Source organism: Pogona vitticeps, chromosome 4 (assembly GCF_051106095.1).
Source record: "Pogona vitticeps strain Pit_001003342236 chromosome 4, PviZW2.1, whole genome shotgun sequence".
Classification (NCBI taxonomy): domain Eukaryota; kingdom Metazoa; phylum Chordata; class Lepidosauria; order Squamata; family Agamidae; genus Pogona; species Pogona vitticeps.
The window spans coordinates 163246650-163790455 of NC_135786.1; the positions used below are offsets into that span (position 1 = coordinate 163246650).

Here is a 543806-nt window from a genome sequence, read left to right on the forward strand (position 1 = left end):
AAATATAGGCTGAATCAAGATTGCATAATAAGCCATATACAGTATGTAAGGTGGTATGTGAAGAGTTGTTTCTAGTCTGTGGACTTCCTCAAATGTGCCAGGTTCCCCCAGGTGGCCATATGGTCCTCTGTTGAGAATTGCTGCTGTAAATGGCCAGACTCCACGATTTCAGCACAACTCTCATTATGCTAGGACAACTGCTGTCCTGGCAAGATCAGCTAGCAGAGTAGCTCTCCAAAATGTGGAGAAGGGGCAGAGAGATGGACAAGACATGTTGTGCAAGATTCAAATCTCCTCTGAGCCAGTGACAAAAGGGTAAGGGTAATCCTCAGTAATTTCCATCATCATTATGCTGGGAGAAGTTTGGATTCAGCACAGCTTCAGCTGGTCTGTTCAATTAGCCATCATTCTTGGCTGGTTAGGATCGCACTCTTAGTTTGGAGCACTGTTGCAACAAAAGCAACAAAGAGTCTTGTGATTTAAGAGGCTGAGTAGCAGCCAGGTGTTACTAAGCAGATGCCCTTGGGTAATTGTTTACAAGCAAGTGTGACCACCCCTATAAAAGTGAAAGTTTTAGCAGTCTGCTGATCTGGAGCATTCAGGTGTGTGTTAACACAATGCCAATGAGGAAACACATGAGCAATGACTGTAGAGAAGCAATTGTTGCTCCCATCAATCTGGGAAGAGTTATAAGGTTATTTCCAAACAATTTAAAGTCCATCATTGTGCACTGAGGAAGATTATTCAGAAGTGGAAAACATTCAAGACATGTGGCCAATCTTCCCAGGAGTGGACATCCAAGCAAACTCACATCAAGGTCAGACTGTGCAATGCTCAGATAAATTGCAAAACAAACCAACAAAAAACAAAAACCCAAGAGTTGCATCCCAGACTCTACAGGCCTACTTAGCATGTGAAATGTTAAAGTTCATGACAGTACAATTAGAAAAAGACTGAACAAATATGGTTGGTTTGGAAGAGTTGCCAGGAGAAAACCCATTCTCTCTAAAAAGAGCATGGCAGCATGGCTTAGGTTTGTGAAGTTGCATTTGGATGAACCACTAGATTGTTGGAACAATGTTTGAACAAACGAGACCAATGTGGAGATTTCTGGCCATAATGCACAGTGCCACGTTTGGTGAAAACCAAACACAGCACAAACACCCCATACCAACTGTCAAACACAATGATAGAGGTGATGATTTGGGCTTGTTTTGCAGCCACAGGACCTGAGCACTGTGCAGTCATTGAATTGACCATGAACTCCTCGGTATACCAAAGTATTCTGGAGTCAAATGTGAGGCCATCTGTCCGACAGCTAAAGCTTGGCCAAAATTGGATCATGCAACAGGACAGTGATCCCAAGCACATCAGCAAACTCACATCAGAATGGCTGAAAATGAAAAGAATCAATTAGTTGCAGTGGCCTAGTCAAAGTCCAGACCTCAACCCAATTGGAATGCTGTGGCGAGATCTTCAGAAAGCTGTACATAAACAAGTGCCTACAAACTTCAATGAACTGAAGCAACACCGTAAAGAGTGGCCCCAAATTCCTCCAGAACAATGTGAGAGACTGATAAAGTCACACTGCTAAAGTTAAACCGCTAAGTGTGGTTCTACAAGTGATTGAATCATAAGATGTACTTAGTTTTTCACACATGGCTTCTCTGTTTTGGCTTTCTTTTATTTAAATAAATCACGATGTAATATATCATGTGGTGTTGTTCATTTGAGGTTGCATTTATCTAATTTTCAGACCTGTTAAGGACCAGATGGTTTTTATTATGCCTTGATACGTAAAGCCATAGAAAGTGTATACTTTCTTTTTCACATTGCATGGTGACCCTTTTCAGGATTTTCCAGGAAGAGAATACTCAGAAGTGGTTTACTATTCCCTTCTTCTGGGGGCACCCTGGAATTGTGCAGCTTGCCCAAGGCCACACAGGCTGGCTCTTCTCCCAGGAGGAACAGTGAGGAACTGAACTCCCAACCTATAGTTCCATAGCCAGGTACATAAGCCACTGAGCTATCCAGCCAGCAAATCCTATGTATAAAAAGGGATAAAACAGACATAAATTATACCAATGCAACATGTCTTAATGTATTCAAAGATACTGTACACTGAATTTAGGAAACCTTTGCTGTCTATTGTAAGAGGAAGGAATGGGGCTTTATGAGATTTGCTTCTCAGCCATTAGCTTAAATTAATCAATGACTGAACTGCAGAAATACTCAGATTTTTTGAAGTTCATTGGAATGGGAATGCTGTTTGGATATAATTTCTTCAGAGAATACAGACAAATATAATAGCATGTTTTGTACTCCTGTATTAATTACTTGACATATGCTGCTCAGTAGCTTGTGTGTATTAGGTAGTATAAAGATAGTTTTAGGGAAAACTATTGTTTCACCTTTATGAACCAAAAATATTTATTTGAGTCTCCTTTTAGAAGTAATGAGATGTCTTTTTTTCTAAGCCAGTGGTCTAAATGAGCTTTAAAACCACAGTATTATTTGATTATCGCTTGTTGACAGGAATGAAGGCCATTTCAACATTCTTCTTATGTCTATTCTAAGACAAGCTGGAAGTCTATATTTTGTAATTAGTGCAGAATAGAAATGCTTGGATTGTAAGAGCTATGTCTTATTTGCCAAATAAGTAGCATAAAATGGAAGCTATGTGTTGCATATTTTCAGGTATGAAACTTTGGCTGGCTGTGTACTCTAAGACTGCAGAAAAAAAAATCAGAAGGAATCCTGCTGTCTTGATAATGCAGATATTCAGAGCCAGGCCAGCCATTAGCTTGTGGTATGTGGCTCAAGAAGCCTTGAATCGTTGCTGAGAGTTTTCTGATAACTTCCACTAATAGTAGAGTATGGTTATTACCAACCAATGGGGCCCATCAGGCTCTTCGGGGAAGTGTGTGTAGTTTAATTAAATATTCTGGCTGGAGTTTTATTTGGAGTGGAAGAGTAATTGCATAAGCATTCCCCTGCTCTAGCTGGCCACCCATCATGTGACAGATCATACAACTAGTTGCACAATTGATCTTGCAAAGAATACCAGACCATGCACACAAAGGAGAGTCTTTCAAAGCTGGAGGAGCACTTGTGCAATTGTCTTTCTGCAGTCACAGAATAGTAGCCTAAGTATTTAATATTATCCTTCTGAATTTGGAAAGCAGGAAAAATAATTATATTACCTGCTTTCTTGGTATGCAGTATATTGCAGATTCATATGATATGCTGTAAAGCTGGTTGGATAGCTCAGTGGTCCATGAGCCAGAGGTTGAGAGTTCAATTCCCCACTGTGCCTCCAGGGAGAAGAGCCAGCCTGTGTGTTCTTGTGGGAACGTCCCCAGAAGAAGGGAATGTTTCACTACATCTGTGTATTCCCTACCTTGGAAACCTTGGAAAAGGTCACCATGAGCTGGAATCAACTTGACAGGACACAATAAATACATATGATATGCTGCAGTAGATCTGTTATCTTTCTTTAATCTCTGAATTACACTGTAGTGCAGAACTGATAGAGTGGATGGTGCCAAGGTGCAGCCCCTTAATGTTTGCTCCACTAAATCTGCCTTTCCTGTGACTCCGACAAAGAAATGCTTTTTGACTTTGCTAGATTAAGAGCAAGGAGTGAAAAACCCACCCAAGTCTTCTCCTGTCTCTCCCAATCACAGTTTTGATACTTCAGATTTTAGATATAATTCTTGTTGGAGGCAGTTTTGGAGGGGGGAGCATTTCAAATTGTTACAGTATATTATCAAAAGCTAAATGTAGCTTAGATAAGGTTGAGAAACATGGTCTTACTACCATTTTCATAATGCAGTGTAATAATTAAATATTTACCTCTGTTCATTAGTTCCAATATAATCTGTGCAATTAGTTTATAACATGGATGTGCCAGGTAAGATGGTAAACGTGTCTAAGAAGGTTGGTTTGTTGTAATACATTTATGTGAAGCTGTTTCCTTGAAAGTAGATTTCAAAGCTTCAACAGGTACAGAACATGGCTTCTAAAATTTTCTTAGGTGGGGCCATCTTACCCGAGATCTATAAGAAAGACATAGATTCTCCGTATGATGCTGAATCCAGTTCTAAGTGTTGGTGCTGATATTTAAAGCTTTAAATTACTTGGACGCAAGTAACGGACACAGCACTTCCTCAGTGGCAGTTGTGGCTATGCATGAAAATTGTTGGAACTGGATCTTTTCTGAGTCCCCTCACTGAGTGAGGTCCATTATACAGTGATAAAAGTGTGGATCTTCTGTTAAGTTGGCAGCAACTTTTCAGATGCTCTCCTCAGTCAGATACAACTGACTTCAATATGGCATTCCTTTTGTCACCTGGTGAAAACATCTCTCTCTGTTCAGGCTTCCACAAATTGATCATGAGTGAGGGTTGTTGTTGTAGTACAAGTTTATACACTGCAGTGTTACTGCACTGATGATGCTTTATTACTCTGTTTTATTTTTAAATCCATGCACTGGGATCGTCTGTGAAGGAAGGTGCAGTTTATAAAGGTTTAAAATAAGAGTATTATGTCACAGTTGTAATTGCTAACTCATATACAAAAGAAAGCCAGGTGTGCTAATGACAATCCACAACCATCTGGAAAAATGAGTTGTTAAGTGCCATGGTATAAAGATGAGCTCTGAAAAGAAACAAGCCTCTCCTTAAATCATACCAGGTCTGGGGTGTCAAAAGCCATCACCAAGCTCGTTATGAAAGCATACTTTTTTAAACACACATATCAGTATGTGTGTTTCTTAAAAAGTCACAAAGTGAGGTACTGTATCTTATCACTAAAGATTATTGCCCAGGGAATGTTTATTACCTAGCATATGCAATAAAATATTGTTTTATACTCTTTTTGCCGCCTATCAGGAGTATTCCTTTCAGATTTTGACATCACCTATGTCTTCTGCCAGTATACTGTTACAAGTTCCAGACGAGCAACCTTTTTCTTATTTTCGTTTCTTTCATATGGGGTAATCAGAAACGTCTATGGAGTTCTATAATATTCACTTTATTTATCAATCCTGTCTTCAACTGCATTTTCTATTAGTTCCTTGCCCACCCACCACACCCAGTTGGCAGTGGGAGGTATGGCCACATTTGATTCTGAAAACAGTACTCCCAAAAAGTAAAATTTCTCGTCTCTGGATGTCTGTGTTGCTCCTATTTGGACAGATTTTAACTTTTGCAGTCCAGCTGTTCACCAGTGCTCCCTCTACTGTTTGCAGAAATAAATTGCATGCACATTCCCACCACCACCTGAAACACTTTTGCTTTCTTCTCCCCTCCTCTTGATAACAGAAGGTAAATGCAAGATGTGAAATATTGTGGCTGTCTTTTATTAACATCTCATCACCTATTTATTTATTTATTTCGATTCACATCTGAAGAGCTATTATTATTATTATTATTATTATTATTATTATTATTATTATTATTATTATTATTATTATTATTATTATTATTATTATTATTATATGAATGGCATGTTAGCTTTTACACATACACTATATGAAATAAGGATGGGCACACTTTCATTTCAGCTGATAGCCACAGTGTCAAGGGAATAGGCCAGACCCATACAAAACCATCAGTGAAAAATATGGCTGGAAAATGTAGCGCTTCCAAGTCCTGTCTGTTCCACACCCATCAACCAACTCTGTCTCCTTTGCACTTCCTCCAATTTTGGTGCCAATTGATCAGAAAGAAAAAGTCGTGAATGTTTTCATTCAGCTGAACTTCCTAAAGTGTAATATAACTACTCTTTTGAAATGACGCAGGTTTCTTGCCTACTGACATCTTTATGGTATATGCCATTTTCATTTCAATTCCCTAACCAAAATGGATAAAAGGAAGCAAATTCTTCCCACTAGAGATGAGTGCAAACCAAACCACAAAACAGAAAAGAAAAAAGTCAGGCTGGTTTGTGATTTGGTTCATTACCTAGTTGGGAGATTGTGTTTTGCCAAAGGAAAATGAAGCATTGAAACCCCCCCCCCATGGTGCTTAGTTTTGCTTTAGCGCAATGGATACCCACCCACCCTCATCCCACTGACCCTCTCATCGCCCTACTTGATCCTGTTGTCTCCCCCACTGCCCCCACTGCTGCTGCCACCATCAAAGATGGCAGGCCAGCTTTTCTTCCAGGAGCCAGACCTGCAGCCTCTGTGCATGCACCTGCCTGCCACCCAGATGGTCAGGGTGATCAGCTGGGGGCCAGACACATGCGGAGAGGCAGCCCCAGGGCTCCTGGAAGGAAAGCTGTGCTGCCACTGCCATCATTGCAATACAACAGGAACAGGTAGCCCTCCCCCCAACCGGACACAAACAGAAAAAACAAACTGTGAACCAGCTCAGTTTTCCAGTTGAAAAATGGTGGTTTGTGGTTCATGGTTTATGGCTAACCATGAACCATCACAAAACACACTTTTTCAGATTTGTGCCCATCTATATTGCCCACTCTTTTAAAGACCTCCCCTTCCACAAAACCTATTAAACCTATCCTTACTAAATGTGGCAGGTTTATAAAGCAGGATCACCTTTATACTGCATGTCATGCTCAGAACTATTTATTACAAAAACAAAGAGGGATGAACAATAGCAGCCGAAGCTATGCAACTGCCTAAGATGGAAAGAGAACCACTCCATCGTCATTACTACTGCCTTGTTTCCTTCCTCCTGTGTCTTGCTTTATGACAAAGGCAGTGCCAACCGCAAACAGGGAGCAGACAGGTGGGCAATGGTGCTGCCATCATGAAGCAACACCTGGCATGAAAGGGGAAAGGAGTGAAGGAAGGGAGCAGAAACAGCGACAGTAAATTATGCAGCAACACTGGGGTCCTTCCAGGTGAATGGAATTTACTACACCTGTTGCTCTGCTGTGTAAGGTACCTACCTTTCTTACTGAAATGAAAATGGATGGGCAGGCTCTGCCAATAAGAACCCTTTTTTAAAAAAACCTCCATCAGGGACTCAATGCATAAGATTCTCTCATAGTCATTCTTTCAGTCTCTGTAATGCCATTTTATTTCCCCACTCTGCTGTGCCTGTTACTAACCTTTTGCTCCTCCTCTTTTGTGAATATTGATGGAGCTAGTACAGCAGTAGTTGATCTGCTGGTAGAGAAGAACTGGACAGAGAAAGATACATTGGCTGGAGCACAGCTCCTGTGAGTGCACTCGGCATTTCATCTCATATTGCCTAGATGCTCTTATTTATTTATTTTAAATTTTATATAGAATATGCCTTGATCTTAATGAGAATTTCAAGGCAATATAAATAAAAATGTTATATATTTAATGCAAAGAAATCAGTATGAAACCTGAATATTAATAACAATAGATTTGTGAGACTTAAAATTAGTTAAAATGCAATTTTTAATGTGAGATATTTTATCCTGCATTTCATTATTATTGCAGCAACTATAATGCAATGTTTGTGTGTTTGTTTATGTACCATCCCTTTAGTGCCAAAGCACTATTCTGGGCAGTTTAGAATCAGTTAAAACAAACTACACAGAAGTAAATATAACATAAATAACAAAAGCATGGTCTAAAAACTTAAACAATGGCACAACCAATTTTTGAAAAGAGGCAAGACATTCAACCGGGGTTGACATGAAAGGCCTCCTTCTTATGCAGGCAGAAAAATCTATAACAGCAAGCTTTCTACAAAATCTACCCATTTGTTTTTCTTTTCCCTGAACTCTCAATAATATACACAGCACTGCTAACGTATTCACCCATATACTGTATTTTTCTCTCTACAAGAAACATAAATTACTTTACCAAGCTAAAATCTGATGATGTAAATACAACCTAGACATCATGACAATTAAATTTAATTATCCTAATGCTGCAATCCTGTCTACCCTCGGGAGAAACTCCCATTGAACTCAGAGGGCTAACTTCTAAATAAACAAGTATAGGATTCTACTATACAACTGCTATAGTTTTGTTGATCAGAATACTTCATTGATTGTGTTGTAAGTTACATCTGACTCAACCACAAAGTCCTCAACATTGTTTAAATATTCATCAATTTCTTCCTTCTCCATCCAGCTCCCTACTGCTAGATTTAAGGTTAGCAACTGAATAGTACTAGAACTATTTTTAACTATAGAAGTTGAACAGTCTGTTTCATTCCCTGAAGTCTTGCCTTCATAGGGATTTATTAGTGAAGGTCTGTCAGCCAGCAATTCTTTTTTCAGTAGTCTTTCTTTTGACTGAAAAGAGACAAGGTATAGCAAATATGAAACATATTTTGATCCATGTACTTACATAAAATAGCCCCAAGAAGAAATTAGTGATATGAACATAATCATAGTCTGGATGGTAGAGTTTAGGATTGCAATGGTAGAGCATGTCCTGACCTCCATATAGGGGAGCAGTCTTCACCAATCCTTTACCATCCAGAAGTAATCAAATGTTTCTGGAGGCTTTCTAGTTTGGGAAAGGTTAGCCTAGAATAGTGGTTCCTAACCTTGGGTAGCCCAAGTGTTCTTGGACTGCAATTCCCAGAAGGCTCCACCCCAGGGTTTCTGGGAGTTGCAATCCAAGAACACCTGGGTTACCCAAGGTTGGGAACCACTAGCCCAGAGTGTGTGTCCAAGCAAGCTGTAGGCGCACAGGCACTATATATATGTATAATTTGGTATTTTCTCTTTTGAGGGTATATGTTGCCTGCAAAGGTACTACAGTATTTGTATCCACTGTGTGCACCTATGCTCACAGGAAAAAGGACAGTCAGTAGCCCGAAACGTGTTCCTTTGCATAGCAAATTGTGCTAGCATAGGCCCACTGAATCAATAGGGATTAGGTGAGTCACCTCCTCCATAGGTTTCATTGATTCAATAAATCATTGACTCTAACTGTGACATACTACAGTATGTTAAAATAAATTGCAGTTAGAATAAGCCCATTTGAATCAATAAAACTTACAGATGAGTTGACTCATTCATTAAGTTCATTTAAAAAATGAGAGAAAGAAAGAATACTGTATAAGCATCCCTTGTGCATTGATATGTTGATACATACATTCTAGATTATCAAGTATTTGGATATTACAGTGCAGGAGTTCAGATTAGATATTGTAATTTCTTCTATTTTCAAGAAAATCTGTCTTGTTTTCAGGCTCCTCTATTGTTAATTTATGTCCTTTCTTCTTTTTGATTTCAAGCTTTTCTAGTTTGATTGGTGGCTTCTGTAGCGGCCTTTCAGCATCGACCAACTGGAGAAATAGATATATAATTTTCATATGTAAAGGAAGTATATACTTTTAAGAGGAATATCTTATTTTACCCTGTACACAATGTGAAGAAAATAAATTGTGGTCTTTGAGCTAAATTTGAGAACAAAGTATTTAGAAAAAGAGAGTGATATTTAGGCCACAGTCCTATATGAGAGTGATATTTAGGCCTATATGAGAGTGATATTTAGGCCACAGTCCTATATAAACTGAACAGAGAGTGTCACCATTACACATATTAGAACTTGCATAAACATGAATCATGAAATTCACTACATTCTGATCAGGCTTGGATGCCAGCTTCCAGAAACCCCAGCCAGCCTGGCCAGTGGTATAGGACAGTGAGATTTTCTGTCAAAAATATCTAGAACCATAAAAATTTCCCAACTCCATCCCATATGATAAAGCAGAACAGATATATTTCTACTTTAATGTTTATAAGACATTTAGTCCTTCCTGTTTGTTAGAGGATTTTAAAAAAATTGAGTATATTATATACTATGAGAAGTACAAGCTGGATTTCAAAGGGGCAGAGGAAATTAAAAGACACCTGCTTCTTGGGAGGAAAGCAATGACAAACCTAGACAGCATCTGAGAAAGCAGAGGCATTGCCTTGCCGACAAAGGTCTGCATAGTCAAAACTATGGTTTTTCCAGCAGTGATGTATGGAAGTGAGAGCTGGACCATGAAGAAGATTGACAGCCGAAGAATTGATGTTTTGAACTGTGGTGCTGGAGGAGCCTCTTGGGAGTCTCCTGGACTGCAAAGAGAACAAACCTATCCATTTTGAAGGAAATCAACCCTGAGTGCTCACTAGAAGGAGAGATCCTGAAGCTGAGGCTCCAATACTTTGGCCATCTCAGGAGAAGACTCCCTGGAAAAGACCCCGATGCTGGGAAAGTGCGAAGGTAAGAGAAGGGGACGACAGAGGACGAGATGGTTGGACAGTGTCTTCGAAGCTACCAACATGAATTTGATCAAACTCCAGGAGGCAGTGGAAGACAGGAGGGCCTGGCGTGCTCTGGTCCATGAGGTCATAAAAAGTTGGACATGGTTGAACGACTAAACAATTGTATCAGAGGTGGGATTCAGCAGGTTTGCACCTATTCTATAGAACCGATTCCTAAATGTACTATTGATTCTTAGAACCGTTTGCTGGCCTGAGATGAATGAAGGAGGAGGGGCCAGGTGACCAGTGATGAGTGGGGGGGAGGGGGCACAATTATCTGCCTCCCTTCCTGCGCCACACTGAGCCATCTGAGGTGGGGTGTGGGTGAGAGAGATAAAGCCCTGGAAAGAGCAGAGGCGTCAATGGGGGAAAGGGGGGGAGGATGAGCCCTTGACATCACTGGAGGAAAGCCCCTGGCCTCGAGGCAGAGAGAGGGGGTGATTGACAAGGCATGAGCGCAGGACACAGAGGGAAAAAGTTTTGGGGTGAGACCGCTTCAGTCAAACACCCAACCGTCCTCATTTTACTATGATTTTTTTCAAGTTAAAGGTACCACATAAGACTGTAGCTTATGTGGCACCTTTTTAAAAAAAATCTCAGAGAATATCCAATGCATGAAGTGGTGATGGTCTCACTGATCCACGCAAGCAAGGTATGCAATAGAAAAGTCACTCACACCACAAAGAGATCAAACCTCCAAGCCTCATTTAAGAACTCTTCCTCCTGCCCCAAAACTGACAATTTCAGGAGACAAATGGCACACAAATAGCCCACTCTGTTAGAAGGAGGAAGACAGCTATCAGTATTTTAACACTACTAAGATTTACTATTCTTGAAGGCCATATATCCAGGATCAAGAAAGGAAAACACATAAACATATCAATAGATAAGGGGAATCGAAACTCTTCTCTCCAGACATTCAGGCGCATCTTGACCACAGGTCAACAGGGGGGGGCGCGCGCGCGGAGGGACTCCGAGGGGAAGGGACCATCATGAGAAGGCAGCATTCTCCAGAAAAGACATACATGAGAGCGTACTAATCAAGCATTTGTTGATATTGGTTGTTGTGGGTTTTTTGGGCTCTTTGGCCGTGTTCTGAAGGTTGTTCTTCCTGACGTTTCGCCACTCTGTGGCCAGCATCTTCAGAAGACTGGAGTGTTGAGATCGGCTTTCAAGCTTTCATTTCTGAGATTACTTTCAAGTAAGTATGCTTCTTTTCGTTCATAGGATTTTTTTAAAATATAAGAGACATGTAATTTTGCATATGATGAAATACAGATATGTAGAATGGTACTATGGTACAAGGTGCTATATTGACCAAAATGAGTACAGGACATGGCATTTCTGTGGGGAAAAAATCCTGGGTGTAAAAGGAGAAAGGAAGGCCATCCCCCAAATATCATCAGGATTGATTCCATTCTTTGCAGGAGGGGAAAAGGGACGATCCACGCGTAACCGGGAGGACAGGCAAGAGTCAAGGGAACACCCCCTTCTCTGCCCATCCAAGTTTCGGTTATGCATGCCAGGTCTGCATCCTCCTCCAGAATAAAGTCTTGGATAATCTGGGATTTGTTGGGCACAGACCTGGCATTCAACAGCACCAGATTTAGAGTGGAGGGACCACTGATCTGACTACCTCGAGACTGGCGGTTGGTCACAGTGCCAGAACAGTGAACAGCCTTCAGACATCTGTTCACTGTTCTTCTGAAATGAGTAGGAACTGTGCCATCACCATATCTCCCTCTACCCGTAATCACTCGGATGTTCAAAGGACCCCTGCTTGGGGGGGGGCAAGTCTTCCACTCCATGTCAAAGAAAAGAAAAAGAAACGACCAAAAAATATACCAAATTAATAAGAGTAAACAATACAGTGGTAACAAGGTTAACAAAATTAATCCAAACCATAACATAAAAATACACTTTTAAATTAAATAATAGTCAAATTAAACAACTTAAAAATTAAAACTTTAAAAAAGAAAGGGAATACAAACAGGTAACCACTCCCTCCAGACCACCCCCACCCCCACTTAGAAAAATAAAAAGTAAACAAGAAAAAAATAAAGCAATGGAGAAAGAAAAACAAAACAAACAACAACAAGAACACACACACACAATTTCTACCCCTCCCCAAACCACACCTAGGTGTTAGATACTGCAAGGTCCAGACCCAGTTGTCATTGTTATAGTTATAGGAAACCTTGAAATAGGCCAGTGGCTGCTCAGAATTGTTGTGGCCAAAAGCCAGGCTCATGTTGAGTTTGCTCGACTTCCAGATCTTAAAGGCTATCCTGTCGTCACAGCTAACTGAGCGTCTGCGCACAAGCACATAGGTGTCCGGTGGGAGCGCTTGGCAGACTGGATAATCACGGGAAATAATTACATTTTTTTCTAATTATATGTTCCAGCATGGTATTTATTTATTTATTTATTGAATAAATATTATGTACAGCATATGCTGCATTTCTCCCCATAGGGGACGCAAGGTGGATCACAACCACTAAAATTACAGAAAAGTTTTTAAACTACTATATAAAGATCATATTGAAAACATTCAAACATTTACTATCTTGAATAAATACAGTGTCCTGAAAGATCAATTCTGTTAGGAATCAGCTGATATACCTAGACCCCCAGCAGCAAGAGTCACATCTGCAGGGGGGAAACAGGGCCAATAAAAACAGTTGAAGATTAGTGGCATAATATATTTCAGCAATTGTTAAAGATAGTGTGTTCAATTAAAAATGGTTTGAGCTGTATCTGGCATGCTTAAATTTTAACTGCATGTCAGGATATCATCGGGGAGGGGTTTGTCTTTGTATCTTTTTGGAGAAGGAAATTTGATTTTTAAAATATCGTTTAAAGTAAAATGAACACATTTGGAGTTCCTTCAAAGGAAACATGAATAGATATGGTCATTTATCCTCTGAGATAGTCCTTGCAGGGAATGTGAGGAGAAGGGGGTGGGCAAGAGAATGGGGGTGGCTAGGAAACCCCATCTTCTGCCAGTCCCATTACAGGTATGTTTCTCTAATACAGAACTATATGTCCTAATGTTACTCCTCCTCATGTTTAGCTTCAGTATGAAGAATGAGGTATTATACTAATGGGTTCAAAAAGGGAGTGAGTTCTGGGGAACTTGAGAGAAGTGAGGTGAAGGCAATGTCACAAAGGCATTCTGGGATAGAGTTTCAGACAAAAATAAGCAACAAAGGAGGAAAGAGTGCAGTGAATTGAGGTAACAAAAGATCTTCAGAAACATATTGATTTAAATAAAGAAAGGAGTGCTCAGTTCCACAAGGAGAATCCACTGCTGGATTTTAAAATCAGCTCAATGAAGTACAATCCAGTACGTTTTCAAGAATATTTACCATGGAATCATCTGCTGTTCTATTTTTAGAAGTTGTACTTTGGTTCTTGATTAGGCCTTGCATCCGAAGCTCCTCCAGGATATCTGATGATGTTTGCCTTTTCTTTTCTAGTAAGCTTACATGTTTCTTGGGAAGACCACCTCTGATGTCTTCTGGAAAAAAAAAACATTCAAATTATCATTTTTCTTAAATAAGGAAAAAGAGTTTGCTTTATTTTACTGCTATTTTTCAGTCCCTTGTTTCACATTTTCTTTAATGCAAGTTACCAAATTCTTAAAGGGTAGGGGGAGTGGAGTAGAATCGTATGCTCTTGTTTAAATCTCTAAGGGAAAACACAGAAATGATTTTGTCCATGAGAAACTGACATGTCCACAGGTCTTTCTTTTATGCTGTGCTGGTTGATGATATACTGCACCATCAACTACGAAATCCAGCAAAATTTATATGAAATGAAGACGACCTAGAATAAGATCTCTTTTCTTGGCTAAGAACAGTCCTATTTAGCTATTATGAAACCAATTATTACTTACTACTGATGGGGGAAGCCTACTAGCCCTTGTCCCCCTCTGCTTCTGGTCTCCTTTCTCTCCTGTATCTGGAGAGCAATGAGTTGGAACAGAAGAGTCCTTGCAGTCTATGTGGACTCTTAATGTGCATAGGCATGGCTGATTTTCCATGTCCTTCATTTATGTACAGAGTCCCCACAGACAAGCATGCTCTCCTCTTCAGACTGTTTGGCCTCCATGGGTTGGAGAGCATGACACAACTTGAAGCTGAGGAGTGGGGCTAGTGAACTGTGGTAAGTGCATCTACTTTAAAACAAATCAGCAGAACTCCTGTCTAATATCTGTTTGTTTCTTCCCGGCTACGGTTTCATACATTTCTGCCCCAAACTGACTGTGCTGGCATTTTCTTTACATTTCGGTATCTATCATAATGATTTTAGATTCTTAATTATTTTAAAACATATTTACATTAGCTTGACTTTCTAAATTTATAAACTGTACTTTCATATTAGCATGCTCAGATACCCAGAACCATCAGGATAATGCCATCATCTAACAAAAAATTTAGCATCAATCATACTGCCTTCAAGACACACATTTGTCCATTCCTTTCTGTTTATTTGAAATTGTAGACCCTCTATAGATCGTAACAAGTTAGGATTCTTTTATATTTAAATATAAAGAAAAAATTTTCACCATACTTTGAAATTGTCTCCAGTTTCCTGATGTTAGGGCATACCCTAAGCTATTTCTGGGACCCATTCCGTTGAGTTCACTTTGTACCACAAAAGAACCTCTCAAATTTCATGGCATACATTTTGGTTTAAGAAGAAAAGCATACAACATGCTGCATATTTCATGCCAGCAGTATGCACGTATAGTACAATTCATAAGGTACCTCACAGGATCTTTGGCACTAGTACAGAAGACACATGGTTTAAAAGAATCCTTATCAAAAAGCTGTACTCCACAGACTTCTATCGGGATGCTCCCAGGTCAAGAGTTTAAAGACTACTGTCTGTTGCAAAATACTGTAACCCTCGTACACCAGGACAGGAAAACTTCAGTTCCTCTAAGCTTCATTTTGTTATAGAAGCTGCATAGAACTAGACTGACAAGTAATTTATTCGACATCTGCCCAGCTGTAACTGTTCCAGCCACTAACCTTGTACTGTACTTAAAAAAAACACAGGTAAAACCTAGCTGGAACAAAAAGAAAAAGAAAAAAGAAAGCATTTCAACGAATCTACTACATTTTCCCTTGGGCCACATTTTTGTTTCAGACGTAGTATTGGGACCAAAAAGAGAGAGGACTCATTCTTTTCTTGTTATCAACACAAATGTAAGACATTAACAATCCACACCTGTAATCTGTTCATTATTTTCTTCTTTAGCTGATGAGAACTTTTCTGTACTAACTTCTGGCAAACTTCTTTGACATGAACCATCTTTGTTTCTTGACTGACCTTGCGATATAAGGCTAATTGTTCCAAGAGATGCAGTCTCTTCAGCCTAAAAACAACACTTACATTTAATTGTTTTGCTAATAGATGCAAACTGATACTTTAAATATTGCTACAGTACATTTCACTGTAGTTAGGATGACTGTGGACAGATAATCTGTGTACCTGCTCACATTTGCTACCCATGTACCATTGGCTGATGGACATCAAAGCCCATGCTCTCTCTCCTTGAGGTTTTTGAACTTTAATTTGGGCATGGACTGGATAGACTTTCAGACTGCCCTCCATAAAGTGGAACGTATTTTCCAAGATCATAGCTATTTTGCCCTGTCTTGCTTTTTATCTAATCATTCTTTGTTTGATTTGTATTACGAACCCCCAAATTTGCTGTCTCCATAACCCTGTGGCATATATTTGCAATACCTTTGTGATGCTTTGCATTACAGACACAAAGTATACTTCCAGTAACGAAGTATATTGGGATGTATCTTGTTTTAGGAGATAAATTGCAATCTTTTGAGGTGCTTTGGGGAGCTATGTGGGGACACAAAAATAGATGTTGAGACCACAGAAAGCCCACAAGTTGCACGATTCCTACTTTGATCTAGAGAGGATCAAAGGTTACGTATCCATGATCTAAGTAACAATCTACATCCTATCATGTGCAGAAACAATTTGTTGCATATATTGTTAACTACCACCCTTGTTGTACATGTATTCTGCTGTGTTTTTCCTGGATTATAGTTTGCAGTTTTAACCTATTCTGTGCTATCGTCTAGGAGTTTTTCCAGAAGGGCAGCTCATAATACTACACATTTGTTGTTGTTCAACTGTAAGCTATATGCAGACTTGTAACTGGAGTTGCTTCCAGACAGACATTGTCCAGCTGTTGTTCCATCTTTCCTTCCTACTTGGATTTCTGTGGTCATGGATGGCCTCTTCCAGAAGAAAAGGGGGAATAGCTGTGCTGCGTCTTTTGATATGTAATGCTAGGAGCCATCTATTCAGAAGCAATTTCAAACTCCTCAGACAAATGTTTGAAGCAATATATGTTCTATACAGTGCCCAGCATTCTGTTGGTGCTGAAGAAATGTTAACCAACAGCTGCAATCGTTCTTACACTTGTTCACAGCATGACTTCCATGGAAGTGAAATTATATCTCTTTATCCAGAAGCCATCCAAGACATTTCACACTGTGTTGCAAGATAATGTCTCTCCCCATTCTTTTCACAGAATCTGATCAGACTGGAGGTCAAACTATATATTACAGATACCCATCATTAGAAGCAGGAAATCTGTTAGGGTTTGGCAAAGTGATTCAGGCAGACATTCAAGACTGAGCAACTATATTTGGAAATGAAGTCCATCTTTATGTCCAAAGACTAATCACAAAACAAAGCAAGTGAATTTGGGAGGTATGAGAATATCCTGAAGTGACCATCAGTCACCCTTACCACTTAAGGAATCCCTTCTTCTAATCTCACCTGTCTCTGGTTTATAGTTTTGCCCTGTTGGTTGAATTGCACTTTAGCAGCAGAGTGAGACGGTGCCCTCCATCACCTCTAAGGGTGGCAGTCTTGCATAGGAGGCACATTGAAGGCTGCATGGCACAGATAAGAATTGTGACTAATTCCTTGCCACCATTCCTTGTGTCTTACCATCTGCCACCTGGAAAAAACCATCTTGGCCTACTTAATAGTATATTATTATATTGACTACTGCTAATTTTCAGAAAAGGAATGGTGAGGGTTCTTCACTGGAACAAGTAGACCGTCAAGTTCACATTTTTTCCCTTGGAGTATGCCACATGGGTGATGATGACACAGTGTAGCATTTCTGAGACCTACTGTATTTTTCTGTGTGTAAGACGAGACTTTTTACTTAAATAATTGGACCAAAAATTGAGGGTCGTTTTATACAGGGCAGGCAGCCGCTTTCCCTGCCTTTTGCAAAGCTACAGAGTAAAGCAGCCGTGAAAGGGCAGCACACTCACACCCCTTTGATCCTGAAAGCAGCCATGAAAGGACATCAGGATCAAAGGGGGCGTGCACGTGCTGCCCTTTCATGGCTGCATTAACCATTTCCTAAGTTCCACAGGGCTTAGAAAGTGGGAAAGGCAGCCGGGAAAGGGCGCGAGGATCAAAGGGGCGCAAGCACACTGCCCTTTCATGGCTGCATTAGCCATTTCCTAAGCTCCACAGGGCTTAGAAAGCGGGAAAGGCAGCCGGGAAAGGGCGTGAGGATCAAAGGGGCGCATCAGCATGCACACTGCCCTCAAATTTCCTAATTTTGGTGTTAGAAAAGGGGGGGTCGTCTTATACTTTTGATCCTCTTGTAAACGGAAAAATACAGTATATTTTCTGACTCCATTCTCACATACTTTTCAGGCTTCTACTTGGCAATATAACAAGTATTAGAGAACTGGGATATGCCCAGTATAAGGATGTTCAGAATTGGGGGATATGGATTTAAGATTATGGTTTACACACACATATGCGTTACCTATTGTTATATACTCCAGGCGGCAGTTTAACATGACTTCAAGCAGATGCAACAAAAGGACCCATCTGTGAAGTGATTCAGGATCTGTCCTCTAGTCTTTAAAGTATTCTTCAAAAAAATAAGAACCTGTGAGAAAAACCCTTTAGTGATCCTTCATGGCCTGAAATTTCCTCCACTTTTGTTAGATACTCATTGGCTGTGGAGAAAGGACAGAATGATGTCCAAAGCTATTCTAGATTGACTTGAACACCAATTGAAGACCAAACATCATAGAGTATTTAGCTGGAGATAGGTTGGAAACAATCTGGAGGACCGAAAGGGTTTGTGAGAATGAGACACAAGATTACAAAGGCACCACCATTCTCCAATAATCTCTTATCTGAAGGAAACTAAACCTTGTGGCACTGACCTTAGAAAATTTCAGCTTATAGAGCTAGAGAACACCTAACAGTAGATTACCTGATTTTGAGCTTCTCTGTCATGATGTGGATTCTTGAGTGGTGATCCCTCAACAGTTACCCTGCTGGAAGTGTTGCAGCCCATGGTGTAGTAAGTGCTTGCTTTTTGAAAGCAGAACAGCCAGCTCTGACTCCTGTTCTTCATAGAAACCATGCAGGCATTGCAGCATCACTATGGACTTAAGCTGTTGCCAAGGCCTGTTGCTACAATACATTGCACGCAGAAAAGAGCTTTTGTCTAAGGTCTAGCACAGTGTAGCACTCAGCATCCTAGCCTAAGTGACGGTGTCCAAGCATGAACCATTGTCTTGGGCCTGATGTGGACAACAGAATGACACTTTCAAACAAAGTGGTGAATTATGCATGGCTCCTAGCTAGCCCAGTTAAGGACAGAAAACACATTCCGGTCCTGGTTTTTCTCACATTTTATCCAGATGCATTGTCTTGGTTACAGCAAACAAACAAAGCATTTTAAAATACGATATCATTGGATACTCCAAAGGAAATGGCTGTTTTGGTTTATCTATACTAGCGGAGAAGGTGTGTCTGTGTCAGAGCAATAGCTCCAAGACCAAGAAACCTAAATGCCTGAAATTTGGCATGAATGTTAAGGAGACCCCGGCGGGAGTGGAGCTTCTGTGATCTGAAAACACCTTAGTTTTTCCTAATTTTTAAAGTGCCATGTGTTTGAAACTTGGAGCAACATCTTCAGTTATTAGGTGGCCAAGCTCCTTAAATAATGTGTAGTTTTGCAATGAATTCAAACTCACAAAGGCATAGAGGCAGGCACAGAGTTCAAGGCCTGTCACCGATCCAAGCTGCAGTGAAACATTGTTCATAGGTAGGGTGTGGGATGACTCTACCCTCAAGCAGCTGTAAGGATAAACCACAACAAAGATTCCAACAGCTAGGGCTTCAGGTAGATGTCCCAGCTCTGACAGGTGCATAACTTTGCCTGAATATATTAATTTGAAGACTGATCTATGACAGTAACATAAGATGTGCCTCTGTCTGTGAGAGCCATAATTCCAAAATCATGCAACCCATGCCTAAAAGTTGAAATGTGCTAAAGCGACCCTAGGAAAATGTATCTGAGGGTTATTTTAAAATTAATGAATTATTAACTAAATAAACTACATCCATATACTGTATTTGTTTCTATAGAATCTGAGCATCAGCTCTTCTCTCTCTTCTGTCCTTTAGCTCCAATCCTAAAGATTCAGACAAACCAAAAGCAGATATCCCTCTCATCTCCATTACTCAGGTTGATCTAGAAAAAGCAGTGCAATGAATGAATAAAACAATGAGAGCTAATCCCACACTCTTATCCAGCCCTCAATACAAGTATTTTCAGAAAGAAAGGACTTGCTACACATCTTAAGGCATGAGTGGGCAGATATTAGATTAGAATGTACTGCTACATCAATGGGAGTCTTGGAGTAGATTACTGAGAATTTTTGACTCCCACTTCTTTAATGATGTCAACAGCAAAATACTTCCCTCTTACCAGACAATTATTCAGCTGAATATTCAGCAGTTATACTGCTGGAACTAAGTAACAGAGGGTAACCAAGAATGGTTTTTTTATATGAATGGTGTATGATGTTGATTCAGTTCTGGAACTGAAAATGTCTGGTCTCAAAACACTCACCCTCCCTCCCTCTCCACAAGGATCTACAAGTAGATCTTGGGATTCTGCTAAAAATGAACTATAACTATCATACATTAACACACACACTCATTGTAGGAAGCATTAGCAGTACTTCAGGAGGGACTGCTATTTCTGCATATAAATAAGCATTAACACCCATTCTATAGCTTCATCTCTCTCTTTTTTTTCATAAGGAAAGAGGACCAACTTGGGTCACTTGAGATGCATATCCCATGTGGATGCAAGGCCCACACCAAATGGCACACTGGGCCTCTACTTGACCTTAATTGACCCTATTTAACCCACTCCAGCCTGCTCCAAATGAAGCCGTGTAGACAAGCCCGCTTCAATGTGTATGACATTGAGGTAGCAATTTCTTATTACAATACTGTACTGTACTTCATATTGTGCATATATACTAAAAACCAGTAGAGGGCAACAATATCTCAATATAGAAAAGCAGCCAAAGCAGCCTTACTGTATTGCTCATTTCATCTTGTTTGTTTTACTGTAATACATAACAAAGCATAATGTTTAAAAGCATGTAACGTAATTCGTTCTATACTCATTGGGTTTTTTTAATACGTATACAAAAGCGCACCTGCCTGAATGCTTAAAAGCATATTTCAACCCTCTCCACTGATTGAAATCAATGTACAGTCTCATCGTCAAAAGTATAAGACTCATCAGGAGATATTTGCTACATCAGGGTTTGGAGAGCAGATTCCTGATTTCTAAGTCAGATTGTCAAATCCAGTTGTGATCAAATGTGGCAAGTGTTTTGCTGCCTGATGCTTATGAGTTAACTGATTTACACATTCAGGGCATTATATGGAGTTTGAATACAAGCATCTTGTGCAGCCAGGGATTCTCTGCTGGTCATTTCTTTTCTTGCCTTGGATAGAATCCGCTCTCCTATGAGGTGAGGTGCCAGTACATTTCCTGCCTCAGTTGTCAGAATGGGAAGGACAACACATACCACAGAAACTCCCCTGCTGGCCAGTTTCTGTAACTGCCTCCTTGCTATATCACTATGGTATGTGCTCCAGAGTGCCTTGTCGACTTCGCTGTACAACTGCTGGAAATATGGGCACAGGCAGTCTCCACAGATGCCTCCCTGAAAGCATCTGGCTGTAAGGAACAAGCCCTCTCTTTGTGGTCAGCTTTCTGCTGCCAGGGTGGTTCACAAGAGAACCCATCTGCCTTGTTTCTTGCTTGGGAATGGGGTTGTCCTCGGAGAAAAATATTGAAGTGGTGGAAACAATGGCGGGACTGGCAGCAGATTTGAAGTGGTGTTGAAGTTTGTGCCCAGTGGTCCTTAGTAAAACTTTAAGGCTGCTAGCAATGTGGCCACTAGGCTGCCACCTAGAGAAAATGGTGCTCTGCATAAGGCATGCCTTGAATACCCTTCTCTGCATCTTCCATGTTTAAGACTTGCTTTAAAAACTGCACCTGGAGCCCATGTCTCAGCTTTAATATGTGCACATGGTTTATCCCTATCATTAATCATCATCATCACTATCACCATCATTATCATCTCAGAACTGTAAAGGTTAGAACTGCAGAGTATTATCATCATCTTAGAACTGCAGATCCATAGATCTGTATGGATCATTGAGTCCAGTCCCTATCAAGGAGACACAGTAGAGAATTGAACTCCCAACTTCTGACTCTGCAGACAGATGCCCAAGCCACTGAGCTACCCACATTTGCATGCAGACTCAGGAGGCAATGTAGGATGAGACATTTTCTCTTGTCATTTCTCCCCAAGGAGGTCTTGCTCCAGAACACATAATGAGACTCCAGCACAGTGGATATAATAAAGCCCTGCTCTATTCACATTTAGCACATACCAGGGAATATTCGCTGAAAGAGCTGCACTGGTAGGAACTGGTCCAGCTCTGACTTGAGTTATATAGGCTGAAATCCTTTTTGTAGCATAAGCTCAGTCATAGCTTTCTGCCAGTTCCTCTCTGATAAACAGAGCACCCCTGCTGCCATTCTTAGGGTTACACATGCCCATGACCCAAGTCAGCCATTTGTGGATCAATGTTAGATCATGGGGGCTGGGACCCTGCAACCAATTACATACTTACACCTGCATGTGATAAAATTCTCCAGCACTCTACTATTCTTGAATGGAGGTCTTCCATAAGCTGGAGCAAATCTCAGGTCTCTACCCAAGGACTATCAACTCAATAGAAGATTAAGATCTAGAATATTGCTCTCAGGGGAAATGTCCATTTATGTACTGGGCACTCAAATTACTTTTACAAAATGTGGTCCCTATTTGTTATTCATTAACTATACAAATACAAATGAGAAGCTTACATTCTCCTTCCATGTATCCTTGATCTCTGAAAATAATTAATGTATGAATTTGAGGCTCTGCTAATTGATAGCCTTCTGTATCTTGGTGCATTTGCCCTCTATATGTTAATGAATTGTTGATTATTTGTTATTGGTTCACTTTTTAAAGCAGAGCAAAGCTTTGGGCTACATCGAAGTCTAGTGCTACCCAGAATAGATCTGCTGATATGAATGTGCCATTTAGTCACATTTAGTTCACAGAGAGTGAATATGTCCTGTTGATTTCAATAGATCTACTCTAGACAAGACTATAGTTTTGGTCCAGACTCCTGAGCAGAGATTGGCTAAATTCATTTTGGAACATAACTCCCAAGTCAGACCCTTCAACTCAAAATAATGTCTATACTTTGCTGGATAATTCTTTAAGTTCTCCAAATAACTCATTTTCCAAGCTCTGCTACTGAGTCAGTTTTGTACATCTTCATTTGCTGCTTCCTTCATTGAAAAGTTGTTCATCTTTGTGGGAAGATTTTTTGTTTGGTTTGGTTTGTTTGTTTGTTTTTTGCATGACTTCAGTTTTCCACTCAGCACTAAAGCTTCTAATCAGAGGAAGGACTTGAACTTGTCTTTCTCTTAGCTTAGACTACTTGGCATTGTGGATATGGAGACAGAAATGAGTATTTCTCCATGTGCACCAGTTTCTCAGAACTCCCTGGAACTGACATAGGTCCTGATTTCTGAATAATATCTGAAATCAGAATATGTTCTGAGTTTGGAAAAGTGGAAGAGAGATAGTATGTGCACACACGTATGCCTACTTTAATGGGAGAGACACACACGTGTGTGTGTGTGTGTGTGTGAGAGAGAGAGAGAAAGAGTGAGAGAGTGAGTGAAAAAATGAGATAGCATGCACTGTGACATGAAAACACCAAAACAAAAACAAACTAAGAAAAGGATTAAAAGTAGCAAAATAAGAGATTATCATTGTATGCATATATTAATTTGAGTGAAAGTAAGTAGGCAGGTGTGGCGGCGCTGTGGGCTAAACCGCAGAAGCCTGTGCTGCAGGGTCAGAAGACCAAGCAGTCGTAAGATCGAATCCACGCAACGGAGTGAGCTCCCGTTGCTCTGTCCCAGCTCCCGCCAACCTAGCGGTTCGAAAGCATGCAAATGTGAGTAGATTAATAGGGACCACCTTGGTGGGAAGGTAACAGCGTTCCGTGTCTAAGTCGCACTGGCCATGTGACCGCGGAAGATTGTCTTCGGACAAAACGCTGGCTCTATGGCTTGGAAACGGGGATGAGCACCGCCCCCTAGAGTTGAACATGACTGGACAAAAATTGTCAAGGGGAACCTTTACCTTTACCTAAGTAGGCAGGTACAATTGAAATAGTGTCCAATATTCAAGAAGAGAAATCGGTTTGCTTTTCTCTGAAAAGCATCCGCCTCTACACTGGAAGGTGGTGGCTTTTAAATCCCATTGCAACATTTCACAACAACTATATCTAAATCTAGCTTTCAAATGACTGGTTAGAGTATTTGAGGGATCAGATGAAAACATTAATAGGGATCGGAAGCATTGCGAAACATGAGACAAAGGAGTCTTTGCTGAGTAACAGTCTCTCTGCTTCTCTCTCTCTCTCTCTCTCTCTCACACACACACACACACACACACACACAAAGATGCAACAGAAAGTCAACACTACAAGCTTATGCATAAAAGAAGGTAAGGGAAGCTTCCAGATGGCTTTGGTTTAGGGGATCACATGTGGTATTCTAGTATATCTATTCTTTGTAGTCCACATGGACAGGTCACTTCAGGACACCTGGCGCCCTAACATTATATGTAGGGCTTCAGTTCCAGTCATTTCTGGTGGGGAAGTGCTATATAAATTCCAAGTGAGTTTGGAAGTTACCATCAGGAGTAATCCATGACAACACCAGCTTGTCATTGATTCTGAAATGTCCTCAATGCCTTGCAGTTTTCCATTCCTTGTTGGTTGCCCATATTCCTCAGAGCATACACTGTGCTACTTGCTGCCTTTCAGAGATATTCCTAGAAACTCTAGACTGTGGTGTAGAGGAAGGTTGTTTGGACATGCCACATAACACACACATGTATAAGAGATTATAGTGATCCAGGTACCAGTTTAAACCACAGAGCTTTGTCACTAATGTTAGATCCAGGAATCTGTTACAGATGTGTCCATTGCAAATTATTTTGGCCCCAAGAAACACAGCAAGGAGCCCACAGGGGAAAGAGATGACAGCTCCTCACAGAGAATCTGATGGGGCGTCTGCAGAGGGAGGAGAAAGAGGTGGCGGCGGCTGGTATAAAGAGGGAACAGGAGGGCTCAGGGGTTTCCTCAAGAGGATTGAAAGGATACATGGTGACCTTGCAGGAAGAAGAAACCTAGGGGAAGGCCACCTAGACATGGGACCTCAGTTCTACTTCTTAGGAGTGGTGGGAAGCAGAACCCTGAAAAGAAGTTCCTGAATCCCACCACTTGGGCAGAGGAAGAGGCTGTGGACAAGGGGACCCAGTGCCAGAACTGCCAGAGCCTTCAATGCCACCTTTACGACCTTGGTGCCCACAACATCCAATGGAAGTAATGGCACCTACTCCAGCACATTTGCAATGCTGGCCAAAAAGAGCCAGCACAAGAGACAGCAGAGGTTCTAGGAGAAGCAAACGAGTGGATTTCATTGCCTTCTGCCTGCCTTTACCAGCTGTTGTTAAAAGGACTCTGACTGGGGCTTCTGCAGTTGCCATTTTGAAAGGCAGCATGGTCAGCTCCTGCAGGCCAGGCTGACTCTTTGTATGAGCCCACCTCACAGCTCAGCCTAGGGCTGCCTCTAAAAATAAAATTAAAAAAAATTTTTTGAGGGGCAGTCTGGGACTGCCGCTGCACATGTTCCCACCGTTCAGCTGAGAGTCTGTGTGTGTTTGAGAAAGCTGACAAACTGATTTGTGGTTCATTTGGTAAAAGTTTGTGGCTTGTGTTTCATGGACTTCGATGAACCATGAACCAACATGAACTGCTATTTTGCAGGTTCGTGCCCATCTCTAATTAGGACTGTATGGGAGTAGGGAAGATGCCTCTGCAATAATTCTGATTATAGTCAGAAACCTCCAGGGTTATAGTTTGCTTTGGGAGGGGATGACCTTTTGTCTCCATTGGTCCAAAGAACAACCACTGGGAATCTGTTTCTTATCAGGACCATAATGGGGGCAAGAAACCTTCGCATGCTATCAATCAGGGACTGCTACAGCTATTACATACAGCCTTAAAAAACCACAACAACCCAAAACTACCAATTGGCTGAAACCTAGTAATAACTCACAACTGGAGTAGGCCTATTGAATTGATGGAACTTACAGAGGAATTGATTCACTAAATCCCCACGGAATTCAATGGGCTTATTCTAGTTGTAACTTATTATGGGGGTTCAGACTTTGTATGAATAACAGTATGCTTTTCCTGGAACAATCACACTCCTTATTTTTCTAATACAGTTCATATCATTGCAATCTTGAAATAGAAAGACTATTTCTAACATTATAAAAAAAGATTATCTAAGACTAAGTGTTTTCAATTTTCAATATGAATTCTGTACTCGTATAACAGTAATATGACCACCACATTTTGTCTTCACTACAGATTTTGCCAATAGACTTTTTGGTAAAAAGCAGTGTGAAGGGAAAGAACAGCCTGTTAACTGTACAAATGAAAATAATCAGATGGCAAATACATTGTTCAAATATAAATATCTACTTCTTGAATTCCAGCTCCTCTTTTAAAACATAAATATCACATTTGATGCTGTCTGTTAACACGCTAGTTCTTTTGCATGGAGAAGGAATTATACTCCAGAGAATTTTGTGGTAATAGCTTTGCCGCTTCCTTTTCTGACAGAAATTTTCTACCTTTAACCACTGTAGACCAAGCAGAAATTCAACAGATAAGTTTCCCAACACATTCTCTGTGGGATCACCTATGGGTGTTAGATGTAGGAGCTGTTATTAGGAAAATGGGGCAGCCCTAATACAAAATCCAGTCCAGCTTGTGATAAAATCTGTGACCTTATTTTGATGTCAGTCCTGTTTCTTTCATGATGTTGACGTTCCTGTTGTAGCTCATTGAAATACTGTGAAATACCTGTACTCTCCCCTAGTCGGTCTGACTGGCCTTCTTTGGATACAAAATGGAAATCTGGCTGTTGATCAGGGTCAAGTGAGACTGTGGTTTGCGTTCCAATCTTCAGTTTGTTAGCTCTGTTTTGTTTGCATAGTGTGAAGGCAAGGTGGACGAGGAGAGTGCTCCGTCTTCTCCAGGCAGCAAGGATGTGATGGTCAAGGAAAGGGAGAGGGATGTGTTAAAGCTGAGGGATGGCAAAGAAAGGGTTAAAATAGAGGTTTGTCTTACAGAAGAAGGGAAGGGAAAGGAGGAGGAGCAAATAATTGACATTTGGGGAAAGGATATACAAGTAGGGATTTTTGTATATCGACAAGGAAGCAGGAGAGAGAGAGAAGAAACGTGATCATGTGGATACTTGGAAAAAGAGACCAACCTGACCCATCAATGCACCAAACAGTGGGACAAATGCCTGTGTGGATTTCCTCAGTGTTAGCTATAATCTTTACTAACTAGCAAAATTTACCCTGTTTCCAAAGGGTGGATAGGAGGTGTTAATTTTTAATTACAGCTATCTTTGTTTTTTAATAATGCTGTCTTCTTCATGCTCCTCTTACAGAACTTGGAAATGGTACATATTTTAAGACAGTAGGACTGCAGTATCTGCAAAGGATAAGTTCCAAGCCCCCCTGTGGATGCTGGAAAAGGCAGAAGTATCAAACACTGTACATTGCATGGTCTCTGGTTCTGGTAAATAAACCCTGGAAACATATAAATAAGTATTTCTGGGTTTATTTAGTATTTTCAGCCAGCAGATAAGTGCATCAGTGGATACTGACTCTGCAGATGCCAGGGGTCCTACTGTATTGTCTATGCTTGCTTAGGAGATTCTGGCAGTCTGTCATTGACCTAAAAAGTAAGTTTGCCAAGCTCTATGTTTGAACGAATTTCATTATAAAGCAAGGCCCTATGTGAAAAATAAATATACTTCTGGACTTCTGTCAGAATGGCTCCCAAGAGTCATTAGCAGGACTACCACCACCAACCACAGCACTGCTGTGGCTGGATTGATACAGTGTAGAAAACCTGCACCCTATATAACATTATTAGATTGGGGTAGTATTAAATGTGTTCATAAATATTAATAGCTAGCTCCTACAAATATGAATAAAGTAATTGACTTCTCTAACATTACTGCAGTTCTTTTATATAATTTTGGCACATCATGTACCATACCCTACTCATGCTTGTAAAAATGTTTGAATATATTGTGCTCTGAATCAGGGTTCAGTTTTTATTCTACTGAAGGGCATCTCTAGACAGCACAATTCTTTAAGGACAGCACAAGAATAACGTTTCTACCTGGCAGGATTAACTAATTTGATAAGAAGCCTGGAAAATTATAGGGTCAAAATCACTTCTAGTTTAAGAGAAGAATTAAGCCTCTTACAAATTCATGCACGCTCCAAAAGGCATAGAAATTGTCAAGTGACACTGCAAATGTAAATTAATTGTAACTTTCATGTCATGTAAGAAGTAGCAATTGCATTTTGCAGTGCATGTATTTTGTTCATTAACACTGGCTGAAATCCAGTTGTGTAAAGTTACACCATGTAAGGCTGATGACTCAGCAACTGCTGAAGTTCTTCAGAAATTAAAAATTTCCAATTACACCCTGAAGGTCTCAAGGCTTCCTTGGAATCCCTTTCATCCTGGGGAAGCCATTGGGGGAGGCCCGTCTTTAGTTTCTGCCAGTAAAATCATCTTGCTGGTGGCAATTTTGAGCAAATCCCACAGACCTCCCAATAGCACCCTCAGGATGAAAGGGATCCCAAAGAAGCATCAGAACCGACACAGATGTGGGGAGAATGAGAAAGATTTAATTCCCAAGAAATGGGAAAGGCTGTGACTGATGACATTGTCAGCCTTACGTGGCATGATTTTACACTACTGAATTTCAGCCAGTTTTTAGTACCTGCTGTCACACTTTCCCTTGGCCTTCAAGACAGGGGAATTTGGAGTGGTCTGTTCTAAAAAGGTTCTTATCTTCAGTGCGATCTATTTTATCTTTCACTTGAGCAATTCTTCCGTTCATACTAGAGATGTTTAATTTCCTGTGAGAAGGGTCCACGCAAGCCTCTGGATCACTGGTTTACTCATGTTTAAATTTACCTGGTTTACTTCCAGTTTACTTATGTGTATGTTTACCTAATTTACTCGTGAGTAAGGAAGCAGCAACAGAGGACAGCAGCAGTAGAGCAAGCTTGTGTCAGCAGTACTGGCACAAGAAAAAAACATTGGGGGGAAGGTTGGTGAGGCAGAAGGGAAGTAACCCCCTCCTTACCCCCTCATCTGGGGCTCTGCCTTGTGCAGGCAGAGCCCAGAGAGTTGACATAGCCTCATGCCCTGCCTTTTCTCTCTGTTGTCATTTAGTGGGCTGCAGTGACTTTCCTTTTTATCACTGTTGTTAAATAAAGTAAGTAGCATATTGAAAGAGCAATACATCAACCTAGCATGGTATTAGAATTGTGCTGTTATCAGTTAGGGAAATATTTTTTAAAAACAAGAAAAGGAAAATAGAGGAGTGTCCTCTCTTTCAGCATCACAACCCACTTATTATATAACAGGGTTGTCACTTCTTCTATTTGAGTGTGAAATAACCATCCACACAGACTGTACAACAGGTTAATTAGGAGCATGCTGAATTGTACCAAAAAAACAACAACCCAGAAGCTTTTTACTATAAAGGGGGTCACAGGGGATGGTTTCCTCTTATTTTAAACATACCTGAAACAATTGGAAGTTTTTTATTTAAAAAAATCATTTTTAACATTGAAACAAGGGTAGAGCAGTGTGGGGACCTGTTGCTTGTTTCCTCGTTAGTCAAGACTGACACACCTGGGGAAGTATTACTAGCTGCCATCATTTCCTAGGAGTAGCCAGATGCTGCATGATTCAGTCACTGAAGGAAGTGCTGGCACTTCTGGGGCACATTACACTCAGCTAATGAGGAAACAAGACTCCTACACTGCTCTGAGCAAGGTGTGAAAACAATACTCAGTTAACTAAAAAGTCCAACATTGTTACTTTTTGGGAGGGCAAGTTGGGTAACCAAAGATCAGGAAATCAAACCCTAAGAGGAAAAGATAGAGAGCTGTCACATGTTTAGCATGGAGAAGATTGGGTTATTGTAGCTGGACACAATTCTTGTTTTTCCCCAGGAGATCATGTACTTTGGGGAAAATAGTACTGTAGTTGGCTGTCTGCCTGTGTAACTCCTGTGGATCATGTAGTTCAACCCAGTGGGTGGGGAAATCTTAGGAAGGGTCTAAGAATCAAAATTTCACTTTAGAAGGAGAGAGAGAGAGCTGGAGCTTCTATTTCCTTGTAGGATTATATAGGCCCTTGTCACATTGGTTTATGTAAAAGAAGCACAACACTTTGTGGAGAGGGGGCACTGGAAAAGTTCATCCATGTAAGGATATTACACATTTGTGCCTGAACTTGTATTTTATTTTAGGGCTTTAGATACTGTACCTCTTTATGCTGTGGATTTCCTGCCTTGGGTGATAATGATATCTGGGACTTTGTTTGTCACCCATTTTGCTTCAAAGAGTTTTTGCCTTCCTCATTTCTCCTATGAGCCATTCCTGTTGTGACATGGGTGTGTGTGTGTGGATGCATGGAACTCAAAGTCGTGTATTTTGAGGCATCCAGTCTGGGCTATGCTTTGATTACTATTGTTGCTGTTTTGTTATTTGAAGAAATACATCATTCACAATTTTGTAAAGTTCATTGTGTTTGCTATACATACTTGAATGAAGACTATAGCCCCATAGATCCCAGAAAGTGGTACTCCTTCAAAATTATCAACAAAGCAGACGTGAGTTTTGTCTCTTTCATTCCAGTCGGGGTGGGGGTGGGGCAAAAGCTGTATTTTGAAAACCTGTCTTTCCGTTTCCATTAAGCTGTTGTCTGATTTCAATTCAATTGCTTTTCTGTTTCACTATATCACTGCTATGTTGTCAGAGTTAAACCCTCTGAGTCTATTTGCATCTTTAGATTACTAGTAATCCCATCAATTAAGGGCTACAGGGGAAGGGATCTGGAGCCCCACTCAGCAAAACAGCCTCCAAACTCAACAGGGATGACTTGTAGTATTTTGAAGTAAAATAGTACACTTATCATGTTACTAGGGCACTTCTGTAAATCCATTATAGCTGGAGTCTCAGATTACCTAACTGAATGACTATAAAGTCCTCTGTCATGTTCACTGCCTTGGGTTATTATGCGAGTTTTCAGGCAACCTCAGATTTCCACATAGTTATGGAAAAAAAACCTTTTTAAGTGGTAGCAAGTAAAAATTACTGCTTTTGTGAGTTTTAGAATTTTTATTAGCCTTAGATTTTCCACCCCATTGTATTGCTTACGTATCACCAGTTTGACAGGGTTTATTAATGTCATTTCTTAAAGGACGGCTCTGGAGATGTCCCTGAAGTAATGTTGGCTATGCTAAAGGTGACAAATTGTTGATTTAAAGACAAATAATGCTCTTCACATACAGTTCCTGAGCTAATGAGCATCAGCAGCACAGAGCTTGGAAAAGTTACTTTTGAACTACAACTCCCACAATCCACATGGTGCCTAAGGATTCAGTGAGTTGCAATCCAAATAGGGGCTGTTTCAAGCTCTGCTATAATGTTCCACTGCACTGTGCCCATCCTCTGAAATACAGGCTCTCTTTAAGATAAAGTACTTCTGGCAACAACATGAAATCAAAGTGACAGTAATTGCATTGATTCTACCAGATGAGGAAAACAAACGGAGAGGATATATTTTATTGAAGAATGAGTGTCACGAATAAAGCAGGTTTTTAAGTGAGACATTTTTCATCAGGATTTAGTGCTCGGAGTGCATGAATGAGAAATAGACTAGGTTAAATGCCAAGACTGCATTGAGACCTGGCTGAGTTTCATGTTCAAGCCCAAGAGGTATATTAATTAGATTACAGATACCGGCCCTGTTGAGAGTAGTTCAAGTTGCATAAGTTCCCAGAGGAGAAGAACTAAAATAATTTAGTTCAATAATTAACTTGTGGAGAGACATTTTTCTCCCACCCTGCCGAGGCTTCATACAAGCCTTGGGAGCGAGACAGTAGATAAGGTAAAATATAGAAATACCACTAGCAAAATTAGAAATAAAATATAAAAAGCATGCTAGGTACAATGCCAGCATTATTATTTATCCCAAATCCAAACCTAATGTTTAAACAAGCATTAAATTTCTTTTCCTGAACATCTGCACATTAGCAATAAAATATTGCTCAAAGAGTAAGACATATTTACTATCCATATCTCTCTGTGCTTAAATATGCCTTTGTTCTCATTGACTTTTGTAGCCTGACAAATTTCTTTGTGTTTCTTTTTGCATAAATTGGGGGGAAACTGAACATATTTAGTGTAAGATGCTACTGGTAATAAATGTTAATTTGTAGCTTCATTTATTAAATCCCCTTGGGAAATCATTAAACAAACATAACTAGAAACAGAATTGCAAGGCAATAAGGCAGTGTGCCAGTGAATAATCAAAGAGCCAAAGAGATAAATAAAATTGAAAATCCACAATCATTTCTCTCCCTAGAGCATAAGCGATCAGAAAACCTAAATTCTCATTGAGTTAACCAATAGAACAAAGAAAGAACAACCCAGACATTATGAAGGAGGACACCAAGAGAAAAGAATTTACAAAATGGATAGCAGATGTTAAATCTGAACATCATTTTTCATTGTTGGGGACTTCTGTTAGATCTGTGTGATTATTAAAGTGCCAGCGTGTGATTATTAAAGTGCCAGTCATAAGACTCTGGATGAACTATAAAAGACAGTAATACATGACTCACACTTAACTCTAATGCTTTTGATTCCAGCAACCAACCTGATCCTTGGCCTCACCTGCTGAGCTTGGACTTGCTAAACATGAGAGGAGTCTCTTTTGTTTTCCATTTCTACAAAATGGAACCTTTGTTTTTCCTCATTTCCTTTCTGCTTTATGGTGGATCAAGGGAGATTTGGAGAGATGCGTGTGCCTACAATATTTCAACTAGTGAAGAGCAGCTTTTTACAACCAGAAAGCTATGATCTCATTGACTAGGCAGAAGGGAGATGTTTCAACCTGATTAGAGACTAAGATGTCTTCTGACAAAGGAGATTGGAGAAGCAGGGCAACATGGGAGACTGAGGAAGAAGCCCCTTGTGCCTCTTGTCCTGCAGCAGTCTCCCATGTTGTCCTGATGCTCTGATCTGTTCTCTTTGTGCTTCTCAACTGAAGTACCAGGTATTACATAAATCACGAGTTACTGGGATTAGCATTTAATGCTACTAACAAATTGCTTGTCCATAATTAGTTGTAATTAAAATGAATGTTCCACACAGCACTTAATAGAATGCTAATTATTCTGCAGTGCACTTGCTTATCTACAGTGGTTACTCACTAATTATTCAAATAATTAATCTTTCTTTCCCATTGTTACCAATCTATCATCTATTATAAAGAGCCAGTACTTAACATTGGCCCAATAAAGATGACCAGCTTCATTTATCAAGTGATAAACATGTTGCATCACAGAGGTATTTTGTCTGTGTTGAGAAAAGGATGGTGATTTTCCCTTGCCATGGCTTCTAGTGTCTGCTATGAGGTAGCAGGTCTTGTCAAGCGTAAGCCTTTTCCACATCAACCGTGTGATTTAGTTGTCTACAGTACCTATCCATGACAGGTGTAACTCAGCAGAAAAAGTGGCACCCGCTGTTTGCCAGCAAAGCAACAAAGGACTTGGTAGACTCAAAAACACACAAACGTGGCCAAAATCCTTCTTACAGAAGGAAAATGGGATAATTCACAGTGGCAAATTGCAGCCAATTAACAAGCAAGTTGCCATTGCAGTGGTACCTCGGTTTATGAACGCCTCAGTTAATTTAATTTTTGGTATACAAATGAAAATCCATTGAAAATAATGCCTCAGTTTATGAATTTTTTTGGCTATATGCCATGTTTTAAAAGTTGATGTGTGATGTTTTAAAAGTTGAAGTTTGATGTTTGATATGTTGTTGCTTGATTAATTATGTCCCTGTACAGTATTTATGCCTTTAAAGTGCACTGTATAAAGAGTTTTGAACAGATAAAAGACTTTTTTAAAAACTTTTTTTCTGACCTCCGGAATAGATTAAGTGGTTTTCAATGCATTCCTATGGGAAACTGTGTTTTGGTTTACGATTTTTTTGCAATAGGAAACGTCCCGGAGAATGCATTAAATTCGTAAACCGAGGTGCCGCTGTAGCAACAAGCCCATGTTCGGATTCCTCACTGCATGGCAGTTAGGTGGTTGAGTGTGCAATTAGCAATCCAAGTGAGGACTCGTTAATTCATAGCAATTTAGCACAGTGAGTTGCACCATTGCCCTTCCTCCTATGTAACTATGCGACAGGATTGTGGCCATTTTTTTAAAAAAAGGCTGGCAAATTTTCATAAATTAAAGCTAGTGATTCCAAACACAACATCTTTATTCAGATGAACAAACATTTAAGAATGCTTTAAACATGTACTCTCCTAAAGGATGAACAAGGGAATAACAAGAAAATATTACTACAATAATGCATAGAGGGATATATTTCTGAGCCCCAGGACTTGTCAGCAACAGGAGGAAGAGTGACTGTAACTGCAGAGTGAGATAGAGCCAATAATGCTTGACTATTTTGCTATATTTTGCCAGATGTCATCACAATATTAAGAAGTGGAGAAGAAGCTAGATCATAATGGTATGGGAGAGCAGACATCAGCTTAAACAGAAGAATGCATGTGTTATTGTATATGGAGGAGCAGGTAGAAACAAAAGGATATACAGTACTTTGCTTTCCCAGACTGCCCTTACCTGCTGTGACCTATGCTGCGTTTCCGTGACCCGACACTTGTATTTTTGAGGTTGCTCTTCTCTTTCTTCTCAGATTTGGCCCTAGAGCCTGATGATAGAGGAGAGATCTTGCCTTAGTTCTTGTGAGGTGACCAAGCAGGCTCCCTCCATTTACACCTGGATTAATTAGACATATGATTCCTGTTATCTTAATTCCAAGTCCTGCTTCAAAGGACATGGATTTCTCCAGTAAACATTAACTTTATTGTCTTAGAATAGGAAGTAGGGATGTGATCTCTTTCTAATGTGCATTCTGCTAACTTCTGGTTTTCAGGGACTAAATCTGCAAGTTAACTTAGTTGCTGCTTACTAGGCTAGTTGTCAAAATCTGTGGACTTTTGTGTAGCATTGTCTCATCCGTGATCGTCTCCTTTGCTGAAAAATGAGTTTGCTTAATTTTATTAGAGAAAGATTGACCTCTTAAAAGAGAAACATTCTTACCAAGAGATTGCAAATTCTTTTATCTATGCATGCACACAGTTGCTTTTTGGGAGAAATCACAAAATTTGTTTTAGCTTCTACAGGCCAAAGTTCATGATGTGATTCAATGAGTCAGGAAGTGGGGATAATGGCCTTGCAGTGTGTTGTAATCAACTTGGCTTCTCATATTCTTTTCCTTTCTAACATGTTCAAAACTTGGCCACCTTTATATAGAAGGAAAAAATGGTGCCATTCAAAGTCTAAATTGCTTTTCTTTGGAATTAGATACAATAACTGTCTACCAGGCAGTATTCAGTGTTATGTTAAATTTCTTTCATATACAATGGCAAGTGCACAAATTTGATTTTTATATGACAAAGGTGGAGAGAGAAATTCACAGAAGGAGTTTTTGGAAAGGAGGGAGCTGTGATCTTAGACAGCACTTTCATGACCAGAAAAAAGAATCAACTGAGACTTCTGTTGCTCCAAAATAAGAATTCCCATCTTTAACTGCTAGCAAGAAACAGCCTGTAATTAGAGCTGGAAGCACCTTGTAGTGCAGGCCAGTGGCTGAAGCAGTCTTGTCAGGTTTGTAAAACTAGACTACAGAGGAATCCCATGCTTAAGTCCTGAAGGCCAGTCATGAAACTCATTTGCACACTCCCAGAGGTGACAGAAATGTCTGCTATGACACGCTGAAGTTTTAATTACTTAAGCATTTTCCTCCTCTAGTTAAAGGCTTTCTTCAAAATCTGTTTCTGGCCTCAGTGTCTGGTAATAAAGGTGGCGCTGTACTAATATGACTTAAACTGAAGTAATGTTTAATAATGATGAAAAACAAATAAAATAAAATTAAAAATGTGAAGGAATTGGATGGCATTTCAGTTAAGCAACTGGTTTGTTAGGTTTATATGGATCCTTGGATAAGTAAAGAAAGAGCTTAACATATAACTGGCTCTCCATGATTTCCCCCCCTTCTGCTACTCGAAGCATAACAACAAATACAGGTACCCACCCAAGACAAGGGGTATCATACCCAAAGCCAGCCAAATTATTTTGGTGCATGGGGCAAAGAATCCCACAAGCTCCTCTCCCCATCTATGGCAGTAAAGAACTACAGTAATGGTAAAGATAAGTGACGATCTGCGTTTTTTTCATGACATTCAGAATATGCTGCCTGACCCTAATTATAGGGTTAACCCTGTTCATCAATGTATGTCTCATTGCTATCTGTCCTAATTCATCATTCATTCTTTACAGATATCTCACTGTTCTGCAAGGACCTGGAACATATGCAGTCTCCCCTGCCCATCCACTCTGAATGGACTTTGTGTTAGTGATATATCGGTTAAAACCCAGTAGTAAGTTACAACTAAACTAGACTTGTTCAATCAGAGGGGATTTGGTGAGCCAACATTTATGTAAGTATCATTGATTCAATGGGCCTACTCTAGTTGTAACTTATTACTGGACTTCAGCCATAGTTACATGCTAGTTTTTCTAGCAGCTGCCAGTCCTTGTGGTTTATTATGATATCTGTGTTAGCACTTCAGATGACATGGGTTTCTGCCAAAAAATTTTTAAAAACATGATGTCTGGCCACAGATATGCCTGTTAGGGTTTTTATAAACTGTTATGTGAAGAGCGAAATACTCAAGGTAACAGTTGTAATTTCTTTTTTAAAAAACGCACAACTTTGTCATCTGTTTTATCCTCTAATGTAAATCGTTCAAAACGCTTGCTTTAGAAGTGTGATCTATATAGTTATGTCCAGGAACAGACACATTAGATAGGTTGGTATGATTTAAGAAATAAGCTAATTTCAATGTATTCGTGAAGGCTTTCACGGCCGGGATCTAATGGTTGTTGTGGGTTTTTCGGGCTCTTTGGCCGTGTTCTGAAGGTTGTTCTTCCTAACATTTCACCAGTCTCTGTGGAGCACTCTGTGCTCTGGTGCTGTCCTCTGAAGATGCCGGCCACAGAGACTGGCGAAACATTAGGAAGAACAACCTTTAGAACATGGCCAAAGAGCCCAAAAAACCCACAACAACCACAAGCTAATTTCACTTTGTTTATGTTAGGTATCCTACCTGACCTTCATCTCACACACCAGACTAGAAGCATAGTTAGACTGATTTCTTTGACCTGACATGGAATGCTACCTTTCAAATGGAATACCCATTGCAAGCCTTGGAAATCAACATTAATGCAACTCAGAGACTCTGGTAGGTCACAGATCACACATTATGGCAAACATGTATTTCCTCCTTTTATTTTATACCTTCAGGCTTGGAAATGTTTCATAGCTGTGTGCCTGAAACATTAGCTGATCTGCCAACTGCATTTTGAGGCAAGATCTGTTTGCATTAGAATAAGCAGACTGTCACTTCTTTTTAGAACAGTGCATTGTTTCCGGATGTGGAGTTGGTGACTCATTTAGTGAGGTTCTTAGTTCATCAGTAAAAAATTCACATGGTGGCTCTAATTGTGAACATAACTTTACAGATTGTTGGGAAACCAATTGAGAAGAGGTAACCTGCACCACCACCACTACCCGGTCGCAAAATTTTGCTTCTACTTGTGACCAGAGCTTCTACTTATGAACAGAAAAAGGCAGGGAAAAAAGGTGGCTAACTGTAGGTGGCGAAAGAGGCTGCTTCTTTGTAGCTCTTTAACCCCGACAGTTAGAGAGTGTGCAATCTGAGCATGTGTGTGTTTGCAGGGAGGCTTGGATTTGTCCATTAAGGTAAGGTGCTCTTTTATGGTTTTTAAAAACTGTTCTGGGTGTTTTTGCAGCATGGTTTTGAGCTGGGAAGGGTTACGTTTCTGTGCTCTGACAGGTCTTGGGGGTTTCCTTGCTTTTTAGTTTTTTCCCCCATTTCCGATCTTGCATGATCTGCTTGACTGCTTTTTGCTTTGTCTTGTTTCCATTTGCAATGAGTCTTGCACGGATTGGTTTTTGATTTGTTTTCTTTGAATTACGTCTTGCACCCTTGATTGCTTTTGGTTTGTTTTCATTCCATTTGCAATGAGTCATGCATGATTGATTGGTTTTCTCCCCCACTCCCCTTTGGCTGGAAGGGATTAATCCCTTGGAGTGGTTTGCGGGGTTTTTTTGTGGTGATTTTTCTTCTTCGGCCGGAATGGATTAATTGAATTTCAATGCATTCCTATGAGAAATGGTGCTTCGACTTACAACCAGTTCGAGTTATGACCATCTTCCTGAACCAATTAAGTTCATAAGTCGAGGCACCACTCTATTCCTCAATCTGTTCACATTGGGGATGATATTTCTTTCACTTTCTCTTCACATTCTTACCATCTAATTTGCCTTATGTGAAATAAAATGTTAAGCAGAAAGAGATACTGTTTTTAGTAAATCTAATGTGAGCCCACTGACCAATAACTCTCTCCTGCTTTACTGCAATTAATTTAACCTCCACCAGGTTAAATTATCTTATGTGATCTTATGTGTTATTTCCCATAAACGTCCTTACATTGAATCCCTAGACTATACTTCATTTTGTTAGTGAAGTTTCATTTTTTAAAGATGGCCATTATTTGTGCCCTGATGCAAGATTGTACAGTACAGTCTTTTGACTTAATGTTACCTAGTTTTTAGTGATAAGCAGCTTGCCATAAGATAAACAGCTCTGGCAATTGAAATAATACTTTTATAGTGAGAAGGCGACAATTCTAGCAGGAAAATACGAGCCTATTTGAAATGCAAATTCTATTGCGTCAATATACTGCAAGCTCGCTGACTTCTTAAATCATTTTATGTCGTCCTCCAATCAAGCTGCCTCGGGGTAAGCAGTGCTTAGCTGAGATAAAATCACATACATGCACACAAGTGTCTGTCCCTATAGGGACTCTTTAACCATCCCACCTGAACTAATAAAGGGGGAGAGAAGATGTAACTGAAGGAGCTGTCTGCCCTCTGTCAGCAGATGGAGCTCTTTTGCTATAGTAAGACTGAAGTAGAAAGACAAAATGTCAACAATATTCTCTCTTTTGAAGGTTAATGTTCCAAGTACACATTCTACAAATTGTTTTGCCAATACTTTTCATGAATGTTTTCTTTTGATGGACTTCTTTTTAAATGTGGCTCAGTAATATTTTATCAGAGAATTGCAGTTTTTAACTCAGGCCAGTAGGAGCTCCACTGTGCATCTCATAACTGCATTTTAAAGTTTGGTGAGAAGAGAGGAAAAGGAATCTTTCCAAATCAAGCTCTGTCATACATGCGGGGGGGGGGGGGGGGAGGGAGCCAGAACCACCTGCTATGTGTGTTTAGGAGAAAATAACCAGGTTGACTTTGTTGGAGAGTACACATGCAGTGGCACTACAGGAATGTTAACTTGCAGTTTCAGCACTTTGAAACTTGCAATGATGACCTGAGCACATTTCCCCTAAGTCACTGGAGAATGACATACCTAATGCCTTTTAAAAATGGTCAAATTCTTCCTTCTTGGGATATAGTAGGGCTGGTGTATACTTTGCAGGATAAATGGAGAGTGAGGAACCATCTCCTCAAAGCTGACTTTTCCTAGCAGCTGTAATTAGAGTTAGTTGCAAAAATGGTTCACATTAGCATTTTACTGTTATGAGATAAATGCTGTGAATGCAGCTGAGCAGAAGACTTTTTAAGGTGCCATAAATCACTTAGAACAAGGATGTGGGTGAGCAAGGCATATGCAACTAGCCCCAAAAGCTATGTGTTGGGGGAACATTCTAGACAGCTCTTGTTTCTTGCACATATTATATAGTCCTGCAATTTTGGTTTTAAAAAGTCAGAGCTGACCTCATGTATTTTTCTGCCTTGTGTGTAATGGCAAATGATGCTGCTCACTCTCCTAAGCGAAAGTGGACTTTAGTAAAGGCAGGTGACATCACTAATACAGTAAAGTTTTAATCAAGGAAATGGTGGATATTACTGATCTTTATGTGACACTTAAAATCTGCTACCAGAAAGAACCACTGGACTTTGCCTAATTATGGGGCAAATCCTATGTAAAAGAAAAAAAGGGTTGGCCCATGATGAGGCTGAAATGCAATTCATGTTGAATAAGGCTTCAATTATTTGAATACTGTGAGGCTGGGAGTACCTCCAAAGGCAGAGTGTACTGTCCATCTCTCCCAAAGGAAAGACTGAGAAAGAATTGACAAACATCGTGGGAGAGTTACAGGAGTTGGGTTTAGGATCACAAACACCAGAGGGCACCATTTTGGCGGGAAAGGGCTAGGATATAAAAGAAGGAGAGAAGGTAGAGGAAGAGGAAGTTTGTTGGGTGCAGTAGGAGAGAGTAGAAAAGAAGGAGGATTTGCTCAAAATAATACAAGAAGACTCCTGGACAGGAGAATGGGTAGAATTCAAAGTTCCAAGGGAATATGCAGAAAGGTAATGGAAAAGACAAGTATATAGAAAGCCACCTTATTGGGAAGAGATGGAGGAAAGAAAGAAGCGCAAAGAGTATAAAGCATGGCAGCAAAGAGAAGCTCAGAAACGCGAACAACAGAGATGTATGAAGAACCCTGGGAGATCCCGTGGGGCCAGTCCCTTCTGACCAAGATTGAGGCAGAACCCGAGCAAAACGGTTTGGGAGCCAGAGGTGGGCTGGATTTTCCATCCTCATTAATGATATTAACTGACCATGCACCTGAAGGATCAGGCAATACTCCCAAGTAGAGTCCAGGAGTTTTGAGTTCTTCACCCCCTTTAATTAAAAGGGGAATAGATGCGTTTTGAGAAGGTTAAAAGTTATGACTTGTTGAAACCAGAGATGGAAAGTGTGGACATAAATGAATCTGAAGAATTGTTAACAAATAAACCTATTTTATTAGAAGACTTTGATGTGCAACATCGTTCTCTAAGGCGACTGGTGTCAGAGGAGATAAGGGAAGCGGGATGAGATAACAAATACCCACTTAAATGATGAATAAGCTGTGTTTTTTTTCTCCCAAAGTGCAGGTCATCACTTCTCCTTTTCTTCTGGATCACAGTTGCTGCTTCAGTCTTTCATTTTCCAGAGAGCAGCCAGCAAGGTGCAAGGTAAGCACACTTCCAGTAACCATGGAGCTTTAGAAACTGAAAAACATTTTGGCTGCAGATACATGTCTGCTAATTCATAATGTCTGGAAAGGTATGCTATCTATTCAGCATTTTTCAATAGACACAAAACCTGATGTATAATGTGGAAGAAGGGCAAGTCCCCTTATCTAGCAATGAAACTGAGTTCAAGATCTGTTTTTCTGCATTTTACGTCAACTGGTAGATCTACATATCATTCGTGATCTAGGCTGCACTGCAGTCCTATACACATTTACTTAGGAGGAACCCCCACTCTTTCAGTGGAGCTTTTTTTGTTTTGAGATATTATAAGCTTGCACAGTTGTTTTCCTTTTCAACACAAGGGGTGGTAGCAAAAAGTATTTATAGGAGTTTTTTTCATTCCTTACATGAAATGTGTTTGTGTGAAACCAAACATATGTCATCTCAGATGTTAAGTGTGTCACATTACATTTTTGGTGGCTGCAAACAGAAGAGTGAATCACTGGAGGAGCACTTGTACATTTGGACGCTTGCATGTGATTTTGATTGAACAAGAAATGGGGACAACAACTTTCCAAAGTTTGTGCCAAACCCACTGTGGATGGGAAAGAGGTCATCTCAGTAACTTAATTAAGAACATATAAGTCTGTTAAAATAAGTTTTAACTGTCCAGAATTCCAATGCTGTGGTTACTTCTTTCTATGAATTGGAAGCAGCACATTTCCACATGCTGCAAATGGCCCCACTCTTCTGGGGACAATGGTAATAATTACAACACTTTAAGTATACTAATTCATTTTTTTGATAACATTAGTTTTAAAAATAGGCTCCATTTCTAAGGAACTAACAACTGAGGTAACAACAGCGGGTAAGACTCCTGTCTGTGGATAAATGAGATATCCACAGACCATAACTCAATGGCAAAGCACTTAACACTGCATGCAGAAAAACCAAAATCCAGTCCTTGGAGTAGAGATATAAAATGTGGCTTAGTTTGTCCTTAAGTGCTCAACTAGAAGGCACAAAACATTTTTCCTTGCAATGACAGAACAAAGGTTTTTTTAATGGTCTGAGAGAGAATGTACACATTTGTGAGACTAACTGATTATGCCAAACCGAACACATTGATAACTACTGCCTTGTTGCTGCATCAACTGTTTAAAAAGCAGAAGATTAGATGGGGTTGTTTACATCTTGGTGAGCAATCAACCTGTCCTTTCATCCTTACTTCGAGTACTGTCAGAAAAGGGAAAGTCACTGAAGGTGGGTATTTTTTTCCAAATTGCACAAAGCAAGGTAGAAAAGCACTTACTGTCTTGCTCTCATGCTTGAGCGGGAAAGTTTTGTGGTACTTGGAGAATTCTCAACAAGGTGTTTTGATGTGTGAAGACAACTTGTCTTGAGCTCCAAGAAGGCAAATTTCTTCACATTCATGCATGGAACCTCCAGGTGACATTGGAGAAAAGTCCCACCTGACTCCTACAGAGCCACTGTTAATCTGTGTAGGCAGTAACGAGCCCAATGGACAAGCGTTGTGACTTAATATAGTGGACTGGGCAACATTCAGCTCATGGGCTACATATAGCCTCCTACGGACATCTGTGCTGCCCCCCCACACGCCTGGGATCCCCAGCCCCTCCAACTCCCAATTTTGCTTTGAGAGTCCCTTCTCCGGGGGGGGGGGGATGCTCTGATGATAACTTTACCATATTTTAGGAGCTCAAAACCCCATACCTCCAAACTTTACTCTTAAAAAAAAAAAGCAAACTAGTGGTCATAAAAGGGCTTTTAACTCCATTGCTAAAGTTGATCTAAACCAGTGGTTCTTAACCTTTTTGAAAGAAATACCCTTTGAGCCGTTGAGGAAGTTATCATCGCCCCCCCCTCCCCGTGGTGATGATATCTCATTTATTTACTTATTTACTTCTTATTTACTTATTTACTTATTTACTTATTTACTTATTTACTTATTTACTTATTTATTTATTTATTTATTTATTTATTTATTTAAGACACTTAAATCCAATGACCTCTGAAAACAAAATGCAATTGCAAGAAAATGAAATGCCTGAAAAAACGTTTAATGATTTAGTTACAAGTGACGCAAAAAGAAATATAAAAAGGGCATAAAAACAAACTGCAATGCAGGAACTAAACATTTCAAGATGAAAACTCTGAAACTAAATTAAGATTCAAGGAAAATATATATGCACACTGTAAAAAGGGTTAAAAAGACACAAAGAAAAAGAAAACAGGGTGCTGAGGAGAGGGAAGCTTCACTTTATCTTCCACAAACTACCTCTGACACTTAAGGGTGCCTAAAGGGTGGCAATCAAAAGCAGCATGTCTCCATGGCTTCTGGCCACATCCTGATGAAAACATAGCCAGGACTATGTATTAGTGACCCATTCTAGTTTCACCAAAAGACTTAGTCTTCAAACTGACCAATAATATGTCAGAGGCGTGCCAGCAATTGGTTTTGTCACTTCCCCTACAAGTCCTAACAGAATCTTAAGAATTGGAGAATCTTAGAATAATAGAGTATTTGTTTGAAAGGAAAGGAATATGGATTTTGCTGCTGTCTGAACTCTAAATTTAAGATAGCAACCCACTTGGGTCTCAAAATAATTTTTTTTAAAAGGCAGAGCAAAGTTAGAAATTCTGTAGAGAGTAGACTTTGTATTAAGGAAAGAGAGAAGCAAATTAGGGTTGTATATTGCCTTGTAGCAGTTTAAAATTGTTCTCTTTTTTTAATTCAAAGAGCATTGTTAGAATAATGCAAAAGTATGTTGACCCTAGCCCTAACCTTCTACACATGGAATTTGTTTAATGTAACTGTAGCATTCTCTATTTATTTGATCTATAGTCTATGTTATGTAATATAATGGTTTATGAATATTAATGTTGCAGAGAGGTGAAGCCGAAACAGATGCTATAAGAGGCGGAGCCTGAGTCAATATTTCAATCAGAGTGTGAGATTAAGGGAGATTAAGTCAATTCAAGTCAGAGTGTGAGATTAAGTGAGAGTAGAGTCAGGGTGTGTAATAGAATGTGTAGTTTGGGAAATTTGAGGTGATTAGCTACTGAAGATATTTATGAATCTCTGTAATCAATAAACCAAAGTTTTATTTAAAAGAACTTGAAGTGTGGACCTGAATCTTTCTGAAGTAATGGTGATTTAGAGATCATCTGGTGGCAGCAAGTGAAAAGAGTGAGGTTTGTTTACCTTCGTGTGCTCTGAGGCTTGAAGGTCAAGCAAGGGGCATGAGGGTGGACGCCACAGTGACATTTCCACATTATCTTTTCAGAAGATTTTGGATGAATTTTCAAGTTTTATGCCAATCACTTCACAGTCCTAAGGGTTTTACAGTAGTCAGAAAGTAATGAGTAACTAACACTCTTTGCAACATTTACTTACACAAATTACTTTGGGGGAGGAGGGTTACAACAACATCCATAACGAATTACCTTTAAAAACAACTTTCCAAGTACAGTACCCAATAGAACAATAAACAACTCAATTGCTGAACAGCTCAACAAGAGATGGCGCACCACCCCAAACCGACCGGTTTCTCTCCACGCTTCTCTTGCAGTGGGTGGGAATACCTTCAGTATTAAAGGATTGGGAAGTCTTAAAACTGCAGAAGGAAAACATTGGCTCTTCAGATGTTTTGGCCTCCAAATCCCAGAAACTCCAGCCAGCAAGGCCAAGGGCAGGGGATTGTGGGAGCTGTAGTCCAAACCATGTGGAGTGCTGCCGCCACCCCCTTCTTGAAGCAAACTGGCATATTCAAGCCACTCACATACTGCCCTTTTCACCTTCACTGAACGGATACTCAGGGTTCAGGGAGAAAGAGGAGCGGCTGACTTTCCACTGTGCATTTGCGATCCTGCCCAAAGAGATGCCACACCGCTCCAAACTGACCCATTTTCTCTGCACTTCCCTTGCAATGGGTGGGAAAGAAGGACGGACAAATGGGGCTCGTCTCTCCCTCCCCACCTGGGTGCGAGGCAGCGTTTCACTGGGCGAGGGTCAGGACCCGAGAGACCCTTTCCTTCCACCCAATCCACACTTGGTGCTTCCCTAAGGGAGAAAGGAGAGACGTGGCAGGCAGAAAGGGCGGGATTGTCTGGTGGCGGCCGCACCACATCCACTCCCAGCACTGCGGCTGTAGCTGCCTTCACAGATGCCTTTGGCTCGGTCCAGTGCCCCCTACCACCCCTTCTGTTCCTTTGCCCCCACATTGCCCCTTTTCGTTCTACTACCCCCTGAAAAATGAAATCGACCCCTGGGGGCAGTATTGCCCATGTTGAGAACCACTGAACAACCTCTCACTGTAGGGACCTGCTGGGCCCTCTTGTCACACTGCACCCCCCTGAAAAGCCCCCATTGGCACAAGAAAACTTATAGTAACTAGGAATCTTGACAAGGGGAGGGACCAACAGACACTGTATGTAGGCATCAAGTGGCCTAGAAATCAGGAAGCCCCCCCCAGGTAGTGGTTAGCTTGGGGCTGGAGTGAGGGCTACATACTGTGTTTCCCTGAAAATAAGACAGGGTCTTATATTCATTTTTGCTCCAAGAAACACATTAGGGCTTATTTCAGGGGAAGTTTTATTTTTTCATGTATTCTCTTCTGGTTGCTGCACAATGGTGGAGGGAGGAGTTTCACTTAACTAGGGCTTATTTTTGGGGTAGGGCTTATATTGCGAGCATCCTGAAAAACCATACTAGGGCTTATTTTCAGGTTAGGTCTTGTTTTCGGGGAAACAGTGTAGGCACAGGAAATAGTGATGCAGCAGAGGATTGTGGGAAGCAAACACTGTCAACGGACACAATAAAAGAAAAGAAGGAAGGGGAGCCCCTGATAGGCCATGCAGGTATCAGAAAGATGCAATGTCTCCATCTATTTTAGGCCCCAAAGACAGCCAGGCCTAGAAAAGACAGGACTAGCTACCTCTTTATTTCATTAGGAGGAGGCCATACCCCATTATACAGCATGCATTCCTAAGAACCCAAAACAGCTCTAGCTTACTTCTGCATAGGTTTTTAGATCAACACATGCATTCCTCCATCTGGGCCCAGTAAAGCCACAATTTGATTCCTGATAGGATTTATAGGGAGCCTGCATTTCAATGCAATAGGCTACGCTGAAAACCCTGCTCTAATAATGGCAGGACTGGGCAAATGTGATGATCACATTTCATTCTGCGTTTGATAAAGTTTGTAGGAAATGGTATCATATAAACACTCTGCGGAACAGTAAGTCTACATGCAATATACAATTTGGCATGGTTTACACCATGGCAGTCTTCCAACGCTACAATTTTTCAGCTTGGGGCATTCCCTTTCATGTTTCAGTGACCTATTTTTTATGAGTTCTGCATCTGTTTTAGAAACTCACAGACAAGCAGAGGAGGAAAAAAAATGTTTACCAGCCAAAATCACAGCTGTTGCTAGCGCTGGAGGCCTAGCCAGAAATGACTGTTTTCTTGGTAAGCTCATCCTGTTGAATACAACTCTCCAGAGTTTCTTGAAAGTTTGCCTCAATTCTAGTAAGTGTTGAAATTTACCACATCGTTCTTATCCTCATACTTTTTAGAATCTCATACACTTGCTTGGTTTTTTTCCAGAGCCTTAGTAGATTTACAATGATCTCTCTATATTAACTGGCAGTAAAGAAGCTGTATTCTTCAAACAAATATCTTAAAGTGGTGACTGTTTTGGAACTTCTAGCAAGAACGAACATAATTCGTTTTGATTTCAGAAGGTCTCATTCTACTGAAATCTCAGCAGAAAAGCAGTTTGGCTCCAAGGACATTGCTTTACTTTGGAAACTTGTTTCACTCCTCCAGTGTTTAAAATATTGTGTGGCTATTAGTAGGGCTTGGCTTTTTACTTTTTTTCCTGCAAAGTCCGACTTTTGAAAAATGGTGAGTTGAAAGGGCAAAGATACTAAATGTGCCAAGCTGTTGGAGGGGTCGAGCAAGAAAGTATTTGTTCACTGACATACGCTTTAGAACAGGAATGGGCAATCCTTTTCCAAGATGTGCTTCATTTTCATCTTTGGACTAATATTTTTGCAGAACCTAAAGGGCAGCATCTCTCCTCATCAGCCTTCCTTGACATCAAAGATATTCAGAGAAGGCCTTTCTCTGAGCTGGCTTGCCCTCACCAGCAGAAGTTGTAAATATCTAAGATACTAGGATGTCCTTAGTAGCAGGCTGTGAAATCACTTCCACTGAAGACCAGCCTGCCCCCCCCACACTTCTGCCAGCTGGCAAAGACCTTTCTGTTCAGGTGGATTTTAATAACTAACTGGCTGTCAAGGAAGGGTTTTTAAAATGAGGGATATTATACCTTTTTTAAAAATGTGCTTTTAAATTGTTCTAAACTCTTTTTATGCAATAGTTTTAATATGATTCCCCCCCAATATTTATATTTATTACATTTTAAACTGTCTTAATGTTTACATTTTAAATATTTTATAAACTGACTTCTATCATTGAGTTCTTGGGTGTTTTGTACCCAGAGGTGTTCTTTTACAACTGTGATGTAACTGGCCCAGTTGCATAACAAAATATTCTGAGGCATCAAAACCCCTCTAAGATTTTATTTTTTTAAAGTGACCTACCTACTCCCCTTCATGAAACTTTGTTATGCCCAAGCTCTCCGCTTAGTTCTTAAGTGGCCTCATAAGGAATTTAAGCATAAGAACAACCACAATATGTACAGATTTTCTCTACAGACCGCCCGTCTCAGAGCTCCCCAGAGAGAACAGAAGAAATTCAAAGCAACTATTATAGGCTGTCAATCTGATTGTGACTAGGGAGGAAGCCAGAAAAATACATTGCATATTCTTGAGTCAAAAATAAGAAAACAAAACAATAAGTAATCTGATTCACTGCCACCAATTTTGTCCTAATCTAGGAAAGTGTTTGGCCAAATCAGAACAATAAGTAGGTTTTTAATTCACTTGGTCTCCTACTGTCATTCAGTCGGGATGTGCCCAAAGAGGGTAGATGGCTGAGGAAGATCAGCAACTGTGGTTGTGTGTTTAGGAGTTGGAATAAAAAGTAGTGGTTGAGAAAGAGATAGGAGATGGGTGGGAGAGTGGTTGCTTCAGAATCAGATAGGATTGTCTGTTTGTTCCTAAATGAAGTCTGAATAGCCATCTGTTGCAAATGGTGTTGCTCTGGTTTTCTACATCTGACAGGACTTTAGAATATGAGTTCATAACCTGTGGCCCAGGAAGTCTGTGAAGGCTTGAAGAAATGTAATGTTTTGCGGGGGGAGGGGGGCTGCAAGGAATCAGGGCTGGAGGGGATGGGAGAGCATCAGACCACCCAAATGGCCCCCACATGGCTCTGCTGGCCAGCCTCCAAGCCAGCCTCCCTCTGACTCACAAAAAGATGGGCCTGGGCCTGCGGGGGGGGGGGGGAGAACAGCTACTCAGGCAAGGCAAGATGCTGGTTGGTCCCTTACAAATCTCCTTTGCTCGGCTTCTGCATAGACTTTTTAATTTTTTAATTTTTTATTTTTATTTTGCTTTCAGCTCAGCTTCCTGGCTGAGCAACCCCTCCAGGACTCTCTCGCTCTCTCTTCCTTCTAGTGAGGCTGCTGCAGTCCCTTCTCATCCATTTCCCTCATTGCTTTAGAGGATTGGGGGGGGGGAGAGAATATTAGAAAGGAGCAGGGGAGGTGAGGGAGGGTATGTGGCCACATTTTTTCTGCAGTGCCCCTCCTCAATTTGTTTTCTTCTTCCCTTCCTTTCCAGAAACAGACAGAAGCACAGAGACACACGGATGTGCCAATCCAGAGCTGGGAATTTAGCTGCTCAGTGGCTTCTTTTGTCCCGGTTTTCCCCTGAACTTCCTGCCACAGCCCAAGCAATACCAAAGATAAAGCGGGAGAAAAGAATTCAGGGGGGCCAATACAAAGAGAGACAATCATCATTTCCCATTGGGGATAGGGAGGAGAAAAGAATATGCAAAAATAGAGAGAGCATTAAGACCTGTTTTGCTTTCTTGAAAAAAAGGATTGGAGTAAAATATAAAATTATCCCCATACACATGAAATATTTGGAACGACGGCCCGATTATCCCCTGGTCTTGGGGGTGGACTGTGTTCGGGAAGGCTAGAAGGCAAAGCCAGCTTGGGGGGGGGGGAGAGGGGGAAATGGGAGATTCTTGGCCTCCCTGCCTCTCTGCTGTGATGTAACTATGACCACTCACAGAGTCAAAATACCAAGCACTGTTATAAAGTTTTATAGTCCTTTTAGGACTTTGTTTGAGTGTCCTATTTTTGACCATGACAGATGGATGTAAAATCTGGAGAGTAATGAGAGAGAACACCAACCCCCTTCCCCCCAAAATCATCTGATATATTGTTCTGGAGGATAACTTTTCAGATGGCACCATTTAGCACCATGAATGGATGCTAAATCCAATCAGGGAGCCAGTGGGACTCAGCAGACCTGGGTTCAAATTCCCACTGAGACATGGAGCCTTATTGGAGGGTGGTAACAATAAAACCACTCATTAACTATCTCAGGTACATTTGGAAGATTTGCAGCATAGTTTCTATTTTTCTGTTCCTGATGCAAGCAAAAACTTTTCAGTTAATGTGTATGAACTAGAGGGGCTGACAGCAGCAGAGGAAGACAAGTTCATAGAAATATCCACAGAAGGTGCTCTGAAATTGTAGTTCAAGGAAAAGTCCCTTCCAAATTCTGAGTTCACCTACAAGCAGAATTTCTGGAACTATCGAAGAGGGCTATGAAACTATTGATGCCTTTCATAACGACATATGAAAAAAATAATTCTCTGAGTCAGAACTCAGAATATGAATTTCAGCTATAAGCCTGATATAACAAGGCTTGTACAGTGGTGCCTCGCTTGACGAGGATAATCCGTTCCAGCAAAATCGCTGTAGAATGAAATTGTCATCAAGCGAAAGTAAAAAACCCATTGAATTGCATTGAAAACCGGTTCAATGCGTTCCAATGGGTGAAATACTTCAGCGTCCAGCAAAGATCCTCCATAGGGCAGCCATTTTCCGGTGCCTGTATAGTGAGGAATCAATCATAAAACACAGCAGGGAGCCATTTTGCACAGTGGGGAGCCATTTTGAAAACCCAATGATCAGCTGTTTTGATTGTCGTTAAGCGAAAAATCGGTTCCTGAAGCAGGGAATCGATCATCGTTTTAAATGAAAAAAAACCCATATAAACATTGTTTTGTGATCACAAAATACTCATTGTTAAGCGATTTCTTCGTCTACCGAGGTAATTGTCAAGCGGGGCACCACTGTAAGTGAAATGCAACACCAGCCTTCTCATTAATTATAATTATATGAATATAATATGCTCCCTTTTCCCCTCCCAACTTTATGCTCCCTTTTCCCCACCCAACTTATAATTAACAAGGTGTAATTTTGTACAAATTATATTCTTGTTATTTTCTATCTTTCATTTTCATGTGACATTTTGTATAGGTGTATCATATTAATGATTTCATGTGCTTGTAATTTCAGTTTCTCCAGCAAGAATTAAAGACTATTATTGTTATTTAAATGTGTATAGAATCATTCCAATAAAAATATTATAATAGGAGTGTGTGCATTAACAGATTAACTTATTTCTCCCTTATTTCTCTTTCCAAATTTGAAGACTATTCATGAGAAACTTTAAATAAATATTTGATGCACTTTGAGGTTTTAAATCTTGAGTTAAGTCTTGGTGGTCCATGGCAACAAAATACAGTGGTGCCCCGCATAGCGAAGTTAATCTGTTCCGGATTAACCTTCGCTATGGGGAAACATTGCTATACGGATTTAAAAAAACCATTGGAACGCATTAAACATCGTTTAATGTGTTTCAAATGGGCCCAAAACTCAACGTTCTGCGATGTTTCCCCATGTTCCAGCAGTCATTTTGGGTGTTCCGGTGGCCATTTTGGGTGTCCCGGTGGCCATTTTGAGTGTTCCGGTGGCCATTTTGGGTGGTTCCAGTGGCCATTTTGGGTGTTCCGGCCACCGCCGAACAGCTGTTCCCCCTCGCAATGCGAAGAAACATCGGTATGCGTTCGCATTAGCGATCGCAAAATCCGCATTAGTATGCGGATTCATCGTTAAACGGTGTGCTCGTTATGCGAGGCACCAAAGTAAATTTAAAGGAGGTTCATGGTAAAGAAAGAGTTAAAGAACACATGACCTACACTCATAGGGAGGGTTTTTTTAAAGTGTCTGGACACTTAAAAAATATTTCTAGAAATGTCTTCTTTGTATGAAGCTGATTCTGTTTTGCCCTACACCCCCATAGTGGAGAGAGGTTTTGGTTTTGTCACCCACATAACTTCCTAATAGTGGTAGAAAATATACTTTTATAAGCCCTTTTAGGCAAAATTTGTTATGTACAGCTGTTAGAGGAAACAGCACAGCAAATGCTCAGTGTCTAACTCAGGATGGAGCAATGCTTACGTGGATGGCTTTAAAAGTTGGAAATTTGTGTTAGGGTTTGATAAGCTGAGAGGGCAGAAAATACCTCCCTTACCCTACATCAGGGTTGAGAATCCTACCACAAATAATCTGGGCTTTGTAAATTGATGTGTTTGGGGTTTTTAACACATGTGAACTTGTGTTGCTCGTCCGGCCTCCAGATCCTCTGGTGTGTTTGGGGTTTTTAACACATGTGAACTTGTGTTGCTCGTCCAGCCTCCAGAGGATCCTGAGGCTGGAAACATGGCCTCTAGCCCACATAGCTTGCTTACCCCAACTTGATGCACAACCTTGAAGAAGATGATTTATTATTGAAAGCTTGCTGTTTATTTTTTGTTTTATATTCTTAATAGTTGATTAATGGTATGACCTGTTCCTGCATTTGTATTGTTCTATGATCATGCGGCCTTTCCCTGATTTCACTCCATGAAGATTATCATAAGCCCCCATAAGTTAATGCTGATGAGAGTTTCGTTTCAGCTGTAGAGAAATTCTATCTTAAAGCACAAGAGTTGTCTTCACAAGTATAGAAATTATCATAGGGAACCCTCTGTTAGAAATTATTATCTGTGGTCAACAGCTAGCTACTGCCAAATTGAATAATGTTTAGATGAAGCTTTAAAGGTCTGGATATGCACTGTGTACGGTCACATGTTTTAAAACATTATGGAGAAATGTAGGCTGTGCGTGCTTTAAGCAGTCACAGATTTCCTATTTGACTAACAGAATACAACTGCAAAGTTTTGAGAGCAATGAAACGTATTTCCCTTGTGATGTAGCACAGTCCACAGAGGACTGACGCTTTAGAGCTGTCACCAAAATATAAGAGAAAAATGCCATTTAGAGGGGGTACAAAAAGCTGGTTTTTCATATTATTCATGTATATAACATTTGAGAGTTGTATGAACTGCTGCCTATTTGAAATCTGTCAGTCAGACTGGCAATAAAACCCTTGCAGCACATTGGGCCTGCCAATCTAATTTCTTCCAAGGATAAGATATCTGGGTATTTACTCTTCCTATGTTTATGTAATGAGGGAAAAAGTTTAATCAAGAAAGCACACACTAAAGCACACATTCAGGTTGATTTTAAATGGATGTGTTGAGCCTTGAACAGTTGTAAGAATTTTCTGCAGAAAAAACAAAAATCAAAAAGGAAGGGGAGTCCTCTCACTGGATACCAGTGCTGTGTGGTTTTGTTGCTATGGGCCGTGTACAGCAGAAAAGACATTTCCGGTTTTCATGAGAGGAAAATCCTTTCAAAAACTAACAATACGAAATAATAGTGTGCCGAAGATTTCATGGAGAATTTAAAACCATTGTTCTGCCACTCGTAGCCTATGCATGAAAAGCCAAAGTTAATTTTGCATGGAAATTTTAGCCACCTTTTTAGTCTTGTCTCTGAAAGAGCAAGATTTTCAATTATAAAGTGTCCAGCTCTAAATAAGGGTGTGATCATAAACAGAAATAACTCGCACTTTGGACTGCTTATGAAGCAGGCAGGTGCGTTCTATTTCCCGTTGATCACACAATGAGCGAGAACGAAAGAATTCTGAAAATATACTGCAATTAAAATTTACAAAAGAGGATCAGAAACAGTAAGCTAAAATAGCTATTGGATTCATGGGAGTATTGAGATTAAAAATTTAGGAATCAGATTATAGAGACAAAGCAACAGGTGGAAAAAAACAAGAGAAAAGTCACAAAGATTGCAAACTGTAAAAAAAACAGGATAAATTAGATGAACTAGCTAAAGAATTACAAGAGGAACAGACACAGAGAAAACAGGATGAGAACATACTATTGAATATGGAAATGGATAAAGCAACATACTTACTTAGATTCCAGAATATACACAACAAAAAGAAGAAAACATAATTGTGTGGCAGACACGCTTGCACCAATTCTAGAAGTACAACAGGGGGAAGTGAGAGTTACACTTTGTGTAAGCTGAGGAAACATCGAGAGTTTCCTCAGCTTACACAAAGTGCCATAACTTACCCAGAGAGATACATGTTAAATTTTTAGCAATCACCTTTAGAAATACAATTCTGAAATCTACCCAAGGAAAGAAATTGGAAATAAAAGAATAAGAATTTAAGATTTTGAAGCACATTCGATGGAAAATATTTATTTATTTATTTATTTATTTATTTATTTATTTATTTATTTATTCATTCATTCATTCATTCATTCATTCATTCATTCATTCATTCATTCATTCATTCATTTTTGGATTTTTATCCCGCCCTTCTAGACAGGAGTCTACTCAGGGCGGCTCGCAACATAAACAGAATAAATAACAATTAAAATCTACAATAAAAATATGATAGGATAAACAACAAAAACCAAGAAAAGTAAAATCAAGTATTGGCAGGAGGGAAGGCATGCCTAAAGAGACAAGATTTTAGTTGGTTCTTAAAAACACCCAGCGAGGGTGCCAGGCAGATCTCTGGTGGCAAGCTGTTCCAAAGTCGAGGGGCCAGTGCCAAGAAGGCCTGATTTCTTGTTCTTTTCGGGCCTCTCTCAGCGTCAAGCCCCTCAGCCGTCTTTCCTGGCTATGGTGAGTGACTCGAATAGATCTAGGTGGGAGAAGGCATTCTGCCAGATATCAAAGTCCTAAACCGTTTAGGGCTTTGTATATCATAATTAACATTTTGAAGTCAATGAGGAAACGAATGGGCAGCCCCAATGCAAAGCAGCCAGAATGGGAGAGATATACAGTGGTGCCTCGCTTAGCGATTGCTTCGTTTAACGATGTATTCGCTTTGCGATGGGTTTCTTTGAGGAATTTTCCGCATCGTTTAACGATGTTCTCTATGGGGGAATTTCACTTAACGATGTCCGTTTTTGCTCATTTAAAAGTGTCTTAAAATGTTTGAAACCTGTTTTAAATGGTTGGAATAGTTAGTCCACCTTGTGAAACCTATGCACACTTAGTTTGGCTTTGTTCTGAGTCTTCGTTAATTTTTGGTGAATTTTTATTTCCCTCATTGAAAAGCATTGGACGGACAGTGCTTTTCAATGAGGGAAAAAACAAAAAATCACCAAAAATTAACGAAGACTCAGAACAAAGCCAAACTAAATGTGCATAGGTTTCACAAGGTGGACTAACTATTCCAACCATTTAAAACATGTTCCAAACATTGTAAGACACTTAAAAATGAACGAAAACGGACATCGGAAAGCCATTCAAAAGCACTGAAGCCGGCTTCAGTGCTTTTGAATGGCTTTCCGATGTCCGTTTTCGTTCATTTTTAAGTGTCTTAAAATGTTTGAAACCTGTTTTAAATGCTTGGATTCGGTAGTGCACCTTGTGAAACATGTGCAAACTTAATTTGGCTTTGTTCTGAGAGAACGGACAGTTCTCTGATTCATAGGGAAAGGATAGTTGCTTAGCTGTGGTTTTTTTTTGGTCTGTTTGTTTGTTTTGTTAATTATCTGTTAGATTGTTAATGTTTTTAAGTTTGTATGTGTAGATGATGATGATGATGACGATGACGATGATGATGATGGAAATGCAAATCAAAAGAAGGTAGCTTTTATCATATGTGATGGACTTGTAGAGAAGCTAAAAGCTTTTGGAAACTAGTCCATTAGTTTTTACAAAAAATGTTATCCTCTATAATTCCATATGAACCTGAACTGTTTTTGTTAAATATAATACCAGACTCGATAGAAAAAAGAAAAAAGATAGTTGATCATACCTGTAATTACAACAGCAAGAATTTTATATGCAAAATCCTGGGAAAAAAGAGGAGACTCCAACAACCCAGGAGCTGACAGATTTTTTTTTTTTGAAGCAGCAGAGAGGGATATTTTCACTGAAGTATTAAAAGACAAGGAAATTGCTGAGGCTAGAAAAAAGTGGGAATATTTCAATAATTGGATGAAAGATGAGAATATAAAAGGGTTAAAATTATGAGAAAGAAAATATAAGATATAATTTTAGATTTACGTTGGCATGAGAATTATTAAAGGAAAAAAGAAGTACAAAAGAGAGGATATTATATGCTAGATAATTAGTCATATGTTCCTTATTGTAATACAGAAGCACTAAATTATATTTGTTATTAGGCTCCTATCTATATACCTTCTCCTAATTTCCCTCCATCCTGTTCCATTAATGAACATTTTGGCTTGAATCCCGTAGCAGTTAGATCCATTGAATTGGTGGGGATTTAGTGAATCAATTCCTCTGTAAGGGCGTAGCTACATTAAGAAATAATGCAGGAAATGCTCTTGGATTGGAATGGTCTGATTTGTATAATTTTTTGTTGATTAGTTGCTGCAGAAGTCAATGCAAATAAGCCTGAAGGTTTCTGCTGCCAATGCATTTTCCTTTGCTGCTGGGGCTTTTACATTTTACAGAACAGGAGGAATGCATATTGGTTCAGACAGTGTGATCACTTGAACTGATGCAATGGGTGATGATAACCTGGATCTCCCAACTTCCTTATTCAAGGTTGGGAGAGAGCAACGGGCATTCATGGGGATATCAACGAAGCACCCATTTTTCTCCATCCTGTTTACTCCCCGCCACCCAAGCTTTGCTGCCAGTGCTGGTGCAGTAGACCAGCTGGAGACCAGTGGAGAGGAACAAGTGATGAGGAATTCAGTAGAGAGAGGGAAATTGACAGCCAATACTTGTTTGCCAAGGTAATTTTATAGTTGCCATGCCTCTTGCAAATCTGGATGGCTGCCACCTTTAAAAAAAAGCTCATAAGAAGTTCAGATGGGAACTTTCCCCTGCTCTCTCTGCTGACTCCTGTGTGATCTCCTAAAGTGAATTCATCTAGGGAAACATGACTTCCTGGATACAACTTTATACCAGATCACTTTGATTTTTCCTGCAGTGTAATCACACCTTATGCTTTATTCATCTAATGAGCCACTCTAGTTGTGACTTACTTTCCCTTTATTGGGAAAGCCAAAAATGGATGTTATAGCCATGAGTTGGGTGGTGAATGATGGGAGTTGTAGACAGGGTTGACTTTAGGATGAACACCACCTTGGATGAAGAGGGCCTTCGGTGATTTGAACAGCCACCCAGAGAGTTTATGAGGCCTGGGCAGGTGTGTTGGTAGAGGCTCTGTTGCTTCTTTCTACAAGGATGTATGCATGGACACACAAAGCTGGGGCCACATGCCAGAATTTATTTAATGTACAAAGTACATAAGAGGGTTCTTCCTTGTAGTTCCTCCTTGCCTTCTGTCTGCAAAGCAAAATATATATGCTTAATTTTTCCATTAAATGAGGACAAGAAAATAGACATCAGTTTGTGCTTCAGAGTACCTCCACACTCCAACCTCCTTCTGGAATAGGTTTTTTCCCTCTGCTTCAGACTCACAAGTCATCTGTAGCGGCCTGGAGCTGGCCTCCTCTCATATTCACTTAGGAAGGACTCCTCCTTTAAAGCCTTACTCTTCAGTTGCATCTAGACTGGAAATGTTACGTGCTATTTGCTCATTCACTGAATTCTTTCCCTAGTGGCTGTGCAGGTCTTTCTGTGACAAGAACAGTCTGTTATGATCTGTAATCCCTCCTTAAAGCCTTCCCCGTCTTCTCAACAAACTCTGTAACTAGCACTGCTTGCCAGAGCCAATCCAAGCCTACCTGACCAGTTGTATCACGATTGCTGCCAAGACATAAAGAAATGTTTGACCACACTGTGATTGATTTAGATTGTCCTTCATTTAGGCCACAGGTCTAGCTAATGAACAAGCTTCTTCCTACTTTCCAGTCTTGCATGGACACATTTTATATGCAGCTTTTATCTGACCAACCAAGCGAAAATAATTCATTTGACCTGTTTTTTTATCAGACAGAAGATGCATCAATGCTTTTTAAACAACCACTTATGCCTGTAATTAGTATCTCTTCTGTTTCACACACAAAGTTGTAAAATATTTACTTCATCATGGCTGTGTAGAGCCCCCATTATGTCACGATTATTTATTGAGGCTTAATATCAGCTTACATTCTCACACACCATTTCCTGTTATTATGAAAATGTTAAACAAAATAAGAGGAGCTCAAGGGAATGATGTGGTAAAGGCGGACCAGGGGCCAAGGGTACACACAGGAACTGAGATGAGGGCTCCTTTGCTTTATGGAGACCAGGAACACATTGCCCCAGTTGCCTTCCCCACCCTCAACTATAGGTGTAGGCATCCTTCAGTCTCGAGAGACTATGATAATGTGCTTTGTATGGAGGACGTGGAACAGCGTCTAGTGTGGCTGAAAAGGCCAATTTGAGAGTGACAATCCCTTCTACACTGAAGACAAATACAATCTGTCCCCTGTCCAGCTCCCTGATTTTGCTTCGACGCTTATGCGAACCTGGAGTTCCTCTCCAGAGCTCTAAGCCTGGGTAAAATAATATGGAGGATAGGCTGTTACCCAAGCAGCAAATCCCCCTCTCCACGTGGCTGAAATAGTCCAATGGAAAGGCAAGAGCCAATACAACTGGTTCCACCAATGTCGCAAGAGTTGCCAGAATGACATGAATTGCCTCTGGGACTCCGGCTCCAGATTTTGCCTCGAGGTTAATTCCTGAAGCCTTTTCCATCAGTGGATATAGCCACAAGGCAGTGGAAGTTTGCAATCGGAGTTTTCCTTCTCCTAGATGGGCTGCCTTTCAAGGCTGACGGGCCCCACCTACCTGACCATATAGCTTTGCAGAATTGCCACATTTTATGGCTTGGTGAGGACTGCATAGCTGTGTAATAGACCATGCTCCTTTTGTCTATGTGATGTTCCGAAGCAATTGCCTCTGATTTGTTGCCCTGCTATCAATGCATTTCTCCTCAAGTTTTAAGATCCTAAATTCCTCAGGTGCTGTAGTGACTCTCAACAGATGACTGTCTATCAAGAACAGTATTTCTTTCTTTGATTTCTCCGCCATGAAGCTATAGTTTGCACAAGCCAAAAAATGTAAAAAAAAAAAAAGCACCACATTCTGGGCACTGGCATTGAACCATGTAGCACAGTTGAACTATCACAGGTTTTACTTTGGATTTTTGTTTCATAGCAGTTACTGTCTTTTGGTAGCTCACAGGAGACAGTACATCAAAAAAGCAACCGCAGCTACTGACCTCGACTTGCCCATTTTCCCCCCACCCCTGAATTTTACACCCTGAGCGACTGCCGAGTTCACCCACCACTCCAGAGGGCTCTGGTTTGTAGGCTACAATGTCCAAAGAGGGAGAGTCTCCTTAACCCTGCTGTGTGGGTTTCAAAGCTTTAGGACTCAAGAGCAAGCATATTATAAGTGAACCCAACGCTTGTCACGTCTGAAGCACAAATCAATTACTGTACTAAAAACGCCAGACGTATTTAAAAAAGAGGGATCTTAATTCTCTAATGGTGTGTAAATCAACAGGTTTAAAAAGTTAACAGGATAAGATTATACTATGAAATAGGAGAAAGTCAAATATTTGACATCAGAATAGAGAAGCCATTGAGCAAGAAAGGTGCAAAGTAAATTTGCACAAGACTTTTCACAACCTTCAAATGATTACAGCAGTGTCCTGCAAGCAAGGTCAGAAAATGATTTCTGGACTGTTTTTCAAAAATAAAACGGTTCTTTATAATGTTGAGATGGGGTTATGCTAATGTTTAATTTTTTTTAATGAGAAGGACCAGAGATCAGGCGTGCTTAGGAGTCCTTCCACACTCACCGAGCACTGAATCCCAGAACTATGAGGGCAGACTGGCTCACTCAGGGGAAAGGGAAAGCCATTCTAAAAAGATGCTGACACACAAAATGAAGACCAAGATAAATACCCAAGGGTCAGATCTCATGTGAAGAGGACTGCAGATGTCCTCCTCTTACAGTATTGTCCCTCAAGGCAACCAAAGTTTTCTAAGCTACTGCCTCAGAAATCAGGCCTGAAAACAAAGCTATGGTTAATTCCCAAAAAAACAATTACAAAACAAAAGCAGTCTAATGTGACAAGGAGATGATGGAGAGCTGATATGAGAATAGACAGTCTTGTGCTCTAAAGCAGCAGTAGGCAAAACGTAGTGTGTGGGCCACAAATATGCTTCCCCAGGGATCTAAAGGTATCCTCTCCAGCCTCCTAGTCTGTAAGACCCTGCATCCGTAAGACCCTGCATCCTGAGGTCTTAAGTTTTAAAAATGTTTTGCTTTAAAACTCTCCTTGTACCTTATTGGGGGTGTGAAAACACTTTTGCCAGATTTTGGGCCTCTCCAGCAGTCAAGAGACACCTTTTTACTTTAAAAAGTACCCTCAAGGGTAGCCTCACGTAGTGCTCTCTATGTGGGGCTACCCTTGAGGCTGATGCGGAGACTTCAACTGGTCCAGAATTTGGCAAACAGTTTAATAACTGGGCTGAAGAAATTCCAGCACATCTCCCCCATTCTGGCCGCCCTTCATAGGTTACCGGTTCGTTTCTGCATCATCTTCAAGGTTATAATGATAACATTCAAAGCCCTAGACAGTTTAGGACCTAGGTACCTATCAGAACACCTGCTCCCAGCCAGATCTGTCCATAATACCTGTTCTTCACAGGTAGGGCGGTTGAGGACCTTGACCCCGAATGAGGCCCGGAGGGAAATAACAAGAAACTAGGCTTTCTCGGTGGTTGCCCCCCACCTATGGAACAACCTGCCTATTGAGATCTGCCTGGCAGCCTCGCTGATGGGTTCAAATTGAAGACCTTGCTCTTCTGCCAGGCTTTTCTGGAGCACTAGGAACTTGCCAGCTGTCCTCTGGAGATGCCGGCCACAGAGACTGGCGAAACATTAGGAAGATCAACCTTCAGAACACGGCCAAAGACACCCGGAAAACCCACAACAACCATTCAGACGTTCCTCAAGAAAAACACGGAAAAATGGAAAACTGTCTTCCTGGCCCGTGGTGAAGAAACTGGAGATGTTAGCATCAAAAGAGGAATAATTCAAGGGGATTCTTTGTCACTGCTGCTATTTAACACCTCACTAATCCCCATGTCAATCATGTCAATAATTTTAAATAAAACTGGATTGGGCTACCTTATTTCAGAACAAGCAGGAAAAATAAATCATCTGTTGTATATGGATGACCTAAAACTATATGCAAAAACTTCCACAGAGATATAATCACTGTTAAACACAGTGCAAATATTTAGTAAAGATATCCAAATGAAATTCAGAATTGACAAATGTGCAGCTCTGTCTATACACCGTGGCAGGATCCAAAAACTAGATGGACTAGAGCTAAAAAATGGCAAAATTATAAAATCATTCTCAATGATGACAGTGGAACTACGATCAAAGCCATAAACACATGGGCAGTTCCAGTGATCAGATACCCAACTGGAATAATAGATTGGACTCAAAACAAATTAGAAGAATTGGATCAAAAAACATAGAATCAAATGAACATGCATCACACGCTACATCCAAAAAGTGATGTGGACAGATTATATTTGCAATGAAAAATCGGAGGCCGTGGATTACTGCAAATACAGCAGGTAGTAGAGGAAGAAAATGACTATATTAGTAAAAGCAGAGAAAAATTACTTAAGGCAGTGAAAATGGAGAATATTTTGAAAATGACAGAAACAAAGGCTCAATATAAGAAACAACAATTTGAAAATAAATTAAACAGCTGGAAAAATAAACCACTACATGGACAACACCTGAGAAATATTGATGAAATAATAAAAATAGAAGACAAATACATTTTGGCACCTTAAAGACTAACTGCTGGATTTTAATATGAGCTTTCATGGACAAGTCTGAGGAAGGGGAATTGTTCATGAAAGCTTACAGCTTAAAATATATCAGTTAGTCTTTAAAACTCCAAACTTGGTTGCACTACTGATCATTGATGATCTTGGATTAGAATGCTAAGACTTACAATCCAAAATGTGACCTGTTTTGAAATTGTATTTTAAAGAAGGATCAGAATGGATTGTTTGGCATCACAAAATATACAAAAGAGTCAGATTTCTCCCTCCTCCTTCCTCCGCTTCCTGGGAGTGAATCTTCAATTGTTGAATGAATTGCTTGCATGGTTCAATGTGCATCCCAATCAAATGCCAATTCCATGTTTGATTAACCCACTTTGTGACATCTTCTGATTGTGAGTTGTTCTTTGCTTTGGATTTGCAAGCAAGCTGAATCAACAAGATGCAAATTTGACCTGAGTTGACTGAAAAAAGACAAATACAGCTTGGAGGGGAAAAGGAAGAAATGAAACATTCATTAGAAGCAGCTTGCATGACTCCTAATGCTTTTTTTTCTGGATATCTTTGTCCTTATTTAGGAAATACTACTTTTAATCAGAAGTAGACAATTCTGCTATAAATGATACCAGGAGTGTGATTAACTGTTCGTGTATAGTGAAAACAGCAAAGAGTCCCATGACACCTGCAAAACTAACACATTTTTTTATGATGTAAGCGTTGATGGACATTGTCCACTCCATCAAATGTATTTAAAGCTAATAGAAAGCTGACAGGTTTATATACCCATGCTGGGGGCATGGGTGAGGGAACAGTAAACAGTGTGGTCAGAAATGCAGAAAATACAAAGAGTGATAATTACAGTCCCAGTAGCCATTTACAAAATATTGTGGCATAATAGCACAAAGACCTTTGTATTGCTGAGCTAAGGAAAACACATTGTTTGATTAAAAACAAAACAATACAGAACAAAACACCTTTGTGTTCAAACCACAGGAAATTGAGCTGAATCTCTTGACAAATTATAGCTCCACAATTTTGCCTGGATCTCTGTTTTTGAAGTTACATCCTTCAAGAATAGTAAGGTCATCGCCCACGAGTGTCTTGTGTGGTTGTAGCAATCCCTCAGTTTTTAATGGTCTAATTAATGTGGCAAGGGTTAAGCTTCGTACGTACTTGATATGTACTACCGTGTTTCTCCCAAAATAAGACAGGGTCTTATATTAATTTTTGCTCCAAAACACATTAGGGCTTATTTTCAGGGGATGTTTTATTTTACACTCATGTCATCTTCTTCTGGTTGCTGCAGAATGATGGAGAGCGGGGTTTAACTTAACTGGGGCTTATTTTTGGAGAAGGGCTTATATTACGAGCATCCTGAAAAATCATACGAGGGCTTATTTTCAGGTTAGGGTCTTATTTTCGGGGAAACAGCAACTGATTGAGGTATAACGGCCAGCAAGGGAGCGAAATTCTTAGTGGAAAGGTCTTTATGCCTCTGAGTACCTGTGGCATTTGAAGTCATTCAGAGCTGTCCTTCTAAGGGTGCCAGCTGTTGAAGCTGTCTGATGCAGATATATAAGGGGGAAAAAAAAATCTTTTCATGGTTTTGCCTCTATGCTTTGGAATTCTCTTTCTGAGGCCTTCCAAGTATGACATCCTTGCAAGGATTCAGGATTGGATGTAGGGTGGAATTATGTTAGCAGGCCTTTAGATGGTAGTAAATTGTTATTCTACCACTTATGTGGTAAGCATTCATTATGTGATCATGTATGTATGGTAAAATGATCTGATGGGCTTTAGATTCCTCTTAATTTATATTTGCATTTTTACTGTTTATATGAAGGATTTTATTATTTGATTGTTACACTTTTTATACGTGTAATGGTACTGTTGTATGTGCTGTTCTGGATGTCTTCAGACAGAAGAATGCCATATAAATGAAAATAAATAATTAGAAATATATAATGAGAAGCAAATATTACTAGTTACTGATTTAGTGAAATATAATTAGTCACATATTTAGTTGATAATTGAGTGATATAGAGTGTGAACATATTGTTACCATATCTATTGTATCACACATAGAGCTCAAAAATTTTAATTTTTTGAGTTCAACTCCCAGAATCCTGTGGGCGTAGTTCAAAAAAGTAATTTTTCCAAACCTTGGTTGCATGTACCGCAGACATGCACATGTACCAACTGACATCAGGGGAAATAAGTTCACGAGAGCTCTTTTTTTGTAGGAAATAGTCCTGAGGCCATAGTAATAGAATTTGGCATACTGCCAATGAAGGACATGGTGGTGACAATGGGTAGGACTAAGGGAAATGCATCTTGCCTGTGATTCATTTATTTTTCCTTTCTCAACACAATTTCATCACAAATGCAAGACTTGCAAATTAGACCAGTCTTTACCTTCCAGTAAGCAATCATAAAACACTGTATTCCGAGACATGGAGGCGAGCCAAAGCATGAGCTATGGCAAACAGATGTCTTTCACTGCTTAAGGGAACTCCTAAACATGAGCTGAGCATGTTGTATACCTTGATCCTAAGTCATGGTGTATTAATACTTGTCTCTGTTTCAGCCTGAGATCAACTTGGCAAGAAAATCATAGAAGTCTTTCAGAGCAAACAGTTGCTACACTGCTCGCAACTATATTACATTTGTTTTATGTCCATATATACTTGTAGCTAATAAATAATCTTTGCTTAAACCCTCTAATATGTAAAAAAAACACAGCTTTACCACATTGACCCAATCTCCATCTGGCAAAAAAAGTTGGGAAAGTTGAAATGCGAGCAATTCCTCCCTACACAGATGGCATTCTATTAATAAACATGAATGATCCCAAAGAGCTATCTTATTTTAAAAAGTAAAATACAGCATCTTGTAGTTAGATCAGAAGTCTCTCACCATTCGATCTTTTGGAATAACCAAGCTGTTAATTAGGAATTCCAGCTGCAATTATATCTCATGGCATATTGATGCCCTCCTGAATTCTAGACTGTTTACACATATACTAGGCCAATAAAGTTTGGAATAGTTTTAATATACCAGGATTGGAAATTTGCTTTTTAACATATACATCTATGCTTAGATTTAGCAAATAGAAATGTGTTATTTAATTAAGTCTGATAGCAAACAGAAGAATGATAGAAGTTTAGGTTTTGGCTGTGACTTTTCTCTGGGTTGTGACATTCATCAGTGTGGGGGGGAATGTGTGACATGAGTAACTTTTTTGAGACACACACCACATGTCTCCAAAGGCTGTAGCTGAATCTCACATTTTTATAAATTCAATTTCCATTCTGTTGTATGTGCGGTTTCACATATTGTGTTTCTGAATAACTTAACAGGAAAGTGCATTCTATATTTGTCTTGCTTTGTTTTTGCCTTACATCTTGTTACATACAGCACAAGACAAAGACTCCTTGAATAGATTCACAATGTGCCTCTCCCTGTTGTTTTTCTTGGTCAACTCACATAGCAAAACTGCAGTTCATCCAAAGCGGACACTTGAGCAGAACGAGTAAAATATTTTATTTCTTTGCACAGCTAAAAAACATCCCCAGGTGGGGAATTCTGGGTCTTGTCAAAAAGTAACTTTTCCAAATGTTGTACTTACTATTATAGTCGCCTTCACTAATTTTGCTAAAGTTAGTGTAGCAAATATATTTTAAGAGGTTTGTTCCTATATTTTTCCTACTGAAACATGTGACCTCCCAAAAATATTACTTCAAGAGATGTATTCCTGCTGCAAGCAGGGGGTAGACTTGATGGCCCTATAGGCCCCTTCCAACTTCACTATTCTATGATTTCTTGCCAATGGATGGAGCTTGGGCATCAAAGCAAAGCAAAGCAAAGCGTGCTGCTTATATACTGTCCCATAGTGCTTCAAGCACTTTCTGGGCAGTTTACAAGTTAATTATGCAGGCTACACATTGCCCCCACCCCCCAGCGAGCTGGGTACTCATTTTACCGACCTCGGAAGGACAGAAGCCTGAGTCAACCTTGAGCCGGCTACCTGGGATTGAACCCCAGGTCGTGAGCACAGTTTTGGCTGCAGTACAGCAGTTTAACCACTGCGCCATAAGGCTCTTAGTATCTCTGCCTAGTTCCACTTGATTGAGTATGCCAGCTGTCCATTGACAATTGCTGGATAAGTGAATTCTGGTTGGGATATGACCTTCTGGAGCCTGATTTCTACCTTTGTTAGTGCCGAGCCTCACACACTAAGAGACAAAATTCAGCAAAGGCTGGTATTAATAGGCAACATTCCCAGATTGCCTTTGGAACTATCCCCTCCCGCCCTCACCAGAAAATGCAAACCCAGAGGCTAAGACATACCACAACCCAAATAATGCACTGACGTGCAAGGTCTTTGTATCAGGAACAGATGAGTCTTGAACTGGGAACCTGTGCAGCTGTCAGTTATGCTGAGCCATTAAGCAGTGTTGTGTATTCAGGTCCTCTACTTGCACTGACCTTGCCCATCAAGGTGGCTAGTCCCTCCTGAAGAGGAATGAGTTGAAGAAGGTTTTCTGCTCTATTTAAATAATTGTTTCCCAACCTGGGGGGTTGTGACTTCCAAGGGCATTTCAAAATGTCTTCTGGGGGGGCGATGTCAAGGGTTGCCTTATATGTGTCGTAGCCCTTGTTAAATAATTTCTTCTGTAACCTTTCAGTGTGGGATATTAAATTTAGTGTATGTCTGTGTATATATGAGAAACAGGCCATTTGAGGGGAAAAGAAGCTTCTGCTTTACCCAGTTAAAATGCTTTTTATGCAAACATGGTGGGGCATCACAGGTTACTATTACAAAAAGGGGTTACAACTCAAAGAAGGTTGGGAACCATTGCTTTAAATCTTGCTCATGCAGCAAGGTCTTCATGAGCTCTGTTGTATTGTTGCTGTGCTTTGTGGTTGCTCTCAGATCCCATTTTTTGTTTGTCTTCCTTATCAGTTCTGTATCTGAGTTTCTTGTTTGGTCTCATTTATTCCTCCTTCCACAATTCCTCAATCCTCAAACACCTCAAGTTCCTGTTCACACAGGCATAATCCAATGATATAAAATAGTGCAGATTTAAGAGCATGCAGATCTGAGAGATCCTGAGTTTTCTTTGCCCTCTCTCTCCTTGTCAGATTAGCTCATATGTTAAATGCATAGCATTTAGCTGTAGGATCATTTATTTCTTGTGTATTGTCTGCCATCAAGTCAATTCCAATTTATCGTGAAATCTGTTACAGTTTCCAAGAGTCATGAGGTTCTCCTCCTCCTCCTCCTTTTCTTTATGGCTCAGTAAATATATGGTGAGTTGGTAACCAATCAATATTGTCTCCACCGGAGTCCTTTTTGAAAACCTCTGAAATATAAAAAACTAACACTACATCTCTTAGAATAACATATTTTTGGCAATGCTGTGTAATCCCTTTAACATCACAGTGCCTATGGTCCCTGCGTAGCATGTTTGGGCCCCATACATCTGAAAGAACACATCCTCATACATCAACCTGTTTGTATTATAGTTCCAAAGTCCTTCATACAATCCTCAGTATCTCCCTAGTAGTTCCCCTTATGACATGTACTATGTTCCCAGGCCATGATTTAAAACTGTTGACGTATGTACAGGTATAAGTCAAGACACCCATGATGTTTTGTCAGTCGCAGGTCCCATGCCTTTAATTGCATTAGCCCCCTTGCCTGATATGACATAGGAAAGACAAACCCTCTTTTCCCTACGGGGCTATTAAAACATACGCTTCAGCTACAGCTCTCCACTTAGAGAAAAACTGGCCTCCACTGTTCCCACCTGAAAAATGTAGGCCATTCCAGGTTGGGGGACACTTCAGCCTGGCATTGGCTTTGACTTTGGAGCTGTCGTTGTTCAGAAACTCTCCATGTGGAGTGCCGTTGAGAAGAACCCTTCAACACTTTAATATGGCATGCAATCATCTTTGGACATTACTATTATTAACATGTAGTATGTGATTGTCTTTCTCTCAAGATTGTTTTGAATGCTATACAGAAGCATGTTATCCATTCCTGTCTCATAGCATCTGAATGCACTGGTCTTTTAAAGGTAATTGGTGATACTTTTTGTTGTTTCATTATTAATCGTTCTTTTAATGTAAATTTTGATAAGTGCTCTGAGAGTCCTTTTCAGGGCTGAAGATGGAAGACATAAGTCAGCTTATGAATGTATCTCTGTATATGTCTGAGGAAGAGGACTTGTCCATGAAAGCACACATTAAAACATAGCTGTTAGTCTTTAAGGTGTTGCAACATTTTTGACTTCTTTTTTCTTTTCTTTTTCTCTGTATATCGTGGCTTACTTGCCTTCATCTCTCCATCTACTCTTAAAGTTGTGGTATCAATGAAGTACATGCTGACTTTCAAAAAGTTGCATCAAATGATGATAACCCAGACTAGATTACTCCTTGTCGCTAATTTTGACATAACTTCAGACACAGCTTAGCTTTAAATAGTTGAGTATCTAACAATCTAATCCTTGCAATATTATCCTATCAGTTTCACTAAGATGACTTTTGAATAAATGTACTTTAAGACTGCATACTTACAATAATTTATTATTTCTTTAATTATTTCCATTTTTATAAGAAAGTCACAGTTAATACAGTGTCTTTTAGTTTAATCAAGAACCACTTGTTTTAATTAATCAGACATTCTATTCCAAATTAGGATGGCAGTGGGAATGGGGAGTAGCTATATATATCTACTAAAATTTGATAGTTTGTGTTATCTCTAATGTTTATCCATTTGTCTTTGGCGTGGAAATTTCAGACATACCAGTCGTCCCAGTGGGATTCCAGTATTTCCTGACTTATTCAGGCTTAGAAATAATTGTATGTCCTTTCTCAGCATTTTTCATATTTGCTGTCCCACTTTCAGTCATTCCCAAATGCAGAGTGAAGGATGAATTAAAATTAACCAACTAAACCCAAGGGAATAAAGCAGAATTTCACACAGTGCATGCAATAAAACAGGTGTGCAATAAAAGATACCATCTGATACATTTATAAACTAAAAAGTATATATCATTTAGATTCCATTTAAACAATAATTAAAAATAGATCTTGTGTTAGAAATGGAAGTGCAAGCTGTTGTGCCCTAAACTTATGTTGTTGTCTGTTTCTCATATTGAAAAACAACAACTTTCAAATGGAAATGATCAGCTTCATCATAAGTAACAAAGATTACAATATTGAAAAATAGCGTATTGACCTTAGTACTATCAAAATGAGAGGCAGAATAATTTAATTCACATAATTTCATTCTGAGCGATATAACTTTACTGCACAACTTTATTCTTGTTTCCTGAAAAGCAATACCCATTAAATATAATGGGACTTAACTGCCATTTTAGTGTACAGTATATAGGATTGCTGCTTTCAGCTGTCCTCCTATTGTATTATGTTAGGAGTTAGAGAACTAATGGTCCCCTCAATTGTTCCATAATTTGTTAATTGGTTTTCACATCTGTTTAACAGCCAATTCAATTAAAATTTGCAGTAATAGTAGAAGGCATTCAGAGAGGTTAGAATAAACAAGAGTTTTACTGTATGGTTTCAGGCCTAATACATACAAACACTTTATGTGGATGTAACAAAATTTTATAGTCCAATTAGTGTTATAACACTATAGTCTCTCACCCTCATGTTGTATGCATTGTAGGCAACAGGTATGTAGGAAACCCTGCATTTATAATCCTCCTGAGACTGCTAGTCAGATATCTAGAAGCTGCAGAACATAACTAGTATATAACACAGAGCTTGAGCATTTGATAAACATGCCATAGTTGAAATAATTCTTCAACATCACCCTATCACAAACCTAGACACCAGTTATGCCCCATATCTACATTGGCAGCACCTTAACGGTCCCAGCAATGTGACCCACAACATCAGGACTCATTTATTTGCCCATCCTCTAATATGATTTATGCTGTCTTCTGCCGGCAGTGCCCCACTGCTTTCTACATACGTAGCACAATCAGGACAATCCCTGTGCAAAAGAATGAATGGACACAAATCTGTCATTAGGAATAGCAACACAGAGAAGGCAGTATCAGACCAGTTTACTTCTCAGGACAGTGTTATGGCTCTCAAATTAGCTAATGGAGTAAAAAACTGAGGAGGCTTGAGAAAAAGACGACAGGAACTAGCTATGTTACACAAATGAGTTCTACTACATTTTTAAGGACCTAAATAGAGATCAAAGATTCTTAGCTCAGTACATATATTAATAACCTAGCTCTCTGTAAAATAGTTGTCTCCCTTGATAGACTCTGACCTCTATTCTATAAAGAACTCTTAGCATTCCTATGACCGCCAGGTCTGTCTTAGCTTATTACTCTGATGAAGATCTGCTAATTAAAAGCTTGATAGTTCTGGTCATGTGTTAACAAACCATTGTCAATTTGTGTATTACCTGCATCATCACCTGGACAGTAATCTCACAGTTGTGGAATAAATATAGGAGACATGTATTTGTATTCTCTGTGTCTGAAGAAGTGGATTTTGATCCATGAAAGTTCACACTGAAATAAATATGTTAATCTTTAGAGCGACACAGTATTTTACCTTTCCCCCCTTATCTTAACCCCCTTTTACTTTTAACATCATCAGAATATCTTCTAGCAAGATGTGCGCATAATCACACACACTAAAAAATTCTTGCGATAAAGTGTTTGCTCCATTTAGAAGTACAGCTGGTTTGGCTAAGTAATGGCCTTCGACAAGCATGTTACAGTACTTCAGAACTATTACCGAAATTCTAGCAACTTCTTTGATAAAATTCACAACCTCCCTTGTTAGTGCTTGCTAACTGTTTGGGAAATTAGTTTTTCATCTAGCCTGAAAAATATTGAAAAGTAAAGGACATTCGTGCAAGAGACTTGACTGGAATACTGAGAGCTCATCTGCCAGGAGCAGAACTATATTTAGTTTTCCAAAGAAGAAAGCATTGACATTTTTAAAAAGCAAGCAAATGTGTTATGTGGAGAGTCTGTGGTCATGACCACCTATTCCTGGTGTTGATGAGGCACTAGAGAAATGGAATTGGCAAGATTTTGCAGCCTAGAGTAGCATGTACAGACCAGTCATTCTAGAGGCTGATAATGAATTTAGTGAAGAAATGATTTCAAGCTTTTAGCAGCAACTTCTGCTATAATCAGTTGGGGGGGGGGGAAGACACCCTCAAAGGAAACAGATTGTTTTCCCTAACAAAGTTCAGAAATGTATTCTCAAAGGCTTTCACGGCTGGGATCTGATGGTTGTTGTGGGTTTTTCAGGCTCTTTGGCCGTGTTCTGAAGGTTGTTCTTCCTGGCAAAACATCAGGAAAAACAACCTTCAAAACATGGCCAAAGAGCCTGAAAAACTAACTTCACCCTCTGTGAAAGCAAGTCTGCTTTTCTATACATACAGATTGAATGGACAACTATCTGCGTTATATATTACTACATCCCACTGCTAGGTTGAACTTGATTTTCAGTGCACAATTGTGGAATTATTTAATTGAAAATCACTTTCCCTGGTTCAGTCATTGGCAACTCATGGAGCACCTCAAAATTTCAGGGAAATGCTCCCATGTCCAAGTCATGAAGTGCCTGTAGGGCCCTAACTTTCCCTTTGGGAATTTGCAACAACTACTCTTCCTGCAAACAATGCAAATCTTGGAAGAATGTTAAAGTGGTGCCAGTGCCAGCTTTTTACAACTGCACCAGGGTTTCATCATGATCCAACCAGTGCTGAGAGGCTTCTCAGGTACTGACACGGGATAAAAACAGAACTTCTAGAGCTTCCCCCTAGGGGCAAGAACAATACCACCATCTTGCCCGGGGGGGGGGGCGTAGCTTCAACAACTCTGTTTTCGCCACATGTCAAGTAGGTGACTGCTGTTCCAACCCCAGCACTGTCAGTAGTGGCGGGAAGCTTTCTAGTACGAGCTGGTGGGCAGGTGGCAGCTGTTCCACATCCTGCTCTAATGCAAGGAATTGCATTAAAACAAGTAGCAAAATAGGTGGTTTCTTAGTTGTGTGCAGATATTTAGTTACGTGCAATCAACCTGGAATTGACTTACAGTGACCCTAATAAGACTTTCGAGGTAAATGAAGTGTTAAGGAGTGGTCTTACCAGTTCCACTCCCCCAGTGAGTTTCTGTGGCCAAGCAAGGATTTGAACCCTGGTCTTCAGAGTCTTAGGCTTAGATCATCATTCTCTCCACTATGCCACACTGCCACGTTTGCAGATAACCCACAGTAAGATCCTTACTGTGACTTATATGTAAATATATAAATTCTGCCCAGGTCTGATAATTATCTTCCCATGTTTTGTGGGAAATAAATACAGTGTTGTTTCAGGGATGCCACATTGTTCTAATATTTGTAGTGCATTATTTTATTGCTGGGAAAGTGTTATTCTTCCTTTGTCAATGTATCCACTCTGTTTGACAAGTATTGTGCATTGCTGTTGTGGGTACAATGCTCGTCATCCTGAGACAGCAACTACAATAACCATTAGTTGAAGAGTGATGTAATTTCAGTGCTGTGATGAATGGGATCATGCTGGGGCAACTTTACCTCTTGCGGGAGACAGTGTGCTGCCTTCCAATGGCCATACTGCAAAACTAGAGAGAGGGGTCTAGCTTGCCCATGTACTGAGGACAAAGAAAAGCAAATGTAACTCCAGAGCAACCATCCCTGGGTCAATGTCTTTGTTATAGATATCAAGTTATTAAAAGCTGATATCATATGAGGGCTCTAATGATGTCATTTTGTTTGCTGTCCATCTTGTAGAATTGTCTAATTGTGTAAAAAATTCCTTTTCTTATATCTGTTCATGTATTTTGTGTTGTAAGCCACCTAGAGTGGTCGCAGTGACCAGATAGGCGGGGTATAAATAAATAAACAGACAGACAGACAGACAGACAGACAGACAGACAGACAGACAGACAGACAGACAGACAGACAGACAGACAGACAGACAGACAGACAGACAGATAGATAGATAGATAGATAGATAGATAGATAGATAGATAGATAGATAGATAGATAGATAGATAGATAGATAGATAGATAGATAGATAGATAGATAGATTCCAGCAAATATGTCTGCAAACAGAGCCTGAGTTTACCTCTCAATGACCAACCATAAAACAATGCAAGCTGAAACTATAAGGAGGTTGAAAAACTCACAACTCTTAAGGAATTCTCTGTTCTAATAAGCTGTGGTCTGCAAATGTACAGTTTGACCCTCAGAAGCACAGAGAAAAAGAAAAGCTGCAGGATCCCTGGGACTAGATCCCTGGGGGCATCTCTAAATTCAGAAACAGCAGACAGTTCTAATATCAGTACATCAGCACGCAAACCCCAGGCGCCCCAGGTATTCTGTTGAAGCTAGGAGGGTGGTTCAAACCCAAGGAGTGGTTTCTAGCACGTGTTCCAGTTCAGATCATGAACCTAGACGGCTCTAAACAAAGCTCATTCTGGAGATGCAGGCACAATGCCTCTGTGGCCAGCAAATACTCTTGACTGAACTTGCTGCTCAGTCTTGCCACCTTGGGTTCTTTAAATGAGAACGGTGGGGTAAACATATTTTAAATGAATGAATCTGGGTGGCTCTCTCAGCTGCCGCTGGGAAAGCCTCCTGTGGTTGAACAAGCCCAGCCTATTTAGCAACAGTTAGTTTCAGAACATATGGAGAGGATTGTCATTATGTTCTGATTTTTGAGCTAGAGTGTGCTCAGACTTTGAGGATGCTGGCAATGTGACCTCAAAGGCTGGAGAAGTGGTGGCAAAATAGGTGTCACAGATAGTGGGGATTTCTGGGAAAGAAAGCCACCTGGGGTAGTACTGAGGGTTATTCTCTGCATTGCTCCAGAACCTACTTAGAGTCTGTGTCATCGGCTGCCAAACATGAGAAGCTGGGATTGATCATGGCACCATTAAACCGCCTAGGAGAAGAAAAGCAGAGCAAAAGACAGTCAATGAGAAAAATAGAGAAGCTTGTCAACATCCTGTTTTCTTCTGTACCCACTTACTGCAAATCTCCCTATCTTTTATGTTTCTCTGCCTGATTGATTAAATAAATGGTAGAGACTCCTTTACCTTCACCTAGAGACTCCCTATCCACACAATCACACACAGAGACCACAGGTGATAGTGATAAATAGGACCCCACAGTGAAAGAAAATCCAAAGTAGAGACTTGGAAACTATACGTCTTTGGACTATAGCTCTTGGTAGCACACTGGATGAAGGATTCTGCTTATAGTTCAAAAAAGTAACTTTTCCAAGCTCAGCCTCTGGCTTTCCCTCTAGTCTCTCTGTTTCCTGAGCTTCCTAGCAAATGAGCATAGTAAAAACATGCCAGTGTGAAAGTAACCTTTGTAAATAACCTAGAACCTGAGGACTCCTTTGCTCATTTAGTAGCTCACCTGGTATTTCTTCTGAAGTGTTTGATAGCATCAAAGCTCTCTACCTTGTTAATCTTTTGTGTTTTTTTAAAATGCATTTTAAAAAATAAGAATTGTGCACTCCCACAGTGCCGGAATGCTTGTGACCTGATATTAATGTTTGTTTTCAAGAGGCAAATGGCTGTTCTTTCAAAGCAAAGTTTCCCTGCCCCTCCATTAAATGATCAATCATGTAATGTGCTTGGTTTTTTTCCATCCTAAAAATGGATGCTATTTATGTTCTCATCAGGTCAATATAAAATAATAAGATTTGATCTTCCTGTCACAAACACCAAAACAACATACATCTGTTTCTTTCCATGAAAGGTTGTTTCTCTCTCTCTTTTTAAGGCTAAAGTCGATATTTTAGGCTGTGTTTTGTACATTATTCAATATGTCTTTGGTTTTAAGAAGCATTCTAATTACAGCGAATGCTTTCTTTGAAAGGGGACATTTATTGTTTCTCCTTACACCTGACTCTCAGGAGGTTTTGTTAGATATTTCTGAAGTCTTAAAATGAAACAAATTTACCTGCTAACTCAGTCAAAAGGAAAATCACAACTGCTACAAATACTATAAATCTGTTATTAAAATATTTCTTTTAAAAACGTTTTTGAAGAAAGGGCCATCATGGAGAAAGATGGTACCTCAAGGCTAGCATTATTTGAGCTGCTAGCCTGGGGTCCTCAAAAGAGTAATAATCAACAAATTCAGCCTGAATAAAGAACAATACTCTCTCCCTTCCTAGTATTACTAGTAGAATGTGTACGGAGGGAGGGAGAGAAAAGTAAGCACTATTTGTGATGTGGACATAAGAAGCATTCAGATCTGGTATGGATGGTTGGTCAATAGGGCAGATAAATTCCTTGGATGCTTCCTCGCAGACAGTGTCTAACATTTCCAACCAAAAGCTATTGTGCAGCTATTCAGCCTCTCCCTCCTTAAGAAAAAGGGGGAACAGGAGAAAAAGTGGTGGAATAACGTGGGAGGGACACAAATAGAAGCTGCCCTTGTCTGGATCTTCCATAAAATTCTATGAATGAGTAAGGATTCTTGCCCTGTAAAATGCTTGCCTTGAAAGCACTTCAAGGAGAGGAACCTGTGAGAACTGGCATAGTTTGGAGGCTAGCAAGTTAACTGGAAGAACACAGGAAGAGCTCTGTGTAGGACCATATCAAAGATCCAAAGAATCCAGCATCATGTTTCCAAAAGCACGGCCAAGATCATTTGGCCAAACCCAATGCAAACTTGCAACGTGGACACTTGCCACTTCTTCCCACTCTTTCCAAGCAAAATCTTTGACTGCGGTGAGGTGGGGGGCAGAGGGATATCAGTTGCTTTAGCTTCTTTACCTTCTTTAGATCCCTTAGCTTCTTTAGATCTCTTACGTTAAGCTCCTTATGTTTCTGACTGCCTGATTTGCCTTTATAGCCAGATATGGCAGTGGACCATTCTAAAAAAGTCACAAATGGCCTTTAGGCAGTATTCCCTGTCTCTGGGATCTTGTGTTAGTCCTTCTGTAAGCAATAGCAGAGATAGGGAAGATTTTGCACTTCATGAGCCAAATACCAAATCAGGAAAATTGCTGCTTCCACTCCAACTGAGCAGCGTATTAGTATTACATGCCAATTGTCTTTATCATCCATAATGAATAATGAAATCTGCGTTAATTTATCTAGGCATGCCTCTACATGAAAACCATGACCCATAATGAAAGGATAGAAGTATGACTCAAACTACAGTATGCTTCATGCTTCTGAATAAATGATGATGTACAAGTGTGGATAATAATATGCATACAAATATGGAAGGTAGACTCTCACCTTTTTTAAAAAAATTGCATATCCAAGTGTCCTAATATGTGGTGCAAGTGTGAAGAATGGCATTAATGTCCACAAAACTAAAATGTTTTAGATATCTATAGCAGACATTAGTACAGTGATGGTTATTTAAAAAATAATATTACATATGTCTGGTTAAGATAAAATATTCAAGTCTGTTCACACAGCTAAATTAAATTATATCACTTTTCTTCTATTAGATCACCAAGTGGCTGTATATGGTGGGGAAACTGCATGGGAAATAACTTCTAGCACATTAAAAAGCACTCAGAACAAGCATTAAGATTGAGCAAAACTTAATCATATTTTATATTTTGTTTTTGCTTACATTAACAGAGATTTTTCTTGCTCTCATTTTAGCAAAGCTTTTGAAAATGTTTCTTCATTTTCATCCATGTTTTCAATTGCTTCATCTTCCACCAAATGTGTAGCAAGCAACTTCACCACATCAAGATATAAGTGTGATTAGTTTTGTTGACTCCCATGATTTTTGAAGTTCAATGAAGTCATCATACCATGCATCAACTACAACTTTGGAGTCTAATGTAGTTTAGTCTTTGGGATGCATTTGATGAAATCTTCTCTAAACACATTTTTGTACCTCTAAGTTACTGGCAGAAAGGGGCAATGACTTGAAACTTTTAGATTAGGCATCGTTCAGGCTCGAGAGACTATGGTAACGTGCTTTGTATGGAGGACTTGGAACAGCATCTAGTGTGGCTGAGAAGGCCAATTTGAGAGTGACAATCCCTTCCATACTGTCTGTCCCCTGTCCAGCTCCCTGATTTTGCTGCTTTCAGGACTGCCTCTTTGCCTTGGTCTGCTGGACAAGGGTCTCTTCAAATTGGGAGAGGCCGTGATGCAACGACTGCCTCCAGGCTGAATGCTCAGATGTCAGGCTTTCCCATTGGTTGAGGTCCATTCCTAAGGCCTTCAGATCCCACTTGCAGATATTCTTGTATCGCAGCTGTGGTCTCCCTCTGGGGCAATTTCCCTGCACTTGAAACTACATCTAGCAAAAGTGAAAGAAAAATGTGCCAAAGCAGGAGTGTAGTTAAACATAAAGACAAAAATCATGACTATAGTAGAACTACACAACTTTAGCATTGACAATGAAGATATTCAAATAGTTAAGAGATTTTGTATACTTTAATTGAATCATCAATCCAAATAGAGACTGCAGCCAAGAAATCAGAAGGCGGCTCAGACTAGGAAGGGCAGCAAGGAAGGAATTAGAAAAGATAATCTAATGTAAGGATGTGTCACTGGAGATCAAGACCAAGATCATCCACACTCTTGTATTTCCAATCACCATGTACAGTCGTGCCTCGCTTTACGATTGCCCCGCATTATGACGAAACCACATTATGACAATCTTTTTGCGATCGCAATTGCGATTGACAAACGATGGTCTGAATAGGGGTTTTTTGCTTTGTAAGGATTGGTTCCCTGCTTCTGGAACCGATTCTTCGCAAAACGATGATTTTCGGACAGCTGATCGACAGTTTCAAAATGGCCACCGGGTAAATAAAATGGCTCCCCGCTGTTTTCTGGGACGGATTCCTTGCTGCACAGGCACTGAAAATGGCCGCCCTATGGAGGATCTTTGCTGGATGGTGAGTTTCCAGCCCATTGGAACGCATTGAAGGGGTTTCAATGTGTTTCAATGGGCTTTTTATTTTCGCATTATGACGTTTTCGTTCTACAGCGATTTCGCTGGAACGAATTAACGTTGTAATGCGAGGCACCACTGTATGGGTGTGAAAGCTGGATAGTTAAGAAAGCTGAGAAGAAGAAAAATGATTCATTTGAAATATGGTGCTGGAAAAGTGCTTTATGGATACTGGACTGCTAGAAAGGCAAACAAGTGGGTCCTAGATCAAATCAAGGCTGAACTATCTAAAGGCAAACAATTTTAAATTTAGGTTGTTCTACTTTTGGCACAACATGAAAAGTCAGGATTCTTTGGAAAATACAATAATGCTGGGAAAGGATGAAGGCAGCAGGAAAATAGGAAGATCAAATACTAGGTTGTTGTAGGTTTTTCAGGCTTTTTAGCCATGTTCTGGAGGTTTTTCTTCCTAACATTTTGCCAGTCTCTGTGGCAAAAAAATGTGTTTTTTCCCAGAAACGGACCACATGGGGAAACTTTTGATAAAAGACAACCTACAAACAGTATACAGGCCCACCACAAAAATACAACAAATGTTACGGTCAGCAAAGGTGAAAAGGGACTCCCTCACCACTGCAAGAGTATGCCGGATACCTTGCAGTTGTGGCCAGGTATATATTGGGACCACAAAACGCAGCATCCACACCAGAATCAAATAACATGAAAGACACTACAGACTAAAACAACTGGAAAAATCGGCAGTAGTTGAACATGCCCTGAAACAAGCTGGACATGAAATCCTATTTCAAAACTCATAAGTACTGCACAACACCAGCAATCATTATGTTAGATTACACAGGGAAGCCATTGAAATCCACAAATACCAGCATAGCTTCAACAAAAAAGAAGAAAGTCTAAAACTCAACAAAGTCTGTCTCCCAGCACTGAAAAATACAGCCTGCAAAAAGGCCAACAAACTCTACCCAGCCACAAGGGTAGTGATCTAGTGATCACTGGACACAAAAGACTATCTAACAACACCCATCACTCATAGTAACAGATCATCTGCCCCTCTTATCACAACAATAAACCCATAACAAAAAACACTCTGATCACCATAATCGCCCAACCTCCTGAAAAGGACAAAAAGTTGATCCTACTCAACTATCCGACAAAGTACATCAGAACACAGACAGAGTTCTAACTCCTGTCCTCTGAAGATGTCAGCCACAGAGATTTGCAAAACATTAGGAAGAAAAACCTCCAGAACATGGCCAAGCAGCCCAAAACACCTACGACAACCGTTGGATCCCAGCCATGAAAGCCTTTGAGAATACATCAAATACTAGATTGACTGACTCCTTGAGTGAAGTCAGAGACCTGAGTTTACAAAAGCTGAGCAAGGCAGATGAGGACAGGAAATTCTGGAGATTGCTCATTCAGGTTTGCCATCCTGTGTGATTTTATTTGTAGTCATTGTTGTGATGGATGATTACAATTATTCTCCAGCTCATCCTTGCTTAATCATTTGCTAACTTATTAACTTAATCTCTTTACGTACTTCACTCATTCACTTCTATAATATAAATACCAATAATTTACACTTGTATAGTAATATATATTGCTTGCTTACTGCTTTCTAGTCCTCTGGTAACTTACTTTCTTCTTTGCTTTCTCATTAACTCAACGACTTCGCTGGTTTGCTTCTGATCACAATTTTAGAATATAAGAGGATAGAAACCTCACTGAAACAGAGCAGGCTCTCTCCTGTCTGAGAACATTATCCTGGATCCAAATAATAAAAAGGGATGAACACAAGGCTTTTTAACGTAGTCTGTGGAGAACATTTCTGTTAAGAATTTGTAAGGAGGCATGTTGCAGGTTTAGGAAGGTGTTTATTCAATACTGGCCAGTAGACACTGCCCAAAAGACAATCTAGAGAAAATGAAAGATTGTACCTAGCTATGTAGGAAACACACAAAGGGCCATAAAATGAGCAGTTTGAATTGGTAGATGCCCTTGAACTGTCATTCTTAGGAAGTCCCTTTGATCTTCCTTCAGGAAAGAGTGTAAGTATTTTATTGTTTTTTTTAAGCATACTATTGCTCAAAGATAGGGAAGGAACATGCTCTTATGCCTTTCAGTAAATGGTGGTCTTTCAAGAATTCTTTGGGGACATTACACTGGCTATCTTTATATTACCAAATCCTAATATATATTATATTTCAAACTTGCAATGAGGGAAATCACCACACCACCACCTTGGAAAATCCATTCTCTTATTGATAACTTTAGTATGGCCACTGATGGGGGGTGGTGGTTACTGGAACTACCCCAAGGATCAAATTCAGTTATTGGCCACAATAAGAATACGCCTATTAAATCAATGGAACTAACATATTTTGCCTCCAAAGTCCCATTCATTTAATGTGTATGCTCTATTTGACACTAACATTGCATTTTGTTCCCCAAAAACAGTTTTCCCAGCTGTGTTTAAATCCCCTTCCCCCCCATGTAGGTTAATAATCTCACAATTACTTGACTTCAGTCATCAATGTCTAACCCGATCTTCTACTGCACAGTTGCTGCCAGAATCGTAGAATCATTGAAAAGTGAAGTTGGAAGGGACTTACAAGGCTATCAACCAGGACCAACCCCCTGCTCACTGCAGGAATAAAAGTATATCTGCCAGGTGATTCTCTAAGTTTTTCTTGAATGCCTCCAGTGCTGCAGCACTCACCAACTCCCGAGGGTAACTGGTTCCACTGTTGTACTGTTCTAACAGTTAGGAAGTTTTTCTTGACATTCAACCAAAATCTGGCTTCCTTTAACTTGAGCCCATTGTTGCGTGTCCTGTACTCTGGGATGATTGAGAACAGATCCTGCCCCTCCTCTGTATGACAGCCTTTCAAATAATTAAAAAATGCTATCATATAACTGACAACAGGGTGCCAACATTATCTTTGGCCTGTAACCCTTGTCTGTTTCTTATTGTGTCTTTCATCTTTTTTCTTTCCTCACACACAAAAATGAAAGAAATAAAAAAGGAATTGTTCAATATAGTCTGTGGACAGGTTAGAATTGGGACCTGTCCTTTTGTAAGCCTCTTTAGATCTGCCTTGCAAAATATGGTGAACACTGTTGCCTTCCTAGCTAAGGTTGTCAATAAATCTTACATTTGGGGCTCTATCACTCTGTAATCCCTGCAAAACCTTACAAACCCATTCGCTTTAATCACTGGTGCCACTGGATTGACGCAGAAATAAAACTAGACTCCTTACAGTATACCTTCTTTCTCCAGATGGTTTATCTCTGTTTTCACTTTATTACACAGATCGTGTGGCACTGAATGGGATTCGGGGGTGGGGGAGGAAGCTTTGGATCAAGACCCTTGTGGATGTTGGCTGCCACCTGTCCAATGTTCCCAACACTGGAAAGAAGCAATCTTGTCAGCTCCAAAGCTTCCTCCAGTGACCCAAAGCAGAGTAAACAAATGTCTTGCCAGTCTAGTCTCAGTTCCCATAGCCAGTTCCAGCACATCAAGTTCCAGACTTTTCTTTGCATCACCTCTACAAAAGTAAATTCTTGCATGAGTGCCAGTAGCAGGAGCACTCCACTGTAGGGAATTCTCTTTTGTGCATAAGTGTGTTTGGAGCCATACCATTGCAGGTTGTAAGAGCGATAATGTTGGGAAAGTGTCCTCTGTTTTGGAAAGAGCGGTCCCAGAATTAAGGCCTTTGGTACCAAACAGTGATCATTCTATAAATGGCACAAACTCTTTACTATCCTTGCTGCACCCCCTCCACAAAACTGGATTTCCATGGCTGATCCTGCGGATTCACTGATTCAGTGTAGAATGGATGACCAAAGAGTAAACATATTGTCTTCCCTGTGGGATGAAAGTGCCAACAAATTGAACCAGGCATGATGTACCACTAAACACATCTGTTTCAAGAATTGAGGGGTGTGTGTGGACATTGGTTCAGGAATGTCTGTTTTTTGTCAGTATTTCTGTGCATGATGAGGAAGAGTTGGTCCTTTTCTCTCTTGTTATGGTCTGAACACAATATTCCCCATGCTGCAGCTAGCCCTGGTGGGAAAGGAAACTCCGTTGGTTATTGGCAATCCTTGTTAAAATCACAGCAGAGGGAGAAAAGGGACAACTCGCCCATCCAAATGCTTGATGAAAATCAGTTTTATCCCCACGACACAATTGCAATTAGCCCTTTCAAAAACTAACTCAACATTTAAATGTGTCTCTTTTAGTATCCAGTGGTCCATGAAGGGCAACCAAATGAAAAGAGCATGCTGCCATGTTTTGTGTAGAAGCATCCTACTAGCTGCCCCAACCTGCACCATACAGGACTATTTTTCAATTACTCTGCTTATTCTTTCTCCCTTCATACTTGAAATCCTGGAGCTGATTGGTGGACAGAAGTGTTTTGGCCCCACAGCTGACAGACGCAAGGATCCTTCTTTCTTGATCTCCCTTCTCAATCCTTTCAGTTTAAAACAATATCCTAGTTTATCTGCATGTACTCTGACTGACTCTGTTCTGTCAAACCAGGCTATTACATCATGCTCAGTATAGTTAGTCACTGCATCATGTTCCTTGCACAATGCAATTGCCACAACCGGTACAATTTTAGTAGCATAATAATTGCAGAGATATTTATTATAAGTGGTTGAAAACATCTTTAGAAAAAGAGTATAAGTAAAATTATGAGAAACAACCATAAAAAGTGAAACTACAGAAAAGTAATTCACAGTTTACCCCAAACAGTTCTCCTGGAATTCCTTCATGCTTAGTGCAGCAAAGGGACAATGCTAGATTTCCAGTTGCTATAAACAGCCACCCCTCTTACATAACATTTATTCACATGCTTAGTCTTATAGTCAAAGACTACAGTATATTGACCTTTATTATGAGGAAGTGGACTTGTCCATGAAAGCTCATATTAAAATATAACAGTTAGTCTTTAAGATGCTGCCACATTTTTGTCTGTTTTATTTGTCCTTTTATTTATTTTGGTCTGGATTTACCTATATATTGGTCTAGTTCTCACAAATTGTTTATGACCAGATGTAGCAAAACTCTGGCTGGACTGAATCACTTCAAAGTACAGATTGAGGATTACCAAATTAAATATTTCTCCATACCAAACAATCCAGTTAACGGTCAAACCAATGAATCAAACCTTGGAAAAGTTACTTTCTTGGTGTCACTCGAGTTCTGCAAAAAGCTCCCTGCACAGAGAAACCTAGAGAGTTCTAGCCCAACTTCCTGCGTAACGCATTTACGTGTTTTCTATGTGTGGCATTTCCATCAAGTGAGCACTGCATCATGTGATCCCCAACTGTAGCTTGAACTAGTTCTGTCTGAACACAGAGATATCTACTTAACTGCTGTTTGTGATAACTGGGTCTTAGAACTCCATTATTTTTGTATAAAGAAAAAACACAGTATTAATAATGGTAGAAATGCATCAAGAACATTAACAAAGGTGTTAATTGTTGCCTGCTCCACAACAAACATTAATAGCATGCCGCATTTACATGTAATAAAGCATGATCACATGGTAGCCAAAGCCATCACGTCACCATTTGACAACATATCAGCATTATAGTCAAAAGCAATACCAAAATCATTATATCACTGCCAGAATATACAGTATTTTGGTCTCTGTTTTGTTCCCCTCTGTCAGTCATCACGTCGCTGGTGATGATTTATATTACATCAGATCAGAAATGCTGTAAAAAAATGTGTGGATTTCTGTGTTCCAGATTTCAAAACATGATCAAGCAAGGTTTGTTAAAAACTAAAACCAAATTTGTTTCTTGGAAATCTTACGTGTCAGCATTAGCTGTGATCCTGTCCCTGAGTAAAGGTCAGATTTCTCTTTATTCTGTATTTTCATTGAGGTTAATATTTAAGCCCCGCTGCTGCTAGTGGCGGTGTGTTCCCGAGAACAGTTGGTCCTTGTACAGCTATAAATGGCAGAGAGCAAGCCTGGGTCTGTTAGAGCATGTCTGTCAGCTGTTTGAACAAGGCAAGTGCCCTGACGCTGCTGGCCTGGGAGTGTGTGCTGTTCCACAGCTCTCATGCTATTTATTCCTACCAACTCTGTGATAGGTGGAGGCTGCTGTCCTCCCTGCATCCTCTAGTGACTACTGCTGACAGAGTATCTCTCCTCAGCTGAGATTACTGCATATGACCTACTTTGAAAGTGGTGTGAACCAAGGTTCACAAATTACTTTGGAAGGGTGCCATGGAGGCTGGTGTGCAAAGAGAAGTCATCCAGGAGGCAGTTGCCAGAACCAAATAAAGCAAACACACACACACAAACACACACACAAACACACACACACACACACACACACACACACACACACATTGTGTCGGTGTCCTTGCAGATGCAATGTGTGCATTCTTTCCAGAAAGCCTTGCTCGAGTTTATGTTATTCATGAGCTCCGTACATTGATTTACTGTGCAGACCTGAAAAACTAGATGCCTCCAGGCAATTTTAAAAAGCAAAACAAACAGAAGTCCTATTGCTTTTCTGCTCTCAGAAAATCCAACGTACCAATGAAAACGAATTCAGGAACTCGGGGTGAACGGCCTATCCATGGTAGTAGTTGTAAGGTATCTATCTATATGGCGCTTGTTCAAGTCAGCATTCTTACACACACAGTTCACTATTCTTACACAGACTAGAAGTGCAACTAAACAGGGAAGCTGCCCCTGATTGATTTGGATAAATTCAAAGTTTATTGTGGCAGTTAAATCACTGCTGTGATTCCCATGGAATATCTAATTATCCTTAGAAATTTTCAGAGCAAGAGTCCACACTGCTTCTCAAACTGCAAGAGTTCCCATCAAGATCATAGGTTGCCCTCACTCCTCTGATGCTGCCCTCTTCCCCTCCTCTTTCTGTTAAATTGACAAGTGACAAAGCTCTGAATTGATTTAATAACTGGACATGGGACTTCCATTTATCTTGGACTGCAACATGGAATCTGTCAGGAATGCCCCCAGGCAGAATTCTGAGAGATGCACCCACAATTTAGAAGTCCATAGAATAAGTTTTCAGTACCTGCAAGTGAGTTTCTATTCTTGTAATTTCAAAAAAGAAACTGCCCTTGTGTTTCCTGGGAGACACAAGGCTTCAGGGAAGTCGCTAGGGTTCATGAGAAAGATAGTCCATTAGGCTCTAGAGAAAGCCCCTTCCAAATAACTACCCCTTCCCACAATGTGAGTTGAATCACTTGAGGGGAAAAAACCTCTAACTCCTGCTGGCTGAACAAAAAGCAACAAATGCTCATAAAAAAGAGACCAGGCTTACGTGTTATTAGCTGTATGGCATGTAGTCGATGGAAAATGCATCAGATGTAACCATGCCAACTCAGTCACAAACTGCAGGATAAATTGTAGTGTAGCCATAACCTAAATCGTATGCCTTGTTCTGCACTGCTGAGGTTTTCCTTCCTATCAGAAGACATAACTTGTATATCCTTGTTATTCCAAAATACCAAGTGCAGTGACAAATGCAAAGTGACTGCCTGGAGAATTCCTAGTCAAGATGGCATTTTTCTCTTTCCTCCTTTGTGAATTTGTTGTGCTCTTGCCAAAAGTTTGCACTGATTCCAAGGATGGATGGAGTTTCCTTGGAATTGAAAATCAGTTATAAAGGCGGGAGCTCCTTCCAAGCTATTTTGTGAGCCTAGCTTGTTAGGTTGGGAACAAAGCAATGTTTGTGTTTGCTATCTGATCAGATAACTACTGGTTATAAGGTAAAGTAAAGTCGTTGTATTTGTAAAGGGCAATGCTGCTGTACATCAGTAGAATGAAATGGCATTCTTATCAAGCTCTTGCTCACAGCGAGAGATTTTTCTTCTTTGTTTCTAGGTCACTTCAATGAAAAAGAAAATGTATTAAATTAACAAAGCAGATGTATGATCCTTAAAACACTGAAAATGTTGCATGAAATTTTAAGCCCTTCCATAGATGTTGTTCTAGAAATAAAGCAAAGACAAGGTTTGTGTACATATGCAATATATTCTCAGATATGACGATACTTTGCATTTATATAGCAGTAGAAATCAAACGTGCAATAGCAACTAGAGTGAATGGGGATAGGGTAGAGAGAATAAGTTTCCCTCTCTTTAACAAACATAGACTCAAGATAAATACATTTTACTACTCAAATAAGCAATTTAAAACAGCAAAGGGAAGATTAGGCAAAAGGCTAACATAGTTACATTAACAAGTCAAAAGTTAGGGAAGTTACTCAGACAACTCATTGTGTTGAGACTACAATCAACACAACTATGTTCGCCCTGATTTAGAGTTCAAAATATTAAAATTGAAAATTAATTAATTAAGGTGAAACATTAGAAACTGGAAACTGAAAACACTGCTTTTAATGTTTAAAATAAAAGACATATAACCCTTTAAAGTAGCAGCATGAAGCTGCTACTTAAGTACAGTAGTTCTAAAGCAAACAACGGGATCTACAGGTTCTTTCTGTTCTTGCCTTAATCACATATTTGCATTGGCTCTTTCAAAATTTCTTTTTTGTTGCTAAAAATCACCCTCTTCAAGTTGCCACAACTCAACTTCCAGACACCCTCTCCAATTTACCACACTTTTCTAAACAGCCCACAAATTCATCATACAAGGGTTGAGCTGAGGATAATAGGCAGTAGGATAAAACATGTTTATGAGGATAAGAAAGACTATTTATCCTAGAACATAGGATCTTGTCTAATCATTCTTGGGGAGGGGGACCTACACTAGCAACAGTACTGGCTGTATAAAAAGCTAAAAGCCAATAGCTCTTTATCTACTTTTACATAACATTCGATAGCACACTCCACAGAAACCATTACAGACAGCCAAAAAACTCAGCCCACTCTCCGCACAGCTAGTTCAGGTTAGAACAGGCAGTTTCCGAACTCACGCACCACCTTCCCCTGTCACCACAACAGAAGACTGTTACTTCCAATATCCTATGGATAAATGACTTTCAGAATGAAAGTTTGACAAATTCTTCAAAAATGCTTGAAGTTTGAAAAATTCTTATCGCATTTGAAGTAACATGAAGCAAATGTAATCTCTGACGCAAGTGTGGAGGGAAGCAGCTGGGATGATTTATATGATAGAACAGCTTTTAATATAAATGGCTAAATAACTGTTAAAAGAGTGGCTAATGGCACTATCTTTGCCTTCATTGTCTTTTATACAAGTTGCTTCAATATTACCAGTAATAAGCTGCAAATCAGCACCTCCTATTTCTTACTGCAGTTTTCTTTCTGACTGAGATACCATAAAGTGCTGCTTCTTGGTATATTCATAAGAGCTTGCTTGCAGGTAAAAATGTATAGATTCCAACCTTACCCACAAAGCTTATTTGATGTCCTTGGGGAAAACAGCAATTCTTGTAGAATCCCAGAATCATTAAGTTGGAAGGGGCCTATAAGGCCATTGGGTCCAACCCCATGCTCAATGCAGGAATTCAAGCCAAAGCAGATCTGGCAGATGCTTGTCCAAATTTCTCTTGAATGCCTCCAGCGTTGGAGTGCTCACCACTTCCTCAAGTCATGGGTTCCATTGTCGAACTGCTCTAACAGTTAAGACGTTTTTCCTGATATTCAGCCTAAATCTGGCTTCCTGTAGTTTGAGCCCATTATTATGTGCCCTGCACTCTGGGATGATTAAGAGCAGATCCTGCCCCCCCCCCGCATGACTACCTTTCAAGTATTTGAAAAGTATTATATATCCCTTCAGTCGTCTTTTTCCAAGGCTAAGCATGCTCAGTTCTTTCAGTCTTGGTTTCCAGTCTCCTGATCATCCTCACTGGGGTCTCAAGAGACCCTAACCCATGGAATATAATGGGGAGACAGGAACTGTGAAAAGTATTTGTATAAATAGCTAGTCCATTCCAATAAAGAAATAGTGGCATTTTCTATGCATGGTGATATTCTCATAAAATTCATGTCCCTCCCTCTCTCCTTCCTTCCTTCCTTCCTTCCTTCCTTCCTTCCTTAGCAATTAGCTTTTACTGACAGTGCAAAGAACCTACAGATCCACAAGAATACCACAACCATTCCCCACAAATGACGAACTGTCATCTGATTTACAAGGAGAAATGCAGGAGAAAATGAGGCCAAACTGCAGAAGCTGGGAAAAACAAGGTGTCGTTTTTCTGAAGTACAGACTGAATTATTTTATTATACCTAGAAAATATCCTAGATTAACTTTCTTCAGCAAATTTGACTTTTCATCTGTATTCATGGTCATTTACAAAGAAATATTACATTGATACATATCAAATCAAAAGCCAGTCCAGTGCAGCACATCCCATGTTTTGTTTCTACTTTTCAGATTTGTTTCTTGCAAAACAAGTAACCAAAATAGCAACTCCATGTTTTGAGTTACAGATCCAGTTTTATAAGGGCTAAAAGCACATGATTTTTTTTTAAATGAAAGCTCAGGATCTGGGCCAGCTTATGGGCAAAATATATATTGGTTGGCATGCCTAAAATCTAGGAAAACCCCAACTAACTGGATAATATGACAACTCTGCAGAGTACAGCTCTTAGTCTAAAGGCCTCTCTGAAGGTTGTTCTCCATTTGAATGCATCCTGTACCTAAAAGACTTTCTCATCCACATCCTCATTAAAGAGAAGGAACCAGAGGGAGAGCAACTGGGGCCTTAAGGATGCCTTCCACGGTTAGAATCCAGACTGCAGACTTAGTATGCACACCTGCTAGCTAATAGGTTCCCAAATCTTTTTGCCCCGTAGACCACTTGCCGACTTACTTGTTTTCCATAGACCCCCTGCCTACATAATATCACATTTTCCTAAACCTATTAACTTCAAACGTGTTTTAAGGGTTTTTGAAAGAGTGCACAAATGTAGGGAAAAAAAGGTCTGCAAAAGGTCAACGAACTCTACCCAGCCACAAGGACAAGGGATCATTGCACAAAAAAGACCAGCTAAAGACACCCATCAATCACAGTGACAGATAATCTCTCCCCCTTATCACAACAATACATCCACAACAAAAACACGCTGATCACCATCATCACCTTATCTCCTGAAAAGGAAAAAAGCTGTTCCCACAGCTATAAATACTCAACTATCCAACAAACAGCAACAGAGCATGGACAGAGTTCCAACTCCATTCCTCCGAAGATGCAGGCCACAGAGACTGTTGAAACGTCAGGAAGAACAACCTTCAGAACATGGCCAAAGAGCCCAAAAAACCCACAGCAAGCACCATACTATGTATTAGTCACTGACAAGCATTCATTGCATGGTCTTGTAATACACAGTTCTGGCAATACATGTGAAAAAATGTTTCTGGATTTTTTTCTATTAATATTATTAATATTTTCAGACAGCAGATGAACCAGCGGATACTGATCTGTGGATAAGGAGATCGTACTGTATATTTCCTCTTCATGGATTGTTGCCTTTTCATGGCGAAGGGGCTTGAGTAACTCAGAGAAGCTATGGGCTATGCCGTGCAGGGACACCCAAGACGGACAGATCATAGTGGAGAATTCTGACTAAACGCAACCCACCTGTAGTAGGAATTGGCAAGCCACTCCAGTATCTTTGCCAAGAAAACTCCATCGACAGAAACAAAATGCTAAAAGATATGACGCTTGAACATGGGTCCCTCAGGTTGGAAGGCATCCAACATGTTACTGAGAAAGAGCAGAGGACAAATGTAAGTAGCTCCAGAGCTTGCTTGCTTGCTTGCTTGCTTGCTTGCTTGCTTGCTTGCTTGCTTGCTTGCTTATTTATTTATTTATTTATTTATTTATTTATTTATTTATTTATTTATTTATTTATTTATTTATTTATTTATTTATTTATTTATTTATATGCCGCCCACTCTACCCGCCCACTAATGAAGTGGTTGGGCCAAAGCCGAAAGGACACTCAGCTGTGGACGTGCCTTGAAGTGAAAGGAAAGTCCGATGCTGCAAAGAAAAATTCTGCACAGGAACCTGGAATGTAAGATCTATGAACCTTGGGAAGCTGGATGTGGTCAAACACGAGATGGCAAGAATAAACATTGACATCCTGGGCGTTAGTGAACTAAAATGGACAGGAATGGGCGAATTCAATTCAGACTATTGTCATATCTACTATTGTGGGCAAGAATCCCATAGAAGGAATGGAGTAGCCCTCATAGTCAACAAAAAAGTGGGAAAAGCTGTACTTGGACATGATCTCAAAAATGATAGAATGATTTCAATATGAAGCCAAGGCAGACCTTTCAACACCACAATAATCCAAGTTTATGCACCAACCACCAATGTTGAGAGACTGAAATTGAACAGTTCTATGAAGACTTACGTAAGGGACGTGGTGGCGCTGTGGGCTAAACCACAGAAGCCTGTGCTGCAGGGTCAGAAGACCAAGCAGTCGTAAGATCGAATCCACGCGACGGAGTAAGTGCCCGTTTCTTGTCCCAGCTCCCGCCAACCTAGCGGTTCGAAAGCATGCAAATGCGAGTAGATAAATAGGTACCATCTCGGTGGGAAGGTAAACAGCGTTCCGTGTCTAAATCACACTGGCCATGTGACCACGGAAAGATTGTCTTCGGACAAACGCTGGCTCTATGGCTTGGAAACGGGGATGAGCACCGCCCCCTAGAGTCAAACACGACTGGACTAAATGTCAAGGGGAACCTTTACCTTTACCTTTATGAAGACTTACAACACCTTCTAGAACTGACACCAAAGAAAGATGTTCTTCTCATTACAGGGCACTGGAATGCTAAAGCAGGGAATCCAGAGATAAAAGGAACAACAGGAAAGTTTGGTCTTGGAGTTCAAAATGAAGCAGGGCAAAGGCTAATGGAGTTTTGTCAAGACAACAAGCTGGTCATCGCAAACACTTTTTTTCCACCAACACAAGAGGTGACTCTACACATGGATATCACCAGATGAGCAATACCGAAATCAGATTGATTATATTCTCTGCAGCCAAAGATGGAGAAGCTCTACACAGTCAGCAAAAACAAGACCTGGAGCTGATTGTGGTTCTGATCATCAGCTTTTTATAGCAAAACTCAAGCTTAAACTGAAGAAAAAAGGAAAAAACCACTGGGCTACTCAGGTATAATCTAAACCAAATCCCTCATGAATACACAGTAGAAGTGAAGAACAGATTTAAGGAACTTGATTTGGTGGACAGAGTGCCTGAAGAACTTTGGATAGAGGCTCGTAACATTGTCCAGGAGGCAGCAACAAAAACCATCCCAAAGAAAAGGAAATGCAAGAAAGCAAAGTGGCTGCCCAACGAGGCCTTTAAAATAGCAGAGAAGAGAAGGGAAACAAATAGGGAAAGTTACAGAAATTTGAATGCAGACTTCCAAAGAATAGCAAGGAGAGACAAGAGGGCCTTCTTAAATGAACAATGCAAAGAAATAGAGGAAAATAATAGAAAAGGAAAAACCAGAGATCTGTTCAGGAAAACTGGAGATATTAAAGGAACATTTTGGGCAAAGATGGACATGATAAAGGACAAAAATGGTAGGGACCTAACAGAAGCAGAAGACATCAAGAAGAGGTGGCAAGAATACACAGAGGAATTATACCAGAAAGATCTGGATATCCTGGAAACCCAGATAGTGTGGTTGCTGACCTTCAACCAGACATCCTGGAGAGTGAAGTCAAGTGGGCCTTAGAAAGCATGGCTAACAACAAGGCCAGTGGAGGTGATGACATTCCAGTGGAACTGTTTAAAGTTTTAAAAGATGACGCTGTTAAGGTGCTATATTCAATATGACAGCAAGTTTGGAAAACTCAACAGTGACCAGAGGACTGGAAAAGATCAGTCTACATCCCAGTGCCAAAGAATGCTCCAACTACAGTACAATTGTACTCATTTCACACACTAGCAAGGTTATGTTCAAAATCCTGCAAGGTAGGCTTCAGCAGTATGTGGACTGAGAACTCCCAGAAGTACAAGCTGGATTTCAAAGGGGAAGAGGAACTAGATACCAAATTGCTAACATGTGCTGGATTATGAAGATAGCCAGAGAGTTTCAGAAAAAACATCTACTTCTGCTTCATTGATTATGCAAAAGCCTTTGACTGTGTGGACCACAGCAAACTATGGCAAGTCCTTAAAGAAATGGGAGTGCCTGACCACCTTATCCATCTCCTCAGAAACCTATATGTGGGACAGGAAGCAACAGTTAGAACTGGATATGGAACAACGGATTGGTTGAAAATTGGGAAAGGAGTATGACAAGACTGTATATTGTTCCCCAGCCCATTTAACTTATATGCAGAATACATCATGCGAAAGGCTGGACTGGAGGAATCCCAAACTGGAATTAAGATTGCCTGAAGAAATATCAACAGCCCCTGATATGCAGATGATAGGACTCTGGTGGCGGAAAGTGAGGAGGAATTAAAGAAGCTCATAAAGATGGTGAAAGAGGAGAGTGCAAAAAACAAAACAAAACGGTCTGAAGCTCAACATAAAAAAAAACTAAGATCACGGCCACTGGTCCCATCACCTCCTGGCAAATAGAAGGGGAAGATATGGAGGCAGTGACAGATTTTACTTTCTTGAGGGAAATCAACCCTGAGTGCTCACTGGAAGGACAGATCCTGAAGCTAAGGCTCCAGTACTTTGGCCATCTCATAAGAAGAGAAGACTCCCTGGAAAAGACCCTGATGCTGGGAAAGTGTGGAGGTAAGAGGAGAAGGGGACTACAGAGGATGAGATGGTTGGAAAGTGTCACCGAAACTACCAACATGAATTTGACCGAACTCTGGGAGGCAGTTGAAGACAGGAGGGCCTGGCGTGCTCTGGTCCATGAGGTTACGAAGAGTCGGACATGACTAAGCAACTAAACAACAATTGTATTATTATTCTTTTTTAAACTATAGTAATATTTTGCTTATTTGCAATTATGCATACAATGTAGAATAATATGTAACTTACTTTTTTCTAGGTTTGACCGGTCAGCAACATCTTGCCTCTTAAGATCTGAGGGCCAAAAACTAAGCCAGGGAGCAAACACTTAGGATCTCCTGGGGTGACCTTGTCATGTCAAGAAGCAGGGGAGAAAAGAGTTGAGAGAAGGTGGGACTCCTTCTCTCATATTTGTGCCACAGCTTCTAGAGACTGAGCAGCAAGAAGAATCATGCACTGCAATGCTGAAACACTATTCCTGGCCTTGGTCCAAACGGCATAATGGAGCCAATGCCAGCTTGCCAGAAGAAGAAGAAGAAGAAGAAGAAGAAGAAGAAGAAGAAGAAGAAGAAGAAGAAGAAGAAGAAAAGGAAGAGAGAGAGTTGGTGGCTGTATGCCCATGGGCCTATTCTGGCCTTTTGATCAAAACACACACAAATACCTTTATGCTATATCAATGAGACTTGGAGTCAGCCTGGAATGGATGGGGACAGGTCCCCAGACTTTCAAGCCATCTCTCCCCCCCCCGTCCCCCAAAATTAAAATATCTCCTCCTTGTCTGCAAATCCAGGGAAGCACTGCAATACCCTGAGACTTCGGCCAGCACAAGACCTTCAAACATTAATTGGTTCTCTTTTTTAAGGCTCTCTTTTGGTGATGCAAGAGTGGACATCCTACTGATGTATCAGATATCTATGGTCTATGTTTCAGCTGCCTATGGATTCACATCTCTTTAGGGGAGTTTTGATTGCAGGGAACCCTGGCAATCATTCCAGGATAATTCACATTCTTCCTGCACTGTGCCATGGTGGCCTGCATTGTGGACTGTCTACGGATCATATGACAGGTATGTGTGCCTATGTATACACACCCATATGTTGAGCTGAGTGGCATCATACAAATGGATGAGTGTTGCTGGCATTCAGTGGTATCTTCCCTGTTGGCAACTCACTTTGTGCTTGCTGGGTATTGGTAATTATGGAAGCTGAACATGAGATAATCAGGACTATGATTATTGCCTCTGGTGATACTGCTACATTAGCATTCTTACCTATGGTTGCTGTTCCTGCTTGACCTTACGACTGTAGCTACAAATGAAGGCTCTGGAATAGCAGCCATCTTACATAGTGGGAATATAGGATCTAGAAATATACTTTTACAAAAGCTGAAATTATTAAGATTCTAACAGCATCCTACAGAGTCCCATTAAAACAGCTGGGCAGCAATTTGTAGCCTGTGGACTATTTATTACCAACCCATTCAATCAATCTCTCTTCCTGGAAAACATTAAGACTTATTATGTCAATAGGTAATACTGTTGCTGGCTACAAGTACAATAAGAGTTACCTATAAAGCAAAAGGATTGTTAAATGGGGGGGGGGGGAGTTTCCCCACAGATATTGGGTCATGACTGTAGCTGCGAAGGATGGTTTTCTTGTTAGCAAGTTGAAAGTTCCCTTTGTTATATAGAAACAAGTTCTTTATATGGCAAAAGACCACCAACAGCTTTAGTAGACCCAATCTCTCTTCCTCTCTCTGTCTTTTAAACAGTGCCATTTCCAAAACACTGCTTTATTTCCATTGTAGAAAAATGTGAGAATGATGTACCATAAATCCTTGAATCAGGGTGTGATTTTTTTAAAAAAATTGAACCAAATCCAAATAAGTAAAAGACCTTTGTAATCCCTTGCACTCCATATGCATTCTTCTGAGATTGTAGCTGGGTGATAGACAAACTGGGATATTTAAGGGAGTCCTGGCACGTTAGTTAAACAGTAAATTAACTGCAGGAGAAAACAAAGAACCATAAAAATCACTTCATGTGCACGACTTTTAACATTTTGCTTGGGGGAGGGGGAGGTGATACATGTGCTATCTGGATTGTATCCAAATATTAGAAGCAAAAGATAAGCACAGATAATGGAGCAGCTGAAGAATGGGCAAGAGAATACAGGATATTTCTGATATTCAGCCTAAATCTGGCCTCCTGTAGCTTGAGCCCATTATTACATGTTCTTCATTCTGGGATGATTGATAACAGATCTTGCTCCTCCTCTGTATGATTACCTTTGAAAAGTCTTCTTTCCTCAAGGCTAAACATGCTCAGTTCTTTCAGTCTTTCCTCACAGGGCTTGGTTTCCAGTTGCCTGATCATCCTTGTTGCCCTCCTCTGAATTTGCTCCGGTTTGTTGGCATTCTTCTTAAAGCATGGTGTCCATAACTGGATACAGTACTCTCGATGAGGCCTAACCAGTGCTGAATAGAGTCTAGTACAGTGGGGTCTTGACTTGAGAACTTAATCCGTATTGGAAGGCGGTTCTCAAGTCAAAAAGTTTGCAGGTCAAATCTGCATTTCCCATAGGAATGCATTGAAAACCATTTGATCCGTATCTGCTCTTTTCCGTCCATAGAAACTAATGGGAAGCTGCTATTCCGCCTTCGACCACTAGATGGGGATATTTTGTTTCTTTTTTTCTTAGGTCAAGAAAGGTTCAGGGAAGGCAGGGAAAATACAGTCCAGGCAGTACAGTACCAGGCAGTCCGAAGACTGTCTCCCAATTCACTCTCTAAACGCTGGGAGGAGTGAGGAAGCAGACAGGCACCCTTTCACTGGCCAACAGTTAACTGAAAGTTCAAATTTTGCACTTTCCCTGCCTCCCATGTGGTTTTTTTCAGTTTTTTCCCAGTTCATAACTCAAATCTAAGTACGTAAGTCAAGTCAATATTTTCCTATGACAGCAGTTCGTAAGTCAAAATGTTCGTAACTCAGGCCGTTCGTAAGTCAAGACCCCACTGTACCTCATTCAATTGGTTACAGTTCTGTGTACTTACAGAAATGTGTCTTTGCTGAAACCCAGCAAATATGCAATTTAAAATACTACTTGAGTTTTAAACCCCCAGTCCCTGACTCCATCAATCATGTCAGAATCACAATAGAATTCATGCCATATCTCCCTGAAACATGGAATTGCGGAAGATCAGCCTAAAATGTAGCATGTATTTTGAAGAGGGGTGCTGCCAAGCTGCATTTGACCACCTAACATAGAGTTATGTTAGTATAATTATGGCAAGAAAAGAGTTCTGCTCAAAATCAGTGCAACATTCAGAACAAAAAAGAGATTTTGAGAAACTAATTATTGTGAAACTTAGTATTAAGCCTCACAAAACAATAACCATTGAGGTTCAATGTTCGATGAAGGTGAAGTGATGTCTATAATATGGGACAAGTTTGTTTCTCTCTGGAGAAGGTAACCATGTTAGCCTTCTCCTTTCTTTCATGCAAAACCCTTTGAAAGCTTGAATTAAGAGTCTACATTTATCTTTTCTAGCACAGCATTTATTTCATTTTGGGGGTTTCTTTGCAATTAGAGAGAAGGGCAGCTACTAAGGAATTTGCTGAATATAATTCTGACAAAAACTGGCCAATTGATCTTGAAATGTTATAATTTCCTTGTCTGTCTGAAACAATGTGAGCCCAGAAATTCACTATGAGTATGAAATTATTTTTAAATGATAATACACCATGTTAAGCTTCCAAAGAAATAGCCTGTTTAGGTTTGTGAAGTGTCTTGTGGAAATACAAAAGAATATAGTTATTATATTCTCAAGGAGCAGCTAGGCAGGTTCTTGTCCCTCTGTTTATGCCATGTTTCCCACTGTTCCTTTAAATATTTATTCCATCAACTACATGATTTTAGTGCTTATTACAAGTCATCTTTTGGCACAAGCAGGTAGTATATTTTGTTTAGCTGGAAGGACTTGCAGGGTTTTTTGCTAGCATTTCAACTCACATTATCTTGTCTTGCTTTTGGTATGTCTAATTCGAGTATATTGTTCCTATAGTGTTAAAGTGATAGAGCACTAATTCAAGTGTGTAACACGTCCTACGTTCAGCTCTATTTTACTTGCTACACATTTAAAAAAAGAAAAGAAGGAATTTTAACACCATGAAATGGGTGGGTCAGAAGGTGGAAATAATGGCAGAGAAAAGTGATGGAGAATGGTGCGGACACTTGAAACACATCTTCCAGGGATAATTAAAAATTTCCATGTGAGGGGTAACAGCAGTTTAAATGTCAGGGTACAGAATAAGAAGTCTGCATCAGAGACAAACTTACATGTAACATCTTTCATTCGAAAGTATGCACCATCATCTTTAAAGCTGTGGCAATTCCAGAGGTCGACATATACTGCTTGAAACTATTACTGAAAGATATTCTAACTTTAACTGGCAAGCCAATTTCTATTATTCTGCTGGGTGGGTGGATGAAGGAAACCAGTCTTATTAGACATATGCATCAAAAGAAATCCGTTTTTCTGATTTGAAACTTTAAAATGAGGTATTAAACTTTGCCATGCCTTAATAGATTTATTTTTTCTCAGTGGTTTGTGTGGATTTTTAATACTTGAGAGGGCTATTCTCCTCTTGGGGCACAGACATTTCCTGGTGCAGACAATTCCATTTATTTTCCTAATTGCCACTGCTCACAAAGAAGCAACCTGGGGAATTGTAAGTACCACATTTCTCTCACAGTTATTGCAGCTGATTTAGGTTTTAAAAACAACAACACCACAAATATGTGATCTGAATGAGCCAGAAGGAATTTATCAGGGAACATAATGCCAGCTATTGATGTAAGCAGCAAAGAGGCATGGCTAAAATCATGGCAGGATTCATCTAGTAATACAATAAGGCTAAGCTGCTTCATAAGGTCATACAGGACTTGAACAAGTTGGGCATCTTTGCTGGTCCCAGGCACTCCATCTTCTTTATCTCACATTGGGAATGAAAGACCAAAGAACATTATGAGTGCATGAAAGATGAGTTGTAAGCATGCAAAAATTGTGAGACATGAGGAACATCATTCTTTGTGTTCTCGAAGGCTTCGATGGTTGTTGTGGGTTTTTCAGGTTTTTTGCCACCTTCCAGAAGACAGCCAAACAACCGAAAAAACTCACGACAACCAATGTCATTCTTGTTCACAGGGCACATCTATTTAGTGTCGTAGTGTGGGTTGCCAGCACCTGGGGCAAGGCAAGTATTGTGGTACGTGGGTGATGTGCTGGCTCCGTGGCACAATGCATGGGCTGGGTGGGGCATGGGGCAGAGCAGGAGAAGCCCCCGAGGTGGTGCCATGAAGCTGTTTGAGGCCTGTGCTGGTAGCAGTGGGAGGGGCACCCCTGGAGGCTCAGACTCGGACTGCCAGGAGGGGGAAAGAGGAGCACAAAGAGTGACTATGGGAGCATGCTGGGCAGGTGCCCCCCCCCAAGAATTTTGCATCCATGGAAACTGCCCCTGTAGGCCTCCACACACACCACACCAATGCATCTATTATAACATCAGCTTTAGCTTGCAGTTTTCTGATTTTATGAAGCTTGAACCAACATGAAATACCTCAGAGCTTGGAAACATGCTCAATGGCCAGCAGGTTTTTAATAAGACCCTACATTTTAAATAGATTTTTAAACAATTTATATAAATGGAGATCTAGGTCAAGATGTAGGTGATTTTGGGCCAGGCCCTCACAGTCTGCGCACTTTCCACCAGTGCCTTTTCCACGGATCTTATGGCAATCATTTTAGTTTGGGGTAGTTTGAGTGACTAGAGGGACTTTTCTGGACTGAGGGTATTGACCTTTCCAGCACTGACCAATGGTTCCTTTTGTGTAACAAAAATAGAATTTTATCAGAAATTCAAAACTTTTGCAACTGTTGCATCTCAAGCCACCTTTACTTTTAACATTAAAACACTATGTGTTATCCTTAAAATATATATAGATGATTCATTACACACCAGAGAATAAGGACAGTTTCTCCAGTGGAAATCAACTGCCTTACTTATTTCGGTCTTTGCGTAGCAGCAATCCAAGATGGTTCTGTGCATGGTTTGATTATCCAAAATCAGGTTCTTCTGCGATTCCAAGCTTGATGCTAGGTGGCACTGATTATCAGAGAGTCTGCTGATGGCTTCGCTATTCTTGACTTTAAAGCCAAGGCTACACTTGTACAGGTTTTTCAGCCACAGTTGATTTCTTTGCCTGGATCCCTTTCAATAGGCTAAAATACTGTCTGCAAATTCTAATCCATAGTGAGTCTACAGAGCCTTGTGGCACAAATTTACCCTTGAAAATATTAGTGTTGCTATTTTTCCACAAGATTATCTTGCCATTGCCTGGCAGTTGTAGAATGTCTGGTTGGTGTAGTGATTTATTTCTTTTTATTTTTTGATTGTAAAGGTTCCCCTTGACATTTTCAGTCCAGTCGTGTCCAAATCTAGGGGGCAGTGCTCATCCCGTTTTTCAAGTTGTAGAGCCAGCGCTTGTCCGAAGACAGTTTCCATTGTCACGTGGCCAGCGTGATTATGGAGCGCCATTTTACCTTCCCACCGAGGTGGCACCTATTTATCTACTCGCATTTACATGCTTTCGAACTGCTAGGTTGGCGAGGAGCTGGCAGAAAGCGACGGGAGCTCACTCCATTGCGTGGATTCGATCTTACGACTGCTGGTCTTCTGACCCTGCAGCACAGGCTTCTGTGGTTTAGCCCACAGCGCCACCACGTCCCTTTAGCATACCTGTAATGAAATATGCAGATTTCGCCCAACAAGATTCCCCTTTATCTTTTACAGCTTCTTCCCACCTGCCAAATATCTAGAGAGTAAGTGGGTTACCTTTTATAATAAACTGTATTATGCTGCAATATAGAATCAGTGGGGACAACTCAATGTTGATATTTTTTAAAAAAATGCATTTGCACAGTACAACAAGCATTGTACAGTTTGTGACAAAATTCTTTATTTGGCTGTTGTGGAATTAGGAAGTGGCAAAGCCAAAATGAAAATCTGTAACTCAAGTTTAACCTAGGAAGTTTACCACTAATTTTGGGATAGGAAAAAAGAAGTGCCACCGCATTGACATTTCAGGATTGAGATTCAAAAAATTTGAAATTCGTATGGTGGAGGAATGTTACATTTGAATGTTTCAAATAACGTAAGCCATATGTTTGCAATTTCATATTAAATATTTTAAAATATTCAGAATAAAACATTACTTTTCACTAGTTATATCTACTTAGTTTTAGGAAATTGCCTTTAAATTATTCTGGAATATACTGTATCCTGTTAGCTAGAAATAGGGCAACAGGCTTTCAGCCTATTTGTGCAAAAATTTCACTACAAGGATAGATGCTCTTTGTGTAGTAATTCTGCTAGCCAATCAGGTCATTATCTCTAATCCAAGATCCTTTCATTCGATTTAATAATAAATGCTGAAACCTGGATTTAAATCAGCACACAAAGATACCTTTAATGCAATATGGATTATATTCAGAACACTATATCTAGCCTACAATGACGGTATTGTTTCCCTCTCTCCATTTCTTCCTTCTCTGTTATTTTTAATTTCCCCAAAAAGTATAAAAGAGCATCATGCTAGAGGCACCAGTTTGAAGTGGAACTGCAGAGGATTTCAATGGAAAGTTGATTTCTTTCAGGGGATTATGAGAGCCCAGGGATAAAGCTGGCACCTGGCCATAGGGAGAGCCCTTGACCTAGAAGCAAGGAACAGTTACAAAGCTGTCCGTGTACATAACTGAACAGAACACTTTAATTTTCTGCAGAGCATAACCTGAATTCATTCTCTGAAGGAAGATGAAAGGAACCAGCTCCTCTGCTTAGTAGGACATTGGACATTGTGTCTAAGGTTTCTTGCCTTCTTTACATCTTGCTCGACAGATTGCAAAAAGCAATTGTTTGTGACAAAGGGGTATTTTGTTTACATATTTTTTTAAAAAAGGTGGAAAATTAATTAAGATGCCACTCATGATCTGGATACAGAATTCATTCAGTGTTCTAATGGGCAGAAGAAAACTTAACAGTCATAAAGCCATCCCAGGTAGCTTTGCATTAATGCATGAAACCTAATTTCTCTCTTCAGCCTTGAGCTGTAATTATAAAGACTTCACATCTCCCTGGTGATATCAGACAGTTAACAAAATGTGAACTGGAGAAAGAAAGCATCCCACAGCCTCCTTGCTATAGCAGTATTCACTGACTTTTTGTGAGAAATCGTTCCACCACTGCAGCTTATCAATTTCCGTGGCTACTTTTCAGTAAGCCTCTCATCAGGATTCAAATAATCAGTCTTGAGCTGCAGACAAAGAGTGCACAGCATAACAGAGTGGCAAGCTGTTTTTCTGTAAAATCATGTTATGAAACCCTTACCAAGGCCTTGTGCTAAATCAAACATGCCACCGCAGCTACATTTACCTTCTTCAAGGTGCTTTAACCATCTCTAAGGTTAAGAAGAGTAATTTTTTTTCTTCCTGAAAAAGAGTGTTCAACAAGTTCCTATCTTTGCTGGTGCAAAGTTTGCCCATTGAGAACTATTTCACCACAACACTTTGGGAGATCCCATTCTCTGTCAAATAGTCTAAACCCATGATTTGCCTATGCAATAGTATCTCCTCCAACAGAGTAGGGAGGCAGGATCTGGTCTACAGTGTTGTGTTGGTATGTACTCATGCTTTTGCAAAGGAGGGCATCTACTAGTCCGATGAGATACAGCATGTGGCTCTACCACACTCTTTCTGAACTGCCACTCATCTTATGCTTCTTGGCTAGCTTCTCAAAAGCTGCATGCCTGTCGTGAAAGAAAAATTTGTGGACCAGCTCCGTCTATTGCCCTCTCTTTTGCAGAGTTTGTAACACTGCATTCTAGAAAGCTAAATGGATAGCAGTAGCATGGTCCACTCTAATGTGTGCACATGTGGGCATTTTTCTTTCTTTCTGGAAGTGTATGTGTTTTTATTATTATTATTATTATTATTATTATTATTATTATTATTATTATTATTATTATTATTATTATTATTATTATTATTATTATTATTATTATTATTATTATTATTATTATTATTATTATTATTATTATTATTTATTTGATTTATATCCCGCCTATTTGGACGAATAATATTTTATTTTACAAGTAATCATTGGATATTACTTTTTAATTATTTTCATTATTCCTTAAAAATAAAATAAAAATCCAATAAAAATTAATAATTATTTTTAATTATTTTATTATTTTATTTATTTGATTTATATCCCGCCCATCTGGTAAATTTATACCACTCTGAGCGGTATTATTATGGATTATTATGATATAATTGCCAAGCCAACTTATGCTGGAACTTAAGTTTTTTTTGTCTACAGACTACTGACAAATTGTTTACTATTAATTTCTTCTGACTGTGGAAATTGCCCAAGTTCTTGCAGGCTGGGTCTTCTCCCAGGAGGCATATTGAGGTTGGGGAATTGAGTTCCCAACCTCTGGCTCCTTAGCAAGGCACCCAACCGAGTTATCCAAAAGGCTGGCCATTCACAGGAAGAGGGGCACTCTCATGTCTTAGGTCAGGCTTGTCCAACCTGCGGCCCGAGGGCCACATGCGGCCCAGGTCAGCTCGTAATGCGGCCCAGTGCAATTATTTATTTTTAAAGAAATTCCAAAGTTTCAAGTTACACTGCCAGTGCTTGCAGCCGGAATGTGGCCGGGGCATGTCACAACAGTAGAGGGAGAGAGAGGGAAGGAAGGAAGGAGTGGGAGGGGAGGGGAGAGGGGGGCTGCGTGAATGCATTATGCCGTCCCTGTCAATAGGTGGGCCCCCTCCCGGCCCCATAAAGCCGCCGGAGTCGAAGCTGGCAGCCTCTGCTGTCTGAGATCGCAGCTGCCAGTAAGCGCGCTTGGAGCGGGGCTGCGGAGGATGGCTAGGGCTGCCCCTCCCATGCGGTCCAAACCAAATTTTCATCTTCTAATGTGGCCCAGGGAAGGTGAAAGGTTGGACACCCCTGTCTTAGGTGATAACCAACCAGGCCACTACTCATTATTAATCACGCCTGGTTTGGGGCTACTCCAAGGAAGCTACCTTAAAGTCAACCTGCTGGATAGCTACGCAGCATTGTGGCACAGTAGTTGAACTGCTGTACTGCAGCCAAAACTCTGCTCATGACCTGGGTTCAATTACAGATAGCCAGCTCAAGGATCACTCAGTTGTCCATCCTCTTGAGGTCAGTAAATTGAGTACCTAGCTTGCTGGGGAGAGGGCAATGTGTAGCCTGCATAATGAAATTGTAAGCTACTCAGAGAGTGCTGTACGTGCTATAATGTGATATATAAGCAGTACACTTTGCTTAAGGTATCTAGCTGTAAAGCCAGAGGTTGGGAGTTCAATTCCCCACTGTGCCTCCATGACAGGGGCTGGACTCAGTGATCCATAGGTTCCCTTCCAGCTCTACAGTTCTAAGATTATACAATATTTCTTCTTCATTGCATGTAAACATAATTGCTCTTCTGTGCCTGAAGATGGCTCTCAGACCCATGCAGCCTCAGTGAACAGCTCTGAAGTGTATATATGAATATCCTTTTTTGTTCTGGCTCTTCCTGTCATCCCTGGCTCTACTTATCAATGCCTTCTGATAGGGCTGGATTTAGATCTTGGGGGACCTGGGGCACTTCAGGTTTGGGGGGGGCTACTCATACACAAGAATTAAAATACAAGGAAAATCACCAAATGTACACATCAAAGTCCATTTACTGCATGTCATTGGAAATTATATGTGGATAGAAAGATTAAATGAATTATATATCTGAAGTATATACATGTGTACATTTAAATACGGTACATGGCAGCAAAACTCCAAGTAAAATTTTAGGTAAGACCAGTTACAAAAAACATTACCTCTGCTGCTATGTACTCTTTTGTTTCCATGGATAACAATGGCTTACTCAACAATTTACACAACCAAATTAAACTATGAACTTGTCAATGCAAAAGTTTTATCTAAGTTTTACTAACTTACAGCTATATGCATCACACTAGAATATCTTCAAAACGTATTTCTTTCTACACTTGGCATTAAAAAATCTTTAATCAACTCCTCAAACTGTATCTTCTTTAGAACATTGCTCACTACATCCAGTAGGCACAGAGCACTTCGTCTTTCATGGGTCATCGTGGCTCTCAGATAATTCTTTATTAGTGCCAATTTGCTGAATGATCTCTCTCCTGAATAACTAGTGACCATCATGCTCAGATATATTCTAAGAGCTACCTTAACAATTGGAAAAGTATTGGCGAGTACTTCATCATGGAGTAAAACTTTCTGTTGAGATGGAGTGAGCCATGACCTGAAGCTGCAAAAGCTGCAAACTGGATAATTTCAACTATGAATGCCTTACTGAAATAATGGGGGAAAGCAGTTATAAGTTTATCAGCTTCAGTTCTTATCTCTGCATCAGAGAGACAACATTAGCTGACTATGACTTTGAACCTGTCATACACTGACTGGTATGCTACCCTGTGTTTGGGGAACAGGGTTAAATTAACCAAATGGGGTAAAAGTGAAAATCCTGGGGGTAATGAGCAGAGCGCTACACCCTCCCTCCCACCCCCATCCCCACCCCTGCAGCCAAACCTCAAATTGTAAGACACCTCTCCCTGTTACTTCCTGGTTGCAGCAGGCACTTGTAAATCCTCCGTTCATTCAGGTGAACGTGATTTTCTCCTACATGCAGGATATGATGTCTAGACATGTCAAGCATGACATAGTCCAGGAGCTCATGTATAATAGTTGCCAGGCCAGCAGTGCCCCATTTCCTGAGATTTCAAGGGCAGAACTTGAACCAGAAGGCTGGGAGGAGGAGAACTGTGATATCTCGAAGGGCAAGGGGGCAGCTGCAAATATATGTCTAGGCTTTAAAGCTACATTGCACATACAAATCCAGCTTCCTCTTCCTCCAGTGCAGCTCACCCTGAGATCTGTCTTCCAGTGTAAAAACCTAGAGAATCACAGCAAGTCCATAGGAGTTCAGCCAGTTCTATGAGGCCTAGCAACCTTCTTGGTCAACACCTGCCAACTGCCCCAGCAGGTAGGAGGAACAGAGGTATTTCACAAACATTTTGTTTTTGTTTCCTGGCAGGGTACTCCACATGGAGGCAAACACTTGTTGGGATGTTTTGTACAACAGAAGAAAACTCATGGAGTGGAGCTGATATCTTATAAAAAGAGTCTTAAAGAAACAGTTTCTGGTCTACTTGTTTCTATTGGTGGCCACATATTTGAAATCATTACATTACTTTTGCTGGCACAGTTTACTGATTAAAGGGTAGAGCTGTAAGAGAGGAAATCCCAGGGTTGTCAGTTAGTGCTGCTAGATGTTCAGGGAAAAAACAGATAGCTTGTAATGAAAAGGAGTAAAGCCTGAACTCATGAAATTGTCTGAATGTCACAAGCAGGAGTTTCTCTCACCTTTGGAAGAATGCAAATTAATTTGCTTTATTTGGTGGTTGGTCTTACACCCAGGTTTCCTTTGAAATCTGATATTGCAAAACCAAAAGACTGCCCTAGTCACCTCTCTTTAACATGCTTTCAATCCTAATTATGGACTACCTATAACATCTATTTCTGGCCTGAACAGGCAGTCTCTCTCTGTGTCTTCTTTTTCTGACTCAAAAAACTAATCTGTCATATATAATGTGAAGATAATTGCATGAGCCAGCTTTATAGGGTTGCCTATAAGGTTTATGTGGAGTTCTTCAGGTCATCTAAACTGCTACATACGTGCTAAATATTTTTATTATTATACTAACACCAGATTCCTCCGGACTAGATCAGATGGAAAGCTCTTTAATCTCTCTAGAGTGAGAGCGAAGACCAAAGTCCAGCTGAAATGCATGTGGGACTTCCTCTTCGCCGATGATCAGCTGTTGTTGCCCAATCAGCCTGAAGAAAACACAAGTCATGGGCCAGGGCATGGACTCACCTCCCTCTATTACCATCTCCACGCAAGAATTGGAGGTTGTTCATGACTTTGTGTACCTTGGCTCAACAATCTCTGACACTCTCTCCCTAGATGTCAAGCTGGATAAATGCACTGCCAAACCAGCTACCATGTTCTCTAGACTCATAAAGAGAGTATGGCTCAATAAGAAGCTGACGGCATAGATCAAGATCCAGGTCTAAAGAGCCTGTGTCCTGAGTACACTCCTATATTGCAGTGAGTCCTGGACCCTTTGTGCACAGCAGGAGAGGAAGCTGAACACATTCCATGTCTGTTATCTCCAACGCATTTTTGGTGTCACCTGGCAGGACAAAGTTCCAAATAGAGTAGTCCTAAAACACGCTGGAATTTTTAGCGTGTATACATTGCTGAAACAGCAACATCTACGTTGGCTTGGGCATGTGGTGAGAATGGCTGATGGTCGGACTCCAAAAGATCTCCTGTATGGAGAATCAGTGCAGGGAAATCACCTCAGAGGGAGACTAGAGCTGCGATACAAGGATATCTGCAAGTGGGATCTGAAGGCCTTAGGAATGGACCTCAACAGATGGGAAAATTTGACATCTGAGCATTCAGTCTGGAGGCAGGCGTTGCATCACAGCCTCTCCCATTTTGAAGAGACACTCGTCCAGCAGGCTGAGGCAAAGAGGCAGTCCTGAAAGCAGCAAAGTCAGGGAGCTGGACAGGGGACAGATTCTATTTGTCTTCAGTGTAGAAGGGATTGTCACTCTCAAATTGGCCTTCTCAGCCACACTAGATGCTGTTCCAAGACCTCCTTACAGAGCACGTTGCCATAGTCTCTTGAGACTGAAGGATGCCTAATCTAACTAACACCATGAGAACTCCTGTCCTGAATCTTGTGATTTATGGGGGCTATTAAGCTTTATATATACAGAATATGTACAATCAATCAGTTATGGTCAGCAACAAGCCCTTTCCCATCATTTCCTAATCCAGAGTCATCAACAAAGGTAAATAGGAATGGCTAGCCTTGTTCCCTTCCTCATTGCTTTCTCCCCAGAAGCAGGAACACATTTGAAGAGGGTGTGTGTGCTCCAAGCTGCATGTAGACTCTACATGTGGGCAAGAGCCCTGGAAAAGCAGCATCCCTGCTTGCATTTAAAGCCTACAAATGAATGAGGTATCTACCTCTGCAGACACATCACTCTCCAGAAAGTGATGGTGGAGAAAGAAAAAGCTATGTGTGTTGCTGAGAACTGAGTCAGTAATGCTGGAATAAGGCTAAAGCTAACATCCATTCAAGATACTGTATCTCTCTATAGGCAAAGGGCTAGTTCTGATTATAAACATATGTAGATGCTCTAAAGCAGTGGTCCCCAACGTTGGGCCTCCAGATGTTCTTGGACTACAACTCCCAGAAGCCTTCAGCACCACCTCTGCTGGCCAGGATTTCTGGGAGTTGAAGTCCAAGAACATCTGGAGGCCCGAGGTTGAGGACCACTGCTCTAAAGCAATAAATGCTTAGGGAGAGTGTGAAATAACTGCTAGCCTCAGTGCCTTCTGACTTCATTTAAGGGTGGAAAATACACTAGCAATAAGTTAGCATTTCTTACCATGAATCCTTCCCTATGAATCGCCTAATTTTACAGGCATGGTCAGAGCATGTGACACCACACATACCAGAAGTCTCATTACAAACCTTGGAATCTAGGGTATTTTGAAAAGCCCAGAATTTATCCTTCTGTAAAGCCTTCAATGAATTAAAAAGCAACTGAAGGATTTCCTGAGGGAGAAGGAGAAGAAAAAATATCATTAAAAGATCAGTATAAGCTTATAAAATCAATACACTGTATGGTTTCTGGATGCTCAGTTGCTTTAAACAGTTTCCTTTCATTTTGATTCTGCCCATCTTCGCATTGAACCTCCCAAGATTCCTATTGAAATAAAGGTGTCTATACCAAGAGAACAGCTACATCATTTTAAAATTATGCCTTGTCTCTCTTACCTCTGGTGTGTATGTGTACGTGTGTGTGTGTGCATGCATGCACATGTGTATACTACATAGAATCACTGGGGAAAATGCAATTGTTAGTTGTTGTCGGAATGGTGAATCTTTATTTAGCTGATTAAATTAAATTAAAAGTTGCTTGCAGTTAACAAAATATTTCTATTTGCTTTATCCCTAGACTCTAAAATGTGGTGCTTAATTGAACAAAACCAAACTTCCTTGCCCTTAAATCATGCACCCATGCAACCTTCTTCTCTGTTTTAGAAGCCAATGCCACATGTTATAATTTTATTAGGAATCTGGAATATTTCCCTCCTCCTTTCCACAATACAGGGAATACTCTCTTTCATCACTTAGCAATAACTTATGCTTTAGGCTATCCCCTCAGATATGTTTTTGAGTGTGTTCAATAAGCCTTAGGAGCAGTTATGTGTGCTTATTTAACTTTGTACTTGTGGATGTGTTTGTATTTATATTAATGGTTACAATATATCCCAGTATATTGGCCTTCAGTAAGGCCCCAAAGATGATTAACAAAAGAAGAAACAGTCCTTAAATAAAACAATCAAAATGAAAAATAGATGTCAGCTCTTAGAATCATAAAAGTGAGGAGGAAAGGAAACCAAACCAAGGTGTGATGGAGACAGAAGATATGACCAGAATTGACAGGTTAGCAGCATTTCATCCCCTGAGATTCCGAGGCCAAGCCTTTGAGACTGAATGTGGCCTCTTGAGACTTCATGGGAGCAGATCCATCAACAGCGATTATCAGTTTGTATGTATGGCAGTCTGATAATGTAGCAATTTTACTATGAATTGAAAGATCACTGTGTAAATTCAAGCATCATCATCATCATCATCATCATCATCATCATCATCATCATCATCATCATCATCAACAACAACAACAACAACAACAACAACAACAACAACAACAACAACATGTAGAATGAGAAATGCTTCCCAATAGTCTTTTTCATCCTGGGTGACCAAATTTCATGGTAGTCACATTCTCAGAACATTCTACTGCTGCGTGAATATCTTTATACGTATTTTCATTCGGAATTTTTACTGCTGGTAACTTAGAAGAGCCATTTTTTAAATGTTAGAATGAGGAGAAACCACCAGATGAAATGAAGTTGATTCATCTGGGATTGCCCAGAGAGTACAACTGGATTCCAAGGCCAAAAGTGTTGCTTTCTTCTGAGCATTCTACTCTATTTGTCAGTTGTCAAAAATATGCTTACCTAGAATGGACATATACCCCTTGTTCCAACACAAATTTTCTTGTTGGGATTAATCTCAGATCTGCTGGCACAAATGAATCTACCAGTCCAACCACTGTCCTGGCTGAGATTCTTGTAAATTTTGTTCCAGACTTTTACATCTGTGGGAAGCCCTGTTAGGAGGTCTCTTAGTTAGCAAAGCAAACAAGAATGGTGTTCTTGTGAGTTTTTAAACTCAGCTAATTGTTCTGTTCTCTGGAACAATCAACCTGTCTTCTGAAGATGCCAGCCACAAAGACTGGCGAAACATTAGGAAGAGAAACCTCCAGAACACAGCCAAACAGCCCAAAAAACTTACAACAACCATCAGATCCCGGCCATGAAAGCCTTCAAGAATACAAAATTTACTGCATTTATTTAGATGAAAAAATGCTAGAAAAGCTTGTTTTAACTAGACAGAAAAGCATGTCTTAAATGCCTGAATGCATGGCCAGAAAGGGGTGGTTTAGCACCCTCTCAAGAAAAATATATATTAAAAACTTGAGTGTTAGAAGAGGAGACAAGAAGTAATGAATATTTAACTCTATAGGAGGGGCTGTCAGATCAGAAAATGGATGCTTGGCCCTCCCTGGGAGTCCTACAGAACATTATAGATCTTCTCAGGAAAAAAATTCAAAAGCCTATGTTTGTCTCAGCTGACATTTATCCCAATAAAGGGTTAATATTCCAGCATGAAACCACACAATCATTAACAGTCATCTCAAAATTCTCCTGAGTATCAAAGTATAAGTCTTTCTTGCAATAATTCCAAGCAATATCCTTTGTCTAATTCTACAAGCTTTATTTATCTACACTGCTTCTATGTTCCATATGCCCAAAATGCTTCAGAGTTAACTCTTAAAGCTATGAAGAAAACTGTAGGCACAAGTCCTTAAAATCAGTAAAAATATGCAGGTCTTAAAACTTAAGTTATAGGCAGAACTTGACATGTTTCAATCCCAAGTACAGGAGCAAAAGTGCAAGAAAATATCAAATATAATGTTTTAGGTTACATTATAAAAATGAAAGAGCTTATAAGACAGAAAATGCATCTGTAGAACACATCAATGAAATGTAAAAGCATTGTAACGTTAAGTAATATTTAGCTGTACTTTAAAAGCATATTAAAATACCAAAGATGTTAAAAGTAAAAGTATGTTAAAGAAAATAACTTTCTTAACCTCTAAGCATATTATTAGACACACACAGAAAAAAATGCTAAATGTTCATCCCAGCCAAGCCAGTTAGATTCTATGGAGGAAAATCCGTGTTGACAGGGTGATAAGACAGTGACAGATAAACAATGAAAGGAATAGCTGCAGTCTATTAGGCATCCAAGAGTAGAGGAGCAAAAGAAATGACATTCTGGAAGATTCTTCCAACAGAGATCATTTGGCAGAAGAGCCAAAAAAAAAAAAAAAGAAAAGAAAAAAGAAAAAAGGGTGAAGACAGAGAGGAACTGAGTTACAGCATATTCAAAACCATTCAGTCCATATTCACAGCCACAATATTGGCACAAGGTTAGGCCAGGGTTAGGGCACCCCTAAATGTCTTTCCACATCCCTAGGCTGAAAAGCATTTGGCTTCAGGACAGTCTCAGCTCAGCCAAGCATCAGCCATCCTAGCCAGTTAGGATTGTGCCCTCTGTCATATTGTTTTAAGATAGGTTTCTTGGGTTTTTGCTCCATCCTGAACTCTATCTGCTGCTCTTCCTCTTCTGTTGACAATGCCTGAGAATGCTTGATTGCAGCCTGGTATTTGGCTTTTGGACTATAGTACAGTATTTGGCCTCCCTATGGTTGTTCTGTGCTTGGTTTGTGTCTGCTCTGACAAATGTAAATAACAATGCCCTTCTGCTTGCTAGTCTTTTCTGCCAGTGCTGTCTTTGTATCCATCATTTATTCCTCCACTTAGGCCATCATTTGTTTTTAAGCATTTGATTTTTAAAACATTCCTGGCTGATGACTGTTCCCATTCTATGGATTAGTTTTTTATGTGGAGAAAGATTGTTTGTAATTTACAGTGTAAATTGGCATGTGGTTATTATATGCTGTCAAAAAGCATCTGTTGCAATTGCTGTCTTGTTGGATGTACAGACTTAAAATAAATCAAACCAGCCAAATCAGCAGCCAGTGTTACCAACACCAAAGGCTGCTCAAAAATTAACTTAAATATATTTGGGAAACTATCCTACAAAGATCTGTAAGTTTCCAGCCTGGTTCCCAAATTTTTGAACCAGGTTGTCAAAATCAAAATATAAAGAGGGTGTGGAAAAGGAAAACATATATGATAGAGAACAGAGCTATTTCATGGTCAGATGTTGTAATTTAATGTATATGATTTCAGTTGATATTCATATTTATTGTACGAGATATTGCAGGTTGCCCATTTTACAAGAGTACAACTTTCAGCATGAAAGCAACTTGCCTGCACAGAAAGTTACAATGAGTTATTGTGTGTATCAACTGAGAAACTGACCCCAAGTAATTCAGTGGGGCTTTTATTTCCTGGTAAGTGTTACAAGATAGCATTAGATATCTTTTATCACAATGAATGTGTAGGAACAATTAATGCAGTTCCTGATCCATAGTGCTAGAATTGATGGGCTGTTCTTATAAGAGGCTCCCCCTAGATTACTAGTTATTTGAAGAGCCTATATAAAAGTAGTTGCAGAATTCAATAATGACTCCCAGTGTGGACTATGGAAACAAAATACAGTGGTGCCCCGTATAGCGAGGTTAATCCGTTCTGGATTAACCTTCGCTATACGAAAACATCGCTGTGCGGGTAAGTAAAACCTATTGGAACGCATTAAACTTAATTTAATGTGTTCCAATAAGTGTGTAAACTTACCCCTCCAGCGATGTTTTCGCTCCGGCGGCCATTTTGGAGCCGCCGATCAGCTGATCCCCTTGCTTACGGAGGTCGCGAAAATGCTGCGGGGGGAGCATTTCGGGCCATCCGCGGCCATCCGCCGTAAGCAAGGGGAGGGCGCGAAAACGCTGATAGGGGCCATTTCGGGTCATGCGGCGGCCATTTTGGAGCCGCCGAACAGCTGATCGGCGGCTCCAAAATGGCCGCCGGAGCCCCAATCGTCGCAAAGCGAGTGCGGCGATTGGGGCTGATCTGTATAGCGATCCCCAAAAAGGGATCGCTATACGGATTTTTCGTTAAACGGTGCACTCGTTAAGCGAGGCACCACTGTATGTGTAAAATGTTTCTGGACCGCAGCTCTAGCACTACTAAATCCAACATGCACAGACCAGAAAACATTTTTGTCAAATAAAAGGCTGACTTCTTACAGCTAAGCATTTATTCTGACTTGGCTGTCCTACAGAACACCATAAGGAAAGGAGAACATGTTATCCTGAATGTTATCTAAAGACTTTTATTTGTGCTCTCTAGCTTCTGCAATAATTAAAGAATACTTGCAATAAGTAATTTTGCCATATCTTGGCTTTGGGTGAGGAAGAGAAAACGTGTACTGTTGCTATTTATATATTTCAGATTATGGAGTCCACGGGCATGGAGCACACACATATAGAAACCAAGGATTTATATGGAAGTATGAAGGCAACCATTTCAATTTACCTTTGCCCGCCTTGGGTTACAAAATTGCTGCAAACTATTGTCTGGAGAACAATCAGCACTTCTTGTTGTATCTCTCTGTTTGTGATAAGTTATTTTTTCTTAAACAGGATCTAGTGTTAAAAGTTGTGACTCCGTTGGACTTCGTGTGCAATTTGCTACTTAAGCACAGCTTAAATTTGGTAGTACTATGATCAGTGTTTCTAATCAGTTCAGCAAGGCACACAATTCATGCTAGGTCAAGGTAACCCTTAGTACAGTACTAAGTTCACAGGCACCTTCCTTCTGAGATGTTGTACGATTGTCTGTTGCAGCATGCTGTCGTTTAGCATATTTAACCTGAGTAAGTATTCTACCATTTACCACAATTAAAATTGTAAACATTCTATATCTATTTATTATAGAAACTTGATTTAATTAAAATGATTCAAAGACAAGTTTTTCTAACATTTCTGCGTCCACGCCTAAACATTTTGGGACCTCGATCCCTGACAATGCCTCCTTCCAATGAGTTCTGCCTATCCTACAGGATCTTCTCAGGCTGGGTGGTTGAGAATATTGACCCTGAAAGAGGACAAGAAAGAGAAAACCAAAAACTGGACCTTCTCAGCGGTCCTTCCCCATCTTTGGAATAATCTCCCACCCAAATTTTACCTGGCCCCATCACTGGGAATCTTTAAACAATCACTGAAAACATGGCTTTTCAGACAGGCCTTCCTGGACCTTATCACATTGTAGCACAGGTGGTTGTTTCAGCGTTTATATTATCAGTTCCATCACCTTGCCTTTAAACTGCTTTAAATTGTTTTTAGTTTATTTTATGTTGTTTTGTGTATTTAATTTTGATTTTTTTTTTAGCAGATACTGTTTTTAAATTGCAGTTTATTATATTATAATGTTGTAAACCTCCTAGAATGGCCTCGACAACTAGATGGGTGGTATAAAAGTCAAATAAATAAATAAAATGAAATAAATGCCTGAACATTTAGTAGAACTGTCTTAATTTGGAGATTTGATCTGGAGTTATAGTATTTTCATTATTTATTAATTAATTTATTCATTTATTCGATTTTTACCCCGCCCCTCTAGACTACGTCTACTCGGGGCGGCTTACATAGGTTAAAACAGATTAAAATACACATATGTAATACAATTATTACAGTTAATTTTCTACTTTGCATTCCATCTTATTTCTGCCTAGTTTAGAAAGGACTGGCATTTTGTTTTCCATGCAGATTCTGGCATGTTGCAGTTGTGTAACAACATATAGTATATAGAAGAAAACTCCCTGCTTATTATAGCATCACTGAAAGACCTGCCAATGTTTCCATCTGAAGTTCCTATTTTCAGGGACTTGTTACCGGGCTGTAACAAATTGGAGGCAGAAAATCTGCCAGCCCCTCTCTTTGAGGAAAATTATTTTACCAACTCACAATAAATATAATTAATTAGTACTGATGCATGTCCTTACAGAAACCAAAGCAAAAGAGGGTAAATTTATATATATTTTCTAAAACAAACAGTGAAAGAGCAAGAAAAGTAAATGCCTGGGAAGTAGGCCAACAGAAATGTTTCTGAATGAGGAATTATCCTTCATATATTATTGCAAGAAGATAAACTTTTTTTCTTAAGAGGGACATTGGTATCGGTGAGTATTGATCAATAGGTAGGAGACATAAAATAGAAGCAGGAAATGGAAAGCCGGCTTATAAAAAGTATTCCTAATGCCAGCAAGCAGTTTTCAACAATGGAAACCAATTAAGGTGAAATTCTTTCTGCAAAGTTAAAAACAAATGGGGAGGAATGACAAAACATCTGCTGTAGCTCTCTATAGATGAAGAAGTTTGATAACTCAGCAATCCCTGTCATGGGATAAACATGTGCATATGTAGAACTAATGAAAGATGCATAGTTGTAGAGCTTCAAACTATCACTAAAATGTGTATTTGGGATGTCGAAAGCAGTAAAGAGTGGATTGACACAGGGGCAGTGAAGCTGTTTTCTTGTATTTATCCTGTAACAGAATTAGGGTGGTAGTGGTCTGTCTAATAGGTGATAGATACTGGTTACTTCCTATTTTTGTGTCACTGCTTCCCACAACTAGACGGCTCAGTCTTTGGTCTCTAATCTGAAGGGAATAATACATTTACCAAATAATCTTCTGCTGCACAGAGGCAACATACTGGAGTTATTGGTTACCAATCATTGGCTGAGGTCTTGTTGCTGTCATTTATACCATGTAAAGTTGGTGACATCAACAGCAGTTGCAATTTTTTTTTTGGGGGGGGGGAGAAAAATGACTTCTGAAAGTCCTGAAGCTACTGTGGATTCCCTGCCACCATCGGAAAGCTCTGGGATAGTTGAGGGAAAATCAACAACTCTAGTAAAACCATCCCAGTGGTGCCAATTTTTAGTAATGAAAGGCTTCAGCCTTATATTCCAAAGCCCCTATGATTTGCTGACAATGAAAGGGATTCTGTGGGATTCTTGGGACCTACATGGAAAAGATCAAAAATATTTAATTTCCAAAAAAATATCACTGCTGCCGCAGATGCCATAAGCTTTATGTGACATATGATATGGCACAAAATTTCAGTCATTGTTCAGAGATGTAACTAAGCAATGTCACTGAAGATAGAGAGAGGACTCGGGATTTTTCAGATCAAGGGACTAGAGAACAGATGAAAACAGCAGTCCAGCAAGAGTGGCATTGCTTAAAAGCAATACCGTACTCATTCATCATCTAATAGTTATCATGTCACCTAGTTTTCATCACATTCAGGAAATAAACACAGCCTGCAAGTTGCTCTCAATGTACAGCCAATCTTTGGCTGAATTTAGCTGCATAAAAGTACTTGATAGGAATCCTCCATCTCAAAAACTATGCAATGAACTCTTATTTCAAATAACATTGCCAACCGACCAGAAAGGAACCAGTCTGTCCAGTATCCTCTAAAAAAAAAGTGAAGGCCTAGGGAAAGAAACAGTTAAGGAAGTACAGGCCTAGGGGAGGGAGAACCCAGGGAGTAAAAACATTTATTGCAATCCTTTAGTTTCAAACCATCTCTCTTTTTCTTTCTCCAAAAGATGACAGACAAAGCCATATAGACCCAGAGAAATAGACATTTACTAATTACTTGTTTTTTGGAAAAGCAGGAAGGGATTTGAGTTCCCAACCCCACCCAATCTTCATGTAAGCAATTGTTGTTGTTGTTGTTTACATGCATCTATTATATAGGCCAGTTGTATGTGTAGCTGCACCTGGTTTTTGTATTTGGGCTTGGGCCTCTCCACTGTAAAGGAGCAGGACGGAGTGTGCTGAGTTAATTGGAGCATCTCAGCCAGTACTGGAGTACAGAAGAGGAGAAGAGCAGGCTGTTGCAGTCAAAATACAGTACAGTATTGGAAAAGTTCTCACTGCATCTATTTTGAGTTATATGTTGATGGTTCACTGACTGTTCTTGGGGAACAAGTCCTAGCCTCAGTGCTTCCATCTGTAAAAAAGGCCTGGTTCTATTAATGTCTAATACTTGCTTAATTCCTTGAGAATATGTTACATGTGTATGTTTTAGATATTCAAATTGGGATATAGTGTGTGTGGCTGATTCAACCTGCACATGTAATTCTTGGATGTGTTTATAGCATGATTAGGGGCTAGTACCAATAGACTTGTAAAAATATGTTATAGACATATAATTTGCCATTCCTCCTCTGAGAGTAGGGATTGCTAATATTTAAAGTGAACAACTCTTTTACCCCCTCATGGCTTGGGGACAGAGCCCAGGGAGATAAAGAGAGTAAATCTGGTAAATCAGAAAGAGAAAACCAAGGACTGGGGGTGAGGACAATTTCCTGTCTTTTGTCCCAGGACTTGATGAGGTAACAAAATTGTTTGGGTCAACATTGGGCAACCTCTGCTTTCAAAGCATGTTGAAAGAAGTGGGAAGTTGTTTCTGCTAACTAGAAAAGGACAAATGAGTCTCAAACTGAGAATAACAGAAAAATAAGAGAAGTTGTAGTCGCAGTGCTAAGGGGTTGAGTTTTTTTTAAATGCAGCATGCAAAAGTTGCAATTGTTCAGTGTAACAGTAAAGCAAATTATGAGGAAGTACAATACATAAACACTGTCAACAGTAAAGGCTAAATATTGGCTGTGTTTGTATATAATATGGTAGGATTCAGTTCTGCAAGCATTTCTCCAAACTAGTTTCCAGGACTCTTAACTAGCAATGATAGTCTGCTTGTAGGTGTGTACAGGACAAAAAATCTGGACCACTTCCTTTCCCCTGTGACTTTATATTCTGTCTTCCTGTTTTCAAATCACTTCAGAAAGAACGGCATTAAAATGTAGAATTACAAGATCTATACAGGGTTAAGTGTTAATCTTAACAGATAATCTTCATTCGTTAAATATGTTTATTAATACACATATGCATAATATAAAAACTGAGAGGTGTTTCAGAGGTTGGAATATATTTAAATTTAAAAGATGCAGTAATACTTAAAAATATAAAGTACTGTAGTTAGTGAGGATTGTTGTGGGTTTTTCGGGCTCTTTGGCCGTGTTCTGAAGGTTGTTCTTTCTAATGTTTTGCCAGTCTCTGTGGCCGGCATCTTCAGAGGACAGCACTCTGAACTCTGAAGATGCCGGCCACAGAGACTGGCGAAACGTTAGGAAGAACAACCTTCAGAACACAGCCAAAGAGCCCGAAAAACCCACAACAACCATTAGATCCCGGCCATGAAAGCCTTCGCGAATACAGTTAGTGAGGAGTTTATTTCATGGTGATAGGAAACCTGTAGTGAGGCACATTGTTATAAGGAGGTTGACAGAGATAAAGAGATTGTTGTAATGGTAAACCGCAACATAACCTTGAGGAGGGAGATGCATCAAGATAAAGACTTTGATCTGAGAATGATCTTGGTTGAACAATAGAATGAGATGTTGAGATTGTTCTAGGTCATGGAGATTTGAATGTGATGTAAATTCATTATTCTGGACTGTGAACCTTTGCCTACACTTGAACATTTTTTGACAAAATAATATACACAGTCCTTTCAAATCCTTGTGATTTGAATACTATGGGACTTACTTCTAACTTGACCTGTATAAGGATTTTGCTGTATGTTGGAAAGGTGTCCTATGTACTGCATAATTTTGCAGCATTATGACAAAAGACAGAAACTTAGGAAATAATTTTCTTTTTATCTGTGGTGAAAATAGTTTACAGTGGACCCTCGTCTTACGGAATTAATCTGTATTGGAACGGTGGCCGCAAGTTGAAAATTCTGTAGATTGAGGGTCCATTTCCCATAGGAATCCACTGAAAACCATTTAATCCGTTTGAGCCAAAGGGGGGAAAATCCTGGGCTTCCAAAGCTGCACTCGTTGCCCTCTACCTTCTGTCCCCGCTGTCCCCTGCATCCCGTCTCTGCGGGGATGGGAGGCAGAGGGCACTGGGGACAGGAGACAGAGGGGAGCGGGTGCAGCTTCGGAAGCCCGGGAAGCCGAAAGCCACTCTGCGCCCGCTGCCAGCTTTCGGGGCTTAGAAAGCTGCACCCGCTTCCCTCTTGTCTCCTGTCCCCAGCACCCTATGCCTCAGGCGGAGGGCACCAGGGACAGGAGACAAGAGGGCAGTGGGTGCAGCTTTTTAAGCCCCAAAAGTTGGCAGTGGGCACGGAGTGGCTTTCGTCTTGCCAAGCCTGCAGCGGGCACAGAAAGGGGGAAAGGGCGGGAAATTCAAAGCAGCCCCCCACTGCCCTCTTGTCTCCTGTCCCCAGTGCCCTCTGCCTCCTGTGGACAGGAGGCAGAGGGCACCGGGGACAGGAGACAAGAGGGATGCAGGGGCTGCTTTGAATTTCCCGCCCTTTCCCCCTGCCTTTTGTAGGTCGAAGCCCCGGCCGCAAGTCGAATTAAAATTTTGCGGCCGGAGCTCTTCGTACCTTGAAATTTCCGTAAGTAGGGACCTTTGTAAGTCAAGGGTTCACTGTACTAAGTTTACTAAGTTCATTAGTATGACTAATTACTGAATGATCAGTTCCTCATTTACAAGTATACTGTTACCTGCTGTAAACATTGCTTCACACTTTCCTGTGTTGAGGCCAATGTTTTTAGACAAAGATGGCAGCCCAGTGTCTTGCTCAGCCTGGCCTCCCATCCTGCTGTCCTCAATGCCTGAGCATTCCGCAGATGAAAGTAATAAGTTGCCCTGAAACATATGATGGTGATAGAACTATCGAAGTTAACACTTCAGATCACAGATGAAATATGTTTTTTATGACTAAGTAAATTCAGCCAACCAGTCCTTACTTGCCTCCTACCCTAGGGATAGGATTTTCAGATCTTGGACAACAAACCCCATAATTCCCTATTCTGGGAATTCTACACAATTTACAGGCATCTGAATGTGGCTTGCCTGGAAAAAAAAGAACTAAACTGAAAGGCTTTGAGGCCTTGCTAGGCCTTACTTTGCGTTCAGAAAAAAAAACCTCTCAGCTAGCAGTGGAACACAAACAGGAAGCTTGGGTGGATCTAGACCTAGTTAGGCCATAAAGTCTTCTAGTCTTCAAGCCTTTCTCCTTGGTGAAGCACTGTTAGAAGTCCATAAATCAGGTTGTCACACACACACACACCCCTTCTTTTCCTTTCCTCCTTTTTCTTAATGTGGGGTCAATCCTGTGAAAAGCAAATACAGTGGTGCCCTGCACCACGATAATCCATTCCCCTGAAATCGCTGTTAAGCAAAAACATTGTCCAGCGAAAACAGTTTCCCTGTTGAAATGCATTGAAACCCATTTAATACGTTCCAATGGGGAAATTACCTCATCGTCCAGAGAAGATTGTCCATAGGGGAAGCCATTTTCCGAGCGCCAATCAACTGTTAAAATGGCTGCCCTGTGAAGCATGGGTCCAGAAAACACAGGGCAGCCATTTTGCGGAGCTGGAAAACATCGTCGTCTTGCGAACAAATGGTTCGTGAAGCACGGACCTAATCGACGTCAAGCGAAAATTCCCCATAGGAAACATAGTTTTGCGATTGCTATAGTGATCGCAAAAAGTCACCATCCTGCAGATTCGTCCTACAGCGGGGTCATCGTCTAGTGAGGTACCACTGTAAAGTAAAATTGTGAGGAACTGTATAGAATAGTATCCAGTTAGGGGTTGTTTATAATTATATTAGCATGGTGCAGCATGCTAGTAAGGTAGGCTTATGATGGTTAATTAGAAATAACCACACCGGATCTTCATCATGAGGTAAAAAGAATGGCTTGTGTTTATTGTTACAAGAAAGTATGAAACCTAGACTTGAGTACTGACTTCTGTATGTGCAAGAACACTGAAAGCCAACAGGGAGATTACCTGACAGACAATGTTCTAGAAGAAGGACAGTATGATAAATGAATTATTGCCATAGAAAAGGGGGAAAGCCATTTGGGAGGAGTAGCCTACAAGTAAAAAATCTGCACATGATCAATTACAGAAAACCAAGAGAGGCCAAAGTGCCCAATCCTGTCTGGCTGTCTTGATTTAAGCTTACAGTCTTGCATTATAACACATCTCAAAATTATAGTATTATAAAAACCCTCTTCCATTGTTCACAAATGAATGTCGTGTTGTGGGGATTGCACTAGCTCCGCCCCTTCTGTCATCACTTTCAGTGTGTGAAACCAACAGTCTGAAGAGCCAGTGGCAGTATCTGTGTAGCTTCTCCTTGTGTGTAACTCACCCCCTTCAGATTATCACCTTCATCTGTTTCAAGGATGGTGGAGGGGCCAAGGCTGATCTTCCCTTCAGTTCAAATGGTCTCTGCATGCTTACTGAACAACTGAATAGAGCTAATCTGTATAGCTTTCTAAACATTAAAAGAATATTGGGATTTTGTGCATGTCGTAGATCTAAGCCACTGGTTCTTAACCTTGGGTTACTCAGGAGTTTTGGACTGCAACTCCCAGAAGCCTTCACCACCAGCTGTCCTGACTGGGGTTTCTGGGAGTTGCAGTTCAAAAACATCCGAGTAACAAAGGTTAAGAACCACTGATCTACAGTAAGCTACCTCTTTGCTAAGATATGAGTATTAGGTAGATAAATTTAGCCTTTGTTGTTTTCTGTTGTGATCTTCTTAAACTTCCTGAGACTATATTTTGCTGCAAGTTTTTTTCTTTTGTGTGTGTGTGTGGGGGGGGGGTTGTAACATCTTGGCACTTTTGTCCTTTTAACTTTTTTTTCCTTTTTAATAGAATAAAAAAATATTTTCAGGCAGCCGGCTGGATTTTTGGCTGAGAGTGTTTGTGGCATTAAAACTCATGGGATTTTGGGATTTGTGAGTGGGTATGGTGGTAGGTCTCTATCTTGCAAGGTTGGCACATGTTCTAAATGCATAACCTTGTGCATATTTTCAAATTTCCTGGAGACACTTGCAAAATGGAGTTTTGGGGAATAAGCCAATCTCCATCAGACTCCGTAGCCATCACCATCACTGACTCTTATTTGGGCTCACCCACTCCAGGAGAAACAAGAGTAGTGTGGCAGAGTGGCTATAGAAAGGCATGACAGAAAGGAGTGAGAAGAGGAAGACAGAGAATGTATTGCAATGTGAACACTGAAATAGGAAAAATCCATTTTATATTAAGGAAAAATCAAAACAAATCTGGAAATGAGTGGTTCTGGATTTATGTTGAAAATGGACCACTCTTCTAACTTGCCTCAATTCAAACCATGCACCTTGTGCAGATTGGCCCAGTGTCTCGCATTTTTTAAAATCAGTGTTCAAAATACAGTAATCTCTTGCTGAAGACCAGTCAACAAACAAAGCTAGCTAATTTGCAACCACCAGGAGTTGAGAAAGCAGTTTCATATATTTGGGAATTATGGACTATCCAAAATATCTGCCCCAGGAGACCCTTATAACTGCACCTACTGGCTGCGTAAAAGCTTTCCAGGGATATGATCCTTAGTTTTCTCCTTTTTGTTTAGGTGTCATCGTCTACCAACCTCATTTCAGCCTTCATTGTTGACGAACATTTTAAAAATAATTTCATCACCACTACTTTGGAACCTCTAGAGATAGTGCTCCTAAAACCATCCCACCCTTCTTGTTGGTGCTCTTACAGGTTCTAATGATACCTGACCTGTCTTTGTGGTTCAAGTGTTAGCAGGAATAATTATCCTCACCGGTTGCTTAGCATAATGTTTTTGTTATTATGGTTTCTACCCAAGCATGAAGCATTGTTTCCTTCCTCTGCCCTCACTCTGAGGTCTTCATCCTGAAAATAAATCAGAGCGAAGGCAAGAACAGGAAGCAACTGGGCAGTCTTCCCTCTGGCATCTACTGGGCAGGAACTATAGGTTGACAATACAGAAGCAGATCTATATTGGAGGAAATGGTGCATGGAATAGAGCTGGAGAAATTAAATTTCTTGAATTGCAAGTTCCAGAAATCAGTGGTCATTTTTAAATGAGTCCAAAAAGCTGATCATTTCAAACTCTACCTTGAAAGCAAAGGTAGATCATTTGATGCAATATATTTCCTCTGTTCCTCATGTAAATAATCAGCGAATTGTTGATCTGACATAAACCATTTCCCTCTAGTACTATTGTCCTGTTTTATCACTATTACTATTCAAAATGTTAACATATTGTTCCAGTCACAGTGATCTATTTATTAAAATGATAGGAAAAGGCCAAGAATGAACTGAAGTGCAGTATGATCCTTGGATCCCCCCAACAGTATGAAAAGCAACTCCCCACCAAACAGCAGTTAACCTTTTTTTAAAACATCAAGCATTCATAGATCCCCCATTCTTACATCTAGCTTGGCTCTGGATCTAAGGGAAACAGGGCCCAGTGTTGAACCAGGTTGGTATAATAACTGCGACATGACTTACTGTGACATTTATTTGTTTTTTTGTTTATTTACCACTCACTTAGTGCGAAGCACTACTGTAAGCAGTTTACAGCAACAAACTATAACAGTGACCCAACTGCCCAAAATAAAATGTCTGAAATAAAACAAATAATAGCTACAAACCCAAAATGCTTCTGACCCTGGGAACATATATAAAATAACTCAAGAGAAGATGCTTTTGAATGCCTCTTGAAACAGGACAGCCTTTAGCATCCTCTTAAATGATGAGAGGGAGGAGGCCCATCTTACTTCTCCTGGGACCCCTTCCATAAGGCTGGGGCCATGACCAAAAAGGCACGATTTCTGGTGACAGCCTTTTTTGCTTCTCTCAGCATGGCATCCTGGAGAAGTAGAGCCTAAGAAGAACAGGTGGTGTGGGCTGATGTTCTAAGGGAGAGACACTCCGACACATAACTGGCCCCCCAACCATTAAGAGCTTTATATACTATGACCTGGAACCTTGCCAGGGGAAAAAAAGGAAGCCAATACAAGCAAACCAGAACTGATGAGATGTGATCTAATGTATTCACATCCGACACCAGTTTGGCCACCTCATTCTGCACCTGCTGCTATCTCTAGGCCAAACTCAAGAATAACCCCCATGTAGAGAGAGAATGTTATAGTAAGAGATCACATCTCTCCCATTGAGCTCGCTTGTCAGATGGCTGGAAAAGTTTTATGAAAGCAGATGCTTAATACTTTTCTCTGCCATTTTGTTGGCATTTGCCATCAGTTATATTTTGGGAGAAAACAGTGATTGAGAAAGTACTATGAGATATATAAGTAGTACTCTTTGATGGTTTCTGCTTTCTGATTCTCCCATTATCCATAAGGCTTCAGATAATTCCTGAGAGGCTTCTTCTTGTCAATGAACCATGGTATCTTATTTTGTGTGATATTACAGGTAAGTTCCAGGGAGAGCTTTGGAATGCAGTTACATTATATTAACTTGTTTAAACACTTCAGGTCAAATATTTGTCTTTCCCCTTGGGGACATTTTAAAAATACTATTAGGCCTCACAATATTATAGTTTTTTTAAAGCAAAGCAAAGCGTGCTGCTTATATACCGCCCCATAGTGCTTCAAGCGCTCTCTGGACGGTTTACAAGTTAATTATGCAGGCTACACATTGCCCCCCCAGCAAGCTGGGTACTCATTTTACCGACCTCGGAAGGATAGAAGGCTGAGACAACTTTGAGCCGGCTACCTAGGATTGAACCCCAGGTTGTGAGCACAGTTTTGGCTGCAGTACAGCGGTTTAACCACTGCGCCATGAGGTGCTAGTGTTAGGATTAGGTTTTTATTTTGCCTTATTTTAACTTCTCCATGATCTCAATATCTATTTTCTGAACAGTTAATAATTTCATATTTCTGTGTGTTTAATCAAGAAGCTAACAATTTTACTTATTAATGCAAAAGTATATACATTCACACCCAAGGGGAGGGTATGATATACAGTGGTGTCTCGTATAACGAGTGCCCCGTTTAACGATGAATCTGCATAGCGATGGCTTTTTTGGGTCATGCAGAGCCGGGAAGAGGGGGAAGGCTCCGCCGCTGGCACTCAGACGCACTGGCCGGCATTTTTGCGGCCAGAGCTTCCGAGAGGCCTCAGGGGAAGGCCTGAGGGGTGGAGGAGGAGCCTTCCCCTGAGGCCTCTCAGACGCGCTGGCCGACATTTTCAGACGCGCTGGCCGGGTGCGGGGCGGCTCCAAGCGGTGGGGGCGGGGGGGTCCGGATGGCTTCCAGTGCTTCGCCTGGAAGCCATCAGGACCCCCCTACCCTGCCCCCGCCACTGGGAGCCGCGCCGCACCCGCTTATCACAGCTATGCTTGGACTCCCAGGAGTCCCAACATGGCTGGGATAGGAGGGCGTGGTGCGGCTGCCGGCAGCGGGGGGAGGGTAGGGGGTCCCGATGGCTTCCAGTGCTTCGCCTGGAAGTCATCCGGACACCCCCTACCCTGCTCCCGCCACTGCTGAGAGCCTTCCGAGCTCTCAAAGGGCTTTCTCCAATGTCGGGGGGGGGAAGCCCTTTGAGAGCTTGGAAGGCAAATGTCGGCAGTCAGCGGTGGCTTCAGGGTCCTTCCAAAGCGACTGCCGACATTTTCTCCCAGCTGAGCGGCGGGCCTTTGAAGCTCCCACCGCTCAGCTGGGGGAAAATGTCAAAGGCCCATTTTCGGTCAGCTGGTCGGTGGTTCCAAAATGGCCACCCTGCTGTGCTGCCTCGCTTTAGAGGCACCGAAAATGGCCGCCCCTATGGAGAAACATCGCTGAACGGTGAGTTTATCCCCCATAGGAATGCATTAAATGAAGTTTAATGCATTCCTATGGGTTTTTCCGTTTCGTCTAGCAATGTTTCCACATAACGACAATTAATCCAGAACGGATTAACGTCGCTATGCGGGGCACCACTGTATTCAGTTTAGGAAACCATTTTTACCAGGATTGTCATGAAGCTGGAATTGCAAATTATCAATTGTGATCTGAAAATTTGGTATCTGTTCTACCAGTTTGTATGAGATCATGAAATGTTGGGCTAGTGAAGGGAGGGGTGTAATTTAAGGGTGTGGGGAGAGAAAACAATTTGATGACAACTGTGGAAGATGAGGGAAGAAACTTAAAGAGCAGGAAATAAAGCTGACAGGAGATATTAGAAAGGAGAGAAACTGTAAATGTAAACAAAAAGATTGACAGAAGGGTATATTGAAAATTAACAAGTCAACAAAAGTTAACAAGCACAATGGACATAATAATGTTTTGGTCTGGTAAATCTATGTTCTTTTTTGTTTGTTTGTTTCTTCACTTGCTATTTATTGTTAATTGCCTTTTGTTATCCATTGTTTTATTTTAAATTTATGGGGTGAATATTCCCCAGATTCTCTGAATACCAGAGCTTATTCAAGTAAAGCCTCCTGTAAACTAAAGTGACTGAATATGGAGAGATTTATTTCCCACTACTACCACTGTCTGTCTGTCTGTCTGTCTGTCTGTCTGTCTGTCTGTCTGTCTGTCTGTCTGTCTATCTATCTATCTATCTATCTATCTATCTATCTATCTATCTATCTATCTATCTATCTATCTATCTATCTATCTGTAAATAAAATCATAAATAGGAGCAAGTGGGAAAAAGGTTCCAGAAGCTTCAGGACTAAGGGGGTGGTAACGCCCCCATTGGCCTCAGCCCTTGGGTGAGGCAGTTGGGGACAGGGCAACCCCCCAAACACATACTAAAGGCAGTTGGGGGACAGAGTTATGCCCCCCATACACATGGCTAATTATGTAGTTGTGTGTTTGTTGGGGTTTCTTTAAATTTAATTGGAAGTGGCATACTTACAGACATGTGTGCATGCACATTAAATAAATAAATAAATAAATAAATAAATAAATAAATAAATAAATAAATAAATAAATAAATAATATATAAGTTCAAATTAAATTTAAATAAGATTATAATAACAACAGGAATAGTTGCATTGGAGCAACTACCAGTTGTTGGTTAGCTAGTCTTGAGGGTTTGTGTTAAAAAAAGCAAAGAATTATTATTATAAATGAATAGCTAAATAAACAGGCAAACAATAAGGGTACAATGCAGGGTTTTCCCCCTCTTTTTTTACAATTAGAGCACATTAGTAACGGTTGGCTGCCTGGCTAGTGGGTAGATTATTTAGTACAGTAAGAGATTTTGTTAGTAGCCATGGCCCCAAAAAAGGGTCCGGGCAATATCAAAGGCAAACAGTCTGCAAAGTGCAGGGCTCCCAGGACATCCCCTCCAGCTGTATCATCATCATCAGATGAGGAGGGGTGGCCTGTGTGGGAGGAAATATGGGCTAAAATAGCAACATTGGAGCAGCAGAAGCCTAGCCAAGCACATAAGGGGGCGAAGGACAATCAGCCTAGGCACTCAGCAAGGGAGTCCAAGTCACACAAGCGTGTTAAACTGAAAGCCCTTGCTGATAATCTTTTGTCCTATTCTGCTGCTTTAGAGGCTGGTGTGCAAGGTGTGTTGGGAGTTGCAGATTCGTCAAGACAGCACCAGCCAGCAGAATTGATTGGCCAGGTTGAGAGCAGAGCTGAACATGTGCGTGCATGCCCAGGCAGTAACGGTGTCCAGAGGCAGGAAGGGGTCGAGAACAGCAGGTTGGATGGTGAAAGGCCTTCAACCAGCTGGGATGCAGCTACTACTCAAACATCAGGTGAGTTCGCTGCTGCACTGGACATTAGTGGAGCCCTGTCGATGTGGCCATGGGGGTTGGGAACACAAGTGCAGGAACAGTTGACTATGGGCATGCAGGGCTGGCCAGCAAGTCAGGTGCCTTTGGGTTAATCCGCTGGTGTTGGTGGGTCTATTATCCCCCAACACCTTTCTCCACCCCTACAGGGGCATCGGTGGGAGTTGGGGTTTGGCCATACCCTTCTGTATCTGACACTGGGTATAATTCTGTTCCCCTTAAGGCTTTGCCTTTCAGAGACTATGCTCTCCCTATAGGTGATCACTTGACACCAGTTATGAAGGACGGATTGGACGCAAATGGAGGGTCAATACATGGATCTATTTGAATTACTAAATAGAAACATGGATGCTAAGGAGTGGGAGAAGCAGGATGAGGCAGAGAAAGAGAGGAGGTGGCCCAAAAAGCCAGAGCATACTTGGTCCAATTGGTTACTGGGATTTTTGATTTATGCAGGTATAATTGTGAAGGCACAACCTTGACATGCACTGTCTTTATTTCAGTATTTGGACCTGATATACAGGGCCTATGTGGACTTCCTGGGTCATTCATGATCAAAGCTGACCTATGAGAGCGTCAATAGAGCGAATATGCTTTGGGAGGAACCTCACCTGGGTTTATGGCTTCAAACTATGATGCCTGCCCGGCCACTGCAGGGTGAGAGGTTTGACAGTGGCCACCTTATGAGGAAGACAGGACAGGTTAACAGTTCCCATGCTGGAGTAGGTTCAACTCCGCCTACTCTGCTGGGACTTCAATTCACAGGGTTCCTGTTCCAGGAAACTATGCCAATACGGGCATGAGTGTACCACCTGTTGTGCCACCCACTCCAGTTCAAAATGTTTTAAAGGGAGGTCATCAAAAGCAGTTGGCAAGGAACAAGGCAGTAACAGGAAGCCTGATGGAGTGGCTGGCGCGACAAAAGGGGCCCAGTCCTTTTAAATTGGAGGTGCTTACAGTTTTGTTGTCTAACTACCCTTTAAAGGAAGTGGCAACATATTTACCTGATGGCTTTCGGTTAGGTTTTTGTATCCCAGTTTTGGGGAGATGCAAGGCAACGTTTGCCAAAAATTTGAAGTCTGTTGAAGGTATGGAGGAAATAGTTAGACAAAAATATTAGGAGGAGGTCCGAGAGGGCCAAGTGTTAGGTCCCTTCATTCAGCCACCGGTCCTGCATCTCCAGGTGTCTCCTTTGGGGATTGTACCTAAAAAGGCTCCAGGTGAGTTCAGGCTCATACACCACCTCTCTTATCCAGAAGGTGACTCTGTCAATGATGGCATACCACAGGAGCTTTGTACTGTGTGTTATACGTTGTTTGACGAGGCAGTGCACATGATTAGGGCATGTGGCATAGGGGCAGAGATGACCAAGGCTGATGTAAAATCAGCATTTTGTCTGCTGCCAGTTCACCCAGAGGATTTTGAATTGTTGGATTTTTCCTTTGAGGGTGCTTTTTACATGGATAGAGCATTACCCATGGGTTGCTCAGTATCCTGTGCAGCGTTTGAGTGCTTTAGCTCCCTTTTGGAATGGGAACTTAGACGTAGGGTGGGGCTGCATAGCATGGCCCATTATTTAGATGATTTTCTTTTTTTGTGGTGCAAAGGATTCTGGGAATTGTAGGCATTTGATGGACACTTTTGAGAAATTGGCTCAGGAGATTGGGATTCTTTTGGCTGAGGAGAAAACGGAAGGGCCAACACCTAACATCACATTCTTGAGTATAGAGTTGGGTAACTGCCACCAATACTGTAAGCTTCCTGACAAAAAGATGGTTGACTTGTGGGCCAGACTGGGACATCTATTGAGGCAGAAGAAGGCCACCCTAAGAGAGTTACAGGAGACAGGGGCCATTTGAATTTTGCTTGTAGGGTAGTTGCCCCAGGGAGGGCCTTTTTGCACAGACTCTGTGCAACCATGAATGGTCTCCACAAACTGTTCCATGGAACTAGGATTACAGCAGACATGAGACAAGATCTGAAAATGTGGCAACAATTTTTGGACAATTTTAACAAGAATTATGCCTCCAGAATGAATTCCAAGATCAAACAGACACTGCAGGGTCATTAGGTTTTGGCATCTATTTCCAGGGTCACTGGTGTGCAGTGACCTGGCCTGAGGAGTGGCAAAGGTCAGGCGCCTGTCTTATGCACCTTACAATTCAATATAGTATTTCATGCAAGGCACATCCCCAGCATAGACAACAATATAGCTGATGCCCTGTCCTGTCAACAGATGGCGTGGTTCAGAGCTTTGGCTCCAGGAGCTTGCAGGTGGCCAGAAGTCCTCCCACAAGAGGTATGGCAGATTGGAGGCAGGAGGCGCTACAAGCAATAGGGCTGGCTCTTGCCCAGAGTACTCAGCGGGGTTACTTTGCAGTTTACGAAGAGTTCAGACAATTTAGAGTTCACAAGCAGTTGGAACAGCTGTGGCCCATACTAGTTGATCACCTACAACAATTCAGTGCTTTTCTTTTTCGAAAGGGCATGGCACCTGGCTCTATACCTCTTGTGGGAGGACTTCTGGCCACCTGAATTTAATGCAAGATGCCAACTTCACTCTAGTTTTCTAAAGAGAAAAGACTCCCTATTTATCTAGGATGATTAAGCCCATTAAACACAAATGAGATTTAATTCCTTCAAATACAGATCAGTTGGATTAGACTAGTAGAGGCTATAGAAAGGTAGACAGCATATGCTACAGTGTTTGTTTAGATGTTGACACCATGAAAAAATTGTGTTTTGTTTCAGTTCTTCACCACCACTAATAATGGGGTAAACAGGGAATGGGTGGCTAATTAGATGATGCTGTAGTGCTTATTTGGGGCTGAAGTCAAGGTACAAGAAGGATACATCAGTATGTTTTCAGCAAAGAGGGAAGTGATCTGTGTTCATTTCTTACTTTGGGAGGGTATGGGTTCCACAAAATGTACTCCCCTTAAATTGAACAGTTCCCCTCCACACACACACTTTAGGAATTTCCCTAATTTTTAAAAAGTAGCAGTGGATAGACAGCAAGTTGGAAAAAGAAAACCTCTCTTCCAAACAAAGTCACCAAATAAATTGTGGCTTTATAGAAATAAGGAAAATAAACACCAACTAAGCACCTTAAATAAATCAACTTCTCCCAAATAGTTTGATCTCCAAAGAAAGAAGAAAGAGCTGCTACTTAAGCCTTTCTCTTAAAGAGACAGGACCTGTAGGCCCAAGATATTAAAGTTAGCGTGTTGCTCAATTTCCTCTCAGGAAATACATTCTAGGAACATTAGAAATGTAAATCTTAAATGTTGAAAAGGATGTAAGGATATAGACTTCTTCTTACATATGTGCTGGAATTGTCCTAAGGCTCATAAATTTTGGATATTAGTCATCTGTCATGAGTTCTGCAGAAGAAGATCTGTAATCTGGGGGGTTAATTACAGCTGAGGAGAATGCTGGGCAATCAGAATCGCAGACAGATGAATCACCACCAGATTCTCCTCCCCCAGTAGCCAGGGTGAGGGAGAGGTTTCGGCAAGGACTCATGACACAAAGATCCAAAGCCTGCATGAATGCTTCCCATAGGAACATCAGATCGACCAGCCCTGAGTATTAGCAGGATGAGGTGTTTAGTTGGCTGCTGTTGCTATAAAATCTGTACCCAAATGCTTGCAAGCTTGTGGAAGCAACAAGTCAAATACTTTGGCTTGCATCCGTGCTCCTGCTTATTCCAGACCCTGTTCTCTGGACCCCTGGCTTTGGACTCTGACTGCTGATTACGGTTTGTGTTTTGGCTTTGGCGTTTTAGTATCTGCTTTGCATCTTCTGGACTTCTGATATTGGACTGGTTTATTGGACTGTTGCCTGTTGAAACCCCCTGGGAATGCGACATCATCCAAAATATGAATGCATAATTAATGTTTGTCACCCCCTACTGTACTAGGCATCCTATCATTGCTTCTAGGTGATAGTACAGCTTTCTGTCATAAAGAGTTAATCAGTTTCTTATGCCTAACTGCTAGAATGAAAAATTGGAAGAGGAGAGGGAATTTAATGTATCAGTATGGGAAAATAATGGTTCATAGTATTGATGGAACAATTAACATTGCAGCTGCAAGACACAAACAACAATAACAACTCAAGTTGTTTTTGTTGTTTAGTTGATAAGTCATATCCAACTCTTTATGACCCCATGGACCAGAGCACACCAGGCTCTCCTGTCTTCAACTGCCTCCCAGAGTTTGGTGAAATTCATGTTAGTAGTTTCGATGACACTGTCCAACCATCTCGTCCTCTGTCGTCACCCTTCTCCTCTCACCTTCACACTTTCACAGCATCAGGGTCTTTTCCAGGGAGTCTTCTCTTCTCATGAGATGGCCAAAGTATTGGAGCCTTAGCTTCAGGATCTGTCCTTCCAGTGAGCACTCAGGGTTGATTTCCTTCAAAATGGATAGGTTTGTTCTCTTTGCAGTCCAGGGGACTGTCAAGCATCTCCTCCAGCACCACAATTCAAAAGCATCAATTCTTTGGCGGTCAGCCTTCTTTATGGTCCAGCTCTCACTTCCATACATTGCTACTGGCAAAGCCGTAGCTGTGACTATGCAGACTTTTGTCGGCAAGGTGATGTCTCTGCTTTTTAAGATGTTGTCTAGGTTTGTCATCGCTTTCCTCCCAAGAAGCAGGCGTCTTTTGATTTTGTAGCTACTGTCACCATCTGCAGTGATTGTGGAGCCCAAGAAAGTAAAACCTCTCACTGCCTCCATATCGTCCCCTTCTATTTGCCAGGAGGTGATTGGACCAGTGGCCATGATCTTAGTTTTTTTGATGTTGAGCTTCAGACCATTTTTACACTCGCCTCTTTCACCCTCATTAAGAGGTTCTTTAATTCCTCCTCACTTTCTGTCACTAGAGTGGTATCATCAGCATATCGGAGGCTGTTGATATTTCTTCCAGCAATCTTAATTCCGGTTTGGGATTCCTCCAGACCAGCCTTTCGCATGATGTATTCTGCATATAAGTTAAATAAGCAGGAAGACCATATACAGCCTTGTCATACTCCTTTCCCAGTTTTGAACCAACCAGTTGTTCCATATCCAGTCCTAACTGTTGCTTCCTATCCCATGTATACGTTTCTCAGGAGAAAGATAAGGTGGTCAGGCACTCCCATTTCTTTAAGAACTTGCCATAGTTTGCTATGGTCCACACAGTCAAAGGTTTCTACATAGTCAATGAAGCAGAAGCAGATTTTTTTCCTGAATTCTCTGGCTTTCTCCATAATACAGCACATGTTAGCAATTTGGTCCCTAGTTCCTCTGCCCATTCGAAATCCAACTTGTACTTCTGGGAGTGTTTGAGCCACATACTGCTGAAGCCTACCTTGTAGGATTTTCAATATAACCTTGCTAGCGTGTAAAATGAGTGCAATTGTACGGTAGTTGGAGCATTCTTTGGCACTGCCCTTCTTTGGGATTGGGATGTGGACTGATCTTTTCCAATGCTCTGGCCACTGTTGAGTTTTTCAAACTCACTGGCATATTGAGTGTAGCACCTTAACAGTGTCATTTTTAAAGTTTTTAAATAGTTCAACTGGAATGGCATCACCTCTACTGGCCTTGTTGTTAGCCATGCTTTCTAAGGCCCACTTGACTTCACTCTCCAGGATATCTGGTTCAAGGTCAGCAACCACACTATCTGGATTTCCAGGACATCCAGATCTTTCTGGTATAATTCCTCTGCGTATTCTTGCCACTTCTTCTTGATGTCTTCTGTTTCTGTTAGGTCCCTACCATTTTTGTCCCTTATCATATCCATCTTTGCAGAAAAGGGTCCTTTAATATCTCCAATTTTCTTGAAGAGATCTGTTTTTTTCCCTTTCTATTATTTTCCTCTACTTCTATGCACTGTTCCTTTAAGAAGGCCCTCTTGTCTCTCCTTGCTATTCTTTGGAATTCTACCTTTAATTTTCTGTAACTTTCCCTGTCTCCCTTGCATTTTGTTTTCCTTCTATTCAATGCTATTTTTAAGCCCTCCTTGGACAGCCACTTTTCTTTGTTGCATTTCCTTTTCTTTGGGATGGTTTTTGTTGCTGCCTCCTGTACAATGTTATGAGCCTCCATACATAGTTCTTCAGGTTCTCTGTCCCCCAAATCTAGTTACTTAAATCTGTTCTTCGCTTCCACTGTGTATTCATAAGGGATTTGGTTTAGATTATACCTGCTTAGCCCAGTGGTTTTTCCTACTCTCTTCAGTTTAAGCTTGAGTTTTGCTATATGATTATCATGGCCACAATCAGCTCCAAGTCTAGTTTTTGCTGACTGTTTTTGGCTGCAGAGAATATACTCAATCTGATTTTGGTATTGCCCATCTGGTGATGTCCATGTGTAAAGTCGCCTCTTGTGTTGTTGGAAAAGAATGTTTGTGATAACCAGCTTGTTCTCTTGACAAAATTCTATTAGCCTTTGCCATGCTTCGTTTTGAACTCCAAGACCAAACTTACCTATTGTTCCTTTTATCTCTTGATTCCCTACTTTAGCATTCCAGTCCCATATAATGAGAAGAACATCTTTTGTTGACTATGAGGGCTACTCCATTTCTTCTACAGGATTCTTGCCCACAATAGTAGATATGGTAATCGTCTGAATTTAATTCACCCATTCCCATCCTTTTTTAGTTCACTGACATCCAGGATGTCGATGTTTATTCTTTCCATCTCCTGTTTGACCACATCCAGCTTACCAAGGTTCAGAGATCTTACATTCTAGGTTCCTATGCAGTATTTTTCTTTGCAGCATCGGACTTTCCTTTCACTTTCAGGTGCATCTGCAGCTGATGTCCTTTCGGCTCTGACCCAACCACTTCATTAGCTCTGGAGCTACTTGTACTTGTCCTCTGCTCTTCCTCAGTAGCATGTTGGATGCCTTCTGACCTGAGGGGATCATCTTCCAGTGTCATATCTTTTAGCCTTTTGTTTCTGTCCATGGAGTTTTCTGGGCAAAGATACTGGAGTGGCTTGCCAGTTCCTGCTCCAGCTGGATTGCATTTAGTCAGAACTCTCCACTATGACCTGTCCATCTTGGGTGTCCCTGCACAGCCTAGCCCATAGCTTCTCTGAATTACTCAAGCCCCTTCGCCATGACAAAGCAGCAATCCATGAAGGGGAACAACTCAAGTACCTTTTAAAAATCTGCTACCCACTTACTGGCTATTGTAACAGATACAGCTCATTCCATGCTACACCCTCTTCACTTGTCAATTTATGAAAGGACCTCTTGCCTTCATGCAATAAACATTTGCTTAGACTGTTGTATCACAGCATGTCTTGTTCTTCAGTCTTCATTTCAGCCCTTGAACTGACAGCATAATTTTAAATGTTTTGTAACAATGCTCTGGAGATTGTTTTTAAAAAATCTGGAAAAAAACCTAACATTATTATATAGTGGCTAGATTGCATAATATGTATATTTATAAATACCCAACAATCTAGGTGTTGAAGAAGTCTCTTTGCAAGATCCTTGCTGTTTATCTGAAATAATATAGGCCCATGAATACATTTCAAGCCTGGAGTTGGCTCAAGTTCAGACACAGAGCATTTCTTTCGACTCTGCTTTATTCTGAGGTTCTCTTTTTAATGAGGATTGGCAAGGCTGTCCTTGTGAAAAAGAAAACAGAATCAAATTAGGAAGTATCACTGTCAATGGAAATATTCTTCAAAGATACAGTACCTGGAATTGGGAAGTAGCCCCTGAAACAAAGAAAGGAGAAAAGGCTATATATTGTTGGCCCCTTACAAAGGCAAGTATATTCAGGATATATCACAAGATAACTGTAAGAATCCAGGGGCTATGCAGGAAATATGGATAAAAAAGACCACAGGATGGCATGTGTCAAAAGAGTACAGGTGAGCAGATACCCTTTTTCATAGGGAATTGGTGAGAAGTAGGAAGAATTTGGTCTGATGAGCTGGTCAACATGGAGCCTACAACAATTTTCAATATAATTGTTTGTTCCCTTGGTATTCCAAAAGATCCCATTAAGCTATCTTTTCACAGTTTTGCATTCCTTGTGAAACTGCAGAATACTGATTATTCCAGATGAAGGAGGATGTATCTGAGTAACAGAAATCAACTAGAAACAATATCAAGGTCCATTTAAGTTGATAATACTGTATATTCCTTTAGCTAGCAACCTGTTTTTTGCAGATTCCTTTTGAGTCTTTTCTGGATACCACCTACTCAGGTTGCATGGACTCACCTGAAAGTGGCTTTGGAAACTCTGTCTCTCCCTTATTCAAAGTTTTATGGCAGAATTAATTACAAACAATATCAGAAAATGAATAAGAATATGGCACAGAGCCAGTTGATAGTATATCATATGTAGGCTACACAACTAAGGTAAAATATTAGATGGTTTTATTTTTCTCTCATGTATCTCTCAGTCTGGCATCCATTTTATGAATTACACACACACAAATAAAGCAAAGCAAGAACATGCTCATTTTCAGCTTTTCTAAAGAGCTTTTAACGCTATGAGGCAACAACACAAACATATTTTTACAAGTACAGTGGGGTCTTGACTTGAGAACTTAATCCGTATTGGAAGGCGGTTCTCAAGTCAAAATGTTCTCAGGTCAAATCTGCATTTCCCATAGGAATGCATTGAAAACCATTTGATCCGTATCTGCTCTTTTCCGTCCATAGAAACTAATGGGAAGCTGCTGTTCTGCCTTCGACCACTAGAGGGGGATATTTTGTTTCTTTTTTTCTTAGGTCAAGAAAGGTTCAGGGAAGGCAGGGAAAATACAGTCCAGGCAGTCCAGTACCAGGCAGTCCGAAGACTGTCTCCCAATCCACTCTCTAAACGCTGGGAGGAGTGAGGAAGCAGACAGGCACCCTTTTCACTGGCCAACAGTTAACTGAAAGTTCACTTTTTGCACTTTCCCTGCCTCCCACGTGGGTTTTTTTCAGTTCTTAACTCAAATCTAAGTATGTAAGTCAAGTCAATATTTTCCTATGAGAGTGGTTCTTAAGTCAAAATGTTCTTAACTCGAGCCGTTCTTAAGTCAAGACCCCACTGTAGAATACCCTGGCACTGGATCATTTTGAGTTTGAGATTGATTGGGACTGGATATTCATCCCCTCGTTCCAGGCAGTGAGGAAACCAGACAGTCCATGTGCAACCTACAATTTTTCTTGCATGTTGCCTGATCATCATTTACAACCTAAATATTGTCAGAAGTAGGATACATATCTACAGAAATGGGGGAGAACTATGTATTACAGACGAATAGCAGTAAAGCATGGATTCACAAAAAAGCAATAACCAAAATCTTGTTGTACAGTAAAGCAAAAGGTGTAATTTTTAACTGCAAACTGTTGTTAAGAAATCTCTGTAGACCTCATCTGTTAACATACTGAGTTGCATGGCTTAGCATGCAATGGATAAGGCCTGTGGAGATTTCTTAATTTATAGCAATTCATTTTTTTTGTAACTGATTTCAGTCAATGAAAACTATGCAAAAAAAAGGGTGAAAGGCGAAATGTTGATGACAAAATCTTGTTCTGTTGATCCTCAATATGGACATTTCAATATGCTTAATATGTAGATAACTTGCAACAATTAGATATGAGACACACACAGATGGGCTCTTGACTCCCTTATGAGACTTTAGACCTTTGCCTCATAATATGAGAAATATGGCCTAGAAGTCTACAGATCCATTCTAATTGAGAAATTGCAGTAGTCATGGATTCATCCCTGGTCTATTATCTTGAGGACCTGTACCCGAAAGCATCCTTCCAGCATGGAGTATTGCAAATTCTCTTTTTGGTTGGTCAGTATATTGATAGTCATGACACTGGATGAACATGGGTGTGTAATATAAAATATCCTTGTATCGTGTCAGCTAAATTAAGCCAGTGCTTGATCCTAAGCCGATTTCTCATTTCTTGTTTTTGATGTTATTACTAGAGTGAGGGTCAAAAATGAAGAATAAGATGCAAGATTGTGTTGGGTTTGTATGCAATTTGATTCTTTGTCTTTATTTCTCAAGGTACATCCTCCCTTCAATAAGAAGTGGGCACTCAGTTTCCATCCTATTCTTCTTCTCATGTTGTCAGGTTGAGCAGTGTGCAGCTTATCTGTGTGGCATGTATGTGTGTGTGTGAGAAACCCCATTGAGAACCCTACTAGTTGTTTCCATTAATGTTTCATAGATCACAATCAGAATCACTGGAAGTTGCTGGGGTGCTGAGAAAGACCACAACCATAGTACAGAATGGCACATCTTAGCTGTCAGCATTGAAGAGAAGATGGTCACTATGGTATGTTTAGGTAAAGGTTCCCCTTGACATTTTTAGTCCAGTCATGTCCGACTCTAGGGGGAGGTACTCATCCCGTTTTTCAAGCCGTAGAGCCAGCGCTTGTCCGAAGACAGTTTCCATGGTCACGTGGCCAGCATGACTAGGGAACACCATTTTACCTTCCCACCAAGGTGGTACCTATTTATCTACTTGCATTTGCATGCTTTCGAACTGCTAGGTTGGCAGGAGCTGAGACAAGCGATGGGAGCTCACTTGGTCGCGTGGATTCGATCTTACGACTGCTGGTCTTCTGACCCTGCAGCACAGGCTTCTGTGGTTTAGCCCGCAGCGCCACCACGTCCAATAATGGTATGTTTAGTTGAATGCAAAAACCTGAAAGGAAACCTTCCACCTGAACCATGTCTGGTGCCTCTCCTGCTTTTCACATTGTCATGTAATCTACCACAACATGGAATGAAAGACAGGCTATAAATTGAGGGTAGGGAGACATCTAATATTAAATAGCAGACAAAAGCAGTATTGCACAGGGTGGGGGACTTGGTTGTTTTGGCAGCAGTCATACTGTGTAGAGCTGCCCTCTCTAAAGAGCAGAGAAAGTTTGGCAGGATGTTAAAATAAACAGATTGTTCAACATTTTTATTCTACAGAATTTACTGCTCTGTTGAAATCATGAACAACATTAAATGCTGTATAATTTTAATATATATGGTTTGGTGATTCTTGCCAGTTCATCCTTTGGACAAAGAGGTGTTTCCCAGCCCCATCTCCTTCAGCGGGCGCCCACCCAAGAGGCATCGCCCCAGCTTCCCTGCCTCAGCTTGTCCCAGCACTGCCTCTGAGTGGGCACAGAGAAAAGAATCTGACAGTGAGAGAGATAGAGATGGAGAATTCAACGAAGACAAGAAGAGGAGTTCAAGTACTGGCTGCTACCCTTGGTATTCACAGCTACTCTGCTGGACAATCTCTAATTGGAGAACCTTCCACAGCTGAATCTTCTATGTCCATTTATGTATGGACAGGCTGCATGCCCTCATAGATGGTATCACGTAGACTCTGTGCCGAAGATTAAACTAAATACATAATCATTAAACTGAGGCTCCAGTTCAAGGGCATTTTGGCTCCTATTTATAAAACTTCGGGAAAAAAAGATTATATCCATATATTGTCTCATAATAGGGCATTCATTAGAAGGTATACTCCCAGTTCTATAATGAAATATTTGAGCTGTAATACATTTGAAATTATAACTACAGTGACATAAGAATTTTAAAAAGACCCCCAAAGCAGTTCAACGATAAAAATAAAAAAAGCGGATGTAAAATTTAAAAAGTAACTTACATTTTAAAGTCAATTAAATGTTTTTTAAAAAATATTTTTCCCCATCCTGAACACGGTTGGCCCAGCGCAGCTTCTTTAAGATTAAGAATAACTTTGATGATGTCCATCTTCCAGTTAGGAAGGAACAAGAAGATCTGAATTTGTCTCTTTCTTACATCAAACTAGTACCAAGCAAAGCTTGGAACATTAAGTTTGACAACCAGTTCATATAATGTTAAAGCTTGAAATTGAGAATTGTATATTTTTGATGTTACTGTTAGGTGAATAACTGAATTTGTTGAATTAGCAATAGTTAATTTATTAAGTCATCAGCTTCCAGTTAAATGCTGGGATTTATAGAGAGTGGCATATGAAATGTCACCATTAATCCCTAGGGGCACATTTGTTACTGGCCCCCTTTAAATCTGATCGCCCCCATAAAGTTTATTTTTCAATAAAAGCAACTTTTACACTCAAGAGCTAACTTGAACTAATCATAACTTAAGACAAAGACTCATATAGCTTTTTACTCTAATAAAATAAAAAAAATCACCTGCTGTCAAAATCAACAGTTAATCATGTTATAAAATGGGTTTGATGGGTCTGATGATATGTGGTGGCGCTGTGGGTTGAACCGCAAAACCTCTTGTCTGCAAAGTCGAAAGATCAGCAGTTTGAATCCACATGGCGGAGTGAGCTCCTCTCGCTTGTCCCAGCTCCTGCCAACCTAGCAGTTGAAAAGCATGTAAAAATGCAAGTAGATAAATAGGTACCGCCACGGTGGGAAGGTAATGGCTTTCCATATCTAGTCACGCTGGCCACGCGACCACAGAAACTGTCTTCGGACAAACGCTGGCTCTACGGCTTGGAAATGGGGATGAGCGCTGCCCCCTAGAGTTGGACACGACTAGGCTAAATGTAAAAGGGAACCTTTACCTTTACTAAAATGGGTCTGTACTCTGCGTATGCACCTTGTTATCAGACATTTGATGTCTTTTTTTGTAAAATGTGTTAATCCCTTAGTTGTTCAAAGAATACGTTGAACATATTTTAAAAGGTTATCTTAAAAAACAGACTAACAGGAAATGAAGGTTGCAATCCACTTAGTTCACTTGCTTAGAACTAAGCCCAATTAAACTCTATAGCATTAACTTTAGAGAGATACCTATATTATCGTGCTGCACTTTCATTAAAAATATGAATGATACAAACGTTAAGGCGAAAACATGTATTGTGTCCTTTTCCTCCAAAATCATGTCTAAAAGAATTAAGCATTTTATTTTTTTAGTAAGGTAATGGACTTTTATTCACAAAATTTATTTTTTAATCCCAACTAGATTTGAATGAATCAATCCTCACTCCCCTCCCCTCCCAAACATACTTTTGATTAGAAACCAGACAAATTTTCATGTCAAATAACCTTTATCAATGGAAAAAGCACCCAGCTTGTGGCCTCTGAGGTGAAGGGCACAGTGAGGATAAATGTGAGAAACTCTTATGAGGTTTACACTGAAAGCATTAAACTAGGTTAAAACATTGAATTACTGCCATGATGCTTTAAGCAAAGGTTAAAAGCATTAATTTTAACATATTAAAATTATTTTCAAGCTCTGGTTCCAGAGTCACCATTCCTATGATCTTTTGAACTATGTGGAGAAGTGCATTGCTTCTCCTCCTACATTTTGGCCGCAAGCCTTCTCTCTACATTTGTTTCTTTGCTATTAGACCCAAATGGGTATAATGAATAAGATATATATAGTCTAACTTCAGAAGTGAAAAAAATAGATATTAATCTATATGCATTATAAAACTGAGTCTAATAGTCCCTTCCTCCAAATATTTTATGATAATTTGTCCTTTTGAAACCTTCTTTATTCTTACCTGTCCAATTTGTTCTCTCTGCATTTGTACCTCCTCCCATATATGGAGCAACAAAAAGACAGATGTTCAAGCTAGAGAATATATTCCAGATATATGTGGCTATAGGAATGTACCGAAGAAATTTAGAAGATTAATCTATCCTGATGGACTACAGCAAAGTCTTTGTGTGGATCATGAGAAGCTATAGATTGCTCTCAAAGGAATGGGTGTGCCTCAGCATTTGATTGTCCTGATATTCAATCTATATTGTGGACAAGAAGCTACTGTCTGGACAGCATATGGAGAAACAGCATGGTTTTCCACAGGCAAAGGTGTCAGACAAGGATGCATATTATCCCATTATGTATTCAATCTAAGATTCCCAGTCTGGTGTGTAGCGGATAGAGTGACAGACTAGGACTCTGGAAACAGGGTTTGAATCCCCACTTTGCCATGGAAACTGACTCGGGAAAAGAACTGGTAAAATCATTCCTTAAATATCTTACTTACCTTGAAAGTCCTATTAGGGTCACCATCAAACAGTTATGACTTGATGATACAGAACACACACATACACACATGTTCTATCTGTATGCAGAAAATATGGATTAGATACAGGTGAAGCAGGAGTGAAAAATGATGGAAGAAACAATTTAAATAATAATTTAAAATATGCAGATGATACCCGCAGAAAGCAGCAATAAATTGAAACGACTCTTGATGAAAGTGAAAGACAAAAGTGCAAAGCAGGACTGCAGCTGAACATTAAGAAGACAAAAATCATGAGTATAGAAGAACCACATCACTTTAATGTGGATAATGAAGAAATGAAAGTGTTCAATGGAGGCTCAGAAGTAACAGCAATGAAGGAAATAGAAAAGATCATAAATAAATAAATAAATAAATAAATAAATAAATAAATAAATAAATAAATAAATAAATAAATAAGTGTAAGGGCATGTCACTGGAGACCAAGGCTAAGCTCATCCACACTATTGTATTCTTGATTACTGTGCATGAATATGAAAATTAAACAGTAAAAATTCCCCAACAAAAATAAAATTGATTTATTCTAGAGGAGAGCTTTGTTGATGCCATGGATTACCAGAAAGGCAAATAATTTTGTCCTACATCAAATAAAGCCTGAGCTCTCTAGAAGCAAAAATGATGAACCTGAGGCTGTTATATTTTAGGCTCATCATGAGAAGCCAAGACTTGCTGAAAAAAGACAATAAGCCTAGGAAGAGTTGAAGGCAACAGGAAGACCAAAAGACACAGCCTTGAGTTTGCAGGAGCAGAGCAAGGCTGTTAAAGCAAAAAGTGCTGCTTATATACCACCTCGTAGTGCTTCAAGCACTCTCTGGGTGGTTTACAAGTTAATTATGCAGGCTACACATTGCCTCCCCCAGCTCACTGGGGGGGTCAATGTGTAGGAAAGTTAGAAGGTTACTTCCACTGGCCTTCCATGTCAATCTTTGGTGCAATATTGTAACCTGATGCTGATAACAATGATGTCAAATTATACATTTCTAGTGAAATACCTTTCACTATGATGATGATGATGATGTTTCCATGTTCTTTCAGTAAAGTTTTTTTAAAAAAAACATTTAGGAGTTCACTCATTCATAGGGTTGCCATGGGTCTGATTCGACTTGACAGCATATAACAACATCTGTATAAAGTCATTAAAGAGATTCTTGATATATTTTGAATAAATAGATATGATTCTATCTATAGTTGCTCAAAATGTCATGGAATTCAACAGGGACTTGCTCCCTCATAAGTAAATGTATGATTACAGCCTTGGACTTGCATGGATTAAAGTACAGAGAGATGTAGGCCAAAATTATTTTGCTTAGCATAGTAAATTGCACTAGAGTAGGCTAATTGAACCAATGGGGATTTGGTGAGTCAACTCCTCAATAAATTTCATTTATTCCAACTCTAACTGTAACTTAGTGTAGCACAATAAATCACAGTTAGAGTAGGTCAGTTTGAATCAATGGAATTTATGGAACAGTTGGCTCACTAAATCCCTATTGACTCAATGAGTCTAATCTAGTAACATTTACTGGCCTAAGCAACAGGATGTTGACCATAGAGCTAAATAACTATTTCCTTTCTTCCAGCAGAATATTTTTCTCTCTGTTTTTGTTTCTTTACCCATATTGGTATCCTCTTTGAGGCAGTTGACATATTTGTTTGCTCAACTAATGACTCCTTCTGCCCATACTAACACATCGCTTTTGAAATTCCCATGGAATTTACTGGCTGGAGAAAAGGAGAATCAATTTTACGTGGGTATGTGCAGTATCAATGCAACTTTATGGTTTATTGTGGCTTGGTGATTCAAAATATAATGGAAAATACTGCAATAAAAAATTTGTGTTCAGTTGTGTGTATTTTTGTTTTTGTGGGACAACTCTCTGATCTATGCATTTGTGCATTCTGACAATACACATTATAATTGTTTTGTAAGCTGTAGGAGAACGGGGACTGGATTTAGTCTTCTCTCCTTAAACAGGATAGACAATGCCAGCGTCCTTGATCAAGACCATACCCATTATTCCTGAACCAGTGATGATAACAGGGTATGCAGTCTAGAAGGCTGCTACATGTTGGAATCACTTGTAAGAGCCATTCTTAACTCACAAAGGAAAAATGTGCATTGCTTTACAGTATTTGGATAGGGATGTATCTTTCAAGTTTTAACTGTGGCAGGCTACAATTACAACAGGGACTGCTTCAGAACAATGGAATATATTTAGGATAGAACTCTCAGACTCAGAACCCTTTAAAATATGTTTAATTTTAACTTTTCATTCTAAACCAGTGGCTGGAATTCGTTTGTTTTCACATAAAGTTTGCATAACTTGCCATGGCTTGTGGACAAGGTATTGGGGTGCCTTTTGGTTGTGCAATCGAGTGCATGAAAAGTCATGTGGCTCATATGTTCATCAGCACTTCATCAATTAGTGGCAATTAGTCACAGCAAATTACACAAACCTCACATATTGGCTCTGGCCAATAAGTGTCATGAAAGTGGAAGTACTAGCAAAGATGATATATAGGGTCATCTTCAAATTTACAGTAAATCTAGTTCTTGTGTTCTTTAAAAATCTCTAAATTTGAATTTGAATAATATTATGTGCAATTTATTTTTTTTATTTTTTTCCCCACAATGTAAGTGGTATATTAGTATTAAAAAACAAACCAAAACCTCCATAGATCCAGAATGACTAAATGTGCCCTTTTCTAACACAATAAAAAGAAAACCTGAAATAGTCTTGCTTTGATTCTAGTTAACTCTCTAGCTGGAATATCCTGTCCCTGTCAACTGTATTAAAAACACACAAATTGTGAAATAACCAATGAAATTTGGGAAGGTCTGATTTGGCTGAAATAGGAAACTGCCCCCCGCCACCTGCTCATATGCTGGCAGCATAGACTAGGACACCTAGCACAGCTGAGATCCGGGGTGGTGGCCTGAAATAAAGTTATGGGTATGTGAACTGCCCCAACTAGTACTATTCCAAAGGTAACTAACTGGCTGGTCCCCAAAGGATTGCTTTAAGCTTTCTCTACAGAGACAGAACTTAAGTGGTTGATTAATGTTGACCACTAGAGGCTGTAGTGAGACCAATGATGTTCTTGCTATGCAGACCTCTAAGCTAGAATACAGTACAGTACTGTACAATATTTGAAGGCCTTGGAAAGTAAATCACCAAATATTTCCTATAAGTTAAAAGAGCACATGTGAATTTAGAAATGTTTATATCTTTCCCTAGCCACAAACAGATCTGTAATACAAAGTGAGTGACATATGACAACTCCATGTGTCACCATAGAGTATATTCTGGACACTGTGTATTTAGAATGTCAGGCTGAGTCATATATTCCATGAATTCATGGAAAAAAGAATCATATGTACTACATCACCAACAGTAAATCAGTTATTTGAGGCAGATGCATGTTTTAAAGAAACAATTCCTTACCTCTCCTGCAGCTTAATTTTTTTCACTCTTGTCAAGTCCTGCATTAGTTAGCAAGACTTGTGCAACAATAAAACCTGAAAGAATTATCTGTGCTGTATTAAAGAATATACCGGTCTTGTATTAACATCCCACATGCCTGAGATACAAAATAATAATTACATGCTGTCAGGTCAATTCCAACTTATGGCAACCGTTTCCAGGGCTTTTCTACATATAGAATACGGAAATGGTATACCATTCCTTTCTGGAGGTGCTCTGGAACTCTTTAATTTGCCTAAGGTCATTAAAGCTGGTTCTTCTCCTACAACACAATGAGGAATCAAAATTTCAATCTCTGGTTCAACAGCCGGGTACCCAGCTCACTGAGTTATGCAACTCAGATGTGTGGGCAATAGATTTTTCTTTATAGATAGCCTCACAAACATATGGCAGTATGAAGTAAAGCATAAAAACAGCTGTCTACACATCTGTAAGTTGTTCCTTTAAAAGGCAGGGAGAGAGACATAGATCCACATAGCTGTCGTTGCCTCCCACTGATTCAGGGAAATTATTATAAATATTGATGCTTAACGTTCAACATATCAGTGAGCCGGGCTGCTGGCTCCTTAGCTAAAGAGACACAGACTGTGATGAACACCTTCTCAACCTGTTTACCATTAACTTTCCGTGGGTGAGGACAGTAGTAAAGATAAGACAAGATGGGGAAGACTGCATTCTTGTCACTCCCTGATAGTCAAGGCACTCCTGTGTTATTGCCACTATCTGCTGAGGCTTCACGCCATCTCTTGTGCAATTAAAAGCAGATTGCCCAACCCCAAATTCTCAGACTTAGGTTGATGACATAGTGGATCCAGTTTCAGGACACATAAGAGAGGGAACTGGCAGTAATGTGCAATCCATTCACATGGGCATTTTACTTAGTCAATTGGTCTCATTAATGTGTGTGGTAACACATACTTGAGGCAATATCTTGCTTCCTTTCAGTTGTCCCTCTTTTTGCTTTAGAAAGATTGATTTGTGTTTACCTTGCTTGACGTTTGTTATTTACTTAGTTAAATGCTTGTATTCTGCTTGATATCATAAATTGAATACAGTGGTGCCCCACATAGCGTTCCGGATTAATTGTTGCTATGAGGAAACATCGCTAAACGGAACGGAAAAAGCCATAGGAACTTCGTTGAATGCGTTCCTATGGGGTCCAAACTCACCGTTCAGCGAAGTTCCTCCATAGCGCCGCCATTTTCGGTAAGCGAGGGCAGGGCGCGAAAATGGTTGCGGCAGCCATTTTGGCCACTCGGTGGCCATTTTGGATCCGCCGATCAGCTGTTCAAAAAACATCGCAATGCGAAGATCAGTAAGCGAAACGCTTACCGATCATCACAATGCGATGTTTTACCCATTAAAACATCGCAATGCTATCGCATTAGCAATCTAAAAAAAAGATCACTATGCAGATTCATCGTTAAATGATGCGCTCATTATGCGAGGCACCACTGTAATTTTTTTGTGCTGTTCATTGGATCTAATCTTGAAATAAACTATGCTTTGAACAGGCACGGATTCATATACCTTTGGCAATCCAAGCACAGTCAAGGAGGAACACTGTTTGATACACATCATTCCAAAAGATATATTTTCTCAAATCTTGACATGCTGCTCTCTAGTTACTGTTCTCTGCATTTGTCTGGGCCCGTCCACACTATGTAATCTGGTGCAATCTGGACAGTGTTTAAAAGGTCCTTATCTGCAGTGCAATCTATTTTAACTCTTGGTACCTGTTCATGGGTGGGTGAGGGACGTGATGGCGCTGCGGGCTAAACCGCAGAAGCTCTTATGTGCTGCAGGGTCAGAACACCAGCAGTCGTAAGATCGAATCCACACGACGGAGTGAGCTCCTGTTGCTTTGTCCCAGCTCCTCACCAACCTAGCAGTTCGAAAGCATATAAATGCGAGTAGATAAATAGGTACCACCTTGGTGGGAAGGTAACGGCATTCCGTGTCTAGCCGTGCTGGCCATGTGACAATGGAAATATTGTCTTCGGACAAATGCTGGCTCTATGGCTTGGAAACGGGGATGAGCACTGCCCCCTAGAGTCAAACACGACTGACTAAAATGTCAAGGGAAACCTTTACCTTTACCTTTTCATGAAGGCAAAACATTATGCATCTCAATTAATCATCCTGAAAAGACTGCATGCCCTACCCTTGTTTTAGAAAGGTACGGGCCAGCTTTTAAAGGGGAATAGTGGATCATTTTAAGTAGAAACACAATATTTTTTCTATGCCAAACAGTGCCATCAGGGAACCATATATCATAACTATGCGAGTGTGGACAGGCTCTCAGATAGTATTTGGGATTTTAGGCATTGGACATACTACTTTTTGGTGGTATGTGAGCTCAGTGCTTACCTGATGCAAACCTGCCCTGCCTCTGTATTAATTATCTTGATGTCCTCCCTTACATGGAACCACAGTTTGCTTACTTGTAACTGTGGCCATAAGTTATATAATTCTCCCATGTTCATTACTGTTGCTAGCTTGAGAAATGACATCTTGCTTGCATGCTTCTGTATTTAGGCCCTGCAGTGGTGATCAATTAAGGACTGGATCTTCCAGACGGACTTGGGTGGAGGGAGCAAAAGGGCAAAAAAGAGATTTGCAACTTTCTTTCCATGTCCCTCCCCATTCTCCTTCCTGTTTCCCTTGACTTGGTCCATAGACCTCTTTGCCCTTCTCATGTTTTCCTCTTTCTCCTGCTGCCTCTTGGGAGCATATTAGATCCTAGCAAGAAGGTTTATTCCCCCTTTTTATTTTAAAAGCATTATTTTTAATATAGTTGGGTGCATTAGAAAGTGCAACCAGCCAAATTAAATAATTTTCCTGCTTAAGATGCCACGTGGTCCTAGAGACACTCTGGGGAAATGGAAATGACAGGTAGTTGGGAGTCCTGCAACAATTTCACTTTTTAAAAGGGGGAAGTGGTTGGTGTCCCTTATGAGCACTACAAAAGGACTTTGGGATGTCACACACTAGAAGCCTGAACTAAAGCTATTTGTCCTGATCGCATTGCTCTTGCAATCTTCTTCTGAATCTCTGATCCACTTTCTTGCTTTTATTTTCTGCTGGGATGTCATATTTCTCCTGCAATGCCCTTGAATATACACTAACTTCCTTGGCAGCTTCTTGAACACAAGTATATTTATTCCTCATACATTAAAACATATTTTATGTTTTAATGTATCACATGATATAGGCTTTATTATGCCAAAAGAACAGAAGGGGCTGTACACTCAGAGCCAAAAATTGGCAGCTGGAAAATGGGAAAAGGTTCAGATTCTGAAGTCTAGAAGCACTTTCGACATATAACACATTGCAGGAGGACTGTACTATACACTTTTCCTAAAATCCTTTTCTGATACCTATTGATTGTGTCCTGTTGTGCACATACTGTCTATATTTAAATGAATGTTTCAGAGGCAGGACTAAAAGCGAGAGGTTAGTTAGAGGCAAGAGGACCTCAGGTCTGTAAAAGAGTAATTTTTTTAGACTAATATTAATCAACTCAAATACTCTCTTGGCTTATCACAGGGAGTAGCTTCCTATTTTAGTTCTTTCTTGGCTAAGGATTAATTTCAGTGAGTTTTAACAGTGCAGGGCTAATGAGTGCTCTTGCTCTAGTAAGGCAAGGAAGTTGCACTTGACCTTTGGGGTCGGTCTCTTTCCCCTCTACCACTCAAATGATTCTAAATACCTAAACAGAATTACTCCACACAGATTCAAATAAGCCATATAATTTCTTGCCATTCATTGTCAGTGCTATACTCTCTTCCTTTCAGTAATGGGGAATGCATACTTGAACACAACCACAAATTTAAAGGACAACATGATTCTGCAGCTGCTCCTTTGCCATCAGAGCCCACTCTGAGCACAAGTACATTTATTCCCTATACAATAAATCTACTCTTGTTGGTTTTTCATCACATGGAATCTCACGTTTCCTCTAAGAAACATTTCTATTGTGGAAAAAATATCCAGTTTCCCCAGGGGTCAAACAAATATTTTGCTGGGAATTTGTATTGTTCCCTATGTAATATGGGTATGCTAATCACTGCAGAAAAGTGCTATGTGGGAAATTGTTCAGGAGACTGGTGCAGGCATCCATTTGGTGCCTTGATATACAGTAATTGGTAATGTGTAAACTGCTTGATAGCTTACTGGTTTAGCTATCAAGATTCCCTACTGTGCTTCCTTGGCAGGGGCTGGGCTTGATCATCCATAGGGTCCCTTCCAGCTATGCAATTCTAAGCTGATGATGATTACCGTATATAATACAACCCCCCATGTTTGTTAAGCACTTTAAATGTGTTGCTCTGCTATTTTTAAAGTAACTTGCTATCACCTTTTCAGTGTGAGCACTCTTTCATTGAGTCATTCTGGCCTAGAATTGAGTGTGCAGTGAGTTTAAGCATACTTTCTTAGGAGCAAAGCTCATTGTCAATATGAGTTCTGAGTAAATATGCTTAGAAAAAGGCTGTTGTTTTTTTTTAAACACTTTTGAAGAACGTCGGCCTTTCCGTCTCCTCTCTTAAAGCTGTCACAGGGCTTTCAAACCCCCAAGTCCGGAAAATGATAAGAGCAAAAGAATTATTTGTGGGCGTGTTTAATTCAGCGCGATGCCGAAAGCGAGGGAAGCGGGGGAGATCGTCTCAAAGCTAAATTGTAAATTAAAAACGAGTGGGAAAGCAGTCCGAGTTCCTTCCTGGAAACTGAGAAAGCCCTGGAAAGGGTTAAGGTTAGATCGGCTAGGCTCTCTCTTGTGCGTATGCAATAATCTGTGTGGCTCTCTTGGCCGCCTGACAACGTGTTGCCTCCTTCTCCTCGCCCGCCCCTGCTCGTTGCATGAAGTAGGATCCTTGAGCTGATGCAGAGGCAGCCAACTGCTCCATATTTGGCTTCTATTACACATTTACATACTGGGGAAGAGAGAAGCGAGCTTCTACACTGCAGACATCATTTCTACTACAGTGGCTGAGGAGACATCCGTGTCACAGCGAGGGGCAAGAAAAATAAAATATTTCCCCTCCCCCTCCCCCTCCCCACAATTCAAGCCCTCGCGATCAGCTGGCAAGACATTGTGAGTCTTTTCTTTTTCCTGTCCGCACCCCCCCTCCACTAACACTTGATACAGTTATCTGGCTTTTCCGACATTCCCCCCCCTTGCTTTCGCTTTTGTTGCTATCTCCTGTCCCTCCAACCCCCCCCCCCGAAAAACCTTCAGCGATTTCCAGCTGGAAAAACACATGTAGGGCCGACGGGGGGGGGTAGATCCACGGAACTGTCATCTCCACGGTTTGATATCTCCCAGATGTGGGTCTGGGTCGTTGCATCTCCTCTCCGCCCGCCCCCGATCTCGTCCTGAGGGGACTGAAGGTGCAAGAGGGCGGGAAAACCAAAAACCAGGAAATGTTTGGATATCCCCCCCTTTCCCCCCCTCTCGAAATGGGGTGGTGGTGCTGGCAGGAAATCTTGGCGGCCAGTCCAGGAGAGACCTGCCTTGCCCGTGCAAGCAAATAAACCGAAAGTAAGTACAGTACTGTAAAGGGAAGGGTGCAAACCGCCGCCCCCCCCGCCGCAATTCCTCCTCCCCTCCCATCCCCCGGCGGCGCCTTTGACTCGTTCGCTCTCCCTCCATCCCGAGCAGAGAAAGAACCCCCCCCCGCGGCCGTGCCCGGGCTTTCCTTTCGCTTCGCCGCTGCGCCTCGGGAGGCATTGCACCCCCCCCCATTACTCGGATTGACGACGGCGAGCTCCAGCAAGCGGGTGCGTTGGGGTGGAAAGTTCGGGCAGGCCGCGGGTTTCCGTATGTTCTCCTCTCTCCCCCCCCCCCGCCCCGCCAGCAACGCCCTCCGCCGGTGGCGCCGCCGTCTGGCTCGGGCTGCGCCCCTCTTGCTCCGGCTCTTGTCGCCGGCGTCGCCGCCGCCGCTGAAGGCCGGCTCAGTTGCTGTGGGCGAGCGGCGCGGCGCGGCGCGCTCCGTCCCTCTCTCCCTCCCTCCCTCTGCTGGCTTCCTCGTAGGGAGGGCTAGTCCCCGCCGCACTGTGTAGTACCGGGCTGGGTGGTTGCCGGAGGGGTGAATGAAGCGAGGAGGTGGCGGCGGCGGCAGAGGAGGAGGAGGAGGCGGTGGTGGTGGCGGCGGCGACGGCGAAGAAGGAGGAGGCGGAGGCGGCGCTGGGACTGGGATGTGCCCGGCAGCCGCAGCGGCAGTAGCGGCGGCGGCGGCAGCGGCGGCAGCTCCACCAGTATGCTCCTACGTTCAGGGCCCAGGACGGCTGGGGACTCCTCCGGGCACTTCAGCAAGGAGGCAGTGAGTGAGTGAAGGCCCCTGCTGGGCGTCCAGGACAAGGAGGTAGGGAGCTTTCCGAAGGGGAGGCCTCCCGTGGCTGCCCTTTCACCTTGACACCCTCCGCCAAGCTGGCTTCTGCTTTTTCACTTCTCTTCCCCCCCTCCCCCCCCCCAACCCAGTCTTCCCAGCAAGAAAATATGCACGGGCCAGTTTCGCCAAGAGGTTGGCAGGGTTGTCATTGCTATTCATTTTTCTTGGCTCTCAAAAGCTGGTGAGCTTGCCTGTAGGTAGGTGTAGGGATCCCTCTCTTAAAAAGATAAAAATTAAAAGAATAAAAATAAAGGGGGAAGGGATGAGCTGTAAGACTGGCACTGTTTTTAAATTTATGTTATATGCCTCTGGGGCTCTTCTGCCTCTCCTGCTTCTAAAAGTTACCTTTATATATACAGTGTGTGTGTGTGTGTGTGTGTGTGTGTATGTATATATGTATGTATGTATGTATGTGTGTATATATATATATATATATATATATATATATATATATATATATATATATATATATATATATGTGTGTGTGTGTGTGTGTGTGTGTGTGTGTGTGTGTGTGTATATATATATATATATATATATATATATATATATATATATATATATATATATATATATATATATATATATATATATATATATATATATATATATATATATATATATATACACAGTATATAAGCCTTAATCAGTTGTGTGCATAAGATAATTGCAAATTTGCTAAGAGTGTCTGAGGCAATTTTCTTAGATATGTAGACTTCCACTGAGATAATTCTACTAATCAGAATTAAAATAATGTAATGTAATGTTAAAAAGACAGTATTGGAGGTGATTGGGATGCTGTAAAAAAGAGCAGGCAAAGTGATCAGAAAGCAATGATAGAAAAGAGAGCAAATTGAAAGCTTGTTATATAATGCCACACTATGTGGATAACAAGAACAAGCTATTTTTATTTTGTTTACCGTATGGTATGCAATAGGGACTCCTCCAAAATAATATTTCTCCCCAGCCATACTGGACCCCAGATACAATTAGAAGAGGGAAGATACCCACAAGGTGGCACATTATGCATAATATTGCTGTAGATAATTAATTGTTTATGCACGCACACACATATGCAGATACGTGCTTTGAGTTTGTGGATCCTCTTTTCTTCCATGCAGACAGATTATTACTGTACAGTATTATGTAGGTTGTTAAATATTTAGCAATCACTGTTATGTATTTTATGTAGATCATAGTGATACTGTATATGTTTCAATGTAACCAGTTACTTTGCTGACATGTTAGGCAGTTCATTTTGGCTTCTGATGAAACCCTTGACACCAAATGCAGATTTCATCTTATGAATGTGGATTTGTTTGTCTGACTGGTGAGGACAGCCTAGTTTTATTGCTCTTAGGAGTAGAGGTTATGAATGAGGAAGGGATAATTGAAAGAGGGAGAGAGACTAGCTTGATAGAGATTATTATTTTCCTCTGTTCCTTTTTTTTAAACAATATTTTAGAGGTCATGGTAGTTTTAGTGAATAAATGCCATTAATCTTGTCACATGTGTCATGTAAGACAAAATACCAACAGGCTTTCCAGGGCTTACTCTGTGTGTGTTTGTGAGTCTCTGTGTGTGTGTGTGTGTGTGTGTGTGTGAGAGAGAGAGAGAGAGAGAGAGAGAGAGATCATGTAGAGACATGTCAATGGTGTAGGTTTTCAGTGCACTCACTTCAGCCCTGATCAGTCATGTAATTAGATCGGGCTGCCATGGTAACAGACAGTATTCATTGTCCATTCAGGTGCATTTTTCTTGTGACTGGGATACCTCAAATGGTGCCTGTACTGCAGGGATGGGCAACTTACTAAGCTACTCTGGTGGTTTGTTATGTCCTCTAGTGTGTTTGCATATAATTTACATATTTTATGTAATTTGAAATGGAAGCTGTCAGAGGCTGCTCCACGTAACAGCCCTCATATAACAAATAGTAGTTTCTACTGCTGGTTTAGAATTTACAGTTCTTAGCATTTTCCGTAGATGACTCGTAATTGTTTGAGATTTTTGTTTACAGCACTTAGGCAATAGGAAAGCAATTATTTTTAACTTTGAATCAAATGGTGAATGAATTGTGTATCATTGTAGTCTTCCTCTCCTCAGTGGATCATACAGTTCTTAGGATTTTAACCAGCTTCTTGAGATAATATAAAAGTTGTCTTGGAGGTGCTTAGAAATACCCAGGATGGTGTACTGGACAGAGTGACATCTTAGGATTTAGCAGACCTGGGTTTGAATCCCTGCTCAGCTCTGGAAACTCTCTATGAGTGGAGCAGGTAAAACCACTCCTCAAATATTTACTTGCCCTGAAAACCCTATTAGGGTCACGACACGTTGGTTCTGACGTGACAACACATAACACACATACAGGAGGTGTTTATGGGCTATATATTACTCACTTGGAGAATTTGTGTCTGTGTGAAGTGCTGTGGTATAATTTATAAACTTAAGTTATTCATTGATGCATTGCAGCTGTGATTAAAACATTCACAGCATCCTGCCATCATAAGAATTTAAAGACTCAGGTCCGCTGAATCAGTAAGTCAGTCTCGCAGAAGTATGCTGCTAAGCATGGTTATGCTGTTTGATGAATAACCTTTAAAACCCTGTTTGTAAAATTTGACAACAGTGTACAGTCTTGTAAGTAATTCATGCCTTTAATGACATGCTTCTTTGGTTCCTGATCATTGAAAACTTAGACAACTTAGTTCTGAATCATACTATGTCAGTCGATTTTCAACACAAACAGATTTTGTCTAGAGTGATAGTAAAATTTGCATACAAATACACGGAATATATGTTGCTGGTGGGCGAGACAAATGGCTGTTGCTTTTTAAAGCTTCTTGAAAGTTTTCATAGAAGAAGTTCTGTTGCAATCTGGTACTCTTGGCTGGATGTTTTAACTATTTTAAGGCAAAAATTGTGGAGCTAACGTGAAGTGTTTTTGAATTTAAAGAAGCAGATATTTCAGTGCATAAATTGGCAGAGATTATGCACATATTTTTCCTCTTGGCTAATGCAAGTCAACCGAACTGAATTTAATAATCTTTTCTGGTTAAATACATTGTGGCATTTTGAGATTTTGTTTTATTTTGGTTGTTTCTGTTTTCATCTGAGAAGAAGCTTTAAAAACTAGCTGGAGCTCCAAGTTATATTTCAATTAATGGTTTCGGTAGCTAGTCAATAGTTTACTTTTGATTTGGTTTCACTATTTTAAATTAAATATTAATGCAATAGAATAGAAAATCCTGTTACCATTAAGTTAATACATTTGAGGGGTATTACAAATGGCTCATATTTGCACAGTGCCACATCCACTGTTGAACAGACAAGATTTATTATGTGTATAATGTGAGTTGCCATACTCGTAAACAAATTGTTGGGAAGTAATAATTAACCCCCACCCCAAAGTGTTCATAGTATCAGGGATGGGAATATTAGTAATGTCTGTTATATCTTCCCTCCCTTTCCCTCCTTTAAAAAATTTTTTTTTTTTAGTATTTTAGATTATGCACTGTAAAGTATGTAAGGGTCAGAGATAATACAGTATCATGTATTACCTCTCTGGTAAGCCTGAGCTTCCCATCTCTACTGGGTTTTAGGAGCAGTTTTTGTTTTTTTTTTACACTGAGAAGGCACGGCTCTTTCATGGAGTGAGCCGGTAGTTTTGTGGAAGACTGGTTAGGTTTCAACTTGTACCATGTTCTCCAACTTTGGTTTTGGGCCAGTGTGTTCAAGCCACTAGTATGAAAGCAGAAGACAGATAGGAATCTGGTGGGGGAAGAGAAAGAGCTGTATAGAATTTTATCATATAGATCTAGACGGTGAGTCCTTGTCATGTATCATGGTCTTTGTATGTGTTATTGTATGTTGATATGTTTATGTTGTGAGACTACATGTGTTTAGAGGAATACAGTACTTTAAATGTGTGTTTGAGGTGTCAGAAGGATCAGTTGTGTATGTGTGTGTGTGTATCTCCCCAAACCATGTAGGTTATTATTTTGGCATTTTACAGTAGAATAAAGCATCCAGTGCAATAAACCATATTATCTGCTTCTTTGCTCCCTGACAGTCAGAGGCATTGCTCATTTGCGTTGGTGTCTTTGAGAGGAAGAACAGGCCTTACTTTTCTGTCCCTTTGCTGCCATAATAATGAATCTTGTCTAAAATGTTTACTGGTTTCAGGCATGATTTGGTAAGAGTCTGAAATAAGTTCTGTGCTTGGAGAAAATACTTGAGCTGTTTACTGATCCTATAAAATGTTGAAGAATTAATTATTTTGGTGCAAAGCATGCATTTATTTCAAATAAGACATTTAATTCTGTCTGTAATTCCATAGCCAATTGCTTGGGGGTAAGTCTTACCACCCTCAGTGGTATTTACTTCTAATTAGACAGATTCTGCTATAGGTTTCTTTTATTCGAGACATGTTAAAGAGAGAAAAAGTGTAAGCAAACTTGATTATCAAACTATGATAGTCATATCGTAGCTGCAAAGTAATTCATATTTCCCTGAAGCAGATATTCTGAAACCAAACCTCCCCCCCCCCAAAAAAAAAATTCCAAAACCTTTTCATTTACTTAAGGCAAAGTTTGAGGCTACCATTATCTTAATGTTAAGGCATGCTTTAAAAAAATGTGAGGATTGCTTGCACAAGCACATTTGTGGCATTTTTAAAAAATTTAAAAAGGGATAAGATATGGAACATTTTCATTCAGATTTCACATTTTGTCTACAATAAGAACTGAGCTGGTTGAAAACAGATTTAACCTACAGCATTCTATAGACAGAATTGTCCATTGGAATGTATAGGAAAGCTCTGTGATTTTTATAATGGGAATATCTAAAACCCAAATGAATAAAAGAAATTATATTTTCCCATGATTTTTTTTTTAAAAAATTCCCCAGTGATATAGAAATCCACTGGGCCTTTTCCAATAGGATTTTATGGAGAAAGTGAACAATTTTGAGCACAGTTGACTAGTTGTCTAGTTACTTTAAAGTTATGCTAAGGTGTAAAAATTGGAGATGTATGTGTTTATATGTATTTATATTTTACACTCAATAAATGCATTATTTCCAAGGTGGGAACTTTTCTTTCTTTTAAAGTTGTATTATTAGGAGATACATCACTGTATGTTTTTAAAAAGTGTGACAAAAAAGGGATAGTGTAATATGCTTGTTTATCTTTTTTAGTTTACTATGTTGTGAATAACATGGTAGACTGTAGGTACCTGAAAAGATAAGTTAAAGCTCTTCAGCTGATCCTTGGGCTATCTTGGCAAAACACATTTTTCTTTGTATTGTTGTTCAAGCTAAAAGATTTCAGTTAAAAGTCTGGCAAATGGTGCATCCCAGCAGAGAAATAAATCCATTTTTTGTTTATGAAGCTTTGTTTTTTTTTAAATTGCTGTATTGTTGGTTATTTACGTTACATTTTCAGATAAGGTAAATCATGATTTAAAATGCTGACATATATGCAATTGTTTCAGAGTAGGATATGTGAAGGGTATGCTACTTTTGGAAATTTATTTTCTAACATTTGTAGCAAGAAGGCTCCTCCTGTGTTCCTTTTTTTAATGACACACAATACTGCTATCCTAGTCCCTCCCACTATTCTGAAAATCAGAGTTTTGTGCAAGTCCTTTCTGATTGCCATTCTCAGTCCCATCATAAGTGGTAGATAATAGTAATGAAACAAACAGATGCATATCAATGTAGTTGATTTGGGGGAGGGGCAAAATGCTTTTGAGAGAATATGGAAGTGAATCGGTCCTGCTGTTCCATCTGCTGCGCCTGTTTCCCCAATTATGAATAGTCTTAACAGGTTTGTGCGGTAATTCCATGTGACCAGTGGCAGTTTTGGCTGCTGTTGTGCCATGCCAGCATAACTCATGACATCATTTTGGTTTATGTGATTGTGTTTCCCAATGAAAATGTTTATTCTCAGTTATAGCACAGTTTGTTAAGTGGGATGTTTTGGAGAGGTACAATCCATCCTTTCCTCCAATAGATCACTAGTGTGAAAACATTTAAATACTCTTATATAGCTCCCTGAGTACTTGTACTAAGAGAGATAATGTATTTTACAGTGGAGAATATGTGGATACAGCTGCCATCATGTTGATTTCTGACTTGCAGATCATATTGATTTTATACCATGCTGTATCTTCTAGATTTCATGGTCTCTGAGAGAGCAGGCAATTTATATTGTAATTTCAATAAAGTGAAGTGATGAAATGTGTGAAAAATTGACTTCTCCATTTTCTGTAGGTTTGGGAAACACATGTCTCTCCATATATTTTCGTTCTGGAATTCCCATAGTCCCTCACTTGTTGGCTATACTGTCTATGGCTGATCAGATTTGTAAGCCACTTATTCCCTTCCATTATCCTGAAAACAAGAGTTTCATGTCAAACTGAGGAAATCGTGAATATATTGTTCTGCTTATCATACTTTTAAAAACTTTTGTTTAGCTTCAGAGTTTCCAGTGCTATCTGGCTTCCCAGCTGTTTTTAAAACAATCTGTAAAAACTATATGTATTTGTTAACTGATTTTGGATGTGAATTTACTTTTAGAATTAATTTACTTACCTCTCATGGGGGAAATGTATTCTAAAAATACTTTCTGGATTACTTTTGAAATGAAATATGTCCAGACACTTACAATAATAAAATAAAATGTCAGTTTGGTTTGCCAAATGTTATCTTGTTAGTCAGTTGTTGGAGGCATAGCACAGATCTCTGTGGGATCTAAAAGACTAACAGTGCAGCCTTGTGTATGTCTACTGAGAAGTAAGTCTTATTCCCAATCAGTGCATACAGCATTGCAGATTAATAGATTTATAATGACATTTCATGAGCTACAGATGTGCTCTCTTCATGTTTTTGTGCGGTTCTAGCACTTTCTGAATAGTACATTCACAGATTCGTGTTTGCTTTTCCTTTCTCTTCAGTTTTTGGATCAACAGTCAGAAAACCTAAACAGGCAGTCTTAAGGACTGAGTTTCTTCTTGACGTCTTTAAGACAACCACTACTGCAATTTTTATCTTCCCCATTTAAAGGTGCTGTGTGAATAAGGTGAGATTTAAACCCTTCTTTTTCATTTATTTTATTTTATAAGGAAACTTATTTTGAAGTGGACCTGTGTCCCACTAAAGACAGAAATTGTATTTTTATATATAAAATGAGTTTCATTCTCAGTCCTTGAAGTCTGGTGTACCTCAAATTTCCACCCCCACCCAAAGCTCCTAATTATTTCTTTTCAAAACCTAAGATTTTATTGTTGCTGCTGCTATCTGCCCTATAGGTAATCTCAGTGTTCTGGGAAGGGGGAAATAAGATTCCCTCCCCCCCGGCCTTAATTTTAATCCAGTAAGATTTTTTTCTGATGTAAATAGGTTCTCAGTTTAAATAGTTCATTAGTTTATGTCTTGGAGAGTTAGTTGAAGAAACACACTCTCTGTGATGGTGACAGCTTACAGAACTGGACTGGAAACCTGATCAGTCTCAAATATGAAATCATGAATGGGCAGTGAGTGGAACAAATGGCAGTGTTTGACCTATGTAACAATAAAGCATAAATAGCAGAAACCCTGTCTATATCTTTTTTACGGAGGGGATGGGTCTGAATAGTTGTGTAAGTATAGTACTTTCAGCCAAAAAACAAAACAAAACAAAAAAGTTTTGTGGTACTTTTAAAACCAGTACATTCAGTGTGCATATCACAGTCAGTTTCTTAGAGCCCACAAGGCATGATAGGAAGGCCACAAGTTTATATAAATAGCATTTGTGATTGTGGGGGTGGGAGTCAAAATAAATGGGATATAGCAAATGACAATTGCTTTATTAACACTGGCAATGAACGTTCAAAGTATCAGTTACATGAGGATCCTGGCTTTAAGGTAGAGTAATTATGTAATGCAAAACATCTATCAGCTAATCCACCATGGTTAGTCAGGTTTTAGCATTTGATTTGAAATTTGGTTGTGCTGATGTCAGAGTTTTACCAAAGAAAACAACATCTTGACAATACACAAGTAGTGAATATCAACCATTTCTGTATATAGACTGGATTCCTGTTGTGCTGCATAGACTGCAATTTTTCAGGCATTAAAAGTTTCAGTTTCATGCCAAAGGTCCCAAGGATTCCTTGGAATTCCTTTTGTTGGGGGGTAGCTGTTAGGCACTGCAGTCTTTAATTTTTGAAAATCACCACCGGTGGGATGATTTTAATGGTGGTGAAAATTTTCAGAAATTAGAGACTTCCCTCCCCATCCCCTGTGAGGAGTGGAGTGCGTGGGGGGGGGTCTGTCTCTGCAGCCTGGTCCGGCTCAGGCCACGAACTGGCTGCGGACCAGGGGTTGACGAACTCTGTCCTATAGGATACTGACCATTATGTCTTATACACACAGTGTACAATTTATGTTTGATAGAGGTAGTGAGGGATATGTCACACTTTAAAGAAAAATACTTTCAAGAACGAGTTGTCTGTTAAGGCATGCAACTTGCATTGCAGTTTCTAGCTTAAATGGGAGGAGGCATGTTTAAATAAAGTTACTTAGAAATAATACTTTTTCTGAATGATTAATGGCCAGCCCAAACATTTCTATTTTTGTTACTTTTGGTAGGAAAGTTACATAATGACTGACAGAGCAAATGGAATAAGCTGTGCTGTTATAAAGTTTATTTGGAACCACCAGCATATTATATATATGTGATGTGCTTTATAATGAGTAGACATGTTGTACTCAGGGGGTGTATGAAGGCGCTGGTTTTTACACACAGGCCTTGTTATGCTGTACAGTGGGGTCTCTACTTAAGAACTTAATCCATATTGGAAGGTGGTTCTCAAGTTGAAAAGTTCTTATGTTGAATCTGCATTTCCCATAGGAATGCATTGAAAACCATTTAATCTGTATCTGCTCTTTTCCGTCCATAGAAACTACAGTGGAACCTCTACTTAAGAACTTAATCCATTTTGGAATAGTGTTCTTAAGTTGAAACGTTCTTAAGTTGAAGCAAAATTTCCCATAGGAATGGACTGAAAACCAATTAATCCGTTCTGGCTGTTTTTTTTTGTTATGTAGAGGTGTGTTCGTACATTGAAGCATTAGTTCCCATAGGAACTAATGCAAAGCTGGTTAATACGTACTCTACCACTAGGGGGAGAATTTTTTTTTAACCTAAGATGACCTAAGGTTAAAAAAAGAACAGGAAAGGTTTTTTTTCCTGTTCTTATCTTGGATTTCTGTTCTCAAGTAGAAGCAAAATTTAGCAAATGCAGCTGTTCTTAAGTTGGATTGTTCTTAAGTAGAGACGTTCTTAAGTAGAGACCCCACTGTATCTGTGCAGAGGCTTATGGTGTCCTCATTGAAGTTACAGTGCCATCAGTTCACATGGCAACAGACCACCATAGGATTTTATACAAGTTCAACCTCCCCATCACCACACTAGTCTCAACTAGGATCTTATAGTGTTCATCACTCCATAGTTTGTGTCTGCAAAATATATTTGTAGAATTATCAAATTGTTCTTATTAAAAACTCAGTGATTCACAATCTTCTACATTTGGAAATGTACAGTTAAAATATAAATACTGTAGCTTAGAACGTGGTTGACTGGACAGTGGGATCATAGTCCTGAAATAAAAGCCAGAATAAAGGTGGCCCAGAGCAACTTTCTTAAGAAGCAGAGGCTAAGATCCTGTTATGTAAAGTTACAAAATGTAAGTCTGATGACATATTTAGCTGTGGCCAAATATTGGTAATAATTTTTTTTTTCTATCCTCCCCTCTTCAAGACTCCTAGTCACCCTTTGGATCCCTTTGATTTTGGGGAATCTGTTGGGGCTCATAGGACTGGTGGGGGAATCTTAAATGTCAAAAAATTGCTGCCAGTTATTTCACTGTGGCTGCTGGACCAGTGGTGGTTATTTTGGGACCTTGAAGACTCCCTCTCTCAGTTGTGCAACTTCAAAAGTCTTCTCCTGTGGGCTGTCTATTCTTTCTTGCAAATGGACTTGACAAGAATATTGTAGTTCTTGGTAGTCTTTATCAATTCTGCCCTTTGTATCATTGGCTCCCTTACTTGACAAGGTGAAAAGCATGGTGCATGGTTGAAAATACAGTCTCCAAGCATGTTCACCAGCTTTGATTGCATATAAAATTGGGAGTTTATATACATATGCTCAGTAAAGATAATTGTCAAAGACAACTTTTTCAGTGCTGATCAAGACAAACTTGAAATTTTGTAAGAATATTTTGCCTTCTTTGATGAAGTTTTGTTTTGATATGTATATTATGATATATGTTTGGACTTATTTTTGTGAAAATGTTATGTGTGTTGATGGTTGTAGGGTAATCTATAAATATATGTTCCAGACATGTCTGTAACTGGGGAGATTAGTGCCCCCTGCTGTCTATTTGTGATCTGTGTTTGTTTGTTTGGGCAGCTGTATTTTCTAATGCTTTTGCATATATGACGACTTAAAGATAAGAGTGTCAACAAAGTTGAGAAAATTTTAGTAAATTGAAAGTGCCAATTCCATTATTATTCCGCTGTAATTATGAAGGTAAATAGAAATATTTTTGTGTTCATTTTTGTTTTCCAAAATATAAACATATTATGTTTGCCAGAATAAGTGCAGTGACTGTGAAGATAATAGTTCCATAGTATGCATTGTAATATACAATGTGAACAAGTTCCTGTTTGTATAAGTAAGAGATAATAAATAATAGGCACAAAGATTTTCAATACACTTTCATAGGTAGTAGTGTTAGACAAGATATATATGCACACAGACACACACAAACAAATAAACCAAGGCCAGATGTGTTGTGACTCCTTGGAGACAAAAAAGTTTTCTTTGGCATAAACTTTCATGGACTATAGTTGCTTCTTAGATGTAAATATAGATATGGATATATAACATCTTTAGTACTGAAGTATGAGAGTACATTTAATCTACTTGACAGCAAAGAACTGACAACATTAGCTGGTGTTATAATATTGTACTTCCTGGGATTCAGTAGCTTCTGACATTTTTGAAATCTATTTTTATTTTATGAGTCAAAAATTCTTAACTCATGTTTTGGTTTGTGTATTGACCTCTTGTAGAGTGAAATTAATTTACTTAGAAATGAGTTGAAATTCTATCTCGTTCACATATGTATAATCTATATTGGGGTTTTTTTCAAAAACATTTTCAGCCTCTTATGATCGATGCTATCTGTGACTACTAGCTCTGAATACCCTGCTTTTTCCTCTGTACAGTTGTTCCTCCAGTGCTAAGAGGTAGAACTTTATGTTGGGTAGGTGTGCTTTTCATTGTGGAATTTACCAGTTGTGAGGAATCTAATTTTCCCCCATAAGCCTGGCATAGGTAAAGCGACTCTCTTCGCAGTGTCCTACAGATGATTGCCACTTAATTGGCAGAAGAGACAGAGGTTGTGTCTGTTGACCTGAGCTGATAGTTTGTTTGGGCTGTTTGGAAGTTGTGTCTGTACACTTGTGGATATTTCATTGCATGTGTGTGCTGTGCTCCAAGCATAGGCTGCTAGGGGAATGGCTACATAGCTGAGAGGAAATGAGTCACTGATTTGATTGGGGGAGGAGCTAGCAGCTGTCAGATGTGTAACTGTGTGCAGAGTCCTTCTGAGCTTGGGAGCATGGGCTTGTGAACAAAGTGAGTAAACAAGACACATTGTCTGGGAGTTTGAAGGGAAAGCTAAGAATGTTGTTTCAGCACTTGCATAAGATAATAGATGGACACTGAATGAGCTTTAGCAGTGACATGCAACACCTGTGGTATCCTGTCTTCCTGCTGAAGATATAGAAACCTACAGCTGCAGCAAGTGCAAGCTGCTTACGCTGCTAGATGAGAAAGTACAGTAGCATGAGGGTTGCCTATCCACAGTGTGGCTCATTGGGATAATGAAGTGTTTCTGGGTGTAGTTGAGCAGACTTTCCTGAAGGAGCAATAGTGGGTTGTGTCTTGCCCCTTAGAAAAACAGTAGGAGTGTTGGAAATGAACAACAGGTTCTGCAGATGGTGTAGTTAAGTAGAGGTTTAGCTTCTTGGGCCATGACCTGTGTTTGTTTAAGTAGGACTCCTTGTAAATAATGGGTTGAAAGACATAAAAAGAAATTTGGGTGGGTGTGTAAGTTGTTTTCAGATGAGATGAGATTTTAAAAAGGCATGGCAGTAGGACATGGCAGGAGGGGCATATCACCGAGAAGAATATGGATGATTAGCCAGAATTGGTTGGAAGAAAGTCAGGAGAACTAAGCTCAGAATATGTAATATCATGCTCTTTAGAAAGGTTAATAATGGAAAATGACACCCCCTCCCCAGTTGTGCATGTAGCAGCTAGAAGACCTGGGAGTGGTAGGTCTGCTGTGCGAAGAGTAGAACTGTTCTCCACATTGAGTAATGTGTCGAGGTTTGGACACCACACTTTAAAAGGGATGCTGATAAACTGGAACAAATTCATAGAAGGACAACAAGGAGGATCAGAGGACTGGAAGCTAAGCCCTAAGAGGAAAGACTGAAAGAACTGGACATGTTTAGCCTTAAAAAGAAAAAGAAAAAGAGGAATGATATGATAGCGCTCTTTAGATACTTGAAAGATGGTCATATAGAAGAGGAGCAGGATCTGTTCTTGATCATCCCAGAGTACAAGACATGTGCTTAAGTTACATGAAGGCAGATTTCAGCTGAATAACAGGAAAGACATCCTGTTAGAGTTAGAGCAATAAGGCAGTGGAATCAATTACCTTGGGAGGTGGTGAGTGCTCCAACACTGGAGGAATTCAAGAGAAAATTAGTCAACTTTATGTCGGATATACTTTGACTTGGATTCCTGCATTGACCAGGGGGTTGGCCTTATAGTTACCTTCAAACATTAGTTTATGATTAGGAAGACCTTTCTGGTAATAAAATATTTTTAGCAATGGAATGGACTAACTCTAAAATGGTGGACTCTTCATCGTTGGAGATTTCTAAATAGAAGTTGGATGGACATGTTTCAGGGTTGCTTTAAGTGTGATTTACTGCTTCATTTGTGACTAGACTAAATGAGTCTTGGAAACTTGTTCAACTGTATGATTTGATAGTTCTGTGATATTTGGCCATCCATGGGCAAGATTATGTAACATAATGTCATTGGTAACCAGGGCTTTTCTAGAGATGAGCCTTCCCTTTTCAAGAAAAACTTGCCTGGAATTATGATGGCTCCCCAGCTCAGGGCCAACTACAGATACAACTGAATCAAGGTGCCATCTCCCCTCCCATTTCTCCATTTTAAGCAAGATGTGGGGACAGTGAGACATATTCTGCTATCATCTCCAGTCACTTATTTTCTCTATACTTTAGCTCTGTGTTGTACTTAAGAGTTGTGCAGGGCTACTTCAGAAACAATATTGGGTAGTGTGCTTTGGGCGGGGTAACCCTAAGAAAAGCTTTGTGTTATGACAATATACCAAAGTACTTTAATTATTATTAACATGGTATGAATGGTTAAAATCCAGTGTACCCTCTAATTTTCAGCTCCAGTGGGTGGGGGTCTCTCTCGCAACTTCTCCCCTGCAAGTGTGCACATGCACGACTCTGCTCCTGTGTGCATGGGTTTCCATCACAACTAGAATCAAAGGGGCTGCATGGGGGAGGGAGGCACAGTTGCGTGTCTTAGATGGAACCTTTCTAAAATCTTATAGTTTCATTTACCATATTTTGCTGAAAATAAGACAGGGTCTTGTATAAATTTTTGCTCCAAAAAACGCATTAGGGCTTATTTTCAGGGGATGTTTTTTTTTTGGGGGGGGGTTCATGTACAGCAATCTACATTTATTCAAATACAGTCATGTCATCTTCTGGTTGCTGCTCAATGGTGGAAGGCAGGGTTTCACTTAACTGGGCTTATTTTGAGGGTAGGGCTTATATTACGAGCATCCTGAAAAAACCATACTAGGGCTTATTTTCAGGTTAGGTCTTATTTTGGGGGAAATGGTATATGTTCTGTTTTATTTACAGATAAGAAGGTTTTTGACACATGACTATAGTGACCCCTTCTTTCAGCAGTTGAATGTCATTCTACCTCAGAAAAATAATTACTTGACAATTCCCATTTGATAATTCCCTCTTTATATTCTGATTAGTTACTTAATAGTGATGAGATTGTTGAGCTGACTCTATTTAATCTGATTTTGGAAGCTTCTCTGCAGATCTACAGATATCATACTACAATGGTGCCTCGACTTACAAACATCCCGACATACAACCATTTTGAGTTACAACCAGCTCCGGCCACAAAAGTTTGCTTCTACTTGCGACCGGAGCTTCAAGTTACAACCAGAAAAAGGCATGGAAAAAGGCAGGGAATTCAAGTTGCGGACCATTGGTGGTGGTGAGGCTGATTCTTTGTAGATCTTTCACCCCAGTAGTTAGAGAGTGTGCGATTGGATGAGGCTTCGGACTGCCTGGTAAAGTGCTGCTTTCTACTTTTAAAAAACTGTTCTGGGTGTTTTTGCAGCGTGGTTTTGGGCTGGGTGGTGGGATTATGTTTCTATGCTGTGATGGGTCTTACAGGGTTTGTTTTTTGGTGGTTTTTTTCCCCATTTCCGATGGGTCTTGCAGGGTTTTTTTTTTGGTGTTTTTTTCCACTTTTCTGATGGGTCTTGCAGGGCTTGTTTGCTTTCTGCTTTGCTTTTTTTTGCATTTCCGAAGGGTCTTGCGTGGTTTGTTTGCTTTTCTCTTTTTTCCCCCCTTCAGCTGGAACGGATTAATCGTGTTTCTGATGGGTCTTGCAGTGTTTTTGGTGGGATTTTCAGTGTTTTCTTTTCAGCCGGAATGGATTAATTGCATTTCAATACATTCCTATGGGAAATGGTACTTCGACTTAACGACCATTTCAAGTTACAACCAGAGTTCCGGAACCAATTAAGTTTGTAAGTTGAAGCACCACTGTATAAGGGGTTGTATTGTTTTAGTCTCGCGATGAGACTGCTGAACCTACTGAAAGACAGCAGTTGATGACAGTGAATAATGACTTTTAACCAGTAATCTATCTCTTAAACCTAGTTCTGTAATTAAATCTAGCTAACTGGGGATTTTGGGAACTGTAGTCTTAAAAATAATCTTTCTCAGCTCTGTTCAACAATAATTATGTTTCCAAAACATAATAAAAGTAAAATGTAAACACAGCACTTCTATTTTAAGAAACACAATACTAATTACTGTATAATGGCAGATTTGAATCAGTACTGTATTGATATTCTGGTCCTATTTGAAGCCCTGTTGAGACACTGTTGCAAAAGGCAGTGTATACTAGCCCCACACAGTCTGCTTTTTAAAGAATTTGTATTAAAGCAGTTTTTCTAAAGGAGAAAGCCTCTTCTATCCATGGAAGCTGTTCGTGTGGCCAGGAACCCATGTTTCACTGTGGACAGATGACTCTACACTCTAAACAAATTCCTTTTGTGTGAGTGAAGCAACAGCAGAAAGGGGTGGAGCTGATAATGCTTCCATTTTCACATATTTTAATAACATGTTTCAGGAATACCTGATAGTGCTCTGCTTGGCAGGGTAACTTGGTTATACAGCATATTGTATTATATTTATAAAAGATGAGTTGCTCCATTAGCACCGTTTTCTTGAGTATCGCTGCTTCTTTCCTCCCCCAGTGCCATTGTGCCCAGTCAAGCTCATTTCTACGTGAGAAATGAACAGTGGTTCTCAGGGTCTCTGCAAGCTTGAATAGTGTCCAAGTTTAGCATTTTTAGAATAATTTTGCCAAGTAGTTTCTGAAATGCTGACATCTGTTTGCAGGGAATTCCTGTCACAGAAAATATGGATGTCTTTATCTGCTGCTTTTACTTGATAGGACTTTGCCTTTTTCTTAATCAGAAGTGGTTAAGAAGGAAAAAGAACAAAGCCTATTCTGTGTATCCTGTGCTCATCTCACATTGTATTATTTGTCAGATCCAAAGTTTACCCTGAATATTTTCACCGGTTCTGTTGTGCTCAGTGACCATAAACGCCTTTAACATTTGATTTGCTTGTTCTTGTTACATGCCATCAAGTTGTCTCCAACTTATGGCAACTCTATGAATGAGCTATCCCCAAAATGTTGTGTCCTCAATAGACCTGTTCAGCTCTTCTAATCTCAAGGCTGTGGCTTCCCTTACTGAGTGAGTCCCTCTCATATTTGGTCTTCTCCTGCTGCTTTCAGCTTTTTTCCAGCACTGTTATCTTTTTTTTAGTGGACCTTGCCTTCTAATGAGGTGCCTGAAGTATGACAACCTCAATTTTGTCATTTTTGCTTCTGGATGTATTTCAGGCTTGATCTGCTCTGGGACCCCCTTGTTTGCATTGCTGGCGATCCAGGGTATCCACAAAACACTCTTCCAGCACCATATTTCAGACAAACCATTTCCCCCCTGTTAGCTTTATTCACTATCCAGGTTTCTTTCATTCCGGTGCATAATAATCGGGAATACAATAGTGTGAATGTTCTTGGTATTTAGTGACACATCCGTACACTTTATGATTTTTTTCTGATTCCTTCACTGCTGCCCATCCAAGTTTTAGTCTTTTGATTTCTTGGCTGCAATCTCCAATGGGATTGATGGTTGAACCAAGGTATAAAAAAAGGGCAGCATTATAAATCCATCCCTAGAAATATTATGACCACAAACACTAGAAACACCACTGTTAACAAGTGTTAACGACCCATGACAATGAATGGAGAAGGACTGCAGAAGTGGGATTATCCCTCACACCCCAGTCCTTTGTCCTTCGAATGAGCCTACAGTATTCAGACTAGGTGGAAGTGAAACCAAAGGCACAACTGGAAGTGGAGGATATGTCTGGGATCTCCTACCAACTCTCCTCAGTCTGAAGAAGCTACTTGGTGTAGTAGCAAAACATTTCAACCTAACAGGAAAGAAGTCCAATTGCCATGACTAAACTTCCAGATAACCACATCTGGATGACTGAAAATCTTCACAGATATATTGTCTCTCCATATTCTTTCCTAATGGTACCTTCTTGTCCACAATACAGGTTATGCATCAGGACAATCAAGTGCTGAGGCACACCCATTTCTTTCAGAACAACCAATCTCATGACCCACACACTGAAAGGCTTTTCTGTAGTCTATAAAGCACAGACTAATCTTTTTCTGAAATTGATTGATGCACTCCAGTGGTCTGCAGATATTTGCCTCTTCCTTTTCAGAATCCAATTTGAACATCAGGCATTTCTTGTTCCATATAAGGTAAAAGCCTTTATTGCAACACCTTGAACATCACTTTGCTTGCATGTGAAGTTAAAGCAATGGTCTTATAGTTACTGCACTCCTTGGCATCTCCTTTCTTAGAAACTGGAATGTATATCAAATGTTTGCAATCTGTGGGTTGTTATTTCATTTTCTTTATTTGTTTGCCAGTTCTTGTTAGAATTTTGACAGATTCAGTTTCCGTTGCTTGAAATAGTCTTATTGGTATCTCATCTGCTTCTTGTGATTTATTTCCTCCTAGTGCTTTTAGAGCAGCTTTGACTTCACTTTCTAGAACTGCAGGTTCTTCATCATAGGATTCCTCTTCAAAGGAATCTGTCATCCTTTTATATGTTCTGTGCAGGTCTTCAGTATACTGCTTGCAGTTTCTCTTTAATTTCTCTGTTGATCTCCCAGCATTCCTAATCTAGGTTTAAATTTCCCTTTGATTTTTTGGATCTTGCAGAAGAGAACTCTTGGTTCTTCTATTTTGTTGTGTTCTATTTATTTATTTTATTTTATTTTATTTTATTTATACCCCGCCCATCTGGTCTTACGACCACTCTAGGCGGCTTCCAAATACATAGATAAAAACATACAAATATACACAAAAATTATAACATGAGCTAACAAATTAATAAATTATTCGTTATGGCAAGAGAGAAAGAAAAAAAAGAAAGAAAAAGTAATCAGGGGTTAACTGGAGGGAAGGCCTGCATGAACATCCATGTTTTTAGTTGGTTTTTGAAGATACCCAGCGAAGGGCTGCACGAATCACCGGAGGGAGATTGTTCCAGAGGCGAGGAGCCACGCCGAGAAGGCCCGGTTTCTAGTTCTTTCCTTACGGGCCTCTCTCAGTGTCAGGCTCCTCAGCCTCACCTCCTGAGTTGCGCGGGTGATACGGGTAGACCTTGGTGGGAGTAGGCGTTCCACCAAATATCGAGGTCCTAAACCGTTTAGGGCTTTATAAGTCAGCATTAATACTTTGAAGTCAATGCGGAACTGTATTGGCAGCCAGTGCAGCGTGGCCAGAATAGGAGAAATATGTTGGTATTTTCTCACTCCACTAAGGAGTCTGGCCACCGCATTCTGCACCACTTGGAGTTTCCGCGTTAGCCTCAAAGGCAGCCCCACGTAGAGTGCGTTACAGTGATCTAATCTTGAGATTACGAGGGCATGCACCAAGGTAGTGAGCGCTCCCACATCGAGATAAGGTCACAGCCGGGCTATCTGCCAAAGGTGGAAGAAGGCGGTGTGGACCACTGACGCCACTTGCGTTTCCGTCGTGAGCGCCGGCTCCAGATGTATCCCCAGACTGCGAACCCCATTATTTGCGGCCAGGGTCACTCCCCTGAACGGGAAAGAGTCACCCAGACTGCCAACAGTGGGGGCTCCCGCCCTTAGAACCTCCGTCTTGTCCGGGTTCAGCCTCAGCCCGTTTTCCTGCATCCATTGCAGTACAGCCCCCAGGCAGCGCTGAAGGGACAGGACGGCATCACCTGCAGTTGGTGAAAAGGAGATGTAGAGCTCGGTGTAATCAGCATATTGATGACACGATGCCCCACACCCCCTGATGACCCCACCCAGCGGCCTCATATAGATGTTAAACAGCATTGGGGAGATAATTGAACCCTGCAGAACCCCACAATTGAGACTCCATGGGGTCGAAACACTCTCCCCAAGCTGTACTCTCTGGGGATGGTCCTCCAAGAAAGAACGGAGCCAGGCAAGCGCCAAGCCACCAATTCCCAACTCAGAGAGCCTCCCCAGGAGGATACCGTGGTGAACGGTATCGAAGGCTGCCGAGATGTCGAGGAGGACCAACAGAGTTATTGCATGGTTGTTGTAAAACTTCTCTTTATCTCCATGTGACAGTCGCCAAAAAGCTGCATTTGGGATTCTGACCTTACTTCTGTCACTTTGTACTTTTCCACCTCATCTGTCCTTAACAATTTTAAGTTTCTTCCATCATCTAAGTTCTTCTTTTTTTTATTTTACTACAGAAATAGTCTGTTCGTATTCTTTCCTAATAATATCTCTGGGTTCAATACACAGTTCTTCTTGGTCAGTTGAGTTTAGCAATGCAAACCTGTTTTTTTATGTGTATGTTAAATTCATCAGGAATGTTTCTTAAATTATATTATGGCACTAGATTTTTTTTAGTGTTCTTCAGCTTTACTCCAATGTTTGATATTAACAGTTCTCGATCAGTACTACCATCTGCTCCTGGTCTGGTTTGGCAGAGACAATACAACTGCTCCATCTCCTGCTTCCAATTATGTAGTCCATTAGATTTTTTATATTGCCTGTCTGTTGTCCATGTGTGCAGTTGTCTGGTGGGTTGCTTGAAGCATGTATTGGCTATAAGCAGATTGTTGACTTCACGTAACTGCTTTGTTTTTGACCCTTAGACCCAATTTACCACTAGCATTTTATTCTGCTTTGTTTTCTACTTCTGTGTTCCAGTCATCTATGATTATAAGCATGGGGTGTTTTATTTATTTGTTTGTTTATTGTGAATTATCAATTTCCTCCTGGATTCTTGCATAAAAAACTTTCAGTTTCATCTTCTTTAGCATTAGTCCTTGGAGCAAAGACTTGAATGATGGTTATGTTGATTCATTTCCCCAGAAGCCTGATTGATAGCATTTGGTCAGACCTCGCAATTACCTGTGCTACATCTCGTCTCAATATTAGAGCCACTCCATTTCTTCTGAGTTTGTCATTTCTAGAGTAGAATACCCCATTCCAAGCCACTTTAGTTCATTTTATGTTCTTGTTTTGCTTTACGGTTTCCAGTTGTTCGACCCGTCCTTGCTGGTGGAGCCTGGGTTTTCTGTTAATAACTCCATGGGCTCAGCTTCTTGACTCATATCCGTTTTTGTTAGAGTTGCAACAGCAGTTCCCTCTGCATTTTCTCCCACTTTCCCATAGGGTCAGTTACCATTTTTAAACTACTTGTCAGCTTGGGGGCCCAATTAGTTTCACTGGTTCTGGAAGGCAGGAAGGGAGAGAAGTCTTGTTCTAGGATGCACCCTTTTAGAGAAGACTTCTGTGGATGAGCACTAGAGCTCAGTCTCTGCAACTTGTCTGTTCTGGTCCTTTCTGTCATTTGCCTTTCCAGAGGCGCGTTGTTGTCAAGGCTAACATAGCATGGCTAGAGTTTCCAGTGTCTGGCTCCTGTTGCAAGCCCAGAAACTTTGGGAGGGTAGATAGCTTCTGGTATCCTCCCATATGTCCTCTTTTTCCAAAATAGGCAGTGTGGCCCCTTGCCTTTCCAGTACTGCTTTTTGAGTCCCCTTGACCTTGCCTCCTCCAGCTCTCTCATCAAGATTCTGTCTCTCCTGCAGCTACAAGGTCTCCCTCCAGCTGGCCTGATCCTGCAGCAACTCACCCTCTTCCTGGCTGTTTGCTACCTGTGACCTGGGGCTAGATACGTAGTTCACTAGGGATACACACCTGTCCCCCTCATATGCACACCAGTTTACCTTGATTTATACTTCTCACATTCCATTTTTCAATTGTATTTGTTGTGCTGCATTGGATTTTCCTTTCACTTCTGTGCATGTCAGCAATTAGACATCCTTTTGGCTTTAATTTAGTTGTGTCATTAGTGACAGTGCTATTTGTACTTGTCCTTTGCTGTTCTAAGTAGCTGAGTACCTCTGATCTGTTAGTCTCATATTCCAGAGTGTTACTTGATTGCTGTTGCGTCCCCCACACCATTCTCAACATTGGCATTAGAGGAGTGAGTAACAAATGTTATTTGATCTAGATGTATTTATTTATTAGTTAAATGTTACCCTCTAGAGTTGTGATTAAAGTTGTTGAATTTGTATTAGTGAAAGGAAAGGGGAAAGCCTCTAAACAACAATCAATACAATTTTGGAAGGGACGTTGGTATTAAAAGTATTGTTCCAAGGGGTCCTGTGGGTATGGGGTGCACGGTAGTTTAGATTGTACAGTAAGTCTTTTATATTTTTGTATTTGTTCTTGTTCTGGAAAAATAAAATTTTTTTAAAATAAATATAGAGTTGTAATTAAAGTTGACATGCAGTTTTGAAAGATTTTGAGATGTAATTTTATCTCTCTTCCGGGATAATAAAGTAGTTAAGATTGTATTTTTAAAATAAACTTCTTTTTAAAGGTTGAGATTTTCTTGGAAATCTAAAGATTTAGCATGGTTTTTGCTCCACCTGGCTGGCCTGGGTTGCCTTTTGACCGTGGATCCTGCTGAGTTTGTTGAGTATCTTTGTCCCTTGGCCAGTATCACAAGTAGACAACCTACTCAGCAATTAGGCACATGTCACAAATAGATTATGAGTGGTGTGCCCTGCAATTAAGTTATACAGTTGAGCCGATATAGTTAAATATAAATGAGTGAGTAATCATAGTTGTAGCAGATGTTAAAATAAATATATTCTACACTTGTTCTAAAAAGTACTCCTATTTATAAACCATTCACTTAATTCTTGCACAACTCTTGCACTTTAAGTTTGGGGAAAAGTTGCAAAGAAAAATATCATTTACACTGTCTAAAATAAAAATCAGTATTTAGTTACCCATTCAGGGGACAAATGTCTCTATAATTATGTCTTATCCATGATTGTGAAGAACTCTTGAGAATAACACTTGATTTGCATTTGTGTTGTGTTTTTCTGGAGTGAACCACACAGTCTTTTACTGATCTTTTCTGAACTATATGGAAGATGCTTCTTTAATGGCCACCTAGGACATCAACTGGAGAACAATGTGGACTTTTAACACTAGTCTGCCAGTACTGCATACAGAAGAAATAATTCACAAGGTAATCTGATTGTGACTGAACAACCACCTTCCCTGGTGGTCGAACCTAAATAAATAAATAAATAAATAAATAAATAAATAAATAAATAAATAAATAAATAAATAAATAAAATTCAAACCCAGCTCTCTAGGAACTCTGGGTTTCCAAACAGAATCAGTTGTGGGGTGAGAAACGGTGATGCAAATTGCTTGGTGGGTCTTTGAAGACATGTGAGATAAATTCCAGGATGCTGTTTGGGGAGGAGTTTCTATCCACCTACCCAGCCCCTAAGAAGCTGTTTGCATACTGTTCTGCTCACCTTAAAACATTGTTTGCCTGGCATTAACAACAACTATGCCGTGAAATTTTGAGAAGAGGAAGATGGATTGCCATAGAAAACTTGCTATCTACTTAAGTTTTTCAGTGGTCTAATAAAGGTATTGCCTACTTCTGCATTTGTATTACACTTTACTTTGTGATTTTTGGTTAGCCAAATAAAAGGCAAGAACCTATTTGGGGTAGTGGACTAGGGGTCAGGAGGCCAGATCTCTGCTCAGCTGTGAAAATTCACTGGGGAGTAGCAATGGGAAGCTTTTCATTGGACATCTCCCTTGCCTTGAAAGCCCTATTAAGTCATCATAGATCGGAAGCAACTAATATATATTTGTTTTTCATTTGTTCTTCATTTGTTCTTGCTGCATCAAACACATGGGGTTGTGTTTATATGGAAGCTTATTTGGAAACAGCCTATGTCTGAGTGAGTTATGGAGGGAACCCACCCCTTATTCCAGGGTACATGTAATTTTCCTGTTTAGTTCTTCTAAATTATGTTTCATGTAAAAGATATTAATGATTATTATAACAGCCAGATTAATTTTATTTTGTTATTGTACCTCATTGAAGAAATAAAGCTTTAAAAAGTAGGTTTCTTTCTTTCCATTTATTTTTCTCACACAGCATGTGGACTCCAACTCATCAATTTTAAAATGTCAAAAGCCAGAGTGATGGAATGCATGTTTTGCTAATTGGGATGTAATTGCATTATTGCACAAATTGACAAGGTAGCTCTTTATAGAGTATATCGTTCTAAATTTAAAACAGAGAAATGAAATGTGTGGTTTAGAAAAGATTACTGGACATCTGAGAGTTGGGTTCAAAGTCATGGTTAACAGTGCATGCTTGAGATATGTCTGGACTGCTTGGTTCTGTGCAAGTTCTGTGTTTATTTGAATAATTATGCTATTTAATAGTTAAGTGTTTGTTGAGGTTAATAGCAATGATCATGTTTGGTTGTCCAGTGTTTTAAGTGATATTGTGTGTCTTTTTGCACTCCAACTTCCTTCCTGACTTCCTTCAGTCTAGCACAGGGCTGACCCTGACTTGCCCAGAATTCTCTTTCCAGTTTAACAAAAGTGAACTATTACAGGTTTGATTGGTGGAACAGAATGAATATTAAGCATTATAAAGCATGTTGTATATTGAATTTATTAGTAAATCCATTGTAGCCTTTTCAGCTTTATAATTATAATTTTTTATGTAAATAATTATAATAATCTATATAAATGGTTATGTTTTCTGTGTCCTAAACCCAGTTGTTGGCCTCACATAGAGCAGATATATTGAACCATTGGGATTTATGAAAATGTTGACTTGCCACTCAATACAGTAATGTATTTAGTTGGTCTACTCTAAATTGGGACTAGCTGTTCAGTCTAAGCTGCTTTCTTAGCAAATTAAAGCTGGAACCCCATTCTCACAGCCTTTGTTTAATTGGTTTTTTGAGCACTTACCATATTTGATGCTTAAGAATGAAAACAAACAAACCATACTACCTGTGGTTTAATTATACTTGTTGAAAAATCAGTGACATATATGGTGGGTGATATATTTTATTTTTTCTTCTATATTATCCATATGCATGACTTTAATTGAGAAAATTAGTGGTGCTCTAACTCTACCAACATGTACACTATTTCTGGTGACATAACTCTTGAGTGTTTGGCAGTAGTGATATATGGGTAACTTGGTACTACAAGTCTCCAGTGTGGAAGGGATGGTCACTCTCGAATTGGCCTTCTCAGCCACACAAGACACTGTTTCAAGACCTCCATACAGAGCATGATACCATAGTCTCTCGAGACTGAAGGATGCCTACAAGAGGTACTACAGTATCTTGCTTACTTGTATATACATTTTTGGCAAATGTTTATAAAATGGTGAACAGTGCTGGTAGAAGTACTGTCATGAAAAAGGACGAGAGGGTTGTGTGGGTTGAAAGCTCATGAAAAAGCTTAATCACGTGTGATATTTTTGAAACAGAGTGGCAGCAAGCAGTAAATTGTGTTTTTTGACTTGCATAAAAATTAAATAGGGTGGCCTATGATAACCCGGACCTCTGTGTTCGCCTGGGTGTTTGGGAGTGCTAAAATAAGGAAAGCATCCATTTTTGTTGCGCAATTTTGTTATGGGAGAAATTATACATCTTCATTATGTTCCAGAATTACCATACTGAAAAGTGTGGATTATGTTACGTTTCCACTAGACATCACTTTGTATGTTGTTGAACTCAATCATGTGTTTTAATGAAAGAAATAAACACACAAAAGGCCTTTTTTTTCTTGTTTTAAATACTAACAGACAGCATACTCCCTTGTCAGGAATTCAGCTTGGGTGGAATGTTATTTAGGAGAAAAGGAACTGGAAGAGAGTAGGAATGGGAGAAATGCAAACCAAGTGACACTTCACCAACATTTATAACAGGCAGGCATACTGGAAAGTGCTTAGTGCTTTTTAAAATAGCTTTTGCTTGCAAGAGTATCCTAACAAATAGTTCCGTATTGCCTATGTTGCACCTACCAAAGTCTTAATGCTCCCTGTTTTCCCTAATGTCTTCTGTCTGTCTTCTAAGAGAACAAACTCATAGGTATCATTTAAATGTCAGAAGCTGGATTAATTGCTGCAGGTTTTAACTGATAGGTTGGGGACCTGGGCAATGAAGGAAACCAGGCTTGCAGAAACTGTGAACCTCTACTAGAACCAAGCTTTCTTTTGTGAGTCAGAGCTGCTCTCATGTTTAGGGATGATAAATGAATTGCAGTTCTGTTTGGCAATTTAAGAAAAATTGTTACCTAGTCATGGCTATCCTTACTTTCTTTTTTTCCTTTGTGTTACTGATACAAGATCTTTTTTTAAAATTTAGTAAAACTGTTCGAAGTGGGGGATACACTTGGTGATATCTTAGTCTCTTCCCTGCTCTTTCTTAGTATCTCATTGCTAACAACTTATTTTTTTTTCTGAGAACTCCCTTTGGAAAGTGCTATTGCTGTGTATCTTGACTGGCATTTTCTTTCCAGGGTCATTACTTTTGTAGTGTATTTCTGGCCTTGCCTATGACCCCTTTTTTAGCTGAAGGACGTGTAAATCTTGTCAGCATTTCTGCAGAATTGTGTGCAACCGTATTTTTTTCTCTCTTGCAGCTGCTTGTTTTCTTTATTAGTCATAAATGAGTTCCAAGTCTCTGCAGTTCATATGATTTGTCTGAAGTAGACATTCATTCCAGGAACTCTGCACCCACCCTTCACTCATGGGAAAATCTTTATATATACACATTCCTCAGAAACATACTGGGATTTTAAAAAAACCAACCTTGCATATTCCTGCCAGACTTTTTTTTTGTTTCAATCGCTGTCTGCTTTTTTTAAAATGAAAGTGGATAAAATGTCACCCATCTTTTATGCTACAGTTAAAACTCTTGCACCTGCTTTTTCTATATTAGTACTGCATCAGTACGAAACATTTATTTTATTATGTTAAGTAAGAGACACGTTGTGAGGCTCCAGACTTAATGAAGGTTCCCATGGAGGGTTGAAAGCAGTTGATAATGGTTTCACATGTCCAGTATGTGTTTCCTACTCCAGAAGCAACAATAGATTTATTTAATAGTATGAGCATGTAAGTTTCTCAAATAGTAAAAACCCTTAGGTAGCAAATCTACAGTGCTGGTGCCACAGATAAGAGAGCAGGGAGAAATAGCACTCCTGTAAAAAGAGCAGACAGGTTTGGGGCCATGGTATGGTACTATCAGGCCTCTACTGTGTCCCCTTTCTTAAACTATACTGCTTAGTTTGTTTTAGTGGACTAGAGGCAAAGGCACAGAAGGTTTTTTTTTAGTTTGTTTAGCATTGTATAATGCTCTGTGATTTACCTGTGTCTATGCTTGGGGGAAAATATGGGTCAGCACATTTAACTTTTTGTTTTATGCTGTCAAAATATTTGTTTTTGATGAAGTAATTTGATTATATTTTGCACCTTTTTTTCAGGACACTTCTGAATACTGTACTTGTTGAGTTAGATCTCAGCGGCTAGATATGTTGGAGGTGGCTGAAGTAGCAGAAGCACATAGGATATGCAAGAGTTCATAGTTCAATTGCCACTGTTTTCATAGTGAAGGTACATGCAGTGAACAGTGACATTGGACAGTGCAAGAACTGAGTAGAATAAGACAGGAAAGCAATATCAGAAACAGGTGGTCTACTGTGTCTGATGTAATCCTGAGTTAAGTTGCACCATAAGACTTAGATCAGCTCCTTTGCCTTTTGGGCACATTTCAAAATGATAACCTGTCACACCAGCACCATGAAATGGTTGCCTCAAAGCAACTAGTAATCAGAGCTTTCCTTTTGAGCACACAACCATCCCTGGGTATTTTTAAAAAGGAGGCAGAGTTTGTTGTCCATTGCATGAGCTGTTTGAGGGTGTGCTGCTGTGAGCTCTCTCGAATTTTGGTACAGTATTTCAGATTGAAGTCTGGAATTGGTTCTCCTGAGTCATATGACTCCTAAACTCAGGGAGTTTTGGTGAATAGTATATTATGTGATCTGTAACATCTGAATTTGCTGTGGTAGTTTTGAAAATAGAGGGTTAGTATTTTGCCCATTGAGCTGTTGGCTTTACTGCAGATGGTGGCCAGATCATAGCTTCTCTCTTTAATATCACCTCTCCTTGCATACACAAGAAGAGAGAATGAGAGAGATGTGTTTGTATAGAAAGGAAAGGAGGATCCGAACATGCTGTAGTAGTTTATGCTACAGACTTCTGGAAGAGTTGTTTAAGAAAAAGAAAGTTCTTACTAGACTCTTGAACTTGCTTTAAGAATCAAGTGGGTCATCTCATAAAATTGGAAATGGGAACACATTTTGTGTTGTACTTTAATTTCCAGTTTAGGCAAAAAGGAGAACACTTAACACACAGAGAAAAAGTTTGTTTAATTACAGTTGGCAAGCATTTTAGACCAAGCTTATATTTATAGTTTTTAGAAACAGTACATTAGTACTAAACCAAGTACTGTGAAATGCCTCCAAAGGCATATTTTGTTAATTAAGGAATTGTGATGAAGGAGGAATTGTTAGCAGATTTCTTTTACTAAGACCTCTATAATAATAAAGTGCACTGGTTTTATAAAGCTAAGGGCAATGTGATTTAGAAGCTGGAGTCTCATATGGACCTGAATAATTTGTGTGCTGAGTCAACCGTATGTTCTTCTTCATGGTCTCTGTGAATGCACACTAATGGGTTTAATCTGCGCCTGCACAGAGGTCTCTGGAATATTGAGCTTTATGATATGTTTGTCAAGGACCGCCCCCCTAGCCCACATGGTCCGCCTGTCCTGATACAGTGGGGTCTTGACTTAAGAACGCCTTGAGTTAAGAACATTTTGACTTAAGAACCACTCTCATAGGAAAATATTGACTTGACTTACATACTTAGATTTGAGTTAAGAACTAAAAAAAACCCACGTGGGAGGCAGGGAAAGTGCAAAATTTGAACTTTCAGTTAACTGTTGGCCAGTGAAAAGGGTGCCTGTCTGCTTCCTCACTCCTCCCAGCGTTTAGAGAGTGGATTGGGAGTCTTCAAACTGCCTGGTACTGCCTGGACTGTATTTTCTCTGCCTTCCCTGAACCTTTCTTGACCTAAGAAAAAAAGAAACAAAATATCCCCCTCCAGTGGTCGTAGGCAGAATAGCAGCTTCCCATTAGTTTCTATGGATGGAAAAGAGCACATACGGATCAAATGGTTTTCAATGCATTCCTATGGGAAATGCAGATTTGACCTGAGAACATTTTGACTTGAGAACCGCCTTCCAATACGGATTAAGTTCTCAAGTCAAGACCCCACTGTAATTACAGTATCTCACTTGCTTTTTGCCATCGCTGAGGTCTCTCCTCTCATTGAGCTCCGTTTGTCTTCATCTTGATATCTGAAAAAAATTATAAAGACTTTTGATTGATTCTACCAACTTCTATATATCAAGGGAAATTGTAAGAGACTTCTTGAACAATTTTTCCTTCCGTCCCCGCTTTCCCCTTCCCCGCCATTTATGGCCCCTCTTCCCCTGTTCAAAAGGTGTACCTTGTGCTCCAACAAGACCCCCCTTACAGACGGCCATGATCTCTTTTTTGTCTGGGAGAATCTCACCAGCCTTCTATTTGTCAATTCTGCAAGAACTTCACTAAACAAGCCCTTAAACTCCGGCAACAGCATTTTCAGACATTCCTCTGGGAATGTTCCTTGCAACCAGCTCAGACTATGGAACCGTCCCAAATATCCCAGCCCCTGAAAGAATCTCTGGGTGCAACTACCACTTCTCCGACAGCTAAGTCAATTTTCAAGACTAAACTGAAATCCAAGCCCAAGCCTCCCAGTTCAACAAAGTCCATCCTGGTACCAAAATCTCCCTCTGTATCAGAACACTCCAAATTGAAGAAACAGAAGAAGTCTTCCACTGACTCTCATCCTTTCAGATAGAGGCCGATACCGGACCTAGCACCATTACACAACCAGCCTACAATCCGCCTTGACTCGCCAGAAGAGACCCTTCTTCCTCCTTCTGATCAACCACCATCTCCACTACTTCCACATTCTCCATCTTCTGTGCTCAGTTCTGCTGAGGTTACCATCCTTCCTCGATTGGCACAATCGAGCCCCATGTCTACAGATTGCTCCATCTCTATGGGCGATTCCAAGTCACTGTATCCAGTACCCAACATATCACCTTGGCGCAAGAGGTTAAGGAAGACCCATCACACAACACAGACGTGTCATTCCGATCCCGTACGACCCATGACTCCAACTGGGTCTCTGACATCTCGAGAGCCTTCTACTTGGTATCGCCACTCCAAATGGGTCATGCTCTGACCCTCTGCAGTATTACGATCCTATATTCAAATGCTCTCGACATCAAGCATATTGGTATTACCAACCCAAGCTCATCTTCTATACCGGCTGTTGGCACCCTTGATGCCGATACTATTACCAATCCAATTTCTCTGAATTTTCACCTTCCCCTTGATACCGACCACAGTATCATGGCTTCTACCATTCCTTGCCGGATGATGACTCCGTACCGTGCCCTCCGGTACCGAAGTCCAACAGATCTCACAAGAGACCCCATCCTGAGCTTCTCCAGGATCAACCTACGGTACCGAAATTATCCCGGACCTCCCTCCCGACAGTGCCACGCATTGCACAACCCTCCCTCCTCAACTACAACCTCCCTTACGGAGGCAACCATGGTTCACTGTGCTCCACTCCATCGCCATGGATTACCTCCGGCTGCCTCTCATTCCTCACCTCCTCTCAAAGCATCAAGGCAAGACTCACCACCCTGATCTTCACACTCTCCATCTCATGGTGTGGAGGATTCACCCTCGATAGACGCCATCTTAGCTAATGCCTGAAAGCCTGCCAATGTTAAGCTCTATTCCTATAAATGGACTGTCTTCACAAGGTTTGCTCTCCAGTATCAGCTTCCAACCAATCCTACGACCCTGCAAGCTATCCTTCAGTTTCTCTCCCATCTCTTTCATAAACAACTCTCTCTCTACTCTCAGAGTTTACCTATCTGCTGTAATAGCTCATCAACCTCAAGATTCCGATGCTGCTCTGCTTCTTCGTCATCCCACATTAAAACTCTTCCTTCGGGGTGTCTCCAGTATGCATCCTTCTGCTCCTGCACCTTCCCCACAGTGGTCTCTACCTGTTGTTCTTCACTGGCTTACCCGTGTTCCATTTGAGCCACTTCCTACCGCCTCAGAGCACCTCCTTTCCCTTAAGACACTCTTCCTGGTCACCGTTACTTCTGCTCATAGAGTCTCAGAACTTGTTGCCCTCAGGGTTGATCCTCCATTTCTTCAATTTCACCCGGAAAAGGTTACTCTCTTCCCTGATGTCTCCTTTCTTCCAAAGGTTGTGTCACACTTTCACCTCTCACAACCTATTGTTTTACCTACCTTTTCCCATCACCTATGACTGATCTAGAATGGTCTCTACAGACGTTGGACATTAGATATGCACTTGCTTTCTATATCTCACGGACTTCCTCCTTCCACAAATCAAAATGACTTTTTGTAACATCACACCTCCCTCACTGAGGTTCCCATATTTCTTCTCAAACGATATCCCGTTGGCTTGTTTCAACTATAAAGCTCAAGTACCAACTTGCCAAACAGCCTCTACCTGCTGGTAATAAGGCTCATTCTACCAGAGCTCTGGCTACCTCTACGGCCTTTCTTCGTGGAGTACCACTCCTGGACATTTGTAAAGCTGCCACATCGGCAACACCACCTACGTTTGCCACCCATTATCGCCTCGATCTGAGAGTCAAAAAGGATGCAACATTTGGCAGGGCTGTACTTTCTTCTGTTCTTCTGTGACATCACTCCTCCGGTAAGTTAGCTTGTTAATCACCCATCAGTGTGCATTCACAGAGACCACGAAGAAGAAAGAGATGTTACCTACCTGTAACTCTGGTTCTTCGAGTGGTCATCTGTGAATTCACACTTCCTGCCTGTCCTCCCCTCTGTCCGTCATTCCTGTATCACTTGATGCAGCGGCGGCTATTCCTCGGAACTGAGATAATTACCAGGATGGGCGGACCATGTGGGCTAGGGAGGTGGTCCTTGACAAACGTATCATAAAGCTCTAGAATATTCCAGAGACCTCTGCACAGGCACAGATTAAACCTATTAGTGTGAATTCACAGGTGATCACTCGAAGAACCAGAGATACAGGTAGGTGACCTCTCTTTTTCCTTCATGTCAGTCTTGTGTAGTCTCAGTTCCAGTGAGTAAAATGAAAAACAATGAAGTGGCTCGTGATAAGTGGCCACTATGATAAGGACTGTTTAAGAGTAAAAATGACAGAGAACTTTGCCTGTTGAAATTGCACATTAGTAAGCATGAATATATCGGAGTTGGAAAAAGTCATTCTGAAATATTGGTTACCACAATAAACTGCCCACAATTACTACAAATGACAGAAAGAAATGGAGAAAAGATTCCTCCCCACTTCTTTGTGTGTTGTATTTGACAGCACTTTTGTTTATAGTCAGTTTCATTTATCTTCTTTACAATCTGCTTCCTCAGGGGAAGAAGAATCAAGGAAAACATTTTCAACTAGAAAATGTTGGCTTTCAGGAACTTACAAGACAATATAATGCTGGAAAATGCTTTTACGTTTCTGTGAAATTTTCATTAGCTACCATTTTGATGGAGTCTGTCTTAAAGCTGATGCCTTTAAAAATTAGCAGACAGGTAGGTCCTCAGTGCCTCTTCAAAATAGCAAAGATAGGGCAGAATTTTCAAAGAAGGCTTCTTGCAAAAGCTTACACACGGCCCAACTGGAGAGGGCATCATGTTCGACTTCCTGCCAGAAACTGGAAGTGAGGAGATTTACTTTAATAGCAGAAGAAAAACAACAATGACAACAAAAAGCAGAATATCTTTCTGAACAATATATGCTAGCCAAAGTTTATCTTCAAGTCAATTGAATATGATTTGTATCCTATCATTAATTAATTAATCTAAAGAAGTCATGGATGAAATTTTTTTCAGCCTATTCTTTCCCTGTAGCCCATCCCCACTCTGGTGTACTTGCCACTTTCCGAAAAGCCCTCATACCTTCATGATGGGGGATGGAAATTGCTGTGGGAGAGAAGACAGGATACAAAGTTTGTTTTTGTAAGCTTCCCTGAGCTAACTTAGCATAGGATCTGGGCGTGTATAGTTTTATTGCTGGAGAAAGGCAGTTTAAAAATTATCTCAACAGGTCTCATAAACAAGTAATCTCATTTATTCTTTTTCTAGTTCAGTGAATGAATAAATCCAAATTAGGTCTAGATACCGTGTGACTTCCTGGATCAAACACAGTCCTCGAGTTACTTTGGTGGATGAGGAGTTTGAAAAATCTAAATTGGGGTTTGATGCCTATGATCAGACGATAAAAGGAGAAGTGAGAGAAGATGCCAGAGACTCCAGTATTGTTCCAAGTTGAATCAAAGACTGTTATAAATGGAAGACATACCATTTCTGTAGATAATATCTTCTAGTACAGTACAATTTCTGTACTAAGGACGAAATAGCAGAGCTTCAAGCTGCACTTACTGCTCATGGCCCAGCTGTATGTTGCATGCATTTTTCCCCACCCACAATACTCTGGCCTCATGTCTACCTTGTAAACATGTCTGGATCATGTGGGAAGTCAGAGACAAAACAACACACATCCCATCGCTTTTTCTGCCCCCCATTATTTGTGGACTCTTGAGATTTCAGTATGTGTGAGTGCTTCCTATGTAGGCAGCTGCTATTATTTGCAGCAGTGCGACAATCAGGTTTCACATATGATTTTAAACCCTTATTTTTTCTGCCCACCAGGTATAATCTGGACCCTGGGTGCTACTTTTGAAGAGGATGTCTTAAAGAAGTAATACAGTTTTCCTGTTTTTTCACTTCCTCTTGTTTTACATAAACTTTTTTTTTGTTTTACGTAAACCTTTTTTTACTCTCTTTTCCCCGTGGGTGTGTTTCCTTTTGCATTCATAGGCCTTCATGTTCATTGGTTTTCTTTGAGGAAAACAATTACTCAAAAAGAAACATGGCTTTTACAAATGATATGTTTTGTGACAGGTGAAGCACGTAGTTTACCAGATCAAAGAGAAAAGTGAGAAAAGGATCTTGAGCTTTTTTGTAGAAATCTTTTGTGGGGTAACTGTCTTGCCATCAATATTATTTGCAATTTTAAAGCATATTGTGGGATGGTATCTTGGATATAAAATTTCATACTGCTTACAAGTTTATTGCCTTTGGAGATGGAGGAATACCTCTGTACTTAAATGATGAGTATTTTGTAAACCTGCTTCTTCAAGACTGTCTCTGAAAGGCCAGTGGAATATGAGAAGCAGCCTTCAACTACTGTACATTGTTTTCATTCTGATCTTTCAGCAAATAGATTTGGGAAATTTTAGAGACTTAAACTTTTGCTTAAAGCGGAGAAATGACAATATCTTTAAAAGGAAATTTAATCCATTTATGTCTGTTTGATCCGTCACAGACAATTTATGCAATTATATCAAAAGCTTGCACAAATGTTGCTCAAAATTGTAGGAGGAAGCATGTTCTCAGCTATAAGATGCTGGTACATGTTACTATTAAGACTCCCACATGTAATAAAAATAACACGAGCACTTAACTTGAAGGACTACACAGATAATCATACCTGCTGAGCACTGTAGTAAAGCAAAATATCAGAACTGAGTAATTTTGAAGGAAGCAATGATGAAAGATGTAAAATGTCAACATGGAATTGCTTTTTCATAAAATATATAAGTATATGATGACTCACAGTATATTGAAGTGGCTATTGTATATGATATGGATATATGAAACAAATATGTAAGATTAACACTATATATTCAGATGCTATACTGTTATAAATAGTGTTTTGTAAAAAGAATAAATATATATTGTAGCTTGAAACCAGAATAATTGTTTCAGTGCAATACAAGAGATTACAACAGAAGAGCTCACCCAGAAGAGACTGAAAAGATGTTTGAAGTGTTTTCTCCAGTCAGGGTTGTTATTGCAGGGTAGTAGCAATATTAATGCTTCACTGAAAATTGCTCCAAATACCTTAGATAGCACAGGAAATGTGTTTTCACATACTTGACATTCAAATATTGATACCAGGCCTTTCTACCACAAAACAGTGCTGGAGCAAGATTTACAAAGGGGAGTCTTTAGACTTGGTGAAATATAAAATAACTTTAGCAAAACTGTCAAAATAAGCTGTATTTTAAATATTCTGTCCAGTTGGAGAAACTGTTAAGTGTAAGAAAGTGAAACTCAAGATTTATATTTTTCTTCAGAGATGCTTCTCCTGAGAAGTGAGTAGTGTAATGAATGATGCAGTGTTCCCCCCACCCTCACCATTTGCTGTTGATCTTTAACTTGCCATAGAAAGTTCATAGAATTTGAATCCATTTTTTAGATAAGCCTTGCTAAAAGATATATTCGAAATCTGGAAATGCAAGTGATGCTTTTCTGTGCAGTTTTTTTTAAATTTGGGAATATCTTGTGATAGAAAAGGGGAAAGAGTGACAGGTTACTTTCTCTGCTTCTTCTTCCTTGCACAGAATTACAACAAATGATTTTTTAAAAGGCTACTTTCTTGGCTTATGGTATAAAAATAACCCCATGGAAAGGATTGTAAAAGGAAAGTAGGCTTCACCTTGACAGTATTATTTTTCGTCTTTTTCCACACATTAAAATGCAATTTTTTTTAAAGACAAGCAGATTCACGTGAACCTCTGCTGCTTGTCAATCAACTGAATTTTTTATTTTGTGCTGCAGCTATTTCAGAGCTGTTGCCGTAACCTTCACTCATAATGATACTGTGACTGTTGTACATTCTTACAGCCAGTCAGAAATACATAAGAGTAGTATGACGAGACATTAAGAGATGGCTTTGTCTTCAAAAGGCTTGAAATATCAGTTTTAAACCCTCACCATGTGGCTCATACTAGTTTCAAATAATCCTGTGGATGACTGTAGTAAGAAGAGTGGCGTACACCACTCAAAAAATTGGGAAGCCTTATCTTCTGGTTCTCAAGAATGTTTGATTACGTCACAATATATGTTATCCTTATTAAAAGATAAAACATGTTACATTTCTTAATGTGGACTAAGTGGTGAACTTCATTTTACATAGTGATGAAGATCCCTGCCATGACAAAAGGATTCTGGTGTCACCATATAGTATGGAATGATGATTTAAATAATTATGAAATAAACTTCCCTTATGATCAGTGTAGTGAATGGCTAGGAAGCAGAAGATCTAGTTTCGGATCCCTGTTCAGCCATAGAAATTCAGTGGAGTGGCAATGATAAACCACACACGGAACATTTCATATAACCTTGAAAACATTATGCTTGCTATAAGTTGGAAGTGGCTTGAGGGCATAGAACAGACTTCCTTGTCACATTCATTCCCTCTGTCAAGCAGCTGTATTTTGGTAGCAAAGCCAATGTAGACATCTGATGTGCAGTAATAATTTGGACATTGATGGGATATAAATGGAAGTTGTTTATTTCCCTCCTAATCAGGGATACCATACATATATTGTAGATTTGATACATCTTTTCCCCTGATGTTGAATGAACAAAACTGTGACTGAAGCACACTCTATTCCACGTTCCTGAGGGAAGTCAGAACTGAACAGACTGGCCACATCATAGAAAAAGTCTGCGTAGTAAATAGTTTTGCCTGTAAATGTAAGTTATGGCTCATTAATCACAGGTGGGCTCTTTTTGGTGGCATCTCTGGAGCAAATACTCCACCCTTCCTCCTTTACTTTTTACCTTTTTTTTGTTCCTTGCATAATGTTGATAATAATAACCTTAGAACTGCAGAGCTGGAGGGGACCCTATGGACCATCGAGTCCAGCCCTTGTCAAGGAGACACAGTGGGGAATCAAACTCACAACCTCTGGTTCTGCAGCCAGATATCTAAACCACTGAGCTGTCCTAGCACATTTTTCAGTAATTGAAAATTTACCTAGGATATCAATAGTAAATAATGCATAATGCTTGCAGGCAAAGCTCAGGAAACTTATATTTGATGAATAAGGGGTGCGTTGAATGCAAACAGTTGGATTTTGTAAAAGGAATCCTTTGCCTACTGGTACTACAGTGGTGCCTCGCTTAATGATGTTAATTGGTTCCCAGAAAACCATCGCTATGGGAAAACATCGCTAAGTGAAACACCATTTCCCATAGGAATGCATTGAAAACCGGTTAATCCGTTCCAATGGGAACGGATTACCGTCCTTAAGCGAAAATTGCCATAGGAAACATCGCTAAGCAATACAATGTTTCCCCCATTGGAATGCATTGAAGCCTATTCAATGCATTCCAATGGTTTTGCGATGTCACTTTTCGCTATTTTTAAAGTGTCTTACAATGTTCAAAAACGGTTTTAAATGCTTGGGATCGTTAGTGCACCTTGTCAAACCTACAGTTCAATGCATTCCAATGGGGGAGAAAAAGATTCACCAAAAATTAACGAAGACTCAGAACAAAGCCAAATTAAGTTTGCACAGGTTTTGCAAGGTGCACTAACGATCCCAAGCTTTTAAAACCATTTTTGAACATTTTAAGACACACTTAACATTGCAAAAACGGACATTGTTAAGCGAAACAGGGGGACCTAAACTGTCATCGCTAAGTGAGGCAAGGTCCCGAACATCGCTATGCGAAATTTCCCCATAGGGAACATCACTAAACGGAGCGCAAAATCGCTCAAAAAAACCCATCGCTAAGCGAATACATTGTTAAACGAGGCAATCGCTAAGCAAGGCACCACTGTATATGGTTTGGATTGCCCTAACTAGAACCGCCTAGAGTGGTCGTTTGGGCCAGATAGGCGGGGTATAAATAGAATGAATGAATGAATGAATAAATAAATAAATATCAGATTGTACTTGTTCTTAATGGAGTGCTTTGTTTTTAAGTGAGAGGGAAAAGAGTAGTTGTTTCAGAGGTGAGAGTGAATCTGAGGGCCATTCTTCAGGTATGCCAGAAGCTCAAGCACCTTTTGACTAAGAGGGTAGAGTTTAAAAGGGTAGTGTGTGGTTGAAGAGGCTAATTCGCATATTTTTCTTTTTATTTAAAAGTTTTTAATGCAGTGGTTGTTTACTGTAAGGGCTGTTGCAATGAATTTTTGTTAACAGAAAAATGTGTTCCATCTAAAAAAACTTTTAACTGAAAAATCCTCCTTGTGCCTTTTAGTAGTGAAATAAATCTTTAAAATTATACAAAGTACAGTAAATGTAGCAAAAATGTCCCATTTAAAAAAAAGATTAGTGAGGAATAGTTGGGTGTGTGTGCAAAAGTAGCCCTGAGGTCCTATCCTTGAGTTAGTGGAGGATACTTTTTGCTTCTTTGATTTCTGAAATCTCTTTATTGCTTAACCCAGTTTCATACACAGTGATTAAGAATCTTCAGAATGCAAGAACTTAAATCTCTATCTCAGCTTATATAGATACACAGTACGTTATTTGTCTTTGTAGAAACTGTTTACTCTGCAGTGGAACTTTGCAGTACGTATACTTTTAATTAGCATTCATTTCCTAAGAAGCCTGTGTATGTAGATAATGGCTCAAAAATCCAGTAGTAAGTCACAAGTAGAGTTAGGCCTATTGAACCTGTGGTATTTACGGGGGAGTTAATTCACCAGATCCCTGTGGCTTCAGTGGGCCTGCTCTAGTTGTGACTTGCTACTGGATTTCAGCCACTGCAATGCATCGTTTTTGTTGTGTTTAAAAGCAATATTGTGAAAAGTTACAAGCGTATATTAAATATTAGAACCTTTGAATATAAGAAGTATCAGTTTTCAGCAGTGAAAGATGAAAAGAAGGTATTTTCTTTGCAGTCTTCATATTCTACCTTGATAGTCTTTGCATTCTTTCATATTCTACTTTGATTATATTGTTATCCACTGATGCAACTGCTACCTTACCTGGTTTCTAGGTATGTTTTAATTATGTTTTTAATTATATATTTTTTAGTAATATGCTCTCAAAATTCCTTTTCTGTAGAATCATATGTTGCTTGTTCACATTTGCTGGCATTCCTTGCTTTCTTCATTTGGGCAAGACTTTGCCATTTTTGAAGGAATCCTCTTCTCTAAATTAACTTCCTTAGCCCTGTTAATTCTGTTGCTGATGTCTTTGGCTCCTTGGAGCCTTTGGTTTGTGTGGCCTCATAGGGCTTGGCTCTGTCTCCACTGCTGTCTAACGGTTATATGATGCTGCTGAAGTCATCCAGAGTTAACAGCATTATCTGTGTGCTCTGCTTCTCTTTTCTACTAAATCCCTGGAATCTCCAGATGCAGAAATAGGAAAGATGAAAGAGAATAAATGGAACCTTGGTTAGGGAGGGAGGGTGGTTCTTTGGGTAAATTAATTTGGATAGTGATACAACACTGTTTCTGCTGAAGGACCATGTGTGTTTCTTGATGCTTCTGGATTAATCACTGTGTAGTTAGTTGTGAGCAGTGACTTTATTTTGTGTTCTTTACAGTGTCTAAATCAGTTAAACTTGGCCTGTTATAAGCACATAACCAAATGTGATGTACCTGGCAGGGCCCCAACATTTTCCATTCTGTTGATACAGCCTCTAGCCTCTTCTAAGCAAAGAGTAAAGACTTTTCTGTTTAAATTGGCTATAGGTAATTGTCTGGGATGGAAGTCAAAGCAGCTTTTGAAACTCGTATGTGTACTTACTGCTCTGTTTGTTATCTCTTGTATCAGACGGTGTTCTTTGCACCCTGCTTGGTGATGGCGTAGCCTTAAGAAGTAGTTAAAATACTTTCATTAAATAAAACATATAGTGAATTTGCTGGGCACCATAAGAAAAGTAAAAAAAAAAGATATATAAATTCTACAGTGGTACCTCGACTTATGAACGTCTCCATTTGCGAAAGTTTTGAGTTACGAACGGCTCCGTTCACAAAATGTTGCTTCAACTTGTAATTGGAGCCTCGACTTAACGAACTGCAGCCCCACCCAGGTATGATGGAGAGATGTCAGCCTCCTCTTCCTTTGACAGCTGTGATGTAATCTGCTTGCCAATAAACAGCGTTTTCAAATGAACTTTAGGAAATTTAGCTCCTTAAGAAAATTCCATTTCAACCATTGAAAGACTTGTCATTGTAATTTCTGCTACACAAGCCTTGATTCCTTTAAGATATAAATTGCTGTTATGTACAGAATGGTGTAGAAGTAAGAGCCTAGTAAGTTTGCATAACTGTACATCCTTATTCTAGTTTATGTTTCTATAGGATGTAATGTTCTAGTAGCCCATTGGCCCTGACATGACTGTCTGCTGGCTCCTATTAAGTAATTCATAGACTCATACGTTTTAAAATACACGAATGGACCAATTTGATTATTGAGCCTGTCATTATAAATATACTCTTGGTAGTGATTCTTCTATTATGCTTGTAGTTTCTGGGTAAATTAGTGCTCCAACATTGGATTTCAAGATCTTAGTTGATGAATGACCCACTGCCTTCCTAGACTAGATTAATTATTGATGGTGTGGAGTAGCAGTTCAAAATACTGCTTTTCAGGTATTCCACAATGACCCTGCTTGATGTCAGCCTCTTGCCCTGCTCTTACAGAGATAATGTACTTTTGGTGCCATTGGTTTTAATTTTTAAACTGTTGTAACTCTTTTCACTGTTTAGTTATATGCTTATTGTTAAAGTTTGTTTATTTTATTATGTTGTGAATCACCCAGAATACTGTAGTACATTGCATTAATGGGGCAATATATTAAACAAACAGTTCTGCCTTCACAGAGAAATCTAAAAATGTCAGAATTTGGCACATTAAGCTGAATTCAGCCCTGTTCAGGTGTCAGTAAAGTTTGTGTATACAGTGGGGTCTCTACTTAAGAACGTCTCTACTTAAGAACAATCCAACTTAAGAACAGCTCCATTTGCTAAATTTTGCTTCTACTTGAGAACAGAAATCCAAGATAAGAACATGAAAAAAAATACCTTTCCTGCTCTTTTTTTAACCTTAGGTCATTTTAGGTTAAAAAAAAAATCTCCCCCTAGTGGTAGAGTACGTATTAACCAGCTTTGCATTAGTTCCTATGGGAACTAATGCTTCAATGTACGAACGCACCTCTACATAACAAAAAAACAGCCAGAATGGATTAATTGGTTTTCAGTCCATTCCTATGGGAAATTTTGCTTCAACTTAAGAACGTTTCAACTTAAGAACACCATTCCAAAATGGATTAAGTTCTTAAGTAGAGGTTCCACTGTAGTTTCTATGGACGGAAAAGAGCAGATATGGATTAAATGGTTTTCAATGCATTCCTATGGGAAATGCAGATTCAACATAAGAACTTTTCAACTTGATAACCACCTTCCAATACGGATTAAGTTCTTAAGTAGAGACCCCACTGTACCATACATGAACATGGCATGTTAGCCCCCCCTCCGTCCCCCGTTGCCTTTTTCACATTAAAGTGTCTGTCTGAAGAGGAATCTTTGGAAGCCGATGACATAATTTTCCCATATACAGATGTGAGCAAGAGACCCAGCAACAAAGGACACCCTTGATGTTTTCCACAATCCCTTCAAGTAACATCCTGCCAGATGGATAAATCTGGCACTGCTGATACAGGCACAACCTGAGAAAGGATTAGCTCTTTATGAGGAATGTTTTGGTGGCTGGACAGACTTGTGGAATCCCAGGAGGTGGGAAATCAAGAGAACCTTTGGGAAGCAAAGTAAGATGATATGTAAAAGATAAAGAGACCATTAGTGAGAGGGAGGAGAGTGAAGAGGACGACAAATTTGTGTGGACTGATGTTGAGGGGTGACTGGTGTGGGAGGACTGTTTTTTTTTTACTATGGATACACCAGAGTTACCCAAGAATCTCCTGCTGATGAGGCCAAGTGCCCAACCTATCAACAGTGTACAGGCCAGGGGACATAAACCAGTTTTATGTTGAGCCTTCCTTGTGAATTCTGGTAGGTATTATGAAAAAAAGTGTACATCCCATGCCTGTGGCCAAATTCTTGCTTGGTGTAGTAACTCACATTAGAGTAAGATCACTGAGTCAGTGGGGATTTACTGAGTCGACTTTTCTGTGTTCCTTTGAGTCAAATGGGCCTATTCTAATTGTGACTTACTTTAGCATAGTCAGTCACAAGTACAGTAGGCCCATTTAATTCAGTGGAACTTACAGAAGTGTCGATTCAACAAGACCACTGATTCAGTGGGTTTTCCCCAGTGCAATTTACTACGCTAAGCAACTAGATTTCAGCCTATGCTAATTTAGTAGGAACATGCAGGATACTGTGTACTATATGTGTGAAAGCTAAAAGTCAACTGTATGCGAAAAGAAAGGAATGAGAATAGGACAAATGGTAATGAATAAAATGACTCATCTCATTGTAGGTCACCCACAAAAGTTGATATTGTGATGGTTCCAGAACCTGCAACCGAAAAAAGAAAAGCTTTTAAGTTTTGGTTTCCTGCATGAGCTACAGTGTAGCGTGTTGATAGGGTAATATAGGTGTGTATAGCCTTAAAAGTAATACTTAACTGCTTTCTTTGTCCATATTAATGAACAGGTTGAATGTTAATGTGTGCACTTGCAAATATGCACACACATAAACGCACACACACTTGTATGTAATCCTTTATTTTCAAATCTGTGGTACTTTACCAGCGTTTTCTTTCCCCATCTGTGTCTATTTTTAAAACCTAATTCAAGCTTGCAGTATAGCAGGTTTTCATCTTCTCAGCCTGTCTCTTTCTCTTTCTCAAAAGGTTGCTATGCTGAAGCATTTTTTCCTGAATACTCAAGTGCCTTGGCTTACACAATAAGATAAAGTGTAAAGAACAGAGGCCTAATAGATTTCGGCCTTGGAAATATTTGGAAAAAAAAGTTTACTGCTCCAGGTGGAAAATTACCACCACTCATAACGCTGCCTGGTTGGTAGTGCAGGTTTGTGTTTTTGTAGAATACATATTTAGAGCTTTTTATTGTCTGTGTGTATTATGACACATGGGAGAAGGATGTTCAATATAATAAGATTCCTCTTTAAAAATGATTTTGTAATCATAGATTAACGACTGAATAATCTAGCTATAGATTTTCTGCATCCCACAGTATATAGCATTAGAAGAGAAGGACTTTCTAGTTTGTTACAGTTTTCTTGTATCTGCAGAATGCTCTACACTCTGGTCTCATTCATTATAAAGTAGTATCATTTTTCTTAACACCAAGTGTGTATTGAGGCCAAATTGGTGAAAAATAGGAGTGGTTAAGTTAAATGCTAACTGAGCGGCATGAATTTAATGGTAGTGAAGTAATACTGAAACTATTGTGGGTGTAGAAGGGGAGATGAGAAATCTTGAGAGAAGAAAATGTTTTATTCAGCTGTGAACATAAAACAAAGCATTGAGTGAAAAGAACATCTGATTTGAATTACCAGTGTGCCATAAAATTTATAGGTGCACTTTGAATTTTCAGTGTGTAACTTACATGTGTCTCTTACATGTGATAGTTCTTTGTCTCTGAATATGAACAGTCTTCCCATACGTGTTCTGGAGGTATTGTGGATGTTAGCTTTCATCAGTACCAGCCACTGTAATTAATGGTGGGAGAGTATGGAGGTTGTAACCCAAAATATAAGGGCCTCAGATTGAAGAAGGGTGATGTGGTTATATAACTCAAATACGTTATTTAATTTTGAAAATGCTAACTGGATTTTGCATATTATTATGCAGTTTGACATATTTTGGAGAGCCTTTAACGTTTGCACTACTTTTTTTCGTCCTAGAATGCATTGAACTTTCAGTAGTTTTCCAGGTCTTATGACACAATTCTTTCCTATCTAAACAGAATCAGATAATTTCTGTAAAAATGTTAATTTGTACCCCATATGTGAGTTCTTCTACTTTAAATATACAAGGATGAATCCTCAAAGTGCTAACAATTTTTGAAGAAATCCACATTAACATTTGCATATTTGCATGATTTGTAGAAGCCCTTCTGTGACATTCTGAAGGCACTTTCAGCGAGAATCCATCTTACAATAATACACAAGGCTATCTGTCCACATATCTGCCCTGCTGTGTGCAAGCACTTTTGACAAAAAAGAGAAACAAAAAAAACAAAATAAAAGACAAATACATTTTGGAAACTTAAAGACTAGCTGTCATATTTTAATATGAGTTTTCATAGATCAAGTCCTCAGATAATTAAAGTGAGGCTGTATGACCTGTGTGTATCCCTCTGACCAGTTGAAGATACAGATAGTGGTTCAGTAGTACAGGAATGGAACTATCAAGCTGTAAATAATTCAGTTAGCAGGTATGAGTCTACAAGATGACAATAGCTTTATTGACACCAGTGCTAAACTGTGGAAACCAATGTAGGATCTCACACTTGGTAAAGAACTGAGAATCTTTGGTTGATATTTAAACTACAGGTGGGGATGAAGCGCCAAAATGGCACTTCATCTTGGTTCATGGGTCGTCAACCTTGACAACCCACGGCCCATGAATTGCCCCCCAGTGGCCTGACAAACCACAAATCAGTTTGTCTGCCCGTTTTTTTAAAGACAGCCCATGGGTCCCTTCTCTTTTTATGCCTAGGCAGGCATGGAAAGAGAAGGGAAGTGGGACCCAGGTGATCCCCCACCCCCGCTGTCTTTGAAAAGTCAGTGGGGGCGGGAGAGCTCTTCAGTTAGGCTTCCCCTGTCTTTATATGCCTGGCCCAAGGAATCATAGTGGATCATAGCTTTATACTAAATGCCGATAATCTTCCCTTTGCAAAAACAGCAGGGTAGGGGATCGCTTGGGTCCCACTTCCCTTGTCTTTCTATGCCCACCCGGGCATAGAAAGAAAGGGGAAGCCCGATTAAAGTGATCCCCCACCCCCACTGTTTGCAAAGACAGCGGGGAGAATTACTTTGGTCAAGCTTCCCCTGTCTATGCTGCAAGTGAATAGAAAGACAAGGGAAGCTTGAGCAAAGCAACCCCCCTGTCTTTGTAAAGGGGGGTGGTGGAATTCCCTTCTAGCAGACTTTAACAAACCTCCCAAAGGGAAATCCCCTCTGCTTATGCCCCCGAGGAACAGCTGATATGTGGGGGCATAAGCAGACAGGGATGGACGAAGGGTAGAATATAAAAGGGTTATATTCATTGCTTTGTATTCATCGGGGTCTCTGGACCTAAAGAATATGAAGCAACGAATATCTGATGAATCAGCAATATTCACTGTATATCGGTATTCATTTTTATATTTGTCATAATGTCTAGTTTTAACCTTTTGACATGGTCTCTAACTTATGTATGCACCTTAGCTGTCTCTTTTTCAAATTAGGTTCTATAGTTGTTTTCTTCTGTGACAGTCACTAAGGTTGTTCAAAGAGTGTTATTTATGGCAGATCAAAATGTTCTGAGACAGTTTTTATATGTTAGAGGGGTAAGCATTGTTAGTCATTTATCATAAAAACAACAGAATCCTGTGGCACTTGAAAGACTAACGTTTTATTATAGTGTAAGATTTCAGAGACTGTCTTCATCAAATTCTTCAATTGTTAAGATCACTTTAACACTTATACATTCAGGTTTAAGGTGCAGGGAGGATGTAAATTATAAGGTTGGAGGGAATTTAAATGCGGAAAGTTCAAATAGAAATAATTATCTTAAACATACTGGGTGTAAAATGTTTCCAGATGTCCTCAATGATGATACAGGCACAGTTACATTGGCGAGTTGAATATCATGCAGTGGAACCTAAACAACAGCAAAACAACAACAACAAAAAGCCCTTGTCCTCGTCAATCTATATTTGAATCTATTGAGGAACTGTAGTTCAGCAATTTTAAAGTAGTGTTTGCCTTTGACTTTTTAGTTGTTGTTAAAAACCATGACTTAAAGGCCATAATGTCTTAGCGGGCTGTTACTCTACTGGTTTTTGAATATTGTAATTTCTGACATCAGATTTGTGTTCATTTGTTCTCTTGCATGGAGACTGGCTTGTTCATCTTATGTAGAAAGCCTCAGGGCATGTCTAGCAAATAATTGCATATACAATATGGCAAATAAGCAAGTTATCAGATCCCTGATGTTCTGGATGATATTATTAGATTATGCAACTGTGTTGCTAGAGTAGGCATACTTGTTTCTTCAAGGTATTACTGACCAGAGATAAATAATGGTGCTTTAAATACTTGTACTTCCATTATCTTTATAGACTTAGTTTTACAAGGGCCAGAATCCCACTGTTTGTGTGCACTGGTATAACTTTAACAGTGTAAATCACAGTGGTGAATTACCATTAGTTAAAGAGTTGCCATCTATTTTCCTTGTCACACATAAGTCATGTGACTGCAAAGTGTGGTGACTCCTTTACTTGTGGCAATTCACCACTTGTTTTATACTGTTGCACTGACACTAGCAAATATTAGCAACTGGATTCTAGTCAGTGTTTCCAAATTTTCTTCCTGTTTTGTTTTTAAAAGATGATCTGATAGGTTGTAAGCCTTAAAAGAAGGTAAGTAGCGTTTACTGTTGCCGTTCATGTTTTAAAAAAATACTTCTGAGTTCATGCATTTTTACTGTGACAGTTCTGTGCAGACAATATGAACAGAACATATGCGTGGGTTTTTTAATTATTCTCCTCCCTGATGCAGATGGAAACATAAGAGAATGCATGTACAGTATATAAATACAGTGCATGGAAGAGCTACAAAGCAGTTCTTTTGTAATAGATTGCAATGTGTTTGCTAGTATATGAAAATGTGTGCATGTCAAATAAGTCTGCAGTATTTGGGCCAGAGTGTACCAGCATTATGCAAAGGGAAGATTAACAGCATTTGGTATAAAGCCATGATCCACTTTACTCTTCATTCCCAGACACTGTCAAACAAATCAACAAACAAAACTAGTGAAGAGGTCATCTTTTGTAGTTCATTTGTAATATTATAAGGAGAAACTGTCAGAATAATAAATTTCACTGCATCCAATACATTATCTCATAATCACTCTAGTACATGTAGAAATATGATTGGAGAAAAGAGGCAGGTGTGTCTCAGCTCAAGTGAAATGCTACTTCAGACACTGTATGACAGCTGACATAACTACCTGTTTGTCGGCTTTTCATCTGTGTTCTCACCTCCTTTATTACTTCCTGCCCCCAAGGCACCGGTAGTTCTTAAAGCAAATGGCTCAGGCATGTGCAAAAGGTACGGCATGATAGCACCAGGGAAGTAATCTCCATTTCTTCCTTGGGGTCTAAGAAGAAAGGCAGTGAATATTTCTTTTTATATCTTCCCAACAATGAGAGAAGGACAGAAATAGAGATTAATTGCTACTAAAACTCAACCTGGATTCTCTGGTTCAAAGGTATGGAAAATGCGGCCAGAATTGGCACTAATGGTGGATGCCTTGCCTTGTTGTTGTCTTGTGTATAGCAGGAAAAGGGAATGGCCAGAGTATAGGCAGGTTAGAACCCAGGCATATGAGCTGGTGAATGGTTGCATGGATGCCAAGAGAAAGCATGGCAAAGGCAAACTCTCAAAATGGCACTAGAAGAATTTATGTTGTGATGTAATGTGGTCCAGCATATCACTATCTTTAGTACTGAGGCACAGCAGTAACTGAAAGTACCGAATATCAGAATAATACCTTAACAAAAGTTGAATGGTTTCTATCAACCCTTATCTTATATCAGAGAGATGATTTGATGATGGAAAATTCTGAATCAGATATGTGAATTTTTTAATCGACTGGTTAAATTGTGTATGTACATGAACATCATACACAGATAAGCATGTAAAAGAGACAGAAATGACATCTTCCTAATTTCTTAAAAATGTCCTTTTCTTTCTCAGCAGAAAACTGTAGCACAGTGGCTGGATATTTCAAGACCCAGTGGATTTTTACATCAAAGAAAAGTAGCAACAGGCCTTTGCAGTCAGTTATTCAGTAAGTAAAATTTTTTAGTTTAAACTTTTCATGATTTATGTACAATTAATGTCAAATGAATTTGACATGGCAGTAAAAAGGAGCAAAATGATTCTCTCTGAACTTACAGTTTGAGGACCCCCCTTGGGGGTGAGGTTCAAAAGCTTTGTTCCTGGGATCAGTGGAAGCAAACAGGCTTGGTAAATGAGGAGGTTGTTGACGGGCTTGGCATTTTTCATCTGTGGTACTGCAGTTCTGGAACATTTTCACCAAAGATACACGCTTAGTCTGTATTCAAGCTGAGGCAGACTGCCTTGTCATTGAATGTTGAGGCTCCTTCTGAGCATCAGGGTAACTGAGCCATTTCTACAACAGGCTGAATATACAGTGGTGCCTCGCATAACGAGCGCACCGTTTAACGACGAATCCGCATAGCGACACATTTTTTGCGATGTTTAGATAGGCTAAACATCACATTGCGATGATTGGTAAGCGTTTCACTTACCGATCTTCGTATCGCAATGTTTAGAAAACAGCTGGTCGGTGGTTCCAAAATGGCTGCTGGATCAGCAAAATGGCCGCCCACAGCGTTTTCGCGCCCTGCCCTTGCTTACTGGGCAGCGAAAATGGTGGCCGGATGGGGGAATCTTCGCTTACCGGTGAGTTTCCCCCCATAGGAACGCATTAAACGGAGTTTCATGCGTTCCTGTGGGGTTCCCCCCCCCCGCATAGTGATGAATCCGGATAGCGGCGTTAATCCTGGAATGGATTAACGTCGCTACGGGGGGCACCACTGTACCTAGAAGGTCACACTCTGGACTTGCTGTTTTTGGCAGGTTAGGTTGATGTTGATCTGCCTATAGGGGATTTCTTGTTGACTTTTTTTGTCTTCAGATCACTCTTGGTAAGGTTTGGCTTGTTGCTTTTACTTTTTCTGCATAATTTGGGATGCATTTGGAATTATTTGCTTTCAGAGTTGGTTGAAATATTAAACTTATTGGGAAATTTTCCAGTTGATAGGGCTAGTGGTGCATTTGTTGATGGACTGGTTGTTCTTTTAGATGTAAAGCTGACTCAGGAGGTTGATGTGATCAATTCTGATTGCCCTGTTCCAAAGGTTAGCACACATTTGATTCATTGGTTCACTAATTAAGAGCCTGGAGTAATTAAACAGATCATTTGACATGCAGGTGAAAAACATGAAACATATTCAGTGGAATGTCTAGATTTTAGAACCTAGTCTGAGCAGGACAAAGAATGGAATTGCTCAGCTACTACGCAGGAACTATCTATGTTTCTTTAACTTTGACGTCTAATGAGCAGCAAGACTACAATTTCCAGGGTCTGTTATTCCCAAGTCAAGTGACAAATAAGTAGAGGCCAGGCCCTCCTGGGTGCAGAGGAGGCTGGGATCATAGTACACTCTATAGAGAGTGCCTCCCAAAGCACAGTAGTAGCTTTTTTCCCCCTAACCAGATTAACAACAAGAAGCAAAAGCAGGAGAAGCTTATGCAGCCTGGGAGGTAAGCACTTCTCTAGGTGAGTGAGATCTAGGGCTCTGCACGTTTCTGTTTGTGTGCTAAAACAAACAGAATACTGTACTGTCATCCTAGAATAATGTCTGGGAAATTCTTTAAGAATTCTGGTGGTTGCAGTCCAAAAAATTGAAAGAACACAATCCCTAGATCTGACTGCCTGAAGAGTGTAATTTTGAGACTATTCCCATAAAGCAGGTTTTGAGAAAACCTCTGATTTTTTTGAACTATTAGTTGGTCGCAAACATAGGACTATTGAGTGAGATTCTGAAATAGATTATTGCTATGCAACCTTAAGCCTTTTTGGATGATAATGCTTATCTGGAACCATTTTTATTTGGATTTTCGCCTTGGCTTTGCTTCTGAAACAGCTTTGGTTACACTAACCAAAGGCTTGTCCTGGAGTGGGGTACTGGACTATAGGCTGGTGTATTTGCTGATTATAATAGACCTTTTGGTGGCTTCCACTATGGTGCAACGAAATATTCTTTTGGGTTGGGTGATGAAGATGGAGATTGGTGACACTGTGTTCTCATGGTTCTGCTTCTTTAGGGATGGCTATTTTCAGAAGGTGATGCTGGCAAACTATTGCTGTGCGGCTATGGTATGGTGTGCTGCAGGGCAGTTTTTGTTTTCCCTTAAATCCCCATTTGAAAATCCTGCGTTATGTCATCTGGCACAAAGATGTTACCTGGGGTTAGTTATAGACTGCATGAGCATCCCTTCCCCACAAGCGTTTCTCAGTCTAGACAAAGCATAGACACCAGGAGTGAGTGATTCATCTTTTCTGGAGAAATGGTTCTCCTCTAATGATAATAATTGTGCACCATTGAATCAATTCTGACTTATAAAAACCGATTTCATGGCTTTCTAGGTAAAGAATACTCAGAAGTGGTCTACTGTTCTCTTCTTCTGGGAGCATCCTGAGATTGTCTTCTGTGATGCATAGTGAGAAATTAAACTCCCAACCTCTGGCTTCACCTAGCTCTCTGAGCTATCCAGCTTTTGTGGTCTTGGGCAAGTCACATTCTAGATGGGCATAATTCAGATAAAGGATTATGTTCAAGCCGGCCACAGAGACTGGCGAAACGTTAGGAAGAACAACCTTCAGAACACGGCCAAAGAGCCCGAAAAACCCACATCAACGATTATGGTCACAGTCTACTCTAGAGGTTTCCACCCTTGGATGCCTAAATTATATCTGTTGAACAAAGCACCATTTAATCCATAGGAGCTAGAGATGATAATAGCTGTTTTTGGTTTGCTGCGGTATGTTGAATATTGAATATTGAACTGTCTTTGAATCATAAATTTTAGAGAGACAGTGTAGTGTAGTGGATAGATCTTCAGGTTAGGACTCAGAAGGTAAAAGTAAAGGTTCCTCTTGACATTTAGTCCATTTGTGTCTGACTCTAGGGTGCTATGAGGAAACATCGCTAAACGGGACGCAAAATGCCATTGGAACGCATTGAACTTAGTTTACTCTAGTTGTGATTTACTGTTAGACTTAAGCCTGTGTGTTTTGTGACTGCAGAAAGGTATACATAGAAGGCTTAATTCTTGTTATTTAGGAACTCATATGTAACTGTGTGTTTTGCTGCCTCTAAATAGATTGGAAAGCATTCAGGCTGAACATATTTGTGAAATTTATTAATGAGAAGAGCTCTTTTAGTTCTTGAATAGTTATACTTGTAAAATAATGTCCTTAAATATAAACCTTGCTTGCATAATTTGTATCATACTTAAGGGAATGAAGAAATAGCAATTTGGTACTATTGTGTATGATATGCAGTGGTGCCCCGCATAGCGACGATAATCCGTTCCGGAAAAATTGTCACTATACGGATTTGTCGCTATGCGGAACAAAAAAGCCCATAGAAACGCATTAAAACGTGATTAATGTGTTCCTATGGGCTTCAAACTCACCGTTCAGCGAAGATCCTCCATAGCGCGGCCATTTTTGCTGCCTGTTAAGTGAGGAATCCGTCCCAGAAAACAGCAGGCGGCCATTTTGAAACCGCCGATCAGCTGTTAAAAAGGCATGGCTTGGCGGGGCTGTCCCGGGGTGCAGACAGGCGGGCCGCAAGGTCTTTCTTTGGCGAGCAAGGGCTCGGAGGCAGCCGCCCCGGGCGGGAAGGGGTGCGCCATCCGCCCGCCCGCTCGCCAGCCATCCAGCCAGACCGGGAGGCACCCGGCCTCCTTGGGCGGCAAGCGGCGGGCTCGGAGGCAGGCAGCCACCTGGGGCGGGAAGGGGTGCGCCATCCACTGCCAGCCAGCCAACCCTGGATGCCTGGTCTCCTTGGCGGGGTGCAGACGGGGGTCTCTGGTGTGCCGCCCCCCCATCCAGCCGCTGCCGCCCTGATCCCGGTCCCAGGCGGGCGCCTACTCCTTTGCAGCGCCTCCCGCTGTGACTGCTCTCTGGCTCGGCGCCCCAGGGGTGCGCGCGGGGATCGGGGGCAGGCCTTTCGCCCCTCCTTCCCTCCCTCCTCCCGAGGCGCCAATCCGGAGCGCCCCTGCTCCCCCCTCCCGCTGTCCCCTATTTATGCAGGAGCTCTGGGGGGCGGTAGTGCAGTGCCGATCAGCTGTTTAAAAAGCCTTGCTTGTGGCATCGATCAGCTGTTTAAAAAGCATTGCTTTGCCATGATCAGTTCCCCAAGCAGGGAACCGATCATCGCAAAGCGAAATTCCCCCATAGGTAACATTGGAAAGCGATCGCAAAATCTTCATCGCAAAGCGATTTCATCGTTATACGAAGCAATCTCTATGCGAGGCACCATTGTACATAATTCATTACATGATGGCAAATTGTGGTTGAACGTTAGTGTGTTGATTGACTCCTGTGACTTGTATGTTGCTTTTCTTAAACTTAGTGTCATCTTTCTCCTCAGTGCTTACTAAATTATTCTAATGGCTTATATTTAATTTAATTTTAATGCACCAATCAGTACTTTTTTCACAATTGACAGAAAAAACAATCTGACATGCTATTGTTTATCATGGATAATAAATATGTGAATTTATTGATGCAGTAAAAATTAGGACTTAAATCACCATCCTTTTACTGTTCTTCCATATGCAGACACTGTATACTAGCCCATTAGGAAGGCTCAGTGAGGCTAAATGTATAGCAGAAATGTGATAAATCCAGTGGAGCCTTAAAGTAGAATAGTGCTCTGTGTTTTTTTTTTTTTAAATGAAAATGATATTTTCTCCTTTTTGTAGTTTTTTTGTACTTATTATGCTATCCTTTAGCATAGCAAGACACAACTAGAGTAGGCTCATTTGAATCAATGGAAGTACAGAGGAGTTAACCCACCAAATTGACATGGATCCAGTGGGGCTACTCTTGTGTGACTTAATGTTTTCAAATAGGGTTTCAGTCATCTAGTATCTCCCTAAAACTACATAGACAGAAACATCAGTAAAATGCAACAACTCTTCAAGAATGTTTTTTTTCCTAAATTAATTTGAGAGGATGGGGCAATGGAAATAATGTCATTCTCACAAACTAGTGTGGACTAATAAAGTTTTTTGATGGGTAGATTCCTCCTGATTCTTAGAAGGTAGTTCCTGCTCCAAGATTCCCTGCCCTCCATATAACTTTATTTTCTGCATTTTTGAGACTCCAGGGCCTACCCATTCATTCTTTCTTGGTTATTTGGCATCTCTGTTTCCACCTGAGGTGGTTTTGGGCCAGAAAAGTGACTGTTGGCAGTTTTTTCACTCAGTGTCACATGATAGTTTCAGAAATAAATGGTGAGTCAAAATGAAAGTACATGGAGGTGATATTTTAAAGTCTAACATTATCTGCTGACTGGAAAAAAAATCTGCCCAAGTATACAAACCAAAGAGTAATATGCAAGCCAGAGGGGTGTGTGTGTGTGAGGGTGAGGGTGAGAGTGAAGTGGGAGGAAGCAAATGATGTCCCTGCTCAAGCTGACCTTTCTTGGTAATATAGTTGGGCCACCTCTACTTTTCCTCTTTTCAAAACAAACAGCGTAAATCATCGATGCATTGTACAGTGGAACAGTTTCCATAATAAAGCAACTCCTGTGTTAAAATGTTGAGTCTCTGGGTTTTTCAAGGAAGAGTTCAAAATCAAGAGTGCAAAATGTGTGTGTGGAAAAGTGTCTCCCTTAATTTTACCATAACTCACTCGTTCCTGGGATGAATATCTGCAACGATTTACTCAACCTTTCATCTCCTAACTTCATATATATGCATTATAAATGGGGGTATTCATATATGAATGTGAATATCCCCCCCACAGATGCAGATAACTAGGGTTTGGCCCCCTGGGGCTAGAACAACCACTCACAATTCTGCCACTACCACGGACTCTGGACTCCCTTTCTACCGCTCCAGAACTTGTGATGGATTAGCCACTCTTCAACCTGGCAGAGAGGCCCATTAACTTGCCTTCTGCCAGGAGTGGCTAATCCACCACAAGCTCCAGAGTGATAAGAAGGGAGCTCGGAGCCCACAGTGGCGGCAGAATGATGAGACCCTCATCTGCACCTGTGGGGGGATATTCATATGCAAATACGAATACCCCCATCTCTAATAAGTATAGATGTCTTTCATCTACTTCTAACTTCATATATATGTGAAGTTGGAAGTTATATTGTTAGCACCCAATTTTAGGTTTCAGTTGGTTTCAGTTCTCCGGCAGGGAATAACAGACTATATGTGAGTCAATTGTTATTTTTATTAAACATATAGCTGGACTCCCGTCTTAAAAGGCAGGACAATAAAGCACAGCATCCCCTCATTGGTCTCTTGAATCCTATGTGTGCCTGTTGGGTCATCTTATTGGCCGTGGTAGATGTGGGAAAAATATCCAAAATGCATCCCAGGGTTAGTGGCTGCCAAGTTTGTGAATGTGTGAACCATTGTGTATTTTGAAACATGTTACAGCCGCCTGAAGCGCTGTGAATGTTATTCTGAGTTGGCCTTGAGAATGTTTCTGTGAGCGCCAAGCGGGAAGAGACAGTTACTTTGAGACGAAATGAAGATACAAAAATGCATTGACTATACAAAATAAGGTACAGATACAAAAATGCATATAGAATATCATTATAGTAAGGAAATAGTGAAATCATATTTCAATTACAGGTACAATGTCTGATTACTTGTGTAAATACATGTGAATCAAATAGCATGTGTTACCTTAAATTGTAAATCCAGTACTTTGTATATGTTAAATCAGAACCCCCTATCTATCAATATATATATATAGTCTAGTTTAACTCTGTAATGTCAGGAGACTGGGCTATCCTGTCCACCAAGGAGGACTGTAGTATTGTCTTCCTGTTCATTATGTCCTTTCTGTTAAAGTTGATCCATATACTGACATGCTTTAGTACAGTGGTTCTTAACCTTTTTGAAAGAAACGCCCCCTTGAGCCATTGAGGAAGTTATCATCGCCCCCCTCCCTGTGGTGATGATATCATTTATTTATTTATTTATTTATTTATTTATTTATTTATTTATTTATTTATTTATTTATTTATTTATTTATTTATTTATTTATTTATTTAAGAAACTTAAATCCAATGACCCCTGAAAACAAAATTAAATTCCAAGAAAATGAAATGCCCCCCAAAAAGTAGCATTTAATGATTTAGTTGCAAGTGAATTTTAAGACGCAAAAAGAAATATAAAAAGGGCATAAAAACAAATGCAGGAACTAAAAATTTCAAGACAAAAAGTCTAAAACTAAATTAAAATTGGAGGAAAATATATATTCATGCACACTGTAAAAAGGCTGCAGCCATCTTCACAGGTTTGGCTTGCTCCAGTGCCCCCCTACCGCCCCCCTTCTGCTCCAGCGCCCCCACGCCGCCCCTTTTTATTCTACCGCCCCCCTGAAAAATGAAATCGCCCCCTGGGGGGCATTATCGCCCACGTTAAGAACCACTGCTTTAGTACATATACTGTACTTCGGAGCTAAGTTGAGTGATAATTTTGATCCCTTTTAATATTTCAGAAGTAAGTTCAGTTAAAACCTATGGGCCACAAGTGAATTCAGGAAAACTATACATGTAAAGTTAGTTGTGCAGCTCCCCACCCCTCTGGCAGGCTCTTCTTCCTACATTTTGTCATAGGCCAGATGTCTTAACCCAGTCTCTCAGCCAGGCACAAAGAAGAGTCTGCCAAATAAATGGGAAACTCTTATGCCATCCCATAATCAGGTAGAATTCTGGCTATTGGATTTACTTTCTGGTAACGTAGGAGGATTAATCCCTTAAAATATGAGGCAAAAATTGGTCTTATATGGCTTAACTGGTTCCTCAATTCAGAGCAAATCAGAACAAAATTACACCACCCACTGATAGTGTTAAAACCATCCAGAAAATACAGTATGTTGTCTTGCTTTGATCCTCTTGATGCTAGTTTCAGCCTTGTGCCGTGTGAACACCAGGATATACAGTATTGATATTTTTGGTGCTAGGAAAGCTGAATAATTTTTTATGTGGTTGGGCCCTTAGTTGCAATAATTTCTTTAGAAATGCACATGGTTTCTCAGCAAAACTATGAAATATACTAAATTGTGGTGGATTCCCAAAATATGACAATACATCAGTTGTCATATTGTGGTATAATATTCTGTGTCAGTGGAAAATAAATTGCTAATGTGCATACAAAAGATATTCATCTGTTTGTCTGGCTTTTGATAAATATCAGTAAGTAGTAAGTCTATTGGTTCAGAAGATTATTACTATAAATAGATTTTTAAATATAAATTGATCAATATTTCCTGTGAAAAATGTTTCCTAGGAAATTATTTTCCCCATGTAATTTCCCTGGGAAAATTGCCATTGCTGGCAGGACAATTGGCAGTGATTTTCATATATTTAAGATCCTCACCTACCTAATTCTACTGTACCTAAAGGCTTCCACAGGACCATATTGATCCTAAGGGAGTCTAGGAACCTGGGGAGAGGAAACTTTTTATTAACCAAATATGATCACAGCTTACAATAGTAGTTCCCAACGTTGAGTTACCCACTCCCAGAAGCCCCAGCCGGAACAGCTAGTAGTAAAGGCTTCTAGGAATTGCAGTCCAGAAATACCTGGACTACTCAAGGTTGGGAACCGCTGGCTTATGACATCATCAGGCTTATGCAGAAAAATTTTCACTCTTTGATTTCAGCCAATATGTATTACAGGCCCAGTAATAAGATATACTGTATGTTTAGAACTATACAATGAATGTTTTCTTTTTTCCAGGCTTGTCAGTGGTTCTGTGGCTTCATATATTACCAGGTCTCTGTGGCTTATATAACCTCAACTGGGGGTAATGCCAAAAGTCTAAATGTAAGTTCATTCCTGAGAGTGACACACTGGTCAAATGCCCCCCACCGCTACTTCATCCCAGTTGCTGCTTGTGTCTAGTAAATGTTGCAAAGGAAGCTTGTGAACTTCCCTGATTCCAAGGAAGAAAAAGGAAGTTATTGGTTTCAGTCTCAATGAAAAGAGATAGGAAGTATTTTCATTGCTTTAATAAACACAGACACTTTCCTGTCCTGCTGTTTGTCATGTCCTTGGAAAAGCATTCCCCTTTTCTTGAGGTTTGATTTGAGAGTTTCCAGCGGTTACATTCAGTTCAACTTCAGCCCATAGGCCTTAATCATTGTCTTCTGTGGATATGGCTGTGATTGTTTTGTTTCGTACATTCTCTTGTTGTCACTCTTTCCATAAAGCTACATTTTGGCAAACAAGAGCCATATGTAAGGGAGAAAAGTAGGACTTTTCCCAGCCTTTCTGTCAGTTAATCTGTTAGAACAAATCTGTTACTTTTCTGCAGTGTTTTAAGCCCTGCAGCTTCTCTTCCTGGGCACACCTGCCAGCATTTTAATCTATAAATAAGGAGGCTTGTGGAAGAAAAATAAAACACACCTCCTAACTTGAATGAAATCTTCTGGAACAGAGAGTTTATTTTGGCAATGGTAAGGAGGAAAATTAAAAAAGAAGTGGGGGAAGGAACACCGCACCACGCAACCCTACAAACTTCACAGCCCCAGATAGCTGAAATATAGAGGTTGCCCATCTGAAACAGGAATTTTTTTTCTATGAATAGAGCACAGGCAGGTTTGCTAATACTCCTATGTTAATATTGCACCTGACTTAAAAGAAAGAACCTGAAGGAAAATAATGCAAATCAATCTTATTCTCTCAGAATTGGTCAGCCACTGGTGCTTTTCTGTGTAATAGATCCAGGAGCCTTCTGTCTATAATTCATTTCCACTGAGCTCCTGTGGCCTCTTACAGATGTTATGCTTCCATTCTCTGACAGGAATATACCGTGGACTTGTTCACTTCGTTGTCTACTCACACTTTCTCCTAGAGGAACTTCTCCCCCTCCTTTCTTTGTCAGCATTACTGTGGTGTAACAATATGGGAATGAGCCAAAGGGATGAGAAGATTCTTGCCTTCCCATACTGGACAAACTGAGACTCAGTAGTGGGTTGAAAGCTGGTAGCAAAGTTTCTGTATACAGTTGTAGCTCTTAACTGTGGTTGAGATAACAATAAGAGTAAAAAGGAACAAACCATGCATTAACACTCAGTGAGAGAAGTGTTTCTGTACTAATAGCAAACCTTTAAGCAAATTAGAGTATGGGAAGGCGTGTTTAAAAGTAGAAAACGTAGCTGTCAGTCATAAATATAGGATTTGATTATAAGAATAGGCAGTTTCAAGCTCTATGGAGTCAGAAAATTTGCATTATAATTTTGGAGGTTAGAATAGAACTAATGTCTTTCAATAGCCTTGGTTTTCTAGACTATTAGGAAAAAAGTCTGGCTTTTTCTTTGGCAGCCTTTATTGAATTTAGTTTCTCTGACTGGAAGAAACAATCTACCTTTGGCATTAATGTCATCCTGATTTATTGTTGGGTGGTGTTAATTGTCATATACCTGTTATCTATGAGAGGTTCTATGATTTGTTTGCCTGTACAGTGGTACCTTGGTTTATGAATGCCTTGGTTAACGTAATTTTCAGTTTACGAAGCAAAATCCATTAAAAATAATGCCTCGGTTTACGGGTTTTTTTTTCGCTGTACGAAGGAAGTTTCCCTAGGATGTATTGTGCCTGGAGGTTTATAGTACCGCCCCGTTCCTATGGAAAGCCGTGTTTTGGTTTACAATTTTTTCTCATTACCTAATGTCCTGCAGAACACATTAAATTCATAAACTGGGGTACAGTACACCTGTATTTCTTTTTTCCTCAGAAATAAAAGATGCAATATTTGCATTAACTTAACATTTCTCAAACTCACAATTTTTTTTGAGGGGGGCTTGTTATGGAATATTTATCTGCCCTGTCTCAGTGTCATGGAAGAACCTTAGCTGTATAATCCAGACAAGCTGTATTTACTATATGTGTAATTTCAATAATGTAGTTTGTGTATCTTCCCCCACATCCAGTTCTCATAATACTTTGTATTTCCTTTATAGCCAGAGATTTCAGTAGTATCCAGACTTGGTAAGTGGAAATACAGTTTGATTATCAATCTTTCCAAACTCTTGAACTGAATTCCGGATGGAAGTCCTTCTCAAAAACTCTGCTTGGAAAACTAAGTTTGTGAAATATTGGTACTTCAAGTGAGAGTCAGATTTATAATATTTTAGTGCATTTTCAAATTTAAATAGTATGAATGAAGGAATTAAGGAATGAAGGAATTAAGGAAGAAAATTGGAAACAGCCACAGAAGGTAAATGAAGCATCACTTGCAAGAAGGAAAAAAGTACTGCAAAATGAAATGCAATGTTTCCTAGAATAATTTGATATCTACCACTATTTATTTTCTTGTGCATCATGGTCAATTAAAATGAATACCTAAGTGCAAATCTTAAAGGCTTCTATTTAAAATGTAAACTTATTTTCAGTAAAATAAAAGGATGAAACAGTTGTCCCGAAAGTGCAGATTTTGAGATATACACCATCCTTGAAAACTATTGTCCTTACACTATGTTCACTTATCAATTAAACACATTAATTCATGGGTTCCTTTGAAACCTCTCTGGTCTGGAAATTGATCAGGGAGGTCCTCTGCTGCCATCATAGGCCAAAACCTTTTACTCAGAACTAACTACCAAATTTCTATAGGACCTAGTACGTTAGAAATATCCAGTACCCTTTGGACATTTCCATAATAACTCTGTTTCCTATAATATTCTCACATCAGAATGTTTTGAAAGGATTGGCGAGTCTCTTTATGTCCATAAGTGTCTTACGTGATATATGAGTCATAAGACGTAAGAACCACAGCTTTCTAGAGTTGTCTGCACTTAATATAAATTTATCAGGGAACTTATGTGTGAAAGGACTCTGTTGAGCTATTATAATGGGGTTTTGCACAACTGGGATATCTGCTTTTGCTCTGCTTCTAAACTTCTCATCTGGTTGGCTACTTCTTGGACTGTGGGTGGGATCGTAACACACACAGTTCTTGATTTTCTGTAAGATTTCAGCCATAGTATATCTTGTAGCTCCTCTTCCCTCTCCTAATACAGTGGTGCCTCGCTTAACGAGCACCTCGTTTAACGATGAATCTGCATAGCGACGGATTTTTTGCGATTGTTTTTGCAGTCGCATAATCATGTTTCTAATGGTAAAAAATCACTTTGCGATGATCGATAAGCTGTTTCGCTTACTGATTTTCGCATAGCGATGTTTTAAAAACAGCTGATCGGCGGTTCCAAAATGGCCGCTGGAAAAAATGGCCGCCCGCTGTGTTTTCGTGCCGATTCCTCGCATACTGGGCAGCGAAAATGGTGGCTGTATGGAGGATTTTCGCTTAAAGGTGAGTTTTAAGCCCATAGGAACGAATTAAACGGGGTTTAATGAATTCCTATGGGCTTTTTCTTTTCGCATAGCGACGAATCCGGATAGCGACGATTTTTCCGGAACGGATTATCGTTGCTATGCGGGGCACCACTGTATGTCTAGAGGAACTCTACTTTTCCCATGTAGCGGGCATAGGTAATTGAAAGGAATGGAATGGGAGATACAGAAGATAAAGCCTCACCTGGCATTTTGGGGCATATAAAGTTATAAGCATGGTCTCTACACAGATACTGCACAATACAACTCACACCCCTCCATCTTGCTAAATGAAACCAGTGAGGCATGTTTCTTTCTCAAGGACTGCATGTGAGACTGCTCCCCCCCGACACTTTTTGTACCCGTGCCTCTTGATACAAGAAACAATTTATGATAATGACAGTAATGCAGTTTTGTGTGTTTTTATGTTAGATTTAGACATTTAGAACCAATGGCCCTGCTAGATTCTCGGTGTGCTTGCTGTCATGTTTGAACATTGTAAATACTTCAGCTCTTTAGGTAGGATTCTAACTAGATTTTCCTATGGGTTTCCTCAGCCCCCATATTCAAAGTAGGCTGCTATATTGACAGTAAGAGCTATAAATAACAGAGGGTTAAGCTATATGTTTTTAGTTGTTGCGTTTTGAGAAGGCCTATGGAACGTATGACTGTACCTAGAAAGGTAAAGAAAAATAAAAATGAAAACAAGACACTGTACTTGTGTACTGGGCAATTCTTGTGCTGTTCATAGTTTAATGTTGTACATGTGTTTTGTTTACTGGAAGCTTTCGCCAGGAACTCTTTTTATGGCTGTTTCCTAGCACAGTCCTCATACCTCAGAATATTTCTAAACATTGGGGCTTGAGGGGGGGCATGATGAAAAGCAGATAATCGCCAAGAAGTGGTTATGGCAAATTTATTCCCTCCTTCCTCCCATTTCATTCATAAATGGAAGGAGGCCAGTCCCATTTTAAAGAGAGCACTTCAGTAGATACTTGACATTTCTCAAGCTGGTGACTGAAGTATCTCCTGCTGTGCTGATAATTCTGTCTTCCCCTGCCCAACTCCATTCCACCTGCCTCTCATTTTAGTGACATCAATATAGAGAATGGAAATGGCCATTTAAAAATGTTGCACTAGTGGCTGGGACAAACAAGTGTCCGCAAGGGGTCCAAGATATTTCTGCTTTGATTGGAAAGACACTGAGTGAACGTGCTTCCCGCCCCCCTGCCCTAGTAACTATCTGGAAAAAAGCCCTTCTTTGTCTTGGATACAATAAGCAGAAATCAGCCTTTGCATGTTTGTGTCAGTTCAGCTTTCTAGAGCTGTAGCAGAGACTTCAAAAGGTTGGATTTGGTTAAAGTAGTGTGGCTAGTTAAGTACCTTGGATTAATAAATAGTTTGGCCCATATAACCATTCACCTTTATTTTAAAGGTAGACTTTAAGTCCATTTTACTGTCCTCTTCTGTTGCTAGTAGTTTGGGTAATCAGACATAAGTAGTTTATGTTAATATTTAGGAAGCATTTTCATTAAAACAATATCCTCTGTACGCAAAGCAGTTTCATTCTCAGAATGCACCATTATAGCCAAAATTGTATCCACTATTTTGGGCTCTATCCACAAGACCAGGGTTATCGTCAGGATTATGGTGAGCTCAAGGTTTTCAGATTAAAAAAAATTATTTAGGAAAAAGAAACTTGCATGTTCAAAGAGAACTGAGCATGTTTAATGATCCCAGAATACAAAGTGACTGAGGAATATAAAGTGACTGAGGAGGAGACAGATAACGGTGAGGGAAATAGGTGTCCTGAAAAGTAGCACACTTGGCTTGCATTCCGAACAGGAATAGCCCACAAGCCAGGAGGGGGCAAGACTGACAGGACCAATTCCCATCCCTCAGGATATGCCACCTGCCCCATGACAGCTGATTTTGGCTGAAATCTGAAGCCTACTTTCAATATTGGAAAGACTCTTTTCACTTTAAAACAAGCCATGTGGAGAACTTACCCCATATTATAAATGAGAATCATACTTTACTTTGTTTTGGATAGGGGAAATTAGTATTTGTAGTGGGGGTTCCCAGGGCTGCACAAGAAAAATAAAGTCAGAGCTCATCTGTGGCCAGCAGGTCACTTTCTGCTTGCCTTTCCTATTCTATAGCATTTTGTTGAAGGTCTAACCCAGTGGTGGCGAACCTTTTTGGGCTCACGTGCCCAAACTGGGGGAAAAAAACAGGGCAGTGGAACCAGAACTGGCAGAAGAAGGGAGAGTCCTGGGCACGGAGGTGCCTCAAGACCCCACTTTGGATCCATCGCCAGCATCGGTTGCTCCGGATCCTGACCCCGCTGGCTGTCCAGGCATGAGCTCTGCGGTTGCAGCCGCCTGCTCAGGTTTGGCTGTGGGGGGAGGGGGGAGTAGCAATCCGGTGACGTATGGCTCGCGTGCTGGCAGACAGGGCTCAGTATGCCAGCTGTGGCACGCGTGTCATAGGTTCATCATCGCTGGTCTAACCTTTTGATTATACTTACATTCTCAAAGAAGTCTACGTGGAGAGGTTCCATACTAGTGCTGCCAGAGGTATTTGTCCTAGAAGATAGATTTCTTTAGTCTTCTTATGCCTGAATAAGATGGATTGATTGATTGAACACAGGAGCTAATGGAGTCAGTGCTGAAGGTTCTGCTGGACATGTTTCACAAAGCAGTGTCATTTCCTTTACTAAATGTTGTGTACTTTGTGCAAGCATTATTCAGACAGTAATGTTAACATGGGGAATAGATGTAGAAATGTTCAGTGCTGTACAAGAGTTATTTTTTAAAGGAAAAAGTCATGCAGGGGAAATGTTTGGGCCCAAGCTGTATTGTAAGGCTTCTTTCTTGTAAGGATTTTGTGTGTGTATGTGTGTGTTTGTGTGTGTGTTCTGTGTTATCAAGTCAGAACAGACTTACAGCAACCCTAACAGGGCTTTCAAAATAAGTGAGATATTTGAGTGGCTTTACCAATTCCACACCCCCAATGAGTTTCCATGGTCAAGTGGGGGGTTTGAACCCTCTTCTCCAGAGTCCTAGTCTGTCACTCCATCCACTACATCACATTGGGAATGTGGTTGTAAGGGAAGAGTAGCCATTTAGCTTCTTCAATATTCTACCACATCTAAGATAATGATTTTAATTTGGAGCCAAGTTTTTCCATCAGTATTCAAACATGCGGAATGAACCATAGATTGTAGGTGTGGCAGACATTGCCAGTAGGTTTTGAAGAAGCACTCCTGTATTAAGAAAATACATCTGAAGATGTTTGTTGTTTTAATATGATTAATGGAAAAGGGCAACACTGGATGGTGATTGTTTTTTGTGTGACAAATATCCAGAGAAATGAAATTCAAAAATGATCCTTCAGTATACGAGTTCTTGTATCTCTAGCCTTATCTCATATGTGAAAATGGTGTATGTTTATGAACCTCTTTCATGCTTCTTAGCTTTGTGTTTCTCCTTTAAAAAATTCAGATAAATATCCAGACCTGTTGTAACTCTCCTGTCCATAGGGCAGGGTAATGTGTACTTTGTGCTTAAAATAAACCTTTTGCTAAGAAAAAAAAATTGAATTCCATACAAAGAATGCAAATTTATACATTTTCTTTTTGTTGTAGTTCTGTTAGTTACTGCAAGAAAGTGAACTATGCTCGAGTCCCAGACTTACATTTCCTTGGATGATTCCAAACATTTTGACATCGTTTTCTGTTTTTGAGAAACCCTTACTCCTCCTCACCTCTCTTTTATCATCATTCAGCCCCTTCTGAATGAAAACAAATCTAACATATTCATAATATAAGATTAAAAATAAATACAAAACAGATTTTTAAAAAATGAGTTAAATTATGCTAATGTAATTTTTGTGTCCCAAAAAGTGCATAAGAATCCATTTCAGAAATTTATTTAAACTGATGAAAATACATTTTTAATGAAAATCACTCGTGTTCCCTTGGAATTTCTTCATGCCTCCCCCCTTGGATGCTTGACAGCTAAGGAACCAGTGCTAGACAGTCTTGCATCACCTTTTTATGAAGCATTTCCAATGTAGTTGAATGCCTGTCTTGGAAAACATAAGGGGTAGAAATTTATTTTTTATTTATTTGTTTATTCATTCATTATTTGTTCGTTTGTTCATTTATTCTAGAACAAAAGCTTGGATTCTCAGGAATGTTCACTGTATTTGGACAAATGCATAGATATGATCCAAATCAGACATACTGTATTTGTGTATTTTCAAGGTGACTGTGGAGTAGAGCAAAGAACGCAAAGGCATTAACAATGCAGAGCATTGCCCCCAAGGATGTGGGACTCATGTCCTATGATTAGAATTGGGAAAGCAGGAAGGAAAACTAAGTGAAATGTTGAATTAGTGTTGAGGGGGAGAATATGCTCTTCATCTTACAACTAATCCTTTCTTGTTTTTCCTGCTGTAAAGTACCTAATTAAACCATAAATGTCTATGGTTGCAGAACTCTAAGTTTGGGTCCAGGGGGCAGAAACAGTTGGCAGGGACTGAGAGAGAGGATGGAATATGCAAAAGAGTATGCTCCCTGCATTGTCCTTTTAAGAAGCAATCAGAGATAACTGTGCCTATCACCCTTTTAAAGTTCTTCACGTATTCTCTTTATGGTGACTACCTTAGGAAGTTGATTGGGACTTTCCTGGTGGCTTGGAAAATAAAGAGAAAAGTAGAAATAAAACAGAGTGCCCAGCTCTGTAGGCCATTGTTGCCACCCTTCTGTCCTGCCTGTGCCATTCATTCTATGATCTGGACTTGCCATTTGTGTTCCCTGTTCACAGGAATGGGATCTTCAAGGAGAAGTGGAAACACACATCACCACCAACATACCCTCTAATTTTCAGCCCTGCTCAGTGGGGCAATGCCTTTCTCTTGCATGTGACTTCACCCCTGTGTTTGCGCATGACTCCACCTCCCCACCTCCTACGCACAGGATTCCGTCACAACCGGAACCAAAGGAGTTAAGTGCGATCACTGCATGGAGGAAGAAGAAAGCTGCATGGAGGGAGGTGGAGTTGTGTGCATCCGCACATGTGCCCAGCTTAGAGGGAACCTCACAGACTTGAACAAGGATTGAGTTGAAGTGCTATCAAAAGGGCACAGGGCAAATCACCTTTGATTAGTGCATCTTTTTTCGTGCATGGATCAGCCCGGGGGCCTGTGTGAATTCCTAAATATCAGCACACTACTTTCTGACTTGTCTTTGATTACATGGAATCAAGAATTTACACAACTACACCCCAGTATCTTTCAGCATTGCCAACATGACATGTTGAGGTCTAATTTTGTATTTGGAGGATGCTTTCCAGAACATTCTGGAAATCTAGATGTGAAGATCTGTTAATAGGTTTTAGAAATACATCTTAAATATTTGAAAAGAGAAGGGGCAATTAGTGTGTGCCCAGGGTTTGCCTCCTTCATGACATATTAGAGGTATGTAAATTGTATTCTGGAATTACCGCTTTTTTAACAGTTTGTGCACTTATGTATGCATGCTTACATAGGTCCACAGGAATGCCCATACTTACTTATTTGCCTTCTGTGTTTTCTTATCAAGTTATTTAATCCTTTAATCTTGCACAGTGAAAACCAGAAAAAAAAATTCATATACTGGGGATCTGCATTTGAACCCTCCCCAATTATATATGTCTGAAGGCTGCTGGTTATATGTTTATTAATTTACTGTGCATTAGCTTAGAAACCTGCTCTTTAGTCTGGCTCCAGTGCAGGATGTTGAAGTGTTTTTCATTTATTTCTCCAGGGCTGAGAAATACCTCTCTCTCCCCCGCCCCCCCAAATTAACAAAGCCTCTAGGGGTTTGCCAAGAGCACAAAGGGATTTGCAACCATGCTGTCTTGCTTTCAGTGAAATATGCATTTTAGAACAAGATGTTTAGATGTCTAGATATAAAAGGGAGCTTGTCTGGGAAATGGGGGCAACAGGAAGAGTAAGGGAAGGTGACAATTGCAAACACATAACTGCACATAAAAATTATTTATTCTGATAGGCACCAGGAGAACATAGTGCAATAAGAGGGCATCTCCTGCTTGTGGATGTATTGTTCTTCTGCATGTAGAGCTCTGCATTTGGAATAACTGATGTATACTTGTGCAAAGCCCTGGATACCTCCTTACGCAAGTAGTGAAAAAATCAAATCATGCTACATCCACAGTGCAAGTGGTTTGATTCCTAGCAGGATCTTGGCGGAGCGTTACTCTGAATTGGCTAGTTACACATTAACTACAGTAGTCTTGGATTTCAAATCATATGTAGAGTTTCTTGCCATGAATAGGGACTGAGAGAGAGCACCTTGCTCTCTTGTGTACATTTTGCTAGAAAAACTCAGACTAACAGCAACCTCATAATTATGGGAATTCCAGTGAAAAGCAGCCTGTTACTGGAAACTGTTTTATCCAGTGTGGTGATAAACACCATTCTGCTGCCAGTACTCTTTCTAAGGAATTACTTAGTAGCTAAACATACTTTCTTAGAACTCTTAATGTACATCTTAAAAGAGCTAGTCAATTAGAACTGGGCATGATTTTGTGTAGAAGTGCTCAAGATCCAAATCTATATACAAGAAAAGGACATACCATATGCTTATTCCAGCTTTCTCATATAATAAAAAGTTACCAAATGCTCTAAGCAGTACATGAAAATAATGGGGTTGTCACAATCCATATGAATATAAATGAACAAGTTTTCATTATTTTCATACTTGTTTCTGAATGGGAGGATATAATAGAGATGCACCACTTTCTTAAGATAGTTTTCCATTAATAATTATAACTGGCTAATTTATAGGGTAGGAAGATGCACATGTCCACAAATAATTTTGTAGATAACTGCACAACACCTCATCTGTGCAAGTTGTGTGACATTATATACTGTATGGTGTTCACTCTAGTCTCAGCTTCAAAATAACAAGCATAGCAGCATTTTTCTCTCCCTGAATTATAGTAATTTATAGAGGGCATGGCTTGTTGAGGAGAGTCAGGGGAAGCTACTCTGTGAATTTGGTGTCTCTAGGTGCCTGGCGGACTGTTTTATAAGGTTTTAAAGTAAAAAAAAAAACCAAATTGATTAATCAGACATAATTGATAGGAAGAGAACCAGCAAGGAAGGGATTGCCTTCTTCTTGCTTTAGTTTTTACACACCAGACGAATGAGGGAATGCTATCCTCACCCAGCAATAAAAATAGAAGAAGCCTTGTGGCGCAGTGGTTAAACTGCAGCACTCCAGCCAAAATTCTGCTCATGACCCTAGGTAGCCGGCTTGAGGTTCAACTTAGCCTTCCATCCTTCTGAGGGCAGTAAATTGAGTGTCCAACTTGTTGGAGGGATGGGCAGTCTGTAGCCTGCATAATTAAATTGTAAACCACCCAGAGATTGCTTTAAATACTATGGGTAGTATATAAGCAGCATGCTTTAATGTATAGAAACAGTGTTACATCAAATATTCTGTTTGGTGCTGTTGAAAATGTTTATTGGGTACAGGAAGGATAAGATTGGCTTGTGAACTGTATCTTGCATTATTTCTTAAGTTACTTTTTAGTCTCAGCAAGCAGTTTTAGTGGTCATGTGGAGTAAAATTGATTCATTATTTTGATGAATGAAAAACTCTGGACACTTGAGATACATTGTATAAATTTGATTGTCCTCTTGGTATCACTTGCAGCTTTTCGGCTTTGTAAAATAGAGCAAATATACAGTACTGTGCTGTATTTCCCTGAAAATAAGACAGGGTCTTATATTAATTTCTTTTTGCTCCAAAAACGCATTAGGACTTATTTTCAGGGAATGTTTAATTTTTTTATGTTGAACAATCTACATTTAATCAAATACAGTCCTGTCATCATCTTCTGGTTGCTACACAATGGTGGAGGGCTGGGTTTCACTTAACTGGGACTTATTTTTGGGGTAGGGCTTATATTGCAAAATAGGGACGTGGTGGCGCTGCGGGTTAAACTGCAGAAGCCTCTGTGCTGCAAGGTGCGAAGACCAGCAGTTGTAAGATTGAATCCACGTGACGGAGTGAGCTCCCGTCTCTTGTCCCAGCTCCTGCCAATGTAGCAGTTTGAAAGCATGCAAAAATGAGAGTAGATAAATAGGTACCACGTCAGTGGGAAGATAATGGCTTTCCGTGTCTAGTCGCACTAGCCACGTGACCACAGAAACTTTCTTTGGCTTGGAGACGGGGATGAGCACCGCCCCCTAGAGTCGGACACAACTGGACTAAATGTCAAGGGGAACCTTTACCTTTATATTACGAACATCCTGAAAAACCATACTAGGGTATATTTTCAGGTTAGGTCTTATTTTCGGGGAAACAGGGTAGTAAAATACTGCGAAAAACTTTTGAAATACCCACTGGAGGCATCAAGCAGTATTTCTGCATACAGCACAAGCAATAGTTTTGTAGAGTTTCTGCATAGGCAACATTCCACAGAACTGCCACTATGGTCTTTGATATGTGTTTATAGCCTTAGAATATATTTTTATTACTTTACTCTTACAAACGTAACTTGATCTATGTGTCTTTTTTCTGTTGTGAATCATGTCTCCAGCATATTGTGCAAGTATTGCTAAGATACACTACTTTTTAAAATTCTGACAACTTTTTACCAATTTTAAAAATCTAGACTTTATTTGTTTGGTATGTGCACTCATGACTGCAAAGCAGGGTGGGTTTGACGTAAATCAAATTGATATAAAATCTTGATTTAAATTGTGATTTAAATATCTTTTTAAAAAACAAACAAAAACATTTGTTTTTTATCTACCCTGAAAGTGTCCCAGAGATAGAGCTTTCCATTCTAAAGCAGCTGTTGTGAGGACTGAGGCATTTGCAGTGTGATGTTAGTGAAATACAGGGACAGGCAGGGAAGGTTTTTCCTGTTGCCTGTTAGCCTTAGTTGTCAGCTGTTATTTGCAAATAAATAAATATATATTTGATCCAGTTTTAGCTACTGAAGCAAAACTTTCTCATGATCCCCATAGAAAAAGAACATCTATGTTACTCTTTGTTTACTTGTGAATGATGTTTATGTGTGTAAGAGGTTTTTTTTTTTTTTCTCCTGTGTTTTTCTGTGTATTTCACTCCTGGGAATAAATCCAGTTTCTGACTTTACTATTGCTAACAAGTTTGCCTAGCAGCAGCCCTGTGAAGTATGCAAGACTCTTGAGTTGGGGAGCAGTCTTTGGGTTTCGTTACCAGTGAAACCAGCTCCTCTTGTACACCTACTCTTGAGTTGTGGTTTGGCAACAAAAAGAAGTGCTGTAGAGCCTGATTTGAATACAGTATTTATACCTTTTGTATGTTGGAGTAAGTCTGCTGCTGATTTAAATCTCTCTGTCAGATCCCAGCCTTAAGATGTAAACATAATTCTTTGAAATTGATAGTCTTGATTGTTCACAATCTGGCCAGAGACTGTTACGTTTTATATAATATTTTATATCCTTTATATCCTTCTTTTTCAGTGCTCAGAATCAAAAGTGGTTGTAGATTTAGAATATACTTTAGTGTTTACACACTAGCTGGATACTCAGTGGTTTAGGTATCTGGCTGCAGAGCCACAGGTTGGGAGTTGAATTCCCCACTGTGCCTCCTAGGGGGAGAGCCAACCTGTATGCCTTGGACAAATTGCACAGTTCCAGGGTAACCCCAGTAGAAGTGGATGGCAAATCACTTCTGAGTATTCTCTACCTGAAAAACCCTGACAGAGGTGCTATAAGAATTGACTTGATGGCACATAAACTTTGTGTGCTTTATATAATCTTCATTCTGATGTGAATCCTATCTTCATTGTATGTGTAGATGTTCCTTAGGTATGTTAACTTGTAATTGTGGAAATATATTTTTAGTAATTTGGAGACAGAGATTTGAACTTTGATGTACTGTATATGATGAATCCTTATGTCAAAAATTACCTTGTCTTGAAAAAACGTAGAGCCTGAGTGGAAGCAGAGAGTGAGAAAGCAATGATATCTCTTCCCCGCAGCCATATTTCTCTATGACAGATAAGATGCCAATGATTTTTTTGGATGTCAGTAAAGGTCACCAGCAGCTATTGATTGGAGTGATAGCTGAAAGGATTAAATGTTTTTCAGTAGTCATTAGTGAGTTGAAAAACGTAATTTGTTTATATTATATTGGAAGAGTGATTTTTAAAATGTTCTTCTAATGTTCAATTGCCGTTTATGTCAATGTTAAATAACTGCACAGAAAGCTTGCCAGAAAGAGATTGATCAGTGGTTTTATTGCTGCCCCCCTTCCTGTTTTGACCTTGGGCAGGAAGTAAAGAACTGCATAACAGAATAAATGACTGCTCCTCCTTCCCATGATGTCATCACTGCAACAACCTTATGAGATGAGAGACTGCTATAAGGTGAACCAGTAGGATTCACGGCCCAGAGTGAGTGAATTATGGGGAAATGAGCCTGGATCTTCCAAACCCAGTCTAGATGCATAAGCCAGGAAGCTAGTTGTTCTCAGTAGCAGAACATCAGAGTAACACAACATCCAAAAGGGTGACTGTAGCTGAAACACCAGAATCTGCTATGTGTGAAGAATTGTAAAGCAAAAATTTGTAAATGAGTGGGTGGGCTGTTTGGCCTCCCTCTTCCAATATATGTTGTTTGTATTCTTTTGATCTATAAAATCTGCAGAGAAGCCCTTATTGTTTATAATTGTCATGGTCATTAAAATTCAGGAGGGCTAATAATAAAACCCTAACAAATGCAGCTTTGTATGAGTCAATAAATTGTGGCTAATGTTAGAGCATTTTTTAGACCAATAGCTGTCAAGAAACTGGGTTTCTGTAAGAAAATGAAGATCTGTTTTTCTTGAAGATATTTCAAGCGAAAAGAGTATAATTGACACCTAGCCTGCATTTCTCCATACACTTTATTACTGGGAGTTAAGGGATTTCAGGAACCCTGGCACTTACTTCTGGATAAACATGAATAGACTTGTGGACAGTGTTGTAGTAAAGCACAATGTGGTTTTGTAAATAATTTTTGGTAAATGCTTTTTGTTTCTATGATCTGTAGGAATCTTAATAATTTTGCAACAAATACAAGCCCTTCTGTAAGATTGGGGCAACGTTGATTCATGTAATGCTGTTTGATCTCGCTTTGGGTTAAATCAGACTGAAAAACTATAATTCTTCTGCATTCAGAAAGTGCAGTCTTAACACTATGCCAGTGACATGGTGACAAATGCAAGACTAGGTGATACCTTTTATTGGATTGTGTTTAATGTTTTAGTAGGTCAGTAAAAGGTATCAACTAGCATTTGCGTAATCTTTGGGATCACACCAACCCTTTACGTGTTGCTTCTGTGGTGGTAACTGTGGCTTAAGGACGTACATATCTGACCTACCTCCATTGTTCCATCAGTTTGCCTCTTCTATGCCTTCTTTCTGGTTCTTCTGCTAACACATCTTAGCTAGCAAAGTAGCAGGAGAGGATTCTGCTGGAATGAAAAGATTTTGGTAGGGGAAAGATAACTTTCTGGCAGAAGTGGCTTGTACCTAATCTTTGCCATCCCCTAGAGCTAGAGGTCCCCAGCCTTGGGCCTCCAGATGTTTTTTGGACTACAACTCCCAGAAGCCTTCACCACCACCTCTGCTGGCCAAGATTTCTGGGAGTTGAAGTCCAAGAAGATCTGGAGGTCCAAGGTTGGCGACCACTGCCCTAGAGCCAGCAAATCTTTGTGTTAGGAGTCATTGTTAGCTTTTAAGATTGCTTATAGGTATGTATTGTTTATCTGTAACCACTCTGAAAATACAGTATGCTGGTATTTGAGTATCTCAGAACCCTTGCCTATTTAACAGCTGGCTTCTGAAATTGCTGTTGTAAATGGATGGATACAATATGAAAGGTAGCTAGCCATTGCTGATGAGTCTGTTTCCTGAGTTTTCAAATAAGCTTAACAGTTTTCTGTAGGGTTCTGCATTCTTAGCAAAAGTGAGTATTCTTCTGTCTGGTTCTCATATATCTTATGTGATCCCCTGTGATCCCCATGTTGACAGAAGCAGCAGCACACATTAAATATGGAAAGGCATAACTTGTGTTTTTAAATGTGGTATATGTTATTTACTAAGTCTAACACACTTCTGAGTTATGAGTTTCAGAAATTTTTCTTTCCATTGTATTAAGTAATTCAGCACTGAAGTTTATACTTAATTCTTGTCTTTCTACAATATACTGTATCCCATTTCATAATAAGTCTGAAATTTCAACCAGGGTATTTGTTATCATCACAAACTGAAGATGGAATTACAACTTTAATTTAGGTAATTTAATTCAAATGCCTGTCTTGCTGCTAGAATTCCTGGAAGTAGTGATGATGATTGGGAGTGGGTTGCAGTGTTTTTATTTTGGAACCCTTCATGCTCGCATTTTTAGGAGGTTAGCTACTCAGTTCAATAACTACACATGAATTTTTTTTGTTTCAGCTTTATATAGAGTGAACATCTGCTTAATTTTGTGAGGGTTTAGAAAATAGTTTAGATGTATACATAATTTTGCAGACTCAGGAGGAGCCGTGAAGAATATGCTCATTTTTGAGCTTTCTGTAAGTTATTTGCCACCCTTGATGAGTGATTGGTTTAATTGTTGAGGGTGATGTGAAAATCTTGAAGATCCATACAGTTCCAGCCTGGTAGCATGCTAGGTACAGTATATCATCCTGGTAACATTTATGAGCTTTCCTGATGCATACTAGGAAAGCTGGCAGTATTTTCCAAAGTGGGTAGATAAACCATACTGGCCTAAATCTAGTCTGATATTGATGGCAGAGTTTCAGTTTTTGAGGGCCTTCGCTGCACTGCTCCCTGATCCAAAACTAGCTCCACCCCACCCCACCTGAAATTCAGAACAGTGTTTTATATGCTTTCAGAGGCTAGATCAAGGAGAATTGTGCGCTTCTATTTCATATGGATTCCATTCTTTCGTGGGTTCAGTGCTGGATGCAGCCCATTCCTTACTGTTTCCTACATGTTTATCACTTCTAACAGGAAAATCTGCCTACCTTGTAAGACTTGACCATGGGCATATTTCCTTCAATGGCTAGCATTCTTAGGTTGCAGCACTAAATTCGTTCACGTGGATTCATATCTGATAGACGTTGGTAGAATTAATCAGGAAGCATGATTATAATCAATCTGTTATTTAACCCTGTTAAGGAAATGTGCCTGTGCAGGAAAGTGAGATGTATGTATGCAATGTAGGACTGCCCTGGCCCAAACTTGATGTCCATGCTCTTCCTCGTGTCCTTTGTCTGCTGAAAGGGAAGGCCTGAATTATGTTTAAATTCCCATTCATCCAGATATGCTTAGAAGATCCCATGTGAGCAGGGATCCTTGCTTTTTCAGGGTTTTCATTCTCACAGAGGTTTCTAAACACATTCAAATGACTGTGCGTAGAAGCCTCTTTCTAACTGTCCCACTCACCACAAAAACTGCTGGGCCTGCACAGGCAAGGATGCTGGGTCAGGGGTCAAGGCACACAGCCCCACCATCTTTATGTGCTCTGCAGTTCCTTGTTTAAGGCACAACACTGCAAAATACTAGTCTTTCTTGCTGATCTTTATAATGCTATCATGTTGATTAGTTGGAGCACATGGATGTCTTTGATAATACTTTTAATATAAGTGGTCTGAGTGAGAAAAATGGGTCCTGGTTTATATAATACTGTCTAAGTATCTGAAATGACTTGGGGTAATCACAGTTGTTCCTAATCACAAGTGATCTACAGTGGGGTCTCGACTTACAAACTTAATCCGTATTGGAAGGCAGTTTGTAAGTCGAAAAGTTTGTAGGTCGAATCTGCATTTCCCATAGGAATGCATTGAAAACCATTTAATCTGTATCTGCTCGTTTCCGTCCATAGAAACTAATGGGAAGCTGCTATTCCGCCTTCTACCACTAGAGGGGGATATATTTTTGGTTTTTTTCTTAGGTCAAGAAAAGTTCAGGAAAGGAGGGGGGAGGCAGGGAACAGTTTTAAAAGCACTTTTGAAATCTTTTTTTTTCAACGAAGCCAATTTTAAAGCATGTTTTAAAGCATGTTGTGTTAATTGACCCAGGCTTTGCAAGCCAGAATGCCTCTCTCACTTTTTTCCCCCCTTTTTGGTTCGTCCCGTGTGTTTTTTTTTGTTTGTAACTTGAATCTAAGTGTGCAAGTCGAGTCAATATTTTTCTTTCAGAGTGGTTTGTAAGTCGAAATGTTTGTAACTAGAGCCGTTTGTAAGTCGAGGGTTGACTGTAATTGCTGTAGTAACTAATGTTTCCATTCCCCGCTGATCCACACTCAGAAACTAGAATGCAGCGTGTTCACACTTATTTATGGAAGTCATACCTATGCACTCTGATCTGATCACATTCAGTCAGTTCTTTCCTTTATGTTGAGGCTCATTTAGAGAGTTTGGTGCAGCTGCATGCTAGTGCTCATGTGTTTCTGCACCATACATTGTAATTAGCATAGTCAATTACAAATAACAACATTCAGAAGAATTTCCAGATGATTTACATGTCTATGTCGGTAGCAGGATGCTGTATACAGGTACCTTGCACTGATCTGTGGTTTGTCTCTCCTAATTTATTCATCTGAAATGATTAGCTGTACATGCACTTTATTATTTCATGCTGTCTGTAGTGTTCTTTGCTTCTGGCCCAGAGACTATGTAATTAGTTGACAATAGAGGCAGAGTACCCCTCTTATTGGCTAATGGGTTATCAATATGGTCAAAAGTGTCACTGTTGATAACCTGTTTAGGAATGAGAAAAGGAGGCATGAAGGGAAAGCTTCAAACTTGTAACCACAGGTATCTAGCCCACTGCTGGGGATCAGGTGGTAATGATCTTGGTCATTATTCTTTGTGATTCATATTTGCAATTGCAAGTAATTGCTGTGGTTAGATTTATAATATGTTGTTTATAATCAGAATTTGTTGAGGATTATAAAAAATAATCCCTGTGTGAGCTTCACAGAAGCTCACACAGAAAGAAATATGTTAATGTTAAAAGTGATAGTATAGTTTTGTTTCTGTGTTTGTCTTTGTTTTGATCTGATAACACTGTTATACTTGTGAATGTCCTAGAAATTATTCCTTGTGCAAAAAAGTTGTGGGCTGCTACTTTCCCTTTTTGTGTGTGTATGCTAAGATTGGTAGAATAGTACGGTGAGGTTTCTAAATACAAAATTAATTGTCTTACAAGTCATTTCAACAAGAAAATGTCAAACCTCTGAGATGTTTGTTTGCTGTGAGGTGGCAAATCACTACAATTGTACATAGCATTGCATGGCAGTGCTGGAATAAAGAATTAAGTTTCGTGATCAAGCAGATAAGAGTTCAACTTCAGTAGCAAAATGAATATTTTATAAAATTGTCATACTGTGTCTGTACAAAACATCCAGTTCAGTCATATTTTAAAATGATGCTATCATATACAAATCATGCAAAATATCAGTCTTCAGTAGTTTTTTTTTGCAAACTACCTTAGCAATATGACTAATACGAATAGTTTTGTAAAGATTTTAAATTAATCCAAATGGTATAATACAACTGGATACATTTTTATCTATTATAATTTTAAAAAACTGTATTAAAAATGGCATTTCCAGCATAATGGAGGAGTTGACAGTCTCTTGGATACAGTGAAGTTGTTTTTGGCATCTACTGAGATGAACTCACCTGTACGTATCAGCCTACTCAGGATTAGTGATACTGTGTGGTGTAAAAGGGTTGATGGATACTGATCATTTTCTTGTGTTTGGAGACAATAAAATTTAATATTAAAAAATGAAATGAAGCCTGGTAGGACTTTAATTTACTTTCTGTGTGGTATGAAGGATCCATGCGGCTTATGTTGAGAGCCTGCCTTGTCTTGTAGGTGGTGCTATGTGTGGCCATTTATTGTATCATACAGCTCAGAAATAACAAGGATAAGTCTGTGTGGGCCCCAAGATTACACAAAATCAAGAGTGGGTGATACCTTTTATTGGACAACTATAAACTCATACAAAGTGCAAGCTTATTTAGAGAAAACTGTACTTCCTCAGGCTCAGCACATGTACTTCACAGATAGTGTAAAACGCAATCCCAGGAGAACTGAATTCACCTCTCAGATGTGTAACATCAATGTTTGGAGCTTTGTCTACTTATATATATATATATATATATACATTGCACTATCCCTAAAGAAGTGGGGCTTTCTCTATGAAAACTTTCAATTTGAATGATTGATTTTATAGTGGCCCAATAAAAGGTATCGGCCAGCCTTGCATTTGTATAATCTTGGGGATTACACAGCTTTATCCTTCTATTTTTGTCTAGACTTCTGTTGTGCATTTTCTAATTCATTTGATAATTAGTTGAGTGCGTTGTCTGGATCTCTTAAGATTAGAAAACTATGCACAAACTTAGTGAGGTGTACTTTGTGTAAGTAAGTGTAACATCAGGCTACGCTGGATAAAGCAGTTTCTGAGATTTAATTTGAAGATAGAGGGAGGCCGATTGTTTTTGCAATAGTTGGTGGATCCTGAATAATATTTTTGTAGCTGCCTCTGGATGTTTTGGTTACAAGAAACGTTAGTAGTTTTCAGTTGGCGTTACTATTTCGGAAACTTTGCCTTTATGTTGATACGAGCATGAGGTGGGATTTTCCCCACCTTTCTAGTCATGTGATCTTGAGCTAATCAGAGAGCCTTAATCACATGAACTCTGATGTTTCTGTGGGTGGGGGAAGTCCCTTCTTTCCAATTTCATTGTTGGAGGCTACGTGCAAAAATATGCTTATTGCTATAGTATAAAAGTTTGAGAGATAGCACTGAAATGGTTTAGAGAATTCTACTAACTTAGAAGAAATATTTTATTATAGGAAGAGTCACAAAGCATCTGTTTAACATGGAGCTTATCGGTTGAGTAATGTGCACAGGATTTCTGCTGCCTTTTTTCTGGAGAACAGATCAAATACTTTCTTCCAAAAAAAAAAAAGCATCAAAAAAGAAATCAGGCAGTGACTTAAGAAAAACTGTTAAAGGTTGTGGATATAGTTTTGAGAGAAGTGATGATGTTGAAACCACCATAGTCATGGGTAGATCACTTCTTAATGAAACTTGTATCAGTTATGAAGAACTTATCCTGGAGTGGTTGGAAGGATCCTATTCCTGGGACATGAGGAATCCAGGTCTTTTGAATGCTTTGGAGATTTTTCTGGTCCTCATGATTTTAGAGTTAAAAGTTTGTTTTGTGGATGTAGCTAGTTGGGAATTGGTGACTCGGCACTTGCCTGGCTCCGTTCCTTCTTGGGGGACCGTCCCCAGAGAGTTCAGCTTGGGGAGAGCGTCTCTGCCCCGTGGAGTCTCAACTGTGGGGTTCCACAGAGGTCAATTATCTCCCCAATGCTGTTTAACATCTATATGAGGCCGCTGGGTAGGGTCATTAGGGGATGTGGGGCTTCGTGTCATCAATATGCCGATGACACCCAGCTCTACATCTCCTTTTCACCAACTGCAGGTGATGCTGTCCTTTCCCTTCAGCGTTGCCTGGGGGCCGTACTGCAATGGATGCAGGAGAACGGACTGAGGCTGAATCCAGATAAGATGGAAGTTCTGAGGGTGGGTGCCGCCATGGTAGGTGGCTTGGGTGGCTCTCTCACATTTGGGGGGACCACCTTGGCCGCGAAGAGTGGGGTCCGCAGCCTCGGCATATATTTGGACCCGACGCTCACCATGGAAACTCAGGTGGCGTCGGTAGTCCGCACCGCATTTTTCCATCTTTGGCAGATTGCCCGGCTGCGACCCTATCTCGACATGGGGGCGCTCACTACCTTGGTGCATGCGCTCTTAATCTCAAGATTAGATCACTGTAACGCGCTCTACGTGGGGCTGCCTTTGAGGCTGACACGGAAAATTCAGGTGGTGCAGAATGCGGCGGCCAGGCTCCTTACAGGAGTGAGAAAATATCAACACATCTCTCCAACGCTGGCTGCATTGTATTGGCTGCCCATCTGTTTCCGTGTCAACTTCAAAGTTTTAATGCTTACTTATAAGGCCCTAAACGGTTTAGGACCTCGATATTTGGCGGAACGCCTCCTCCCACCAAGGTCTACCCGGATCACCCGCGTGAGTCAGGAGGTGAGGCTGAGGAGCCTAACGCCGAGAGAGGCCCGGAAGGAGAAGACACGAAACCGTGCCTTCTCGGCAGTGGCTCCTCGCCTCTGGAACAATCTCCCTCTGGCGATTTGCGTGGCCCCCACGCTGGGCACCTTTAAAACCCAATTAAAAACATGGCTGTTTATTCAGGCCTTCCCTCCAGCCAACTCTTGATTTTTTCTTACTTTTCCTTTTTATTTTTACTGCTGTTCTTGTTTGATTATTATGTATTTGTCTATGTTTTATTATTTGATTTTATATTTGGAAGCCGCCTAGAGTGGTCCGGTGGGCCAGATAGGCAGGGTATAAATTAAATAAATAAATAAATAGTTGCCCAGGCTCTTGTGAAGAAGAGTCAGATATAAGCATCAATCAAACAAACACATGAATCATATGTTTGCTTCTGGTGTACTCTGGGAACTGAAGAAGTCCTGTAATTGTACTTTATACTGTCACATAAAAATAATGTTGTGATTTGTGTTTTCAAAATACAGATACAGCTCAGTATGAGAGTATGATATAGTAAGTTGTTTACAAGGGTAAAGTGCTAGGAAGGAAGATGGAGATAGCTGAGATTCTTCTTTAATGAGGTGTGGCTTACATATTCCTTTGAATAATGTATATTGTTTGCTTATGTTCTTTCATATACATGAGCTGTTTCACACCAAGATCTAGGAGTAATTGGAAGCTACTGTACTCTTGTTTTAACAACACATTTCATGTATTTTAAATGTATGGCATTATGAACCTTAAACTAGCCTGGAGAGTATAAAGCCAATTCTGACACAGTGGCTTCCTCCCCAGGCATTCCACACACTCTGTCTGCCTGTGTCTCTCAGCATCTGTGTTATGTTAAGCTCTGGTGTATTTCCCATGCACATTTCTTCATTTATTAACTTCTTAGAGGACAGAACAGTGGCACTATAGCTGTAGACAGCAGCTGGTTTCTCTGGGCAGCTTTACAGAGATATCTGCTTCCTAAATGACAGACTTTGAGGGGGTCCTCAGAGTAAAGGCATGGCGGGAGGGTGGAATAACTTACAAAATCACTCGTGCCAAGGTTAGAAGAAATTTAGTTAGTCACTCAGCCCTCTCCAGCACCTTGGAGCTAGGCATTGAGGAAAGTGACCTCTCTGTGTACAGTTGGCCTATAAGTGGAAATGTGTCTTTCTCCTCTTCCTCTCCCTCAAGTAACAGCAGTTTGTGTTGTGCAACATGTTGTGCCTTTTCTGTAACTTATCACCTGTTTCCAACTTTGTTTTCCTGATACTATGGGTGTATTGCTTAGAATTCTTGATCCAGAATGCGATAGGCAGGGCAGGGATAATTGATTGCTAAGGCAGAAGATAGAAAATTCATTCCACTGTTCCTGGTTTTTGAGAAACTTGCTTTTTAAATGTGGCAGTATAACTCATGTGTCTCTTTGCTTTGAACTTAGTTAATCATTGAATTTAGCTTTTGATCATGTAATTATATTGAAGGTTAAAGGGAAATTAGGGTTTATTACTTGGAATATGTAGCAATATAAATAGCCAATGATGCAAATAACAATTAAAGTACTTGTTAAGTTTATTTTTATTTAATCAGTTCTCAACTGCAACAGAACTGGTATGTTACAATTAATGAGCATAAAGAGACGACGTTTATGCAATGCTTGCTTTTGGGTACCAACCATGGTCTCTCAGCCAAGGCTGTATTCTCTATATTGTACCATATATTACAACCTTGTGTAGATGGTGCACATATTGCAGAATGACTGTGCTGGTGTATTGCTGGATATTTTCGCACCAGTGCAGAGAAATGGCATGTGACATTGTGGGCTTCAGTCTTTACAGGCTGACCTGAGGACTCTCTGAACTCAGTGAGACTTCCTTTCCAGTAGTCATGGCTAGGATTATATTGCTACTTAACCTGTTTTTATTAAACTATTCCCTTGCCTTCTGGAACAATTTTAAATGTAGGGTGTTGTTGTTTTGGCAATACTGTACAGACTTGTCAAAACTTTTGATACTTTTATTTTATTGCCTAACTTCTTCTGATTTGAACTGGGTTTTAGAAGGATGTATTGAAAGCTTTTGTACCCACTGTTCAACCAGAAAGGACTTGCAGATCAAGAAAACCAAACAGTTCCTGGCCTCAGACTTACAAACTACAAAAGACAGAATGTTGAAGGGATAAGGGGATGAGAAGGGAAAGAAAAACAATTTAAAAACGGGTACCAGTTTTTAATATGGCAGAGATCACAGAATGACAAGTGGAATGCAGATGCAGTGCAGTGCAGCTAGAAGTTATTGGTTATCTTATCATAACCATCTGGATTCAGAAGTTGTTCAAAGACGAGGAACCACAAATAGCTGGCCTTTCAGCTGAACTGATGAAGTTGCCCTGCTACTTGCTTCTCCCCTTCTTGTTGAGGGGAGAGGGCTGGCCTGGCCAAGCTGACTTTGCAATAGGGTTTCAGGTGGCCTTGATTTCCTTCTGTTGCAGGTCCTTATTAGCCGTAGGGCTTGGAAAAGTACTTTAAAAAGGAATTTGTTGTGTTGGAAAACTCCCAAAAGTAATTAATTACTGTTAGATTTCTCTCTCCACTTTTTGTCCTTAGTTAACTCATTACTTTATTGTTTTTGTTAATTTTATGTTGCTATATATTTTTTAAGTTGATAAGGCAGTGGTATGAAGCTTGAAAAGTTCTGCCACAAATGCCTCTAAATATATATAAAAATACAAAAAAGTCCCTAAAAGTAACCCAAAAGAAACTAGAAAACATCATGTGTCCCTTCCTTTTTTGTGGTTTCCTCTTTATGCTGCCTTTGAAATGATATTTTATGGCACACTACTTAAAAAGTAGAGTGTTGGTAACTGTGTTACTTTTGACTTGTTATTTCCATGCTCTGTAAGGCTGCTAAGAGGCTTTTGTCAATTTATTTGATAGTACTGTATATTTAGATTTATCCAAGTAATCTGCCCTCTCTAATTTGAACTTAAATTCTGTTAAATGTTTTGTTTTTGTGGGTGAACAGTGATCATATTCATTTGAATCTAGAAGCCAGATGTTGTCATCATTCATGTGCCATGTGCTCATGTACATAGCCCATTTGCTTCTGCTTAGCTCCTCATACCACTAAGGGTGTTTAAACTAACCAGAAATTGAACTCTCTGTAAACACGGCCAGGTCCACTATCAAAACTGAAGCCATTGTCATAGAAAGTTAAGTTAGACAAGGGCACTGTTTGCCATTGCTGTGATTTAGGAATCCAGAGGTTAATCAAGAGTAAGAGTTGCAGAAAGCTGAATATTCTAGCAGTTGCACTTAATTTCAGGTTATTCAGAAACAGTAAATAGAAAATTAGGCCTCAAATAAGACTGCTGTTTTGTGTCACTTCACTCTTAAAGATTTCATCAGTTAGGTCTTGAGGGAGCTGTAGAACACTTCTCTTTGTCTGAGTAAATGAGAGTAGCTTTTAGAATTTTGGTGACAATTTGTTGGTTGGAATTCTGTTTTGTTACTTTTTATTAAAAAAGGTAGTTTAGGCTACACAAACAGCATAGATCACCATGTAGTTGTTAGAAGTCAGTGTCAGCGACAGTGATGGGTCATGTGTTTTAAACATTTCTCCTATGAAGAAAAGTGTTTTTAAAGTAAGTGCATTCAGAGAAGATGATGATGCTAGGACTTTTTTCGGTGGCCTAGTTTTATATGTATAGGAGGATTTATTTTTAATGGACATTATGCATGCTTGATCTAGATGGCTATGTTAGAATGGGTGTAAAGAAATTCAGAGAAGCAGAATACTGTACAGTGGTGCCTCGCAAGACAGCTTTAAATTTTCGTTCCGTGAAAATTGCTGTTAAGCGAAAACATCGTCTTGCGAAACACGTTTTCCCATTGAAATGCATTGAAAACCTCATAATCCGTTCCAATGGAAACGGATTGTCATTGTAAAGCGAAAATTCCCATAGGAAACATCGTTAAGCGAAATGCGGTTCCCAAGCGAAGACAGCCATCTAACAAAACAGAGACCATTAAAAGACTCGTATAGTGAAGCAAGACCAAGCTGTCAAAAACATCGTAAAGCGAAAAACAGGGACCTAAAATGTAATCGTCTTGCAAGGCGAGGTCCCTAACATCATAAAGTGAAAATCGCCCAGAGGAAACATCGTTAAACGAAGCACAAGATCGCTCCGAAAACCTCATCGTAAAGCAAATTCGTCATCATGCGAAGCAATCGTCTTGCGAGGCACCACTGTAATTTGTTTAGTCTACCAACCCAGCATTGAGTTGCTGGGAGAATAATTATTGGTTATCCCAAATTAAGTGATGAGGAATTAAACTTTCTGCTGATATATTACTACTCCTAGCTACTCTTCATTCTATTTTAGGACCTGTAGAATGGTCCCCTGACCATTGTAATATTTGTTTTATCTCCTGCAGGGCAGAGCAGTGTAGTTTTGAGGGTTCTGGAAGGCATGCTAGAAAATGCAAATACCACCTGGCAACGGTTTCATATTTTTATTAAGTATCTAACTGAAACTTTTTTTAACTTAAGTGGGTATACAGATTAATGTAATTCATCCTGAAGAAAGTAATATGGTCTGCCAGTATTTGTTAGTTATATAGTGCAGCTAGCACTTGCGGTTTGAGTGTGTGTTTGTCTATAGACTTATGGGTTGACAGATTAATGCACTTGCAGAAAAAGGTAGAAAGAAGCAAGAGGCAGTGCTTTACCAAATGAAAAAGTATGGCAGGTCTCTTTGGAATTTGATCTATTGTACAAGTTTTTAAAGGTCTGCTACAGAGTGCTATACAAATCGGGAATATCACAAGCCTTTACTTGACAATGCTCTGTAGCAGAGCTTTAAAATATTTTCAAGGAGGAGACATATAATATCATGATGCATCTGGAGTGTCTTCCTCAGTTATGGATGGCTCCGGCATGTCATTATATTAATTCCTCTTAAAACTGTCTTTGGATAGAGTATTTTCTAAGTAACCATCTGATGCATTTCCTTGAAGTGGTAGTGCTCCCTTGATAGAAACCATCTAGATGTCCTATAGTAACTAGTCATTGTGGGGAAAAACAAAACAAAACAAAAAACATTAATTGCCCTGAGATGAGACACCTGCAGAGTGAACACAGTGATTCAATTAATCCACAGCTAAAAGATTCATATGGATTAGGCATATAATTTCTGTTGACAGCTTTGACATGCCTACCACCAAACAGAGAGGAGGATTCTCTATCTCCCTATATTGCTTGGAGAGGGCTGATTATAGAAGGAAAAGTAAAGCCTAAATTGATGCTGCTGAATGCAGCCAAAGGACCTCTATACTTCTGGGTAGGGACATGAAAATAATACATTCAATTGATTTACCTACCTTTCAACACCATCTGTTTTGTCTATTGCAATCCTTATTCATCCTTATTTCTCCGTGGTCACTCCTATTCTTTCTATGTTCTTACTGTGTTTCATCAGCAGTTGATCTCAAATTAATCTTCAAATAATTTTAACAGCTAGGATAGCAGCCCATATTTGGGAAAAAAACACCTTAGATTAGAAAGATAACAAAAAAGCACAACCCACAAAAATGGTCACATATTATTTTTTCTGTTTGCAAAAGCAGCTTGCTCAAAGTTGTCAGCAACACATTACAGACAACACAGGGATTTCCCCACCAACTGCTTGAAGTGAAATTTCCCCTCTAAATGTTTCCTGTTTTGTTTTTAATTGTAGCATCCTGGAGCACAATGAAAGAGTTTTAATGCAAAGATTTCAGATAAAAAGTGCTGCAGCAACTCATTGGTGCAAGGAGGAAGAGAAAGTCTCGCCACTGTACCTTGGAACACTCCTATTATTTGAAGTAAGTAGTGGAAAGAGTTTTTGCTGTAGGGGAATAGCTGTTAATTTGTATTTTGTTTTATTCTTCTGTCTCAAGTTGAGCATTGATATTTCTTTCAAAGCATGCAGATAAATTAAACATAAAGGTTTCAGTTCTGTGTGCGATTCTCCCATTCATAGAGAAATACAGGTTTGCTTTTCAACAGAACAGAGGTTCACAGGTAGGTGATCTGCTCTCCTGCTAAGGTTTATAATCCAGTTCTCCATATTGGATGACCTAATTTGCACATTATGTAAATTATTGTTAGGCAGTCTTAAATGCATAATATGCAGATTTGCAGATGAACGAATGTAGTTTTCCATTACGTGCAAATTAAGAATATTGATTTGTTGTTACAGTATTTTTCTACCAGTATATTGCATCTTTTTGTTGTTGTTTAGTTGTTTAGTCGTGTCCGACTCTTCGTGACCCCATGGACCAGAGCACGCCAGGCCCTCCTGTCTTCCATTGCATCTTCAGGATTATTTATATAATAAACACTGATCTGACAAAACTAATATAGTATAATTGTTAGAGCCTTGGACATGAAATGGAAGCCTAAGTTCAAATTTCTGCTTAGTCACAAAGCTTATTTGGTATTCTTGGGCCAGTCAGTATTTCTCACCTAAGCATGTCTTACATGATTTTTTTTAATAAGAAGGGGAGAAGGGAACTAGATGAAGCAGCTGTTTGTATCTGTGGTGCATATGTTTTCGAAAGGACATTTTGCCACACATGATATTCTCATGAGATGAGTATCCTTTTGTGCTGTCAGTTGATGGCAAAACAGCCCTAAATGAGAATACCGTAGAAATGAGAATACCATAGAAATCCCTGTCATCTGATTTGTGGTTTCTGTGATGATGTTGTGGACTAAACTCTGTCCAGCCACCTATACACACTTAGATTTTTCATGTCCTTCCAATTGTATTTAACTTCTAATTGTGTTGCACCAGTTTACTTAGGCTGCAGCTACACAGTGGGGAAAATCTACATGAATATGCTGAGAATTTGCACCCAGAAAGTCAGGTTTCCCTGGCTGAATTTGCTTTAGCTGGCTAAACAGGAGTGAGAAGAGGGAGAATAGGAAATGGCCAGTTAGCCCTTGTTTGCAGCTTGTTAGGACAGATTTTGCTATATAGCTTTCCAGATTTATAGGTAGCATGACAAAAGCAGAGCTGTTTGTTTGTTCAGTCGTTTAGTCGTGTCCGACTCTTCGTGACCCCATGGACCAGAGCACGCCAGGCCCTCCTATCCTCCACCGCCTCCCGGAGTTGTGTCAAATTCATGTTGGTTGCTTCGATGACACTGTCCAACCATCTAATCCTTGGTCGTCCCCTTCTCCTCTTGCCTTCACACTTTCCCAACATCAAAGTCTTTTCCAAGGAGTCTTCTCTTCTCATGAGATGGCCAAAGTACTGGAGCCTCAGCTTCAGGATCTGTCCTTCCAATGAGCACTCGGGGTTGATTTCCTTTAGAATTGATAGGTTTGTTCTCTTTGCAGTCCAGGGAACTCTCAAGAGTCTCCTCCAGCACCACAATTCAAAGGCATCAATTCTTCGGCGGTCAGCTTTCTTTATGGTCCAGCTTTCACTTCCATACAACACTACAGGAAAAACCATAGCTTTGACTATTCGGACTTTTGTTGGCAAGGTGATGTCTCTGCTTTTTAAGATGCTGTCAGGGTTTGTCATTGCTTTCCTCCCAAGAAGCAGGCGTCTTTTAATTTCGGGGCTGCTGTCTCCATCTGCAGTGATCATGGAGCCCAAGAAAGTAAAATCTGTCACTGCCTCCATATCTTCCCCTTCTATTTCCCAGGAGGTGATGGGACCAGTGGCCATGATCTTAGTTTTTTTGATGTTCAGTTTCAGACCGTTTTTTGCACTCTCGTCTTTCACCCTCATTACAAGGTTCTTTAGTTCCTCCTCACTTTCCGCCATCAGAGTGGTATCATCTGCATATCGGAGGTTGTTGATATTTCTTCCTGCAATCTTAATTCCAGCTTGGGATTCCTCCAGTCCAGCCTTCCGGATGATGTATTCTGCATATAAGTTAAATAAGCAGGGTGACAGTATACAGCCTTGTCGTACTCCTTTCCCAATTTTGAACCAATCCGTTGTTCCATATCCAGTTCTAACTGTTGCTTCCTGTCCCACATATAGGTTTCTCAGGAGATGGATAAGGTGGTCAGGCACACCCATTTCTTTTAGGACTTGCCATAGTTTGCTGTGGTCCACACAGTCAAAGGCTTTTGCATAGTCAATGAAGCAGAAGTAGATGTTTTTCTGGAACTCTCTGGCTTTCTCCATAATCCAGCGCATGTTGGCAATTTAGTCTCGAGTTCCTCTGCCCCTTCGGAATCCCGCTTGTACTTCTGGAAGTTCTCGGTCCACATACTGCTGAAGCCTACCTTGGAGGATTTTGAGCATAACCTTGCTGGTGTGTGATGAGTGCAATTGTCCGGTAGTTGGAGCATTCTTTGTCACTCCCCTTCTTTGGTATTGGGATGTAGACTGATCTTTTCCAGTCCTCTGGCCACTGTTGAGTTTTCCAAACTTGTTGGCATATTGAATGTAGCACCTTAACAGCATCATCCTTTAAGATTTTAAATAGTTCAACTGGAATAACATCACCTCCACTGGCCTTGTTGTTAGCCAGGCTTTCTAAGGCCCACTTGACCTCACTCTCCAGGATGTCTGGCTCTAGGTCAGCAACTATATTGTCTGGGTTGTCCGGGATATCCAAAACTTTCTGATATAATTCCTCTGTGTATTCTTGCCACCTCTTCTTGATGTCTTCTGCTTCTGTGAGGTCCCTTCCATTTTTGTCTTTTATCATGTCCATCTTTGCACAAAATTTTCCTCTAATATCTCCAATTTTCCTGAACAGATCTCTGGTTTTTCCTTTTCTGTTATTTTCCTCTATTTCTTTGCATTGTTCATTTAAGAAGGCCCTCTTGTCTCTCCTTGCTATTCTTTGGAAGTCTGCATTCAATTTTCTGTAACTTTCCCTATCTCCCCTGCATTTTGTTTCCCTTCTCTTTTCTGCTATTTGTAAGGCCTCGTTGGACAGCCACTTTGCTTTCTTGCATTTCCTTTTCTTTGGGATGGTTTTTGTTGCTGCCTCCTGTACAATGTTATGAGCCTCTATCCAAAGTTCTTCAGGCACTCTGTCCACCAAATCTAGTTCCTTAAATCTGTTCTTCACTTCCACTGTGTATTCATAAGGGATTTGGTTTAGATTATACCTGAGTGGCCCAGTGGTTTTTCCTACTCTCTTCAGTTTAAGCTTGAATTTTGCTATGAGAAGCTGATGATCAGAGCCACAATCAGCTCCAGGTCTTGTTTTTGCTGACTGTATAGAGCTTCTCCATCTTTGGCTGCAGAGAATATAGTCAATCTGATTTTGATGTTGCCCATCTGGTGATTTCCATCTGTAGAGTCACCTCTTGTGTTGTTGGAAAAGGGTGTTTGTGATGACCAGCTTGTTCTCTTGACAAAACTCTATTAGCCTTTGCCCTGCTTAGTTTTGAACTCCAAGGCCAAACTTCCCTGTTGTTCCTTTTATCTCTTGACTCCCTACCTTAGCATTCCAGTCCCCCAGAATGAGAAGAACATCCTTCTTCGGTGTCAGTTCTAGAAGGTGTTGTAAATCTTCATAAAATTGTTCAATTTCAGTCTTCTCAGCAATGGAGGTTGGTGCATAAACTTGGATTATTGTGATGTTGAAAGGTCTGCCTTGGATACGTATTGACATCATTCTATCATTTTTGAGATTATATCCCATTACGGCTTTTCCCACTCTTTTGTTGACTATGAGGGCTACTCCATTCCTTCTACGGGATTCTTGCCCACAATAGTAGACATGATAATCATCTGAGTTGAAATCACCCATTCCTGTCCATTTTAGTTCACTGATGCCCAGGATGTCGATGTTTATTCTTGCCATCTCCTGTTTGACCACCTCCAGCTTCCCAAGGTTCATAGATCTTACATTCCAGGTTCCTATGCAGTATTTTTCTTTCCAGCATCGGACTTTCCTTTCACTTCCAGGCACGTCCACAGCTGATCGTCCTTTCGTCTTTGGCCCATCCACTTCATCAGCTCTGGAGCTACTTGTACTTGTCCTCCGCTCTTCCTCAGTAGCATGTGTTACATACAGCACTGATGTTACCTGTCTGTCATGGGTTTGGAGGGAAAGTTCCATCCTATGGGGAGTGGAAGGCGGGACATCAGGAGGAGGGGCTGTACTGTATATATATGTGAAGCCTGTGTGGTGAAGAGGAGACGCTGGGATGTGAAGAAGCAGCAGCTGGGAAGAAGAAGCTGGTGTGGGAGTCTGTGTGTCAGACAGGGTACTACTGTGTGTCAGTCAGTACCAACCTGATAGGTTCAGGTGTCTGTAGGGTTAGCCAGAACTGATAGGTTCAGGGTCTGTGCTTCAAGTTAAGTGTTCTGTGTGAACCAAACTGTGTGTATGTATGATTGAGACTAAGCCACGTTACTGTATCTTATTCACTTGATCATTTTATTTTCCCTGTGTGTTGTTTAAATAAACCTTATTCCTTTATTTGTTAAAAATCCATTCCTGGTCTGTGTGACTCCTTACAGGGAATGGTTGGTGGCAGCTTAGTGAAACTGTGGCATATCCCAGTAGGTCTGGGTTTGTCACATTGATTGGTGGCAGCGGTGGGATACGACTGGTCCAGTTGTCCAGTGGTACAGCAAAGCCTTGGCAAGTGTGCCCAGAGCAAGGGGGGTCTAGTCAGGGACAATCTGAGGGCACGTAGGTAATCTTCTAGGCGTACCTCACGGGGAGGTGCGCTAGTGGAAGAACGTGCCAACTGGGGACTAGATTAGGGAGCTCTGAGGCAACCTGTTTTGGCGGGAAAAAGGCTGAGGCAAAACTGTGCGAAGTAGCAGTGATCTAGCCTGTCTGCTGAGAGGCCTAGCAGAGGGGGGTAGACTCTGGCTTGCAACAGTTGCAAGTTAGTGCTGAAGAACAGCAGCACTCTATAGAAGGCTGGTTCTGAGGCAAAAGAGAAAAAAAGTGGTCGCTTTATTTTGAGGCTTGACTTTTGAAAGCAGCCTGTTCTGGGGGGGGGGGATTATGCCCTTGACTCGAAGCCAAATGGCAGAAATGGGTGAAGTGAAAGACCCCCAGGTTGACCAAGGTTCTGAGGATGAATTTGGCTCAGTGCAGGATGACAGCACGGGAGAACAGAACCCAGAGCTCAGGAAATTGCTCATAGCCCAACAGCATGAACTGAGGGTGAGGGAGATGGAGGAAAGGGAAAGAGAGAAACAAAGGCAATTTGAAATAGAGAGAATGGAAAGAGAAGAAAGATTGGAGAGAGAGAAAATGGCGTTTGAATTAAGAAAATTGGAACTGATGAATCAGAACAATAATAACAATAGGGATTCTGAGGGAGGCCAATTGTCTAAAACTGACCTGAAGAAATTCCCTGTGTACCACAAGGGAGATTGTCCTGAGGTGTTCTTTTCCTTAGTGGAAAGAGCGTTTGTGGACTTCTCAGTAAGGGAAACTGAGAAGATGACCATTATGCGATCTTTAATCAGTGGCAGCCTGGCAGAAGTCTATGCAGAGATGCCAGAGGAACTGATGAAAGATTTTGCAGAATTTAAAAAACTGGTGTTTGCCAGACATGGGATAAATGCGGAACAGCTGAGGCAAAGATTCAGGTCACTCACCAAGAAACCAGAGCAGACTTTTACCCAAGTGGGGGCCCAATTGGTGAGGCTGCTAGAGAAATGGCTATCTCAGGAGGGGACAGAGACCTGTCAGCAGCTCAAAGACTTGATAGCGCTGGAACAGTTCTATTCAGTCCTGCATGGGGAACTGAAGTTCCAGGTGAGGGAAAGGAAACCGAAATCTGTGGCAGAAGCAGCCGAAATCGCAGATTTTATTTACCAGATAAGAAAGCCCTTAGGTGAGGAGGAGAAATCTGTAGGAAAACCTAAAGAAACCTACAGCAAGTACTCTCAGGGACCAGGAAGAAACCAGCAAGGGGGAGGGGCCCATGGTGAAGGGAAGCCCTCAGACATGAAACCAAGACCTCAGATTTTGGAGGGAAAACCAAAACAAGATGAGAAAGACTCAAAATATAGCAGAAAATGTTATTTCTGTCAGGGAAAGGGCCATCTAATCTCAGAGTGTGAGAAATTAAAGCAGCTAAAAGGAATTGTGCCTCAGGATTTGAGTGGAACCAAGCCAAAGGCTGTGTTCTGTGTCCAGAAAGAGCAAAGCTCCTTGTCACTGAGGGAGCCTGTTGCCATGGCTACTCAATCTGGAACAGTGACATCTGCTGATCAGGCTGAGGAAAATGGTCCTCTTGTGGAGGTCAAGCGCTGCTTACTTGTGAGAACAGATTCACAGTTGTTCGAAACAGCAGGGGTGGACGTAGGAATACTTGACCATCAGTATCGGGGGTTAAGGGATACTTGTTCCCAGGTGACCCTGTGCCATCCAGATATTATTCCTAGGGAGTATATAATCCCGAATGAGAGCCTAAAGGTGGCAGGGATTGAGGGACAGGTGATCTCACTGCCAGTAGCGGAGGTACCTGTGAGCTTTCAAGGCTGGAGGGGAGTTTGGCGGCTAGCGATTTCATCGACTCTGCCAGCAGCCGTGCTCGTGGGAAATGACCTGGCTGAACATGTGAAACGGGTGCTAGTGATTACACGCTCACAAGCCACCACGGGGACAGTTCAGGGGGGTAATGATGAGCCAGAGACGGAAGCAGGTGGGGGGAGTTCAGAAGCTGTGGTGGAAACCTTAACCACAGACAGCAGATTTGGACAAGAGCAAAAGGCAGACGCCACTCTCCAAAAGTGTTTTGAACAGGTGACTGACGCCCAGCTAACACCTGAAACCCCAGTGAGATTTCTGGAGAAAAAGGGGATTTTATATAGAGAGACCCTGAGGAATATCTCAAAAGGGGGAGATGGGATCAGAAGTCAGCTGGTGGTACCTGAAAAGTATCGCCCCATGATTTTACAAAGGGGGCACTCTGACATGTTTGCTGCACACTTAGGGGTGAACAAAACACAGCAGAGAATCACGCAGAATTTTTACTGGCCTGACATAGGGAAGCAGATCAGGGAGTTCTGTAAACAATGTGATGTGTGTCAAAGGCAGGGGAATAGCCGCGACAGGACCAAAGCAAAGTTGTGCCCTTTGCCTGTGATTGACACTCCGTTCAAATGCATAGGGGTGGATATTGTGGGACCTTTGCCCAAGGCCACAAAGAGGGGGAACAGGTTCATTCTCACCATTGTGGACCATGCCACGAGGTACCCTGAAGCCATGCCCTTGACTAACATTGAAACTAACACAGTGGCAGATGCCTTGGTGGGGTATATGTCCAGGATGGGATTTGCCTCAGAAATAATCACAGATTTGGGCGCATCGTTCACATCAAAGCTTATGAAACGGTTATGGCAAATCTGTGGAATTAAGCACAAGGAAACCACTGCCTATCATCCTGAAAGTAATGGGTTAACTGAGAAGTTCAATGGGACTCTAATGCGCATGATTAGGGCTTACTTGGCAGAGAATCCAAACAATTGGGACCAGAAGCTGCAATCCCTTTTGTTTGCTTATCGATCAGTGCCACAAGCCAGTACCGGGTTCAGTCCATTTGAACTTTTATTTGGGAGAAGGGTGAAAGGGCCCCTTGATTTGATCAAACAAAATTGGGAGCAGATCACCCAGGATGACCCACAGGACGTTGTGACATACATAGACACCTTGAGGATTGACCTAAAGAGAAATCTAGAGCTAGCAGCAGAGACCCTGCAAGCTCAAAAGGTCAGAAAGAAAGCTTGGGATGACCAGAAAGCCGGGGAGAGGCACTTTGACCCAGGGGAGGAAGTGCTGTGGCCTGGGCCCTGCAGAGAGAGCAAACTGCAGCTGGGTAGCCCAGAAATAAAATACTTGGGTCACATGGTAGGGGGAGGAGTGATAAAACCCCTAGAGGCCAAAATAGAAGCAGTTCGTGATTGGCCCAGACCCAACACCAAGAAAAAAGTCAAATCATTTCTTGGGTTGGTGGGCTACTACAGAAAGTTCATCCCGAGGTTTAGCGAGATTGCGGCTCCGCTGACCGATCTGACGAGGAAGAAGGCTGATGACCGCATCCCGTGGACCAGCGACTGTGAGGCGGCGTTCCAGAGGTTGAAGGAGGCGTTAATCAACTATCCAGTGCTGCGTGCTCCAGACTTCGACCGGGAGTTCATCATCTACACCGATGCGTCTAACAGCGGGGTAGGAGCAGTTCTGTGCCAGGAGGATGAGAATGGTGACCAGCATCCAGTGTCCTACCTGAGTAGGAAACTCCAAAAAGGTGAGAGACATTTGGCAACCGTGGAGAAGGAGTGTTTGGCCATAGTCTACGCGATCCAGAAGGCCAAGCCTTACATCTGGGGAAGACATTTTGTTCTGTGCACTGACCATTCACCACTGCAATGGTTAAAGACAATGAAAACCCACAATAGCAAACTTATGAGGTGGGCTTTAAACCTACAGGACTATGACTTTGAAGTGAAGGTGGTCAGAGGGTCAGTGAACTGTGTTGCTGACGCCTTGTCAAGAAGACCTGAAGAATGAAGACGGCAAAAGAAACATGGACTATGTATATATGTTGGTGACAAAAAGTTAAATGTACCTGTTTTTTGAATTTGGTTTGTATGAATAAAGGGAAATTGATGTAATGTATATGGTTAACTTAGAATGTAAGTATAAGTAAGTATGATATGGTATGTATAACTGTTGTTGTGTGTTTTATCCAGGTTGTTTTTTGGGAAAAAGCACGTTAGCTTTCCCCCTACAAAACAACTTATAAAGAGGGGAGGTGTTACATACAGCACTGATGTTACCTGTCTGTCATGGGTTTGGAGGGAAAGTTCCATCCTATGGGGAGTGGAAGGCGGGACATCAGGAGGAGGGGCTGTACTGTATATATATGTGAAGCCTGTGTGGTGAAGAGGAGACGCTGGGATGTGAAGAAGCAGCAGCTGGGAAGAAGAAGCTGGTGTGGGAGTCTGTGTGTCAGACAGGGTACTACTGTGTGTCAGTACCAACCTGATAGGTTCAGGTGTCTGTTGGTTAGCCAGAACTGATAGGTTCAGGGTCTGTGCTTCAAGTTAAGGGTTCTGTGTGAACCAAACTGTGTGTATGTATGAGTGAAACTAAGCCACGTTACTAAATCTTATTCACCTGATCATTTTATTTTCCCTGTGTGTTGTTTTAAATAAACCTTATTCTTTTATTTGTTGAAAATCCATCCCTGGTCTGTGTGACTTCTTATAGGGAATGGTTGGTGGCAGCTTAGTTAACGTGTGGCATATCCCAGTAGGTCTGGGTTTGTCACAGCATGTTGGACGCCTTTTGACCTGAGGGTCCCATCTTCCAGCGTCATATCTTTTAGCCTTTTGTTTCTGATCATGGGGCATTCTTGGCAAAGATACTGGAGTGGAATTGCCGGTTCCTACCCCAGGTGGATTGCGTTTAGTCAGAACTCTCCACTATGACCTGGCCCTGCACGGCATAGGCCATAGCTTCTCTGAGTTACTCAAGCCCCCTCGCCACGACAAGGCAGCAATCCAATTTGCAAAGAAGGGCTGATTAGCAATTTCTCCTTTTCTCTCTTTTCCCCCCCTAGGTACCCTAGTACAATAATGCTGGCACCAAATGTAAAAAAATAATAATATTAGAAGCGTTGTTAGCAGACATTTGATGGGAATTGATACTCAGGAGTGTGTTTCCTGTCATATGATGTGGGGCAAGGTGTTGGTATCTAAGAATGCAACCTAAAGAGATCCCTGACCTCCCTTAAAAGCGATCTAGTCTGACCTTCCTGCACACAGCTACCATTAAAGGAGTTGTTGGCAATTTCCTCCTACCATGTACATGCTTTCCTGCATTGGCTCAAGCAATCATGCTGCCTGATCCCATGTGAATGCATTTGCTTGCCTCCTCCAAAAAAGGAGCTACCCCAGTGGCAGAGGAAGAAAATTTGAATTGGAGAAAGAAGTCCAGTCTGACCTGTATCAACAGAAAATACCTGATTGATAATTAGGTTATAAAATCAAATGTTAAAAAAATAATAATGTGAATCTGACCATCTCAATCCTAGACCATTTCTTATATTATTTGTAAGTGTAGCATTCCATTTACTAACAGGACGGGATGGCACTGCGGGTTAAACCGCAGAAGCCTTTGTGTGCTGCAAAGTCAGAAGACCAGCAGTCGTAAGATCAAATCCACGCGACGGAGTGAGCTCCCGTCTCTTGTCCCAGCTCCTGCCAACCTAACAGTTCGAAAGCATGTAAAAATGCAAGTAGATAAATAGGTACCACCTCGGTGGGAAGATAACGGCGTTCTGTGTCTAGTTGTGCTGGCCACATGACGACGGAAACTGTCTTTGGACAAACGCTTGCTCTATGGCTTGGAAGATAAAGATAAACAGATAAAGATGTAGATAAAGGGATTTCTGGGCCCTGCCTTATACTTCAGCAGTATCATAGTTTATGGTATCAGCAGTATGCCTTTCTGATTAAAATCATGTTAGAGTTCTTGAAATACGATTTCTGCAGAACTTTGTGTCAGAGGAAAGAGATTTGTAAATGAAGCCCAGAAGAACCTTCTCAAAACATTGGGAAGTGTGAAAGGACCCTATTGTGACAACCAAATGTTTTCAGCACTTGAGCAATTCTCTCTTCTAACAAAGTCCTCTCTATAGTGTATGGTTTGACTCAGAGTCTTTCCTTTGCTTGACCCATGAGGATAACTACATACCAGCTGATTTCTCGCTGCCTTATTATTTGGGACAGTGACTTCATTTGTACACAAAAGTGCTGTCTTGCTTAAGTTTGTTTTTGTTCTTCTTTTTAAAGATACATTTGTGCCTGTGTATCTGTGCAATCTGGTAGTAGAAGGGAACCTGTTCAGTAGTTTTCCGAGTTTAGTGCTCTATTTCATATTTAAAATGACTACAAATGGTATTTGTATATGATACTTAGTGTGCTGTATGAAACTACTTCTTTGAATAATGTTAGTCCTTTGAGTCATGGAGCAAATACCTTTTAAAAAGCTTCCTTATAATGGAAATAGATATGTTGTGGGTGGGGAGCACCCATGGTGGCAAGAAATATTTGAACAGAATGCCAGGAACTATTTCTAGATTAGTATCTAGAGCAGTTTCTAGATTTGTGTGTACATGTGTCTGTGTGTTCTTGTTTAAATATGAACTTATTTGCATGTGTATGCACTTTCCTGGATACTGGGGGAATGCACATGTTGTATTTTGCTTCTGAAGAATTTGTCACAAGTTAGAGCTAGCACAAAATTTGGTCCTTGAGGAATTGTATCTTAAAATGAGATTCTTGAAAGTTTCTTCCTCCTCTATCCCTTTAAGGGGTCACAGGGGCCTTTATTTTCAACCAACCCCGCTTATTTCTTATAAAACATTCAATTTATTTCATGGAGGAATTTGATTTTTTAGCACTGATGATAAAATAGCTTGCATCTTTCTCCATAATAGGATGCTTGGTCCTCAAAGAAATATGTCCTAGGAGGAGCAGAAGTTTGATAATATGCTAGTTGTATTTCTGCCAGAGATTACGCCTTGTTGTACAGATATCTTCCCAGTTGTGTGCAGATTTTGTGAATTAGAACAAAAAAAAAAATCCAGAAATGTTACAGAATTATTTGTTTGTTTATATTACTCTATGGGATCAATTTCAAAAAAGTTTGAGATTTCATATACAGTATTGCTGGAATAATGTGATTACAGCATTGTGCTATGCTGCTGCAGTGAGATAAGTTTCATATTTGCAGACATTCTGGAAGCTGTTATAATTCTGGGTATACTGCAGTGGGGATTGGAGTGTAAAAATGTCTTAGGTGGTAGAGAAATATGTACTCAGTTGATTTTTCTAGCATTCTTCAGTGGGCAGCTGCAGAGTATTTTTTGCTAACCTCAAAAAGGCTAATAACTTTTCTGCAAGTGCCTATATGATCAAAAGGGGAGGAGGAGCTCACATGTTTGTATTTTTGGCTACACTTGATTATGTCACAAAAATTATGTGACTGTGTTTGTATGTGTGTTTTCTTTGAATATGCTATCATATAAGCTTTAACTCAGAATTTAATTTAGTATTCAGCGTACATGGAAGTTGAAGTAACATTTGTCTCCTGTGCCTATAACTACAGAGTATGAGGTGTTTTGACGTACATTCTCCCAAAAATTCTGGAAAGTTGCCAGATATTTTTATATCTTTATACATAGTCTATCAAAACTGTAGTATGAACAGGAACGGAGACAACAGCTTTCCTCCCTCTGCTTTTTAAGGGTATTTATTATTAGGAACCTTGGGCAAAACACTGTAAGCTGGGTCTAGTTTAGAGATGAGCACGAAGCACTTTGTGTTGTAATGTGTAAGTCATTGTCAGGGCACCACAGGTGCCGCACCTACTTTCTCCACCCCACCCTGGTCAACTGTCCCACTGGCCTCCCAGTGTGTACTGCTCCTTCCCTCCCCGTCACATGATCTTCCATTCCAGCAGGTGCACAGACTTTCCTTCTCCACCTCCTCCAAGAAATTTACTGCACAAACAGATTTTCTACTCTGTTTGGTTGTAGTGTTGGTGACTTTTTGCATAGTTTTGCATTCTATACATAATTTAAAACTTTGAGAACAGTGAGAATTTGCAACTGCAGATTCCTATGGGAGAATTAAGAAGGGTGTTTTGTTTTTTGAAAGCTTTTGTTTGTGTCAATTAAGGAAACATGGTGACTTACTAGTGGTGTTTTGGAATCTCCAGCAACAAAACAGGGAAGTCGTTTTTATTGAATTGGCTGTACAGTATAACTACTGGCTTTGATCATACTTCATCTGCAAGTTAGTTCTATTCCTAAAAACTAACACAGAACAAATTTGCATTATGGTTAACACAATGTTGATGAAAAAATCGGTGTTGACCATGTACCATAGACAAGCTCTTAAAAGCTGCATAGAAATTATTAATAATAAAGGTGTCTGAGTCCAGCATTACTTTACATTGATAGGGGTATAAAGACCTGTCATTTCAAGGGAAATGTTATTTTCCTTGATTTAATTTCGGCATATGATCTTAAAATCACTCATAATATATACAGGTACATCTAGAAAAATCAAAGAACCCTGCAGACAAGAATGTTTGGAAGAAAAATACAGTACTGTAAAATCATTTCCTCAGCTGTCTGTCTGCCAAGGTGTTCTATCCTTTTCTCACTTTGATGGCATAATAAAATTGCCAAAAGGGTACAAAAAGCTTTTGAGATACATTTACTATTTTGAGTGTGTATCATGATAAGCAGTGGCATCAGAAAAACAAATACAATAAATTGGAATCTGGGAAGGGAATGCACATACACAAAATGTGTATTTACTCAGAAATAGAAATATGTACATCCCTGTAGGTTACATTTATTTGGTTTAATGGTGAGAACATTCAAGTTCAAGTTCCTATACGAACCAGGAAACTCAATGAAAGACCTTGGGCCAATCATTCTTTATTTTTCCATCCAGTCTACATAACAGGGTTGTTGTGAGACTAGAAAGGGGAAGGAAGTCATGTCAACTTGCCTTGAGTTTGTTGGAGGAAATGTAGACTGTCAATGTGTTTTAAAAAGTACTGTGATACTTTTTGCCAAGGAAGTCTTTTTGAAGATTCTGTACCACTGGATAGCTTACCCTCTATTTCTGAGGTATGAGAAGCTATTTTAGAATTCCTTTAGCATGTAAGCTTGTCTCAGTTCTGGATTTGACTTTTATGATGGAAATTAATAAGTTACATATATGTGGTCTTTAGATAATTGGTTTATAACTTGTACAACTATAGACTAGACTACATATACTTGTATAATCATGCATTCTGTCGTGTGTGTGTGTGTGTGTGTGTGTGTGTGTGTGTGTGTGTGTGTGTGTGTGTGTGTGTGTTATATAACTCTGTGCTCTAACTGAACTACATGGTTTATATGATCTAAAGCAGTGGTTCTTAACCTTTGTTACTCGGATGCTTTTGAACTGCAACTCCCAGAAACCCCAGCCAGCACAGTTGGTGGTGAAGGCTTCTGGGAGTTGCAGTCCAAAACTCCTGAGTAACCCAAGGTTAAGAACCACTGATCTAAAGTACTGCACTGCATGCATCTAATGCAGGGGTCTCAAACATGCGGCCCGGGGGCCATTTGCAGCTCCCCAGATGATAGTTTGTGGCCCTCGCCTTGCCTGGCCCCCCAAAGCGCCCACACATCCTCTACTGTCAAGCGTAAAAAAAAAAGCCTTGCCTCGCTTGCCGACTCTCTCCCAAGACATCACCTCTTGCACCCTCCATCCAGAACTGCAGCCTGCCACCCAGCCTGCCTGTCTGTCGGCTAAGGAAACTCCTGGGCGGCTTCCTCGGGCTCTTGCTCCGCTTGGCGGAAAATCTGATGCGGCCCAGCCTCACCCAGACTCTGCCTCCAGTGGCTCCCAGGTAAATTGAGTTTGAGACCCCTGATCTAATGTGATGGAGCTTACACCAGCATGGCATTGTAAATTAGGAAAGCCAAACAAAGATTATCACTAGAAGCAGTGTAGCAAAACTGTGAGTTGTTTGTGGAAAGTACTTGGAGGCCCTCTTGTTACCATCAATTATAATGTAGCTCACCAATGACATTCCCACATTAGTCATTATAGGAGACATAGACCAACATCATGAGAGTTGTGGAAATATCAGAAGACATTGCAGCCCATGTTTCCTTCCATACAGAAAGTACACATGTATTTCAAGGAAGAAGCCCTGTTCTGTTGTCTCTCAGTGAGCCCGAGGACAGCAGCCATGGTGATAGTTAGTCCCTTCATACAGGCTTGAATTATCTAGCAGCTCAAGCACAGACAACAGGAGTCTATAGACAAGCCTTCTGAGAAGGAAAAGAGGAAATCGATTGATCAGTCAATCAGTTTAATTAAATTTCAGTCTTTCTCCCATTGGAGGGACCTTAATAATTTTCCAAGTAAATTCTAATTGATAGTTACCCCTTTCAGATTTCTGCAGCCACAGATCTAACTCACTGAGCTATCCAGGATCCTTACTTAGCAAGGATCCTTACTTAGCCAGGATCCTTACTTAGCAAAAATCTGACTCCTGCTTGTGTTGTGAAAGATTCTACCCAAGATTCCAGTTTGCAACGTTGTGCACAACTTGTGAGGTGGAACAAGTTTTTTTCAAGAGACAGGGCCATGGAGATTAGGCACTGTAATAGCAAGGGCACAGAAGAGCCCTTTGTAGCTCCGTGGTACAGGGGAATTGTTACCTGTTCCTTGGTAGCTCAGTAGAAAAGAGGGCTATATGAGAGAGAGAGGTGTTCAGTCCCTGACTGAGAAAATGTCGTGGTGGTCTATACAAGCTGAAGCCTAACTTTTGGATACAGTAAAGAATAATTTCAGATAAGCAGATGGAGACAATGCACAATTAAAACCCATGCTTCCAACAGCATTAAGATCAGTCAGAACAGTGGCTTGTGATGATGGGCATCTGTGGTCTTCTGGGAGCCAAACTCCCCCCCCTAAACACTGAACCCATTGTAGAAGATGAAGTATGAGGCAAAATATGCACCTGTTATTTCCAAAGCAGTTAGTTTGCTGGATAGCTGCTGGATAGCTGGAAGGCATCTTTTCCACAAGCTGGAAATTCAGTTCCCCCGTGTGCCTCCTTGACAGGGACTGGGCCTATGATCCATCCCGTCCAGCTTTGCAATTCTAAGGTTATTATTAGAGATGGGGGTATTCGTATACGAATATCCCTGCACAGCTGGACTTAATGAGGGGCTGCCTGCAACTGGCCTGTCCACTCTCACATCCAGCGCCGGCGGCAGCCTTGCTTATCCTTTCAGTCGCTTCTGGAGCTCCGCTCTCTTAGCCGCCTAGAGTGGCCTTTTAGGCCAGATGGGTGGGGTATAAATCAAATAACTAACTAACTAACTAACTAACTAACTAACTAACTAACTAACTAACTAACTAAATAAATAAATAAATAAATAAATAAATAAACAAACAAACAAACAAACAAACAAACAAATAAATAAATAAATAAATAAATAAATAAATAAATAAATAAATAAATAAATAAATAAATAAATAAATAAATAAATAAATATTTCAGCTCGCCTGGCCACTCAGCAGGTGTGCAGGGAGACTTGTCCTCCCTCCCACTGCCTGGACTGGCCAGATGAGCAGGAAGAGAGAGGAGCTCTGGGAGTGATTGGAAGGATGATTGAGGCTGCTGGTGGTGGTGGATGCATGACTGGATGGGCTGGCCACAGGGGCCAGCCCGTCATTAAGTCCAGCTGCGTGGGGATATTCGTATATGAATACAAATACTCCCCATCTCTAGTTATTATCTCAGCCAACGCGTCTCAGTGTTCTTAGCACTACATGCAGTAGTAGCACCTGTTGTCTTGAAAAGGAACTTCCAGGTTAATTTCAGAGCTGCTTGTGGGATGTATTTTTTCTTGTTTTTCTAATTTTTAATACCTTTCTCTCCAAATAATCTTTGCTGTATTGAGGTTTCTTGTAGGTCTCTTTTGCTCCATTTTTAATTGCCAGGATTTTCTGCTACTCTCTGTAAACTTCTTAAATGTCAGGAAATGTATCTAAACAACAAAACACACACATAGGAAAATATACAGGTATATTGTAGTAGCACAAACTGTGCGTGCTAATTAAGATCTCAAAGATCCCTACAGCTCTTTCCCCATGGAAGTGTTCTTTGTTATCATTGTTACTCTAGCTGTATACTCCTTGTGAACTGTATATTTGGTATTAATGGCTTATTTTTAAATGGAAAAAATATTCAGTTTCCAGACAGAAATGATAGGCTTGTACTAAATAGATAGATACCCTGCAGTCAGTCACACTTTCTGGGCACAAACAAGCTGAGATTTTCTTACACGTTTTCCAATTCTGATGTCAGCAGAATTTATCCAGAGTTTTCATTCACTTTTCTGTGTGGATTATTTGGGATATGTTGCTCTTAAATGCTAGAGATATCTCAGGAGCAGACAGTTTCCTTGAAACCCTGAACTGCTTTCTCAGGTGGCTTCTGTCAATTTGTCCAGCTTCTTTGATTTGACCCTGCTTGTTAATGCTGGCAGGTAATCAAACAAGTGTAATTTATTACTGTTGTGCCTCACTGGGTTTTGGAGGACAAGAGGACAGTAAATACGGTCTGACTTGCCAGAATTCAAGGAATATTCTCTTGATACGTTCATGCCTTTTATAGCTCAGGCAGTCACCCAGTGTACCCTTTGAGGGTTTCTGCAGTTGAATGAGCAGACAAGACTGCCTGGAATTCAGTGGGTGGATCAGAGGCTAGAAGCTGATCCTGTTTCAATTGAAAGAGAGAGGAAGGGCTAGTAAACCCTTGCCTAGAAAGTATTTCAATTTCCTATGTGCATTTTAAAACGTAGGTAGATGGCTAGCAAATGACTAAAGACAAGATTGATTACCTGTGCTGGGTAATAATACTTGGACTAGTAAGAATAATAATCATTGTCGTGGTCGTTGTTCAGTCGTTTAGTCATGTCCGACTCTTTGTGACCCCATGGACCAGAGCACGCCAGGCCCTCTCCTGCAAAAACCAAATGATATTTGTAATATTGGATGTGTATGGAGGATATGTAAATAAAAAAGCTCCAAGAGGTTTCTAAGGCTATGATGTTAAGTCCTTGCTTGTCTCATCTTCAAAGGCAAGGAAAAGGTATTGCTGAATTATTCTTCTCCATCCCATGAGGGAAAAAGGTACGTATTTCTTTGCACTTTAAATCAGAGTGAGCATGCAAATAAAAGGTTAATGGGAGAAACACAACTTGAGTAAAATGATGGTGATTGCTGCTTTGTTTTGTGGACTTACAAGGATAAGAAGCATTAGGGAGGGTGCTTGTTCTAACAATCATCCATTGTTCTATGCCAGCTTCGCTTATGTGTTTTTGCTTTCCAGAGGCAAAGAACACAGTTTTTGCATAGGCAGCCTGTGGAAGTTATGAAAGCCTTGATCAGGGGAAAAAAAACAGTGCTCCATGTCTTGCTTTTTCTTTTTCTTTCTTTTTCTTTCTTTTTCTTTTCTTTTTTTGGAGGTGAGGCATCCCACAGAGTTTGATACTTCCTCACTGAGGTGCTTCATCATGCCAAGACAGTCTAAATTTATGCTAGCAAAGAATTTGGCAAGTATCCTTTACATTCCTATTCTAAGATACATTACTTTTATTCCTACTACAAAGATAGAAGTATAATTATAAGAAACATAAACTGTATTATCCTGCTTTCTATCTCTTTTCCAAATTCAAAGGGATATATGGGAGACTGCAATTACATCAAGAGTTAGGAAAGGATGGGGAAATCAAACAGTAAAAGTAATTACATTGAGACAAATAACACCAAATGACGTCCATAGGAAATGTCTCATCTATCATTTGTGACAAGAGATTACTATTCCCCCCATCCCACAAAGTTTGGTTAATTTAACTCCTTGAAAGTATAGTGAATAGGTAATAGTAAAATAGCAGGAGATGTAGCATAGTGAATAAAGTAGTGGCCATTAAGCTGATGCCATCCAGATGTGTTAGATGATATCATGACTAACATGACATCAGCATTGATTTGCTGGATGGAATTCACGCGACGGAGTGAGCTCCCATTGCTTGTCCCTGCTCTTGCCAATCTAGCAGTTCGAAAGCATGTAAAAATATGAGTACATAAATAGGTACCACCTCGGTGGGAAGATAACAACATTCCATGTCTAGTCGCGCTGGCCACGTGACCACGGAAATTGTCTTCGGACAAACGCTGGCTCTATGGCTTGGAAACGGGGATGAGTAGGACACAACTGGACTAAATGTCAAGGGGAACCTTTACGTTTACCACAAAAAAGTTAAGAAAACCAACACATTCCTGGTAATGTAATGTTTACTCTACACCATTTTGCTATATAGTACAGGGGTCTGAAGTGTTCTTAATATTGTTCTCTGTTTTGCCATCTGCTAATATAATGAATCTATATAGAGAGTTATGTTTTATGCAATAACAATACTGTAAATATGTGCTGTTGAAATATAGTATACTTGATAATTTAATATGGCTATCAAATATGTGTGTCCTTCTTCCTTGGTTAAAGTGTCAAATGACTATAACTGTACCACTGTGTTGTGCTGAACTCTGTATCCTTTCCAGCACGGGATCATAACCTACTTATTATTTATTTATTTTATTCATTAGATTTTTGCCCCACCCCTCTAGACAATGTCTACTCGAGGCAGCTTACACAGATAAAAAACATATCAATATAACATGTATAAAATCATAAAGAATATTTAAGTTCTCAAGTCAAGACCCCACTGTACCATTATAACAATTAATTCCAAACAACACATTACCAAGATGGCGTGACTTAAAAAGGTCATGGTAGGGTGCTGGATATGAAGTAGCATTCCTCTCCTGTTCGTTCAGTGTACTGTGAGATGAAAGAGAATTTTGCAAGAGCCTAAGGGTTCCCTAAGATAGTGGTCCCCAACCTTGGGCCCTCAGATGTTCTTGGACTTCAGCTCCCAAAAATCCTGGCAAGCAGAGGTGGTGGTGAAGGCTTCTGGGAGTTGTAGTCCAAGAACATCTGGAGGCTCAAGTTGGGGACCACTGCCCTAAGAGCCTGACTACTTTGCTGCAATGTTACATATGACCAAGTACAGTAACTATGTTGCTATGTTTTGTAGGTGCACCATCCATCTTTTATAAAATACAAAGTTTAAAAATGGATGTTCATTTTTGGGAAAAATTATATGGCTGAAGTCCTGTTGTTTAGCTTAGGAAATCACGCTGAAGTTGTTGTTGTTGTTTAGTCGTTTAGTCGTGTCTGACTCTTCGTGACCCCATGGACCAGAGCACACCAGGTCCATCCATGCCTCCTGTCTTCCACTGCCTCCCAGAGTTGGGTCACATTCTTGTTGGTAGCTTTGGTGACACTGTCCAACCATCCGTCTTCTGTTGTCCCCTTCTCCTCTTGCCTTCACACTTGCCCAACATCAAGGTCTTTTCCAGGGAGTCTTCTCATGAGATGGCCAAAGTATTGGAGCCTCTAATGGGTCTATACTAAAGAAGACCCATTGAATCAGTGAAGATTTGGTGAGTCAACTTCTCTGCTCATGCCTAGCTCCTTTGTTCTTATTGGTAAATATTATAGTGAGTATGCTTTTATGAAACGACAGGCCATAATTACAGAGAATCCTGCTGTATTCCTTGAAAATAACTTGCTTCTGCATTCTGCCTAATTGCCCCTGCTTAGCTCCTGTTACCCATTGGTATAGCTAAAGTATTCAGAAACAGTATTGGTAGGTAAAAGCTTAGCATTACTTCTGAAGCAAGACTCCCAGCTTGTAGATGCCAAAATAGTCCATCAAAACATCGTTCCAAATTCTGTCTTGTTCCATTTAAGACATAACCCTAACTGTTTGCTTTCTGGACAGTTTCTGGTTACCTTAGCCATTTGCTGTGATATGGGCCAAGCTGGAACAGTCTGGCAGTGTGTAGCAGCACATTGCTTATGAGCAAAAAGCTAGGATGCTCTCAAATTCTTGCTTTTTACATGAGAACACGTAAATATTGTACTTCACAGTTATCCTTTCTAAGATATGGATCCACTTTAACACCCCAGCTAGACATCTTTTCCTTCTCAGTACTTCTATGGAATCTTTAATTCCAAATGAAGAACACTGCTCAGTAAATGGAATTATTTCTTGCAATAACTAGTAGCCTGAATTGGCAGCAAATTACATTTATACCAAAATGATGGCTTTGCATAGGATTCTTACTACTCATCCAAATTATGCTGCTTAGAGTTATAATTGAGGCTGTCATGCTATGGCTTAATTGCATAGCAATACCACTGAAGGCAATTCTGAGAGCATGCGGACAGAATGCATAGTGATTTCAGAATAATGGTATGCAATTCTTTGACAGGATAATTTGACACTCTTTTTTTTGTAATATCTAGCAGCCTTTGCATTTTAACAGCAAAACCATTCTGCTGTCTTTTCATAGAGAAGTTAATAATGCTGTATGAATGTATCTTAATCAGTAACCACAAATATTTGTATACGATATATAGAAACCTGCATTATTCGAAGGTGGATTATCTAAAGATATGTCATATACCTGCGTAGACAGGTGAGTATAATATGACATTATCTAATAATCTAGCTATCCTTGTAGTTAGTCCTTACAGTCATATGAGGCTAACCACAAGGACAGGCACAGTGCAGGTGCAGTTGAATAGTTCAAAACCCCTTTCATTTCAGTGCATAGTTTTCATACATATCTGTGGAACTTTGCTGGGTCGTATAAACATGCATCCTTTCTCATTCAGTTTTACAGTTGTCAGGGAAGATAAGAAACTCACGTAAGTTATTCTTGAAATTCATTTGCTGGTCACCACCAGGCATAGTGCAAATTTCTTTGAAAGCCAATTGTAGAACTATACAATGGCCACAATCTTAAGGGAGAAAATCCTGTTGGTGTAACTGTATGTTAGTGTAACCAGATTGGGCACTGGAAGCATCTGATTTAAACTCACTGAAAGTTTCCTCTTCTCCCCCCCCCCCCGGCCCGTTTTCTTTTTCCAAGGCTTCCTAGGGCTCCCTTGTACCCTTGGGATGCTTTTGGGGGCTTCAGGGGAGGGGAAGACTTTAACATTAGAGATCGCTCCTATTGCAGTGGCCCCTATCCCAGTGGCAGTAATACAACAGCATTTTTTAATTATTAAGGGCTCACATCTCCTGCATCCCGAGGCTCTCAAGGGCTTTGCAAGGGCAAGATTGTGGGTGAAGAGTTCCCATCCCTGATATACAAGCATATGAGCTCATGTCTACATGCTTTCATTCTTTATTTGGTTTGCTGTAAAAGAACCTTGTCACCTCCAAAATTGTAGCTACTGTTCTTGTCACGTCTTACCTTTGACCATATTGAGTGGGGCTACTGGGAGCTGGAGTTAAACAATATCTCATAGTTGCATATTGCTCACCCCAAATGTTATAAAAGGGATGTGCTAGATATGCCTATAAGCATGTGTAGTCTTTTGAACCATATACTGTAGTACTTTTCTTCCGAACCAGAAAGGTAAAGAAACAGTTAAATCATGAGTGGTAGGGGTGGAAAATGCAAATAAGCAAAACCTTAAGTATTAATTTCAGCTACAGGAGTTGTCACATATATTATTTCATAACATCACTTTGTTAACCAGTGTGCTCCCTCTGACTCCCCCCCCCTTTTCAGTTTTAGAGACAATCCATTCATACTTTGTCACATTCCCTCCCATACTGCCTCCTACACAGGAAATTTATATTTTAAAAATACTAGAAATAAGTTATTCCATTCAAGCAGTAGACAGAGCCAATGTTGCTATGTAGTTTTTATGTTAGAAACTTTGCCCCCCCCATTTTTCTGCAACAGCTGAAGAACCAATCATGCCCAACACTACAGTAAGCACCAGTTGCTTTGCTTTTAGCCTCAGTTGCAAAAAATATTTAATGCAGTGAGGCTGCAACTGTGCAAGTAGTAGGCTGTTGATTGAAAATGATTTATACCCAGTTCTTTGGGTGCTGTTATCTCCTATGTACATGTGACATTATGCCATTCCTAATGGTATCTAACAACCTTGGGCTCTGTACATCCTCTGCCTTTTATCTGAATTCACTTGTCATTTTATAGTCTACTGAATTTACAAGAATGTCATTGGCATGAAAAATAGCATAAATATTGTTGATGCTTGGGATGCCTCTACTTTATTGTTAAACTTCTCTGCTTCTTTCTACATGTTTAAAAGATGAGGTGGTTTTGTTTCAGTGTTGGAGAAGAGTAGTGGAGCCTGTAAGCCAAGGTACATGTTTAGGTGCAGGGAATGCAAAAATTCTGAAAACAATTAAATGGTTTTAAGGTTTTGTTTTTGTTTCTTCTCCAAATTCCAACACCTGCCATGCCAACAAACACATTAAATGTCTCGGCAAGTAACTGTTGTGGGAGAAGAGGGTACTGACTGCCAGAACAAAGGGAGGGAAGCAAACTCATAGATTACACTGGTGTTGCTGAAATGTTGTGGGCGATAAGCGAAAGCAAATAGACTAGACTGTTAGTTATGAATTATTATTATTATTATTATTATTATTATTATTATTATTATTATTATTATTATTATTATTATGAGCAGTCCTAAAAGCCATACTAAGCCAAAGGCCACATATTGCTGGATACTTAGGCTGTTGTTTCCAGCAATGGAGGAAACCTATTGAACTCAGTGGGACTTCCTTCTGACTGCACATGTATAAGATTGCAGTATCATTCTGGCTAGTGTGAGCTGAGCAGACTGGAGATTTAAGTACTTGTTAAAGATGGCCTTATTTTTGAATCTTGAACGACCTAGTTCTGACATAATTTAAGCTGCTTTCAGATAGCATTGGTTTGTTCCCAGATACATCAAAATGAAAAAGAGCAGTTGTCGAAGAAGAGCAATATCCTACCATGTTTGATAATGTAACTGACAGGTAAAGTAGATTGGAGAGCAGGAAATTGTCATCCTCTTTTCATTCCAGTTAGTGCTATTGCAGGTATATATATATTAACTCCCTAGCTCCCTCCTCTCAGGTGCACTTGTTGGAAATTTCCACTAGTTCTTTTAGTAGAAAAGAGGCTTTCATTTATGTGCAACTATTAAAGCAATTCTCTTTAGAACCTAAAGATTTGTTCCTTCATGAATGTAGCCCTGTCTCATATAAATGGGTGACGAACTAAAAAAAGAAGATATGCATATAGTTTCCTAACAACCACTCTTTCATTCTCATCACTTCCAGGTTTTTGAGAATTGGTATAGGGAATATTTATAGCAAAGCCTAGTAAACAGCACATCTGAGTATCCTTCCCAGCAAAGGCCTTATGAAGATAGCAACAGGTTGTATGGTTGCATTAAGTGACTGGTCAGGAAGAACAGTGGTTGTAGTGTACGGCTGTCATTGCTTTGGGTGTACCCTGGGAGTTAATTGGTCGCCTTTATAATAGATACCATTAGATAATAGGTTGTGCTTTGTTTCTTATGAATGAAGGAAGGACAAGACTACGTATTCTGTTAGGATGCTTTCCATATAAGTTCTAATGTGATGAATGGGACTAGGATTTTGTGCCTATTTCTGTACCTGATATTTAGGTCTCTAGTACTTGTATACCAGCTACCATAAATACCTCTGATACCTTTGGAGAATCAGCAGGGAGTTTTCTCTGAAGTGACTGATCTAGCTGTTCCTGAGGGAGGGAAAATATGTAAAGGTTCCAGAGTCACGTTACCACCTACAGAAGAGAAAGGCAGCTTGTGGTTATTCTATAGGAGGGATGACTTATGGTGCTTCTTGCCTGGCCATGAGCCACAAATGTTTTTCTCAAGTGGGGATCAGAACTGAAATTACAGTCCCCTGCCCAATAGACAGCTTTCTGTTTTGTTTTTATATGGAACCTGGGATGCAATCTTGAATACTGTGGGGTCTTGACTTGAGAACTTAATCCGTATTGGAAGGCGGTTCTCAAGTCAAAAAGTCTGTAGGTCAAGTCTCCATTGACCTACAGTGCATTGAAAACCGATTAACCCCGTAACAGGCCGTTTTTGTTCCATTTTGTTTTTTTTCTGGTCTGTAAGTCAGTTCTCAGGCTGCAAGTCAAACCTAAATTTTGCGGCCAGAGAAGTCTGTAACTCAAAAAGTCTGTAAGTCAAGCCTTCTGTAAGTCAAGGGTCCACTGTATAGTGCTCAGCGAGGTTATAACATTGTTTCTGGGCTTTAGTGTTTGGGAATTTTAGAGCTACCACTATTAGTTTTGACCTCAACAGTCAGACAAGTCTCCATCGACCCCGCAGCCGCTTCTGCCTTCCTTTCGTGCCCGCAGTTCAACACTTCAACGTCAACCCCTTCTCAAGAACCAAAGGAAGGGTAAGCCATACTGGTTCCATTTTTCCGTGTTCCCCTCCCTATGAGAACGCCCTAACTTCATCCCAAACTAGATTGGCACCTTACTTACCTTATTGGCGCAATATCACCACCGACCGTTGGGTCCTTACTATTATTTCACAAGGCTATAGAATTGAATTCCAATCTATTCGCGAAGGCTTTCACAGCCGGGATCTAATGGTTGTTGTGGGTTTTTCGGGCTCTTTGGCCGTGTTCTGAAGGTTGTTCTTCCTAACGTTTCACCAGTCTCTGTGGCCGGCATCTTCAGAGGACAGCACTCTGTGCTAGAGAAACTAGAGAAAAATCTGACCCTACTCATTCTACTAATTATTTTATTAATTCAACATTTAGATCCAGGCCGTGAAAGCCTTCACAAATAGATTGGAATTCAGCTCTATAGCCTTGTGAAATAATAGTAAGGACCCAACGGTTGGTGGTAATATTGCGCCAGTAAGGTAAGTATGGTGCCAATCTAGTTTTGGATGAAGGTAGGGTGTTTGCACGTCACTGTAACAGATAACAAGTAACAGCCTTGAGCAGGAGCTTCCCACAGATATGCGGATTTGTGTTTTTGTACTCCAGCTTCCAGAATTCCCCAGATAGCTGTGCTGCTTGGGGAATTCTGGAAACTGTAGTCCAAAAACACAGATCTGCACACCATTAACACTACTTTTGAAGGCAGGAGCTCTCAGCGTGAAAGCAGGGATCTCAAACTCCCAAAAGAAAAATATTCCTTTCCTATCCAGTATAGTAGTTTTGTTTGTGGAGAAGATTTTATGTATGAAGTATTTTTTCCTTTATGTAAGCACCTCTCACTGACGGTAATATAGCTCAGATACATGTTTATTTATCTGTGTGGAAATTAAGCTTTAAATATGAGTTAGAAATGATCTATTCTTTGCAATGATGGAGCCACTGAATGTATGTTAAATAACGCTAGTTGCTTCTTCTGTTCTCCTCTCTTTAAAGTATTTCATGCTATCTGTAGCCGAGTGTACACTTTGAACTTGAAAGTGAGGTAGTATGAAAAAAGGAAACCACCACCCTTCCGATGTCTTGACAGAGCAGTTTCTAAATAATTGCAGTCCTTGTGCTGTCCAAAGCAAGTACAGCAATGAACCACATGGGTGACTTGGCATAAATTTGTAGGTAACTTTTAGAACATTTGCATTTCACAAAGTTACACTCTGCTTGTTCTTTTTCCTTTCTTTTTTGCCTGGCAGAATTCTTTCAGTGAGATAGAGTGAAAGGAATTTTTCCTGCTGTCAGAGGTGTTTATAACCTCTAATTTGCTTGCCACGCCTTTTGCAAAGAACAGCAAGAGCTTAAGCCTGTGGCAAGGAGCCACCAAACTGTCAGACACTTTGCTGTAGAAAAATGTAGAGTATGGTCTCTCCTTTCTTCTTGCATTTGAAGGAAATAAGATGGAGCATGAGCTCTTCTGCAAATAAGTCTCACACGGTATGGCTGCCCTCTCAAGCCATGTTCTGGAAAACTGGCTAGTCAGCAAGTCCTGAAGTCTTATAGACATGACAAAGATACATTTTGTACAGGCAAATGAAAGGCAAGGTGATTTTGTCACACAGGTAGGCTGGCGCTAGATACAAACACATTTGGGACCCACACCTCCAGTTGCTGCTTGTCAGCTTGTTAATTACAGCAGTTCACTTTTTTTTGGAAGTAGGGAATGCACACCTTTGGAATTATTCATGCATGGGCCCTGCATTAAAGACCTTCCTCTCTTCACAAGCAAACATGACTACTTCCCTCATTTGAATACATTCAGGTTTATCTTCCTCTCCTGAACCTCACAGAGGTGTAGTGCATTTCTCAAAGGGATTATAAATGGCGAGAAATACTAATTAGTGCCTCATTAAATACTTTTAGTCAAATATGATAATTTTCTTGAAAGGATAATATAGTCTGTGAATAAAAGTGCACACCGTTAAATAGTGAATGCACCCTTTCCTTTTAACCATCAAGCTCTATTTTACATTTTTTAAAAAAAATTAAATGTAATTAATGCACAATATGCTTAATCTGAAGTAACCCTCCCAGATTGTTCATATTTTAGTTGATCTGACTGAAGGCAAATGAATGTGCCTGTTCAGTTTCTAATCTGTAATGCTGGTTTTGTGTTGATTTTTCTCCAGCTTGGTATTTTGGGCCCTGTAAACACAGATTTTACATCTGCAGAAGTGCTCAGATACAAGCAGTTCTAGGACACTAAGAGATTTTGGTCAATATCACAGAAGACAACTTGGTGAAAATTTCTAAATAGTTTTTTCAACAGAAGACAAAAACGACACATGCAGTCTACTGTTTCCTTTGTATACAGAAGACAGATTGATAACTGTGCATTTTTCTGCATTTAGTCCTGGGTATTTGTAGCTGGCTAAATAACTCAGGTAGGGCCTGATCACATGAGGAAAATGTTATGTAGTTATCCATTAGTTATGTCGGTATTTTTTTTTCCTGGTGACACAATGCAGAGTCAAGCCTGAGTCCTTTTTGCTGGCTAGCGGTGTAACTGTGGAAGATTTCCCCATTGCCAGAATGGTTGTGTTATTTTGTATCTTTGTTGTACTGGCGCATTGCTTACTGGAATTGCCTGTGTGCACGACCTGCCCCGCTTCTTTTCAAAATCGAAGCCAGGAAGGTTGCCTTCATTACTGCAGTGTGCACATTAATTTAAAAAAAATCGTGCCTGATACATCAATACATTGATAAAAGTATGTCACCGGGGGTGGGGGGCACTGCCAAAACATTACTGGCAAGTAATTTTTTTCCCATGGGAAGATACAGTGATATGCCAATGTCACCTGGGTGTGTGTGTGTGTGATTGCCAATACTGCTGCATGGCTATCCCAAGCCCATTGTGTGCAATGCAGTTCTGCAGGAGCAGCCAGTGCCACAGAGGGACACTTTCCTAAACAGAAACCCTTTCCCAATCGATGTTCCCTCTAATTCCCCCCCTGTGCAAGTCCACCCCACTTCCCCTGCGCATGGGATTCTGTTGCAACAGAATGAAAGGGGCTGGAAATGATGTGGGTGCAAGGGGGAGGAGGAAAGCTGTGCAGAAGGGGGTGGGGTCAAGTACGCATGTGCAGTCATGCACCTCAGAGGGAGACTTGTTTCTGATATATTAATGTATTGATAAATATTATTTTAAATATATATCGAGGGACTATTCGGCCCTTGAAGCAAGAGAAAATAAATTGGCACTGTGGTGTAGCCGGCCATAACGATTCAAATAGGAGGAAATAAATCAGTACTGCTAAAAGTTCTTAGGATAGTCATCCTGAGATATAAGCCACATGACCACAATTCAGTACAACAGGTATGGAAAGTATTGGAAGAAGTGGAAAACATTTCCTTTGTGTGATTAGGGTCTGGTTACTTAGCTGAGGAGCCAAAGGTCAGGAGTTTGATTCCCCACTGTGTTTTTCAGAAGACGAACCAGCCTGTTTGACTTTTGGCCAGCTACAAGGTCCCAGTGTGCCCCGGAAGAAGGCAATGGCAAACCATTTTGAGTACTTTATATTTAAGAAACCCTGGAAAGGGTTGTTATAGAATTGACTTGATAACATGCAATTATTGTTTTATTATTATCACTATAGGCATTATTATGCCTATAGTAGGCAGTTGAAGGCAGCAAGAAAAGAAGAATTTTATTTATTTATTTATTGATTGATTGATCGATCGATTGATTGATTGATTGATTGATTGATTGATTGATTTATATCCCGCCCATCTGGTATATTCTATCAATCTTATGCCAGATAGGAGGTGGACTGACTCCATAAAGCAGGGGTTCCCACTCTTTTTTTGAACCATGGGCTCCTTCTATAACAACCAAATAACTTGCAACACTACCCCCCTGTTATTACCATTAAAAGGCATTTTAATGGGGTGAAGTCATATCTTCTCAGAAAGTAGAGGTTTCTTTCTTTCCCAGAACGTCTGTTTTTCATATATACACACTAACTTTAATATGCCAATCCGAAAGGTGAAGGAAGAAATTATTTAGCAAGGGCTGCAACACATATAAAGTGAACTGTGGAGGCCCCCCCCCAATTAAACACTTCTCAAACCCCCCTTGGGGGTCACAACCCCCAGAATGGGAAACATTGCCATAAAGGAAGCAATAGGCTTGAATTAGCAACAGCTGAGTAGTATAGTTTTGAAGGTCACTCATTTACAGAGTCACCATAATTTGGAGGTTGCTTGATGGGGACGTGGTGGCGCTGTGGGCTAAACCGCAGAAGCCTGTGCTGCAGGGTCAGAAGACCAAGCAGTCATAAGATCGAATCCACGCGATGGAGTGAGCTCCCATCGCTTGTCCCAGCTCCCACCAACCTAGCGGTTCGAAAGCATGCAAATGCAAGTAGATAAATAGGGACCACCTTCGCTGGGAAGGTAACAGCGTTCCGTGTCTAAGTCGCACTGGCCTTGTGACCACGGAAGATTGTCTTCGGACAAACGCTGGCTCTATGGCTTGGAAACGGGGATGAGCACCGCCCCCTAGAGTCGAACACGACTGGACAAAAATTGTTAAGAGGAACCTTTACCTTTACCTGATGGCACATAACTACTATTACAACTGTATTCCAGTATTTCTGTTGTACTCTTACTCTATAGAGTTTAGGATCACATATTTGGACTTAACTCACCATATGTGGTAATATGGCTTGTATGTAATAGATATAATTAGACAGGATCATGAATTACAAGTTCAACTGTATGGTTGAATAGCACAGTTTCAGCCCTAATACTCAACTCATTGCTGGTGCCTGGCTCTCAGGGCGCTTATACTGTAGTTGCTCAAAGTCTTTACCCAGATTTGATTCCACTACATGAAATTTTCAGTGGAATGGTGGCAGTCCCTGGACTGTGTCCCTTCAGCAGTATATCTGCACATAAGATAAATGACAGAGTCTTGCCAAATTTAGTACCGGTGTTTCTGAAGCATTGGGAGAACTATGCTGCACCTTGCACTTCCAACTTAGTGCTGAAGCTAGTGAGCCAGTGCCATATTTTTCCTCAATGAAAAAGAGAGAATTCTTTTCCTTGAAGTAGCTCCGAGGATAAATGTGTTCATGCTATAAGAGAAATTCAAGCGGAATGGTGGTGGCTGACATTTTATAACAACTTTGCAATATATAGGTAGAATTCAAATGGGAATTTTCTCCTCTGTAAAAATGCTTTTGTTGCAAAGAGCACTGCTTAACTGGTGAATAATTGTGATCACTGAGAAGCTCTGTATTTTAGAATGGAAACCATTAGCATTCTGATAAAATCACTTTGGTTCAAACCCTTCGCTATTTCCTGATCTTAATATTAACAATGATAAGATCAGCTTCAGCCTTCTGTTATTCTGTTGGGTGTCAGACAGCTGTCCCTCCTTCACTGGGAATGTCTCTGTTCATTTAGTGTAGGGTGAACTCTGCAGTTACTTTCTCTTCCCAGACTGACCTAAATGAGCCAGCTTGCTCAAATGCAGGTGTGGGGTGATTTATAACATTTAAGAGAGATGTTTCTAGAGATATTTTACTGCAATAAGCCTTCATAACTGTCCCCTGTTGACCGTGCTTATAATCCAGATAGACAGAGAGATATGGACAGGAGTGGTAGTGATGCAAGATCCATATATTCTTTTCTTATTTTGTGTTACCTTATAGAGTTTAGGACTGTATACAGTTGAACTTGTAATTCATGATCCTGTCTAATTATATCTATTACATACAAGCCATATTACCAATGTCTCACCATTCAACTTCCTTGGTAAATAAGTGCAGTAAACTGGTTTTCTAATTAGCAGATTATTTCGGAATAAGCGAAAGCAAAAGGAATGATTTTAGATAACAACATGGCTTATGTTAAGGAAAACAAAGTGGAGCATTTCAATTTGGACATGAATCAAAGTATAATTAAGTAAAACCAACTTTCTGCCTCTGGCTAAATGGCAGGGCAGCATACTCACTGTGTTGAGATGTCATTATTAAACTATGGCCTAACTGCAGAATGAGCTTTCCCTCCTATCACTCAGTCTGAAATACTTTCTCATCCACTCCTGCAAATCTACACAGAGAAAGAATAGGAGCTTTCATTTCTACAGTATTTTTAACCACAGATTGTCCTTTTCTCTGAACCAACACACTGCATTTGATCTTAACTCTGGTTTGTTTGACACTGTGATTTCAAAGGTTGGAAAACCTGTATGTTTTAACAAACCACAGTTAAGATTAATCTCAACTGAGGGCTTGGACAACACGCTATACTGTGATTAACAGAAGTGGAGGCTGTCTAGGAAGGCAGGATAAGAACCACTTATGTCTGGAATGTAGATGGTGTGCCACTAGTAACGAGTACTCAGCAGCTTTTCTAACTCCACCCGCAGCAAGCAAAAATGGAGAAGTATCTGGCACATTCTGTCCCAGAGGAAGTGTCCAAAGAGTAACGTGTTTTACCCCAACAAATCATTGTGGAATGTAAACAGAGACCTGCCTCAAGTTACCTGCACTAGTTGAAGTGAAACAGCCAACAAAAGCTAATGATCTGCAAAAGTACATCTTTGAAATGCTACATCTGGTACAAAAATATAAATATCACAAGCTGCAGGGAGAGTGACATATGTCTGTCACTTTCTTCAAAAAGATGGCTTACCTAATTAAATTTTCAGGCAGCCATCCAAAGATGTGTAGAATTAACCTTTCAAATTCAATGCATATAACTCTTCCAGAGCCTCAAGCAGAGCTAAAAAAGAGAAAGATTTGACAACTTAACATAACAATCTCTGCTTGCTAGTACAGTTGGTGCAAGCTGTTTTATTATTACTCATTTGTCAGTAGACTCTGATGTCTGGAAATCTGAGTAAAATATGTGTGAAATAAATTATGCCTCAATTATTTTGTAGCTAATTGAAAACATCTGATATCTAGTTAGAAAAAGGATACTGGTCTAAATGTATGTTTACGTCTGTGGTAGATTGCAACAAAAAAAATTAAAAATATGGAATCTGTACAAAGAGAATCCAGACTGTATGGGGAGGTGAAATGCTGGAGGTATATAAAATTGCCTACATTTTCTTTGCAAATATACTGTTGTTTCTGAAATCTAGATTTAAAATAACTGAAAATGCAAACAAACCCAAAGAAAAACAAGCAAACAAAAAAAGCCCAAAAAAACCCACAAACAAACAGAACAGTTGTCTACAGTTGAACATAAAAGTAATATAGTGTAACCTGGCAAGTTAAAATAGTTGGAAGGCTGGTATTGTAGTAGCCAGATGGATATAATAATATGTTATAGGGAAACTTTTATTAATGCCCACTTTTAAAAAATTGCTGTTTATTGTGAGTTTTTTTTTCATAACAGCCAAAATCATGTTACTTAGCATAAGAATATAAGAACATAAGAGGAGCCCTGCTGGATCAGGCTAAGGGCCCATCTAGTCCAGCTTCCTGTATCCCACAGTGGCCCCACCAGATGCCTCTGGGAGCACACGAGACAACTAGATACCTGTCTCCTGATACCCCTTCCCCACATCTTGCATTTGGAGGTACCTTCCTTTTACACCTGGAGAGTATACATCCCCATAGTAGCTTGTAATCTGCAATGGACTTTTCCTCCAGGAATCTGTCCAATCCCCCTTTAAAGGCATCTAGGCCAGATGGCATCACCACATCCTGTGACAAGGAGTTCCACAGACTAACAACATGTTGGATAAAGAAATATTTTCTTTTGTCAGTTCTCTCTCCCAGCACTCAGTTGGAGTGGATGTCACCTGGTTCTAGTATTGCATGAGAGGTAAAAGAGTTTTCTTCACTTTATCCATCCCCTGCATAATTTTATACATCTCAATTATGTCCCCCCCCCGGCTCCTTTTCTCTAAACTAAAGAGCCCCAAATGCAGTTGCCTTTCCTCATAAGGGAGGTATTCCAGCCCATTCATCATTTTGGTCACTCTCTTCTGCACCTTTCCCAGTTCCACTATGTCTTTTTTGAGGTGCGGCGACCAGAACTGTATGCAATACTCCAGGTGCGGCCTTACCATCGTTTTGTACAATGACATTATAATGTTGGCTATTTTATTTTCAGTCCTCTTTTTAATGATGCTTAGCATGGAATTGGCCTTCTTCACTACTGCCACACACTGGGTTGACACTTTAATTGAGCTGTCCACCACCACACCAAGATCTCTTTCCTGATTCATCATGGACAGCTCAGAACCCATCAGCTGATAAATAAAGTTTTGAAATTTTTTTGGTCCCAATGTGCATTACTTTACATTTTTTCATATTGAAACACATTTGCCATTTTGCAGCCCATTCTCCCAGTTTGGAGAGATCCTTCTGGAGCTCTTCACAATCCCTCCTGGTCTTCACCACTCAGAAAAGTTTCATGTCATTTGCAAACTTGGCCACCTCACTGCTTATCCCTGTCTCCAGGTCATTTATGAATACAGTGGGGTCTTGACTGAAGAACGGCTCGAGTTAAGAACATTTTGACTTAAGAACCACTCTCATAGGAAAATATTGACTTGACTTACATACTTAGATTTGAGTTAAGAACTGAAAAAAAACCACGTGGGAGGCAGGGAAAGTGCAAAATTTGAACTTTCATTTGACTGTTGGCCAGTGAAAAGGGTGCCTGTCTGCTTCCTCACTCCTCCCAGCGTTTAGAGAGTGGACTGGGAGACAGTCTTCAGACTGCCTGGTACTGTACTGCCTGGACTGTATTTTCCCTGCCTTCCCTGAATCTTTCTTGACCTAAGAAACAAAATATCCCCATCTAGTGGTCGAAGGCGGAATAGCAGCTTCCCATTAGTTTCTATGGACAGAAAAGAGCACATACGGATCAAATGGTTTTCAATGCATTCCTATGGGAAATGCAGATTTGACCTGAGAACTTTTTGACTTGAGAACCACCTTCCAATACGGATTAAGTTCTCAAGTCAAGACCCCACTGTATGTTGAAAAGCACCGGTCCCAGGACAGATCCTTGGAGCGCACTGCTTTTCACCTCTCTCCATTGTGAAAATTGCCTATTGACACCTACTCTCTGATTCCTGGTTCTCAACCAATTCTCAGTTCATAAGAACTGCCCTCTTATCCCCCCAACTGTGGAGTTTTCTCAGCAGCCTTTGGTGAGGGATCGTGTCAAATGCCTTCTGAAAATCATCCCCTAGAGGGGACCCCTTCTATAGGTGATGGGCCTGTATCCAGTTGCACTGAGGATACTCCTTGGGGGGGGGAGGGGGCTTCTGGTAGTGGGTGATTTGATTGTCAGGAACATAGAGCAAAGGGTTTGTGATGGTTGTGAGGACCACATGGTGACTTGCCTGCCTGGTCCAAAGGTTGCGGACATCATGTCTTGTCTGGATAGGCTGGTAAAGAGTGCTGGGGAGGAAGTAGTGGTGGTGCATGTTGGCACCAGTGGTGTGGGGAAATGTAGCCACAAGGTCCTGGAGGTCAGATTTAGGTTTTTAGGGAGGAAGCTCAAAGCCAGGATCTCAAAAGTAGCATTCTTGAAAGTGTTACTTGCTCCATGTGCAGGCCAGCTAGGCAGGAGGAGCTCAGAGGTCTCAAAGCATGGATGAGATGGTGGTGTCAGGGGGAGGGGTCCAAATTTATTAGGCACTGGGGAATATTTTGGGGCAATCCAGACCTGTACAAGATGGATAGGCTTTACTTGAATGAACATGGAACCAGACTGCTGGCGTGTAACATTAAAAAGATGGCAGAGTAGCTTTTAAACTGATTCTTGGGGGAAAGCTGACAGGGGCGTCTGGTTTGGGACTCCTCGTCCCTGTGGAATGAGAGTGGAAAGGGTTGAGAACCACAAAATGATGACAGTGTAGGAATTAGGACTGGGAGTGTGATGGGCAGGGCTTGAAAAATGTACTCGTCCACTCGTCTGTGATGAGTGAAAAAACACTGCTTGACGAGCCACAGTTCCCTCCCTCCCTGCCTCCTTACCCTCCGCCCATCTCTCTCTCTCTCTCTCTCTCTCTCTCTCTCTCTCTCTCTCAGTGATCCTGCAGTCCTCCCTTCCTCCCTCCCATTGCAAAAGGAAAACAGCCCTCTTCTTGCAATAAGAGAGTTCAAGCGGCACATAGATATATAGCTATGCAGGAGAATATAGAGTAGTTCCATGAGGGAGAATAATGGAGATCCCCTGCTCCCAATTTCAACCCAATGAGGACACATCCTGGGGTGGGTGGGAACCATGGCTCCTTAAGAGGCCAGGCATTTTTGCTTTCAGTTTTATTTTTGCTGGAGATATTCAAAAGAAAAGCATTCAAAATACAAGCTTCATGACCCCACAGGCACGCAGGTAATAAAGCAACCCAAGGGTATATTTATTTTGGGTTTGTACGCATTGTTACATAGAACCAAAAGTGAACAAGTGCCTAGTTTAAATTTGGTAATATAAATTGCAAGGCTATAGTCATGCTGACCGGTGAAATTTTTGACTGACTGGTGAGACATTCTAAAAATGTTCAGGCCCTGGTGATGGGACATGATAGTTGGTCCATTGGAATGAGAAGTTATGGAAAAAAAGAAACAAGCAAGCAGCCCTTCTTGGGGGACCCCTTTTGCAGATGCTTTTATGCAAAAGCCTAAAGCATCCAAGCAAAGATGGGAGAGCTGGAACATTTGGTGGCTAGGGGTATCATTGTAATAGTGGCCATAATAGAAACCTGGTGGAATTTGGAGAACCAGTGGATACTGCAGTCCCAGGCTATAACTCTATAGGAGGGATAGGGAGGGGCATGTTGGAGGTGGGGTGGCCATCTTTGTCAAAGAAAGGGTAGAATCCAGCAGAATGGAGATGGACGGCAGGTCTGACTCCATCATAGAATCACTGTGGGTTAAACTACTGGGCCCAAGGAACGATGTGATAGTGGGAGTGTGCTGTCATCCTCCAGGGGACCTTGAAATGGGGAGACAAATCAGGGAGGTGTCCAAGGGGGACATCGTAATCATGGGTCAATATGTGCTTGGGTCAAGAAAGAGTGACCGGGTTTCTTGACACGCTAAATGACTGTGCCTTGGAGCAGCTTGTCATGGAGCCCACCAGAGGACAGGTGACTCTGGATTTAATATTGTGTGGTACTCAGGACCTGGTTAGGGGAAGCCTTAACGTGCTTTAGAAGTTTGAGGTTGACATTTCATTGGAAGAAAAGCTTATGCTATTTCCTCTGGGATTGTGATCTTAGATCATTTAAAGTTTGTAATGTAGATACCAGTTTAGGCAGGGAATGTCTTTTGCAGGCAAAACAATCAGTATATAATCTGCATTTAGATGTTTTGGGATTGAGCAGATGAGGGTTTCCCCCACCATCTGCCCTTTTTTCCAGTAGTCAATTATGCTGTTTCTGAAATGAACCAAAAATTTCCGTTCAACAGGTAGGCAATTCCACAGGTTGGTAGTTAATCGATAAGCCATATATCTGTAGATCACATGTCTACATGCATTTTGGCCAGTGTACCCTTAAACTCTAGAAGTTAACAACCCTTGATTAACAATGGAGAATGAAAGAGAATGGAAACATTTAGGTAAAGATGTTCTAGGAATATGACTTCAATCCAAGAAGCAGATACTGTATTTCTAGAACATATTTACACAAATGTTTCTATTGTGCATACCTGCATCAGCATTTTCTCCTGTAGCTCATTTCTGAGACTCCATTGAATTTGACTCAGTTTGTTGGGTTGCTACTTTACCAACTGAGGAGACTCAGAAACTACTGGCTGTGTGAATATTAACTTTCTGGATTGAGTTCCTGTGCATGCATTTTGTTAGCAATGCATCTGCATATAAAGCTTTTCAAATCTTGTACCCCTAATACCGCAAAGATGCTAGTTTATGCTGAGTAAATTGATGGTTGTCAGCTATTCCAAATGAGTAGAGAAACATGGTCTAGTTGGATATTTATCGAAGTTCTAACATTTTTATATCCCATTATGCTTACCTGAAGGAGTTGAGTGAGATTGTTTAAGAGCTTGTAAATTCTGTAATTAACATCTGGACTTGACCAGGCAAATGATTTGCCAGAGCTGCATTTTCATGTATTGCTTTATGGTATGAGGATCTGACTGGTATCTTTTCTTGTGGTTCCTTCTGAATCATCTTTTCTGTCTGGGAAGTGAAGCGTGGGAGTTGGCTCTTTCATCACTGTCTGATTGAGAAGCAAATAAAAGTTCTCATACTGCCCCCATATTGGTATATGTATGAAATTTGTCATTATATTGTTTAGTTGCTAGATGGCAGTGATTTATAAGTGTGTTATTTTTATAGACACACTCTGTTTCAGCATCCTCTAGGCTCCATAGCTGATCTATGATGGCGTTCATTTTGATGTTGCTTATTTGATGCTAATGTAGCTTGTTTGGCAGTAAGGACTACATGAAAATCCATATTAAAAAACATAATGCACCATATCTTACAGTATTCCTGTTTTAATTCAGTGGCTAAAATTCACTGTAATGCTAATAGTGGAACTTTTGGATTGTCTCCAGTTAAAAAATCACTGTAGATATTATTTGTTGTGCACTGCGGTGCATGTGTATGATGTGTATCATGATTTCCTTGAAAGAGTTCACCTTGTTAGTGTCACGCTGGCTTAACTATGCAAGAGTACAAGGGGAGAAAGGAGTTGGGAAACAAGTTGTGGTTGCTCTTCAAAATTTATATTCAGAAGCTTTTCATTTCAAATGAGAAAGTTTTCAGTTACCAATATTTTGATACAAGGCTTCAGCTGAAATGCAGAATGGAACAGTGTCTCTTTTTGATGTGCACTCTTTAATGTGGTTATTGACGTAGTTTCAAGTTATCAGGGAACTGTTTAAAAACAATGAAAACTAGGATAGGAATATCTCATAGTATTTTGTGAGGTACATAGAAAGTACCCAAAAGTGATATATAGTCCATCTCCTAGGGAAATTGCACCTTCAGGAAAGAAATCCAGAAGCTAACTACATGGTGCTCAGAAAACAATCTGCACCTAAACACACCAGCAAGACTTAAGGAGATGGTGTTGGACTTCTGGAAACAGAGACAGGAACCAACTCCACTCTATATCAAGGGGGGCAGTGTGGAGAGGGTTTCATCCTTCAAATTCTTGGGAGTGCACCTCAGCCAGGACCTCACCTGGAAAAGTAACACATCCCAGGTGATCAGGAAGGCCCAACAGAGACTCTATTTCCTAAGAGTCTTATGGAAGAACCAGGTGGCACAGTGGCTGATGACATCTTTTTACTGGTCAACAATAGAAAGCGTCCTCACATACTGTGTCACAGTATGGTATGCTGGTTTAACAACAGCAGATAAGAAGGCATTACAGAGGCTGATGAGCATAGCACAAAAAATCATGGGCAGCTCCACTGGAGGAAATCGCCAGGTCCCGCTGTCTCAACAGAGTGAGTAAAATCCTTAGGGAAGACTCTCACTCACTTCTTTACACTTCTGCCATCGGGCAAAAGATATCGAAGCATAGCCAGCTGGACAAATAGGCTGAAAAATAGCTTCTATCCATGGGCCGCCAGACTTCTAAATGCCACATAACACCATGATTAGACTTAATATAACAGACTCACAGTGCCAGTGCAACATGCAATATGTACACACCGGTGGAATAATGTGTGTGTGTGTGTGTGTGTGTGTGTGTGTGTGTGTGTGTGTCTGTCTGTCTGTCTGTCTGTCTGTCTGTCTGTCTGTCTGTCTGGAGATGTATTCTGTGTTTGAATGTATTCTGTGTTTCTGCACTTTGTGTGGTTGTACAATGGAGGCTCATATAATCTCACTGCACACATGTACATTGACAGTAAAGGTTATTATTATTATTATTATTATTATTATTATTATTATTATTATTATTATTATTATTATTATTATTATTATTATTATTATTATTATTATTATTTGCAGTTTTAGTTAATCTGCTACCATGGTCTGTATCTCAGGAAATCTGTATACTTTTGCCCAGTCAAACACTTCACGGAATATTCTTGGTAGCAGATTCTTACAGCAAAACAAAGAGAGCTCTTCAATACATATCGGTTTATTTTTCCCTCTTGAATTTTCCGCTTGATTTGAAAATGGATGACAGGTTCAGGTAACTCTACAAGAGTTTTTCATTGTTGGTGCCTGTTACATAACAGCACTGATGTTACCTGTCTGTCATGGGTTTGGAGGGAAAGTTCCATCCTATGGGGAGTGGAAGGCGGGACATCAGGAGGAGGGGCTGTACTGTATAAATATGTGATGCCTGTGTGGTGAGAGAGACACTGTGAGACACTGGGATGTGACGAAGCAGCAGCTGGGAAGAAGAAGCTGTTGTGGGAGTCTGTGTGTCAGACAGGGTACTACTGTGTGTCAGAGTACCAACCTGATAGGTTCAGGTGTCTGTGGGTTAGCCAGAACTGATAGGTTCAGGGTCTGTGCTTCAAGTTAAGGGTTCTGGGTGAACCAAACTGTATGCCTGTATGAGTGAGAATAAGCCACGTTACTTTATCCTATTCACCTGATTGTTTATTTTTCCCTGTGTGTATTTAAAATAAACCTTATTCTTTTTATTGTTTAAAAATCCATCCCTGGTCTGTGTGACTTCTTACAGGGAATGGTTGGTGGCAGCTTAGTGTAACTGTGTGACATATCCCAGTAGGTCTGGGTTTGTCACATTGATTGGTGTCCAGCGTGTGGGATACGACTGGTCCAGTTGTCCAGCGGTCCAGCAAAGCCTTGGCAGGTGTGCCCAGAGCAAGGGGGGTCTAGTCAGGGACAGTCTGAGGCGCGTAGGTAATCTTCTAGGTGTACCTCACGGGGGGGTGCACTAGTGGAAGAACGTGCCAACTGGGGAGACTTAGATTAAGGTGCTCTGAGGCAGCCTAGTTTTGGCGGGAAAAAGCTGAGGCAAAACTGCGTAGTAACAGTGAGCTAGCTTGCCAGCTGAGAGGCCCAGCAGAGGGGGGTAGGCTCTGACTCGATACTGTTGCAAGTTAGTGCTGAAGAACAGCAGCAATCTCTAGGGAGAGCTGGTTCTAAGGCAAGAAGGAAAAAAGTGGTCGTTTTATTTTGAGGCTTGACTTTTAAAGCAGCCTGTTCTGAGGGGGGATTATGCCCTTGACTCGAAGCCAGATAGCAGACATGAGTGAAGTGAAAGACCCCCAGATTGACCAAGGTTCTGAGGATGAATTTGGCTCAGTGCAAGGTGACAGCACAGGAGAGCAGAACCCAGAACTTAGAAAATTGATCCTAGCCCAACAGCATGAACTGAGGGTGAGGGAAATGGAGGAAAGATTAGAGAGAGAGAAAATGGCATTTGAATTAGAGAGAGAGAGAGAGAGAATGGAGAGAGAAGAAAGAATGGAGAGAGAGAAAATGGCGTTTGAATTAAGAAAACTGGAACTGATGAACCAGAACAATAATAATAATAGGGATTCTGAGGGAGGCCAATTGTCTAAGGCTGACCTGAAGAAATTCCCTGTGTACCACAAGGGAGATTGTCCTGAGGTGTTCTTTTCCTTAGTGGAAAGAGCGTTTGTGGACTTCTCAGTGAGGGAAACTGAGAAGATGACCATCATGCGATCTTTAATCAGTGGTAGCCTGGCTGAGGTTTATGCCGAGATGCCTGAGGAACTGATGAAAGATTTTGCAGAGTTTAAGAAACTGGTGTTTGCCAGACATGGGATAAATGCAGAACAGCTGAGACAAAGATTCAGGTCCCTCACCAAGAAACCAGAACAGACTTTTACCCAAGTGGGGGCCCAATTGGTGAGGCTGCTTGAGAAATGGCTATCGCAGGAGGGAACAGAGACCTATGAGCAGCTTAAAGATTTGATAGCGCTGGAACAGTTCTATTCAGTCCTGCAGGGGGAATTGAAATTCCAGGTGAGGGAAAGAAAACCGAAATCTGTGGCAGCAGCCGCAGAGATCGCAGATTTTATCTCCCAAATAAGAAAGCCCTTGGGTGAGGGGAAATCTGTAGGTAAACCTAAAGAAACCTACAGCAAGTACTCTCAGGGACCAGGGAAAAACCAGCAAGGGGGAGGGGCCCATGGTGAAGGGAAGCCCTCAGACATGAAACTAAGACCTCAGATTTTGGAGGGAAAACCAAAACAAGATGAGAGAGAATCAAAATACACCAGAAAATGTTATTTCTGTCAGGGAAAGGGTCATCTAATCTCAGAGTGTGAGATATTAAAGCAGCTAAAAGGAATGGTGCCTCAGGAGTCTAGTGGGACCAAGCCAAAAGCTGTGTTCTGTGTCCAGAAAGAGCAAGGCTCAGTGTCACAGAGGGAGCCTGTTGCTATGGCTACTCAGTCTGGAACAGCTACCTCTGCTGATCAGGCTGAGGAAAATGGTCCTCTTATAGAGGTAAAACGCTGCTTGCTGGTGAAAACAGATTCTCAGTTGTTTGAGACAGCCGGGGTGGACGTAGGAATACTTGACCGTCAGTATAGGGGACTGCGGGACACTTGTTCCCAGGTAACCCTGTGCCATCCGGATATTATTCCTAGGGAGTTTATAATCCCAAATGAGAGCATGAAGGTGGCAGGGATTGAGGGGCAGGTAATCTCTCTGCCAGTAGCAGAGGTACCTGTCAACTTTCAAGGCTGGAGGGGAGCTTGGCGGCTAGCGATTTCATCGACTCTGCCAGCAGCCGTGCTCGTGGGAAATGACCTGGCTGAACATGTGAAACGGGTGCTAGTGATTACACGCTCACAAGCCACCACAGGGACAGTTCAGGGGGGTAATGATGAGCCAGAGACGGAAGCAGAGGGGAGTTCAGAAGCTGTGGTGGAAACCTTAACCACAGACAGCAGATTTGGACAGGAGCAAAAGGCAGACGCCACTCTCCAAAAGTGTTTTGAACAGGTGACTGACGCCCAGCTAACACCTGAAACCCCAGTGAGATTTCTGGAGAAAAAGGGGGTTTTATATAGAGAAACCCTGAGGAATATCTCAAAAGGGGGAGATGGGATCAGAAGTCAGCTGGTGGTACCTGAAAAGTATCGCCCCATGATCTTACAAAGGGGGCACTCTGACATGTTTGCTGCACACTTAGGGGTGAACAAAACACAGCAGAGAATCACACAGAATTTCTACTGGCCTGACATAGGGAAGCAGATCAGGGAGTTCTGTAAACAATGTGATGTGTGTCAAAGGCAGGGGAATAACCGCGACAGGACCAAAGCAAAGTTGTGCCCTTTGCCTGTGATTGACACTCCGTTCAAATGCATAGGGGTGGATATTGTGGGACCTTTGCCCAAGGCCACAAAGAGGGGGAACAGGTTCATTCTAACAATTGTGGACCATGCCACAAGGTATCCTGAAGCCATACCCTTGACTAACATTGAAACTAACACAGTGGCCGATGCTTTGGTGGGGTATATGTCCAGGATGGGATTTGCCTCAGAGATAATCACAGATTTGGGAGCATCGTTCACATCAAAGCTCATGAAACGCTTATGGCAAATCTGTGGAATTAAGCACAAGGAAACCACTGCCTATCATCCGGAAAGTAATGGGTTAACTGAGAAGTTCAATGGGACTCTAATGCGCATGATTAGGGCTTACTTGGCAGAAAATCCAAACAATTGGGACCAGAAGCTGCAATCCCTTTTGTTTGCTTATCGATCAGTGCCACAAGCCAGTACCGGGTTTAGTCCATTTGAACTTTTATTTGGGAGAAGGGTGAAAGGGCCCCTTGATTTGATCAAACAAAATTGGGAGCAGATCACCCAGGATGACCCACAAGACGTTGTGACATACATAGACACCTTGATGAATGACCTAAGGAGAAATTTAGAGCTGGCAGCAGAAAACCTGCAAGCTCAGAAGGTCAGACAGAAAACATGGTATGACCACAAAGCTAGAGAGAGGCACTTTGACCCAGGGGAGGAAGTGCTTTGGCTTAGGCCCTGCAGAGAGAATAAACTGCAGCTCAAATGGGCAGGACCATATAGGGTCATTTCCAAGATGTCAGACCTGAACTACCTAATAGAGCAGGAGGAGAACCAAGCAAGGAGGGTGGTTCATGTGAATGCCCTAAAACCCTACTACAGAGGGGAACAGAGGGTTTTATTCGCGATAAAAGCAGCTGAGAGTGAGGAAGCTGAATTGCCCTTCTGGGAGGGTAGAGGGGAAGTAAAATACAACCCAGAGGAGGTAAAGATCAGTCCTGCACTCACCCAAGACCAGCAGCAAGAACTAAAAATGCTGCTTAGTAAATATCAACAGGTGTTTTCCAACAAGCCGGGGATAGTGAAGGGAGTGATGCATCGGATCCACACCGGGGATGCACCCCCGCAGGCAGTATCCCCATACCGAGTAACGGGACCCTATAGGGACAAGGTGCGGAAGGAGCTGGACGAAATGCTGAGGGAGAACATAATCGTCCCCTCTTCTAGTCCTTGGTCCTCTCCGATAGTCCTTGTGGACAAGCCTGATGGGAGCATTAGGTTTTGTGTTGATTACAGGAAATTAAACCGTGTAACCACTCCTGATGCCTACCCAATGCCCAGGCTAGACAACCTGATTGAAACCATAGGGGGTTGTCGGTTCATCTCATCATTGGACCTGGTAAAGGGATATTGGCAATTAAGAATTGATCCCAGGGATCAAGAAAAGACTGCCTTTTGCAGCCCTTTTGGTCTCTATGAGTTTCAAGTCCTGAGCTTTGGTCTCAGAAATGCACCAGCCACATTCCAAAGGCTGATGGACCAGACCTTGGCAGGGCTCAGTGACTTTACAGTGGCCTACATTGACGACATAGGGATCTTCAGTAATACCTGGGAAGATCACCTGATACACCTGGAGTTAGTGCTGCAGAGGTTAAGTGCAGCAGGGCTAACAGTAAAGGCCAGCAAGTGTCAGCTGGGTAGCCCAGAAATAAAATACTTGGGTCACATGGTAGGGGGAGGAGTGATAAAACCCCTGGAGGCCAAAATAGAAGCAGTTCGTGATTGGCCTAGACCCAACACCAAGAAAAAAGTCAAATCATTTCTTGGGTTGGTGGGCTACTACAGAAAGTTCATCCCGAGGTTTAGCGAGATTGCGGCTCCGCTGACCGATCTGACGAGGAAGACGGCTGATGACCGCATCCCGTGGACCAGCGACTGTGAGGCGGCGTTCCAGAGGTTGAAGGAGGCGTTAATCAACTATCCTGTGCTGCGGGCTCCAGACTTCGACCGGGAGTTCATCATCTACACCGATGCGTCTAACAGCGGGGTAGGAGCAGTTTTGTGCCAGGAGGATGAGAATGGTGACCAGCATCCAGTGTCCTACCTGAGTAGGAAACTTCAAAAAGGTGAGAGACATTTGGCAACCGTGGAGAAGGAGTGTTTGGCCATAGTCTACGCGATCCAGAAGGCCAAGCCTTACATCTGGGGAAGACATTTTATTCTGTGTACTGACCATTCACCACTGCAATGGTTAAAGACAATGAAAACCCACAATAGCAAACTTATGAGGTGGGCTTTAAACCTACAGGACTATGACTTTGAAGTGAAGGTGGTCAGAGGGTCAGTGAACTGTGTTGCTGACGCCTTATCAAGAAGACCTGAAGAATGAAGACGGCGAAAAAACATGGACTATGTGTATATATGATGACAAAAAGTTAATGTACCTGTTTTCTGAATTTGGTTTGTATGAATAAAGGTAAATTGATGTAATGTATATGGTAAATGTTTAAATGCCTGTTTGCTATGGTTTAACTTAGAATGTAAGTTTAAGTAAGTATAATATGGTATGTATAACTGTTGTTGTGTATTTTATCCAGGTTGTTTTTTTGGTGAAAAGCACGTTAGCTTTCCCCCTACAAAACAACTTATAAAGAGGGGAGGTGTTACATAACAGCACTGATGTTACCTGTCTGTCATGGGTTTGGAGGGAAAGTTCCATCCTATGGGGAGTGGAAGGCGGGACATCAGGAGGAGGGGCTGTACTGTATAAATATGTGATGCCTGTGTGGTGAGAGAGACACTGTGAGACACTGGGATGTGACGAAGCAGCAGCTGGGAAGAAGAAGCTGTTGTGGGAGTCTGTGTGTCAGACAGGGTACTACTGTGTGTCAGAGTACCAACCTGATAGGTTCAGGTGTCTGTGGGTTAGCCAGAACTGATAGGTTCAGGGTCTGTGCTTCAAGTTAAGGGTTCTGGGTGAACCAAACTGTATGCCTGTATGAGTGAGAATAAGCCACGTTACTTTATCCTATTCACCTGATTGTTTATTTTTCCCTGTGTGTATTTAAAATAAACCTTATTCTTTTTATTGTTTAAAAATCCATCCCTGGTCTGTGTGACTTCTTACAGGGAATGGTTGGTGGCAGCTTAGTGTAACTGTGTGACATATCCCAGTAGGTCTGGGTTTGTCACAGTGCCTTCAAAATTAAGCAATCTGGGCTATTTGGGAAAAAATAGAAATTTCTAAATATGTAACACTTAGACCTAGAGAGGCTTCTGCTTTTGCCTTTGGCTATCAGTTGAAACTAATATTATTTACAAATGTCACTAATTAGAGAACAAGCACTATTGAATGTGATGGGACTTGCTCTGAGTGAGTTTGTAATTACAGTAATTGTATTGCAAGTCTGGGATAAGGCTACTGAATGAATTCACAACTGAAGTGAGGTGTAACCTGGGGCACTTCACCCATACAGCTAAACGAGGTCAGTAAAATTAAAGAGTACCTTCTTTTTTAGAAAAACTTTTTTAAAGGAAATATTCTAGCCATGTGATTAGCAAGGAAATCGAGGAATCATATGAATGTGACTGAGGCCCAGGAATGAGATGGAAAATTAGGAAAACTTAAATACTGTATATGCATGTAACATTTAAAAAGTCATGTTGTAATTGCAAGTGTGTGAAATTAGTTCCTTCTCCCTTTCCAGCAATATCCTTCTGGGCGATTTAGATGCTGAGAGTGAACTTGCTTGCTGATACAATGCAGAATATAATAAAGATGGCGCAGGTTCTCTTGTTTGTGTAGTTGATTGGAAGGAACAGATTAAAAATAATGTCTGTGTCTTTTGAACACATTTTTCGATAATAGATTCAGTTATCTGATAATCATTGCACATAATGGTGCAAAGATGTCTAGTACCATGTGGTTATTTTATGGAAATTACCTTTATCAATAAATTAGTGATATACTTTCCTTTAAAAATTTGTTTTTTTTAAAAAAAAATAAAAACATTTGGTTTTCGATGAGGACCACTTCAATGTATCTGTCTTAAATCACAGTTCAAGTAGAAGCAGAAAACATTTAGTGATATACACCCTGGATTTGACAAATCATAGTAAATACATCCAGATTCGTGGTCTGGTCTCATAATTGCTCTCTTGAGAAGTGAAAAGTGAAAAAGGGAGCTATTTCCCAGGTGGAGAGAAAAGAAATGAGAGCATTAGGGAGCTGCTGCCCAAAGGAGGCTTTTGCCAAGTCATTAATTTCTCTCAGCTACTCTGTACCTTCCTCAGTTACAGTAGTGCCTTAACGTACGAACTTAATCCATTCCAGAATGATGTTCGTAAGTCGAATCAGCATTTCCCATAGGAATGCATTGAAAACTGATTAATCCGTTCCGGCTGTTTTTTGTTCTTATGTAGAGGCACCATTTGTAAGTCGAAGCATTTGTTCCCATAGGAACTAATACAAAAGCGGTTGATCCGTCCTCTGCCACTAGGGGGAGAATTTTTTTAACCTAAGATGACCTGAGGTTAAAAAAGGGAAGGAGGGAGGGAGGGAACGAACACATTTTAAACAAAGCACCTTTCAAGTCAAGAAGCTTTAAACCAAACCAAGCACCTTTTAAATCATTTTTACATTTTAAAATTACAGTACCAGGCAGTCCAAAGTCCATTTCCCACTTTTTCTGCGTTTTTTTGTTCGTAAGTCAAAGCCCCATTTGCAAGTCAAAGCAACATTTTGTGAACAGAACTGTTCGTAAGTCGAATTGTTTGTATGTAGGGGCATTCGTAAGTCGAGGCACCACTGTATTAGGTGAACACAGTTGTATTTGGAACAGGGGAAAAGTCCAAGGCAAGTCCAATTTTAGTAGACACTGTAGGGGTTGTAAGAATAAGCATGAATTAGTTGTTGCAGCTGGTAGGATCTTCCTTCTCTTTTTGTATGCAAACTTTTACTCACTTTTTAGGTAACATAAAAAAAGAAAGAAATGTCCCTAAACAATTCATGTTGTTTTCTAGCCTCTGCAGTTTGCTAGTCATACTCTTTCTAGTCCACAGATTTCAGTGTATTCTCATGACAACTCAGTGTCATCTTTTTATTCTCTTGAAATCTGATTTTGTCTAGATCAGCACTGTGAGTTGTTTTTTTTTTTTTTGGAAAGCCACAATGTTGCTGCATTACGTCTTACGGAGAACTGGTTACTCTTAAGTTTTAATGCAAGAAAACTAAAGATTAAAGAAAAGGGTTTGTAAGCTTGCCTTGTGTACTTAATTCATGCTTTTTCTTAATTATCTGCTCCCAAGGAAACCTGTTTGTAGGTCGTTCCTTTTTGTATGTTTCTTGTAGTTCTTCTTAGAGCATTCAGTGGCTGCGCTCAAGTAACCAGAAACCATGGGTAGCAACCATTATACATTCCATATTAGTTGCTTAACTTAAAGGAAGTACATGATAGCAAGAAGAGAAAGAGAAGTTAAAAAAAACTAGCGCAGTTTCCTACTGTAGCATACAAAATGCTGCCTTGATTGAGCAAGTCCTGCAGATTTACTGTGCATAGTGTAGTGAAATTGTACTTTGTAGTGAAGAATTGAAGGAATCATGACCTTAGTAAAGTATCATGACTGTAGGGGAGAAATAGGAGATCAAGTGTGACTTTTTTTCCAAGACATTTCCAATAAATCTGTCAACTCATATAAAATAAGTTTTAAAGGCTTTCTGTATGTGTTTAAAATTTATAGATAGATAATCTAAATAACAAAAATAAATATGTGTGTGGGAGGATAAAGTAGAACAGATGCTACAGTGCTGAAAGTAAAACTGTTATACTGTATTCTATAAGTGAGTAACACATAGCACACATTGGAGAAAACATATTGTATCTGATGTAGGGGAGGGGGTAAGAAATGAAATGAACCTATTCTGCAGCCTGTTCTTGTATATTTTATTCAGAAGGAAAAGAATAGCCACTGACTCTGAGAAACATATTCCTTGGTAAATAATCTTAATCTTTCAAATAAAGATTTAGAAAAAATAATGCAAAACACTGATGAATTGATATCTGTTAATATAAGATGGTCATTTTCTTTTCAGTGGGAAAATCTTAATATTTTCCAGGGGAAGTGGATTCTCAGAATTGTTTGGAACCTCAGTTATGATAAGAGATGCTTGCTATGATCCAGATTGAGATCTAGAATGCCTCTTCCTATAACAGCTCACAATCTGTGTTGACATGTATCAAAAATGCAGTTGAAGCCTCCTGAATCTCCAAATAGTTTACCATGGATGACAGCTGAACCAACGGCTGTGTCTGCTTTGACATTGAATATGTGTGTAACTTGAGCCCTTTCCTCAGTACCAAATTGTAATGCCAACATTAATACCTCTGTCAACATCAAATATGGAGCAGTTGCCTCACATTGTATCTCCGATTTCAAAGTTCTCAGTTCCAGTGCTTCAGCTATCATCTTTGATTCTGTTTGTTCAGATAAGCTCCTTGGAACCTTCACAACCAACAGTGAACCATCTTCAACCACACTGTTAACATATAATGCTGAACAATGGAATCCAAATTTTTTTTGCATTTGAATGACAATTAAAACTTAACAGCAAGCTCACCATCTGATTTCATGTCCAGATTCTACAGTATCTCTTCTTTATTGCCATTGGAAGACATAAGATCAGATATGGTCTCCAGATCAGCCAAATCACTACAGGTAGAAGTGAAAAGACGATAACAGCAGGTGTCCGACACAGTTTTTGGAAGGGTTCAAGGTAAAACTACTATGTCTGTTCGACTGTCTCTCTTTCCAACTTTGACAGAATAGATTAAACAGCCTTAACAGAAACTGTCATTCATCCCTGTGACATCATATCAAATTGAAAATCCGTATAGGTGCAAAGACAGGGAATATTGTTCCTATTTAAGCATCCACCGCCAAACTATTATCATGGAAACTACACAGTCAGTTCACTCTGGCTACTAAGGAGGGATGTAAACTAGATCTGTCAGGCTGCAGAATATATTCTACAATTATGTTTGGAAGGAGAATTTCAAGCTATCAGGCTGCAGAGGCAGCATATCTCCAGTTTATTTGGGAGAAACACCAACCTCTTCTAATGAGTCTCCTGGAAGACAAAATTAGCACTCTTTCTAACAAGAAGCTTTTGTCTGGCAGCCCATCAGATACACTCAACTAAACATGTTGTTGGCTATTCCACTAGATCAGTGATGGCTGTGGTAACACTCAGGACACATGCCTGGTTCCAGTCGTTGGATATTTTGGAGGACTCCAGATCTCAAATCAAAGATCTCCCCTTTGATGGGGAAGGTCTTTTCAATAACAAGACCAATGAAATCATGGAAGAGGTTTTTGATAGAAGATCTACTTGGAGTATTGCATTGGCTTTCAACAGTTCTGGCAAGGTCAGAGGCAATTGAAAACTGCAAGGAAACATTTTAATCCTTACTCAGAAAATAGGCCACCATCAGAAAGTCTCATGTTTTAGAACAATGGTTCCCAAGAATTCACTATTCTTTACCTTCCTTTCTCAACCAGGAACTTCCTCAACACTTGGCATATTGTCCTACCATGGTCCATGGCTATAGATAGAATGTGGTAAACAGCAGGGCATCTTCTGAAAACTACACTGTCAGAAACCTTGTTGTAACAAATTACAGTGTTACTTCAAAACAGTGCTGCAGCCTCAGTACCCCAGTGTCTTAATACCAAATGGGTTTTATTCTTGGTACTTCACAATCGTGAAAAAAGATGGATTTCTGTCCTATTCTGGACTTTTAAGTTGTCAACAAATCTAGTTCAAAGAATTTTTTGTGTGGTGACACTTTCAGCTATTCTCCCATTGCTAAGGAAGGGACACTGGTTTTCTGTTACAGAACTAAAGGATGCATATTTTCATATTTTCATCAGGCCGGACTCCTGCCATTTCCTTTATTTCTCAATAGGAGCTGATACATATAAATTCAGAGTGCTCCTTTTTGGACTATCAACAATGCACATGGTGTTCATGAAGTGTGAGTTTCCAGTGGCAGTCTGTTTTCAACTTCATGAAATCACCATCTTTTCTTCATGGACAGGTGGGTCCTGGTGGCAGAATCGTAAGACACTCTACAAAGGAATGTGGAATTAACACTCCAAAGACCTTGGTCTTTGTTTAAAGTTTCATCTCAAGCTTTCAAAGACCATCTAGGATATAGCGACAATTCTGGACTCAAGTATAGTGAGAGTGTTTTTACAAGAAAAAAGAACTCGGTCAAGGAAATAAAAAAGGTTACTGTCTAAGTCCATCCACTGCAAAAACTACTAGGCCTAATAGCCTCAAGTGTGGCAGTAGTTTATTATGTCAGGCTCAAAATGAAGCCATTGCAGTCTTGGTACCTCACTAATTACTGCAACTCAAAGCACAAGTGTCACCAAGGACTTACAGTGTCATATGAGTTAACCGAACTACAGTGGTGGATATATATATCACAGGTTTCATGGGCAGTCTATTAAACTGCTGCAACCTTCAATACTATGGACAACAAATGCCAGTCTCATAGGTTGGGGAGTGTACAGCCTGTTCCACAATTGAGAGACACTATCATCTCTTGAACTCCCGGCTGTTGTCAAAGTGTTGAGAACCTTCAAACTACCCATAGTAAGCAGAGTAGTTCAGATAGCAACAGACAATATTATGAAAATGTATTATATTTAAAAAGAGGAAGGAATGAAATCCATGTCTCGCTGTCTCGTGGCGCAGTGGTTAAATCACTGTACTGCAGCTAAAACTGTGCTCACGACCTGGGGTTCAAATCCCAGGTAGCCGGCTCAAGGTTGACTCAGCCTTCTATCCTTCCGAGGTCGGTAAAATAAGTACCCAGCTCGCTGGGGGGACAATGTGTAGCCTGCATAATTAAATTGTAAACCGCCCAGAGAGTGCTTGAAGCGCTATGGGGCGGTATATAAGCAGCACGCTTTGCTTTTGCTTTGCTGCTGACAAACTACTTGTGGGGATAATGTACACATTTTTCCCATTCCTGTTCATGTGACAGGGAGGAAAATCAAGAAGTGGATTACCTAAGCAGATATTTAACACAGTCTCACAAATGGGAGCTGTTCATCACAGGCCATCAAAACCATAACTCAATGGCCAGGTCTTAGTATGTTTGCATCACACGCCAATTACAAATGCAAGGAGTACTATTATTAGGCAGGCTCTGATATCCTTCTTCCCACCTCTTCCCCTCCTGCACTGAGTGGTTGGTTAAGCTCAGACAAGGAAAAGTCAAATGGAGTTCTGCTTGGTGGTCCCATAAGCCATGGTTTGCCACCCTTCTCATGTTAATCAATATACTAAGGCTGCCTCTCATACTAAACTTGCTGATGTGCCACAATGACAGTCTGTCAGCCAGAGGTGGACAAGTTGAAGAGCTAGCAAACTTTGTGCATTGAAACACAAGCCTTCAGGTTTAGATAAGGACAAAGTTACTTTGTATTCAGGTGTTCCATCCAAAAGTGGTTTCTGAGTTTCACATAACACAACCTTTTGTTGTGTTAGACATGGTCTAGAGGGGCGGGGTAAAAATCAAATAAATAAATAAATAAATAAATAAATAAATAAATAAATAAATAAATAAATTATCCTCCCCATTTGTACCCATTACTTCAGTCAGTATTACAGAAATCCTCACATTCCTTAGACATTAAAATATGTTTCTTTTTTATGTTACAAAGACTGAAGACTTCAGAAAGTCTGCAAAGATTTTTGTTTGCTGCCAGGGCCCATGTGAAGAGTAAGCAATATCAGCACAGCGTTTGATTAAAAGAGTTGTTTCAACAATTAAACTTCCTTAAGAGACAGCAAAAATACTGATGTCAGGTGCTGTAAAGGGTCATTTTACCATTAAGGATGATTGGAGCATGCACAATAGGAAGTAGGAGATAACAGGCCTTTTCAGGCTACTAAGCTGTAGAATACTCTATGAAATATTCTGTGCAGGTACGAGAACCTCTATTTGTGGATTCACATATGACCACTTGAAGAACTACAGTTACAGCTTAACAGCCTGTCCTGTTAAACCTTCAAAAGCCATAGATGAATGAGGACTCATGAATTTCCTAAATTAGTCTGTACAGCAGTGGGTAAAACAGTTTCATTTTTAGCAGTACTGTATTGTGGAACATTGTGCCAAAATATTGTAGTGTAGCAAGACCATGCATATTTCTAACATGTACTGCAGCGGTCCCCAACTGTTTTGGTACCGCGGACCTGCTGAGCCTCCGAGGAAGGCGGGGCATCCCCCACGCTAGTGGGTGCATGCACAAAGTGGTGGGGGAGCGCGTGTGCACCCACCAGCACCGGCATGAGTGCTCCCCCACCCCTTTGTGCATGCACAGGAGCATCTGCACGCACGCCCATGCACCTGCCCACCCCTTCACTGGGCCCCCGGGCATATGCATGAAGGGGTGGGAGAGCGCTCATGGCAGTGCTGGCACGCATGTGTGCATGCAAAGCAGCTGTGGGGAGGGGAGTGCATGCAGGGGGGCTGGGAGGTCTGTCTCCACGGCCACAGACCAGGCTGCAGACTGGGGATTGACGACCTCTGATGTACTGTTCACAGAAGACAGATTGATGTTAATTAGGAGTGGGTGGCATGCAAGTATAAAAATAACATTCCTTTCTGCAGAGTTGTGCTATTAAAAATAAAGTACGTTATGTGGTGACTGTTGTGTGTGTACAAAGCATTTGTCTGTCTTTTAAATGCTTTTATAAGAGTATCAAAATTTTGTGATTAAAAAGTTCTATGTAACTTGTTTAACAATATAAACACAGTAGAGCAAACTCTTGTCTGAAGAATTTGGTATTACATATTTTAGTTATGTTTCCATTTCATTGGAGTTTGAACACATTTCCGCTGAGAAAGAATTTTTGAGAATCCAGCAGATGCCAGGCTGTAGTTCTGTACCCATGCACTTAGGAGTACACACAGCAACATGTATAGGATTGTGCTATAAAGCTTCAGTGTGCACACATGCACGCACACGCACACATACACACACAGAGTTGTTTGGGATTGGACCATACTGTCATATTTCTGACCAACGAATGGGCTGAGATGGAGAATGCCTAGCTATACCACACAAATTTGTATACATGAATGGCCTTCAGGATTCCGGCCGTGTACATTATGGCTTAAGGAATTGGAAGGCACAGCACAATAATATGCATACTGTGCAGTTTAGCCTAGTTCAGCCTATACTTCCTCCCTCATGCAGGGAAGATGTAGTAGGCATCCTTCAGTCTCGAAAGACTATGGTAACGTGCTCTGTATGGAGGACTTGGAACAGCGTCTAGTGTGGCTGAGGAGGCCAATTCAAGAGTGACAATCTCTCCCACACTGAAGACAAATCCAATCCCTGTCCAGCTCCCTGGTTTTGCTGCTTTTGTGACTTCCTCTTTGCCTCGGCCTGGACAAGGGTCTCTTCAAATTTGAAGGGAAGATGAATAGCTGGGGAAATGTGCAAACGCTAGAACTGTGGCACATATGAATAGTAGTGTCATTCTGTAAAAGGTGGCTGCAAAAGTATTGACTTTAATCATAATCCAGCTTCATTCTGCTTAGGTTTTGTACCATTTCTTGTATAAGTATCTAAATAATACCCAGATAGTTTGGGGGAAATGATGCAAACAAACAAACAAGTAAATAAATATGTTTTCTCATTTATTATATAATAATACACAACATTTGTATTATACATTGACGTGTTTTAAATACTTTGTATGTATTTTCTTGTAACCTTACAATAGCCTTGTAAGATGAGTATTGTTATGTCTGTAGTGCAGATGAGGGACTGAAAATATCTTACTAAAGGTAGCTTTTTCAGTCTAAAGCAAAAGAGAGACTCAACCCAAACACTTCTTCATTTCTATTTCAGTCACTTAAGTCCTGTTCAGCCTTTTTCAACATACAAATAGGAGATAACCCACTGGCATTGCTTTCCTCATGTGAAAGATGGGAAATCTACAGGGGAGAGTTTCCTTTCTTGAGTGGAGGGTTTCCATGCAAGCAAGTATCTATGGAAGATTAGGTTGTTGCTCCCACAGAGAGTTTCCATCCAAACAGGAACCTGTCCTCTGCAGATTTGTCAATTTCTTTATAAAAGAAGTAACAAAAGAGGGATGTAGAGCTAGGCTCTGTCCTGCTTTTGTGTTGGATAAAGCAGAGTGGGTAAAACCTGAGTAGGGCTTCAGTCTCTCTGATATTATAATCTATTTTTTTTCTATTTCATTAGCTGAAATCCTCTTGTGCAGTTGTGCAAAAGTTGTAATTTTTAGTAGTAAATTACCTTAAGTTAAAAAATCTCCATAAGCATTGTCTGTCGCATGTTGAGTTGGAGTGCAACAGGTAATGCCTACAGAGATTTCTTCATTTAGGCAGTTTGCCACTGGAAGTTACATCTTTTACATAACTGCACAAAAGGATTTTTGGCAATGTATCCATCGTGACAATAATTAGATCTCTTAGTTTTGTTAAATATTCACCCTAGAGATTTTTTCCTTGAATTATTTTCTTTTCTAAAAAATTAAAATATTATTATAATAAGACTTTGTGATACATTTATTGAAACATTCCAGTGAGTTTAATAAGATCAATATACTTTCCTGCATTAGCTATTGATATAATCTACTAATGACAACATGACAGATTATGTGTGTGTGTGTGTGTGTGTGTGTGTGTGTGTGTAAAGGATTGTCTTTCCCGAGACAATCCAAAAATAGTATAAATTGTATACTTTTATTTTAAAATTACAGGAGCTGACTCCAGCTGTCAGAGTGTATCTAGAATATTTTTTGGCTTTAGATCACTCTTCAACATGAACCTGAATTCTTTAATAGGCTTATGTATAAGAATAATAAATATATTTATGGAAGAAACTATTAGGGTTTCTTTTGCTTTCATTTTAAGCTAAAAAAGGGGCGGGACTTCTCTGCTACTTGTTTTGGAAAAAAAAGTGCCCTTCCATTCTTTCCTTGTTTGCAAGAATTAAAAATCTGCTGAAAATGAATTGGTAACATTTCAGTTTTAAATTACATACATAAAACAGCACTGCTGCTTAGAGGCAGTGGCAACATGCAGATATAACTCCAGAGGAAAAGTTCATTTTAGTCACAGTTTGTTGAGCAAGCCAGGATCAAGTTTATAGAGATCAGAATGTTCATGAGTAGTCCCACAGCTCCTCTGTGAAAGGCCAGCTGGAAATCCTTTTGGCATATCTGAAAATTGACAAGGCATCATAATTTGGTTGGTGCGGTGGTAACACAAACCCTAAACTCTGTGGAAATTTCTGGAAGCAATCTGAGGCGAAACCAGCCCTAAATCATTTTTTCTTTTTGCCATTCTTCTACATACCCCACAAAGGCTTGCTGACTCTCCTTGTTATACCTTTCCTTCCACCCTTAAAAATAACAGAAACAACATTCACTTGGGCCATGTTTTCAGTCAAGACAGACGTTAGGGTGAGTTTTTTTAATGTACTCAAGCTTTCATTGTAAACAAATAGAACATCAACTGTTAGTAGTAACTTGATTTCTCAAAATACGAAAAAGGGAAATTGGGTTGTTGAGTAAAGAGAATTTAGTGGGAAGTGGCAGCAGTATTAGGGGAGATATTTATATTACTGAAACATTTCATGGAGTGAAAAAAGGGAACATCCAACAGATTTCTTGTTGTATAGAAAACATGACTATTTACACATTTATAACTAGTTTGGGCTTCTGAAAGCCTTGAGCTTCCTCCCTCTCCTTTACCAGAACTTCAGGAAATTAATTGTTTCTGCTTTGAATTTTTTAAATCCAGTTTAACGTTACAGCATACCTTAAGATAATTGATCTTAACTATAGTTAAGTAAAGCAAGTCAGCTTGAAAAAAACATGGTTTAAACTAAGCTTGTTATAATAAGCTACTGTTAAAACGAACTGCAGTTTGTCTAGGTTTAGGTGTAGCATTCAACTACATTTAGTCAAAAAAGGAAACAAAGGCTTCTGGACTCTATAACCATGGGGGAAGGTAAGTGGAAACAGGCAAATGTAAAATTATTGGCTGGGATTAAGTTCATAGTGGTTGTGCCAAAAAAGTAAACAAATTTTCTAGCAGGAAATAGCATGGAATAAACAAGCTAAGCATTGTTTGCTACTCAGACATGTACTATTGTGCCATTATTGTGCCAACTGCAATTTCAGTTTATTGATAGTTCTGTGTCAGGTATGCAAAACCTCTGGCCTGTGGAATTGAATGTGGCTCTCCAGAATGGCCTGTCTGGTGTATAGAGGCCTCAGGCAGGATCCCTCATTGCAGTCCACTTCTTTTCCTGAAACCCCCCACCCCAAATGCAGAAAGCCAGGAAAGTATGTGAATATAATCAAGAGACTGTGATTCAATCAGGTTCATTCCTCACTCTCCTTCCTTTGTGGGTCCAATAAATTCAAGTGCTATCAAACTCTTATTTTATTGTTAATCAGGTAACATTGTTCACCTGTTAACTCCCACAGCTGGTCAGCATTCATTAATTTTACTTCTTTAACTATTACTTTTACAGTGCTCAGTGACTCCTAAAAATTATTCTAAGACACTCGTCTTCTTCCAGTTTTTCCCTGACTGTAACATTCCAGCGGACTAGCCATTTAAAAAACCCGTCAAGGGATCTTGTGGTACCATAAAGACCAGCAAATATTATTTGGTCTAAGCTTGTATAGACTTTAGCCCACTTCCTCAGGTGCTTTAATAATATCTATCTATATTTGGTAAATTTAGCTTGACTTGTTTGAGATATTATATAATAATGTCAAATGTTTAATTGGTCTGGTCATAGAGGTTGGCAGGTGACACGGTTAAGACAGAATTTGTGCAATAAGCTCCATGTGTGTATAGGTGTGTACAGGTGTCAGAGGTTGACTGAATGGGTCATGTACCATAGCTGTTAAAGATCTGACAGCATAGTTAATAGCACTGGAAGCATTTTGTAAATGGATATATTTTTTACTAAAAATCTGATACTGTTTGTTTTATCTGTTTGTATAATTAGTAAATATAATATGCCTTGGGAGGTGGGTGTGACTACAATGAATTAGATTAGTAGTAGGTAAAATCCAAAGAGGTACATTATCTTTGTGTTGTTGCTCTGAATGGATGAAATGACAAGCAATATAAATTGATTATTGGTGCTAATGTTCTGCCAGGATCTTCACCCTCTTGATAACTCTTTCTTAGGGTGGAAACAGACAGGTTGGCAGCCATAAGTGTGTTGTTCACCCATGTATACGTTTCACTTATCTGAAGTCATTATACATATATTTAGCATATGAATTGAACAAATCTAAGAGATGCAAGCATCACCAGCAACAAATATTATGCTGCATAGATGGTATAATTGTTCATACAGACACTATACCAGAATACATGATATGAGAACTGGCCCTTCAATGAAGAAGGTTTGTTAGTACAATTTATGATATATAAAGATATGAAATTTCATGTTAGTCATCCTACAAATACAAAGTAATGAAGAACAACATAAATTAATGGGTTGGTTGCATTAAAATGTTCTTTGGCTAACACCCCCCCCCCCAGGTTACAGCAGCTCCACTGGGTGCCAGTCTCTTTCTACACTGAATTCAGGGTGTTGGTTCTAACTTATGAAGCCCTAAATGGTTTGGACCCAAGCTATCTCAAGGATTGTATCTGTTTGTGATCCTGCTGAGGAGTTAAGGTCATCAGGAGAGGCCTTTCTCTTGATCCCTCCACCTTCACAGGTGTGTTTGGTGGGTACCTGGCAGAGAGCCTTCTGTGTTGCTGCTCCCAGACTTTGGAACTCTCTCCCACAGGAGGCTAGGCTGGCCCCATCTTTGCTGACCTTCCAGAAGCAGGCAAAGACCTTTGTCTTCAGGCAAGTTTTTCCTGAATGACTGGCTGCCTGAGTGGGGTATTTTAAATGGATTGTTGTACCTTACTGCTTTTAATGTACAGTATTTTGATGTTGCTTGTTTTTTGTATCACATTTGTTTGATCCTTTTTAGTATTTATATACTCACTGTTGTTAGCTTTAATATTGTCTTTTAATGATGTAAACCACCTTGGGAGAAAGGTGGGGTAAAAATATTTCAAATAATAATATAATGTAAAACTTCAGATTTTCAGATAATCTGTGCCTTGTAATGTAGTGAAATAGTATCTAATATTTGTTTTGTAATGCTTGTTTTGTACTCAAAACATTTTAGTAAATGTTATTTAGACCTTCTTCAGGCAACACCCCAGCTTTTGGTATACTTTTAAATGATCTTTTATTTCCTGGTTTGGTTAATAATGTGAATTTATGCTATTTTAAGGAACACAATTTACTATAAAATACATTCTCAAAAACTGAACATTGCTACATGTACTTTTGCAATTATATATGCCATTGTCAATTCACACTAGCATACATATTATACATCTTTCCATTTCGCGTCTTAATTTTAGGTTGGTAAGGCAATTTTAATAAGGGTTGTGAAATACTAAGGGGTATGAGGCAGCTGGCTCTAGCATGTCTTACTTTTGGTTCTGTGCTGTGAATTATTAGCTGAGAATTATTTTTCTTTATTTCAGAGTGCATAGGTTTTTAAGTGTTCGTTCTAATCGCCCAGAGTAGACCTTTGGTCTAGATGGGCGGGATAGAAATCCAATAAATAAATAAAAGTTGTAACATGGCATGACCAAAACATACATATTCAAAAGATATATGTTTTGAATATTGTTTATTTTCATTAATTGCAAATGAGCTCATTAAAGCTAGATGTTTACTTAAAACTACAGTGGGATGTAGCTGCCTAGTCCAATAGTAATGTGCAAGTGTGTAAGGTGAAGGTATGTTCCAGGATTGCTATTTCAGAAGGCTATTGGACGAATTGGTAAATTGTGTTCTCAGAGGCTTTCATGGCCGGGATCCAGTGGTTGTTGTGGGTTTTTCGGGCTATTTGGCCATGTTCCAGAACACAACCAAATAGCCTGAAAAACCCACAACAACAATTAGTAAATTTTTTTACTGGACATTAGATTATTTCAGTAATTTCAAACATTATTCCTTTAATCTACTTGCATGAAGTAGCATATTCATAATGTGATAGACAGTGGCTCCTATTCTGTAAGGGACTTGGGCAACTCATTTATTTCCCAAGGTTGTTTTGCACATATTCAAAACACACTCATTTGACATGGTCTGAGGCTGAGAACTGTTTGAACATATTTCCAGCACTAATGTGCACTAAACCCTCTATGAAATTGTGTTCCCGAAAAACAGTTCCACAAGCATTTTTTCTTCACGGAAGAGAAGGTTTTTCAGAATGTTGCTAATATATCAGTAGCTTTCATAAGCCAAGCCAAGTCAAGAAACTTAATACTGTAGTTAGTTTTCAGTTCATGGTGATGGTGGTCATTATAAATGAACTGTCAAACTGATTCCGACTTAGGCTGACCCTTGCCATGATTATTTCACTGACATCAGAACTGATTGGTTTATAAAGCAGTGCGTAAGAACAAGAGAATCAGTTCTTCAGTTTTTGATATCTTTTCTACTGCTATTCTCATATTTGATAACTCCCTTCTCCAAATACCCAGAACAGGCAATAGCTTACTTTATTGCATGAACCCTATATACTGTATGGATTTGTTTTTACAGTGATTTTTTTTCTTTATAGCATTAGTTCTGCTACTTACAGCGATTTAATCTGTCTCACTTGTTTCTGAAAAACTTGTCACCCTTCAAAATGTAAAAGCTTATTCTTGTCCTGAATACTTCATTAGCAAAGTGAAAATCACCTTTTTGTTCAAAAACCTAAGAGAAATGCTCTCTGAATGAATCCTGTTTCTCATTAATCTGAGCTTTGGGAATCAGAATAAAAGTATGCAAATAAGAGTGCCTTGAATTACCTCAGAATTATGTGTATATACAAATGCACAAACTTTTAGCATCCTGTACAATTCCTAAGGTTGGTGGTTCTATAAGACTGAAATGGAAGATAAATCCACCTTTGGTAGCTGTTAATATGGTTGGGGTCTTCATTTAAATGGCTGTAGTTCAGCAAAAACGGAAGGAATTTGAATTTTAGGATGGGTTCCTGGACAATGTTTTGGAAAGAAAATTGTTAAGGGTAGTGGTGTTCAGTTTATGAACTCTAGTTACAACTGACTGTCATGTTCCAGCTGCACATAGTTGCTACATTTGTATATATCATAAACATGATAATGTCAAAGTACAATCAGCTCTTCAATATTTGTATTCTCTCTGAAATGGCTGCTTCAGCTATCTTTTTTGTAGTAAGAAAAGTAGTAAGTTTTGGGATTCGACCAAGCTCGTGTATTACACAATAGTATGTTGACGATTGTATATAATCTGAATTTATGTAGACTGATCATGAGAAGAATACTGTATACTTCCTCAGGGAGACATAATAGCAGAAGTAGGAAGAACTGCCCTTATAGATGGGAAATAAATGTTAGGATTTGATTTTCACATGTGTTTATCTTTGGTGAGGCTTTTTCTATATCCCACTCATGACTGCCTATGACACTATTCAGCATCAAGCACTACTGCAAACATTTTATAATTAATTAAGGATTATGAGCTAATTAAAATAATAGGAACCTGTTTGCAAAATCACAGATTTTTTTAATTAACTTTCAAGGACAGAGCAGTAAATGGAGAAACCAAAAGAAATGTTTGTCCCAGGGAAGTGTTATTGTTACAGAACTGACTTACAGCAACCCTAATAGGGTTTTCCAGCTAAGTGAAATATTTAAGGAGTGGTTTTATCAGTTCCACCCCATTCCCAGTGAGTTTCCATGGCTGAGCAGGGATTCAAACCCAATCCTCCTGAGTCTTAGTCCATCCCTCTATCTGCCACACCACAGTGGGTATGCCTGGAGAGGTATTAGCAATCCTATCTGTTTTTAGGCTGCAGGGAGCAAGCATGTAAGGCAAACCCTCTGTGCTTCTCTGCAAGCAGCCTCTAGATCATGGATGGGCAACTTTCTCTAGGCAGCACGATTAGCCATTTTTTCCACCTCCTTCTCTCCTGATTTGGGACCACCATCCAGTCTGCCCAAGGTGGGAGAGGATCTTACCCCATTACATTGTGTGGAGCAGCACTATAGCCAGGGCAGTGTACCACCTCCTATTTTGTTTCATATCTACATCAACAATTCTCTGAGGCAGTAAAGGTTTTATTTATGCTGGCAATCTTGCACTCTCTGCTCAGTTAGACAGCTCTCAGACTGTAGAAAATCTTCCAATAGATGAGCAATGGTAAACCTTTGGCACGCATGCCAAAGCTAGTACGCAGAGCCCTCTCTGCAGGCACTTCAGCCATAAGTGGCTGGATTGCTACCCCCGTCAGCCAAACCTGAGGAGGCGGCTGCAGCTGCAGTGCTAGTGCCCCGACAAGCAGCGGGCCAGGATCCGGAGCAGCTGGCGCTGGCAGGGGTTGGGCACAATTGGAGGAGGATCCAGAGTCGCGTCTGGAGGCATTCCCTTCCGCCGCAAATTCTGCTTCCGCTACCGCCGCTGCCCATTGAGTTGTTTTTCCCCCCCAGTTTGTGCACTCAAGCTCAAAAAAGTTAGCCATCACTGCAATATATGGATTAGAAAAAGTGCATACTGTGGCAGGAATCAACTTAAATCCAATCCTAGGTAAAGGTTCCCCTTGACATTTAGTCCATTCGTGTCCGACTCTAGCGGGCAGTGCTCATCCCTGTTTCCAAGCCGTAGAGCCAGTGTTTGTCCATAGACAGTTTCCGTGGTCACGTGGCCAGCACAAGAAGATACGGAACACCGTTACCTTCCCACCATGATGGTACCTATTTATTCGCATTTTTATGTGCTTTCGAACTGCTAGGTTGGCAGGAGCAGGGACAATTGACAGGAGCCCACTCTGTTGTGTGGATTTCATGTTACGACTCCTGGTCTTCCGATCTTGCAGCACAGAGACTTCTGCAGTTTAACCTGCAGTGGCACCACGTCCCTAAAACAAATCTAATCCTACTAAGACCATGCACTGAATTATGGAGAAATCCAGAGAGTTCCAGAAAAACATCTACTTCTGCTTCATTAACTACGCAAAAGCCTTTGACTGTGTGGACCACAGCAAACTATGGCAAGTCCTTATAGAAATGGGAGTGCCTCACTGCCTTATCTCCTGAGAAACTTATACGTGGGACAGGAAGCAACAGTTAGTAATGGATATGGAGCAACTGATTCCAAACTGGGAAAGGAGTACGACAGGGCTGTATATTGTCTCCCTGCTTATTTAACTCATATGCAGAATACATCATGTGAAAGGCTGGATTGGAGGAATCCAAGACTGGAATTAAGATTGCCGGAAGAAATATAAACAACCTCCTATATGCAGATGATACCACCCTGATGGCAGAAAGTGAGGAGGAATTAAAGAACCGCTTAATGAGGGTGAAAGAGGAGAGAGCCAAAAACGGTCTGAAGCTCAACATCAAAAAGACTATGATCATGGCCACTGATCCCATCACATCCTGGCAGATAGAAAGAAAAGATATGGAGGCAGTGACAGATTTACTTTCTGGGGCTCCATGATTACTGCAGATGATGACAGCAGCCCCAAAATTAAAAGACGCCTGCTTCTTGGGAGGAAAGCAATGACAAACATAGATAGCATCTTAAAAACCAGAGACATCACCTTGCCGACACAGGTCGGCATAGTCAAAGCTAGGGTTTTTCCAGTAGCGATATATGGAAGTGAGAGCTGGACCATCAAGAAGGCTGACCGCCAAAGAATTGATGCTTTTGAATTGTGGTGCTGGAGGAGACTCTTGAGAGTCCCCTGGACTGGAAGGACAAACCTGTCCATTCTAAAGGAAATCAACCCTGAGTGCTCACTGGAAGGACAGATCCTGAAGCTGAGGCTCCAATACTTTGGCCATCTCATGAGAAGAGAAAGCTCCCTGGAAAAGACCCTGATGCTGGGAAACTGTGAAGGCAAGGGGAGAAGGGGACGACAGAGGATGAGATGGTTGGACAGTGTCATTGAAGCTACCAACATGAATTTGACCCAGCTCCGGGAGGCAGTGGAAGACAGGAGGGCCTGGCGTGCTCTGGTCCATGGGGTCACAAAGACTCAGATACGACTTAACAATTAAACAACAACAACAACAACAACTAAGACTCGAATATGTGCCATCCATCTGAGAAACAAGCAGGCATTTTGGAAACTTCAGGTTACCTGGAAGGGAATCAAACTAGATAATTGTTTTGCCACAGATACCTAGTGTTACATTAGAAAAGCGCCGAAGAAACACTGCCAAAATACAATCGAAACGGTATCCACAAGGAACAGTATTATTTGAAAGTTATTGGAACATAATCAGGGCATACAGCCACAAACACTAAGAACTATAACCTTGTTCTTGTGCTGCTTTTCAGGCAGATACACCAGCCCAGTATGGTACAGTTCAGCCTATGCAAAATACATAGATGTAGCACTCAATGAAAGCTATGAAATTACAGTGGTGCCTCGCATAGCGATCGCTCCGTATAGTGATGAAATCGCTTTGCAATGGACTTTTTGCCATCGTAAGAGCGATCGCTTTGCGATGGTCCCTACGGGGAAAATTCGCTTTGCGATGATTGCAGGGAAGCAATCATCGCAAAGCCCCCATTTTCGGCCAGCTGATCGGCGATTTCAAAATGGCTGCTGGGTAAACAAAATGGCCACCCGCTGTTTTGCCTCACTTTAGAGGCACTGAAAATGGCCGCTCCTATGGAGGATCTTCGCTTTAAGGTTAGTTTTTATTTCATAGGAACACATTAATCAGGTTTTAATGCGTTTCTATGGGCTTTTTAATATCATCGCTTAGTGATTTTTGCTGCACAGATTAACATCGCTAAGTGAGGCACCACTGTATTACTGAAAGCCTGAAGCCAGCTCCTATTGATAAAATTAGGTATCTAGTAGCATTGCACCCAGCCACATACTGAGAGTGATAGCAGCTAAATAGCAAAAGACTCAAAGCAGTATATCAAACATGTACTCACTCTTTGGTTACTATTTTACCCCTCCCAGATTAAAATCAAGGAAGAGTTTTTCACAACATCTGTAAATCTTGAAGGAACAGCAGAGAATGCTGTGATACAATGTGGAAAGAATGAATGACCCACCTCTTTAAATAGATGGAATCCCGGGAAAGTCCCTGGGACTTTCTTCATGTTATCCCTGGTAACATAAAGAACTGAGTTATGTGGAAATCACTCAGTAGGCTTCAGAACGGGGCTGAGAAAGCCAAAGTGAACCAAACAAAATGGGCCTTTTGCATTGATACAGTCTTTTGAAAGTGTAGAGAGAACAAGCAGCTTCATGCTTATGTCAGTGTGCTTTATAATCCTCAGCATGTACTAAAGAAGGCTTTATGGTGTAGTCTGTTTTGGGGCAAAAATGTTCTGATACGTTTCTTAATTGTACTGTTGTGTTTCTGACATGAACAAGGAAAAAGAGAAAAATCAGCAGTACCAGATATTTTAGAGAGATTTTTGTTTGGTTGCTTTGAAAAGAAATATGTTGTTAGATGTTACTTCAAGAGATTATCAGTTTGCTTTTCAGAGGCAGGCATGATAAATTGTTTTGTGTTAGACTGTGACTGCTGCCACAGTCTTCCAATTATAACAAACAACTTCTTCCCCTTCTTTTAAGTCTGGTTCCTGCCATCCCACCCTGGCTTCAGCCCCACCTCCAGGTGTGACTCATCTACCATCAGACTTCTGCTGGCGCCCCCCTCAGGCCACTAGGGTCTCTGAGAAGTCCAAGGATGGGTACAGGTCTAAAGGGGACAGCCCACCAAGATACATTTTTTGGATGCACTTAGAGGTTTTGTTCCCCACAGGTTACTGTTAGGTTCTGAGATAGTAGTAAAGTGCTAGTAGTCATGAAATAAAGGTAGCACTGAACTTATTTAGCTCTTCCTATGAAGTATATGCCATACTGCACAGATAGGTTATTTGTAGGGAAATTGCATTATAATGTTCTATAATTATGTAGCTTTTGGTTTCCATTTTGGTAAATTTAAAGAAAGAAGCATTATAGAGCAAAATTAGGAAGCTGAAGGATACTTTTTATATTAATTCTTCTTGTCTTAAAGTTAATCTGCATATGCACATATGAGAGAGTGACTGAACAGGCCATTAGAGTACATAACACCCACACCAGTTGTGATGTGCAAAATTAATGTGCTGCAGTCCTTCCTGAACTCTATCGCTAATAGCTAATGAGAGCTCATATGTCTGATACACCTTAGAGATAGTCTGTGGTTTGAATAGGGATGACCTAGCCACTGTGGAATGAGACATACCCTTGCTTAGATGATGGGCCAGTAATTAACTGCTAGATAGTGGAGTGGTTCAGATATCTGATTGTAGAGTCATAGGTTTGGAGTTTGATTGTGTCTCCTTGACAGGGGCTGAACTCAGGGATCCATAGGTTCCTCGCCAGCTCTGCAGTTCTAAGATTATTATTATTATACTCTCTTTGGTTTTTTTTTTTTACCTTTTAAACAAATGTATGGAAAAGTACTATGTCAAATACAAAAATTACTTTGACCTTTATCCTGATTTACTTACATTTCATATGCAAGTGCACATTTTACCACAGGGTAGCATTGAAACAAGCAGAGCTCTACTTGCCATCCAGTATGGGCGGTTTCTCCATTTTTGTAATGTCCCTGAAAGGCTGAAGAGAGACACTGTTGAGCAGTAAGGGATAATTAGGAAGCCCCAGTTAAGTTTGAGAAACTGCAAGGTTGGTGGGGTTTTTTGTTTGTTTGGTTTGGTTTTTTGTTGTTGTTGTTGTTGTTGTTTGTTTGTGTTGCAGCTTGGGTGAGAAGATGCCATCTGACATAATACGAAAATATTTTGAGGTTCCAAGTCCAGGCTGTAGCAACTTTATAATCCGTGTAGATCAGGGGTCTCAAACATGCAGCCTGGGGGCCATTTGTGGCCCCCCAGATGATAGTTTGTGGCCCTCGCCTTGCCTGCCCCCCCAAAGCGCCCTCACACCCTCTGCTGTCAAGAATAAAAAAAAGCCTTGCCTCACTCGCCAGCTCTCTCCTAAGACAGCACCTCTTGCACCCTCCATCCAGAAGTGCAGTCTGCCAGCCAGCCCACCTGTCTGTCAGCTAAGGAAACTCCTGAGCAGCTTCCTCAGGCTCTTGCTCCACTTGGCGGAAAATCTGATATGGCCCAGCCTCACCCAGACTCAGCCTCTAGTGGCCCCCAGATAAATTGAGTTTAAAACCCCTGGTGTAGATTGAAAGGAGAATGCTGGCTAGGTAAAACTGTCTTGGAGCATTCCCACCGTCCCCCACCCCTGTTGCCCCTTTCCCCACCTCTGGTAAAAATAGAACTTACTTTGGCCAAAGACTTCTGTGCCTCTTACTTTAATTTTTCTAGTAAATGATTTAAGGATAACCACCTTGGTAAGCATGAGGATTACTCACTGAAGCAAACAGATAAATCCTGCTAATCAGTGAGTAGTCAGTATTTTCAGGGCAGGTATGTTTTTGTGTACCAGCCCAGCAAGTAGTCTTGGTAGTCTTGTATGTTATGTTGTTAGGCAAGGGATGGGGATGAAATTAGACGGATGAAATAAAACAGATACAGTATTGAGAAAGAGATTATTGCTACAGGACTGTGGGATTCTCCCAGCCACCCAAATCCATCTGATGTAAGGTTGCTCCATCCTGTTAATAGGCTGAAATAACCTTCATTATCCCTGGGTTCATTAAGCAAGCCCACAGGCAGTTTACTCTGAGTGAACTGTGTTTTGGTTTGCCTTTGACATATATTTATTCACAGATGGTAAAATAAATCTTTTAAGAAAGAAAATCTTTTGAGAACTGTGCTGCTTTTAGTAAATGAAGTAGCTGGGAATATATGCATTCTGTTGTTAATATGAATATGCTAATACTAAGCACAGACCACTATTATAGATCAGTGATGTAATTGTCCTAGAGATGGATAGAGGGGAATGATGTAATCGTTATTAAGTTACTGAAGACATTGACCTTGGAAGAGATCAGATGACTGAACATCCATTGCTAGGAACAAAACATTCTTAAAAGCAAAAATGCCCTTATAGTGATAACAGTTAGCAGAAGAGTGACTTTCAGGAAATTCAGTCATGCAAATGCTAAATCATTTTTGAACAGAACACTTCACTTGAACTGTTGGATAGATCTGGTATTTTAAGCTTCCTTGTTTTATCTATTTATTTAATATACTTTAGTCTGCTGTTTGTCTTATGATACCAGGGGAGTTTACAAAAACTAATGGCTAGTGTTTTTGTGGTGATAATTATAGTTATAATTTAAAAATTCTTTTTTGACATCTATGCTATATATGTAATAAAATGTCACCTCCTAACTTAAGGTAATTACTTCAGAATTGTTACCATTTATGTATAGTTCCATATTTATACATATCACAGATTGGAGTCCTTATTGAAAGAAAAAAAAAGAATTAAATCTGTTGTTTCCCATTTTGAGCATGCCTATTTGGGTATAAGCTCCATGGGAGATTGCTAAACCTCCTTTCAGATAAAACTCTATAGAGTAAATGTACAATTCTTGCAACATACAGTATGTGTAGCTTTTAATTTAATTTGAGAAGCTAGAAAACTGCCTTGTATTATCTCACTACATAACACGATTCTTTCATCCTTTAATCACCCTGTTAGCAAAACATTGTAGTTAAGATGTGCTAGGACTGATTCATGTAATAAGAGAAATTAGTTAATTCATATTAATGAAATTCTGCTTAGAAAGACAGGAGACATTGCCTGTAATATGTACATCACTATTGGTGTTCATTACTAAAAGGATAGATCAAGGTACTCTATCCTAATGCACAGTAGAAAGAGGTATAATTTATAATAAGCTACTTGTTTTGAAAAAAACATTGTCCTTTAGGATGGCACCTACGATGCTAATTTATGTAGCTTGAGTCTCACTGCATATGGCAACACACTCCACATGTATGACAGAAATTACAGTTAGAGTAAAACTAACTACTGTACTGTACTGCAGTTTTGGTTGATTATATGATAGTGTCAGAAATTAACAATACTAATCAAGAACCATCAGTTTGCAACTATAAATTTAGTCATCCAATAAAATGCTTTAACATATCTGAATTTTTTTGGTGGGGGGAGATGGAAATGTTCCCCACCATATCTTTGTATATGTTTTAGAGAGGAGGCAAAACCAGGGATGAAGTATTGTGTTAAGTTCTAATAATGGTTGTATATATGCTTTCAGTGCTTTTAATGAATAATTGATAGAGTAATAATGTTTTGTGAAGTTCCTGGAGTTTTGCTTGCTGTTTTATCTCTCTCTCTTTTTTCACTGTTGCCTGCTACTTTTACTCTTTATGACATTGTATTTTACAGTTTCTTATATTATAACGTTATATTAAATTGTGAGCGACCTTGAAAATTTGTACAAATTATAAGACAGGATATAAATTACTTGATTACTTGAATAAATAAATACTCAATATGTGAAATTGTAGAAAATCTGTAAATATTTGACAAGATATGGTTTTGTTTTGCAATTGAAAAAGTCAAAGAATACTGAAGAATACTCCTATTCTCCTGTAGGTCAGACGAGCAGATGGACAGATGTATTTGAAAACTAAGAATAAAGTGCTGAAGAAGATCATTTAGGCTGACATGGTAAGTAAATCTTTTTTAATGATAAGGTTTCACGTCTCTCAGATAGATTATGTATCTTCTGATCAAAGATCGGAAGCAGCAAGGGAAATAGTTCGTTTGATTGAAAGATTTTATATCTGACCCGATTGATAAGGACTTCAAGCAGTTTACAAAATTAAAAAAAACACAACGAAAATCAAGACTACAAAAACACAAACATCTAAAAGAACAAAAATCCAATAATGATATTAAAGTATTAGAATGTTAAAATATTAAAGTGATGTTATAAGGCAGCAGTAGACTCAAGGATTGAATGTCTCTTAAAAAGAGAGGTTTTAAGCTAGTGTTTAAATGCTACTAATAGAGGTGCCATGTAGATCTCACTGGGAGTGCATTCCAGATATGTGAGGCCGTTACCGAGATGGCACTGTGCCTGGCAGACAGTTATCATACCACTGTGGGCAGCAGCATCTAGAGAAGAACTTTAAATTGTATCTTAGCAGTTGGGCAGGAATATATGAAAGGAGGTATGTCTTGAGGTAAAGTGGTTCTACGCCAACCCTTTAAAAGATAATTACCCAAATTTAAAATGTATAATCCATTAACAAATTATCTTTTTGGATATGGTCCTGATTGCACAAAATAGTGCTAGAGGGGGGCAACATACGTGTGCAAGGACATATCTACATATATGTGTGTGCATCCATGTCTGCATGCACACACACTATCACATAGGCAATTGTTGCTATCAATTTTACACTTTCTATTGTGCTTCTGTTCATGTAGTGCAGCCACCCAGAGACCTTTGGGTAGTGTGGGCAGCATATAAATTAAATTAAATTAAATTAAATAAATAAATAAATAAATAAATAAATAAATAAATAAATAAATAAATAAATAAATAAATAAATAAATAAATAAATAAATAAATAAATAAATAAATAAATAAATAAATAAATAAATAAATAAATAAATAAATAATAAAGGCTTCCCAACATGATAGAAATGTCTGCATGGATCCCAGAAGATATTGGGAAGTCATATTATTGCAACTGTATAAAAACATAATTGTAAAGCAATCAAGGAAAATTCTCTACTTTTCAGAAGTTCATGCATTTGTCAGAGAAGTGGTTTTGGAATCCCTTCAGTTAAAATGGAAGGGGTTACATAGGTTTTGTGTGACTGCATTGAAGAAAATATTCCTCTAACAAATTGGCACAGTTTTTAGTACAACTGGCAGAAAACCTATATTTGTATGCAGCACTGATTTCTTTTCTTTTCTTAAAAAAGAGCCTCTTTCTCTTTTTTCTCTCTGTGCTGTTTCAAAAGAAATAAAGAAAAAATAGCATTTAACAGCATTCCCCCATGTCATGTCATGAACAGGTTGACGTGCGGATCTGAAAAAAGTGTCACAACCTATCAGTTTATTTCTTTGAGATCCATTAGCAATCATGTTCTTTTGTGTGAGTATGGGTAGTGCCATTCAGCTGCAAAAGAAAAAGAAAATAGTCACAGCATTTTAGAAGAGGCTGTCATGCTAGGACGGCTCTCAACATCGATCATATTTCTACTGTGCCAGTTTGTGCAGGCGCTATTGCCAAAGATTGATCTCCGTGACATTATATTTGGGCACCTGAGCACCTAGAAGTACAACATGAGATGGCCATATACTGTATGTGTGTCTTTAAAGGGTGTAGCACTTGTTTCTTTGCTAATGGAAGTTATTATAGTTGGTTCACATGTGATCATGAACGTTGACAGTGTGAAAATGTTGACAGTGATTGTGGGAGTCAGTTCCAAGATGTCATTACAAAGCATGGGACTTTCAGGTTGGGATGAATGAAAAACAACAAAGAAAAACCCTCCTGGAACCCCATTGTATTGGATAGTTATTGGCCAGTTTCCAGGATTACATTTTTGGGCAAAGTCTTGGAGCCTGTCAGGGCATCTCAGCTCCAGTGGTTCCTGAATGAAGCGGATTAACTGGAACCCTTTCAGTCTGGCTTCAGGCCTCGTGGTGGAACAGACACAACCTTGGCCACCTTGGTGGATCTAAGGTGGATGATGTTTCCAAGGTGGATGACTTATTCTGGGAACTGGACAAGGGGACTGTAACCCTGTTGGTTCTGCTGGACCTCTCAGCAGTTTTCAACAACCTCAGTCATGGTATCCTGGGGTGCCTTTCTGGGCTGAGTCTTGGATGTACTGTTTTACAGTGGTTCTGATCCTTCCTGGATGGCCAGACTCAGAAAGTGATATTGTTGAAACTTTGGGAGTGAGTGCCTTTTCTTTATTTCAGCTTATTCTCTGTCACACTTGGGTTCACAGGGGGTGTTCTACATTAATATTTTATCAACTTGTGCAGTTTGTACTGTGTACAATTAAATTACTGTAATTGGCTATCTTATGTATAAAATCATATATTTGTTGTTGCTGTTGTTGTTCTTCTTCTTCAACATATGCCTGTTCATTCCAAGGGAACAATAGGAGTAGGTTTTGGACTGAGGTAGGCAATCATATGAGAGAAACTGAAGAAAATCAGTATCTGCAGAATTGGCACAGAATATGAGGAAATCTTGCTGGTGGACCGAAACACATTGACTGCTCATAGAAAAATATCAGGCTTTCCTGAGCTTAGCTGTATGTTATGTAGTTGCCGGTACATACTTGGATTGTGCTAACTCCAACACAAACCATGAGGAAAGTTTTATTGTAGTCACATTATGTTTTGTTTGCCTTTTGCATTACATTTTATGTGCTGTGAAATGGGCAAAGCCAAGAGATGAAAAAGCATGGAGAAGGTGCAAACACAGGCAAGCATAACTCATTCATGTTGATGATAGCCATAACTAAGCATGAAATTAACTCATTTTAGTTTTCAGATATCATACTTTCACATTCTGCCAAACCCATGTACTGTTCTGAAGAAGACCAGTGCTTGGACTTCTTAAGTATCATATCTGTGTCCTATACCAATTAATCACTTCCTATATTGTTTTTGCTGCAATAATTATTGGCATAGCAAGGCACTAAAACTTCATAGGAAGATAAAGATCCTGCCTGCTGTAACTACTTTCTGTAGCCAGTCCTAAGATGAAGTAGAAATATATGTGAGAAACAAATACCTAATAATGTATATGATTATCAGTTTACTGAATTACACTGATCACATAAATCTGGCTTTGTTTCTCAACCTCTGCACATAGCAGGAAGCCAGCAATCTGATCTCAATATATGCTTGTCTGTGTTTGCAGAAAACCAGTCAACACTTTCTCATAATCTTTTTATGCAAGGCATACCTGATTTTAAGCTTTCACTCTTTAATTTTTTGAATTGTCTCTCAAAACAATTGATGTTTGTTGTGCATTTAAACTTATGTCATTGTAGAATTAATTGGTATAATTTTTATTGTCTTTTGTATTCCTGTCAAAATACTTCAAGCAGTACCAAAGTTTGTTCAGATCTTCTTCTACTGTTATGTATTAACCTGTATTACTGCTTTATTTTGAAGTTACAACGTAAGAACATTAGTTGTTAATCATCATCACCATCATCTTAAAACTACAGAGCTGGAAGGGATCATCGAGTTCAGCCCCTGTCAAGGAGGCACAGGGGGACTCAAACTCCCAATCTCTGGCTCTATATCCAGATACCTAAATCACTGAGCTGTCCAGCAGTTATTTTCAAGTGTATTTTTCCTGAATTCTGTTTCCAATAGTGCCCAACCAAATGCTTTTGGGAAGCGATAACAAGCCCATATATTCAAGAGTAGTATAGGAGTTTGCCCCTTCTGCAGTTTTATTTCTCCAGTACACATTCAAAACTCATCAGCTTCAAACCAGCTGGTTCTTTTGCAGTGTACGTTTAGGGCCCTCAGGAAGGTAGGTTGAGCTACATTTTTTAAGTTGCTGGCTAGTCCACTGACATGAGAAGTAGGAGATATATAATTGTCAAAACAAAAGTCACTGTAGGAGAGTGATCGAGTTAATGAAATCAGACTCCCATACAACTAACAATTTGCACATTCCTCGAGGATAATCATCATAATGTGTAATCAAAAACCAAGATGCTTTCTGCCTCTCAGACGATCTGAAATTCTGCATCTGCCTTGAAACTGAAGACTAGTTAACTGTGTAACATATAACTTGTTAATTTAATTGAGTTGATTTGGAATTCTCTTTCTGTGTGTAGTTGTGCCATGCCTTCGTATTTTTCCTATTTTCCCTCCCCATCTTCTCCATCCCATTAGCTCATTTTTGTAAATATAGTTGAAACCCACCAGTATTGTTCTAATAGTAAATTCCAATAAAACTCTTCTCCCTGCATGAAAGGCAACACCATTGTCTTTCTATGAGTTCTACAAGATTTTAGTTATTTGTAGGAAATAAACCCCTTTTCCCCTCAAGAGTTGAGCTGAAGAGGTCTTTTGCAATGTGCTTAGCCCTGCAATAGTTGGTCAGAATAGGATAATGTCAAAAGTCTGATCCAGATTGGAAGCAGCATAGTAATAATTATTTTGCAGGGAACCCCCTGTGAGTGAGGGGAGCCACTGTAGGGAAAGTCATCCCCTCCCCCAGATCTGTGACAGAAGTCTACAAATAAGATAAAAGTTGTGTGTCTGTCCCCAACGTTAGGAACTTTAAGACTTTCTGCCTCTAAGAAAGAGGTCCTGTTTCACTATTGCTTGGAAGAGTAGACTAATGTCATATTTCTAAAAGTGGAATAGTCGAAATCAGTGGTCTCAATAGCCAGATAAATAACCTTTCTCCTGGAGAATGTCTTCCCAGCTGACTGAAAATAAGTGTGGAGTCCTGTTGGCTTGGGGAACTGCTGATTGTAAACTCCTTGTTTTCATATACAGTGGTGCCTCGCACAACGGGCACCTCGTAGAGTGATGAATTCGCTCTACGAGGCCGTTTTTTCGATCACAAATGCGATCGCAAAACGATGCCCGTATAGGCTAGGATTCACAGAGCGAAGGTCGGTAAGCTGCTCGCTTACCGCCCTTCGCTTTGCGACCCGCCGATCAGCTGTCTGGCGGGTCCAAAATGGCCGCCGGAACAGCTGAAAGGGGCCAGGGCGCAGCGTTTTCGCGCCCTTTGTAAGCAAGGGGAGCACGCGAAAACGCTGCGGAAGCCCCGAAATGGCTGCGCGCAACCAAGGGCGCGAAAACGCTGCGCCCCGGCCCCTTTCGGCTGTTCCGGCGGCCATTTTGGACCCGCCAGACAGCTGATCGCAGCCATTTTCGCGCCCTCGTAAAGCGAGGGGAGGGCATGAAAATGGCTGCCGGCCATAGAGGAACATCGCACAACGGTGAGTATTCGGCCGAATTGGAACGCATTAAACGCTGTTTAATGCGTTCCAATGGCTTTTTACTTTCCGCTGAGCGATGTTTCACACAGCGAGGGTTAATCCGGGATGGATTAACCTCGTTGTGCGAGGCACCACTGTAGATGTAACATCTCTTTGAGAAAAGTAGGTTCATAGAAGTACCAAAAGAAATGCAAGCAGTTATAATGTATGAACCACTTTCTCTTTATGAATCATGTTCCTAATTTCAGATCAGCGGTGTCTTCGTAGAGTCATTTGCTCTTCCTTTGCCCCTGTAGCTTTATAAACTTGGCTGGGGTGTGGTTACAGCATAAGAACTGAAGATAAATCATGTTCCCCAAAAATAAGACAGGGTCTTATATTAATTTTTGCTCCAAAAAACACATTAGGGTTTATTTTCAGGGGATGTTTTATTTTTTTCAGGTACAACCATCTACATTTATTGAAACATAGTCATGTCATCTTCTGGTTGCTGCACAATGGTGGAGGAGGGAGTTTCACTTAACTGGGGCTTATTTTTGGGGTAGGGCTTATACAGTCGTGCCTCCCTTTACAGTTGCACCGCATTACGATGAAACCGCATTACGGCGATCTTTTTGCGATTGCAAAACGATGGTCTAAATGGGTTTTTTTCGCTTTGCGATGTTCAGTTCCCTGCTTCAGGAACCGATTCTTCGCAGAACAACGATTTTAAAACAGCTGATCGGCCGTTTAAAAATGGCCACCAGGTAAACAAAATGGCTCCCCACTGTTTTCTGGGACGGATTCCTCATAAGACAGGCAGCGAAAACGGCTGCCCTATGGAGGATCTTCGCTGGACGGTGAGTTTTGACCCCATTGGAACACATTGAAGGGGTTTCAATGCGTTTCAGTGGGTTTTTTTTCGCTTTACGATGTTTTTGCTTAACAGCGATTTTCCTGGAACGGATTATCGTTGTTAAGCAAGGCACCACTGTATTATGAGCATCCTGAAAAATCATACTACGGCTTATTTTCAGGTTAGTTCTTATTTTCGGGGAAACAGGGTATATCTTGACTACACAGTTTTTCATGCTTCTACAAGCTAAATGATATATAGGAGATAATTTTTCCCCTCCCTAAATTATAGCCTTCTGTTCCTTGAGTTGTCTTTTTTTCATTATGTAATATATTCAAGAAGGGAACAAATAAAGGTTAAATTTGGGAACTATAAATTCAGCACTTCTTTGTTAGACATGAGCTACTCAATTCTTATTATTTCATTTACAGGGATCTTGCTTGATAACACAAAAAGAAAATTATCAGGGACCATTGTGCTAGAATAATTATGTTATCCACCATGATCCTACTGTTCCTTCTGGTTTATCTCCCTGAGCATATTCTTGGAGAAATAAAATTCTTCTGGTGCGATTTTTCTCACTCCACCCCCACCTCTTCCATAAACCTATGTCCCTCAGTCATTGCCCAGGGGATAGTTCATATTTCTCCCGTTTTTTGTGAAGATTCCTTCCATGTTCCCCTCTTTTCTTCATAATGAATACTCTGTTGCTGGCTGAAACCTGCTGGCTTGAAACTGGAACCTAACACAAGTCTTTTGGAGTATTTGCCTTCAAAAGTTGCCATTTCTTACAGCTAAACACATCTCAGCTGATGCTCATGGTTGAAAACTAATGCTAATGTTTTTTTTTTTGCAAACTAGATAGGTGAAGCAGTTACAATGTTATCATTCCTTATAGATGTAATTATTAAATTGAAAAGATACCTAACCTTGTTTTTTTCAGTCCCTAATTTAAAAACTACGTAGATGGGAGCAGTACATCTTTGACTACTATTGATATTCTCTGTAAAATGTTTTGTTTGTTTGTTCATTAAATTTATACCCCGCCCATCTAGACACAAGTCTACTCTGAGTGGCTAACAATAAAAATAGAATAAAAACAGTATAATAAAATAAAAGGCAACAATAGTAATGTGGTTCAAGATGGGGGGAAATAAAAATAATCAAGTGATGACAGGAGAGAAAGCCTGCCTAAAGAGCCAGGTCTTAAGTTGGCTCTTAAAAACACTCAGTGAGGAAGCCAGACAAATCTCTGAGGGCAGACTGTTCCAAAGGCGAGGGGTCACTGCCATCAACCAGAGCCTCGACAGGAGTCCTAGTGAGATCAGCCGGAATCTCTCTCATGGAATCCTACAGGATCCAGTAGCCTTCAAGAGCGGACCATTAAAATACGTGTTTGCTCCCTGCGGGGAGGGAGAGCCACTGAGAGGTTACATTTTATTAGGTGGTGATCCGACCATGACAAGGGAACTGACACAAGGTCAGTCACCATCAGACCACACTCACTCCACCCAGTGGAGAACACGAGGTCTAGTATGTGACCACCCACATGGATGGGGCCGTTGACATCTTGGGACATGTCCAAGGAAGCCATGGTTTCCAAGAATTCAAGAAATCTCCGCCTCTACATGGATGTTGAAATCACCAAAGCCTTGGGGATTCCAACAGTGCCGTGGAGATGAAGTCCGCCAGGAAATGGCTGGGTCGTGGGGAGCACGGAAACCCAGGAAGATTCCAATACCATCTCCGGCCCCAGTCGACACATGGAGGGCCTCCAGACCCAGCTTCACCACCGCAGAGCACCTAATAACCTCCAGAGTGTTTCTATAAACAATGTCTACTCCCCCCCACCCCTCCAGTCTACCCTGATATTAATCCTGATGTTTAGATTTTCCTTTTAAGATAAGCATTTGAAATCCATTTTTGTCATTAGGTTCTTCATTTAATTCTGGATGGTCAGATCCTTACTGACTAACTTTTTTGCATTTCACTAGGGATGTAATCAAGACAGGGAAGCAGGATTGTGCTGGATCACTCTGAAAATATTGTTTTGCTGGGTACAATTTCTTTTACATTAACCCTTCTGTGCACACACAATTTAGTCCCTATCGCTCCAGGCCAGCTCCAAAAAAGAAAAAAAGAAAAGCTTTGCCACTGAACCAAAAAGGTCTAAATAGGCATGGAACAGGATTGGACTGATTTGCAATTTTCTGTATGTTTGTGGTCACCAGAAAATAGATTGAACGGGACAATACCAAAAAGCAGCCCAAAACACAAGCTAAATCATAGTCTGATTGCACCCTAGGAATACTTTTTACAACAGCCAAGGATTTTAAGTTTCATTCTGTTTTTTAAGTAAAGACATTAAGTTTTATTTTTGAATCATGTACTTTTATCAATCTGATGTGCACTAGAGGCCTTATGAAGAAGCACACACTTTATTTCCACTCAACCACTTTGCTAGAGCAGTATGTAGAATTAGTTGTTTCTTTTTCCAGTAGCACTTGGAATCATGGAGCATAGAAATGTTATCATTTTGGATCACAAAGCATAATGCATAGAATATCTGTTTTAGTCCATGGTATGACTCTCCACAAGTCCTGCCTGCCCCGTAAAATAGGTGGGATATAAATAAATAAAATAAAATTTCACATTCAGACATAGCCATTTCTTGCTTCCTTGACATTCCTATTGTTTAGTTTTATTAATGTTACATTTTAAAAATATTAAAAAGCTTTCCAGCTGCTTATTATAAAATAAAGTCAGATCTTTTAAATATATTATATTCCTTGCTTATTTTGTTAAAAACAGAGACACCTGAAAAGATAATAAATCACCATATTAAAACAAACAACTTAAAAACAATTAAAAGCATAATGGAAAAGAACTGAGAAAACAAGAAGAGCATCAAAAGAATTATCTCAGGTATATATCTGCATAAACAGTTTAAAATGGTTTATTGCACCATAATACGTAAACTAGAACCTACTCATAAAATCAAGATAAAACAGTCTTCAGGTTTATCTTTTAATATGTTTGTTAATATTTATAAGTGTCATAGAGTTGGGTTACTATTGCAGAAAGACTAACACAATATACTCCCTGGAAGAGACCCTGATGCTGGGAAAGTGTGAAGCCAAGAGGAGAAGGGGATGACAGAGAATGAGATGATTAGACAGTGTCATCAAAGCTACCAACATGAATTTGACCAAACTCCGGGAGGCAGTGGAAGACAGGAGGGCTTGGCGTGCTTTGGTCCATGGGGCCACAAAGAGTCGGACACGACTTAATGACTAAGCAACAAACAACAACAAACAGAATACAACAGCTGCTTCTAGAAATTTCTCCAGCAATAGCTATGTCTACAGAGGGAATGTTCAAATCATCCCAGCTTAATCTTCCATCTGATTTCAGGGGCTTATTAAAACATAAACCTGCATGTTGATTTATTTTGATTTTTGAAGTGAGCTCTGTGGTACAATGAAAATGTCAAGCTGGGATCCTGTATATGATTATGCATGCATATACCTTGTGCTCCAAATACAATTTTTTAAAAACAGGTTTCTCAGCTAAACTGTCAGGAGTGCAGAAGCCAGTAGTCTTGAGTTTTATGAATGTTCTATGTGGGTGGTAAGTATGATAGGCCATTGGTTGCTGTTACCCCATAGCTTTATAAGAGAGGGCTGAGGATCTTTTACTTGAGGTTTTACTTTCAGGGATAGCTCATGTAGTACCCTGTCAGAAAGGAGTATTTAAAAGTGGCCTAAAAATTAGTATATGTTTGTAGTCACCAAAAAATAGAGTTATGAGCCTCATGGCACAGTGGTTAAACTGCTGTACTGCAGCCTACACTGCGCTCACGACCTGGGATTCAATCCAGGTAGTCGGCTCAAGGTTGACTCAGCCTTCTATCCTTCCAAGGTCGGTAAAATGAGTAGCGAGCTTGCTTGGGGTGGGGGGAATTTGTACCTGCATAATTAACTTGTAACCCACCTAGAGAGTGATTTAAGCAATAAGGGGCAGTATATAAGCAGCATGCTTTTTTTTTCTTTTTAGTGTTTCAGCATAGAAGCAGACATATTGAAGATGGAGACCTTTTCCTCTTTTGGTCTTTTGCATTTTGCTTTGGTGTGCTTAAAGGAGAGTGCCTTTCCCAGCCTTTCTATTTTCAGACGTGATAGACCCCAATACCCCAGCTAACAATATTACTAAAAGATTTGTCATCTGTCTAGAAAAGAGAGTCAGCTTGGGAGAGATCATTTTAAAGCAACAAAAAGAGCTGTTACAAAAGAGTCAGTGACAAATGTGCCACTAGGGTTCAGTGGTCACATTGCATTTCCCATTCCTTGTAAATCCCTACCCTGTTTCCCCAAAAATAAGACCTAACCTGAAAATAAGCCCTAGAATGATTTTTCAGGATGCTCGTAATATAAGCCCTACCCCGAAAATAAGCCCCAGTTCAGTGAAACCCCACCCTCCACCATTGTGCAGCAACCAGAAGATGACATGACTATATTTGAATAAATTTAGATTGTTGTACATGAAAAAAAGCAAACCTTCCCTGAAAATAAGCCCTAATGTGTGTTTTTGGAGCAAAAATTAATATAAGACCCTGTCTTATTTTTGGGGAAACACAGTATTTATTCCAAAACTAACCATGTAATTAACAAGTTAATGGCAATAATCCAGAACGTTAAATGTTTGCAGTTTGATACCCTTAAAAACTACAATTTTATCTGCCCGTTTCTGATATATATCATTAGCAAACTGACTTTCAGAGTTAACATTTGAAGCTCTGACCATGCTTTCCATGGAGTATAATTTGTGTGAGGATCCAGAATCCTTTATTAGATTAACTAAAATAACACAAAAGAGAAGACCATAAAAAACAGTGAAGTCTGAATCTTCATTCTGAAAATGGAACAACCCCCTTGTAACTCAAAGCTGTTTCTGTCTAGTGCAAACCCTAGAGCTCATTTATGGAAGGATGGCAGAAAGACAGTTTCTGTACTGTCAGGACTAGAAGTAATTGTGGTTGATGGATCAAGTAAAGCAAGTCAGGACAAGGCAATCTGGATAGCTGTACTTTGTGTTGCAGGAATGAATCCTCACAAATTAAAATCCCAGTCCATTCGGCATTACATCTTTTTCCAGTGGACGGTCCACCAGCTTGAATAGCTACGTTCTCTCTCTCTCCCTCTCCCTCTCTCTCTTAAATCCGAGGGAAGGAACATTGAATATAAGGCAGCTTTTTAAAATTGAGATCCCACTACCATTGCTTTTTGAGGTCTCTTGTTTCTAGCAAAACAGGACTAGTAGGGTGAAATCTAACACCTGTTGAGTCCTGGTATACACTAGAACCTTCATCTTCTTCCCCTTTGTGTCTTGCAGACCATATTGCTCTTATCATTGAGCTTCCTCTCTTTTTTTGTGATATCATGCCCAACAATTAGATCAAATACTCTTAGGGCTACTTGTAAATGGGCGTTTCCTTTGAATGTTCATCCAGAGTTTGTTCTTTTGGGCTACACTTTTTTCCCCCCACAGAGGAACATAAGTATATTGGATACTTATTGTTCCAGATCCAATTTCTGATTGTTCTTCTTGTTTTCTGGCTACTTATGCATTGTTTACTTCTTCTACTTTTTTCATTTGCACTCAAGTACCCACTAAAGGGCTTGTGACCCATGGTTCTATGCATATTTTGAATGCCTTAGAAGGAAACAGTCATTCCAGATTCAGATGTACCCACCCCCTCCACACCTGCATCATAATGTTCTGGTCTGAATAATTTTATACTTTTGTTTGTAAATCCTGCAAATCTTGTATAGTGGAGAAGTATTATTATCCTCATATTACAATAAGAATGAGACTCACTGATGCCACAAATGTTAGTAACTAAAGTAGCATTTTAAAAATTATTTCTCAGCTTCTAGTCTTAACACTTGTGCTATAACACCCATACAATAGGTTTCAGTATTGTTAAGAATGAGTGTAGAAGTTAGAGGTATGGCATTGCTACTTGAAAGGCACTGCCTCTTAATATGAGTAGAAGTTGAAAAGAGCAATACAATTTTGTGTGTGTGTGTGTGTGTGTGTGTGTGTGTGTGTGTGTGTGTGTGTGTGAGAGAGAGAGAGAGAGAGAGAGAGAGAGAGAGAGAGTGAGTTTCCATGTGAATAGAACAATATATATTCTACAGAAAGGCTGCCTAACGATTCCGTGTCTAGGACACAGTGGTTGATATCTCATTGCTTTTTGTAGTAAGTCACAACTGTAATAGGCTCATTGAATCAGTGGGGATTTAGTGAGTCAGCTCCTCAGTGTATTCCACTGATTCAGTGGACCTGTTCTAGTTGTGACTTATTGGATTTCAGCCAGTATGAGTTTACTAAGTGTAACTGTGACACATTTTGTTTCATTACTGAATTGACTAACAAAATATAACCTCTGTTTCTTAATAATCTTCTGACACTTGCCTGTGCTGAATGTGCAGTTAGTGCCGTTTCTCTCAGGCACATTGCAGGTCACTTTTTTCAAACAGGAACCAAAAAAATTATGAAAAGTATTTTATGAACAAATGAAACCCAGTTTATTTTTTTCCAATGTATACCCTGTATTTCTCCTAACAGATGGTACTTGACAGTGGTAACATCAAATAAAAACACAAATAAAACACAGAAGTACAATTAAAACATTAAAAAAAATTAAAACCGATTATAAGGCATCAGTAAAAAGAAAGCAACACCTAACTGAACAAAACCCACCTCAGCAACCCAGCTTAAATGCCAAGGGGCCATTTACCTGTTAGCAGAAAGACAGTCAATCAAAAAGAATACGGGAATTTTATGGCACCTTAAAGATTAATAATAATAATAATATTTGGCATAAGCTTTCATTGACCACAGCCTGCTTGTTCAGCCTCAGTAGACAAGAGAGTGGGAATGTGAAATGAAATGGAAGTGCAAAAGGTCCAGCATGGTGATGGTCAGCCACTAGTGGCTCAGAGTCATAGGCAGTTTTTGGCAGGTGCCGAATGCATTCTGACATGGATAAGGAGGTTAACACATGTAGGGAGGAGAAAAGGCTTTTGTTTTACGTGCACTAGAATAGAAGAGTGTGGTCCACAATTTTGATGGGTTTAGAGATAGTAATATAAAATCTATTATAGTTATCTGTGTTAAAAAGTCCTTGGTTCAATGGAGCAGTGAACCAAGGACTTTTAAAAGGTACTCTGCCAGTTGACTTCAGTTTTGTATAAAAGTACCATGTGCCATTGCCTGTATAAAAATAAAGTTAGGGTACAGGTTTCTTCTCTATACTTTGATATTTGGTACAACAGTTAGAAGTGGCACTCAAGTACTAGCAACATGTCAGGTTTTTCTTTCATTTAATTCAAAGACAGGGAATCTGTGGATCTTTAAATATTGTTATACCCCAATTTGCATCAACTCCAGCAAGTGTGCTTGATTGTTGGAGATGATGCCCAGTGTTGTCCAGCAGCATCTGGAGGCACAATTTGTTCATCTCTGTTCTAATTGGTAAAGGTAAAGGTTCCCCTTGACAATTTTTGTCCAGTCGTGTCCGACTCTAGGGGGTGGCGCTCATCCCGCTCTTCAAGCCATAGAGCCAGCGTTTGTCCGAAGACAATCTTTCCGTGGTCACATGGCCAGTGTGATTTAGACACGGAACGCTGTTTACCTTCCCACCGAGATGGTACCTATTTATCTACTCGCATTTGCATGCTTCCGAACCGCTAGGTTGGCGGGAGCTGGGACAAGCAACGGGCGCTCACTCCGTCGCGTGGATTCGATCTTACGACTGCTTGCTCTTCTGACCCTGCAGCACAGGCTTCTGTGGTTTAGCCCAGTGTTTCTTAACGTGGGCGATAATGCCCCCCAGGGGGCGATTTCATTTTTCAGGGGGGCGGTAAAAAGAAAAGGGGCGGCGTGGGGGCGCTGGAGCAAAAGGGGGCGGTAGGGGGGCGCTGGAGCAAGCCAAACCTGTGAAGATGGCTGCAGCCTTTTTACAGTGTGCATGAATATATATTTTCCTCCAATTTTAATTTAGTTTCAGACTTTTTGTCTTGAAACTTTTAGTTCCTGCATTTGTTTTTATGCCCTTTTTATATTTCTTTTTGCGTCTTAAAATTCACTTGCAACTAAATCATTAAATGTTACTTTTTGGGGGGCATTTCATTTTCTTGGAATTTAATTTTGTTTTCAGGGGTCATTGGATTTAAGTGTCTTAAATAAATAAATAAATAAATAAATAAATAAATAAATAAATAAATAAATAAATAAATAAATAAATAAATAAATAAATAAATACGATATCGTCACCTTGGGGAGGGGGGCGATGATAACTTCCTCAAGGGCTCAAGGGGGCGTTTCTTTCAAAAAGGTTAAGAACCACTGGTTTAGCCCACAGCGCCACCACGTCCCTAGTTATACTGAGCTACAAAACAAGAGTCTTAGAGATAGTAAGATTGTTTTTGACAAATAGTTTATTTTTTTTATTCACACAGGAACAAAAAACAAGACAAATAGGAACAAGGATAAAAGAAAAGAAAAGAAAGGGGGAGAAACTAACCCCTAAAACTAACCCTTCCCCCCTTTGGAGTCTGAGACTCCAGCTTCGTTAACCCGTCTACTCCCCCAATTTCATTTCCAGTATGTGCTAAGTAGATATACATGCAACATAAACTTTGCCCTACACTCCTGTCTTCTTCTGGGCCCAAGAATATATTAGTTCCCAGCTTTGTTTTACATAGTCTCTTGGTAGTTCCCGTAGTGCTTCTGATAGAGTGTCCAGTTCTGCTGTATCACATAACTTCTTTAACAGCTCTTCTATCGTTGGAACCTTTTTGGTTTTCCATTTTTGGGCCCAGAGGAGTCTAGCTGCTGTGAGTATATATATAAGACAATGCTTCAATGTATTATCATTAATGCCTGATATGACATTCAAAAATGCCATTTCAGGTTTTATATCTAATTTTTGCTGGGTAATTTCTTTTGCTACGTCCCATACCTATATCCAATAATTTTTGACCTTTTCGCATGTCCACCACATATGATAATAAGTTCCTGCATTCATTTTACACTTCCAGCATATATTGCTGTTACCCTCTGATATTTTTGCTAATCTTACAGGTGTGTAATGCCATCTGTAGAACATTTTAAGGATATTTTCTCTAAGATTTGCTGGTTTAAGTATCTTATAGCTTTCTTTCCACATCTTAGTCCAATCATCAAGATCCACACTGTATCCAAATTTTTTTGCCCTTTTTACCATTGTCTCTTTCACCCTCTCATCCTCTAAATCATATTCTACTAAGTATGTGTACATTTTTAAATTATTCTTTCATCCGTATATATCCACAATCTATTCACTTGTACTTTACCCTCAAAGAAACCCACCATCCTATCTTTTTTGTATCTTGATTCCAATTTTAACATTGACCACCAATCAACAGCTACGCCCATTTTTTCAAGCTCTTGTTTGTCCTTTATCTTCTGCTCATTAGTTAACAGATTTTCATATGTAGTCAGCATTCCTTTCTGGTTCAGGGCTTTTAATGTAAATGCTTCTATGGGTGCCACCCACAATGGGATTTTTTCATAAGTTTGTGCTTGAAATTTTTGCCATACCATCCCTAGGGCCTTCCTAATAATGTGTTCTCCAAACTGTGAGTGTTCCTTATATTTCCCATACCATACATATGCGTGCCATCCCATCTTTTGTCATAAATTTTGTTTTTTGATAGTTTACTTTAAATCCGGCCACCTGTCCAAAATCTTCTATAACTTCCAATAACCCTTCAAGATTTTCCAAAGGATTTTCTAGTATTATTGCTAAGTCATCAGCATACGCTTGTAGCTTGAATTCTTCTCCTCTAATCTTGAGTCCTTTAATTGCTTCATTGTTTCTGATATGCTTGCTAAGTATTTCCAGTACTAAAATAAATAATAGGGGGGATAGTGGGCAACCCTATCTTGTTCCTTGTTCAATCTGTATATTCCCAGTTAGGCTTCCATTAACTTTTATCTTGGCTACTTGCTTAGTATATATTGCCTTAATTGCTTGTAGATATGTTCCTTGGTAGCCCATTCTCTTCAGTAATGATAGCATAAACTCCCTATTTACATTATCAAAGGCTTTTTCTGCATCAAGGAAGATTAGCATCATCTGCTTTTCGGGATGCATTTCGTAGTATTCCAGTGTGTCTATTATTGTCCTTATATTGGATGATAATTTCCTTTTAGATAAGAAGCCTGTTTGGTCTTGGTGTATTATTATTTCAAGCGTCTCCTTTAGTCTTGTGGCTAGGATGGTTGTGAAGATCTTATAATCAACATTTAGGTCAGAGATCGGTCTGTAATTCTTGGATAGTCTTTTATCCGTGCCTTCTTTATGTATTAGCGAGATGTATGCTTCTTTCCAGGAATTTGGAATTTCCCCTTTAGTCTGTATATCTTCAATTAGTTTCTTGAATTGTGGACTTAAGATTTCTTCAAATGTCTTATAGTATTCTGCTGGTAGTCCATCTGGACCGGGGGATTTGCTGCTTTTTTGTTTCTTCCATGCTTCTCTGATCTCTTCCATTGCGATTGGTTTGTTCAGTTTCTCCAATTGTTGATGATTCAGTCTCCATTCTGGAATATTGTTCCAATAATTTTTTTGTCTTTCTTCTTCTCCTTCTCTTATATAGTTCGGTGAAAAATTCATGGATCTCCTTTTCGATTATATACTTCCTTCCCTTGCTTATCAAATATTGCTGTAATCCTCGTTTTCTCTCTCTCCCTTTTTATTCTATAAGCTAACCATCTTCCCGGTTTGTTTGCATTTTCAAAGAATTTTTGCCTTGCAAATTTAATTTTCTTCTCCATCTCTTCCTGTTCTAGTAAATTAATTTTATGCTGTAGAATATTTATTTTGTTAAGCAATCCCTTTTTTGTTGGTGCCTTCTTAAGCTCTGCTTCTTCTTTCTTTAAAGATGTTATTCGGGTTTGTTATTGTTTCTCTCTTTTTTTCTTTGTGCATTGAATTCTATTGCGTATCCTCGGAAGTATGCTTTGGCTGCATCCCATATCATTGTCATTCCTGTATCTTGAGGTTTGTTAGTTTGGAAAAAAAAGTTCAGCTCATTTTTTATTTTATTTACAAAGGTCTCTACTCTCAGTAGTTGCGTGTTAAGTCTCCAAAATCCGCTCCTTATCCACTGCCCTAAGGTCAGCGATATTGGGTTGTGGTCTGCATATGTATTTGGTAGAATGTCAATATCCTCCGCTTGGTGTATGGCTTCCGCTGATATCCAGCAGTTCTCTATTCTTGACCATGATTTATGCCTATTGGAATAGAATGTATAGTTTCTTCTGTTCGGGTTCCTAAGTCTCCATAGATCAATTAAGTTTAATTCCTGTGCCATTTCAAGGAACACCTTGGGTATCATATTCCTCAACTTTTTCCTCCCATGCCAAGTTTCTTTGGATGTGTCCTTCTCTTTATCAATTATTGCGTTAAAATCTCCCATAATACGTATTTTCTGTTCTGACTTTTGCAGTAGCTGGTTATTCAGCTGTGAGTAAAATTTGACTTGTGCTTCATTCGGTGCATATATGTTGACCAACAGGACTTTTTCTCCTTCCTTAGAAATTTCTACCATTAATAGTCTCCCATCTTCAGCGGTGAGCACTAGTTTTGGTTCTAGTTCTTTTTTGATGTACAGGGCCACTTCTTTTTTCTTTTGTTTGCTTGAAGCTATAAAGACTTTGCCCAATTTTGGATTTTCTAACAGTTTTTTAAATCTTTTTCTCTAATATGGGTCTCCTGAATAAATATAATTTCCATCTTAGCTTTGAGAAGTTTGGTGAATATTTTTCTTCTTTTTTTGGGGTGAGTTGAGTCCTTTGACATTTACGGAGAGAAACTTGATTTGTTTAGACATCTTGCTGGTCTTTACTACCTTTTTTATCTCTTTGTTTCTTTCCCTTTATTTCCCTTCCTGGAGATGATATCCTTTGACTTCAATCCCCTCTTGCTTCTTGTCCCTCCTCCTCCTCTTCTTCTGATTCTTCACTCAAAAATTTTAGGTCCTCTTCTGATAGGTTCAGTTCATGCTTCATTTCCCTCATGAAATTTCTGGCTTTCATCTTGCTGTTAAGGTTGAACTTCCTGGATTGGAAGTTCAGAACCAGCCCTTCCGGGATCCTCCATTGAAACAGTATTTTCCTGTCTAGTAATATCTTAGTTAGGAAGGAGTACTCTTGTCTCTTCTTTCTCACAGTCCAAGGCACTTGTTTGAGTATATTGATTTTGGTTCCTTTTATTGTGAGCTCTTTTTCTGTTTACTTTAAGGAGTTTTTCTTTCACTGTTCTCCTTAGAAATTTTATATGAACCTCTTTCGGTAGGTTGTTGCGCCTGGTATACGCGTTGCCCACTCAGAATTTTTTTTCCACAGCTTGAGAAAATTCCTGTCGGTCAGGAGAAATTTCCTGTTTGCTCAGACAATTCTTTGGATATTGATGTCAGCAAGTCCTTTTCTGTTTCTCCCTCTAGTTGGGCCACATTCTGGATTCATAGAAAATAAAATGCTTTTTCCATTTCTAATGTTGCAAGACGTGCTTGCATCTCATCTCTTTCTGCTTTCATCTCTTGTATCTCCTTTTCCATCTTTGTCGACAAATTGTTTAGAAGTTATTTCTTTTTCTCAAACTTCTGCTACAAAGATCTTATACACTGACTCTAGAAGATGGACCAACTGTTAATGCACGAAATATGGATGTTTATAGTAGAACTTTTCATCAAGTTACACTGTACATGTGAAAAGTGGGGGAGAGGAAACAAACAGAAGCTGATTTTTTCCCCTTAGGGGTTTCAAGTCATGGAAGAATGCAGTCAAACCCAGGTTAGAAGGCAGGGTTTTTCACCTCTACTAAAGCATCCAAATGAATCTGTGTATTTCACTCAGGGCTATATGCAGAGGCATGTTGCTCTTAGCCTTGTGTTTGCAGAGAATGAGAATCTCTGTATTGTATTCTCTCCAGTGGTCTTTGCCAACTGGCTTGATTTCCTGACTCAGCATACTCTGTTTCCCAATTTCCGATGTAGTTTGTGGTTCTGTGTGACTTTACTCATGTGCATGCCTTCTCTCCTCCCCATCCCACTTTTTACCATTTAATGTACTAAAGAGTTTTAAAGAACTAAAAAGTCTGAATATTTTGTGGATTAACAGTTGATTCTAATAAAGGTGCGTAATGTTAGTTCTTTTTCTAGAGTGTTTTTAGGTGCGAGTTTCACATTTCAGTACTGATTGCATTTTTAAAATTACCTGCATTTTCTTTATTTTCCATCATTATAAATTTGATATTTTGTAATGAAAGTGTGAAGATACTGTTTAGGTCTGGGGTTCAATAATTTCACAGGGATAAATGCAAGGTTCTACACCTAGAGAGGAAAAAAAACCCAAATGCACAGTTACAAGATGGGGATACTCAGTAGTACTATGAATGAGAATTGTTGTAAATCACAAGTTGAAAATGTGCCATCAGTGCAATGTGGCTGCAAAAGAGGCACATCCTATTTTAGGATGCATTAATGTAAGTATAGTCTCCAAATCCAATGAGGTACTAGTCCCTCTCTATTCAGCACTGGTTAGGCCTCATCTCAAATCCTGTGTCCAGTTCCTTTAAAAAGGTTGCCAACAGACTGGAGGAAGTTTAGAGGAGGGCAACAGGTATGGTCAGGGATAGGAAACCAAGCCCTATCAAGAAAGACTGAAAGAACTGGGCATGGTTAGCCTTGAGAAAAGAAGACTGAGGGGAGTTATGATAGCATTTTTTAAACACTTGAAAGGTAGGATCTGTTCTTGATCATCCCAGAGTGTAGGATGTGTAATAATAGGTTCAGGTTACAGGAAGCCAGATTTTGACTGAATATCAGGAAAATTTAACTGTTAGAGCAGTATGACAGTGGAACCAATTACCTGGGAGGTGGTGAGTGCTCCAATGCTGGAGGCATTCAAGAGAAAATTGGGCCTCTTGGGTTCTTTTAAGAAAAAAGGTAGGATAAAAATATTTTAAATAAATAAATAAATAATTCAAGCAGCCATCTGTCAGATGGGTTTTGATTTAGATTCCTGCATTAAGTAGGAGGCTGGACTTGATGGCCTTACAGACCCCTTCCAACTCTATGATTTTATGGTTCTGTCTCCTCTCCTGGCCACGGTGAAGGCGGACAGCCGCTGTCAAGTGAACTTGGGGCTATAGGCAAGAAGCAAGTCAACACACTTGTGGTTCTTCTCTTCAGCTTGGAGTTAGAAGTGGGAGGTGGAGTTGCTTTAACTTACCTTTGCAGCTGTGTGAAAACAAGGTTCCTGTTACCCCAGTGGGAAGGAGGGCATAACCAGAAATGACACTAGGCCCCTTGCAAGTATAATTAATGGAAAGATTTATTTAACTCACAGCAGATGAAAGCATACAGTGGTGCCCCGCATAGCGACGTTAATCCGTTCCAGGATTAACGTCGCTATCCGGATTCTTCGCTATCCGGGTGGGGAAAATCCATAGGAACTCATTAAATTCCGTTTAATGCGTTCCTATTAGGGAAAAACTCACCGGTAAGCGAAGAATCCTGGATCTGGCCACCATTTTCGCTGCCCGGTAAGCGAGGGCAGGGCGCGAAAATGGTGCGGGCGGCCATTTCTGCACCCGGCGGCCATTTTGGAACCGCCGATCAGCTGTTCTCAAAATGGCTGCCGGGTGCAGAAATGATTGCAATGCGATGTTTAGCCTATCTAAATATTGCAATGCGATCGCAGTAGCGACCGCAAAAAATGGGTTGCTATGTGGATTTGTCGTTAAATGGTGCGCTCGTTAAGCGAGGCACCACTGTATTAGAAAAGAAATCAAAGGAAAATCAGTGAATTCTTAACATAGCACAATGCTCTGATTAAAGAAAGAGTGCAGAGCAGAACAACCTGTATTAAAGTATCAGATGAAATTACAGTTATGCAAAATCAGCCATAGTTAGTCCTTTATGAAACACTGTATTTGCCCCTAACTTTCCATCAGTCCTCTAGTTGAAGCTCATTATGTTCCAGCTTTTCGGTCTAAAAACTGAGAAAGACTTATAGCTCCCCATCCCAAGGAACAGGTTCCTGAAGATTCAGGGAAACATGCAGGAAAATTGATCCAGGAGAATCCAGATGGGGAAATTAGAAGGAAACAGAGTGAGTGAGTGTGAGAGAGGAAACAACAAGGGAGGTGTAGAATCTCCCAGAAGGATTAGTCAGCTCTATTGTAAAAACTGAAGCATCTCTCAAAATCAAGACACATTAAGGCTTGAAGGCCCCAGAGCAGTCAAAATCTGCAAAAGTAAAAATTACATGAGGAAAAGTAAACCAGGAAGCTTCTGCATGTGAGTATGAAAGAATGTGATGTTGAATATGAGTCTGAAGCGACAATGGTTTCTTGCTCCACTGATGCCCCTAATTCTCTTGCCTTTGGCTGGCTTCTTTACCTTCACCCCTAAAATTCAGTTCTGTGTCGGTAGGTGGCAAACTGGGAGAAAAAGTGCATTGCACCACCTTTCTTTATTCCCCGAAAGTGATTTATCCCTTTGTCCTGTAGCATGATATGATCATAGCATCTTATCAGGGTACACTCTGGGCCTGGTATTCAAACTTGTAGCCTCTCCATACTGGTCCATTGTCTTCCAGATCGGCCAGAGCCTTGTTCCCACAGCAATCATTTATCAGTCTTTCTTTGCTCATTCTATCATGCAAAACTCCATATTAGAAGGCAGCCTCAGACCTTTTTGCCAACAGGAAACAGTCATTTGTGCTGTCTATGAAGTATGGATTTATTTATTTATTTGTTATATTTATAGCCTGCCCATATATTGGTACCTACACTCTGGGCAGGATTGCTGCCTTGTCATGGCAAAGGGGCTTGAGTAATTCAGAGAAACTATGGGCTATGCCGTGCAGGGACACCCAAGATGGACAAGTCATAGTGGAGAGTTCTGACTAAATGCAGTCCACCTGGAGTAGGAATTGGCAAGCCATTCCAGTATCTTTGCCAAGAATACCCCATGAACAGAAACAAAAGGCTAAAAGATATGACGCTGGAAGATGATCCCCTCAGGTCGGAATCCAACATGCTACTGAGGAAGAGCGGAGGACAAATACAAGTAGCTCCAGAGCTAATGAAGTGGTTGGGGCAAAGCCGAAAGGACACTCAGCTGTGGACGTGCCTGGAAGTAAAAGGAAAGTCCGATGCTGCAAAGAAAAATACTCCATAGGAGCCTGAATGTAAGATCTATGAACCTTGGGAAGCTGGAGGTGGTCAAACAGGAGATGGCAAGAATAAACATTGACATCCTGGGCGTCAGTGAACTAAAATGGACAGGAATGGGCGAATTCAATTCAGATGACTATCATATCTACTATTGTGGGCAAGAATCCCGTAAAAGGAATGGAGTAGCCCTGATAGTCAACAAAAGAGTGGGAAAAGCTGTAATGGGAATTAATCTCAAAAATGATAGAATGATTTCAATATGAATTCAAGGCAGACCTTTCAACACCACAATAATCCAAGTTTATGCACCAACCACCAATGCAGAAGAGACTGAAATTGAACAATTCTATGAAGACTTACAACACCTTCTAGAACTGACACCAAAGAAAGATGTTCTTCTCATTCTAGGGGACTGGAATGCTAAAGGAGTGAGTCGAGAGATAAAAGGAACGACAGGAAAGTTTGGTCTTGGAGTTCAAAATGAAGCAGGGCAAAGGCTAATAGAGTTTTGTCAAGAAAACAAGCTGATTATCACAAACGCTCTTTCCCAACTACACAAGAAACAACTCTACACATGGAAATCATCAAATGGGCAATATGTAATCAGATTGATTTTATTCTCTGCAGGCAAAGATGGAGAAGCTCTATACAGTCAGCAAAAACAAGACCTGGAGAGTGAAGTCAAGTGGGCTTTAGAAAGCTTGTCTAACAACAAGGCCAGTGGAGGTGATGGCATTCCAGTTGAACTATTTAAAATCTTAAAAGATGACACTGTTAAGGTGCTACATTCAGTGTGCCAGCAAGTTTGGAAAACTCAACAGTGGCCAGAGAACTGGAAAAGATCAGTCTACATCCCAATCCCAAAGAAGGGCAGTGCCAAAGAATGCTCCAGGTACCGTACAATTGCACTCATTTCACACGTTAGCAAGGTTATGTTCAAAATTCTACAAGGTAGGCTTCAGCAGTATGTGGACCTAGAACTCCCAGAAGTACAAGCTGGATTTCAAAGGGGCAGAGGAACTCGAGACCAAATTACTAACATGAAGAAAGCCAGAGAGTTCCAGAAAAACATCTACTTCTGCTTCATTGACTATGCAAAAGCCTTTGACTGTGTGGACCACAGCAAACAATGGCAAGTTCTTAAAGAAATGGGAGTGCCTGATCACCTTATCTACCTCCTGAGAAATCTATACGTGGGACAGGAGGCAACAGTTAGTAATGGATATGGAACAACTGGTTGGTTCAAACTTGGGAAAGGAGTGTGACAGGGTTGTGTGTTGTCCCTCAGCTTATTTAACTTATATGCAGAATACATCACGCGAAAGGCAGGACCGGAGGAATCCCAAAACGGAATTAAGATTGCCGGAAGAAATATCAACAACCTTCGATATGAAAGCAGTGACAGATTTTACTTTCTTTGGCTCCATGGTCACTACAGATGGTGACAGCAGCCATCAAATTAAAAGTCGCCTGCTTCTTGGGAGGAAAGCGATGCCAAACTTCGACAGCATCTTAAAAAGCAGAGACATCACCTTGCCAACAAAATAGTCAAAGCTATGGTTTTTCCTGTAGTGATGTACGGAAGTGAGAACTGGACCATAAAGTAAGCTGAGCATTGAAGAATTAATGCTTTTGAATTGTGGAGCTGGAGGAAGCTCTTGAGAGTCCCCTGGACTGCAAGGAGAACAAACCTATCCATTTTGAAGGAAATCAACCCTGAGTGCTCACTGGAAGGACATATCCTGAAGCTGAGGCTCCAATACTTTAGCCATCTCATGAGAAGAGAAGACTCCCTGGAAAAGATGCTGATGTTAGGAAAGTATGAAGGCAGGACGAGAAGGGGATGACAGAGGATGAGATGGTTGGACAGTGTCATCGAAGCTACCATCATGAATTTGACCCAACTCTGGGTGGCAGTGGAAGACAGGAGGGCTTGATGTGCTCTGGTCCATGGGGTCACGAAGAGTCGGACACGACTGAATGACTAAACAACAACAAAAATGAAGTAAACCAAAGATTCTTCTGCGTGGTCTTCTGTGAATGCACACAATAAGGGGTTAAGTCAGCGCTTGCGCTGGTCCTCTCGGAAGATTCTGGAGCTCTGCAAAAGAAACAATGTTTGTACTGAGTATACTGCGCATGCTCCGCCCGCCCAATCCTCAGTTCCATTTCTCCGCTCTGTGAGATGGTTCTTCTCGGATAGAGCTCTTCTAATTTTCCACATACATTATTTTTTCTTGGCTGGATTCTTTGGAAACTGAATATTTGGCGCGTTTACGGACCTCCCATTGTCTAGCGGACTCTGGACTCTTTGCATCGGCTCCTTTCCCCTCTTTATTCGTGAGTCGGACCCTTTCCCGCCCTTTTCCTAACGGTTACCGCGGGCACTCAGACTCCCTATGCCCCCCCCACCATCGGGCCCATTCAGTCGCTGTGTCGTCTGCTCGGGTAAGATCCCCTTTCAGGACGGGCACGACACTTGTCTCTTTTGCCTGGGCGAATCACACTCTCCCCAAAACTGTGTGCATTGCCAGGCTTTCACTAAGGCTGCCCTAAAGGCTCGACAGCAGAGACTAAAGTTACATCTCTGGAATTCTGCTTTGTCGGCCTCAGAACCGTCAGCTATGGAGCTTCCATCTACCTCCGCCTCCCTCTCTGAGGGAACGGCAATCCAATCTGCAGCCCTGAAGTCTTCTGACTTACCTCCTACAAAGGCATCCAAGAAGGCTTCCAAGAAATCTTCTGCAAAACCTGCAAAGCAGACCAAGGCGAATGTTTCAGCTAGATCTAAGGACACTACTCCGCAGATCTTAGCTGTTTCCGTCGACATCCCTTCGCCTATATTGGAGGATTCGTCGAGAGATAAGGACTCGACGTCGGGGCCGGTGACACCCCTTCCTCCTCGACACTCTGAGCCGGCTATACCCCTTGGCGCTCCTTCTCCGACGCCAAGTCAGCTTGTCCGATCCACAGCAAGCTTGGGTTCAGCCCCTGTCAGCCCTGCGTCTACTGGGCGGGCTTCTCCGGCTCCACCGCAGTTCCCACTGCCTCCTCATCCCCCCTCGCCACCGAGGAAATCATCGGGGAAAAGGAAACACCTATCTGAGGATCGCCATCGATCGCCCCATAGAAAAGACAAAGATCGTCACCGACGGTCTCGACGTCGCTATACCTCGACGTCGGAGGACTCCTCCTCTTCCGCGTCACGTCACAGACGCCACAAACGCCGTTCCCGACGTCGTTCATACTCCTCCTCCTCGTCGACGTCGCCCGATCACCGTCATCGCCATCGGAAGGTGAAATATATTTACCTCTCCTCGTCTTCCTCGACGTCGACACCACCTAGAAAGCATAGACGTCATCGTAAGAAGAAGATGAAAGAGGCCCCCCAACCGGCCCCGTTGCCGGCACAGCCCATTGCTCCACCCCCCACTGCTCCCTCGACGTCGGTTGTTCCGCCCCCTCCTTCTCTTCCACAGCAAGTCCCTATACCTGTACCAGATGCCCCACGTCTACGCCCTAAGAGGGGACATGAGCTGTCATCGGATGACGATGCTCCCTTCTCCTCACAGGACCCTGACTCAGAGGAGGAGCCACCTACAAGACCTGCTCCTCCAGAGTTACCAGAAGGCGAGACGGTTGAGTCAGACACAGGCAATCCTCATGACTCCTCACCATCCGAAGATTTCTCTTCGTACTCGCAAATGCTCTCTAGACTTGCTAAAACACTCAAACTGCGAGTAGATGAACCAACACCTCCAGAAGAAGATCTCATTTTTGGTGACATTACCAAGGAAAGATCGCCACCTCCTAGCCTAGCTTTTCTGCCAGCACTATTGAAGATTGTTCATGAGTTCTGGGACCATCCTTCTGTATCTGTACCCTTACCTAAGAGAACTGAGCACATGTACAAGATTATTGGGGATGACGCTAAGTTCCTACTCAAACATCCCATCCCCAATTCTCTCATAGTGGAGACAAGCTGCACCAAACCATCGGGAAAGGCCCATGTCATTCCCACTAATAAGGAAGGGAAAAAGTTGGAATTAATCGGTAGACGCCTTTATTCCTTAATCTCTTTTATTCTCAGGGTTGCAAATTACCAAACCGCCCTAGGGGCGTATCAGAAACAACTTTGGCTCAGAATGCTACCAGCTTTGCATATGTTACCTGAGGATACACGCCAAGCTTTCCTTAACACTTATGAGGAAGCTCAAACAGTCTCCAAGCACCAGAGGATTGCAACCAGACATTCAGTTGAAGCAGCAGCCAGGATCCTTGTTACTGCTGTTACTTTGCGTAGACACGCGTGGTTACGCGCTGCGAATATTCTTGAGGATGTAAAAACCAAGGTTGAAGATTTACCATTCGACTCTTCGGGCCTCTTTAGTGAAAAGACTGATACCCACCTCGAGGACTTGCACAAAGCAAAGAAAACTGCTAAATCTTACTACATTCAACCACAACCGAAGTTCAATAGATACCACTGGAAAAGGTCCTCTAACCAGTACAATCAACCCTCACAACACTTTCGGCAGTTCAAAGATGTGTCACGTTCTGCATCATCCCAGAACTCTTCTGCCCCCTCCACTTACCGTGGTCATCAGGCCCCTCAGCGTCGTCAGTCCTATAAACCACCTGCAAAGAAACACAAACAATACCTTTGACTGGTTGAGCCATCCTACCTCTCGCATCACAGACATAAGACTTCAACCCTACTTTCAAAACTGGTCCACTATCACAAGCGATTCGTGGGTTTTAGAAATTGTTTCTTCCGGTTACCGCCTAGAGTTCTCCGAATATCCTCCTCTAGGGGGGCTCGAATATACTACATCAAATCCCACCCTAGAGGAGGAAGTTCAGTCCTTGCTTCAAAAGGGAGCCATTCAACCAGTACCAAGAACAGACATCACCAACGGCTTCTACTCCAGATATTTCGTTGTCACCAAAAAAGACGGCGGACTGCGACCTATCTTGGATCTGAGGGATTTAAACACTTACCTGCATTCTCGTCGTTTCCGCATGGTAACGCTAGAGTCCATAACACACCTTCTAAAAAAGAGACATTGGTTCGTCCTGATAGATCTGAAGGACGCGTATTTCCATATCACGATCCATCCAGACCATCGCAAATTCCTCAGATTCATCTTCCAGGATACAGCTTACCAGTACCTTGCTCTCCCATTCGGCCTTGCCACAGCGCCTCGCACATTCACGAAATGCATGGCCCCGGTGGCAGCTTACCTCAGACTAAACGGCATTCACGTATTCCCATACATCGACGACTGGTTGGTGGTCTCCCCCTCCAGGCACAAGGCTCTGGAGGACACAAAATTCATCCTTCGCCTCCTCAAAGGACTAGGCCTCACGGTGAATCACAAGAAATCACGACTTCGTCCGTCCAAGGTAATCCATTACATCGGTGCCAAGATAGATGCACGCAAAGGGCGAATTTTTCTTCCACATCAGCGAATAAGGAAGATCCACACCGCCATTCGGAAGTTTCGCCCCGGTCGCTCGGTGTCGGCCAGGCACGCCCAACACCTTCTCGGACTCATGTCCTCTACGACGTCTGCAGTTGCACATGCTCGACTGAAGCTCAGGTCCCTACAAATCTGGCTATTGTCCCTCTTCAATCCCCTTCGAGATCACCCACAGAAGAGACTTCTGGTCTCATCAGAGTTGGTCCAACAACTGCAGTGGTGGGCTTTCACACCACATCTCCGAGTGGGTCGCCCATTCCTTCCTCTACGGCTCACTGCCCAAGTCACCACAGATGCGAGCCCTACAGGTTGGGGAGCCCATTGTGGTCCTCATCGTGTCCATGCGTTGTGGTCCCCTCAGGAAAGGACCTTTCACATCAACCACCTCGAGATTTTAGCAATAATGAAGGCGCTGAAAGCTTTCCTTCCCCTAGTACGTGGCCGTGGTGTTCAGATAGTCACCGACAACACCACGGCCATGTACTATGTAAACAAGCAAGGCGGAACTCATTCTCAATCCCTGCTTTTTCTCACTGTAACTCTCTGGGAATGGTGCTACCAGCACCACATTTACCTGGTAGCAGTTCACCTCTCCACGGACGACAACTTTATTGCAGACCACCTCAGCCGTCGCCAGGACCAAATGCACGAGTGGGAGTTGGATGTGTCGGTATTCCATCAACTATACCAACGTTGGGGCACACCTACCATAGATCTGTTTGCCACTCAACGAAACGCGAAGTGTCAGCAATATGCATCAAGAGCCGGCATAGGTCACAATTCACTAGGGGATGCCTTCATGCTGTCTTGGAGGAACGGTCTACTTTATGCCTTCCCCCCGTTTCCACTAGTACTCAGGACATTAATACAACTCCAACTCCACTCAGCGGAGGCCATTCTTGTGACTCCCTTCTGGCCTCGGCAGCCATGGTTTCCGACTCTAGTGGAAATGACAGTGGATTCCGTGCGTCTTCCGAACTTTCCGGCACTCATCACACAGGATGCGGGAACAGTGTACCACCCCGACCTCCACACTCTTCGTCTTACAGCGTGGAGGATATCCCGGAAATCAAAGAAGTACTAGATAGATCCAAGAAACTCTCCACCTCCACATTGTACTCATATAAATGGAAGAGTTTCCTGAAATTTACTGACTCTAAGGGTCTGTCACCGGTCCCCGCCTCACTCTCTACCATATTACAGTTCCTTCGTTATTTGTTTGATCTCAAGCTGTCTGTCACCACCTTACGGGTTTACCTCGCAGCGGTCGTTTCCTTCCAGCCCAGAGGTTCACCTTCTTCACGTTTTTTCTCTCACCCCACCGTCAAAGCATTCCTCAAGGGACTTGTCCACCTCAGACCGCCCCTTAAACCGTTAGTGCCTCAATGGTCACTGAATCTAGTTCTCAATGCACTTATGGCCTCTCCCTTTGAACCTTTGGCCACCTGTTCACTGAAGTTACTATCGTTGAAAGTTTTGTTTCTCGTTGCTATCACATCCGCCCGTCGGGCTAGTGAATTAGCCGCCTTGAGAGTTGATCAACCTTTTCTGCAGTTTTTCAAGGACAAGGTTATTCTTCATACAGATGTTTCGTTTTTACCCAAGGTTGTCTCGGACTTCCACCTGAAACAGCCCTTGATTCTTCCCACTTTCTTTCCACAACCAGCCAATGAAACAGAGCGCATGCTCCATTCCTTGGACGTCAAGAGGGCACTCTCCTATTATGTTGCACGAACCGAGGACTTCAGACTGTCTCCAAAGCTTTTTCTTTGTTACTTCGGTCACAAACGAGGACTCCCTGCTTCTCCTCCATCAATCTCTCGTTGGTTAGTCTCCACAATATCGTTAGCATATGAACTACAACACAGGCCTCCTCCTGACGGTTTACGTGCCCACTCTACACGAGCAGTGGCCTCTTCCACAGCTCTCCTGCGTGGGGTTGATCTCCCCGACATATGCAGAACTGCTACATGGTCGACAGTCTCAACCTTCATCTCCCACTATAGGTTGGATGTGAGAGCCAGAAAGGAGACACAATTTGGGAGAGCAGTCCTCGCCTCTGCCCTGCAGTGACGTCCCACCATCCATCCGGTAAGCTAGCTTGTTAATCACCCCTTATTGTGTGCATTCACAGAAGACCACGCAGAAGAAAGTTGGGTTACTTACCTGTAACCATGGTTCTTCCAGTGGTCATTCTGTGAATTCACACAAACCCGCCCGTCCTCCCCACTATCCGTCACTGTACAATTTTTCTACCATGACATCTCTTGTCTCTGGCGGATAAATGGAACTGAGGATTGGGCGGGCGGAGCATGCGCAGTATACTCAGTACAAACATTGTTTCTTTTGCAGAGCTCCAGAATCTTCCGAGAGGACCAGCGCAAGCGCTGACTTAACCCCTTATTGTGTGAATTCACAGAATGACCACTGGAAGAACCATGGTTACAGGTAAGTAACCCAACTTCTCTTCAATGCCTTTCCATTGCCTGTCCATTCCACAGGTGCATAGTCCATTCCATAGGCCATATATCTGCAGGCCAGTTCAGCCCACATGTCCTCAGGCCTTTTGCCCAGTGTTCCCTTGTACCATAAATGTAGGACCTGATTAACACTGTTAATTAAAATTGGAGCACCCCTAAAATACAGAAAAAGAGCAAGCCAATGATCCTCTACCTCTCCATTAGATAATATTGAAAACTAGTTTATTATTAATAATTATTATTATGGTCAATGACCAGAAAGATAACAATACGTTATTTAAATAGAATCACATAATATTAGATAATAGTGAAAGACATTGGACAAGATGTGTCACCATCAGTGTACTGTCTGGCTCTTTTAAGACACTGAAGTTAAGAAAGAAATTCTAAATTAGCCGGTGGCACTGAAGGATATAAAAGCCTTTAAAAAATCACACCAATCACTTTATACAAAATGAAATTAAGAGAGATATATAACCATCACCTTGCCACCCGAACCCCCCTAGTAAGTAAAATTAGACATGAGCTCTCAGTATTTGACCACTTTACTAAGTAATGGAAGAAACCTTGTCAGAGAGTAGCAAAATAATATAAAAGAGCTTCAGTATATAGTCTGAAATCTTAATTTTAAAAATCCTCCAGAATTGAAGATTGGTATACACTGGCCTGAAAAGAGAGCTCAGCTCTGAGGACCAGAACAGATAAAGCAGAGAAGGGAGGCTTGTGGATAGAATTCTAGGATCTTATGGCCTGTTAGGTCATGACTGTCTAAAAATGGAGGAACTATAACAAAGTCCTGTAGATTATGGCTATCTTCTTGAATGCACACTAGAGTGCATTTATGTGTGATACAGATGCTTGGTTAACATACAGCAGTAATAGTAGTAGGGATTAGAAGCTCAAAGAATACTGTTCTCTACTTCCGCACTCCACCGCTTTGGTTATTTAGAGAGTTGTCAGGTACATACTGCTATTTCAGCAAAGATACCGAGATAGAAAGCAGGCAGTACAAATGCTTCCTGAACATTAGCAGCTCTTGTTGTGGAATTTTTGTGTGTGGGTATGCATCAGATTTAGGTATTGGGAACAGAAAAGGAATAGGAACTGGTATTCCATGGATAGGGAACTTCCTTACAGATGTTTTCCATATTTATTTTGCTTCACACTTTTATGCATTCCTGGTGCATTGTTATTCTTCATCTGTCTTTCCATCCTGCTCTCTTTAATGGAGAATATATACTTCTGAATATGAAGCATATATCTTTGGTGTCCTCTTTAGGCATTAGTATGCTGCTGGGTCGGTATAACTGTTCAGTAGTTCATAGCAATAGGACAAATTATTATATCTGTGTATCACAATATAACAATGAAATGAAGAGCTTGCTGTTTCATTATTCCTTTCCTTTTCTTTTCTTGCATTAAAAAGAAAAAAAGACCAACAAAGTTATGACTGTGGGATATTAAAGTTAGCAAGGGAATGCGAAATCATTCTGCATCCTTTGTAGTTTGCATTGTCAACAAGAAAACTAGTAAATCACAACAAGAAAATGAAATTACCCTAAGTGTATCTCAGAATCATGAGATGGTAAAATTTAGAGCACAGCTCATAGTACTGACCATCCTGGTCTGAAAATATTTTCTGAATGGCCAGTGGAATATAGACAAAGTTTAAACTGTGAAATTACACTGTAAAAGGTTTTTGGTTTGTTTTAATACTGATTATTTACTTTTTAAACGAGAAAGATAAAAGCCTGTCATCTTCGCGAATACACTGTCATCTTTAGTTTGCAACAAAGTAAATGCATTTCAAAAATGGCTAGTTATAAAGTAATTTAAACTAAATTTCTGACAAATCATTTCCAAGAGATTTGCTGTCAATTGTAATAAAAAGAGAGAGGCAGCACTTTTGTAAAACCCAATGAGACTTAATAAAGTAGGTTTCCCCCCCTCAAACTTGAAGTGTGATTGGAGATGTCAGTGTGCTTTGTGAAGTAGGTAGCTTTTAACGTGGATCAGTTCATAGCATACACAAAATGATTTTGAAGTGTAAAGTCTTGGAAAGAAAGTTGGTGGATTCTCTACAGTTAATGTGAACAGTTAGGCATAGCAGACCCACAACATTCTTGTAGACCTACACTTCTGATACTCTCCTTTCCCACAAGTTTGCTCAGCTGGCATAAAAGACAGAGACAAGAATGAATGCACTATTCATGGGTTTAATTGTTTAACATAACATAATCATATCATCTACCAGCAAATTTGGAAAACTCACCAGTGGTCAGGGGATTGGAAAAGATCAGTCTATATCCCAATCCCAAAGAAGGGCAGTGCCAAAGAATGCTCCAACTACCATACAATTGCACTAATTTCACACGCTAGCAAGGTTATGTTCAAAATCCTACAAGGCAGGCCTTAGCAGTATGTGTACCGAGAACTCCCAGAAGTACAGGCTGGATTTCAAAGGGGCAGAGGAATTAGAGACCAAATTACTAATATGAAGAAAGCCAGAGAGTTCCAGAAAAACATCTACTTCTGCTTCATTGACTATGCAAAAGCCTTTGACTGTGTGGACCACAACAAACTATGGCAAGTTCTTAAAGAAATGAGAGTGCCTGATCACCTTATCTACCTCCTGAGAAATCTATATGTGGGACAGGAAGCAACAGTTAGTAATGGATATGGAACAACTGGTTGGTTCAAACTTGGGAAAGGAGTGTGACAGGGTTGTGTATTGTCCCTCAGCTTATTTAACTTATATGCAGAATACATCACGCGAAAGGCAGGACTGGAGGAATCCCAAACCGGAATTAAGACTGCCGGAAGAAATATCAACAACCTCCAATATGCAGATGATACCACTCTGATGGCAGAAAGTGAGGAGGAATTAAAGAACCTCTTAATGAGGGTGAAAGAGGAGAGTGCAAAAAACGGTCTGAAGCTCAACATCAGAAAAAAAAAAAAAAACCTAAGATCATGGCCACTGGTCCCATCACCTCCTGGCAAATAGAAGGGGAAGATATGGAGGCAGTGACAGATTTTACTTTCTTGGGCCCCATAATCACTGCATATGGTGACTGCAGCCACGGAATTAAAAGTCGCCTGCTTCTTGGGAGGAAAGCGATGACAAACCTTGGCAGCATCTTAAAAAAAAGAGACATCACCTTGCCGACAAAGGTCTCAAAGCTATGGTTTTTTCAGTAGCAAGGTAGGGAAGTGAGAGCTGGACCATCAAGAAGGCTGACCGCCAAAGAACTGATGCTTTTGAATTGTGGTGCTGGAGGAAACACTTGAGATTCCCCTGGACTGGGAGGACAAACCTATCCATTTTGAAGGAAATCAACCCTGAGTGCTCACTGGAAGGACATATCCTGAAGCTGAGGCTCCAATACTTTGGCCATCTCATGAGAAGAGAAGACTCCCTGGAAAACGTTCTGATATTGGGAAAGTGTGAAGGCAAGAGGAGAAGGGGATGACAGAGGATGAGATGGTTGGACAGTGTCATCAAAGCTACCAACATGAATTTGACCAAACATGGCAGTGGAAGACAGAGTTCCTACTCCAGTCCTCTGAAGATGCTGGCCACAGAGACTAGCGAAACATCAGGAAGAACAACCTTCAGAACACAGTCAAAGAGCCCAGAAAACCCACAACAACCACACTGCTTTATACTTTTTAAAAACTGTTATGGGTATTTTTGCAGCGTGGTTTTCAGCTGGGGATTTATTTTTCAGTGCTGTGATGGGTCTTGGGGGGGTGTTTGTTTTTTGGTTCCTCCCATTTCCGATGGGGGGGGTTGGTTCCTTTTTAGAGTGTTTTTTCCCATTTCTGATGGTTCTTGGGGGGTTTGGTTGCTTTTGGGGTCCCCCCATTTTCAATGTGTCTTGCATGCTTTTTGCTTTGTTCTCTTTGCATTTCTGATCTGCTTTGTTTGTTTTTGCAATGGTTCCTGCATGCTTCCCTTGGTTTTTCCTTTGATTTCTGTGCATTTCTGACCTTGTCCCTTTGTTCTCTTTGCATTTCTGATCTGTTCCATTTGTTTTCTGTGCTTTTGCAATGGTTCATGCATGCTTCTCTTGCTTTTTTGCTTTGTTCTCTTTGCATTTCTGATCTGCTTCATTTGTTTTCTGTGCTTTTGCAATGGTTTCTACATGCTTCCCTTGCAAATCAGAAAAGTTTCTGCAAGGGTCTGTGCTGGCTTGGTTTAAAATGTGTTGGTGTAAAATGTGTGGGTTTAAAATGTGTTGGTTTAGCTAGCGTGTGTTTTAGACTCCAAACTCTCTCCCTCCCCCATTGTCTTCTCTCTCTCTGTCTCCCTCCTTTCCTGCCCTTTTAAAAACCTAAATAATCTTAGGTTAAAAAATTCTCCCCGTAGTGGACGGATTAACCAGTTTTGCATCAGTTCCTATGGGAATGAATGCTTTGATTTACAACCCATGCTTTGAACAAAAAACAAAAAACAGCTGGAACAAATTAATCAGGTTTCAATGCATTCCTATGGGAAATGCTGCCTCGACTTACGAACTTTTTGACTTATGAACACCATTCCATTACGGATAAAGTTCGTAAGTCAAAGGACCACTGTACTAGGAAACTAATGAGGCTTAAGCTTCAGGGCCCTTAACCCCAGAGGAGCCCCAGAAGTGGTGATTTGTTGTGGAACAACCCCATTGAAGAAGATAACACTGGCTACTCAGACCTTGTTACTGGTTGCAAAGGGTCCCCCTAAACAGTTCAGGCTTCAGGGCTCCCAAAATTTAGGTTCCTCACTGACTAACAAGAGCCTTTAGTCTGCTGATTGTGTGTCTTTGAGCCTGGATGCTGTAGACCAAGAGTAGAGAACTGTGGGCCAAGACTAGAGAACCATCAATAAACCACTAGACACTGATATTCCATGTGCCAGGTGTTCTGCTCTGTAGTAATGAATTGATTCTATAAATGAGCATTGTAGTGAGTAATAAAACTTCTCAACTTGACAGTTCATGTGGTCACAAACCGGTGTTCAAGAAAATAACCAGCTAGTTGTACGTCAAAAGAGAAGCCACAAAACAGGAACCTGAGTAATTACAATGTTAAGAATTTGCTTCCTTTGCCTAATTCGTTCTGTGCACTTTTCTTGTTTAAAATGCCATTTGCTTAGATTTTAAGATAAATTAATTGAAAAATAAATCTATAGAAGAAAAGTGTCTTTGTCCCTGTGTTTGGTGGAGCAACTGTGTGCTCCCCAAAAGAAACACTTTATCATGTGGTATGTGGGCTGCCTTGGGCAGTTGGAGAAAAGAAGGGGGGAGTTCCCTTCAATTATCTTTTAGTAGATGTAGGCCACTGTCAGATTCCTTCATCTGTAATAATTGATACTTTTCTCTCACTGCTTTGCTCTCCCTTGTCCACCCTCATGTTTTCAATGAGGAGAGTAAAGTAGAGATAGTTAACAAAAATTGGCCACTCTATTCAGTTTCCTTAATGTATGTAGCTACCGTATTTTTCTGTGTATAAGACTATACTTTTGTCTAAAAACTTTAGAATAAAAATTGAGGGTCGTCTTATACACGGAAGTAAGCTGAGGAGAGAACAAAAACAAGTGGAAGGGAAAACAGGGATCAAAGTGATCCTGCGGGGCTTTTATCCCTTTCCCCCTACGCTTGCTAAACCCCACTTAGATTTCTTAATTTTGGATTAGAAAAGTGGGGGCGTCTTATACATGGGGGTATTTTATACAAGGAAAAATACAGGTAATCCCTTAAAGCAATGGTCCCCAACCTTGGGCCTCCAGATGTTCTTGGACTTCAACTCCCAGAAATCCTGGCCAGCAGAGTTGATGGTAAAAGCTTCTGGGAGCCGTTGTCAAAGAACATCTGGAGGCCCAAGGTTGGGGACCACTGCCTTAAAGTACTTCATAATTTTTCTGGAAAAGGAAGTGGTCATTTGCTTGGGAATCACAGCTGGCACTGCTGATACTGAGAATTTTTGTATCTGATCCAAGCACACTGATAATTTCAGTCAAGATAGGAGTTCAAAGAGTAAAAAATGGCAAGTCAGCAATCAAGTAGACCGAGCTGGGGATGGGAAGGAGAACTGATACACCTAAATAAATAGTTCCAGTCACTGGGATCTTGGATTATTAAGAATTCCTTGAAAAGGTGGTGTGTATGCCTTGCCAATTTGTGCTATTTGGCAAGAAGTGGAAGATTTTCTTTTTTTTCTCTTTTTGGTGCATGCAGTTGTATCCTTTGATCAGTGGAGGTTAGAGTCCATTTCCTTTTTTTAAAAAATGTATATGTCTGTTAATGTATATGCACTTTTGTTTATTGTTCACTATTTGACTGGTCTGAATAAGAAGACTGTTGAGGCAATAGCTGCTCAGTGTCATGGAGGTTTTAAAACTTTTGCCCGAAGCCAAGAAGCATACGAAAATCAGCACAGAAAGGGAAACAGGCCACACAGACTAGCTCCTCTCCCTCCACATCTCTGTTGCACTCCATGTGTTCAAGGAGTTGTTTCCGAAGCCATGGCTCCCCTGTCAGTGAAGAAACCTGATTTTTCCAAGGATCTGAATCACTCAAGAGAGCCTACCAGAAAAGAAGGTTCCCTGCTCCAGGCTTCCTCCTTCCAATTTGTGAGAAGCCAGTGAACATGACAGTGAAGAGGCAGAGCTACTGTGGCTGAACCTCATTCTCTTTCCTAGCATGGTAATTTTTTCACAAAGGCAGAATGCCTGGATAGGATTTAAATATACTGTATTTCTGAAGTGTTACCTGTATTGCATTATTTTCCTGCACAACTCTTTTCTCTCTCTCTTTTCAGAATAAATGTAACAAAGCTCTGCTGGATTATTGTTTAGGGTCTGCTTGATTCTAATACGATTGTACGAATGTTTCTGTGGTATAAAAATAAATGATGCATTTGTCTGCCTTTTAAGACATCAAATAACGCAAGGGATAAAAGCTTAATGTTTCTTTGCATAATAAGGCTCAAACTATACATTACATACTTGTGGTTCAAAATATACATAGTGTGGGATTTTATTTTGTTTGTTTAAGAAGCAAGAATTGGCTTTGCTGTGAGTTGAGTCAAAGCGAAAGATGTGGGCTGAAAAGAGGCTGCATAATTTTTCTTTTCTGATTTCTCAAGTCAAAATTAGCCTCTTCATGCTGCTTTCTCGCCCATGGGTTTGAGTTCTAAAGCAGTCTTCTGTAGAAAGTATCAGTGTTAAGGGAGCAAGTAAGCTTTATATCCATTTGCGGTCCTTAATAAAAAACACAACTATAACTGGACCAGTTAAAAATGTGTTTTGCTTTGTAAAATACAGCCACCATTAGCTAGTATTTGTGTTACTTAGACTGTATTTGCCTACAAGCAAAAATTTCAGTTGCTTCAACATAGAGCACCAGGCATTAAGAACAGTACTTGGCAGTAAATCAAATGATTACCTGTTGAAGTGCTAGAGGGAAACACCTTTTGATGTGGGTTAGTTAGTTAATAAGGTGCAGAAGCCAGCTGTGCATTTTATTACCTCTTTTTTCCTTATGAATCTAGTGTTTAAATTCAAGACCTTGATTGATGGATGGGTGGGGTGTTGAGAAGGAAGTACTCGACACAGAATAATCATTGTTGAACAGAATTACATGTTGTTGCATGTAGTAAAACAGCAAGAGGATCTTTGAACTTTGTCATTTACACTTCACTTTGAAGTTGAGCTAAAAGAATTGTTGCAGTTCAAGCACTGGTTATTTTAGCTATCATTGTATACTATTTACCCAAGAATGAATTATCTTGTTCTTCATTACATTACATTACATTCTAGATTTGTTTAGTTCTTCCTTGATTTATGTATTTATTTTATATACAGTACTACCCAGTTAGTGAATTCACACTACTCTGGGAGGTGAATACATAAACCTGTATTCATGATATTATATGTGACCGTAAATCATCAGTAGAGATAAAATTACTATTAACATGAACTATTGATTTCCAGTTCTTCTAAATCAAACAGAATTACAGTACTTCCAAGTAGTGGTACTGGGGACTGGGGAAACAAAGTTATTATTTTATTGTTTTTTGTATTTGGAATATTTTGATTGCAGCTTGGTTAAGTTTTTATTTTTAAATGAAGCAAGCAATAACCTCCTTTAAGCAACACTTGGCACAATCTAACAAAATGTCCTACAAATATATAACATGGTTAGGTTGCAATATATCCTGTTTGGCTGTATTTTACCCAGATTATGGACATGCTGTCCTGTTTTTTTTTTTAAGTGAGTCTGTAGCCCTTGTAGAAAGGGGGATACAGTGGTGCCTCGATTTACGAAGTTAATTGGTTCCAGAACTCCAGTCATAACTTGAAATGGTCGTAAATCGAAGCATCATTTCCCATAGGAATGCATTGAAATGCAATTAATCCATTCCGGCCAAAGGGGGGAAAATCACAAAAAAACAAAAAACAAAACAAAAAAACACATGCAAGACCCATCAGAAATGGGGGGGAAACGCCAAAAAGCAAACAAACCCTGCAAGACCCATCAGAAACTGGGGGGACACACACCAAAAAACAAACCCAGCATGACCCATCGGAAATGGGGGGAGGGACAAAAAACAAACAAACCCTGCAAGACTCATCACAGCATAGAAACATAATCCCACCACCCAGCCCAAAACCACACTGCAAAATCCACCCAGAACAATTTTTAAAAAGTAAAAAGCAGCTCTTTACTAGGCACTCCAAAGCCTCCTCCAATTGCACACTCTCTAACCGCTGGGGCGAAAGAGCTACAAAGAAGCAGCCTCTTCGCCACCAACGGTTAGCAATTTGAAGTCCCCGCCTTTTCCCTGCCTTTTTTTTTCTGGTTATAACTCGAAGCTCCAGTCGCAAGTAGAAGCAAATTTTTGCAGCTGGAGCTGGTCATAACTCGAAATGGTCATATGTCATGACATTCGTAAGTCAAGGCATCACTGTACAGGGAAAATGTGCAGACATTTTTTCACCCAGTTGTTTTGGGAGAAAGAAGTCTGCTGCTGCCATTGGGTGTGTTTTAGCCTGAGAGAGATGACAGTGCACAATTCCCTAGGTAAAAGTTGCAATCTGGGGGAAAGCCTGTTTGCAGACAATTGAGACTGGTTTGCAAAGCTGCATGCAAACAGTGCATAAGAAGCAGGGGATCCATCGTGGAGTGAGGAAGGATGATGCAGCAGAAACATGCCAATTATTTTATTATTTTTTCACAGCCTTCTGGGAGCTAAGCTGCATGCTTCCAGAAAAGAAGGATTTGCAAGAACAGATAGATAACATTTTAACTTAGGTACATTTGTTATGAATCTTTGATTTCTGGAACATTATTTCAGACAATCTTATAAATGTAGCAGATTATCTCTGGATGTGTTTTTCCCCGGAAAGGTCAGAAACAGTAAAACATGGAAATGGATGAGTTTTATCTTGACTTGGTATGCTGGTTTAATTATTATGGAGGTTAAAACATATGTTGTCACTGGAAAATAGGGGAAAACCAAAATGCACCAAAAGCAAACCAAATAGCGAGCTATATGCTGTTCTGGTTGCTCCCTCAGATATGTCCCAGCACCTTGTCAGTTAGCTGCAGTTAGCCACAGTAAGTTGTTCAGACCTCAACAGGATTCCAGTCTTTGTGTCTGAAGCTTGAACAATTCTGGAACTCTGTTTATTTTGATAACAAAAAAAAAAAAAAAAGAGAGAGAGATCACACCACCTCTGCTGCTATCTCAGTTATCTGCATGTTACAGAGGTCTTAGAAGGGTCTTAGCTCTGAATGATACAATCTGTACAATGCAATGGAGCATTCACTTTGTCCCTTCCCATATTTTGCAGTACCAGAGAAGGGCTCTGCCTCCAAACCCTGAGGCAACTGAAAAGTCATCGACACAATAAGTGCTGTCTTATTTGTTTTGTGTCATATTTTGGAGAAGAGCTGTCTCTTACTCTGTTATTTAGAATGAGGGCGTCAATACGGTATATTAGCTTAATTGAACTTAACTCTCTGGTAGATTTGGGTGTCTTTACCTTTCAGCACTTATTTGGTAAATCTAGGCATATTTACAATTGGCTTCAGCAAGATGTGGAGAGAACCCTGGGAGTTTCTGCCAATACGGTATAGTGCAATTTAAGAATAAGTGGTTGGCAGTGTAGAGATCTCTGCTTAGGACACAAATGTATAATTATCAAGCACATATTTTAAACTGTTAAGGAATGTTCATTTCCTCCTTCTGATATCATTTTATAAATGCTGAAAATGTTTGAAATGGCACCTAATACACACTTGGAAAAGCGTAGCTTCATCTCCTGTTCATCTCACTCAAAACATGAGTGAACCTGTCCAAGGCTTATTTCATGCTAAGAGGAAGTGAACTAGTGTTTAAAAGTAAATGAAGGATTAGTGAAGGAATAGTATGAATAATGAAGCAGAAGCAGCATTCCTAAGAGCATTTTTATTAGCACTTGTTGAGTTGGAACAACCAAATTATAGAGTATCCCCAGGATGGAGAAAGTATTGTACAAACAAAACGAAGAGGTGAAAAATTTTGGGGGCTGCAAATAATTTCTTGAAGCAAGTGGGGTACTATGCATGGAATTTATCTTCCAGATCAAATATAGTAGTTCTGCTCATCCTCTGGTGGCTTTTAAATGGGTAACTTGCAGAAATGCTGCACACTGTCCCCATCCTACATGTTAAACTCCTTTAGTACTTGTCTGCAAAGGGAGGCCCTCTAGATGTTACTCTACGACTCACAGCACATCTGGCAAGTCCAGCCAGTAGTAAGGCATGACAGGGAGTTCAGACTAACATTTGGAGAACTGCATTTTGCCCACACCTACTTAATAAATCATCCTGAAACCCACATATAACAATTTAAACCATATTCTACTGAGTTACATTGCTGAGTTGCTGAGTGACATGTTAAGGAAGTGTGGAACTCCATTAGACCTTTGTAGGATTTAGCTTTTGTTGCAATTTTAAGCTTATACTGTACAGTGGATCCTCGACTTACAGACAGCTCCACTTACAGACTTTTCGAGTTACAGATTTCTCTGGCAAGAAAATTTAGGTTCGACTTGCAGCCAGAGAATCGAACTACAGACCAGAAAAAAACCCCAAAATGGAACAAAAACAGCCGGTTTTCAATGCATTGTAGGTCAATGGAGACTCGACCTGCAGCCATCATTCCAATATGGATTAATTCTGTAAGCCGAGGGTCCACTGTACTGGTCAGCAACTATTTTTCTAGATGAGCCAGTTTGAGAAGTGGCCTGTCAGCAAGTGTATTTGTCTTTTGGGGAATCAAATTTTTCACTTTATTTTGGCCGCAAATTGGACAGCCAGACAACATTTTTCAAAGAGGGAATGAGGATTAGACCATACATTACAGAGAACATGTAATTAGAAGAGGGAATTCCTTAAGTGCTGAAGGGATCTTTTTGTTGCAGCAGGAGCTTCGCATACCTTCCATATTTTGAAAAAAAATGTTTTCTTTGTTTTGTGATTGGTTTGGGGGACATAAACATGGACTTCCTTGTCACGAAGGTCTACTGGAATGACATCCAGAACAGTAACATGGTTTTAGTTCCTAATGGCTTATCTGTAACATATAGTATGGCCTTGCAATTATTTGCCCTGGGATGATAATTTTATAAAGGGAAATGTGCAAATATTTAGATTAATGTTATAAAAAGCAGATTTGTCCTGAAAGGAGTCAGCTCTGACTTTCATTGTAAGACCTCATGTCTGTTCCTTGTGGAATAGGTTTAATAAGATAAGGAACAAATTGGCCCAGGAAATTGTCTTATACACACCATCATATCTGTACGACGAATCCGCTTTATGTTGACATTTTTGCGACCGCTTTTGCAATCGCAAAACAATGTTTTAAATGGAGTTTTTTCGCTGTGCGAGGATCGGTTCCCTGCTTTGGGAACCGATTTTCGCTTTACGATGATCAGCAAACAGCTGATCGTCGGGTTTCAGAATGGCCACCGGCTGAAGAAAATGGCCTCCCACTGTTTTCTAGGATGCATTCCTCACTTTACAGGCACCGAAAATGGCCGCTGTATGGAGGATCTTCACTGGACGAGCAAGTATTCAGCCCATTGGAACGCATTGAATGGTTTTCAGTGCGTTTCAATGGGTTTTTTAATTTCGTTTGACGACGTTTTCACTCTACAGCGATTTCGCTGGAACGAATTAACGTCATCAAGCAAGACACCACTGTAATGTCCTTTGCCATTTTCCATGGGGCTTTCCTGCTAGGTTCTAAGGATATTTAGTCACTATTTTAATCACTCTTTACAGATTGTTAGGAAGTCTATGTTACGCTACGTTATGATACGCTACGTTATGAAAGAGCCTTGTGGCGCAGTGGTTAAAACGCTGTACTGCAAGCTAAAACTGTGCTCACGACCTGGGGTTCAAATCCCAGGTAGCCGGCTCAAGGTTGACTCAGCCTTCCATCCTTCCGAGGTCGGTAAAATGAGTACCCAGCTTGCTGGGGGGGCAATGTGTAGCCTGTATAATTAAAAATTGTAAACCGCCCGGAGAGTGCTTGTAGCGCTATGGGGCGGTATATAAGTCCAATAAATAAATAAATAAATAAATAAATAAATAAATAAATAAATAAATAAATAAATAAATAAATAAATAAATAAATATGTGTTGTCAAGTTGGACGCAACATCTAGCAGTCCTAATAGGGGTTTCAAGGTGAGATATTTAGGGAATAATTTTACCAGTTCCACACTCCCAGTGAGTTTCCATGGGTGTGCAGGGATTCATACTCAAAACTCCTGAAACCAAAGTCCATTACCCTATCCACTGGAGAAAGGAAGTTTATATTGGTTAATAAGACACTAAATAAAGTGAACATAGACTCAAATAGAAGCTGACATTCTGAGCTGAGGCATAGGTATGACCAATTGCTGTTTTCATTCTGTGTTAGAATAGAAACAATATTAATGTTTTCCATAGCCACCCAAAACCAGTAAATAAAGATACAAGGGAGCACTACACCATAGCATTAAGCGTTTCTGGGAGTGGTTATCTAGCTGTTGGAACGTCTATTTTATTTATTTGGCTTTGTAATTTCCTTATAACTTTAAAGACTTGCAATGTATTTTCAATGTAAAATGAAAAATTCAGCATGAATAGTCATAGCCATCCTCCATAGAATTGTCATAATTATGACTCTGAATAGCCTCACAGTTGGACTCTGCGTGGAAAAAAATATTATAGCAATGTAGTCTGGGAGCTTTCATTATGGTCTATCTCTTAAAATAAAGTGTCCTATCTGCATTTGCCTCTAGAGATAGGGTAGACAATGCACAGTTTATGTATGGGTGAACCCTTAACTCCTGTGTACTCAACAAAGAACCCATGTAGTGAGTAAGAGTATAAAACCCTTCCCATGTGGCTTCCTTTGCTGTATTAGCTCTCAGCTGTCTTCTGTCTGCTGCCAGTCAAAGTATTCACTGGGTCAAACTAGCCCATGATCTGATAGTATAACATAGCATAGCGAATTGAGACATTCTGACTGCGTAAAAAGGAGATCCCCTCATTCAGTTCAGTTGCAAATTTTGCTGCAGTTTTAGCTGTGAATGCAGTGCCCCTTCACCTAATTTTCCAAAACATTAGAAAGTATACAACTCTTTCCTTTGTATTATTCTGTATGCTTCTCTCCTGTATTTGTCTGCAGTGGATAGTTTGGAAGATTATTCGGCACTATCTCAGGGTGAAATTCTAGATTGGCATTTGGAACTGCATGGCTTTTATGTTCCCCTCGCCTACTAGCAGAAGTTCTAGAACTTCAGATATGGGAGGTAGATGAATAAAAATACTTAGGTTGGTCTGTTTAAAAAAAAAAAAGAGCCAGGGTCATAGCTCAGGATATGTAGAAAAATGTCTCTTATAGAAAATGTTCTGTGCTAAGGATTAAAACTGGGGATCTGTGAACATATTGAGTGTTCCTTAGCTGCTGTTGCACTTTATACTGTGTGTTTTTCTTAGTAGGTGGGTCTGGATGATAGCCAAGTGGAAATTTTCACAGCACCGCAAAATTGTACAGCACTCTTATTGCTTTAAATTGTTCAGTACCATGCAGGCTTATGACGTATTGCAGATAATAGCTCTGACAATGCACAGGTTTATGTGTGGGTGGACCCTTAACCCCTGCGCATGCAACAAAGAACACATGTAGTGGATAAGAGTATAAAGGCCTTCCCATATGGCTTCCTTTGCTATATTAGAGTCACATGTGTTTACCATGTATGACATAGAAATATGAAAGGTTCTTTCAGAAATTGCATGCTAGTTATCCACATTATTGTTTGCATGTTTTTAAATAAGGTTTGATGAGCCACAGGAATAATTAAATTGAAGAGCAGATCTCCTATTGCATTTTGGAATGGGATCTCCAGTCACAATTACATTTGATAATTAAGCTTATAAAAGTCATTGGAACTTTGTTAGTAGGTGTACTTTAGAGATTTTTTTACATTATCTCTCACTGTTTTTTAAATTAAAGGTTTTTATTTTGTTTTACTGGAAAGAGAGCACCACTGAAGGCTTCTGAGCAATCCCGCAACATCTGCAAATTCGTCAAGGTGAAAGATAATCTGGGACACATAGCAGCCAGCCGTGAATGTTGTGAGTAAACTATGCAATGATTATTACTTCCACCATAAATACCTTTGGAACAGAATTATCAGAATTTAAAAGGAGGATTGGCTTAAGTGACACCCAAAACATCTTGTTTGGTGCTGCATTTTCAGTGACTTAACAGTGCAGCCTATCTTAACTCTTAATGTGTAGAGATTTAGATACAGAAAGGGGTGATGATCTGAAATATCTCTTATTTTATATATAAAAGTTGTTTTCTTTTCCATTCCTTGCCTGATGTTGTGATAGTTTTCCATGAAGGATACTTTTCTCTGCATGCAAATAACTAAAATGATGAAAGATTTTAAGGATTTAACCAAGGTGAAGAAAGAGCCAATCTTTTAAAAGATTTACAAACTAGATACTGTAAGTAGAAGTGACTACACATTTTCTCCTCATCTTTCCACTTCTTATGATCCCTTGAAAAACTGAAAATGGGAAATGTAGCTGAAATTTTATCAAGACATGGTATATAACGTAAATTGACAAATACTACACATTTATTTGAAGAGTAACATAATCAAAGTAAAGCAGTGTCATATCAGAAGGTGCTATATATTATTAATGTTAATGTCTAACCTCGCTGTAAAGATGTACATCATTTTTGCTTCATAAATTTTACGTCTCTGACTGTTTACAAATGAAGAAGATACTCCTTCTGTAGGATGCTGGTGACCTTCAAGTGACTATTAATCTCACAAATATTTAGTGGGAATAAGAACATAAAAAGAGCCCTGCTGGATCAGGCCAAGGGCTCATCTAGTCCAGCTTCCTACATCTCACAGTGGCCCCACCAGCTGTCTCTTAGAGCTGTGGTCCCCAACCTTGGGCCCCCAGATGTTCTTGGACTTCAGCTCCCAGAAATCCTGGCCAGCAGAGGTGGTGGTGAAGGCTTCTGGGAGCTTTAGTCCAAGAACATCTGGAGGCCCAAGGTTGGGGACCACTGTCTTAGAGCACATGAGATAACTAGATCCCTGTCTCCTGATACCCCTCCCCCTGCATCTGGCATTTGGAAGTACCTTCCTTTTAAGCCTGGAGATTATACATCTCCATCATGGCTTGTAACTTTCAATGGACTTTTCCTCCAGAAATCTGCCCAATCCCTTTTAAACGCATCGAGGCCAGATGCCTTCACCACATCCTGTGGCAAGGGGTTTTACGGACTAACAACATGTTGGGACAAGAAATATTTTCTTTTGTCAGTTCTCACTCTCCCAACAATTGGAGTGGATGTCCCCTGGTTCTGTTATTGCATGAGAGGGAAAATAGCTTCCCTCTATCCACTTTATCCATCCGCTGCATAATTTTATACATCTCAGTCATGTCCCCCCTCAGGTGCCTTTTCTCTAGACTAAAGAGCCCCAAACTCTGTTGCCTTTCCTCATAAGGGAGGTGCCCCAGCCCAGTCATTATTTTAGTCGCTCTGTTCTGCACCTTTTCCAGTTCCACTATGTCTTTTTTGAGATGCGGCGATCAGAATGGTATGTAATTCTCCAGGTGCGGCCTTACCATCATTTTGTACAGTGGCATTATAATGTTGCCTGTTTTATTTTCAATCCCTTTTTTAATGATGCTTAGCATGGAATTGGCCTTCTTCACTACTGCCACACACTGGGTTGACATTTTCATCGAGCTGTCCACCAGCACACCAGGATCTCTTTCCATGGACAGCTCAGAACCCTATATACTTTATGTTTCACTAAATTCAGTCAGAGTAGCTTGCAAACAGTTAAATTTAGGATTTTAGTGTAAGTCCTAAACATACAAACCAGGACGTCAGCCCACTTAACTCAGAGGGCCTTACTTGTAGGTAAACACTGACCACAGTCTGAGCAGTCTGACTGTGGTATGGCATACATACAGTCTGGCCTATATATATTTACACAGAAGTAAAGTATACATTTGCTTGAAGATAGTACAATTAACGTTGAAGTGAAGATCCGTGGGGATGGTCTATGTATGTCTTAATGTAAGGCTGCTGTGTTGTATTGTTGCTTTATGCCTCTGAGGCAGAGGATAGTGTTAGCCTTCTTTTTCTTTATGGTGACATCAGTTCATGTTGTTGGGATATATATTACTTTATTATCGCTGTATAAACTGCTACCCACAGTACAACTTGATGATTTGGGTGGGGAAAGATAGGGGCAAAAGTTAATTCAGTATCTACATTTTTAGCTTAGAAATACGTGTTCATATTACAATAAAAGGAAGTGATAATAACCTGTTAACTAATCAATCTCGCTTCATTTTTATGCTGACAGCTCTGGAATCCATGACAATGAAAATGGGGTTATTAATTTTTGCGAAGTAAGATCCATAGTTAAGTCTTGTAGTGAAATATCTTTGTTCAGATTTGGGATGAATACAACTAGTTCTTCATTTTCAGCTCAAGCTTTTCTGTCTTTTGTGTTATTTCACAAGGTATAATCCAGAGTCAACTATGTTTTTAAAAAACGAAGTTTAGAACCAACATCTTACATTCATTTTGAAACTGTTTGTTTATAAGGCAGCAGCATTTTCCTGTACAGTATACTCCCGTCTTTCTTTTTTGATGGTAGGAAAGATATCTGTCTACAAATTTTCCATTACAGGCATTCAAAGCATTCATTAAAAAAGGAAAATTTTATTTCGAAGAAATATGATGTTATGATTTGTTTATTTTTATGTAAGAAACATATATTAGATTTTATTTAGTAAGACGTATTTGAGAAGCAATTGTATTTATTTTAATTGCATGTTACACTTACATGAATAGTATTTTAGCTTCCCAGCTAAGGTAGGGTATGATAGCTAGAGAAATAATCTCTGCCATTGAGCTATGTTCCTTCTTATTTATAATCTATAATTGATAACTGTGGGAAAAATAGTGAAGATATAGCTTAATAAGCCATAATAACATCATTGAAAGTTTGGGTTGCATAATGGTAATGTTTCCTCAACATTATTTTCATATTTTTTTAAAGTGACAGTATGAATGAATTTTTAGGCGTTATGTAGCCTGAATTTGGAGTAGTAGGAGAAGCATCATCAATACAACCAGTACCCCATTATTCTTTTCTCCCTTGTGCTACTTCATCAGCCTGCTTCTCTCCCTCCCACCAATGCTGCCACCTCCTTCTTTTTCCTTTCCTCATGATTCAGCTTAACTTCCACCACTGTCTTCTCCCTGTCTTCTCTCACATCTCACCTTGTCTTGAGTCTCCCTTTTCTTCTGGGCCTAGTCTTGCTGTTTGACCACCATCTGTATAAAGCAGGCCTAGGCGCTTTGGTTGTGACCAGTGCAACTTTACACAAAAGGTTGGTAAGAGGCAGCACTGAAGAACAAAGTGTAGCAGCAAGAGAAAGGGAGGAGGAAGAGGAGGAGGAGGCACAAGGTGAGACATCAGGGGAAGTGGGGGAGGAGGCCGGGGTGTATCAGGGTTTGGGAACAGCAAAATCTGCAGTTCTGGTGTTCAGCATAGCTGCCTGATTCTGAATTGGCAACAGGCTGCCCTTTTTGTTATTCTCTTATTAATCCTGCAGATTTAAAAGAAAAGGCCATGAGCAACCAACTAAGAGTATCTGATAGAATCCTCAAACATAAACTACAACCAGTCTATAATTTTCAGAATTCTTTGAGAGAAGATGTAGAAACTCGCATAAGCTTGTAGTGCAAACAGGACCATAATTTTTGGCAGGTCATGTTGCTGACCAGGTCTTTGTGGAGGACAAAGCACTAGTCAGCAGCCTCCACTGGAATCCATGCACACCCTTCCTTAGGCTTAAGAGTATTATTTCTTCCTCATATACACACCATTTCACTAGATCTGCATAGCAGCAACAATAGAATCCCACAGAGCATATGACTAAAATCTTTGTCCGGTAACATGAAAAGTAGTGTGATAATCAGCATTTTTCAGAGGACCTTTGAACAGAGAAAGCACTTCCACTTTGATCCTTGAGAATGGCCTATTGTGGATCTCTTGGAGGACTGTCAACTCTTTACTGTGTCAGAATGAATGGGAAGTTTTGACACAGTTTAAAGTTTGAATTAGTCTGCTTCTAAAGTTGCTTGTTCCTGTTTACAACTCACTCCATGATTTTTTAAAAACAGAAACTGCAGATTGTTGAAGGGGAGGGGGAATCCATATGCCTCTGCTCTCGTAACTAGTTCTTTTTTCTGTGCTATGCCATATTTTTAGAGATAGGGCAGAAAGAGCAGCAATCACAGTTATTTGAAGAATGCAGTTTCTGAAAAGACAGTGATTTATTTTCAGGCATTATTTTTGATTAAAAGCCACACACAGCTTTTGCTTTCCTTTAAATAGTTCTTCAGGCATGCTGTACTGTATATCAAGCATGAAGAATATATTTCTGTCCAAACCATTAGAATTTAGCATCAAGTGAATGAATGATTACTTAGAATGTCCTGTTTTCTGAGTTCTGTTTTGTGCCACATGCTTCCAGTACAGAGCAAATGTTCTCAAATATTATCATAGCTGGCTTCCAAAGGGCAATTATTTGCCACATGGAGAACCTGAAAACACAAGTCAAGATGGTTTTGCTTGCAGGGCCTTTTTCTTCCAGACAGACAGATACATGGCAAAGCAGATCAGTGGAAAAGAAAGGAAAGCAGCTTGTTTAGATTGCTTTTGTTGTTGTTTAGTTGTTTAGTCATGTCCAACTCTTCGTGACCCCATGGACCAGAACACACCAGGCTCTCCTGTCTTCCACTGCCTCCCAGAGTTTGGTCAGATTCATATTGGTAGCTTTGATGACACTGTCCAACCGTCTCGTCCTCTGTCGTCCCCTTCTCCTCTTGCCTTCACACTTTCCCAACATCGGGGCCTTTTCCAGGGAGTCTTCTCATGAGATGGCCAAAGTATTGGAGCCTCAGCTTCAGGATCTGTCCTTCCAGTGAGCTCTCAGTGTTGATTTCCTTCAGAATAGATAGGTTTGTTCTCCTTGCAGTCCAGGGGACTCTCAAGAGCCTCCTCCAGCACCACAATTCAAAAGCACCAATTCTTCAGCGGTCAACTTTCTTTATGAGGTCAACTTTCTTTTCACTTAAGTAATCCATACTTTTCACAGCCAATTCAGATGGTAGGAGTTATTTGTCAGTTTCATTTGCACTGTAACTACTGGAAAGTGCAGTCCTATGCATTTTCACTCAGAGGCAAATTCCATCGAAGAGGGTTGACCTCTGAGTAAGTAGAGACTGATCCTGTCCATAAAAGTACACGTAGATTCTCATCTAATTCTGATGGCATTTCATCGGTGGAATGGGGGGGGGAGGGAGTTTAGTGGAATCCTAAATGTGGAAGCAGTCCTCTTCACCGCAGTTTAATGTGAATCTCTAAAGCTGAATCTAGAAATGGTTAGGAAAGGTAGAGGGCTGACCAGTGGAGGGGAGAAAAGCTCCACTGTGAGGGTCAGCAGAACATTGGATTCAACTGTCTTCGAAGGACACGCGCAGCATTTAGCTGTGGAAAATGTGGGCATAATTCAGTTCTAGTGAAACATAGTGTAGGGATTGGTAGAGGGCAATTGAATGCCATAAGGATATCTTTCGGAAAGTAGCATGGACTATCTGTTAAATGCTCTTATTTCTCAGCTTGCTTTGCTGCTTGTTCGTTTGAAAAAGGAAGATCAGGGTCATTGCTGTACCAGTGGAAAGGATTCGTAATCTGTTCACTCTCATAAAAGAAATACTACTCCATTCAGGATAAAATGTTTATTCACATTCACTCCAGGTTTGTTTCAAGCCTTTTAAAAACCTATCTAAATAAGTGTAGGGGTAAGGTAGAGGTATTAGATGATCTCATGAACACTTGATGGTGTTGGCAGTATCTGTATTTCTTCAGAATGAGGCTTACGTTTCCAATTGTTTCAGGTGTGGTACTTGGAGTTACAGGTACTGATAATGTTTCAGAGAGATCTGATGGCACAGAGGTCAGGAGAGAGGCAGAGCAGGAAATAGCTGCTTGATTGCTCTTACTTCTTTTGACAGTCAGCTGTAGGAACAAGGAGATAGGCTTGGTAATAGGAGAGGATGTCATCATTTTTCAGTTATCTAGAATGGATTTTTCAAGGCACCTTTTCCAAGTACTTTTAAAAAACCCTATATATATGGGTTGTCTAGCCTTGACCCTAATGCATTTGGCTGTAATACCATGACATCTTAAGCAAGTTTGGGGCATTTCTCAAGATCTCTGGGCATCAGAGTTCATAATAACTGCCATAGGAAGTAATGACCCAAAAAGAACTAATTGATTACACTCACATGTGTTTAGCACAACACTGTAAAAAGACTTGACTCCATCTCAGGCAGTCATTAGGCTTATGGTGACAAATTCCTTGCATCCAAGCCGATTCAACACAGTTGTCCAACCGTGTGCGGAAATAAATACTGCTTTCAGTTTCCCATGGATCATTTTGCAATTTTTTTTTTTTTTTAAGCTGAATCACAGCCCGGCAATCTCTGTGCAAGAGAAACCTAGGTAGATTTGCCTGGACATGCCTTTCCATTCTCTTCCAGAAAGGAAACTGAATCTAGGCCCCTTTGAGCTGTCTTGGCTACCTGACTGAAATACAAAACAAAATATATAATTCCTGAAATCCTGTTTGCTCAACTACTTTGCATAAGGATTATGATGTCACCAGTTGCAACATATTTTTGTAAATTAAACATTTCAAATCCCCCCCCCCAAAATGCTAATGCTCCCTTAGAATCTCTTCATGGGAAAGCTGTTGGGGGCCATGAGATGTGGAGGAATCTGTAATTTCCAAATGTTATAATTAGTGCGATGATTTTACCAGCCATGGTTTTGTTTTGTTTTTGGAAATTAAAGAATCTACCTGCATGCTATGTTCCTCAGTGGATTCCCCATGATAAAAGAGATCCCTAGGAAGCCTCATAATTTTTTGGGTGGTGGAGGTGGAAATGTTTAATTTATGAAAAACCACTGAGGCATCATCAGCCATATATGGAGTAAAGTTGCCCAATAGGAATTCAGCCACTGAATGAAATGGTTAGTAAACATAAACAAAAAAATGGGGGAAACCCCTCAGTAATTAACCCTTAATATCTTATCAACTATTCCATTTAACCTGTAACCTTGCTAAATGATAATTTTATTTGCTATGTGTTCTGTTTCATTTTTCACCTTAGACACTCACCTTCCTTTCTTCTGGATGTTATAGCCAAATACACTTACATGACCAAGGCTGGGCTACCTGATGTGAAAAAAATGTTTGTGTGTGCATTCATATAAACATATAGGTATTTTCCTTTTTTTTCCCCTTCTAATGTAGAGAATAGTGGTATATGCACTCTACAGAGGACACAGCCACCAGTATTTTAATTAAAACGTTACTGACAAGTTCAGTGTTTTCAGATTTCAGCATTAATAGTAACAAGGTCTTTCCCTAATTTCTAACGTTGAACTTTAATTGACTAATTTTTTAACCTGACATTCTAAGCTCTGCAAATACCTGTGCTCCCTCAAATCACATTAAAGCAGGAGCTGTTCCTAGCTATTTCCTGACAATGTGATCTGATTCATAAACACAGTCAGTTCCCATTTTAAACTACCAATAGTCTAGTATAATATAATGTATTATGAATATTATGTTTGCTGTAATACTGCTGCTTCCGGTGTGCCAAACATATATCAAAGTTCTGTCATTTTGTTGACTACTGAGCTTCCTGTTCTATCCCGTTCCTCCTGGGCAACTGACAGTCATGTTGAAATAAAGCAATCCACGGTTCTTGCATTCTTTACATTACCTCTAGTCTTGGCAATATGATATTATGCGTGATCCTCTGTGTGTTTGTGTCTGTATGTGTGAAAATTACTGTCTCTCAACAACATACAATGTGTAGGAATTACAAGACAGATTTCATATGACAAAATGTACTCTCAGAGTTGTATCTGTAGATAATGATCCTGTCATCGAACTTCTTTCTGTCAATATTTCTGTACATCTCTCTCTAATTTTGCCTACAGAGCTGCTTTAAGCATCACTGTTTAAACAGATTTTTTTACTTCTTCATTTAAGTTATCTTACTGCATTTCCAGTATGCAGGAATTAACCTTTCAATGGACATCCCTAAAGCTTGTTAATTCTTTTTCTTGTATCTGCATATTATGAAGTGTTCCAATTATAACAACCACCTACAACTCTATTTTTGTATGGTATTGTTCTGTGCTGTGTGTGCTTGTTCTGTTGTATCATTTGTATGCCTTTTGATTCAGCATTGACGGTCGTAGCGTAATTTTCCTGCTTTTTTACAGCTGCAACATATACAGTAGTTGGTAACAGAGCAATAGCAGTGCTATTTGTGGCAATAGCATTACAGGAAGATTTATAATATATTTTAAGGAGATTGTTCAAATTGAAAGCTGTAACTAATACTGAAAGCAGAGCAAAATTTGAACAGAGAGCTATATGATGAAAACTCAGACCTGATTCAGGTTGGTGATATTGAAACTGGTTTAATTTTAATCTGGTTGTATTTTTCCTAAATCGCTTAATGTAATACAAATGAACCAGTCTTTCTGCTTATTTAGTGCTATTCTGCTTGTTCTATAAAGTGATTTGTTTCCTAAAAGTCCATGGATGTTGTCCTATACAGATCTGACACCAGTCCTTTCACTAAAGGTAGTTCAGGACAGACATTGAAAAGCAGGCAGAGAGAACCAGGTGTAGCAGATTGTTTAAAAATTTAAACCCATGTGCAAAATTAGCTTTCAGATAGATTTATAGCCAGATATTAATTTGGACAGTAATCAAGCAAAGACCTTTCTCTTCAGGCAAGCTTCCCCTTAATAACTGGCTGCCTGAGTGGGGCTTCTAAATGGATGGTTGTGCCTTATGCTTTGAATGTGTTTTTGGCGTTATTTTTGTTTACACTCTTCTAGTGTAGTATTTACTTGATCCTTTTTAGTATTTGCACACTTCCTGTTTCAGTTTAAATACTATCTTTTAATGACGTAAGGCACCTTGGGTCCTTATAAAGGAGAAAGACAGGGTAATTTAAAAAAATAATTAAATACTGTTGCGATGCTATACTCAGTCAGGGACATGAAATAAAAATTGGATTTTATCGTTGTCTGCCTCTACATTTTTTAAATACTTTTTCATCCTGATTTCACATGTATCTATAAGTATAATTGGTTGATTGTTTCATTGACCTGTGATTACTAGTGATATACTGCAGGAGAGATGGTAATACTATTAATAAAGAATTAGCTGAAAAACAGTTTCAGATGGAGCTTAAGATATGTACGATATGTGAATTGTAGTGAGGAAAAAAATGTTAGTAAATGTTAGATAAATGTTTCTGTATCTTGTCTGCATATATTATTTGGATGGCTTAACTATCCTCATTACTTCCTTTGCATGATACAAAGTCACAGCTGGGACACATGTTTCACTCTGAAATTGTCCAGAGTGAAATAAGTGGGTCCCAAGCTAATTAGTGGTATTTTGCTGATAGTGATGGGCTGTAAATGTGCTTGGTCTCTCAGGAAACATTGTTCTCCAGAGATGTAATAACATGACTGTCTGATCAGACAAGAAAAAGTCAATGTCAGGAACACACACAGAACTGCAGATAGTCATCAGATGATTACCTTTCATGTATTTTGTCTGTTCTGAAATTAAATAGTATAAAAAAATCTTAGTGGAATTCCTGTATTATATTTGTGTGCACATATTTCTCTGGGTTTCCTCTACTACTTTTCCTTGGCCTTCTGTCATATTTCACAGTGCTTTACCCTCTTAACTCTATCCTGAGTTATGACTCTTGCTAAATATAATCTCTAATCTCTGGCCTGTTAATCTTCCCATTCATAAAATGATCAACTACTGTATCTTGCCCTTGGAGAACTTCCAGTTTCTCAATTATAGCTTTTACTTTCAGTCTGCGCCTCAGTCTTAGGATGACAGGATGTTTCGAAAATTGTGATATCTCTTAATCAGGTGAAATTTTGCATTCACTTCCAAGTGGTACATCCTGAATCAGAGATTTGTCACTAACAGTAACTGTGATAATAATGAATTTTTCCAGCATAAAGATTCCATTTTGTATCTCTTAAAAACTTTTGCATTTAGGTTCTGCCCTACCGAAAGTCAAGACCCCATCATTTTTTCTAAACTGTTTATATTTATCCATTTAGCTAATTCATAATATTTAGATACGTTCTTAACACTATCTAATGGATGATTTCTCTCCCCAACCCCAACCCCACATTTTTACAAGCAAATCTGTAAGGAGGCAAACTATGCCTCTGCATAATTTAAGTAACAAAAGACCTTAGGTGAGAAAGAAGGATTGAAGTTAGTGTGGGAACGAGACTTAGGAAAAAGAATAAATGATGAAGAATGGAGGAAGATGTGGAAAAGGAGGGTTTTAAGATTTATGTCAGTGAGAAGAAGAGAATTTTTTTTTCAAATTGGGCTTAAGATGGTATTTCACACCGAAAAAAAATGAATAAAATTAACACTAATTATCTGAATGTCTGTTGGAAATGTGAAAAGGAAATCGGTACATACTTTCATATGTGGTGGGAATGTGAAAAAGTACAAAGATTTTGGAAACTAATCTTTAAAGAACTAAATGACATATGTGAAAAAGATATAGAATTTAATCCTGAGATTGCTTTTTTATCAATATTTGAGAATGTGGAATATGTCAAGATTACTAAAGAATTGATTACCAATATATTCACAAAGGCTTGATTTGATTACCAGTTTATTAACAGCAGCTAGACTAATAATAGCTAGGAAATGGAAATCAAAATCTAAATTTCGAATGGACGAATGGTATAATTAAATATGGACTATAGCTTTAAATGATAAGCTAATTTGTAATTCAATGGTTAAGAAAGGAGAGTTGAAATAGAATAATTTTTATGCTATGTGGGGTAGATTTTGGAATATGTGTTAGCAAGAGGAAAAGGGAAAGCTCCAAATCAAAAATCAATGCAGTTCTGGAGAAGAGGACAATAAAAGAAGAAGAAGAATATAGATGGAGGAAGAAGAAGATTATTGCAAGAGGTCCCGTCTATGGTGGTGGGGAACACAGTTAATTTGTATTTTGGCTTATGTGTTTTATGTTTATGTTATAGTTAAAATAAAAAAAATTAAAAACAAAACAATTAGGCTAGGCATTGTAAAACAATGAATCAGAATCTTCTTGAAGATCTCCATGTGGTATGAAGTAGACAGTAGTGTTTATGATTCCCTGTTGTTTAACTTTCAGAACAAAATTACTCTCATATCACAAGTTACACTTGTGTAATTAAGGAAGTTTGAGTAAAATTAAAATTGAAGATTGTGTGTAAAAGGACTGTGAGTTCCGCTTAGTTCTGATACACAACACAAATCTTTGGTTTCAGAAGTCTTTTCTCTCATTTATGAATCTTTGTACTTCCTTCTATTTGGTGGGTGTAAGGGTTCTAATAAAAACCAAATAGAATGCTGTAAGCTTGCAGACTTCCCAGCCCCCTTTCAGGCATTCAGCTGAAGGGAGGAAAATCTCAGACAGTAAAGAAGAGTCTTGAGTTCTATTCCGGCAAAGTGAAAACTGCTGAAAAAATCCTAACATCTGAGAGTAGTAGAATCAGAAGATGGTTGTTGTGGTTTTTTGGGCTCTTTGACCGTGTTCTGAAGGTTGTTCTTCCTAACGTTTCGCCAGTCTCTGTGGCCGGCATCTTCAGAGGAGTGCTGTCCTCCAAAGATGCCAGCCACAGAGACTGGCGAAACATTAGGAAGAACAACCTCCAGAACACGGCCTAAGAGCCCGAAAAACCCACAACAACCATTAGATTCCGGCCATGAAAGCCTTCGCGAATACAGAATCAGAAGAGTTTGAAGGAGATGTTAAGAACCAGTAAAATGAGATTGTGGGTTGTGTAAAGGTAAAGCCAACAATGCAGGGTACTAATGAATGGGCTGGCAGATGGCAAACTGAGGATAGGCCAAAAAAAAAAATATTATTCTAGATTGGCAACTCTGAAAAGTACTTCTGAGGGTCACATTTGACTATACCATGTGTTTAAAAGTATTCCCAAAGGTGGTGAAAAATTTGTTTGTCAATACCTGCTTTTCCTCAACTACATAACTTGCAATCTATCATAGGCTTGAAGTTGTAATTCTTGCACATATCTCTAAAAATATCTCATTATCAGAAGGGAAGTTGGTTAATGGGAGGACATACACATTTCTTTAACATCTTGTTTGACCCCGAGACTGGCTTTTGGCTTTATACTTAGCATCTCTATTCCTGGATGCATAAATGCATTATGCAGTGTTTCTGTATTACTCAAATGAAACTTGTCTGGAAAGACTCACAGGTTTTGGCTCTATGCACAAGTCACACACCCCTCCAACCAAATGTTTAAGAGCAGGGCATGACAATAAAGGTGTTAGGTAGACATAGTGCACTGATAGGCTTTGTTTGTTTATTCATTTATTTATTTTTAAATAGTTTTACTCCACATTTCTCCTTGAAAAGGACCCAAGGCATAGCAATGGAAGACAATATTTAAAGTTGAAAACAATGAGTATACAGTGGTAGTTAGCATAATGAAAAGACTATATTTAAAAATTAAAAGACTATATTTAAAAATTATGAACAGTGAATAAGGAGGCATTTTACACCAGTTAACAGGCAATATTAAGGCAAAGCTCAATAAGTATACAAAATTTTAAAAAATGTCACTCTGAGAATTGGAGAACACAAAAATGGAAAACGCAAGTAGCACTAACAGTCAGTCAAAGCAGTAATGGATAAAGATCTATCTAAAAAGCGCACACATGTGGCTGGTTACAAAGGAAGGCTTGCCTGAAGAGGAAGGTTTTTGGCTGCTTGCAGAAGGATAGCAAAGATGGATAGTGATAGCACCAGATATAGAGTTTAATATTGATATTAAACATATTTTATCACAATGCTCAGGACTGGTCTTCAACAATACAGTTTTAGACATATAATAATAAAAATCTGTAGGCTGATGTTACAGCAAAAAAAAAAAGAGTCAAAATATATCTAATGTTTCTCAGTAGAATATGCCTTCTAACATTTCTTGGTCACAAAATCTATTTTACCAAATCTCATTAATTGATTACCATGGGGTTTCATACCACATTTTGTGAGGGAGAGTAGTAAGGAAAAAAAAATCAGGTGATGACTTCCTTGTTGGCTCTTTTTAGTTACAGCCTTCCTGAAATTCTAACTACAGAATAGAGGCATCTAGTGGTCAGTCTGCATGACTGTAAGTGAAGGTAAAAATGTAAATGTGCAGCACTGTAACCTTGTCAAGCTGTTCAGTTAAAGCAGCTCGTGTTACTTTGGGGCATAGGCTCCGAACATAAGACAAAATGCTGCTTAAATCAGATCAAAAGTCTGTCTAATCCAGAACTGTGTTCCTAAAGTGGCCAGCTAAATGGCTTTGGGAACCCATCACCACCACCAGCAAGACAAGAGAGAGTAACAGCCCTCTCTTTTTGCTTTTCCCCAGCCATTATTGGTAAGAAGCATGCGGCCTCTGATGCTGGAGGCATGGTATACATTATTGTTACAGTGATGAAATTGTCTAATCCACTTCCAAAGCCATCTTTGTTGGTGGTTGTCAATATATCTTGCGGTAGCAAATTCCACAGTTTTGACTACATGCTGTGTGATGGAGCTCTTCCTTTTATCAGTACTGAATTCCTTTTCATTCAGTTTTGTTGGATTACCCTGGATTCTAGAATTGTGGCCTTGAAGCTCTATTTAAGCAATAACTGTGGTGAATGGAGGCAGGATGGAAGGATGCATCTCTATGTTCTGTTCTCTGACCTGGATGTACATTCAGTGCAAAGGGCTGATGAGGTCCTTGTACCTGGGTTTTGCTGAAAACGCTCCCTACTGTCCTGTGAGCCGGAGCCATAATAGGGCTGGACTGCCAGTCTTAGGAGAACTGTAAGTCCATTCAACCAATTACAACTCCAAACCCTCATCTGGCTTGTGCACTGAACATGACCTGACTGATATCTGTGTGGAAGGGGGAATGTTGGGCTAGGATATATGTATTCATGTACTGACCACACAGGATATATGTAGAATGAATTTGAATAATAAAAGAGTACCCAGTGTGGTGTAGTGGATAGAGTGATGGACTCGGGAGACCTGGGGTTGAATCCCTGCTCAGCCATGAAAACTCATTGGGAGGGTGGAATAGTTAAAGCTACTCCTTAAAAATCAGACTTATTAGGATCACTATAAGTGAGTTGCGAGCTGATGGCACATTAACACATAGAACTAGGACAGAAGAGCAAATCAGAAAGAACAAAGAAATTGCTGCTGTATCAAGACACAGACCCAGGCTGTCATAGGCCTAAAGATAGGCTGTTGTATTAGTGGACTATCCACTGATGTTTGCACATGCTTGCTAAAGTCTTAACTCCTGCTAAGCAAAGAAGACCATCAGTTTTTGCTTATAAAAAGAATAAGGTTGGTTGTTAAGGCCTTGAAAAGCAGCATTCAACCATCAAAACTCACAAGAAAGGCCTAGCATGAAGCAGCAGTAAATATGGAACATAGATAGTTTTTCCTATACAGTATCTCTTGTTTGCTGGACCCAAACATTCATCCCAATTGCAAGTTTTGAGGTTTTGCTTTCAACCCCACCCGTGTCTACAACTTAGCTTGATGCTGTTTGTAACCAATGTATTCAGTATTCTTTTAGAGGAACATATTTATTGCTTCCAACTATTGGTCTGTCTCAGTATAAGAAAACCATTTCTGCATTAGATCAAATCTCCTTATGGTTCAACATTGTGCTTCCCTCAATGGCCAGTCACAAATTCTGAAAACATTAATTTTAGGGACTACAGTTCCCAAAATCCCACTGTTCAGAAAGGTAAGTGTTGGCCATGAAATGTTTTTGAGAAGCAAACAGCGCTCCTTGTTTTCCCCCAGAAATCGGAATTGATTCATATTGACATCAAATGTGTGTGTCTTATGTATACAAGAGGATTTCAGATTACTCATTTCTTTAAACATCTCTTTTGATCCGATTTTGTTTAAAACTTTTCTTGTTAGAAGAGCATTGTGTGTTACTTCCTCTAGGGCCTTTCCTCTTAAATTATCTTCCAGACAGATTGCCATATATAACCATACTGTAGAATTCCCAGACTAATAGATACAATCAGAAGTATTCTGTTGGGACATGTTTAAGCAATATGTTTGAATGCTTTCCTGGTTATGGAAATATATTGTGCTGATCTGTTCTTAATCTAATGTAGATGGACTTCATAGGCAACAGAGAAAGTAGTTGGGCGAATTGCCTTGCACTCTTGCAAATTGTTTTTACATTGTTTAGAACTTGGATGGCATTCTAGATTGAACTGCTGTCTAAAATAACATGAATGCTTCTGTTAGGTATCTGTGGAACCATCCTTAAAGTGTTCTTTGTGAAACAAAAGTTTGTTTTAGTCAGAGCCTAGAAAAGTAACTTTTTTGGATTATAGCTCTCTGTGGCCTCATTGTCTAAGGAGAGTCTGGCAACTAGTCCAAAAAAGTTGGGCATTGAACTGTGTTCTTCTGCACCACCTGAAGAAGACCCTGTGGTGTTAAAGACAGCTTATGCTTGTGAATTTTAATAGTCTAATAATTGTGTCACCCACCTTCATCTTTGGATTCTACTTGCAGTTACTCTTGGGTTTGTTTCTTTTTAGTAAAGTTATCACAAAGTGTACACTAAAAATAATAACCTGAAAAAGTTGTGGTTAGTGCATGCTGTATCAGTGAAGGAATGGGAAAAATGTTCTCCTCCAGACAACTAACTTAGGTCAACTCTTTACCCAATTCCCTTTGAATTGCTAAGGAAATACATGAGGGCATAGTTGAGATTTGATAGGGTTTTTGTTTTTAAAACTTGATAAAGTTGCTGTTAACAGTACAAAGTTTTAAAATTAGGCATAAGGAAAATATTTTAATTTTTAAATTTGAAAACTAAGCCTCATGAGAGCTGCCCAATATTGCAAAACAGCTTTATTAATTATTGTTATTGTTGCCATTAATCCCAGGTATGCACATGGTATTTTGTTATGTTTGAGGGGAATAAATAGATTTGAAATTTAACAGTGCTGAAGTAAATGACTTATACTGAAGCAGCCATGGCATCTCAGTAAGGAGACATCTCTAGGTTACATGCCAGAAGTTTTACATGGGTTGTATCTTTGTCTTATTTCATATTATTAAAATTAAATATTGCTTTTTTTAAAAAAAAAACTGTTTGTTAGGAGCATTTATACATTTATCAGTTCTGCCCACTGGGAACCCAAAACGGTACAGGATCAAATAAATCACAATATGAAACCAAGACAGAAACAAAGTGTTATTTAAGAACAGTCTAAAAACTATTTTCAAGGCCAGAGCCCTGATAGAAGAATAGCTTTGGCAGTGGTTCCCAACCTTGGGTAACCCAGGTGTTCTTGGACTGCAATTCCCAGAAGCGACCACTGCCAGTTCTACTGGTTAGGGTTTCTGGGTATTGCAGTCCAAGAACACCTGTGTTACCCAAGGTTGGGAACCACTGGCCTAAGGGAGACTCAATAAGGATGGGGCCAGGCTGACGTCTCTTGGGAGAAAAATCTAGAGTCAAGTTCCTGCTACAGAAAATGCCCTGTTTCAGATATTTTCCTTAAGATTGGTGAGATACGGAACACTGATGATGTCAAATATTTCTGAAGCATTTATTGAGGGATAAATATTTATGTACAGTGGAAGTAAGTTCGTTACACTTCCAGGTTTATATAACCAATGGAACCAAGAAAGAGAGAATAAAGACAACAGAGGGGGCAAGAAACTCAAGCTGCAGGTGATGTGGGAGTGCATGTTTGAATTATCTCCAGAAAAAAGACTCATTTATACTATTGTGTACAAGCTCTGTATTTCTCTGTGTGTACTGTTTTCTCAAATCTTGAAATTATTTTGCTATTACCACCTATATGTTGAAAAGGTGTCATTTATGAGAAGCTTCACACTTGATTCTGCTGATGGCATAAATCCACCAGTCCTAAGTGATATGAAGATATCCAAGAGTTTTGGTTGGCTTTGTTTTTTAGAGAGGGAGTGTCCGCTTTCTAATTGACGAACAGAGGCTCCAGAAATGAAGTAAGCCCCGCTAGCATACTAGATATATGTAGTAAGAAGCATTTCAGAAGTACAATAGTGTTCTTTGAAGAAGGCTCTGTAAAGTGGATGTTTCTCCGTGGTTTTCAGAGCATTTCACAATCATCAGTTTATTGTGACATCCACCTTAGTGGCGTACCCTTCTCTCTCTCCCCCCCCCACTCCCCAGAAGTTGCAGTATGCTCTGGCAGCATATAGTCCCTCAAGGGATACAGGCCATGATCCATGTATATCCAGAGAGCACGAGAGCATTTTAGGAAAGTAAGAGAGAGCTTTCCTCTTTGCCCATGAGAGATCCCAGCTAATGCCAACACACCTAGGACTACAGCTTTCAAACTAATTACAGTGGGGTCTCTACTTAAGAACTTAATCCGTATTGGAAGGTGGTTCTCAAGTTGAAAAGTTCTTATGTTGAATCTGCATTTCCCATAGGAACGCATTGAAAACCATTTAATCCATATCTGCTCTTTTCCGTCCATAGAAACTAGAGTGGAACCTCTACTTAAGAACTTAATCCGTTTTGGAATGGTGTTCTTAAGTTGAAACATTCTTAAGTTGAAGCAAAATTTCCCATAGGAATGGACTGAAAACCAATTAATCCGTCCTGGCTGTTTTTTTGTTATGTAGAGGTGCGTTCGTACATTGAAGCATTAGTTCCCATAGGAACTAATGCAAAGCTGGTTAATACGTACTCTACCACTAGGGGGAGAATTTTTTTTTAACCTAAGATGACCTAAGGTTAAAAAAAGAGCAGGAAAGGTTTTTTTCCTATTCTTATCTTGGATTTCTGTTCTCAAGTAGAAGCAAAATTTAGCAAATGGAGCTGTTCTTAAGTTGGATTGTTCTTAAGTAGAGACGTTCTTAAGTAGAGACCCCACTGTACACACGTCTTTGGAATTGAATAATAGCATAGTGGCTATGCTTTACATCCATTGGTCTTCAATATGGGACTGTTTTTATTTCCCCTCTGAAGTCTTTTCATGTGTAGAGTGAGGTGGAGGAGACCACTAGTATTTTATTTGTCGTGATCTCTGCGAATCACACATATCAGTGTTTCTGCACCAGGACAAAGCCCATTGGAAATTTCTAGAATTAATCATACTTTCTGCTTGCAGACAACCACAATCAATCTCATTCTGTCACAAGCAGGAGGTGCCTTAGAGTGTGGGGAAAAATTCACAATTATCCATTGCATATATACTCATTTCACCTGCATTGATACTCCACCCTCTCAGTCAGTCCCGAGGAGGCAGTAAATATATTCAATAATAAATAAGTATATAGTGTTCTTCTTCGTGGTCTCTGTGAATGCACACTAATGGTTTTATCTGCGCCTGCACAGAGGTTTCTGGAATCTTCTAGAACTTAACACTGCTCGCTAAGACCGCCCCCTAGTACACATGGTCCGCCCATCCTGGCAAGTGCCTCAGTTCCTTTTTGTTGCCACTGAGGTTTCTTCTCTTCGATGAACTCTGTTCGCTATTATGTTCAAAAGGAATTTGTGCGAAACTTTGTGCCCTTTTCTCCTCTCCACTGCCCCCGTTCCCCCTGTTCTTCACTCTCCTTATCCATTTTGATAGTTTACGGCCTCTTCTGTGTCCTTTCAAAAGGTGCACTTCGTGTCCCAGTAAAATTCCTCTGACCAACAGCCACAACTCTTGTCTCTTCTGCCTCAGCGAGGCCCAGCAGCCAGCTTCTTGCCCTATTTGCAAGAAATTTACTAAGCAGACCCTTAAACTGAGACAGCAGCATCTCCGTTCCTACTTGTGGCAACGTTCTCTTCACCCTTCACCGAATATGGAATCGGTACAACCACCACCTCCTCCGTTACCGTCTCCAGACTCTTCTGTGTCCTCCTTGGTGAAGTCCAAATCCAAGGCTAAACTGCCTGCCAAAGCTAAATCTGGTGGTTTGACACCTAAATCTACACCGGTACTGAAATTTCTCTTGGTACCAGAACTTGGTACCAGTTCCATTGTCAAAAAGGAACTGAGGCACTTGCCAGGATGGGCGGACCACGTGTACTAGGGGGGCGATCTTAGTGACCAAAACTGAAGAAGTCCAAAAAGTCATCTTCTGCGACACGGACTGTTAAACATCAGAAAGACAGACCGGTCTCTTCAGTACCCCTTCATAAGCAGCAGATTATCTGCCTTGATTCCATCTTGGTAGACAACGATGATTATATACCTCCACCATCGGGACAACCACCATCACCTCTGTTGGCACAGTCCCTGTCTTTGGCCAATACTTCGGCTGATGTTACTGTGCTACCAAAATATGACCAATCGAGCCCTCTGAATTGCTCCGTCTCCGTGTGTCAGTCAGATTCAGCGTCTACTTTGCCTGATCCTCAACCACCATGCAAGCGGTCCAGGAAGACACATAATACACCAGAGACTGGTCACTTGGATGTTGATGCCCCTCACCATCAGGGATCGACAGGACTTCACAGAGACCACGAAGAAGAAAGAAAGGTTACTTACCGTAACTCTCGTTCTTCAAGTGGTCATCTGTGAATTCACACTTCCCGCCCATCCTCCCCTCTGTCCATCAATGTCGAAATTTTTATACAGCTGTGGACTGTGGGAACTGAGGCACTTGCCAGGATGGGTGGACATGTGTACTGGGGGCAGTCCTAGCGAACAGTGTTAAGTTCTAGAAGATTCCAGAAACCTCTGCACAGGCGCAGATAAAACCCATTAGTGAATTCACAGATGACCACTCAAAGAACCAGAGTTACGGTAAGTAACCTCTCTTTTAAAAAAAAAGAATATCTCCTGTTAGTTATAGGAAGAGTTTCCATACGGAGCTTGGCTTCATCATGAGAGTGATGAATAATCTGTGAAGTTTTAGCCCATAAAATTTGAAAAGTTGTAAAATAATACCACTTTTATAAGAAGTTGAATGTGTTGAGCTAATTTAGCAATCCTCCCACAATTTCTTCAGATGAAATCTGCAAATTTAGTTATGCTGATTAACAGAGGTAATTAGTGCTTCACTGCAAGAGAAGTTTTAGGTTTATCCCTTGTGCTTAAATATAACACAGGACTCCCTAAAGGATATAATTCCACCTAGGAGCTGAGTCTTCCTTTGTGTTCTCTTTGTGAAGTGCTTTTTGTCCAGGAAATAATTTTAAGCAGTCAGAATTGCCATTTATCACCCATCCAGTGTGAATAAGTAATGATAATGACAGGCATCATCTTAGAACTGCAGAGCTTAAAGGGATCCTATGGATCGAGTCCATGCATATGCATATAAAACTATTATTTATAGACTATTTACATTAATTAGCATCATTGCATAAAAACTCTGTACATTGCACTGCAGAATAATTCAAACAGGGCAAAAATTAACTTTCCAGGTTGTTTAGTCTGCTCTATCTGCTTTCTCTGACAGTGAATGGGAAAATTCTGCATAGGGTATCAAGCCTGTTTTAATTACATTGTCAATACTGAGATATTTTGGGGTAATAGGAGGCTTTGTAGGGAGGTTTTGGCTCAGTTTTAACTTGGTCAATTTAGTAGTCTGTGTTCTGAGATTAAAAGCTTTAGTTTCCATTTTATATAATTGCAAAATTAGATACATGTTCTTAAAGCAACATTTTAACCTATAAAGAATTTTCTATCTCTCCTTTATTGGCTAATTTGAGCAAATTCTGTTGGCCTTTAACTATACACAGGAAAAGTGTTTGACCAGATAATTATAATTGCATACAAAGCCAAAATGCAGTTTTAAAAAAACTACTCTTCCCCCAGTCTACCTTTTCTAGAGCAAAACACTGTTTGCATGTATTCATTGCTTAAGTATGAGCTTAAAGAGGTCTATCTTAGAAGTTATTTTGAGAGGGGTATTTTGTTTTTTTTATAGTGAACTTAGAAGTCAAAGAATTCAGCAATCAGCATGCTTGAATGTCAGCCAAGGCAGTAAATTGGCAGCCTTCCACCCCACTATTGATGTGAGTAAATGTGTACTCACTGACTTTAGTCAGGGCATACAGCTTTTACAAGCAAATGCTTCTGCTTTTTCTGGTTGTAGGAAAATTGGGATGAGCTCCGTGCATGTGAGTAAGAGAGAGAGTGTGTGTATGTACATGTGTGTGTGCGCGCGCAGAAAGAAAACACAACCCTTCTTGTTAGTTCCCTTCTACATACCAGCTGATGTCTTACTCTTAAATATTGTTGTGAAGCTGTGTTCCTTTTCAAGAGAGCATTTAATTACATCCTTTACACTTTAATGACTGAATCTGCCTTGTAGATTCAAGGACCATGAACATCTTATACTGGAATTAAACTGTACAAAACTAAAACTAATTGATATTTTGTGCACAGAACGGCAGTTAACAGATTGAAAATTATGCACTGTGCATTGTATGGTACAAATGAGATCGCGTTTTCTCTTGGTTTAGTGGTACCAGATCATTAATTTTGGAAAAATTGCATTTTGGGATGAGGCACTGGTGTCTTAACCTTACAGAGTTGATTTGGAAAGTGTAACATTTGTGATTTTCCATGCAAGTTCTCAGAATTACTCTGTAATATATAAAGATAAACGGTGACAGGAGAAATCAATTTCTAAAGCAAATATATTCATTACAAAGAAGTGTTTTACAAATCTTCCATGTTGTCAGAGTTGAGTAACTTTGTTCCAAAATAAACCCAACGTTTATTGCTATCTTTTCATTTGGTTGAGTTGCTTTAGATCAAGGTGAGCAGCTTTCAGAAGTTCAGGGGTCACACATTACTGTTATATCTGGATGTAGGAGGACTGCCTCTCCCCTGATTTAAAACAAAACCTAAAAATGTCCCCTCATGCTCTGTAATGGATGTGGGGGACAATTCGGCTTATTCTCCCGCCCCTTGTTTTAGATCCAAGAAAGGCATTTTTTTCAAAGCTACAAGTGATCAAAATACATTTCTAGTTTTAAATAAAGCCACCCAGGCCTAGAACAAGCTCATCAGGGGGTAAAAATTGGGAAATTGCTCCATACCTATAGAGGACATGGGAGGCCTTTAGAAATATATGTGACAGAGTGCAGCTGGGCCCAGGGCATGTGTCCATAGTCCTGCCCTGTTTTTGAGTAAATAATAGAAATTTTGAGAGAACAGAGATTTCAGTATTTTAGGCTTTCACATTATTAGTGGCATTAGTTAGTTAAACTACATGTTTAATAACTTTCCTTCCACAGATCACAAAAGAATTATTGCTACTTCCTTGTTTATCAGGGAAAAAGTAAAAAAGAAAAGTAAAAAAGAGACAAATGTGTTGTGGCACATTAAAGACTAACTGTTAACATATATTTTAACGTAAGCTTTCATGGACCTTCCCTAGACCACTTTGTCAGACATGTGAAGTGGAAAACAGGGATTAACTCCATAAAACATTCATGCTGAACTCTTGAGAGTCAGTGGTGTCTGGTTGCATTTCACACATGCCATAACGCAGGACTCCTGGTTTTCAGTTCTGTAAACATTCAAGCAAGAGACACAAAACCAGGACAAAGCAAGGAGAGAGAGAAAAGAGGAAGGGCTACCGTTTTGTGGAATAAGAACGTATAGAAAGCTGTCTTTAAAGAAGGGAATAGAATTACAATTGCATCATATACTCTAATTGCGTCATTGCATAATTTACTATCTCTGGTATTTGTATTCCACATGTTTTTAATTAATACTAAGTTTAAATCAAAGTTTTATTGTGTTTTTGAGATCCAATATTATACCTGAGGGAAAATATTACTCATGATTCAATTCATATAATACCTTAGCAACAGAAGCTATGAACAACCATTGTGTTTTCTGATTGGGAAAGTTTGGAAGGTAAGAAAATACACTTTCTGAATTTTCCTTGTCTCAAAAACAATGTGTAATTTAATAACAAGAGTACACTACCTTGAGAAGATTTGATATGCATTCGTTTTAGATGCTATAATATGGTTGGCTTCCACAACCTAGTGGCCTCCAGATGTTTTAGACTGCAGTTCCCAGCAATTGCTCTGGGATAGATGGAAACGGAAGTCCAAAACATGTGACAAGTTGAAGAAGCCTGTAACCAGTGGCCAAAATACTCCTTTATGGCAGCACAAATGGTGTTTTTTTGGGAGGCAAATTCCACCAAGTTAAGAAATGACTGTAGACATTATCAGTTGCTGAGTCACACAACTTGGTATGCGACCAATATCTTCAGTGACTTCTTAACTTGAAGCAATTTTATTCAAAGTTAGCCCGTCATGCTACACTAGATTTTGACTAGTATCTTATTGCCTCTACTATGATTTTACCAGTTCTCTTACAAATAGTAATATTTTCAGAAACAACTATTTCCAAAAGACTTCTACTCACCTCTTCTCAATGCAGTGCTTTCAGTATAGCATATCAAGAGTTCATAGAGCCAGTTTTGTAAATAGTTTGCATGAATATTTTATAATCTTCTGATCAGATTGATCCTATCCTAAGCTGAAGTGTTTGACTCAAATTTAATTCACATTTGTTAGTGTGGGTGGAATACATTTGCTTTGCCTGGGTTATGTGTTTGGGAAGGACTAGATGTGATTGCCATAGACGTCAGGGAATACTGTATTCTTTGCTTTCATCTTGAAGGTAAAACTGTGATCTCATTTTAGCTGGATCATAGGATGAGATACTAGACATGTTTCCCTGTTGCAATTACCCCACACAGAAAATCACAGCATTCTTGAAATGAATACTGTTGCCTAGTCATTTGTCAGGCAAATCTCTTAGTAGCAACTTATAATTAGACAAACTAATCCATTGGCATGAGGCAACACCCTAGTTTCAGAGGTCTGCCCAGAAAGGGCATGTTTTGTGTATTTAGAAACCTGAATGTTTGAACTGCCACCAAGGCTTCTGGATTCATGTCCTTCAGGGGAAAATGTTTTTATGATAATCTGCCAGTATTCACACTTCTGACCCTTCAGGTTACATGGATGCCCCAGAAAGAGTTCTGTGCCAAGGAACATTTCAAGCACAGTTCATAAAAAGAATAAAAGGAGGTAACAAAATCACTTTTGAAAAAAGTGAAGCCATTTTAAAGCTTGTGTCAGCTAATTACTTCAGCTTTAAGATAGAGCTGTGTGGCCTTGCTGCTAAATAAAGGTTGGCTCTGGGAGGAAAGAAAAAAACAATGATTAGTATTTTCAGGAGTGGTGAAGTTTTTCAGAATTGTATAGGGGATTGTAAGTCATTGCTAGAAGTAATCTAAGCAATACTGTAGTGCAATGTTTGTACGTTAGTCTGCTGTTGAAGGGGTCTAACCAAGCTGAATACTTACTGTGTCTTTCATAGTTCTGTTCTTAATTGTATTTTTAATTCATTTGTTTTAATTGTATGTTTTGATCAAGGTTTTGTTTTTAGTATGCACTTCATTCTTATTCTTGAATGTCTTTTTGACAGAAAAGAAAATACCTAGGTATAGAGTGTTATTTGTTGCAAAATATTGTCTTCTGGCTTATTAAGCAGAACTTTAAAAATCTCACCCAGTCTCCCATGGGTTTGTGTGTGTGTATTTTGTTGTCGTTATTTACTTACCCTATTCATTTATCTGATCAATAACTAAGGCTGGGAAACAGAAGGTTGTTGACTCTAAACAGATTTAATCCAAATTAATTATTGAATAATTCCTTTCAGGTCCTCTGCATTCCTTCTGACTGAAAAGTCTCTAGCTATGGCAGGGGTCAGGGAACTTTTTTACCTTTTACCCCCCAAAAAATTTATATACGCCGACATTACCCCCTTGATTCAAAAGGAAGGAAATCATACATTATTTGAATTAAAAATATTATTGAATCTACACAGGCTGTGTACCAAACTAGCAGGATGCACCAAATTTGATAAAGATGTGCACTATTTTTGCTGGAACACATTCCACTCCAGCCATGGTGTGGTATAGGGAGTAGTAAGGTGTCCAACGTGCCTAGCAAGTTGCATTAAATTTTTGCTAGCTTGCAGAGGATCATTAGTGGCTGCCAGAGTGGTGCTAGCAATGACATGCTTGCTAGAGACAGCCAACGCAGAATTTGGGGGGGGGGGCTTTCCCTACCACTTTAATCATTCTATGTGTGGTGTGCGAAAAGGAACAAACCAGGCTAAAGGTCATGTCACCCACCCTGGTGCCACAGCCCAGTATCAAAGGACCAGTGTGCTTTTTTATCACCATCAATGGAAAACTCAACAGTGGCCAGAGGACTGGAAAAGATCAGTCTACATCCCAATCCCAAAGAAGGGCAGCGCCAAAGAACCATACAATTACCATACAATTGCACTCATGTCACACGCTAGCAAGGTTATGCACTCTGCTCATTACCCCCAGGATTTTCACTTTTACCCCACTTGGGGTAATTACCCCTGTTCCCCGCCCCATGAGCTATGGCATTGTCTTGCCATTGCCCACCTTGCAGGGCTGTGTTGATGCTAAAATATCCTTGTCATGATACAAACGTAACCATTATTTGCAGTACTGCCAGGAGAGCATCTACAGAGGGAAATGATAAGCCAAAATATAGGTATGTTGATTGTCAACAGATTTTAGTTAACATGTATTTTACAAGGATAACTACACTCTAGCTGCTAATTAGTTGCAGTGTTACATATATAATAGAGTTGTGTTGCAGCTTTGATACAGTGCCTTATTTCTTGCTTTTATGGGAGTGACCTCCTTCATTTCCTCCTGGCATTGTGTTTGCTTTTTAGGAATGTTAAAGAAAAATAAACAGGCCAGTCTTAGCTGGTCAGACTACCCCCATCCTCTGTGTATAAAAATCCTGCTAACACAATGCCCAACAGGAGAATAAAGAACAGAATGTCTGTGTTGTCCTTTAGACACGGCAGCACGCATATAACAATGAAACCTTAAAGATCCTGAAAGAAGTGTTAACAAGGTGACTGTCTGCCTGTCTTTCTACCTGTATGTCTGGTCTTTTTTTTAATTTTGCCAGTCCACTATAAAACAAAAATAAAATTGACATTAAAATATTTTAGAACAATTTAGTTAAAGCTCTAATATTAATTGATATTACAGTTAAAAATATCAGCATATCCAATAAAGCTTCTGTCCTTGCAGCCTGTTGTTTACTAAAAGCTTGCCTGAATGAAAAGAACTTCACATGTGGAAGAACAAATCATAGCCTCCCTTGACAGGGAGTTCCACAGTGAGAGCAGCTACAGAAAGGGCCATATCTTGAGTTGTCATCAAATGAGCCTCAGAAGGTAGTAGCAGTAAGAGAAGGACTTCTCCTGCAGATCTCAAAGTGCAAACAGGTTTTTATGTGAGACTACTATCTATACTCATTGTGGTGTCATGTGTAGAGTGAAATGCTAGGACTCAGGAAGCCTGGGTTTGAATTCCCACTCAGCTGTGGAAGCTCACTGGGAGTGTGGAACTGGTAGAACCACTCCTTAAATATCTCACCTGGAAAGCCACATTAAGGGCTGAAATAAATCAGTTCCAGTTTGATGGCACATTAAAAAAAACAATGACCTTTTAAAATACCTGGAGCCAAAATATAAAAGGGTTTATAGATTATAAATAAAATTTTGAATTGTGTCTGGACCAATAAGCAGTGAAGCTTTTATAGGAAAGGAGTTGTAGACTATAACTAGTCTTAGTAAGCAATCTGGCTGCAATATTTTGGGCTAATTGAAGTTTCCAAGCATGTTCAAAAGGGAGCCCCACCTAGACAGCATAGCAGTAATCAAGCAGGATGTAACTAAGGTATGCAGCCGCTGCAGCCAAATCAAATACTTTCAGGAATGGGCATAGATGGTGCACTAGTTTAATTGTCCAATTGCACTCCAGAATTCTAAAAGAAGCAGTTGTAGGGACATTGCTGGGAAAGCCCTCTTTAAATCTCACTGTGCTGGATAATTGCTAGTCTCGACAGCCATGTTGCTAGCGCTTGGCCATGGGTAGAGACCTTGGCATCCAGGCTCAGGGCTGAATCAAAGAGTATATCCAAGCTGCAGACCTGACTTTTCGGGAGCGAGGGCATAGTCTCAGCTAACACAGGTTGAATATCCGTTCTTATGTCTTTTCACTGACCAGAGCACCTCTGTCTTGTTTGGATTAAGTTTCAGTTTGTTCTGCCACATCCAGTCCTTTACTGACACCAGACACTGGGTTAGAATTGAAATTGTTTTCTCAAATCTATATGAAAAGTAGAGATAAAGCTGGGTATTGTACTCATGGCACTAAACTCCATATCTCCAGCATACCTTTCCCTGTGGTCTCATATACATATTAGGCAACATAGGGGACAAGAGGGAGCCCTGAAGAATCTCACAAGCCGTTGACTACCTTCTGAGTTTGCCCCTCCAGAAAGGACTGGACCTACTTATTGTAAGACAATGCCTCTAGGTGCTATCTCTGAGAAATAACCAGAAGGATACTGTGGCTAATGGTTTTGAAAGCCATGCAGAGACCTACTAACTGGGACACATTCCCCTGTGTGATTTCCAGTGTGAGTTATCCATCAGAGTGACTAAAGCTGTTTCAGTCTCATACTCAGACATGAAACCAGATCAAAACAAATCTCTGAAGCTGAGAAGCCGCCACAAGCTCTAGCATCTTACCTGTAAAGGTAAAGGTTCCCCTTGACATTTAGTCCAGTCGTGGCTGACTCTAGGCCACTGTGCTCATCCCTGTTTCCAAGCCATAGAGCTAGCGTTTGTCTGAAGACAATTTCTGTGGTCATATGGCCAGTGCAACTAGACATGGAACGCCGTTACCTTCCCACAGAGGTGGTACCTATTTATCTACTCGCACTTTTACATGCTTTCGAACTGCTAGGTTGGCAGGAGCTGGGACAAGCGATGAGAGCTCACTCCGTCACGTGGATTCGATTTTACAGCTGCTGGTCTTCTGACCTTGCAGTACAGAGGCTTCTGTGGTTTAACCTGCAGCGCCACCACGTCCCCCACAATATTACCTATAGAGACTGGTCATTATCCAGCACAGTAGATTTAAGGAGAGTTTTTTTTTTTCAACAGTGATCTTGCAACAGTTTCTTTTAGGCACCCCTTGTTAACTTAGGTGCTTCCTCTGATTTCTTTTTTGATCTAAGAAGGACAAAGATCCAGTGTACACACACTGACTTTCACCTATCTAATGATCCTGTTCATATACTGTAGAACTGAAACACTGAAGTTGTCAACTGCCTAAGCAATGGCCAGAATTGCATCTACTAGAACTGTATCAATTACAGCATCCAGTCAGAATAGAGTGAAGACATTGTATTGGGAAAGTGCCATTCATGTTGTTCACAGCAGCCAGTTGTGTGCTCTGCACGCTCCTCCCATAGGCCAGAGTGTAATAGGCCCTTGGCTACTTGAAACAGTTCCACTGGACAACTCTGACCAAATGCATTGATGGCGGAGGAACATGGCTTATTTCCTGGCAGAACCACCATGAAGATGGTCTCTAGCCTGTGCTTGGTCAGACCTTTTCTGAGTTTTCCACCATCAGTACTCTGCTCTTCCTCATACCTGTTTCAGCATGGCTAGCAACCAAATAAACTACGAAGCTTCTTTGGCTCCTCTCTGTGGAAGGGGATGCATGACGATTATTGAGACTAGTCCCCCGGACATTTCCTCATTCTAGAGGTGACGGGACTTCCCGCAAGAGGAATTAGGAAACCATTTTAGTCCATCAAGCTACTATTCCTTTTGACATTTTAGAGATATTATTTGCAGGGTTTTGTGGGTTGACTGAATTATATAAAACTCCACAGCCCCTACATTTTCAGTCCATGTGTTAGAAGTCTAACACTAGATTAACTAGTGATTTATGACAGCGGTTCCAACCTTTTTCGGACTGTGAACCGGTTGGGGAGTGCAGGCTCCGTGCGTGTGGGGTGGGGGCACGCGTGGAGGATAGTGGAAGTTGCTTTTGCTGAGTGTATAATATTATACTGAACTGTTGGTGTATGTAGTCTCAAATAACCACTTTTGATCAGCAGCTCCTATTTCTTATCAGCATGTTAGAACCATCAAGGAACTGAAGGAACATCTGTTTTGTATGTTTCTGCTGAAAAACTGAACTGTAAGATTGTTTTTCCCTCCTACTGTCTGGGAGCCTTGTGAAATCTGCTTGAGTCCCATCTAGTAAAAATAGCTGGAAAGGATGCATAAGCTCTTCTGCATTTTCTTGGAATGAGACACGTTGTTGTTAGCTACTTGGTAGCAAACATACTGTGGGAGTTTCACATGAAACTTTTTTTCCCTATGGAACACTTCCTTATTTTTCTAGTATTACAAAGGGCTGATGAAATAGGTTTGGTTGGGTGCCATTTTTGTAATTTTGAACTTTAATGTGCTTTCAGTTTTAATAGTCCACTGCAGTTTCCTGTCATAAATTGTACCACACCAGTACATTAATATGTGAAAAGCGATCCAGTGCCTATGGGCTTGCTCTCTCCTACGCAACATAGGACATTTTTAGATCACACACTTGCGTCTCCATATGAGTTAGTCCCAACAATTCTGCCTCCTCACCACAGACTATATACCATCATAGTGTTTTGTCTTTTGAGACATTGCTACAATATTTCAGTGCTCCATAGTTTTGAGTAATTGAAAGTGGGGAGAAAATCCTTGCAATAGCCAAATTAAATTACTGAACATGTTGGAAAATGAAGTTAAATACACTCCAGAATGCCAGCTAAGAGAAACAGTTATAGAAATTGACGAATTTCATCCTATTCCAGGACAATTTAAAGTTAACATCTGTGTTTATTATCACACTCCCTTGTTTTAAAATGTAGTTCTAAGTCCCAACAATGTGTCAGGAAGGTACAGTATTGTGAAATAAGACTATAAATTATTGAATCTGTTGCTATTTTATGTATTGACAAAAATGCCTATAATGATAATACTGCTCATCTTTTTTTTAAAAAAAAAACCTATCTATTTTTTGCTCTTTGTCCAAAATCTTACAGTGTACTACTTCAGTTTTCTGTAAGAATTAAAAAGGCCAGACAACATTTTATAAAGTTACTATTGTCATTTTGTTAGAGCAAAGCATAGCTTGTTTTGCAGAACCACAGGCAAATTCAGGTTTGATATGTGACTGTGAAACTGAAAGGGCAGGGAGAGATGCTTGCTTTCAAGATTTTGGCCTTTTTGCAGCACTGAGTTTTAAAACAGAAAATAATCAGTAGCTGTTTTGCTTTATTCATCACACTCTCTTTTATACATCAGATTTTACTCTATTGTGTCACAAGAAGGAATATAAAACTGTTTTGCAACTGAAGGTACCTCTGCCTTCGTACTTCTGAATAATTACTTCAGTGCAGACCTAACAGCTAGAGTTTTCCAGAGTGCATGCAAATCTTGACTTGCTTCAGGGTAATAAATAATACCCTAATAGCTTTCCTGTAATGTTCAGGATATGTGTGATGCTATAGTAACAGACCAGTTATTTCATGTTGAGAGTTGTACTATATTGAAATTTAATATTCGATACAGAAAAATGTGTCTTCTCTTAGTGTAGCAATTTATTTTGTTTTCATTTCCCAAAAAAGCTGTGAGAATTTTTTCCCCTAGATTAGTATAATGTATGTAAACAACTGGTAAAAGGCTGTGTTTTTTAAAAAAGAAACTGTGGCAAACTGGCATCTCTGCAACATTTCCCCCATGGTTCTCCAAGCCCAGTTAAATTTACTTCTTGCAGGATGTCTTGGGTGACACCCCAAGGATATACCCGTTTAAGTCAGCATGTTGCAGGCCACATAGAGGTGAAGTGATATTGGGTCTCTTTTGGGGAGAAGAGTAGGATAGAAATATTTTAAATAAATAATAAATAAGTTATTATTCCCTCCCCCACTCCACCCTGCTCTCTTTCATACTCTCACACACTCAGAATATCTCATGTGAATGTTATTTTTATATTGCCTCAACTATTACAAGGCCCAGATTTTGGGCTGCACTTTGCAGAGCAAGAACCATGAGCAGCGTGACAAGCCACTGATGAGGACTGAATGAGGCAGGCCAAGAGGGAGGACCAAAGTATATGGTACCAGCACACCATAACTCTGGAAGATCTTGGAAAAGTGTTCAATGGAACAGAAAGCCCTTTCATGTACCTTCCTGCACACAAAGATCCAGCAGCCAGCCTGTGTGGGCAGGGTCAGTCCATGGCCTGAGGATACTAAATTACCTGTGCAGAGGTATGACCCCCCCTCCACCCCCTCTGAGGCATGGGGCAATGGGGCTATATCCTCCACTATGGGCTCCATTGGCTCAGCAGTCTTAGTCCTGATGGCCAGACTTTCCTTAGTGAGGGCTGGTATGCCCATAAGACAGGTGGTTCTCCTGCTGCAGCTGTTCCCGCATTCCAGTGCTGCCCCTACATCAGGGTTGGGTGCCCTGGTTGAGGAGTAGTGGGGCATCCTCTCTGTCCTAGTGTGTCACTCCTGGCACACTAGAGTGGGATACCCAGCTCACAAGGGCCTGGCCATGGATAAAGATAGTTCACTCTTCAGTCCAGGGGTTGTGGAGGGTGAAGGTTCCTCTTCTTTTCCCATGGAATGGAAGATGGATAACTGCTCTTCTAGTGCCTCTAATGAGTCCTTCTTGCTTTACTCCTTTTCCTCCCAGCTAGCTGCAACTGATCCCTCCTGCCCACCAGCTGCACTTCTGCCTTCCTCCTGAGGCCACCATTCCTCCATCTTCCCTTGTCTGTCCATGCACCACTACTTGACATCTTTGCCTTTGGGCTGGCCTATTCCCAGGGTATCTGGATAGTCCACTGGATGGCCGCTAAGGACAACAGAGTTGTCCCTCTTATAAGAGGCTACAATTGTAACACCTCATAGAGGGTGCTTATGCCTACTTAGAGCCAACAATTTTTTTCCAAAAAAGGTGGGGGGGGAAGATGCCTTGGGATCCTGGAGCTGTAATGAGAGATGGGGAACACTGCACATAGCCCAGAGGCTACATTTTGCCCATCCAGTCTTAAAGCAAAGTAGAAAGCTTCAAAATAGTGCACTAAATCCAATGATAGCCCCCAACTAAAGTTGACCCATTGAAACAAATATTAGTTATCACTTACATGAGTTTTCTTGCTTTAAGTGGGTCTAGTCTGTTTGGGAATAACATTGGGTTTAGCTCACTGTTTCTGCAATTAGAGAAAAAAGTATTCCTTCATATGTTCCCAACCACTGCATAGGTGATCTACGAAGAGAAATACATTTAATAGTTCAAGTTGCTCTTTCAGGAAAGGAAGCTAATGTGGAAGTTTCAGGTTCCCAATATAGCATTCTATTATCAGGGTTGAGGGGAAATGTCAAGACATCTTTAGAACTGACTGAGTGAGCACTGTATAGGCTCCCCCCCCCCTTTACATTCAGTTGTCTGCTACTTCATCTTTCTATACAAACTGTGCAAGCAGCTTCTGGGCATTTAAAATCACTCTTGTAATAACTGTTGAGTCTTAAGATATTTTCACACCAGAGCTTAAGTATTTTTGAATCTCTCACATACTATTTGTGCCCAGAGAATATTCTGTGAATGTTGGTAATAAAGGGAAGAAAACAGAAGAATTACAGATTATGTATTTCTGCCACTGTAGTTCCCAAATCTGCTTTATTTAAGTACCAGTGTAAAATCACTGTGCAAGACCAGTATTGTTTGTATATGGCCAAAGTTGTAATTGTTTGCTACAATATCTTATACGCTGAATTATTAGTAAGTGTACCACAGCACAGTCAAAGGCACAGAGCACAAAGGGCAGTCTAAGCTCTGATCTACACATCTACAGGAAGGCAGTTCAGAAAATTTGATATCCTTCATAAAACTGTTGTTCTAATTTTGGAGAGAAAATCAATGTTTCCCAGCATTAGGGAAGCTAAGTTGTTAGGACAGAGTCATAGTTTCAACTGGGTATGTTTGGCTTTTTGTGTGTCTGGCTGTTCTTTGTGGTGGGCCACCATACTATATAATATGGCCTTGGTTTATGCAACAAAGTGTTCTTTTGACGTTGGACTGCCCCCCGCCCTGACTGGTTGTCAAATCTTCATGGGCAAGAATTCTGGTTAAGCCTTGCTTGATGAGGTAATCCTGAGCTCTGATCAGCTGTACACCACATTGCTTCATAATAGTCCACAAATAGTAGCTTTTGTTCAGGAAAGAGTGTTTGAAAATTTGGTCCACTGATTCTCGTATAATTTCATAATCCTAGTATAATTCAGCCTAAAATGGGTTAAAATATGTTTTTTATTTCCCTCATCCAACTTTGACAGTTGTGAAATTATCATGCTGCTCTGATGGGTCAATAAATCTGTTTTTACAATTTGAAGTAGATTAAAGCTCTGTGTTCACAAAGTGTTCACAACTGCCATTAATATCATGCAGTTGCTGAAAAGATAATTGTTTTTCAGCACAGATATAACTGTTAGTGTTTGAGCAGATCTTTTACTCACTGTATACCATATATATTTGCTTATTATTCCTTTGAGACTTCTTTCTCTCAAGGTTTATCTGTCCATGAAAATTACCTCACCTCACGACACAGTGGTTAAACTGCAGTACTGCAGCCAAAACTGCTTACGACCTGGTTCAATCCCAAATAGGCAGCTTGAGGTTTACTCAACCTTCCATCCTTCTGAGGTCAGTAAATTAAGTACCAAGCTTGCTGGGGGGATGACAGTGTGTAGCCTGGATAATTAAATTGTAAACCACACAGTGAGTGCTTTAAGCACTATGGGGCAATATATATGCAGCACACATTTTTGCTTTTTTTGCTTCAACTCCACTTTTGTCTTCACCCGTGGAATCCATTTTGAATATATAAGGCAGATATGTTATTTGCATATTAAAGAACATTAATTATTGCTTGGAACACATCCTCCTGTTCTGCTAATGCACATTATGACTGCTCTTATGGTCTGTTCAAGGAGGGAGAACAAACTGTGCTACTTGCTTACCACGTATGTTAATCCATAATGCCTTTTGACATTGGACAGACATTAGACTGAAAGGCTATCTCTCATATACTATATCATGCAACCAACTTCATTACTTCCTGCCTGCAGAACCATCTGCCTCCAGCAGACAAAGAAATTGCCTTGTATACATGATAATCATTCTTATTAGTTTCACTTTTGATTAGCTTATTGGCACAGATCTGAAAAACTGTTTTTTGAGTCTACAGCTCCCAAAAATCCCTCAGCCATCATGGCCTAGGGAATATTTGCAGCTTGCTTGCTTTCTTTATTGCTTTTTTAAAAAAAATATTTTATTGGATTTCTAACCCACCCATCTAGACCAAAGGTCTACTCTAGGCGGCATTACAAATTTTAAAAACAGTTAAACCGATAAACATGCACTATAAATCCAAGATGGATGTGAATTTAAGATACAGCAGGAGGGAAAGCCTGCCCAAATAGCCAGGTCTTGAGTTTGCTTCTGAAGACACCCAGAGAGGGAGCTAGGCAGATCTCCATGGGCAAGTTGTTCCAGAGGCGAGGGGCCACTGCCAAGAAGGCCCGATTCCTCGTTCTTTCCTTCTGCACCTCCCTTGGAGTTAGGCCCCTCAGCCGCCCAGCCTGGCTGGAACGAGTGACTCTGGTGGAACTGGGTGGGAGAAGACGCTCTGCCAGCTATCGAGGTCCTGAACCGTTTAGGGCTTTATATATAATTTGAAATCAATGTGGAAACAAATGGGCAGCCAATGCAAGCGGGGAGCATGGGGGAAATATGTTGGTACCTTTTTACCCCTGTAAGAAGTCTAGCCGCCACATTTTGTACCATCTGAAGTTTCCACGTCAGTCTCAAAGGCGGCCCCATGTAGAGCACATTACAGTAGTCTAACCTTAGACTACAAGCACATGGACCAAAGTGGTGAGCACCCCCACATCAAGATAGGGATACAGCTGGGCAATCCACCAAAGGTAGAACTGTGTGGAACGGACCACTGACAACACCTGGGTCTCCATGGTGAGCGCTGAATCCAGATGTACACCCAAGCTGTGAACCTCACTCTTGGGGGTAAGATTCATCCCCCCAAAGGAAAGGGAGTTTCCCAGACCACTGATGTCTGGGGCACCCTCCCAAAGGACCTTCGTCTTGCCCGGATTCAGCTTCAGTCCATTCACCTGCATCTATTGCTGAACAGCCCCCAGGCAGCACTCAAGGGACGAAACGGCATCCACTGTTGTTGGAAAAAAGGAGATGTAGAGCTGAGTATCATCAGCGTACTGATGACACGAAGCACCTCATCCCCTGATGACCTCTCCCAGCAACCTCATATAGATATTAAACAGCATTGTAGTGCTGCACCCACCAGCACATATGCATACACAGCTTCAAGATGAACATGCCATTTGTCTTTTTGCTTTGGTAAGGCAAATATTCTGGGGAAGACAAAACCTAGTGCATTATGAATGCCGCCATTTTTGATACTATTGTATTTCTTTTGCTGGTATGGAACTTGTTTTTCTTTTTAAAATCCTCTTATCGTTCCCTGCGGTGTTCTCTACTTTCCTGCTTTCACTTAAATATATTTGCTACATAATCAACTACTGTATCTCCTTTTTTCCATGTCTGTTTTTCTCTCTCCATTAGTAGTGATCAAATTTATACAAGCAAGAGAGAGAGAGTTGTAATAACTAAGCTCACAAATATGTTTATAAATAAATAAAAGAATTCCCAAACATGGTCAGTTCTGTGGGGAATATCATTGTCTATGTGGACAAAAAAAAAAATCCACACACGTAATAGAAGATGAGGCAAAATGTCTATTTGGTCCTATTTTCTGTTCTCACAATCGCCAACCAGGTGCCTACAAGCAGGATGTGAGGCCACCAGCATTCTCCCAATCATTATCCCTGCAACTTGACACTAGATGTAATATATAAACATCAAGGTTGTTGATCATCATCATCTTAGAACTGCAAAGCTGGGAGGGACCCAATGAAACACTGTCAAGGAGGCACAATCGGGGATTTGAACTCCCAACCTCTGACTCTACAACCAGATGCCTGAATCACTGAGCTATCCAGCAGTTTGTTTATTTATTTAATTTATATGCCGCCCACACTACCCAAAGGTCTCTGGGCGGCTTACAATATTTGTTGTTCAGAATGTTTTCTGTATGTACTGTGTTGGTGGCTTGCTTTGCTGGCAATGGAAAAGTCTACCTTCCGATACTACAGAAAATATATACATATTGAACTTCTCCCTGCAATACATTGATTAACAGCAAAAAAAAAAAAAAAGCCCACAAATACAAAGCATGCAGAATGCATTTTGATGAACAAGTTGCATGCATTGAAATTGCACTTGCATTCCAGCCATTATGAGCATTGAAGTACCCTGCAGAGTCTTTTAACCCAGCAACCCTGACAGGTAGAAATGTGCACATGCTAGCTTCTGCGTGTTGAATTGTCTCTTGGCAGTGACATTGACCTTAGACCAGTGATTCCCAACCTTGGGTAGCGCAGATGTTCTTAGACTGCAAGTCTCAGAAACCCCGGCCAGCACAGCTAGTGGTGAAGGCTTCCAGAAAGTGCATGCCAATAACACTTGGGTTACCCACAACTAGGAACCACTGCCTTAGACAAACACACATCCCCACACATTAAAAGCTGCTTTTGTGTGCCTCTTCAGATCTCTTTCTTTTTAAACTGCCTCCTATTCATTCCCTAGCCAGAAGAAGCCCTATTTCAGATTCCTTCTCTTGACACTAGAAAGCAGAGGAGGCTCTGGGCTGGAAAAGCTATTCCCAGAGTTGCTCTTGCTCCTTCTTCTCTCTTTAAGCTGCTGAATGGAGGAGCTGTGATAGCAATGGATTCTGTCTTAGCTTTAATACCAAGAAATTGTTTCTGGGCCATGAAAGTTTAGATGCACAAAGCATCTTCTGATCCCAGGAAAATAGTGGCTTGATGTGATCACTGGAGAAGATAATACAGAGCAGAACAGGTATTGCCATTTCCTTCTCACTTCAGAAAATATTGCTGTTCAGGCAAGAGGTAGTAAGTTACGAATTACTTTGCCCTAAAAGCAGTGTCTACAGGTGGTCTTGGTATTTCGTTCTTGTTTTGTTTTTCAGGTTTCAGGCAAAAAGTATATTGGCCATACGTATTTGCAGAGTTTCATCAGAGTGCCTAAAATAAAGGAGCATACTGTGAACACAATAGATTTTCGTGAAAAGGGGAAAAGTCATATGAGGAAATAGCCTATGGAAAAGGGAGCTTACTTTCAGGTCTTTTTTTAAAAATGGATTATGGACAATATTAGCAAAGAATTAGCGGCTGCTTGGGATGTGGTGGCGCTGCGGGCTAAACCGCAGAAGCCTGTGCTGCAGGGTCAGAAGACCAAGCAGTCGTAAGATCGAATCCTCGCAACGGAGTGAGCTCCTGTCGCTTGTCCCAGCTCCCGCCAACCTAGCGGTTCGAAAACATGCAAATGCAAGTAGATAAATAGGGACCACCTCGGTGGGAAGGTAACAGCATTCCGTGTCTAAGTCGCACTGGCCATGTGACCACGGAAGATTGTCTTCAGACAAAATGCTGGCTCTATGGCTTGGAAACGGGGATGAGCACCGCCCCCTAGAGTCGAACACGACTGGACAAAAATTGTCAAGGGGAACCTTTACCTTTACCTTTTTAGCGGCTGCTTCCAGATCCTCTCAGCCATGTTTCCAGGCTTTAATTTTCAGTTCTGTCATTCAGCTGTGCTAAAAAGCAATTTTCCAGGGAAGAAAAGAAAGTCATAGCAGCACAGAGAAGAGGTTCATGACACTTTGTTACAAACCACATTGTGAAAATTGTTTGTCAGTTTTACTTGGCTGCAAGTGAACTGAAAGCAATGCTAGGAGTTGCCCTGGGTTGCCAGAGGATCTGCTAGGAGATTTAACAGTGTGAAGCAAATGAGAAGTAGAAGAAGCAAAGAAATCTGTTTTGTTTGGACAGCAGGACAGCAGGTAGCAATTCTAACTGCAAGCGTCATGCTGCTAAAATGTGCATCAGCTCTGAATGTGTGCGAAATTATATTCCTTGACCAGCCTGAAGTAGCACTTTTCAAGACTGGCCAGCTGAAGATGAATGCAAGAGGTGAAGATGTTTTGACAGCCACTTTATTTCAAAATAAAGGTTATGAGCTTCTGCACCAGATTACAGTATATTGATGAGGTTCGTCTCCTGGTATCTGTCTCAGTTTCCCACCACTCAGGACTGCTTTTCATTTGGGAGGAAAAATAGTTTGGCACTTGTTATATATGTTTGAGAATAAGATGTAATTAGGTAATGGGACATGTCAGGCTGAAATTGGACAGTGCTGTCATATAATTAGGGTATCAAGCATTGTGCTGCCTTTAACAGCTGCAAAATAGTGAGAAGGGAGAATCCTTGAAGGAAGTTGGTGACCTTTGATCAGCTAGACTGGTTTCCATACTGGTGTTGCATTTAGGTAATCTCCATCAAAACAAAAACATCAAGCCTTGCTAACCTCTTTCTACCACAGCCTCCCAACTCTGGGTTTTTTTTAGGGGGGTGGTGGGTATTTCCCCCCCTCATTTTTTATCTCATGATACTGAAGGAAGCTGGCTGGAATGCAGTAGGAATTATAATCCAAAAAAGTAACTTTTCTCGTTTCTTTTCTGAAAGAATATTCCATAACCTGAAAAAGAGGGCAAGAGCTGAAAAAGTGAGTGCCATGTCTATTGTCCATCGTTATAATAACCTTTTAACAAATAGGATAAATAAGTGCTGCAAATTAGCCTAACTAAAACAAGCCATCCATTCAGTGGTAATGCATTCTGATAAACCTTCACCGATATAAGTACAGGCTAAAATCTCCTTAAATAAAGTAACCAGAAGAATCTTAAGTTTTATTTCAGATAAATTGGAAGCAGTGCATACATTTGAACTGTTATATTGAGGACCGTTTCATTGGTAACAGCAGTTTGTTTTCATAGTTTACATAAATGCAAACAGACAGCCCTGATATAGGTCTCTTGTATATATGAGTGAAAGCGCTTTGTCACAAATTTGTACAGTCATGGATATGAGGCATCTGTTGAACACTAGCATATGAGGAGACCTACCGCCTACTTCTGCAGTATACAAGTTGTGGTGGTGGTGGTGGTGGATTCTCATTTCTGTGGTTTATTTTTCCAGCTGTTTAGTTTATTTTCAAATTATTATTTCTTATATTGAGCCTTTGTTTCTGCTGTTTTCAAAATATTCTCAATTTTCACTGCCTTAAGTAATTTTTCTCTACTTGTACTGTTGTTGTTGTTTGCTGCTGCTGTTGTTGTTATAACAGATACGCATGTAAAACCCATACAAAGGAAGAAAACTATCCTGTATATCTATCCAGTACTCACAGCTATGTGGATAGTGTGCTATTCAAGAAGGGCATGCATGATTCCAATTAAAGGGCTAGCTCAAGGGTTTTTGATACCTTAGACAGAACAGTGGTCTTGCCCCACTTCACCCTGCCCTTGTTACTGATGTCAAAATGCATAGCACCCAAAACCAACCATGTTGTCTTTGGAGATGCAGAAAAATCCCAAACACACCTCTCTTTCATCCTTGACAGTAAAAATGCAGCAGTAAAAATTAAATAAATAAAAGTTTGTTTACTTTTCATTACTTTCCAAGTCTGCTGCTTAAAGCAGAAGGATCACCTGTAAAATTAACCCTGTCTGCTTCTGACCTCCACTATGCTGGATGGTTGATGAGAAATACATTAACAATAGAACAATGCCTCAGAATATTTGTTGAAGACTTGGGTGGCATTGTAGACCATGTGCACCACACCTGAACTTTTCATAAAACACCAATGTGGCAGCTGAGGGTTACTAGGAATATAAAGATGTAAAAGAAGTAGCCATGTTAGTCTGTGCAAACATGGTAGGTTAAAAAAAATAGAAATAAAATAAAAGAACAAATAAAAAAGACAAAAACATGGTGGTACCTTGAGGACTAACTTTTATATTTTAATGTGAATTTTCATGGACAAAAGGCCACAAAAGCTCACATTAAAAAATATAAAAGCTAATTTTTAACATGCCGCCATGTTTTTGTCTTTTTTAATTTGTTCTTACTTTTGTTTTTACCTATAATAGGAATATATAAAGCTGGTTTCTAGAATTTGTCAAAGGTTAAATCGTCATCGTTTAGTCGTGTCCGACTCTTCGCGACCCCATGGACCAGAGCACGCCAGGCCCTCCTATCTTCCACTGCATCCCGGAGTTATGTCAAATTCATTCTGGTAGCTTTGATGACATTGCCCAACAATCTCATCCTCTGCCGTCCCCTTCTCCTCTTGCCTTCACGCTTTCCTAACTTCAAGGTCTTTTCCAAGGAGTCTTCTCTTCTCATGAGATGGCCAAAGTACTGGAGCCTCAGCTTCGGGATCTATCCTTCCAGTGAGCACTCAGGGTTGATTTCCTTTAGAATTGATAGGTTTGTTCTCCTTGCAGTCCAGGGGACTCTCAAGAGCCTCCTCCAACACCACAATTCAAAAGCATCAATTCTTCGACGGTCAGCTTTCTTTATGGTCCAGCTCTCACTTTCATACATCACTACAGGAAAAACCATAGCTTTGACTATGCGGACTTTCGTTGGCAAGGTGATGTCTCTGCTTTTTAGGATGCTGTCAAGGTTTGTCATCGCTTTCCTCCCAAGAAGCAAGCGTCTTTTAATTTGGTGGCTGCTGTCTCCATCTGCAATGATCACGGAGCCCAAGAAAATAAAATCTGTCACTGCCTCCATGTCTCCCCCTTCTATTTCCCAGGAGGTGATGGGACCAGTGGCCATGATCTTAGTTGTTTTGATGCTGAGCTTCATACCGTTTTTTGCACTCTCCTCTTTCACCCTCATTAAGCGGTTCTTTAATTCCTCCTCACTTTCTGCCATCAGAGTGGTATCATCTGCATATTGGAGGTTGTTGATATTTCTTCCGGCAATCTTGATTCCGGCTTGGGATTCCTCCAGTCCAGCCTTTCACATGATGTATTCTGTGCATACAAGTTGAATAAGCAGGGGGACAATATACAGCCTTGTCGTACTCCTTTCCCAATTTTGAACCAACAAAGGTTAAATAGGCAGCCCTAATAAAAAAGAAGAAGGAAACTATCACTCTTAAAACCTTAAGTAATCAAAAAGGAAACATCTTAAATAACATAAAAGAACCCCAGAGCTTTGATCCTTAATAGAAAACAATAAAGTAAACGATGAAAAATACTCAATGAAAGAGCAGCAGCAATGTTGAAATTGCTAGGTGGAACAAAGTCATAGCTGCCCTGACACCTTCCTTTGGACCATCAGTGTAAAGCTGCCCTTCCTATGCATGAACAAAACTCTTGCCACCCTCAGCATGGCTAATGTCTCTGGTGGCTGGGGATGATAGTAATATATTTTAATTGCATTTTAATTGTTTTGTCTTTTTATTGTATTTTAAATATTGTAAGCCGCCCAGAGACCTTTGGGTAGTGTGGGCGACATATAAGATAAATAAATAAATAAATAAATAAATAAATAAATAAATAAATAAATACATACATACATACATACATACATACATACATAAAATCTATCTATCTATCTATCTATCTATCTATCTATCTATCTATCTATCTATCTATCTATCTATCTATCTATCTATCTATCTATCTATCTTAGAAAGTGTTAAACAACATCCACTTAAATGCCCTAATCTGTCCTTATAGCAACATTAACAGTATTTACCAGCCTCTTTAATGCAAATTCTGCCCCCTTCGTACCAGCATTGTTAACATGTGATGCAAGAATTTTAAAACAGCTTGTTTCCAAACTACAAAAATCCTAAAAAGGGAGCTCTGAGAACTTTTTGATTATTGTTTAACACATTCTGTTAAGAGTAAGACAGTCTTAACGTAAGTTTCAGACACAATATAGAAGAGCCTGTTTTATAGAATAGCATGTATATAATTGAGGGCTTTGGAAGCTCAGGCCAAGGCAATTCATATCAACACACTAGTTTTCTTTCTTTAGTTAAAAGAAAAGTACTTGTACTGAACAGTCTCCTTTGAATCTTCCAACTAAAGCCTTGTGTTTTCACTGGAAAAGCACGTTTTTAACCAGCATTCTTTATGTCTTCAACAGGATTTAGTCATAAAAGTCATGCTAGAAGTATTGCAAGAATGAAATGAGCGCTTATCTGATAGAAGGCAGTGATTCTGTTTTGCTACAGAACTCGCTGTGGAAATATTTCTTGCCATAGTCAAGTAAAATATCTTAGCCTCTTTGTCTTCTGTTACAGCTTTCAGTATGTAAAAAGAGTAAGCTGAACTATACAGATTTTCAAATTGGCTTCAGAGGAACAATTTGTCTTTACAGCAAGTAACCCTCTGCTATTGAGAAAGGTCAAAGTATACTGTTGCTTTGCTATTTTGTACAGTTATCTTGCACACAAATTTACTCTCAAAAGAACCAAACAATATTGCTTTTATCTAGAAGTTTGGTTGTTCCTTTTCAAGTGGTGTAAGTAGAGAGATAGGACAGAAACATAATAGGACTGAAGGACACTGAATGCTAAACTTTATTATGAGATGGTACCGTATTGATTTTTACTATGTGTCCATGGTATCAAAGGTATTCATTTTTAGTTTAAAGAAATCAAAGGTTTCCCTTTTTAATTTGGGGAATGAGAAAATATACAAAAATAAATCAGTGGCATTAGGTAAATAAATTGTACTTGATTTTTTTCTTTAATCAACCTTAACACGAAAGAGAAAATAATATTTTGTATTATATCTGTATTGATGTACTGTAGTTCTAGGTTCTGGCGAAACTCCTTTGTGCATTGTACAGTAGTCAGCTATGGCTTCTCATACTCTGGAACATATACTGAGGTTTATTATGTGTTCACTGATGTTGTTGAGTCAAGCATTGTTGTTAGCTGAATCAACAGTCTATGCTCATACAGTCAGGAGATCCTGAAGTCTTTTAGGCTCCTTGCTTTCTGTTTCAGCAGTGTGGAAGCCTTTCCTATTATTTGTGATTAGTTCTTTGAAAGGGTCTCCAAATTAAGTGAAATTAATGCCATGTTTCCAGTGCAGCACCAGCACATCAGATGTGTTTCTGTTTATTTCAGCATGAAAATTATTTGATAATTAGGCCTTTGTACCCTAAATACCTGTGAAGAAATAGATTTCTTTATTTATAACATGACATTATGAATATGAATGAACATTTTAGTGTATATGTGTAGTGTTTGATGCTGCCCCGAGTTATGGTTCAGAAAAGTAACATGTCTACTAAAATAGAATGCAAATTACTGCTACTTGCAGAGTAAATAGAAAGGCCTACATAGTGCCCAGTAGGAAACATAGGTGGAATTTGCAGTGCTTGGAAGAACTGGCAATTTCTCTATGATTTCTTTTTTCTTGATCAGACCTTTCTATAAACTACTTGAAAATTGCACAGCTTCACAGCAGTTCAAATAGTCCTAAATCTGATACACCAAAGTCTTCAAGCAGTATTATTCATCTGTCAGAGGTAGCCATTTTGTTCCGCCACCCACTGAGTGAGGCCAGTATCACTAGCATTTCTCAGCATGCCACCTAGACATGCCTTCACTTGACAAGGATTTATCTGCAAGCTCTTAGGTCTCTTATAGAGAAGGCTTCTCAGCTTGAGAAGTTTGACACCTCCCCCCCCCCATGTTCATTCTGGCTCTGATGAAGTGTTATGCAGCTGTTACATCTGGACATCTTCTTGTGCCTCTCTGTTTGAAACCATGACTATTGAGATCCCTAGGCATGCTCACTGCCATGGTACACCCTTATGACCCTTGAGCAAGAGGTCTGCCCACACCCAGTGAGGAAGAAGTCTGGTCCATGAAGGAGACCTACCTTACAGCTAAGGAAAGGGGGAACTCTTTTAATTTGTCTCTCAGACTGTACCCCACAACTTTAAATTACGTGCTGACTATGGAAATCTGTCACCTACTGACTGAAGATGGTACCAAAGGCTTGAGACACACTTATGTATTCATATTAATTGAAATTAATCAATGCATTTTAAAACCAAAATAGCTTCCAGCTGTGAACACCTAGTGCTCCCTATGTAAACATATCAATTTTTCAGTTTTCTAGGTTTCATGGAGTTACGGCTCCGAAAGACAAACAGACACATAATACCTTATATGCACATTGCCATATAATATTGTTCTTTATTTTAAAGGTATCCATTTGTATAACCTGATACTATGAGGGGCAAAATTGGTCTACTGTGCAGACAAACAGGTATGCACAGTTTTCTTAGCTTAAACTAATGGTAGAAATTAGCAACAAAACAAAACAAAATCTTTATATTAAATATATATTTGCTTCATTTGCCTATTAGCATTTTTTAAAATACCCAAAATAACTCTTCTAATTCTAATTAAAATTGATACTTTATTGCCAGCAATCCTTAGATTATGAAAGGCTTCATGAAAACTGCAAGAGTATCATCTTGAAACATTTATATCTTTAAAAAAAAACCTTTTTACAGGCTTATGTAACCATGCAGAAAATCTAATAATAAGGGTACTACAGTATTAGTATATACTGTGGTGCCTTTGCACAAGCTCAAGCATCATGATATTACAAATTACAGTGCAGAATTCCTACTCATAGAGTTTCAGAACATTACTTATCTGTGTAACTTTTATCTAGAGATCTTTGTTTAATTGAACAATCTGTCTTCCCTGTCCTTTTCTTCTGCTTCATAGCTATTGAATAGAACTTCAGGCAAGAAACAAAACAAAAAAGAAGCAATAAATAAGTAAATAAATAAATAAAGGAAGGAAGGAAGAAGCAATCCACTATGTCCCTTACATAAAACTTACTTGGTTGAGCTATCAACAACAGTGTGAAACAGTATCTGGATCTCCTGGCTATAGTTCTTCTGTATTCGCACATTGATGATCATCATTCCACGTGGATGTTTTTATTGCCGTCTGTTTATATTCTGATAAGCCCACTTCTTCCCCAACTCACTAGGGGACTGGTTTATGGTACTGCAGCCATTTTATCCTTCTTTGTGGTGGCTGGTTAACTTTCAGCAGCAGCCACAGCTATAACAGAATGTTTTCTCACCAACAGCCCATTCCCATCCATTCAGGAGGCAGGAAGATAGGGCAGCCTTGAGTAGGTGGGATGGAGTTTTCAACTTGGTCTGCTGAGAAAGTATAAATGCAGTTTCCCAGCCCTCTGCATCTCAGTTTTCCCTTGGGCTTCACACATCCATGTGTCCCTTTAACAAATTGGTTTCCATGGGCAGTATGTGGGGACTTGGACATAATTTGGATTGCATTAATGTATCTCTGTGGATTTTATGTCAACACTTGAGGAAAAGAATAGTTTATTTCCTGTCTTGGAAAAGGGAATTAAATTTACTTAGGTGAAGTGGTACAATCTGCAATGCTGGGATAACAGGTTACTGGTTTATTGGCTGTGCTGGTTGTTTGATTTTAATTATGTCTGGATGAAGCAAAGCTCCTGTGGCATGTTTAATCCTGCTTGATTTATATAAGGAAAGCACTGATCACTAAAGATTATACAGGATGCTTTCCAGAAGCTTGCAGATATTGTATTTAGGTGACCTATTCTCAATGTGTTTGGTATCTAACAGAGAAACTCCCATAACTGAGCACTATAACAAAAACAATAGAATTGTTTCAGTGCTTTGATGGTTTTTAGAGCTGAGAGGCCTGCTCTGATAAGATGCAAGTAGTAAATCATTTCGTAAAACTGGTTAGGCCTGTTTGTTGGATGCATTATACAGTATGTGTATTTAATACATCGACCATGATCGAGAAGGATGCCTCAAAGCATCCAATGCTGGTAGATCTTTGCATCTGTTCTTCTTTGCAGTTCTGCAATACTGGCTGAATTCTTGTTGCTTAGCACAGTACGTTGCGACTAGAGTAGGACCATTGAATTAATGAAATTTATGGAGGGGTTAGTTCACTAAATTTCCACAGCTTCAGTGGGCCTACTCTAGTTGCATTGTATTCCACTAAGCAACAGGATTTCAGCCACTGTGTTATTCGCCACTGAAAATAATTTGGCTTTTATGTTTCTCTCTCTGGCTTTTAGAATCCTACATTTTAAAATGTTAGCCTTAGGCTAAGTGTGGACCCTTCAAATTTCTGAAAGTTATCCCCTGCCAAAATGAACATGTTTTCCCTCCCGCAGTAATATGCCTTAGAAACCAGTCTTGTAAATTAATCCCTTGTTTATCTTCCTGCGACCAGTCCCAAAAGAAAGCATGATAAATGGAAAAATACACGGTTGAGGAAAATAGCATGCTGTGACAGACATACATCATTTACCACTTGAAAGTGCACATCTTCTTTAAAAAAAAAAAAGTATATCCAGATAAAACCAAAAACCAGTTGTCTGAATAAGTGGTTGTAGCCCCAAAAGAACACATTGAAATATAAACAAGTATCACAACATTTTAATGTGTTTTTTGTTTTTGCTATTGTCTAGATATGCTTGCACAGACTAATGTGGTTGCTTCTTTGAAAACCTGTTTAAAAAGAGTGAAGCCTGTTTTGTAGCTTGAATCTATTTCATTGGTCCCTTCTCTTTGCTTGAAACAGGAGGTCATACATTGTGAACTTCTTGTGCTAGTTCTAGTTTTACATAGTAATTAAATTTCCTTCCACTTGTTTTTGAGTAATCTTCTTTCTAAAAATTATTATTAATATTTCTATAGTTGTTGATAGGCAAGAAACAGACTCTATGATTCTGACTTTATTTTGCCCAAAGTGTGAGGCATTGCTGTCATACGAGGCAGTGCTTCCTTCACTGCCGAAACCCCCACTAGTGGTTATCTTCTTCTGCAGTGTCTTGTGCTACAGTCTGCGCTGTTGTGTGAGTGGACTCTCAGTAGACTTTCACTTTGTCTAATCCATGTTAGTCACTTTCAGATCAGATAAGAAGGCTGTAAGAAACCTCCATTGGAGCTTTTCAAAGCATTCACTCAATACAGGAGGCAAAAAGCAACCCTGAGGTTCTTTGGATTAATAAATTCACAGGATTGTTTCTGTTGTACCTGACCCTTTTTAAAGAATGAGCTGTAGCTTTTGCTTTTGTGGTCTTAACATGGAAGAGCAGGATAGGTCCTTTTCCTCTTGAATAGTATTTACATAATTTGACTCTGCTTGCTACTCAGGAAAGAGTGCTGTTCAGAAGGCTCTGAGCTATCCCCTCAGAAATGGATCTGAAAAGAGGGAGATTCATCTACATGTGAAGGCTCTTCCATCTGAGAGAAGACACCTGGAAATCAAGGTTCTGGCTTGCATGGAGAGCCTTCATGTGTAGACAAAGAAATCTTCCTTCGTCAGATCTGTCAGTTTTGTATGAGCACAGCTACAGTGGAAGGAGAGGGGCTGTCTTCCTCCCCTGTTGTGCTGGATAAACATACTGCCCTAGCAACTGAAAAGTGAATAAGACTACAGGGAACGGGAATTCTCAGTAAGAAACTTCCCTTTTCTTTTGATCACTATATGGTGGGTTGGGAAGCAGTAATCTTCAGTCATTTTTTAGTGTCTCTGTTTAAATTGAAAGGCTAAATAATTCATGTTTTTTTCAGGAACACAGTGATTTGTCACTTATTCCATTAATTGATTCAGTCTCCCTCTCTGTGTTTTGCCTATCTGCCTCTTGGATTGCCAACTTGTGAGCAGTGATATGTACTTTTTAATTTTTTTTGTGCTACAGATGCATTTAATTTTTTCTACAGCATTAAAGTTATGTAACTGATGGTTATAAACCTGTGAATAAGTCTGCAAAGTACCTTATAAGGAGGTTTGCAGAGAATTGTAAATTGCTTGCTCTGATTTTGTTAATCAAGCACATTAGGAAATTGAGGGAGGTACAAGAGGTGTTTCTAACCATGGGAGTATGTTCAGAATATTTGGTAATGGACAACATTGTTACAATCATGAGTACACTGCTGTTTATATATATATAAAATCTCAAAATTTTAGCAAGGGAATTCAAAGTGCTTCCTCCTATACCTTAAAAGTTTGCCACAGCTGAATTACATTCTGCTTTCATGAGACAGAGCCTATTGTATAACACAGTTTTGCTTTAGAGCAAATCATATTGCACCTTGAACTTTATTCTTAAAGACAACTGAGCTTTTTTTGCCACTACATCACCATGATTTAGCAGTGTAGCAACAAAATGTGATAGTGTGACAATAGAGTGTTCACTTCAGTAAATTAAGGTGGTGGCATAATACAACTCCTGTCCCTGGGAAACTGCCCGCCTCTAACTTAGTACAGCATTAATGTTCCATAGAGAAATTAGTACAATCACTACATTGGACCAGTAACTGTAGTTATTTCTCTCCTACCTGTCTTCACTAAACAAACAGGGAAATGTGACGAACTGGAAGCAGCAATTTAGCCTCAGTCACTACCCCCTTATGAGGTAGGTTAAACTGATTGCTTGTAACCTGCTCAAAGAGTTGGTGTTAGAGTGCAACTACACAGCAGAAGAAATATATGTAGATTCACTATGAATTTGGACCTGGAAAATCAGGTTTCTCCAAGTGAATTTGCTTTAGCCATCCAGAGAGGAGTCAGTAGATAAACATGAGGAAATTGCCAGTCTGTCCTTGCTAGCAGCTTGTTAATGCAGCTTCTTCTGTAACCAATTTCCTCCTTCTCCCCCCTCCTCTCTTTTTTCCCTTTGGTCTTCTAGGTGCTCTAATGCAATTTTGTTCCAGCATTAGCACCAATCCTTTTTTTAACAAATTGTTTGGAGACAAATAATGCTCAGTTGAGGAGAACAGAAATTCCTGCAAAAATGCCCCTTGGCTGCTTCTCTCCCCACCTCGCCAAATCTCTTTGACTTGTACATCATGTAGTCAGTAGAATATAGTACAGATCTGACCATCCCCATCCTGGAGCAATTCCCATATTACTTGTCAGTGTAGTTCCCCCCCACCACCGCCTCCACACACAAACATTTAGATTCAGAGAAGAGCAAATGATTGGAATCTGGGCCTCTTACACCAAAAAATAGTGTTGAAGTGCATATTTTGTGAAATTAAGTGACTGGGTTTTTTCCCCCCATTCTCAAGCCCAAAGCCTGGTAAAGTTATATGTCTGAATTGCATCTCCCACAACCTCTTTTTCAGTATGGCCTCCAGGCATATTTCCTGAGACATTCTGGGAGCTATGTTCAAACACATATGTTTTCCAATCTCTGCTCGGGCCTTTGTTATACATTGATCATATCTTGTTAAAAGCCATTGTCATTCTAAGCTAGAGTTTTGACATCCTTTATAGGTAAAAAATTTCTTTGACAAAGATCTTTGATTTTTCTGAGCATTTTATCATAGCTCTAAGAGGTGATTGCTGAGAACAGTAGCTCTGTAATTTATGTTCCTTGCAATGAAATGCTTTCTCACATGCACACACATACTGTTCACACCTACATTTTATTAATAGAGCAGGAAAAATGTGTGTTCTCCACAAAAGTGAACCTCCTGTTAAGGTCATTTAAGGTTAGCAAAACTGTTGATAATCGTGTGTTTTTGTTGGTGTTAGTTGGTTTGTTTGCTAAACCCAAGCAGAACAACTTTATACAAGTTTGATCTTAAATTGTACAAGCATATGTTCAGTTCATAAGTACTGTATGTATGTGTGAAATACTGAAAACAAACTGAATTTAAGGATTTTATTGTTGCTGACCTCTACTGGTGAACTGTAATTGGGTATTATTAATACTTATTATATACATGTATACAAAACACACACACACACACACACACAATTAATATAATCCTCACATATGTTATAGATAGATAGCCCTTTTGGTTGACCAATGCCCTGGATCCATTTCAGTCGGGATTCAGGCTGCACCACAGTACCAAAACAGCACTGGTCACCCTGTTTGATGACCTGCTGAGGGAGGCTGACGGGGGCAAAATGTCTCTGTTGGTCCTTCTCGGTATCTCAGCTGCCTTCGATACTGTTGACCACTGTATCCTCCTGGGGAGGCTCTCCGAGTTGGGAATTGGTGGTCTGTCGCTTGCCTGGCTCTGGTCCTTCTTGGAGGACCGTCCTCAGAGAGTAAACCTTGGGGAGAGTGGAATCTCAATTGTGGGGTTCTGTAGGGCTCGATTATTTATTTATTTATTTAATTTATACGCCGCCTATCTGGCCCACCGGACCACTCTAGGCGGTCTCCCCCATGCTGTTTAATATCTACATGAGGCCGCTGGGTCAGGTTATCAGGGGGTGTGGGGCTTCTTGTCATCAGTATGCTGATGACACCCAGCTCTACATCTCCTTTTTTCCAACAACAGTGGATGCCGTTTCATCCCTTCAGCCCTCTCTGGAGGCCGTATTGAAATGGATGCAGGTGAATGAACTGAGGCTGAACCCGGACAAGACGGAGGTCTGAGGGTGGGTGGCCCCGGCCTTGGTGGTTTGGAAAACTTCCACTTTTGGGGGGCTGACTCTCACCATGAAGGGCGAGGTTCACAACTTGGGGGTCCATATTCCCTCTGATTAAAGGATACCTTTTGTGATTTTGGGGTACCTGTGACTTCATTGCATTGTATACAAGCCATGCACACCCCAAAAATCACAAAAGTCCTGAATCAATGGCAATTTGCCACTGCCAGTGATAGCATTCTGATTATGTAGGAAGAGCAGCACAAGAGGATTTCAGCCAATAACTGTTAAATTAATACATTATTATCCATTATATATGTATGGTACTTTAATGGCAGAAGTGCTCTTATCAGAGCAACTGAAGAAGGTAAAAGCTGAAGCATTTAGCTTAAATACTTGTGTTTATCAGTCACTCTCATAAGTGTACTTTAAAGGTTATATGTATTTTGACACGTATAAATGTGTTTGAGTGCATATTTTACTGCAAAGATAAGTGTTTGTTTGTTTATAATATTAGGTACCATTTATATAGAATGTATATGTTATTGGGTGCTGTATTTGCGGTGTCATTAGAAGACCCACACTATAGTCATACTTTGAAGGGTGCCAAGCCCACACGTTTGGTGGAATTTGCCAACTCTTCATCCTTCTGCTATCTCTTCAATTATAGAAATGTGACTATCAGAAGGAGGGGGGATGCTGTATCTCAGTATTCTCTTCACATGAGCCAATATCTATATGGGAGAGAGTGGCTGATGTGGAGGGTCTTCCTAGCTGCAGTACTCTGCCACTCAGTCCCACCATCTTTGTATTGTATTTCCATGATTATGAGACAATGGAAAGGTGGGCCTGGCATGCTCCCTTCCATGCTTTAAAGCATCCCTAAACAGGATTGTGGTGTAACTGAGGCATAGAAATGCCTGAAACAATATTATTAAGAATAAAGATTAATCTAGTATGAAGATTTGTATCAGGTATCCTTTATTGCTGGTGTCTCCAGCAGAGTTTTTGTAGTGGCAAAAGTGCCTGTGAAAATCGTCCTTTGTACCCCAAAGGCTCTGTGGCTCCCTCACTGCCCCCTTATTGCCAGGGGTCAACAGTAGTTGTTTTTTAGTCCCTTCATTCAGAAGTCATGTGAGCTTGTCCAAAGGAACAGGTTGTTACACCCACTTCCTTCTCCGCTCTATGAACTTTTCAAGGATCAGCACCCAAGCTGCCAGTCAGCTTGAAAAGGGCATCAAAGTTGAAAGAGAATGTGGGAAGAGTATTATTACTATTTATCTATATTGTAACATTGGGGTGTAACATTATCAGCAATCAGTTAAAGAAACTTGGTCACTTCCATGCTTTATGGTGAATGCACATTACTTTGTAAATAACATTACTATCTTTTCACAAACATCAGGAGATCTTAACAAGAAAAGGAGTCCAAGAAGGGTGGGAGCTTCTAAAAAAAGAAATTCTAAAGGCACAACTACAAACAATTCCAACAAGAAAAAAAAACGTGGGAGGAGGCAAAAAAGGCCAGTGTGGCTTCACAAAAAGCTCAGGGAGGACCTAAAAACCAAAAATGAAATGTACAGGAATTTTAATTTGTATTTTATTTTACCCGGCTCTTGCCAACCCCCCCCTCAGGTCGCCGCCGCTGCAAAACAAAAACAGCAGAAATATCCATTGTCTTTGGACAAGTAAAGGCCATTGGTTTGTATGAACAACAGCATCCAAGTCAGCGCAGGTCTGAAAGATTGTTCTGCAAAGTGTTTCCAACAGGCCCTGAGCCAAAAGTATGTCTTGGCTTGAAAAGAGGCCAAGGCATGGCAGGATGGTAAACATAGGCATGTCTGGTTTCCAGCATGATTATTCGCAGCCATAATCACTTGAGTTGACTAATGGGGAAAGGAGGCAAACTTTTCCCTCTGGATTCTACAACATGAGTAGAGAGAACATATTTCATCCCAAGAACTGAACCACTTCAAAGAGTTGGGGTCTGTGTACCAGCAGTGGGCAGAGCAACCCCACTGCTGGCATTTGGCCTCCATTGTGATTGCCCAAACTGAGTCATTAAGATATACTCCCCCCACAACATGTATGCATGCATACAGAGAGAGAGAGAGAGAAGGCAACCCCTTTGCAAAGAAGCTCTGCACCGTGGGAATGCAGTTGCCCCACGGAAGGGGTGGCCTTTCAGAGGGTGGGTTAGTTCTTTCCTCCTCAGCAGTGACCCTCCTAAAATGCCATTATTGCTGCTAAGAACCTTTTAAAAGCCTCCATTGGCATCAGTAAAAGCTTCCCATTGCAGCATGGTAAGGAGCAGGATGAGCCCTTCATTTCTGATCATGGATTGGAAACAGGGTCAATGTGCAAATCTCCTGTGACCATATCTAATTGAAGTTATCCATTGCTGTCCTAGAGGCCAATACGGCTAGAGGGCTGTTTGTGAGCATAGGAGTGCAGAATGATGGCTTCGGTCTGTGTGAGTCTACAGTGTCCTGGGGAGTATCTGTTCCTGAGAGCTACTATAAGGAATTAGTATGCATATTAAAACATTCAGAATACAGAATTGTAGGTATAAGTGCTACTGCCAGTGCTGTGTGTCTGTATGTGTGTATCACTGTATCAGTTAAGTGCCCTGGTGGGGCAATTTTGCTACCCAGCTATTAGGGCTCATCCCAAGTACTTACTGTTTCCTGATGAGTTTTAAATCAGAGAAAAACAACTAGCCAGGTGAACTTCCTAGTTTGTTTTCATCCTATAATCCAGTATATTGCTTCAGATTTTTACAGAATTGAGAAGTGTGTGCAGCCACAAAAAGAAATGTAATTACTGTAGTATGTGTGCTTCTTTGTCAAGAATTAAAAAGTTGTAAGCATATTCAATAATCTTTGCCTTTTATTACCTGTATAGTTGCAACTGAAGTAATGGTGTTGCATGAAGTGATGCTGAATAAGTAATGTTGGAAGTGTTTGCTAGGAAAAAGAAGCTGCAGTTCTATTCCCAGAAGGTTTACCAATATATATCGAGAAGGCTGTTTCCCAGGAAACAGTTAGATCATGTTGCTTTTTGCTAATGTAAAGCACTCATTATAGCTTGGGACTAGCTCTTTGCTAATACATCAATCTTCCATCTTCCGTGGTATGTTGAAAGAGCGCAGTATTTTATCAAATTAACTCTGGCAGGAGATGATGTGATTTCCTAAAAATATGCACAATCCATCTTGAAAGCCATGTCCTTCCTTTATCAGAGAGTTACAGGCATAAGGAGGGGGCATCCCTTTCATTTTATGAATATCTCATGCAATTTTTTAAAAATTATGCCTTATGAACTGAATTTGAGCTTTCTAAATCTACTGATAGCCATGTTTCCAGGCATGGTGGTCACATGACAGTTTTCATATATGTTTGTGTGTTTACAAACATTAACACACAGAGTCTTCAGGTTTATGCAACACATTCTTGGGAGGGACTTAAATCCACAAAAGGTTTTTAAATTGTACAGAGTTTCATTACATTGATTTCAAAATGTTTGTCTTTCTTTTTTACTGAAACTTTCTGTGAGGTAAAAAGAACATGATCAATTTGCAGATATCAGTTGTGTTGGTCCAGCAGAACGTTAGCCTACTTATGTTAAAAGTAAATTCCTAATGAAAGGCATTAAGGCAATTCATAGATTTAACCTTTAATGAAGACAGCTCATGCATGTATGAGCACTTATTGTGACTAGGTTTTCTCTCACGTTTTACTGCCATGCAGCAGTATTGTCTTGACTGACAAATGTCTCAGTGACATGGAGCATGAGGAAACCTAGCAACACTTACTTGCTACAGTACTTAATAATGGCTCTCCTTTCCCCTCACCTTGCACCATTGTAGAAGAAGCTGGTTATTTTAATTCAATGTGCATTGCTATTTGCTAAACTGACCTTCATTGTCTCTCTGCGTTATTGTTCAGATGATCTTACAGCCCACCATCTCAAAATCAGGAGCCACATGTTCCAGGTATATCCTTGAGGAATGCACTGAAATCAGTTCGAAAGGCATTCCTGCTATAGGTCTCAGTCATGTGAGATGATGGGCTAACAGTCTAAACCAGAAACTGTTTGGCTTGGGGAGCGCAGGCCATGCTGGAGAGAATGATATCATAGGCAGTCAGCGTGCCTAGAATCTCTGCACATATACCATGTATCTCAGGTCTGTGGCCATTGAAATCTTAAGAATATTTAGAGGAGGCCAGTGTGTGTTGAGTACATGTCACGATACAGCTTATGCTGTGATCTTTTTGAATATAGCTGCAGTTTTTCCAAACATCGCCACTCCCAATAAAATGTTTCTAGAATCTGCTCACCTGTCTGTCTGTCTGTCTGTCTGTCTGTCTGTCTGTCTGTCTGTCTGTCTGTCTGTCTGTCTGTCTGTCTATTTATTTATTTATTTATTTATTTATTTATTTATTTATTTATTTATTTATTTATTTATTTATTTATTTATTTATTTATTAGATTGATTTCTACCCTGCCCATCTAGACCGAAGATCTACTCTGGGCTGCATTACAAATTGAAAAACAGTTAAACCAATAAACATATACATGAATCCAAGATGGCAAAAATACAGAATTTAAGATACGGTAGGAGGGAAAGCCTGCCCAAATAACCAGGTCTTAAGTTTACTCCTGAAGACATTCAGGAGTAAACTTCCTAATTGGAAGCTTTGAATATTCTGCCAAAATAGCTATCCTCGGAGAAATGCTGTTTGTCTTAGGTCAGCCTTTGCCAATTTAGCATCCTTTGAACTATAATTCTCATCATCTTTTACCATTGGATGTGTTGGCTGGAGTTGTGGTCCAGCTACATCTTGAGGCACCAGACTAAGGAAGTCTTTTTTCTAGATACATGGCTGCATTTTGTCCTCTTCTATCTTCACTACTACAAAGACTCTCTTTCCTTTCTTGTATTACAAGGTCACACCACTGGTGTCATCCAGTTTTCCTTTTCATTTCCCTCTCTTTATTAGATTACAGATGTTATCTTCTTCCCAATTTTCAGTGTTGAGAAGTGTGTCTGCTCTGTGGTTCAGCTGAAGGCAGAGTAGAACTTGCTAGCTAATAATATAAATTTTAAATAATTGGAAAAAATTAGCTGTAAGGTCCAGCCAAGGAAAAACATGTCATCTTACTGAAGGATTGTCTTGTTTGTAACTTACTGTGTTATTATGTACAGTCTAGTCATTTCCAACTCAATCTGACCATTTCAATTAATGACCTTAAAAAAGTTCTATCATTAACAGAACTGCTTATATTTTACAAATTAAAGGCTGTGGCTTCAGTTAATGTGTCAGCCCATTACATGTTAGGTCTTCCTCATTTCCTGCTACCGTTAACTCTTTCTGGCATTATTGCTTTCTCCATTGCATCCTTTCATCCTGGGTCTCAAGTCCAAGGCCCCAGTTTAGTCATTTTAGCATCTAGTTTTCATTTGTTCCAGAACCCACCTATTTGCCTTTCTTACACATTACTGTATCTGTGGAGCAATTTTCCAAAACGAGGTTTAAATAAAACAATTTTTCCTTCTTAGTTTTCTTCACTGTCTAGTTTTAAATCTGAACATAATAATTCAGGATGTCATAGTATGTATTATTGTAAATTTCATCTCTAGTTCCTTAGAGATGAGGATTTTTCCCATTTTCTACATATCAGGCAAAACCAATAATAATAAAAAAAGAAGACAGAAACGTTCTGTTACCTTAAAGACTAACTGCTAGATTTTAATATGAGCTTTTATGGACAAGTCCACTTTCTCCGACCTTCATAGTTGCCCTTCTGAACTCCAGTCTTCCTTTGATTTCTTATCTACAACCTCCATTTTGCTTGATAAATGAGCCAAGATACAGAAAATCTTTAGCAATCTCTATTTTGTTAATTGACAAGTTTACAGTTATGTAATTCTTCTGCTCTCATGATTTTTATCTTTTTAATGTTGAACCATAATCCTATTTTTGCATTTTCTTCTTTAACCTTCTTCAACAGTTGTGATTTTCTGCTACATTATAGTGTCATTTACATATCTAAAATTATCCAAACTTCTTCCTCCTATTTTTACTCATCCTTAATATGAACCTAATCCATTTTTCTGCATGCTGTGTTGTGCAGATGGATTGAACAGACAGGAAAATACCGGTAAAATGTCTGACACTTGCCAAAGACAAACCATTCTGTTTCTTCATAGTGGTCTCTGTGAATGCCAACAATTGGGTTATCCTGCGCCTGCTCAGGAACGTCGGGAAGATTCTAGAGCTTAAGAAAAAAGAGTCAATTAGCTCCCCCCGTGGGGTATATAAGCCCCGCCTCCTCGATCTTCCTTTCAGTTCCTCTTTTTCCACCGTTCCTGTAGGACATAGGAAGAGCAGAGCTATCGACCGTTAAGTACTTAGCTAGTTAGCTACCTCTTTTCTTTGTTTTATTATTTACTTTATCTTACTTTAACGGTTGTTCGACAGAACTTACTGTTTTTTTGAGTTGCTTTTGTGTTCTGTCGGGTTCCCCCCCCCATCAACTATTCCCTTTTTTCCCTTGTTTATGGCCCCTCGGGGCCTCAACTAGTGTGTCGTCTACTCCCTTATCAGACGTACACAATAAATGTTTTTGTCTTGGAAAGTTGTTTTAAGATTGGTCTTGCTCTCCTTGCAAAGGTTTTTTTTCAAAGCAAGCAATTAAGTTTTATGCCAAAGACGTTGAGCTTTCCTTTACAAAAGGACTCTGTCTTCAAACATGGAAGGTGCCGCCCTCTCAGCACTGTCCTCGTTGAGTGCTGAGGCTTCTAAACAAGACTTTTCGGCCAATCAACCGCTGCCTACTGTCTCTGGGCCGGTTAAGGCTCAGCACGCTTCCAAACCGCCAAAAGCCAAATCGCTTTGTCGCCCTGCGGAAAACAAAGCTACCGATGAGCCTAAGACGGTGAAGAAACTGGCTGAATTGCCTGTTGTACCCCCTCTTCCTCCTTCGATATTGCTCGAGGAGTCTTCGGGGGCAGCAATTGGACTCTCTGATACAGAGGAGCACATTCCCTCAGCCATGATGGCTCAGGACAATATGTGCATGCTGCCAAACTCGGGCCGATTTGAGGCTGAGCCAGACGCCAGCCGGGCCATTGCCCATCTATGCCCTTGATACTCAGGGCGGGGTGATACTGAGTTTCCATCTGAACAGGAGTCTGATCATGAATCTTCTAGGAAGCGTACTGCAAAGTGCAAAAATATTGATCTCTACCATCCTCGGGATGGAGGTGATGGGTACCATCCACAAGGACTACCACAGTATGCTCCGTTCCAACAGTATCCGTACCAAGGCTACATCTGTCAGTCGGAGCCTCAGGCGCAAGTATCGTGGCACCATGCTTTGGCTTCCTCTATCCTGTGTCAGCCACATGCTCAACAGGAATTCTCTATGCCATCTCGCAAGAGGCAATTTCCCTCGGTACCTACAGCACTTTCCAAGCGCGCTAGGTACCATGGTAGACACTCTTCAGTTCGAGCTACGTCGCTTTACCCTGGTCCTAATGCTCACGATACCGTGCCCTTCTCCCACTCCACCCAGTCGGACGTGGATATGGTACCAGAAGACTCAGTACTAAGGCGTTCTCCTTCGATCGCCGCACAGTCATCTAATCCATCTACGGTGTCCAGCGGCTCTGATGCCCCTGATACTGCCGCCCCAAGCTCGTCATCTCAGCCCTTGTTAGAGGACTTCTCATCTTCTGCACAGCTTGTTATGCAGTTGGCGAAAACTCTGCAGCTTGATGCTCAGATGCCTCAACAACAACGGGACCCTGTCCCCCATGATGTGGAGCAGGACAGAGCCTCTCCTCCTAGTCTGTCTCATTCCTGCTCTGTTTGAACTTGTAAAATCTTCTTGGGACAAACCTCCTATACTGGTACAGGTGCCGCGCAAGCTTGAGCACCACTGTAAGGCTCATGGTTCGGACTCTGACTTTCTGACCAAGTACCCTTCATCCAATTTTATTGGGGCTGACTCTACTCAGCACAAATCCCGTACCAGATCACCAGTTACACCTGTTGACAGAGGCGGAAGGAAATCAGTCACCTTTGGGAAAAAGCTGCATTCATTTGCCGCAATGTTGACCAAGAGTGCTAACCACCAAGCCGCCATGGGCGCCTGTCAGAAGCACTTGTGGGACAAGATAGCTCCAGTACTGCAATCACTGCCTAACCTTGCAAAAGCAGAAGCCCTTAACGTTTATGAAGAGGCTAACACTCTTACCAGGCAACAGCGATTTGCTGCAAAACACACAGCTAATATCACTTCTACATCCAGACTCACTGCTTTTGTTGTTAGACGCCACACCTGGCTTAGAACACCCAACGTCCTTGAAGACACCATAACCGAGGTTGAGGAACCACCCTTCAATGCTACAGGACTGTTCAACTCTAAAACCAATTAGACTATGGACAATATCCATAAAATGTGATGGACAGCGAAATCTTACATACCATACCAGCCGTATAGGTACCAAAAACAAGCATATAGAAAACCGCAGTACCAATCATCCACTCAGTACCAATCTCTGCAGTACAGTACACAAAAACAAGACCGTACCTACCAGACCCAGCAGTCTGAGACACCGCTGTTTAAACAACAATGATTCTGCAGCCCCAAGCAGTCCTTTCATAAGACTCAGAATAGGGGTAAGCAATTCTCATAATTCTACCTTTTCTACACCACTCTCTCCATTCCTACATGAATGGAGAAACATCACTACTGATACATGGATCCTGAGTATCATCCAGCATGGGTACAGGATAGAATTCTCCTGTCTTCCCCCATCAAATTCAATCAAGCCTACCCCATTTTCCACACCACTTCATTTGGAAATTGCTTGTCTGCTATCCAAAGGGGCCATAGTCCAAATCCCATCTGACAGCATCGATGGTTTTTTCTCCCACTACTTTGCAGTCCCTAAGAAGGACGGAGGCATTAGACCCATTATGGACCTAAGAGACCTCATCCGGTACATATTCCACAAAAAAATCCGTATGCTCACCCTTGACTCCATTCTTCCCCTCTTGTCACAGGGAAACTGGTTTGTCGCCATCGATCTACAGGATGCGTATTTTCATATATCCATCCACCCATCTCACCAAGAATTCCTCTAGTTCCGGTTCCACCACCAAACTTTCCAGTTCACTGCCTTTCCATTCAGACTTTCCACGGCTCCCAGGACATTTACAAAATGCATGGCACCAGTTGTCGCCTATCCATGAACCCAGAAAATAAAAATTTTCCCTTACATTGACGATTGGCTTCTCGTGGCCCAGTCTTATCAAGAAGCTCTCACAGCCACAAAATTCACTCTATGCACCCTAAACAAATTAGGCCTAAAGATCAACATTAAAAAAAAGTCCAATTTGATACCTTCCGGAACCCTTACCTTTACCTTACACCTAGTCTCCTACATAGGAGCAACTCTGGACTCCATTCGCACAAAGGCATTCTTGCCTTCTCAGCGAATTTGCAAGATCAAAACAGCTGTGAGCAAACTCAAACCGTGCCTAGCACTTACAGCGCACTACATTCAGCATGTTTTAGGACTGATGGCATCCACCACTGCGGTGGTACCGTACACAAGGCTCGAACTCAGACCCCTGCAATCATGGTTCATCACTCAGTTCGATCCCGTGACAGACCCACAATCCAAGAAACTCAAAATCCCACCTCGCATCACTCAACGCCTCGGATGGTGGTCCAGACCCAGCAACTTATCCCAAGGAAGGCCGTTTCACCCTCCTTTCCTGTCCATTCAGGTCGTCATAGACGCCCGTCCTTCAGGTTGGGGTGCACACTGCCAAGACCTCCGTGTCCACGGCCTCTGGACTCCAACCCAAAGGACTCTCCATATCAATCAGCTGGAACTGATAGCAGTCATGAAGGCTTTCCAATCCTTCTTGCCTTGCACCCAAGGTCACGCAGTGCAACTGGTAACAGACAATACCACAGTGATGCACTACATCAACAGACAAGGTGGAACTCGATCCCCACCTCTTCTACAGCTCACCATTTGGTCCTGGAAATGGTGCCGTTCCCACAGCATCTTCCCACAAGCAATCCATATCGCATCCATAGACAACTCTTTAGCGAACCACCCGAGCAGGCTCCCCACCAGAATGCATGAATGGACATTAGACCAGACGGTCTTCCTCAACCTGTGCGACCGCTGGGGACATCCAACGTTGGACCTGTTCGCGTCCCACCTCAACAACAACTGTGTCCGATACTGCTCCAGGGCGGGCATTGACATCTCCTCACTGGGAGACGTGTTTCTCATACCGTGGGCAGGAGAACAAACGTACCTGTTTCCTCTGATACCGCTCCTTCTCAGGATCGTATCCAGGATAATCCAGTACGGTATAGATGCAATCCTCATTGCCCCTTGGTGGCTGAGGCAACTGTGGTCCGCTCACCTGTCAGAAATAACAAGTCTACTGCTTGCCATTTATTATGTGTTAGGAACCTATTTAGCTATTATTGGTATAAAATACTGTACAAAGTTGATAAGTTAAATTGCTTTAAATTAGATAGATTTGAAACCAAAATGAGAGCAATATTATGACTGTAGCCAATATTGTACACTTAAATATATACATGATTGGTTCAATGTTTTAAAAATGTAAAGATTTTGAAGGGACAACCAACAAGACACCAAGATGCAAAAACAAATAATTATAAGTAACCCATATGATATGATGTTTAACAGGCACATTTTCGGGGAAACAGATACCCTGTTTCCCCAAAAATAAGACCTAACTTGAAAATAAGCCCCAGTATGATTTTTCAGGATGCTCGTAATATAAGCCCTACCCCAAAAATAAGCCCTAGTTAAGTGAAACACCGCCCTCCACCATTGTGCAGCAATCAGAAGATGACATGACTGTATTTGAATAAATGTAGATTGTCATACATGGGGAAAAAATAAAACATCCCCTGAAAATAAGCCCTACTGCGTTTTTTGGCGCAAAAATTAAATTTCCCCTGTCTTATTTTCGGGGAAACACGGTAGACTGAAAAACTAATAAAATGTTATTTTTTTAAAAAGAATTAAATAAAAACAGGTTAAATAGTTAATATAATATTTTCAAATTTTCAAACAAATAAGAAATTTGGTCAACAAAAATTGTCACATCATTGAAAGGAAAATCCATTTATTTTGTTTTCTTATTACACCTAACTCATCAGAACCAAAATAGTTATCAATTCTCAGACTTTCCGACCCAACTCTGGGAGGCAGTGGAAGACAGGAGGGTCTGAAGTGCTCTGGTAAAAACAAGAAAATGTATTAAAACAATTCATTGGGTCAAAGTAAAAACAAGAAAATGTATTAAAACAATTCATTAACACCTAGGAGAACTCGTTAATCAGGAAAACACTGAGTAAACACAGGGTATTTAAGTGATGTCACAAAGAGCTTCCCATGTTAAAGATTTAGCAAGGGAAGCTCTTCTGATTTCATTGGAAAGACCATTTCATATGGTTGACATCACAACAGAGGCCCTTTCCACACTACAACAAAATGAGTCGTAACTAGTCTGTGGTATGATAAATAAAGCCCTCCGTAAAGATTGGGGTGGTGGGAGAAAGTTGTCTCCCAGATTGCCTGATCCTGAACTGTAAATCCTTTGGCCTAAATCCCATGCTAGAGTAGACCTATGAGTCAATGGCTAAATGGTATCTCAATGCTTATATAATAAAGGTTAAGGTTCCCCTTGACAATTTGTCCAGTCGTGTTTGACTCTAGGGGGACAGTGCTCATCCCCGTTTCCAAGCCATAGAGCCAGCGTTTGTCCGAAGACAATCTTCCGTGGTCAAATGGCCAGTGTGACTTTAGACACGGAACGCTGTTACCTTCCCACCGAGGTGGTCCCTATTTGTCTACTTGCATTTGCATGCTTTCAAACCGCTAGGGTGGCGGGAGCTGGGACAAGCGACAGGTGCTCACTCCATCACATGGATTCGCTCTTACAGCTGCAGATCTATGGACCTTACAGCACAGAGGCTTCTGTGGTTTAACCCGCAGCGCCACCACATCCCTTACAAAATTCTAATAATTATAAATTCTGTTAATTTTTTGGATCTGCTTTGGACTACCAGTTGGATTCCAACTCCAGAAGACAGAAGTAACAGCTTGAACCTGGCTCGATGTATAATTGACAGGCAATGCCATATCCCCAATAATATGGAAAATCTATTATCCGTTACACTTGTACTTTGGGGTGGAGGAACAAAGATTTATTAACATTAGTAACCACTTGTCAGAAAATAGCAAAAGGCTGTTTGAATTTTTATCAAATGAATGAGCCATGAAATTATCAGTTTTGGAAAGAACATGTCTCTCCACAGACGAGTTATGTGCTAAGTTATCTGTAACTTAACTAAAAAAGTAGAAATTCAGGGTGATCTGTAGTAAGGTAAACATGCATTTCTTTGTTTGCATGCTGGAAAAGGCAGCTTGTAATGTAATTTTTAGTGAAGGGAAGTTTTTCTAATGACTGGTATCATTAGAAGACTTTTATCAAAAGGTACTCTGCATTATTCTTTCCTTATGTTGCCAAGGAAATTGTTTACTGATTTGAAAATATTTGTGTTTAAACAAGAACAGCCTTAATCCTGATATTGGCTTAGATCTAGACTTAGCCATTCAAGAGTGAACATATATAATCATATAGACCCATCATCTTCTATCTTACAACAGGATCATCTTAACTGGGCAAGCTATTGGTGGTAATTTTGAACTGCCAATATTTTAATTATAATGAAATACAAATGTTAATTACTGATACAGTGGGGTCTTGACTTGAGAACTTAATCCGTATTGGAAGGTGGTTCTCAAGTCAAAAAGTTCTCAGGTCAAATCTGCATTTCCCATAGGAATGCATTGAAAACCATTTGATCCATATCTGCTCTTTTCCGTCCATAGAAATTAATGAGAAGCTGCTATTCCTCATTCAACCACTAGAGGGGGATATTTTGTTTCTTTTTTTTCTTAGGTCAAGAAAGGTTCAGGGAAGGCAGGGAAAATACAGGCCAGGCAGTACAGTGGACCCTTGACTTACAGAATTAATCCATATTGGAACGGTGGCTGCAGGTCAAAAAGTCTGTAGGTCAAGTCTCCACTGAGCTATAGTGCATTGAAAACTGATTAATCCCGTAACAGGCCATTTTTGTTCCATTTTGGGTTTTTTTTTTTTTTTTTTTTGGTCTGTAAGTCAAATCTCAGTCTGCAAGTCAAATCTAAATTTTGCGGCCAGAGAAGTCTGTAACTCAAAAAGTCTGTAAGTCAAGGGTCCACTGTAGTCTATATTTTGCACACCATTCTATCTCACTGTCCAGATTGGGTCACTTTTTTTGTAGCCTGCACTTTTGTTTAAATGTAGCACTGCTGCTCTTTATAGATAACAAGCACCTGAACAAAATAAATTCCCAGTAAACTGGACTGAATTCACATAGAACAGCCTTAGAAATTATGCTCTGAAGCAAAGCCTTTTGTTTTACTCCGAGGTGTCTCTATGTTTGATTGTGTAGAAGAAACTACAGCTGCAAGATATAAGAAAATATATTACATTTAATTTTAATTTTAAAATGCCCAATATGAAATAACATGTAATGTACTTTCTTACATCCTGAGACTGTTGTTTCTGCTACACAGATTTGGTGGATGAACTGGTTGCTTTTGTTTTTTTGTAGGTTAGTTTGGCAAGTTCCTTGCTTCTGCCTTTTGCTGGCTGCCAGCCAGTGTTAGTATTAACACAGTCTTACTCTCCTTCTTTCTTTCAATGAATGATGGGATGAATGAACACCTGATTAACCTAATGAAGCTAAGCTAGTGCTAGGAGGAATGACTTGCCTGCTGTGTGCACCAGGAGATCTGGCAATCAACGAGACTTTCTTATGGCTTTTCTAAACCCAGACTGTTCTTCTTGTGAGCCATAAAGGTTGACGTAATGAAACTATTAATACTCTAAAAACAACTAAAAGTATCTATTTGTCCCTCAGCCTTACTGGTTTCTGAAAGTAATTTTGCTAGGCTTCTAAGGTAGTTTGTCAAGATAGGTGTCAAATCAGGAAAGAAAAAGATCTTGGAATAAATAAATGCCTAAATACTTCGATTTTGTCTAAGCAACTCTTACGCTTAGATCGACAGTAGATTGATAGCTTTTAGGACCCAAGATAGTAGATTTAGGATAGTAGATTTAGGACCCAAATGCCACAAAATAAGCTATTCTGCTTGGTCCTTGTGAAGGCTTTCCCCACTGAAAGTTTTTTAAAAACTGTATGGGCCAGAACAGCTGCCTTTGCTTTTTAATACATTGTTAAGCTGCAATCTGTCGTATTTGCCATGATGTCTCAGAGACCATAAACTCCCATCAGAGCAGCATCTCCAAGAAAGAAGGAAGTGTTTGGCCTTTGTGGCAAGAGGACTGACCTTGCAGCTACTTTCTGCAGCCACTGGAAAAAAGCCTCTGTCGCCAGTTCTTCAGGACTGTCAGGAAAGGAGCCATGCCTTGTATTGGATGGGAGAGCTATGGAGTCACAAGACCCATCGTGCTCTGGACCCTTGAACAACCCCTATATCCGCCATAGTTAAATACTTTCCCATGGAAACCATCAATGAATAAAGTTTAAAAAGGAGGTCCAGGAGCAAGGGGAAATAGCAAAAATGCCACCCACTCCTTCTTTGTTATAGTGCTCTTTTATAGAGCTTTGGGTCTTTCAGAAGTTCTGACATCAGCACTCACTTCATACGGCCACAGGTGTGATTGCTCTATTTTTTCTTTCCGCATTTACTTGGTCTGCAGTACCACTCATAATGGTAAGATGTTTTTCTAACATTTGCTAATATTACTTTGTTCTTTACCAGAGTTTGGTTTACTTATCATTTCCTGTATTACAAGGATACATGGCAAGCTTTGTTGTGTTATTGTCATTTTTTAGTTTCCTAACAACCCTGTGAAGTGGATTAGAGACTAAACATCCCAAATCAGAATATCTTTTTGAATAATTCAAGGACTTTCTCACAACATCCAAACATTTCAGTTTCCTTTAAGAGATTTAGGAGTGTAGATACTCAGATAGGAGTATGGGTGTCCAGGGGGCTGGTTGTCTCCATCTTGCTATCAGTGGGGTTGTCTATTCTTGTGGCTAGACAAGATTTTGTGTCCACATTAGGAACTCACACACAGTTTTATATCAGAATCAGAGAACTTAAAACAGTCACCTTGTGAGGAAGTTTCTGAAATGAATGAGAATTTGCATCTGGATCTCCCACGTACGTATAAGCTGGGTCATGCCAAACTGTACACTTGCCTAGTGTTTCTTGAGTCATATGTTTCAAAATAGTTTCGTGTGTTAAATGTTAACACGTCTGTTATTGTTTTCGGGTAGAGTGACTCATATTACTAGTAAATGAGCTACTGACATATTTAATTACCAGTGAAATATACTACAGTATGAAATTGCGTAGCATAAACCCACATAGTCTATTTAAATCTAAGTTTCCCACCTCCAATTTTCGTTATTGTACGTATCTATAGGACAAATTCTGCAAGAGATTTTTCTGTTGTACTGTACGTTAAGAAGGAGAAAAAACTATGCTGAGCTTTATTGGAGTGCTTATAAATCATTATTGTATACTTTGGCTCATTTCTGTGGTACATTTTTAGGAATTAACCACTGCAAACAGAAATTCATCGTACTAAAGCTGTTTCAAACCACACATTCAGATCATGCTAGGAAATAAATCTAATATATTGATTTAAGCAGGGCTTGGAAACAGTGGCAACATCTAAAATCTAAACTAGAATGCATGCTTTTAAGAAGTTGTTAGTGGGTAAGGGAAGGAGTGCCAGAACAATATTCGGTACGTTTTTGCTGCTATGAGCAAAAAAAAAAAAAAAAAAAAAAAAAAGAAATAGGTTTTGTTGCATAGCAGTTAATTGCTGTGATTTACATTGATGGAGTTGGCACCAAGAGGCGTAACTAATAGGTTGTTTTGGTTTCTTTCTTCTTCTTCATGTCTGGTTCCTTTAGCTGTACTTGAAAAATTAATGGCATTATTTCCATAGCCATGTAGAGCTTTTCAAAATACATTTCTAAATCTGTTTCTCTGGTCTTTTGAACAAGATCCCGTGGTTTCCATTGATTACCCATCAGAGAAGGGGGGAACCAACATATATCCATAAAGACTCAGAATTTAAAGTTTTTAAATCACCAAGGCTACTTACCTCCTGCCTCCCCGAGATCCACCAGCTCCTAGCGTAGGGACATAGTTAGGAAGCTGCCATATAGCGGGCTAAACCATGGCTCCATCTGCTCCAGTATTAATGACACTGACTGGCTGTGCCTGTCCAGGGTTTGGGGGAATGAATCTTTCCTAACCCTCCATGGAAACACTAGAGATTGAAACCAGGGCCTCCTGCATGCCGATAAGTTGCTCTGTCATGGTGCTACTATAGCCTGCTCCCAGGAACTACTCTGTCCCTCCCAGCCACAACAAGTATGAAGATGTGGATGACATGTCTTCCCCCTCCACTCTCCCACAGCTCAAATTTGAAAATCATTTCCAGGTTCAAAAAGGTGGGTTTTGATGACATCACTATTACAGACCTTCCTTCTCCTGCTCTGTTAGAAATAATGTGCTTGTCTTAAGGGCCCTTGCTTTCTCCTAGCTCTTGTTTACATACAATTAAATGTGCTCACCTCTTTCTTCTTACCTTGTACTCAAGTTTGTGAGTCTTCTGTGCCATCCTTCTCGGCTCTCTGCCCACATTTCTCAACTCTGTATTTGCCAGGTTTTTTACTCTGAATGACACCAGTGCTAAAACCCTTGATTATTTTGCTAGGACATTTTAAACTACATCTCTCCTCCTCCTCCTCTCTTGCCTGTACCATAGGCATCCACAGTTGTATATCTAGAGTCGGAGTTTCCTTTAGCAGTGCAAGCAGGAGTGCTAGGGTGGATTAGGGTGGAGCAAAACAAATAGGAAACAGATTGCATGAGGGCCAAACCAGTCATGTTGTTAGAGGCTGAGAGCCTGGTTTTCCCTCTAGTAAAGCAATTCATAACTGAGCCAACCAGACTTGCAAATGAAGCCAGTGTTTACCTCAGAGCGACCAATCACAAAACAATTAAATTCTTAAAAAAAGAAGAAAAAATAGCTCTGGTTTATGAATGAGGGTATTGTGCTTCTGTATCCATGATTCAAAATGCCAGGAAATGGCCCAATAGGATGTCACGAAGATGCCAAGCTTTACATAGCAACAGGCAGCCTGAATGTTGACAGCACCAATGAGAGCAGTCAAGATGGTCTGCAGTTGCCATTCTCAACCTTTTTTAGTCCATGGCCATAAACACAATATGAAAGAAATAGAGGCTGAATCAAGATTGGATAAGTTGCATAATGAACCTTAAAAGGTGATGTGTGAAGAATTGTTTCCAGTTTATGACCCCCTTCAAATGATACTGGGGCTCTGATGAGGCCATATGGCTCCAATTGAGAATGGCTAGTCTACAGGATGCCCTCTTGTGCTCACTACCATTTACAGAATGACACAATGTAAGGGAAAATCCCAGACTCCTTTTTTTCATCAATTAACTACTTCTCACCCAAGCACAAAGCAATAGTCATGGCTGTTTTCCAACAAGTATGAGGGATAGGTTGGAGTTAGCAAAAAGTGTCACTGGAAACCAAGAAGAAAATCATTTGTAGTACAGTGATGCCTCGCAAGACGAATGCCTCACGCAACGAAAAACTCGCAAGACAAAAGCGTCTTGCGATTTTTTGTGACTTGCTAGATGAATTTTTCTAGTTTTTGCAAGGATGTCTTGCGAAGAAGGTGGCGGCTGGGCTCCACAGCGGCTCCTCTCTCACAAGCAGGCAGGTGGTCTCACTCACTCCTTCCGTCTCCGCCACCGCCACTCCCTCTTCCAACCCAATGCCATGAATGAAGAGCTGGCCGCGCTTGACAAAAAACCTCCTTATCGCCTTCCCACAACTCCTCCTCTTCCTTCCCTTTGTTGTTGCCGGTGTTGCTGCCAGCAAAGCTGGAGCCGGTGGCAAAGCGAGGCTGGAGGGAGTAGGTGGGGCCCCAGGAGGAGGAGGAAAAGCCAGAGGCTCTCTGCAAATTCCCATTCTCATGGCAGTAAAAACACAACGCACGCTCTGCTCTCCAAACTAGGGATCATCTGCAAATTCCTCTTTTTTCACCAATAGGAACACATTAATTAAATGTCAATGCATTCCTATGGGAAACCGTGCTTCGCAATACGAAAATTTCGCAAGATGAAGCGACTCGCAGAACAAATTATTTTCGTCTTGCGCGGCATCATTGTATATGGAATAAAAGCAGTGAAGAAAAACAGGGATAAACATCAACTCATTTGAAATGTGGTGTTGGAAGACAGCCTTAAAGATACTACAGACAACTTAAAAAAGCAGAAAAGAGGGTGCTCAACCAAGTCAAGTTGGAACTTTCACCAGAGCAAAAATGAATAACCTGAGGCTATCCTAGGTAAAGGCAAAGGTACCCCTTGACATTTAATCCAGTCATGTCCAACTCTAGGGCATGGTGCTCATCCTGACTCCAAGCCATAGAGCCAGCGTTTGTCCATAGACAGTTTCCGTGGTCACATGACCAGCGTGACTAGACACGGAATGCCGTTACCTTCCCACCATGGTGGTACCTATTTATCTACTCACATTTATGTGCTTTCGGACTGCTAGGTTGGCAAGAACTGGGACATGCGACGGGAGCTCACTCTGTTGCGTGGATTCGATCTTATGACTGCTGGTCTTCTGACCTTGCAGCACAGAGGCTTCTGCGGTTTAACCCGCAGCACCACCACATCCCATCTTTATCCTACCATGCGTACAAAATGAAAATACAAAACTGATCAGAAAAGACAATATTGCAGAGAAATATGGGGATGGGAGCAGTAGGAAGCAAGGAAGACCTAATATTAGACAGATTGTCTCAATAAAGAAATCCACAACCATTATTTTTCGATCTGAGCAGAACTTACTAGAAAAGGCAATCTTGTTAAGAAAGGGGTGGGGACAGTAGGAAGATGAGAAGAGCCATTAGTGATATGAAATTTTGTAGGATGGTATGATAACTCATAGTCATCATACATCAGAAGTGACTTGAAGGCACATAGCAACTTTGTAGTTTTTTTCTTAATTACCAGACAGTTGTATAGTGACAAGATGGATGGAATGACTGAAACTATGACAGAACATAGACATCAAAGCTCTGCTAACATTGAGTATGTCCATACTCAGCCACAAAGCACAAAATAGTAATTTCACAGTTTAAACAAGTGGGCTTATGAATATTTATTTTCAGTGTTTTTAGTATGTTTTAAAATATTTTACAAGACACTGAATCCCTTTTCCAGCAAAAAATGTCTGTTTAACCAGGAAAGAGTTAAAAGTGCACCTCCTGAGTATCAGCTAATTGTGCCTTGACTGACAGTGTCAAAAGTTCAGATAACCCTGGACCTGGTGCTGATTTCCCCTTTGAATACTTTTATTTAATTATTTTTATTTTTTTTGTTTAAAATATATTTACCCTACCTTTCTCTTTAAAAGGACCCAATCAGCTTACATCAAGGTGGCTTATATCCTGACTTTTGTCAGGAGCTTGGTGTCAGAAATCCTAGAGAACGTTTACTGAAAACATTCAGGGCTGGACAAATTCAACTGATCTGTCCTTTTTAAATACAGAAATACTTTGAATGTGCCTTACAAAAATTGTATGTTAATTCCATGGAAATCCATGGCCAAATGCCTCTTTCTGGAAGACTGTCACTCCTTTAAAGAACTGTCACTTTATTTAAAGCAAGGCTGAGGGTTTTTTTTACTCTTCAAAAAAACCTGTCTTTTGACAGTTTCTGTGACCTTCATTGCCCTCCAAACATATGCTCAGTTTTATAACAAAGTGATTGTTTTTGCTTTTAGAAAGGCATTTTTTGAGGATAAGTATTTCAGCCCCCATAGCCTGGATTCTTTCCAAATTGGAAAAAAAGTGGGTGGGACAAACCATTATTCTTCAAGATAAGTAAGACTGGTCTTTTCAATTTGTATGAGTTGTTTAAACGTGGGATGTTTTAAGGTGACTTGTTTCTGCATGGGGGATATAGTTTTACTTTTAAAAAATCGTAACTCAAAACACCATTACCCAAACTTCTCCAAATTTGGCACATAGCAAGAACAGACTGTTTGCTACTTCTGTGCCACATTTGGTGCTGATCCCAAATCCAGTTTCAAAGTTACAATTTTTTGTTTGAGCTGCCCCACTGTTTAGAATTGCCTTGTAGAATGTTGATTTGCTCTGCTGTACAATAATGCAGCAAGCAAATTTGGAAAATATGGAGGTGAGAAAAGGGTCATGTAAGGACAATCCAGTGTCTATACAGTGTTATCACTTCCAGGGAGCACCACTTCTAAATGCAGAGCTGACTGCCTCAATAGTGAAGGAGGAAGATAGGTTCTTAAAGATGCACATAAAAGGAGCATACTTTGATTGATAACCTTTTGTCCATTTTTAATAATCTGTGGTTGAAGGAAAATGTTAGTGCTGTAAAGAGATTTGCCATTACAAGAAAATAAAAAATCCATGTGATTTTGTGTTTTATAATTATGCAGTTGTTCCCTGGGAAAATTTGCCCAAAAACTGTGAAATGCCAGAAGAGTCAGATCATAAGCTATGTAGCATTGTTGGCTTGTATTCAACTACATATGTGCCAAATCTAATTGCAATCTTACCAATTACAACAGTGATCACGTGGCTGATGAAATAAAGATGTAAAAGGACTGAGAGAATCTGGCAGATCAGAATCAAATTGAATATGCCAAGATGATGATAGTGACAATGATTACATGTATTGATGGGTACATTTTCATCAGTACCTTGGCATTCTTTTTGGACGCTGAATACTTCACCATCAAAAGGTTCTTAATCATGTCCAATCTCTCATTAAGTAATATGGGATCAAGATCTTTAGCAAGCTAAGGAAAGGGGAATCCCGATTCTTACTGTTCTTATTAAAAAATACGAATATCATGGCAATAATTGTTTATTGAATGATATTCATTTGACAACTTTATTAATTTATGTAATAAGTTTACAGAGCACTAGCAACAATATGAAATGAATCATAGTTGAAAACATAAAACCAATTTTTTTAAAAAAATACATCAATTTAAAAAGAAATAAGCTGTACCCATGAGTGAAAACCTGCTGCGTTATATATGTATGTGAACTTTTTATGCAGTTTTCATGTGCTACTATTAAGATTGAAGTTACCAAGCATTTTGTCAATTCCATTTTTAATACAATTTTGTGCCTAATGTGGATGTTAAGATTTGAAGTTTTTCAAAATTGGATTCAAATACATGTCTCCCAGATGGCAGGTGAACTTTCTGGATTGTGAGGGTTGCTGCTTATGCCCCAGTCTGATATAGTGATTATGACATTATCATTGTTTTGGTGAGAAAAAAATGTGGCTTCTAAAAGTTACTTTCCTATGCACACTTAGAAAAAAGTAATTCCTACTCAGTATAGTGAAGCTTATTTCCAAGTTAATTCGTGCAGTAGCCTTAAAAGATAGTGCTTCACTGTGCTATCATGCTCTAGAAGTCCTCATTCAACTAGTTATCAAGACAATAGGAAAGCACAAGAATGGTGTGGCTCCTCCTGTTATCTCCCTAGGAAATGTTTTTAATTTGTAAAAATTGGTTAATTAAAATTTGTTTTTTGGTTAGGATATTTTAAAGATAGTAGTGTTCAGTTTTAAAACCTATGAATTCATACTTTGAATTCTTTGGAAGTGCAATGAAAATGCATTCAGCTGTCCTCTTGTTCTATCATCTATTTGAGATTCTTGTGGCTAGAGCTTGTAGTCTCCCCAATTTTTCTCTGCTTTTTTTCCCCTTTTCGCTTCAGTTGGAGTAAGTGTAGGCACACTGCCAATGGATTCTGGCTACCCAGATACTCCACAGTGTCTCCGGCTAAAAGCATACAGAAGTCCCAATGGTCATCTCCAGTTTTCCTTGTTTTGTTCACCACCTCACTTTAAGCACGTGTTCACTCATTCTTAAGAAAGTAAAAAGGAAAAAAGAATGTTTAAAAGGAGAGGGTTTTTTTTAAAAAAATTACTTATTACTTGTCTGTTCGTGTTGTTTTAACAAGACTGAATAGAAAAGGGAATTTGGAAGAAACCAACAACAAAACTAAACAGATTAATTACCAGTGAACAGGTAAAGGCTGAATCCAGGTTGTTCACATCTCTTCCAAATGTAAATCCATGGTCTGACAAGAGTATGTAGAACAAAATTGTTCTGAAAGCCTGAGAGAATCTTCCTCTAGTAGTTGATTGGTCTTTGACCTGCCACTGATGTTCCCTAGTTTGATCTCATGAGCCAGCCTGAGTCTATGTCATCAGTTTTGTTGGAACCATCCAATGTAGCCATAATTCAGGGGTGGAGTATATCTTTGTACGACTGAAGCCCAAGATTCAGTTTCTAGTCTCTTTGAAGGATGTGAGGTGAGTAGACTCGTAATGTCCAAGATACTGAAAACACAGTGTTACCCATTATGAGCTAAATGAGTGCCATTGTGGTGTAATGGATAGAGTGATATCCTAGGGCTCTGGAAATCTAGGTTTGAATCCCTGCTCAGCAGTGGCAACTCCAATAAAATAACTTTTCAAATATCTTAAAACTTTATTAGGGTGCTTTAAGTCAGATGCAACTTGGCAGCATGTAACAACAACAGCAATGCTAGATGGGTAGGTGAGATGTTTTGTGTTGTCTAGCTGTAATATGCTGTAATATGTCAGAAAGAAGTACACCGGCATAAGGGTGCTTAATGTCCCGTACTGTCTTTACATAGGTATGGTAGGATCAAGCTACTGTATAAGAAGGAGATTTGCACAGTGCTTTATTACTAAAATCTGTTGTGCAAACATCAGAGCAGGAGACTGCATTACCTTGATGGCATCACAGATCATGGTATTTGAATCTGTGTTGTCAGTTAAAATTGCACCCTGCTTTAGAGTGCTCTTTCATGTCTCTGAAAGGTCAGACTTCAGGCAGTTTCTGTCTGAATGCCTCACAAGTAGAGATGGGGGTATTCACAGGATGACAAGCCTCTCTGTCAGGTCGCAGAGTGGCTAATCAATTGCAGAGAACAGCGCAATAGAAAGATGCTGTTGCTGTGCCTGCAGCAGCAGCCAAACACCAAGTGGATGTTCTTTATTTCCACCTGCGTGGAGGTATTTGTGTTCATCTACGAATACGAATACCCCCATCTCTACACACAAGTAAACTTGTGAATCTATCTCATCCCTTTGGCTTCTTGTAGCAAAATAGACTGGGGGGAGGGGACATACTGTACAGTGGTGCCTCAACTTAGAACTTAATTGGTTCCAGAACTCCGGTCATAACTTGAAATGGTCGTAAGTTGAAGCACATTTCCCATAGGAATGCATTGAAATGCAATTAATCCATTCCGGCAAAAGAAAAAAAAATTTGCAAAATCAGAACACTGCAATAACCCTCAGAAACGCAATTAATTCATTCCGGCCAAGTGGGGGGGGGGGGGGAGAAAAGCAAACAAACCATGCAAGACCCTTCAGAAATGCAAAAAAAAGCAAAGCAGAAGGCAAACAAACTATGCAAGAACCTTCGGAAATGCAAAAAAAGTAAAAGCAGAAGGCAGACAAACCCTACAAGATCCATCGGAAATGGGGGAAAAAAAAGCAAAAAGCAAACAAACCCTGCAAGACCCATCGGAAATGAGGGGGAAAAACCCAAAAAACAAACCCTGCAAGACCCATCACAGCATAGAAACATAATCCCACCACCCAGCCCAAAACCACGCTGCAAAACCCACCCAGAACAGTTTTTTAAAAGTAAAAAGCAGCACCTTATCTTACCAGGCAGTCTGAAGCCTCCTTCAATCGCACTGTCTCTAACTGCTGGGGCAAAAGAGCTACAAAGAAGCAGCCGCCACCAACGGTTAGCAATTTTAAGTCCCCGCCTTTTTCCCTGCCTTTTTTTTGGTTGTAACTCAAAGCTCCAGTCACAAGTTGAAGCAACATTTTTGCGGCCGGAGCTGGTTGTAAATCGAAATGGTTGTATGTCAGGACGTTCGTAAGTCGAGGCACCATTGTATTGCATTATGTTCCAAAAACTGATGCCAGTAATAGAAAATCTGTTCTGTGTGATTCACTAACAGTGACTCTACTAATGAAGCCCAGCATTTTACTTTATTTGTAGAACATAAAAATAAACACATCAACTGCAAGACTGAATGAACTTGTTTTGTTAATGATGGTGTATAAAATATGAACACAGAGAAAATGATTGTTACCACTTCGGCAGTTTAATTAAAGTCCAAGTCAAGAGGCAATAGTAATCGATTTCTAGTGTTTACTAAAATAAGCTCTTTTTTGCAGCAGAACATCAACTTGCTGAAGTTAGCAAGACGCTGCCTGAAGATACATGATCCAAAATTTATTTTTGGCTTGTTTCTCAAACTCAGATTGTTTGATCTCATTATGTTATTGTATTCAGTCTTCTGAATCCTTTATACATCCTTGATACATACTGAAGAGTTTTTCTCCTGTCAGTTTTCATTTTTGTTGCTTAAGTATAACTATCTTTTGCAATTGTCCCATAACAGTGTGAATAGTATTACTGTTGCGTAATAATGCTGCAAAAGACTTACTGGTATTACTTGAATTATAGATTGTCAGCAATAGCTGATAGGTGCTTAGATTAGATGATGGCTGAATAACTCCACATACTCTTGATTATATGTGGGAATTGCGTGTATATATGTGTAGAACTGGGAAACCCTGGCCTATTTACAAGGTCAGTTGCAAAAATAATCTTTCTTTCATATCTCTTTGGTGCACTTTCTGTGTGTGTGTGTGTGTGTGTGTGTGTGTGTGTGTGTGTGTGTGTGTGTTTATATGTGTGTGTGTTTATATGTGTGTTTTAAACTTATCCCTCAGAGCCTTGCCCATGTTGAATGACTTCTGTTTTACCAAAGTTACTGTTAGTTTGCAACCTTGGTATTTTATCTCTGCCTTTCTTTGCAGTGTTCAGATTAAAGAAGGAGAGAAGACAGGTTTAATGAAAACCAGAAGCCTACTCTCCCCACTTTGCCAATGTTATTCCTCCATAACCTACCAAAACTAGGACTATAGGGGAGTGATTCTCCTTTGTCAAACCTGGTTTCTAGCACTGCTTTTTGATCCTAGGCCATGTTTTATTATCCACATAATCCTGAGGTAAAGAGTTTGACAGAAAGCAGCTCCTTATTTTGTAGCATACTTCTAAGATCACTGAGACCCATATTCCCATAGGTTGCAAGGCACTCACACATGCACACAGAAGTATTTGTATTGATGCACACACGTACAGCCAGCCTTCCTCTGCCATCCCACACTTGAAATCTGCAACAGTGTGAAGAGTAGAGCCATCCTGGAAGGTTGGATGCCAGGATAAGTACAAACATTGAGATCTGAATTTTGCAGCTGCCCTTTATCTCTGTTCCTATTCTTATGTATAACATGATTCCCACGCATACTCCCAAGTCTATTAAACCTGTTTCCTTACATAGAACAGGTCCCAGTCATTTGTAAGTGCTCTTCTCCTACACAGAGAGCAGTCATGGAGCAGCTGCAGCTCACAATTCATTGGTTACTAGGAAACAAGAGAACATGATATGATTGGAGCTACATATGCTGTCATTGTAGTAAGCAATTTTAACCATGCAAGTGGAGCTTAACCTGTACCGTGCAGATATAGATTGCAGGGATCAGAAAGCAAAATTCTGTATGAGCACTTCTTTGGTGAATAGGCGAAAAAAGAAAGGAGAGGAGGGGACAGCAGTTGGGAGGAGATATCTCAGCACCCGTAGCAGAAATGCTCACTTACTGAGAGTGAGCCAGATTTGACCTTAGGCCCCTGACTTAGATAATTGCGATTCCATAGTAGGAATTTGCTGTTAACTTGGAGAATTTCTGAAATATGTATACTGAATTGAGTTCCACAGAAAGATGGTTGGAAGTAAATGCATTGAATTAAACAAAATTAATTTTAGAATTGGTTACATGCAGACCTTATTATAATTTTGTTTATGAGTGCACGCATTCTTGATCTGTAATATGTCTGTGTGTTCCTCCACATTGCTAAACTGTAATTTGGGCACAGGTTTGACTTGAGAACTGAAGCAAAGTCACTTACTGTGCTAGTACATCAGTCCTTACTATTTTTTTTTTGTATTTTTATCATATTTTTGCTCCAACATGAAATAGTTCCAGATCACCTTAGCTCTAACAGTTTTCATTTAGGCATCCTTCAGTCTCGAAAGAATATGGTAACGTGCTCTGTATGGAGGACTTGGAACAGCATCTAGTTTGGCTGAGAAGGCCAATTCGAGAGTGACAATCCCTTTCACACTGAAGACAAATACAATCTGTCCCCTGTCCAGCTCCCTGATTTTGTTACTTTCGGGATTGCCTCTTTGCCCCAGCTTGCTGGACAAGGGTCTCTTCAAATTGGGAGAGGCCATGATGCATCGCCTGCCTCCAGGCTAAACGCTCAGATGTCAGGGTTTCCCATGTGTTGAGATCCATTCCTAAGGCCTTCATATCCCACTTGCAGATGTCCTTGTATCGCAGCTGTGGTCTCCCTCTGGGGCAATTTCCCTGCATTAATTATCCGTACAGGAGATCTTTTGGAATCTGACCATCAGCCATTCTCATGACATGCCCAAGCCAACGTAGATGTCGCTGTTTCAGTAATGTATGCATGCTGAAAATTCCAGCTCGTTCTAGACTACTCTATTTGGAACTTTGTCCTGCCAGGTGATACCAAAAATCCATTGGAGACAACGCATATGGAAGGTGTTCAGCTTCCTCTCCTGCTGTGCACAAAGGGTTCAGGACTCACTGCAGTACAGGAGTGTGCTCAGGACACAGGCTCTATAGACCTGGATCTTGGTATATGTTGTCAGCTTCTTATTGAGCCATACTCTCTTTGTGAGTCTAAAGAACATGGTAGGTGCTTTGTCAATGCGTTTATCCAGCTTGACATTTAGGGAAAGAGTGTCAGAGATCATTGAGCCAAGGTACACAAAGTCATGAACAACCTCCAGTTTTTGCGTGGAGATGGTAATAGAGGTCTGTATAATAGAGCTCTATAAATATATATTTGTTTACCACTAAAAGCTACAGGTACTGATGTAGACTGGATGTATTTCTGAAAAGAACTCATAATCACACATAGATACAAAACTGCAATTCAAAAATCTAGGATAGGTACTTTCCTGGAAAACATATGTTAACCCCTTTCCCAGGAATTTCCTGGGAATAAAGTTAGGAGAGTGAGAGAATGACTGTCTCCTACTTTTTTTCAGTAATGCCTCTGTAAACCTAACACGTAACTGAAATTCTGAAAGACAAAATGTTCTTGATTTTTTGGTAAACTCCTCTTCATTTTTTCTAACTACTAGTGTTTTGATTTTTTCCTCTTTTTCCCCTCTCTCTCTTCTTTTCTTGTTCTAGAGATGCTTGTGGAGGATTGTGCTCACAGGGAGATGATTCCTCATGAAGTCTCTGGATCCCCTTCAGAAATCAAATGTGACTTTCCGCTTAATAGACTGAAATCAGAGCCAACCAGGCAGTGAAGCCACAGAAGTGAAGGGCAGGGGCCAGTGAAAAATGAAATCCAACCAGGAAAGAAGCAATGAAAGCCTTCCACCCAAGAAACGAGAGATCCCTGCCACCAGCCTGCCTTCTGAGGTTAAGCCATTGGTTCTGGCAAGTGAAAACCACCGTGCAGATAATGTAACATGGCTCTCAAGTACAACCAGCAGCCAAAGCAGCACAAGTGGATGGAACAGGCCTGGTGGAATCTCTGTGGAGGCTGGTTCACAACAGGGAATAGGTTTACACAAATCATTATCTACAGGAATAGATTATTCCCCACCTAGTGCTCCTAGGTCTGTTCCAGCCACTGCAACACTTCCCACAGTGTACCCATCTGCACTCTCACAGGCAGGAACACCCGTTTCCCCTGTGCAGTACACACATCTGCAGCACACTTTGCAGTTTGTTGGGCCCCAGTACAGTGGACCATATGCCGGATTCCTCCCTTCCCCACTGATCTCCCCAACAGCTAGTTCTGCAACCAGCACAGCAGCCTCTGCCACTGCTGTTGCAACCACTCCATCCCAGCGTTCCCAGCTGGAGGCATATTCTACTTTGTTGGCCAGCATGAGCAACCTAAGCCAGCAGGGACACAAAGTTGAGCCACATCTAGTCAGGACACCTGGACTGATCACTGCAGGGTCTCCTCCACCTACCCAACAAAACCAATATGTTCATATTTCCAGCTCTCAGAGTGTTGTCAGAAATGTTTCTCCTCCAGCTATCCCAGTTCATTTACATCCCCACCAGACCATGATTCCTCATGCATTTACCCTTGGTCCCTCCTCCCAGGTGGTGGTGCAGTATGCAGATTCTGGTGGCCATTTTGTCACTAGGGAGTCCACCAAGAAGTCTGAAAGCAACAGGCTGCATGCTATGCAAGCAAAAGAAATCATGAATGGGGAAATAGAGAAGAGTAGGAGATATGGCATCTCACCATCCTCAGAAGTAAATCTTGTCAAATCAGGCAATAAACCATCTCCTCATCATTGTGAGGCCAGGCATGTGGTGGTGCACTCGGGTCCTGCTGATTATATTGCACGGGATTCCACCAGTGTCCGGTCCTCCATAATGGTAGTCCCCAACAGCAACACACCTACTGGAGACATGGAGGTCCAACAAGCTGCCAACAGAGAAACACCTCCTTCAACTCTCAATGAAAAGGGAAGCTTACATTTGGGAAAAACAGTCCACCGATCCTATGCTTTATCTCCACAGCAGACTGTGGGTCATGAAGGGGTGAAAGCAGTCGCCACTTTGTCCCCTCACACAGTCATCCAGACCACCCATAGCACCTCAGAGCAGCTCCCTGTTGGGTTGCCTGCTGCGGCTTTCTACACTGGGACTCAACCACCAGTCATTGGCTATCTGAGCAGTCAGCAGCAAGCCTTTGGGTATCCTGGAAGCTTCCCACAGCACTTGGTGATCCCTGGTACTCAGCCCCTCTTAATACCAGTAGGCAATGCAGATATTGACTCCTCAGGGGTACCACCTGCTATAGCAACATCATCTCCGCAGTTGGCAGCAGTGCCTCACACATTTGTCACTACCACCATTCCAAAAAGTGAGAATTTCAATGCTGAATCACTAGCAAGTCAGACGGCTTACCAGGCAGCAGTAGTGCAGGCCCAGATACACCTCCCCCTGGTCCAGCCAGTACCTTCTTCAGCAGCAGCTCCTCCTACACTGCCTCCTTACTTCATGAAAGGGTCTATCATTCAGTTGGCCAATGGAGAACTGAAGAAAGTAGAAGATCTAAAAACTGAAGACTTTATACAGAGTGCAGAAATTAGCAGTGACCTGAAAATTGACTCCAGCACGGTGGAAAGGATCGATGACAGCCATAACCCTGGCATTGCCATGATACAGTTTGCAGTCGGAGAGCATCGAGCACAGGTAATAGGTTTGTGAGGGTGGGCGAGGGCGTTATTGGGCAAGTGGAACTAATATCTCTGCTTACAATGTTTTAATGCTGTGAGAGGAATGATTGGCTAACAGGTGAGTCAGTTATTGTCATGGTGAAAGGATTGTCCAGAGTTATGCCAATGACAAAGGAATTGGGTTTTGAGCGAAATTTTTGCATTATGAATCACCCAATGACTTACATAAAGAATGGTCCAGAAATATAAATTATATGTGACTTAAACATGCTTAAACACGTACAGTATTACATTTTTATAGCATGCCCCAGTTTTGTGCCCTTCAGTTGCACTAACCTGCATGGCCAGTGGTCAGGGATGCTGGAAAACATTTTATTAAAGATATTTCCCATGCAAAGGTTCCCTTGACATTTAGTCCAGTTCTTTGATAAATAACACAGACTGTCCCACAGTTCACTGGAACAGAAGTCTAGTGATGTTCCACTTTTCAGTTGCTGTTCTTCTTCCTCCATGATTCAGCACTTTGTTCTTCTGTTTTTAAATGTTGAATTAATATTGCCATACATGCTATGAGTGCCTTACTAAGCCATTCTGCTAATTTGTTTTATCAGAAGCTATAACCTAACTACTTCCTGATCTTGTAGTCTGACTGTTTTGTGACTTGCTTCTGAAGGTTCTTTTCACTCATTCCCCAGGACACCACAACAATTTATTTAGGTGTCATATTGGTTAATTTGCATAAATTCTGCACTAATTGAAGTTGGGTGATGGGAGACAGAGAATAAGAATATTAAATTATCTGTGCTTGGAGGAGGAAGTGTATATGTATGAGAAACATGTAAAGATTAAAAATTAAAACAGAAAAAAAAACTGAAATGGGAAGACTATGACAAGGATTTTATTCTAAGTGTATCTAGAATGCTTCGACGTGTATATGAATCTCTTTGGCTTTGCCTCAGATTTCAGCAAAATTCCATGCAACTGATGAATGGATTCTAACTAAAGATGGGAATACTTGTATACGAATACCCCCGCACTGGTGGACGTGACGAGGGACCGGCCTCCTAGGGCTGGACTGCCTACTCACTCATCTGTCACTGGCTCTATTGTCTCTTCCAATTGCTCGGGAGCTCCCGGTCGGCTATCCACTTGTCAGCTTGGCAGGGAGACTCGTCTTCCTTCCTCCTGCCAGGAGGATAGTCAGTCGGGAGCTCCAGAGCGACTGGAAGGGAGAGCGGAGCCAGCAGTGGACAGGTGAGTGGATGGTCTGGCCCTAGGGGGACGCCCCCTCGTCACATCCACCTGTGCATGGGGTAATAGTATACGAATACCCCCATCTCAATTTCTAACAAATGTTAAGGAGAATTGTTCCCATGCTTCACCATGCCCATACTTCTCTACATAATTTTATAGCCGTTTCTGTTACTGTATATGTGGAGAAAGAGTTGTCTTTCTGCTAATCTCTTAGTGATCAATACAGTGAATATGTGAGTTATAAGCATTTAGCATTCTATTACCTGTTCATTGACAGTTCAATGAAACACAGAGGGAGGGAGGGAGGGAGGGAGGAAGGAAAATAATTTTAAATGTTTTTGCATTGAGGCAGCTTTTGCTTGGAGGTCCTGCTCCAAATGAGCAAAATAGGTGTGGGCCTGTGGGTTCAAACTTCCGGAATTCTGCCTGGGAAATTCTTATAACATTCTGGGAGCAGGAATACAGTACAAAACAAAACTGAATAGCACATCCCTTGCAAGTATGGCTGGGAAAGCTACATTCCCGGACAAGAGTGCTGATTTTTCCAGTGTCTGTAAGAGTCCCTCCAATCTTCCCTATATCCATTGCCTAGGTAAATTAAAGTAGCACATCAGCCTTAGCGAGAACAATTGCACAATCTGGGTTTTTTCAATAGCAATCCCCTCTTTTTTCAAAAGGAACCCAAGGGAAGAACATAAGAAGAGCCCTGCTGGATCAGGCTACTCCAGTTTCCTGTATCTCATAGTAGCCCCACCAGATGCCTCTGGGAGCACATGAGACAAGTAGATACCTGTCTCCTGATACCCCTCCCCTGCATCTGGCATTTGGAGGTACCTTCCTTTGAAGCCTGGAGATTATACATCCCCATCATGGCTTGTAACTTGGACTTTTCCTCCAGGAATCTGTCCAATCCCCTTTTAAAGGCCAGATGCTATCACCACATCTTGTGGCAAGGGGTTCCACAGACTAACAATACGCTGGTCAAGAAATATTTTCTTTTATCTGTTCTCACTCTTCCAACACTCAATTTGAGTGGATGTCCCCTGGTTCTAATATTGTGTGAGAGGGAAAGAGCTTCCCTCTATCTACTTTATCCATCCCCTGCATAATTTTATACATCTCCATCATGTATAAAAGGTTCTCCCTCAGGTACCTTTCCTCTAGACTAAAGAGCCCCAAATGTAGCCTTTCCTCATAAGAGAAGTGCCCCAGCCCAGTCATTATTTTAGTCGCTCTCTTCTGCACCTTTTCCAGTTCCACTATGCCTTTTTTGAGGTGCAGCAACCAGAACTGTACTCAGTACTCCAGGTGTGGCCTTACCATTGTTTTGTACAACGGCATTAGAATGTTGGCTGTTTTATTTTCAATCCCCCCTTTTAATGATGCTTAGCATGGAATTGGCCTTCTTACTGCCACCACACACTGGGTTGACACTTTCATCAAACTGTCCACCAACGCACAAAGATCTCTTCCCTGATCCCTCTCAGACAGCTTAGAAGGAAGGAGAAGCTGCTGTGGGTCTGACCAAAGCTAGCTTCTAAAATCAGCCAATCATTCAAAGATTCCTAAAGGTCAAGTAGGCATTGACAGTAGTTCCTTGGAGGCTTTAAGGAAGTTAGTCAGATGGTAATAATGGGTACAAAGAAATTTCCAAATCAGACTTTTTGTAGTGTTAGGGGGTCTGAACTTACAATGTTCACCTGTTTCAAGTATGCATTTTGGCAAAAGATGCTCATTTGCTTTTGATAAACAGCTCAGACTAGTGGTTAGTAGCTGGAAGGAAGAATTATTGTGGAATCCATATCCTACCATTGATTTAAGTTAAGGATATTTATAAATCAAAGACACTTTAGTTCTTCAGACATGTAAGCCATGATTCGTTATTGCAAGCCGCCAAGGCTTTGAGCTCTTGGAATCCATACTCCTCTTCCTGTATACAGTACTTGAGAGGAACAAGTCAGAAGCTTTTGTTAATAGCATCTGTAGAATTCTCTCACACAGGAGAGTCACATGACATTCGCATTACTTAATCTTCAAACATCAGGTTAAGTCTTTCATCTCCTGTCAGTAATTTAGTGTGTTAACTTGTCATTTTTTGCTTTTACTACTTAGTGTTTATTGTTGCTCATGTAGTTAAGTATTTTGATTAAGGTTTGACTGATTGATTTTTCTGGTTATGATCTGTGATTTGTTTTGTGTTTATATAGTTGCATACCATCCTGAGATCATTTGCCAATTGGTCTGTAAATGCAAATAAGTAAAGTGGGGCAAACCATATTTTGCTGCTTTGTCCCAAATCAGCAAACTATGCTTTGAGCACAGCAGCATCCAAACCAAAGTTTGATCCTGGTTTGTGCAAACCAGAAATAGAAGTTATTAACGTTCATTCACATATAGTACAAAAAAATTAAGTTTGCAGGTCTGAGACTTGTGTCTGTTTATGTATTTTGCCATTATATTTGAATGTAGCCACTATATACCTTATCAAACCAGCTTGAGTTTATCAGAGGAGAGCAGATGATAGATGACATTGTATCAAAAACAGGCTTTTCTGTCAGAGACATCAACCTGTGGCAGCTTTACTGAGAGTAGAGACGGAGGGAGGTATATTGAAACTAAAAGGCAGACTTAGAATATTTCCAGCCCATTGTACTTAAGAGATTTTTGCTCGTTATTGATAATAAAAATGAGATGTCATCAAGTTGATTCTGATTTATGGCAACCTTTTGCACAGTTTCCTATGTATAGAGCACTTAGAAATGGGTTACCATTTCCTTCTTCTGGGAACAGTGCTTTGGGACTGTGTACCTTGCCCAAGGCTTCAGGAGCTGATGGTTGTCCCAGGAAGCAGCGTGGGGAACCAGGCGCTTGACCTCTGGCTTCACAGCCAGGTACAGAACTCTCAGAGCTACTAAGCCAGGTTTGCTCATTATTAGTTATTTTCATTATTACATATCTTGTAATCTGTACATTTGTTTTTACAGCAATCTGACAAGAATAGGTCCCACACAGTCCTTTTTAAATGGATGTCTTAAATTGAAATGTGTGCCATCCAAGGTCACCCGTAGACATATATCTATGTAATATATAACAGGTTTTGTTCTGTCTGAATGCAACAAACTGCAACAGGAAATCAAGTAAAACCACTAAAGGGTGAGCCAAACATGGTATAGTTCTTAACCTACCTCAAGCAGAAATAAGATGACACACTTTACATATATGCTTCCATGAATTCCTCCATGCTGATGGTTTTTAAACTGTCACATGCTTGTGCAAATCACACAGATAGGTTGTATGCAGTTCATTCTATGAATGTTAGGAAATTGATCTTGTAATAGTCCTAAGAACACAAATTGGATATGTGGTGGGCAATATTCATTCTAATTTTCCACCAGTGCTGAGTGGAAAATTAGTGGAAACCCCATGACGTGCACACAAAATTCCATCCGTGACCAGAACCAAATGAGCAGCAACACTGGGTGTACAGCACCAGTACAGCACTCCACAGCTTAAAGAGAATGTAGGTGGTGGGTCTTGGAGTAATTTGTCAAGAGAAGATGGGAGCTCTTAGGTCAGATCTGTAAGATTGGCCAAGTTGAAGAGACATATGGAGGGAGCAAGATAAAACCTCTATCCAAACTCCATTTAAAAGTGTGGGGTCTGCAGTATTGCCTGATATAAACAGAAAGGGGGGAGGAGAATAAAAAATTAACCCAAGCTAGAAGAGCAGGCTCAACAGGTAGGTTGGTTGCTGGTGCGTTTATTTATTTATTTTTTTCAGATAAAGACTGAAAGGAAAGGTTCTGTATACAGGAAGAGAAAAATGTATTGGAGAAGAGTGGGTAAATGATGTGCATCATAGGGGACACCAGAAGAAGAATATGTGCCTTTTGAATCAGTGGTATCTCTGACCAGAAGGGACAGATGGCACAAAGAAGAGGTGATTGCAGAGTTACGGAAAGGTTCAAGAGTTCCTAATGTTGGAGAGTCTAGCCCAGACCTTCTTAATCTAGGTTTTGAGTGGGTTTTTTTTCCTCCATAGATATATCTTTCTTCTTCTTTTACAAGCTCCAGAACTGACCCTTATCATCCATAGTGCAATAATGTGAACATTTCCCCCACCTCATACAGCTGTTAAAAGCTATGTGGCCTTCCCAGGAAAATAGGGAAACAGATGGGATTTGCAGGCTATTCCGTGCAGTCTGGAATGTGTTTAGTCGTTTAGTCGTGTCCGACTCTTCGTGACCCCATGGACCAGAGCACGCCAGGCCCTCCTGTCTTCTACTGCCTCCCGGAGTTGTGTCAGGTTCATGTTGGTTGCTTCGCAGACACTGTCCAGCCATCTCATCCTCGGTCGTCCCCTTCTCCTCTTGCCATCACACCTTCCTAACATCAAGTTTTTTTCCAAGGACTCTTTTCTTCTCATGAGATGGCCAAAGTACTGGAGCCTCAGCTTCAGGATCTGTCCTTCCAGTGAGCACTCAGGGTTGATTTCCTTTAGAACTGATAGGTTTGTTCTCCTTGCAGTCCAGGGGATTCTCAAGAGCCTCCTCCAGCACCACAATTCAAAGGCATCAATTCTTCGGCGGTCTGCTTTCTTTATGGTCCAGCTCTCACTTCCATACATCACGACAGGAAAAACCATAGCTTTGACTATTCGGACTTTTGTTGGCAAGGTGATGTCTCTGCTTTTTAGAGGTGTTTTGTTTTGTTTTGTTTTTTTTGCCTGCAGAGAAACATAGAACATACAGTGCTTTCTTGAGCAACTGATCACATGGCTCATTTTAGTATCCTTATGACTTCTCTTACTGAGCGACTATTATCCCTTGTGCCAGCAGCAGAGGTATAGCAGAAGCAAATTCCTCTGTTGTGTGTTTTCTCTCGCCCTAGGGATATCATCATTGCAGTTAAAAGTGGCACAGTGGGAAAAGTTTTCCTTTCAGAAGCAGAGAGTGCCATCGTCTGGTAGAAAAAATGACGACCTCTCACCGCTGAAGTGTGTGTGCCCTTACGCAGAAGCTTATCAAAGTATAGCTGACGTCATCACACTTAAAATACTCCACCAGCTGTGTTTCTCACAAGAGATACTTCCAGAATTCAGAGCAAGTCACGTAGAGATATGATTAAAATGTGGATTTAATTTAGGTTTCCTCTAGATTCCAGGACTTGGATCCTTTCCCAGACCAGTCATGTTCCTTTGTAGTAGCAGTTACTCTAGTGAGGATTTCCTATGATGTTGTTGCTTTTTGCTGTGTTGTTGGCCTAGATGGCTTCTTTTATGTGTTTTATTTGAAATATGGACCATATTGAAAGATGTATTGAGTACTGTACATGGATGTACTGAGTACACACAACCCTTTCTGTTTAAAATAGATAAAATTTATGTAGTATAATCACTAAAACTGGGAGACAAAAGGAGTCTGGTTCATATGTTCCTGCAACCCAGAACTCCTTACAGAAGAGATGTCTCTAGGGCTTTAGTCAGTGTCTTCCTTAAGTCTCCACTGCCTCCGTCTTCTCTTGCTACTGCTTCAGACATGCCAGTGTGTCTCATAGGAGAGCAGCCAGAATCTCTTATTTGTGTATGTTCCTGTCTCATATTGGAACCCCCCCCCTTAAAAACAGGCAGAAGTTAAATGCAATTTAGAGCTCAGTTTACGTGGCAGATAAAGCCAAACTGTTCTGAAGGACTGATATATTATGATTGCTTTTTTAAAAAAAAAAGTTTCAAGAGCAGTTTGTTGCATCAGAAACAGGAGAGTAAAACCTTTTAAGACCATGATTGGGTGACATGCAGCTCAGTCCCCCTTTTTGCACCCCATACCTCCACAAAATAAATCACTGTCTCTTAATTAGCCCCACAAATTTTAGGTGCTTTTGCTTATATGTCTGTGTCTTCTTGATCCTCCAAAGACAGCTCTGTGGTACAGGATATTCTGGTAGTCTCTTGCTTGGTAGAGAACTGCTACAGTTGCTGCCAGATTTTGGTTACAACAGCAAATTTGACTGTGGTTGCCAAATTGCAGAGTAGCTGCTGCAGCAGCAGCAAATTCAAAAGCAATGTGGTCCCAGTGGGTGCTTTTGGGGGTTTCACTGAATGGAATAGGTTTTATATGGATACAGTCCATTTTATCAGATACATGAGATATTATCTTCTTTTGGGAGGAATACAGAAACCACAGGGTTGAATACTGTATTGGGGAATTTTAAACAGCCAGATCAGGAGATTAAGAAACGAACATCAGCCTCATAGTGATCATTGCCAAAACAATAGCTAGCTGGTAGTTCATGAGCCATCCTTTCCTTAATGAGCTGATTAATTCAGATAGTGTCTGTTCACATCACATATATCTGTCAGATGTCTGTGTTTCTATATTCCTGCATTCGATTTCTCTCCCAGCTCACTTTTTGCACACTGATACATTTGATGAGGTGTGATGGGTCCATGAATCCTTATGCCACAACATAACTAGGAGGTTTGACTCAATGGCCTTGCAGGCCCTTAACAATTCCATGATTCTATGATTCTATAATCTGCAAAAATGAGATTCTGAACCAGGCATCTCCAAATAGTACTGAACAGAACTCCTGTCCAGAACCTTAGTGAGCTGCTTCCAGTCTTTGTAGACAGTAAAGAGTTAGAGCAGGGGGTCAGGGAACTTTTTAACCTTTACCCCCCCCCCAAAAAAATGTATATACGCCAACATTACCCCCTTGACAGGACACTGATGTAGCGTGTGAATGCAGGTATCTATATCAGCCCCCCTGCGTATTTTAAGGATGCCAGAACTGTCCCAAGCTCTACTTTAACAGCTTCCACATGAGGCAAAAAACGGAGCCAACGTTCGGCCACTAATATAATAGTTTCAAGGGATCACAATTGTTTCAAACTGACTGCACAGGGTGAAACACCTGCTCTGCCTGCCACCGTTTAGCCTGGCCATATTACAGGTTTGAAACCACTTCTTTTCCTATTCCACATGAACAACACTGACACAAAGAAGAAGCACTTTAGCGTCACGTGTGAACTGTCACTTCTGAAATCAAGCAGAGGATCTTAACTGCCATGTCAAAGGGAAGGGAAGCCAGGACTACCCTGACACAGGAGGTACCCCAATTCCCCACACACCCCATGGATTTTACGTGGATTAGTGTGATGGGCAGAAAAGGGAGACAGGAGGCATGTGGGACAAAGGGAGATAAGGGATGAAAGGAATCGGGGAGGGGGGCACACGTTACCTCTCAGCCTACCACAGTCACCATTCCCGCCGCATCTCCCGCTCTTCCATGAGAGCTCAGTGAGAGCAACAGGACGACCCGTCCCTCTGACTGCAGATAAGCAGCAAGGGAAGGCAGCAGTGCCACAAAAATCTTCGGAATGGGAAGGAAGGAGGAAAAGCGCAGGCAGCCACCCGGACCAATTACAAAGCCATTCCCAACTGCACAGCCCCCTCCTCCTTTTACCAGGAAACGTCTGAGAACGGAGGAGAAACGACAAGGGATCGGAACTTAAGGCTCCTCTATCCCCTTAGGGCTCTTAGACTCTATGATAGTTGTTACTCTTCCCCTCCCTTCGCAGGAAGCGGGTAAATTCTTTGCGAGGCATGCTATCAATTCCACCCACAATACCTGGGGGTAATGAGGACAGTCACACTGCCGCGACTGTCCTCATTACCCCCAGGATTTTCATTTTTACCCCATTTAGGGTAAATTACCCCTGTTCTCCAACCACTGAGTTAGAGGGAGAAATTTCTGGCTCAAAAGTACAAGGCAGCATCCTTCAACCATACCGCAGTTAGGTAGACAGCATCTGAACACCCCACTGACTTTAAGGTTATGGTGAGGATACTTAAGCATCTGTGAGTTTGCCCTCAGTATCCTTTGATCCCTTCTGGTAAATTTGGTAAATGGTACCAGTATAAAAAGTAAACCCCCTTCATACCCTAATCTTTTATAGGAGCAGGCCATGTGTCATTTAGTTAAGGAAATAATACATTGGCAGAAATCTAGCAGGAAGTCACAACTAGAGAAAGCCCATTGGATCAGTGTAACTTGTGCAGGAATTGATTCACCAAATCCCCACTAAATCAGTGGGTGTACTCTAGTTTTAACCTACCAGTGGATTTCAGCCATTATAACATGAAAATCTTTATGTCCCTGACTTGGCAGTTCTTCAAAATGTGCTGCTGTACAACCTCTTTTCATTTAATTGATTATTTTACAGGAATTCCACTGAAATTAATTGAGATTTCTCACCAAAAAAGTTTGGTGGATTGTTGCTCTAGCCAAAAGCTCTATTGCAGCGGTCCCCAACTTTTTTGGGACCACAGACCAGCTGAGCCTCTGAGGAAGGTGGGGCATTCCCCACATGCTCGTGTGGGTGCACGCGTGCTCTCGGGCACGTGTGCGAAGTGGTGGGGGAGCCTGCCCACCCGCCAGTACCAGTGAGCATGCTCCCCTACCCCTTCATGTATCCGCAGGAGCACCTGCACACACACCCATGCGCCCATCTACCCCTTTGTGTGGGCACTTGGGTGCATGCGTGAAGGGGTGGGGGAGCACTCACGCCGGCACTGGCATGCACGCACATGAGCAAAGCAGCTGTGGGGAAGGGAGTGCATGCAGGAGAGGGTGGGAGTTCTGTCTCTGCACTCCGGTCTTGCTCAGGCCACAGACTGGCACCGGGCCGCAGACCGGGGGTTGACAACCTCTGCTCTATTGGATTTATTTTTTTTAATTTATTTATTCAATTTATATGCCGCCCACACTACCCAGAGGTCTCTGGGCGGCTTACAATAATTAAAATTCAATACAGTAAAAGATAAAATAATTAAAATACAATTAAAATACAATTAAAATTGCCATCAGACCCACAGCTAATATTATTTCAATTAAAAGCCTTCTGGAACAGGAAGGTTTTGACCTGGCGCTGAAATGTCATCAGCGTCGGCGCCAGACAAATCTCAGTCGGGAGGGCATTCCATAGTCTGGGGGCAGCTGCCGAAAAGGCCCTTTGTCTACAAACCGTCCCTCTTACCTCCTTAAGGGACGGCTCTTTCAAAAGGGCCCCCTGGCTAGATCTTAACTGCCGGGTAGGTTCATATGGAAGGAGGCGGTCCTTCAGGTATCCAGGGCCCAAGCCGTTTAGGGCTTTCTATGTCAAAACAAGCACTTTGAATTGGGCCCGGGCAGCAACTGGTAGCCAATGTAACTTATAGAGAATCGGCTTGATATGTTCCCTGGCGGCTGCACCACTCACCAGCCGCGCAGCTCGATTCTGGACCAGTTGCAGTCGCCGGACCGTCTTCAAAGGCAGCCCCACGTAAAGTGCATTGCAGTAATCTACACGGGATGTTACCAGTGCATGTGTGACTGTCATGAGACTCCGCTCGTCCAGGTAGGGCCGTAGCTGGTATAATTTCCGCAGCTGAAGGAAGGCGCCCCTGGCCACCGAGTCTACCTGGGCTTCCAGTGTTAGACTGGGGTCCAGGAGCACCCCCAAGCTGCGGACCCTGTCCCTTAGGGGGGGTGTAACCCCATTCAGGGCGGGGAAATGGCCCTCCAGCCTGTCCGGTGAAGCACCCACTAACAGCACTTCCGTCTTGTCTGGATTGAGTTTCAATTTATTAACCCTCATCCAGTCCATTATCAGGTCCAGACACGAGTTCAGCACAGAAACTGCCTCACCTGGATTGGTGGAAAACGAGAGGTAGAGCTGAGTATCGTCAGCATATTGCTGACTCCTCAGCCCAAACCTCCTGATGACCTCTCCCAGCGGTTTCATGTAGATGTTGAACAGCATGGGGGACAGTATTGAGCCCTGAGGAACCCCATGACATTACTGCCATGGGGTAGAGCAACTGTCCCCCAGCACCACCCTCTGGACACGGTCAGCCAGGAAGGAGCGGAACCACCGTAAAACGGTGCCCCCAATTCCCAACCCAGCCAGCCTATCCAGAAGGACACCATGGTCGATGGTGTCGAAAGCTGCTGAGAGGTCCAGGAGTATCAACAGGGTCACACTCCCCCTGTCTCTCTCCCGGCAAAGGTCATCGTACAGGGCGACCAAGGCAGTCTCTGCACCAAAACCCGGCCTGAAACCCGATTGAAATGGATCCAGAAAATCCGTTTCATCCAGCAGCGCCTGGAGTTGCCCGGCCACAACCCGCTCCAACACCATGCCCAAATAAGGGAGGTTCGCCACTGGTCGGTAGTTGACCACCAGCCTTGGGTCCAGGTTAGGCTTTTAAAGGAGTGGTCGAATTACCGCCTCTTTCAAGGCGGTAGGGACCACTCCCTCTCTCAGAGAGGTGTTCACGGCCTCCTGGACCCAGGTGCGAACCCCCCTGGCTGATCTTCCAATTAGCCAGGATGGGCAAGGGTTGAGCGGAGTGGTGGTAGAACGGACAGATCCAAGCACCCTGTCCACATCATCAGGTCTCAACAATTGAAACTCATCCATTAATACTGGACCTAAGCACGGCGCACTGGACACATCCTCTGATTCTGCAGTAACTATGGAGTCCAACCCACTGCGAATCTGAGTGATTTTTCCCTCAAAATGTATGGCAAACTCATTACAGCGAGCTGATGAGCAGTCCGGGACCTCCACCGGATTTCCCTGTTGAAGAAGATCCCGGACCACACGAAACAGCTCTGCTGGACGACATTCTGAGGAAGCAATACGGCTGGAGAAATATTGCCGTTTCGCCAGCCGTATTGCCACGAAATAGGCCCGATAATGGGTTCTAAGTCGTGTTCGATCGGACTCCCAGCGGGATTTCCTCCACCTGCGCTCCAGCCGTCTCCCCTCTCGCTTCATCGCCCGCAGTTCAGAAGTATACCAAGGAGCTGTCTGGGCTCGGCGAGCAGGGAGAGGGCGCTTAGGCGCAATCATGTCAACCGCCCGGGTCATCTCCCTATTCCATAGGGTGACCTGAGCTTCGACAGGAGCGCCAACCATATCAGACGGATAATCCCCCAGAGCATTCAGGAATCCATCTGGATCCATTAGTCTCCGAGGGCGGATCATCTTAATAGATCCCCCACCCTTGCAGAGGGAAGAAGAAGCTAATAGACTGAATTTGACCAGGAAGTGGTCTGACCATGACAATGGGGTCACGACCAGCCCCTCCACATCCAAACCACCATCTTCCAGTCCCGTTGAGAAAACCAGGTCCAAGGTGTGGCCCTTCTCATGCGTCGGGCCAATGACACATTGAGACAGCCCCATGGTTGTCATGGTGGCCATGAAGTCCTGAGCCGCCCCAGTCAAGGCAGCCTCGGCATGGATGTTGAAGTCCCCCAGCACCAACAGCCTGGGAGTCCTCAACACCAGGTCCGAGACTACCTCCGTCAGCTCAGGCAGGGAGACTGTTGGTACGCAGCAGGGTGGGCGGTACACCAACAGAATCCCTAACCTGTCTCGCGAGCCCAACACACAATACTGGCGCTCGAGACCTCCTCTTAAAGGGACAGGAAGCCTGGTCAAGGAGATAGAACTCCTATAGACTATAGCAACTCCCCCTCCCCGACCCTCCGAGCGACCTTGGTGCTGGACCAAGTACCCAGGCGGACACAACTGGGAGAGGGGAACACCACCCTCCTCTCCCACCCAGGTCTCAGTAATGCACGCCAGGTCAGCAGCCTCATCCAGAATTACATCATGGATGAGGGCAGTTTTATTTTGTACTGACCTGGCGTTCATCAACAGCACCGTGTGGCTCGAGGTTTTGCTGATATGGTTGCCTGATACCATCTGGTTGGGGGCAGGACTAGAAGAGGGGATAGACGTAAGATATCAAACCTCTCTTTTCCTACTCGGGCATGTCCTACCCCCACCGCCATTCCTTCCCCTACCCAGCACCACCTCAATGGCTGCCCCCTCCAACGCCCTCCCCCCTTCCTGTTCCATTAGATCCGCTGTGGGTCTCTTCTTAATTGATGGCAATTAATAACAATTTAAAAACATTTAAAACATATAAAAAATAAGATCTGGCTAAATTAATTGAAGTAGAAACAACCAAGCAATATTATTAATGCATCAAATTACTGTAAAATTACTGTAAAAGAACATAATTCCCCTTGTAGGCAAACAGGCATCACTACAGAGTGCACATAGAAGCACACAGATCTTCGGCATTACAGCTTTCCAGTGAATAGTACATAGTGTAACCATTCCTATCATTCCTCCACCACCATTTCAACATCTCTCTGCAGCATTGGCTTTTAAAAAATAATCATTATCTGTGGGAAACTTCTGCTTAAAAGTTGTAGCTGTGTTCTGTTCCAGTGACATGCATACACTCCTAGCTGGCAGTGGCAGCTGCCAGCAGGCGGGGTAGCACCTTCTTCTGCCCTTTCGCTTAGAGGTAGAGCATAAGATCAAAGGGTTATTTCAGCCAATCCTGGTTATGATTAGGTGACTAGTCTCCTATCTGTCTCTCTCACAACATACTATGTAAATCATGCTAAGTAAATAAAAGAGCTCTCAGGGTGTTGCCTGTAGGCTCTGCTGGTTTGGACATCCTTGTTGACTCCTTTGTTCTTTCTCTAAGACAGCCTTCCTTTGTTCACCCAAAATTATAATCCCATCCTTCTTCCAAGGAGGTCACGGTGGCATACATGACCTCCATCTATCCTTATAAGAATCTGTGAGGTACAGAGAGACAGTCGCTTGAACAGGGCAACCAGTCAAGCTTTGTCAGTGAGCTGGGATTCACACTCTGCTTTTCTTGGTCTAAATATCAAGCATTAGTCCCTTTGCCACACCGCTGTGGCGATGGACCATTAGTGTCCTTTCAGTGCTTAAAAGTCACCATGTGTGAGAAAGCTGGGGTGGCGTGCTAACTGGAGTTCTTGATTCCCAACTATCTCCTACCTGTGAACACTTCCCTGTTGTTACTCTGGGACCCATGTGGTCCCATACTCACTATTAGTTTACAGAGTTAGCATCCTGTGCCAACTACTCTGCCACCTGTGCCCATATCTTCCAGAATAGATGTGGAGGGAGGAAAGGGGCCAGTCTTGGGATCTGCTTTGTCTGTTGGAAGAGTGCTGTGAGGTACAATATGCATCTGTCGGGTGTACTTTTCTCCATCAAGATACATGGTCTCCCAGCCTATCTGCATGATACTCACTAGGTGTTGGTTGCCTTTCCCATCCTGGTCTATGGGCTACCCTTGTATACTATTGCAGAAGTTAGCAAATGGGTTGCTAATGAAGGAAGACTGGAAGACAGAGGAGGGAACACTAGAAAATTAGTGATGGCTTGGAAAAGTGAGGGAGGAGGATTTGCTGGCTTTAATCTTTTCTACAAATAATAATGATCTCTTAATTTGTTTTTATTGCTTTTAACAGTTCACCTAAATTTAATCATCATCATCTTAGCACTGTAAAGCTGGAAGGGACCCTATAGATCAAGTCCAGCCCCTGTCAAGGAGGTACAGTAGGGAACTAAATTCCCAGCCTCTGGCTTTGCATCTAGAGATCTAAACTATTGAGCTATCCAGCGGTTCATTATATGAATAAAACAATCACTTATGCTTTGTCTATTTCCGATGCTGTTTAACAACTATATGAAGCTGTTGGGTGGGGTCATCAGGGGGTGTGGAGCCTTGTGCCATCAGTATGCTGATGACACACAGCTCTACATCTCCTTTTCACCTACTTCAGTGGATGCCATTCCTTCCCTTCAGCGTTGCTTGGAGGCCGTACTGCAATGGATGCAGGAGAATGGGCTGAGGTTGAACCCGGACAAGACGGAGGTCCTGAGGGTGGGTGACCCCTCCATCGGCAGCTTGGGGAACTCCCTCTCTTTTGGGGGGTGACTCTCACCGCGAAGAGTGAGGTTCACAGCTTAGGAGTACATCTGGACCCGGCACCATGGAAACCCAGGTGGCGTCAGTGGTCCATTCCACCAATTACCATCTCTGGCGGATTGCCCAGCTGCGTCCCTATCTTGATGGTGGGGCCCTCACCACTCTGGTCCTTGTAATCTCAAGTTTAGACCACTGTAATGCGCTCTACGTTGGGCTACCTTTGAGATTGATGTGGAAGCTTCAAATGGTGCAGAATGCAGCAGCCAGATTACTTAGTGGAACGAGAAAATTCCAGCATATCTCTCCCATTCTGGCTGCTTTGCATTGGCTATCCATTCATTTCCGCATTGACTTCAAAGTGTTAATCATGATATACAAAGCCCTAAATGGTTTAGGACCTCGATACCTGGCAGAACACCTTCTCCCATCTAGATCTGCTCGAGTCACTCGCCATAGCCAGGAAAGACGGCTGAGGGGCCTGACGCTGAGAGAGGCCTAGAAAGAAAGAACAAGAAACTGGGCCTTCTCAGCATTGGCCACTCAACTTTGGAACAGCTTGCCACCAGAAATCTGCCTGGCACCCTCACTAGGTGTTTTTAAGAGCCAATTTAAAAACTGGCTTTTTAGGCAGGCCTTCCTCCTGCCAATACTTGATTTTACTTTTCTTGGTTTTTGTTGTTTATTTTTCCCATTTTGATTATATTATTATTGTAGATTTTAATTGTCGTTTTTAAATCTGTTTGTGCACAATAGTCGTGCCCCGCTTTACGATTACCCCGCATTACGACAAATCCGCTTCACAACGTTTTTGCGATCGCTTTTGCAATCGCAAAACAATGGTCTAAATAGGGTTTTTTCACTTTGCGATGATCGGTTCCCTGCTTCGGGAACCGATTCTTCACAAAATGATTTTTTAAACAGCTGATCGGCGGTTTCAAAATGTCCGCCGGGTAATTAAAATGGCTCCCCGCTGTGTTTAGGGATGGATTCCTCGCTATACAGGCATTGAAAATGGCCGCCGTATGGAGGATCTTCGTTGGATGGTGAGTTTTTAGCCCATTGGAACGCATTGAATGGTTTTCAATGCGTTTCAATTGGCTTTTTTTCCCCGCTTTACGACGTTTTTGCTTAACAGCGATTTTCCTGGAACGTATTATCGCCGTTAAGCGAGGCACCACTGTATAGTGTGAGCCGCCCTGAGTAGACTCCTGTCTAGAAGGGCCGGATAAAAATCCAATAATAAATAAATAAAATAAACATTCCTGGTTTTTTTTCTTCATATAAATGAATCTAAATAATTACAGTGTTGTTATTTTCCATGCAAGGTTGAGAGGAGTCCTACCATTAGGCAGAGAGAGGGAACTAACTTACATGTCAGGCACTGGGAAATGGCAAAGACAGTCCCTTGACTGTTCCTCTTGAACTTACTGGCCATTTCCCACTGTTGCAAGACTGAACTGTGTGCACTATAAGGCTTGTCCCATTTTCCAAAGCTGACCTGGTATAGTAGAGCATGCTATTGCATTGCCAATACTTAGAAATGGGACATCACTGTATCCTTCACTTCAAATACATGTCTTGGGATAGTTCTGGAGGTGGACACAGTTCTACAAATACAGGATGTCCCAAGATAATAAAATATTACTAAAACAGATTTAAATTATATCTCCTTATCAAGCTACTGTCTGTGCAAACAAAGTTTTGTAAATGTAAGGAGATCTCCTTGCATCAGGGTCAGTGTTATCATATGAAGCAATCCTGTGATCATCATTTTGACACTTTAAAAAAAACCCTGCATTTTTAATATAATGGCTACATACATGTTTAATGAAATTATATTTAAGATTACCTTATACTTACCCTCACTGAAATAAAAACTATGTAAAACAAACTACATGTTTGAATGAATAACCTTTAGTGAGTTTTTGTATAGAATTCAATGGTTTCTGTGGCAGCCTTTCTCAACCTGGTACCCTCTAGATGTCTTAGGCTATAATTCCCAATAGTCCTTGATGACATGACTGATAAGTCAGGTATGATGAGAGTTGTAGTCTGAAACATCTGGAGATCACTAACCTAGGGAATCCTGGTCTGTTTGTCACCACATTCTTGCTTTGAAGCGAAAGAAAATGCTGCTTGTTCCCATAGGTATGTATAGTACTGGGCTTGCTTTCCCGTTTTTCCCAGTTCCAACACCAGTTTTACCCTAGTGTTTACTTATCATTTTTTGCACTTCCAAGTAGTACAGATTGCTATAATTTGTGCCGTGGTGGGCAATTTATGGTTTTCTAGATTAGCCATTCTCAACCATTTTTTTTTTTTTTGCCCTGGCCACAAACACAATATAAAAGAAATGCAGGCTGAATAAGAATTGTATAAGTTGCATAATGATCCTTATAAGGTGGTGTGCTGATGTGTGAAGAATTGTTTCCCATATGTGACCCCTTTAAATTTGCCAGCCCCCCCCCCCAGCCATATAGCCCCCTTTGAGAATGGCTGCTCTGCAATTCTTGTCAACTCTCACCTAAGCTGGCTGGTGTGAGTGGAATTACAGTCCATCCATTTCTGAAGGGTTGCAGGTTGCCCAGTTCTGATTCATGCTGCCTGAACTAGAGATGACCCCTCTTATCCTGGATTTCCTGAATGTAATAAAAAGCCATGATTTGTACAGGAGCGCCGTGTATCACACCGTCACAATTCTAGTTTTCTTTTCAAAAGTATGTGAATTGGAATGTATTCTTCTATCCTTTCTGCCACTTCTTTGGAATGCCCAGTGCTCCTCCATGTCTCAGAGGACTGCAGGAAAAGATTGGAGGTTCATGCCGTTCTTGTTAACTAACAGAATCCCCTTGAAACAGGCAGCCCTCCTTTTGAGTGCTGTGGGTCTACACTTCTGTAATGAGATTACTTCCTCTGTAACTACCATGTTTCCCCGAAAATAAGACAGGGTCTTGCATTAATTTTTGTTTCAAAAAAAAAAAAAAATACATTAGGGCTTATTTTCGGGGGATGTTTTATTTTTTTCAAGAACAACAACCTACATTTATTCAATTGCCATCATTTGTTTTATTTATTGGGGTCATGAAGAGTCGGACTCGGCTTAACGACTAAACAACAACAAAAATTGTATTTATTATTATTACTTTATTCCCGTTCTTCTTCCCCTTCTTTAAATGTACCTGGTGCCACTTCCTCCAGGGGTGCCTCTGCCGCTGCCAGGAGGTGCCACGGTGGTGGCTCGGGTTCCTCCAGTGGCGGTGCCTGGGCTGAGAAGGAGGGTTAAAAGAGTTACCGGTAGGAGGAAAGAGGGGGAGGGAGGAAATAAAGGCGGGGCAGACTGGCAGGGGGCGGAGCTCCAAAATCGCCTCCCCCACCCCTCTAATCTTGTGCTTTGTTAGCCTTGCCTGGGCACACACTGGAGGGGGAGGAAGCACGCCCACTACAGAGGTGTGAGTGCCAAGAGCCGTTGGGAGCTTAGCAGCCAAGAAGCCAGTTCCTGGCGGTGCGCAGCTCCTTCCTCCCTGACTGCCCAGCCCTTCTGCAAGCAAGGGAAGTGGGAGAGGAGGGGAAGAAGTTTTAAGTCTTTCTTGAGGGCTTGGGAGGATCCCGGTGAGTCCCTGGTGGAGGGCACGGTTTCACTTAACTAGGGCTTATTTTGGGAGTAGGACTTATATTCAAATTGTCTTGAAAAATCATACTAGGGCTTATTTTTGGGGAAACACGGTATATTCACCTGTAATGTTTACAAGCAAAGAGACATTTTCCAATTCATGTACCTTATCTCTCCACCCCTATCCCCATTCTCTCATTGTTTTGTCCCCTTGCAGGTCAGTGTTGAAGTTTTGGTAGAATATCCCTTTTTTGTATTTGGACAAGGCTGGTCATCCTGCTGCCCGGAGAGAACAAGCCAGCTGTTTGACTTGCCGTGTTCCAAACTCTCAGTTGGGGATGTCTGCATATCACTTACGCTCAAAAACCTGAAGAATGGCTCCATTAAAAAGGGCCAGTCCATGGATTCAGCTAGCATCTTGCTGAAGCACTCAAAGAATGACAGTCTCACTGGGAGTAGACGTAGGTATGCTGAACAGGAAAATGGGATTGATCAGGGAAGCACCAAGATGTCATCTGAGAACGGTGAACTGAAGTTTCCAGACAAAATAGGATTGCCTCCTGCAGCCTCTCTGCTCACCAAATCAGAACCCAGCAGCAAGCCCACAGCAACTCGGAAGAGGAGGTGGTCAGCTCCTGAAACGCGGAAACTAGAGAAGTCAGAAGAGGAGCCACCGTTGACTCTTCCCAAACCTTCTTTTATTCCTCAGGAGGTTAAGATTTGCATTGAAGGGCGCTCTAACGTAGGCAAGTGAAGTCTGTTTAGGGGAAGGAAAATTAGGCTATCCCATGTCCAGATTACTGTACTGTAGACTAAAATAACCCAGTATTTACACGTTATCATCTTATTTTAGGTTTCTGTAATAACCTTGTTGTTATAGTTGCAGCTGGTATTATGCAGGAGACTGGTGCATACTTCACCCCTCCCCCAGGTGTTCGTGGGTGATCATTTTTGTCAAGAGCTACGGAACAGGCAGGATCTTCTTCATCCTCCCCTTTGTGGAAGCAAATGTTTGTTGTCATGGCTCCTGCTTCCTGACACTGCAAGCAGAGTGAGCCTTGATTGTCTCTCTGGCAAGGAAATGGGAAAGGAACTGTAGCCAAGTCTGACACTATCATTTGGTTTGGTGAAAGGGCAGGGCTGGAAGATCCACAACCAGTCTAGTTTGGTGGTTCTCTCAACGAGGGAGTGTTGGGAGTCCAGTCCAGAGACAGCAAGATAGGACAGAGCAGTCTCTGAGACTTTGCACAATAAAAACCACCTGTCATTTAATATTCCTAAGTTTGCCACATGTTTTCCACTCCCCCTCCCAGCCCCGTCCTCTGTCCCACAAAGGGGAGGGGGAGGGTCTGACTGCACTATTTTTGTAGTAGTAGTAGTAATAGTAGTAGTAGTAGAGACTGCCACATAGAAATTTATTTCCACTTGCTAGTACAGTTACGTAGCAAGGGTGTAGCAACTGTTTCTTGCTTTGCTAAGACTGGGAATTTTCTTTAAAGTAGGACATTGTAGCTATAGGCCCAGTAGGTTTCGAATTGTTGGGACCTCTACTTAGGTCTGTTCAATACTTCTGTACAGGGTTAAAGAGAGATTGACTGAATGCTGCCGGTGACATTTGCTTCCACAGGGTAAATATGCACTGCCCCTTTGGGAGAGTGAGAAGGAACGTTTTTTGCATTTAGGTTGCAAATCTTTGTCTTTAACTCTAGTACTTACTTCTGTTTTGTTTTTAGTTTCATCCTGACTATGGACAACTAGTGCCACTTCCCCCCCCTCCCCAATTTCAGTGTGACACAAGGAAAGTGGATGTCGGAAGAGGAACATAGAATGTCTTTGAGCACTTAAAAATGCTGTTCACACTTTGGTTGCTGGGCATCCAGGTTTAACACTCAGCAAGTACTGTATCTCACTTTAATCTCTTTGATATGAGAGAGAAAAAGAAAAGAAAACTGATCTCTTCAACTCTGTTAACTACATGCAGATGTGTGCAGAGGTTTTTCACAAGCAGGATGTTGAAAGTTTTTCACATGGTTTCAAAGGGATGAATGTGAATTCTGAACTGGTATGTGACCGTCATTGTCCACAAGGACTACTTAATAGGAGGCACTTTTAAAACTTTAATGCTTGTGAAAGAGTTAAAGGCATATGTGAGCTGACAGATAATAAAAGAATAAGAGAGAGTATAAAAGAAAGAAGAAGAAAAATCATTATTGTCCAGTGTTTTGAAAAAAAAAAAGATGGACTTTAAAGAATCTTGCAATTTGCACATCTTGAGTTTATCATTTGTGTGGTATTCCTGCAGTTTTTACCTGACAATTTTGGGGAAAGGGAGAGGGACTGAGAAAGCTTAAAAAATGTAGCAATTACTTACTAACCTGCCTAATGTCTAGGCCATTTTTATAGGGATTCCATTTATAGAATTCCTTTCAACCTCTTTATTTTCTTTCTATTACATCTGTCACCTTGAACCAGGACAAACTCTGAGAATTATACTTCAGATTCAGTGAGTTTTCCACAAGAGTCATTTTGATGCAGAAGCAGGTTTTGGTTTCTCGTTTTAATTCTAATCCATTGTTATTTTGTTATTGTGAACATTACTCTTTGTTACTTTGAATAATTTCTTTTTCCATTACTAGTACAATGTAGATGTCAACATTTGGTACAAAACAGGACAATGGGTAGAAAGTTTACCCAGTTAAGTTCTTTTATTGTTGGTGTTCTTAATGTTCCCAGAAATCTGAAACAAATTTAAGATTGGATTCAGAAATCCTAGCTCCTGCTGATTCTGTGGCTTCCATCTTGAAACTGATTCCCGATGAACAGCCACGTTGAAGCCCTGGTGACTACTCACAGATGAGTAGTTTAATGATGTCAGCTTGTGAACAATTCATATTAATGTACAGCCTAGTACAGTCCAGTTAATGAAAATATTACATTCATTTCTGAAGCTTTAAGATTAGGATCTTCTGATAAGAGAGACGGGCATTTTCACACATGCGGCTTAATTTGGGTTCTTTTTTAATTGGGCTGTAATGTGACTAAACTCCATGTTGATGCATTCTAATGTCGATAAGTGTCCATATGTGGTAAAGATATGAGAAAGTCTCAAATATGGTCTATTGTGTGAAAGTAGGGCAAGAACTTGAAGAACCTGTTAATATTGGTGCTTGCTCCATCTTATCAAGAGTGGGCATGTAGGTATGAATTCTCTTCTTTCCTGCTTGCAGTTATTTTTTAATCTAATGCAATCCAGGGCAAATAAGGCAGAAGACACGGCACAGGCAGAGGCTGTTTGCCCTGATTTCTTTCCCATAATCATTCCACTTGCCTTAAAGTAGCCACTGCCCTCAGAGTACAGTATCCTTGTTTGAAAAATGAGTAAAGTTGAAATGAACAGTTTGCACCTCCTTGTTACTAAACTAAAAGGGGTAAACTGCACCCTTAGCCTGGATTTTACCAGTGATTAGTTGAGGGATATGCCCAACAGGAATTCATCTCTCTTGATAAAACTTCAACACCGAAGGTAGTCCTGATTGTTGTATCAGGACTGTTGGAAATTTGAGGCCCTTTCAGATCAAAAATCTACATTTCAGAAGAGGATGTAAAATGGAAAAATTCCGCAACATGTTTGTCTTCCTTCTCTACTTTCTTAAATACATTTCAAATGAAAAAATAATTCCCATCTATCCCTATCCTTCCCTTCAGTTCTTACAACTCTTTGTTACTTGAACCTTAGCTCACACCAGAACTAATAATTCTTGTACCATTTTCTGGGGTGCACCAAAAATGTGTTTAAGTTTTAAAATAGCTTGAAATCTTTCTTGAATTGTTGTTATAACCTCTCAGTAATTCACCAAATAGCTGAGCAGGTTCTTATACAATCACACTGCTTATTTAGTGCTGTAATTTTTTTTTCAACATTTCTGCTCAAAGAACTTGCTTAATCTTCCATAAACTCTGCTCAGGGCACTTTCGATTTATTGTTTATTGGAGTTTTATTTTTGCTTTTTTTTTTTTTTTACTTTCGTTTTTCGTTTCAACCTCTGATTGTGAGAAGAATAGAAAGACAATGGGGGCAGAATTCCCCATTTTGTTCCCATTAGCACCACTATTCTCATGTGTACTCAGAGAGCATCCAACGTATAAGGAAGCAGGGATTTTGGAACTGACCGCATTTATTAAACACTAACATGTCAAAAATAATATAAAAGGTTGGAGCAATAGGAATGTATTTGCTTGCATTGCAGACTGAGAATCCTGCAATGGTTGCATCCTTCCAAATGTGGTTCCCCCCTCAGTGTGTGCTTTTGCTTTTTTAGCATGTGCAATATTTTATGTGCCAATTTAAACTCATCCACATGGTGATAGGTCAACTTTCCCCATCATCTTTTGTGAGTGTGTGTGAAATATAGGACCTTATACCTCCCTTGGTCCGTGGTAGGGACAAAATGTTTCCAGATGCCAAAAGGTGTAGCACGCATGGAGTGAGGGCTATATAGAGCTCTTATTCCAGCCCACCATGCCTCTATATTTAAAGGAAAACAAATCTAAGCAAAGAAAAAATAATAATATTACTCCTTCAAAGGATGCTAAAGATGGACAAGCTGGCCTGGGATGGAACAGATTCTGTGAATATGAGTGCCCTCCAAATCACTAACTAGCCAGTCTTAGATAGATTCAAAATTACTGGTATCGTAATCTATGTTGAGTCTATAACTATGGCTTAGCCTTTGAACTTTTGAAATACATAGCTGGAAGGGACCCTGTGGATCATTGAGTCCAGCCTCTGTCAGGGAGGCACAGTGGGGGAATTGAGCTCCCAACCTCTGGCTCCGCAGCCAGAGACCTAAGCAGCTATCCAGCAGTTCTCAAACTTACTGTCAGCTTTCCCTGGAAAAAATCAACCTTGTCGAAAGGAGTGGTGTACCCTCTTGTTCATGACAAAAGCTCAACACAAGGCAGTGACATCCTGCCTTGTGTTGGGTAAATCCTACTTAGTTCTTGGAGCATCCTTAGAGGAGGTCTCGGATGTGTTAGGACACTGAACATTTGTAGTCCAGTTCTGCAACCTTTGTATCTCCTCCAGATTTTCTGCTTTCTACAATAATTCTAGGTGAATTCTAAAGCCTGTTGGTGTCCTCAGGATGGTTTGTGGTGGGCCCTTCATTCGTGTCATCAGATGGATAAGGTTTTGAGCCTTAGACTTTGAAGTGCCTTAATTTCTTTTGGGGGGAAAAAGGCACCTAATTTCACATACAATATTTCAACCCCGTTCATGCTCCTGGTACCACTCCTTTAAACTCTGATTCACAGAATCACTTCCTTCTCACTTCCTTCTTGCTGATTAAACAGTAGTGAACCGCTATAGAGACCATTTTAAGATTATTAATATTCATTTCATTTTAAGAGGATATTAATATGGCAATATTAACTGACAGCAGTTGTAACCCTCCCCCACCTTTTTTGTGTACCAGATCTTTTTTTTGTTTACAATAAAATTCATACAATCACCAATAAAATTAGTCAGGGCAAAGAAAAAAAAAAACAGAACCTCTTTATAGGAATTTCTAAATAAATATATCTATATATATCTATATCTGTATCTATATATAATGGCTGTTCCTTATAGTGTTTAACTTAGGCTTCATTTCAGTTTATCTGGGCCACGTTGTGAGGGTTTCAGAGTGCGATGTCACTTACCTTGTATCCTGTTAGTTGAATGTGGAGGAGCTTTTTAACCCTTCCTTTTGTCTTTTTCCTCTGCCCATTCCCTGCCACTTCCCTTTTCAGGGGGAAAAAGAAAGCATGTCTTATCCCTTGATCCTGATAATTACTTTTCCGTTTGTTTGGGACAGTGGGGGTGGGGGCTTGAGCCAGGAAGTGACATCACTATTATTGTTTCCCTAAGTCAACAAACATTTAGAAACCTTTCACACCTCTTACTCAGGGATGGGGCTGGCATATGTGTGGTATTATGTGACCAGAAGGAGCACTTTTACTGCTCTGGAGTAGGGATGTTCAGTTCCAAGGGGTTTGGATTTCCTGCACAGTCATGGAGTACCTTCCCAGATGAATCACACAAGTTGCAATATAAAGCAGCAGAACCAGTGTGAAGTGTAGCTTTTGGTTGTGGAAGAATTCACAATGTCTGCAGTAGCTTGTCTTACTTTGATATGTTGCCAAGCAATGAAAGACGTCCGCAACAACAATACTGTTCAGGTAGGAAGTGAGAATGCTATTTTGAAGACAATGAGTTGGTGTTTCTTCTAAATTTTCAAATATGAATTCCTAAACAATTTATTTATGCCCCATATATTTAGGTCATTGCAAAGCCAACTGACATCTTCAGGGCTCTGTCTCTCAAGGGTAGTCATGTTTTTCCCAAAATTGTTCTAGGGTTGCTCTGTTGAAATCAGTCTATGCCTAAAAATGTATACTTTGGAGGGTCAAAGCTACATATTACCAGACCTTTCAAAAACAATGCTTAAATACATGGGCAGGTTCCTTGAAGAACCACTTGTGTATATTTCTTTCAGCAGAATTAGAGCTATAATTGTTTGGGATGCTTTCATGCATCTTCTCTTTCAGGTATTGCCAGACACTTCACTTTGGTGTAGATGTTTAGGCATCAATGGCTTTTAGGGTTCTCATGGACACAATTCTTTCAGCATGAAGGGCTGAACAGCCTCACTGATACTGGAGTTTCGAAATGTGTGAAGGAAACTGCTGTGCATGTGGTTACCTGGGCATCGAGGAGCTGTGAGAAAGTAGCCAAAGCAACGTTTCTGTGATCCAGACTGTGACAGTTAGAATAGTGGAAACATCTTTAAGACTATATTTGAATTACTCTAGTGTCTGTCTGGATTTAAGCTGTCAACTTTGTGGCATCCATCTATAGACCGAAATGCGAAAGTGACCTTCTGTAGGCAAGAGGTGCCTTCCACACATAGGTGTTTCGAGCTCATGTGGAAGCAGAAACAAGCAAATGATTTATGGCGCCTCCCCTATTAAAGCCCTATGCAAGCACTTGTGGTAGTGATTGCACAAGTGAACTAGTGGCTACTTTCCTTCTCTCACAGTTCTTTCGATCCAGTCCCTTATTTTTGTTCCCTATAATTTAGAGAATTGCCTCCTTTTTTGTTGTATGTTCTATGAATGAACTCTATTAACAGCAATATGTGACCTGCAATCTTTCCTCCCCACTCCCATCATTATAAGTAACAGTGTTGTCTAAGGACAGGCACTGTGATAGTGTGTAAAAAAAAAAGGGAAATGACGTTATGTGTGTCTGTTTTAGGCGCAATGTGGATAGTGCTTTGCTTTTTTGTTTGTATCTCTGACAGTTCTTGGGGGTGGGGGAGTGGGTGGGGAGAGAATGAGTATTTCCAAATCGTAGCTGTTGTTTTTGTGAGCACGGGAATATTTTGTTGATTTCCTTTGTAGTTTCCAAGAGCAGTATTTTTTTTTTGTTGATAGGGAAATTCCAAACAAGTTGCACACTTCTACTCCAGAGTTCAATTTCTTTTACATAGATGACCTCGCTTCTGACGTGTTACCTTACTGATAGAATCTTTACTTGTAGCACTATAACTCGTGGGAATATTTTTTTATGTGAACCTAATTTGATGAGAAGCTTAAACAAACTTTTTTGAAGCACTCACATTGGGAGGAGTACAGGTAATGTTTTTTTTAAAAAAATTGCACAAAAGAAACATGAATGTTGGAATGATTCATTCAGTGTTTGAAAAGCGATGGACATGTTGAAATCGTGTGTTTGTAAAAATGAAATAAAAGTACAAACGTCAAGAAAGGGTGAAAGTTACATGTTTTTGTATATAGAAAACTTCACATCTAGATGATCCGATTGTATTGGTTCTGGCTGGAAACAAAAGCTAATTAACAGGTTTTTTTCAAAGACAAACATGCTTACTTTTGTATTTGCATTACATGAATCCCATTGTTGGGGGAGGGGAGAATGATTCATGATACTACTACTTTCCTGTTCAATCTAGGCTTTGAATTTGATTGGGATTTTGATTTGGATGTCTTTACTCCTCCTAGGAATGACGATCCATCATTTCTGCACTTTCTGTTCTTTAAAGTACAGTAAAACAAAAAGAACAACCCAAAGAATTCAATAGTGAACAAGAAGTTTTTGTTATGAGGGATTTTTATTTTATTTTGCTGTTTATAAAGGAGAAACAATATATTATCTCATGTAATTCCACCTTCCTCCAACTTCCCCATTCATTTTATGCCTGGAAGTATTAAAGACATAGTCTCGGTTATTCTAGCAGTTGTGCAGTTTGAATGATTTTTCATTTTGTTAGGAAATGAGTATTTACTGGTACACCAAAAATAAGGGAATTTAGCGATACAAATATTTTGGGGAGGGAGTTCCAAAATCAAATCCAGGAAGCCTTTAAAGTGAGGGACTTTGGCTGAAAAGTTGCCTGAATCCTTCTCCCCTTCTCCCTTGCCGTCTATAGTAATAATCCAAGTTTCACATTTAATATGGAAGGGATGTAATTCTGTATTAAAATACCCATTCAGGTGCAGAAAGATGGCCTCTCTCACAATAAAATAAAGTGCATTTGGTCAATGACTAGTGTTTCTACAATAGGTATTGCAAGAACTCTGTGGCTTTTCTCATTGTTATTGGAAAGGACTCAAGTCTTCCATTGAGAATTAACCAGAGGCTTAATCTGAGGTTGATTTTGTTCGTTCATTTTCTTTTGCTTGATTAAAGCTCTTGTTCCCTTTTCCTCAGCCATACAATAGGCAGCCATTGGAGGTATTGTTTGCAATAGAGTTAACGTGTTGGTGCTGGAATGGTTGAATGGTGCAAATATTGCAAGTCAGCTTCTTTGAGTCCTGGGAGAATGACAGTACAGAGATTGAGATCAGATGTATTGGCTACTTCTGAAGGTGCCACTGTGGCAAATCAAAGTCCATCTGAGAAGGTGGGGCTGGTGAATTGTAAAGCCACTGAAAAGTTTAGTTCATTTTGCTTAGCAAAATTGAGCTCTGATAATCTAGGATCATCTGTTCAATCTGTGAATATTTGTTTCTTTACCCTGAAAAAGTAGTGGCCAACCAATTATAGTAGCAGAAGAGCCAGCCACCAAGAGAGTTGTGTTTTTGTTTTTTGCTTTTCAAATGAGAAACCTTTAGATTGAGAATGGGAAAGTTGTGGCCCTCCAGATGTTGTTGGACAGGTACTCTCACTATGATGGATGGGGCTGATGAGAATTGCACTCCAAAATCTGGAGGACCACACATTCCCTACCCCAACCCTAGATGAAAATAACATGGAGATAGTAAATAAATACATGTAACTCTTTTTGAAATTGTGACTGAAATCACGTTGCTTAGCATAGTAATTCACACTAGAGTAGGCCCATTGAATCAGTCACGATTTGATGAATCAGTTCCTCCATAAGTTGCATGGGTTCAAATGGGCCTACTCAAGTTGTGATTTATTAACTGAGCAACAGGATTTCTACTCATGGGGGACAATTACATTTCAAAATGGCTACCAATAAATTTCAGTTAATCCAAAGCCAAAGGAGGGACACAGAGAGTGCAGTTATTTATTGCCCAGATAAATGATATAGTTCTAATACATGATGAGCACTTAAGGCTGTCATAAAAAGTAAACATTTAAACTGATTTATCTGTCTATTGTTTTCATAGTAGTAACATGGATTCTTAGATTTAGTTTGTATTCACTTCCAAATTGTTCTGTCTACTTAAATTTAATCCCAGAAGACAGTCCTGAAGTATTGGAGAAGTATTATTGTGCACCTGGACAATAAATGCCTGCATTTACTTTGCTGATCAGTACTGTAGTTGTCTTATGTTTTCTATTTTGTACCTCAGAATTGTTGCCTCTCAAGGTTATCAATCTTTTAATGTAGGTCTCTCCATCAACTAGTACTAAAATATATATACTTAATTTTGAAATAATACATTACAAGATAAACCTAGTATTTATTTGCATTTAAATAAGTAACTTTCAGAGCCATAGTTTTTGTAGTAACTCTGTCCTTATTTTGAGCATTCAGCCTCTTCTTGAGAAAAGAAGTCTCCCAGATCAGAAAATTTAGGGGCTATTGAAAATTATACTTCCAGCGTCCTGCCTAGTGTTGGCCTTGGAAAACGGAGTATCATAGCTTTATGTTGAGGTCATATTGGGCTGACACGGCCAGTACAAAGGAGAAATGGGGAGGGAATGTTTTGCACCTTATAGAAAAAAGGAGAAAATGTTAAGTGCATACAGACATAGGTAAGAGCTTTTATTGTGACAAGAGAACTTTTTCCATATGCGTGCATACTCTCTGTAATTCCAGTGTAAAATATTGTACTTGCACTAGCTTTTTTAAAACAAATATAAAAAATGGAAGAATTCATATTCTATTTTCTAATCGTGGTGTGTCTATTTGTAGGATACACTCGCGTCTGTTTATTGAATTTTATGGTCCCTTTCTTTGATGGTGCTTGCAGGTTTTCTAGGTAGAAATTATTTCATTATTATAATAAAACAATGTTTGATTCAAAATTTGAACAAAATTGTTTTAAAGAAATTGTCTGTATACCAGTACAAGTTTATTGTTTCAGTATACTCGTACTAATAAAATAACAGTGCCAATTGCCGATCAGTGTTCTTTGTTGTGTGCGACTGGAGGAAGTAGCGGGTGATGGTTGCTGTTGAGGGTTACCTTTAAAAGTGGGAGGTGGGTTGCTTTTATGAAGTGTATTTGTTTTATCTGCAGTAAAGTATATACAGAAGTTGATTGATTTCTGCATGCTGCATGTCCTAGCTACTTGATGCAAAATTATTGGGTAAGTCCAATAGAGTTCACTTGTGCCATCTTGTCAGTCCCTACCACCACTAATAGCAAAAGAGAGAAAGGTTAAAGGTTTTGGTTCTGTTATCCACACAAAGTATGACTGTGTATTCTGTATGTATTATTATTATCTAGATTTTGTTCTGTTTCTTTATCTTTGTGTAGTATACATGCATTCTTAAAAATCACTTGAAACAGCTGCAACAAATTATTATACTTCAAGATGTTATCTAGTTGTCTGTGGTTGTAGTTGTTACAGCCTGAATTGTTCACTGAAGATATTGAAGACGGGTTTCATAAAATGGGTGAGGAATACAAAGATGATCATTGTGATGTGTCACTCAATTTTTGCTAGGCTTTTTTTGTAGCAGCAGTGGCAATACTAGAACCTAGAGCTCTAAATGCATAGGATGTACTTGTGACCTCTCATTTCTGTAGAGTGCAGCTGTACAGCTCTGCCTTGACAAAAAGGGAAAGAAAGCAAGATTGCTTTCCTTAGGAGACAGATAATAGGGCAGGAATTGTATCGTTTACCCCCACCCTTGCAATTCCTCTATCTGTTGCATGGGTAGCTGATTTCTGAGGCCCACTTTTCAATTAGCCGGCATCCTAAGAACTGTACTTCCTTTTGGATGGGGCTAAAAGAGGAGAGCCCTAACTACTTTGCATATTTTAATTTATAATCATACTGGGAACCAGAATGAACTTCAACAGTACTTTTGGAAGAATATCTAAATGATAAACAGCCAAATAGTTCAATGGTTTAGGGAGTTCTATTCCCCAATGTTTCTCCCTGGCAGAGGCTGGACTCAATGACATACTGAGTCCATATGCCTCGTGGCGCAGTGGTTAAAACACTGTACTGCAGCTAAAACTGTGCTCACGACCTGGGGTTCAAATCCCAGGTAGCCGGCTCAAGGTTGACTCAGCCTCCCATCCTTCTGAGGTCGGTAAAATGAGTACCCAGCTTGCTGGGGGGGCAATGTGTAGCCTGTATAATTAAAAAAATGTAAACCGCCCGGAGAGTGCTTGTAGCGCTGTGGGCGGTATATAAGTCCAATAAATAATAAATAATATTGAGGGTTCCTTCCAGCTCTGCGGTTCTATGCTTATTATGATTTTTTAATTCCCCAAACTTCCACTTATTTTGGCATGCCACAGAAGCAGCAGCAGCAGCAACAAAGACTCACAGCACTTTCATTCTCTGTTGCACAGACAACCCATCTGCCAGCTGCACAAGGAGGCAGGAAAAGACCAGAAAGTCATCAGATGAAGCAGGAAGTCTAAATGAATTGTGGAAGAGTAGGGAGAGTAAAAGCATTTGGAAATAATTATAGTAATTAGTGACTAATCAAAGCAAATTAAACACAAGCCCTTCCCATATGAAAGATTTCTTTATGACAAGATTAGAAAGTGGATGAGGAGCTGGAAAGGTGAGAGTGAAAGCATATCACCATTTTTGAGATGCAGATATCCCATTATTCTTTTGTTTTGGCTCATTGTAGGAACACAAAAATATTTTGGAGTCTGTGCTGCTCATAGGCCGCATGATGCTGACTCCCATCTATAAGTAATCATTTTCTAAAACAGAGAAAAGGGAGTTGGGATTATTTTGTTGGGTATATTATTGGTCTGGACTGTGAAATAGAGATGGGGGTATTTGTATTCATATACGAATATCCCCCCAGGTGCAGATAATGAGGGTCTGGAACCCTGGGGCCAGACTGTCCACTCACAATTCCACAACTGCCACAGGCTCTAGACTCCCTATCGCACCAGACCTCGCAATGAATTAGCTACTCTTCGACCTGGCAGAGAAGCTCATCTTCCCACTGTCTATCAGGAGTGGCTAATCCACTGTGAGTTCTGGAGCGATAGAAAGGGAGTCTGGAGCCCGTGGCAGTGGGGAATTTTACACACTTACACACACACACACACACACACACACACACACACACACACAAAATCTGGTCATTGCAACCGCACTAGGCAGCTTACAACACAAAATATAAAACAAATATATATATATATAACATATGGTTGATGTGGGTTTTTCAGGCTTCTTGGCCGTGTTCTGAAGGTTGTTCTTCCTAACGTTTCGCCAGTCTCTGTGGCCGGCATCTTCAGAGAACAGCAAACTGTGCCGGCCACAGAGACTGGCGAAACGTTAGGAAGAACAACCTTCAGAACACGGCCAAGAAGCCCGAAAAACCCACATCAACCATTAGATCCCGGCCGTGAAAGCCTTCGCGAATACATATATATAACATAATTTACACAATCAGAAATTTTTTTTCTCCAAGATGGCAAGAAAAACAAAATAAATTATAACAGAAAAAGAGGTGAAAAAAATTAGGAATTAACTGAGAGGGGGGAAGGCCTGCCTAAACATCCATGTTTTCAGTTGTTTCTTAAAACCCAGCGAGGGAGCCGCGCGAATCTCCGGAGGCAAGTTGTTCCAGAGGCAAGGAGCCACCGCCGAGAAGGCCCAGTTTCTTGTTCTTTCCTTCCGGGCCTCCCTTGGCGTCAGGCTCCTCAGCCTCACCTCCTGACTCGCGCGAGTGACACAGATAAAACTGGGTGGGAATAAGCGTTCTGCGAAGTATCGAGGCCCTAAACTGTTTAGGGCTTTAAATGTAAACATCAGGACTTTGAAGTCAACACGGAACCGAATGGGCAGCCAATGCAACGCGGCCAGAATGGGAGAAATGTGATGGCGTTTTCTCATTCCGCTAAGGAGTCTGGCCGCCGCATTCTGCACCACTTGGAGTTTCCGCGTTAGCCTCAAAGGTAGCCCCACGTAGAGCGCGTTACAGTGGTCTAATCTCGAGATTACGAGCGCATGAACCAAGGTGGTGAGCGCCCCCACATCGAGATAGGGTCGCAGCTGGGCTATCCGCCAAAGATGAAAAAAGGCGGTGCGGACCACCGACGCCACCCGAGTCTCCATGGTGAGTGCCGGGTCCAGATGGATCCCCAGACTGCAAACCCCACTCTTTGTGGCAAGGGTCACCCCCCCAAACGAGAGGGAGTCACCTAAGCCACCAATAGTGGGGGCACCCACCCTCAGGACCTGTCTTGTCCAGGTTCAGCCTCAGCCCATTTTCCTGCATCCATTGCAGTACAGCCCCCAGGCAGTGCTGAAGGGACAGAACATCATCACCTGCAGTAGGTGGAAAGGAGATGTAGAGCTGGGTGTCATCAGTATATTGATGACACGATGCCCCACACCCCCTGATGATCCCACCCAGCGGCCTCATATAGATATTAAACAGCATTGGGGAGATAATCGACCCCTGTGGAACCCCACAGTTGAGACTCCACAGGGCCGAGACACTCTCCCCAAGCTGAACTCTCTGGGGACGGTCCTCCAAGAAGGAACGGAGCCAGGCAAGCGCCAAACCACCAATTCCCAACTCGGAGAACCTCCCCAGGAGGATACCGTGGTCGACGGTATCAAAGGCCGCCAAGATGTCGAGGAGGACCAACAGAGATATTTTACCCGTCAGCCTCCCTCAACAGGTCATTGTACATGACGACCAGTGCCGTTTCCGTACTGTTTCGCGGCCTGAAGCCCGACTGAAACGGATCCAGGGCATCTGTTTCATCCAAAAGAGCCTGAAGCTGGTCAGCCACCACCCTCTCCACCACTTTACTGATGAAAGAAACATTGGCGACGGGCCTGTAATTGCCAATTTCGTCCGCCGCCAAATTCGGTTTCTTTCTTATGAGCCTAATGAGTGTCTCCTTGAGAGCAGGAGGGAGGAAAGACCCATTAATTATTGCTGTGGCCCATTCAGTCATTGTAGGCCTGGCTGCTTTGATCAGCCAGGCCGGACAAGGGTCAAGGGAGGAGGTGGTGGCACGACAGCGATCAAGCGCTTTGTCCACAGTATCCGGCGTCACAGGCTGAAAGCACTCAAGGATTACTGGGCAATACGGAGTGCTGGACATCTCTGCTCGACTCACTGTATTTTAAAAAGGAGACAGATCCCGGCGGACGGCCTCCACTTTAGACTGAAGAAATGCTGCAAATTGGTCCGGTGAAAATCCGCTTGCCTGGCTCCGTTCCTTCTTGGAGGACCGTCCCCAGAGAGTGTGACAGTGTCTACAGCCCTGGTGGCAGCAGTGAACCAACTGTCAACCAGAGCCTTGACAGGAGTGCCAGCCAGGTCAGCCGTAAGCCCTTTCATGGCATCCTGGAATCCAATAGGATCCAGTAGTCTTTGAGGGTGGACCATAGAAATAGGTCCCTGCTCCCTGCGAGGGGGGAGCACCATTTTGAAGCTGCATTTTATTAGGTGGTGATCTGACCATGACAAGGGAACCAACTCAACGTCAGTCACCATCTGACCACACTCACTCCAACTGGTGGAAAAAACCAGGTCGAGCGTATCTGCACCTGTGGGGGGTGGGATATTCATATTCATAAATGAATACCCCCATCTCTACTGTGAAACAGTTATGGGAAGTGTCTCTCACTCTGCTATAGTAGTTAATAGAGATGGACATGAATTGGGAGTTTGACTCAGTTAATTTCCCAGCTGAACAGCTGATCTGTGGTTCAACACCCACTGGAAGGGGCTGGGCACCAAAACAGAGATCAGATGTTCAGCCAGGAGACAAAACAAACTGGCATTTCATGACCATCTCTACAAGAATTTCTTCTGAAATCCACTACCAAACAAAATATGTGTAAAGTGTTCATAGATACTGTGGCGCTTATGAGTCACTGACATCTAATTGCTTTTCCTTTATATACCGTATTGTTCTGAGTATAAACTGCTCCTGATTATAAGCTGTATCCTTAAAGTTTGGTGCTATTTTTTTAAATTAAATTTTTAACTTTTTTAACTTAAAGAAAATAGACATATTATTCAACAGCAGGGGTGGGCAAGGCAAGGCACAGAGGGGGGACAGTGGCCAGCATAGGGAGGGGGCAGAAGCCACTGGAGATGGGCACAATGGTGCAACCCGGCAGAGGGTCCTGCCCGTAGTTTCCCGGTGGCGGGACCAGTGGGCGCCTTGATCGGCAGCCAGTGGGAGGAGACCACTCCCTCCTCCGTGACTCTTCCGCCAGTCCCCCAGGCCAGAGCCACAGTGGAGGACAGAGCCTGGCAGGGGCCTCGGAGGCATTTCCAGGCCCAATCCAGGTAGATCCCACTTCTTCCTCCTCCTCCAGACACCGGCCAAGATCCCAGCCTGACGGTGCTCTCCGATCCTCATGCCTCCCCTCCCTCGCTGGCTCAGGATCCCCAGCAAGCGGGCAGACACCCTGGTGGTGGCCACAGTGCCAATCTTTGGCAGCGCCCCCCGGCCATGACAGATAATCATGAGCATCTACCCAACCACCCTGGCGGGACAACCCGAGGCGGTGGCAGGGCAGCAGGTGATGTTGCAGGGATGTGGGGGTATGGGCAGTGTGTTTGAGCCTCTCCTTCCCACTCCAAACCAGCCACAGCTTTGTAGTCTGTTGACTCGAGTGAGGCAGAGGCTGGCGAGGAGGAAGGACAGGACTCACCACTTCCAATCCAGACAAAGGAGGGAAGGAAGGAGAGCCTCCCCTGGCTAAAATGGGCAATCAGCCAAAAGAAGGTGGGACACAAGTGCAAAGCCCTGTTCACGAGGCACAGGAGCAGCAGTTGCAACGAGAGGCGGTCCTGCCCCTCCTCAGCCCCCTTTTTTGCAACATCGTGATTGTAGGCCACACCCCTAGTTTAAAGACTTACATTAGCGGGCAGAAGTGCAGCCAATACTCGGGACAATACGGTATTTGCTTTATGTCAGACAATTTATTTCCAACAGATATGGGACTTTTAGGACTTATACGTTAATAAAAGGTGTGGTTTCTGTGAACTGTTATGTTCGAAACTTTATCTGGACAATTCAGACATATGTACCTCATCCTGTACTTACCATGTTTCCATGAAAATAAGACAGGATCTTATACATTAATTTTTGCTCCAAAAACACATTAGGGCTTATTTTCAGGGGATATTTTTTCCATCTAAAACACACTATTCAAATGCAGTCGTGTCGTCTTCTGGCTGCTGCACAATGGTGGAGGGCCCATCACTTAACTGGGGCTTATTTGGGGGGGTAGAGCTTATATTAGCATCTTGAAAAGTCATACTAGGGCATATTTTCAGGGGGAAAGGGGGTACATGGGCATCTAATTCAATGCTACAGTATAGTCATTCAGTTTTATAAACAGTTGCTTTCTGCCACTATTGTCTTTTCATGTGGTTGTTTCATAAATCAAAATGCAAGCCTTGAAATGCCAGAAAAGGGGTGGGGTTCATTCTGCAGCTTTTTACAGCCATTAAAAATTGGTCTCAACATCATTGCATCAAAATGGCTGTACTACGAATCTCTGCAATGCAGTGGGTAAAACCTTTTCTACATTTAGTCATGTTCTGTCAAGTCTGAACCGACTTATAATGACCCTAACAGGGCTTTCAAGGTAAGTGTGATATTTAAACTGAGGTTTTTCCAGTTCTACTCCCTCAGTGAATTTCCATGGCCAGGTTGGGATTCAGACCCTGGTCTCAAGAGTCCTAGTGTGTTGTACCTCTCTTCTACAATAGCAAGATGTAAGGGTTTTGTTTTTTTTAATGAAGAAATGTATACTTTATATTGTGTATTTCTATTTAAACCAACCCAAAGGAAGAAAAGAATTGCATAATGCAATCCTCATGCATGTTCACTTGATAGTAAGTCCCACTGCCAACAACATGCCTTTTCCATGTCTTTTATGGATGCTTACGTTAGTGTTTTAAAATGACATGTTTTATTGGGGTAGAAATGAAGGATGCTTCAGCAAGCATGTGGTTTAAACATATAGGAATTTAAATTGTGTAGGATCACAGCAAGTACAGTACTTGAACAGCTTGAACTGTACTGCAGTGGAGAACTCCTTGTGGCCATGCATGCTTACCTTCAAGTTCTTTATAGTGCATCACCCCAGGAAGGAGAGTTCTGCATACAGTGAATTAAAATATTTTGGTCCCAAACTATGGAGACCAAGTAATAGAACTGAATGCATGAAGATCATAATGAAGTCTTTTTTATGATTTGAATTTTACTGGCATATTTTATTTTTCTGTTTTAACTTTCAGGATCAAAATCAGGGGGGAAATGGAGGGAATGTTGCCAAGATATAATGGATACATGACATTCTGTAGCGTAGTTGATTGCAGAGTAATCTACCAGGGCAATAATATACTTTAAAAACGTAAGAGATGTGATACCTGTTCCTCCTGTACCTCCTTTCTTAATTTGTTTTAACTACTTAAACTCTGGGCTTTTCTTATGCTTTTGTGACTAGAGCTTCTATGCACATGAAATCATGATCAAATGACAGTAAGTTGTACTGTTCCATATTATGCTCAGATCTGCCTCATTGTCCTGTAACATTTGACTTTTTCTACTCTACACAACATACACACTGAGGAAAATCCAAAGGGTGACTGCTCATCAATTACAGAGGAAATCAATTACAGAGACTGCTCATCAATTCACAGGAAATGGAAGAAGCAATACTCTTGCAGCTCTGAGCTGCACTCCCTGCATGTGAAATTTATTTTTTGTTGTATTTATTTATTGTATTTATATCCCACCCATCTGATCAATTGACCACTCTGCGAGAGGGGAAGCAAGCACACATGCCCAGTTCAAGGGTTTTATAGGTGCAAATTTTTCAGGGTTTTGTTCATATAAATCACTGGTTCTTAACCTTGGGTTACTCAGGAGTTTTGGACTGCAACTCCCAGAAGCCTTCACCACCAGCTGTCCAGACTAGGGTTTCTGGGAGTTGCAGTTCAAAAGCATCCGAGTAACAAAGGTTAAGAACCACTGATATAAATAACACAGTCACTCACTTCCATGTATGAAACAGAAATTCCAGACCTGGGGGAAATGGTGAAGGCAAAACTTAATTTTCTGCCCTAGACATTACAATTAACAATTACAACTATTATAATTTAACAATTACAACTGAATCTCTAAATTCCATTTTAACATATAATTTTAATCTTTCTCTATGTTTTAATCTTTTAATTTAATTTTAAATCATATGTTGTTGAATTTGTCTTTTAATATTTAACTTACTGTGTTTTTAATTGTGTAAATTTTAATGTTGTGAGCCGCTCTGGGTCTCTTGTTGGGAGAAATGTGGCATCATCATCATCATAGAAGACATTAAGGACACCATTGTCATGGAAGGAGAGCCATTCATACCTATTGCAGAAGGTAAAGAAGTAGTGTGCCTACACTATGCTGGGGAGGGGGGGAAGGCCACAAAGCAACACGAGTTGCATGATGAACAGATAACACTAAATAACTTTTCTACACAGAGGTCTGTTGGTTACAGTAGTACTTCTCATAATGAACTGCTGGAGTACTGTGCATGTCTCTCCTTAGTTCAACCCCTTCCTCCACCCAACAACCACAACAGCTTGTGCTGTAGCTGACCAAAGGATGAGGAGAAATTAAACAGATTAAAGGTCATGACAGCACTGCCATTCATTACTGATAGGTACCTAGGCTGAAATTCTGGTTCTTTGGTTGGACCCTAAATATATGGGACTGCTCAATATATAGCCTTTTTGTATCTGTTCTATGATGTCTGAAAGCCCTTGACTCTTTGCTAAGTAGGAAATGGCTCCACCCAATTACAGAGCTGTTGTGTATTCTTAGTCCTTATCAAAAGGCAGCTTTCCATAACGTGAGTTGCTTCAGATGCTTCGGCCTCCCACTTCTGAGATGACTTGCCCCTGGCCATGTTTCTTGAAGCTGATGGGAGTTGCAGACCAACGTATCTAAAGAACAGTAGACTTGAAAGGCTGTCCACAACAATTTGCAAAGAACTAGCAAGCAGCATTATCAATTACGTTTTGTCTCTAAAATACTAAGGGAATGGAATGCCTCCCTCAGCAAAGCATTACAATAAAATGAATGCAACTATTTAATCAGAAACTTCAAGAACATTAACATAATCAGCACATATTTTTAAAAATCCAGCACTTCATGTCACAGTGAAAATAAAATAGCATCTTTTAGTTCTAGAAAAGCAGGTCCAAGTCTGGCATGCTGGAGTAGAACCCCTGCGTTGAACAATGTCTAGGTTTTGGAGCTGTCCTTTCCTGACCCGCAGACCATGTCACAAAAGCAGCACAAACGGGCAATTTGAATCTCAAAAGCCTGCGTGGATTTGCTCATAGAATTGTTCCAGCAGATGAACATACATACCATCAGTGGAGATGTGGGAAACTTCATGGCCTAGTATCCAAAGATCAAACTAGATTTCTCATTTAGACAGGCAAAACTAGGAAAAAAAGATATACTTTGAACAACAACAACAAAAAAATATAGATCATGGATGTGGCTGTTGTCTATGGCTTCTTCTGAGTCTTAACCTCACCGCTACAATCAACACGGATGGCAGGCAACCAGCCTGCTTTCTTTCGCCACCTCGTGTATCCTAACAGGTAGCCGCGTTGCCAGAAATAAAAATAAAAGAGGAGGAAAAGCCGGTATGTTTCACAACTCGGATCTCCCGCCTTTTTCTTCTTTGGCTAAGAAAAGACTTGACTGTGCTGCTGAGTTACCCGAATAAAGGTTGTCCTTCGACTAAGCTCTTTGAGTTTAGCAGCTCCCACGTAAGTGCAGGTAGATCGCAGTCCCCCCAGGATATCACGGATGGTGTCTTCCACATCCCCTCTGTAAGGCACTTCCACTGTTTTGCCCTCTGAAGCTCTGGAGAGGAAGATGGATTTATTTGCACTGTTGGAATAGTGTATTCAATAGGACTGGTGAAATCCTTTCAGCTCCAGCATTACAAAGCTTTCCTTCACTGCTCCTCCAATATGCCCTTTTCAACAGTGCTGGTCCCACCTGACTTTATTCTGGTTTGTACTCCTAACTAAAAAAATCATCTACCCAATGAGATCAGGTTGGTCCAGCAACCTTACAAATGTGTTTACTATACAACTGTTCTGGATTTTGTGTGGGTGGAAGGATGCAACTTAAAAGGAAATAAAGATAATACAATTTTCTAGAAGGGTTTTTCAGAGCTGTCACTATGTAACTCAGCTCCTTGCAACTTTTTTACTACTTCTGGCAAAAACAAAACAAAAATAAACAATAAAGGAAACAAAAACATTGTGGCACCTTAAAGACTGTTATATTTTAGTGTGTGGTTTCATGGACAAGTCCGCTTATTACTTCTGAGCACTTTTACACTGTGCTTACAAGCCGACGTATTTGGCTTGAAACCTTCTGGTTTAGTTATTTGACCCAATATTGTAATACATGAGTAACCTCTGGATAGATAATGTATCTTCATGATAATTAATATGAATTGTGAAAACACACATCACCTGTGAATTTTAACTGAGAAAGAAAAATGAACCACATACAGGATTTGATTTTCCAAGGCAGTCTGGATTAAGCTGGCATGCACACTTGACCTATTAAGAATCCAGCAAGTCAGAGACCACCTTACAATGTAGGTTAGAATTAAACTTACAGAAATTAATGAACATAAGTGTTCATGCACCTCTTTTTCTGGATTGTAGTTACTGTGTATACTCCCTATTGCTAAAGTACTGTATGTAATTTTAAGAGGAAAACTGGGATGAAGACATTCTGACCCAAATGATTGCAAGATTTATGATTCTTGCACCTGTAGGTGATATGTGCCCTTTGCTACCAGTGACAACTGTTAAACAGGAGCAGTCTGAAGAAGGGAACCTGAGTCCTGTACCAAAGGGTGAATATTGTCAATACCTGTATTCTGCAACACCACCTGCATGCTTCTTCATAGCTGTGTCAGAGCTCATCCCATAGAACAGTTTCATCTTCTTGCCATTTTTTTCTATAATCTCCCCAGCGCATTGATCATGCCCTGCAAACATGCCCCCAAGCATCACAAAATCAGCACCAGCCCCTGTAGTCAGCAGAGAGAGAAAGAAAGTGCACTGGAATAAGCAGTGCAACAGAGACAAAAAGGTCAAGTGATCAGAACAGTAAATATGCATCTGATCCACCCTGGATTCCCCAGAAACTGTGTCTAAGCAAGCTGGGCTTCTATTTCATGCAAAGGCAAGAAAAAAAAAAACAATAAGAATTCATGTTTGTCTAATTCCTGGAAAACTGCTTCGTGAAATACAGCATTTTTCTAGTGGCTGCATCTGTTTCTGTTTTGAATGTAGTGAGAGGTCTGAATAGCCTCCCAGCTGTTACTTATGTAAATGAATTAAGGCAAGATGGGATAAATGCTAAGCAGAACTATAGTAACAGCAACGGCCAGAATCCTGTTGTTCACATGATTGGATAAGGACAGCTGTGCAGGAAGTGGGAGCAATTTCGCTGGCTCTCTAGCATGCACTTGGTCACCCTCTGTTAAGTAATCAACAGCGAAGGAAGACCAAAGACTACTTAAACAACTGCCATTACACATGTAGTTTTCTGCAATATGATTTAGGCCAAAAGATTCTGGCATGGCAAGAAACATTTTGACCAGACTGATGAAGAGTTCTAACTCTGCTATATGGTGGACAATGTGCTACAGACTCAGAGCTCAGCAACGAGTGTACTGTTACAGCCACATGGCTGAATTAAGGTTTTGTCTAAGGGAAAGTAATCCAGTTTTATTTCTGTAACCTGCATCCCCATCACTCTCAATTAAGATGCAACAATACAGGGAGAGAAATGCAAATTTGCTCACATTCACTCTCCATGAAGTCACACTTGGGGAACTTGGATCTGTTCAGCTTAAGCAGCCTCCCAGAGAAAGAGGAGGAAAGAACCTGTTAGCTCCTTGCTTGTAGTTCTATTTATAGCCCTGTAGGTGGCAATACTGCAAAACTGCATTAACAAGGTGTAAAAAGGCTTTGTCTTCCTCGATCCTTCCTCAATTTTCTCTTGTGAAAAACTCTTGTGGACAGAGAGAATTCTTGCTCTCTATTCTTAAGCTGTTATAAAACAACAAAGGGGGAAGAAGAGTATGTTTCCATGGTGAGAGGATTTGCTCAATGGGAGTGTGTGGTATGTGTCTGCGTGTGTATGCACAACTTGTCCTCCCTCGTGAAGCAAGAGATGAGGGGGAAGGTGCACAGGCAAAGCACTGCTTTGTGGGTGTGTGCACGCACTCATCCTGTTCTTCCTTTCTGCACTGTTTTAAATAATCACATCTGAACCAATGGGAAGGGATCCATTTTTCAAAAAACACCCCCCCACGGGGCCAGCACCGGCGAAATCGCCAGCTTCCAGGTGGGGGGAACGTCGCAAGGGTCCTGGAAGCTCACTCAGATCCTTGCGACGCTCCTCCCACCCACGCACGGGCCAGCACTGGCAAAATCGGCAGGTTCTGGGAGTGTTTTGAGGCTTCCCAAGCCTCAAAACACTCCCAGAAGCTGGCGATTTTACCCTCCCCCCCGGCCCCATAGGGGGTGGGGCAGCGTGGCAAGGGTCCAAGGGAGCCTCCCATGACCCTTGCCACCCTCCCCCCACCCCCCCACGGGGCCAGCCCTGGTGAAATCGCCAGGTTCTGGGAGTGTTTGGAAGCTTGATAAGCCTCCAAACACTCTCAGAAGCTGGCGATTTTAACCCCCCCGGCTCCGTGGGGGGTGGGGGGAGGGTGGCAAGGGTCCAAGGGAGCCTCCCTTGGACCCTTGCCACCCTCCCCCCACCCCCCCACGGGGCCAGCCCTGGCGAAATCGCCAGGTTCTGGGAGTGTTTGGAAGCTTGATAAGCCTCCAAACACTCTCAGAAGCTGGCAATTTAAACCCGCCCGGCTCCATGGGGGGTGGGGGGAGGGTGGCAAGGGTCCAAGGGAGCCTCCCTTGGACCCTTGCCACCCTCCCCCTACCCCTCCACGGGGCCAGGGGGTAAAATCGCCAGCTTCTGGGAGTGTTTGGAGGCTTGGGGAGCCTCCAAACACTCCCAGAAGCTGGCGATTTTACCCCCCCTGGCCCCATGGGGGGGTGGGGGAGCGTGGCAAGGGTCCAAGGGAGCCTCCCAGGACCCTTGCCAGGCTCGCCCCCCCCCCACGGGGACAGCGGGGGCAAAATCGGGAGCTTCCAGGACCTTTTCTGAGCCTGGAAAGGCTCAGAAAAGGTACTGGAAGCTGCCTATTTTGCCCGCTCTGTCGCCCGGGGGAGGCAGGGTGAGTCTCCAAAGGGTCCTAGGGTGTGTTCTAGGACCCTTTGGAGACTCTCCCTGCCTCCCCCGGGGGCCAGAAGGGGCAAAATTGCCACCTTCTGGGGCTCTTTTGAGGCTTGGGAAGCCTCAGAAGAGCCCCAGAAGGTGGCGATTTTGCCCCCTCTGGCCCCCGAGGGAGGCAGCGTGAGTCTCCAAAGGGTCCTAGGGTGTGTTCTAGGACCCTTTGGAGACTCACCCTGCCTCCCCTGGGGGCCAGAGGGGATGAAATCGCCACCTTTGGGGGCTCTTCTGAGGCTTGGGAAACTTCAGAAGAGCCCCAGAAGGTGGCGATTTCACCCCCTCTGGCCCCCAAGGGAGGCAGGGAGAGGCTCCAAAGGGTCCTGGAACACACCCTAGGACCCCAGGACCCTAGGGTGTGTTCCATAAGATGGACCTCTCCATAATGCTCACCAAATTTTAGGAGAAGAAAGCAGATTTTTTTTCCTGTGTTCTTCTCCTAAAAATTTGGTGCGTCTTATGGAAAGGTGCGTCTTATGGAGCGAAAAATCCGGTAAAAAGCCCCTGGCTTTATGTAAGACAGGAGGGATATAGACAAACATGCTGATGTGTTTTTATTCAGCTGCTCCCCTTTGGAATCTGTCTTTGAAGTTGTTCAAGGATGGCCACCTTTAGGACCTTTAACAATATTTCCTATGCAGTTACAAGGCAAGGTTGGATCTGCAACAAGATCTGATTCCCGTGTCATGTCTGTAGTCACGGGTGAGTAAAATCTAATTTTATGTACATCATTTCATTCTGTCCTACTTCCATAACTGCAACCAGTGTGCATATGAGACTTGTGCTTGAACATTATGTGCAAGAAGTAGGTTATATCCAGGAAAGCTTGTGCCAAATAAAAGCTGCTGGTCTCAAAAGTGCCACGAGACTCTTTTGTTGGTTTTGCTGCAGCAAACTAACATGGTTACAACTTTGAAAAATGGCTAGTCCTTCATTGTTCATGCAACAGATAATATCTCAGGAAAGTCTCAGAAATTTAACTCGAGGGGGTTTAGAAATCTGTTATTTGGTAATTGTGGAAGGTGTAAGTCCTGGGATTGCAATTTTAAAAAAATTGCACAGGTATCAATACGAGATTTTTAAGGACAAGAAAATTCTTAAATTTAACCTCTAAATATTACAAACGGAGATAAGGAGGGAAAGTATTAATCCAGAAATTGTTGGTCATGGAAAACTGGTTGTGATGCTCTTTGGACAAGCAGCACACTGTACTCACCAAAAGCTTTGGCAACATCTCCCGGACAGCTGCATCCCCCATCCTACAGAGAAGAGGTAGAAGGAAGACATCACATTTCTTGCTGCCGCAAATAATCATTTTATCAGGAGATGCCACAAGCAATTGCACATAAATGCTAGTCTATATGGAATCAGAGTCTGTTATTAGCCCCTGCAGGTTAAGCATAAGAAGCAGAGGAGTTGAAACATTTGCTACGTAAATGCATATATTGTACACAAAGCTATGAGAAAGGAATTCCCCCCCCCAAAAAAAGGGGGATTAATTAAGTGTTGTGTGAGAACAGGAGCAGTACCTCTACTCCATTTCAGACCTGTCTGGCATCTATACATTGCCATAATGTTCATCAGCCCCACATATGCATAGAAAGTTCAGAAATGGCTACAAGAAGATACTCCTCGAGTTCATCCTGTCAGATTTTTTTCATTCTGTACCCTTTTTTGATTTACAGAAAATGACACAGATCCCACTTACTGAGATGATGTGCCCATTCAGTCCATGGGCAGAATCTGCACATTCAATCACTGCACTCAGCTGTGGGTAGCCCACGCCAGTCTTTATCCGAGTGGTGCACACAGAGCCTAGGCAGCAAAAATAAATGAGGAGAAAGCTGAAATGTGAACAATGACATTTCATTAATTAAGTCATGTTCTGACATGTATCATTTGCAAGTTAACTATTATTTTCCATCCTATCTCCATGAATGTGAGTTTCATTTTGTGTTTTGCTTACATGTAGAATTTGGCATGTATCTGTTAAATTTATTTTGTTTGTTTCAGCCTACTTTATGACATTCCTTTTGAATTTTATTCCTGTCTTGAGGTCCTAGCTCCCTTTCCTTGTTTGATAACATCCACAAATTCCATAAAGATCCCTTCCACGTATTTAGCTGAAAAGACAGAGGAAATCTTTATGGAATATGGTAAACACATTAAGATGGCAGAGAGATGGAGGAGAGGAGGCGCTTCGTCTTGGTGAAGCTAGCAGCTCTCGGGAATAGCTCCCGGGGAAAGCTAGAACCACTTCGGTCTGGGACCCTTCCAGAAATGGGGGGGGGGAAGGAAGAGTCAGGAGAGACCCTTCTGCAGCAGCTGGTGAGCCACAGAAGTTAGAAGATTGGGCAGCAACTCGATTTGTCTTTCTTCTGGAAATTCACATCAGCACAGACGAAGATGGGCGCCATTTTTGGCAACTAGCCAAAGACAGCTCCGTTCGCCGAGAATAAGAAAACAGAAGCACGGCGAAAGTATACATCAAAGTAAGTGGAAGCCCTTGTTCTATGAAAAACCTCATTAAATGAAGAACAAGTGATTGTATGCAAATTTATGACCAAATGAGATAAGGAGCGGCATTCCTAGCATTCCAGCCTTACCCAAGCTGAAGGTCGAGTTATTTCTAAAGGAACAGCCAGGCAGAAATAGCTCGTGTCTCCATTAAAGGAGGAAAAATAACTCTTGAAGAATCAACTGACGGGCCTTGAAAAAATAAATTCTGTTGCAAGCTGTTCACTTTGGACCCCTTTTCCTCTGTGGTTATATATTTTTAGACTGTGTGGGACTCTGCTTTCCGTGGATAATATATTGCCGGGACTCTGATTGCTGGATCTCCCTGTTCAGGGGAGGAGAAGGAAGTCTTTGGAAGTAAAAGGAAGAAACGGACTGTGAGCTGTGAACTGGGGGCTATGTGGTTTGAACTGAACTGGGATCTTGACAAATGACATTCTAATAATAGAGTCTTGCCGGGTGAAGGTTAAAACAAACTTGGAGAAGAGAAAAGAAGGGAAAAGAAGAAGCAACCGGTCTGAAGATATTAGCGATGTGTAAAAGGACTGGACTACAAAGACACTTGAGAGATTTATGTTTTAGATTCCATCTCTTACTTGAATGTACCTGCTATCTTATTGCTAATATGGTATAGTTGCAAGGTGAAATATTAGAAATATTGGATGTGTACTGGGGTGAAGGGGAGAGGGAATTTTAAGTGAAAATAGTGGAAACAGAAAATGGAACCTCCCCCTGAGAAAATTACAGATCGGTGGCTAGACTGGAAAACCTTTTCAGATGTCACTGCTGCAAAAATTCATGCAGGTAAATTATTATATTGACCAGATGGAAGACGTGATTGGAGGCTCTAGGGGAGGGAAGGTAGCAGAGGTTAAATTACACCAAAAAGAGATCTCAGAACCGGTTGTATTGATGAAGATATCAGATAATATACAAGGGATGGAGGACCACCCAGTAAGAGATGTAGCGATAGCAGATAAGGAAATTGAGGTTGAAAAGCAAACTTTGAATGATATTGTTTCCCCTTTTAAAATATGGAAGAAAAAAGAGTCGCAGAAACAAAACAAGCACAGGGAGGAAAGGGGAGGGGAGAGCAGGATTTATATTATTTTGGGTCTGCTGAGTGTATTCTCAAGAAAAAAGGAGGGTGAAAGAGGGGATATATTTCACAATTGGCCTTGGTGTTCTGATGCTGTGGGAATAACATAGATTTAAGCTGTATTACACGTATAAGTTGAAAGCTAAAGAGGTTAATACATAGACAAAATAGTCAAAAGAAGAAGAAGAAAAAGAAGAAGAAAGATGAACCTTTATTGGAACATGAATAGATTAGATGTTTATATACTTGATATGTAAGATTGAATGATTATGCATTTGATGTTTTCTTATTCTCAAAACCCTTTTTCCATCCCCCCCACTGCCCTTTGCCTTTTGTATTCCTTCACCATTACCCAATAGTTTTGAAAATAAAATTAAAAAATTATATATAAAAAATAAATAAATAAGATGGCAGAGAGATGGTAAGAATGATGAAGAGCATCAGACTCATGATAAAGTCTTGCCACAGCCTACATCTAACTTATTTGCTAGCCAGGGTAGCATGGAGTATTTGGACTATGTTTTGCACTGCCAACATTTTAAGAAATGAGGCTGCAGACTCCCTCCCCTCAGGCAGCCTTCACTGTGGTTAAGCATTACATCAGCACTATCTGTGGTTAATGCTAATCAGCATTTGAAACCATGGACAGGGTTTCAGATGTAGGCAATCCTGGTCAGAAGGGATCCCAGTTAGTGTTACCAGCAGTTAGGATTAACTGCCAATAAAACTGGCAGAAGACAGCACTGGAAAAGTCAGGAAGAATTCATATTCAAAACAGGATGGAAAAGGAGAGTGAGCAAGCAGACAAACCTAGACTTGCTACCTTAATTACGGTTAATAAGTTGGAAATACTAAGCCTACGACAACAAAAACTATCCAAGCTTCCTTCTTGGGCTTCGGGAATCAGTACAGCTAAAAAATTTCCAGGTCAGCAAAAGGGATTGAACAGAATGATTCAGGCAGGCCTGTTAACTTCAGTCTAAAAACAAAAAGAAAATGGAAAGAGGCATTGATTCTGAGTCATGAGTCATATATAGGGTCTACAGCAATCCCTGAACTCTACTGAGTGACAGCAGAGACAGTATGATCATTTCTACCCATATTCTTCTCAAACCCACATTGACTGTAGCATCACCCATCACCAACTTTTGCTCTGTATCCTATAACTGAGTGGGAAAGAGAACACCTTGGTTATAAAACACAATGTCAGAAAGCAAGGAAAATCACAACATAGGATGCTACCTACCCATTCATTTTACCTCCTTAGTCTGCACGTTCACAACACATTCAACACTGTATGTTCTGTATGCTCAAGCGATAACGCCTAATAGGAATGTAATGCACAAGCAACCAACTCAGGCGCATAAACATAAAGATGATGTGTCCCAGAACAGTTTACCTGGTCCAATTCCCACTTTGATTATGTCTGCTCCAGACAGAAGTAGTTCTTCCACCATCTCTCCTGTCACCACGTTACCTGCCTGAAACACAGGCAAACACATCGAGAGAAAGGGAAAAGTACCACAAATTGTGCTGGTTTGTATAAAAAAAGAGCCACAATCGTGCATGGGCTTGTAGTTCCTACATTACCCTGTTCATGCAAGAAGTAACTCAATAGGAACAATATTTTTTTATCACAAAGCAAGATATGGTATATAATTACATTATCAGAACCAACTCTGTCTGCTTATTACATTTATCTAAAATGTACTTAAGTTAGCTTTTTTTTTTTTTAAAGGAAGGCAGCCATGTGGGACCTAATACGGAATGTATTCCAGACTGGTGACCTTGCCTTTACTGCAAACTGCATTTTTGTGGGCACATACAGAGGCGGAGAGGGCACATTTTCTGTGACACAGCCAGAGTGCTTGAAAACATTACTTTATTCAACTTCAAAATAAAAGATTTTTTAAAAAAAAATTAATGTTGGTTATGGGGATTCTGTGAGCTGTAATTTGAAAAAGTCAGTTTGTAAGAGCTCTTAAAATGGCCCAGGGGCCCTATCCAGATTAGGAACATGTTCCAGTCTGAAGACTGTGTGGCTCCTTTTCCTCCCTGCCCCCTTTTCTTAGTGGCACATTTAAGACTGCTTTTTAAATAATAATAATAATAAAGCAAATTATAGTCTGGCTTTCAACTCACACACACCTCCTTCTCATAAACACCATTTTCTCAGTATACTGAAAACACAGTACTCTCTGCTCTCCAAAATTTACAGATTATGTGAGAGGCAGGAAAATGGCCTAGTTTTTACATCATTCCTCATTTAAGATGTCTTATTAAGCCCCTCACCCCCATTCACTTTTTCCTGGAAACATCTCCAAATGTTTCAGTCTTCCTTTACAGGGAAGGTTCTCATTATATGACAATTCTGATATGCAGTTCCTAGGTTCGGCATTTTGACTGCTTGACCTAGAAGCAATTTGCTATGTTATGAACTGCAGGCAGTGCAGGGTTTTTTTTGGGGGGGGCACAGATATTGACGTGCACACGTTATATGATCCAAAGAAGCAAACACTGTCCAAAGTGACAGATCAGGTTGCATGTTTGCTCGGTGGGATCTTTGCTGACTATAGATTAAAAGCGTTTTAGGAGCCCAGAAGTGGCCAGCCTGCAAAGCCCCAATAAGCTCTTTGTTTTCTTCTCTCCTTTTCTTTCTTCACTTGCAGACTGACCTCAGAAAGGAAAGTATTGCCTTCTCATTTGTTTAGTACTGGTAAGAGTAATAAATTATTACTTACATGCTATTAAGTTGATTCTAACTTATGGCAACCCTTTCCTGGCTTTCTAAGGTACAGGAGTACTCAGACGTGGTTTACCATTCCTCTTCTTCTAGGGGCACTCTGTGACTGTGCACCTTGTCCAAGGCATCACAGGCTGGCTCCTCTCCCACAAGGCACAATGGGGGAAATCAAACTCCCAGCCTCTGACTCTGCAGGCAGCTACCCAACTCACTGAGCTATCCAGTCAGCAAAATAAAGTTCCTCTTGGCAGGAAAAAGTGCTTTTGACAGGAAGTACTGAATTTAAAATGTACCTCAAGCAGATTAAAAGAGAGTTTTAAACAAGTTATTGGTTTTTGTCCATAGATATGAGTACACAGTCATGTGAAGAAGAAAGTACATCCTCTTTGAATTCCATGATTTTACGTGTTTGTTGTTGTTTAGTCATTAAATCTTGTCCGACTCTTTGTGACCCCATGGACCAGAGCATGCCAGGCCCTCCTGTCTTCCACTGCCTCCCGGAGTTTGGTCAAATTCATGTTGGTAGCTTCGATAACACTGTCCAGCCATCTTGTCCTCTTTCATCCCCTTCTCCTCTTGCCTTCACACTTTCCCAACATCAGGGTCTTTTCCAGGGAGTCTTCTCTTCTCATGAGATGGCCAAAGTACTGGAGCCTCAGCTTCAGGATCTGTCCTTCCAGTGAGTACTTAGGGTTGACTTCCTTCAGAATGGATAGGTTTGATCTTCTTGCAGTCCAAGGGCCTCTCAAGAGTCTCCTCCAGCACCACAATTCAAAAGCATCAGTTATTCTACAGTCAGCCTTCTTTATATTTTATGTATAATCATGGATACATAATGGATATAATTATAATAAAAATCATCTTGTCCTTAGCAGTTCTGAAAATTAGGCAACTACAAACTCAAATGTACAACAACACATAAATATTACACCATTTCATGATTTATTTTACAAAAATAAAAACAAAATGGAGAAGCCATGTGTGAAAAACTAAACCCTTACTGCTTCCATAGGAATTAAGAGGCCAAGTAGCAGCCAGATGCTGCTAACCAAATGTCCTTGATTAACTGATCATCAGCAAGTGTCACCACCTCTATAAAAGCCGAAGTTTTAGCAGTCTGCTGGTCTGGAACATTCAGGTGTGTGTTAACACAATGCCAAGGAAGAAACACATCAGCAATGATTATAGAGAAGCAACATTTGCTGCCAATCAATCTGGGAAGGGTTAAAAAGCCATTTCCAAACAACTTAAAAGTCCACCATTGTACAGTGGGGACAATTATTTACAAATGGAAAACTCCTCTGTGTACCAAAGTATGCTAGAATGAAATGTGAGGCCATCTGTCTGACAGCTAAAGCTTGGCCAAAACTGGGTCATGCAACAGGACAATGATCCCAAGCACACCAGCAAATTTACTACAGAATGGCTGAAAAGGAAGAGAATCAAGGTCTTGCAATGGCCCAGTTGAAGTCCAGACCTCAACCCGATTGGAATGCTGTGGTGGGACCTTAAGAGAGGAGCTGTGCATAAACAAATGCCCACAAACCTCAATGAACCGAAGCAAGAAGAGTGGGCAAAAATTCCTTCATAATGATGTGAGATACTGATAAAGTCATACAGAAAATGATAACTTCCAAGTTACTGCTGCTAAAGGTCATTCTACAAGCTATCAAATCATAAGGTGTACTTAGTTTTTCACACACGGCTTCTCTATTTTGAATTTATTTTTGTTAAAGAAATCATGACTGGTGTAGTATGGCATGTGTTGTTCATCTGAGGTTGTATTTGCTTAATTTTCAGACCTGCTAAGGACCAGATGATTTTTATTATGCCTCGAAATGTAAAATCATAGAATTCAAAGAGGATGTACTTCCTTTTTCACATGACGGTACTTAAAAGTAGGGATGGATAATAGATTTGTTCTGTTGAGTTTATTTTTAAAATCAAAATGTCCAAAATTCACAAACTGTCTATAGTTGACAGAAAGAATCTAAAATATGAATGTGGATAAAAGAGAAACTGACTTTGCCCGTCTAGACTTTCAAATGCTTATCTTACAGGCTGGCAACCTGTGGCTCTCCAAATGTTACTGGACTGCCATTCCTACTATACATCACTGTTGCCTACTACCTAAGGCTATTGGGAGTTACAATCCAACAATGCCCAAAGGGCCACATGTGACCCACCACTGACATAGCACTTAAAAGATACACTATGAATCAACCACGCTTGCGGCACTCAATTAGGCTTCCTATCTTTTTTCTCCCCACCTAAGATCCTCTCCATATCAGGAATAACTGATCTGGCCAATGTAGACAGCTGAAAATTTTGCTGGGTTCCTTTCTGGCAACTTTTCAAATTTTATAAAAAATTTAATAAATTCAGCAAGGAGAACTTGGGATTTTAAAATATGGTTATTTAAAAATACAAAACTGGTGTTTTCCCTGAAGAAGAAAGAGAGCTTTGAGTGTGTTAGCTATTTAAATCCTAGCTCTGAATCTACATTTTTTCTCTGAATCCTTGCTTGTGGTAATCAAATGCAGTTGCAGTAACTTTTTCATGGCAGGCTCCCTGTCTTGTACAATTATGTAAAGCACACAGATACTGTACACATGAGCCTCTTCATAAAGAGATAAGGTATACTGGTTAGATTTCCAAAGGCTAAAGAGTTCCATTCAAAATTTGCAAATTTCTTCATAAATTTAGAAAAGAACTTGAGATTTTAGAAAAATCAAATATTGGAGAAAGCAAAATTGAAAAACATCTCCAGTCTGATATACGTTTTCCTTGCTATCATTCCTCCCACCAAATTCAGGAACTTACTTCGGACTTTTTTTAAATTTAAAAGCAACTTGTGGGAATAAACAACATTTAACAAAACCTCACATCCTTTTTCTCATGCCTACCATGATAGTGTGCTTTGGGAATCGAGCATGAACAGCTTTCACAAACTCCACAAAATGTTCTGAATAACCATTGGCTACATCCAGACAGATGTACTTGATAAGTGGAATGGCCTCTATGATGTTTGTCAGCTTCTCAAAGTCAGCCACTCCACTGCCTGAGCTCACTGCTAAATGCTGGAAAGCAAAAAAGAAGAACAATCACCCACTTTTAAAGAAATGAGGTCAGGAATATTTTTTGTACATCTATTAGCAAAATAAGCCTACTGGGACAAAGTTAAATCTGAGAATATATCTTGAGGGGAGGAAAGAAGGAAAGAAAGAAAGAAAGAAAGAAAGAAAGAAAGAAAGAAAGAAAGAAAGAAAGAAAGAAGCCCTTTCAAATTCAAAGATCTAGATATCTGTAAGTTTATGGTTGGTGCTTAGAACTGGAGTTCGAGAAGTAACATGGATCTTCCATTCAAACTCTGATGAGTTTTTGGGGGGCAAATTGAACTCCAAGAATCCCATAGCTAATATTGTCAGGTGTTGTCCAAAAATTAAATGCTTCTCGACTCTGCTCCATTCCTAGATACTTTTCAAAATGTTTGCTACACATTAAAAATGACTGTATTATTTCTGAAGATGAAATAGGGAGGTTACTTACCTGTAACCATGGTTCTTCGAGTTGTCCTCTGTGAATCCAGATAAATGGGTTAGAATGCACCTGCGCAGAACTTCTCGGAATATTCTAGAGCTTAAAGAAACGTCATTAGTAGGACATTTCCCTGTAGTGCGCATGCTCCACCCGCCCGTAATACCTCAGTTCCGAAATGTCCACCGCTGTCAGATTGCAACCAAAGATCAAATATAAGTGACGGACAGTGGGGAGGATGGGCAGGATGTGTGGATTCACAGAGGACCACTAGAAGAACCATGGTTATAGGTAAGTAACCTCCCTTTCTTCTTTGTGGCCTCTGTGAATGCACACAAATGGGTGACTAGCAAGCTCACTTACCGGAAGAAGGGCTGTCACGCCAAGTATGACATCAGCACAGCCCTTCTGAAATTTGCTTCCTTCTTGGCCCTGAGGTCCAGACGGTAGCGTGTCACAAAGGTCGATGGTGTGGACCAAGTGGCAGCTCGACAAATGTCAGAAACATCAACACCACGCAATAAGGCAGTCGAAGTAGCCATAGCTCTCGCAGAATGCGCCTTTAATGCACGTGGTGAAGCTTTGTCAGCCTGTTCATAGGCCAAGGTGATAATAGACACAATCCACCTAGAAATTGTCTGTGAGGAGGCAGGAGAGCCTTTACGTGGGCCATGGAAGCAGACAAATAGTCTAGGGGAAGTGTAGAAGTCTTTAGTCCTAGAAGTGTAAAATGCTAAGGCACGACGAACATCCAAGGAATGGAGCATGTGCTCAACGTCCAAAGAAGGATCAGGGAATAACGTTGGAAGAATCAAAGGTTGATTAACATGAAAACTTGATAGAACTTTGGGAAGAAAGGAAACAACAGGATATAAGATGACGTTGTCTGGGTGGAATTGTATATAAGGGGCATCAGTCTGAAGGGCAGCTGATTCACTCGCTCGTCATGCAGAAGTTATTGCTACAAGAAATAGTGTTTTGAAAGAGAGGAGTTGAAGATCTGAAGAAGCCATTGGCTCAAACGGGGGGTGAGTAAGAGCTCGTAACATGACTTGAAGGGACCATTGAGGCAATGGAGGTCGGACAGATGGGCAAATATTACATAAGGGAAAAACATCTTCAAGGTCGGGTGGGAGAACAAGTGGGAGGCTTCTGAACCCGTAGGTTGGTAAGAGACAATAGCGGAGATATAAACCTTTCGTGCAGAATGGGCCAGTCCTTGGTCAAATAGGTAGCGCAGAAAGACAAGATTATCCAACGAAACTGGAACAGGTACAAGACCTCTAAAGGCAGCGAACTTTAAAAAAATGTTCCAGTAAGAGTACAACAGCTTGGTGGAGGGTTTTCTGGCTTTGTCCCAAACCTCTGCTATACTGGGGGAATCCTCCAAGCTGTGAGGTGGAGTGACTTCAGGTCAGGATGGCAGATCCTGCTGGCATCCTGGGTCAGAAGAAATGGTTGGGGAGGCAGCCTCAGGAACTCAGAAACCATGGTCTTGAGAGCAGTAAACCAAGGTTGCTGAGGCCACCATGGAGCCACTAGAATGGCATCAGCGCGTAGCTGGCGTATGCTAACTAATGTCCGCTGAATTAGTGGGATGGGAGGGAACAGATAAAGGAGACATCTTCCCAATTCACCATGAAAGCATTGCCGAAGGAGTTCTTGCCTCTTCCTGCTCGAGAACAAAACTTGGTGCATTTGGAGTTGCCCTGGGTTGCAAACATGTCGATGGCTGAGTTCCCCATTGACTGCAGATCTGAGAAACAACGGAGTTGTCGAGCTCCCATTTGTGAGTTTGAATGGGCAGGCAACTCAAACGGTCGGCGATATCATTGTCTTCTGTTGGCACATGAATGGCAATTGGGAAAATATGGTGGTTGTAACACCATTCCCAAAGATGAATTGCCAAATATAGGAGTGACAACGAGTGGGTGCCTCCTTGCTTGTTGATATAATACATGGTCATGGTGTTGTCTGTGGCCACCTGGACCCCTCGGCCTACTATTAGAGGATAAAAGGCGTGAAACACCCTGATGACCGCCAGCATCTCTAGATGGTTGATGTGGTTTTTCTGACCTGGACCACAGAGAATAAGTTTTCCCACAAGTATGAACGAAGTCGCTGCAAGCAGAACTTAAGCGCCCAAATGGTCAACTTTTTACACTCCGGGCAGAAGTGTGTCTGATGTCTTCCCCCTAAGCAAAATAAGCAGCAATCATGGCCGTTGGTAAAGGGAGTCTTGTTTTGCACACAATGTACGTTTAAAGGGGCCTGACGAGGCCATAAAGATAGGCAGGAAACGGAAGGGGGAAATAACTCACGGGAAAACGTCAACAATTAGCAGCCCGATCGTATCAAACCATTGAAATAGAGACAAAATCCATGGTCCAGAAATCGTGAACAGGCAGACAGTCCAAAGTCAAAAAGCCAAAAATAGAAAGAGAGGTTTGCTCTGGACGTCGCAAAGGAGTCCGATCGCAATGGTGGCAAGAAGGAACTGAGGTATTACGGGCAGGCGGAGCATGCGCACTATGGGGAAATGTCTTACTAATCACGTTTCTTTAAGCTCTACAATATTCCGAGAATTCCTGCACAGTCACAGTCTAACCCATTTGTGTGCATTTGCAGAGGTCACGAAGAAGAATCTTGCTGTTTTCTGCCCCACAGCCATGTAGGTCATTCCCTTCCATCCCACATTTTAGGTACAAAGTTCTTTTGAATATTATAAGTACATCATCTGCTGTTCAGTCACTTAAGAACTAAATTTCTGCTTAAGTAAAACTTGGTGTTATATTTTCAAGCTGTTTTTATATTTTGTACCTAGCAAAATATACATTTTCTATTAATTTTTGTCATTTCAATTTATATTTATGTATTTCATCAATGAATCACTTTTTCCTGGCTAGTTTAGATCTTACCCATAAATGACTTTTTTAAAAATCTGCTTTGATATTCCATTAATGCTTTACTGCTCCATCATTACTAATAATTTGCATCTTCAATCCTATATGCACTTACCAAGAAGTATCACCCAGGGAACAAATGGGCCTAACTTTAGATTAAGCACGAATTTAAAAAATCTACAGAAGTGAATGATGGATTCAGGTTTCTTTTTACTATGTCTGTCTTTATTTATACTGATCTCTTATTTTCATTCTTCAAGTCTATTTGTTTTTCATTGTTGTCCTTATTTTTGTCTCTGCTTAAATATGTACACACACAAAAGGTGGCCTTTAATTGCTGTGTTCAAAATCCTGGCAGATCTATCTACTGTCAAAAAGTCGCATGATCTGCTCTATAATCAGTGTTTTGCTTGGACATATTGCCACATACAACTTTGACATATCAAAGCCACTGGACAGTTAGACTCAGTTTGAAATTTATAGAATTTTATTATTTAACTATGCACAGCTGTTTAGGACTTAGGCTTAGCCTCCATGGCAGCAGAATTAAATGAAATGAGAAGGAGACAGCTCAAGAGAGAGTGGATCATACTATTTAAAGTTGTGGGTCATAAACCATGGTTTTGAATGTTCTCTTTTGTTAAAAAAAACCTGTTAGGTGCTGAAAATGAAGACAGGATGTAATGGCTCAGGACCGCTTCTCAAATGTGCTGGAAGTGTGTTTGATCACAAGGAATTTTTATGTGGGCAAGCTCTAACAACAATATCCTGCACTTACAACCTGCTGTGTCTCAGTTCATTATACTGCCTCATTTGAGTGCTTTCGTGTACCAGGCCTTATCTGTACTTTATTTTTTCTGGACTGTGCTCAGTATAGGCTGAGTGGAATAAAATGTTTTATTTGCCCTCCTTTACACTTAATGTTTGGTAGTAAATCATGTGTGAGGAATGGGCAACCAAAATGTAACACACACACAAAAATCGGTCCATGCATCATTCTGGTTACCATGGAAGCTAGAGAGCTCAGAAACCAATGAAGAGGATGTCCTGAAGGGAAGGAATGAAAAACGACAAGAAGTGACTCAAAGAGCCCCTGACACCCATCCATGTCATGTGCATGTGTCAGGGGCTCTTTGAATAAGACCCACCTTTGTTACTATTGTATGCAGACGTTGCACATAAAAAAAGGCTTGCTCAGTGCTGTGCTGCTTTGCAGCTTTTCCTGCAACAGGTGGCACTGAAGTAATAGTCCTTAGCATGGCTGACACATTCAAAATTGTGAGTACACTGTAGCATGACTGGAGAGAGAACATGGCCTCTTTTTTCTGCTGCTACTACCATCCCAACCAGGGCAGACCACTGTGCAAAAGTCATGTGTTCCTTCTTTCCTAGTAGCATCTATATAGCAACAGTAGTAAATATAAAGGGAAGAAAGCCTCCTTCCCTTTGAGGGCCTCAGTAAATGAAATGCTGATTCCACAGCTAGAAGCAGTGTGCACTTAACATGAAAAAATTGTCTGTTTAACATAAGCTGGACTTAATATATATTTGACAAATCTGCTGAGTTTTGTTTCAACACTGCTGTGCACTGAAAGATTTGCATAGTGATGGAAATGCCCAGAGGGATAAAAGTCTAAGACAAGAAAATACATCTTTGTCTTAACGTGTGATCTCACTCTCTGGAAGTCAAATCCTCCAGTGTTATGATCTTCTCTATGGCAGCATCACAGATTTTTAAAAAGGGTGTCCGCTTTTTTGGTTCAGCAGCAAAGAAGGGGAAACAGTGCACCATTTTGAACTGTAATCTACATAACTCACACCAAAATGAATTTATTAAGGTGCCCTAACTTTTGGGGAGATTGGGTTTGATCTAGGTGTTGAAAGCGATTAACACTACCACCTCATTGAGAATTTGAAATTAGGCACGAGGAGATGCTTTGGAAAGGCTGCTGCATCCCACGAGAATAGTAGGTAGCTGACAGAGAGGACAGACTTCCTCCCCCCAAGCACTTTCTTGAGGCAAACTAACTTTCGAGATAAGCCTTTCAATAGTATTATTAAAGAACAGGAAGCATGGGGAGGAAGCAAAGAGTCAAGATTTCTTTCCCCTGATTTGCCTGTATGAACAGACTCCTCCAGTGTTTTTAGGTCAAAGTGCTCCTATTAGCTCTGAGCTTCTAACATTGAACTCTAGCCCACAAAAGCTTATGCCATAATACTTTTTCTAGTATTTTTCTAGAACTCACAGAGGTACTCATTTTTTGGGGGGGGGGCACTCATGGATGCATTATGAATGCTTTGTAAAGGCTAGAAATAACATTTAATAATCTCTAACTAATTCCTTAGGGAACACATTCGTGTCAATGCTGCCAGAGTAGTGGATTCTCATTAACTGGGGTGGTATAAAAATGTATGAAATAAATAAATATGTTTCTTACCCAAGTGTGTGGAAATTCACCAGTGTTTGTATGCTCTCTGACTGTCATTGCTCTTTCACAATGATTTCCATACTTTGAATAAAGTTAGGACAGATTACAACTGCCTCAGCAAATGCATCATTCTTGAAATTCAACCATATCCTCTTCATTTTCTGTTTCACTGTCAACTTTTCATTTAAAAAAAAAAAGTAGGATCTTCCATTTTTAATTAAACATTTACCGGGAAAGATGTTTATTTTATTCAAGAAGGCTTTTGCTAACATACTTTTTTCCTTCTTAACTTCTTACAGATACCTGCTAGGTTCCCCTTGACAAGGGGAACCTGCTACAGCAAGCTTTTTTTACTTTTGATCTGTTAAATATTCACCACAAAATTGGTATTTAATGAAAGAACCACTTAAGACAATTCTTTTAAGAACATTTTCCCCCTACAAAACACTCTCTTGAGACCAATATAGTTTTTTTTTCCATTGTGAGTCTCCAAGATTCTCTCTTCATACCAAACTCTAAGCAATGCAATTTAAAAAGCAATAGAGTAGGGACCCCATATCCGCAGGGAATTGGTTCTCCAATCTACTGTGGATGCCTGAAACCATGAATATATAACATACAAGACGGCACGACAAAGACCAGAAAGAGGCAGTACAAAGGCCACAAGGAGGCACCCTTTATGTTGTATATAAGACTGTAGCAAACTGCAGATAAGTGAAAATGCAGATATCGATCCCTCAAATATGGGAGTCCTACTATAATTACATATAATAATTAAGTACATGAAAATCTACCTCTAGGCATTCTGGATGACTGCTTGCAAATAGCTTCCACTGTTCCAGAGAGTAATGCTTGTGTACTGCAGTAAACATTGCATACTAGAAAAATAAAAAAGATAATATTATTATACATCTTGAGGAAGCAGCATATTAAAAAAGAAAGACAACAAGAAGAAAGATACCTGGCCACAGTACAACATGGTAACAATCTGTATTGGTCTATAGATGTACAGAGGTATAGCATTTTCAAACTGCTATTCAGTTATGGATAGCTTCATCAGCTCATTATAGTTATCCTTCTTAATAATGACTTTCTGTGGAAACAAAATTCCATGTCTATATTTCTTCTGCCACAAATTTAAGAAGCAGCAATAGGGAGCACATCCAAACTTTCAAATGGATTTTTAAAATTAGTATCTTCTAAAGTAGTTCCCCCAGCAACACCCTGACATTTGAATGGTTTGCCCAGAAACTGCTGAACAAGCTATCTACCAAAAATATGAATCTCATATATCTCAAGCGTCATAGCTGTACATATATCCCGTATTGCTGGACTGCAGACAGTATTTGTACACAAAAACTAGCTAATGACACCCATCAATCACAGTGACAGATCATCTCCCCCCCTTATCACAACAATACACCCGTTAAAAAAAAACATCCTGATCACTATAATCACCCAATCTCCTGAAAAGGACGAAAAGCTGACCCCACAGCTATAAATACTCAACTATCACACACACTACACCAGAACCCAGACGGAATTCTAACTCCTGTCCTCTGAAGATGCCAGCCACAGACACTGGCAAAAACCCTTCAGAACACAGCCAAACAGCTCAAAAAACCTACAACAACCATCGGGTCCTGGCCATGAAAGCCTTCGAGAATACATTACTTGTAAAGCTCATCACCTTCACTAGCATTCACTTCCACACAGGACATGAGAGTAAGGTTTCCATTATTAACGACAACAAAGAATATTGGAGCAAAAGCCTATTTTGGGAGCAGGGGATGGATAGATGTAGGATTATAATATAAAGGCATGTTTGCACTACAGTTTTTAAAATAATATGCTACTATATATACTACACAATGATATACGTAATGATGAAATGTTAAATTTAGACATGGAGGTACTCGTTGTGACAAGTCCCCACTATTTGGCTTCATAAAATGTGTTAAAACATGCTGACTGCTAGATTGGTACCGTATTTTTCGCATCATAAGACACACTTTTCCCCCACAAAACAGGGGGGTGGAAAGTCTGTGCGTCTTATGGAGCGAAGAAAATAGATTATATTTTCCTGTTTTCTTATCCTAAAAAATTGGTGTGTCTTATGGAAAGGTGCGTCTTATGGAGCGAAAAATACGGTATATATCAAAAATAGAGGAGTAGGCATTTTGTAAAGTAAATGATTCTTATTTGCTGCTTTGTGACAGATCTACTCTCAAATACTGGTGCATATTAACCACTTTTCTAAAGTGACTCTTAATGGCCTATTCAAGTCAAAATCACTTTTAAATACACTGTATTACAATGGGTATAACCTGCAACAAAATCTTGTTCCTGATGAAAATCCATGTCTCCCAACTACCAAGAGGATTACAGTTAAACTCAGAAGGAAGAGGGAAACCGATGCATAGGGGTGGCAGATGATGTCATAGTCCCTGTTAGTCAGAAAATCCAAGAGCTTCAACCCTGTGAGCCCTGGCTCCCAGACCACCTCTGGATATACTGAGGAAGCCTAGGCCTCACTTCTTCATGGAACATGTTGAGAGAAATACATTGCTGCCTGACTGGAGGAGACAGAAAAGAGTAAGGCCTGCCTGCAAATGAGGACCAGCCTTGAATTGCACCTTACCTGAGCTATGCTCCACTCATCCTCCTAGAACTAAAATATGTCAGCATCTTGAGGGCCCTTGGCTCTTCTGAGTAACTTTCAGATCAGGGTACCAATAACTGTGTGGCACAGGACACCCATATAAAAGAAAAACAGCTCAGCCATATGGAACCCCAACAACATAAACATAACATAATCAGGGTCATTTAGAAATGCTTGATAGTGCTTCTCAGTTTCAGCTTTGAAGACAGAACACTTCTGCACACTTTGATCAACAGCCTGACCTAACGATGCTGAAGAACTTGTGCAGACAAGAGAGATGAGAAGATGTAATTTCCTGCTTTCAGGTTCAAGGATTTTGAATTGAGTTGCATTATACTGTAAGTACGTTAGCTAATTTGGAATCCTGTGGGTCAAAGATTGATTATACCCAATGTGGTGAGGAGGACAGTGAGATGGGCTAGAACTCAGGAGGCTTGGGTTTAAATACCCATTAAGCCATGGAAATTCACTGGAGGTGTGAAAGTGGAAAAATCCTTCCTTAAATATCTTGCTTATCTTGAAAGCCCAATCAGAGTAGCTATCAGTCAGTTCTGACTTGATGACACAGAAGAACAAGGTCAAAGAATATGGTAAATTGAAAAAGTGAATGTAGGATTATCTAACAGTAACAGAAAACGGGCAGACCTTTCAACATCACAGTAATCCAAGAGAACAAGCTGGTCATCACAAACGCTCTTTTCCAACAACACAAGAGGCGACTCTACACATGGACATCACCAACCGAAATTAGATTTATTATGTTCTCTGCAGCCAAAGACGGAGAAGCTCTATATAGTCAGCAAAAACAAGACCTTTAGCTGATTGTGGCTCTGATCATCAGCTTCTTATAGCAAAACTCAAGCTTAAACTAAAGAAAACAGGAAAAAAACCACTGGGCTAGTCAGGTACAGTATAATCTAAACCAAATCCCTCATGAATACACAGTGGAAGAGAAGAACAGATTTAAGGAACTAGATTTGGTGACAGAGTGCCTGAAGAACTATGGATGGAGGCTTCTAACATTGTACAGGATACAGCAACAAAAACCATCCCAAAGAAAAGGAAATGCAAGAAAGCAAAGTGGCTATCCACCGAGACCTTACAAATAGCAAAGAAGGGAAACAAAATGCAAAGGAGATAGGGAAGGTTACAGAAAATTGAATGCTGACTTCCAAAGAATAGCAAGGAGAGACAAGAGGACCTTCTTAAATGAACAGTGCAAGGATATAGAGGAAAAGAATAGAAAGGGGAAAACCAGAGATCTGTTCAAGAAAATTGGAGATATTAAAGGAACATTTTGTGCAAATATGGACATGATAAAGGACAAAAATGGTAGGGACCTAACAGAAGCAGAAGACATCAGGAAGAGGTGGCAAGAATACGCAGAGGAATTCTACCAGAAAGATCTGGATGTCCCGGACAACCCACATAGTGTGGTTGCTGACCTTGAGCCAGACATCCTGGAGAGTGAAGTCAAGTGGGCCTTAGAAAGCTTGTCTGACAACAAGGCCAGTGGAGGTGATGGCATTCCAGTTGAACTATTTAGAATCTTGAACTATTTAGACACTGTTATCTTTTAAGGTGCTATATTCAATATTCCAGCAAGTTTGGAAAACTCAGCAGTGGCCAGAGCATTGGAAAAGATCAGTCTACATCCCAATCCCAAAGAAGGGCAGTGCCAAAAAATGCTCCAACTACCATACAATTGCACTCATTTCACACACTAGCAAGGTTATGCTCAAAATCCTCCAAGGTAGGCTTCAGCAGTATGTGGACCGAGAACTCCCAGAAGTACAAGCTGGATTTTGAAGGGGCAGAGGAACTAGAGACCAAATTGCTAACATGTGCTGGACTATGGAAAAAGCCAGAGAGTTCCAGAAAAACATCTACTTCTGCTCCATTGATTAAGCAAAAGCCTTTGACTGTGTGGACCACAACAAACTATGGCAAGTTCTTAAACAAATGGGAGTGCCAGAACACCTTATCTATCTCCTAAGAAATCTATACGTGGGACAGGAAGCAACGATTAGAACTGGATATGGAACACCTGACTGGTTCAAAATTGGGAAAGGAGTATGACAAGGCTGTATGTTGTCTCCCTGCTTATTTAACTTATATGTGGAATACATTGTGCAAAAGGCTGGACTGGAGGAATCCCAAACCAGAATTAAGATTGCCGGAAGAAATATCAACAACCTCAGATATGGTGGCAGAAAGTGAGGACTTAAAGAACTTCTTAATGAGGGTGAAAGAGGAGAGCGCAAAAAGGGTCTGAAGCTTAACATCAAAAAAACTAAGATCATGGCCACTGGTCCCATCACCTCATGGCAAACAGAAGGGGAAGATATGGAGGCAGTGACAGATTTTACTTTCTTGGGTTCCATGTTCACTGCAGCTACGAAATTAAAAGACGCCTGCTTCTTGGGAGGAAAGCAATGACAAACCTAGACAACGTCTTCAAAAGCAGAGACATCACCTTACTGACAAAGGTCCGCATAGTCAAAGCTATAGTTTTTCCAGTAGCGATGTATGGACGTGAGAGCTGGACCATAAGGAAGGCTGATCACCGAAGAATTAATGTTTTTGAACTCTGGTGCTGGAGGAGACTCTTGAGAGTCCTCTGGACTGCGGAGAACAAACCTATCCATTTTGAAGGAAATCCACCCCGAGTGCTCACTGGAAGGACAGATCCTGATGCTGATGCTCCAATACTTTGGCCATCTCATGAGAAGAGAAGACTCTCTGGAAAAGGCCCTGATGTTGGGAAAGAGTGAAGGCAAGAGGAGAAAGAGACAACAGAGGACGAGATGGTTGGACAGTGTCATCGAAGCTACCAACATGAATTTGACCCAACTTCGGGAGGCAGTGGAAGACAAAAGGGCTTGGCGTGCTCTGGTCCATGGGGTCACTAAGAGTCAGACACAACTTAACTACTAAACAACAACAACAACAACAACAACAACAGAAAACAGAGAGTTTTAAGATTTGGATAGCTACTCTTTTTGTGCATTTTAGATAAAATCTAATTTTTCTCCAATCTGAAAGTATAATAATCTTTTGGTTTCCTATAGTATGCTATCTTATTTGGAAGAGCCACAATATACATTGCTTAATTCCAGTCTATTAAAGATGTTAATCACAGATTTCAAAGTAGAACCTACACACATTCTTGCAGTTTTGAAAAGGCAGTTTAAGTTGAAAATTCTTTAAATATCAAAAAGGTACTATTTTTGGATCATGTGGAAAATCATAAATTATGATCTCTTTAATTATTTCCAAAATTATTATTACCAAAATCTTTTTACAGCATTCACGCAGAGAAAATGAACATGTCTAGCAGCCTGCAAGTGCCCTTGTTAACAGTTATCATTCTACAGCTTATATTAATCTTTTTATATTACAGGAAGTAAAGATCAAGAAAATTGTCCTATACAGTAGTCTGCACTTTGTTGGTTTTGTACACATAGATACAGGTATAAATGCAGATCAGATCCCTAGATACATTTTCCCATACTCATGAGCATTTTTCCACTAAAAGAAATTTCAAATGTAACAGAGTTACATTTAAAAGAACCCTGGGAAAAGCATTTTTGTCGAAACAATGACAAATGTGATAATGATTTTTATCCCTATACAATCTACAAATTCTTTCACAAAATTCTTTCCACAGCAGTTTGGTTACAGATTTGGGAATGGTTAGTGACTAAGTACTTAAAGAAGCACTGATTAAAATCAGAGGTATTTAAAATGATTAAGTTAACACAAACACTAGCCAGCTGGATCATGCTTTCACATGTCTGTGTAAAGTACACAAGTCTGAGGAAGGCTAGGCCTGGAACCTAGAATCCTTTTATTCCAGATTAGTTGTATTTGAGACAATGGAACAGCTCAGAGTAAGCAGATTACACTTTAAATACTATTACTTAATTTATGCCCCACCACAAAAGAAGATCTAGTAAACAGCTGAGGTAATGCTATTGAACTAGTCTGCTTCTGTCAAAAACTGTCTAATTATCTTAACGTTTTACTTTGTTTTTAATTTTATATTTCATATATGTCCATAATGTAAATTTATTTATTGTACATGAAGAAGACTTAAAAGGTACTTACTTTAGTCATAACCTGTGCCATTTCAAAAGTGCCCACAGTATCCATATTTGCTACAATAATCGGGATCCCTGTGTATGTCTGTTTGGAGTTACGGAATGTAAAGGTACGCATAAGATCTACCTGCAAAAATATCAATCCATCAGTAGTACCAGCAAAGGAGAACACCTTTTACAGTATAAAATTATTCGTATGCTTTTCAGTGACAAAAACTTCATTAACTACTGAATAAATGTATATGATTAGGAAAAGTAATCACCACAACAGATTATTTTAAATAAACATTTCTTTCAAATTAAATTTCTAGAGTCCATCTGATAAAACATGCTTACACTCATAAAAGAAACATGTAATAAGAATAGTGAAATTATCCTATTTAAATTGTAGGCTGGTCTAAAGCCTGTTAAGAACCTGGAATTCTCCAAACCAAGACACACACACTCCACACATTTGGCTTTAATTCTTCAGCAAAGACCACCAGTGGAATCACACTCCTGCCAAAAGCCAACTGGCACGACATTAACACTCTTTTAAAAGGGCTGGTTTTAGTTCAGCATGTTTCTGGATCTAGGTCTTTTGCTGTATTATTAAGGTTGAGGCAACTGACAGAAAGACATTTTATCAGCTTTGCCTTTTTTCTACTGATTATACCCTTTCCTGAAAGGAGGGACTTGTCTGGTATGGCACAAGCCCTGTAAAACTTCCAAATTGTGTGCAGTGTGCTTTATATGGGAGTGCCCTTAAAGCTGTTCAGAAGTTGCGAGTGGTCCAAAATACAGCAAGCAGCCTGACTGATTATTGAGGTTAGCTGCATGAGCCTACTAGTTTACTTTTAGAACAAATCTAATATGCTAGATGTTAATTTTAAAACTCTAGTCTAGAAGAAAGCTAAAGAGAGTATTTTCCCCAATAAATATTAGGATCCAGCTCAGAAAACCTTTTGATCATTCTATCATCAACCAGCCCGGTGGCCTGAGTTTATGGAACTTGGAAGTGCTTTTAGGCAGGCCTTAAAGGCTTATTAGATACAGTACATTATTGTTGTCTGGTGCGGCTAATGAGATTATAGTTCTTTTTGTTGACTGCTGTTTGGTTGTTCAAGTTATTAACCTGGGAATTATTTTATTCCTATACATAGTCTGCTATATTAATAGTTCTCTCTGTTGAAAATCATTGTTTAAAAAGCACATTAGGACTCCTCTAAATAAATGATACTTAACTAATTGTATAACATAGAGCAGGGGTCTCAAACTCAATTTACCTGGGGGCCACTGGAGGCAGAATCTGGGTGAGGCTGGGCCGCATCAGATTTTCCACCAAGCGGAGCAAGAGCCCAAGGAAGCCACCTAGGAGTTTCGTTAGCCCGGCTGGGGCTCTGAGGAGGAAGAGGGGCACGCAAGCCCTCTTCACCAGCCACAACTCCCTCCGGCTCCTTCTTCACCGCTACCACCAGCACCAACAGCAAGATGAAGAAGCAGAGAAGGGAGGGCACTAGCCGGGGGCGGGGGGAGGGCACGACATAAAATTTTTAAAAAAACTTTCACAGAATCACCTTGCCAAAGGAAAAAAGCCCCCATCGGTAACTGCAAAATTAAACAGAACAGGGCAGGAGCCTCCACAGGGCTCTCTGGATCTCTCTCACAAGCAAATACACACACACACACACACACACACACACACACACAGAGAGAGAGAGAGAGAGAGAGAGAGAGAGAGAGAGAGAGAGAGAGAGAAATTAAACAGAACAGGGCAGGAGCCTCCACAGGGCTCTCTGGATCTCTCTCACAAGCAAATACACACACAAACACACACACACACACACACACACACACACACACACGGAGGTCTGGCAACCTTCCTCTGAGGGCCCTGCTCAAAAAAAAAAGGCGCACTCAGCAGCAGCAGCTACCCCCACCACGACAGAGGAACAAACTTTGCGAGGCAAGTCCAGACAGCCTCCACAGCCGAGGCGGCTGAAGCAGGACGAGAAGGAGGAAGAGGAGGAAGCACCGCTGGATGCTGAGGCGGCCGCTGGCTGGGCTGGTGCTGGGGATACCAAGAGAGAAAGAGAGCCAGAGAGCCGCTTCCCTGGAAGAGGTGGCAGCAGCTGCTGTTGGCGGCTTGGAGGTGCTCTTTGAGGACGGGCCGAGAACAAGCTCCGCTCTCAGGCATCGCTCGGCTCGGGGGAAAGGGCTGGCAGCGTGCCTCACTCGCTGGCTCTCCCCCAAGACAACGCCTCTTGTACCCTCCATCCGCAACTGCAGCCAGCAGATAGTTGGACTGGCTGAAAGGCTGCAGTTCCGGATGGAGGGTGCAAGAGGCGCTGTCTTGGGAGAGAGCCGGTGAGCAAGGCGAGGCTTTTTTTGACTCTTGACAGCAGAGGTTGTGTGGGCGCTTCGGGGGGGGGAGGCAAGGCTTGGGCCACAAACTATCGTCTGGCAGGCCGCAAATGGCCCCCGGGCCACATGTTTGACACCCCTGATGTAGAGTCTCATCTTACAAGGAAGAAGAGTATGCTAAGGCTCTCATTGTCCCTGGTTTTTTACCAGGAGCAACACAGGCTTACCATTCCAATTTATACACTAAAAGAAACTGGTATAAAAGAGAACAACTGGCTCCTATTTAGCAGATGTGCAAAAATGACAAGAATCAGTCCAGGAATCCATCACACCCAAATCAGTGTAATGGACATGTTTAAAAGACTAGTTATCCACTTAAATGAAAGCTCCAGAATTCCTGTTGTTTGCCATTCTCTCCAGCAGACCCTATTCTCTACTGAAGACATGCACAGGAATAGCAGGATCATGCCTAAAGACTGTGGTCCCATCTATACTATATAGTGTACGAGTATCAAAAAGTAAGACAAAGCTAAACCTCACATGTATTAATGCACATGAATAATCAATAGCTGTTTTCCATCCCCCGCCCAGCAAAACAGCATGCTTAGAAATTAGCAACAAGTCTTTTCTACCTGAAAGACTAACCAGTCTTACTCGATGCAAACTTTCATGAGCTGCATTCAATTCAATGCAATCCATGAAAGTTTGTACCATAGAAAACTTGTTAGCCGTTAAGATTCAATATCTTGTGTGATCTTTTGTGGGGGAGGTGTTGTGAAACACCTCATATGGCTACTAGCCTTGAAAACCTATTCAGGAGCTACTCATTTTACTCAGAACTTCTCTGACGATTCTTACATTCCTAACATCATGAAATGGGTTGTCAAAGCAGTCTGCAGGTACCTTTTTTGTTTGTTTCTTTACTGCAACTTCCACAATTCCTTGCTACTTGCTATGTTGGCTAGCACTGATGATTTTTGCAGGTCAAAGATATTTGAAGGACCAATTGCCCACTTCTTCTTTAAAGCAACCTTAATAAAAATGATTTGCTATCAAATCCATTCTGAGTTATATGATCTTCCTGGGATTTTCTAGGATTAAAGTATTCAGATGTGCCCATCATTCTAATGGCATTCTGGGACTGTGCAATGTGTCCATGGCCACACAAGTTACAGAACATGTAGTTCCATCAACCAAACACACTCTGAGCAATCTCACCCAGCTCTTTTCCTCTGCAGGCATGGGGGATTTGAACTCTAGGCCACTAGTCACTCCATCCCATTGAGCAGTATCAGTTTAGCATCCACATAAAGGTCACTGTGAAATATGGCCAAGTAAAGTTGTTCTAGATGAAGTTTAGCATTAAAGAGAGTGTTATTTTTTTCCTCCTTTTACTAATCACCTGACTGATCAAATGTATTATTTAGCCCTTACAGTACCCCACAGAAAAAAGCACTGTAATTCTAGAGTGCCATTTTATCTCTGGAATGTTGTGCCCCAGGTTATAGATAGGTAGACCATTCCACAGGTCATGTTGGATTAATGGATATTATAATCCCAGATTCCAGAGGGACTTCCAGCAACATTATTCAAGTCACAGATGAATAATGCTCCGGTCAATGTTATTCCGGTCCACTAATGTTTACTTGAAAAATGTTTTCAAGAGTAATAATGGCTGCTGGAGGATGCAAGACAGGATGTCTACATGAGACATCAGTCTTGAAGCAATAGTACTAAAATGATGATGTCAATCATTGGCTTACAACCAACAAAATTTCAAGAATTTACAATAAAATTAAAGGGGGGGAAGCTGCAGTTTTACTGACAGGCAGTCATGTCTGTCCCCTCTATCCCCACTAATGCACAAAAGCTGTATTGCAAGTATATAAACAAAAGAGGCTTGCTGGACAAAATCCAAAGGACTATCCAGATCAGCATATTATTTGCCTGAGCAGTTGACCAGCACATGCAGCAGACTGCCTCTGAATCTGGGTAGTCCGACTAGGCAGTCAAGGCTGGCATCCCACAGAGACTTATTCCTCACCATATTTTTCCTGATCTCTCCTTGTTATGCATAGGTAACATGAGATCTTTCCCGTCCTTTTCAAATAGCTGCAGAATCGAAGTGGAACGTTTTTATCACAATATAAACTACCCATTCTGAAGGATTAATGAAGCTCTTGTATGACCCTTACAGACCAAATCTTCGCAATCGTATACTCCCGAGCAGTTTCTGCCAGTCACGGGATTATTAACAGTTTTATTTGGCTGCGGCTCAAGTTCAGACGCTGTGCTTTCGGAGCGTGGACGGAGTCGCGCGAGTGGCCTTGTCCCCCCCCCCCCCCGGCGAAAACACAAACCAGCCCGCAGGCCCCTCCGATCCACGGCGCAACTTGAGCCTTCGCCGCCGCCCCCCATTTGACCGAACAAGGGGGGGTCGTGTCGTTATGTTCTGACGCGCCTCTACCAACAGCCTCCCCCCCCCCCGGAGCACACCGTGTCCTCCGACTCGAGGTCACCTTCCTCCGCCTGCCTGCGCCGGGTCTTTTGCAAATAACAACCCGCCAGCTCTCGCTACACCTGTCAGGGCCGGCGCTAGGCAGTCTCTGGGTAACATGGCAGCGAGAATAACCGGCTTCTGGCAAGTTCGACACTTGGGGAGTCGGCCAAGGGGCCTTCCTCAGCTTTCCTTCCGCCCAAGGCGAAAGGGGGTGCCCCTCCCCAAACCCCCCCCAAAAAAACCCGCCTGTCGTGGGACTTTAGCTAGGCACCAGGAGAACCTAGTCCTGTTAAGGGGAAAGCTCTCTGGATTATTTAACGCTGACGAGTGACGAGGAGGAAACGACAAGAGGCGGGAAAGGCAGATTTTGCCTCGTCCTTAAAGCGGGGGTGGGGGATGCAATTAAAGCGAAAGGGATATTGCTATGCCGGCGTTATATTCGACGAGAAGTATTACGAGAAAAAGAGAAGGAAAGAAATAAAAGGGAAGATTTTTTTAAAAAAAAATTAAACATGCATGTTCGGAAATAACCCCACCTCTGCTCTGCTTTTAAGGCTGCTTCGCTTGGGTCTAAGCAAGACATCTTTAAAGTCCAGCTTGAGGTCTGCATCTACTCGGGGCATCTCGCCGGATTTAGTGGGTCTTGAGAGGAGGGGACGGTCCTCTGCTCGGCACCCGCCGCCGCCGCCGCCGCCGCCTTGTGCTTTGCTCTGCTCTGCCCTGCCGGCTTGGCTTGGCTTCCCTGCTGCCGCTTCTGCTAGGGTTTTGGTCTTGTTGGGTTTTTTTGGGGCAGGCAGACTAGGAGCAACCCAAGCTTGCTGTCTTGGCAGGGGGAGTATTTATAGGGAGCGAGGGGGCCGGGAGCGAGTGCCCAAGTCCCATCGCTTTATTAGGAACGGGGGTGGTTTCGGAATGTGCAGCGGCGGCCAGGGGAGAGGGGGGGCAGGTCCGAGAGGCGGCGGCTGCCGTCGACGTCCCCCACCGCGCCGGCTCCTTCACTTTGCCTCGCTTGGGCTCAGGCGGCTCTACTCAAAGGGGTGCGGGTGGGGTGGAGGGGCAGGCAGGCAGGAAGGGTTGCCTGCTGGCCGGCCGGCTGGCCTGCGCGTTCCTACAGCAATGCAGTTCAGGAGCCGAGCGGGAGGCGCCGCGGCAGCACAGTTAGGATTCGCTATAAGGTGCCGGCCGGAGTCGAGCCGGTTTAGCGAAGGACCGGGAAGGAGGAGGAGACTGCACTGCCGAGGGGAGTGGCGGGGGGAGAAAAACGGGCTCCAGGCACGCGTGGGAATCGAATTTGGGAGCGCCAAATTCAAAACGGCGGGCGCAGAGGGGAGAATTAAGGGCAACCCAAGGGCAGAGGAAACCCCGAGCGCCCTCCCCGCCCCGGCCAGCCTCCTCCAGTCTTGTGTATGCCCAACAACAGCTCTTTTTTCTCATACCCCTTCCCCGTTCTGTCAGTTTGTTCTTTGGGGTGAGGGTTACCCCTCATTGTTCCGCCCACCGGTTATAAAATAGCATTGGAAGGGAGGGGGAATGTATTGAGAAAAAGAACCAAGAGTTGCATGCAAATCCCGAGAGAAGTGCAACACTTCTCTCGGGATTTGAAGACCAGAAGGGATTGTGAAGAGCTCCAGAAGCTGTTTAGAGAAAAGCTGCCTGAGGGGGGAAACTCTTTTTCGCCTCTCACGCAATATCAGAACCAGGGGACATCCACTCCAATTGAGTGTTGGGAGAGAGAACACAAAATAAAAGATTTATTTACCCAGCGTGTTGTTAGTCTGTGGAACTCTTTGCTACAGGAAGCGGTGATGGCACCTGGCCTAGATGCCTTTAAAAGAGGATTGGACAGATTCCTGGATGAAAAGTCCATCGCAGGTTACAAGCCATTGTGGCGATGTATAATCTCCAGGCTTAAAAGGAAGGTACCTCCAAATGCCAGATGCAGGGGAGGGGGATCAGGAGACAGGTCTCTAGTCTCTTGTGCTCCCAGGGGCATCTGGTGGGGCCAGTGTGAGATACAGGAAGTGGGACTAGATGGGCCCTTGGTCTCATCCAGCAGGGCTCTTCTTATGTTAATGCAGCGTTCCCCAACCTTTTTGGGACCACGGACTGGGGGGGTCAGGCTCTGTGCGGGGGGCACCCCCACACTTGCGGTGCAACATTGCAAATTCGCACGAGCATGACACACCCCTGTATGAGCACGATGCCCACCATGAGCGTGACACGCCCCCTGCGTGAGTGCAACATGCCCACCGAGCAGGGGGGTGGAGATCCATCTCTGCGGCCCACTTCCAGCAAGCCCACAGACCCGCACCAGGCCACAGATCAGGGATTGTGGACCCCTGTGTTAACGCACTGTTTTTTCGTTGTCCTGCATAGGAATCTCCTGGGTAAACTATGGATGCTTTCAGGAGTGATCAAGAAGAAGAGTGTCTGACGTACAGGGTCATGTGGAACTTTCAATCCATGAATGCAAATTCATACACTGAGCCCCCCACCTCCTGGTTACCAGATCTCATCTTTTTTATTGCATCTATGAATTCCAGCTTTTCTCAGGAAACACATAGTGGTATACATTATGCTCCACACCATTTAATCCTCATAACAATCCTATCTGGTAGATTACACTCAGAACTATACACAAAGGATGCCTAAAAATTCTCTCTTCCCTGCCTCCCCCCCCCCCCCCCGCAATTTATGGACAGAGAAATTGGGAGGGAAGGATCATTTCACCAGAATTCTGCAGGGAAAAGGAATCCTCCCCCAACAGTTTCTCAGAGGTGCAACTCCTGAATCATAATGGTTATAGGACAACTTCATTTCCCCTTAAGGACTTTTTGTTGCTGTGTGCACAGCTACTACAACTGAAAACTGCAGCTGGCACAGCCACAGGGCTGGTTTCACAGAGAGATAATTGCTAACTTAACTCATGGAAGGTGATAAGATCTTATGCAGCCTCTTGAACAGATTACTCTGCAGTGTACACTTTTCTTTATATGCCTAGAAATGAAAGATCTAGAGACTTGGTGGGTGGTTTTTAAAAAGTAACCAGGGCTGAAGAACACCAGAAGCACATATACAACCACAGCTGTGGCCCAGATTATAATGGCTCCCCAAATTGTTCCCTCCTCTGACTTCATGTTGGTGCCGTGTCTAGGCAAGCTTTGAAATTCCTTGAGCTACAGAAGATGTCATATGAACCAGCTCTAATGGCTGTTTGCAGAAACATGGGTAGGTGCCTCCCAAATCTTATGTGTTTATTCAGCAGGACTAGCAAGCCCTGCTTGCACTAGATCTGTGGGTTTCCATGTGAATGTTTGTGTCAGTTCAAACACTCTTGGTTTTGAGTCATAAAAACATGAGGTACTCGTAATCCTTCAAGCTGCACAGTTAGCATGAAGCAGCTTTCAGAAATACACATTTTCTGGCAGTGTCAAGATGTGAACAGGGTGAGCTTGTTTCGATAAGAGATTTACCTATCAGAGAAACAAGTACTGTACTGTTTCCAAGCCTTCCTTTGTCCCAGCATGCCTCTGTGTGACCTGATATGTTACTGGACAGTAGAGTTATGTGGGGAAGTCATTTGGGGATACTCAGTATGCTGTAATGGATAGAGTAGCTCCCAATCTTGGGTCCTCAGATATTCTTGGACTAAAACTCCCAGAAGCCTTCACCACTAGCTGTGCTCACCAGGATTTCTGGGAGCTGTAGTCCAAGAACATCTGGGGACCTAAATTTGGAACCACTGGATAGAGTGATGATGGGCTTGGACTCAGGAGCCTGGATTCAAATCCCTGCGCAGCCATGGAAGCTCATTAGGGGTATGGAACCAGTAAAACCACTCAGATATCTGACTTACCTTCAAAGACCTGTCAGGATTATAATTATTATAATAATAATAATTATTATTATTATTATTATTATTATTATTATCATCATCATCATCATTATCATCATCATCTCATAATTATTATTATCATTTATTTGATTTATATACCACCCATCTGGCAGCCAAGGCCACTCTGGGTGGTTTACAGATTAGATTAGGCATCCTTCAGTCTCAAGAGACTATGGTAATGTGGTCTGAATAGAGGACTTGGAACAGCGCCTAATGTGGCTGAGAAGGCCAATTCGAGAGTGACAATCCCTTCCACATTGAAGACAAATACAATCTGCCCCCTGTCCAGCTCCCTGACTTTGCTGCTTTCAGGACTGCCTCTTTGCCTCGGCCTGCTGGATAAAAGTCTCTTCAAAATGCAAGAGGCATGAATGCTCAGATGTCAAGGTTTCCCATCTCGTGAGGTCCATTCCTAAGGCCTTCAGATCCCGCTTGCAGATATCCTTGTATCGCAGCTGTGGTCTCCCTCTGGGGTGCTTTCCCTGCACTGATTCTCCATACAGAGATATTTTGGAATTTGACCATCAGCCATTCTTACGACATGCCCAAGCCAACGTAGATGTCACTGTTTCAGTAATGTATACATGCTAAAAATTCCAGCTCGATATAGGACTACTCTTGCCAGGTGATACCAAAAATGCATTGGAGTCAATGCATATGGAAGGTGTTCAGCTTCCTCTCCTGCTGTGCACAAAGGGTCCAGGACTCACTGCAGTACAGGAGTGTATTCAGGACACAGACTCTATAGCCCTGGATCTTGGTATATGCTGTCAGCTTCTTATTAAGCTCTTATTCTCTTTGTGAGTCTAGAGAACATGGTAGCTGCTTTGTCAATGTGTTTATCCAGCTCAACATCTAGGGAGAGAGTGTCAGAGATCGTTGAGCCAAGGTACAAAAAGTCATGAACAACCTCCAATTCTTACATGGAGATGGTAATAGAGGGAGGTGAGTCCACGCCCTGGCCCATGATTTGTGTTTTCTTCAGGCTGATTATTAATCCAAAGCCTTGGCAGGCCTTACTAAAACCTTGGCAGGCCTTACTAAAACGATTCACGTGTTGTTGGAGGTCTTCAGCAGAGTGGGCAACAACAGCTGCATCATCGGCGAAGAGGAAGTCCTGCATGCATTTCAGCTGGACTTTGGTCTTTGCTCTCAATTTAGAGAGATTAAAGAGCTTTCCATCTGACCTAGTCCGGATGGTGGTTTACAACAAATAACAAAAAGCAATAGAGTAACAAAAAAGCAAACAGCAACATTAATACAGAAGTGTGAAAACTTACCCTCACTTTATGATTATAGGTCAGTTCCAATTTGACAGCATATAACAACAAAGTTTTGTGTGCCTTATGTCCTGCCAAGTCACTTCTAATTTATGGTGACCCTAATAGGCTTTTCAGGGTACATAGGATATGTAAGAAGCAGTTTTACTGTTGCCTCTTATGTGTGAGTTTTCATGGCCAAGTGGGGATATGAACCCAGGTCTCTTGGATCCTGGCCTGACACACCTGTAACCCCTTCTTCTGCCCTTTCGCTTAGAGGTAGAGCATAAGATCAAAGGGTTATTTCAGCCAATCCTAGTTACGATTAGGTAACTAGTATCCTATCTGTTTCTCTTATAACATACTATGTAATCATGCCAAGTAAATGAAAGAGCTCTCAGGTCGTTGCCTGTAGGCTCCGCTGGCTTGGACATCCACTGTCTACGCCTTTCTTCTCTCTCTAAGGCAATTAGCTTTGTTTCGTGATCAACCACAATTTTGTACTAACTTGGCTTACTTACTTGGTCTCTGTTTATGCTATATTTATTGAATTTAGAAAGTTTAAATGGTTTGAAAAATTATTTTGTAGTTTTAATATTGATACATGTTTAATTGTTTTTAATATAATTTTGCATGGTGTCACAGAACCCTCTTGCCAGACTCCTCATTATAACCAATCTGCCAGACTGCCTGCCACTTTTTTTTTTTTTTTTTTTGAGTGGGAGTCCCCAGAGAGAGCAGGCATAGGGAAAACTATGAGTAATGTCTGGGATCCTTTCATCTCCCCAACACGCCTACAATCTGCAAGGCATTGTATATTCCAAGCGCTCAATACACAAAATTACAATAGGCTCGCATAAAAATCAATATTAGCAATTTCAGTAGCTTGACTGAAGTGAAGGTCTAGAAAGTTAATACCACTCCTCCCTTCTCAGTCACCTTTCAGACACTGGCTTGAAAGGATTTGTATATTATTTTAAAAAGGGAAAGTGGGGAGGGTGAGAAAGGTCAATTTTTAAAAAGGGGAATTACTGTATTTTTCCGTGTATATGATGACCCCTACTTTTCCAACCCCAAATAAGAAAATTTGATTGCTGCTTTCCCCTTCCACTTCCTAAGTCCCATGAAAGCAGGATCAAAGGGCTGCGGAAATGGAGGGGGAAAGCAGCCATGAAAGGGCTGCAGGATCACAGCCCTTTGATCCTGCAGCCCTTTCATGGCTGCTTTACCCACTTCCTAAACCCCATGGGCTGCACGATCAAACAGCTGCAATACCTAGGAAGTAGGTAAAGCAGCCATGAAAGGGCTGCAGGATCAAAGGGCTGTGATCCTGCTGCGCTTTGATGTCTTCTCCTTTACTTCTTTGTATAAGACGACCCTCAATCTTTACTCTAATTATTTTTGGAAAAATTATTCCCTTATACACAGAAAAATATGGTAGTTCCATAGACAAAAGCAAATTGTTGTTTCAGGATTACAGCATACAAAAGAGAAACATACCAGAAAATAATAAAGACTAATTCACCCTATCTATATCACTTAAGTAGAATGATACAGTAAATATGTGGAGTCGCTCCCTGTGTTCTCTGGCACAACATCATACACAGCATGTCTCCTCACAAGTAACACTATTACCAGTATATGAAGCACAACCTTCCTAAAGCTATGGTAAGCTTCAAAAGACTAAAATTCTCAATTCCTTTTTATAGGCAGAGAAGAGAAAACATATGGTACAGCTACTACGTTTCTGCACTTGTGACTGTGCTTATTTATTTATCTGCTTTTTCCATGTTACATTGTAGGCACAGCCCTGTTTTGGCAGTAAGATAAAGTGCCATCCTGATAACAAGTACCTTATTTTTAGTTCAGCTTCTTTAGCTGGAAGCAGCTATTGTATTTTAATTATGGGCCCTGCAGAATTATCCAAGCTGACGTTCATGAATTACTCTAACATATAGCTGTCATTTTAAGAAAAAGTTAATCTTGTGACATGGATTAATTTTGTCAAGAAAGTTTTGCTCTCTGTTCCCTAAGTTGTTTGTGTGGTATATTTTTATTCATTTTATACTGATTAGTATGTTCTGTCAAGTCAGAACTGACATAGCAGCCCTAATAGAATCATAGAAAAGTGAAGTTGGAAGGGGCCTACAAGGCCATCAAGTCCAACCCCCTGCTCAATGCAGGAATACAATCAAAGCATTATCTGCCAGGTGATTATCCAAGTTTTTCTTGAATGCCTCCAGTGTTGGAGCACTCACCAACTCCCAAGGTAACAGGTTCCACTGTCGCATTGCTTTTACAGTTAGGAAGTTTTTCCTGATATTCAACCAAAATCTGGCTTCCTGTAAATTGACCCCATTGTTGCATGTCCGGCACTCTGGGATGATTGAGAAAAGATTTTGCCTCTCCTCTGTATGACAGCCTTTCAAATATTTGAAAAGTGCTGTCATATCACCCATCAGCCTTCTTTTCTCAAGGCTAAACATGCTCAGTTCTTTCAGCCTTTCCTTGGTTTCCAGCTCCCTGATCATCCTTATTGCCCTCCTCTGAACTTGTTCGAGTTTATTAGCATCCTTCTTGAAGTGTGGTGTCTAGAACTGGACACAATACTCAAGGTGAGGCCTAACCAGTGCTGAGTAGAGGGGGACTAGCACCTCACGGAATTTGGAAACTATACTTCTATTAGTGCAGCCTAAAATGGCATTTGCATCACATTGTTGGCTCATATTTATCTTGTGATCTATGACAATTACAAGATCCTTCTCACTCATTTTGCTGAGCCAAGTGTCCCCCATCTTGTAACTGTGCAATTGGTTTCTTTTTCTGAGGTGCAGGACTTTGCACTACAGCATTCCTTCTGTCTACCAGGGTGGTTACCTGATCAAAAAACGAGATCAAATTAGTTTGGCAGGATTTGTTCTTGAGAAATCCATGTTGGCTTCTAGTTATTACAGCATTGTTTTATAGGTGCTTGCCCAATGACCGCTTTATGATCTGTTCCAGAATTTTGCCTGGGATTGATGTCAGGCTGACTGGCCTATAGTTCCCAGGTTCCTCTCTTTGGGCCTTTTTGAAGATAGGGACAACATTAGCCCTCCTCCAGTCCTCTGGCACCTCCCCCATTTCCTATGATTTCAAGAAAATAATGGATCGTGGTTCTGAGAGTTCTTCAGTCAGTTCCTTCAGTACTCTCAGATGCAGTTCATCTGGCCCTGGAGATTTGAACTTGTTCAAGGTGGTAAGGTATTCAAGAGAGCATGGACAGAGTTCCTACTGCAGTCCTCTGAAGATGTCAGCCACTGAGACTGGCGAAATGTCAGGAAGAACAACCTTCGGAACACGGGCAAAGAGCCCGAAAAACCCACAACAACCATCAGATCCCAGCCGTGAAAGCCTTCGAGAATACAGCGGTAAGGTATTCCTCGACCATTTGTTTATCAATCTCCATCTGCAATCCTAACAGGGTTTTCAAGGTAAATGAGATACCTAAGGAGTAGGTTTTCCAGTTCTACTCCCCCAGTGAGTTTCCATGACTGAATAGATTTGAACCCTGGACTCCAGAGTCCTAGTCCATCACTTTATCCACTACATCACACTGGGAATCTCATTTTATATTATAAATTAACATAATAGTCATTTAATAGGTACCATAAGTCCAATTCTATGATTAGTAACAGTGTGATTTTCCCTATGCAGATAATCAATGCATTGCTACCAGCAGAATTTTTTTAGCTCATGGTAGTTTGGAAATCGCTATAAATACATCAACTCCCTGCTTGCTTCTAAAGGCTATAACTGAGAAATAAACAAAATTTTCATCTGTGTGCCCAATAACACCATCTACTGGTATGATGCTTCACAAGCTATCATGTCTGACCGATTTTTGATTTTCTCTTCTGAGATGCTGTAAAGAGGCATAAATATCAGTGAATGCAAGAGAGTATGTTATCTGCATTGATATAGGTACATGGATTTGCCTGTTGCTGGAGAGGTGTATGAGTGAGATATTTGGCTTACTTGAGCTTATGGGCGAGTGGGACAGAGAAGTAAAGCACATGAGAGCATGAAAATAGCCCCAGCTCAAGAGGAGATCCTACACAGAGACAACAACCTCCCCTTCTTCAGACTTTTCTTTTACATGATTAAAGCGATAATGGGGGGGGGGGGGAGAGCGGGTAGAAGACAAAAACTTTCACAATGACTGAATAAGGCTTCTATTACACTCTGGGAGAATGGTCCATAATAAGAGGGCTCTGTTGGATCCACCTGCATTAAAATGGCAATATGATGCTCCAGCACTTAATTTATTTTCACTTGCTAAATATGTACATCGTTATTTAACTTACTTGGCTGTCTCAGTTTAGGGCTGAATTTCAAATCTTAAAAGGGATTTTGATGCAGAAGAGATGCTCTGCCTCCTGTGCTGTCAATAAAATGCTGCTGCCATAATTACACCACCACTGTTCCAGCAACATCAGATTGTTGAACGATTAATTGGCCCAGTAAAAGCTATGAGTCGATCTATTAATGTTCCTGCTTCTTATTGATTTTGTGGTAGCAGTCTGGATACAAAAACTGTAATAAAAGGTTTTTAAAAAATGTACTGCAAGTGCTACAGCTCCTAAGGAAATATTGCATCAAATAATCAGATCTCCCCTTCTGAGAACAAACAGCGAGGTCTACATTTGAAGGGGGCATTTAGACCTTGCATTCCCCTTCTCAGCTTCTGCAGAAATGGCCATGTCTCACTCTTAAGCATTAGAATTCTAGTGCTAAAGAAGAAGAAAGGAAGTGTGAGTGAATGTTAGAGATGACAAATATCCTCCCCTTCTTCAGAAAACTAGCCAATGAGCTTCTTGGTTCATCTGGTCTTCCCACAAGTCCATATGGGGCTCAGGGGGAGTAAGTGAAGAATTAGTAAAAAATGTCTATAAACCTATAACCAATAGCACTAAATAGATTTAGGATAAACTAGTATATAGTACAGTACAAATGCAAAAATGGTTGATACCTCTATAGACCACTATAAAGGTTGCAGTCCTGTTCTGCTAAAGTTGAGAGTCCATGTGTCTTCTTTTTGGTGCATGGGGGAGGCTATTATTATGGCTATACAGTGTAAGATTGAAACAAAGTCATCAAAATGGCCTTCTAAGGTTCCAAATTAAACAGGGTGGAAGCACTGTACTGTATGCGTGGCCCTCTTGAAAGGCGTTAATATTTCTTTCCAGTCTCAATTCATCAGTCTCAGAGTTTGAAAAGGAGACCTGGTCAAGGATGGCAGGAAGGATGTGGCATGGCATTACAATTCTGTATGACATTCTCGCAGTACTGCTCAGACCATTCCTCTGAAATAACTCGTTGTCTACCTAGATGTTTGAACCAAACACCAGTCACCTCTGTTTATTTTCTTCCTGTATATATGCATTTTCCGTAACTTGTAGAAAATAAAAAGCATATAACATTTCAGAGAGTTGTTAAGCACTATACTTCACTTGTTTCCCCACGCTGAGGGAGAAATGGAGAAATACTGTTCCTATCAGCATAAGCCCAGCTGAGCTTTGGGTACATTGGAGAGTTTGGTGGCAGGGCTCTCTGAGATAAAGGGATGAATTGTCCTCCCCATGGACTTTGAAGAGTTGGTTTGACTAGATAACATTTTCTGGGAGTTATAATAGGCTTTGGTGCTTTACATTTTTACAATGATATGTTAAGCCTAGTATCAAATAAACTGGAGAGAATGCAGTTTCTAGTCTAATTTTTCCTTCTTTTTTCCAGACAAACTGCTTGTTATCTTAATGTAAATATATTTGGCTTTCACTGTTCCATACTAATGCTATTCTAATGTTAAACTATTTCCATATCTGTCTCCACAGGTGGCCACATTTAAGTGAAGTCTAAGGTAATATTTGCATACCATACAGAAAATGTCTCAGGACCCTTAGGGATGAATACTATGATAGCCGTCTAAGCTATTATTCATTTGCTTTTCTCAGGGCACGTTGTGCTAATAAGCTCTGCTTTCATCTTCAGTCCCCTAGATGAAACTGTCAGAAATCTCCATAATAAAATGAACCTTTGCTCTTGGCGCACTTATAATCACTGCTTTATTAGTTCAACTTTATAAAAAGAAGTGGCTGTGCTCAATACAATTGACTCTTTATGCAATCAAATCTTTCCTTATTCTCATCATTCTCAGTAGCATCTGCAAATAGTTCTCTCTTAGTCTGCAGGGAGTCTTATGGTGCAAAAGAGGTCGTGCAAAATATAGATACTGTACATGTATGTTTTTTAGTTAGTGACAAGGGTGAGGGTTTGATTTTGGGCTCCCTACTTGTTTCAAAGAAATCAGGAGATTTTCGTTGTTTCGAAACAGGTGAAATAATTATTGGAGCATTTAATGAGTAACCAGTGTCCCTAACATGATTCCAATGCTTTTCTCCTTCCGACAACGGGACTTGAAGGGGTTTACAACTGTTGCCTAAGAACAGGTTTGTCTCACCGGAATTCCATGGACCCGGCCAGTCTGTAAAGATGTTGTCGGCTATAGTCTGTCCTGTCTCACCTTCCAACAAGGGCATGGTCTCCTCATCCCGGCTGTCATTCCACGTGGGGCATCTTTCTGGAGTAAGGTCCTTCCAGGGTCCTCCTTGTAACCCTTCCTCCTCATCTCGTTTATCCTCCATTCTAATCTTTCTTTCTTTTCTCTCGCTCCTTTTCTTCTCTAAGCCTCCTTCTCCATTCTTTTGCCTCAGTCTGTCCTCAATATGATGGTCTGGGGGGAGTCTCCCTTCTACTATAATCAGCCTCTTATTTGGGCACTCTTAATCTCTCCCAAGCCGCAGTCCATGGGTCTTCCATCCATACCCATTCCCTGCTCTCCCTTCCTTTTTATCTTTGCTGTTCCCGCCTCAAACTCCACCCTCTTCTTCCATTATTTTCCCACCATTTCTTCCTGAGCCTTTTCAATGGTCAGTCTTTGCATCTCCCCTTCTAGCTCATCTGTTCCTGTCCCTTGCTGCTCTGGCTTTTTGGGTGCTGGGACAGTATGAGTCTGTATCTCCTTCTCTTTGGTATGGAGGAGGGACAGCTCTCCGGCACGTGTGATACCCCTCTCGCCTCCTGTCTCACAACAAGACTGTATGTTTTTGATATGCAGAGTAGAAATCAATCAGATGCCCACTCTTAGCCCTTGAGAATTTGAAGATACTCAATATTGGCTTTTTATATATATACTTCCTTGTTATTTGGCAACAATTGCTTCCAAGTGCAAGAAAAAGATTACCCCTTAGTGACATAGGGCAGTATCCTGTGCACATAAGGGCAGGTGCAGAAGTAGCTATTGCAATGTAGGTGGGTCCAATTGTGTGCCTGCTCATGGGACTGGTCCCATGAGCAGCCATGTGGTGCAGAGCATGGCTGGACCTTTTGACATTACAGTACCTACTTCCACAATTATGCTTGTGCATAGAATAGCCAGAATCCTGTTGCCAAACTCCATGAGCATAAAGGCTGATTATATGATCAGCTGCAGAATTTAATCTTCAATTTAAACTTCCCTATAATATCAGAAAATCACCACCACTGGTCCCACCATTGGAATTGGGACTGGTGGCAGTGATTTTTAGATATGAACGGCTCCTCACCCAGCCCATCACTCCCAAAGGCTTCCCCAAATCAAAATAGATCCTTAGGGATCACATAATTAGCCTTTCTGCACACAGATTTGCACAACAGCATTCCATCTAGTCACTTGAAAAGGATACTGCCCTTTGTTTTATCTTTCAACAATGATACATTATGAATTTTAGTGCTGCTAAATAATAATAATCTGTACGTAGCACTGATATATCATTCCCTGAAGACTAGCAGCTGTATTTCATAATTAGGAAGGTACTTTGGGTTAGTAGTTAACACAGCTCTTTCATTCAAGTAGCTTTCCCTGAAGGCAGAACTTAATTTGAGTGAATGCTTTCCAGAGCAAACACCCAGAACTTCGAGACCTACCTCATGTATAATAAGCACAGTGCTGTCTAGAGTATCACTTTATAATGATGGATATACTGACAATATCATCTCAAAATATATGTCTGACAGATAAGCCACTACACTTGTTAAACTCCACAAATCAGTTACTCTACAACTCTTCAGCTAGTGAGTGCAACAAAACTGTCATTCAGATAGTTATTTGATGGTCCCATACATTACTGTGACCCCGAGCCATAGTGTACAAGGTATCAAAATACTATCAGATGGCATAGATGTAAAGCTCTTGTGTTTTTGTCTACAGTAGACTGGATTATCTGATATAGCAAGCAGACACAATCCCATGATTGGAAACCACAGTATTCAACATGACTGTCTCAGTGGTATTAATTGTAATTAAAGCTTTGTCAGCTTGACCATGGTGACTCATCCATAGAAGACTATATAAATGGAAGGGACTGTCTTTGCTGTCTGATGCTGTGCTTATTTTAACTGTTTAAAAAGGACAAATCTAGTCCGTGACACAGGGTTTGTCCAAGTTCAGCTTTGTAAAGTGTATGGACCAGATAAATATGAAAAGGTTTTCAATAAAGAAAAAGCTTTGCATGACAAGCACATAATGGTTTTTAGGGATATAAAATAACCACTTATACACCACTATCCTCATCAACAGAGTTTGTGAAGCCAACTACATTTGACTAACTGGGCACCAATACGATGAACTGGCCCGTGCAGAAAAGGTGACATGCAGACACACAAGTGGCTTCTCCTATGACTTTAAAATGCATGTGTGTTCATTATGACAGAAAAAGGAACTGCTTCAATAATTTTATACAGGTGATACAGCTGGACCAAAGAACGTAAGAACATAAGAAGAGCCCTGCTGGATCAGGCCAAGGGACCCTCTAGTCCCGCTTCCTGTATCTCACAGCGGCCCCACCGGATGCCTCTGGGAGCACACGAGACAACTAGAGACCTGTCTCCTGGTCCCCCTCCCCTGCATTTGGCATTTGGAGGTACCTTCCTTTGGAGCCTAATGGCTTGTAACCTGTGATGGACTTTTCATCCAGGAATCTGTCCAATCCCCTTTTAAAGGCATTTAGGCCAGATGCCATCACCACCTCCTGTGGCAAGGAGTTCCAGGACAAGAAATTATAAATTCAGCAATTATAAAGTATACCATATAAACAATAACTGTACATAACACTGTGTGTCTGAAATTTTGCAGAATGATTTCTACTAACACGTGCTTATAGGTTTCTATCTAATGGAATCATTACACTAGCACAAATCTTCTGGTATTTGAAGGTGTCCTGCTTTTGTGCTCTTATAAGTGTTAAAGTCCAACTTATTATTACACATTTGAACAACTCATTATAATCCTTTGAGCTGGATGCTGCTGTGCTCTCCATAGCAGGGTAGTATCTTTGTCAGACCTACCAAACATCACGGAAGCTTTCCCAAGCACTAGCAGAATGTCATCTCTTTTCATTTTCTCCTATTATAAAGCTGAGTGCTATCCATTAGAAGTACAATATCTATGAATAGCTGACAAAGTGTTTCAGTGCTTGTTACATTTTTATGCACTCCTGTAATCTTTAAATAACTATCCATGAAGTCTATAATACAAAGTCTAAAATATTTTTTTTATTTTCAAAGGTATTTTCAGTGCAAATAATGTTGATTTTATGCATCCTTGTTTGTTTGTTTGTTTATTTATTTATTTTTACCCTGCCTTTCTCCTTGAAAAAGACCCAAGGCTGCTTACATCATTTTACAAAACAAACAAAAGAGGCAAATGTGCTGCATATATACCACCCCATATCACTTAAAGCACTTTCTGGGCAGTTTACAATTTAATTAGACTACATATCCCCCCCCCCCAAGCAAGCTGGGTACTCAGTTTACCAACATCAGAAGGATGAAAGGCTGAGTGAACCTCAAGCCAGGACTGAACCCAGGTTGTGAGCAGAATTTTGACTGCAATGCTGCAGTTTAACCACTGCACCATGAGGCTGCTCAAAAGACACTGTTAAAGCTAAAAACAGTAAAGTATGAAAATACTTAATATTTTATATTTGATTAATTTATTGATTCACAATCCTGAAGTAATGGCATATCAAAAACCTGTAGAAGTCACAAAAATGATAATTACTTTTTTTCTTCTCTCAGGACACCTTAAAACATAGTTTTACATATCGTTATTACTGGAGTTTTGCCTGTGAATCATATCATCACATATCTATAAGCCATTGCAAAGTTCTAAGATATAAATATAAAATGTCAGCCAGAAAATGTTTCTATTGTTACTTTAAACTAAAGAGTAGACCCTTTTAATTGACTGCTGAATGGTAAGTCAGCAGATATATAAACCCCACTGAGTTCATAAATCTGCTTGATTGCAGCTAGTAATAGGATATTGAGAAATAATCTCATGAAGTTACCAGCTCTAAAGCTTCCTTTGTTCCTTTTTTAGCCTGGTTTGTTTACCTCACATTGTTATCGTTACAGTTACTGTAATTCTACAGCCGAAAGAGAGAAGACAATATTTGTGATTTACAGGCCCCAAACTGATACAGAATTAGCATTCTAAACATGTGAGGAAAAACAAAAATAGCCTTAGTAAATATTGATTAAGCATCTGGACTTCAGAAATTAGTTTAAAGTTTAGTTCGAACTTCACTTTTAGTTAAGAAACGTGGAGAGATTAGGCCAATTTCATCTCACACCCTGTTCTGTGGTTTCCTCACACAAACTAGCAGTTTGCTGGTCTAGATGAGCGGGATAAACATCTAATAAATAAATAAATAAATAAATAAATAAATAAATAAATAAATAAATAAATAAATAAATAAATAAATAAAATCACGTGGAAACACTTAAAGTAGATTTTTTTTCTTTAATTACAGTTGCAATGAATAGCAATGGGTCTTCCTTCACCTATAAACTCATCAGAACCCAAATCGAGATCTTTAGGAAATATCACAAAGTTACTTCTACAAGTGATAAACTGGGATTATCATAGAGTTGGAAGGGCCTATAAGTCCCTTGAGTCAAACTCCCTGCTCAGCGCAGGAATTTAAATCAAAGTCGATCTGATAGACAGTCGTCCAATTTTCTCTTGAATGCCTCCAGTCTTGGCACACTCACCGCCTCATGAGGTAATTGGTTCCATTGTCATGCTGATCTAACAGTATGTTATGTTCTCCTAAGAGGTTGTTTTTGTTTTAAGAGTATATTTGATTTTTAAAATGTATTTTGGTTTTCTCATGTGAGGTATAAATCAGTATAAATCAAAATGTGAGGTATAAATCAGAATAAAAAAAACCATAGCTATTTTTCCTCTTTCCTCCTGCTTGCATGGAGGTACTTGTCCACTCAGGTACTTCAATAGATGAGCCAGCAGAGGGCAGCTTGACATCTGCATTATGTTGATAAAGCAATTGGAAGCTGCATCAACTTAAACATACAGTAGTGTTCAGGTCAAGGGAAGTAAAAATACCACTTTATTGTGCCTTGGTCAGACCTCACCTAGAGTACTTGCCTCTATTCTGGGCATCACATTTTGAAAAGATATAGCTATAATGCAGCATTTCCAGGGGAGAGAGGCTAAGATGAAACAGTGTAGAAACCAAGCCCCGTGAGTGAAGGTTGAGGACTATAGATACCTCTGGATATGTTTAGCCTAGCGAAGAGAAGAACTGCTGGATAGTTCAGTGGTTTAGATATCTGTCTGAGGACCCGGACTTTGGGAGTGGACTGGATGATCCATAGGGTCCCTTCCAGCTCTGCAGTTCTAAGATTAAAAGTGATCTGACAGCCATTTTCAGTTATTTGAAAGGCTATTGGCAGGGGGGGGGCAGGGGCAGGCGAGCGGGGGGGCATGTATGTGTCTCTGCGTACATGTGTGTGTGTGCTTGCATGCGGGGGAGCGGGAGTGTGCGCACATGCATTTATGCACATGTTCCTTCGTCCCTCGAAGATCTGTCTTTCGGTGGCCTGGTCCTTCCAAGGCCACAGACGAGTACCGGTCCACAGCCTGTGGGTTGGGGTCCCCTGGTTAAACTGTAGAATGTGAATGATTTTGGAAGAGAATTAGACAAGAGAAGATAACAGAGCCAGAGGCAACTAGTCATTACAGCTCTATACAGTACTACTGCCAGTATCAGAAGAAGAATGATTCTTGACACCAGTTGCTAGCTGACATGGGTTCTAGTGTGGGTGGTCTTGTACTTATGTCCTTCCCACAGCTGTGTGATTGGCTGCTTCACAAACAGAATGCTGATCATGTGAATCCTTTCTTTAGTCTGCTCTAGCCTTTGCCTTCTGATGGTCTTAACCATCTATGTCTGCTCTGGGTTGCAGTGTGGAAATTTAATAAAATCTCTCTCTTTTTCCCTTGTGTCTCAAGTGTAAACAGTTCTCTCTGTGCTGGAATGTTCTTTTTGTGTGTGCATGCAGTATTTTGTAATAGTATTGGAGAATTTTTTTTAAAAAGCTGGTTCAAACCTGAAAGCTTTTTACTATATATGACACTTGGCATGCCTTGTTTATTCCAAAATATCAGGCTTCAACAGCCCATTTTCATGTGTGTTTGTGTGCAAACTGGCAAGGATATTGCATGCTATTTGAGTAGTTCAGAACATTAAATGATTATAGAAGTGGAAGGCTTCTGGGAGCTACAGGAAAATACGCAAAGCCTGTTTGAATGCAGTTTGCTACTTTTTCTACACTAGTTATACTTGAAAGCAGATGCTGGGAAGGTAACAGACCATTTATAACATGCCAAAGCTAGAAAATAAAGCATCACTAATGAGGCTTGTGGATAAAGTCCAGTACACAGCACAATACTCTGAAGTGTTCCATTGAGAAAACAGCTTGAAATAAGGTTGAATGGCTTTGAAAACAAGAGCAATAGAATGCCTTCCATCTGGAGCCAAAAAACAAACAAAAAACAAACAAACAAAAAAACAGTACCTCTTTTAGGCAGACTTGAATATAACAGCTCCAACAAAGAAAACCAAAATTAAAAGAACAAAGGAGAGGGGAAATCTAAGGATAGTTTGTAAATGAAACAGCAGCAGTGCTGAAAGAATTGGGTCATCTTATGTGCCATGCAGCCCCAAAGCCTTAATTCTTTAACGCCTGTAAGTTGTACTGATTCTAATCAGTTGAATCTATTGTTCTTGATTTTTAAAAATTCACATTCGTACTTATGGTCCACAGATTTACTTTAAGAATATATAAAACCAGAATTTTGGCACATGATCAATCACATACAGGTTGTGAAATCAAATGTGTGACCCATCCCATGACCAATCATGTGACAGAAAACCCACCAGCAAGGGGGGAGGACCTAGGGAATTGACCTTGAGTATAGTTTTTTCCTAACAGGATCTTGGTCAAATTATGCAGCCAATTCTCCTTGACAACGAAATAAAATGATTCAACTTCTGGTTTCAGTATGACTTCCTCCCAGCTACAAATCTTTAGATCTGCTGTAGCAATGTGAAAGCTCATGGGTGTGTGTGTGCTGAAAGCAAGGAGGCATTGTGGGGGCCTTTCTGCAGCATCTCAGAGTCCATGGCAATCCTGGAGCTGTTTCCGTTAAGTTTCTCTTGGAAGTCCCAGACTGCAGCCATATCAAGATTAGCCTTCAACCAGCTTAGCTAATTGCCCAACTCTACCCCTACCTACTGTGTTTCCCCAAAAATAAGACAGGGTCTTATATTAATTTTTGCTCCAAAAACGCATTAGGGCTCATTTTCAGGGGATGTTTTATTTTACAGTCATGTCATCTTCTGGTTGCTGCACAATGGTGGAGGGCAGGGTTTCACTTACTAGGGCTTATTTTGGGGGGAAGGGCTTATATTACAAGCATCCTGAAAAATGGTAATAGGGCTTATTTTCAGGTTAGGTCTTATTTTCGGGGAAACAGGGTAGACAAAGACTCCCTCAGGACTTTGGTGCAGGCCCTGGTCATCTCCCAGATCAACTACTGCAATGCCCTCTACATGGGGCTTCCCTTGAGCCTGATCCAGAGACTTCAGTGGGTCTAGAATGTGGCAGCCAGACTGGTGGTTGGTGCAAGTAAATTTGACCATATCACTCCAGCTCTGGCTCACCTCCACTGGTTGCCCACGGCATCCCAGATCAAGTTCAACGTTTTGATACTCACATAAAAAGTCCTCCACACTTTGGGCCCATGTTACTTGTCAGAGTGTCTCTCATTAATGTCATCTGCCTGACCCACAAGGTCATCCCAGTCAAGGCTCCTCCGGGTGGTCACTCCAAGGGAAGCTCATAAATCCTCTATAAGAGGTAGGGCCTTCTTTGTGGTGGCTCCCACTTTATGGGTCCAGCTTCCAGAGGAGCTCCACCTAGCCCCTTTCCTGTGGACATTTAAGAAACAATTAAAGACATTGCTTTTCAGGGAGGCTTTCCACACCAACCCCAATTGACTACCTTCTTCCCCCTTTTTTCCCCCTCTTCCCTCCTCCTCTTCCCTGCCCTCTTTTCCTCCATCCACTCTGAGATTACATGGTGTCATTTGGTTTTCTTTTCTTTCTTTTTAGGGTTTTTTTAATCAGTTTTAATATTTCTATTTTCATTTGTGTTTTCTATTTCATGTTGGGGTAGCTTAAGCTATACGACTCTTGGTCCAGCACACAATCACAGGACTACCCACCACTGTTCCCTCCACCAGCACTTTCTTCAGTGTCTGAAGAGGAGGGGCTCCCTTTGACATGGTAGTTTCTCTACGCATGCAAGAAACCCTAGTTTTCCAGTGTTCTTGTTTGTGTGGAGAAACAAGAACATCACCTCTTCAGAGTCATTGTTTCATGTGTTAGAAAATCAGCATGGAAAGAGTAGGCTTAAGTTGCTCCCTGCTTGTTTGCTGGATAAAAGCACAATGAGTAAAGTCTTAGTAAGCATTTACCGAGGCACTGAAATAACCAGAATGTGACTACAGCTGAAAAGGGAGTAAATTAAAGGGTAGTGTAAAAGAGTAATGTGAAAAGAGGAGGAGGTTAAAATCATGAAAGTATACATTACAAGCTAGGCTCTGTTATTAGGCAGTGAAGACCATGGTTGTGGAGATTCATGGCACAGTGGTTAAACTGTGGGGGGACGTGGTGGAGCTGTGGGCTAAACCGAAGAAGCCTGTGCTGCAGGGTCAGAAGACCAGCAGTCGTAAGATCGAATCTACGTGACAGAGTGAGCGCCCGTCACTTGTCCCAGCTCCCACCAACCTAGCGGTTCAAAAGCATGCAAATGCGAGTAGATAAATAGGGACCACCTCGGTGGGAAGGTAACAGCATTCCGTGTCTAAGTCGCACGGGCCATGTGACCACAGAAGATTGTCTTCTGACAAAATGCTGGCTCTATGGCTTGGAAACGGGGATGAGCACCACCCCCTAGAGTCAAACACGACTGGACAAAAATTGTCAAGGGGAACCTTTACCTTTACCTTTACCTTTACCATGACTCATGTTCAATCCCAGGCTCAAGTCGCTGACTTCACTTTCCATCCATTCAAGATTGGTAAATTGATTGCTCAGCTCGCTGGAGGGGTAGTGTGTAGCGTTCATCATTAAATTGTAGATCGCTGAGAGAGGGCTTTAGGCACTATGGGGCAGTATATAAGCAACACACTTTGCTTTGTGCCCCAGCCCACAGTTTAGTAGAGAATTAGTAGAACAAGTTATATGTGTAGTACATATGAATGTAGGATGGCCATTTACATCCTGCAAAAATCAGCAAATTATTACCAAAAAGAGGATGAACTACAACAAAGAAGTCATAACATTTATATCCATTGATGTATGTATAGATGCAAGTTGAAAACTTGCTGTTTAGTCGTTAAGTCATTTCCAACTCTTTGTGACCCCGTGAACAGGCCCTCCTGTCTTCCACTGCCTCCCGGAGTTGGGTCAAATTCATGTTGGTAGCTTCAATGACACTGTCCAACCACCTCATCCTCTCTCGTCTTCCTTTCTCCTCTTGCCTTCACTCTTTCCCAACATCAGGGTCTTTTCCAGGGAGTCTTCTCTTCTCAGGAGATGGCCAAAGTATTGGAGCCTCAGCTTCAGGATCTATCCTTCCAGTGAGCACTCAGGGTTGATTTCCTTCAAAATTGATAGGTTTGTTCTCTTTGCAGTCCAAGGGACTCTCAAGAGTCTCCTCCAGCACCACAGTTCAAAAGCATCAATTCTGTGGTGGTCAGCCTTCTTTATGGTCCAGCTCTCACTTCCATATATCGCTACTGGAAAAACCATAGCTTTGACTATGCTATGTAGTTGAAAACTACTACTCATTAAAGTAGAACTGCAGTCTACTACTGAAGCAGCTTGTGATCAGGTGAATGTCTATTCAACCTGCTGTCCTAATGGTAGATGTTTAAATCCAGTGTTCCTGGTTTAACCTGGACTTGGATCAGACAACCTGTTGAATAGAGGAAGCCATCTTCCTGTGTCATAGCCCTTCCTACAGTGCACTCATGTGGACATAGAATTAAGCATTTTGACACATATGGATGGTTGGTTTGATACACGCAGGTTTACTTGTTATTGGCTGTATTAAACAATAATTCCACAGTCACAGCGGAAGAAAAGTGAACATTTTTTCCATCTTAGGACTCTTAATTGGCAAGTGTATATGGTTGCTGTTACAAAAACTGAGGCAGGAAGGTTTTAATTGCTGACAGCTTGAATAATGAGCTATCACTTCTGAACACATTCTTATTAAATTTAGGTAAATAAGGCATTGCCTAGGAAAATCTACAAATCACTTGACAATCCATTCTGCCAACTGAATCACTTAAATTGATTGCAGTGATTTCACTGACTGAAAGAATCCAATTAAAGAAACAAAGCAGGGGGAACAGCACTTTCACTAACATTAAATTTACGTATATTGTAACTGTGGCTCAGCAGCACCCCATTCTGAGATTTCATGGTCAGAACCTGAGAGCAAGGGGCCAGATCCTGTGATGTCATGGAAGCTGTGTATGTCTTTGTATGTTCATGACCGAGTGAGACATATAATCCATAATGTAGGTGTAAGTCCGGGCCGGTTCGGCCGAGGTCAGTTCTGTGGAAGTCGCGGGAAAGAGGACAGGAGGCGGTTCTTTAGATTTAATAGAATCCATTTTATCCAGATACAAACTCAACTCAACAGGCTCGAAAGGGTCCATCAGACTCAATTCGGGTAACGGCTTATAACTTCTAACTACTTCAACTTTCCCCGTTTCTTTATGCCTCACTGGGGGGCTGGCCCAAAGCGCTCTCGGTCAGTCATAGGCCGTATCGGAGTAGTTCTGACCACGCAAACGGTCCCGCAACATGGGTGTCTCGCCCAGTCCCCCTCCCGTTGGCTCTGAAGCAAAGAGGGACTGGGATGGATCACCCTCCTCCCCCCACGTTGATTGCGTGGTAAACCACCACAATTCATTCTAGTGGATCCAACTCTTGCCCGCACGTTAGGAAATCTGGTGGTTCTGGGAGTAAGCCTCCACTTACTTGCAGATTAGGGAATTCCTTTAACAACTTTCGGAAATCCTCCTGGCCCATGCTCCATTCTGTTTGCACTGATCTGTCTTTCTTATCCACCGGTTAGCTCTTCACCACTCTGAAACTTCCTGCCTTTTCGCCCTCCTTTATATCCTCCCACACAATCAGATCAAGCTCCTCCCCCTTCTCATCAGCCAGACACACTTCTCTATATTCCTGTACTTCTCGGTCATCACGCTCCAGCTCTACCAGTATCCCTTCTATACATTCTCCTCCTCTTTCTGCTCCTTTAACCGCGGAGGACGGCTCACTCCCTTTCTCTCCTTCACAGTAGGTTTCCTACATCACTTCTTAAACAGATATTAAATGCAGAACACATATACAAAAGTCTTCGGGTTGAGTCAGTGATCAGTAAGGAGATCAAAACAGGTTTTCTTCAAGTTTGAAAAGCTTTATCATATAGTCACATGTGGGGTATTTCACATGCATATACATGAGAAATTCCTAATATTAATCCTTTCAATTGAGGAGTTCTAGTTGAAAGGATTAATATTAGGAATTTCTCAATACCCCTTCTCAAGTGTACATGCAAGAACTCCCAAGTTCCATTTTGACTTTCAGGTTCTCAAAGTGTTCTCTTGTCAGAGGCTTCGTCAGGATAGCTGCTCTGATTTTTACGGTAGGACAGTAGATAATCTGGATTATCTCTTGCTCAGTCAAGTCATGCATCAGGTAGTTCCTCACAACAATGTGTCTGGTGCATCATCTTCTTACTCTGCAATAGTTCGATACTAGTTGTCTTCCACCTCCTGGATCAGCATAGCTTTGTGTAGTCAAAAATCCTTCAGCAGCTTCTCCAGCCATAATAGTTATCTACATGTTTTTGTTGTAGCAATGAACTCCGACTCTGTAGAAGACAAAGCCAGAAACATTTGTTTATGACTAGCCCGAGACAAGGCTGTTGATATTTATTTATCTATCTATCTATCTATCTATCTATCTATCTATCTATCTATCTATCTATCTATCTATCTATCTATCTATCTATCTATCTTTTATTTATTTATTTATTTATTTATTTATTTATTTATTTATTTATTTATTTATTTATTTATTTATTTATACCCCGCCCATCTGGCCTAAAAGGCCACTCTTGATATCATCAACAGGAACCCACTGGTGGATTTATATTCTGTGCTGTTCTCTGTCCAGTCTGCATTTGTGTACCCTACAAGCTTTGGCTTGCTGCTAGCTAGCAGTCTTAGCCTAAAGTTTATAACTATTTTCAAATATCCAGCTACTTTTTTTTAATAGCTGTCCAGTTACCCCATGTTACTAACTTAAATTTTTCTGCTTAGTATTTCTGCACCAGTTGCTCTATCACGTCTTCCAGTGGCTGTTAGGCACAAATGTTTTCTTATTGCTGTCCTGTACTTGCTATTGTTTGGCAGAGGTTCACTCTCCTCTTTGCCTTTCTGAAAATCCCATTGAATGGCTGTTATAGTGTGTTCGATCCCCTGCCTCCATTATTTCTACTTCTTTGTTAAGATGGTGTTCCTTCTGCCTTCCTCCCTCCCTCCCTCCCTCTCTTCCTTCTTGGGTTTCTTTCAGACTTATAGCTCACCATGGCTATGTATTTAACCATCTCATATATCTCACTCTTCTCCTTAAATAGATAGGTGACGTAGTACCTTGAGAAGTCATCCATGGTTATTAAAATGTATTGCATGTGTTGTGCCCTATTAATGGCACATTAAGTGGCCCATACAGATCATTGTGTATTAAGTCTGGCTCTCCCTCCCAGTCCTTGGTGGGAAAAGAAGATCCAACACCCTTTTCTGTGATACAGTTTATGTACCTGGTTCTATTATTTGCGTCCCATGAGTTGTGGTTCTGCAGTCTGAGTACAACCTTTGAATCTCTGTGTGCAAAACAACAGGGCCAGAACTTCAGGCTGCTGCTGTCTTTTGTCTGGGTTTGTGCTACTTAATTATCACAGATACAGAAATTTGGCAACATGTTGGTAAATAACATCGACGTAGGCGCTTCACTGCATTTAGAAGCTCTGTTATTGCCCTTTACTACCTATTTAACTGCATGGATTTCAGACAATTTGAGTTTAAGAATAAAACATCTTGGACAGTGAACAGAGAGAATGACATGCCTGTGGTCAACTCTGCCACCAGCTGGTGTAAAGATACAAAATGTTACAGATGCTATGAGTCACAAGTAACAAATGAGAAACGGACCTAGAGAGAAAAATAATTATCTGAAGTGCTGAATTTAAAAAAATGCCTTCAAGAACAATTTAATCTACGGCTCTATTTGAGGGCTGCTTTCTGGCTACCACTTTGCAAAAGTATCGCTTCTCCACACATTGCCTTTTGCAGAAATGTGGAACTTGAATCTTTCCCAGAGGGAGACCCACAAGCTATACTTGTACTCAGAGTGCCCCATCTCTCCATCACGGTCATGTGCCAATTCTGTTTTGGCATGAGACACTGAAAGTAGAGAAAAGAGGTACGTGACTCATTTGTGCTCCATCCTCAAGTCCTTCTGTTTGTTTGCCAGATGCAGAGAGCCTATTGCCACAGCATAATTTCAAAGATTTCCATTCCTCATCTGTATTGGACTCTGCATAGTCTAACAAGAAACAGAGGCAAAAGTTTTCGACAACATGGAATGTGGGCAAGGAGAACTAATTGGGAATATATCCTGTCTATCCACTACTAAGTGGATAGATCAAAACAGACTTAACAGCAACTTAGACCTACAGATGGCAAGGAAAGGAGACTGCATCAGTCCAGGTTAGTCAATGTCCTGTGGTATGGAATAGCTGGGTGCTGACTATGATTTCTTTCAGGTCAGGGCGGGCAACACTTTAATTGTGGAAGGCTGTATATAAAAAATAAAGGCTGATAGGTGCTAATGGTATAAAGACATCCAAACTGGAGCTTATTCAGTATTAAGAAGATAAAAATGCCATAAATAAGCAAAAGAAAGGAAAATAAGTTCTGCATCTTTTAAACCCTAGTTATTTATATTTTTTCAAAACTTTCTATGACTTTCAAAAACCTAGAACTGGAACCAGGCTGCAGAGCCAGAGGTCAGGAATTTGATTTTGTACTATGCCTCCTGAGAAAGGCAAGCCTCCACAGCCTTGGGTAAGCTGTACTGTGAGTCCCCTACCCTGAAAGAATAGTAATAAATCACTTTACAGCATCTAGCATAATTTTTGAAAATGTGTTTCTTCTCCCTTTCCTGCATTTTGAACTGCTGACCCTAAGGAAAAACAGAAAAGCTTTTGTGGCATTTTGGGAATGAAGATATTGTCCATGTGCTAACCTATGGTATTTTCTCATGGACTTTACCCTTATGGAACAGCACAGCCACTTTTCAATTTCTTGTGTTAATAAGGTAAGTATTTTCTCTGCTTTCTGTGCTTCACTTATCTCTAATATTGTTTACAATTCATGCTGCTATGGATCATGCGTATGTATCTGTAGTAGGGAAGAGATGGTTGTCTGGAGCTCTAATCAGGCCCAACAACATACTCATTCTCCAAATACACATACAAGTTCATATAACCATTTAATGCATCTGATGAAGAAGTACACTCTAGACTTCAAAATCTCATGCCGTAGGTTTGTTAGCCCTCAGTGTTCTACAAGACACTTGTGTTATATGTGCAAAATTAAATGGTAAAATTGAGGGGACAAGTACAAAATATGATTGCAGTTTACATGGATCAGAATCTACTTCTTCAGACATGTAAGGGTATATGTTAAAACATATACACATCTCTCTAGTAAATGAAATGAAAACATTATCCTTAGCCACTGGATTTTCAACTAGAGATGGGCATAAACCACTGGTTTGGCAGTTCGTTTATCAGCCGAACCAGTGCCTGATGTTTCCCAACCCAACCTCCTCTGAAAAGGGAGTGTAATGCAGCCTACACTGGTGCTGTTTAGTCCTTTGTTTCATCTTTGTAGCATTACGCCATGCTAATTGGTGTGTTTCATTTGTGTTGTGTATTAGTTATAAATATGCATAAACAAAAATGGTTGCACATTCATTTTCTCATTTGTAGCAAGGCCTACATACTAGAGAAGCAGTGTGTGTGTGGGGGGTAGAAGGTGGAAGAGCAGCACTGAGCCTGTTAAAGGCACCCACTAAGGGGATAATAGGTACAGAAAACTTTAGGTTGGCAAAACCAGAATCAAGCAGAATACAAGCCCTCTTAGAAGAGGATGTTGGTACTGTTGGAGAGCAGTGCAGTGAGGACTATTTCAAAAGGCAGGGAGTGGGGAGGTAAGCCAGTCATGCTACTGCCGTATGTGCTGCAGCCGGGGTGATGGTCTAGGTGGTGTTAGCAGGAAATGAGGAATGGCCAATATGCACCAGTCTCATTGGCAAGAGAAGCCATTGTTAATGATGCATTAGAGCTGGCAGGGCCATGTAGCAAAAATCAGCATGCAGTTAATCTGGCAAGATTCCCAAATGCCACTTTCTTCCTGGTTCAACCCCCCATTTCTTCTCCCAGGCATCCACAGTAAGCCACAAACAGCCCAGAGATAACCATGCTTATAACAGCACCACAGCTTCAGTGTCAACATTCCTCCACCAGAAGTCCCAGTGTTCCTGGCTCAATACCTACGTCTGTTTCCCCACCTGCCAATATGAAAGCAGTTCAGGTGGGTAATCTTTGGATAGAAAGCAGAGTGCTTAATGTAGAAGACGGCGCGTGTATGTAAAGGGAGCGTACCTTGGAAAAGATTTAGGACCAAAATCAGGAAGTGTAAGCCAGAGCCACATCACAGGTTTGCTTGCTGCAGCCAGGGTCCTGGGCCAGGTGGTATTAGCAAAAAATGAAGAATGGCCAGTGTATGCTGGTTTCACTGCCGGAGAAATCAATGAAGTATTAGAACTAGTGATTCTGGTGGCAGAATTCTTGTGGCATGTAGTGGGCAAAAGTCAAAAGATGTCATGCGTGTGGGTGCTGCAGGTGGATTGATGGGCCCGATGGCACCAGTAGAAGGAATGGCAACATGCAATGGTTTGTTTTTGGATGAAAAACAATCTAAGTGTTAGAATGCAAGTGGGCAGGTGTCCAAGATGTCATTTGATTGGGTACTAGACAGGCTGCTGAAGAATGTTTGAAGACAAAAAAAGGTGGAGACAGGTTTGGAGAACAAAGAGGGGTTGTACTTCAATCAATCATTATTTGCAGTCTCTGACCCATTAAAATTGGGGTTGTATTTGATTTCCAACCATATAGGCATCCTTCAACTTCTTTCCTGATGCAAAATCTGGATCAGTGATGTTGCGCGTAATGGGGTAAGGTTAGCCATCCATGTTCAGTGCTCTTCTTTGCTAGAGAAATTTGTTCCAGCCTCCAAGAGGAGGATACAGGGGGCACAAAGGAGTACAAACTGAACACATTGTAAATGTTAATACCCAAGTGCTAGGGAGCTCCGTACAAGACCACTCAAGTCGCCAAATGACAAGCACAGGTGTTTACCACTCAAAAACCTCCATGCCTATCTCCTTGCTGGCTATAGTTACCAATGCTTCAATTCATTTTTCCTTGTAAGCACCTTAAGTATTTTATTATTCCAAATTTCAAGTTTTCTATCCACAAAGGCTAATTAAACCATAGTGACTCATAATGAAGCAAATTCCCCAGCAGCTTATCTGATTTTATCTGTCCCACCTTACAATCCAGCAAGATTGTCAACAAAACTTTCATATTACGTTTTAATTACATCTTCATTATACAATCCACTTTGTGATGTCACATCTGTCCTCACTCCCACCCCTTTTCCAGAGATCTATATAGCTGCAACATCTCTTCATCCCCCTAGTACCAAACATCTTTTCATCATCCAAAGAGGAAGACGCTGCAATATTAAGTTAAAAAAAAAAAAAAAAGAGTGCAGGCAAATTATATTTTAAAAGTCCTTTATTAATCTGAATATATATATATAAAAAGACAGGTCTACCATATAGGAGTTCTGGCTTCATGTGGAAACAAAATTTTACAAAGTGAAAAAATAAATACCTTCTGGAGTAAGGTTTATATGCTAATGTGCCATAAAAAAGTAGAGTTTTAATATTTTGACAAAATGTCTGTGCAAAGAAACAAATGCATACACACATTACTGCTACATTAAGGCAATACAAAAAGTATATTCAGAAAGTCTCAGTAAAGTGTCTTTTCTAGCTTTCATTTTAGCTAGTATTGCACCCAAACATGGTCACCTAGTTTCAATATTCTGGAGCATTCACTAGTTGACCAAAGTCCAAGAAATGCCCAAGGATAGGGTTTGTGGTAGAAGGTAAGACGGTTTTTAGAAATAATATAACACAACTGCATTTCAGAAAGTCACACTTATTACATTGTTTGAGATTTAACTTTCTCCAAACACAAGGCAGATGAACGGAGACAAGTATTGACTTTTGGAAGAGAAAAATATTTTTACTGATGTTTAAAGATTTCCTTTTTAAATGCCTTTCAACCTTGTCTCAAGGGTGGTTTCTAAACAGCCTGTCAAATTTACTCAAACATTGAACATAATTTCAAAATTAATCTGATCTGCTTTTACTGAAACAAATGCAGCTCTCTTCTTAAAGCTTTGTAAATCTTAGGTTCTTAAGTATACCAGTTTAAAAATAGTTTCTTACTTCAGTGAGACTAGAAGCAGAAAACTAAATTATACTACAACAAACGTAGAGATTAAAAACTAGCTTTGCTAAAAGAGAAATGGAGTGATTCTCATGCTAAATATATAACTAAATAAAATTATTTATAAAATGCATAAAACAAGCTATTTTGCCCCTGCTGGATACTACAGAGTAACTTTCCAACTCTGTTCTCTCATAATATTGCCATTTTATAAATGCTGTTGTTTCAGGTGCCATGAGGTTGCCTACGAGAAATTCACAGTATATCCCCTTAGACATATTTGCGAACACTCTGAACAGAGAATTATTTTCCATTATCCTCCCACCCCCAGCCCCAGTTTTCTACTGGCCTTTCTAATTGCTGGCAGATGGAGAAGTGGCTGCTCCCCTTCAGCATCACTGGAGTTGGAGTGAACAGTAGTGCAGTATTTGGAAGTACAAAATTGTTCAGAAGCTTTGTACGGTGTGCATCTTCTAGCATTTAATACTGAGGTCATATTACAGCCAAGTTAAGCAGACTTGTGTGGGTAGGCAAATACACATGCTGGACATGCTCTACTTGAGACCTGCATACAGGACATGACTAGAAGAGAAAAAACAAACAAAATAAAGAAGTTGGAACACAGCTGTATTGGTATTAAGAATGCAAGACTTAATACCAGTTTTATTAGCTGACATAGCTGAAAGGTTCTAATATTCAACTTGCACTATTTAAAGATACTTCCTTTTTAAACTGCTAGTCATAAAGCAGATTTATAACAATATTATCGTAAGTAGAAAATAAATGCTTTCACTGATTATTGTCCAGAATCTATGGTAGAGATCCTATGATCTCTATGCAAACAGTGTAACCCTATATTTGGATAACACTTAAAAAAATTTCAGGATTTCATAAATATGAAACTGACTTGGAATAAATGAATCCAAGAAAATGTGAGGTTCCAAATAATGTTAAGCTTACAATATTTTTCTGCAATTCACTTTTTTGTGCCACTACGTTTCATTCTAAAACAATTATTTAACTACTACAAAAGTCCATCCTCCAGAATATCCAAAAAGGGTGCTTGGCTAAACAAAGCTATTATTCTGACAATATATGGCATCCCCCCAACCTCCATTCATCCATTCCCCCTTTGCCACAACCAATAAACTTTGCTGCATTTACCTTAAGAAGGAGGAATGGGGGACATACATGTTCTAGAAAGCATGATCCCAACTTAAAGAAAGGCCCATGCCTGTAGTCCTCCTTATTGCAAAAGGGAAAGTCAAGAATTCTGACACACTGAAATCCAGCAATGCAACAGAGCATGTGAGCAACATATAGCAGGCTGCAAGAGGTAAAACCTGCTACCAAGACCTGCAGTTGTTCATCCATGCTTTAGTGTGATTTTATTTTTGTGATAAAATCAAACTGGTTTAAAAGCTTTGAAGAACTCCCAACCTATTTTGAAAAGTAGTAACTCAATCTGTGATGTCATCTTGTTGTAAAGGGTTTTATAGTTACCTGTAACTGTGCAGCACATGACTCACAGCACACAGTGTGACCACATGGACAAAATGTAGAATTAATTTCTTCTTCACAGCACACCATACATAGCAAAGATTCTTTAAGCTTCCGTAACTTTTCCTGAAGAGCTTTCGTCTGCTGGCAACTAAGACCTTCACAGCTGTCACAGTTCAGACTGCTTTCTGAAGACTTAAGGGGAGAGCTAGGTGGGCTATGGTCACTTCTTGAAACTAGGTCCACAATGCCAGCATTGTAAAGGGCCCGTCTTGCATGATCATAAGCTTCCTTTGATGTCCGCTTAATATCAAACACATACTTTTTGCCAAGATTAATATTTTCATTCAGGAACAAAGATGCTAAGTGGCCTTTTAAGTCTCGACTATACTGCATCATGACAGCGCTTGTAACAGTGTCACACCTACCAAGAAAACAAACAAATAAGTAAATTTAAATCAACTGCATAAAGATTAAAAACTTGGTCAAATTTATGCATACAATTTCAGCACTACAACTGGAATAAAAACATATGAAAATCAAATGGTACTCTTGGCATAGAGTACCTTAAAAATGACATAGTATAACTGGAAAAGGTGCACAGGACAGTGACTAAAATGATGACTGGGCTGGGGCACCTCCCTTATGAGGAAAAGCTACAGCGTTCGGGGCTCATTAGTCTAGAGAAAAGGCGGCTGAGTAGGGGACATGATTGAGGCGTATAAAATTATGCAGGGGATAGATATAGTGGATGGAGGGAAGCTGTTTTCCCTCTCACACAATATCAGAAGCAGGGGACATCCACTCCAATTGAGTGTTGGGAGAGTTTGGACAGACAAAAGAAAGCATTTCTTGACTCGGCATGTTGTTAGTCTGTGGAACTCCATGCCACATGATGTGGTGATAGCATCTGGCCTAGATGCCTTTAAAAGAGGATTGGATAGATTTCTGGAGGAAAAGTCACAGGTTACAAGGCATGATGGGGATGTATAATCTCAAGGCTTCAAAGGAAGGTACTTCAAAAATGGCAGATGCATGGGAGGGGTATTATAAGAGACAGGTATTTCGTTGTCTCATGTGCTCCCAGAGACATCTGGTGGGGCCACTGTGAGATACAGGAAGCTGGACTAGATGGGTCCTTGGCCTAATCCAGGGCTCTTTTTATGTTCTTATGTTTTGAATACTCTCATTGTTGGACAAATGTCTAAATGTCATTGTTGGATAAATGTTTAGTGCTAACATTTAGTATACATCTATAAATTTACATATTAAGTGTAAATTTTCACTGCAGAAATACAAACCTGTAAAATGCATGTGTTTCTGTTATTGCTCTGTAAAGTCCACTAGCTGCTCTAGTGCTGATCATCTTGAAAAGGTGAACTATACTATTGCCAGATTCCTTAGTGACAGTCAAGTACACATTCTTTCCAGACTGTGTTGCCATTTGTACTACTGGATATGCAATCCTGAAGGGAAAGCAGAAATATTAAAACAATTCACTGCTAGCCTAAAATGCTTTGGTACAATGTTCCCTTGAAGTTGTTCAGTTACAAGCACCTGTCACTCTGCCACCCTCTCCCAAGTACCCACAACGATCCTTCCCAGCCCCTTTGGTTCTGGTTGTGATGGAACCCTATGCAGGGGGTCACACGTGCAAGAGGGAGAGCCCTGCCCACCACGCTGAAAATTAGAGGGAACAATGCTTTGGTGAATAACTAAATAGTGGCCAGAATTTTATTGCTGATTTATGCTTGCACAAAGGAAACTGTAACTATTACTGGCAACTTCCACTCAATGAGTGGCTGGCTGCATTCCTGGGTATGGCCCCAAACATCGGTGACTTACACAATTTCCCTTAAACGTAAATCAGCAATAGTATTCTGGCCACTATTTGTAAACATAGTCACATTCATAGCTCTTATGGACAGAAACTGTGGTTGGTCCTGGCGCTTGCACAGGTGTTTCATGGACGTTGCATGCTTCCCTGCTCCACCTCATTTGAGTGGGAAGCTGCTGGAGGCAGCATAGAAGGGAAGTGCACTGCTGCCAGTGAGTGGGCAATCACCTAGAGGTGGAGAAAGTGTGAAGTTCCCACAGAACGCCTGTGCAGATGATACACTGAACCAAACTGCAGTTCCCGCCCATCTCTACTAATAAGCATAAAGCAGTGCACATTGCTCTCGTCCTGTCCACTTCGCTTTCACAAGATTATAAGATATTAATGATACTCTATTAATGGTAATATTGCTATAAATCAGCTTTGTGATTAGTAGTTTTAAAAAGTACCTTTCAACAGTGCAAATTGAATATTAGAACATTTCAGTAATGTTAGCGAATAAAACCGGTATTAGGCTTTGGGTTTTGAATACCAGTAAAGCAGTGTTTCATTCACTCCTATACGCAGTTCTCAAGTAGAGTATGTCCAGCATGTGTATTTGCCTACCCACACAAACCGCTTAACTTGTGTCTAACCTATGTTTATGCAGCAAATTTAATGACACAACTAGAAATGAGAAACCTGAGGTTTCTTCGTTCCTTCATAGCACATTGGACAAAGAATATGGAACTTTTTATCCAATCTGCATAGATACAGCAGACACAGGTGTCTGAGTAGAGCGAGTCAATGTCTCAGAGAAAGACTGGACTGGACAGTGTGGGAGAGTAAAAGAGTATGTGTAAGAGCATGTGACTTATCTACTGTGGGATCTGGCCTCACACACTGCCGACATTCAGTCTCTCTTTTTTGAGGTTTCTGAAAATCTGGTTCTCAAGTTTTTTTAAAAAATGGCCATTCATTGCTCAGCTATGAAATTCAGCAATGGCTTTTGGGCAAAAATGATTTGTAGTGTTTCAAAGTCAGTTTAGTCATAATAAACATTTTATGAGGTGTTATATCAATGTTTTCCAGAAAGATCTTCCTAATGCTTACCTGTTGATAGGAATGAAGTCTTCTTTACATATGGCAATACCCTCAGGACCAACACCAATGAAAAGTTTTTGCCCTTCACTGTCTCTAACAGAATGCCACTCTACCCCATAGTTTTCCAGAGCTGACACAAGCTGCAAAACTTGATACTCTCCTGAAGCTTGGCTGAGACCTTCAAGCTCCTTATGTTTTGCAGTAATACTATATAGGGGTAAGAAAAGAACTTGATTAATTACTCAAAATGTGGCAAGAGATGGTTTTTAACATTTAACTTCTGAATATGTTTTAAGCCTTTTCAGAGTTCTTTATTTTGATGACATACATTGATTTTCAAAACAAGTTCTAAAATTTTATTAATTCAGAGTTTTCAAAAACAGATTGTACAGTTCACTAACTTTAATTTAAATATAACTAGTTTAAATTTTCTGAATTGCTTAGAAGGTGGTGGGATACTTTTCAGATATTTTGGGCTACAACTTCCAGCCAACAAGCATTGTGAATGGTAAAGGATTATGGATTGTAATCCAAAACACCTTGAGACCACCAGTTTGCTACTATAGCCAATTCAGATGTTTCAAAACATTTCCTAATCAATTAAACTACTGCTGATATGACCATTAATTAAATATTAGGTTCCTTTTGAGAAAACAGAGATATACCATGTGCTCATTTGTTGAACTGTAAAAGTGATCTCATCAGAGGATGTGTGGAAAACAATTGTTAGACAGTAAAACTGATCAAAAATGAGCACTGTAACACAATTACCGTATTTTTCACTCCATAAGACGCACCAATTTTTTTTAGAAGAAAACAGGAAAATATAATCTGTTTTCTTCGCTCCATAAGATGCACAGACTTTCCACCCCCCTGTTTTGTGTGGAAAAAGTGCGTCTTATGGTGCGAAAAATATGGCATGTATACTATGTGTTACAATAATATAATGTCTCCAAAGACAGAATGTGCAATTTGCAATTAAGAATCATTTGGCTCGTGATGTGCATTTGAACTGTTCTATTCCATTTCTAACAAAGAAACACACTTACCTCTCCCAGATGGCAGTGGTAAGCTCCTTTGCACAGAACTCTTCATAGTGATATTTGGCAGTGTTTTGATTATAGTCACCAAACTTCAACTGGGCAAGCAATGCACTGAGTTCAATTGCCTGCTCAGGAGAACACTGAAGATTACCAGCTAAAAGATCCTCCTCTATATGCAAGAAAAACATATGCCTAAAACAGAATGAAATTTGCAAGGATGAATGGAGGAAGTCAGACTTTTAAAAACTTGCCAACCATGTGATACATAACGTTATTTCCCTGCTGACTAATGTTTTTCTGACACCCCTATCTGAAAGAATGGGAAAATAAAGTGCTAAACCAAACTCTTCTAAAATGGAGTGTAAGGCAAATTCATTTTGAGACATTGGATAAAATCCTGTTGCATAACTTTGTACCCCACTTAACCTGTACCAGGCAGGAAACATTTAAGCCGCACTAATTAAAACCTTCCTAAATGCAAAGGAATCTATTGTGTGCCTAATATCTGAGAATCAGGTGAAAGACTGGACATATTCTTGCATACTTAGCCTGGCATTAAACACAACATACTAATAAAGGCGTTTCAAAAACACTCATATGAACAATCTGGGAATGTCTAACAGTTTTTGTCATTCATGTCTTGTGAGCAACAACTCACTGAGTATGGCTGGGGAGAGACTATGCACAAAGAACTCCTCCGTCACTATCACTAAGCCTTTGCCTATTTCCTAGGGAAATAAAAAACACTGGGTTGAATCTAGACACTTATGCTGAGAGAAGTTCCAAGAAAACGAATGGCATGTAAACTTGTCATGACTAGCTCAACTGCATTTGATTTCTAGCCTGGATTCAACACATATATTCAAAATCCATGAAGTAGGATCCCAAAGGGCTATGTGCAGAACACAATGAACATACTATTTTTTGCCCTTATCACATTTCTTTTTGCTGCTTCTACCATGTCATATTATATGACTATGTGATAATATGACATGGTAGAAACAGCAAAATTCTTGGGCTTTCTTCCATATTGATGATTAATTAGGGGAAAGGTTATACTAGCTGTTCAGCTCTGCTTCATAGATTCTTAACATACACTAGATTCTATAGCATAGTGAACACTGTACTTTGTTCAATGCCCATATATTTGGACTGTAAATTGCAAATGAAAAATAATTAATGTATGCAACTGCCTAATGAATGCAGCATTTTAAAAACAGTGTCACATTAAGCCAAATCAGAAACTGAAAGTAGCCCCATCACAGACCAAAATTCTGACTTACATTTTCAACTAAAATAATAAAATTAAATTAAAATTTCTAAGGTTTGCATAACATTAGTAACTATTTGCTTCTCATTTAGAAAGTATTTTACTTCAGTGTTAAAACTAGTCATGATGTTACTTAATTCAAAAATATGAATTTATTGCTGCCTCTTAGTTAAAATGTAAGCACTGAAACATACTTTTTCAACAACAAAATCTATTGCAACTCTTAAGAAAAATGCTGAAACCTGTTTCTTGCTTCACAATGAGCTTCTGCCACAAAACCACAAAGGCAGAACTTTTCTGCCTTCAGGCCAAACTGTTGCAGACCAATCAGGAGTTGAACTTCTCCAGAAACTCCTCCCTGATTTGTCAGAATAGCCTAGCAGCAATTAACAGAGGTTACTTTCAGTCAATGACCTACAGTTACATTGTTACTGCCTCTCTAAAGCAGAATCTAAACAGCCTTCATTGGAACCAGATATTTTTCCCCAAGTTCAAAAAGAATGACACCCAGAACAAGTTTTTGGATTGCATGTTCCTAATATAATGCATTTATGAAAGTAGGTTTCTTAAATAAAAACTTTTGGTTTTACCTGAAAGCTGATATAAGGAACGTCCTATAAGCTGTCCTACATTCTTTCCAGTGAAAGACCTCAGACAAAATCAAATATTTCCTCTACTGTATTTCTATAGAAGACATTGCCTTCACACCACAATCTTATCCCTTTTTGAAATGGCACAAAATTACAAGAGCTTATTTTCATTTACTGTGTAGTTTATTTAATTTTCTTACTTTTTCCCAGTAGTAAAATACAGTATTAATCTGCCCTGAATACTGTAACTGTGTGTCTACACCTAACATTTCAGCTTCGCAACCAACTTCTGAAAAACTTTTTATTCAACATTTTGCTTCAGTTAAACAGCAGACTAAGAATGAAAACTGCCATGTTTAATATGATATTCCAATCAAATAGTATGTCCAAGACAAATCAAAACAGCCCCCTACACATTTTAACAATCTAATATAATCCACAGTTGGAAATCGAAAGGTTGACATTTGACTTCTTGGAATATACATCAAACAATTTATTAGCACGCCAAGCCTATAAATCCCTTCATAATACACACTCACACAAACCGCTTCTCTTTACAGCACATTTTCACACAATGGGAAAAGTACAAGTGCTACGACATATCTATACATTTGCTTCTATAGATAAATTATCATATTACACAATTGCAACGGATATAATCCATTCTGTGTGGTCAAAAATGTCTGCCTTGACATTTCAATAATACTAAATGTGTAAGGGAAGAGATCTGAATATTCTCTTTAGTGTAAAACAAACAAACATCCAATCAAATGAAATGTATGCTTACTTGTAGCTCATTCTAAAGGACTAGCATTCAAAGCAGTCCACAAGGTCAATGAATTACTGACCAAAAATCTGCATATTCCATGCTGGTGGAAAGAGATTTAAAAGTCCTAGTCACCAAAATACTTAATTTGCACTCCTCAATATAACAGCAAAAGCAGTGAAATGTATTTCCCCAAGTTCTATCTACTGTACAGGGTAGCATTATTTAAAAAAAATTGTAAGCAAAAATTTATAAGCGTGTATGAAAGGAGTTTTTACAGTAACTACTGTTGGAAAAAAAAGCACAAATGTATTTGCAATACAAATGGTACAGGACAAAAAATATTCGGAGTCTTCCCAGCTATTTGCCTGAAAAATTATTCAGTCCGTGAATAAAAACACTAAGCACACAGTATTAATGGAGTGCATATACTTTCAAATAACACATTATCTAAAAACCATCAACCAACTGTAATCTGGAAATGTGCAAACGTTTTCTTTTTCATTCCTCCCACTATATTTTACTACAAAACAATCATTTTATAGCCTTTGTGACATATTCCCACAAAAACTATCTAAACAGCCACTGCACTGAAGAAATATGGAGTCTTCCAAGTGTGTTTTATAAATTTAACTTTCACCAGTTAAGTACAAGTATGTGGCTACTTGAATTCAAGTTTAGGATTAGGATACCTACTGTGTTTATGTATTTCTGAAGGGAAAAACAGCTTCTTTTTGTGGTTTGAAATAAGGCCTCTGACTGAAACATAACTGTAATATGATGCCAATTTAAAAGGAGCAGCTCTGTGAGTCAAAACACTGAGGAACAGTTTCCTGTTATAAACACTTTTAAATGACCTGCAGTAACACTGCTAAGAGGTTACTATCGAACACAGGAGTCACTACTTTTCCATTTCTTTCACTTCACTTGTAGAAAGGCTTCTATAATTAGAAGTCACTGGCAGATCGTCTTACATTAATATTAATCTTTAAAGTACTTTTTGTTTTCCATAAGAAATATTTTACAGTAAGATTGGTACTTAAAATTCAAATTGAGAGGCATACTGAAAGTCAAAACTAAAGTTATACTGAGTGGCTGTATATCTCTGCAATTCTACACATATGATTTTTTTTAACTGACAGTGTTTCTTTTTACCTTGTTTGTTCTTGCAAGATGAGATGAGGCTCCACAAAGAACTTGACCCGCAGTTTCAATCTGTAAGGAGGAAGGCCATCCATCTGCTGGGATATTCTGTTTCGTAAATTCAACCATAAATTCTCTCCTTTGCTACCTGTGAACTGGAGTCCAAAGTAATCAACTTCTATAATCCCCAGTCTTCGGCAAACCTGTGATTAAAAAATGAAATATCGTAAGTGGTAGCAGAGAGGTAATCAGCAAAGTACTATGCAAACTAAAGTTCAACAAATAATCCAGCCACCTACAAAAACAATATTCCTTGATGAACTGGTGAATTGTGGTAGTGTGGACCTTGACACTTGGGGGGGGGAGAGAAAGAACAGCCCAAACTCTTCTTGGGAGTGGGGGGAATAACAGACTTCTGCCCAAAGCTTCCAGCAGGAAAGATTTACCCTTCAATAGCACTTTGTGTCATTAAGACCAAAATTAAAAAAATATTGCAAGACATGCAAGTCATCTCCCAGCTTAACCACTAAACATGAATACTTCAGCCAATGCATAAGGTCAAATAATGGGTGCAACTGGGCCAACGCATGAGACCCGAGGACCTCTCCAGACACACACAGGCAAACAGGTTCAGGGCTCCCAGGGCCACGGAGGGCATAGAGGTTTCACCAGTGGATAGAACAGCACCCCAGTTGCTGGGAGGCTGCGCTGTCTCCAACCCTCGAAAGGCTCAAAGATTGGGGGTTGGGGAGTGCATCAACTACCTTCACCCAGCAAAACGCCACGTGTCGGATGCCGCCAAAATGTGGTTTTGGGGAAATTTGCATGGCTTTAAACAGCACGCGGGGTGGGGGAGAGGCGGCGGCAGAGAATAGCTCTGTAGCAAGGCGTGGGAGGCAGCAAAAGCAGCAGCGGCGGCGGCGCCGCAGGCTCCGCAGTCCGGGGGGGGGGTTTACATCCCCCTCCCCTTTACTTCTCCCCGTTGAAAGCGGGGGGGGGCGGCGGCGGCGGCTGTCTCTCGCGCCCAACCCGCAGACTTCCCTTCCCTGTGAATAAGAGATACGAACGCGCGCGTGAAGATGGGGGAGGGGGGAGAGGGAAAAAAGGGAGAATGTCATTCGGACACCGGAGCTGGAGTTCCCAAGGGGAGAGAACGCGCGACACGCAGCCCTTGGAGATGGGGGGGGCTCAGGGCCGGCGGGCCTCGAGGCGACTCAACGGCCTCTCAGGAGCCGCTGAGAAGCACCAGAAACGGGGGGGGGGGGTGTCGGAAAAAAGAAAGCGAGGATCTTCACCTGGTTGAGGCAGTCTTCGCCGTTGCCTTTGGCCTCCACCTCCACCTCCATCACCACGGCGTCCGGCCTGGTCACATAACACAGCATGGCCGCCACCTCGCCGTGAAGACCAACACCAAAAAAAGCCTCTGATTCCGTAGCGGCTTGCGCTACCCACCCCGCTACAACACCCTCCCAACGCTGAAGCTAGTCCTGCTTTGAGGCGAAGGAAAAAAGCTCCGGCTCTTATATCTCCTCGGTTGGCTCCTCCCTCCTCAGGCCCCACCCCCCGATGAAATTTTAACCAATGAAAACACCCTCTTCTGTGTACATGCAGCCGTCTAAGCCAATTGAAGGCTAGAAGGGCTCAAGAGACGGTTTGTTCGTGTCAAAGACTCACTGGCATTAAAGACGTTGGTCGAAAGCCTTTTGGATATCCTCCGTGAGGGTGGCAAGAATGGGGAGAAGCCAGAGGAAATTGGGCGCTCGTTTGATGGTAGCGCCTAGAGTTTCGGATTAGGACGCAGGAGACTTGGATTCGAATCCTAAATTGCCCCTAGAAATTCACGGGGGCAGGACAGTAAATGACTCTTGGAACATTTCATACACCCTCAAAACTCTTAAGCGACTTAACGGCATGTAGCAGCAGCGAAAGAAAAATAGTACTGTACAGAAAAAAAAAGAACGCTGACAGAGAACTGGCGAATTAAAAGTCGTATGGGACTTTCCATGGAAGAAACTCGTTTTTTAAAGTTCATGTGTGCTAGTAAGATAACAGAAGGATAGACACAGGAACATAATCTGAAATAGGTCTGTAATAACTCTTAATTACAACCCCGGTTTGCAAGAATATCAAGCTGTATAACTGATCCTTTTAATAAACATACCTATTTTTAGTTCTACTGTACAAGCTTTATTCATCTGCACTACTAAAACAGCTGGTACCTTGATATGCCTTCCTAAGTGCTGGAGGCTTGCTAAGTGAGGGAAAATAAAACATGGGAATAGATCCCATTCATAGATCTGGATGACATTTCATATAAGATATTTGTGATCCAGTTGGCACAGCTGTCCATAAATTCAGTGCACTGAAAAATAAGATTACCTTGGAATTTAGTTAAATGAACAGAGGAAATCACAGACTTGCTATAAATGTTAGAACAGAAATAGCCCAGAGCAGTTGCTTTAAAGGAGAGAATGCAACAAATACTTAAAATTGGCTATGAAAATGCATTGTTCAGCACTATGTATTCTCAGTTAGTACAGAATCGTGGACTTTTAGCACAAGGCACTATAAAAAAGAAACAATCATTTGAAACGTGGCTTTATTGCAAAATGCTAAGAATGTTTAAGGTCAGACCAGTGAAGAAACAGTGAGGCAAACTACTAAAGACCAATAAATAATAAAACACATAAAATGCAGAGAACTAGAATATTTACAACCAACAAGAACCAAGTCCAAGATTTATTAAAGTTTGGCACAGCCTGCTGTGTGTAAAATCCTTGTGCACACAGAAATATCAAAATTGTTTACAAACCATGTAAACCTTTTTCTCTGGTTCAGCATCATCATAACTTCTTTGCCTTTGGATGTGGCAACCTTCAGCAATGATGTTGTGTGGCATCCAGACCAGTCGCCATTTTTTTAGCCAGTCGTGTCTTCTGCTTCGTCTGCTTCACTCTCATTTATTTTACTTTGAAGGATCAGCTGTAACACTCTGTACTTTCTGTTTCTCGTTATGTGACTGTTTCCATATTTCTTGTATTGTTATGTGCCGTCAAAGCATTAGGATCTCCCTAACTGGGTTTTCAACGTACATGAGATATTCATCTAGTGATTTTGTTGGCCCCAGTGAGTTTCCATGGCTGGGTGGGATGTGCAACTAGATGTCCTGAGTCCCAATCTATATACCTAATTATCTCCAATTTCATATGTATCTTTGCAGTGTTATGGCACAAAATGATTCTACAGTATTACATGAATTAGAATTTATTTATTACGGTGAGGTAACCAGCCCACGAAACATATCCATGGCTAAAACATACAAAATACAGTTTAAAATAATATACAAACAATTCACAAAACATACCATGTGGCCAAAATGCAGCTCAAAAGTATATAGCCAATCCACTAAACACATGACATGGTCAAAACACACAAAAAGCAATTTAAAAAGTGCACAACAGGCAATCAGCCATGCACTGATTGTAGAACACGGGGAGAATAAAACACCACACCTCTACAGCTATCCCCCCGAGCCATTGTTCCTTCGGATCGAACCATAACACCTCTCCATGCTAGACAATAAACCACCCAGTATTACATGAAAAGAATGTTCTGCTTGAATTTCAAATGTAATAAGCTTTACGTTTATGTTTCCTAGAACTAGCTCTTGTTAGGAAACTTACCTTGTGAAATGTAGCACTGTATCAGATGAGCACTATAATATTGCCTTGTTAAATTCCTTTGTGGAATAGAGGTCAGATGAAAGGAAGGAGTGAGGAAGAAGGTAGTGAGGAGGCTAAGAGGCTGTAACCCAGCTGAGAGATTTAGCAATTTTAGAGATGCAACAACGAACTTTTGTAACACACCTTCCCAGGTTAATTAAACATTGTTGTCTGAACAGTAACCATGATTTCAGCAGCTGAAACTGCTAAGTTTGTGGTATAGAAAACTCCAATCAACCCCCCAAAAATTCCCTGTGTTGTTACACCTGGAATTTACTTCCAAGTAACTGTATACTGAATCATAACCTTGGCTGTTTTTTTTTTTTTTTTTACCTTCTCATGACAGAAGGTACTATCCTTTGTGGATGATGTGCATAGTGTCAAATTCACAACTTCTGGGTGAAACGTATATATTTACTTATTTATTATGTGCTCTGCCTTTCTTCTGATAAGGTGCAAAAGGTAACTCAAAATCAATTAATGGTGAAATGGAATGATAGAGGTAGAGTATGTTTAGAACTTCCAAAATTTCCAAAATTTATGGCAAAGCAATTAGAACTGAGCAAAGTGCACAAAATTTGACACTCCAAATCTCTTCATCAAAATGTTACATAAAGCAGAAGGTGGAGGAAAAGGCTGGCTTAATCCTGAAACAATGAATTTTAAGATGGAGTGTAGGAGGAGATACAATCTTAAACACCTCAATCTCAATTAGATATTATGCAGATTTCACATTACATCCAGGCCTACTGGACAAAGAAACATGTCAAAGCCAATATCCTCAATTCTTTTAAACTACAAAATCTAGTTATTACTTAGCCATGGAAAGTGAGTGGAAACTGGTAAAACCACTGTGATGATCACCCACGTCACTCATGCCATTCATATTCATTAACTGATTTGCATGAACCTATGAGGGGACTGGAGAAGCGGAGTCAGCAGTTACACGAGGCTTGGTGGGGGAAGGAGGAGTCATATAAGTCTGGTTAGTCAGAGAGAGAGGGAACAGATACTAAGAATAGGTGTGATCTCCATCTTCATATCTGGGGTCTTCCTCCTTCTAAAATACGTTGAACTCTATTTGGATACCTAGATACATAACTCACAAACAAAAACTTGCTTTTCTTTTTAAAAACCTAATTTTCTCTCACTTCTTTTGTATAGGCCTGGGTTGGGAATTTTGACCCTTCAAATATTCTGACATATACTCTCCTCCTCTCCATGATGTATGGTGAGTGATAAGGGATTGTAGAAATTGTCTTAAACATCTGTTTTTTGTTTGTTTGTTCAGTCGTTTAGTCGTGTCCGACTCTTCGTGACCCCATGGACCAGAGCACACCAGGCCCTCCTATCCTCCACCGCTTCCCGGAGTTGTGTCAAATTCATGTTGGTTGCTTCGATGACACTGTCCAACCATCTCATCCTCGGTCGTCCCCTTCTCCTCTTGCCTTCACACTTTCCCAACATCAAAGTCTTTTCCAAGGAGTCTTCTCTTCTCATGAGATGGCCAAAGTACTGGAGCCTCAGCTTCAGGATCTGTCCTTCCAATGAGCACTCGGGGTTGATTTCCTTTAGAATTGATAGGTTTGTTCTCTTTGCAGTCCAGGGAACTCTCAGGAATCAAAAACTTCTCAGTCATAATATGGGCAATTATTTGCATCTGCATAGAAAGACTGAAAAAGGTGGAGTAAAGATGATCAATGTTTGTCTATTTATACAAGGGGGCCAGCAACTCCAGTAGGTCCATGGGGCCAATTTCACCCTGCATGTCCCACTGCATGCTGGCCCCCACTTTATGAGAAGAAACAAAAACCCATTTATACGATGCATTGAAAAGTTAGCACACGTTTTCCTATTAGCAAGATGCATGATGTGGCTTCCAAAATCACTTTTTAGTTAATCACTTATTTTTGACAACTCCTAGATAGAACAAACAAGTATTTGACAAAACTCCTGAAGGGAGTTGCTTGTAATCAGTCAATGCAATGCTGCGGCCACAAATGGCCTATAGTAATAATTGTGCTCATCTTCAGACACTTTTTAAAAAGCATAATAAACAAATATCTCTAGAAGAAATAGCAAAAGGAGCTGAAAGACACAAATTGTTCTCTCGCCATGCAAGCTGATGACACTAAGTGCAACTATGCATTTGTTTGATTCATATTCTACTCTCAGAGCCAGTATGGTGGCTTTCCACTGCAAGCTACTGTATTTTTCCATGTATAAAACAAACTTTTTCCTTAAATAATTAGACAAAAAATTGAGGGTCGTTTTATACACGGAAGGCAGCCGCTTTTCCTGCCTTTTGCAAAGCCACAGGACTTAACAAAAAGGAAGGGAAGGCTCCTTATTGGGTAAAGCAGCCATGAAAGGCCTGCATGATCGCACCCCTTTGATCCTGAAGCAGCCATGAAAGGGCTTCAGGATCAAAGAGGTGCAATCGTGCAGCCCTTCCATGGCTGCTTTATTCACTTCCTAAGCCCCGCAGGGATCAAATTTTTCTAATTTTGGGGTTAGAAAAAAGGGGGGTCATCTTATACATTGGGTCGTCTTATAAATGGGGGGTGGTTTCATCTTATAAACAGAAAAATATGATAAGTCCCAGTGATCGTATGACACACAGGGAATTGCACTATAACCTGACCCTGATCCATGCCCAAGCTGGACCTTTATGGTCCAGCTGTAGAGCTACGAGGTTTTGGAGGTGGGCTGGAGCAATTCCCCAAGAGACAGAACAGTTGCTTTCAAGGAGACCATTCCCAGCAAAGCAATCCTTTCCAGTGAGATTGGACACCATTTTTAATCCACATCTTATCACTCTTTCTGTCAGTTTGAAAGAATTTGTATGGAAAGGGATTTTGATTGGACATACGTGAGTGGAGAGCTACTCTTGGAGAGAAGATTGTGTTTATATTGGCAAGACTAAAGCCCTGCTAACTCGTTAGTGAAAGGTATGGCTCTCACATGCCATGAGGGGGAGTATGCTAACTTGATCCTCTCCACTGTCATTTAAACCCCAGATTCTACCTCACATGGTGAGGCTACCAGGATACAATGAACTCAGTCCCTTCAGAGTATCACTTTCACATGCTGAAAGTGACAACAAAGGGAGCAAGACTGGTATGCAGTCGTCATCATGTGTTGGATCCCCACACATAGCTAACATTTGAATAGAGCTTTAGATGGTAGTAGTATATTGCTGATCAAGAGTAACTGTGACCATATGTGTTAATGGGCTAGAGCACTGGTTCTTAACCTTGAGTTTCTCAGGAGTTTTGGACTGCAACTCCCAGAAGCCTTCACCACCAACTGTGCTGGCTGGGGTTTCTGGGAGTTGCAGTTCAAAAACATCCGAGTAACAAAGGTTAAGAACCATTGGGCTAGAGGATAGTAAGAAATGAAAAAATATATAACATGATATATTTTATTTAACAATATAGAATCATAGAATCACAGAGTTGGAAGAGACCATAGGGGCCATCGAGTCCAACCCCCTGCCATGCAGGAACTCCATCAAAGCACTCCCGACAGATGGCCATCCATCCTTTGCTTAAAAACCTCTGAAGGAGGAGACTCCACCACACTCCGAGGCAGCATATTCCAGTGCCGACCAGCTCTGACTGTCAGGACGTTCTTCCTGAGATTCAGGTGGAATCTCTTTTCCTGTAGCTTGAAACCACTGCTCCTTGTCCTAGTGTCTGGAGTTGTGGAAAACAAACCTGTCCCTTCCTCAACATGACATCCGTTCAAATATTTAAACATGGCTATCATGTCCCCAATTAACCTTCTTTTGGTAAGGCTAAATATTCCCAGCTCCCTAAGCTGTTCCTCATAGGACATGGCTTCCAGACCTTTGACCATTTTGGTTGACCTCCTCTGGACACGTTCCAGGTTGTCAACATCCTTCTTGAATTGAGGTGCCCAGAACTGGACACAGTACTCCAGGTGAGGTCTGACCAAAGCAGAATAGAGTGGTACTATCACTTCCCTTAATCTAGACACTATACTCCTATTGATGCAACCAAGAATTGCATTCGCTTTCTTGGCAGCCGCATCACACTGCTGACTCATGTTCAGTTTGTGGTCTACCAAGACTCATAGATTGCTTTCACAGATACAGTGGTGCCTCGCAAGATGATGTTAATTCGTTCCACGAAAATCGCTGTCTTGAGAAAACATCGTCTTGCGAAATGAAAAAGCCCATTGAAATCCATTGAAACCAGTTCAATGCATTCCAATGGGCTGAAAACTCACCGTCCAGCGAAGATCCTCCATATGGGCGGCCATTTTCGCTGCCTGTAAAGCGGGGAATCCGTCCTGAAAACACAGTGGGGAGCCATTTTGCACAGCGGGCAGCTATTTTAGAACCGCTGATCAGCTGTTTCAGAATCATCGCTTAGCAAAAAATCAGTTTCTGAAGCAGGG

The 543806-nt window shown here is 40.7% G+C and overlaps 4 protein-coding genes and 1 long non-coding RNA gene across 41 annotated transcripts; 2 read left to right on the plus strand and 3 right to left on the minus strand.

Annotated features, from left to right (window-relative positions):
- Window positions 1-7381: 7381 nt before the first annotated feature.
- Window positions 7382-19780, minus strand: STMND1 (stathmin domain containing 1). 3 transcript variants are annotated; one of them, XM_020812221.3, is made up of 4 exons: window positions 18518-19780; window positions 15457-15604; window positions 13587-13735; window positions 7382-8247 (listed from the first exon to the last, which is right to left on the minus strand). In XM_020812221.3, exons 1-4 carry the CDS (start codon window positions 18668-18670, stop codon window positions 7984-7986), a joined length of 714 nt encoding a protein of 237 aa, XP_020667880.3. In that variant the 5' UTR covers window positions 18671-19780; the 3' UTR covers window positions 7382-7983. The 3 variants fall into 3 exon arrangements, with proteins under 3 accessions (XP_020667880.3, XP_020667879.3, XP_020667881.3); XM_020812220.3 differs by having other exon boundaries at window positions 13587-13738; XM_020812222.3 differs by lacking the exon at window positions 7382-8247 and adding an exon at window positions 9017-9251 and having other exon boundaries at window positions 13587-13738.
- A 26707-nt stretch (window positions 19781-46487) lies between these two features.
- On the plus strand, window positions 46488-48935 carry LOC144589225 (uncharacterized). Its single transcript, XR_013545211.1, has 2 exons — window positions 46488-46604; window positions 48827-48935. It is a non-coding gene; the product is annotated as an uncharacterized LOC144589225 (long non-coding RNA).
- Window positions 48936-148266: 99331 nt separating this feature from the next.
- On the plus strand, window positions 148267-451454 carry ATXN1 (ataxin 1). 31 transcript variants are annotated; one of them, XM_078393476.1, is made up of 10 exons: window positions 148404-148520; window positions 156774-156898; window positions 196647-196737; window positions 233025-233151; window positions 302138-302212; window positions 311151-311264; window positions 347162-347258; window positions 425476-427515; window positions 446401-446929; window positions 447917-451454. In XM_078393476.1, exons 8-10 carry the CDS (start codon window positions 425632-425634, stop codon window positions 447925-447927), a joined length of 2424 nt encoding a protein of 807 aa, XP_078249602.1. In that variant the 5' UTR covers window positions 148404-148520; window positions 156774-156898; window positions 196647-196737; window positions 233025-233151; window positions 302138-302212; window positions 311151-311264; window positions 347162-347258; window positions 425476-425631; the 3' UTR covers window positions 447928-451454. The 31 variants fall into 31 exon arrangements, with proteins under 31 accessions (XP_078249591.1, XP_078249596.1, XP_072854747.1 ...); XM_078393465.1 differs by lacking the exon at window positions 311151-311264 and having other exon boundaries at window positions 148267-148520; window positions 347137-347258; XM_078393470.1 differs by lacking the exon at window positions 311151-311264 and having other exon boundaries at window positions 148281-148520; window positions 196644-196737.
- Window positions 451455-465985: 14531 nt separating this feature from the next.
- On the minus strand, window positions 465986-497857 carry GMPR (guanosine monophosphate reductase). Of its 4 annotated transcripts, none has more exons than XM_078393489.1 (9): window positions 497627-497857; window positions 492255-492374; window positions 486277-486360; window positions 479520-479693; window positions 475270-475351; window positions 471963-472069; window positions 471471-471513; window positions 467822-467939; window positions 465986-466789 (listed from the first exon to the last, which is right to left on the minus strand). In XM_078393489.1, exons 1-9 carry the CDS (start codon window positions 497711-497713, stop codon window positions 466609-466611), a joined length of 996 nt encoding a protein of 331 aa, XP_078249615.1. In that variant the 5' UTR covers window positions 497714-497857; the 3' UTR covers window positions 465986-466608. The 4 variants fall into 4 exon arrangements, with proteins under 4 accessions (XP_078249615.1, XP_020654268.3, XP_078249616.1 ...); XM_020798609.3 differs by having other exon boundaries at window positions 467822-467981; XM_078393490.1 differs by lacking the exon at window positions 497627-497857 and adding an exon at window positions 497110-497243 and having other exon boundaries at window positions 467822-467981.
- A 27829-nt stretch (window positions 497858-525686) lies between these two features.
- MYLIP (myosin regulatory light chain interacting protein) lies at window positions 525687-537157 on the minus strand. 2 transcript variants are annotated; one of them, XM_020798589.3, is made up of 7 exons: window positions 536955-537157; window positions 535672-535862; window positions 531897-532082; window positions 530857-531054; window positions 529229-529393; window positions 527931-528351; window positions 525687-527009 (listed from the first exon to the last, which is right to left on the minus strand). In XM_020798589.3, the coding sequence occupies exons 1-7, from the start codon at window positions 537039-537041 to the stop codon at window positions 526920-526922; spliced, it is 1338 nt and encodes a 445-aa protein (XP_020654248.1). In that variant the 5' UTR covers window positions 537042-537157; the 3' UTR covers window positions 525687-526919. The 2 variants fall into 2 exon arrangements, with proteins under 2 accessions (XP_020654248.1, XP_020654250.1); XM_020798591.3 differs by lacking the exon at window positions 530857-531054.
- Window positions 537158-543806: the final 6649 nt, after the last annotated feature.

Bases quoted from the DNA above. Each gene is read 5' to 3' on its own strand.
- STMND1 (XM_020812220.3), bottom strand. From the start codon at position 18,670: ATGGTTTCTATGAAGAACAGGAGTCAGAGCTGGCTGTTCTGCTTTCAA. The intron at 15,605-18,517 runs GTAATCTACTGT...TGTTGTTTTTAG, and splicing joins ACAGAGAAGCTCAAAATCAG to GCTGAAGAGACTGCATCTCT. The intron at 13,739-15,456 runs GTGTGGATTGTT...TTTTTTTTCCAG, and splicing joins AAATAATGAACAGATTACAG to AAGACATCAGAGGTGGTCTT.
- ATXN1 (XM_078393465.1), top strand. From the start codon at position 425,632: ATGAAATCCAACCAGGAAAGAAGCAATGAAAGCCTTCCACCCAAGAAA. The intron at 427,516-446,400 runs GTAATAGGTTTG...GTCCCCTTGCAG, and splicing joins TCGGAGAGCATCGAGCACAG to GTCAGTGTTGAAGTTTTGGT.
- GMPR (XM_020798609.3), bottom strand. From the start codon at position 497,713: ATGCCCCGAGTAGATGCAGACCTCAAGCTGGACTTTAAAGATGTCTTG. The intron at 472,070-475,269 runs GTAAACTGTTCT...TTTGCTGCCTAG, and splicing joins CAAAGTGGGAATTGGACCAG to GCTCTGTGTGCACCACTCGG. The intron at 467,982-471,470 runs GTGAGTACAGTG...TGCTGACTACAG, and splicing joins AGATGTTGCCAAAGCTTTTG to GGGCTGGTGCTGATTTTGTG.
- MYLIP (XM_020798589.3), bottom strand. From the start codon at position 537,041: ATGCTGTGTTATGTGACCAGGCCGGACGCCGTGGTGATGGAGGTGGAG. The intron at 532,083-535,671 runs GTAAAAAGAAAC...ATTCTGTTTTAG, and splicing joins ATCTTGCAAGAACAAACAAG to GCATATGTTTTTCTTGCATA. The intron at 531,055-531,896 runs GTAAGTGTGTTT...ACCCCTATATAG, and splicing joins ACCACTGCCATCTGGGAGAG to TATTACTGCAAAACATAAGG.